The sequence below is a fragment of the Cyanistes caeruleus genome, chromosome 3 (genome assembly GCF_971803275.1).
Source record: "Cyanistes caeruleus chromosome 3, bCyaCae1.hap1.1, whole genome shotgun sequence".
NCBI lineage: Eukaryota > Metazoa > Chordata > Aves > Passeriformes > Paridae > Cyanistes > Cyanistes caeruleus.
The window spans coordinates 65,827,719-66,336,712 of NC_141703.1; the positions used below are offsets into that span (position 1 = coordinate 65,827,719).

General features: G+C 35.8%; 2 protein-coding genes across 20 annotated transcripts; one reads left to right on the forward strand and one right to left on the reverse strand.

Annotated features, from left to right (window-relative positions):
* Positions 1-26,450: 26,450 nt before the first annotated feature.
* On the reverse strand, positions 26,451-486,705 carry NBEA (neurobeachin). 19 transcript variants are annotated; one of them, XM_086881580.1, is made up of 59 exons: positions 486,337-486,705; positions 407,704-407,935; positions 401,521-401,621; positions 401,175-401,270; positions 398,741-398,862; positions 392,660-392,786; positions 386,559-386,678; positions 381,571-381,717; positions 374,150-374,347; positions 373,616-373,749; positions 365,494-365,602; positions 362,974-363,126; positions 362,064-362,232; positions 353,307-353,386; positions 352,555-352,617; positions 352,349-352,446; positions 350,480-350,572; positions 346,529-346,637; positions 344,478-344,559; positions 344,145-344,268; positions 343,624-343,816; positions 342,367-343,389; positions 340,379-340,596; positions 338,786-338,939; positions 332,179-332,202; positions 329,502-329,682; positions 328,751-328,881; positions 327,367-327,474; positions 325,623-325,791; positions 324,133-324,228; positions 311,708-312,146; positions 300,456-300,592; positions 296,279-296,405; positions 295,462-295,589; positions 276,243-276,304; positions 264,053-264,117; positions 252,126-252,234; positions 247,915-248,081; positions 212,268-212,392; positions 193,055-193,198; positions 177,918-178,054; positions 128,366-128,483; positions 127,345-127,447; positions 121,492-121,607; positions 112,754-112,866; positions 102,873-103,013; positions 95,366-95,485; positions 84,639-84,791; positions 74,055-74,222; positions 53,005-53,094; positions 51,309-51,486; positions 48,742-48,813; positions 46,076-46,231; positions 44,993-45,163; positions 34,707-34,808; positions 31,391-31,587; positions 30,514-30,665; positions 29,902-30,018; positions 26,451-26,806 (listed from the first exon to the last, which is right to left on the reverse strand). In XM_086881580.1, the coding sequence occupies exons 1-58, from the start codon at positions 486,616-486,618 to the stop codon at positions 29,928-29,930; spliced, it is 8,817 nt and encodes a 2,938-aa protein (XP_086737706.1). In that variant the 5' UTR covers positions 486,619-486,705; the 3' UTR covers positions 26,451-26,806; positions 29,902-29,927. The 19 variants fall into 19 exon arrangements, with proteins under 19 accessions (XP_086737706.1, XP_086737704.1, XP_086737702.1 ...); XM_086881578.1 differs by having other exon boundaries at positions 51,309-51,501; XM_086881576.1 differs by having other exon boundaries at positions 300,438-300,592.
* Positions 173,574-176,057, forward strand: MAB21L1 (mab-21 like 1). Its single transcript, XM_023948188.2, has one exon. It carries the CDS (start codon positions 174,101-174,103, stop codon positions 175,178-175,180), a length of 1,080 nt encoding a protein of 359 aa, XP_023803956.1. The 5' UTR covers positions 173,574-174,100; the 3' UTR covers positions 175,181-176,057.
* Positions 486,706-508,994: the final 22,289 nt, after the last annotated feature.

The window sequence follows — 508,994 nt, forward strand, 5'->3', positions numbered from 1 at the left end:
GAAATGGAAAATACTCTAGGCATATTTGCATACATATATGTGGGCTGAGAAACAAAGTGTCAGGGAAGGTAAAAATCAAATAAGTAATGGTTGAGGAGTAGATCAAATATAAATAACATATCTCCTTACAGAGCAGTAGCTGGTGAATTCATAACAGGCTTCATGTAGGAAAAATGCAAAATGTCAGGAAAAGGCTGAAAAATCCATCTGTGAAGAGGAAACTTTTAGCAACTTCTTTTGAGGAACTCAGGTGAGAAATACATGGTGCTATGCAGCAAATGAGAATTGGAAAGGCAATGGGTGATTCTGGCAGCTGTTCACACAGAAGTTCTCTTTAAGCAGGAAAGCCATAAGAATGAAAAGTCACAGAAAAAATTTTCACTGAATCATAACAGTGGCAACATATTGATAAACATTGTGTTTCTCTGTTATGTCAATGTGGATGTTTTCTCGAAATGTTCAGCTCTGACACTAAAAGGACTGCTCCTCGTATAACTGTACTTTTGCTGTGCATGACTTTTAATGATTTGTGGGAGTTACTTTTCTATTTAAGAGCATAAATTAAGAGGAGAAAGGGGTGTGGCTACTGGGACAATAACAGAATGAATGGGGGAGCAATTGAAAAAAGTAGAATCCATGAGGTCTGCATTCTTCTGAGGTGGGTTCCTAATTTACATGTCATAGGCAAGAGGCACAACTGATGGAGAATGTGCTCAGAAAGAGAAATGCAAACTCAGCAGACACTTCTATAATCTTCATTTTTGGATTTAATATATACAAATATGAAAGTCCAGCAAATGGGGGAAAATATAAAGAACCCCTGGCTTTACAGGTGCAAGCAAATTTCAGAGTAAGAGAAACCTGTCAGAAAAGCTTTCTTGCCTAAGTCAGTTTATGGAGAGTATATAGGTCAAAAAAATGGATGAAAAAGTGAAATTAGATAGAATATAATGGATGATAAGGCAGAAAATGACAATGCAAAAATGCCAGTATGGACAAATATTGACTCAAGTTTATGTAAGTTAAAAAGGGGGATTTTTTGGGTTCCATTAGAACTCTATTAGGCATCCTCTAAATGGTCCCACAGTCTTCACAGCTTTTGACAAAAATGGCACAAGTCTTTTCTATTTCACTTGTCTTGTCATCCCATTCCCATGTTTTTCCTAGAGCACTTCACCAGCTGGTTTACTGAGAAGTTTCTCACTGGTTACTCCTTTGAGACCATTTGGTATTCTGTTGGGAATAGCAGTCTGAATCTTTGATAGAATCCCTTGGTTGTCTGCTTGCAAGGTCTGTTTCTTACCTTCCTCAGTTTGTGAGCTTTTCAGAGCCATCCTTGTTTGTTTGCCACCTGGCACAGCAGGATGCTGCCTGTGGCTTTTAGGTGTAAAGATCTCTGTTTGCTCAGAAATGCTTGTAACCTGTGTATGCTCCTACAGAAAATCCTGAATTGGGAGTTTCTGGTCTCCATTCCTGTGTGCAGTCCAATAGCATACCACAAAACTGAGAGGAAAAAAATAACGTGATGATAGGTACTTCCTTGTGGTTTCAGAGATGATGTGCAACCAACGATGTGAACAGCTTAATTTTGTGAGTTCCTGAAACCTTTATCACAAAGCTAGAGATGGTGAAATATTTGAAATGCTGCATCCTGTTCCTTTTAATGAGACTTTCTAAATCATTCTGGGTTATATCCATACATAGAAGTTTTCCTGCTGTCCTTCTTGAAGTTCTACAGTTGTTGGTCTGACTGATTTATCTATTTTGTTCTATTTTAGCATAATTTTCAAAAGAAAAGCCCCTATAAAGCTGCATTTTTGTGATGTCAGCATCTTCTGCAAGAGATTAATAAAATGCATCTGATTGGATTTTGTTATGGAGTTTTGCTTTATTAGTGGATTTAAAGCATCCTTTGACCCAACAGCTGTGAGGTTAGGGAACGAGGAAATAGAGCCATACTTCTCTTGCTCCAGTGGGACTGTAGAGACAGCTTGCTGAGTCAACCAGCAGGATGCTCAGTACTTGAACTAGTCCAACTTGCTTACAGTTCTTACGATCTGATTTACTGAGAGATGCCTCTGCCTGAATTAAGGTACAAATGAGACCATATGCCAAAGTCAGTACTATAGATTTTGACAGTAAATGTGAGCAAGAGAGAAAGAAATAGGAAAAGGGGAGAGAGAGGGAAGGAGAGATTAGGCAGAAGATATTCACCTCCCATGGAGTCCCACTGGTCCTTTTTCAGCCTGGTCTTCTCAGTGGTGAGGATCCCAAGGCTGCTCAAGCTTTTCACTATTTATACATTTTAGCAAACAAAGGAATTAATGCTCATTGGCTACACAGTTCTCTCATTCTATTGATTAAATTATCTTCTTGTTTGCAGTGCTAATTCGTCTGCGTGCTCAATCTTTCTCTTCTTTTGAGATGGTAGTTTTCTTGAGTTGGTGGATTGTGAGCAGTCTCCCCCCACTGGAATTAACTTTTGCCTAGTTGGGGCTAATTTCAGCTCAGCTGGCTTTCAGTTTAGCTGAGCTGGCTTTCCTTGTGAATTCTTCTAATCCATTATCAGCCTAGCTTATTTCCTTCTTCTTATGCCTGAGAGAACACTTGGACAATAGTACCACCTTTATCTTATTTCACCCAGTTTGCCCCAGTGGGCAGACTCTTTCAGTGGCTGCAGATGCCATCTGTCCCATAACTTGGGGTGATCTTTTCACAGTTTGACACACTGCGAAGTTTTGTCTGGATGCATTACCCAGGATGTGCTAACCACACCTCTCCAGCCCCAAAGTTAGCCCATTCTGCACTTATCTCAGGTCAAAGTCCTTCTGTGATCTTAAAAGTGTTTGAGAAAGGTGACTGTAATTTCCTTAGAAAGTTGCACAACTACTCTCCAGACGCATGCTGTATCTACAGGAAGAGGGAGGCCTTAAATATTGCTAGGAGAAATCTTTTCAGTCGGGATTTTTATTTCCCTGCAGAAGCCTGGCTGCTCATGCTTTCTGTGCTTGCTCTCTACCTTTTAGGGGAGCAGCAGCTCAGCAGGTCATGAGCTGCCTCTTAGCTCCCTGTATGGCAATGAAGATTGGTTAACTGTAAACTATTTCAAGGTTAGTGAAGTAAATTTGGGAACAAGTTCTGTGGCAAGTGGCTGATATTTCTCAGAAACTGTGAAATTTTAACTTGATATATAGTATCAGAAACCTGTAGATTTTTAGGTTAATCTCGGTATGTCTGGTTACCTTATCTGGACATTTTAATTAAGTTCAAATGCAGATGTTAGGCTGGACTTTCTTTTGCCTGGTTATCATCATGAAGTTAACATGACACAGGGATCTGTTAGGGCTGTGAAAGGCAGCTCCTTCTGAAGTGAGTGGGGATATTTCCAGAAAGGACATTTCTTATGTGGAAGTTAAAACTGTCTCTTCCAAAAAAAAAAAAAAAAAATCAGTTTAATGTGAATATATACTATCCTGTGGTCAAGCTTTATGTGAGAGCAGATTTATACAGAGAAATTGAAAGGAAATGGCAGAAGCTGTCTCTTGCTGGATTCTATGACAGTAAGCGGTCACACAGTGGAGAACTGCGAGCTCGAATCTCTGGTCTTTTCTCTGTTCTTGAAAAGTGCTCTATCATTTTATACAATATCAGTTTCCAGGATACCTTTCTGCATCTTTTAGACGTTGACTATTTTTTCCTTTATTACAAAGGATGTACAGAAAAACAGAATTCATCTTCTAAGGAGTTTAAATGCCTCAGAAAACTGTTTTGTACAGATGTAAAAAGCTGAAACTCATATATCAGTTGCTGGAAAACAAGGTATTTGAAAGGTTAAGATGGATACACATCTTACATCTACAAAGACTATATGAGAAAGAACAGCACTTTAGACATAAGGAAAGAAACATAAAGAGGAAAGGAGCAGAGTGACAAACTATGGCTGCTAAGAGAAATTTTGACAGAGCATTTAGCTAAGAAGTAATCTCCCCAGAAAAACATCCTCTGAACAAATAAAACTGGGGCAGATAAGTTCAAAATTTTGTTCTGAGATGTAATGCCAATAGTTGGGACTCTTGTTTATTTTCTTGCAGCTCTTGTAGTGGGTTTTTCTGGGGCGGATTAGCCAATTCTGGTGGGGCAAGGGCCCAACATTGACGTCACTGGCAGCCCTACTCTGCAGCACAAAATGGGGCATGGGGATAGGAGGCCTGTGGGAGGATGACAACACTTCTTTCTCTGAGCTGGACAGGGCTCCATGGTTTTGACTAGAAGCAATGCAGACAGAGAGAAAAGCCAGCGTTAAGAAAGGAGCTATGAGAGTGGAGATATTGACAGGCCCCTGCACCAGCTGCAGAGATGTCCTTGGAGCCCTTAGGCAGCTCATCTGAGATTCCTGACCAGTTTTCTTCAGTGTGTTGGTGACACAGCATTCAGGAAGCCTCTATCCTGCTCCTGTAGAAGCACTTGGGGTGTCCTGGCAGTGTGAGCAAGCAGTGGTGGGAAAGGCAGGCTGCTCAGGAGCGCTGCTTTCCTTGGAGCAGGGCCTGGTTTTCAAATCAAGAGCATAGAGGCAGCTGCAGCCCCTGCCAGCAGCCCTGCACAGCACAGCCTGGAGCAGCTCCCAGCAAGTTCCTCAGCCCTTGCCAGCTGTTTGTCACTGATCTGGCAGCTGGCTTTGTGCCTGCCCTGCCCACCCTGCTGCCAGCTGGCCCTGCCGAGGACAGGGAGCTGGGAGAGGCTGGCTGGGAGCAAAGCAGTGGCCATGTCCCACAATGGGCAGAAATAGAGGATGCTCAGGAGGCAGCAGGGGGTCTTGAGCAGAGTCTGTGCAAAAAGAATGACAAGAACAGTATGAAAAAATAGGGCAAGAATGGGACTATTGAAATATGGCCTTGTCTCCATTTATTTTTGCCATTGCTGGTGAGTAAAAACTTTTTGTGTTTGTGGAGAAAAGAGCTGGAGATCTCCAAGACACAGCTCTCTACAGAGGGGTTTGTACATGGGGCTAATGTGGACAAGGGGATGTCATCTGCTGAAATGTGTTATGCACAGTAGGACTTACAATTGGTTCCATCTTCTGAAAATAATTTTGAAGAAGGAGAGCTAATTTATGCACTTGGGTACCATGATGCAATGCCACTCAGTGTGGTATCTGAGTGCATTTCAGCTGTCTTCAGCTTCTGGGACTGAGACATTCACAAATAAAGTGAGACAAGTGGAAGTTGGAGAGGGTTTGCTTGGGAAGACTTTCCAAAATTAGATCCTTCCCCTGCCTCACAGCTCACCCCACCCCCGTGCATTTTTGTAGGGTTTTCACTCTAAATTTAAACATACACCAGAGAAAAGAAGCAATGAGATCTCGGGGTCAAAGGGTGAACTCTGCTTGTTGCAACATCTGTTCTTGCTTGCACAGGGACTTTACATGGGTGTAAGGAAGAGAAATCAAAAGAAACATTTAAAAAATGATCATGAAATTCTGGAGAAAATAATTTCTTGTTCCTGCCAATTCTCCCCTCCCTCTGCCCTTGCTCTTTTGGAAATCCTCAATCACATTTTTGACTCAGTTGTAAGGGGTGGATTTGAGGAGACTGTGACTAAATGCAAATTGGCAAAGGAGGGAAAAAGGGATTTTAGCAAAAGAAAATAGTTCCCATTTTTAATAGAAAAAAATCAAGCTTCCCTCTTCAGAAGATTTCATAATGCATCCAACTGAGGAGACGGCATATGGTTTACATAATGAGTTGCAGCTTTATTAATATGAAAAGCAAAATAAATGAGCCAGATGCATTTTTTTTTTTTTTTGTGGCTTTCAGTGGAGTTAGGCCTGAACCTAGGCTCTTTGATTTTCATGCTCAGCCTGTGTCTTGCCACCCAACCCTCTGAACTCTCTGCCCAGGTGCTGGACTGATGTAACAGGGAAATTTTCTGAACTAACATCACCAGCTCATTCACTGATTATTGAATTTCAGAGTCCAGTTTTGCCCAAAACAGTGAATTCTAGAGTAAAGGTAGATCTGGTCTGTAAGATAGTTAAAAAACCTTTTTTCTGAGAAAGCTAAGATTAATGAAGAGAGAAATTCAGCATAGTAGCCAGTGTTTAGATGGCAAAATAGAGAGTTATCTGTGATGTGATTGCCAGGAGAAAATTCAGCAAATGACTAGTTGATATGACAGTCACTGTCAGAGGTCTTGACATCCAACACTTGCCTGTTATAAAGCTGGTTAAAGGGCAGGACACAGCTTTGCAGTTCTTATTCATAGAAAGGGATGCAAGGTAAGATGGCTTTATCACCTTTTCAGGTATTAAAACCTGTGCTCTTCACCCAGAATGGAATCATTTTTCCTACATAAATTCATGTTGCATCTTCACTTGCCATCATAGTCTTATACTTAGCCATTGACTTCACTGGGAGTAGACTGACCTATTTAAAATCTTTTTTCCACTACAAATTTCTGCTTTGCTTTTGATCTTTGCGTCTTTTTATTTTAGCTTTGCATCTTCACATGCAGATGTGCAAGAGCTTTATCTCAAGCGTTTGATGTTTCAATTCTGACTCTGTCTCAGCTTAGTCTATGAGCTATGCTACAATGAGAAGAAAATTGCTCTTTTGCCAGATCAACCCCTCTCTGCATTAATTTTGTGATTGTTGTTATTATCATTTTTTTCACAAGATTTTAGTTCATTAGAAAGAAATTCCAGTGACTATCTGGCAGTTACCTCCAACACAGCTGAATAGGAAAGAAAAGTGTAGGGCAAGCCCATTGTACCTCATGTGTTAACTGATGTCATTAAACTGTGTTGTACACATCCACTGTTCACAGTTTATTACAGTATTCCCCAGCCAAACCTCTCACTGTCCTTTCTGAATGCCAGGCTTTGCAGTTGTCTGACTTGGCTTTTTTGGTGTGCAAACATTATGCTAAAAACATCTGTCCAGCAAAGTCAGAAATAGCAGTGCACTGATTTCCTCAGTTCTGCCTCACAAAAATCTGCACAGTCCATTAACAAAGTGCATGCCATGTTTCCATTTAGTATGGTCCAAATAATGTTTGCTCCATTAGCTCCTCTGGAAGAAATCAATAGCATGATTTTAATTTAAATAATACTAAATATGTGTGGAAAGAAATGAAAACAGTTGCATACATTTTCATGTAAGTGAATACTGCCCTTGCTAATGGTAACAAATCTCTTCTCATATGGTGTTTTCAGTGAAGTTTCGCAGCTTCACATCTCTGCTGAGGGCCTAAATGGAAAGCCACAGGCTGTGAGGTTTCAAGAGAGGCAGAAGGAGTCTTTTGTGCTGAACAACCCAAGTAGCCATAACTGGAGATACTTCTACACTGACAACAGCAGACTTAGTGGGGCCATAGGATCACAGAATATCTTGAATTGGAAGGGACCCATAAGGATCATGAAGTCCAATTCCTGATGTCTATCAGGAAGACTAAGCCATATAATTAAAAGCATCATCCAGGTGCTCCTTTTATTGTCACTGTTGCTGTGACCATTTCCTTGGGGAGTCTGCTCTTAGTGGCTGACTGACCACCCTCTCAGTGAAGAGCCTTTTCCTAATGTCCAGTCTTCTTTCCTCATGTCCTGTCACTGGTCACCACGGAGAGGAGATCAGCACCTGCCCCTCCTCTGCCCCTCCTTACAGTGAGAAAGCTGTAGACTGTGGTCAGGTCACTGCTCAGCAATGTGGTCACCCCTCAGCCTTCTCTCATCCCAGCTGAACCAACCAAATGATGTCAGCTGCTCTCTAAAAGTCTCACCCTCAAGGCCTTTCCCCATCTTGGTCACCTTCCCTGGACACACTCTGATAGTCTGACTCCCTTATACCGTGGCAAGCAAAATGGCACACAGTTCTCAAGGTGAGGCCACAGCCGTGAGGAGCAGAGCTGAAAAATCGTCTCCCTCAAGCAGCTGCAATTGCTGTGCTTGATGCACCCAGGTTAGCCCTTCTGGCTGCCCAGTTTGGTTAGCCGGTTTTCAGACTGGTCTTGGCTGCTGTGCTACCATGGACTAAACAGTTGTCAAACTACAATTGTTTTCTTGTCTAGGTGCCCTGGAGAAAAAGCAAGGTAGGAAACAAAAAATGCAACACTGAAGAGTTGTTCCAGCATCCTCAACTGCCAGGGCTAAAGCACATGAGTGTAATTTCCCTAGTGGAATCTGTTTTTAATGATCATGAACCAATAGGCATAACCAGGAATGAGCCAAACACACATATCTGTGCAAATGTACACAGCTACAGATACAAATCTCATCTCTAATGGTGCATTATCATGAGGAGGAGAGGAAGTGGCACTGGGGAAGGTCACCTGTTTGTAATGCTGAGGGTGGGATGGGGGCTTGTACCTGCTGTCATCGTGCAGCTCTCTGCAAGGCCTCCGTGCTCAGCACAGCAGCACCATCTTAGCTGCCAGCTTGTGTGTTTGGCTGCTCAAATACACAGGACCTGAACACTCAGTTTTGTGTATGCTGAGATGGACAACTGAATATTTTCAGTCCTGTTCCTTGCACCTCCTAAAACGATGAGCATTTTTCTTTTGAGAGTCTTCTCAATGGCCATAAGACCTTTTTCTTTTCTGTTACGATTTTCTTTTTTCCTTCTTGAGAAACTGTCTATCCCCAGGTCGTTGTTCTGGTTTAATCTTCCCCTGCCTACACTGCCAAGATAAGCTCCATTTCAGAATGGATCACCATAAATCTTGTATTTAACAACAAAACAACAAAAGTAGAAAAGAGCTGGACTATCTGAAGCACCAGAGAGATCTTGCAATCTCTTTTACCTTTGGTATAAGAACAGGCAATTGCTCGATCCCAATGCGTAGTCCTCTCCCGGCCTGATCTGCTCATCTCTGTCTATTGCACTATAACAATCTCTTGTGTGAAGGAATCTTGAGATGTGAAAAGAGATAATAAATATATTCCATGGTTCACTGCTGCTCTTCAAGTGGTTTCTATAGCTTAGATAAAGTGGTGTGATTATCCTTTCCCTGTAACTCACCCTTTTCAAGTTCCTGACACCTGTGTTCAACCAGATTGAAAAATGGCTGAAGTATATGACAAGGAAGATTGTCATATGATTGTCAGTGTCTTAATTAATGCAGGCTAAAACATGGAGAAATGGAATGGAGAGATGGAATTTTGGGATAAGGAGTTGATTTTTGCAATCTTTTTCAGTTGCAATGTTTTCTTAGTGTAAAACAGAGACAGAAAATTTGAGATTGTATTGATCTTTATAAAACCAGCCTGTTTAATTTCTCAATTCACAAAACTAATCTTGGAGTCAAGTTTAAAATTGGGAAGACCAATGTTTGAAACTTCAAAGTGTTTTCCTGCAAAAGTGGCTAAAAATTAATTCTGCTTACTGGTATATTCATTCAGTTGTTTGCCATGCTGTTCAGTACTGAGTAAGTGTGGATGCACACTCTAGTTCAGGACTCTGAGTTTCGAGGATCTTGACAGCTTTCTCCTAAGGAGAGCTAGTGAAAAATTTCCCCAGACTGCTGCTAAGCAGAAATTCTTGCTGGGTGGACCTTTTAAAAAGCCTTTAGGTGCTATAAATGAAAACCAGATTTCATTAGCTGAACACTGATTTGATTTTAACAAAATGTTAGTTCAGCACAGGGATATTTCCCATGCAGAAAATGAGAGTTGGAAAGTTTCATCAGCTGTACCTTGGTGGTATTTTCAGTATTTTCCACCTACTCTTTAGACTAGTAATGCTCCATCCTGTGTCACTTTTTGCTGTGATTAACAATCTCAAGTTAATTGATAATGTGACGTGAAAGGATAAAATGATAGTTGACTGTTGTTACAGCCGGAGACAAGGGATAAAAAAGGGTGTGATGGGCAATATACAAACATCAGATTTTGTTTTAGTGTAGCAGAAGAAAGTGAAATCCAGCTTGCAGAAGCCATGCAGAGGAGTAATTCACAGCCATAGCTCTGTGGGCTGCCTGCAAGCTCTGGAGCCAGAGCTGACCTGAAAGCTCAAGGCTGACATGACTGCTGCAATGGCTGAGCAAGCTCCAGCCTGACATCAGGTCTCCACTGCACAGAGAGCAGCACTGAGAAATGCACCATGACAGCTCCTTTAGCACCATCCTTGTCCATATGGTCAGGCACAAAGGACTGATCTCACAGGAAATGTCTGCAGGAAGGACCCCCTGAAGCACCTCTCAGTGCTGTAGGTAGAAGTTGAGAACCTCTTCAGGAGCAGTTTGAGGTTCGAGCCACCCTGAGACCCTAGCAAGGAAATGTACAGACATTGAAATTTCATGTTGGTTTGTGTGGTCTAAACATCATGTGAAGGTCATGTGCACAAGAGGTAGTTGTCCAATTGCTTCCCTTAATTCCCTTTGTCACATCCTCTAAGCTTCTCACTGGGTGTCTTGGGCACAGTTTTTCTAAAGAATGTTTATTTTGTCTCTCCAGTTCTGCTACTAAAATTTATAAATTTTTGTCTATAAAATGTATTTAATTTTCCCATGACACCCAAATAAACTGGTTCCATTTTCGGCATTTAATCTGGTTTTCACAGGATATCTTATACTGAGGTAACCTCTACGTGTTTCCAGTTTCAGGGTCCCCCCTGAGCTTCCTTTCTTCCAGGCTAAACAACCCCAGCTCCCTCAGCTGCTCCTCATAGGAGCTCTAGACCCTTCACCAGCTTTGTTGTTCAATGAATATTTCTCTTGTCTGGCACCCCTTCTCTTTTGGGAGCTCACAGGATCACAGAGCAGCTCCCCTGTGAATCCAGCAAGCTCTTTCCTTGGCATCCCTGTTACAAAGTGTGGAACTACCACCTCTTACTCCTAGCATGGCAGAGACTTCACTTTTGCAAGTCAGAAACAGCACAATATTTGCTTTGAGAACTGTGCTGCCAGTCTTCTAACTGGGATTTCAGAGGCTTGAGGGTGTGAAACTGTACATGATAAAATAGTAAGCCTGACAGCATCCTGCACTTCTGCTAACTGTAATGGGAAGGATCCTACCCATTTGCTTACTCAAAAATTTCCCTGTGCAGAAAAAATATTTTTAGCAGCATTTTATCTGCATGTGTTGGAAGGGGTTCACACATATTATATCACTTCTGTCACATAGTGATTGGATCTGTGGCTGAATCTATGAACAAATACTGAGATATAATGAACAACCTAATGTGGAAAATATGTTTGAGCCATTAAATAAAATTGAGACCTGGATCTCACTGTGTAAGTCTGTGTTCTGTGTTTACCTAGAGCAAACAAGCAGGAAAGGGAAAGCATTCAGGTGGAATGTGGATGAAAGTAATTTAACAAGGGTTACTGTAAATACTGTAGAAAATCTCTGGTGAAAGTGGATTAAATTCCTATTACAGAGAGATTCTAAGTGCAGCAAAACTAAGACATGAAATAAAGAGAAGCAATAAAATAGTTGGGCTTAACAACATTGAGTATACATTAAGGAAAGAAGTATGTCTGTACTTTGTAGCACAAGTACCTTCAACAGCTTTTAGGGAAGATACAGAAGCTATTTCCAGTCTTCTTTCAGGGGTGGCAAAAATTCTTTTCAAATTAGGCTACACAGGTTCTTTCAAGCAGAAAAACACATTTTTTTCAAGAATACATTATTTTCAAGAATAGGCAGACGTCTGTTTGTTTCCAGGTTCCACAAAGCCAATATACTGGCTTTTTAATATTTAAAAAAATTTCATTTTCCATTGCATATGTGTAAATATTGTTATATACTTAATATTTCCAAATATCGATGGGGAAAGCCACTGTTAGGAAAATAATGCCTGTTTTATTCTTCATAGTTTAATGAAAACTGCATAAAATCCCTTTTGAGTACAAAAAAATTCCTCTAGGTGCGTTGTTGTTGTTGTTGTGGGTTTTTTGGGTTTTTTTTGTGGCTTTAGTTGGGTTGTTTTATTTTTTTTTTTAAAAACATTAAGTTCATTACACTACCTTAACAATTTCATGTTCACAAAGGAACTGGCTTACAGTCTCATATGTAGTTTTGGTAGGGAAATATTAGAATTAACTAAAATTACCACATTCCTTCTTTTTAGACTTACAGATGTTGATTGCTGCATAGGACTGGAGATGTTCTTTATTGTTAAGAGAAAAGGGGCACTTAATTATGGAAGGATTCCAGCTGCATTTTGGTAGGGTTTTTTTGTGTATCTGCTCCCTGTTATGGCCAACAAACGGTGAAAATCCATCTAACTGATGTACCAGGAGATGCAGAATGCTTCCAAAGGATGTAGAGGAGCTGCTTAGTGAGATGCATGCTCTGCATCCCAGGCCACTGGTGTAAGTCAGCCATGGCTGACCACAGCATCTGCTACGTGAGAGCAAAATGTGGCAGCAAACAAATCTTGCATGTAATTATACTTTCTTAAACCTGAAAATAGGGAGCTCTTCTTTGCATACTTTTTCTTTGCTTTTTTTCTCTGTGTTCTTCTACACGTAATTTAAAAGTGAAAACATACAACTTACAGCCTAACTCTGCCCATTTACTCAGCTGTACCTATTTAATCAATTTAAATTGGAAGGAGTTTACCAACTTTCAAAAATAAATCCAGGAACAGTGCAGAGTATTGAATAAATAAAAATCTAGTTTCATTTTTGCTCCTTAAAAAAAAAAAGTGTAAAGTGAAAATTTCAGTAAAAGAAAAAAAGAAAGAATAGGGAACATGGTGGGTTTTTACTTGGATTCTTCGTCTTTTAAGGCCACAACAAAATTAACAAGCCCTGAAACAAAACTGAGAGTTTATATTAATGGCTTCTGGCAAACTGTCAACTGATATTAACTTTATCATTCAACTCAATGTCAGCTAGAAAAAGCTTCAGGATAGGGCATTTGAATGTTAGAATCCTGATTAACAGATTAAATGAATTCCACTTTATCTTTCAGCCCAGTACAGTGGACTAGGACACCTGACTTACTAATCTTCTCTGACTTTAGGGTAAGTATCACTGACTGCAGCTTGGACTCAGACCTTCATAAGACAGCTGAAGACAGCATGGCAGATAGATTAGCCGCTGTTTTCTAGCAACTATTTTGTTATTTTGGCTTTGGCTGGCCAGTTTAGATCTCATTAATGCTAATACTGGAATAGGCTCATGATACACTATCCTAATTTATGTTTCATGTGGACTGAATTTTCTTGGAAGCTGAGGTTGTTAAATATTTATATTATGTTAGCATTTAATGTCACTAAGCTTCATGGTCCTGTCTTGCTATCTCTTGTAAAAATATTTAGTTCATGCAATCCTTTTCCTAAGGTGGTGCTGCATTTTATCAACAGCAGGAAGCAATATGTTTTCCAGTCCTGGCCAATGACTTGCTTGTTATTATATAATCAGTCCAATTTTTGAATCTGAAAATTTTAGAGATTGCCAAAATACCAGCAAGTTTTGTTAATTCCATTGTTAAGCAGGCACTGTTTCATAACTAGCATTGCAAGGAGGTTTGCAGTTTTCTCAGGGATGTTTTTTTTACAACAGCCATTTCCAAATTTCAGATCCCTTAGGGTTTCAGATGCACTTAGAATTCAGATGCAAAGCAGAGGCTTTCATGCAGGTGTGTGAACAGCTGGGTGCAAAATGCAAAAGACCATTTGCACAATAAATTTTGGCTTATGCTTGGAACAGGAGCATGGAAATAATAATACATGGAAATGTGTAAAACGATTCTGAGGTCAAAGCATCTTTCTCAAATGTTCTTTCTTTAGATAGATGAGGTTATTCCTAACCTCTTCATTTCTGTGAAGAATTCCCATGGCATTGAGACAAGTCCTATTGTGGCATCTGGAAGAGAAAATTCATATTGGTATGAATTTCAGGAGGAGATTCCTCATACCACCTTAAACTGTCTCTACTTATCAAGTTAATAATTCTGAACTCTATAGACAAAAGAGACAAACAAGCATTTTAAACCAGCAGATATCTATTTTAAGTGTTTGCCTTAGAACAAGAGGAAGTGTGGTCTTGAAACTCTTGTTTATGTCCTTTGTCAGTAAAAGGAACCGAGGGTAATTATCTTTGCAGTGAATGTGGCATCTGAGTTGTGCAAACTGAGTCACACCTGAGCACTTTCTGCTTCTTGCCCCATTGTCTATTCCCAAGGATAAATAGGTCACAGCATATTCTTTCCATTCACCTTCTGTTTCTTGATTGATCTGTTGCTAAAAACCAGATGTTTGAAGATATTAAGCAGATATTTCCCACTATTCAGATTTGTGTCTTGCATATCTGGTAAATGAGATATGTATTTTCACCAGTGACAAAAACTGGTTTTGTTGCTTGCTGTAAAGCTTCTCTAATATGTGCCTGAAATGTTGGTCCTAATTAAGATTATTTCTTCCCCTCCCTTTTTAAGGAGGGTAGAATGTGCTGGTGAGGACATGATAGTTGATTAAGATCTGTTATCAGGATGCTTACTTTATTCCTGTTAAGTCTCTTGCAGATGTGTGGTTCCAGCTTATCACATAACTTGAAAGGAGTCACATTGTGCTCTTTCCACCTTTAGACCATTCTGCATTAAAACATAATTATTATGCTTCCCCCCAGAAATGTGTATTTCTCACCAGCCGTGTTCCAGTCCTGTAAAACACTGAAATGCCTTTTAAGAATTTTTGTCTATTCAGAAAATTTTTGCAAACCTCTGCTTCTGCAGCACCTCCTACCTAAGAATGCCAGAACCCTTCACATGCATTAATACTTGAGAGAAAAGGAAATATCATACTCAAAAGACAGACAATGCAGGAAAATGCTTTGTGAATTGGCAGAGCTCACACAGCAGCTCCATCATGGTATGTTTACATTTTGCACAAGGCTCTTTTCTTTGGTGTCCTCTCCTGTGCTTTAACAACATCAGCCCATAGGAGCACATTCTTCTCTCTCTTCTGAGAATTGATTTATCACCACAAGTATGGTTTATTACACAGCCTCATGCTGTAAATTTTTGCTGCTCTAATGGCTGATAGAAGTCTGGCACTGCAGTGAGTTCCTGCTCATTTACTCCCTGGATATCGGGTACACTGCTGATGTGAGAATGAGCTTCCTGGGAAGTCTCTCTTAATAGAGAAATGTGAGAATCAAAGAATTCAATTCTGCTGGGATTTTTCCCATTAATCAGGGGTCTGACTGGTTTCACCATTTGAAAAATCCTTTGTTTCCTTCATCTTCATTTTTATTGCATCCCAAGTTTTACAGAGAAGCTTTTTTTTTTTTTTAAACATAAAAACAGAAAGCAAAGAACCAAGCAATAACTGTGAACTACTGCCTGTGTAGAACAGTTTCTTCACACAGTGACACAGAGCCAGGCTGCTTAAAAAATTTGTACAGCTTTGGGCCTACTAAATATAATTTGTCTTAATACAGGTAATAATCAACACTGCATACATCTGTGAGGGGAGACAGAGGACTAGGGATACAAGGAGTCCCACACATCTTTTGAGATGATTTCTGTAGTCTCATGAATTTATTTAGGGGCTTGTGAGAGGGATTTAATTCACTACAGGAATTGCTTGCCAGTGCAAGCAAGATTTAATTCATAAGCAGCCTGGTATTGTAGAGTACTTTACAGTTTTTATGTTGAAGGTGGCCCTGTACTGCAAAGTACTGTCAGTGTGGAGAAGTGACATAGTAATGTGAAGAATGATTCTTGGAGGGTGTGTGTGAATGGAAATTGTAAGTGTAGCTGCAGCCCATATAACCATGCCTGAACCAGCTGAAAATAGGCTGTTTTGTGTAAGGCTGTCCCATGTCTGCCCCATACAAAAAACTGAGTGAGCACAAAGGCAAACGGCAATGGCTTTTCCCTCTCTGCTGTTTGAAAGGACAGCTCTGTAAAAAAAAAAACAAAAATGAGTTAAAGTTCATCCCCAGGGAAGCTGAGGAAAAACTGTTCAGATCTAGAGAGCATTTCTTCCATTAAATCTATATTATAGGGTTCTGCTTCAGATTGTACTTCAAAATGTTTCTTCTGTGTTCTGAGCTGTCTTTGGGCTTTGGGAGCAGTCCCCATTATCTTTCTCCCTCAGCAGCTGCTTTCTCTGGGAAAAATGAAGCTGGCCATGACCTCAGTGGGTGCATGGGAGGCAGACCCATTCCCATCATCATCTGGGAAGGGACTTCAGAAAAAATCCTGGAAGACACATTGCAATGTACATCATGATTCAGAAGGAAAACGTGTGGTTCTGTGGTTCTTGACCCTGCAAGCAGAGTCTTGCGTAACCAGGTAATGTCCATGGTCAGAGGGAAGGATTTGCAGTTTTTTACTGTGGTAAAGCTGGATCCTCTGGTAGCCAGTCTTTCCATAAGAGGAGAAGGGGGATTCCTCTCCATCTGGAGATGTGTTACAGGTGATGAATCTCCTGGAGGAGATTTTGTTTACTGAACACTGCTTTAAATATCCTTCTTTCCCTGCTTTCAACTGAGCTCACTGTGGCTTTCACTTTGGTCCTGCCTCAGCTCAGACATACTGAACATCTTGCTCACATTAGATTGCCCTGTAAAATAAAAGAGAGTGTTGAGAGTGAGCTGAGAAATATTTAAGGGAAAGAATTTAATGAGGGAGGCTTACAAGTAGAAGGCTGCAGCCTTGTGAAGGGTTAAAGTCTTTCTAGGGCAGAAGGGTTTGAGAGAGGTTTTCTCAGGATAAGAGCATTTGTCTTTCCATTGGAATCACTGGAGCCCCATCACCTGTGGACCGTAACAGCAATGTTCACCTGCTTGTGAGCAAGCTTAGTTCTCTACACAAGATTTCTGCAAAACAGTTTTTGGGTTTTGTTATAAGGTAAACCTTGTATATGAAATAACAACTTTCAGAAATCCCATTACTTCAAAAAAAATGAAAGAGCAAATTGGGTTCATATTAAATATAGCTTTGTACAGGATTTAGTATGGATTGTTAATATCCCTCAGATTTATCCTTATTTTGTGAACCATCAGGTCAAAACATGAAAGAATGAACAGCCACAATGGAGATTACACCTTGAAGTGACAGCCCTGAAGTTCCAGAGAGTCATATCCAACACTCTAACTTGTGGGAGCCTCATTACCTGATGTATAATATCATATGTAGGCACATCAGTAGTTGATTTCATTTTCTGCATTAGTTTAGTCATGCTTATCAAGCACCACTGCTGCTGGAAATGTGCAAACTTCCCAATGTTCAGAGCTTCTACATACAATGGTATGTGTAGCATGCAAATTATAAATATGAAGAACAAAAGTCAGCAAAGGTGTGTGCAATTCTTCCCATTTTTGGTGTTCCACACAAAGGCTTGTTGGTCCTTTCCCCAGCACCATATTACATGTCCTTATTGCATGTGTATGTCGTGTGTGCCCTGCCCAATAGCACTGAAAGTTGCTAACTCTTGACAGTTTGAGGGCAGACAAAGGAGCATCTGTTGTATGTCATGGCTTCTTTTTTTAAATTTTAATTTTTTTATTTTTTAAATTTTTTTATGCCTGCTGATAATGTTGACACAAATACTTTGATCTTTAAGCAGTTTGACTTCATGGAAGAGATCCTGACCATGTGGATGTCTAAGTAATTTCCATCAGCTCATAAATCTAAATAATTTTCAAACTCTCCTACTGGTTTTATGATCTCCTAAATTATACAATCTGATGTATTTTTCAACTCTTCCACATTTTTGGCTAAATCTTTAGAGATTTAGAGATGGTGAAAGCTGAGCCTATAGTGTCCTGTTTCTGTGGCAGGAAGGGCACACACAGCATTTGTAGGCCTGGGCAGATGAAGATGGTTTTCACCTGCTTTGTTCTTGTGCAGATGTTTGTCATGCTTAGCATCCATTCTCCTTTTATGCCTTTATTAAAAACCTCCTCTCCATACAGCATAAATTTTGTAGCCTACTTGAGCTTTCATTGATGTTGCAAAGGTCTTCCTATGGCAGATATGAACAAAGAATGGATACTTGAATTTTTTTTTTTTATAATAACTCCTGTGGTTTAGGAGAGGCTTATTGTTACCACTGGAATGTAATAAAATCCTCTTTTGAACATTTTTGATGAAGGGTGAACTCTTTCCATGCCTGAGTCTGTGTAGTACCTGCCCAGGCATCAGATCCTGCTCAGTCTTCCTCAAACTGCTCTTGACATTTAAAAAATGCTCTGGATTAAGGACTCCTTCATGTCTCATATCTGCATCTTACAGACACAACTCTGAGCTTCCTTTCTCTGATAAAATTGCTACATAAAAAGATGTTTCTTCCAGACTTGTCAGATTCCTGAAAATTTGTGATTTGTAGAAGAAATTCCACTTTGCCAGAAATGTCTGGACTGAACAGAGGAGGAAGGAGAGGAGGAGGATCTTCGCACTCACCTCTCCTCCACTTCAGAGTTCCATGTTAGACAATGGGCTACTGAGTCTGTTCTCATTCAGACCAAATGCGAGTTTTGGCCAGATTTTCTCAGTAGAATGGCTCCAAGTAGGGCTATTTTATTGCATTGAATATCAGCAGGTTGAAATTGCTGAGGCATCTGTCAGAGAACAGTAACTATCACTGCTTTCCTCTTACCCAAATCCTGCGCGGCCGGCAATGGCGCTTTGCAGCTGGAAGGAAACAAAGAGCCATTATTTTCAGTGCATGGTCCTGATCAGGTTATATATTGATAGTTTGTGCTAGGAAGAAGGGTTTATGAGTGCCTCTGGCAACTGGTGGTTTGAGCTGTGCACCTATAAATTCCAAGTTGGCAATATCAAACAAAAATTATTCTCTGGCTATAGCCTGGGGTAACACAGAGTGGGAAAAGCCAAGCTGCACTACTAATCCATAACCACAGAAATTACCTCCATTCCAAAACAAACACTACATAAATTTTTTTAAAGCTGGTCAACACAATATATATAATAAAATGTCAGTAGTATAATTCAAGCCAACCTTAGAAATTGTGATATAGTGCATTTGGTCTTTTATACAGTTCTGTATCAGACTTGACTAAGAACAAATGTCGACAGCCATTTTTGAAGCTCATTGTGACTAATATTATCACCAAACCATTCTCCTTTGATGACAATACTTGTTTAATTATTACAACACCTACACCCTAATGCAAATATACTAATTATAAATAATTTTTTTCTCATTTAAAATGTCATAAACATTTGTGAATCTCAATATAATTATCCTGTTGTTCACAATGCTACAGCTGAGAGAAGACTCTAATGTTAGAGATTTGGCAGCAGTTGCATTTGAAAAGTAATAAACCCATTATGTGTTTGGAATATATCCCCCCATCTGTTGACAAAGTAAAATTATAAAAAACATTGGACTGAAATCAAATGTTTTTAATAACCAGTTTTCTGTCCCCCAACAATAAAATAAACACAATCTAACAAATAAAATGTACAACAGTTTACACAAAACAATTTTTACAGTTTCATGGGACACTCTGAAATTTTCTCTGTGGAAATTCTCAGGTATTTCAGGCAGGTGTTTGTGCTACCTGTAAGGCCCACTTGCTATAATGAATTTCATTTTGTGGGAGCCTACTTAACTTACCTTGCTCAGTTAAATTATTTAGCAAATTAATTTGTCTCTAACTCTTTGCTGCATCTGTGCTCCACAGTTAAGGAACAGAAACTGGGATATTCTAAGAGCTGTATGATTCATTATCCAATTGAACTTAAAAGGCATTTACAAAATATTACAAAAAAATTATTTACAAAATACAGAAAATATATGGTATTTTCAGACTTCTCATTAGGGCATGGTGCTGTATTTTCACTTTTTGTCCTTTGATAAGCATGCTATCTTTAGATCAGGGACCTGTTGGAACATGCTGAGGCTTCTCTCCTTTCCACTTTTCCCTTCCTTTTCCCAGGTTATAGTTCTGGCTGCAAACCTCGGCAGTTGCCACTGAACTCCTCAACATGTTCACTCCTCAACATGACCTTCACTTAGTTTTGTATTATCAGAAATTGCTCAAGCTAAGGACACATCTCTGGGTCCAAGCATGGTCCTCAAACACAAGGGAATTTTTCTGACTATTACCTGTATCTAGGAGTCACTTCTTCACCAGATCTCCAGAACATATTCTCACTTGCTCACCTTTTACAGGTCTGCTGAGCTCTCTGTGTACCTTCCATAGGATTTTGGCAAATTTAACACTTATTCTGTAGCCCTCATCTTGTGGTTTGAATTTGCTGCATTCCAGTAAGGGATTCTTTGTTGCAGGCAGGTTGTAGGAAATCACCTTTGATTCAAATCAGGATACAGTAAAATGCAAATCCAAATATTCATCAACATACAAACAGAAATCACAGTTACAGGCGCTTAGGACCACAGGAGACAGAAAATCATGCTGAAACTACTGTTGCCAAGATCCAGCCTGAAAACCCCCTCTCCCTGTATTTACCTGACTTGAAGTAGATGTTCCCTGGATGTATTACTTTGTACACAACCAGTGCCTCAGGTTGCCTTCCCCAGGGACAACCCATTCTCAGCAGAACATGCCAGGTTTTGTAGCCCCTCCCACTCCTGAGGTCCTTTGTATTCCTCCTCTATTTCACTTTCCCCCTTTCTACACATTATCCCCTTCAACGTTATTCTGGGTGATAGCTGTAACACAGCTCTCAGAGGTGATGGCTGGACAGAGTGACTAAACTTTAATACATCCAAGGAACTGATCTAATCAAGAATGAAGACAGTGGGGTACAAAAAAAGGGGGAGAAGGTATCTCTTTCTACTTCCTGATTCACTTTACCTGACAGGTGGGAGACGAAGCCATACCTGCAGGGCAGGGAGAGTCCAAATTTGTCAGGATCAAATGGAAAGGAGGGACTGGATGAACAACATTGGTTTATAATGCATTAAATTTTATAGATATGAGGTATTTCCTTCTGAGCCAGTCACCCCAGGCTGTATTTGCTACAGGTGGAGAGAAATAAGTATGGACTACCACAGAAAGATTTCTCTCATTAGCCATCTTAGACACATAAGTCAGGTATCTCAATAGCTCAAATGGCTCCCTCTCCGCAGGTGCCTGTTTACACATTTCCATTTGCAATAAGGGCACCCTTTGGTGGCCTGTACAGATTTGGATATCTGATCTTGGACAACTGAAGCATTGGGTGAAAAATATCCTGGATTTAGCAGGTGCCTTTCCATGCAGAGCAGGTCTCATCCTACGGACTTGAAACCTACCTGTGTGTTGGTAAGCAGCTCAAAGACACGAACTCATGCAATGAGAATCAGTTCATTTGGGAACACACCAAACAGGAATCAGCAAGCTTTGAGTTCCAGTCATTAGGAGGTGTTTTTACAACATGGTACACTTCAAATGCTAATGATTATATGATTTAATTCATAGGGGTCACACCAGACTTTTGTTAGAAATTCAGACTTCAGCCTAGTTGTCCTCTCTGCTGGAAGACACAGAGAAAACCGTGATAAATTAAGTGTCAAGTGTGATATACAGATAAATGTTGCCATGAAGTGTGTTCCTCTGGAATTTAACTAGGCTTATAAGCCAGTGTAGCACTGTAAACTAGATTTAGTAGTGGTAAAGTCAATTCAAAATGTCTCTCTTTTGTATCTAAATACCTGTCAGTCTTCTTTTGCATAGGATTTGTGTGATGATAACTTTTTGAAACATATAAAACAAGCTTGAATTTTCAAGAAACCTTTTATTACAACTATCGTGTGAGCAAGTGTAATTTTCTACCATAAATAACACTCAGTTAGCTTAAGTGTCTCGTGTAATAAGTGTCTTGAGTCCTTTTAGCCATTGCATTCTCAGTTACACATTGATTTTTAGTGTAGTGGATAGATAAGGAAAAGTGAACTTGTTTGTGAAATCAAGGAATGCATCTGGTCTTCCCTTAATTCAGATATGGGCTTTCTGAGAAGCATTTAGCCTAACTACCAAGTGTCACTTTCTACTTATCAGCTGGAACCGGCATGGAGGTGGGCTCTCCAGATCCACTTCTCGGTTACAGTGACTGGTTTCTGAAGATAGAGTTCAGTCAGGTGATTCACTCAGGCTGTTATGACAGCTGAATTCTTATTTTCTTCCCTGATTTCACAGCAGTCTCCCTAGATAAGGCTTTGAAAGACAGAGCTAATAGGGTGCTTGTCAGCAACATGGCTTTACTTGTTAGGAAGCTGGGAGCACTTGCGTTACTCAGATGATGGTGGTGCTGCTCCCAGTTCCTTTCATCTGGATATTCCTACTTCAGGGAACAGAATGTTGAACAGCAGTGATTTGTATGATTTCTTCAGGCCAACTTGATGTCTTTCCTTTGAGAAGAGGACAATACGGTGCTTTTATCAAAGCCTTGGAAAGCCATGCTAAGGAATGAGTTGTCCATTCTTATTGCTCCATGAGAAAATAGGATTGTTGAAGCACCTTGCTGTGTGCTTGCAGTTCTCCACGTTTGTTTTCTGCCTCATATGATCCAGTTGCTGGCCAGCCCTGTTGGCACATCTAGCATTACCAGGAAAGTCTTTTGAAAATCAGAGTTGTATAAACTATCCACCTGCTGCCTGAAAATCCTAGTTTGCTGACTTAAGAGTTTGCTCCTCTTAATTATCCATCACCTTGAAAAAATTTTTAAAAAATCCTGAAAAAAAAGCTTCTTGAAAAATTTGCAGTATTTGATAACTCCTGCACTTCTGCAATAAAATCAGTAAGACTGCACAGGGTTTTTCAGATTTACTGATCTTACAACTTTTGAGTGAACTTGGCTAAAAAAAGTGGCTTATATTTGTGGCATGTAAACTTACCTACTTAATAAAAATTTTTATATGAAGCATAGCTTCGTATTTGCAGCTCTGAGTGTATGACTAACAAAAATAGAGGCCATCAGCTGAAGTATTTTTAATAGTACACGTGGGTTGCCAAATCTAGACAACCTACACAAATAGAAAAATAATTTTATGTGGTTTTATTTTTGTTTCTAAAGTTTGGGTTGCACTTATTAGGTCCAATTAGGACCTATTAGGTCCAATAGCCTCTCTAGTAACAGCTATTTTGAACAATAATAACCTTAGGATGTAGCAGAGCTTATTTGCTTCTGTTTTTCTGAATTACATAATAGATATAATAAATATTATAAATATATAATATTTATATATTATATAATATATTTTATATATAAATGTATAAATATAATAAATATTTTGAAACTAAGATTGCACAAAATGTGTAAAGAAAGAAAGGAAAAATTTCAGATGTGCTTGAGGTTGAAAGTTGTTTCACCAAAAATGTGGTTTTGAGCTAAAATTGGCTGTTGTCCTTGGTTGAATACTGTTAGAGAATACAGAACAGTGAGGTTCCTGTGTTTGATATACTTTGCACATTTAGATGTAGTTTGCACAAAGCAACTTATACCTAAATGACTGAAGAATCCTCAATAGCACACAAATGGATAAGTGGTAGATGGTAAAAAATAATTGCTTATGAAACCTGTTTTTTTTTTTCTGTTGTTCTAAATCTTATTTAGCTGTTCTCTGTACATAAAGAGAAGGTATTTGCATAAAATCCCCTGTAAGTTCCAGAGTCTTCTCAGAAATGGCTTTACATATAAAAATTACTTTTTCTTTTACAATGTTTTTCCATGCTTAGAGAAGATCTACTTTATCACAGAAAATACTTGCTACAGGTATTACCACATTATGTTGAGCTCATTATTTAAGACTGTATGAGATGCATTTCAGAATCCAAGTTTTTCATAAAATCTCCTCTGTCCAAATGTCAAAAGCCATTGAGATCAATATTTGACTGAAAAATTTAAGGTGAAGTATTCTAAAGTTCACTGAGAAGAGAATGTTTGACAAGAGCAACCACAGTACCTCCTCAACCAGTCTTGCAAATGAGTTATTCGAGGCTGCAAAAGGATTGTATGCATTTGCTAATTATCATCTGTTGCCAACTGTGTGTCACTGTGGACAAGCCCAGAACATATGCAAAAGATCTGCAGTCAGTATACATCGTCACTGGAACTTAGGATACTCATTAAACTGAAAGATATATTCTGGTTTTTGGAATAAAATTTCTTCTGTCTAAAATGTTGCTGTATATTCATCTGTTGTGACATTTATGCTACTGCCCTTTATATCTTCATGGTTTTCTCTCCAATAATATGTTTTTCAGTCAACCACTACTGGACATTACCTTCCTGTGAGTCTTATTAGAGAGTTAGGCTAGCTACCTGCCTGTAAATCCATGAAAGCTGTTTTCTATCATTTACTGCAATGCACAGTTGAAATGCCAGCCTGTACCAGAACACACATAAATACCTTAGTCAAACAAGGTCCAGTTTCAAATGAGGGTTTAGGTTGACTTTAGGTGTTGTCCCTCTCCTGCCCCTGGCAGTTTCAGGAAGTGTCCAGTGCACAAGGAACACACTTTAATATGAAATCATATTAAATCCCCACCATATGCTCAAAAATGCTGTTCTCTTCCTGCCTTGAGTGAGAACATGGCTTCCTCAGAGGAGGGGTTTGAAGCCCAGGCTCCTCTTCCCCTGCTTTCTCATGCTATTGGCTTGATGTGTATGGGATTAATAAGCAGATAAAACTGAAGGAGCAGAGAGGGTGTCAGTAGTAACAGGACTTAACTCAGGACTTCCCTCAGCCCCCGCTCATGAGGGCCATTGGTGCCACACCCAGATAGCCTCTCACACATCAGCAACAGGATGGTGTGATGGCTTCAGAGAGCAACACCAGCCCAGCCCAGCCAGAATTACACCTCTGTGTCCCCCAGCCTCCCCTGAGGCTGTCCCCAGCACAGGTGTAACCCAGCACCTCGCCTGGCCCGGCAGCACTGCTGCTGCTGGGGATGTGCGCTGTGGTTCCACCTGAAACTTGGGCTGTGGAGGCTGAGACAGCAGAGGGAATCCTCCTCATTTTGACCTGGAAACTGAGCATGTCTGGGATGAAAACATGAAATCAGTCCGTGTAACATATTTGCCGTTGTTTCAGGAATTCCAGCCCATCTGATACAGAAACCAGTTTCATTAATCAGTCAAGCTAACTCACATCCATTGGCAAATTACCCACACCAGAGAAGGACATAAGTGGTTCAAGTCCAGAGCAAACTGAGCCCACTCTGACCACTGGTTGATGTCACTTTGGTCCTCTGAAATGAGCTGAAGACTTTGTAGAAATTCCTCTAGCTGGGGATGTTACACAAGGCAAATAAACTACCTGAGGGACTTTAAAGGTGGAACTATATTATTCCAGAAGTTCCTGATGAAAATACTATATGTGTCACCTATCTCTCCATGAAAAATATAAATTAAATAATAGGGATACTTAACTTCTGTGTGCTTGAGGTTAAATGTTCAGCTAATGTAAAATGTCTCATAGCAGAGCCTTCTGTAATTTACCCCAAAGAGTTTAAAGGGTATGGATGGGGTATCTTCTGAGTTACCAATTCTTGCCTTTTTAAAAAAAGAGACCTGATTAAAATTAAAAATCCTGGCCAATATAGTAATAGGAAAAATGAAACAAATTATGAGTCTTCACTGTGACATCATCCTATGGAAAATAATACTTTACAAGTAATTTGTGGATTGATCAAAATAATGAGATTATTTGCTATCACAATAATTAGTGAAAGATAGATAGACTTGATAGTTTTGATGAGTTTTCAAATGTGTAAAAGGAATAACCATGATTACATGAAAGCCATCCAATTAATAACACTTTTGATGAAGGACTGAGTCACTTCCATGTCAGTATCTAAAAATGTAGTTGTTTACAGGGTCCAAAATGTGGTTGTTCACCATGGAAAAGCCCATAAACCAAGTCAGCTGTTTGGCAGATTTTCATCTATGTAAATCCTTATTTAAACTAATTATATGGCCACAGTTTATAAACTTTATAAGAAAGCAATCACCAGACTTGCTTTTCTTATCGGTTTCAGATATTGAAACTTAACTGTAAATTTTGCAAAATGAATCACTAGGCTAGGGAGTCTATAAACTGTACCATATTACATAGACATATAAATGTCCAGTACTTTCTTCCTCCTTTAAATACCAGCTTTAGTCTCTGCATTTTTAGAGTTTGCAAGAAACACACACACACACACACACACCCCAAAGCCTAAATAAAACCAATCCACAGTAAAGCCCTTGAAAATTGTAAGCATAAACTCCAGCTTTAAGGATCCAAATTAAATATTCATATGCACTAAGCATCTTGTATAAGAAGGTGGTTCTCTTGCTGTTGTCATAAGTCAGCCCTTCGCTCCTTGTGTCTGCTTCAAATGCTTTTATCCCTGGGAGCACGAGGCTTGCTTCATCTTGCTTGCTTGTCAGCAGGGCTGATGCACTGCATTATAAAAAGCATTCTCCACAACTGCTGCTCACAGGCAGCACTTTTAGCTCTACACACACAACCCGCAAGATTCTCTATCAACATAATCATTATTTATCCAAAGCTTTGCCAGTAAATTGAGCCTAACTAGTCTTTCCTTGGGGTAAATATGCAGAAGCCTCTATTTTATTATTACTCATGTAGAGAAAGCAGCATTCTCCTCAACAGTGGTAGGATCTGGACGAGGAATACGCCTCACAGCTGTTGCATCATTTCTCCTGGAAGGCAATGACTTGTAGCACGGTGCTTAACCGAGGATGAACTGGCAGAAAGGCAGCCAATAACTGTGCGTTATTTACATCGTAGGCGTATTTTAGCTGCACAGTTGTATCCTGAAAGCCGCATCTCCCTTAGCTGAGAGATTCGTTGCATTTTACTGGTTTGGCCAAAGCTGCTTCGTGTTCCACAAGCAGCTCTCAGAGACTCCCTGGGATCAGTAGCTCTAATTTCTAGAGAGAAAAAAGGCAAGATTTACTGTGTTACAGAAATGGGCAGCTGAAGCATTGGAAAAGACTTGTGACATAAACTGGAGATCTGTGTGTATTGCTGGTTTATTATAAAAGGCCCTGAAATAGATGGGTGTACACTAATGTAATTAACACAAATCAATAAATAAAACAAAGGAATTTCAATATTTTGGCACAATTATCATTATCTGTAGTAGTAGTAGCAGTAACATTAAATTATTATTATTATTGGCTTTTTTATGAGTCTGACTTATTTGGGTCCCTGCCTATTAATGCTATAGAGTGAGAGTGGTTTTTTATTCTTGTAACTCATAACAAATTTCTCATGTACAGGTTTGAGTGGGCACAAAAGCTTCTAATTTGTAACTAGATTGTATTTAATGCTGAGAGACTTAATGAAAAAAACAGTATTAATTAAAATAATAGCAATATCCATTTTTTTGTTTAATTGAAATGGTGTATTTTGAAATCAATTTGTTGAATAAAATACATAATTAGAGGTGACACTTGTATAATGATGGAATGGAGGTTGTGACATATCAATAAACTGTTTCACAGGACACTGTTAACATCCCAATCCTCTCCTACAGTTTCAAAACAATCAAGTTAGGTTGTAACACTTTGAAAAGCTGATTGATATAAATAGATACCTGCTAAAATGTATAGTATTCTAACAAGGTTCTCAAATATTTGCTTTAGTTCATTTTGATAATTATTTAAAGAACAATCCTAAATTTAAAGGAAATAAGTAGGGCAACAAACTGAAATGTTGGTTGCTATTCTGCTGTTGAGAATTAGAAAACTTCTGGGAGTTTTCTAATTATTAGGAAAGTATTTTGCTTAACATTGCTACCTTAAATTGCACATCTGACATATAGATATCCACATGTCTCCACTTAGTTGCTGTAATCTTTGCAGGTACTCAGCATTTCCAAAAGGTAACTTATCCCACCTGTTCTCTTATGCTGTGCAGGTAGTCTAGATATGTAACTTTCAGTGCCCAAAATAAGATTAAATTTATTCCATGTTATCAGATACTGAGAGACATCCAAAACTTCTCTCATCAAATCTTTGCTCTCTGTGGGATCTATTACATGAGATTATTTCCTGCTCACAAGGATCCTAAATATTCCTTAAAGGGATTTTTTTCTACTACTTTTTTACTTCTGCTGAACAAAGTAACTTTAAAAGCTTCTCTCATGACAATCAGAAGAGTTGCAGCAGTCACTCTGTAACCTGTGGGGCTTTTTCCCTGAGATCCCAGGAAAAAGAACCACCCAGAAGTGAATACTTTTTGGCATATAATCAGCACATAAGTAAGAATTTGTCAAAAATAATTGTTTGTTCATAATGATAATGGGAATGCTTTTAAAAAAAGTTTCATTGGAATGAAAAACAATCACTGAATTCTTTGCATATTTTATTTTTCTTTTTGATTTCCAACTCACACACATCTGGCATATTTTACATCTTTGCAATAAAACATGGTTACAATAGCTTAAGGAATTTATATATCCAAAATATTTCACCATGATCTCAAGATGAAATGAACTTGTCTTCCAGATGTTCAATAGTCTCCCAATTCTAAGCTACAAACTCAAGATATTGCTTACAGACAGGTGATGAATAACTTAATCATTACGCTGATCCCCATGATTTCCAAACCTTATAAATACAAACAACAATGAAGAAGGAAATTCAGGGCTAAACTTACTAATACAAGGTGGATAACAAATAAGTAATCACATCAATAAATAATGATATGTTCCTGGTGCAAAGTGCCAATACAAAGAATCCATTATCTTTTTAAATAAATGACTGCAAGTGAGTGTAAATTCTGAGAAAATTACATTCCTGTTACATGCCTCATAGCCCTACCGACACAATATGTACATCTATGACAATACAGTCACCAAATATACAAAGAAGAAACATGAATTAAAGTGTATATACCCCTGGGTGTGTAATTTGATCAGTACAATGTGCAGAAAATTATTCTGATAGTTATCATTACAGTATTGTAAAAGATGAAGTTCCTTAGTCTGAGTGGCTTCAGGTGAGATATTCAGAAGAACTGAAAAGAACAACCTCAGTCACCTCTGAGATGAGGCTAAGGCTGTCAAATAAACCAAGCTACTCAGATTAAAAATCAGGGAAAAAAAATCAGTGGGGGCTCTCTTGCCCATGATTTATGTGCCAAATGTTAATAATCCAGAAGTATAGCACTTTGTCTGTATTGGGAATCATTAAGCATTACAAAGCATTAAACTGAACTTCCTTCTTTGCTCCCCTTCTGTCTAGTCTTTAAATTCAAAAGGGAGGAAATTAATTTCTATTGTATAAAGTATAAATATGGCAAATGATGGCTTTTTATCCAAATGCTTCGTGAGCAGAACTCCACTTAAGAGGGGTAAACTTTAGATTCAAAAAGTGAAAAATGTGTTGGTGAAAATGTCAGAATTACTGTTTGCTCCCAAATTCAACCTTTTAACACAAGCTGTACCCTTAGGCAGATCTTCAGTCTGATTTGTGTGAATGCACCTGTTCCTTCAAGACATCAGGTTTAAAGTACATGCAAGTTGTAACTCCACAATAAAATTAAGAAACAGTTTTGTTCTTTATACAAGGTTTTACTTTTACAAAAGTATCCCTTTAAAGTTAAGATGTGCATCTGATGTACAAAGTATCAAACATATTTTTTTTTAATCTCAGCTTGAAAAGAGGCTGGAGATGGGATGCATGTTAGGTTCAAAGCCTAAACATTGAAATAACTGGACACAAGGTTCCCCAGAATTTTCAAAAGTCTCTTGTGGCGCATCCTACTACCTTTTCTCAATAAACAAAGATATATGAAATAATTACCAAAACATTTCCTAATTCATATAATTTACATGATACAAGCTTGCTTTTCAGCAGCTGGTGTTCAGTTGTGAAAAAACACACAAAGTAAAATGGTTGCTGACTACAATGTACAGCTATTGCTGGGTGTAATGGAATGTACAACGGAGGTCAATGCAGACGTGGTTTTCCACCAGAGACTACACCTTTCTTTGCAGCACTTGTGCTCTCAGCTTTACCTGGGCTTTCAGTTCTTCACCGTGCTTCAGTATCTGTTCTGATGTTCATAATGCCACCGGTTAAAATCTATATTAAAAGCTACAATGCTGCCAGAAGCCATGCCAGTAATCAGAGTTCTGAAAAAGATATCAAAGATGTTGATGTTAATTCCCTTTTGCTTTCTCGAGCTATAGATTTTCATAGACAGAAAAAAGCTAAAAGAATAAGGCACTTTTTGCTACACTGTCTGAAGTTCTTAAGCTTGGCTGAAAATCAGAAATGTGTCTCAAACTTTTGCAATTGGTTTTAAGGCATTTAATAGGTGCTACAGCACTCTGACCCAACCCGACTATTGCTTTGTTCTTAATGCAATTTTAGCCATATTTTTCTAGCTGTGTGTCTGGCTTACTAACTTCAATGAAATAAGACCTCACCTTAATGTTAAGTGCTTACATTATGAGACTCAAGTATCAGAATAAGTGTTGAATCAGATAAATTAACAGGAAAACAACTGGAGTAATTGTTTCTTACGCATCCTGTTAACAACTCCATATTATATACTCAAAAGTTCATGGAGATGTATTCTTTCTGGAATATTAATATTTACATACAACTATGAATGACAAATTCACCTCTGATCATGAGACAGATCCATAGCTCTTATGCCAGCATCACAGCCAGGGTAAATATAGAGCTGCTTGAAGTCACAGGCTTGCCATACTTCCACTACACCATTGTCTCCTCCTGTCACCAGGTTCTGCCCATCACTGCTCAGGAGGATGGCCTTCAGGAGAAAAAGAAAAATCCTAAGCACACAGTTAGCTTTTACGGAAATGGATCAATATTTTAAAAATTGAATTGACTTAAAAGCACTTCTTATGTTCTGCCTGCCCACTTTAAATTTGAAGCAAAATGCTTTCTCTCCTCTTTCTCCCTAGTCCAAAAATAAACCAACAAATTTTGCATCATCAAAATTTAAAAACAATTTTGTGGTATTAAACATGATAGATAACAAAAAAGCTCCTTGACTGAATCTGCCAAAGCTTGAGTTCAGCACATTTCTGCATACCATAATTTGTTCTACAATACTCTGTGCTATCACTATCACCTAGAGCAGAGCAGCGATCTGCATTCCTAATGCTGCTTCAAGTGCTAGTGACAGAGCAGAGCCCTGAAGGCATGAATTCATGTCTTGGTTAATAAATGAAGAATGAGGACTTTTCAGAGCATTTTGTTTCAAAGACATATTTCCCACTGAAATTTAATTCCAAAGAAAAATTCTGGGAATAGTGTGGGCTCATAAACTATTTGTTCTTATTTATTCTGGAAAAGCTGAAGTGCATTTTCATATTTGGAGATGGTGATGAAAGGGTATGTGTTTGAATGGCTTAACCATGAGGCAGCAATTTTACATATATGATTTCCTCTAAACCATATGGCAAATAAATCCAATTTATTTTAATAAATAAAGGCAACACACAACAAATGCTTGGTTGCATTTAGATTTACCCTGGTTGAATCATTGATCTCCATCTGAGCTAAGAGTTTGCCATTAATGCTGAAATTGCTGAACCGTCCTCGTTCATAGTAGATGATGCAGTGACCTTCACTAGACACTGAAATTAAGCGAGGGTACAGGCAGTTTTCTGTTCCTTCCAGGGCTCTCAGCAAGTCTCCAGTAATTGTGTGTACTAGGCAAGGACCTTCTGTATATGAAAACATAATATATAATTTATTTGCTGTTCATACAAACAATATAGGCTGTGCACAAAAATGATGCATAAAACACATTTATACCACATTAGTGTTGCATAGATATAACAAGCTGCAATGTTTACTTAAAGAATTTAAAACACTCAATAGAAAAGGAAATGCAAGAGCTAGCATGTTAAGAAAACAAATACAATATGCCCAGAAGTGTATTATTTATTTAGACTGCTAGGAATTTTCCTTGATCTGTCTTCTAAAACACTCTTTCCTCTTCCCAAGCATTCAGAAGCTTAACTCTTGGTGATTTTCTCCAACAACATGAACTGTCTTTAGCCTGCCCATTCACATTAAACAGATGTGGCCCCACCACTGACTAGTGGGAACAACTCCCATAGGGCATGTAATCATATTACTGCATATTTCTCCTATAGACAATGGCAGTTCCTGCAGATCCTCTCCCTCAATGAACATGTGATATGCATAGATTTCAGTCCTGATTTGTTTCAGCAATGGGAGTCATGTGAAAGCCCACAGAGTTACAGTGATACTTGGACTATAAGAGATTTTAGAGGATCACACTATAACTCCATTTGCTCCAGAGAGATTTTAATATGAGATTTTAATGTCTTTTTATTGCACTCATGAAAGAAACAAACAGCTATGAAATCTACAATGTACATTTTAAGACACAAAACTAGCTTATTTACATTTCAAGAACAATGAGAAAGGTTTTTTTTTAAAGTGAGATCTGTATCCTTACTAAGAAAAAGGGTCTCTTCTCTGATAAATGTAATGAGTCACAGGAAATTCTAAATGTTTTCTTTTATGAATCACAGGATAATCCTGGACAGCACAGTAATCTCTTCCTTATACAACTGATTCATGACCCTGAAAGTAAATTCATATTGGCATACTCAGCCATCTCATGTTAAGTCCTTCTAAGTTCTTTAAAATTCACACAGCAGCTGGGTTTGCCCAGGTAGAAAAAATCAGCATCAGCTCATTTATCTGTGAACCCTCTGATACAGGCTTTTATCTGTGCTTGCATAAAGTCTTATGCAGAGGGACCCTGAGTTTGGCTGCATCCAAGGGATACCACTGCAATGGAAATATTTAATTTTCTCAAATTGTTGAGTTTCAGCTTTGGAAATACTGAAGTGCCAGGATATTGCAAAAAGTGATGCCTTCACCTTTAGAATAATTATCTTGTTAGATTTCTCAAAAGAAAATGCCTTCATAGTTGAATGGTCATGGGTGCAAAAAGGCACAGCTGCTTTAGGATGCCACTGTAAGTGTGTACAGGCTGACCACTGTTTTTATGGTTTCTTGGGTAAGAGCGTGGAAGCATCAATCTGATTCACGAGATTTTCCACAGAGGAGTCCTAAATATGCTGTCTTCCTGCTTCAGTAGGTTCTCAAGTGCTGCCTGTGTCATCAGAGTGCCACGGCCAGTTCCAGAGGAACAGCTGCCCACCAGGAAGCACAGGCTGAGCTCAGGCTGGAGGGCAGGGCAACACAACACTACCATGAGGTGCAGTCTCAGAACCTGGAAAGGGACTGAAACTAACAACCTGAAGAAAAAGCTTTTAAAGAGGCAAATCTTGGTAAATAGCAATTAAAAAAAAAATATTTATCTCTGCATTTTTATATCGTCGAAAGCTGCAAAAGGAGGAGCATGGGAAGACTAAGAGACAGACTGGGCCTCCATTTCTCTCAATCAATTATAGACATATTCTGTATTTGACTTAAAAATCTTTGGTTGTCCATCAGCTTTTGCTTCTAAAAATGTGTAAGTTACCGAAGTAGCAAATAGTCATTGAATCAGAAGACAACAGAGTACAGATTCCATCTATATTAAGAGGAAATTTGCAGAGATAGTTGGAAAGGGTGGACAGCCACAGTGTGTGAAGCTGCCTAAAAGGGTAAGAAATGGCAATAAAAAGACTTAGCTCCAGCATCACTGTACATTCTTTTGAAAATGTCTTGACTTTGCCTATGACTGTTATGTAGTATGCCATTACAAGAGTTAATGACCCATTAGGATTTCCTGTTAAAAATGGCTTCACTCAAAAGTTTCACACTCAGCTTTAAAAATAAATGTTATGCTCCAAGACAGTATAAAAAGCAATAACCAAGGAGCTCAGCTGTGAGCAAAAGCTGGCAGAGCAAGCATCACATCCTTTTCACCCTCAGAAGCAGCAAACTTAAAAATGATTACAAAGATATCCAAGGGGATGACTAAAACAGGCATCACTATAGATGGAGATAGCAAGTCACTGGATGGGAACGTAGGAGTAGAGTGGAAATGTAGGAGTAGAGTAGAGACAAACAGGAAAGGAAAAAAGACATGCAGTTTGACAAGTTAAGAAGCTGAATGAGAGAGGGCAATGGGGGAAGAAAAGTGGGCATGGAATTAAGGAGAAGTAGGAGAAGATGGGCAGAAGCAGTGAAATGGAAGGAGAAACAGAGTAAGGAAGAATGAAGCAAACACTCATTGAGACTGGTGCTTTATTTACATTGATTACCAGTAATGCAGGATATTGCTGCAGGCTTGGGAAAGTATTTTGAACATTTGTGATACCAATTGTTGGGTGCTCTGGATTCCATAGGTAAATAACATGAAAACCTGCAACTGCTCATTATTTAGAAAACCTTGCAACAAATCCTACTGGACAGAATGCTGCACACAGTTCCAAAGCAAACTGATCCTGCTTCCCTGGAGAGTGAGGTCAGGCCTACAAAGTACCTCTCAACTACGATCAAGGTGGAGAATTTTGAGCTGGCCCTTCCTGACATGCCTGTCTCTATCAACAGGTTTCTTCAAAATCAATAGATGTCATTAGAATTATTGTATGCATTTTTATAAAATATTCTTCCAGATCTGAGAAATAGCTGCATAAACTGATGGCTGGAAGGAATGATCCACTTAATTTGTGTCTAAACTTGTAAGTGCAGATAGTAAACAACAATTTTCAGAGAAAAGTGCTTCAGATTCTCCTAGAATTACAACACGTCTTAGGGAAAATTAAAGTATATGTAGCTTGAGGGAAGTCTGAAATACCACTAAAAAAGACTCTACAAATGTTAAGACTTAAATAATAAAAATGTTTCTGACCTTTAGCACCACTGATAACAAGTCCCAGCTCTGCACAGACCGACACACAGACAACTTCATGATCATGACCAGTTAGAACGGCACGAGGAGCTGGATAATCACCTGTTTAAAAAAAAAAAAAGTGAGAAAGAAAACAAGGGAATGCCAAATCAGATGCAGTTTATCAACAAAAGAACTTTGATTTGCTTGAAATCATTAAGCATGAGAGGTGCAGTGTGATTAAATATCTCATAATTAGGATACCGAGCAAAATATATTCAGATATCATAAAGTTTCACAACCACAACTTCCCAAAGCATTAATGAATTAATGGAAAGAACACCAAGTGTGGTGCTATTGAAAGCAGCTGTGATGTAAAATTCTGCTATTGAACATATATATCTCCAGACTTACATTATGAACCTAAAGAATTTAGGATGTTCCTTTAATAATGATCCTAATGTGTTTCATGAAACTAGGGGGTAGGAAAAGAAGAGAAGAACAAGACTGTACTAGAAACATACTACTGCTTCATAGGTAATATTGATTCAGAGACACAAGAAATGGTCACAAATTAAAATATGCTTAAAAATGGTAATTGGTATACATAATTATATATTTATTTATACATATTATATATATATATATATATATATATATATATATATATATATGTATATACACTCAGGACTGAAATATATTTTATTTTGGTTTCAAACAAGTGGACATTTAGAGAGTGTTTACATGACAAACAGCAAAATTTCTATTGTTTCTAATAATAACAACAGATGCTGACAACCTAATTGGTTAGTATTTCATACTGCTCTGCCAGGCTAAGAAATTCAATTGGCAACAAAAAATTAGCAACTTGCTAGATAACAGAGTTCACATCATTATATTTGCATTGTACAAATGAAATACAGAAAATTGGGATGTTCAAAAGGACTGGAGCTCTGCCATTGTAGTTCACATACTAAATGAAATTACCTAGGGAACTACAGATAAATTACTGTAACATTAATTCTGTATAAAATAACAAAATTGTTAATCCACAATTTTTATCAACAAGAATTGGAAACATAAATCTCATTAATACCAGCCACCACTAAAACCAGTGTTGAAGTCTTACCTGGTTTTGGTAGGTAGAGGGGTACCGTTGGTAAAGACAGCTATATTAAAACAGGTTCCATTTATTTTTTTCAACATATTTGTCTTAGTGATTTGAATTAAACCAGTTTTATATGCAATTGACTGTGGATGACATAGACATAGATGGCACAGAAGCTGGGCCAATGACAAATCTTAAATTGTTTTTCGGTAGAGAGGTATGTACTATGAGCCACATATAAGGATTTTGAAAATCAGGGTTTGGAAATCAGCTTTAATCAGCTTTTTTAAACTAAAATCACTTTTAGTTAGGAGATAGAAATTTATTCTTAATCAAATACTAACCAATAATATTATCTATGGGATACTATAAATCTTGGCTGTTAAGTTAGGTTTGTAATAAAATAATTGATGCAAAGTTTCATGGGCAACTGTATAATGACAAGAGAAAGACATCATTATGTCTAGTTAAAAAAAAAAAAAAGTAGCAAAAAGTGGTTTTATTTATTTTCAATGCAGCCAGGTGGAAGTTGATATTCCTAGACAAGCACAAGCTCTGTTCACTGGAGGGAAGATTCTGTTCCAGGAAAAATGATATAGAGTAGGATTTATGGAAAACTCCCTCCGTGTGAACTTTCAGTGCAATACCTAAGACAAGCAAATAAGAGGCAAGAACTACTTTGCCACTTGGAGACCAGAAAGATGGAAGTCTTGTATCCATGTTTACAGAAATGAACTCAAAGGAGGGTCACCTGACTGACACAGGAGAGTAAGACAGGAAGCTGTACAGAGTTAAAAGTGTTTTCTCTCTTCATTGCATAAGCAGCAAAGAGATAACTTGATTCTACTAATTGGGAGTAACAGGCACAAAAGATGTCCAATAGCAAAGAAACTTATCTTGCAGCTAATGGCACAGAGAGGACCAATGGGTGAGTGGCTGCACACATTCCAACTCTGCAATAAAATGCAGTTTCCCAAGTGGAAATGCAGTTAAACACTAAATCAAAAGGGAACTTTTTGGTAGCTAAAAAATATTGCATGGGTTTCTGAAAGATATGCATTAGGAATGGAGGCTTGGATAGACTTTTGTGGGTCAATGAATTTAGTCTTTTATTGCAGACACATGATGTAAACAATTAATGAAATGGATATCTTGGTATGTGACTTGGAAGGATGTTCCAGACTCCTCCTACTCTAAAGGAGAGAAATATTCTGAATTACAGTTTGAATTTCTTCTTGTCTACCTAGGACCTCTTTGTTCTTGTGTTAGCATTTTCCTTTAGCTTCAGGTCTTCTTTCTGGCATCGTCCCCTCTTACGTACTTAAAGAATAAATCACCCTTTTTGGTCATTCCTTTTGAGCCCACTAACAAAACCAAACCAAACCAAACCCATATAAACTCATTTGAAGGGATGGGCTTGCCATTTTTTAGCCACTGTAGCAATCCATTTCTTTGCCTGTCTAGCTTTAAAATTTGGGTTTCCAGAAATGTACAGAATCATAGTTCTCAAAAATTTAGCATGAATCTTCAGTTTTTCTTGTCAAACCCTAACATCTTCTGGCATCAAAATTTAATAACAATTCCATGAATTTTAATATCTTTCTCAACAAGATGAGAACTACCAACCATGGATTTACAGACTTCAGTTTTGGACATAACGGAGTGGGTCAGTTAACAGGTCTTGTTATGCCAATGTACAGACACATAAAAAATTTCTTACCTCTAATGCAAACAGCTACCTCAATAAATCCTAGTTTCCCAAGCTTTAATCTATACTGCAAGAAAAGGATCTTTTTAGTCTGGAAACTAAAGATGTGAACTGAAAACTGAGCTTTACTGCTAGGGAAGGATGGATGTCAGAAGAAATAGAAAGGTGCTTTGTGCAGCTCATCAAAGCTATATTTTGATTTTTATAATTTCGCCACCACATTTGCTTTGAGAACCCCATCTCCTTTCAAAGTTTTCTTTTCTCTAAGTACATAAAATAAAAGCCAAAAAATAAAAAAAGAGCACTTAATTAAATTCAAAATTTTCCACATTTTTTCTCCTTCTGTATGTCCTTCTGGAAAAAAGAGAATTATGCTCAACAGCCATCTTGACTCAAGCTATGATTATAGAGGTGTCACCAGGCTTCATCAAACTGGATGACTGAAATTATTAAATGACTAAAATTCTTGAAGGAAAAGAAATACTGCAATTTTAAAAAGGACATTTTCCTCAGTATTTCCTAGGAAAGATCTATAATATCAAGAAACTGTAAAATTCCAGAATACACCAAATAAGAATATTTTATTGACTTCTTGATTTAAAAAGGAAAATACTTATAAGAAACAGCTTCCCTGAAACATAGATCTATGAGCCTTATTTTGTCCTGTTTTTCAGTAAATACAAATTAACAATGGAATATCAATATTAGGAGCAACAGTCCAGCAGTAATTGAAAATGGGATTTTTCCCCCTTAGGGCTCAAAGGAAAAATTATTCACTGATACTTTCTATAGAAAAAGCTGTGGCATGAACCTCAGTCATATTACATTTTATTGCAAAGGAAAGAAGCTGTGAACTCCAGGAATCATTCAAAATCTAGTAAAATATTCTGTCACTGTCACATCACCACTGATAGATGCAGCCAGAGGTCAAAGGCTCTAAGGGAATTGCAGGTGAAAATATCCTACCTAAGAACTGAGATACCATCACTGTAAACTCCCTGTAATTTCCCCAAAGGAGAACCTTTGAACTGAATTACTAGAGGGCAGAAGGAAAAAAAACAACAAATATGTGCTGTATTTCCAAACAAGAAAGTTTCTTCTAGAAAGTCTAAAATAAAACACATCTTGCCTTCTTGCTGAATAATATAATGCTTAACATTATTGTAAGGTTCTTTGGGAGCAGATGGTGCTCCTGCATTACAATGGAAAAAATAAGAGGGAAAGAAAGACAAAATACAGTGTTACTATTTCTTTCATATTGTCCTTTTCCAGGAATTATGTACAGATTTCTATGGGGACACATCTAGGAGTCTTCTGTATAAAGAAACATGAAAGCACATGGCAAATTTTAACTTTCATTTAATCTCTCACTTTGACAAAAGCAAGTACAAGGCTATACCTGAATTACTTGCTGCAAGTAATTTACTTCGCTATTTGTTTTACTGTTAGGACTTTTCAGGGATGCTCATCAGAAAACAGAATTTTAGAAAATACAATGGCTTTCATGGAAGTAAAAATGTAAGAGCCTTTTCAAATTTTGCTGTCAGAAACAAACATCTTGGAGTTTAATTAAAAGATAATGCTACAACCAATAAACATGAATATCTCAAATAAGAATACAGTCAATAACAATGCCCACAACATGAGGGAGCAATGAGTGTAAAAGAAAGACTGCTGCCAGGAAAATATTTGCATATTCAAAATATTCCCAGCTCTGGGAAGCAGAGCTGGTTTATTTGGCTGAGGAATGTTGTATATAGCTACATACAATTCATCCAGGTGAGTGGGCTTTCAGGTACCTTGCACTAATCGAGAAGGTAAAATATAGAGGAGGACAGGAGATTATGGATTTGTAGCACCTCTTCCTGTCTCTTTCACTAAATTGCTTTGGGATCTTGGGCAAGTTACTGAACCACCCTGCACTGTACAATTCCCATGGAGTGTTCAGCATAGCATGACATCAGTTGATAAAATACTAGAGATAACTCAGGTGGATTATTGACTCTTTACCTTTACACAGCAGCCTTAGAAGTGAGATGTTTTTGGCAACCAGAGATGGTGCCAGTAAAAATTAAAAACTAGTTTTCAAAGAGCTTCTGCTCCGGCAGAGCAGTGCTAAGATACTGTATTTCAAAAATTAATACCTAAATTGTACAAACTTACAAGTACTTTGTCCTTAGACAAAGCAGATACCACAGGTGCCCATGTGCCAGTGCAGAGCCTTGAGACAGCCACCCAGTCCTCTTGATGCAGAGCACACTGGTGACTATTTCTAAACTGCTGCCATTTCAAGGCTAAACTAGAGCATATAGAAATGTAGAGGGATGTAAAATAACAAATGAAAGTTCTGAGTTCAGAATAACTGCTCTTTCAAGATACAGTCCTGCAGAACCCATGATGTTCAAAACTTCAAATTGTTTCAAAATTATGTCATGTAAAAGGAACACATAAAGATATACTTCATGACACACAAAAAAGAGTATATTGATTTGACAAAGATATTTTATGGTAAAATTTACCCTTCCTTTCAGTTATATACTGAATACACTCACTGGAACAGGATGTATTTTTAGCACCTGTGAAGATAATGTCATAATACTAAACAAACCCATCTTACGCCTGATAGACACAGCATTTTTCAATGGTCAGTACAGTTGCTGTTAGAAAAAGTGGGGTTAACTCCCACACCTCTTGTGACCTCCTCTTGGAAGCTACAATAGGTAATGAGAAATGTCAAGTCCCAAGATCAATGAAATTTCAGGCTCTAGAGAAAAAAACAGGAATAGCATTGATCCTTTTAAAGAACACCAGTCAGAGGGTGAATGTAATATATTGCATGGAGAGGCTCAAGAGGATAAGCGGCCAGGTCCAACATACTTACCTGACAAAAAATTCAATCAGCATTTAGCACAAGCTGCCTACCCTCCCTTTCTTTCATGCAGGAGTCTGATTCCAATTAAAGTGTGCAAATTAATTTTTATCACTTCCAAATTAGTTTCTGAATTTGTGTCTGTTTCAGATGAAAGCATCTGTCCCTCACTTTTCTGCAATTCTATCATCCACTTTGGTATATCTGTTCAAAGACTGAGATAATTCTCATTTTCAAAGTCACTTGTTTGAAAGAGGCATTCAATAAAGTAATCATAAAATATAAAAATGAAACAGCTATAATGATACATGTTGAACTCCAGGGCATATCATGTACTTTCTTTGCTCATTTTTGTGATGACTAATACAGTTGCCATGTGAGAGGAAATTTGTATACAAATTAGCACTCAGCTAAAACAAATAGAAAGAGAAGAAAAATCAAAACAAAAATTGTCAAACTCCATCACAATAATTTTTCTATTCAGTCTCTGAGAACTGCAAAGATTTACATTTCCCATATCACTTCAAACAAATAAAATAAGCAAACTATGTCCTTTGCATGTATCTTACTGAGAGAAAACAGACACCTTTCACTGTTCTCACAGATGCAGCAGATTTATACAACGTGGTCATCAACTTAATAAGGTGCAGATTCAGATTAGCTATTTCAGACGGGAAATTTTGGCTTAGAAAGTATATGTCAGACCCTGGCAAGAGGACTAAGCTTCATTAGGTTCCATGTTTTTCCAAAAGGTGGTACTTAAGGAAGGAAGGATAAAAAAACAAAGGGAATGTCAAACGTACATGAAACCTGCACTGAACTTCCCTTCAGGAAAGCATGTCACATCTCTTTCTTTCCAGAAGCTTTGCCAAACACCAGCCTCTCTTAACAGGACCTCCAACATCACTCCTATTGGAGCTTAGCAACGGCATGGCCATGAAAACAATGTTGAAGCAGAGGAAGTACAAACAGGGATAAGATTTGCCCTACATGCTGCCATTGAAGGAATGCAGCATGTTGCTCCTGATTTCCTGATTTATCTCTCTATCCAATCATCATGACATGTGACATGCATAAGTATGAGCATAGAAAAGAATTTTGCTTCCTACCAAATCTGGAGATTCTCAGGGGCCCGTCCTATGTCAGCTTATAGCTGATAGTCAGCACTTGATTGTGAACATGGGAATGAGGGCTTTAATTCCCTCAGTCTCTAGAGGTCAGGAACACAGTCCTTCCTGCAAAAATACTAACCACTAACCAGAAGATTTCCTACAAGCTGTTTCAGAAAGCTACTGTATAGAAAAAAATGCATTTAAAATCTGGTAAACCTTCATTCTTCTCACAGTGATTGTGAGAGGTGCCAAGAAATTGTGCCAAGTTCAAACTAAATCAGATACTAATTTTTGACACTTAACATAGAACAAAAAATTATAACTTATAAGAAATGTATTGATTGGAAAAAATATTTTAAAATTATAAAATGAAGTTTTATATTTTTATTTTTTTAATTTAAATTTTAATTAATTAATTTATTTATTTATAATTTTATAAAATAATAAAATGAAGTAGTTAAAAGCTTGCCATGCTCTCATAGGCAAGCTTTTAACTGCTGGACTAGAGCAATCACTTGCATATATTCTCAATTCTCGTCTTTCAACAAGAGCTGGTTCTGTATTTCCACAGACCAAACTGAGGTGACCCACTGAGCCTGTACAGGTATTTCAGCAGAAGGTTCTACAGAAGTCTGACAGGTTAGGTTGTTGACATACATGTTTTTTAGTAAATATTTCATTTACCTTATGGATTCTGGAATACTAATTTTAGCAGAATCTGTAAGAAATTTGATCTGACAATCTTTTGCCTGAGAGTATTTCACATAAATGATTGTTTGTGATGTTTGTTGTTTTCACAATAAATTGATGTTTTTGAATGTAATAATATCTACATTTTTCTATAGAAATGTTATACCACACAAACCGTTTAGGACTGGAGGTTTGCTTTTTCTCCCCTCTAAGATTTTCTGAAACAACTAAAGTTTGTTTAGGTAACTGGATGTATTGAAGCAGAAATTGATAATTAACCGTCTTTCAGCTTAAAAGATAATTATAAAGTCAAACATCTAACCCAGATAATTACTATACCTGACATCTTCCTTTGACTTCTTCACCTTCTTATATCCTGTGGTATAAAACATCTCATCTGTATCTCCAGATGACAGATTTAAAAAAAAAAAAAATACCCCTTTTTTCCCCCCTCTGAAAAGATCATCTACATCTTTCTGGAAATTCATTCTAAAGATGTTAAGTAATTTGATCTGATCTACATTGATCATATCACTTTCATTTTCCCTGCAAGGTAAATCTTAACCTTCTAACAGCAGCTATAGAAGAGTAGAGTAGGAAATATTTCTTTATTACTTTGGTGGCTTTACCTCTGTAAAACTCCAAACATATTTTCATAAGGATTGTTGAGAATACTTCACACTTGGAAATTAGTTTAAAGGGAATCTTAGTCATATGACAGCTATCATGTCTGCTCATGGTAGCAAGTATAAACTACTATCATTATTTCAGCAGAAACATTAGTAATTGTAGAAGCTTTTAAAGGCCTTTTTTTTAAAGGCCCTTTGTTTTTGTAATCTATCCCCATTAATGTATATTCATGAAAAGTCAAAGCAGCTGTTAGTAATGGTATGTTTCCAACACATGTAGTTCTGGTTATAATACAGTACTAGTATATAATTAGCATCTCCATCGTAGTTTCAATCCAATGAATAGAGATAGAAATAATAGAAATGCCATCACTCTTCCCCAGCATGAATCTTCAACATGTCTTCAACATGAATATTTAAAAATCTTATCAATATATTTCAAAGCTACCACTTATGTATTTCAAAGCGGCCTTTGGTACTTAGTCTTCCTGAGTTCTGTTGCCTGTGCCTGTAAGATTTCATTTGACTGGACAGGACTATCTGCATCACAATCTCTCATTAATCTGACCATAGGGCCATTTCTTTGGCAAAACAATGCATTATCCATATAGAAGTAGAGACAGAGAGAAAGTCATACAAGTAATTTTTGTTTTCATTTATTTCTGTCAGCCGGGTCATATCCTTCCTTTCATAAAATTAAAGACCTCCAAGACAGACAATTCCAAATTTATACAGCTAAGATATTAAATCTGAGATATCAAAAAGTACCACTTTAGTGCATTCAGATATGTAAGTGATGACAGAATAATACCAGAACTAAAATAATTCTATCTGGAAAAGAATTGAAGCAGTTTGTATGAGCCAGAAAGGAGATGCTAATTCCAAGGCTGTCCAAGCGCTTTGTAATCTAAGGAGGTAAGGAAAAAAATCTTACATTTTTTTTCTGTCAGGAAGAAAAATTATATCAACCTAAACAGACTGCTAAGACATGAAAATCCTTGTCAGACTGAATTTATCTATATTGGAGAATTACGTACTATAAAAGTAATGGAATACAGACAAAAATTAGAGAAATTTGTTATTTGAACACCATTTTATTTTTCCTCTCTATTTCCTCTGTTATAAAAGCAAATAAAATCTGGTGTGAAAGCAAGGCTTTTATTTCTCTCCCTTTTACTCTGCTTACAGACAAATGGAAAAAAAGAAATCAAAATTCAATAAAAAGTTTCCTGCTGCAAAATTGACAAAATATTTGCTTTGAAATAAATAAACCACTTTTCTACCAGCCATTCACTTGGATGTCTGTAAATGACAGTACTGCCTCCAGTCAGTATTTGAATCAGAGATCAAAACTGATAGCAACAGATTCTTCCATTTTTATCCAAAGACAAAACCCTTCTGTTGAAAATTATCATTAGAAATCAGAAAATTCTTTAAGTGAAATGGATTAAGTGTTGCATAAAACACTTCAATACTTCTAGTATAGGGATCAAACCTGCTCTTTAGCTGCAGCCATATCTCTGGCTTGGGTGATGGGATCTTTAAATTAGTGGTGCACTTTAAGTGCCCTTTTATATAAATTAATACTATTATTGTGCCCCCCTCACTCTGCAGAGCACTGATAGTTAGTCCCATGCAAATTAAATGTAAACTTTTCCTGACATTTTATCTTTTTCTATTTTTATTCAGTCAGATTGCCTCCCCAAACTATAGAAAGACCTTTCTCAAGAGAGTCTCATTTAATTCCATGGCATGTGAGACGTTCCTTTTTTGAAGAGGCAAACAGCTGATATAGCATGCTGTAGCACAAAAGGAGTAAGTTAAAATGCCAAAAAATATTTCCAGGGAAAGGCAAGTCAAAATATAGTGAAATATGTCCTGTCGCTTAAAGGCCACAACCATCTTGTTCTAGTTTATGATGACATGATGTTATAAGTGATAAAGGCAATTACAAACTTAGGAACTATACTCCCATCCCATTATCTCTTAACATACAGAGTGTTTAAATATTTTTTTAGCTAGCAATCCATGTATTGTTTAGCATGTGGCTCTCTTCTTATACCAACTTTCAACTTGTAAGCAAAGCTACTGATATATTTGGTGATTGCTTCTGAAGCTGAAAGAAGGAATGTTAAAACAAATAGGAGTGACAGAAAATCTCTGAGAGAGGTGTTATTTAAAGGATACTTACTGCTGTTTGGATTGTCACCTATAATATGATGTCGGCCACTCCAGTACCAAAGCAGCAATGTAGCATCACGAGACCCGGACACGATGTAGCAATCGCCCCCGATGTAGGACTCCGACCTGGCGAGGCAAGTCACGACATCCCAGTGGCCAAACACAATCTGAGTTAATTTTCCTGGTGGGAACGCAAAGTCATACAAATTCAGTTTTCTGAGGTACTTGCAGCATTTAGAAATCATTAACTACGTAATTAATATTCAGTTCAAATGTAACTTTGGTCTCATGTCCCGTAATTAAAGTTCACTAAATGCTATGAGATTAAAAAATCACAAAGATTAAACTTTTTTTCCCACCTTTTTTTTCCATTCCTACTGAAGGCTGTTCTCTGTGTTAATCCACAGCCTAACCCTTATCTCTAAAGATCAAGGCAGTGCTGCAGTCACTGAATATTAAGTGGAGTTACGGCTCCATCAGCATTTAAGCCATGGCATTAGTACAGTATTTATGAATTTCATGAGTGATATGCATAAGACTGCACATGAACTTTTCCATAATTGTGCTACATTATTATGTTAAAAATGTGTATTTGTTCTATGTTAATGTCAAACTAAAGTTTACTATGATTATCACCTCCTCCTTTCTATTATTACAATTAGTTTTTAGCAATATACTGTGTAATATTAGGCTAAGTAATCAGACAAAGCAACAAAATACTGGCTCCTGTAGCAAGATATTCAACCTAATTCCTTACTACATGAAATAAATAGAGCTAGAAATAATAGAACCATGAAATATTGCAACAAAAATTTTGGTTGGTCCTTTTGATATGATAAATTTCCTGAAAATAACTATGGTTTTCAAAAGTTATTATTAATAAAACTGCATTCTATTTCCTTTTACATCCTTTATCTCCCATAAAAAAAATATCTTAAATTTGTCATGCTGAAACAAAAATGAAGGATTTTACAAACTGCCATTTATCATTTTTTGATGTGTAAGCACAAGTGATAGACACGGTACTATTGAGACAATAGTCTTTGTTCACTTTGTGACCCAGGAAGAGCCAGAGAGCTGTATTTGAGGTCACCTGTTTCTGTGGAATAAACTCGAAAGCTCTTGTCCCAGAAACCACAGATAAGGATGTAGCGATTATCTGCCGTGACCACGAAGCAATGCGCATTGATCTGGATGCTCTGATCCACAAGGTCTGTGATCTGACGTTTGTTCACACCAGAGTTATTGGCTGTAACGAAATGCAAAACACATTTTACATGTAAGCCATTCCAACACCTTCCTGTCATCCATTTACAGGAGAAAATGAATACATTTAACTTTCAATGAACTGTGAATTTGTTGTTGAGTAAGCATTTTGAATAAGAACATTTAGAGCTGTCTATATGGGTGTCAGAAATACAAAATTATTTGAATAAGAGATAAGATTTTACAGGAGATGACAATTTCTTATAAGCTGCCTGATGTACTGCATAATATGTAGTAATAATTTTAGTGTTCTGCAGAAGTAGTCCCCCAAGCCAAACTGAACCAGGGGAAAGTGGCAGAAGTCCATATAAAACATTTAATCAATAATAACTATACTGCAGAGAGCCAACTCTTGCTGGCTTGTATCTCTTCTACAGAAAACAGCTTGTATTGTGTGGCCTTGACAACCCCACACTTCCAGATTAAAGACATAAGGACTCAACCAATGAAGGAGGGGAGACCTCATTGTGGTCTTCAGTATCCTCACGATGGGAAGCAGAGGAGCAGGTACTGATCTCTTTACTCTTGTGACCAGGGACAGGACTCAAGGAAAAGGCATGAATCTGAGTTAGGGGATGTTTGTATTGGGTATCAGGAAAATGGGTTTTTACCCAGAGGGTGGCTGAGCACTGGAACAGGCTGCTCAGGGAAGTGGTCACAGCATCAGCCTGACAGAGTCCAAGCTAATATACACACAATAGCTAATGTGCTCTCAGGCACACGGTGTGACTCTTAGGGAAGGTCCTGCACAGGACCAGGAGTTGGACTTGATGCTCCTGATGGGTTTCTTTCAACTCAGCACATTTTATGATTCCACAAATCTATTCAAACCTAATGTGATTTTCCAGTCCAGGGAAACTAAGTCTTGTCATCTGTTCCTCAAGCAGGGACCCAGGCCATGGATGGTACTTTAAAAAGAGGCAATGACACATAGAAACTCCCTCGGACAGAGGGAAAAGAGGAGTTTCATTCAAGTTTTTGTTCATGCAAAATCCCACCAATCCAGCTGCCAAACGGAGTTGTTTAGAAGGATATTAACCTCTGGGAGTCCCCAGCAAATGTGATTTATCTTCCCTGTGACAGAACTGACAAGATACGGCGACACCATAAAAGTGTGCTCCATCTCAATATTAACTTTCTGGAAGTTGAGTATGTAATTTAAGTTAATTTTATCCACTCCTTCCAGTCTCACTGGAGAAAGAAGACATTTTTTCACATGACAAGTCACCTCACACTGTAATAGCTGTCTAAGTGCTAGACAACTCCAGAGGAGAGTTTGTCTTTCTACAGTAGTTAGGGAGGGAATCTTGACAATGAACTTTAGCCAGAGTTAGGGAGGTAAAAATCACTGTGAGAAATATGTTTCTCCTAACATAAGAACACAACTTAATGCAGATAATAATCCGATTTTTCCCTAGTTTTTGCTATTCTACTTAAACTGCTCACAACTTCATGAAATAAGAGATTCAGCCAACCCACCACCCCCCCACACTCCATTCTATTTAAAAGTTGCTTGTGGAAGTTAATATCATGTTTACATACATTCTAAGAACACATATTTAAATTACCAGACCCTCTATGTCCACCAGCTGAAAGGTAATGAATAACAAATTACTCAAATTTCCAGAACAGATGGGTGCAATAGTTGTGCTTTAGCTAGTGAGAGAAAAACCTAAAGAGAAAACCACTGTCATTATATGAGAGCAAATGAAGTACACAGAATGAGAAAGCTACCTCTCCTGATGTACTTCTATGTTAATCTTTTGAACATGAATATTTATATAGAGGAAAAAGGAACTTTTTATTTGGCTATGTTTAAAAATGTACTTTTTTCTCAACAATGCTGCATACTCGCCCCTAAGAACCTTCCCTATCCCAACTTTCTGTTTCAAATTACTGAACTCCCTCCCCCAGCACAAACAAAATAAGTGCAATTAATGAAAATTTATGATAGTAAGGAAGTCCTGCAATCAAACAATTTTTGCAGACTCTATTTCTCAAATAATTCACTTTCTCAAAAATTCTGGATTTTAAAAAATACTATCAATTTAAAAAGAAGTGTTTTCATTATTAAATTAGTATTGTCAACTAAATCCAAATCATAAAGTAAATGAAAATAAATGGATTTGCATCTGCACTGATAAACATAGTGCTGGCTGGAGAAAAAAAACAAAACAGCTAACTCCACAGGACCCTTATGCTTTATTTTACTAATGTGACTTGATAAGAGAACAGAATTATAGATATGGGCTGACAATGTAACTGACTTAATTGGTTTCTTAAATACCAGTTGCTGGTGATGTTAATAACAAATAGCACTCATGTAATTCATTCAGCATCAATAGCTAATGCTTTTAGTTCTCCAGGACTGACAAGAATAAATATTTTCCTATTTTCTGTGTTAAACGAAGCATAATATACAAATACAGCTTAATCAATAATTCCTGAAAATGCCAATTTCAAATATATTGCTACATTTTCATCTTGACATACCGATCAATGGATCCATTTCAATTGGAAGATGATGGGCTTGATCCAAAGAATATCCTGGGGCTCCCCGAAGACCTACACATGAGAGGAAGAATAAAGCATATAGAAACCTTTTGACATGACTTTTCTAGGTTTAAAAATTTATTATTGGATTATTATATATTTTTAGAAAGTAACTTTTTACTATTTGCTTTATTAATATTTTAAGATTTCTTCCTCTGTGCTACACAAGTATTCATTTGTTAATTCTTCCTTTATGTAAAAGTAATTATAAATGTAGAAGCAACAACTTCATCACAACTTTTGCAGCCACACACATTCATTAAATAACTCATTTAAAATAGCATGAGACTTTTTTTTTTTACTTTTGATCAGAGATCTTAGCACAGAAAATAAAGTTAATTAGATTAAACATTGTTATGAGTTTCTTACATATGGAAACCTGTATATGACAGAAACTTGGACCTTTTCATGGATTTATCTAACATTTTTAGATGTAAAACTGTAGGCTACAGTATATGTGCCACAATTATTGCTGTTAATTCTATTCTTAAGATGTTCAAATGTGCATCAGGGGCTGAAAATTTAGTGTTATCTGCTCTCACGCAGAGATAGCATTGCTTTGGCTCTTCTGAGCACCTTCCCTGCTATATAAATCAAATAGTCACTACTGGAAACACAATTTTTGCCAGGAACTGCCACATTACACACGAATACCCTCAATAATAGGACATACAGATTTCTGAAGAATAAAGTCCATTTTCTACTACTGCAATAGACAATTGGAAGAGGTAAAAGAAAAGCTAGCTCTGCCGTTTTCAGAAAGGCACTGCTCTGAGAACTTCTCCTTCCCTTCTTTCTGTCTCTTCTTTCAAAACCCAAGCAGTCTGGGACAGATCTTTACCGGTATTAACTTACATTCATTCACTTCTATTATAAGATGTCTATGTAAATACCTCCTGCTGTTTATTAATTCCAAAGCTCTACATACATTTGACAACAAGCAGTCTGTGCATACATTTCTGTATATAAACCTATCCTTTATACTAGAGTTACGCTTTGTTAAAATAATATTATGGCAACAGTAGGAAATTGATGCCCTGTCCTGGATTAGCCTCCTGCAAAATAAGCAAGATTGCCAAGCAGGATGTAAAAGTTAAGAAAATCATTACAATGAAGTTTGATACTCAAAACAGTTTCATTTTCCTCACTTTCTATTATAATATATTTAGAAAGTCTTCCTTACTTTTTTTTTTTTCTTTCCGCAATTTAGACCAGAGGTTTACAGATGGTGTAAAATTTAATTTATGCCTTGAATTCTGAATGTTTGCAACATCACTTATGTTTTACAAGTGTATAGAGGAAAATTTAAGACCTTACTTTCACATGCATCATGAGGACCAATAAAGCTTCAGCTAAATTAAAGGACTTCAAATGACAGTTTTTAAGGAAACCCTCAAACTTCTGCATACTGCAGTATTAATGAGATTAATTCCTTCACAGTAAAGTATGGTTGGAATTTTGGGTTCTCTTGACTTTGACAATTTGGATGAGAAAGGGCTACTCCAGATCTAAATAAGCTTCCTCAAATAGAGGAGACATGAATGATGATGGATATAGAGTATTTGGACAGAATCCCTGAAAATTGACGGAAAATAATTAGGAATTAGCCAATTGATGTTAGTCAAAGGTGTATTAGAACAACACAGGACAGTTTCTGCACCTCTGAATCATTCCTGACATTGGAACCTTCCATTGAGGACATTGTCACAAAAAACTTTAAAAATGTTGTAGGTTTTTTCCCCTCTAGATTTTAACCTTTTTTAAAAAAAATAGGAAAAAATGTTTTTTTACATGTAATGAAGTTGCACCTGATGGAGTATTAGAAATGTTTCCAGGTATTGCAGCATAAGGGCTATCACTGCAGGAAACTACCTGAAAAAATTAAGCCTGTTTTTTCCCTGATGTACCTCATGGCCCCACCACCTATTTAGTGATCCCTGGAACAGCCTTAGCACCTTCATGCCCAGATGATATGGACGTGTCAGTCTTAATGGCAATATGGAGAGGTCAGCCAAGGGGCTGGAAGGGCATTTTGGGATGGCCCTGTTGGATGGACTTTTGTGAGAAAATGTCCAGCTGTTTAGGCTTGCTAAACTGGATAATCCAACAGAGACCCAGGGGAAGGTTTATGACAAGATGCTGAAATCTCTCTCAAGCAGCAGATAGGGATGTATCCTCTCTAGCATGCCAGTATGTATTCCTGAAACCTGGGACATACTAATATTTGCTGTGTAGAGAGCAACAGCAGTCTCCTGAAAAGCATTATGTCAAAGACTGATCCTGAAGGAACCACAAATCGATTGGCTGCCATGGTGATGTGCTGCTGTTAAGGAGAGTGTTTCTAGGAATGACACCAGAGAAAACAGAAGCTGTGATTATTTCACAAAAACCAGACAAAACAGTAAATTTTGGTGTGCAGGCAGGCGAGTGAGCTAAATTGCACTCAGAATTAAAGCTGCATTGTTAAGGTCTTCAAATCTGAATGAAATGTGCCTGCGAGGACCTACCTACTGTGTTGTGCCACCGATTGACAGCAAACAGCCTGCTGCAAGTGACGGTCACCACGGCAGGGATGGTCAGGTGGGGCAGCGTGTTGGCTGCCACGTGTGTGACAGGGGAATTTGATGGGAACTTCAGCACCATGATGACATCCTGCTGCATCTGATCTTTAAACATGAGGGGGCTCTGTGGAAGGAAACACTGTTGAGTAGAAAGGAGAAGAGAGCAGAAGAAAACAGAAGGGATAACACAATTAGTGAGGAGGTCTGAGGGAAAGCAAGGTTAAAAAATAGCAGGCAAGCATGTGCACATACAGGGAAAACAACACTACCTGTGCATCTACTCTAGTGATGGAGGAGAGCAAGATCACAAGCTATTATTGGAACATTACACGAGGATAAACAGAGAATAGGTATGGTAAGGGTTATCATTATAGGGTACAAAATGACCATTAGCATTAATTAGCATACAGTAAAATGTAAAATTATTCAGTAGTTAATATTCATAAAATAGAGATATGTCCTAATGAGTTAATCAATTAATACATAGTAAATATTAATTTTCTAAACTACAACAGTTGAAAGAAGAAATTTTAAGAGTGACTCAAAAACACAGACATTTTTCTTAATGAGTTCCTTATATGAAATACAGCACTTCCAAACATAGACAATTTAATTCTATGTAAAGTGTATTCTTATTAGGGAGTCTATAACCTAATAAGTTTATAATAACCCAAACCTGTTTCATGATTCTACAAATGACACAATTGTTTGTACATGGACAAGAATTATTATTGAGTACTGGTTTTAAGGTTTGGTTTTTTTTCAGCCACTATTAGAACAAAGTGAACTATTTCTAAAAGGTCAAATATTCCTTTCTGCTTATCATCTTGAATTATTAAAAATATATTATCCATATCTTAAGAATGCAAAAAAAATATTACCTAAATTTGACTTGTACACACTTAAAATAATACAACAACCACTTCCAATCAATTTCCACTTTCACAATGTACAGCTGGACAGAGAGATTTCCTTATATATAGATAAAATGATTGAAACTACTCCATGCATTACTGTTGATTTACAAAGCTTAAAAAAAATCTAGCTCTAAGCATTTTATCAAAGGCATTCAGGGGCACGGAAATCTGTCTTGTTCAGTTTGGCTATTTCATACAATTCTTTGCAAGCAGCATAGAGAAGAATGTGATGGAAATGAATTTTGGAGTTTGAATTGAAACTCAAACTATACATTTCATTCTCCTGGGGGAATAGACAGGAGGATTCCAGCACGATTTGAACTCCAATACTTCATTTTTGTCAAGCAGACATTGTTCATAAATCAGCCCCTAACAATGCATCGTTTAAAACAAAACATTCTCACTCTAAGGAAAGACTGCAGTCTTTCAGTCTCCTCCACTTGCAGAAACAAGAATGCAAATGTGTATTTCTCAAGTTTAGATGTTTTAAGATGAGGCTTCCTTTATCCACATTGGTAAGGAAAACCCAGGACTATGTGAAGATAAAGCTAGTCACACCTCCACCCTGCTCTGCTAGAGCCCTATGATTTGTTGCTACACGAAGCAAGTATGGCTGCATGGGCAATGGGGGCCATTAAAAGTGTTGCTTTAATGAGTACTTTATGACCTACAAGGGATCCTAAGGTTCAAAGGGAATGCATTCCCAGCCAGCAGTCATGTCTCACCAGGTGCATGGCAGAGCTCCGAGGTGGATGGGGCTCAATGAGCAACTGCGATGGCGTCTGTCCAAAGTTCTGTATCTGCGCCTCCATGGCCTGCGGGCAAAGGAGAGGGACTGTCAGGAGCAATATGCATCAAGGAGAGAGGTCAACACACTGTGTGACAATGCAGGCATATCCCAAGTCAGCCATGAAAAAAGTCCAGAAAATTCACCCGGTGCTCTCCTCCCAGGCTGCAGACTCATCCAAGTGTTAGTATTTTGTAGACAAGCTTTGCTTCTCCTTTCAAGCATGCTTCAGTTAACCAACTAACCATTCTCATCTCCAGTAACCGGCGTTATATGTGAAAATGTTAACCTGTGAGGACATGCAGTTCAGGTCTTGAGAGAGCTTTTGGGGTGGTTTTTTTTTTTTTTTGCACAGAAAAGAACATATATACCTTAATAAAGTCCTTTGTAAGGAGGAAAGTATGAGGATCTCTAATAAAATAAGCCTCTGGAATCTTAAATGGGGGGAAAGGAAAGAAAACTGAGAAATAAAATTTACATGTGGAATATAATAAAAAATAAATAAGTACTATTTCAACAACATTAGTAGGTGAAAACAAAAAAAATGCCAGAAACAAATCTTGTCAGGCACATTAAGACTAATGTAGAAATCTTCCCAATTTGCATACATTCACTGAATATTTATTTCATCCTTAATTTTATTGCTTTTTTTCATGGGCTTTCAGGCTTCATGAGTTAGAAGTGAAAACTTTGCAATTTAAATACATTCTTTCAGACAAGTCTAATTTCAGAATAAATCTTGACTAATTCTCTAGGTAATAGAATACAACACATATACTGAAATGCTTCTGCTACTCAAGCAGTTAATTCAAACAAAAATATATCTAAAATATATTCTTAAAAACTTTGGGAGAACATTGCTGCTTGTAGAAACAATACTGTTAGAGAATACTCCTTATTTTTCAGACAGGTATTATTTTATTTGACCTTGTAAAATTGAGAATAAAGCGTTCATAGAAAACCAAACTGTCAGATTTTGAAATGCACAGTGCATTATGTACCCATATATATACTATAGCCTGAACTACTGACCCTTAATATTTTTCTTGTGAGCTTTATGAATTTTTCATTGGCTACACAGAATTAACATGAAAACTCACCAGAAACATTACTATCTTGGTAAATTTTGTTATTTCTTTCAGACATAGAACAGTAAGAAGCACCATAAATACTTCAGGATACAGAAGAATCCTTTTAATGTACATGTTTTGTCATTCCTACAAGCCAAACTGTGCTTTCCTCCACTTCACAGTATAGATGTAAGAACAGATGTCAGAGAGAGATTTCCTAACAGGTCACTGATGTCCACCACTCTTAATGCCCTAGACTGACAGGTATATAATGGAATACCACAAACAAGCACTTGCTGAAAAAGAAACTTAATGCAAAGTCCAGTCAAGCAGCTGAAGGACATTCAGTGGATTGTAGCCCCAGCACATCTGATGCTGTAATTATACTGGTACAGGTGATTTCTTGTTTGTTGACTAATTCAGAGTGAACTTCAGCCTCCAAGGCACAGACTGTTTCTTGGGAACTTGTGAGCATCTCAGGTTTTATTAACATCATTTAATGATGGATTAATTTAAAATCACAGATGACTTTTATAGGAAACCAACACATCTGCGTGGACATATGTGTATATATGTGTATATGTCCATACAGCAGCTATCTCTATGTACCATATGAGCAGTATATCTACACAATGTGTAAATACCTTTACCCGTGCAAACATTTTTTTGTACAGGAATACAAAATTCACTTCAAGTCACATGAAGATGGTATTTTCTATTGCATTCAGTACTTCAGAACTGATTTGCCAGGTGAGAAGAAGGGAAAGGAATTATACCTGTTTGTGAATTTCATTTTCAAAATTACAAATACTAACAATATCAGTATATATCAGTGTAATATCTATTCCCACACATTTCTGTTGGTATTTTCAGAAAAGTAATTTCCATTTTTTGGTTTTTTTTCAAATAATTATCAAGGTTAATTTAATTCTAATTTCTGAAAGAATTCTGTGTTGAAATAAGAGTGTGAATTGTATTTGGCAGCAATAATGAAAAAAACCCTGATCTTCCTCTCCTACCCCATATAGTGATCCCTTAAATGATACTTATGTTCTCTCACAGGAGCACTGAAATGAATTATTAATTTTTTTTTCAATGCAATCCAGTTGTAATTTACACATTTCCTTTCATGTTGTCCCATCTTGGCAAATTCTGATTGTTTATCTGTAAATTCTGCACAAATAAATTTTGCTGGCTTTCCCTCTCAGTTCAAGTGGATTAATGGAGGCAATAGAGGAGCAGAAAGGGAAACAGAATACAATAACAAACTCACATGAATTTTTCAGATTATGAGGAATGGACACTCAAAATGTAACGATCAAAAGCAGCTGTTATTTTACAGCTGAAGATGTGCCAGTAAACATTCACATACTCTACACTCCCATAATTTAAAAAAAAATGAAGTTAATGTCAAGTCCTTTTTTAACCAGAACCAATGCAGAAACAAGACCTTGATATTCAGGGAATATTGAATATTTTTTCTGGATTCCATTTACAGGACAACCACCTGTCCCTCACCCCATGGACAGTAATATTATCCTTTTCAGTCAAAATTCCATTTGTAAAACTGACACCTCTTAGAGGCATTAAAGAAACTGAACAATGTTTATTAAAAAATACCCATAACTTTCAGCTACTGCATTGAGACTATAGTCTGCACAGCTACCACTGGCATTGCTCTCTGGAGCTCACGATGCTCACAAAGGACAGAAAAACCTCGTCAAAACTTAACACAGAAGAGAAACGTAAGCACAAAGAGATAAAGTGACTGGCCCAAGGGTATTCCTAATGCTGCCTCCTATCAGATAACTTGACACAAAATGAAAAGCAGGTACAAAGCAGATCTGTGAATAATAATGTAATACATTGATTTGTTTACAAGAGAAGTCTGGCTGTATCTAAATCTAATCTGAAAACTGGTAAGTGTACACCACTGTTTTTCTTGAGCTGTAAATCATCAAACTTTAGATTTATTTAATGGTATTAAACATTTCATTCTAATTAATCAATTTATTTTCTCCCATCAGATCTTGAGTATTGCTTGCAAAGTGCAACACCACTCCCTGAGACAAACATTCTAGTCAATTTAATACAAATTTTAATAAAATCAAGTTTATTCTCATTTCACCTTCAAACGGCCTTCATGCAGAAACAATAAAAGCTTGGAATTCAGTGGCTGCCAGATTTAAAGCTTTCAGAACAGCAAAATAGCAATTATATTAGTTTTCTCTTCCTCAATAAGGTGTTGCAGAAAAGCTATTTAGTGAGCTGATTTGAGATTCCCTACTGTTTTTAATACACATAAAATGAGATTTGTACTCCAGACACTTCAGGGAGTAGTTGTTAGGATATGATCACATATTCAGAAAAATAAAATGGCCCTTAGCATATTATTTGATAATAATTGGCCAGAATGAGGAAAAAAAAAATCTGCAAACTTGCTGGTAATTCCAAGTCTAAAATTAGTCGAATTTCACACTGCAAGCTAATTTATACACTCAAACAAAACACAGCTTCATAGAACTTAATAATGGTCATTTAAAACTAATATAAAAATATCTATTATATATTTGCATACATTTTGGTCAAGAAAAAATATATCAGATAATCAAATCTTATGAATAATACAGTGATCAATATCCTCAATGTATTTTGCTAAAAGACAATAATTTATTGGTTTCAATTTTTATGCTTAAGGGTAGACTTAAGCATAAAGCTAGACACATTCACAAGGACATTGGGATGCACCCTGGAGGATGAGGTCTTAGTGTCAGTTTCCCATGGAATTAAGAGTTCAATACATCTGCTTTGCTCACTATTCAGTCTACTGAAGTATCTGGGTTTATTTCTTAATTGTAATTTAAATAAATACAAGTATGTTTTAATGTAAATATATATGTAAATAATCCTATTATTTATATATATATATCTTATTATTTATGTCCATTCTAAATAATGCACTCTGTTTCTTTAGGTGTAAAAATTACTTTTAGTGGTCAAAGGCAATGTCTCCACCAGGAAGAAGTGAAACAACAGAAACAGAGATGCATAGCAAAAAGAAGAGAAGAGAAGAAGAGAAGAGAAGAGAAGAGAAGAGAAGAGAAGAGAAGAGAAGAGAAGAGAAGAGAAGAGAAGAGAAGAGAAGAGAAGAGAAGAGAAGAGAAGAGAAGAGAAGAGAAGAGAAGAGAAGAGAAGAGAAGAGAAGAGAAGAGAAGAGAAGAGAAGAGAAGAGAAGAGAAGAGAAGGAGAAGAGGAAGACAGAAGGGACAAGATTATTTTCAGTTAAAAGGGACCTACAATGATCACCCTGATCAATGGCTGACTGCTCCCCAAAAGCTAAAGCATGTTGTTAAGGGCACTGTCCAAAAGCCTCTTCAGCACTCACAGGCTCAAGGCACTAACTGTGTCTTGAGGAAACCTCTTCCAGTGGCTGACCAATCTCTCAGTAAAGAAATACTTCCTACTGTCCAATCCATACCTTCCCACATGCAGCTTTGAACTATTCACATGTTCTATCACTGTATACCAAGGAGAAGATGTTCCTCTTGAGAAAGCCCTGCACAAGTCACAGCAGGGTTTTCCCACCAGGCTGGTTCCACCGGGGGCTGCAGACCCCAAAAGTGACTGAGCTCTGCCAGCTGCACCCCTGGAACATTCAGCTTCTGTGGCTTGGGAGCCAATTCACACACTCCAAAGCTGCTCTGCAGCTTGAATGAAAGCATGGCAAATAGGGATGGTTGGCATATTCATTTCAGAAGCACAGTCCTAATCTAAATGCAAATGCTAGAAGTGACTCGTCTGAAACATCACAGAAATCAAAGCGCTGTTTGCTTGCTGACACACATCTGCAAAAAGGGTAAGCCATGAAACAGTTTATTTGTAACATGCTTTTTCTCTAAAAAGGTTCTTTAGAAATGCAGATAATAACAGTCCATTTCATTTTTTAAATCCCTTTGTTGAGATGCCTGGTGATTTATTTAACACAAGAAACATAAAAACATGAGCACTTTTACTATAAATCATGAAGGAAAGAAATTCCAAAAAAATCAAACCATGCTGCAGATAGAAAATATTTTATTCTTGTGTGAAGTACTCTTGTTTTATTAATTGTCACTGATTACCACAATGATCAGTAAACTTTCTAAATTTTTTATTTTTCTCTATGTTTTTTATTACTTTTTTTTTTAACATGTTCAGGCTTCTTACTACTCATTCCCACAATCCTAGTGTGTTTTATCCTTCATTACCATATTGAAATTCTTCTCTAATCCATTTTCCCCTGTGCATGGGGACTGAGTCCAATGAAGAGTGAAAATCTGTAGGCATTTGAGAAATATGCACCACAACAATAGTCATACAACACTGCCGTTCCTGAAAGTTTAACTCATTTTTGCATCCAAGTAAACACAGGAATTCTTTATGTACTCTCCCTCCTGCGCAGCCAGCACACTCAACAGCCCCCAAGCACTGTCCTCTTCACAGCAAGTAAGATTGACAGCCCTTTGGTGGGTAGCATAAACAGCTTGAAGTGTTTTTGTTTTGTACGAGTGGTGAGAGATATTGCTTTTTTCTTTGCATCTACAGATGTTAAGCAGCACCAATATCTTCAGGATTTTTGGTAAGTTGATTAAGACTATTGAATTCCATTTTATTACTGTATGCTTGCAAGAAAGAAGTGCTGTAGTTTAAACACAAACAATGACTCAACTGCTCTGGAGGCTTCAATACAGTCAGTTATTTAATCAGGATACTCAAGGGACTGAAAGATGGGCACTGAAATGGATTTTCTCCACAGGTCACTACTTTATTAATTTAACGATGGAGAAGGGGCATCCTTAAGCTCGTTCCCCTCACAGGAGGTATCTCACTGGATCTTGTGTGCAATTAAATGGCTCCCTAGCAGAACACCAACAGCTCAAAGCTGACCTTCAGCTTCCCCCCAGAGCTGTCCATCCCTGAACTTCTTCCTCATTCCCCTGTGAAAAGAGACAGTGCTATGTAAGGAATGAGAATGAGAAAGGTAAGATCCCCCTTTCTCTTTACAGGCACGAATCACATCGGTGATCTGGTTTGTCTCAGGGGGTGCTGCCTATTACCTCTCACATTTACCTCATGAGGGTACTAATTGCAATACCTAGTTTCCTCTCACTCACCTTTATATCTCCCTCATCCTTGCCCCTGCTACTGCAATATGACTCTCAAAAAAAAACCAAAAAACACATTTTAAACACTCTGCCAGCTTAAGCAAGCATTTGGTTAATGGACTGCAAGTGGGAAATAAATTCAATACATCTCACAAACAAAAACAGAGCAGATGAAGCAAAAATATCATAAAGACGAATATCCTGCAGGCAGGACAGGTTTAGCTACAACTGTTCCTTACTCTTTCATGCATTCTCTCACTAGTAAAGCTCCCACATGCCTGAGCAGAAATGCTTTTATTCCCCTGAAAATCATGGAGAACTTCCTTAGGCTGAAAAGGGCTGATATCAAGGAATTAAGTACTCCCCTCCCTTCCTAAGTATACCAGAAGGAAAAGAAAAATACAATAATTTTTCTCATTCTTGTCTCTTCCAACGCTGCCTGGGACAAAGGAATTTAGCACTAATATAGCAAAGTTATATCAAATATATATATAACAAAATTACACTAAAACCTTAAAAAAAATCTATTCTATTCTTAAGTAAAAAGATTTGACTCAAAATTCTTCTGACAAGGTCTGTGTTGTTGTTTGGGCTTCTCAGGCCACACTGTTTATTTCATCACATTCTTTTTACAGCTCTGATATTTCTTTTAAAATGTGGGTCTTGCTCCCAGTCCATGACAAACAATCAGCCTTTTCTTCCATTATGTTTGCCTGTATAAAAAGGCAAATAGGGAGCATCCCTTTGCTTGTAGAGTTCATGCTCTGCAAACCCCAAAACATATCCCAGAACTGACGAAAGTAATATATTTATTCATAATTTTGTTTACAAACTCATTCAGGATAATTTTGTTTTTCCTCTTTTTTATAGTCTAGCCTAGACTTGGAGTATTTCAGTTGGACTGTACCTACAACAATCGTCTAGTCCAACTGCCTGACCACTTCAGGGCTGACCAAAAGACAAAGAACATTGTTAAGGGCATTGTGCAAATGCCTCTTAAACACTGAGAGACTTCAGGCATTGGCTCCCTTTCTAGGAAGTCTGTCCCAAACACACACACACTCAGCAGAGAAGAGTTTCCTAATGTTATGTATAGCCTTCCCTTAGCACAGCTTTGAACCATTTTCACGTGTCCCTGAAAATCAGAGGGATGAGTTCAGCTTCTCCCTCTCCTCTCCCCCTCCTCAGGTAGCTTTAGAGAGTAATGAGGTCATCCACCACATAAAAACCATTGTATTATTCTCATTTCATGCCATTATTGTCTTCAGTTGAACTACAGTACTTCTTATGTTCATGTTGTAGTTGTTTCTGTCCCATATAGATCGGTAATGTTTACTGAAACTCTTGTGTTCATTGATGTCATGCCAAATGAAATCATTACTCTTCCAAATCTGTATTAAGTTTGTAAAACAAAATGTTGCTTCCTTTGATCTTTAATTACTCAGTACAAAGATTAAAAAGTATTTTACTGTTAAATTAATTTGTAAGAGATATATTAGCATGATTCAATAATTCATCAAATATGTAACTTAATGACATAAATAGTTAAGGTTTTGAAACCTAGGCAACCAGGAATTTTTATTTTTAGATACTGAAAATTTCCCATAAATCATTTTCCAATGAGCACCTAATGAGCAACCTCAGAAACAAGGATTCCTCTCAATTTGACAAAACAATTTCATCTTTTCCAAAGACATTCATTAATTTCTTTTAAAACAAACAAAAAAACCCCACATTGTTGCTTTTTTTGGATTATAAATATTTAAGGTGACTGTCTGAAAGAATTTCTTATCACCTAAACTCTACCTATATAAGGAAACACTTCCATATCCTCTTCATCATTCAGACACCAACCCTAATGGTCAAAAGATTCAAACGGCTAAATGGGAAAAAGCTCCACGTGAATTGTTGGCTGAGAGGCCAGTCTAGATGATCTTCCCCATCTGGTGTTTGAGTCTATGGAACAAACTTCTGTTTGACGTCTTTATTCTGGAATGCAAATTACTAAAATGTACACCTGCAACACGGAATTTCCCTTTTGATACTACTCCTTTGTGTTACTCATTTATAGGATGGTAATCAAAGCATTACAACATACAAAACTGCAGATGTGTTCTAGTTTGTATTTCCAAACCAAACCAAACCAGATGAATTTCCTCAATGTGACTCCCATGGGATAACTCCTGTTACTAAGTCCTCACTTTTAGGCCTTAGCAAGATCTGACTCTGAACATCATGTTCTAGTCTGCCCAAACTCTTGCCTTCTTCTTGAGTTTATAGTGCCAGTTTAAAGTTTTATGAAATTCAAGCTCCTCTTGTTACTTATAGTCCTTTAGAAGCTATTCTTGCCTGCATCTTTCTGTCTTCTTTTTTTAAAAAAAACCTACCATTACAGTCTTAGCTTTTACATATTTCTTGTCATTCTTACTCAGGAGTCTTTGCTTTTAAGTCAAGTGTTTCCATTATGTCATCCTTTAACTAATTTATTTTTCACTTTTGCATATGAAATACAAGCCAGGATGATGAAATCTTAATTCATATTTTTAGATCTTAGGAATGGTTGTCTGTTGTTTTTTTTTAAACAGAGGAAACTTATGAAAAATGCACTGCTTTTTAAAAAGATTCTAAGTGCACTGCATCCAATAATGAATAGTTATTTCAAGGCTTTTCTAAAGCACAGATAAATTTGTTACATTTTCTTGATTAAGAAATTAAAGTCTTCTGAATTTTTAAATACAGGTTCTCACTGGAGCCACTACAGATTTTCAAAGTCTACAAAAGATAAAGTAAAAGAATTAAATAAATAAATAAATAAAACTGTCATTATCATCCTTTAGTTGGCAGTCACTAAAATTTACAGGCATTTTAAAGAAATAGAAAACTGCTGCTTCTGTCTGGGATGATACAATTGTTTCTGCATGTGAAAGGCAGCGTGTGACAGCAAGAAGGACTGAAGTTCCAGCTGTGCCAGGCTAAAAATCGCCAGTAGTACTTTTCAATACACCATCAACTGCATTTAGAAGTCTGCTAAATTTTACAAGTCAAAAGTATGTAAAATGGTCTCAGCTTTTCTTTAGAAATGCCTGACTAGATTATACTATGCAATATCTCAATGAATTCACTAGTTAAAAGATAAGTCCCAAAGGTCAAGACTAAAACATCCCATAAAGTTTTGTGAAGGCCACAAATAGAATTTCTCTCCATTAACCATACCAAGAGCTGTCTGTTCCTATGGTAATTCATTCATTTCCATAGGGTTCCCAGTGACTGCCTATCCAACCTCTCTTCCTCCTCCTCCACAACAAAAGCTCCAAACGTCTATTCTGTCCTTTTCATCTCTTTGTTGTTTGTCTTATCCTGCTCCTTCCCTCTAGAAGACAGGAGTTGTGTAAATGCCAACCTTCCCATGCAATTCCATTCCCTCTCCATCCCTCTTTATTAATTCTTTTCAGACAGAGAGGCTGCTCACCCTGACCTGCCCAGTTAAACTCTACAGCACATGCAAGACTTTATTCTGGACAAAACTTGATACTGTTTTTGGTTCTATTATTTAAAAATAATTTGGAAAAGATCTTAAACTCACACATCACTGATCCGTGATCATTTACACTGACCAGAATTCTGACCTGAAAACAGAAACTAGTTATTCTGTGGAAATGAAGACAGTGGTATTACACATTAATAGTCCTACAATAATAAAGCTCCAGATCCTGTACAGGAGTAAAGATGAAGAGAAAAGGCACTTGTGAAAAATTTCTTGTTACTTTCCATTGAGGCAGAAGCAAGAAACTTCTACTCTTCATGAAGGTCTCCTAGGGAAAAATACATGGAGCAAAGTGCAGCCTGGACAAAACAGCAAAACTGAGCATAATTGTCCATATTCCACAGCCTGTTCTGGAAAGAAGAAGCAGTCAGCCTAACTTCACAGCTCTCAACAAGCCAACGCAGCAAGAGAAAAAAACTGTGGTATTTTTGAGGAAACACTGGGATTGAATAATTCTGAAGGATCCCTGACTTTTAAGATGGATGACTATTTCATGAGCCACGAATGGTCACAGAAGCAGAAAGAGCCTGGCTTGCTGCTTCCCACACAGCTGCCAGAAGAAAAAGGAAAAACTAACCAGGATGAGAATAAAATACAAGCACCCTAGACTTGTTAAATCCTTGGGGAGTAATTGGGATTGAAGCCAAGGAAGTAGTACTGGCCTATTTCCCATGGTTTTGAGAGATGCTTATGTCATCCAAATAGTGTACTGCTTCTTACACACTGCAAAAATTTATTCTGTGCAGATAGAAATTTTTTTTGTGACCTCATCAGGTTTAATTCTATTTATTAACTCTCCTCATCTTTTTTGTTTAAAACACTGTATGTTTTTAATTGTCATTTTTAGGAGGGCAGAGTCCTTTAAGCATAGGCATCCTATTCATAAAAAGCCAACAGTAATACCAGTAGGAGTTATTACTGAAACTTTGAAACTTCATCTATTTTTATCTAATTAATTTTGGTTTGTAACTAAGAGCGTTTACAGTGCATACCTACAGATAATTTTAACTATGCTTTTTATTTTAACAGCTAAATCGTGGGCCTCTAAAAATTAAAAATTGAACCTTTGAAAAATAAAAATAAATGCATGTAAAGTTTCTGCAATGACAAGCTTAGTTCGAGAGAGAATGATTTTGTAAAGAACAGAAATACACCAATACTTCCACCTCTTTCATGATTTTTCTGTCCATCAATTGAATTCATCCTTTTTATAAGAAAAAGTCTAAAGTTTTTTCCTTACTCTTCCACTTCAGTTACATTCCCCTCCTCTATACTCTCCTTTTGTCTTAGGAAATACACATATTTTTGCATTCTATTCTGTAAAACTACTACACATTTTGTGTCACCTCCTGACAAATTTGGCAATATAGGGAATAAAAAAAGCACTGTGAGTATTTAGAACAATATTTTGATTTTTGTGACTTGGAGTCATTTACATGCAACTGGATTTGGTTGTAGGAACTGTAGTAAACTATGCTTGCTGGATAGCAATCTATACATGGTAGATGGTCAGGACACCTGCTGACCACAAATTTTAATGCCATTGACTTTGGTCTACTTAAATCACCAAAGGATGAATGACTCAGGCATGGTCTTAAACAATGAAGAACTCCAAAGACCTGGCTGTCTGGAAAAAATTTCATACATAATGTGTCAATTAAAAAAGCCAAATTCGAAATTTACTTTAAGCATCGGCAAATTCTACATTAATTCTACCAAATTCTACATTAATTTTTCAGAAATTAAAAATTTATAAATATATACTGAATTAAAACAGAAAAAAATCACAGTAACGTAGAATGGAAGTTAATGTAATCAAGGGAGGCACAGCTTAATGCAGTTACTTACAAAGCAGTTGTTTTCATGTTATTCTTGAAGCTATCACCACAACAAAACAGAATAAAAGATACAGGTGAAAATAGTCATGCTTTTTCCATCTTCCCACATTGTACATTCTTCCAAAAAATCCATATTCACAGAGTTTGCTCACTCTAATTTGAGGTGATCCTTTTAATGAGGCTTCTACAATACCACTTATGAGAGTCAAATTATAGCCTACAGACCTTTGGAAATTTCTGCCACTATGTGTAAACGTTCACATCTGAATTTGACCCTGTAAGTGCCAGTTAATCTGGCACCAGACCTAACAATATCTCTGTACACGTTGGCACAAGCATCCCTCCATATTCCTGCCTTTCTGCCACACATCTGCTTTGACTCTTATTTTCTGTCAAGCTCTTGAAATCCTGTCCCTAAGTCTGCCTTACCTGTATTCTCATCACTGGGATGCTCTTCCCTGACCTCTCTGAGATCTTTTTGGTAAACCCATATAGGAAATAACACACCATGAGAAAGTTTAACCAAAACTTGAAAGAAAGGGGCTCTATTAGAGACTGTTCAGACCCTGCAGCAATTTGGCCAGTAGCTGACAAGAATTCAGATAATCATAAGCAGGTCATCTTTTGAACTGCTGGGACACTGCCATCTTTAATGTAGAAGTAAATAAAAAAGGTATAAGATTAAGTCTAGAGAATATGATTGTTGTGGAAAATGAATGTTATTAATACCACAAAAAATTAGTGATCTTTGCTGCCAGAAGAATGACTTACACATGTTTCAGAAAGCCATGATGCAGAACATACACATCATATTTATTTCTACTTTTTTTTACAACGAAGAACTTCCCCTTCAGGAAAACACAAAAGAAAATGAGGAAAACAGGGAAGCAAACAGCAGAACAGGCCTTCTGAAAGCTGGGCAGTAATAAAAGAGGAAAGGGTGCTTAATCATCAAAGAATGCATTTTAGCTGTGATGTTTTTTTCTTCTGGTTTATTATTGGAATAAAACATGATGACTGAAGACATTTTTAATGCTTGGAAAGTAGAACAGGCTCAGTAAACCAAGGTATCTAGTACAAATTTAGTATGCATCTTTTGTTCTTTTTTTATAAACATACAACTATACAAAATGAAAAATGTGACTTCATGATCTACTTCTGCTTTGACAAAAAAGAAATTTAAAACCCCCTTGAATAAAACCTTTTCTTGTTAATGAAATAAAATCAAGTAAAGAATGTGGCAATATAACATTAGTAGTTTCATTTTTCATCTTAACAGAAAGTAAAGGCAGGCTTATCTCTTTGCTCTCAGCTTCATCCTTCTATCACAGATCTGTCTTGTTCTCACCCTAAAAAGGTGTACTGAGATTCTGAAAGCCTATATGTTTACTACAAATTGTGCTTAGGATGAGGCTCCAGCCATCTGCCAACCTTCAATTTATCCACTGCAGGACCTAAGATCTATTTCAGAGAACAGGCAAACCTTCAGAATTCACATGTGAAAAAGGACTGATGGAGAATTAGTTAAAACGTACATACTGAAAGGTGTCGCATACAGTATTCATCAGGTTTCAGTGTATATTAGAATTTCAGTTTTGGAACAAGGTTATACTGTTACATTTAAAATAAATGTTCTCAGTTATTTGCAGGGTTTAGTTTATAAAGAAATAATTCTGTTTGGATTATTTCCCAGAACACATTCTTCAAAACTTCACTTTGTTCTTGACATAAATTGAAAACAATAATATAGATATACTGTATACAGGCTTCAGAATGGCATTAAAGAGGCACATTATCAATATGTTTAAAACATTTAGAAAGCTCAGCTTTGCATCCTTCTAAGTGAATGACTAGATACTTAGACTGAGTAATATCTGTTCCAATAAACTACTCTGTGGGAAATGTTTTGAATAATGGTTAATTTATGCTGAGGTAATGACAGCATAATACAACTGAAATCTGTGCTAATAGGAAAAAAGAAGCCCCTTCCAGCTATTTCTGTTACAATTGGCTGCAGTAATTTTTACCACATCTCTCTCTCTTGCATAAAATATTACTTTAAGTGTATGTGAAAATGCTTGTTGCTAATTTTAAAAATCAATAATTGTTACCTGTCATCCATATGGAGAAAAAAAAAAAACAAACCCAGACAATAAAGAAGAAATTTTCGTGCACAAGATCTATATTTTATATATTTATGCAATAAAAGAGAACAATTGTGGTTAATGTTCTTTTCATATTGGCAAAACATTAAACTCAGTTTGGGTAAGACTCCAGGGTTTGAAATGCACATGGAATTTCTAATGTAGATGAGAATGGGAAAAACAATTTATTCCAAATAATACTTCAAGTAGGCAGAAGTATTAGAAGGTATTTTCTGGAATATGAGTTATTTACAAACTCACTGCAGTATTCCTTTGACATATGAATGATCTGAAATATGTAATAAATAGGCTGATTCATGTCTCATCAGCTCAGTAAGTTACCATCAGCTCTTCCATTTGAATGCTCAGTGTAAAGCTGGTGGTGTTCATTTAGAGGCAGTGCTTAGCTCTGCCTGGATAAAGAACATTTTAATCACAAGTATAATAAATAATAAACAAATTCCAAACCTTCTAATTGGCCATTTTTGACAAAAACCCCACTGGTATGCCACAAACAAATGCCATTTGTTTTACTTTGACTGTGTCTTTTCTTGATTCTGAAAAGGTTCTGAATTCCCATAAACGTAATGGCATGATCCAGGAATGCTCATGAATTCAGATCATCACGGATTCTTTGAAATACTGATATTGAAATATTTCTCACCTCTAATATATTCATTAACTGAAGCCATCACAACCAATCATTAATCTAACTGTGGATAATTGTTTTGAACAATGGTAGAAGGATGTTTTTAAACATGGAGTCCTATGGATCAGAATATGATTCTTGACTCCTTGTCATAAGTGGCTTGTGTTACTTAGGGTAGGTAGGTCCTCCCAAAAAGTAATTTCATAGTTAAATTGGATGCATAATTAAAATGTTTTGGTTGTTCTGAAGCAAATACCTTCTGAAAGCCCTTTCCTCTGAACAACAAACATATGGAAGTGTACACATTATTATCCAAGTAGAAGTCTATACACTGGGCAATTACTGTGTGGTAACTGACCTCATGCAATTTATATTAATTCTTCATTGAATATTCTTATTTAATATGTATTTTCCTGTATTTTGTGTCTTCTACAGGAATCTTTACCTACAGAAGTAAATATCTTATCCTCAAAAAGTCCCTGCGTTTTGCTTCTTGATCGACAGAGGGTTATCATAACAAAGTAACAGCAAATAAAAACTCTTCCTTTTCTGCTTAGAGAATGATACAGAGCTCTGAAACTCACAAGAAGGACATAAAAATTATTATATTATATCCATACATACATATCCCAGAGTGCAACATTAAAAAAAATTCATTAATATTCTGTTGATAATCTCGTAATGCAATGAAACACACAGGCCAAAAATAGTACAAAATAATAAAGGTTTTTTCCCCCCAAACCAGTATAAATTTGGAAAAAAAATCCTTGTTTTATATGTTGAGGAAAAACGTTATTTGGGAATAAGAAGTAGAGTTCTTGACAAAAGTCAGCAGAATTCAATACACGTTTCTCAGAGAAAAATAGGGCCCTTAGCATACAGGAAAATTATTTCTACTTTGATGACAGCTTTTACTTGAATTCCTTAACCCAACTTTGAAAAAAGCAGACATTGATACTACATGCAGCTTCCAACTAATTTCATCATAATACATATTCATGCTTAAACAGGACTACTCCTAGAAAGGATGCAAAGACCATCCTTTGTATGGAGGCAATTAAATACAAGTGAACATATAAGTGGCCAGTGCTGGGTACAATTCAATCAAGCAGATCCATAGGGGTGGTTTTGATATTCTTGTCACATCAAAGAAACAGCTCCCAGAAGAAGAAAAAATCTTTACAAGTTAAAAATGAAATCAGAATAAATAGGAATAACTCTGAGAGAAAGGAAGAGCAAGCACTTGGTGGAAAGGGCTGGCTCTACCTTGCAAGTGTTATATAGTTCTATTAGAAGAGTGTGTTAATTTTTTCCTCATAAATTTGCCAGGTTCAGTCACTGGGGAAGGGCTAGCACTCCAGCTCCCTTTGTTAAAGATATATCTATCTTGCTGAGTCTTGACAGCCCTATCATGTCAGCCCTCTGTAGTAGCAAAAAGTGTTTCAGCAAGGAGGGAAAAAAAAAAAAAAGAGAAAAAAAAAAGAAGTGAAAACTGATGTGATCTACTCTGCTTCCTGTGGGCATATTTCACTATAGCAGATCCAGGGGGATGCTTTGTTATTCCTGTCAGATCAAAGAAAGAGATAACAGAAGAAAATATAAGAGGAAAAATATAACCCAGAAATGAGGGTAGCTGAAAAGCACTGCAAGAACACCACATCATTATGACTTTTCAAATTATTTAAATATGCTAAATATCAAGTCATCAGCAAAGAAATAAATATTGCATAGGCCATATGCTCTGTTAGCTGCCAGAAAAACTGTCCTACCAGGATTAGTTTATGGGCACAGCAACTGCCTGTCAAACACTAGCAATTTTAATAATTTTTCAATTTGCTGTGTGAGTTGCAAGTATGCTCAGGTATCTTGACAGGTGCTCAGGAGAAATATCTGAGCCTACTAGGTTCACACTGACTTGCTTTACTACGCTCTTGCAATAATTCCTGATGGACTGGGGAGATGCAAGCAAATGGTGAAGATGCAACAGTCACAGGGAAGTCATTGTACTGAATGGCTAAACTGGATTTGCAGCTCAACACACGGCTGATACAAAGTTAGCTTCAAGTCCAAAGCAAACTGAAAGATGAAATGTTCTTTTTCAAAAGATTTCTAATCACAAACTAGGTGAAAGTGTAAAAAAAATAAATAAGCAGAGATCTGGCTATGATTTAAAAAAAACACAAAGCCAAACAAAATCAAAAATCAAAAGCCTCCAAATAGTACTTTTCTGCAAGTAGATGTGCTTTCAGTACTACATGTGATTAGCCTTTTATGCACTAAATTGTCCAGTTAATTATTTTGTGTTTCATCTACAGGGCATTAAATTAAGACAGTAATAAGTAAAAATAATTTTGTCTCATCTATTGCATTTTCTAGTGGCCAGTATGGCTGTTTTGTTTCCTTTCAGCCACAGCACTCTGTGTTATACAGGTTCCTAACTCAAAAAAGCACAACTAAATGGGTTTTTGAGTGCCCCCATTTCCAGGTGTCTGGGGAAGAAAGGGGCTCCTAAAATTTACAGATATTCTGGAAGAAACCAGGGGAGGAACTGTATTTTAACAAAGAAGTGGACCTGTGACACCAAAGCACTATAAATAAACCGTATTTCCTATATTGCTCTTTCTGTATTAGCATTCTCAGCAACAATTCCCTGAAGTCAGCCAAGTCTATCTAGTGGAAAAGGATTTGGATTATGATGTAAACTAACAGTAAAGACAATTCCAAATAACATCTAATGTCCAATATAACTACTGTTTACATATTAAAAAGAGATACAGGCTTTGTACCAGGGATGTTCTGTCATGTTTCTCCACAGGAGAAGACTGTCATGGTAAAGTTCATTATCAATTACTGCCTTACAAGTACAAGATGAGTTAAACTGTCATAATTTTCTCAGCCAGAAATCCTGTGCTGTCAAAGAATGTCAATTTTTAATCTGACAAAAGGAAGAAAATTATCTGTTATTCTGACCTCTAATTTCTTGACATTTTAATGCTGTAATTGCTGTGGTTAGTGCTGCAACCATTATTCCACCTGTCAAGTGAGAATGAATCAATATCCTTAAGCTGTTCAAGTTTCAGCTTCCACCTCTCCACCTCACTGCTTTTACTTTTACTTTAAAAAAGGCTGAAGCAAAAAAAAAAAAAAAAAAAGATTAGGACCTGGAAAATGTTTATTTTATTTTGTTGCATATTTTTACATATTTTTTTCCTCCTCATTACGAGAATCATTTTGCAATATGTGACTAAGAGAGCATTACACCTGATAGAACTGGAGAATTTACCAATTTCTAATCATAAAAGACTGAAACCATGAAATTCAATTTTATACTTTTATTCCATGGGGCATGTAAATCAGGACTTTCCTGTTGCATTCGAAAGAACTTGAGGTAAGTCATCATGACCAATCATTTTTTGTGGTATCAGCAATTCTGAAGTTGTTTGCAAAAATCAAATTCAGTATGTTGAAATGAAACCAGTTTATTTAACCCATCCAGTGCAGATTTTAAATTGCCAAAGAGGTATTACAGAGGCAGCTGTATGTGATTTCATAAACTGAAGTAATGTAAAACTTAATGCTATCCCCGTATTATGGTTTCTATCATTAGGAGTTTTCTTTATGGAAAATGAAGAAAGGAAGTCAGATGGAAACTCTGCAATTAAATAGATCTGCAAAGAACAATTACACAGGATGGCCATTTCTCCACTGTTAAACAGTAGAGATTTCTTAGACAGCTCCCAAAGCATATAAGAGATGTAAGGAATGGCAGGGATCAGTTGTTCCACTGCTGAATATTTTTTGTAGCTAGATGACTACAGAAGTAACTTTAATGTTCTTCACAGAAAGCTAAGATCACATTTTTTAGTGGTTAAGTGAGGTGCTCAAGCAAAGGGTGAATGTGGAAGGGCCAAGATATAGCATAAGGTCACAGGGCTCCACCTTTTAAAATCATGTCTTTCAATCAGCTCAGAATGGGAGGGTATTTTTTATTTGGAGACTTATTTCACTGGAGAGATTCAGCTGGGACTCAGTTCAATATGAAATTAGTTATGGCCGCTGTTACTGCCATACTTGAGCCCACTGGTCTGATAATGGCTGCTGTCAATAAGGTTGTATTATTGATTGGCTTATTTTACAGCCATCTACTGAGAACATTCACCATCTTCTCTGACACAGGAATGCAATATTTTCGTTTATTTACAAAATAAATAGCAAGAGCATTTTAATATTGAGAGATGCGTTTTCCCAGATAACTGTAGGGTGCAATTAATTCTAAATTGGAATGTTTCTAAAATAAAATGCCACATACCACCACTTGCCACTGCAAAATACAACAAACAACTCTTTTCACTATTTTAAAGATATTAGTGCTTCTATCCTTAATTTCTGTAATTACAAGGGGTCTTCAGAGGCTTTTAAATATCTTTTTGCTTTAAATTTATTTTCTGGAATATTTACCAAAAGCCAGAATAAAGTCAAACAAACTCAAACAAGCACAAATCAAACAACAAAAAAGCAAAAACCCCATCATATATATTCATAACAGAAAATATCATCAAATACATGATCCTCTATATCATCAAGATGTCAAATGCTTTATTGTTGGTCAGAGAATGTCTGCTAGTTTCATAAACAGAGCCCAGGAAAACAGAAAGCAGGTCTAAGTCTATCTATATTTAAACATGTACTATAAATTCAGATTAAAAATTAATTAAAAGTATTTTTAAACTTGCTTATGACCAAAAATCAAACCAAAAATCAAGACTCCTGAGATCTCTTGGAGGAAAAAGCATATGTTTTTCAAACGGATGCATACAATTTTATTATCCATATGTAACAAAAATAAGGATGATTGATTTTTTTTTTTTTCTGGTCATTTTGCCTTCTCATTGCTAACAATGAATTTTATGTACAAATCTTACTTGTTGCAATGAAGATTAATTTGAGCTTCTAGATTTACATGGTGAAAATTGCCTAAGAAGAGGTTTATTTAAAGGGAGTGGGTTAGATTTACAAGTGAGTGAACAAAAACGTCTCCATGAATTTTCTTAAATTTCTGATGACAAGTTATGCATGCAAGTAGAGCCCCAGGAGAGCTGAAGAGTCTCATCATGTCATAAAATGTTAGATAAGGTGCACAGACAGACAGACAGACAGATAGACCTCAATCCTACAAGCTGCCCTGTGGGAGTAGACCCTAAAAGTCAAGACATAGAAGTCTGCCCATGCAGATCCGGACCCTAAGCCATGCAAATCCCTTGTATTCATGGTGCTTGACACCTGTTCTATACTTTAAAAAGCATTGTTTCTTCTTATCTCTAGAAGAGCATGACTCCTCTCATGCTCAAAATTTTAAATCCAGAAAATTATTATGTAGATGTCAATATTAAATATTTGAGGCAGGAAGAGTCAAAGCAATTCTAGCCAATCTTATAATTAAGGAAATATTAATTGTTTAGAAAATATAAGCTTTGCAGTGTATGTAGTGAAAACCAGTTCTAGGAAGCCTGGGGTCTGAATGGTTTTTTAGTTCTGCTCCCAAAAATCACAAAATGTAACAGAATACATCAATGCACTGCTAAAAAAAAAAACAAAACAAAAATGACAAAACTCAGTAGTTAGCTGAATGAATGCTTTCTAGAATCTACTTCTTTCTGAAATCTGCAAATTTCTGTGTCCAAGATTGGAAACAAACAAACAAACAAAACCCCATTGGCTGGCAATGTACATTATTACTGTTTTGCATACAGCAGATGGCAGCTATCTGGGGGAATGGAAGATTGTGTGTAGAGCTTCATCACAGCAGTACTCATCTAGCAGCTGTTGCTTCCTCACACTTTTCATCAAATTTCAATTGTTTTAGCCAACAAATGAATGGTACTAGAAAATCATCATGCAAATTAATAGGTACTAGAAAACCATCATTAAAATTATTAGTTTTAGTGAAAACAAATACAGTCACTGGAAGGAAACATACCAGGATATCTAGAACATTTTTTTTTTTAAAATTACTGATTAACTTAAAACACTCACTTGTGTGTGTGTATATATATATATATATATATATATATATATATATATATAATCCACACAAATATATAAACATAATTACTTAAATGCACAACAAATAGAAGACATTTTCTATTTTGGTAACAGTTTGACTATACTTTATGTGATCAAAAGTAGTTTATATATTTGCTACAGTCACTCTAGAAAATATATCTTTTTCAGCCACAGTCTCACTAACATCATCTGACTGTAAATGTTAGATTTTTTTCCTTTATGACTATGATCCAGGATTCTTTTCCAATTTTTTGGTTTCAATTGAACTTAATACAAGTAAATTATAAAACATAGCATACTCTATATTAAAGATTATACATTCCGTTATAATTTCCTACACCATAACTGAATATTAAATCTATTAGGTCTATTTGTTTTATTGATAGTTCATTCATACTTGCTTTTGAAATCACCTGGGGCCTAAATTCTGAATCAAGTCAAACACATCCATTTTTTCCAGCAGTGAAAGACGGGAAAAGTACCATTTCTTGCGAGATGACAGCAGTTTTTAGCATGAAATGACAGTAAACACCTACCTCCCTGAGGACAGGATCAGTGATACTGTCCAGGTTCACAGAGCCTTCATATGTTAGGTAGTGGAAAACGTTGAGTGCACGCACAGCTTCTGGTCCTCGTTGCTTGTAGCCAAATATAAGGTCAATCCACTGATGAAGCTGACATGATACAAACTCGCTTTCCAAAGCCTGCAAGTGAAATTCAGGATTAGGAACCAACTGAGAAAACATAGCAGGCATCATTACATGTTCTCTTCAGGCTAATTTGATAAATTTGAAATTTTTCAAACATTAAAAAATTTAACTTATTCTACTGAGACAAGCAGTAAAAGGATATTCTCTTTTTCCTTCACCTTTATATCATGCTAAATTTTGTCTCAGCTACTGGGTTTCTCCTAGCTGCAAGTATTTTAATAATTTCTGGGCTTTTCAGGTAGGTTAGGTAAATTGTCAAAAAATAAATAAATATGGAAATGGGAAAGAGAATTCTAAAAAGCAGTCTTCCAAATCATTTTCAAGCTAGTTATAATTAGTCTTAAATCTAAAATGGAAATTCCTCCATTGTTTTTATCACAGTGCCACTACTCAGCAAAACACTTCCCAGCTATAACAGAGTTTCATGTTTTCCTGAGAAAATTTCAGATTTTACAAGCTGATAAACTTTGGGAAAAGATTATTTATTTTGTTTATTTATATCAAATGAAGGCTGCTTCAGAACTAATCATCAGGCACTGAAGTACCTGATATCTGTTTACTGGCAGCAGCCCTCTCCTCACCACCCCACAAGCAGGAATAGCCACAGACAAGGCAAACCATGGCTGGGTCACCATGCAACCATTCCTCAGAGATTTTCCCTGTAATGCTCCTCATGGAAAAGGAACTTTCTGTGCTTTGGTGGAAAACTGGACCCTTTTCTGTCAAAACTAGTGACTACTATCTCTGATGAGAATGGATGGGAAGACTCAGGCTTAAGAGCTGACATGTAGCTCAGTTTTCTTGGGCTTAAGTTCAGCATACCATAAAAAACTATAAAGAAATGTTGCAGACAACCAGACAAAATTTTGTTGTTTCCTTTTCAAAATCAGAAGCCATCATATGCATAATGCATCATTATTAAAATAGTATTAACATGGCTTAATACTAAGTACAATTAAACAAATACTATTTAGTTTCAGAGCATGCCTCTCAACAAATCATTTTAAAATGTCATATCCTCAATGATACTGTACTGTGTGCATATGACATGATATAGTCAGCAACTACATCCATATTATTCCATATAATCTTTTCCATAGGACTTTTACCTCAATTAGCATGCAGGATGCTAGCATGCAAAGATAAAATTAAGTATGCCACAGCAACAACCAATAAAGCAAAGCACTTCCTTACTTTTAAATGCTCCATTTTTAATGTTCCTTTTGTATGTAATAAAGCTTTTTAAGAATTTAGAATTTAAAGCCAGTTATCTTTCTAGAATCCACCTCAAATCAATTTACAGTAATCAGCTTAAGAGTTCTCTTGAGCAATGGAACTCTGCATGTTTCAAGTTTCTTTTGATCTGTATATATTATTTATTTATTAAAATGCAATTAACAAAAAATAATTATTAGGCATTTTATTAATAAAATTACCATTTTTACTTCTGGAATATTAAGAGCATTTCAGGAAAACAGTAGAACTTTTGATTACTCAAAGGTCAGACAATATCTTTGAAAAAAGCCGATGCTTGGTTTAAATGAGCATATTTCACACTTTTCTCATCTAACATCCTTTCACTGGTGTTAGAATCACAAAAACATGGAACCAGTGCACAGTTTGAGTTGGAAGGGACCTCACAAGGTCATTTAGCCCAACCCCACTGCTATGAACTGGGATATCTTCAAATACTTCAAGTTGCTCAGAGCCTTGTCCTGCCTGACCTTGAATGCTCCCAGAGATGAAACATTCATCACATCTCTGGGAAACTTTGCCCAGTGTTTCACCATCCTGACTACAAAAAGCGTATTCCTTATATCTTGTCTGATCTATCTTATTTTCATTTAAAACCATTACCCACTTCCATATCTCAATAAGTTATTCTAAAAAGTTTATCCCCATCTTTCTTATAGGCCCCTTTAAGTACTGAAAGGTCACAGTAAGGTCTCCCCAGAGTCTTCTTAAGGCTGGACAAGCCCAGCTCTCTCAGCCTTGTCTTCATAAGAGAGAAAATCCAGACCCCTGTCATCTTTGTGACCCTCCTGAGGACTCACTCTAACAGGTCCATGTCCTTCCTGAGGGCCCCAGAGCTGGATGCAGCACTCCAGGTGGGGTCTCTGCAGAGCAGAGCAGAAGGGCAAGAACACCTCCCTCGACCTGGGCTGTTAATGCAGCCCAGGATGAAGTTGGCCTTCCAACCTGCAGTCAGACTTTATTGGCTCATGTCCAGTCTCTCAGCCACCAGCATCCCCATGCCCTGCTTGGCAGGGCTGCTCTCCATCTGTTCATCCCCCAGCCTGTGTGGATACTGGGGGTTGCCCTGATCCAGGCACAGCACCTTGTACTTGGTCTTGTTGAGCCTCGTGAGATTCCCATGTGCCACTTCTCATACTTCTTCTGGTCCCTCTGGTTGATATCCCAGCCCTCAGGTGTGTCAGCCAGAGCACTTAGCTTGGAAACATCTGCAATTCTGATGAGGGTGCACTCGATCCTTCTGTCTATGTCATTGTTGAAGATATTAAATGGTACTGGTGCCAGTGCAGACCACCACTGATGTCTATGCGGACACTGAGCCGATGCAACTGTCCAATCAATTCCTTACCCACTGAAGACTCCAACCATCAAATCCATCTCTCACCAGTTTAGAGAGAAGGATGTTGCAAAGGAACATGTCAAAAGCCTTAAACAAGTCCAGACAGATGACACCTGAAACTGTTCCCTTGTCCACTGATGCAGTCACTCCATCATTGAAGACCACTTGCTTGGTCAGAAAGGACTTTCCCCTGGGGAAGTTTTGTTGGCTGTCCTGAATCACCTCCCTGCCCTCCACGTGCCTTAGCACAGCTTCTAGAAGGATCTGTTCCATGGCCTTCCCAGGCACACAGGTGGTCAGTAGTTCCCAGGGTCCTCTTTTCTACCCCTTCTAAAAATGGGAGCAATATTGTCCCCTTTCCAATCACCAGGGTCTTCTCCTGATTGCCATGACATTTCATGGAGAGTGGCTTGACAACTAGATCAGTTGATTCCCTCAGCTGATCTCTCTGGGATGCAACTCATCAGGTGCCATAGATGCATGTTCAGGCTCCTCAGGTGGCCACAAATGATCTTCTCTTAAAGTGGGAGGGACTTTGCTCCCTGAGTCCCCAGTTTGCAGTCCAATCACTCGAGAGGTGTGAGAAGAGAGGTTGCCACTGAAGGCTAAGGTAAAAAGTACCTTGAGTACTTTGTCCATTGCTACCAGTTTGTCAGTCTTGTTCATGAGGGGGATTGCACTTTTTTCAGCCTTTTCAAGTTGGAAGAGTTAAGAGAGTTGAACATACATGTTATATTTCCCTAAGGCAGTTTCCACTTACATGACCAGCTCTTACTCATCAGATTTTCATTCTAGAGAAGGTTTTATTTACCCTGGCAGGTTTGGAGAACTTCTATATTTACATGGTTATTTAATATGGTTATTTAATAACAAAATAAATTAGCTACTTTTTAACAGCTGCATACCATGTCTTTGTCCAATTATTTAAACAGATTTATTGTACTGTGTTTACAGGTATAATGGTCCTTAATTCCTCGGGGAATAACCTTAGTTTCTTGAAGAAACGGAGGAAATTTATAGCAAGGGAACATAATTATTTTGAACTATATATTTCAGAAGAGTGGTGTAACACTGGTGAGGTGCAGGATTTAGATAAAGGACCAGAGTAGAAGGTGGAGAGAAGAGCCAGAGCTGTGAAGAATGGCTCTTCATGGCCTTAGCACCTCACAGCTCCAGGATGATGCAGCCTCCAGCTGCAGGATGAAATGGGTGCTGTGTGATGTTCATGGCCTCCCAGTCAGGGCGTCCTGTGGGGCATGGCACCAGGCATGAAAAACAGGAAAGATGCCCTCAGGAAAGGGCTACCAAAATGCTATAAAGTCTTACCTCACCCTCAGTGGGTCAAGGCTTTATAATCTGGATTTATTTTAGGCGTGGGAAAGCTTCTTGAATTAGGTCTGACCTGGTTCGCTGGTGTTTCTTCCAAGTACTTCTGCAAAGCTAGTCTTGCAGAATCCTCTCCCTAATTTGCTCTAATGCACAGGCTACCCCCCCTCCATGTAAGTGCCTCCTGAAAATTTATGAGCTGCTCACTGTCAACGGTACATCGTTTGGTTTCTCAAGAATATGCAATGCTCAGTAGGGAATAGGGTGAGGGAATTTTCTGTATAAAAGATAATTTGTAGATACAGTAGGAAAAACATACAGAAAAAGATAACAATAATATCCTTAAAATAGGCCATAAAATGATGGCCATAAAAATTAGCATTTTGGATTTAAATTATTTTGAGGGCTGTAATTTTATGAGCATTTTTTAATATGAACTATACAAAATTTTTCTAAAATAATAATTATTATTATTACTTATATAATTATGTATTTTTATAATTATATAGTATTTTTTTAAAGATTCTTAAAGTTAAACACAAGCCAACATCCATCTTGTTATCTATCATAATTAAAATGTACCCAAAACAAAGTTTTATTCAAGCACTCCCAAAATGAACTTGTTTGAACAGTTATTAGTCATTTTCAAGCAGCAACATTCCAGTCAAGTTTTTTTCACGGATTTTGTTTTAAGGAAGGTGTTTACCATGTTATTGTTTCCAGTGGAGTGACTTTTATTGCTAATAGGTAAATTGCAAGCATAATTTTATATATATATACATACACTAATTATATATACACTATTATCTAGTGTATACATATTTTGTGGGTTTTGCGTGTTTGCAGGCAAGTGTACGTGCACATATTCCACAGGCTGGAAACCTGACATATAGCTGTTTTAAAATAGAATGAGGTATTAATAAGTTTACTTTAAAACTAAATAAAGTTATTATAAACCAAATTACTTCTTACTATAGCTCTTTATGATCTTTATGAACACTGCACGCTTTCCCTTATACTCATTCTAGTTTGATATTAGAAGTATTTTTCACAGCACATCAGTAGGAAGCAATGGTTTTTATTGTAATACAGACCATGTGCTGTGTAAAATATCAGAAGTTCTGGATTTATAAAATATGCTATCCAGGTATTTTTTTGTCACTGGAGAAGTGGAAATCTCTGATGCTGCTTCTTGGACCATGGTTGCACCTTCTCTTTCTGTAGTTCCTGCCTTGCTGCCTTGCCCTCCATATCCATATGCTGTCAGTCTCTCCAAAAAGTTTTCCATGTTGTTATTAAATTATATGTAGCATATTTAAAGTTATTTTCTTATAATTATTCTGACAGTTTCATTTTACAGATCTGCTCAAAAACAGATCATCAGCCATTTCAGCCTGTGAGCTGGGTTTCTCTCCTCTCCCCTCATATCCATGCTCCTCTGCAGCCATTGCAGATTCTCTCCACCAAATATTTCTCTTCCTCAGTTGCTTGCACTGACTATCAAAGTGAAATCTTTGACTTTTCTTATGAAGTATTTCAGGAAATACTGCTATCTCACCTTAGTTATGTTCTTTTAAGCAAAATAATATTTTGATAGAAGAGACACAGAAGTACGTTATATAGATTTGGGTTATTCAGGATGAGAAAGAGAAACTGACCCTTTATATAAGCATCTTCATGATATAAATAAGATTCTTCAGCAGTTTAGGAAGTTAGAAAAAAAAATCACTGCTGAAAGTCATTGAAAAATCTGAAGAGTATTGAAACCTCTTTTGGCTGTGTAAGTTTTAATTGCATAACCTTGGCAATACAAAAAATACAATCAAAGCTACTTTTGAGGAAGTTATATCAAGTCTTATCTACTGCTTATCTGGTGGAAAAGAAACATCGTCTGCTGCTGAATGGTGAGGAGGAAAAGATCTGGGAGGAAAAGATCGTCCATATTCTCATAGCACAGAGATTTCATACTAGATATTTCTAATGACTATTCAAGAAGCTTTTTAATTATGAAATTTTATGCATGCTTCTGAATAGCCAGGGAATGGTATAAAAATGCAGTTGGCAGCAGAGGAGTGCAAATAAATCATTTCAGAGACAGAAAGAAAATTCAATCTCAGTAACAGTTATGTAATAGGAACAAAATATGTGTAACAAAAACAAGACATTGTTTAGTCTCTCAAAAATATAATTTATAGTGAATACATTTTACTCAGCACTGCAATTTGTAATTTAATATGTGCATAAGCCATAATTAAAATATCATTATAATTAACTTTGAATTACACAATCTTGCATCTTTTGTTTCAAAACTAAAGAATGCTTATTATAAAAGCTGTGCTTCAGTGTTTCACAGTGGTGTTCCCTGCCTTGATTTAACATGCTTGACTTACTGACTGAGTCTGTTCTATTTCTGGCTCCTGGACTGCTCTGAGTCTGTGGGGACTGAGAGGCTGAGCAGGACTACAGATGCACATCTGTGGAAGGTTTTATGCGTGGATTTTTTTTTTTTTTCCCCTGGTAAACTGGGAGATTATGATTGATGAGCCCAGCATTAGGGTAATGTTATCAGGGACACTTTCTGCCTCTGTCCTTTGTACCGTTGCTGAGGTCAGACCATAATCATGTTAGCATTGAACATAGTGCTTTATTAATGTTTCATGAGTAACTCCACAGTAATCAGTCTAGCTTTGTATGGATAAATAAAACTGCTACAACAATCCCTGATGTATATATCAAATGTTGAAGATAGGTCTTAAAAGTAACTTGACTGTCTTTTCCAGTCTTTACAATAAGTCTAATTTTCACAAGTTTAAAGGAATCTCTTTGGATGAAAAAACATTTCTACTTCTACTTCTGTTTAGTTTGAAGTGTAAAGCAACCAAATTATACTATACAATCAAATTATACAACATAAAACCCCTGCCTGCTATTTATTCATTTGCACAGAATTTTAGTAAAGCTTGTTAACCAGTTGGTTAAATTGTGCTGATTTATGACACTGTGCCTCTGTGATGTTTCCTAGGCTGTTCTGTGTTGTATTTCTAAGTATCAGGATGAAATGAAGATATTCTTGCTGTTAATTAAAGAAAATGCATACATTCATAAATGTGCAAGTAGTATATAAGGATTTGTATTTACTCCCACATAAAATTACACATAATATATGCCTGCAGAAAGCACCAAAAGAAAAAAAAACAACCTAACATAAGAAAACAGCATCAGCTAGGGGAAAAAAGATCCCATTGTATTTTATGCACTAGCAAATAAGGTTCTCCCCACTGAAATGAAATTACTACTGCTGATTTTATTAGATAAGGGATCAGGATAACCATTACTTGAAATATTCCTTCGTTTTCTATAAACACATTCTCTATTTGCTTTGCTAAGTTGCTGTAGAAATTCCAGGCTTGCACAAGCTGGCTGTGTTTTACACGTTAGCATCACACCCAGGCTATTTTTTTTCCACAAGATAGATTCTTGTATAACAGCCAAAGCCTGGCCTGAGGATGACCTAACTGAATAATACATCTGCTGGCCGGTTCAAATAATGGAATCAGACATTAGGTAGGGAATGTCAAACTTTCCAATCCCTTTGTATTTGTTCCTTAGAACAGTTTCATTTTGGTGACCAAAAAGACAGGGTACTGGCAGTTTGTTGTATGTGTTAATAAAACCTCACATGAGGAAGTTTTTCTGAAAAATTATTACACATTCAAATTATTATATTTTCAAAATGTAATTCCATTACTTCTTGCTACACATACTATCTGCATTTTCATGAAAAGGATTATCCTTCTTTAGCTACTTGCTCTTCATAATGAGCTTTGTAAAATACTATGCATATATCATGCTCTTTAAACTCCCAAAGTTATTCACTTTACATTTATCCTCTGAACTCCATCCAAATGTGAATGCTTCTGTTTTCCAGTCACCCAGAAGTGAATCCAATATTCCAGGTGCAGTCTCGAAAGGACTATAGATAGGTACAACTTTTTACATCCTCCATAATGTAATTAGTCTCTATAGATGGCATCAAAATACATTTACTTCTGGTGGATATAGAATTACAGAGTTTTATCTAATCTAATTGCTGTTCATTGTCACCCCTACCTTGCTACTGCTCTATTTTTGGTACTGTTTTTTTTCCCCAGACTTCTGCCTCTTATTATCTTCAATTCTTTCCACTCAAGGTGATTTTCAGTCTATTTTCTGCATTTAATAAATAAATCTATGGCTCTTTCTCCTGTTTTGTAGGCAGTTCCTAACTTTATTATCATTTGCAAGCTTCCTGACTGCTCATTTGAAGATAGCATGTATCTATGTAGAGACGAATTTTAGCTACTGATCATGCTCTTGCTGAAAGTAGATGAAGGGGTGAATAAAGGCCATGCAGAAACTGCCTCCTGGCAAAACTGTACAAAAATGGCATAATGCTCACATCTGTGAGGAAAGGGCTGGAAAACAGTAGAGGGAGTGTCTGATACAAATGGGTGACAATTCATGATTTTAGAATCTGAGAAGTACTCAATTATGTACTTTAATTATGATATTTCTCTAGTCTTAACATTAGTTTGTCTGTCTCCTGGCAGTCTGAGCATACTTACACACGTGGAATCAGTCATTACCTCACTATCAAGTCCTGCAGCCCTAAGGAAGCCTAAATGCTATATTCTAAATTCTTGTAAGCAGCTGTTTTCTTCAACAGCACAAAACTTTTAGCAGAGGAGAGTTGCTACGCTACTTTATAAAAGCAGGAATTGCACAAGGGAAACAAAATAAACTAAAGCTTAAGATTTTTTCAAATGATCTCTTATCTCTATGCACTCTATCTTATCTCTTATGCAGTCTTATAGTGCCTTTTATCCTCCTAGTAATAATTCCAACATTGTGGAAGATAAGATTAATAAAATGCAATTTAAGATAAAAGGAAGATTCTTTACAAAGTTTAATAATGGAAGTCCTTAATAGGCATCTCTCATTATATTCCCTAATAGGTGGCAGCTTCCTTCTCCATTTTCACACTTTTGTTCTTTCAGATGTCAAAACTAAACCTCTAGGTTGACTTTAGTGCGCTTACACCTGGGCTCAGTTTGGGTTTAGCCACAACCACAACTCAAAAAAGGGCTCTGTGCAGCAACAGAGGCACTCCAGAGACACCGACCTGTGACTGCACATCCCACACTTGAGAATTCTAATGTACTCCAGTGATCCTTTCAGTACACCTCCTTCTTTTCTAGCAAAATTGCACTTGAACTTCTTTTCATCAGCTGTGGCAAATACTAGTTTTTAAAAAGAATTTTCCAGTACATGCGGTATAAGAGAAAACAGTCAAGAAATGTTGTTCAGCCTCTTCCTGTCAATGACAGACTAATCTATCAATGACAGAATACATTTCTCCTGGTTGTGTAGTACATTTCATATGTCTCAAGTGATGAGGTTGCCATCACTTCCTTAAGAGACTGTTGTACATATGTCAAACCACTTACTCTAAATGGAGAACACTTCTAAATCATCTACATCTAGGAATAGGTTTGTTTTTAGAATATTCTATTCTCTTGAACTTCATAGAACTATTTTTTTCCTATCAACTACTGAAGAACAATTTTCTTTAAATAGACAGTTCTTAAAATTAAATTACCAAACTGATCAGAAAAAAAGCCCCAACAAATCAACACAGCTAGATTTGCAATGCTACCACAAAAGCACTATTGGGAATAATGCATAAACTGAACAGTTCAGCAACTGTATGGAAACCCACATCTTACTGCAACCACAGTCCTGAAAGACAAGCAATATACATTTTAAGAAAGAACTACTTCCACAACAAAACCATAAATTGAAGTATTGCTGGCCAAAGCATCTGAATATACCTTGCTGTTCCTAAACATTACTAAAAGCATACACATGTATTATTTTTTTCTATTATAAAATAATTGTCTATCAAAATTTAAAAAGAAAATCTTACATCAGAAATGTTCTTTCTGCTTAAATTCTGAAGGTCCCATGATGATTTACATCAGAGAAGTTCTTTTGCAGAATTTCTTCAAAGACTGCAGTTGTTTGCTTATGTTCACATTTCTACACTTCCAGTTCATCTCTGATGAACGGGAAGTGCATACCTTCAAGTGAATAACAACTACAAGATGGCTTGCAAGATATCAGCATTTATAGTATTCTTTTATTTTTTGATGTAGAAGATGGTGGGGAGGAACAGATATAAATTTTTCAGGCTGTCTTGTACTGCCAGGCTCATGCACGTCTGATGCTTTTTCATGAGAGAGTAAATAACTGAATTTAAGTTTCCATAATTTGGGCACATGGAAGGAAAATCTACTATAAAATAAAGGGTTCTGTCAAGCAAACAGAATGCAAATTCTCCTTCACTTTTTTTATTTTATTTCTCTAAATCTATTTCTAAAGAGATGAAAAACAGAATTAGGTTAGCTTGCTAAAATGTGGAACCCCTTAGACTAAATTGAAGTACAGCTTACCATCCTGTTGATGCGGACGAAGTCTTCAGGCTTCTTGGCCCATGGAGGGAGATCAACGTCATTCACAACAATTTCATCTTCCCTGATTCCTAGATTGTATCCATTACTGTTGACAAACATCTCGGGTAGGTAGTAAAATTCTGGAATTAACTCCTAGGAGGGAGAAAACACACAATAAGACATCACATTTAACAGAGATGCCAAATGGTGCTCCCAAGATCAGGCTCTCTTGTACTACATATTAAAGCATTCCTGGTCTTGTTTATGTTTCTGTGCACTTTTTTTAAGAAATTTTATGACCCGCTTTCTTTGACTTAAAATCAAATGTATTCTGCATAATGAAAAACTTTGTTTTTCCCATATCTGTTTTTATGAAAAGCACAAATTTAGACAAGGCAGTGCATATGAATAAAGGAGACCAGAATAAGAGGTACAAGAAAATTTATGCTGAGCCTTCAATATGAAAATATATTTGATTTCTTAATTACTATTTAACAAAAATATGTAAAAGGGGAAAATTTGCAGATATAACAGTATCGTGATCTTTCTTTCATTCTTTAATTGCAGAAGCAAAGGTGCTAAGTTGATTACCAATATAATGAAAAATAATACATGGTGAATTATCTTTTTCTACTGTAAGAAAAATTCAAGAAAACACAGAGTGAAAAATATCAGTACAACAAGTGTCTTTCAAACAGATATACATCATACTTAAAATGTGAAAGATCAGTAACTGCAACATATAATAATTATAGGTAACTTAGGGTGTGAAGTTTTTCCTATTTCCCAGGACAGCTAAACAGGAATTCATTTTGATATAATGAATATTGCTCTTTGTTTCTGTTATTTTAGCATTAAGTATTGAACTGCAATAGAAACAAAAACGCTTTAAGGCCTGCTTTCTCTTCTCTAATACCCAGATATGGATTAAATTCACCAAATAACATTGTTAAAAGCATTATGGCATTCAGTTGTGTAAATCGATCAAAATTGATGACACAGCACCTGAAATCTGAGTCTCTTTGTGGTCCTTTCAAAGGCTGCAGACGTGCAAAGCAAAAACATACCCCACAGCAGACACAAACTTATCTAATTAAATCTGATCTCCAACTCCATAGAGAATAGAGCAGTTAAAGCATCCTTTCAAATTTATTAAGTAGAAAAAAAAAAGAAAGTGTATTTTCTACAATTTTAAGTATGTTTAGGAAGGCAATTTAATTACTTCTTTACATCATAGTATACTAATATAGGTTACACTAAAATGCTAATCCAATCAGTATCTAACTGGTATAAAACATTAACCAACTGAGACATGCCTGAACCTGAATAACTCATTATGAAGCAAGCTGCAATTCCAAGCAGAAAAAAATAATTAAATTATTAGATGTAGTACATCATAAAACAGCAGCTAGAGAAAAAAAAAAAAAAAGCTAATGAAAGAGAAATCCTGAATATCCCATAATGTTAAAAGAAAAAAGACTAATTTAATACTTAAGTTTTATTATACACACCTCTAATTTATCCAGAGTATTTCTAAAAGAAAACTTATCCCCTTCCCCCAAAACATGATTCACTAAATCTCAGGTTCCAGAGAAAGTCTTTTGGTTTTCTCTAATGGAGCCCAAAGAAGAATGAATGATCCTCACAGCTGGAGAAAACTATACAGAAATCTTTCAGGGCTTCAACAAATCATTAACTCAGAACTCATAACCCAACATATGTTACCACACAAATCACTGACAAACTAAGAGCATTGCCTTAAAAAAAGGAAAGATTCATAAGAACCTCAGAAATATCAAATAGTCAAAATTAATCTTAAAGCAAATATTCAAGCGAAACAGAATTCATTAAGGAAAAAGTTAGCAAAGTTTGTTTCTACTTTCTATAAAAGCCTTGAAGCACATACCACTAGTTTTGATTACTATCAATTTTTACTCAATGCAGTGGCATACTAACCTGCAATGTCACAGCAACAGTGTCATATGATTCCATTAAAGAAATGTTATTTGTTAAATTCCCTTTTTCAGTTTTAAATGTCATAGCATGTAACTGTGGACTTTTACATCTAACATACCTGAAAGATTTGTGCTACCCAGAGACGCATCTAGTGTTTAACTGAATTCTACTAACCTTTTGGTTGTTGGGGTATCTAGAAAAAAAGGGATTTAAGTCACTGAGTATTTTTAATGGTATTTCTATTTACTAAGTTTATCTTTGTTGCTCTTTGCTTTCAGGGTAATTTAATGTTCCCTTGTCTGGTACAGCAGAAAACATAAATAGAAATAGAATAAACAGAAGTATGTGATTAACTTTCTTTATAAGATTTATTGTGTTGTGTATGTTTAGTTTGAACTGTCTTATTCCTGTGCTCTGGAAATTAACCAGTGCCAGACTTCTAAATCCTCTTCAAATAACACTCTCCCTAGAACCCTAATCATTTCAATTACGCATCTCCTGGTAGGTCGTTTAAGGATTTTTTCACTCAAAGTAAAAACACTAAACATAGTATTTAAAAAAAATTAACTAACCCACTGTATTACAGTCTCAGAATTATCTTCAATGTTTTTTTTAGTGCAGCCTACAATTATGTTGCTTATTTGAGTGCAATTTAGCATGAATCGAACCTTTTCTTGAAATGTGAGCCATGTCTCATGTGACCTTTCCCAGATACTTACATATTTCCCATACTTTGTATTAACCATTCAATTTTCTTTCATAGCTTTTGATATTCCTCTTGTAATTTTGCTGTTTCCACTATTTACTAGACTAAGAAACCACTGCACTTAAAAATAGCTCAGATAAATATATCCCCTTCTCATTTCTAGAGGATGAATTAATATGTACTAAAACACAGGCCCAGTATGAAAGCCTGTGGCACCCTGTATGCATGAACTTAAAATTCATGTATTTAGCTACTTAGAAGCAAAGAAATACAGCCAAGAAAGAGATGCATGATAAAAATTTTGTTTTTATGTGTACACTGTTTATTCTGCTGTGAGAAATTGAAGAAGCTGTCTCCTCTATCTCATGCCAATGGCAGGCAGTGGCTGGGGATAGAAGGGCAAATATTCTCTTCCCCAGGGTCCATGAGCATGTTTCGCTAAGAGAAGTATAAACTGGGAGAGGCAGAGAGAGGAAGGATTAGCAAGGACAGTGAGGCAGCAAGGATGGAGCCCAGGAGGTTTCTGGGAAAAGGAAGGAACAGACAGGAGTGAACCTCAGAGGAGACTACAAGATGACAACTGGGGCCCAGAGAGAATCGTGCTAACTAAGAAGCCACTGAAAGCTGCAAAAATGCACAAAAGAATGCAGGAAGAGATAACACTAGCGAGGGCTAGAGTTATTTTCAAAACCTATTGACATTTTTCTCAGCCAGAGTTTGGATTTTCTTTGTTTTACAAACAGGTATGTGCCAGTTGATATTCTAAGAAAGATTATGACTAGAGACAGCCACTCTTTTGTTGCTTTTTCTGTTACAGACAGGGAGCAGATACCTCAAATAAATAGGTGTTTCAGGGTGATATTTAGAGAGGTGACTGTGTCCATTCCTCCATTCCAGATGAGGTTCAGCTATGACAGATATCCTGCCCTCTTTGTCTCAGATCTGAGTGAGAGCAATTCCGTAATTCTTCTATCAACTGGTCTCAGTGTTCTTCATCTGGTGAAAGTTTACCTAACAATTGGTCTGAATCCTTCATTATACAATCTGAGTCCATTTTCCCTTATCCTAGCTATCAATCCATCCCAAATAGAGAGAAAAAAACCCACTGTTTTATCTTTGCATTGTTTATTACATGTTTGAAAAGCATTATTTACCAGATTTACAGCCTTCAAGCTCCTAAAAGTCTAAATTAAGGACAATGATGCATTGCTCCACTGTTTTTGGTACAGAAATGCAAAATATCCCTCTAACTTTCCCAAATCAGCTAGCATAATTATTGCTAAACAGTCTATAACTTAATTACTTCTTTATATACTTTGGCCATATCATATTTTGTCACATGTTCATCACACAGAAGCCAAAGTAAATGTTTTTGTCAGCTTTTGTAGTCTTTACACTGGAGATGGAGATTGCATACTTTTCTGACAGCATCTGCTATTTTTCATTCATTTCAGAGGAGAGTGTAATTTGTCAGGCAACACAGCTTTTTACAAACCACCAGCTTCATACTTTAGAAGTGTCATTGTTAAATTCTCCCTGTAGATAGGAACGAGGAGACTCAAAAATTAGCAGGGGAAAAATGTATCTCAGAAATAGTATTTACGTCAAGGGATAGGACACAGAGGACCTTTGTCTCCCAATCTGCTTTCTGCTTGACAGACAAAATAGTTGATAAGAGGTTTCTAAAAACTTCTGTTGCACCTTCAGTGGCACTAGTGGTAAAATGCAAATGTAAAGCCAGGTCTGTGCAAAGAAGTGCTGGTTTGAAACTACCGTGACTTTGAGAAATTTAGGTTTCAAGCTACAAACGTTCATGAAACACAAATCTCAAAATACTTTTTTCTTACAATACACACATTGTGTCAGCCAGTGCAAATCAAGACATAAAAGAAAATATCAAAACAAACAAACCCATAAAACAGCTCCCCTACAAGTTATAGCAGGCATAAAATGAGGGAATGCAAAGAAAGAAGACACAGAAAGTCAATGTTCTTTTAAAAGTCTGGAATTTTTAAAATATTCACATACCAATTAAGCATTTTAAATGCATGTGTTATTGTATGCAACTCAGCTGACCTATAATTTTGCATTAACTGACACTATTCAGTAAATGTTATTGGTTTCATTGCTCTTGCCAAAATATATTAATGGTTCTAAATAATGCTTTCTGAATACATTCCCTGTCATGGGTAATTTCTTACCACAAGAAATATCTAGAGTTCAAAGAGTTAATAAAAATAGGGATTTTAGTGATCTAAATCTATTTGCAGTAATTTCTGTCTAGCTGTCCTTGACATTTCACCAGCTGGTAACCTCCTCTGCTCCCCTTTCATTCACACTTCTAATAAGACAGGTTAGCTTTCTATCATTTAATAGTCAGCTGCCTTTCAAACTGCCCAAGAAGCTTGGCTCTTCTCACATGAAGAACAATGCAGTAAAGCTTCTGAAGGGTGTATAAAAAAAAGCAAAATGAATATTATAACAGACATTTCTTGTCTGTAAATGTGATCTCTTGTTTATTTTAACAGTTATACTAAAACCCCATGGTATAGTTAACAGTACTGTATGTCTTGTGTCTTCATATAAGAAAACATCCCCCAAATGCATTTTCTAATTTACAAGCCTGTGACAAATCCAAACTGCTGAGAAATTAAACTTTAAAAATATGTCTTCAGGTGATAGAGGATTGCTATTAACACTATTATAATTGTACATCACTTGCATTAAATCTGACATTTCTGTTTAATATGTTTTGCTAAGGGTATACCATTTTATGGCCTCCCAATGAAATCAAATTCAACCCAGACGTTTTCACTTTTCTAGTATAATTCACTTCAAGGTTTTAAAGCTTCAATTTCTTTTTCTTTCTTTCTTTCTTTCTTTTCCTCCCAAAAGGTTGATCCCCTGGCATCCATTAATTCCACAAGAGTCTAGTACTGGGTCAATGAGTCAGTCATGAGTTCCTCCGTTTCACACTAAGGCACTTTACTGACATTTTGTCAGAGCTACCTTTCCAAATTCTAAACAGACTATTCAGAAAGTAATATAACAAGTTTGAGAGGTATTAGGAAAGATTAGTGTCTGAACAGGAGGTTCTGGGGAAGTCAATGTTACCAAAAACTGGAGGAGGGGGGGGTTGGTTTAGAAAGGAAAAAATGTGCAAGCTGACTGGCCAAGTTATGGTCATTTCCGGGTGACTTGCTTCCTCAAAGGTCAGCCCGCGAACGTTCATTCTTCCTCCAGCTTGTACTGATTATCTCGAGAGAAGGTCGATGTTGATAAAGGGAGACACAATAAAATAAACTGTGTTATCCAGGTTCTCCCTTGTGTGTTTCCACTCTAACACAGCACATACTGTATTAATTCTATTTCTTCCACTGTAGGTGAATGAGTTTCTTGAAAATGAACCAAAACAAGCTGAGAGTAAGGGACAAAATGGTCTAACTAAATCTTTTATCCTTTGTTGAGCAATAATCTATTGTACACTACATTTTTCAAAGGTGGTCTACTTTTTGTCACAATTTGAGATGCCAGAATTACAGCTTGTTTTCAGGCTGATCAAACTGCTGCCACAGCCCTATCTTTATTAGTTCAGTGTAAAATAATTCCAGAAGAGAACATATTCAAAGGGGAGATGGAAGGAGGGAAAAGAAAGGGAGAAACAGAGAGGGAATGTCAGGGAGGACACAAGCATGGCAGGAAAGGAGCTGGACCTGCAGAAATGTAGCTTCCTAAAGAGATACACATTCTTTTGAAAATTTCAGATATTTGGTTTCTAAATTTTAATGCAGAATTCTGTGAAAGTAGTTTGGATGTATTTTTTTAGACAAATTGAGGCTGTAAAAGAGTAGCTGTGGAAAGTGTCTGCAGCACTTAACAACCTCAGTTCATTAGTTAAAATTGACCTACTTCAGCACTTACAGAAGCCCTTGAAAATAATGTACCTAAAGTCCTCTTCTTAAAGAGCAACTGACGTAAAAACCTTCTACATTTCACTTTCCTAAAAAAATATATATTTAAAATTATGAAAATTATTTAAATTATTTAAAATTATTAAAATTATTAAAATTAAATGAAGAATGTTAGATTAATTCATTGCACACGCTCTCTTAAAATTATTTCATAACCTGTGCCACAATAATTAATGAGATTAGTAAGATCAGAGATAAAGGTACTTAAAGCAGCTCAGATTAATTTCAAATATATGATAAGGAATACATGAATAATGAACACTTGCCAGTCTTAACAGTTTCAAAGTCTGCTACTTTGATGGATGGCCTGTATTCCATGCAATAAATATTTACTATAAAGACTCAAAAAATCTTTAGGATGGGAAAAGAATTTACAGCACTTATATCACAAGCAAATCCACACTGCCAAGCCCTTCCCCTCGAGTCAGAAGAAGCTACACAAGTCTACAGAAAACTTTGAGAGCATGCCTTCAGATTCGGTGCTCACACACAACCTATCTTCTCCATTGCACAATCTCTGCTTTCTAACAGGACTGCTGGATAAATACTAGAAGTTGCCACTAGCTGACCACCAGTTTTTGAATGATTCACACACACTCTGAGCTGAAGCTTTTCTGTTGTGCTAGACAGTGGATGCTGCTCTTCCAAGAGTGACAAAAATGGGCAGAAATTTTGAGGGGGCTTCTTAGTAGTTCCCCAAACCTCACTGCTTTTCAAGTTCTGGAAAACTTGATTAAAGTGTTTGAAAAGCCTGCAAGGCATTCTAAGCAGTAGCAAAACTAATCTGAAAAAAATATGTATTTGTAGTATTAATAATAGTTAATTTCTCTATCATTTTGCAGAATGAACTTCAAAGCCTCAGGGAAAAGTTGGCCCTGATGTAATGTCATTGAGAAATGAAGTTCATTAAGATCTTAAGCAGCAAACAACAGCAACAATTAGCTGCTATACTCATTCTTGATTGATCACTAAGAAACAGACTCTGCAAATCAAAGGGCCTTGCCAGTACTTTGCCAGTCTACTTTGAAAAAGAAAAGTTTTACAAATAAGGAGTTTACTACTTCCCTTTGTGAGAATGTTCAAACTCAAAGAATACTCAACTTCACCCTAACTTTTCATCTTCTTTTTCTTAAGCATTTTTCCACTCTGATCCCTTTCCTCTGAGGTTTACCTCTTTGTTCCTTGACACATAATTCTTCCTTTCACATGTTTGCATAATTCATAGCATTTATGTGTTTCCACTTCAGACATTAATTCCCCCATACATACACACATTTTTCTACCTGTATCCAACTCCTAAAACACATTTTTTTGTTCTTATGGCTAACTCCAGTTTAGGTAGATCTTACACTTGATGGTTTCCAGCAAAGAAAGAGCTAAGCATTTGCTTTATCCAGCAAAAATTCATACTAAAAACTGGACAAGAAAAAGAAAAAAAAAAACCCCAAACATATGCTCTCTGAGAACATAATGCTCAGAATGAATGATGAATCTGACTGTTTCAGGTGGAAATTAGATTCCATGAGATAGTCTAGTCATTATAACCTAAGGATACACCTTTGGTATCATGATAAGCTTTGCACCGTCCTGTTGATCTTACAGTTTCCTTCTTAAACTGAAGACAAAATAGACATGCACTGACATATTTTGCTTAGGCTATTGAAGTGTACCTTAGTAGATTTATTCCAGTGCTGTCTTTGTATGAATATACAATAAATTATTTTGGTGGTGCAATAGATCAAAAGATGGTATTAAATCTCCCATAATTTCTATAGAATTTTTTTAGATAATTTATGAACGCTTTCTATTTGTTTCAGCATCTCTTAAAAATTCAGCTCGTTTTTGAATCTGCTTTTATTCATCTATTTTCATCTTAAGCTGAATCAATTCAAAATAAATCAATTCAATGTTATTTTCTAAACCTACCTTCCCTGTATCTTCATTAATTAACAAAGCCCTATTTTAAACAGCATCTTTAATCCCTAATGTATCCCTGAACAGACAGGTCAGGGATTATCTGGAGAAAACATTTATTGGCTAACATACCTCATCTGTTACTCCCATATTAGATTTTCTGTAATGACTTATCTCTTAAGTAGTTTTTCTCTTTCTAATGGCATAACAGAAATTTGTACATATGTATAAATCTGATTTGGGGGTTCTATAGTATACTGCCAAATGTATTCTGGAACACATTGTTTTACAGTCTTTCCCCTAAAGCAATTTAGACCCTTAATTTTTACTATTTTACCTGCTATCCCCAATTCCCTTCTTTACATTCAGTAGCATTAAATATAGCTACTTCATTTCTTCACCTTTTGCCTTTCTTCTCTGAAGGTATCTGGTTCTGAGCATCTTTTTAATATTTGTTTTATTTGGATAACTTAGGGGTTTTTAATACAAATACATTTTGCAGCTGTTATCCATCCTTAATCCCTTCATCCTTGCAATGGTTGGCAGCAGCAGTTTAAATTATTCCACTTGGTTCACAAGAGTCCTGGTATTTTCAGACAAACATTTCAGTTAATTGTTTTACTGATAACTCATTTGGTCACAATCCTTTCACAAATTATATACCCCACTTGAATACCATCTCTCCGTCTGTCCACAGATATTCCTTTATCTTTTGCAATGCCTTGATGTATTTAACTGCCCTCCTCCTGTGTACTAAAGCCAGACAAGAAGATTACAGTCACTTCCAACTGTCTTCCCTTATTTCTCAGTTTAAGGCTCTTATCCTTTGTTTGAGCCCCACTCCTTGGAAGTCACTTTCCCAGATATTCTAGTAGAATTTCAGAAAAACTAGATTTCATTGAAAAGTAAAAAAAATCAAAAATGTCAGCACTTTCAAGATATACCAATATAATAGATATTACCTCAAAATACTTCCTAATATGGAAATTTCCTCTGTTTTTCTTACAAGGGTAAGAGTGATGCTACTTAAAAACCCACTGACTTCCAGAGGAGCATGAGTAAACATAAAATAGTTTGTAGGAGGTTCAAGTTGATTTCTTTAAAAAGCGTTTTCTCCCACATGTTAGGATGCCCATACAATTTGCAGTTAGCTGTTCTAATTGGTAACTGAATAACAACATGATTTGTCTCTTCTGAGACTGCTGGAATACTTATGTAAACAGGAGCCCTGGAATAAAAACAAATCAACAAATCTACATATTTTTTTATTTTTTTTCTTTGCCAAGACAAGTAAAAAAATATAATGGCAATATGACCTTCAATTTATCATTTTCTAGTATAATTGGTAGGATATATATAGAAGAGAAACATATTCACTATAAAAAAGAGGGGTTTTTTAAAAAAAAGAGAAATTTTTATAGTGAAGCCTTTACCTACTTTATTACTAGAAAATAAGAATCAATAAGGGACCATATTATTCAAAATATTTCTAGATTTTTGTTTCCTTCTGATAAGGTTTCATGTCTATGAACAATAACCCTTTGTATTTAACAAGGTAAATACAAAGGTAAGGAATAACAGCAGTAAAATCACCCTGCTTTCTGGCTGTTTCTGTATATAGTGTAGAAGTTGTTTTAATCTAATGTGTATTGTTGCATAATATCCCCAGGCACATTCAAGTAAAAGCTAAAGCTGTACAGAAAAGCCAACATTTTAAATGGGTCTTGTCATTAATGCTTTATTAATTGCCCCAGGCAATGCAAACCCAGAGCTAGGCAAGCTATAACAATATGACACTTTAAGGTCAAATCCAATTCCTGCTGTGTTTTATGGAGTGGGCCAAATATTGAGTTAACAGCAGGAAAGAACAATTTATTGAGCTTTTCTCCATCTCCTGATTATCTGATCTAAATTAGATCAGTTAGGTTGTTTTTCTCTTAAAAAAAAAACAAAACACCTTTTGTCCACTCAACTTCAAAGAATCTTTGATTGTTTTTGTTAGAACAATAAACTTTATTAACATCCATTTATTTACACTATATCTAGTGTGCTGAATATAAAGAAATGAGATACATATATATATAAAATATAATACAGCACCTTCTTTATGTTTACATAAACAAAATACCACAATGGAATTGCATATTTATCCATTTATTTAGTATATATATATATATTACCTTCACATCTGAGGTATCTCTTTGGCTGTTCCTCCAGGACCTGGCCACTGAAGAGAAGGTTCGATCTGGGTGGTCAAACTTGCCATCATTTGCATTTAGAAAGAATGTTGTAAAGGGCTCCTGTAGTTAATGAAATTATGACAGATTAAGAAAACAGTACAAGGACTCGTGCAGCAGGTTTCTGTCAAAATCCAAAAGCCTTTTGCAGGTCAAAATATATCATAAAAGCAACATTATAGAAAAACATGTCATTTCATAGTTATATGTATTCATGCACTGCATGAATATGCACTGAATTTGCACTGGTTTCTGCACTGAATATCTGAGTATATTTATTGGCACTAACACATTTTGCACAAACAGATCCTGAGTTCTATACCATAAGACTAATCACCCATCAGTGGCAGACATATGTAGCTTAGTTCCAGTTCACAATGACTGCCTCTTTCACTGCAAACACCATAAACACACTCTGTGTTATTTATATAACTGGGCTTTGCTTACTCCTTGCATGGTGGTATGTCAAAATATTTAAAAAAATCCTATCTCTAAATCTTTCTTGTGTTTTCATTTAATTGGAAGGAGCTCAGTAGGTTCCATGTTGCCTCAAGGTGAGAAGAATGGCTCTATGCTTGTTATAGACTATGCTTCCAATTTTATCATTATTTTGAGGCAGAGGTACAGAGGTGAAATATTTAGAGTCTTTACTTTTGCTAATTCTGTCTGAAACCACATCCCAGTTCTTACTAAATGGAAATAGCTATCAGCTTTTGGGGAGTACGAGCTAAGGTATTAGACAGTCTGAATAACCCATTTTGATGTCACCACATTCAATTGCAGGGAAGGGGTTAATAGTGGACCAAATCCTTAATTTGACAGCAGAACCTGAATACTGAGATCACTGGCAGAAACCTGGATTTCCACCACTACCCCATTAGCTCTCTTATTTAACTAATAGTTGGCAGTGTGCCTACAGGGATGAAAGTTGCTCCTTCCTCTTTGCCAGAGTCTCATGGGGAATATTTTTAAGAAAGTCCCTTTCATTAAATTCATACCCAAACTTATTTCATTGCATATCCCGATCATTTGGAAATGTTGTTAATCAAAGCGGTTCAAGATCACCAGATCACAATTGTTAATACACTATTACTCATCTGTTATTTGAATTTTATTCTAAATATTCTCTGTTTCCTTCTATGAAATTTTTGAACAAGTCAGGGAACTCCTCCATTAATAAAAAAATTTTTAAGGAATTATGCCACATTATACATATTGTTTGTAAATTGCCCCAGATGAAAAACATATGAAAAAATTCATGTTTGCATAGTCCTTAAGAGAAATTACAATACACATAAGGAAAGCACAGATGCAAAAACAGTGAAAATATCCAAAAAAAAGAGGAAAATAAAAGATGGAATTCTGGCTTCCAGAGACCATTGTTTCTCTACCATTATTCCACATGTCTTCCCAATTAATTTTTTCTATCATGCACAGCAGTCAACACAGGCTAGTTTCCTTTCAAAGAAGAAAAAACTCTAACCAAATTTTCTCCTCTTAAAACATGGGGAATCTGTTTTTAATAGACACATTCAAAAGAATAGTATCTCATAAATATACTTCCATCCATGCATTTATTCCAATCAGAGAATCCTAATATCTGTTAAATAATTAATTAAAATAATCAAATTAAATACAAAATCATGACAATATAATTTTTTGTTGGAGGACCCTAAATCTCATTGCACAATGGCTTTATTTGCATTTCTGAATATTGAAAGGCTGTGTGGTGAGGAAGAGATTTATAATTTAAATAGAATATTAAAATTTAACAGTAGCTCAACTGGGTGAGTAATATGAACTACCACAATTAACTGAAATATTGAAAGAAAATAAGCTTTTATTTATCCAGATTTTCCAGTGCTCCTTATAGTGAAATTAATGTAAAATATCAGTGAAAATGTGTAAGATTCAGACACAAAACTAGAAAATGGAAAATGGCATATACAGAAATAGGATTATATTAATTTGTCCTAAAATTCTGTTTATATTGTAATTTTATTAAATTTACATTTTTAAAATATTAGAATTATTTTGCTTTTAAATTTATTTCTTCTCCCAATTATTTGTATATGTTTTCAATAGTAATGATGCTGTATTCTAGCTTGCCCTGACTCAAAAACATTCTTGATCTGAGCAGAAATAATTGTCTGCAAACAACTCCTACCGTTCCTTTTTTCTTTATTAGATATGTGTGATTTTTGTGAATATTATTGTGGAGCAGACTGTGGATCATTGCAGAGGTTCTGGAATCAGAAGCAGTGGATGGATTTAAAAGAAGCAGAAATCATAAAAATGATGTAATTAAAATAAATTATGTAAAAATATTAATCCAAACTTCCTTGACAACATTATTTTAGGCATCTGAGACAAATACACAAAAGCAATAAAATTCATAATCAAGGATTAAACTTTTAGTAGCTGAGCACTACAGGGTGCCCTATTATGCTATTCTGCATAGGCCTGTTGTGCCTATCTTTTTGGATTCTTAATCCTTAGTAGAAATTCAGAGCTTTCACTTGCTTTATCTCAGACCTCTAACATAATTTTAAGGTAATTTTTATTCTCCGGGAAGTCAAGTGCTTATATTATATAAATATAATTCATATCTGTATTCAATATACTCATTTAAATACTGTTATTCTATGATACCGATTACTGTCATTTCATGTAAAGGTTTTGTTGCTGTGAAAGCTAAAAAGCAGCACAATGTTTTCATTATAACTCCATCTCACTCGCTCCTAATATTCTGAATAAAATTCACGCCTTGTTCACTGCCAACAAGGAGAGAAATTCGTGGGGGACTTGATTACACTGAACACAAGCTTGAGCTGTGAGAACAACAAATTTTTCCATTCAATAGTACTTTTCTCCCCCCACTTCCCTTTTAGCAGTACCCAGACTCATTTGAATCATTTATGGTGGGGGTAGAAGAGGGAGAAGGAAGGGATGTGGTCATTCTAAGACATCCTATGTCAAACAAAAATGTCTTTCCAGCCATTTGTAAGAGGAGGGAGAGAGAGTATGTAAGGGTTTGTCAGAGTGAGACACACCTTTTGCCTGATACATCTGTGACTGTCTTTCTCAAATCTAACGAAAAGAAGACCCAAATCACTTCTGTTTACTGGATGACATCCAGTCCTCCTCACCTTTGAATCTCACTAAAAACTGGTTTTAACTCAATCCAATCTAGCTCATAATAAAGCCAGAACTTCTTCTACCTTGTACAAATATACAGTCATTGCAACAGCAACTGGAAGACAATTATTCTCTATGAACATCTTGAATACCACAAGCACTGGTCTCTGTTTCCATGAAGATGCAATTGATTTACACAAATATAACTTCTTCAGTAGCAATTATTGAGAACATTCAGTTGTACCATAACTCTATCCTATTTCTTCTAAAAATCCAAAACCAATGATGATATTCACATTCTACTTGATTCAAGCCAGAATTCATTCATTTTTCTTTTTCCTTCTGATTACTTTTCAGGTCAAGTCACTGTACTCTATGGCATTCTGAAGTGGCATTCTTGGTTCTATCTATTCTGTCTTCTGCAACTTAAATATTCACAGCTCCAGATGAAATGCACATAAGAAAATGAATCTTCTGGAGGTCAAGTCACCTAGTGACAAACTATGAATATCCAATTTCATTTACACAGAAATACACACAGCAGAATATGTATTAATAGTGAAACAAAGGGAGAGATATCCAAATTCAATATTCAATATCAAAACACAGGACAGAACGGGGGCTAAGACATTCATTGTGTTTTAAAAAACCCAGCCTGATACACGTGTTGGGTTTGTGTGGCAAAATTTTGGTAGTGGAGGAGGCTACAAGGGTGGCTTCTGTGAGAAGCTTTCGCTATATCCAACAATGCCAACATGAGCTGGCTCCAGGATGGACCTGCTGCTGACCAAGGCTAAGCCTGTCAGCTATAACAAAGTGCCTTTATGATAACAGGCTTAAGAAGGGCCAGGGAAAAACTACAGTACACTAAAGAGAGAGAGAGGAATGAGAATGTGAGAGGAACAGCTCTGCAGATAACAAAGTCAGTGCAGGAGGAGGGCCAGGAGGTTTCTGTCTTCCAGGCTCTGGAGTGGAGATTCCCCTCCAGCCCATGCTGCAGACCATGGTGAGACAGCTGCACCCCTACAGACATGGAGGTCCAGACAGGAGTAAAGCTCTACCTGCGGCCCCTGGAGGAATCCATGCCACAGCAGATGGGTGCCTGAGGAAGGCCATGAGCCCCATTGGGAAGCCTGTGCTGGAGTAAGCTCCTGGCAGGGACCAGTGCTTCCCTGGAGAGTGGAGCCCGTGTGGGAGCAGATTTGTTGGCAGGACTTGTAAGCCCACAGGGGACCCACTGTTGCAGTCTGCTCCTGAGGGACTGCACCCTATGGGAGGGACCCACTCCACACTGGAGTCCTTCCATGAGTGGGAAGGACTCATTTTAGGGAAGTTCATGGAGGACTGTCTCCCATGGAACAGACCCCACACTGGAGCAGGGGAAGAGTGTGGAGTCCTCAGAGAAGAAAGGAGTGGCAGAGACATGTGATAAACTGAGCACAGTCCCCATTTCCCATTCCCCCATGTTGGTGGGAAGAGGAGAGAGAATTTAGGACTTAAGTCCAGAGAAGAAGGGAGGGGTTGGGAGGAAGGTGGTTTTAAGATTTTACTTTATTTTCTCATTATCCTACTAATTTGACTGGTAATAATTAAAACTAATTTCCCCAAGCTGAATCTGTTCTGCCTTTGTCAGTAATTGGTAAGGGATCTCTCCCTACCCTTATCTCAATCCATGAGTCTTTCCTTATTCTTTCTCTCTCCTTCCCAGCTGAAGAAGGGAGTAGTAGAGCAGTTTTGGTGGGTACCTGACATCTAGGCAGAGCCAACCCACCACAATACATCAGATAAGGGAAAGCAACTGAGGGAAATATAAGGCAGTAGGGAACAGATTATCACAGAATTGACTGAAAAATATGATATTAAAAGCAATGTTTTGAAGACAACTGACAGAAACCAGATTGCATCTGTCAAAGCTGAAAAGGAAGGCTTAAAATAATTTTTAAGGTTTTGTGGCAATTATGCAATTCTCTCTATATATCTATGCTTCAGAGTGGCTGAAACTTCCTTAGCTACAGCAAATACTGTGTCCTCCAATACTAAGGTCTAGGCAGGCAGCTTCTCCCCTTGGATCCCTATTACTAAATACTGTTTTGTTCTGATTCTATCTAAACTCTCATTTTCAATTTACTTTTTGTCATAGATTTTTCATTTGTTTCCTTGCTTTTTGCTTTTTCTTTTGCTTTTCCTTTTTTCTTTTTCTTTGGTTTACACATGGTTTTAATTTGTACTACTGTCCTTCACTCTCTGTGTCGCTTTCTATCAAAAGCTCTGCAGTAACACATCTTTTCCCATCACTGTTCTCCAGTCTTTCAAAATACTGAAAGTATTTTTCTGTCTGAATCTCTGCATCTCTTAATGTCACCTTGCTTTTTCTGGACTAGACTGTAATTTACCTTTTCTTACAGAGTCTTCTTCACAAACTCATATCAAAGCTCAAGCTCAAGAAATTCACGAGCAAGAAATACTACTTGAACTTAGAGAAATCTGACCTAGTCTTACCAATTTCACTGGCACAATCTTCTCCCTTAGGATATTTCATCCTTTATTTTGTAATAAGAATATCTCTCTGTAGATCACTATGACTTCATAATCTTCATTGCCATTATCTTTTCCTCTGTACACACTTATTTTCAAATATCTATTTAAGTTTTCCATTTGCTGCCTTATCCAGTCTTATCATATTATCTTTTCTTCCTTTTCTGAGGTTTAAACTTTCCCTGGATTTGTCTTCTTTCACTTCTGTTGTCCACTCCCATTAGAGATTGCTTTTCTTTGCTGGTCAATCATATTTAAATAGTTTTTAAAATACCTGCATAGGAGTGTCCCTGCATTTAAGCTATCTGTTGTTTTCACCTTTTCATTGGCAACCTCTTATTTGGATATCAGTGGTTTCCACTTCTGCTTTCTATTCTCAGATACACTGTTTCCTCTAACAAAAGTAATTTCTAAGGTCTGTATTGCAAGGCCATCAAGACAAAGACCTTGTTCTCTTGCTCTTTTAGGTGAGAACACAAAGAGAGCAAGAACACCTATAGTAATACATAAACAACAGTAGCAAAAATGACATTGCTTAAGCCTAATACAGGAAATGAATACTCCTTGGTGTGTTGTACGTTCATCCTGTAACCAGACTTCCAGCTCTGAGAATTTGCTGACTAGCAAGATGGGATCTTTTGCTGTACAGCAGCCAAAGTTAATAGATAAACATGCAAATAAAACTACTGTTTTTAATCTACTTTAGGGCAACAAAGAAGCACGTGTGTACCATAAAATGTATTCAGTAGATTAATAAATTATCAATACGTAAAAGAAATACAGTGGTCACCCAATACAGGAGTGTAATCAACACAGCTTCCCATGGTTTAAAAAGTATACCCTGGACTCACAGACACAAGTTTCTTCTGAGCAGAAAAAAAATGAACATGTCTAAGGGAAGCTGAGATAAGCAAAAACTCAATTATTAAGCTTTGTGTGGCTCTGTTTTGCTTTGTTGTATGCAAAACGTTTTTAGAGTACACCATATACAACAGATTTTTATTGGCAGGGTATACTTTAATTTAAGTAATTACACGGTCACTCAATTTTTCATTAATTCAGATTTCTCTGTGAAACCTTCAGTGTTTCATCAATGCTCTTTATTCTGTAAGTAATTGTGATAACACATACATTGAATTCAGATTCATTCTATCTTTGAAGTTTGGTCCCCTTCCCTAGATCTGGTTTTGGTCATAGGAACATGAGGTTTCCAGAACTGACATAACAGTTTGAAGTTAGAATCCACATTTCACATTTCTGAAATCTGTAGAGATATTCATTAATTTAGAAGCATAGTTTATTTGCATAAAGCATTACTGTATGATGCTTTAATATAAAACTGGTTATATAATTCCCCTCTCGATGTGACAGTCTAATGTTCTTACAAAAAAGCTTTGTTTTTTTTAATGTTGCATGGATCTGTCCCTAGCTGAAAAGAAATGAATATGAACAGTATCAGATTTCTGTATTAACTAGAGATATTTTTGGGGGGTGGAAAGAGTTTTAGATGTATTTTTCTCATTGTGTACATCCTGATACCACCACAATTTTATGTTTAATTTTATTTTGGATTGTTTGGGTAGGAAGGACCCCCTGATCACTACAAAAGAGTATATAAAGTATATACTGGGGAATTTCTGAGATTTTAAGGTAGGGAAGAACAATGAGATTTTAATACAAAGGTGCTTTCATAAAAACAAAACAAAACAGTGGGAAGTGACAGAAGAGGTGTTGTAAATAAAGATATTCATGAAAACCAGGATCCAGAGATACTTACAATACGAACAAGCCAAGCCAAGGTAGAAGTAGATGTAGAGTAGTGGGTGTTGTAATGATAAGGTGGAGTCTGATCATCTTCCCATGTCTCATATCGTTCTGCATAGAAGACAGCTCTCTTTGGGTTCAAAGCACCAATAGGCTGTGAAGTGGTAAGAGGCCAAAAATATTATCAGCCAAAGGGCAGCATGTCTGATATAGCATAGGTTAATTCTGCACTAAGATTCACTGCACAGGAGACTCTGCAACCAAACACATCCCACACTGTAGTAACCCCTGAGATAGCTGTAAGCTTGGAGTCTATTTTCAAAGGCTTTGTGTACTAAAAGTCTTACGAGTTTCCTTATTTTAACTGACAAATATAAGTGATCCACATCTGCAAACTTTCAAGACCTTCTTGAAGTAGAAGTTGTTTCCCAATTAGTTCAGTAACATTCTTCTGGAAATAGACTTCTAAAATTGCATTCAAAATGCATTGAGGCCAAACTAATATTTCTGTTGCTGTCATTCACCATAATCACACAGTTAATGAAAACTGACTTTTGCTCACACAGGATACTTCGTAATGCGCAGTTCATGATGAAAAGATTTCACGCGGAACTGCTGATGGTGTCCGGTGATCCTAAGCAGAAATACTTAAAAAACATGCATAGTCCTCAGGACTGGGTGTACTTTCTGACTGAACAAAGCCACATTTTACTGAAACTGAACAAAGCAAACAAGCTTTGTACTTGAAAACAATAGAATGTGGAAATTAATCAAAAATTTTAAGTCCCTTCTAAGCAAACTTAAAGGACAAATTAGGTGAAAAACAAAAGAGATGTAAGGCAGTAGTAGGAATTATTTGTTTTGATGTGGCTACTTGAGGAATACAACCTTTTTTATGATTTTTTAACCCACTTTATCTCAGAAGATTTTGCAAAATATATTAGTTACTGTGTGATGCAAAAGTTACAGGGACAAAGAAAATACAGATTTTAGCTTTTATTGTAAAATTAACCAAACACATGGAGTTCAATAGTTAGAGGAGAGCACCCTTCCACACCAAATAATTGTATAAACTTATTGTAGTTTGAAATTATTACTTGATTTGCATTAATCAAATTTTAATTAGAAGTTATATTATTAAGGGTATGAGGAAAAAAAAAGGTAAAACCAAGATCTTTGACCCTTTTCAAAATGCTAACAGTATTTTTACATTTTATTTCACTGCACAATTTTTCTACTGAATTAAAGTCCAAAGTAATTCAGAAAGGAAATACCAGTACAAGGTCAAATCTCTGTGTTTCACTGCACTAGTAACTGTAACTAAATATGTAACTAAATGTAACTAAAAAATTTTAAAGCTGCAAGTTATTTATTCTTTCAGCGCTGCTATGCTTTTTGAGATGGCTGCTTAAAAGGCTGACAAAGAACATGATATTTTCTGATTTAGAGCTTGTTTTTAAATACCAGTCTTTGGTGAACACTTACATTTTAAAACATTATGATTTCAATATTTTTCACATTAAGCACTGTGGATGCTTAATACTTTGCTGTGTCATGAAGATGCTAATAGTTTTCTCATACGTGTAAAATGATTGAGTAATCCCAAAGGATCAGTGTTATCTGGTGCAGACTGCACTGAAAGACCTCACAAAACATTCTTGAAAGAGAAGTATGAGCCATTCCCTAACACTTTCCAGGTTCGTTTCCCAAATACTGGCAATAGGAAAAAATAAATATTTGCATTTTTGTTATACTTGGTTTCGTTACACATCCTGCCAGTGTCAGGAAACACGCTGGCAGTATTATAGACTTTAAGTTATCATTATATAGAAATGGTTGTTCATCAGTTTCCTTGAAAGAGACATTCTTTTCCCATTGGACTGACAAACTGTGCAGATATATGTGCTCTTTGCTAAATTGTACCAGGCTCTGGGTTGCTTTGGGGACCGGATGGAACCTGCTGACACCACCCTCATTAAGGTACTGTGCATCCACTTCTCTGGCAGAAAAAATTCCAGTCCCAACTGAACATTTGAAGAGCTAAAGCAGTAATTCACACTGTAGTGTGTTAAAATGAAATGTTCACCCCCTCTGAGAAGGGAACACAAAATAACAGACAAATTGGTGAGATTGTATTTGTAATGAAGAAACACCCTGAGAATACCTCTTCCCTCCACTACGAAGGTGCATGTTATCCTATGCTGCTGTGAGTTCTGAGGCTATGGAAGACAGAGATGTCATCTGTCACCATATTATTGTACATATAGGTTTGAAGGCACAGTGGAGAATGAATATGGTGATTAATGCAAGATTGAAAATATGTAAAACTCCTGGCCTTTCAAAACACAGTTGATGCTGATTAGAAGTCTTTCATCAAATAAGCAATGTGTTTTCATTATTCACTGTAAATTGACTACAGTAACAAGGCCTGTGAGGTATAACTGATGCTCAAAATAATTACGAGGTATTTTATTTTATAAACTGGCAAAATTTTAATGATGATTTAATCAGTACCTTTAAATACAATTTTTAATATAATATATATAGTTGTATTTAATAAAAAGGTTGTTTCGCTCAAGAATTTGACAATAATTTTTAAAGTCACATAAAATACTAATGCAAATATGCCATCATGTTTTCTAGGTTGTTCAATGAGAGCTGTTACTTCAATTTAAAAGATAAAAGGAATAATGACCCCTTTTCATATAAAAATGACTGCACAAATAGCTAAAATAATCTACCTTCAGAATATTTATGATTAATTCTATTAAATGATAAACCTGAAAAGCTGTATTCTGGATTACCTTCATCCTCATCAATATTCTTTTCAGAGTTACTATCTATTTTTTTTCCTTTCAATTAATTTAGGATTCATTTGAAGAAAATTCCTGAAATGCACAACACGGTGTCTGAATAAAATGGAGTTTTTAGCTAAAATGTTAATGAGAGTAATTTCTGTTCCTGCATGATACTGCAACTTTCATAAGAAAATCTCTGGAAAGACTATTAGGAGAGGGAAGGGAGACAGGGAAGGGAGACAGGGAAGGGAGACAGGGAAGGCGGGCGGGCGGAGGGAGGGAGGGAAGGAAGGAAGGAAGGAAGGAAGGAAGGAAGGAAGGAAGGAAGGAAGGAAGGAAGGAAGGAAGGAAGGAAGGAAGGAAGGAAGGAAGGAAGGAAGGAAGGAAGGAAGGAAGGAAGGAAGGAAGGAAGGAAGGAAGGAAGGAAGGAAGGAAGGAAGGAAGGAAGGAAGGAAGGAAGGAAGGAAGGAAGGAAGGAAGGAAGGAAGGAAGGAAGGAAGGAAGGAAGGAAGGAAGGAAGGAAGGAAGGAAGGAAGGAAGGAAGGAAGGAAGGAAGGAAGGAAGGAAGGAAGGAAGGAAGGAAGGAAGGAAGGAAGGAGAAAAAGAAGGGAAAGAAGGCAAATAGAGCTTGTCTTCAGCTAGAAAGTCTCATCTCAGCTTCTCAGGACAGACCCTGGATTGGATGAACTAGTGATCTGGCTGACAGCTTGGGATTTGGGAGACATGGATTAATTTCTCTCATTCCACAAGCCTTTATAGTGACCATGAGGAGATTGCTTAGGTATGTCTATAGCTTGCAATAGGAAGGTGAGCTGGAAGTTTCTGAGCTACTCTAGAGGGGACAGTGTGCAAACATGGCCTTATTTATGTGGAGATGACAACTGGGATCCCAGAAATGGTGCAACTGTCTCAATGCAGCACCACGTGGGAAGGAGAGCTGGGAGTTTGCACAAGTCTGCAGCCTCTATTTCAGCCTTACATAAGGTACCTCTGGCCTCTGTGGTGAAGAAATACAAGAAACATCTGATCACCCTTCTCTGTGCAGTCATGGAGACACTGATATGAACCACCTCTCTGCACATTAATCTAAAGGACTTGTCTCCAGGTTCAGGAAACCATACATAGAACAGCCTTTGCATACCAAAAGACCAGGCACTTTCTGAAAGCAAAAAAAACCTCCATATATAAAATAGCAGGGAGTAAGTTCTGCGAGGTTTGCCTCGGCTTCTTTAGTGTTATTTTAACATCCACGTGGGAAAACGCTGCTACCTAAAGTAATGGTATGAGTTCATCCTTCAGTGGAGACAAAGATATTTTTGTAAAGACCTTAAATCTCAGTTGTACAAACTAGCAGCTAACCTAGTTTTACTCCAATGAGGCACAGGTCCTATTAGATGACAAGTTCTACAGTAGTTTCTCCTGTTTCTTGTGAAATCTGTAGGACATATGGAGTTTTGGTCACTTTTCATAGCTTTTCATAGCTGCCATTCTCAGCCCAGAAGGTCAACTACCTTGGTTTTAATCTAATATCATGCCTATAAAATACAGATAAATTTTATTTATCGATCCCTGTAACTTCACATAATGGAAGAAAATAATATTATTTCCATTTGACTAAGATTTGCACAGATTAAAATTACTTTCCCAAACAATGCAAAGGCAAAGCTCAATCTATATACTAAATCTCAGTCCATATCTTAACCATAAAACAAATGCAGAAACTGAATTTGAGTCAAATAAATTGTTCTGAACATTATTTAAAAAGTTCTTTTCATAATGTTTTATAAAATGCTTTTTTCAAACACACCATTTGTCTTTTTATTGCAAAATGGTTGCAATAATGGTTTGTATTTGAAAACATAAATACAATGCTTTCATAAGATATTTTTCACTCCAAACCTACAGAACGGGCCACTGTATGACAATGCCTATTCAGCCACTACACTTCTGATGTTCTAAAACCTGCTGCTTCAGTTTATTTTATGTTTCTTTACCATTTAAAAACAAGGCAAGCATTTACTTTAACATTAAAAACACACTACTACATCTTTATTTATTTTTTTTTTACCTGGCTAATCTCTTTATATATCTGGCCTTTGAGCAAGTCAATACATATTGTCAATACAACTTACATCTAGTGTTTACATCTACCAGACATATTAGTTCATGTAATATCTACTTCTTGGCCAAGTATCTTCCTAGAACTATATTCTCTCATGACAGCAGAACAGAATGTAGCATCCTATTTATCTAGATACTGAAATATTCTGCTTAACTTGACCCTAATTCATGAGGCAGCTACCTTATCTGGTGATTTTTTGTTGTTTTGGGGCAGGTCTTTTTATGGGTTTTTTTGTTTGTTTTTCTTTGGGGGGGTTTTTTGGTTGTTTTTGTTCTTGTTGTTTTTTGTGACACACTGCACAGAATTGTATCTGGGTACAAAGGAATCTTGAATCTGGCTTTATTTGTCTCCAGCTGAAAACTGACTGAGCTTTTCCTGACTGTTTGTTTTTTTATTAAAAAACACTCGCTGAACAAAAACATATAAATAGGTTGTCTTTGGATGAGACTTTAAACTTAAAATTCAATTTCAATTTCATCCAAATTTGTAAGCCAATTTTTCTTCAGCATCCTAATATGAAAACCAGATATCAACAATATCAAATATAAGAGCACTCACAGATTCATAGTACCAGAGTTTCCCTCAGTAAATGAACATTTTATCTAAGAAAAACACATTTAATTGTGTGGCTTTAATTTTGTGTAGTTCTTCTTCTGATGGAACAGTTGCATATGATAAAGAGGGAATTTTAATTTTACAGAAAAATTATTTCATTTTTCCAGTGAAGGGCTCTTAATAAGCCCATAAACTCCATTCCACAGCATATACATTTTTTGAAGTATTAAGTGTGGTTACCTTGAAATATTCACACTTGGATGTGTTCATTTGCATTATTACATTTAGAAGCCTTGGGGCTTTATCACTTCCTTTTCTTGAAATGGCACAGTAATAAGGAAAAGTGGTTATGCTTACCACCACCCATCAGTCAAACACCTTCTATATTAACAAAACATAATTTTTTCCACTCAATGAATGGGTGTGTGATGTTTCATACACATGTCAATATTAGTATTACTTCGCCTGGTGAAGAAATCATTTTATTTAACAGGATGTATGACTGGAAGTAAATGAGGAGAAATTCCCGTTTACACTTTAATGAGCAGGGACAATGCAGCATGTCAAAACCATGCATTCACTATAATTTAGGAGTAAAAGTCATACAATTTTATATAAACAAACCATGCTACATTTTAAGTGTCTTGAACCTTACAAAAAATCCCTATATAGTGAGGACTGTGTGCATGTTTCCTGGACTAATGTTTAATATCCTAATTATTCTTCTAAAGGAAATTTCAACAAAGAAGAAAATAAGCAGATCACCTGATGGTTTGATACTGAAAAGATAATCTATGTATCTATGACAGCCTCTTTCATTAGCTTTTGATCCTGTCAAACAATAAATATAACCTTTAACCTTGTATATGTAATGAATAAAACTTGAACCTACACTGTCTAATCACATGAAAGGTACAATATATCCCACTGCTATGGCACATTCCATGCCCACAGACACTGGTTTTAAATCTAAAACTATATGTAAAAGGAAAAAAAACCCAAAAAGCTTTGAGAACAGAATTTCCAAACACCTAAAAGGAAAAGGACAGAAGAATTTTCAAACTAATATTTAAATATAATTGTAATGAGAGAACAAGTGAAATCTGGATCTAAAAATATCCCAATAAGGAGTGCCACATAAAACCAGAATGAAATGGAATGGAAGGACAAGTTACATGTTCAAGATGTCTTTGCATGAATGTATATATTTAAGTTTGGGCTAAATTCCAAAGGTGCATGTTTTACTCCATCACTGACATTGTAAGCAAGACAAACACCTCTAATTTCATCTCCAAAACCCACATGAATTGCATTTGATATGTATGTTCACTTAGGAGTTGTGATATCACAAAGATAAAAGCTTTTATACAGAAAGCCTAGATGCCAAAGATTAAAAAAATTGAAAAATTGTGTAGTCAATTATCAGAACTTACACTGGAGTATTGTATGAACTTTGAGCAAGAATAAACAAAATATTTTTAAAAGCTAGATTTAGCACCTACATTTAACTACAAAAACTATTTTAAACCAAGAAAACAAAGCATGGTAGGTGACCTCTCTTTTAGTTTCATCGCTTTTCTTGGCTTTTACCGTACATGCAATAGTGTTAAAATTCTAAATAATTTAAAAAGATTGTTTGAGGACTATTAATTGCTACATATCAAGGACAGAAGCTTTGTGAAACTAAGGACAAAATTTACAGGGACACAGAAGGTCAGGAACTGACAAAGGAGGTTTTATCCATCAGCAGTTTATCTGGAGGTCCTGATCTGCCATCAGATCTGCAGGAACATGTCTCCATTGCAGGGCAAGATCTGACAGAAGGAAGTTGCTCCTCAGGATAGGATACTGTGTGGGTCTGCTCCAGAGGTCTGGCTGAGGCTTGCTAGCACAACCTCCTTCAATATTGCTAGCAATAAATCACTAACTCCTGCTCCTAAGCACCAGGCTACCGCCAAGAAAAGAAAAGAAGGGGCTCATAGATACAGGACAGTATCAAAAATGAAAACAGAATTGACAAGGTAATACCTCAGAGACATTCAAATTTTTAAGATTTTTACTGATAATGCAAAAATTGAAACAGGACACAACACTTAACAGCCCAAGACAGGCATTCCATCCTAACTGGCCACTGCATTTTAAAATAAAATCATTACCCTATTTTTCCTTTTAAAACCATGGTGAAATGAAATCTATTTGATATTATTATAATGAACCCTGCAAAAAATTGACAATTACAGCCCTTTCATTCTGAGATATTTCACAACACTTTAGAGATTTCACATGCGTTTTCTCATACATCCATGGGATAAATGGAGCCCAGACATTGCCAGAAAGGAAAGGTCATTTTCCTTGACTAGTTCTGTGTAGGCTTTTCAGTGGTCAAAACTCTAGCTGCTCCAGAGGAAACCAGCAATAGCTTTTGGTAAGTTTTCAAATTGGCTAGAAAAGGTGCACATTGCATGAGTCTTGATGAAAAATAAATAGCCATGGACTTGATTTTACATTTCCTTTTGAGGAGAGCACTAACAACAGTACTGTGATACTTAATAAGCTATACATGCACTAATTCCATAATGAGTCTTTACTAACTCCTGAGGAAAACCTATCTATTCGGCTATCACACCGCTTCCTGTAGCAATTAAAGATTTTAGTAGATTGCTATAAAAGTGTGGATTGAACCAAACTAAACACCTAGCAAAGGACTCATGAGACACTGTCTAATCTTGTTGCACTTCACCACATGAAGTGCTATTAATACTTACAGAAAGTGAGTTTGAGAGATTTTGAAAAGTGTAAGCACCTTAATGAAAGGTTTATCTTTCTGAACAACTCTAAACCAGCAATACTTTCATACATGCTAGGGAACAAGCCAGTGTAAAATGATCACAGGTCTTTTTTTAAGTCATGTCTGTGGTTCTTTTATTGTTCTTGGCACAGGTTACAATGGTGTTACAGAACTGAAAAACACATTTGTGAAACATACCTATAATACTGTGAAAGGTCAGAAGTTTTACATAACCTAACGGAAGTATCAAGCAATTTATTTCCTTTTGAGGCATACTGTGAATGTACTGTAAATTCTGGGTTTATTTGCTTATTTATTTTTTTTATTTGTCTAAGAAAAAAAAAAAAGAGTGTAAACTTAGGTGTCTCTGTCTGCTATTATAAATTCAAGTCCTACTCAAATTAGTTTGGATGTCTTACAAAAGCAGCCTTCCAGGAATGGTTACAACACATCTGGAGGTACTGCAAGCACACTCTTTCCAGCAGAGATGAAACTGTCAAATATCCAGGGCAGGATGTCTCCATTGCTCCCCAGGATGTATGCTTGCAGGGAGAGGAGGAAAAAAATCCAGACTTAAACCATAAACCCCAGAAACACTCATGTCTGCCCAGCAGCAGCAGAAGGGAATGCAGGGTCTGCAGCACAGGACTTCAGAACAGGCCTTGGGGGTCATTTTCTCCTCTCCAGCCTCACTCCTAAAGGCAGTGAGTGACAGCTTCCTGTGGTTTTGAGCCTCACTCAATTTGTACAAGCAACTTCCCCTTCTTAGCTGAGGAGCTGTGGTAAGGATGCCAGAAAGCTGACACACCAGACAATAGAAACCTCACACTGGGGATGTTGCAGGACCATCCACTATCTTGCCACCTTCACTGGCAAGACAGTGCATACACTTCCTTAGCTGATAGCAACCAGGAAAGATACTTCTCACAATACAATTTTGAGATCTCTTTTTTGTCCTTATTTCAGCTGGCCAAAAGTAGAGCCCCTCCATATGTTTCTGCTATGCTTGGCCAGGACAGACTTCTCTGCAGTCTGTTAGCACAACCAGAATACCAGAGCTGGGTATTGATGACAATATTGTGCCAAAAAACAAAAAAACAAAAAAAAAAACCCCAAAAACCTAGGATTTTTTTTTTATTATTATAAAGCACTAAGTGCCCAAGTCGTGTTGGATGGAAAAAATCACAACAAATAATATTCAGGACCAGATACTCCAGGATCTAAAATAAAAAATACCCCTTACTAACTATTAAATCAAAAGAAGATGCTGATACTATATTACTATTCTCGTCACTGTAAAATAAAGTGAAATATTAGTCCGAGCATTTTATTTCCAGAGGATCTGCTTTTATAAACTAAAAGGCATAATTAGTGAGATCAAGTGGTCTGATGCACTCCTGTTCCATTAGTCAGAAGGTATGTAGGAGTTGCAGATTTGGAACCAGATAAGTCAGGGACATGGAAGCAGCATAATGTAGAGATTCAGTATAAAATAATTCTAAAATAGAGAAGTCTATTTCGGACTTTCATGAGTTTAAGATAAAGACCTTACTTAACCAGACTATAAACATAAAGCAAAATGTCTTTCTAAAAGGGCTGACTAACTGTTCTTTAACAAAAATGAACCATACCTTTGAAAGATCTCTGAAGTTGCCTGGAAGGGTCAGATCTAACTCTTCAGACTCATAGTTTGTTAAAACCCACGGAAATACAGGGTATTGGTTCAGGTCATTGTATGTCCGTCCTATTGAAAAGGAAAGTTTTAATAATTAGGAAATAGTGTCCGCTTGTTCAGCTAGAAAAAAATCTAGTGGTTACATTTGTTGCATCACATGTTCCCAGTTCCCACCACTTCGACAGAATCAGGTATGAATCTTCCATAAAAAACCAGTCATTTAGATGCACTTATCTTGAACCAGAAGTCAGCACACGAACTGAAATAATATCTTTTAAGATCAACTAAAATGCCCCATAAGCACTTTCCTTTTTTTATTTCCATCAAGATATTTTTATATCATGAATGTAGAAATTCAAAAGAACTAGACTACTACTTTCCTAGGAACTTATCATAGCTGGCAAAGATAAAATGAGAGTTCAAACAGCAAGGGGATAAATTTGAGGTTTGCAAATCTAGGTCTGTCCTAGATAGTCCATTCTAATCCATCATTCCCTATGGTACTTCTTCACAGAAGAAATGGTGAGCTTCCACAGCAACTGTGGAATCAAAATTAGGAAAGTCATGTTTGCTGTAACACCATTTTTTAATCACATTGATCAAAATGAAAAAAAAGTTCTCCTATATAAAAGACAGAGATGACTATCCCAGGCCACTTTCTTCAATCATGAAAGAAACACTGCTGTCATCCCAGCAGCTCAAATGTGCAAAAACCATCTTTAGATGGTTAGACTATCTTTGAAATAGACAGACCATTTCATAAGAACAATCTGCAACTTCAGTGAACTAAAAATTATGAATTAATCAGAAAGAAAAGTGTGTTTGGGAAAGGTTGCTATTTTTTATTCTCTAGTATTTAGTAGAATCTAACATTTCAGTGATAAGACAAATTAAATTTCATAGTACAGAACTGTCCATCCTATTGATGTAGTGAGAACCACTGAATATGCAACATGAGTCTTAAAAAACAAAATCAGGTCATAAATATACGTGTGTGTGTATTTATATAATATAATTAGCAGACTGAAATAATCCAGGTTAACAATTCCCAGTCCTGAGGGAGATTTACAGCCTTGTCTCACTAACTGTTTCCTTCCAGATTCTGGACAGATTCCTGGGGTACAAAACCCGGCACAGGAAAACACAGGCTTCCTTGTTCTGAGTAGCAGTTGCAATTCTCCACAAAAATCAGTTCTGCTTTAATGAAATGTGAAACTTTCACTGCTCTACAAACACCTCATTTTTTCAACAGAAGTTGATGAACAAAAAGCATGTTTTTATTTTGCACAAAGTTTCACTGTATACAGAAGTGCATATTCTTAAGAGTTGTGCATCCTCACTTTTGCTCTCTGAAAACATAGATGTTCACAAGAATACAAAAAAAATATTTAAGGTGCAAACATAACTTTGTCAAACAAGCAATTCCAGAACTGTCTGCTATTTACACAAATAAATATGTATAGAAACAAAAACACTTCTTCTATAATAGCAAGAATGAATGAATGAATGCAAAATGACTCTTGGACAGAAGAATGTATCAAACAACTAAATCAAGTAGTATACCAGAATTTATCCTTGTAAGGGAGGAAAAGGAAAGGTATCCTCTGCTAGAATATTTATTCTTTTAGACTTTTGGGAGGGGACTCTATATGTTTTGAAGGAAGACAGTTCTGCCTCTTTTTCTACATCCATCAAATCAGAATATTATTTTCCTCTTTGGCAAGTGTTTAATTGCATATGACTTGTAAAGTTTCTTGAGATTATCAAATTAAGGGTGCTTTAAAATATGGGCTTTATAAAACTACAGCTTCATACATTAAATGTTTTTCCATCAGAATCTTTAATTAAGTTAACAGTAGAGCATACAAAACCTTCCACAATAGAGAGACATTAGTTTATGCAAAGAGCAGACTAAAAGAACTCTGAGGCCCAGGAAGAGAATGACTAAGACTCGACTGTAGTCCATTACAAAGCCTAAGTAAGAATGAAGATGCTGCAGAATCAAAACTTGTAAGAAGAGCTCATAGTAATAAAAATCTTCAATTGTAACCATTTTATAGAAGTATTTAAAAAGTGAGAACATCCTTTTTCAAAATTTTGAAAGGAAATGTAGGGTCATACAAAATTACTTTCAATTTTGAAATTGAGATTTTTTTTCATATTGTGATTTCATTTGATTTTTATATTTATTTCATTATTTTCATATAGATTTAATTTCAATATTCAGTCAACAAGATCTTGAATGTTCCCATTCCATATGGGAAAATCAATTGTGTGAATAGAGTATAAGAAGAAGCAATCCTGAGTCTCACTGGCATATGAGTTCTCTTTTGCTGAGGGGTTACTTGTAGTATAGACAAATGAAGAAATTATCACATGACATTAATTCCATGTCAGAACACTGCAGTAACTCCTCTGTGCACTTTTTTAACTTACATGAGAAATAATTTGAAGCACCTTCTCTCTCAGCTTAGGTTAAGTTGCAAATAATGAATCCTTCAAGATTACATATTTGGTAAATATGTCTTGTGAGAAAAATCAAAATATTCTCTTCTCTCCTACTTTGATTTTTATAAAACCTATTTTATTTATGAAGATAATAACTACAAGAATAGCTCTTAATTTGTTTTTTAAAAAAGTGAGCGATTTATTTTTCTCAATTCAACAATTTTCTCCTTAGTATCAACAAATAAAACTGACTTAAAAAGATGAACCTAATTTAAATTGTGAAAGCAGACCAAACCTACGAGGTAAGACCACACATCTGTACTTATCTGAGCAGAGGACAGTGATCTAGGCCTATAATGGGATTACAAATCCCTAATTCTAAACATGCATAAATATTAGTGGTTTCACTTTATTAGAAATGCTGTCTTGATCTGTTCTGGCTTCACAATTGATTATTTTCAGAGTAAAGTCAGCAGATGAATATACTTAGCCATCTCATCAATTGTCTGGTGCTTCCAGCAAGAATTATTTTGTCCTTTCTTTAGCTAAATAAATATAGAACATAAACCTGCATGACTGTTGGTAGTCCCTATACCTTTTCAGAACCTTCAGATTTCCCCTCAAGTAGGCTTACAGAGATTAATATTAAAGGCTGAATATTAAATATGGCAAGCCCTGTGACACTAATCTACTTGAACAATAAAAATGAGGCATAGTAAATGAGATCTCAGAAATATTGGATATGTTTCTTCATTAAAAAAAAAAAAACAAAAAACCAAAACTTTTTAATTAAACCATCCAATTTAATGTTTTTATATGGCACTTTAGTTTCTAAGGTAAAATGAGCTAGAGACAGCTGACAAAGAAATTATAACTGCAATTCCTTGGTGAAAATGTTAATGACAGCAAAATATTGTTTAATTAGATGATTGCAGCATCTGGATTAACACTCTTTAAGAGCGATGTTCCTGTGCTTGTCTGCTTCTTCACACTTTACAGACATTTTGTCATCTCTAGGTCATTAGGAAAGAATTTTTAATGATTTTTCTAGAAGTAAGTAGTTCGAGTTACATCTAATTAGATGACAATAATAAGCCCAACACATGCAGTAGCTAAATATATACATAATTAACCAGTGAGGGCTTGTACATCACAGAGTAAAAAAGTGGAAAATGCTAAACAGGCAAAAAAAAAATCGGTGAGGGGGAAGAAGTTCATCTGAATTTACTACCTAATTGAGGATGTCATTTTTTTCCATAAACCTTTAAAAATAATCCCTTTCCACTAGAAGAAATTACTCACAAAAATTATGGATGCAATTATTCTTAATTTCTTTTAAAAGCAGTGGCATGTAGGATTTAAAAGAATTAAAATTGCAATAAATACAAATGCAAGCACACATTTAATATACTGCAGTTTGAAATCAAACAGCAGAAATTATTTAAATACTGAGAAATAGATTTGAAATCTAAACTTTTAGCTAAAACAGTGAGCACTGCAATGATATTAAAAAACAATTTCTTGTTCCAAATCCTCAATACTTTTGCTGTAGTGGGACTACTTTTAAGCACTCTTTTTAATAATGTTTTAAGTGAGAATAGTAAAAATTACCTGCTTCCTATATCACCCAGAGGGTTCAGCTGACTTATATGCAGGTCCCATGCAGAGAGGACAATTAGTATAATCATAGCTAAAACAAAAGGACCCCCAAGAATGAAGCAGGTAGAGGGAGGAGGGGGAGGCAGCCAGGAAGGCTTATGTCTACACAGCCAGGACAAAAACCAGGGGCATGGAGAGTATAACACTGAGACTGATTGATAAGTAGCAGAGTGCAGTGTTTACCTTAGGGAGGAAAGCCCAGAGCTGTAAACATGATGAAATATGCTCGAGCCAGAAAGAAGGGCAAGAAAGAGGTGAAGAGCTGGGAGACAGAAGAGGGAGGTGAGAAAATAGCCAACTAGAGGGCCAGAGAAACAGGTTGAAACCAGGCTTTAGAGAGTTTTGAAGATGGAGAGAGATTTTGAATTGATATTGCAATAAGACATCAGGCAACGTCAGTGCCAGCAATCACACATGAGATTGGATAGGAAATGATCTAGAAAGAGAGGCCATTGAGAGCCGAAGAAGAAAGTTATTAAGTCATGAGAACAGATCACAGTAGGAACAATTAATCTAGGCATGAAGCACGGCAATATTTCTAAGGGGTAATAAGACAATGTAAGAATTAAAGATAACATCATAGAAAGATGGATTTTTTTTCAAGAGGATGCTTCAATCATTAAGGACATGCAGAACAGCCAGGGGTCATGCTTCTCAGGACAGACATGCCAGCAAACCAGGGAGAGATTTAAGAAGAGATTAATATATTTATTTCAGTGGTTCCGTTGTACAGAGGCCAATCAGTCTGTGTAATTAACAGTATTAATAAACAGGTAGAGGACTTCTTGTGGGGAAGGACCCAGCTGCATGATGCCACAATGAGACAAATAAGCTGGTGCCAAAACCCACACTTCTGAACATCACATTTCCAAGACTACTGCTTCTTGTGTAATTTCAGAGGAGGCTCACAAGAAAACATGAGTGCTTTCTTTCTCTTTTGTAGAGGGCTAGAGACTAATTAAGCACCATTGTAAAAAAAAAGCAAGCTACAAAGAATAGGCAAAAAATGTACTAAACCACTTTTGTTAGTGGACCTCTATTTGGATGAGGACCTTACTTATCACCTATTTACCAACAGGTAATCCACAATTCTTAAATGTCAAACTTCCATGTTTCTGACTAAACTACAGTTTAGATTTGCTGAATGTAGGAGCTTAATGGCAATGTGAATTAAAAATAAAAAATAAAAAAAAAAGAGGATGGATATATTTCCCAATAGCTGAAAACAGTAATACTGTTAGAGAATAAGATGCTGCTTAAATAAACAGTTATATTCTAAAACTAGGTCATTGCTGCTACACTAACAATTGCTGGCAAAGAAGTTGCAACTTATAAGGAAATATTTCTTATGGAATCTCATTACAAAAGAGTATAATTAGGACTGTAATTGGAAATTGGATTTCCAAGAAGAAAGAAAATAACATACATCTTTACTTAGGAAAGGAGGTCACAAGTATACTCAGTACTCTATTTGTGTGTACAAAATAAAAAATCCTGTATTTTCTTCTGACTGCTGAGGGTCCTGTCTTCAGTGCATATAAGATTTTGTGTCTGTTTAATACAGGTGTACTTGGGCAGTTATCAAAACTAACTAAACAAGTTAGTAGAGGTTCTTTGCTTCCACTACTTATTTTCTGGTATACTTATTAATTTTGTTAGTGCACCATCAGAAAACACCTATTTGTTGTAAGGGAAATATTTCTGAAGGACACCTTTCAAAAAGACTTAGAGAAATGCAGGCACAGCTGTAAAATCAGTGGTGTCACTCAGGCTGCCTCACAGCTCTCAATGCTGCAGTTTCCCAGATCTCATGCCCTGGTGGTACAAGGCCATGCAGCAGTGGAGCTAGGATCAGTTTGGGGATGGGAGAGATTCTAGACTTTCTAACATATTTCTTTTTCAAAGCTTTCTCCCCCATGACTGGACTTCGAGCTCATGTGCACTCTGTTGTGGGTGGGTTTCTGGCTTGCCAGGAACTTTATGAGGTGGTTCTTTGCAAATACCCCCAAGTACTTCAGGAGTTTTTGGAACTGAGCTTTCTAGATGAAGTGCAGACTTCATTGAAACTACAAAACCTGGTTGATCTTCCAAAAAATAACTTGAGGGGATTTTTTGCTTTGTCAAAAAGTTGGAAAACTTTGGGTTTTGTTCCAAACTGGAATAAAGAGTTTATTGTCATGTGTAGAATTGCCTGTTGGGTTTCAGTCAGCTTTCATTCTCTGATGTTATTTTCAGAAAAGGTTTTGTGTGTGTCATTGGCAAGTTCAGCTACCAAGGATAAATTTTATTCAAGTTTTTAAAAAAATCACATACTGATGAAAGATTTTATGAGATGGTAGAAAACGCAGTGGAATGAGCAAGGCATCCTATGCAATTAACCAATGAGATTAAACGAACAAATGATATTTACCTGTAAGATTATTTACCAATAAATCTGCTAGAAATTAAATGTCCTGAGTCAGAGAGAGACACTCCTAGGGAGAGTGACTAAACAGTTTTTTCAAATAGGACAGAAATTCATGAACACACCAAAAAAAACCCCAAACAAATAGTCAGTAATCCTTCTGACACTGGCCATAGCAGGTGGAACCTGGAATGCTAATATCAAGCCATCTTATTACCAGGCAGATGAGTGACACTAAATGACCTTAAGAGAATCCTGTCTCATGCTATCACCCCAAGTGTTTGGCTATAAAGCCTGCCCAGCAGTACTAGTATCAAACAACAGGTCAAAAAATATTTTTTTGAGACGTCTGAGATACTCTGAAGGAATTTGTTCAGGCTGAAGCTTTTTAACTGATAGATATGTTTGTGTAAGTGTAACTGCAATTTCTAAATTACTTCAGACATAATGCTCTCTTCCAGGTTTGGATGCTTTGGTGAGGTACCTAAAACAAAGTGACTTTGGAGTTTTAAACCGATTAAAAATAAAAAAAAATAATTTATTCAAAAAACGGCTTATCTCTTGTGTACTCTCATTTAAAGACCTTAAATTCACTGCTTACAGAAGGAATGAATACATAAGAAAGGAATTTACCAGTGAAGGACAGTTCTGTCTATAATGTATTGGACAAGGACTGAGGGGACCCAGGCTAACTTCCCACTTCTCCAGTAAATCCTTCAAGTTAGGTGAGGCAGCCAGGGAGCCAGCAAGGGCTCGCCTGCATTTCCTCACCACTAGAAGGGCAGCGGATGTGTGAGAGGCACGAAGCAGCTGGAGACAGGCCAGTGTCCAGAAGCGGATAGCAGCATTCTGGCATTGCACCAGAGGCAATAAACGCTCAGCAGGGCTCCTTCCTCCAGCAGAGATCTGCGGGACCGCAGCTAAAATGCTTGGGAACCAAGCTGGTGAGCCTGCACTGGACTTCACCATATGGACTTTCCAGCCCAGATCTCCAGGAGTTTCAGGGATTCTGCTTTTTGCTCCACTGCACAAGGTAAACATGCCCTCAGATTTCCAACTGTTCAGTGCTAACACTTCTGTATCACACTGGGATAAGTTGATGACACATTTATTAACATCCGTAAGACTAGATGCACGGAAGATGACGACCATCTAAGCACAGAGGCCAAAGCCTGAGGGTTCAAAGCCAGTGAGTTTGACAGCTCCTGAATTCTGCCACTGCCCTACTGGGAAGAACGCAGTGACTGTCCCCAGACTGGTCAGCATAACGAGCGCTACCTTTGGGTTTCACACTTACATGTGTCTTATGTCTGGCCTGAGGATAACCTCGAGCATAAAAGTCAGGACCAAGTAAAGATGGGAGTTGTAACACTGGAGTACAAAGTGATGCCTGGTGGAATTTAATTTGGCTTTCAAATTAAAGCTCACTGAAGTGAAATGTCTGTATGAGGCTCTCCACAGGCAGGTTCATAAGCAGCATGTGTGCTACAGGCAGGAATCATAACAGTAGACAACCTCCTGGAAATCTCCGTATATCGTGTAGAAAACTGCTGCTTTTTACATTTAAAATTAACGTTAGAGTTAACACGTAGAAAAGGGAAAGGTGAAAGGAATAATATCTTTGCAAATGTTTAATTAATGACAATTGCCAGAAAAGCTCTTCTTTTGCCAATAACAAATGGATGTCTATGGCAGTTATTTCTCATTTTAAATACCTAATCTGATATTATATTTCATCTCAAAGAACTAAATGAGAAAAGATGCTGTAATCTAATCATACTGCAATCCAGGTGACATCTGTACTAGGCAGAATACTGTTGTTATTCTGCTGTCTAGTTGCTGTTGCTGAGAATGATGAAGTAGCGAAATTACATTTTCCCATTATTATTTCCAGACACTCTCTGGCAATGGTTTGTTGACTCTAATAAAGCTTCAGACAAAGCTGTCAGCAGAGGAAATGGCAGAAGGGGAGCAAGGAACAGCCTTCACAGCAATACATGAATCTAAAGTCTCTGTGATAGGTTGTGCATTTTGTGATAAAATTTAATGTGTGTGTGTTTCGGAATATATCACAAAGCTGCAGCTGAATTCTAGAGGGATAAATGTATTCTATCAAATCACATTGCTTAAGACTTTGACAAACATAAACATATTACAAGGTATTAAAGAGCCAGAAACCTTACCTGCTATAGTATTGAGGAACATCAAGTATTCAAAGTTGGATATCTCCCGTCTCTGCCAGCGCTGAGTCATGTTGGAGGATTTATAAAGTTGTCGGGGTGTGGCCAGAGAGATTCTCCTAGGAAATATAATTAAAGAACGATTTTTTTAAGAGTCTCATTAAATGTTAAGATGTAGGGCAACATTTTAAGTGTGATTAATTTCAGATTCTCTCAGAAGCTTTTTTATTTCATTTAATGAAGTCAAGAGGACACTATTACCCTTATTTGAGAAATGGCTAAAGTTAGGAACTATATTTTATTTTATCACTACTACAGCACTGCAATAAATATAAATATTATTATTGCGATAAATATAAATATTATTATAAATAATAATATATTTTGTGGTTTGTTTTATTCTGAACCTGGTTAAAAGACTGTGATTAAAAGAAACTGCAGAGCTCCTGGTGCCAGGCTTGTCGAGAAGGAATAAAAGAGGAATACCATTTCCCTGTTTCAAATGGATATATTGAGATAAGTTCAACAGAGTGAGAGAGTGATACATTAAAGTGACATACACTTTCATCACACAGGTTGACTGTATTTATTACACAATTTGTGCACCTCCTCTATGGTCAACTACCCATGATTCTTTCCTATATCCCAGTAAGCTTGAAGATTTCTATTTATAGCCAGGTTTCTGAAAGAAACAAATTTTACTCAGTTATCTGTTCACATGTTCATCTGCCTGTCTCTTCATAATGACTTCTAAATTGCATTTCATTCAAATTTGGAAGAGGAGCGGAAGCTCCTATGATACTCAATTTCCACACATTTTTTGAAACTTACATGTCTGGATAAGGGAGAAAGAATCAAACTACATGCCAAGGAAGAGAAAAGCAGAAACCCTCAACTCTTCTATATTCAATTTGACATCACAATAACCAAATACCACGCACCAAGTCTTAAATTAACCATTGTATATACTGTCCCTGTTTGGTAAAATATAGGGGACTAGAGTCAGTCTAGACTGATGCATTAAAGAAAAAAATCTGCAACAGAAAGAAGCAGCCTCATTGTTAAAAACTCATTTCTAGAGAAAATAGTTCTTGACTAAAAAAAAAAAAAAGACAAGGAAATTTTTAAAAGGAAAATAAATTCATCTCCTTAAATACCTTTTTAAAAAGAAATTTAGATCTTATCAATGTGTAAAAATAGAGAAATATCTGTATCTGTTAAAAACAACAGCAACAAAAAAAAATACTCCTAATGTGTAGTCTGAGTTCAGTGAATTTAAAGAATGTATGTAGTAGTATTTATATAGTTTATCAAGACTAAATAGGGACACCCAATGCCTCAGCTTTCAGTTGCACCTTGGGTACACTGTGTGTTACTTCTAGACTTTGGAAGCTGAATATCTTCTTAAAACTTAGTCATATACAAGGTGTCAAACTGCGCAGTGTTTGCAAATATGTGAACAATCTACTCCTAGAGATGCATGTACATACTCCTAGAGATGCACTGAACTCTTTTTCCAGAGAAAGGATGAGTGAACATTGGTATGTGACTGGAGTGTACAGTTATTACAATTATTTGTCTAAATTGCCAGTGTGTAAGTTATGAACATCTGCCATATTTCAGCTTACAAACTGGGCATACAAAAATGACCATGCAAGTGTATTTATCCAAATAACAGTACATTAGGTCTTGCCAGTTTGGCTAGCCTTATTTTACTGTAGACTATAGGATACCAAAGATAAATACACTTTACAGTACACAGGAGAAAATGCAAAATATTTTGAAGTTGTTTCTATAATCTTTATGAAACAATTTATCTAAAGAAATATCCAAATGTAATCATACTTAATATTGCATTTTATAGAATAACAACAGTTCTTACATAGAACTCTCAAAGACATATGGTTTCCAGTAAATTTTGACTAATGCTACACACAAATTAATAAACACAGAAAATAAAACTACTAAAGAGATCATTAAATTTACAAAGCATTTCTGTCACAGACTTTCTGTTCCTCCCATGAGAAAACAACATTTATGTATCAGTACAGCTTAGTAGCTGCTTTTAGTCTTTATTCACAATCTCCTAGGGTGACTCAAAAATCTATAAACTGTCAAGTGCTGGACTTTGCATTTGGATACCTGATTTGAGTGAACTCTACAGAAAATCAAAATATACTAAAAACGTCCTTATTTACTCCATATCTACGGTGTTTGAAAGATTCATATTTTTTTCAGCAGAGAGTGGAAGAAATTATGCACAATAAATTGGTTCCACACCTTCTTGTTTCAGCTAATACAGGAAGACCCACTGTTTTCTGTTTTGCTAAAACCACCCAACTTTGATCAAACCATTTCTTTCTTCAATATGCCATCACCAATATGAAGATGCACAAATGAATGTGCTTCCTTTGCTGCTAGAGAACAATGAAGTATCTGCTCAAAATGGGAACTGCAGAAGACTCTGGTTACAACAAAATGCTCCAAGTTTTCAATTTTTATACATTTAAATGTTTTTAGAACACAATTCATGCAATTTTGGTAAAGGAAGGGGCATTATATATCCCATATGTGGAATGTGACACACCCTCTTTCACAGTCACTTTTCATTTAGTTAGCTACAATGCAATCTCATACAAAGAATATTTAAGTATCTTGCACCTACATGATGTTATGTGTTGTGTTGCTCCTGTTTAGAGCAAAAAAAACATATGTATTTGGGAAAGTAATTTCCCAAGGAAAGGCAAGAAACTCATCAACATTCACTTTTAATCAAAATTCTAGAAAGGGTTTTATGCTTTGATGGCATCAAATCTTAGTTTTTCTACCTCTCTCCCTTCACAAAACTCAACCTCTGCAACCAGTTGTGTTGAGATCTGGAAATCCATCACCAAGCTGCTGACATGGCAGAGCTGACCTGATGTTGAATTAGGTTACTGTAACAACCAAAACACATTTTTTTTCAGAAAAAAAGAAGTCATTTTAATTTCTTAGTTTTATTCACTGAAGCCATTGTTTTCTCTATTTCATTAATAGCCCACAAAATCTCACTAGAAGGTGTCAGTTAGTGGTGAAGATACTGTCTTTTACCAATTCTTTGATCTCTATACGCTACAAAACCATCAGGCGGCTCACAGTTGTTTTCTGAGCTATGATGTTGCCCTCAATAAAAAGACATCAGTAAATTACACCTGAGGTGTTAGAACCATAAAAAGCAGTCTGATAATACCATGCCAAAAAAGTGATTATTACTCTACCTATGTAGACTCATATGGAGCTGCAGAAGTTAAAAGACACAGCATTATCTGCCCAGTTGTATCATTTGGCAAGGTCATAAGGAAACTACAATCAATGCAACATGTTTCAGGAAGAGTGAAAATGCATTTATCAAAGACAGACTAATTTGATTACCAAATCAGACTGAACTCTTCAACATGTGACTGATTTTAAGGATGCAATTACTCCTTTGTAATAATAAGCACAGGCTTGAACTCTTTGTTTAATCAAAGCATTAAACAGGCGGTTTGGAAAGGAAGCAAAGAGGCAAACTGAAGACTTGCTTGGAACAGCAGGTCTGCAAAGTCTTAGGAAGCCATAATGGTTCACCTGCTTCTAATCCTTTGAGTCATCAGATCATAAATATTTCTATTTACTTCTATTTCCTTGCACCTTTGTTAATTGCAGGATTTCACCATGAAATCAGAAATACACTTAAAAGCCATGTACTGCATGCATTTAGGTACAGCAAAATTTACTTCTTTGGAATGTTTCCAGCATGAATGCAGGCCTTTATGATACTGTAATTAACTCTAGGTGATGTTTATCAAAGTAGTATCAGAGAGGAAATATTATTTGCATAAATTAAACCAAAGAACTTAACCAAAACAACCAGAAAGATCTGTTAAGATATTTTAAGGTACAAGTTAATCTAGAAAATTATGATGATAAAGAAAAGCATAATGTTTCACTCAGTATAGCAGCTCCTTTTGTTTACTCAGCATAATTTCTCCTTATTTTAGTTATACAAATAAGCATAATTTTAAAAATTAGCATTCCAGAGCCAACATATTCATAGGAAGGAAAACTATACTGACATCAACAAAAGATAGACTACAGAGCAGTCATAGAGACAGATTTCCCCTGAGTTACTCCACTGCAATCCTACTGAAGACAATAAGGGTATGTAGACAGGGGAAAAAATAAAAAAAACATGATTACAGAGCCTTTATTTGCATAAATCATGCCATGATTACACAAAAAAAAGAAAGAAAAATCACTTCACTACCATATGCCAGATATAGTCTGAAGGCTAGCAAGCCCATTTTCGATTCAAACTGAACTTTAATCAAAAAGGTATGGAAATAACTGCATATTATATTGAAGCTGAAACTTTTCTAAATAATTATATATCAACAAACTTTTTCAGACAATTATTCACTGAATAATGCACAAAGGATATGAATTTCAAAAGTAAAAAATGTCACCGTAAATATGAAATTCTGATTGAGAAATTTGCATTTTGTTTGTGCTAAAACATGTGGCCATTTCTATTTCAGAAAAGAATACTATTACTTTCCATTTAGAGACAGCATTTCATTTAACTTTAGTATATGGAAGAATGCAAATATTAACAAGATGCACCTTCCAAATAAATGCCCCAACTTTGCCTTGATCTCAATGAAAACTTGAGAAATTTGGCAGTTTGCCTAAAAACTTCAGCACATTCAGGAGATCAAGCCGAAGGTATCATGAGACTCTTGGGCTCATGACAGGGAATGATGTTCATCTGGGAATGAAAAAGTTCTCCAATTCTACAAATGCTTTGACACTTCAGAGTATTTTCACATTTTGTGCTGGGATAAAATAAGGACAATTTGAAGTTTTAGTTTGTAGGAAATGACTTAAAGAAAGATACATCCCAGATACTACACTGATGATTAAGACACTGGCAATTTGGCCAAATCAAGCCACATGGGGGCCTGAGCCCAAAGCACCATCTTTTTTTAATATCATGCTGTTTCCTCACTCCCTTATATTTCTTTATTTCTGTCTCCTTTTCACCAGAAGTTAATCCTGAACCGCAAAAACCAACAAAAAATATCCCCCCCTCCAAGACAATGAAGTACATGTGAAGATCAGCTCACCTATTCCTATAATATCCTATCTAATAGGAATACTTTTACAATACAGGATCTGACAATTTCCAGCCTTATTATTGGCCATAGGCTGATTTGATGTTGGTGTTGATGAGGAAATAAAAAAGTGCAGCTGCCCATAGTATGTGAAAATCTCTAAAAATCAACCTAGTTGTTCTTTCAAAAATATATACACTCCTTAATTTTGGAAAGGAAAGAAGAAGAATGTATTATACTAACAAATGGAAAAAATTTGAAAATTGCAAAATAGCCACTACACTGATAAGAAACAAAGTAAAATACCACACATTCATATAGATAAAATAATTTACATTCATCAAACACAGATCTAGTCGAGTTCAGTTTCACATCCTGCATAATAATCACAGCAAGGATGAACCTTTGATTATACATTTATAAAACCTGACTGGAAACCAGATTTTGAAGAGATAAGGTATGAGTATTTGCACCAGAAGACATCTATTTCCTTTAACTGAAAAGAAAAAAAAAAATCTAACTGTCTAATTTACAATACTTTTACTTCTATTCCATATTCTAACAGACCATACAGTAAGTAAAGGGTAATGTTTCTCATACTAACCTTAAAAAATAGAAAACCTAGTTTCTTTACATGAATAATATTTTAGCACTGACATTTAAAAATATATCAACTGTATAATATAATAAACACAAAATATAAAAACTATGTTAATTAAATTACCTGGCTTGTGGCAAACCATAGCTGGTTCCTACTCCAACACGTGGTAAGCTGTACACAACTTTTTTCACTGTTGCTTGGTCGGGAAAATTAAACATTACAGAAGCTAAATGAAGAAAGGAAAATATGTACCAGTAAAACATTTGCAGAAATCTGTTTCTTCACCTGCATATATTTTTAAAATGCTCAGGTTTTTATGTGGGGAGAGAAGTCAGTTCCACTTTTATCCTCCTGGGGATCCAAGGTACAACAGAAATTCCTGACATTCTTCACACCCATGTATAATAAGCTGGTTAACATTTTAGCATTAAATCTTCCATTTTGCAGAAGACCTGACTGTTGTTTACTTCAGAGGAACAACGCCTTACTATTAACCCACAAACTCTCTTATCAGGCTGAGAAGCTTCTCAGTAGCTGTCATGGCATTTGCTCTTCTAACTAGCCCCTGAAAACACCCAGGAAGAAGGAATTGTTTAATTTCCTCTCCAGCTGAAATCAAAACTTACATCAGAGCTCCTGAGGGTAAAAGACCACTTATACACCTCACCAGCCAGTGAACTGTGATTCAGAGTAGCACATACAGAAAACTAAGTGGATTCATTTATTGCCCTGGTACTTGTTAACTGTAATTCATTTTATAATTAGAAAATAAGATATCCTTTTATATGTGTCCTGGGGTGACCTTAGGATCATGTGTTTCACTAAAATATTTACAGACAATTGAGAAGAAGGGTGAGACAATAGAAAAAGCAAATTCCTGTGCAACATTTGAAGAATTTTCCCAATTTCAATGATCTGGTTCAGTAAATAAATCTCACTGCTGCATAGAAAGCAGTGAGATTGATTTATGTGATTAATTTTAATAAAATTTGCGCTGGATACATACAAGAGTAGGCATAATAGAACAGACATTTGATAAGCACTTTATCAAAGGAAGAACAGAGTTTTAATTTTAAGATGAAAAAATAAAATACAAAATAACCACTAGCACAATTTTATGCAACAAATACAAACTATGACCTACTTCTGTTTGCCATAAACACTTCCAAAGCTGTGTTCTGGAGAAGATAACGTCTTGAAAAAACGGCTCGAATCTCGCTGAACATCCATTTTCCATGAAGGCCTTCCGTGTAGGCAAGAACCTATAAAGAAAGTCAAGGTGACAGATATTAGCAGGACTTTTTCAATAAAATATTGTATAAGAACAGAGGAAATTTTACCTATCAATTAAGTTATTCATGTCCCTTTAACATTTAAAAACAGCAACTTAAAATGTACTTGAATGTTTTTAAGAAATGTAAGAAAAGGAGTACCTGGTGTTAGAAGAATATTAGTAATTACTGTAACCTGATACTCCTAAGATCTATTTCTCATGTGTCACATCAAATTAACTTCCTCAAGAACACCAAAACCCCAAGTTCTACGAACAAGCACAGGGAAACAGACACACTTGCAATTATGCTTAGTTTTATCTTCATCCAACAGTGTGCATGACACAGCTGTCAGTTATCTATCTGATATCTATCGACGCCAGATTTACTTCTGAGGCTGCCTTGTGCGAAGTACAGCCAAAATAATATAAATTTCTATTCACATCCACTTCAGGGTCATAAATTGCAAGTCCTCACATTCCATTAATAAGTAGAAAAATTAGCAAAGCCAGTATGTCACCATAATAATTTTTCTGAAGTTAGATACATCAAATGCCCCAAACCATGGACAAAATTTAACAATTTTAATTTTGCATTTTAAATTAATGTGAAAATATTTTAAAATAAAATAGTTAAAAATTAGCACTGCTTTTCCAGTTACTTTGCTTACACTGATTTAAATTTTCTCAATTGAGTGTATTAATATAAGACTAGATATTAATATCAAATTATCTTTGCCACTTTTCTTTCGGTGTTCCAGATGTTCAAAAAATAGACAAAAAAGACACAATTTAATTAGACGACATTTTTATTAACTTGTCTCATCTGTATCATGCACCGTAGAACAATTGTTTCCCAATCCTTTTCAGCCCTTCAGGGCTCCTTTCAGCCCTGCACCTCTGCTCAGGTGAGCTCTGCCACGGCATTCCTAAGAAGAGTCAGTTGCTTGGGATGGGGATCCTCACCACACCCATCTACATTTCCCAGGCTCTGTAGACTGTGCCTTTACCTAAGCCACAGCCTCTGAGAGAACTGCAGCCTCCATGGAAGGAATACAATGGACACCTTCCCTAAAGGGAATGCAAGAAGAACATTTCAGACTGAAGAGACTGAGTTTCTCTGTTCTCCATAAGGTACACAGAAACTGTCGTACACCAGCTCGCAGTGCTTTACTCACAATTCTGAGGTCTTTACTTTCCATAATCATGACCTCCCCCAGCTTCTGAACAGGAAAATGTTAGGGAGACCATATGCTGCTGCTGTCAGTTATCCTTCATGCTTGAGGAAATGAAATTGTATTTCTTCAATCCTTTCACTGATGCGGCTTCAAGTTAGCAACACGTATCCATATATGAAAAAGCTAATTTAAGTCTGCACTTGGTGTACAACCTTTTTCTCATAACCATGATGAGTCTATTTCAGAGAGGATGGTAATAACAGCAACAACACAAAAGTGCTTCAGCACACGGAAAAGCATTCAAATGTTAGTTCAATCCTTGATAAAACCAGTCAGAGGAACACAGTGTTCCCCCTGTACTGTTCAGATGAGACAGAACTCTCAGACCAACATCGTGGCTGATGACACTGTTTCGTTCACCTCAGCTTTCCACACCAGTTAAACACAGATTGGAAGAAGGGAAGGAGCTTGATTCTTTGGAGGTCACCCAGACACATGCAAGAGATTATGTGCTCCCCCCATTCAGTCACAGGTCAGCTGTGGAATGCTACCTCAAAGGCTAAATTCTTGCAATGGTTAAAAATCTGCACCTTATTTTTACTTTGAACTCTGATAGATCTTGTGACACTTTTTGTTGCTGAGCTTTCTAGTATCAGGTAACTTCTCCTTGTGTTGGTAATTACAGACTGGGTCCACTTATTGTTTAGCCTTCTCTTTGATAAGCTAAATAAACCAAATTTTCCTTGATTTTCTTTCATTGAGATCGGATGCTAGGATACCGCTGGTATCATGTATGTGAAATTCAGGTGGATAAGAACAATGACTGTGAAGATTTAAGCACTCTCCTTCTTTAAATGTATTCTGCTGCTATCTGATACAGAATTTTTGCAAATACACAGGTTTTTAAATTAAAGAGAAGAAATTCTGAGGCAAGAACTTGCATTTAAAAAACAAAAATATGAGAACAGTCTCTCGGAGGGAGGAGTTTGAAATGTATATAGCTGTAATCAGATCTACAGCAGCCAGCAAATTCGCCAAAGAATTAGCTCTTTGAAAAAGCATCATGCTTCAGAAAACCACTTTTTGTATCAAAAATGCTTCTGGTTAATTTTTTTGTAAAGAGAAATGCTTACTATTAACTATATTCTATATATTAACATATTAGAGGATTCACAATAATACATTTATGATGTGATATATACCACAGCTTGGTTATTATAGATCAACACTAAAAGCACATTGCATACTAATCATACACTGATTGCCTTTTACTTCCTCCTCTTTATTAATGAAGTATAAAGCAATTGCAACTACACAGAGGTACATTCAACCCACTGTGAAATGAATGACATATGATAGTGGTCCAGTAAAACAGTAGAATTGAATAGGAAATCAGAGGAAAGAAAGGAGTCTGTAATTCAATTAATGTACTCAACTGCACTCTTCTTAACTGTCTATTAGTCCTACAAATATCAGATTATCATTCCATTATCAAATCATCTGAATTATTTCAGTATTTCTGTTGTAACGTTTTCCTGTCCAAGATATACTACCTATTTTTGCCATCCTCTATAACATTCATCTTACACCCTTTTCATGTGATGCATCAAACCTCTCATTATTAGATATCTACAATTTACAGCAGATATTACTGACATTGTGGCATGATTCTTTCTTACTGCTATTATAACAGCCAAATCAAAGCAATTTTATTTTTCTGAATTTGAGCCCTTTAAAAGGCTCGTACACATTTTTGGATTTTTTTTCTTCCAGAATGATTTTTAGCATTTCACTTTCTCATAGGAAATGAATGAAGTCCTGGCTATTTTACATATTTTATAGATTGTATGTATTGTATATTTCATTATTCATAAAAGCATGGGAATAACCATTTCACTATGCTAATACACTGAAATTATGTGACTATCTTATCAGAAGGCAAAATTTCCATGTGTTCCAATACTTTATTGTTTATACTTAAAGTCAATACTCCTTATTTTGATAGTTTTATGAGTTTTTGTCCTAAAAACATTTGTGAAGGCTTCCTGCCTAGGCATGTTTTAATAGTTGAAAAATCTTGACTAAGCCCAGAATTCTAAATGCATCTCAGATAATCTGGTTTTATTAAAATAAAAACAACCAGCCAATATCTACATTTGAACTGAGCACACTTTTCAATTTTAATATCAGCTGCAGCTGTTTGGTTTAAAATTCATGTCTCCTTGTAAAACATTTTCACTTAGGAATATGTGTATGTTTTAAAGATACCAATTTGCTAGAATTCATTGCCACAAGATGAAGCTCTCAGCTAACAAGGGAATGAGAAATCTCTAAAACTCAGGATTCTGTAATATGGAAAAACATCTCTTGGTGACACTAATTTAGATTACGTTAATAAAGCAGCATGGGATGAAGATGGAAAGATCTAGAGAAGAGAAGCAGAGCCATTACCAATGTGCTTTCCTACTTGGATCAGATATGAAGGCTCCATTATTTAAATTTTATTTAATCAAGATTTTTTTTTATTCTTTTCAATTAAGAATCAATGCATTTTTAATCATAAATATTCTTCAGTATTCGATTATTGATAATGAATTGCTAATTAACAGCTGGAATTTTGCACTAACCAGAAGACCAGGAATACTAGTGTCCATTTTACTTGAATTCCTGGCAGATTATCTCCACAGAAGGAATGCTTAAGTATTGTGTCATATTTTTGCTGCTTTATACAATTTTTTGGTATCTCATAGCACCAGACACAGCATGCAAAAGGATATTCTGGCCCTTTTTTTAATTATTTTTTCTGGAATTGAAGTAATCACAAAATCAGATGCTATGAAGAAATCAAGGAAAACAGCCTGTAAAATCCTACCTATTCTCAGTCACTAACTTTTCTGTAGGAGTGATCACTTTTGCTGTCTTTTGCAAACAATTTTACATATTTCCTTTTTTTAAAATAGCTCTTTGTGGTGATTCATTAATGACTAAGTATATGAATTGAATCTACTGTTTCCAGTGGAAGTTCATAATTTGTCTTTTGAAACCACATTTCTGATTCAGGATATTTTAATTCTAACTTGATTTCTCAATGTTGATTGATACTTGCAACATTTCTTGAGCTTTGTTTACGGCTAGTGCAAAATTCATGTACCATTAATGTGTAATATATTTGTAGATCTTCTGGTGGGTTTATTTGATGAATGGTGAAAAAAAACATTAAAAAAGTTTCCTAATATCTAACCTGAATTTCCCTTGTCTCAGCTTAAGGCGTGTCCTCTCACTGTAGGCATGGTAGAAAAGACTGGCTCACCTTTCAGGGAGTTGTAAAGAGTAGTGAGGTCCCCCCGAGTGTCCTTTTCTCCAGGCTAAACACCCCCAGCTCCCTCAGCTGTTTCCCACAATAAATGTTCTCTAGTGCTTTCACAAGCCCTGCTGCCCTTCACTGAACACTCTCCATGGTGGGCAAAACATGGAGGACTTCACAAAAACAAATCACAGTTTGGTTATTTCATCAGAGTGCCATCTACAGCCAGCCACAGAAGTGTGGTTATGTACCTGGCCCAGGTACAAAACAGGCATTTGGAAATTAGTTTGAGATCACTGTATGCTTTTAGAGGTTAGAAATACAGGAAATTGATTACTGAAAATCATTCTGTCCTGTCAGGGATTTTGATTTCCCCTTTTTCAAGAGCTGTCTAGCACTGCAATCTGCTGCAAGTGAAATTCTTAATGAAGGCCCTCATGGGTTAAGACAAATGGCTCCTATGAACATAGAGCAAACTTTCTTCAGAACAATCTGACAGCAGAGAGTTCACTGTAGGTGCATGGCAGACTGCAGGATTTCTTCATGTACTCTAAGACTGAGATGACAGACCTTTATGGCATGGAATCCCACTCCCAGGGTTCATGAAAATACCATATTGAGTAAGCATTTTATAATTCCAAACTGTTTGATGAAGTACAGAGTATGATCCACTTTTAGATTTAGCAGAAAAAATAAGTATACACTACAACATATCTATCATGTCACGATAGACAAGAGTAAAAACAACTTTATTAGGAAAATTCAAAATCAGATAAGTTCAGATAATGAAATGCCTTTTTGCTTTTTCTAAAATAGGAAACAGAGAACGTAAATAGGTAGAAAGGACAATTCAAGTCCTAGTGTTCCACTGACTTACTACTTTTTTATACATTTAGGCGACTTTAAGAACATGTTCTTGGCTTCAGTTCCCATAATCATATTAAATACTTCTAAATTCTCACCAAAATACTGTAATCATCTTTTCTTTGCACGTTTTGGTCCAGTAAAACGTTCTCACTTTCTCTCTACATTAAAGTCTCTTTTCCCCTTCTTTATAACATGTTTCTGTGTAAAAAGTTTATTTATAAGCCTTGAAAGCTTTCCTCCAAGTAGCTTTTGTAATGTTTTGTTTTGTAATGCTGTGCAGGATGTGCTGAGTATTATGTGCCATTATAATTTCTCAATTCACATCAGTTTTAAAAATCTTTTTTAGAACTTTTTTTTTTTTTTTTAAATAAATATTGGCACTCCTGTTTCATTTTTCTCCTCCTCTTCAGGGATCTAAAAAATGCAGATATTATTTTTGTGGTTTTGGACTTTATTTCCTTGCCAAATATTCTCAGCTTGTACTTCTACTTCCAATGTTTTTTTAAGCTTTCAAGAGGCCCCTTGTCTTGAAACATGAGGTTCTGTTCCTCCAAACCTTTTCTAAATTTGATTTCTCTGGTCAGCATACCCGCTTCGTTATCCATTAAAACAATGCCCACTCAGCTTAAAGCAACAGATGCTCTTATTCCCACATTCATTTGCAGTCATTTGAAAAATTATTTGAAGTTGGTCCACTTGAAGGCCATTTTCCTCTTTTCATACGCAAAACGGTTTTGCATGTTATGATTTTGTGTTTTAGGCAAGGGATGGAAAGGATACTGGGATTTTTTTGAGAAGTAGTTGCAGCAAAGTAATTAGAGTAAAAAACCAAACCCTAGTCCAATATCTTATATATTCTAAATGGACCATTTCTAACGCTGCATTTGTGAAATACCAGTGCACAGTTTTAAATAGGAGAAGTGTAAACAAAATTCTGAATAACAATTATTTTATCATTAATTTTGATCTCTGTGCTTTTGCACAGTTTCCTTTCTATGCAACATGAAAACATTGTCAAATTAGGCAACTCCTGAAATGTCAGCAATAGACTGACATTCTTGGGAAGATCAGTATCAGGAAAGGGTAGAAGATTTAGACATTATCACCTTAAGAAAGGTAGGCAGAGGCCTTTTTTAGACTACTTTCATGCATATTCAGAAATTATATTTTTAAGCAGAGGCTCCACTGATTTAAGAATTTTAAAACCACATATAAAGCTGATAGGGCCAGCAGGGGCAACAGTACATGTGGAGAAGCAGAAGGCAAATATATTCTAGTGCCATATTAGAGCCCAACTCGAAACACAGAGTTTGAAGAAACAAATAATGGGGCAAAATTGCACAATTAGTTCTGGTAGCCACAGGATTGAAGCAGATTGTGTCAGTTACCTCACAAGGTTTAAAATAATTTTTTGTTGACTTTGGCAACAATGGGATGTCAGACTCAAATCTAGTGAGAAATGTTAACAGAACTATGTTTCCATTCTCACTCTGCATTTTGTGGTCAAAGATCAATCCAAACTGGGGAGTGGTGATCTCAGACTCAAATTGCTCTGAGCAGTTCTGCCCTAACAGTGAAATAAAATCAAATTAATTCAATTAGAACCGCACAAATTACAGTTTAGTGGGCATGCCAAAAAAGACATAAAATTGATACGATCTGAGCAAAACCAGACTTTTATTTTAAGGAATAAAAATTGAGTGCTTCTTTTTCTCTCAAATGGTCCATTCTCCTCAGCAAAAAGTACAGAAAGAATGGACTTTTAATATTTACAAACTCAGGGAGAGCACAGTGTTAAGAAATGCTAGTAAGTTGAAACCAAAGTAGAATACTTATTCAATAAATAGTTCTTTGACAAAAAAATGGAGCTTTATTAAACTTGTCTTATTGGTGGATTTCACAAAATTTGTTAGAGTTTTATATGAGAAAAGTTGAAGCAGAAGAAAAAAAGCTATAGGAATAGCTTGAGGAATAAAGAATGTATGGTATCCCTATCCATGTTTATGTGATATGTTCTTTCCCAAGAATAAGACCATCATAAAATTCTTTGTTTTGTTTTGTTGATTTTTTTCCAGAACTTGAATATATCTATTCAAAAGTGCAATGCAATAAAAAAAAAAATCATAAATACTCAAATGTATAATAAAATCTCAAAATCTTAACATCATAGCAACTGAAGGCATTAGAACTGGCCTTAGGAAAAGTGTAGATTTTGGGTTTTGTTCAACATTACCCATTTCCTACCAAATGAAGGTAGAAAGACATTGTATGTCCCTCTTTTTATAGATGTGAACTTAATGTCATACAGGAGGTTCATGAAAGCATCTTGTATTTTCAAAAAATAAGCATCAGTTTTGCATCTGATTTATTCAGTGCAGAATGCACATGATTTAAGATCCATAAAAGTCAATAGAATACAATTTTTTCTATTACCAGGCTTATTTTTTTTTATGTTCCTTATATCTTTTCCTATATAAGATTGATCAAAAGCCAGTAATATTTTGTTTTCTACTTCATATACAAAAGCTGTTTCATTAATTCCAATATTTAGGAATATAAACAGAGGACATTCTGCTCCTGAAATTTTAGCAATAGATTTAAAATTCATTTTATATGCAAAAAGAAATATATTCGTTTATTCAGTGATATGCATTGTACATCTACAACGTTCTCACCACCCCCAAAATTTCTTCAATACACTTTGTAACAGTCAAGCAAAATCCTCAAGAAATTCAAAATTCCACAGCTCAAAGAATCACAGAATCAGTCAGATTGGAAGGGACCATAGTAGGTTGGTCCAACCTCCCTGCTCCAGCTGGGTCAACCCAGAGCACATGGCACAGGATTGCATCCAGACACTCAGCTGTGCCATGAAGTGTTGGGTATGGAGCACCAGTGACTCCTGGAAATCAGTTTCCTTGGAGTCTGAATTTAGAGTAGGGCTACTCAGGGCTACTCTATGTTATGTCAACTTGTAAGGCCCTCAAAATACAATTACACAGCCTGTGAATAATTGTGAACATGCATATATATATATATATATATATATATATATATATGCGCATCAGCATATACCATACATCATATCTTTGTCTTCATAATATATTGCAATACCATAATATATTGCAAACTTTATTTATCCCCTTAAAAAGTGCTTAAGATGAGTTTGTTTTGCACTGCTGGAGAAGTTAAGAAATTATAGCACTGGGAAAAACCTAATCCACAGCTCCAATAGCAACCAAAATTCTGCTGTACTTTTCAGTATTACATACGGAATGTTATCTAAGTCTGTGTAGGGAAAGAATAGCAAAGTTTCTTCTGAGAATTTTAACTCAGAGTGTTTGCAAACTGCCTGCTGTTATACTCAATAATAATTTAATTAGTTTACACTTTATACTTTAATATTACAAGATAAGTATTTATGTATTCTATGGTTGTTTTAGAGAATATATTTTTATCAGATAACAAAACTAAGCTCTGGTAAATAACTCCACACAAAATATAAAAACTACAAATATTGACATGTATCAAATGTAAGCTGTGTATATGAACTCCATAAATGATTCTCATATTTCTTTCAATGAATGGAGCCAGATTTACACTTTTACTTCCTATGTGCATTCTGTATATTTTAGGTCTCCTTTCCTATATTTAGCCATCAACTTCTTTAATTTCAACAATTTAAATGTCAAATTTATAGATAATTAAAATATTTTGGAGGCTCTAATCCTACTCAAAAAAATCCTAATGAAAACTAGGAAGAATATTAAGAATATATACTCAGCTGGCTACTAAAAATGGATTCTGAGGAACACATTTAGTCTTCCAGAGTCTGCACAAAGCACTTTTGATATACAGTTCCCTCCTCTTTGGATTTCTAGCCAACTGGAATGCAAACCTGCATGTCATAAATTTGGGCATACTCACAGGCTTTCCTGTGGTTAACTCCAGGTTCCCAGTATGAAATTACTGCAACACCTGTCAGCATGTAGAGGTACTTTGTGGGAATGTGCCTCAGTTTTTATCCACTACAGGCTGCTCCGACACAGAAGGTATTTAAATTTTATGGACTTCTGGGTACTATGCAACTATGAAAAAGTGCACCAATCCCAGTCAAAAAGGGTTCTTTCATGTAGCCTCAATTAATTGATTCCTAACTTTTATTTAATTAAAAAATAATAAAATGTGATTCAACTCAAGCTTTAGAAAGAGACTAGATATTTCCATTTTTTAAAATTGATTACAACAGCTAACTATTCAAATTCTCCTATTAAACTAGATTCTTACCTTTTGTGTTTGCTTGTTTGTTTGCTTTGTTTGTTTTTTTATTTTTTGTTTATGGGGAACATGTTAATTGCTTTAGAAGAAAATAAACCCTATCAACTTGCATAAACAGATCACTGCCTACACTGTGATTGGTTCTATTTCTACTGCCATTAAGTCTGCATTTGATGTATATCACATTTCTTTTAAAGGATACAAGCACCCTATGCAACAATCTATTTTTAATAGACTCAGTTTCCCAAGATGCATCTTTTCCATTCAGCTGAGTATTCCAAATGCCACTGCTTGAAGTAGAAGCTGAGAGTGCTGAGATTGTCCAGAAAGTGAGCTCAGCATCTCACAAATTTGCTTCACTTTCACTGAAAGGCAAGGAAGTCAGATATAAAGAGTGTGGGGGAGGGTGAATTCAAAGCCAGGAAAATTAGTCATGTAGAAAAGTGTCTTATCTCTTGAACATTAAATGCTGTCCAATGTAAATTAATATACTGGGAATACACAATGATCCTCAGTTTTACCGTATTATTATGAAGTTCCTTCTTTTTAGTTTTTTCTGTATACACATTTGTAAGAGAAAAAGAAAATGGTACAGAAGGATTGTAACAGTTTCACGAAACGAAACAATCATTTTAATCCAACAGTTCAGAAGTTTACAGTCACCTTTTAATCCCAAAACTGTGCAAAAACAAATTTTGAAAATTGTTATTATAACTGTTATATGACTATTTTTGCCTGTTATGCATGAAACAAATTGTACAACCACAACAACAACAAAAACCAACCCAGACGGTGGACACATAGCTAGCTATAGAAGGACCCTCATTTTCTCAGAGAATCTACAGTGAAATATTATATTTATTTACATTAAAGGGAATTAATGATGAAACCAAGCTAAAATAAGTCCCCACTCAACTTTGTAATATAATGATGGGTTACTCTTACAGAGTACTCTTAGAGAGGAGTCTTAGAAAATCCAACACATGCCATTTGACTGTTGCAAAATAATCCCCACTCTGCTTTGACTTCTTTCTATGAACTGTAATACAAGGTCCAATAGACAGCCTCAGATGTATCTCAGGTCCAGTACATGCTTTTCAAACTTAATCAAGGGAATATAGAAATGTATATAAAAAGATGAAAGTGTCTTTGCCTTTATACATACTGAAGAAAAAAAAAAAAAAAAAAAACCTAGGGGGAAAAAAAGTGAGATCTTTCATAGGGGAAGGTTAAGTCTGATGCTAATGCTTATTTAAAATGGTGACAGTCTGAAGTAGTGAAGCCTTGCCGGGCTGCTTTAATTTCTCCCTGGAATAGCTCTCTCCCAACCTTCGGCAGCACATCAAAGTCTCTGGAGCTCAATTAAAATTGGATTATATTGAAATTCTCTATCTATGGAACTGTGTGCTCACTAACACTTTTCTTTCAGTAATACTCCAGATGACAGTTGCCCATCCCAATTTAAACAGTTGTCATAGAGACCATGAACTAAAGCAGCAGTAAGTAACAATACAAAGGAAAGGTAAGTGGTAGGATTTCTGTGAATGAAGGGCTTGGTTTGCAGCCGCACTGCTCACACTGCAAGCAGCTAAATGCAGAAAACATAAAAGGCTGTAATACTCTCCTCACTCCTAAGGAGAAAGGCAAAGTAAGCAAAATAGTAAATATTTTTCTTTTTTTCCCCTCAGTAGCTAGTAGTGTTTTACATTCCAGCATGTTGTAGCTACCTAAAATATCCAGAATTAAATGACACACCCTAAGAAAAAAGAGAAGATAACCCTGGAGTCAATCTACAGTCACCAGTTCAAAAATTAAAGGCATCAAATTGCATTTTGTAATTGCAGCAGAAAAAAAATAAGGCATTATCTTTTTAAATTAAAAAATTTTATAGAAGAATCTTTAATTATACATGATGTACAAACCCTTTGTCTTTATGATAAAAATCTAAAGTGAAAATCTGATAGAAATCTGTAGGAAATTCATAGTCTGAACCCATCTGGTGTAACACTGTGGTATCCAATATGTGTAACGCTTTCAAATCATTTTATTACTGGTTTTAACTGTTTTATAATCTAACCATGTAGATTTTTGATGTACTGCACCAAAGCCTGACAATACCTTTGGAAAACTCTAGCAGCTTCCAAAACTCCCAAAATAACATAAACAGCTTATGTTTCTGGCAGCACCAGACAGCAATGTATTTAACAGCATAGATTGCTGGTAATGATACTATTTTCTCATGTAGATGGCATGTTTCTGGCACTATAAACCCCTTAACCTTTCTTGTAATTGGCTTATTGAGAGTCCCAAGGTTGTTTTTTGTGCCATTGGGCTGATCACCATGGAAATGAACACTTATTGCTGTTTCGCTGTAGTGCTCTATTTTTCTTCCAAGCCCTCCACAAGCATTCTCCCTGCTCTCCCGGGAAGGAAGCGTTAGGATTTTGAAGCAGCAACAAGGCAGAGTGCAAAGAGCGCAGGCCAAAGGGGAAGAAAACAAAAATGTGTCAGAAAATCTAAAAACCGCACAGATCAGAATTTGTCAAAACAAGGCCTTGGTTTAAACCAACAAGAAAGGCCCCCACAGCTTGGGCCTTGACAAAGCATGGCCTTTTTATTTTTTATTTTTTTTCCCGGTTTATTTATTTATTTTCTTTTTTTATATTTTTAGCCCAGCTGTAGAAAACACCATCTAATGAACCTGTCTGGGGCTGCTGTCCCCATCCTGTCAGGCATGTCAGGAGATGACAAGCACTGGGGACAGGCCGCCGCCAGTCACAGACAGGCCTGCCAGCTGGAGAGTTCAGCCCCAATCTAATCACGCCACCAGAAAATAACTTTCACGCTTGCAGCCTGACAGGAAGGGCTCGAGGAAAAAGAAAAAGGGGGGAATTTTATTTTTTTTTTAAAAAAAAAAGAAAAAAATAATAATAATAAAAAAGGATCGAAACAATGCTTTTTGTTTCAATTACAAGCCTTTTTTGGCTCGGGGAAGGGGAGTAGACACAGGGAACACTTTTTAAAGCTGCTAGCACTGCTCGCTTGTTTCCTTTAGTGGAGCTCTTCCTGTCTTTCTTCTAACACAAGTAAGATCAATACAGACATTAATGCCAGCAGTTACAAAAAAAAAGTAAAAACAAGATGGTTTTTGCAGCACCTGGATATGTTTTTGCTACATTTATTGCTAAGGATGCACACTATTTTCCAATATGCATACAGACATAAATCTATATCTATCTGAAACCATTGGCGGAGCTATATTTAAGAAAATTTGTGAATTATGGTTTTTGTTTTTATTACATCAAAACAACTGGGCTCATGGAGCATTGCATCTCTTCATAGCCACCACTCTACAGTTTCTATTCTCATTTGGGCAAAAACTGACAAAGTACAAATGGTAAGACTGTTTGTGCTCCTGAAATGGGGATGAATATTCATAAATAAGAATAAAAATTTATACAAAAGTATTAGAGCCCTTTGCCTCAACATAGTTAGTTCATCCCTATTTGCACACAGTCTGCGAATAAACAAAAAGAAAAAACCTTGAACATGTATCTTCAAAAGGGCTATAATGAACAGGCAGTAATGTACTGGTAGGCATCCTGTCTTTCTCATTCAAAAATTGCCAACACAGATTTCCGCTCCAGAAATTTAATAATCAAAAATTGCTAACATAGATCTCTGCTGTAGAAATCTAATGATCAGTAAATCCATAGAAAGAGAGGATGAAAATTATTATTTAAATAACTTGAAAAAGTAGTTCCTCCAAAAGGCATTAAAACAAATTATTAGACCTAGACACAAATCTACTTCAAAAACAAACATCCAGCTAAAATGAAAATGCAAAGCATTAACTGCATGTATCTTATTTAGTCCTAAATGAAAATCATAGTATGTTTACATTATGGTGTATGTATCTTAGTGTATGTATATCTTAGCAAACAATTTGCATTATTTGAAAGTGAACTGGGATGGAAAATGAGTGATTCATGTAGTACTTAGTAATTATTTTAAGAAGAAATTATGAATGAGCAGAGGTCCATTTAATCCCTATAAAATAATAAAAAATGAAGATTTGTTATTACATCCTGCCATTCATTCACTCTCTGCTGACATTATAGATGTCAGAAAGTCTGTTTAAAAGCTTGCTATCTCTATTCATCTTTGTTTCTGGCATGAAATACAGACTATAATAATCTTGTCAAGCCTACATTTAGACACTAATTCATGACCCTCTGCTACAATTTAGAGAAAATTCATACATAACTCTTTTAAGACAAACTATGACCCCAGACAGAAGGGTAATATCTAGATTCAGCTGCCAAATATATGCTGACTAAAGGCACAGACACCCTCATGTCTCTCTATGAATGAGATGGCCAAACCAGTAGGATTCATTAACTTTTTTTTAACGTGGGTACTAATAAGACTTCTTTTTCCATTTTGAGGTACTAGGTATTCAGCTATGCATCATCTTTCCTGGAAAAAAAAAAAAAGAAAGGAATCGTCTCCTTCACAATTTAAAGGCTACAGCTAAAGCTGATAAAAACAAAAAAAAAAGTTCAGAATGCCAGATTCAGATGCCACTGACAATGCCAGGGAGGAGTGGTGATTCTCAGCCTTCTAGAAAAGCCTAAAGCACCCCATCAATCAATCTGCAAACTCTTGCAGAAGGATACATAGCAGAGCTGACCATTATTCATAATCAATCGGCAGACTTAAGAAAAAAGTCAAATAGAAGAAGGTTGTTGCGTACACACAAATAGAAATATCTCCTGTGACCAGTCTAGATATTAATGCACTTCTGCAAGGAACATAGGTATAAATGCAAATAAAATTGAACCTACAATCCCCTATCCATCTTAAAAGTGTGAGTGAAAAGTGTGACAGTAAAAGCAAGTAATGCCAGGAAAACTGTTACTATTTTGATACATAGCTACCTAGACTGCAAAAATCCTTCAGAGAGCAGGAAATAAGAAACGTGTTCAGGGTTTTTTTTGTCTTTTTGTTTGTTTGTTTGGTTGGTTGGTTTTTCTGTGTTTTTTTTTTTTTATTTGTTTGTTTAATTTTATTTTTATTAATTTGTTAAAGAGACTGAAGAAAACTATCCCTATTATTAGAGAAAGAATGGTAAGCCATTCTGGACATGATGATAGTAAAGCAGCAGCACAGATCTGCTTGTCAAAGGCATAGATTAACATGAAGGGAAATGAGACTGATTGATTTCCTATCTTCTTTATTTGTTATATTTTGGTATATGACTAGTTACAGATTGATGTTATACCTTATCTTTATTCACCTATACAGGGACCAAAGAAACACAGTCAACTCCTGTTGTTTTTAGATGGTGAAATATCATCTAATCTCTCACACCAGTTGGGTCATGAAGTGCTACAGAAAAGCACATCCATATGAAATGCCAGAAATTTCTGCTAGACAGAATGAAATGCTTAAAAATGTATTTTTTTTCTGAAAATCAGTGTACCACCTTTGTTAATAATTAAAGGTATTACATAAATTTTAAACCATCCAACTGAAAAAAAAATATATATTCTATTTTAAAACAATGGAAACAAATAAACAAAACAAGCCCACTGATTTGAAAGAGCATTCCTACAGATATTTTTCTTATAGACAGCATCTTTCTCAAAACCACCATGTACCATTTAATCATTAGCTTATACACTGCTGCTTTATGGTGGTATTATTTAATTTATTTCATTCATGTTGAAGCAGAGAGTGCTGGCCTCTTGACCCCAATTTTCACTTAAAGAAACAAATTTCTTTTTTGCAAACTAACTCAATTTTTCTCCTGTCAACCTTTAGCCTCACTTTAAAATATTAACCTTTTTTCTATCATTATAAGAATCCAACATTCTTCTATCCAAATTTAATGTTAATCACCACATCTTATGATAATGTTATATTCACTTTTGGCTATCTCTGTTAAGCACACAAAAGTAATTTAAATCTATATATCCTCTTTGGATGTAGTAGAGCATTTTTGTACATGCTAAAACAATACAATCCCCCTGAAAAAGCAGCATTTCCTCTGTGTATTTGCAATTTTTCCATTTTGTACTCTCAAATGTTAGCTAAAAGATGTGTTTCTCCTTTGAAGGTAGGGCAGGAAGCTAAGACAAGGTTGAGGACACACTTCCAAAATGTAGAGCAATGCAAAATTACCACAATCACTTGCCTTCCTCTTCTGCCAAAAATCATTAGGAAAAATGAAGATAATAGCAGAATGAGGGAGAGGAAGCCTGCACAGGAAGAAATTTTTTCCTACATTATTCTTATGCCATCTCACCAAATTATTTAAATGAGCTGTGTCAGCATTGCTGACAGAGCAATCCATTTTACACAAATTACTAGAAATAATTTTACAATTTAACACTACAGAAAATACATGAGAATTCTTTATATTCCCATTCTAGAAGCAGTATCTAAGTAAGACACATTAGATATTCTAGATATTAATGCTGCTTTTTGATTTGTTTTCAAAAATGCTAGGTGCTCTTAACAGCTGTTACCTTTGGAAGTTTGAAGCAGAACCTGGAACCACTTCAGAAAGTCTAAACTTGTTTTGACACCCAAGTGCCCACTATCAGGAACCTATAGAGTGACCTTAATTGCTTGTCCCATGAAAGAAAATTTCCCCCATGTGTAAGGAACTGCTGAGAAGAAACACCTTTTTGCTTCAGGAGGAGAAATAATGCATGCATTTTTCCTGCTAGGTTTTAACCAATTATCCTTAAGTACCCATGTATGATTCATTTAAAAGTCTGTGAAACATAAAAAAAACAAGGCCACAATAATTTGTGAAATGCCTCAGTGAATGAAAACAGTTACCTTCCCTTTGGCCATTTCAACCTTCCAACACAATTGTAAAACATTGACATGAGTCCCCTGCATCACTGCATTGTAGCATATTTACCATGGAGAATAAGGGAGTCAAGCTCTATTTTTAAAAAAAAAAAATCTAGTGAGAGCATTATTCTTGGAAGAGCTTTTTAAAAATCAATTGTTTGCTATTGGAACAGCTTTCACTGCCAGCAGGAAAACTTCGGGTATTTTTAATATTTATGAAAAACTATAAATTTTTCACAATGGACAATGTCAACTAGTTCTATAAAACCCCAAACACTTCAAATACTTTTTGCCATTTTATAGTGGAATGAATCCACAAAAATGACTCTTCAAACTTATTGTTAAAAATTTAGAATATGGGAAGAATCTGTTTGATCCTACTGAGATCTTTATTTATGAGACTGAGCAAAATACTCCTAAAAACATTCCAATTTTGTAGAAGCATACAGGGAATAATACCAGGAAGTAATATTTTTCCACCTCAGTACAGACAAACTAAATAGATCCCAACTAGAGAGTAAAACAACCCAAAATATATTTTATTTGAAAACATCACTCTTTTTAAAGAAGAAAAACCTGCTTATGGGCAATTACCGTCCCAGATGTGTCGGGATCTGACAATAATGAGCTCCTTTGTCCACTAGAGGGCAAGGAGTGGGAAATTAAAATATTGAACCAAAACATTATATATCTCAACAAACACTTCAAATAAAACTCCTGGTAGTATAAGCAATAACATAATAGCAGCACAATTCAAGTTAAATGGAACTTGTATTCTTTAACTGTCTGAATTTTTTTCAGTGATAAATGACCCTGTTCGATAGGGATGGTAGTACACTCATGCGTCCAGAACCACTAACATCCAAGGGTTTTCATGGACATTGAACTGCAAAAGGTTTGATGAGAGTTGTAGAGCTACTTGATTTTACAAGGACTGTGTCTTATCCAAAACCCACAAAAGCTGATCCACATTCCTTCCACTGATTTCAGCAGCTTTGGATTAAATGAGACTCTGATTGGAGAAACGTAATTAAAAAGTGGGGGGAGCAGCACTAAACACAACAAAACAAGGAGAGAGAGTGAACAAATCCCTCTCTTCAAATGATCAAACAATAAAATAAAGAGATGGACCACTGGATAGACTAACCTTAACCATAATATCCTGACCTACAGTATTGCTGCATTCTGTAAATACACAGTAAGGTGTATTTCTGAAAAGGGTTGATGCTGTACAATGAAGGCATCACTATGTCTTGTCAGAACATCCCTCTGGTTCCCTGCACAAGGGAATTCCCTGGGAAATTAATCTTCAGTTTGGTATGAACACATCAGTTCAGATACTTGTCCAAAACTTTCTATAAAGACAGTTCTACAGTCAGAGGGTTCCACCCTGCTTAGTTCAGCCCATGTATGAACGATTTGTGCATAAAAGAATGAGATTTCTTTTATAATGATGAGTCAAGCAAACTCACCTAAGAATCTCATTGTCAAACTGGATTCTTTCCTGGTTGCATAAAGTCCCCAGTGAGTGTAAGCCACCTGAGGCATATGCCACATGTTCACATGGTAAAATTAAGGTGTATAAGATTTTCAAAAGACTGGTAGGCAAAACAGTAGAGGGGGAAAAAATGTAAATTTGTTTTTGTTTGCATTTTGCCTGCAAAACTAAATACGTTTCTTCATGGCTTAGTTTAAATACAGAGTCATGAAGCATTCTGTTGTGCTCTTTTGAGCACTGCTAGTCACAGCAAATTAAAATCTCTGGAGGCCAAATGCCTTCACTCTCTACCTCCTTCTCCTTTATAACACACAGGTTCAGTAAAGTCAAACAAACATTACACCAAGCAGTGATGGAGCAAGAGGAGCACGACTCCCACTTTCTCCGTGATTCTTGGTCAGTTTTCCAGTTTATTGCAAGACTCCTTTTATGCTGCTGAACACTGGAACTGAATAGGCCAAACTAAGTGAAAAGTAGGGCATGGAGCAACTGAATTATCTTCCTCAGGACAAGAGAGGTGAGTGTTAGGAGCAGAATCTTTGCATCCTCCTATAGAGCCACAAATTTATTATGTGCTTTAGAAAAAGACTTAACTGATGTTGAGCTGTCTAGACACTACCACTGTGTTCTAATTACAATACCTTTTTAATTTAAATTTAAAATATAAGATAAAAGGCTGAAATTGATATCTCCAGTCAGATATATTATGCAGTCTGAATTTGCATTAGCAACCAGTCTATTGAACATAAATAGGAAAATTCACAAGGGTTATCTGATCACTGATCAGATAATTATTGATAATTATTTATTGATAATGGCAGTGATTTTAGACTTTTCTATATAGCAACTGTATTATACACTAAAAACAGTAAAATCCACAAAAAGGAACATGGTCTGACCTAACAAGCACAGAAATGTCTTCTGCATGTGGGATGACCCAGTTACCAAGTCACATTGTTCAAGCAGGTTATTGCAATAGATATTGTGCTAGGTCTATGCTTGAGATCCTGTACATTACCGAAAAATCTTTGTAATGAACAAGAATATTCCTATGGTCCTGTGAATCTCCTCACAGCATCATTTAATTTCTGGGCAGCACAACATTCAAATGGCTGAAACAACCTTCTCATGTTTTTGTGCTAATATATCAAAGCATAACACTGAACAAAACTGCTATCTACACTTTTCACACACATATTTATCAATGATAGATAAATCTACTACAATGAAGTCCCCTCCCAAGCTAACTCATTACACAAGAGGTAGCAGAAAAAAATCCTTCTCCCACAACGTCAGTTCCAGACTCTGCCAGTGAGTAGGCCTGTGCTGTTGACCTTAGCTATTCTATTTGAAATCCTGTATATGCCCTTTACTGTATGGGAATAGTTCAGTCTAAGAAACATACAACATTTTGAAATCAAACCAATTTTTTTATTTATAGAAACAGCAATGAATTGAGGCACATTCCCCCCCACCTCCCACTCCCCTTTTTTCTTTCTTATCAAACTGGAGGTTTTCCTCTGTCTCCCTTATACCAAAAAAGTCCCTAACAGACAGAAAATGAGAAATTAATTTATTTCCTTTTCTTCTGGTGTCAAAACTTTGAAATAATTTTAATCAGTTAAAGAAAAAAACAAACAAATAACAACTGTTTACTTCAATAAACCACTATTATTAAATAAACACAGAAAAAAAAAATCAAGCAGGCTCAATACTTTGATCTTTGAAGGCTTAAACTGCAGAATCCATAATCTGGCTATAAATAGCTATACGCTCTTAATTATTCAGGTCTCTGACATTCCTTTTTTAAATTAAAATATACCCAGAGATAATGGCATGAACAGGTGAAAATATTCTTTATCTATACAATATTATAATGACTTTTAAAACTGTAGTTTATATTAAGATTTTGAAAAGCAAATGGCATGTTTTAAAAACTATATTCTGCTGCTACAGAATCAGCTATATTCTGCTGCTAAAATCAGCTGCTACATGGAGAATGTATAGAAAATAAGGATGGTAATTGAAATTATTGACCCAGCGATAACTCTCTGAGTAAGCAAATCTTGACTTCAACAGGAATTATACTTGAGTTAACGCTGCAGGGTTGGACTGCACAATTGCCAAATGACTTCCTGTTTCTTCACCTTGTATATTAAAACCTGTAAAACCTTGATGACTTGACATAATTTTATGTTGTCACTGATGTCACAGGACACCCCAGCTTGCCTTTGTGCTCAGAAGAAGCCCCTCTGCTAACATTTATGTCTGCTTCCATTTGTAACTGTGCAATGCAAACAATGTGTAGGGAACGACCTGTTCAGTTCCACACCATCGACAGATAAAACTGCTGAGCTCGGAAGCACAATTAAAAACAGTAGCTGTGATAAAAAAAAAAGAACATCCCACCAGTTTACTGCTCTGATCACAGGAAGACTCCAGGAGTAATAGCCGTTGTGTGTTTATGGAAGCAGGGAGGTGACTAAAAAGTGCCCTGTCAGTTTTCAGCTCTGGCTTGCCAGCTGCATTAAAATGCAGCCCTGAGCATTTTTTTTTTATTTTTTTTTTTTGTCTGGAATTTCAGGAGCAGAGAGTACAAAAGAGCTGATGAGCAATGAATGCTTCACCCTTCCTCAATTAATCTTGTCTCTCTACCTTTGCTTTTGCTTTCCCTCTACATGAAGGTAATAATGACACCCTCATCCATTATCCTTTTATCCCTGTTATTCTCGTGAAATTGCTTAATAATATGTTACAGATTCGTCTTCACTCACATAATTCTTCCTGTCATTTGCAGTATATCATCCTGCAAACATACAGCCCACTTTCACTGGCCGTTCTTTGAAGATTATTGTCAGTGACATCTTCAGGATGCGTTTGGAATCTGGAGCATCATTTCCGTTGCGATGGGGAATTACACTGACTTATCTGTCATTGCCAAAAGCACAACAAGCAATTCAGTGTTAATGCAAAGGTAACACAGGTTTTTATCATGCCGCCAGAACAAGAGCTCTTGTAAATTTATGCTAATATGGCCCTTTTATAGTTTAATAACCTCCTCCCCTACTGGAAAAAGGGGCACATGCACACGCACGAGCACACGCATACACACACTAGCACCCACACACGCTGGTAGCTCAATAATCTGTGTCACAGTGTGGTAGGTAATTTGTAGCTGATCCTCTTGTAATCATTTATTTTAAATCTTTTTATGAATGCTAATCTTATATAGTGCAGCGGAGCTCCAGTTTTGTTAGATACATAGAAGTTCTGAGAGGCAACAGAGCAGCTCCTGTTTCCAACAGTGGGTATCAACCGCGAATGGCTCCCATGACATGAATTCCTTATTTCTCAACAAAATTATGACAGATCGGGTTTTTTGATTGTTGAGGGGATTTTTTTTCCCTTTCTTTTCTTTTCTGTAAGGCAGTGGCTGCTGATTTCATTTGCTTTCCTCATCAAGAAATCCACTACTACAAACGAGCCCTTCTCCCTGATCCAGGGTGGCATTCCAGAGGGACCCTGGCGATCCTGCCTGCATGCCAAATCTGACAACACATGACAAGCCGGTCGGCGTGCAGTAATTTGACTAATTATACCGGATTAGAGCATATTAATGCAAGCTGTTTTCTCCAGAGCTAATGACCTGCTGACTGGGTTCTGTAAGGCCCCACTAGGTCTGCAGACAGCTAAAAAACAAAACCCTGCTTTCTAAGCCCTCGTCATTTCGCATCAGCAAATGAGTATATCAAACTACTGAGCAGCAAAATTCAAGCGACATTTTGTGTGCTACAAACCAATGCAGCTTTCCCTAACTTTCCACCTCAAGGGTTTCTTTGATATAAAATTAAAATCTACTTTTTTTTCTAATTTATTGCCTTCCTGCAATGCAGGGTCCAGAAACTGAGGAGAATATTTTTTTATATATATATATTTTTTCCTAGACATCTCCCCAGTTTTTTATTAATGAGCACGGGGGTAGAAAAATAACTTATGATCACTATAATACTGATATGTGATTTCATTACTGTTTTATCATTAGATATTTTTAACAAATAATTCAGTATTATAAACAACTTTATGAAGTGATGCTCTCAAACAAAATGTGTTTTTCAGGAGCTTACATCCCTTGAGATAATTGCTTTGAGATTGGTTTTTTTATCTTTTCTAGATGAATACACTTTTTCATAAATAGATTGGCTGTTGTTTTAAATTACTTAAAATGAATGAAAAATATTTTCCAAACTCAAACTATTTTAAAATAATTTTATTTTAAACTTTGGCTTGTTTTAAAAAGAGGTTGTCAAGAACACAGTAATTTTGACAATATGAATTAATCAGGGTGAAATTGAAGCTTTTCCCCCACCAAGAGCCATGGATAATCTTTAGCAATATGATGAGGGCTTTGCATGTATCTGTGTGTATATAATGTAATTATATACACACAGATACATATATATATACACACAGATACATGTATATATACACACACAGATATATATAATTATATAATTTTCTCTTACTCCAAAATACAGAATCATGGCTTTCATTGAATGACTTTTTTATATATATATATGTATGTATATATATATATATATATATATATATATATAACTGAATTAACTTATGCAAACATTTAAATTGTCTATTAAGGGTTCTAAAATAAATTCATATGTGAGCTCTTCATGTGCAAGCCTCTTGTATTCTTATTTAGATTTTGGAATATTTCAATACTCCACTGAATACTGAAAATATGCACATTTAGCAGAAGTCAACAGTTACTCTTTTCCTTCTTTTTCTAATGTTTTTGTTGGGTTTTTTTATGTAAACACATGTGCATGTTACTTTCTGGAATAACTAGAAATATAAAATTAAACTCCTGGTACATTTCTCTAAAAATACATGCAAAAGTGGACAACCGAATTGCAGCTCAGATGCAAATATTTTGTCCATAAATGTATTCCTGATGCAAAGCATCAAAAATACGTTTATTGCAAGGAAAATATTTAGGAGTTTCTGCTAGCACTAGACCATCTTATCATTATAATTCTGCATACACATTTGTATCCTATGCCTCAGAAAGGACTAGTGACCTACATCCAATACATAAGATACACATGGAACCAGATCCTGTGCTTAGGCCCACATGTGTATCTAGCGTAACTCAAATGGAATTTAAAATTAGTTTACCATAAATGAGATCAGAAACATACTCATTTAAACCACAAGACCTTTGAGTCAAATTAAACTTTGTACAGTCCACTATCAAATTAGTTATGCTTTGCATTTGTAAGCCAGAAGAAAATTGAGCTATTTGTGACCTGTGCTTGCAGAAAGCATTCTTTCTTCTCAGTGAGTAAAAAGAGAGTCTGAAAAACATTAGCAGTGCTGTAAAAGTTCTAGAGGACTAGCTCAATCAGGAAATTGGTAAAGGACTAGAGGCCTTAACTCTAATTTACTGGACTACATACAATAGTTGAACCAAATCCTGCTCTTGCCTTTAATTACCTCAAGAAAGACCTCTACTTTGCCATCACCCCAAGGAGCCTGAGAATTGTAACCCTCAGACTGCTCTTCAATAATCTATGGAAAATGAGATGTCCACTGCCACCTGAAAAGCAATTATCAAATGCTCACAGCAAAAAGGCACCCCACCCTGGCATTTTTGTTGGCACTCTCAGCAGAGGACTGGAGAGTGAATGGGCATGAAGGCTACGAAGCTGTCACCCTTAAGGGGGATCCTTCAGGTCATGGGTGAAGCATATCAGGAGGGCAGTGTGGGAAAGGCAGAACTGTTGCTGCTCATGCATAAATAAAGGACTTTGGTCTTCAGGGCTGTCAATCCAGCATCTTTCAATAGAACTAAATTCATTATACACAAGAAGTGTATAGCCCTCCTAAAAGGAATAAAGTTGGCTTCTGACACTGCTCTCGATAACTATCTAATCGGATTTATAATGAAGTTACTTTTACAGTAAAATCAGGTTTAGTAACCAGTTTTGTACATTAGAAGTAAGAAGGAAAAACAAAACAAACAAGGTATTTGGTGAGTTTGTTACAAGAAAAATAACTTCATATTTCAATGTAGATAGACTATATGATAGACTGTGTTTTGCAAAACACTATGTTTTGCACCAACACAGAAACAATATAATTTTTAAAATGAGGAAAACATTTGTATAACACTAAATAGCAGTTTAAATGTACACACCAATATAGGAAATCTCAAAGTTTAGATTAGCAGCCCTCAACGCTTCATTGCTTTTTTGAATTTATTGAATACAGACTTACTGTAAAGGAAGAAATATTTAATTCTTGACTTTAAGTAAGTTCTAAGCCTGTTTATCTAAAATTCAAACCTGACAGATATTTTTAGGCTTTGCTTGAACAGCCTGATTACCATTCACATCTTCAGATCTCTGTGACACTGGCATGAAATGGTGACTGGGTGATCTCCTAGAAACTTACATGGATGCATAAATCATGCTGTTGTCTTTTCTCCTACAGCTATATAAATCCTGGTGGAGAGGGTTGAAGGTTTGTGATATTAAGGCCTTCTCTGCTAACTTCTCAAAAGTTGTACATTTTTACAAAAGTACACACATACATTCGTAAAACACTCTACTGAAGTAATAAAATTAATTTATTCTTTTTTCTATCATTGTGTTCTCTGGAAGATGAATAGGAACTAACGACTGTAATGTTCACGAATCATAAACACAGTTTTCTTTCAACCTGCGAATTTTGTCATTGCAGCTTTGAAATCTTTTCCTTTTCCCTGCAGACCACTTATGCTCCAAAGCAGATAAGAAAAACTATAATAAAAGGATCTATCGGGAAGCCAAATAGGACTTCTACTCAGCAGGGATGAAGGTGTTCACTAGCTTAATTTTGAAGAACAAATAAAGCACTTTTCAGCCTGTGAAGCACAAAATATCAGACTATAAGATAGGTTTCATATTAATGTAATTATTTCATAACCACTATGATTCATCATTTGTAAAGAGCATCTTTTCAGGCAGGATGCTGAAATTATAAAATTAAATACCATTCTGAAGATAACCAGTTAAGAAAACAATAAACTGGTATGTGCTGAACAGATACACATAATGGTCAGTCAGGAAGAAACATATTATAAATCAGTGATGGAAGCTTTCTTTAATATTAAACTATCTTTTGGCACCCTATTTTACCCAGGCAAGGCATACAGTACTTGGAATAAATGTTTCTATATTCAAGTGACTGGGTTCTCCTTGAACTAAAGAAACCAAGTAATAAGGAACCAAAATCTGTGGCATTTGGAATATCATATTATCCTGATCCTCTTGACTATCTAGAGGTCAGAATAGCCCAAATATCTCCTTACAAGCTTTTATTGTACAATTCACACTGACTTAATTCATGATACTAATTTATGCAAAAGCCTTTAAAGATGGGGTGACAAAGGAAAAAAAAACAAAGCTAAACAAATTACATGCCCACACTGTTTGTTACTATTTGAACCCTCTCGTTCCAAAATTAGGCAGTGGTTTTGAGGAAACAAAATCACCACAGGAGGAATACATTAGGAAAAAATTGTTAAGTCAAGAATTTTTTCATCAGTCACTGTGCCCACTGCAATCCAAACTAAAAATACTTTCCCATTTTGATAGAGGCTGACAGAACAAATTTTAAATTATTTCTTGTTACTTTCATCAGACACATCATATTAATATTTCACTGAGAGCTGAGCATTTAAAAATGTAATTATTTATGGATGTCCTAAACCCTATAGCCAGCTATTCCAATCTAAATGTAATCAAAGACCTGATTCAGACTACATTAAATGTAATCACCATTTATTATGCACAGATTACAGTTGAAGGTAAATTCTCAACAAATGAGATTCAAGAGACAGGTCAAAATATTTTTAAAAATTATATTTTAAGGGGCATTTCCTAAAATTTAAATTCAATGAGCAATAATCTATGTAGAGTTTTTGATCTGGCTTAAGAATTAGCTAATAACGATGGTGCTAAATAAAAATCACTAGAAGGCTATAGCATCTGCAAGACAACAAAAAAGGCTTACAGCAGACTCCATGAAACATTTAGCTGGTATTTTCCACACACTGATCTAGTGAAAAGGGGTAAGCTGTAAAAATGTGCTTCTGAGAGTTTCAAACCATATTGTACAGAAGTCACATCAAATTAATACTGAGGACCATTTAGAGCTTTTATTCTGAAAAGCTTTTGAAAAGGGATTAAACTATGAAAACTCGCATGATACTAAAGTACCTATTAATGGGTTTAGGGGGGGAGGAACAATGAAAGTGTTATTTTTAGATAAATCGTTACTTTGTATGTAGCAGCACAAAGCATTTGCCAAAGAGACACTGCAACAGTTCTCCAGCAATATCCTGCACGTCTAAACACTGATTAGCAGGAGAATTTTTCTTGTCATTAAGAACAATCTTGTATAGAAAAGAGTGTCTTATGGCTTTCTCTTTAATTTTTTAGAATTTTTATAAATAATTCATTAGGAAAATGTAATCGTAGTTAAAAATTGCGTAAGCAAAATGACACCATTTTTAGATTACTTGTTATTGTGGAAAATGCAATAGAATGTTTGTAGTCCTGTACACACACATCTGATTATTGAAAGCCTGCTAACTACTGATATAAAAAAGAAGTTCACACTGTATCATACACTTAACACGCAAAAAAAAAAAAAAAAAAATGTTTTCGAAAAATAAGAGGGAACAGCATGAGTAGTGAGAACAAGGAACTGGGGTAGTTGTCATCTCATCAAAAATAATGAATGCTCAAGAGATTTCTAACTTCATCTCTTCCCAGTCATTTGTCCGATAACAATAGACTACCAGGAGAGAAAAGACTAGACACAGAATGCGCTCTTCTTCCTCGGCTCTAGCTAGCACCTGTAACCCCAAACAGCTATGTACCAGCTGAAATCCACATGACGACAGCCCCAAAAGACAACTGGAAATGTTGTTCCTAGCCTGCTGTGCCTTCATTCAGCGGTGGGATGCACCACATGGTGGATGACAGCTTTGTGTCTGCCCCATCTTGCAGCCTCCCCTCCTCCCTCGACACACAGTCCGCACACACAAAACAGTCTTATGGCTAATGATGCAAACATGAAGTGTAAAGTCTCCTTAATTTGACCCTTGTTAAACTCCTAATTGGATTGAGGCGGTCTCAGAGTGGAAAGCAACCCTGGATTATTCAAGAAAGCTTTTACAAAATGAAGACCAAATTACAAAAGGCTTCCACTCTGGCTGCAGGACACCACAAAGAACAGGCAATGAATTGCAGCTGTCACTTAAGTTAAAAATCTAATCAATTGCCTTTTTTTTTAAACAGGTAACTTTTTGAACAGTTTCTTCATTGTGATACTCTTCAGAGTGTGCTTGACCCAAATTTAATAAGCTGCTATTAAAGCAGAAGAGCAGCTGTAGAGCAAACACTGTAGAATGATACCGTGCATTCAGGCTCTTAATGATTTTAAAATGACTACAACCATTGCTTCATTCAAGAGGAACAAAGCTCAGGGCTCTTTGCTCAACAATGTCTTAACACAAACTGTCTGAACAGACAGCATTCATTTGTCCTTCATGAACCCAAAAGGTCAGCTGCATTGCTGAGAACATCTCAACAGTTTAATTGTGTTTCTCCTGTAGGACGACTGAGAGGAGAAACTTGGGGATTCCTTGTGTATGAAAACTAGCCTTTCTTCCTTTTTTTTTTTTTTTGCTCCTTCCAAGGAAATATACAGCTTAAGCACGGAGACAAGGGGTGCATGATATGCAGACAGGTGTAAAACATGAAGTAATTATAGAAGCTCAAATTAGTTCCTAGGCCTGAGGCAAAAAAGAGAACAGTGCCTTGACAAAAGGGAATAGCAAATAAGGATAGCAAACAAAAAATGGCTTGAATGTGTAAATTAGCAAGAAAAATGAGACAGAAAAGCTGCTTTACTCTACTATTATTCACCACATGAGAACAGAGCAGCTGAACATGATCAAGAGGGCTTTGGAGGAGAGAGGCAGGCATCAACACCGAAACGAAGCCAAAGAGTGGCAGCTCTGCACTTTCTAGTCAGTCACTCATTATGTGGTGAAGTGCTCTTGAGAAGTGCCTCTTATACTTGACCTATCATATTACTTCTTCTGTAAACACATAATCCCTGCTTGTTAGGTGGTGTCAACACTAGCATTCATTCACTGTGGTAGTCCTTTTGTGTATAGACACTTTAGAAGTGCTGCCAAAACCAAAGAATTGACACCATAATAAAACAATTTGAATTTCAACCAGGTAAACAGATCCTATGAGCTTCTGGGAGATGTTCTATGCAGAGCACTACATCCAGTGCCCCTTATTCGAGACAAAGCTGCTTTCTTTCACAAAACCATTTTTGTGTGTGTATAACCTTTAAGCCAGACTAACAACCACCTAATGGTTACCATTAATAAAGGAACAGATTTAATAACTGGAATTACAGCCACTGCATCTTATTTGTTTCATTCATATAGTAAAAAAAAAAACCAAAACAAAAAACAAAACAAGCAACAAAAAAACCCCACCAGTCTGCATACTTTTATTATGAGCCAGCTAAGCAGAAAACCTGAAACAACAAATTGTACTTGTGCAGAACTGACCACTTCCTGAATGCAAAGTATTATTTTGCTTAAGGTCACACAAAAACTATAAAACTAGTCAGCTTTTATTATTAAGGTCACACAAAAATCATAAAATCAGTCATCTTTTATGCCACAATTTCATCCCCTTTAAATTCCAGTTGTATTTCATGCAGAAATATTATACTTTAGTCTTTGTGGGGACTTATGTCTGATTATTGTAATTAGATATTTCGACCTTCTACTCAAAGCTTATACCTCTTGCTGTTGAAGGGAGAAAATTCATACTTACGAACACTTCCTTTAAACAAGGACTATAAATAATTGATTCTGTGCTTCTGTGTTAAGGTATTCTAGGTAGACTATCAGACTAGCATTTATGAAGAGCTCTGACAGTTTTGCAGTCTTTAGGATTAAAAAGATGAATCAATCTTTCACTGAACACTTGAAAAAATATGACCAAACTTACTGCTATACCACCAAGCATCAATGAAACACCACATTAGAAGGGTGGTATTTGGCTGAAATGGCAATTTTTACAAATGAGTCCAGAAAATGACAAAAGGAAGACTCAGATACATTAGTGCTCCTCCTCTCAAAGCTAAAGACCCACAGTAGCACTGTGTGCATCAAAAGGAGTGAGAAAGTACAGGCTTGATACTGCAACAAGGTGGCATGATGCATTACTGCTGCCATGTCTAAAAAAGTACCACATTATCATGTTACACCAATGCCATCATCTTCCTGCCCTTGATTGCCAAGATTTTTTATTGGGTTTTCTTGGGCTGGGAATTTAGCCTATGTTCTTATATACATGTAAATTTTGAACCTGAATATATTGTGTCCATGCACTGGACTGTGCATTCCTGGGAAACCTTGACACCATTCATGTTTGATTCAGTTACTCTGCAGTTTGCCTACCCTTTGCTCCTCAACTCATCCACCTGGGAACAGGGAAAGTAAAATATTCCCTCCTGTACTAGCCACTGCATTTTGTTCAAACACCTCTGATTGAATTCTCAGCAGCCTCAGAAAAAAACATCAAATGTAAATCTACTTCTCACACCTTTTAGCTTTGTCTTTCAACTGGTGCTTTTCCCAGTCCTAACCCTTGAACAAAACTTCTTCCCCACATCACTGTCCATTTAGAAATGCCATTTTATACTAACTTAAAAAAACCCAGATATACCAGCCTCCTACATGATGAAGTAGCCATCTCTATTTATTAGGATCTTTTTACCTTTTCCACTGTGTTTCCTTTCTATTTACTTTCACAACTTCTTGCATTTGCCAAAACTAGACAGTAAAAGGAGGCCAGAATAACATAATTTTTATATTCTCTAAGGCAACATAGAAACGTGTGCCACTCTATAAATACTAAACTAGACCGGTAACAAATAACATAGGCCTGTGAATGCAGCTCTCACAAATTCCATGTTTAGTAACATTTATTTAAGAACATACCACACCATGCAAAAGAAGCAAGTTCAGCAGTTTGCGCATATACAAAGGTCTTCTTCAATCCTTCTCATTAGGACTTGATTTAGAAGGTAAAGAAATACCAGCCAAGGTCTCAATATAATTATCTGCACTTCTTAAGGTTTGCCATGAACTTCATTATGTGTGTTCCCTCAAAACTTCTGGATTCTCTGTCCCCCTCTTCTCAGATATATTGTTTCCCACATGAAAAAAACTTTCCTTTACTGTATAGGCTTCACAAGCTTCTGGACAGGTTAACCTTTAGGTCAGTGAAGGATGATGAAGAGACTGCTGTCACTGTCTGGGGCTCTGGAGAGCAGCCCTTGGAAAACCACCTCATTTGCTTTCACAAAGCAATGACTTCTGCCCATAAAAGCTGCAACTACATTGAGGCTGGCTCAGTTGAAGCACAGCCAAGTAATTCTGGAGAATGTTGACATTTTACAGCATATTCACATCAGAGTTATCACATGGGCCAGCTGTGATTGCGTGTACAGGTTGGCACTTTTTAAAGTTAGCATGCTATTTATGTGAAGAAAGCCCTACAGTTTCTACTTTATTTCAAACTTCTTTAAGCAAAGAACTACTTCTTCGTTCCTAATTTGTCCTCTGTTCTGACTCCCCTCTTTGGAGTTTTATATTGTTTTTTCAGTCCAATCCTTTCAATGCAAAAAATTTTACTAGTCATTTTAAAATTAATTTTGTCTGAAAAGTTTTCATGTTTTCCATCTCAAATTCATTCTCATTTATCTCTTTGCCCTGATCTTCAGCTCATTCAGTCAATTTTTTTTCTAACCAAAGCACAGCTTTTTTTTTTTTTATTTGCTTGTCTTCTTGTTTGTGATTTATTTCTTCCATTCCACAGAGTCATATAAACTTCACTGAAGTGATACAAAAATTGAGGGTTTAATGGAATCACTGTAATTTTGTCTGAACAACACATACAGTACCACAGGGTCAGTGTGAGGTTGCAGTTCAAATTCCTTATGCATTTAGTAAACTCAAACAGGCCAGAATTTGCATTACAAGCAGTCCAATATGTCCACTGTGTGACTGATCAGCACATATGGAACATGGCAAACATTCTTTCCTCAGCACTTTTTCAGAATTTCTAGAAAACAGTCCAACTAGGCAGCCTGGTCCCACAAATCTGGGACACTACCAGGAAAAGTGGAAGGTAATGGCTTACAAGGAAAAACAAAAGTCTGCTGCTAACAGTGGTGAGGTTAACAAGGTAAGAATTTAAAGCACCAAAAAAGCACCTCAACTTTTTTGCCAGTTATCACTGCAGCTACAAATGAGTACTACTTTACTACTGTTTCCTAAATACTCATATGAAAAACTATTTTAATCTACCCATACCTGATAAGCATATCGTATTCACTAGCCATAGCATGGCACAGCATAAAGAAATTTCTAGAATCAAGGTGACTTAAATAATAATTTCTGTCCAAAAATTCATATATAGTAGCAGAAAAATTGAAATAAAATTAATGCTGCTTACAGAAGAAAGCAAAACAGCACAAAGAATGAAACTACAGCTGCAATTACCAGATTCTGGAAGGCCACACTCTGCTCTGAAACAAACTCTTCCAGAGCCCAACTAAGATGAGTTCCTGCACTGAAAGTTTGGTCAGTGCAAAAGAATGACATGTAAGCTTCAGTGACCCAACTACATCTGATGCAATTAGTGTCATCGTTTCAGCTAGTACTTGATTTAGACCATTAGTCTTAAATATTTTATTAAATGTTTAAAATTATATAGAACAGGTGCACTCTGACCAAACATGAGTAGATTACTTAGCAGCCAACATCACACCTAAAAACTGCAATATTTGAATAGCACAAAACTGTAATTCCAGTTAACTAGTCTTTAAATTTGTGCCAATCTTTCTCCAAGGAAAACAACTGCTCATTTTTAGGCATGGCTTTTCTGATATACCAGTCATTGTACTTTGTCACAGTCCTTTAATAGAGAAAACTTAAAAAGCCTTACAAAATATGCAAAATCCTTGTTTTCATCTGTGACATGTAACCTATCTGAGAATTTCAATTATAAGTATGTGATGACAATTCAGAAGGCCTCTTGTAATATGGTAACCAGGTATTATGTGCTTCATCCCAAAACCTATCACAATTGTATCATCAGAGAAGCCAAATCCAGGTCAGACTTTATATTACTATAAATTATCATGTAAAAATTTTCCTCAGAACTTTTGCATATGGAGGAAGTACAAAACAAAGCATAAAGACCAAAACCAAATACTGCTTAGTTAAAACAAGTGGAGCATAACTGCTACTTTATGATTCAATTGTTCTCAGCAAACCAGCCAGTTTCCAAATTGTTGTTCCAACACACATATTATATACAGATATAGTCACACTCATCATATACGAACAGCACTTTTACCTTCTGATGCCTATTATCTCAGGTATATAACACTGCAACCCACAAATTTAGTAAAAAATGAAACCATCATCAGGCCTTCTGTCACTTTTACCTTCATGGTTATCAAGATTAAAATTAGGTGGAAATTCTATTTTGTTTCCTTTCCCAGTGATCCAAAATCCTACTGATTTTGAAAACTGTTATCAATACTATAAACTTCTGGGACAGGTTAGGGCACAGGTAATCTGCCACTGACTGCATCCTCTTGCCTAACATGATAGCTAAGGAATGTTATCTCACACTATTCACTCCTCAGAACTAGAGAAGAACTTCTCACCCCCAATGCTGCTAATGTTGTCTTGAGACACCCAGGTTGCATTCACAAAAACAGATTAAAACAATAATTCATACTCGGTATCACTATTTTTTCTATCATGCAGCCAGTAAGAAGGATGTGAACTATATTTTCTAGTCAGTTGTTTTCCCACCTTACAAAATGCTTTTTTATTAAATGTATACCAAAATAAGTATTTATCCCTTCTCCCATTCCTACAAGCAGTATTATAACTTTTAACATCTCCTTTTTTTTTTTTCTTTTTGAAAGAAGAAAGAAAATTTTGTGGAAGTACTGGAAAAAAAAAAAAAGCAAAATTCTAAAATTCTTTCAAATTTGGATACAAAGTTAGGAGTGAAGATAGAAGAAACTGATATAACTGAAAACAGATATAATTGAAGACTATAATTTCTGAACACTGATGCCAAGATACTTATAAAGACATCCACATCCTTGGATAGCTGAGAACCTGGTAGAAGAAGTGACAAACCCTGAAGTTTCTGTGCACACCAGAGGTATGTTAGCATCTTGGAAAAAAGATTTTTAGAATAATCCTGGAAAAAAAAAAAAAAAAAGTATGTATCCTTCTTGTATAGTAGATGAATCCCACTAATATCAGTGGATTTACTTGCCTGAGAGACTGGTAAGTCAAGATAAATTAGCGTGAGAATGACAGATCTAAGGTTAAATAAAGGTTGACACCCAGGCTTCAGTAATGAATTTTTGTTGTTGCTTGATGAAACCTGCAAAGCTACAAAGGCATTTTCTTCCAACTTTTAAATCCATCTTTCCACATATTCCACAAATATCACTGCCTATCAAAACTCAGATTGTATAATAAAATCTGCTTTGTTAAAAGGTATGAAGGGAACCTAACCTTAACTTATGGGGTTCAGAGAAACTCTGAGCCATTTAACAGCAGTACATCTAAGTGGGTTACTGCAAGTCTGGAAAGAGTAAATGACTAAACAAGAGCTATAAAAAAGTAATATCCCTGAAGTTACAGATCCCATTTATAATTTCAATCTGACTCTATATTTTTAAACAGATGTAGCCAGCCAATATCTTTGTAATTAGTCTGTGGTACACTGAATAGCAAATTTTCTCTGATGGACTCAATACCACATGCTCCCATACATGTCCAAAGTGGAGGGCACAATATAACCATTTTACAGAACTCTCAGGAATCAGACAGGAGCAGAATAAATCACTCTGTGAACAAGCTGTGTACCAGGCTTCATTAGTTATAATTACCCCCAAAATATGCTCAGCAGAATGCACACGTGTCATCTGGGAGTGACACACAATAGAGTGGGCAACTTATAAACTCCTCCAAGCACAGAAAGAGTCCATAAAACAACTGGCTTGTGCATTTGGATTCATGTGATAACACCTCCTATTGCATAAGCCACCAGATGACACAGATGGGGCAAATCCAAACAAGGAACATTTCTTTTGTATAGGCATTGGACTTCATTTGATGCCTATTCAACCAACAAGCTGAGAAAGCCGAGTATGAAACACTAGATCTTTGTCTTTTTCATTTCCCAGACTGCGCTACACTTGCTAAAAATAATAAAATGTATAGTTTTAAATACTTTGAACATAATGACTTACAGAAAAGAAACACAGTGTAACAAAACAAGACAGGATGTTAAATTTAACATACTTAGGCAAAAACAAACACTCCTCCCCAAACTTCAACAAGAAACATTTCTAATATAATATTAATCACCATCTCCCTTTCACACATCATATTAACAAAAGAAATAAGTGCTGACTGAAGTTCTTTGAGAACACCCATATCAGCAATGAGATCTATTATTTTCTGGAAGAAATAATATTAATTAGTATTATGTTCATGAATCAGATTACCTTTCCTTTAATGACTACTACAAAATAAACCACATTGCAATTATTGCAACATTTATCTCGATTTTCTTTGTAAATTTGTCCATTTTTTTCTTCCTCCCATACTTTCTGCAAATCATAATAACTTTTCGTACCTGGGACATTTTTCCTGTCCTCACTATTTACTTCTTTCCATCCATATAGCATAATATTCCTGGTCATCTCATTAAAAGTCTTTCCCCATCTTTTCTGTAATTCTCTATTATTGCCCAATGCTGAGGAGATGTGCTCTTGAAAAATACTGGTGAAAATACTTGTTTACTGTAATAAAAACAAGTATTCCCTAGCACAAAGGGAAACTGATATTCATATGCACTTCATGTGATATTCACTGAACAGGCTGATTTAATGGCAAATATAATGTTCTAGTTAAACATGTTCTTATATGTCAGCATTTTAATATAAACATGGAAGTATGTATTGTTTGGCTGTTACTCATGCAGGATAGTGCATGTGTGCACATACTGACATGAATGTGCCTATGCCTAATAACTTTTAAGTATTCAAGTATAAACACGTGGAAATAGACTCGCAGTAAAACGCAGACAGATGTATGTGTGCACATCCAAAAATTACCCTGCACCTTTAGGTGGCATATTCAGTGCTTGTACTGTGTTTCTGAAGTGCTGTTAAAGAGCTATGTAACATCTCCACATCTGTTAGCTACTTTTAAAACAACCCAGGAAGGAACTCCAAACCTCTGACTGTAGAATATATTTAAATTAGCAGTATTAATCACATGACACTGGGTTTTGTGAAACCACTGTTACCCACAGAATAGATACTCGGTTATTTTGACAGAGTGGAATCCAGCTGAAGTGCATAGACTTAGGAGTGGTAACATGAACTGCCACAGAGAGAGCTGAGTATATCCAGAATACCTAAGATCAATTAAGGGCTATTACAAATAGCATCCATTAACCTGTGATCTGTCAGATCTGTGCATCAGTAGCACTGTGTGGATGTAAGCAAGGACAGAATTTGTCCCACTTGGCCCCATTTCTGTGTAGTGCAACCAAGAGGTCAGCTTCAGCATTCATGCATTCAATGACAGCAAACTCCATAGAGTGCTCACAGGCACAGTGGCAGCAATTTCCTATTTTTAAAAGATTAGAGAAGCAAAAACGATTTGCGAATACAAGTTCTACCATATTATTTGAAGTCATTGCCTTCTTTTCTTTCCATTTTCCCCCCCTTTTTAAAGAAACAGATATTGAAACTATCCCAGCTAATAATTTCATTCTGACACTTGAGTTTAAAAGGTTAAGTTACTATCTGAAGAAAGGTAATCTGACTGCCTTTCATAGCAGCCTGCAAGCTCTGCAATCTGCATAGAGAGGGGCATTTGTCATCATTAGCTGAGCAGTGACAGCTGGCACCTAGGGTGTCCCAGATTTAAGAAGTGGCAAAGGCACTCTTTTGCCTTAAGTTGCCATCAAGTACAGCATGTTTCACAAGAAGCAATATTTTCTTCTTCTTCTTCTTCTGCGAATGAAGTAACAGCAGTGAATGCATCTGTGTTTTTTTCAGCATGGAGAATAGGATGATACACAATTAGCAGCTGCCTTTAGACAACAAGACACCAGGTTTATTCTGTGAGCAAATATCCAATTCATGTCACTTGAAAATAAATACAATTGGCTTAAAATTAGGGCAGTATATTTTCCTTCAGAGATATTTCAGACTGATTGATTTGTAGATTTTATTTATGGACATGACAAATAGTGAATAAAACACAGTTTTTAACTAGAGGTATAGTACTGCCACTCCAAGCTAGGAGTGCCTAATTGCTTAAACCAGACAGGTTATTAGATACAGGGATAAAAAATAGTCCTACACTGGTATACAAGCTAATGCAGTACATTAATGCTCTGAAAAAATACCTGATGGAGCACTATTTTAATAGCAGTTTGAGAAATTTAAAGTATATTCTCATAGTGCATTTAATACCTAAATTTGATGAAATATTTGTTTTTCAAAACAGTTCCATGAAATTTTGCAAATGTATTCATATTTAAGTGTGTATTTAATGAATGGAATGGGTTAGAAGTCTATGAAAAAAGTTGTTTTCATATCACCATCAATAATTCCATCTATGAAAGACTGAAAAAATGGTTTACAAACATTAAGAGATCCTGACTTGGTTGCTTTTACAAAAACAAAATGCAAAACTAAAAATAATATACCTTGACATTAAACAAACAAACAAACAAAAAAACCCCACCAAAACAACCAACTAACATAAACCAAATAAAACTTAAAAAAGCAAACACGAAAAACCCCTCATTTCTCCACAGTCTCTCAAGTTTGGAAACATAGCCCATACTGCTAGATTTTGCATTATTATGTAAAATAGTTTTTCACAAATAAAACTAATTTTTGTGTTAATGTAAAATCTATGCAAATACATGCAGTCATTTATCAGGGAAGCTGACAAGCATTCCATATTGGAGAGGGAAAATGAAACTGCCTCAAGAATAGAGGCAATTAATTATTTCTGTATTTTCTCTTCCTCTGTCTTGAGGCACAGAAGTTATCCATCCAGTTAAAACAGCAAATGAAATAAAGAGATTTTTTTTTTTATTTAAACACATATGGCTTTTGCCTGCAATACTGATCACCACAAGGTCTACAGATGCCCGTGGCTAAATTGTACACTGGCAGATGCACACAAGGGAAAACTGTGTTAATGCAGCGTGGTGAACAAAACAAATGAAGAACTGAATTTTGGGGGGTGGGGATAGAGAGGACTTTTTTTACCATGCTGAGATACATTTTGCCTACAAAGGGTTGATTAGGTTAGCCATAGGTTTAGTCTAAAAAGTTTCCTTCTCCTCCCCTATGTCAAAAATCTGAATATACACACAGAAGAAAACATCCATGTAGATCCATGCAGTTTTCTAATGTACAGATTATAAATAATGGACTTGCCAAGATAAATGGTTATATTATTTCATTTTTACAATTAAGGACTAATAATACGTAATGAACGTACTAACAGAATATAATGAGAAAACTGTTGTCCAACATACTTGCTGTCATTTTTTACCTATTTAAAGAAGCAATGTCTTGAAGCATAGGTGAAAATGGCAAGCATGGCACAGTCCAGCATATGCCATGTACTTGCCAGTGCTTCAGAGGGCTAGTAAGAATTCTGCACTTATTAATTGTTCCTTTTGATAGGGTTCTTTAAAAAAAAATGAGCCAGTTAATTCCTGGAAATAATTTGAAATAGAAATGGTAAAATATTTACTGAAAATAAGATAGAACCATGTTGATCACAATAACTTCTGTCTTTGTAGGCCTGTACACACTGTGTAACTCCACTAAAATCAGTATTGACCTTAAAAGAAAAGGTAAAACCTCACCATTTCTGCCCTGAAAATTTTCTTTAATTTTATAAAATAATTATTTTGCATAAACTAAAACAGTAAATAAGTAAGATTTATAACTGTGAAGTCATAAAGATATCTCCTTTGCCTCATCTAAAACCACGGAATCTAAAGAGACAATACTGTCACTACCCTAACAGATACATTGTAAATTTTTATCTTCTTTTCAATAGCACTAATATATTATAAATGATAACTGTCTAAAAGGCAAAATCTATTTCAACTATTAAAAAATTTATAGCAATATTCCTTTAAAATAAAGTAAATAAAATAAAATAATAAAAAGTAAACATATTTCCATAAGCTAGTATTTCTCTTTCAACAATTTGATTGGATATTTATGAAATTACAAGACCATATGATATTTCTATAACCTTTCTCATTTCAGGCACACCAGCACTATGCCACAAAGGATCCGCTTCTTTATATTCTGTCCTAGAGCTGCCCTAAAAACCGGCAGGGAAAAGTAGGAAGGACAGTAGGTGATGTAGATTAAATTTCTGAATTCAAGTGCTCTTAATAGAGGGCTCAAATTTCCCCTAGATAAAATATTGTGTTCTATAATGACAATGTTCCACCAGAAAAAAAAAGTAGAAGTTCAGACTGGTGGTGGGAAAATACTTTAAAGGCCAAAAGATCCAAGTATCTTGTTTTTCCTGAGAAGATATCACCTCTTCTTCCTTAAATAATAAGTTGGTTGACATGTTTCTATTAAAGTTATAGTTAGGATATTTTTAGGAAGAATAAGTATTCTTAGCGAGTAGGTTGCTTATATTTAAGACTACTGAAAGACTCTGTAGCTTTAGGAAGTTTAGAAATAGTCCTGAATATGTGAAAGTAGCTGAAAAAAATACAGTCTTAATGGAGATTCTGAAAGCATAATCTTTCATTTGTTTCTCTGAATTACCTCACCCTCCTCAGAAGGGTTTTAGAGTATATTGGGGGGGCATTTTTGTGAGAGCATGTTGTGAAAATATGGACAAAACAGCAGTGTCCCTTCTCAAGAAGCTATCTTAACACTATGGCTAAAGCACAATGAAATTAACAGGGAAGTTCTGCTCGACAGAAGTGTAGATATTTGAGCCAAAAATATATTTCCTCACCAATGCGTGCATTTGATACATTAGACATTTTAGAGGCTCACTGTACCTCATCCTCTTCAAATGTTAACCTCCAAGTGTTTTGGCCCTGATCCTGCCCATGATATCATGGGTGCTTTTAGGCTCACACTGAAGTGCAGACAGTTATTTGCAGGATCAGGGCCTTCATAAGGTTCAACGAAATGTATTAATCACTTACGACCAACTCACTCAACTCCTCCCTTCACCGTTATTTGGAAAGAAAATATTGGAGAGCTATACACTACATTAAAACTTCAATAAGTCTGCATTGAAATATGTTAGGTATGTCCTTTCATAGCTAAATCAAGATGAAATCAGTTACACAGGTAATTTACCATACGCATGTAATGGTAAAGAGAGAGGAAAAAGTTTCATTTTGAGTTGGAGGGACATAAGATGCTCAAAGTATTGACAGCATGAAAATTAGCAATAAGCACGTAATATGACCAAATGTATACAGAAACTGGTGCTTACTTGTAACTTCCTATTGGCCAGTGTTCAAAGGTGTTAAGCAATGTCTTCTGCTAATTTCAGTATCTTCAGCAGCTATCGATGAGACGATGTAGTTTAGTTTGCTAGTCAGTATGAAATCAGCTTATAGAAAAGCACCAGCCACAAAAATAAGTATGTTCAAGACATAACATCCTCCCATTTTGACTGGGCTAATAAGATGCTGAGTTACTCCTAAGACACAGCATATTGTGTGATACCATAATTTATATAATGGAGCATTTTAAATGCTCCCATACTTCAATTTCAAGTTCAATTTTCTAACATCCGAGTCCTCTCTTGTATTTCAAGGCTAAAGTTACAGAGGGGAAAGATTAGTTTAGACATGAAGTCTTCAGAAGCTGCTCATCCAACATATACAGCTTTATTTTCAAGGGCAACGTTCAATATTTTCAGTCACTTAATCATATACAGCAATAGAGAGTAATGAGAGTTCTGCAGTGCTGGATGACCCACTACAAATGTAGTAGATTAAAAGGCGCTAATCCCCACTGATTCCACACTCCTCTAGCAGTTCAGCAAAAAAAGAACATTCTCCAGGATAGAGATCTTTAAAAAAAAAAACCAACAACTCAATGTTCGACTAATTAAATAAAATGCTGTACTATAAGGAATGTCTGGATTTGGAGAAGATGATGGATAAGTGAACCAAATGAATAATTCAATGTATTTTTTTCCTACTTACATGTTTCTGCAATTCTAGCCAAAATCACAGTTGTGCAAGCTCCGTGTTTACTTTTGAGACATAACATTTTAGAGAAAACAAATCAATTACTGGTTTTTTTCCTTTAAGAGATTTCAGATTAGAGGAATTTAAAGCATTAACAGTTCATTTGTAAGACCTAGCATGACCAAGTCCAACAGTAATGCAAACTCTCTTCATGTTTTTCTTTAATTTTTAATAGGAAGCAAATACACACAAGTAAAGTTTAACAATAATGAATGTTAATTGTGTAGTGTAAAAGGCACTATTTCATAATTTCTTAAAAAACAATTTAAAAATTTGCAGAAAACCTGCAACACTTCCTCTGTTGTTCACAACAGAGGAAAAATGCTTGTATACCAAAATATGCAGAGCTTGATACCCACAAGTCTTAGTAATGAAGTGTATAAATTTATTAAAGTTGCAATTTTGCAAACATTATAACAACTTATATTTAAACTTTTCATTTGTTACTAAATTTGAAAGTAGAGGCAAAAAGTAAACTATAAAATAAGAATACAGGAAATTGAAGGTACTGTCAACTTCTATCACAAAAAAAAAAAAAAAGATGCTGCCTATTTTATAAAATGTGACACATATAGCAAACCCAGCACAAATATCTGTCTTTAGTTTTCTTACTTGAAAAAAAAAAAAGTGAATTTATTGTTGCTGGCAGGATGATATGGATGAAATAACCAGGAAGAATTGAGGGGGGAAGGGGAGAAAGAGGAGCCAAGAAATCAGATACATTCAATGAGCCTTCAAACTCACTTCAGCAGTAGGGATAAATAATTTAATCAACTCTGCTTCATTTTTTTTTTGCTTCCTACCTCCCTAGTGCAATTGGCAGATATTAAAAAATAAAACTTTAAAATTCATGAGCAGTTGTGTGTGGAGTACCGCTATATAATAAGAAATATAAAGTGATATCCATGCAAGCCCTTTGTGTAGATATGCATCTTCATGTGCATTTTAACTCACACTTTTCACCACATGAAAAAAAAAAAAAAAATATTGGTTAAATTTATATGTATGGCAACTTTTTTTTTTTTTTTTTCCAAATTGCAATTTGGGGATGTGGGCGAATACAAAGATTTTCAACACCATTTGGCTTTTTGGCTAACATGAGCACTACATGACAAGACAGTGTTTGAAAGATTTGAAATAACAAGCAGAGCTCAACAAATACTGTTATAGTACCCCCTAATTAGGGGAAATATCTGGAAAACGGCAATTTGGTAAAAGTCACCAATATCATATGGTACCATTATCATGACAAATGATCAATCATCATTTTAATGAGGTGACTTTAATCCCGATTTTCCAAAACAACTTAATACTCAAAAAACCCAGCAGAAATAAAATTCATTGCTGAAAAAGTGCTCCTTTTGCAGTTTACCAAGGATGCATTAATAACTACAGAGAAAAATTAACTGCAGTAAGTGGTCAGAAGCTTTGAAAAATATCTATACTTTCATACAATATATATTCACATAGATAATAATTTTTGACATCTAAACCAAACTGATTTCTTGTCATGTTAAACGATTGGGTCACTTCAACAGCCACATTTCAGTGGTGTCCATAATGCCTAAATATACAAATTTTTAAACTATGAAGTGTTTGGTGTGTGAAACGAAATGATGGAGCAGAGTTAATAGCGACCTTCAGTGTTAAACACCACCCAGTCAAGCCTAAATCTAGTATTTCTCATACCCACCGAGATACAATAAATACATGTAACTTGCGTTACTTAATATCATAGCTTAATCTTAGCACTACACATAGAAAACGCTGATTTAGTATCTAAGACGTAATTTTTGTTTAAATTAATTTTGCCACGATATGAATGTTACGACTTCTGACAGCTTAAAGGTACGACCTTTCCATTTTGCCTTTGGCAGCTGGAATTGCCAAGCTAAAACCCAGGGGGCAAAAATAAGCAAGACCCGGAACATCCCCATGGCTAACGTGCAGCTCTGAGGCTCCTGCATCTCTGGGAAGTTGAGGGGTGCCCCCACCGCAGGAAAGGGCTGTTCCCTCGGCGGAAAGGGAGGAAGGGACAACCTTTTGTCCGCCCGCTGTAACTTTCGGTTTTACCCGGCGCTGGTCTGTGACCCTGCGAGAAAGGGGATCTTTGACATTTCCATCCCAAAGAAGCCGCCCCCGACACCGCAGCACCGCTCCTTTGGAGCCGGACGGCTCCGGGACCAGCGGCCGCCGCCCGGGGCGGGAACCGGGGCCGGGCTGGGGCTGCCGCGGGCCTTCCCCCGCACCAGTCGGTCCCCGGGACCCGCCTGCCGGAGCTGGTCCCAACTTGATCGCTTTTCCTTCCTGTGCACAGCCCAGCCGAGCCCTGCTGCGGCCAACGCCGCCCCGGCTCTGAGGGCACGGCGCGACCGCCATCGCCCCCGGGCCCGAGGGGCGGGCTCCGTCGTGCCGGGCCCCATCCTGGGGCAGTGAGGCGGGATGTGCCGGGCCGGAGAGGTGCCTCCCCCTCCCCGCCCGCCGCCGGGGCCGACGGCGGTGCCGCCGAGCGGGCTGTGAGTGCTCCGGCCCCCGCGGAAGGGGGAAGAGGGCCGACCTTCGCCCCCGTCGCCGAGCAGGTTGCCCGCGCAGCCGCCGGTAGGAGCGGCGGGGAGGCGGCCGCCTGTCCCCTCGGAGCCAGCCCGAGCTCCTGGAGGAAGCTCCGGGAAGGCTGGGGCAGCCGGCCCCCGAGCCCGCAGCGCCGCGGCCGCGCACGCCACCGCCCCGCGGGGCAGGAGAGAGGCAGGGAGGCTGTACGATAACTCCTCCAGGCAGCCCCGGGGATGGCGGCAGAGCTCCTCGGCGGCGGCTCGGGAGGCAGCGGGACCGGGCGCTCTGTGCCGCTGCCGGAGCCACCGCGGCCGGGGGGAGGCACGCGTGTCCCGCCCGGCGCCCGGCCGGGAAACTGAGCGGAGGAGGGAGAGAGCCCGGGAGGAAACTGCCTCCCCTCCGCCCCAAACAGCCAGAAAGCGGTCGCCCTTCTCCCGGCGGCCAAGGGCTGCGGCCGAGAAGAGGTAAGCTGCTTCGGGACGACCTGTCACCTGCAGTTTTTCAGCGACAGCCCCAGCCCTGCTCAACTCAAGGGCAGGAAAGGATTGCGGTAGGCTTCCTCCTCGGGAGCGGCACGGGAACACCCACATAAACCGCTAGACCGAGGGAGCCAAGAGCACGGTCACAAATTCTCCGCTATGTGCAATAAAGTTGGTCGCACTCGTACGCTGAATAAATGCCGTGAAATGTTCTTTGTGGTATGACTTCTCCTCAGCGACTGATGTGCCTGTGACAGTTACTTTAGGAAAAGGTAATCGGTCAGTAGTCTAAAGAGTCCAACCGATAAAAAGCTTTGATGGTTTGTTTCTTTCATTGTTTGGTTTTTTTTTCATAAATATATAAAATTTAGGGCACTCTTCAAGTGAAGCTCAGTAAATGCTGTGAAGCCGAAGAGCTTTCCGCTCCAGCTTATTTGCAAATAAAGGTCTCGATTACCAACACTTAAAGTACCGAAGGCGGAATTTGCTAATTACACATCACACAGGCGAAACCCCAAACTGTCAGACAAGCAAGCCAGCATGTTTGCAGTCGCTAGCGTGCCTCCCGTGTGCACATTTACTAAGCGCAGCTTGCTAGCACAGCTCGCTGTACGATAAATCCTCCAGGTTTGAAATTAATAGGTACTTATAGTGCCTCTCGAAAAGCAGCCGAACATCCACTCCTCACAACAGATCAGAACGCAATACAGAATACAAAAACGACGGTAAGAATTGGCAAAGGAGATTTACCGTCTGTTTCTGCTACTTGATTTTTGGAAGGAACGTGAAAAAGACCTGACAGATATATTTAGCGATTGATTCTCCCTTCATAAGGTACAAATACAAAAAGCAAGGCAGAGACAATGCCAAAATGCATTAAACCTCAAAATCGATTAGAACCCATCAGAAGATCCTTTAAAACAATACAAATCGTGGACTTCTGAGCGATATTTTATTCCAAAGAACACTAAATTCGCCGTGAATCCGCTGCCTTGTTCAGTGGCCGGTTCACGAGAGGGGAAAAAAAAAAAAAAAAATAATCCAAACCTACTTCTCGCTTGCAGTTACAGACAACTATCAGGAGGGAAAGGACAGCGTGATGTGTCGCCGAGTGGGGGTTAATGAGTTTACGCCAGTGCTCCTGCCCGAGCGAGCCCGGTCTGCACTCCCTAGTTGATGGATGCCCATTAATACACCTGCATTCACGTCCCGGCCGTGAGGAGGCACGCAGGGATTCAGTACAGAGCGGCACAGTTTCGCCAAGTCCTCTCGGAACGTCAATACCCTTCAAGTTACACCCAAAGGAGAGCGATTTCTCTTGATTTCCGAGTGTACAGAGGACCGGGGCGGCTTTTCAGCCAGTAACCTTCTACCTTTCTGCATGTGCCTGCGTGTGTGTTGTGTGCGTGTGGCTGTGTATACGTATCTATCTCCTAGAGAGGGATTAATTAGCCGGGTTTGAGCTGAAAGAGGCTGCAGTGACGAGCCCAGTGGCGATTGGCCGCCCGCCTGCCTGGCCCTGCCTTTATAATTTCCACACGAGTGCATCTGGGCTCTTATACAAACCAACAGCCAGCTTCTTCTGACATACACACACGGCACTTTTTTCCACCATCTGATTAACCGCCCTGCATACACACGGTGATTACTACGGGAAAACATAAATAAATACGAAGAGGTTTTATTATTTTGACTACTGGAACCCTCGCTGTGTCTCAGTGCAACTTTTGTTTTTTCTTGCTGCTGGGAAAGGTGCTGCTCTCGATGCTTTCCTCTCACTCACGGACCCTTTAAAAAAAGGGGAAGGAAAAATATCGCCCCCTCCAGTCCCCCGCCTGCTCCCCCCTCCCTTCCCCCCCCTCCCCCACCCCCCCGCCACACACACTTCAAGACGGCTGATCTAAAAAAGCAGGAAGAGAGCATCTGAGGAGCAGCAGCCCCGGCGCATTTTGAAAAACATTTGTTACATTTCAGAGTGCGGCAGCCTGTTTCTCCTCTGAAGTTGGCTCCAGCCTTAGCAGCCGCATTGGATCCCACAGCCTATTGCGAGACTCCGGTATACAATCCGGATCTCTGCCCCAACATGATCGCGGCCCAGGCCAAGCTGGTGTATCATTTGAATAAATACTACAATGAGAAATGCCAAGCCAGGAAAGCTGCGATCGCCAAAACGATCCGAGAAGTCTGCAAAGTGGTGTCGGACGTGCTGAAGGAGGTGGAGGTGCAGGAGCCTCGCTTCATCAGTTCCTTGAACGAGATGGACAATCGCTACGAGGGGTTGGAAGTCATCTCCCCCACGGAGTTTGAAGTCGTGCTGTATCTTAACCAAATGGGGGTTTTCAACTTCGTGGACGACGGCTCCTTGCCGGGCTGCGCTGTGTTAAAGTTAAGCGACGGCCGCAAGAGGAGCATGTCCCTCTGGGTGGAGTTCATCACGGCGTCTGGCTACCTCTCCGCTCGCAAAATCCGCTCCAGATTCCAGACTCTGGTGGCTCAAGCCGTGGATAAGTGCAGTTACAGAGACGTGGTAAAGATGGTGGCGGACACCAGCGAAGTGAAGCTGAGGATCAGGGATCGGTACGTCGTGCAGATCACTCCCGCCTTCAAGTGCACGGGGATCTGGCCGCGGAGTGCTGCACACTGGCCGCTTCCCCACATCCCCTGGCCGGGACCCAACCGGGTGGCGGAGGTCAAGGCGGAAGGCTTCAACCTCTTGTCCAAGGAGTGCCACTCTCTGGCCGGCAAGCAGAGCTCGGCCGAGAGCGATGCCTGGGTGCTGCAGTTCGCGGAAGCTGAGAACAGACTGCAGATGGGCGGCTGCAGGAAGAAATGCCTCTCCATCCTCAAAACCTTACGGGACCGTCACCTGGAGCTGCCGGGCCAGCCCCTGAATAATTATCACATGAAGACTCTGGTTTCCTACGAATGCGAAAAGCATCCCCGCGAATCGGACTGGGACGAGTCGTGCCTGGGGGACCGGCTCAACGGGATTTTACTGCAGCTCATCTCCTGCCTCCAGTGCAGGAGGTGCCCGCACTACTTCTTGCCCAACTTAGACCTCTTTCAGGGCAAACCTCACTCGGCCCTGGAAAACGCGGCCAAACAAACGTGGCGACTGGCTAGGGAAATACTTACCAACCCGAAAAGTTTGGAGAAACTTTAGAGGCTAACTATAAAACCGGGCTGACCGATAAATCCGCTAATTTCCCGATGAAGTTTAAGATGCCTGTTTGAAAAGTCATATATTTCCACTTGACAATGCAAGTAATATTCTCTTTTAAAAAGGAATATAGCTTAGGCTCTTCACAAAGAAAAGCAAACGAGAACAGCAAGCATCGTTCCTCTTCGTCACAGTTTTGCAGTTCCCCGTGGGGAAAAAAAACAAAAAGGAAAAAAACCAAACCAAACCAAAACAAAAGAAATAAAGAAAGGAAAGTGTGCTACCTGGAAAGGAAAATTGGCCGTAATTTGATTGTGACCATTCTGCCTAAAAACGGTACCAATGGATTATAACAAAACCCGGTATTTTTATGTAAACCTTCTGTGAGTAAAAGCTATTTGGATATGCCACCTGAACAAACCCTAATGTACCTTTTAATTTGTATCAAATATTGTGATATCACATTGTCTTTGAAATTGTGGATGTTGGTGTTTTGTGATTTGGTGAACAGAAGTTAAATTGCCATTTTGGATACTTCAAGGACATTTTCTGCTAAAAAGAAGATACCATTTAAAAAGGTAGATTTTATCACGGTACTTTTGTTAATTGTCTTTTGAAGTGTCTGAACTTAACAAGTTTACATTTTTCGTTTCATATATATTGCTTGTTCTATTTCTAACATTCCATAAATATACTTGAAATGTTATTTAAATATATTCAAAAGAAATTTGGATTCTGCTTATATAATAACGCTTGAATATTGGAATTATATATTTGAAAATGCACTTGAAATACACTGGATAATTACTTTTTGTGATTTAGATTTTAATTTCTGTTGCTGATTTATTTAATTACAAGCTAATAAATGAAGTAAAATGCATATGGGTAAGCGTTTCAATATTGGATCAGGTTTTCCACTTGAAAAACCAGGGACAGCTATGTTTTGTGGATTTTGCCTTTCTGTGGATAGTTGTTTAAATCCTGTACAGCAGAAAACTTAAGGGCAGACTCCTGACTTTGCGTTTTGAATAGTTTTGTAGAATAGGGAAATAGTGGTTGTACAAACATATTGGAATTTAGCTCCAGATCACCATCAGCAACTGTCAGACACCAGCGTACTTATTAATACAGTTACACTTTTTCAGCCGTCAGGAAAGAAGTCTGTTTTGAGGGGTTTATTATACGGTGCTGTTGTGTTTCTGCTGGCTTTTGAACAAAGCTGAGGAAACACAACGTATCTGTAAAGCAGTGTTTTGAGTAAGCAGTGATCCTGATAAAACCAGCAATTTGGTGCAGGTACTAATAAAGGAGAAAATAAAATTTATAGGTGAGAGCCAGCACCAATAAAGTGAACAACAATATTACTTCTGACCTACAAATCCGTTCCGAATGTGAAAAGGCTGCCAGTCGCACTCCCAGAAATCAAGCCCCTGAGCTTTCAGAGATTCATAGGGAATAATGTGCGTGCTTACAAAACTGCACGCAATCCAAAGCCGCCTGTGTGTACCGCACTGCCTTGGTCCCTGTCAGGATGCATTTCTTTAAAATGGCTTTTAAATCAAAACGCGAATTAACAACTCGGATTTTGATTAGGGTCCTAATAGTCAACAAGTGCTGAAAGAGGCCGATCGCCTGTGTGACACCCACTAGCAACTATTTCCAGCGGGTGCACTTTAGAGAAACTGTTATTTATACCCAGACATTCGAAGAGAAACTTTTTACCCCAGCACTGCGAAAAAGAGTTCCGAGTTTGACAAATTTTTCGCCAGAGAGAAATCACTTCACTGCAATCGTATTCAGACAAGGAGTTTTCTTGGAAATTATTTATAGTATTTTTGCATTAAAAAAAAACCCAAAGCTCAAGGTCTTTGTAAAAGTACCTCCTCTATTTCCTCTCTTCCAACATTTTCCAGAGCAATAGCAAAGAAATAAAGCAAGGGAGATAAGAATAGAAAAAGCGACGCAGACGAGAGGAGCGCCCTGTGAGACACATCCCTTGCGCCTGCCCCCTCCTCCCCCGCGTGGCGTCCCCCGCGCCGTCCCCGCGGGGAGAAAGCCACGCAAAGGTTTCCGCTCGAGTCACGCAGCCCTGCTCTGCTGCGCCTGGCCTGGAGGTTTTCACCGAAGGGAGGGGGAAGGGGGGCGGCGCTGGGGAATTGGTAGTAGTAAATGACTTCAGAAAAAAAAAAAACCCAAAAAAAACAACAGAGCTTTCCCAGGAACCAAGTCTTCGGTACATGTCTATTCCACACCCCCCCCTCCCCCATTTTGTTTTTCCCCCCAGAAAACAAACATTAAGTTTCATTTCAGCAGTTACAAAGTGTTTACAAAATGCGCCGTATTTTCTTACGTGGGAACGAACGTGTTTGAAATAACGGGATTCTCCGATAACCTCGGAAGGCGTAAAAGCCTCCGCTGTGTCTCGGGGAGGCTGCGGGCTAGGACGGCTGCTCCCTCCGGGGATTTCAGCGCAATTGGCTTAACTACTAAATCTGACCACGTCCATACAAAGGCACCGCGCGAAAGGCTGCTGGAAAACGCGCACGCTGCCGTAATAGAGGATTTAACATCATTAATACGTTGCGCTTTTTTTTTTTTTTTTTTTTTTTTTTTTTTTTTTTTTTTTTTTTAATGCAGCGAAAGGCGGCAGACAGGAGCGGAGTTTGGAATGAGGGTGCGGCCCCGGCTCACGTGTGTCGGGACCGGGAACCGGGACCGGGACCGCGCCCGCCGCACTCACCTTGGGGTCGATCTTCTTGAAGGCCGAGTCATCCTCATCCACCTCGAAGTAGATCTCTGTGGTGGTGATGGAGAGCGTCCCCTTGGCCACCACCACGGGGGCGATGAGCTGTGCCGGCGTGCTGAGGACCACGGGGCCTGCAAGGCAAGGGCAGCGGCGTCAGGTTGGAGGCGCCCGGCCGGCCCATCCCCGGTGGCCCTTCCCTCCGCCGAGCCAGAGCCCGGCGAGCCCCCTCGTAAACCCAGTTTGTAAACGCCGTGTTCATTCCCTCCTGCCCGCGGCCAGCGCTTTGAACTCCGCGGCCGGGGCACAAGAGAGTTCGTGAGCTCCGGGGTTGCGAGATAAATCACAGAGGGGTTAGGGTGAAAAATAGCTGCCTCTCAGAAGAAGGTCCCCTCTCTTTTCATGCCCTTTTGCTCCTCGTTAACACTATCACTGTTTATGTGCGATAGCGGCAGCCCGTTCCACACCGCTTGGATGTGGCAGCGCAGGGTCCCCGCGGCGGCCGGGCCGGGCCGGGGGCGCAGGGCAGGGCAGCCCGCAGCCCCTGCCCGCCACAGTGACCCTGCGGGGCCTGGGGGCATTATTTTAAACTCTGGATTCAACCTCAACTCGGACAAGCAACGCTAAATGCCGGGGGTGTTTGTTTAGTTGTTCGGTTTCTTTTTTCTTTTTTCTTTTTTTCCTCACCTATTTCAATACACCCCACACACAAAGGCATCGTTACAGTTAAATCCATTTACGGCAAGATATTTTTTGTTTCAACTCGCTGCCGCTTATCCTTTTGAAATTACTGTAGTACTTCGCTCAAATATATTCCCTGACGAGATGCTTTCACGGGCATTGAAAAGATGGGATGGGGAAGACCCATTGTAAAAGGCAGCCTTCTCCACCCAAATTGTTAGATTTTAATTCAGGAAAACAAAACCAAAAACAACCCTTCTTTAATCCAAAAGACAAGAGGATCGCTTTTTCACTATCTTATCTTCAATATCAATGCAATCTTCTGTTAAAGCTGACAGCGGCCGTGTTTAGGCAGCTTACTTGCTTCGAAGAAAATATATATAAAATACCCTTCTAGATTTAACCGCGAAAGCCTGTGGGATAATTTATATACACATACATAGACAGACACACATGCATGTACAAACATGCGTCTGACACATAAATAATAAAGCTCCGCTATTGAGAAGTATTGAGAAGCATTGAGAAGCTGGCTACAACACCTGACTGATTCACCTTTTAGGACCATCTCAGGAGGTACTAAACAGGATTCGGTTTTACGCAGCTAAAATACCTCCCTTGCACTAAGGGGATTCTTGTTCAGAGGGCAGAGAGACGTGAGCCTTCCCCTGCCTTCCCCGGCTGCTCGCCCCTCCGGCAGCGCCGTGCGGGCGCTGGCGCGGCCGGGCCGAGCCCGGGGCTGCGGCTCGCACCGGGGCCGAAGCCTCGGGTGAGCCCTCTCCTCCTCCCGCAGCACTGCCCTGCCCGCACACTCCCCACCAGCTCTTGTAAGCAGCACTGCAAATTTTTACTCACTTAGCCCAAATTGCTCCTGTCTCGGCTCACCTAGCTGTCATGTTGTTAATGCTTTACTTTGCCGTAACACCCAATTTGAGCCCTATTATTGCACAATATTTTGTCATTTACGTTGCAAAATAAATAAAGAGGAAGGCAGGGATTGCCGTGCGTACAGGGGGAAGCTAAAATGCACAGTTTCATTGACAGCTTTCAGCAGCCCAGCGTGGCGGACGGGATAATATTGATACAAACTCTATTTTCTTTCATTTTATTGTTTTCCATCTCCTAATAAACCGAGGTAGCCTCTTGACCCCAGTCAGCTGATCGGAATCACATGCGCTGGGCTTGCCTTGCTGCTCTCCCGGTCTCGCCTCCATGTTCTGTCCCTCCCTTGGCGGTGGGAAAGGAGCCGAGGCGAGGCGGGGAAGCCCGGCTGCAGGCTCCAAAGGGCAGGGTGATCGATCCGAAACGCCGCTTTAAAGCCTCATCAATCTTCATCTAGGTTGCTCGAGTAATTACGCCCGATTCTCTTGTACGATTACAAGTGGATTTGGGTTTCTATTCCCCAGGCCCTCTTTCTTTGTGTTTACAGAAGGGGGGTGTGGGCAGCCGGCGGTTCCCTGCCCTGCAGAAGCACTTGTCCTCCCAAGCAGAGCGCCCTACCCCTCCTGTGGCCCTCCTCGGGCACACTTGGCCCGGCGCAGGGTGATGGGCTCCCGGGCCTTTGTGCGGGGAGAAAAGTGCCTTCCAAAGACTCGTCCTGGAAACGACCCCATATTCTATCACTTTAAGGAGGCGTTTGTGGGCTTTGCTGAATCCCAGAAGGAAGAACATCAGTTTAATCCAATTACCTCTTTTCCCTGGTGTTGTGTGGCTAAAATAAAAATAAAGCCACCGCTATTTAATGGCCAAAAGGCCAAACCCTATAATCTGCCATTCAGGCGAAGACAATGGTGCACCTCGGTTAGCGGGTGATGTGTCCTCACGGACTGCAGCGGGGGCAGAGCTGCAAAAGCAGGGGTGAAACGTGGAGGGAAAGGCAACAGTCACTTCTTAGCCCCTTATTGAAAGCAGGGGAAATTGGGCGTTTCTGGCTTTCTACTCCTCCCGAGAAAAGGCTCCGAGCTCCCTCCCAGACTGGTACCTTGGCATCTGCCCTGCATTCTACTCAAATGACATCCTAGATTTGTTGCAAGGTAAACATGTCAGAGGTATCGCAAGGCGACAAGGAAAAAGCACTGTCGTACTTTCCAGATGAGAAAAGGTTTTCTTGTGTTGTTTCCGGGGAAAAAAAACCCCAAACAACAACAACCAAACAAAAAACCAACAAAACCAACAAAAATCTAAAACCAAAAAAGCTCCAAACGAACAAAGAAAAGAAAAAAACCCAAACTAAAAAACCCAGAAAGCAAATAGCAGTCACATTATGGGATTTCAGGAAAGGGGGTGTTCAAACTAAGTTTAAAAAAAATCTTTAAAGAATTTTTCACTACTTAAAGCACAAGAAGAAAAAAAAAAATCGGTATTAGCAGTGTTTCATTTTTACACTTGTCCTTTGGAAATCTCCAATTACAACTTGCAATTCCATAGCATGTTTAAGGAGCACTGAATCTTTTTGTTGTAGCCTTCAGGGAGCAAGCCAGCCACTGAGAGAATACGAAATTAATCCACTACAGCTATAGAGAGAGAGGATTATGTTTTAATCCCCTTTGGGACAGTCTCTGGATTTTAAGTATCCGATATTAAAATGTTTACATAGAGCATAATCAAAATAGCGCAGATTTTCCATATGGCACCGAGCTATCGAGAAGCTCTGGGTCTCCTTCTCCAACCCAATTGAGAATCTAATGAAAAAAAAGCTGAGCACACCTGAGCCAAGAGCCGCGGGACGGGACGGGCTCATTCGCATTCGGGAAGGATAACGAGCTTCGGCTCCAGCCTCCGCCCGGCCCTTCGGCGGTGGCGAGCTGCGCTTTTCCAGGGGATGTAAATATTCATTTCCAGCGCTGCTGCGGCCCGGGAGGAGGCCGGGCTCGGGGCTGCGCTGCCCGGGGGAGAGGCACCCGGGGATGCGGCACCCGGGGATGCGGCACCCGGGGATGCGGCACCCGGGGATGCGGCACCCGGGGATGCGGCACCCGGGGATGCGGCACCCGGGGATGCGGCACCCGGGCGCTCCCCGCCCAGCGCCGGCACCGCAGGCGGCACCGAGGGCGCTTCCCTCCCCGCTCCGGGGGAAAAGCCAACCTGTGGCTGCCTCGCTTCGCCCAACAAGCTCGTGTGTGTGCAGGGGACCCGTGTCCAGGGTGCTTGCCAGCTCTTGGGACTCTAAGCAAAAGCATCACTCTTTAAGGATCGTTTCGTTGCCTGTTCCACACCTCTCCGAAGCGGTCGGGGCGCCCGAAAGAAGAAAGGCAGGCACCTACCAGAGATATTCTGGCCTCAAAACGAGCCCAGAAATCGCTTCAGACTCACTCTTCAAATGGTGTGTTTTCCCTTTTGCCTGGTCCCTGTGGTCAGCACATGTGATTTACATTTCTAAAATAAACTCTACCACACATCTACCTTTTAAAATAATATTTTCTTTCCAAAAGTAAATGATTGTGAAATTAGAAGGTCCCAGTGAATAAAAGTGAACAAAAGCAGAGTCTAACTTCCCTTCTCCTCTGTGTAATCTTTGTTAAACAGAGACTTCATTCCCTGTTCTTGTAACTTAGCTCTTGTATTTTTCAAATTCAAGTACAGCAAATCAAGCCAAATGAAAAGTTCCATTAGGTTTAAAAGTTTGCTATCCACTAATGCAATATCAGTAAAATTACACCTCTTTAGGAAAGCTGCTAAAGAGTGATGTTTTGAACTTACTATTTCAAACATTTTCATTTTCATAAACTGTCATTTTTAGCTGTGAGAGCTAAATATGTGTTACATTAATGACCCTGAAAATGACACTGGAGGTATATCTGCTAAGAAGATTGGGCACAATTACTCCTAAGAAGGATAAGGTATATGCTTTTATATGCTGAATTATGAAACAAAGAAATTTACCTGCAGCAGGCCTAAAAGTCTAACTTTTAAAATAAAATTTCTGTGATTACCCATAAAGAGAAAAAGTATTAGCTGGGATAAGTAGTTGGAAAACATATCCAATCAGCTCAAACAATTTCATTTTACAATCTATTGGTAATCACTATGAAAAAAAAGGTGGATGTTGGCATATTTAATTTTTAACTGATGCTAGCTTAAAAGAAAAAAAATATAGATATTTTTTCATATACATATATTCAACATAGATTAACTTAAACCAATACTTTTACTATGTAAAATAATTCATATAAATTACATTTTGTAATTTGATATGACATTTAAACAAGGATTTTAGATAATAAGAATAATAACTAAAAATCACTCACAAGGTGACTGAAATGAGACAACTGAAATTTCCTCAGCACTTCAACTGTAAAGCCAGGTGTATCTGGCATGGAGTTGTATTTGAAATGAATAAAAATCCTTCTACTTAAAAAAACAACTTAGATGTAACACATGCACAAGCACACAAAAACTTCAGTTTCTTGAAATGAAAGTCACAGAGCATGGAAGTAGAAAGAAAGAAGTATAGGTACTAGAATCCTTTGGGGAAAGCTCTTTAGTCTGAAAAATATTTCAACCAATTAACATCTAATATAACACATGCAGTGCCAAGTAAATAACAAGTAAACAAGGTAAGATTCCTAAACAATTTACAGAATTTAGTCTTTGTTCCCATTGTCATCATAAATCTGATTCAAACTGCCCTGTGAAAGTATTTCTGCAGTAAATATATTGAACTTACATGAGGATGGCTGCCTCCAATTTGTTCTCCGCTATAGCAAATACTTAAAGGCAGTAATTTCACTCAAGCCAAGGCCCTTGTAAGAATGTACATATACAGCTCCCTTTACACATCACTTTCAGCAGTTTCATTAAAGATAATCTGCATAACTTTTTAAATGCAAAAACCAGAATCTAATCCTAAATACGACTATAATCTTGGTTTTCTCTTCCATCACTGAATAATATCCCACATTCAATTCCCCTGTTTTCAGAGATATCCAAGCTTATTTTGTTGGCTTTTTACTCCTGCACAATCATATGTTTCATATTGTGAGAGAAGGATTGATTTTTTTTGTTGTTATTGTTTGTTTAAATGTCATAGCCAGTGTGGATAGGCCCTGATATTCAAGATTTTCCCCACTTTCCCCCTTTCCTCCATAAAGCATGTAGCACTATTACTACTAACATCAAAGATCAACTTAAATGGTCTTTTTCAACAATGACTAAACAATTACAGCAACTCAATTCTCTTAAGTGGTTGACATAACAGCAATCAAATGTGTTTGATTAAAAAGAAAATGTAAATAAAAACAGTCTTACATATTATAACTGTGAATAAAATAAGAAAGAAATACATAGTTTTGATGAGATTGTGAAAATAGTGCTCCTTGAGAAGAAAAAAAATAATTTTGTCTCAAACATATATACTCACCTATATATTTGAATTAAGTGACATATGCACTTTCACAGGTAAATGATTATTATTTTAATTCTATACCTTCCTGGTCTCATTAAAAGAAAAATATAAAATAGCACTTCTTCCTGAGGGAAAACATGCCTCCCAACATTCTTAGGAATTGCTATTTCTTTATATTGTTCCTAGTGTCATAGAAAGCAACAACTTAATAGAACAGTTAGAGAATATGCAAAGACAAACTAAACATGAAACCAAAGTCAGAGTTACTGAACCACTGAAGGTCCCATGGAACGATTAGCTGTGTGTCTAACAGCCTAAAGTAACTCAGAAAAGCAACATTTTCCCCCTTTTGCAGGTAAAGTCAGATTTACTCTGTGGCATGCATGAAAACTTTTGAACTGCACTGACGTTCCAAATGGCTTACATGGCTTTAGAATTTTTCCAGAACGTGTCCAAGCGCCAACCTGCCAGATGATCAGGTATTAATAATAGTCAAGACTCCCCTTAATGATTTACACCTGGCCAGACATGTAAATATTTGGGATAGGGACCTCACTACTGCAATGCACACATTTGCCACTTCAAAATTAGATTCATACAGTGTGCCTGAAGCTATACCTTGGAAGAACTGAGTAAATTAAGATGGTTTAGAAACTTAAGAACTTGATTGTTAAGCAGTGCACCCAGATGTGAGTATTCACTGATGCAGCTAGATCTGCACTAGCTCCCTCCTCATTCTCAGGTAAAACTTAAAGACACTTTTCAACCTAGAAAAAATTAAGTGATGCTGAATTTGCCCACATAAGTAACAATTTTTCTCTCTGAGAGAGTCACTATAGCTAGCTATTTAATAAAAAAGTAACAGAAAAAAATACACCTTAGAAAAGCATATTTATTGTCCAAAAGAATGTATTTGGTTTTCATTTAACGAAGAATGGAGCAGGCACAGAGAGAAGCCTGCTATAATGGTATACCACTGAAACAGGAACTTGAGCTAATGAGTCAGGAACACAAGGGATCAAATCCCAGATGCCAGTCTGAGAAAACCAGACTTGACAGGTATCTTACACAGTCCAGTTTGTGTACCTTGTCATGCCCATAGGGCTCAATTGATTAGAAATTTAAGGAAATAAGCCCTTCAGCTTTCATTCCTTCCTGTCTCCATTATGGAAAAGCTCTTCAGATAAACTGTAAGTCTTGTATTTCTTGAGACCATAGTGAACAGAAATATTATGTTCAGATAGCTCACGATATTTTAAAGTTTACTTATATGGATTGTAACTCCTATATCTGTGTGAGAATAAAGACGAAAGTTGTTGGATCAGCATATAACTTGACAGGTATGTTTGGAAAAATCACCTGAGGTGCAACAGTTGTTAACTTCAAAATTTTCTGAAAATATGAGTATCTCTAAACAACACCAGAGACAACTCTAGTGCAACAGTGTCTACTAGCTGACTGCATGTATTGTAGTCCCACAGTTAGGGTAATTCAGAAGACTCTTCCACAAAGATCTTCTGGTACCTACTGAAAGGAGAAGTGATGTGGCAGGCTCTGTCGTTCAGGCTTTTTTCCTTAACAACCTGATTCCATTTCTGGAATTTTATTGCTTCTCAAGTCTTTACTTCTGTTTAAAAGTTTGTTCAAAATGGCTTCCAGGTTGAGAAGTCACAAAGATAGAGACTGACAGAGGGTGCTTACACAAATCTTGTTTCTTCAGAAAGCCAAGCTAAAAGCATGGGATGAGGCTGCCTCTAGTACAATTTGTGGTTAATTAAACCAGCACTAACCAAAATGTCTTCTTGACTGATCTTTCAATTTGCTACTGTAACACCAGAGGAAGAAAAGAAAGGCAAAAAAAGGTCCAGTCCAAAGGTCAGTGAAAGTGCTTAGCTTAAACATATGACCCACCAACTAATCCATGGTGGATCAGTCCCAATACATTCCTATGAAGAATAAATGGATTTTTGCATGGCAACCAACTGCATAGTGAGGATGAAATAAGGTGCAAAATGGTGGTTTCCTTATGTCTAGGTCTGTTTTTCTGCAGTCTCCTATATATCAGGTAGCTCATCAACTTGACCTTTGATGAATTAACCAGTTCCATCCAGGCTGTGGCACCTCAGGAAAAGGGAGAAGCTACAGACCTGTGAAATCATAGCCTCCATCCACTGTTGTCTAATTTTGCAGCCTTAGAAATTTCAAATAAAAAGAGTTTTGCAGGTTATGGAAAAAAGTTAAATAGACTGGTATCAGTGGGCAGTAACAATGCATGAAGCACTCTCAGAACCACTCAAATACAACCCAATACAGTTTGAACAGATTTAATTTTAAAGCTTGGAAAGCAGGAAATCTGGCTGCCATTTTAAAAGCTGAAGATGCTCAGACTTAGAGTGGGTGTACCAAGGTACAAAGAGAAGAGCTTCTCAAAGCTGTGCTTAGGAGCACTATCATATGTGAGTGACAACCACCTTATAAAATATTAAGCTATTTTGGATAGTAATATGGAAAAAATTATTAGAATAAACACTGAGCTGTCTAAAAATAGTATGTTATAGAAACTGTGTGCCTTTTTCAGTGTGAAAGCCAACTACGTATCAAAAGTATAATTGTTTTCAGTTTATGCCTGAATCTATACTCCAAATTAAACTCATACAAATATGTTTTTCTTTTTTATACTTAGACTTGAGGATCAAAATCGGAACACATGAAAAACAGAAACTACAGAAATCTGGCATTAAATTTCCATGTTTGGAAGTAAAAGGCTTATGTGGTTACGTATCTATCACAAAATGGGAAATGGAATCACTCTTCTTCCACATTCCTGTCGCTTTCCCAGACAAGCAACTGCCCCAATGAAATTCCTATCTTGAATGCTAATTTGCGATAATAATGAAGTTTGAAAGGAAAAAAACCTACTTAGTAGTACACTCTGAATTCAGTGAAGAGTTTCTATTCTGAAGCTTGAAAAACTAAGAGAGATATTAAGACTTTTTTGTATTTTCTATTGAAACTTTTATATTTGTTACTTAACTGAGTTATTTGTATGCACATACACATACACACTTTCTTAAAGAAAAAAAACATAATGTCAAAGCTTAAGGTACCTTAGCCACCTCCAGACAGAGAGAAAAAGAAAGTAACAGAAAGTGTAAGAGAGAGAAGAGAGAGATAAACTGAGAAGGAAAGAAAGAAGGATGGAAGCAAGCAAGGAAGCTAATAACAACCACCTCTGGCTCTGGAAGTATCAGAGGTACAAGCTGTTAGAGGCTGAGAGAGTTACTGGGGAGCACCACTGTGTACTTGCTACAGTCCTAGCTGGGTTTCTCTCATGGTTGCTGCTTTCTGCCCTCTGGGCCACTCCAGACCATCAGAGCCACTGGTGTGTGGATGGCAACTGCTGCAGGAGAAGGAGAGAATGTGATGGACAACAGGGCTCTCCCAGCCCCACGGGAGAGGACACACCAGGGCAGGAAGAGAAGTTGGAGAGGGAAGATGAGATCACCCTTGGAACCACTGCTGGGCTTTGTTCTTCTGGAGGGAGAAGGATGAAGATGATTCCTTTCCTCTACCCCTAAACCTCCTGAGCAGGCTGTGGTCACTGCTGGAGACAATAGCAATGCTGTTTGGTTCTTTCTTTCAATCCATTACTCTAACAGCAGATAATGCAACAAAAATTTCTCTGGTTGGCCTCAAACAAATTATTTTTATTTGCCTGAAAAATCTAATAATTTAAAAATCTGCCTTCTCAATAGAGGCTCAAGTTTGTGTTCTTCTATTTATTTATTTTTTAATCAAGAAAATCTAGTGTTTGTCTGTTTTGTCTGTTAACAAAAGCAATAGAAATAATACTACATATATTATTAACATTTTGAGAATGGCAACAGAAGTAAACTCAAAAAATATGATCCTCCTTTACTCCTTAGGAATAGGTAGGACAAAGTTTCAAACAGTTTTGCTTACTGGAGATTGTCTACACTGGTCAACTCTCATAAAGAAAATTCCCTGTCAGACTTTGGCCAAAAGAAATGTTACCATAACTCAAAATGTATGTGTACAAATATGAAATGCATATTACATGTCTTAAGATGAGTCAAAAATATATAAGTTTTCCATAAAAAATACTTATTTTTCAAATTTTTTTGTGGCTTTAGATGCAGTTCCTTGATGTATTAGTGTTTTAAATGCTGCATCTGGTCCTCTACAGGACTTCAAAATAATTTCAGAAATGTAAATGAGCTGTTTGTTAAAATCTAGAATGGAAAATTTCCCCATGGGCTAAATTATTTATCTTTTTTTAAAGTTTTCTTTTTTGTACTGATGTACAACTTTAATTGTAACTCTATGTAGTACAACTTTTGGCACTGTTCCAATTTCCTCTAGTGACAGCATCAAATATTTTTTCATTTGGAAATCAGTCAAAATTATGATGATTTCTGTTAAGTTTGTCTGAAATGAGACAAAAGGCTTATATTGCATAGGCCACAAAACAGACGTTGAAAATGTTTGGTTGCCTCCAGTTTTGTCTGGACATCAAACAGATGACCTGGAAGTTAAAGGTCTTATATCTCATTAATAATAATACAAGCTGTCAAATCCCCCTGACCTAGTGTGTTCCTTAGCACAGGGCAGTGAGTCAATACACTCAGCACAATCCCAAGAAGTCTGGAGAGAAGGCTTTTCACATTTAGTCCTCAGGCCAGTGTGGACTCACTACTCATGCTGGCTCAGATGGAAGATCAGCTCTTGTTTATCAGTAATACTGCTGCTTTCTAGAAATATTTCTACTCTGAAGTTCAAAGTTGCTAAAAGTTATGGCAGTGCTGGGATGCTGCATCTGTCTCAGAATTCCTGGCCTATTTGCACTGGGGAGAAGGCTCCTCCAACCTCGAGGCAGACATCCAAGAAGAAGGGAAGATTCTGTAGTGAAGGCTATGATACAACAAGACTAAAATTCATTAAAGGCAGTTAGTGGCTTTCCTTGTGTTTATTTGGATAAATTGCTCAATCTCCTCATATAACAGAGTAAATAACATGTATTCATTCTTGCAAGAGTGTTGTGAGGCTGTAATTCTCTATGGCTGATGAGGAAGTCAGGTTCTGAGTTGATTGAGCCCACGCAAGTAACCAGATGCCTGCCAAAGCCCTTTGTCTTCCTAAAATAGCTCAAAGCATCATATCCTCCTATTTTTATTTCCTTTCTTTCTTTCTAGAAAATACTCTTTCAGAGAGTAGCAAAAGATTCCATCAAGGATCCCTTGCTTAGCTGGGGTATATTTGCAGCTGTCACCAGCTCTATGACAAAATAGATGAAGCGTGCTCCAGTTAAGAACATGTATCTTTCAAAAATGTCATTAAGGCTAAATTCTGCTCTCAAACACACACAAACAAGTCTCAGCAAGTGAAATGCATCTTCACAACAAAGAGAAAAGAACGTCTTCCTAAAATATAGAATTCATAAAACCTGGGTAGATCAACATTTATTTTATTTTTTTAATGACCTATTTTAATGCAAGATCAGTGCTCTAAAAAAATACCAAAACCCAAACCAAACAACAAACTTTGTTAAAAGAAAACCGCATATCTACTCGACAATATCTCCCTGTAAAAATGCAAGCTTATAATATTAGAACACACCCACATATTTTTCATTTTGAAACAATCACCCTCTAAGCAGGAGGCAAACTGTTAGCAAATTTATATTTTCAGGATCTTAAGAGAAAAGGTAAGTATTTAAGAGCCCTACTGTAGCATTAGGAAATAAAAATGGATAAGGACAAGAGTTAGTAATATCAAGTCACTACAGTGGATTTGATTGTATTATCCAGAAATTCACAATATATTAGGAAACTGTTAAAATTGACTGGGCTATCTCAATCATTAGTTCTAACAGAGATATGACTTGCCTCTTGAAGTGAACAGTCTTGGAAGAAAAGGAGCTAAAACTGAAACAGAAACACGTAAAATATTTTAATACATAAATGCTAAAATGAGAACAAGGTCTTTTGCTAACTCATACTGTAAGACAGTTTCAATACTGCTTTTGTTAAAAATTGTGATGCAAACTTTTAAGTCATAATCCTAAGACCATAATAACATGGAATCAGATTTTTATATTTTATTAAAATGTTATTTAATATAATGAAATCCGACCAACTGCAATTGCACCATATGGAATACTAAGATTATATAATAAAAATATTCAGGCTATAATTATTTATAAATTCTCCATCCCATATGCAATTTATCAAAGTGAACTTTACATTGATTTGTGCCACATGGTTGATGAAAAACTAAAAAGAGTCTCTGGAACAAAAGGTATGTAGAGATAACTTACTATGAACAATCTCAATCTGTTTCAAACTTTCATTTTTTTTCAGTTTTAAGTTCACAAATCAAAATATTGTATTATTTATATCCTCTTAGTTAAAAATTTTCTAAAACCCAAGTTCTCATCTGTTTAAAATGTGCCTTAGTTTCATGGAATAAACAAGGCTAAATTGTTTTAGTTAAATGTGGACAATCTTAAATCAATTGAAACCTAGTTTATAAAGATTTCATTTAATTCCTATCTCTTACTGAGACAATCCAAAGCATTGTAAATCAGGTTTGAATTGATTTAAGCTTTAAAGTTAAATTGGAGGCATATCTGAATATAGAAATTCCTATGTGTCATTTCACTGTGAGCAGTAGCTAGATATAAATGATGCTGTGCTATACCATAACCAGACAGATCTCAAAGATTTCCAGATCATGTCTACTAAATGTACATAACTCTTTAGAATTAGACAAGAACAGACAGTGTGGCTTTATTTGGACCCGCTCTTCAGAGACATCAGAGATTGTTCAAACCTCTTTAGGCAAAAACCCCACCTTCTTTGCCTACTGCTTTTCCTGATTTTAGTTGCTGGACTCAAGTTTCAGAGCCAAGTTTCTATATACTGAAAACTAGGAAAAACAGTGATATCACTGTATGTGAAATCATACAAAATCAGCAAGCTAAAGAGACGTTATCGTGGGATTCAGGGGGTTTTTACCAATGCAAAATTTACAGAAGACATGTATGATACTGTATGTGATCATTAACTCTCAATATCAGCACGAAAGATGAGTGAGAGTTGAGTAGCAAAGGCTGCAGTTAATCCAATAGTAAAACTGATATAGTGGAGCGTGGGTTCTTTTTGAGAAGCTCACAGGTTTTGGTACCATATGGCACCATTATCACATCACCTCACCACACTTGGAAGAAGTTTGCTTGCTCTGTTAGCATTGATAGGGAACACAAGGGCATCCTGTCAATATTTCAGGAGTTTTTTGGGTTTGGTTTTTTTTTTTTTTCACTTTCTATTATTTCTGTTTTTGCAATACTGACAATATCTCACAGTTTACAAATGGTAAAAGTAAAGGACTAGAATTACTGTGCCATGTCCTGAGGGATCAAGGGATGCCATCAGGCTGCAATCTTGAGTAAAAGGATAAATTGCACATTAATTCTTAAGGACACATTGAAATACTAGGTTTCTGCAGAGGGATGTAGCTATAGGAATAGTATTGCATCAGTGTGTTTGAATGAAATATCAGTGTTGTGGCAGATCAGACTTCATATCTGACTGAGAATTTCCAGACTAAGAATTTATCCTGTCCACTTTGCAGTTTTAATCAACATTTCAATTCAAATGCATATTTCAGGCTCTGAACAGCCTTTTAATCTCCTGCATGCATATTTAGTTGGAAGCACTGTTCTTAGCTGTAAGAACTTAGCCAAAGCAGTACAGAGTTTTCCTTCTAAAAGAGAAAGTGACGTTGATCAAATTATCCCACTCATGGTCCTGCTTGATGCACTACTGTGTTGTCTTTATACAACAGTGTCTCAGCAGCAGTTAGCAAGAAAAGCAAGAAAGCAAGCAGAGTGACATATTAACTAAGATAATCATATACTGATGCTTGCTCCCAAATAAAAGCATTTATTTCCCCCTCTCTGCTCTGCTCTAGTTCTAAAGCATGAGGCTAACTTCCATGTAAACAGTTGTTGGAGGGGTTTTTGCCTTTTCATTTTCTAATGTTTTTTGTTTGATTGTTTTGCTTTTTATTTTTTTAAGCATCTATTTATGATCTTATCCTTGCTACCGATTTTCACTATGGTATCAGAATAAAGTGCAGGAGCACTTAGAAATTCAGTTATGCAGAAAAAACCATGACATCACAAAACTCTCCTTTTGTGAAGTAGTTTAATAAAGATATGCCTAAGTAAATCAATCTAAAAAATTTCATACTGCATTTCATACTTCTCAGTTTTATCCCATCTGAGAGGAGAGCGCATTTTCAACTTTCAACATGCCTGTTTTTCTAGACTACTTCTCAGGAAAGGTAGTATCACCTCTAGGACAGAGCTGTAACAGAACCTGCTAGAAGACAGATGAAACAGATCTCACTGCATTCCTTCACCCAGGCAAGGACCAGAAGGGCTCTCTCGTGCATATTTACAGAGGGTTCACTCCCAGCTCATATGCTAACTCCTGAAGTTCATAGCTTGGTTACAGCTTCATTCTCTCTCTTAGTCCTTGCTTGCAACAGGCAACTTTTTCTCTCACTGTCACAGATGGGTTGAGATACTGCAGATCCCCCTTAACTCCATCACTGAGAGAACTAGGCGCCAGCAGGAGGGCAGGTGTCTCTGCACAAGCTGCGTGGCATTTGGGATCACGCACAAGCACACTCTGACTCACAAAACCCTGACTCGTGGAATGAGTCCGCATTTACATTTTAACACAGAAAAAAAAAAATGAAAAAGAAAAGAGAAGTTTTGCATTCGTATTTTTCAACAAGTCACCCTCATTAATAAAAGCACTTGAGGTGTTTCTATTCCTCACATCTCTGCTCAATAGGCAATAGTCACATCTCTGTGCAATAGGCAAATGCTTCGTAATCACTGCCCATACCTCACGGAAGTAGAGAGGAAGCAATAAAATCTGAAATACAAAGAATCTGTTCATTCTGCGATTGTATGCTGAGCTGTCAATATCAAGACATTAACTGCAAAGGTTAAGAACTAACAAGCTTAAAAGAGCCTTTTGACTCTTATCTTAGTTCTAATGAAAAGTATAATTACCTGCAAGGTTATCAATCTCTTTTTCTTGGAGCAGGCTAACAGCATCATCATCTCCCTCCAGCATAAGCTCTGTTTCTGCATTCTGATTCACCACAGCTTGACTTCGGAAAGCTTTCTTTGACTTCACTACATCCTCTTCAGTGCCTAAAAAAAGGTTACAAATGTTGTGAATTTACTTGAATAACATTTAAAAGTTAAAACAATGACAGTCAAGTAGTAAAAACATTACAGTATAAATAATTTTTATCAAAAAAAGGACCCTTTTCTAAAACTTTACCAAGGTTTACAAAATATGCAGCACTATTCTGTTCTCTGTCCTGTCCTGAACAAAATACAAACTTTTCCACAAAGACTCTCCTGGTTTTAATAATTGCTATTTACTTTGTGTTCAATGTTGTTCCATTAGTTTTCCACCTGCAACAAATTCAGCAGGAATTTCTTTTGGGTTCCTGGTGCCCTGACTCTGACTGACCTGAGAGCACAAGCCACCTACTCTAAATAAAGAAGCTGCTTTCAGGAATCAAAATCTCTCAGGATTTTTATCTTTTCAGATAGGAGGGATAGGATGATGAAGTAGGAGGTGGTTTATCTCTGATACATGGTAACAACTAGGTAGGCTATGCAGAGATTCAGAAAAGACTGAAAAAAAAGACAAGCACGGTGAGGGAACTTCAGTGCACATCTGTGTGTGTGTTTTTAAGCAACACAATAATGATGGCAGTACATGGATATGTGCCAGTTACCCAAAGGTTTTAATGGATAATTCTCATTTTTCTTGACTACAGTTGGATTTTTCTATTCAACCTGATAGTTCCTTATGGCAGGAAATTTAACTTAATGCATTTTGGGAATATCGTCCTGAAACTTGCCTGATTTTATTCTTATGATGTAAAAAATAAATCCAAGTGTGGTCAAATGACAGAATCATAATTTGGTTTTATAAGTACCTTTCATGTTACTGTCGTAACCTCCTAATAGTATTTCTTTTTTTAGCTGGGAAGAGGTAACAAGTTTTATTTTCAGTACTATGGACTGAATGTAGCCTCAGGCAAGAAAGATTTCTATTTTTTTCTTAAACAGAAAACCTTGCATCTTCACCTTGGACCATACAAGACCTGGGCATCTCCACTTCTGTCAAGAAATAAACCCCCTAAACTCTTTTTTGTAGGATAATTTGGAAATTTGCTTCCTACTAAGCTGCAGAATGAGTGTGAAAACAAGCAAAACTATACACAAAGTATATACAAAACAAAAAGATTTTGTTTGTCTTCCACAGTGCCTGAACTTAAACAAGATAAAAACTATTATGTCAGATGTAAAATACTGTGGTAAAATCCAGTAAGGCTCATGGCCCCCTATTAATACAGGACAACTAAGAGGAATATAATAAGCAGACAGGTTAGTGAAGATAGATACATGGAATGGAATTGATGTATCAAGCAGTTTTGTTATTACAAGCAGTTGGGAAGATGTTATGATTTTACCTCCTACTCTTATAATTAGTTAGAGTCTTTTAATTAGTTTGTGCACAGGAGAGTCACAACACATAAATAAAAATGCTGGAGGCACATCTTTCTGTGGGTGTGTTTACTCTGTTTGAAGATCACTGCTAACATGCCACTTCATCACAGGCTGGAGATAACTCATGTTTTACATGGCCTAACACTAACCTTTTGGATACTATTGCTATTATCTCAATTGCTATTTCTGAAACTACGTTCTGAAACTCTAAAAAGGTGAAGAGAAACAAGTAAGCAAAACCCCATTTCTTTTACCAAGCTCAAAGTTAGGGACTTGTTTGCTGTTGTCTCTATTAGGACCATTCTGATAGTGATTAAGACCGTGCTGCTGTATTGTAATATGCTATGTTTTGCTGTGTTCAGTTACTAGGCTGTGATCATTACTTCACTTGCATAGGTTTTTACTTAATTCAACTCACTAAAATTATTTGCCCAATTTAAGACTGGTTCATTTAACTGATTGTTGGAAAAGTTTTCAATATTAGCACAAGTGTTGGATTTTTTTTGTTGGTTGGTTTGTTTTTTTTTTTTTTTTCTTTCTTATTCACAAAAAGAAGCAAGAATGGTAGGAGTTAGGAAGAAATCTCAAAATGTAACGTGCTGTAACAGATTTTCAGTTTCATTACATCAGAATTGTTTTGCATATTAAATCAGTAGGTCAGGATCTTAATACACTTCTGTTTAAAGCAAGGGAGCTGAGCATCACTTGACACAAATAATAACTCCTGTTGTGAAACATGTGACACCAGAGGAGAGCAGGCCTGAGATGAACTAACATGGTGAAGGAAGAAAGCTTCAAAACACCGTTCTCTTCCTTTTTGGTAGCTCTAATCAGTTTTATGTAAATTTCTGAGCTTTATAAAATGTGATAATCTTCAAATTAACTAATTAAAAAGTACTAATCTGGAGTAAGAGTCAATCATTTCTGCAGTAACTAATTAATGACAATTCTATACAATTATTTATGCATGAAAATATATTCTTAAACTTACCAGAAAGTAAGTCCCAAACTCCAAATTATTACTAACATTTAAACTACATCCAAAGAACTTGAAATTCAGGGTATTTGAAATCCCTTGTGATGAGTGTACCAGATTACAGAAATATTGCCAGACACAGGTGTAAGAAACATGGCAGAGTATAAGGCATTAAATTAGTTTGGCAAATTTGGAGCTTAGCAACAAGACAAATATATATAAAATCCATTCCAGTTTATAATATTAAAAATACATTTATGTCTATGAAATATAATAAATAGTCCTTCTTTGTCCTGATGGGAAAAAAAAACCCCTCTGGTTTGGCTGTTGTTAAAATTTATCACTCTGTTGAGTGCACCTTAGTTTTGCTGTACTGTACCAAACATCTATCTAAATGAAAGTGTACAGGACCTGGAGTTGCCCTTCAATCACTATATCCTTTATGAATTAGAGTTCCATTTATCAAAATTACAGCAAGAAGAGTAAGGTCTCACAGGGCTGTCTCATTACAAGGCTTGTAAACACTGTCCTTACAAAGAAATGGTTTAACACCTAACAAATCAAAAACTGATTGGGAATAGAATTTATTTGAGATCATCTATCTTCGGAAGACGTGCTGTACTGAGTGCACTTCGTGGCCTTTCTACCCATTCATCAAGAAATTAACAAGCTAATACCACAGACCACCAGATCTCCTTGGATCCTGAAATGTGAAATATGTTCAAAACAGATCTGTCACAGATGTTCTATTTTTATATTTCAAGATGACTTCAAAAAGGTTTTAAAACAAGAGAAACTCTCTAAATAAGAGAAAGAAGAAAAACAACTTTAAAACCAGACAACAAACCGAATAAGAAATTATATGACATAAACCTATGTCTATTATTGTTAACAGTGATATAAAAAGGAGAAATGAATAAATGAATATTTGATATCTCAGGGTGTTGGAAAAAAAAATCAAAACTCAATTTTGTTTTCAAAGTTTCAACAAAATTACTATTAAATTAAATCTATGGCCAGACATTACATTTCAAAATTTTCAGCACACAAAGAGTCTCTGTTTTAAAGACACAAAATGAAATTGTATTAAGTCTAATTAGAATAGGTTTCAAATCCATTAAAACAAGAAAAAATAAAAAAAAACCTAGATGTCATTTCAAGAAGGCAATGTTGTGACACCAGAGGGCACAGAACTAGAACTGGCAGATGCTATCAGTTCTTGTCCTTATCAAGTTCCTTCTTAAGGGATATTTTAAGGAATAGACTTAAGGGATAGACTGGGATTTGAAAAGGAGCCTTGAAGCAAGCAGCTAAGTATTTCTTAAAACTAGCTTTTGCAGATTTTGAAGGCGGTAAATCACTCAGATTGCACTGAAGTCCAGCTGAATTTGGTGACTTGCTTTCTTGAAACTTAAAGGCTTTGTCTTAAACATATTTCAAAAGGCACAGGACTAGATAAGCTGTTAAAAAAATCCTTCTTTCATTACATCTGTTAGATTATTTTCGTAAATGTGCATGTTACAAACTGTCTTTCTACAGTAATTTCACGAAAACTAAAAACCCTTTAAACTGAAACTCCTTTAAAATAAATCAAAGAAACCCACCAACAGTCGTCTACAAAACCTCAATATCCATGGGAAGGTGTGTATTTTATATGTCTGAAAGACTGTATGAACTGCACAGTAAACTTGTTCAGTACTGACAATAATATACTAATCTCTCTTCTAGTAGCATTAATTTTCCTCAAACAGAAACTATTAAGCAGTCAAAAAAACCCCAAACAGACAAACAAAAAAACAAACAAAAGAAACCAAAACAAAATCCCAAACAAACAAACAAAACCCCAAAAGAGCCACAAAAACCATTAGCACAACCCCTCAAAATCTAATAATTTCCCTAATTAGAGCAGGAAAATCTCATGTCAATTTTCAGATACAGCCAATAGAAGTATTTAATATACTTCATGAAACAAGGGTGGGTGGGGTGGGTTTTTTTATTATGTTATCTGAATTTTTGAGTCTCTATTTTCAACTAAATCAATGAATTCCCTACTGGGTTCTATAGGTCACAACAGATTCTAGGGATGCAATCTACATTTCAAAGACTCTGTAAGTGTCCAGATCCACAAAAACTGTCCATAAATAGAATTGTAAAATTAGCAGCAAAAACACATATTATTGATTTAATTATTGATAAAATAATATGATAAATATTGTTGATTTAATTAATGTTTATGTACTTATTTCAGTAAAAATCAAACTAATTACTATTATTTAGTAATGTGAACACAGCAAGGGAGTTTCTAGGTCTCTCTTCTATTCATTTACTATATATCCGAATATAGTGTTTTATATTTTTTTTTTTCTGTATTTAGTAAAAAATGAAGTTAAAGATATGGTTATTTTTAAGAAAAGTTTGCTTGGTAATACTGTAGCCAACAAAAGGAGACTACTGCTTCTTATAAAGTTGTTTCCATAGTTTACTTCAGCGAATTACCGATAAGGCAATTTATGTAGTGAGTGCTCTTTGATCTTTGAAGAGAGATGGCAGAATGGAAAGTTAACCTCATTTTAATGTTACCTAAATATTCTGACAGGAAATTCTAATGTTTCCAAACATCTGGAAATCTGCTTCATGGCATGGTGTTCTTCTTTTCTATAAGAAACCTTTTTCATATACTGTCTTTTACAGTTTTATGTGGCTTCTAAAGGAGCATTTGACATACGTAAAGTCTGTTCTCTTTACAGTAAAATGCTGCATTTAATTAAAAGCTCTCTTTTATAGTGGCTAAAGTGGAGTTTTTGTGAAGCTTAGCTCTCCTCAGAAAGTTTTAAAGGTAAACTTGCTTCTTATTCCTTACATATCTTACCGTATGTACTGCTCTGCAGAACACTGATTTTCTTGCTGAATTTTCATCACATAAGGTAGTTTCCACTACTTTATTAAAGAAAGAAATTCAGAATTAGCTCCTCACAGGAGGCTACCTGACAGTTCATGATGTGAACCATGAAATTGTATCACAGGTGAAATATAATTTATCAACAGAGTTTGGAAGAACAAAGCATTTTCTTGAGAGAGATTTTTTTTCTTTATTGCACAAACTAAGTTTTACCGGAAGAACCAATCTTATTTATGGGCAAAATTAAAATGTACCACCACTATCTACATTTTTTGTTCATTCAACACTAATAATACTTGAAAATACTTAGAAAAGGAGATTTGCTAGATAATCTGCCTTCCTGCTTTATGTATTCTAACATACATAAAGCTTTCATTGCTAATCTTCAGTAACTTGATTAGGCCCCGGTACCCTCGCAGCGGTCACAGTTACGGAGAGCAGCTGCCTGGGAGTCTGGAAACCGACCTCTACAAAACCCACTGAGATTAAATCATCGACATGGTGACCACTCTGTCTCAGCCTAGTATCTTCCTGCAGGACTATGGAGCCAGCCCTCCTCGGGCTGCCCTCACTCCATGGGAAACATGTACCAGCTATCCCTGGGTCTGCGCAAGAGACTGAATTTTTGGCTTTGCCTAGCAGCCCGATGCTGGCATGTCACAGCCAACTGCAATAAGCTGTCCCCACCTGTGCCTGCTGAGGTTGTTATTTAAATTGCAATGTTTTTCTGGAACGAGCAGCTTTGACTGGCGTATAATTTAGTTTCCCCCGAGAATCAGAGAAGTGACTGTTGATAAAGAAAGGCTGGTTTTAATAGATTTAATAAAAAACAGAGAAATCTAAATCACGTTTTCATTATTAGGGATCTTTGAAGAAATAAGGAAAAAAAAACTATGAAAATTGCATAGAAATTAAAAATTGTATATATTTGTATTGGAAATTTCTTCCACTAAAAGTAAAACCAAATAACATTTTTGTTTTCTATAATGGATAAATACCTGAAAATGTAATCATAGACATTCAATCAACTTTTTTCTAATTTTTATACGTAATGTCTGATTTAATGATCATCTTCATATTTGTAAATAAATACTTAACTGCTTTATATGTTTTCACTTTTCATATTCTCAGATGTTTTGCACTGTAAAATGAGACTGACAGACTATGCAATGAAGATTGAGATTACAGGCAAGGCCAAAATAAACATGTTTCTCAGATGAGGCTGAGTGCTTTAAAAAAAATAAATACTTGTAGTCAAAATGTTTTATATTAATAAAAAGGGTCCCTCATAAAAATAAAGGTTAAGGAACCATGTTGGGTACTCTTTTTTCCTTTGGTTCCCAGATAGGAAATCTGAGATTCAGAGCGGCCATGAAATTTATTTTTAGAAGTTGTCAAGACTGTCATGTATTTGAGATTTCAGGATTTCTGAGCGTACGAGAGGGATCCTGCACTGATTCAGCACCGACTGTAAACAGCCAGTGGGTGACAGAGTCAGATATTCCCAGTCCAGCAAATGTTCCAGCGCATTTCAGGATCCTGAAAGGCAGTCCCCATTCTGACTGGAACCGGAGGAAGTGCCTCTAATGGGAACTAACAGTCAAATGTTTATATTTGGATTAAGATGTCGTTTGCCACTGTAACTTGTACACAGAGGAATGGATTCATATTTCATGACTGACAACCTTTACAAATCCCTGATAGTTTGAAGGGCAGCATTTTGGCATATACTGTAGCTTGATAAATGGCAGAAAGAAACCAAATTCTTCTCTGGATAATTTCAACAAGCAAAGACGATATACAAGAAAAATAATTAAGAGCGATAAAATTTTCCTAGGTGTGTTTCTAGCCATTTTAAAAAAGTACAGTAACAGCTGAGAGGAAAATATCTGCATCACACCAACAGTTATTGCTCAGTGGAAAGGACATCAAGGACACTTGCAAGTAAGAGAACTGGATCAATATTAACGCGATTTTCATTTCATGCTTCCCCAACTCCAGTAAGCTGACAATATACTCTGATTATGTGAACTGCCTCTGAGTAACATAGAAAAGGTTATTAGAGCAAGAGGTGGAAATGGAATGCACTTTTTATATTGACAGGTCTGCTAATAGAGTGTACTGATTTTCAAAGCCATGCAATGTGTTTTCACAATTTGGTTTTGACAGCAAAAAGGAATTTCATTTATTCTTAATTCAAGGTATTCACATGTAAGCAAAGGTTCCTTAAGACAGGACACTGAAGAGGGTAACCAAACTATTCCAATAGAAAGATTTAATTAATAAGGCAAGAAACAAAAGGTGATTGAATTTCAATATGTATGACATGATAATGAAACAATGAAATACATTCCCTAAATGAGGCATTCTATGCTTTTGACATAGCATCTGATAAAATCTTTTTAAGATGACATAAAAGTGAAAAGTGTGCCTATGTCTCATCTTAATCATGAGGCCTGGATTATGTCTGGAAAGTTTTAGATTAGTTCCTAAATGCACATTCCCTAGGAAAAAACATGTTCTGACTATCTGCTTGCAGACCCAAAAGCCAGGATCAATGTTGTTAGACTTCTAAACTGGCCCAATCCATACTAAGGAAATGCACCCACATATGCTGCCCTTAATTTTGTTTCCTGTTCACAAAAAAAAAAAAAAAAAAAAGAAAAAAAAAGAAAAATCAGATTGAAAAGGCTAACAGTGATAAAGCCTTGGAAAGAAATGAAATGCTCTTTGGAAATACAAACACTTGATAATGCAGAGACACAGAAGAAATGGCATGGCATTTCATGTAACTCCATGAAAAGAAAGTGGCAACCCTTCTATGACAGGGGTTTGGAACTACATTATCTTTAAGATCCCTTTCTACTCCAATCACTCCATTATTCTATGAAATGTGATTTTACAACCCAAACCAGGGTATTCTATCCCAACATTTCTAACTCTTACCTAATATTTAAAAGTTAGAGTCTCCAAACTGGTCAAAAGCTAAATATTTTTTTTAAAAAGATGCATACTACACATCTGCAAGTTTTTAATTCCCCTTTTCTGTGGCCATGAGTGATTATGTCTTTGCTAGAAGGCAATTTTGCCCCTCATCACTTAAGCTTTTGCTCTCAGATCCAAAAAAGATTGGTTCTTTGGAAACAGCCACTGTACAGAGACGTAATAGGACAGCTAAAAAAAAATTATTCTCTAACGTAGGTAATAAATGTGTAGGAAGTAAGTTTAAAATTTTTTATAGTAGCTATCATAATTCCAGCAGTTATGCAACCATTTCAATTTCTATCAAGACTACTTATTTACAGAAGAAAGCTTTAACAGCTCATGATCAGTGCTTTGAGAGACCCATTTGCCAACATATCTGAAATTACTTTATCTTTCTGGAATGGTAATCTTTTCAAGTGAAACTCTTCTCTTCTGAGGCATACAGAAAACAATCTTATGCAGTCTTTACACAGACAAAAATCTCCTAAACATGACATAATGTCACATAACATAATGTTTCTTTAAAGGACTGTCAATGTTATATACAAATAATAAATCTGCCAATATAAAAATGTCATTAGAACATCTAGATTTACTTTCTAGATTCCCACTGCTTCAGTGTGCTGCACTATGGTTTTTATCTGTCCAAATGCAATTTTTTCCTTATGTAGACTCCCTCATCTTCAGAACTGGTTTACATACTTTCACTCAGCAGCTAAAGCAACTGGTGGGAAGAATTGCTTCTATTTCAGCATAGATCAATGCCTACAGCAACACCAGACAAAGGGCAGCACCCACAGGATATGCACATTTGTGAGGCTTCATTGTGGCTCTAACACTGGGATATTTGTGTTTAAATCTTAGAGCTGCTAAGGGACTACACTCTAGTAGCAGCAGACAGACCTTCTGTTTGGGCCAGGCTGCTGTAAATACATCAGCTCCTTCAAGCTAGTAATTATACAGCAATTGCAGTTATCTATCCAAGTTATCTATCCAGATAGCAATTATTTATCAAATTAAAATCGAATCTTCAATATTTTCTTGATTTGGAACAGAATTTTACTCTATACTTTTTGTGTTTGTTTGTTGTTGTTTTTTATTAAAATTATTTTTTTAACTATTACTTATTTTTTAATTTTTTTAAAAACAAAAATAGCTGAAGTTATAGAACCTCTTTGTTTCATGCAGGCCAGGGGATGAAGAGTGAAAGAGAAGTGGCACACAAGATATGAGAGATACAGCAGATTCTGAGGGTCTATCATTAAAACAGCTCAATGAGATAACTGAAATGGGTGAACAGTAATCACTGTCCCAGGTAGAAGGCCTGAGTGAGTATTAAGAAGAGTTAACCCACAGAAATCTTAGCAGCAGTCAGCAGTAAAGAAAAAAGGAGAGCAGTACTTTATTTCACTTTCTATTAAGCTGCCATGTGGGGACTGGGATATCTTTCATTCTGCTTCACAAGTATTACAAGAGAGCACAAACCTTGCTGGGATACTTACAAAATTTCTATGCTTATGTTAAATTTGCAAGCACTAGCAACATTATATTCCACTTAGATGAGAGCTGAGATGCTATTTAGACAATGTGATCAGCTTTTTAAGGGCACAGGATTGAATGATTTGTGCTATTCGGCCGAATACCAATAAAAGACTTTTTGAGTATTATGCATAGTTCTTTCAGCTGTGAAAGTATATCTGTTGTAGATGGTGTTCAGGGTGTTATTACAAACACACCAGGAGAAGTACTCTATGGGCACATCTACAGGCATAAGGATAAGAAAAATGTGATTTCATTATGCAATGCACATGATATGAAAAAGAAATTTAAACAACTGGAATTATGCATAATATGCTGGCTGACAGAGTTCTTAACAAGGGATTTTCCTTATCATGCTGGTTAGTACTGTATTTAAGAACTTTTCCATAAAATGTATTTGGTTTTCTTTCACAAAATACATCCTCATCCCTGCCTGTAACGTGTACCACATGGAAACTCACAAAAAAATCCAGTTTATTTCATTACACTGTACTTTTTGTGTGTATTTCTTTTTGTGTATATTATATATAAGCATACACACTTTTTGTGTGTATTATATAAAACAATGAAACACATAAAGTGGTATTGAAGAATACACTCTACTACTTCTGTCTAAGGATATGGAATAGACATTACGTATATACCTAAATCCTCATTTCTTGTGTACAAATCTTACTCTATACATAAAATGTCTACAAGAATTTTCATGTAATATAATAGAAATAGATTTTATGTGATAAATGTTAAGAAGTGCAATGTAAAAAGATGATAAAATAGTTAGGCATCTTAAAACATATACTGTCTCTAAAAATAAATTCCTTTATTTTCAAAATATAAACATACCAGTTTACTTTTCTTTGGGAAAGACAAGGTATCACCTATACTGAACAGATTCCTACACTCTTCTGTTGATTCAACCCTTGCAAGTAGCCCAGAGGCCCACAAAAACCTGAGCCCATTGCCTACAAGCATGTCACATCTCTCACTGACCATCAGAAAGGGTGGGACAATAAAGTCTTTTTAGATCTACAGTCTTTACAGATCTACAGATCCAATTATCCTAATGCAAAGGTTGTAGCACTGCTGAAACAATGCAGAAAAAACAAATGATTTACATTCCCACTTACAAAGTGGAGAATGGAATCCTGCAGTGAACACATTAAGAGTGGAGGAAATTTAGAAAAGGAGTATTTTGTGCTTTTAATTACTGTCAAAGGAGACTTTTGAAGTCTCCTCAATTACTATTACTCCTCAATACAGAGTCTTAAAGCATAGAAAATAGGAAATTAGAAAAGCACATGTTAAAACCTGAGTCCCCAAACCTACATTCACCCAGCTTTGAAGGTCTCTGAAGGACTATTATTAGACTTTCACTGACAGAATGTTCTTCTGAAATGTTTCTGTGAGATTCACTGAATATTCATGGGTCAAGAACTTTCTTTGTCAAATAGATATAGAAATGAATAAATAGAACAAATACAATGTTCACACAAGTTTGAAAACATTTCTCATCATAGCAATTTACCAGGTTTGGTAAATAATTTACTTTAATTTGGCAGAACAGAGAGATATTGTGTATTCTTTGTACATTAAAATTTAACTGTGGAAGGGAGAAAACTGGAGCTAGAATTCTAAGAATGACAATGGTTGCGATTTTTAGATCTTAGGAATGGTTTTGCAGGCCAATTTCATGACTTCAAGAACATTCTGGGGTCATATACTTTCAGATTAAGAAATATAACATAACTACCTAGTTATGTTAACTGCTGGTAAAAAGCCAGCAAGTTCTGCAGTAAAATCTATTAGCTCAGACCTCTAACAGCAGCTAAAACCCAGGTCATGCCAGATAACCTAAAAATCTCAGAGGAAAGGCATTTGAAACCCAGCACAGAGGGAAAAGTTTTCATTCCCTATTTAGGTCTTTGAAAAACTTGCATTAAGGTCAAGAGACAGCTTCTAACATTCAGAAGTTGAGCAAATAATTATAAAAAAAAAATGACTGTTTAATGAATCTGTACTTAAAACTTATTATAAAGCTGCCATAAAAATTCCTGTGCTAGAAATAACATACGACAGGCAGAAGATATTTGGAGACTGCAAAGCACTGATAGGATGCAATTGCAACTCATTTCCATGACCTAGTCAGAGAGCAGAAGCTCAGGAACTGAGTGCTCAGTACAATTCAACACAGCAGTGTTCAGTACTCTACCTAAGCAAATTCCATTACCATTTGCATCTTGAAGGTGCCTTTCATTACATTACAGTGGGTTTTCAGAAAAAGGATCACCATAATGGTAGATATATTTATGGCATATATTTAATGAGAACACATTTATGACTGGGGGGAGTGAGATGGGAAATGTTATAAATAAGACCAAGTTAAATCTAGTATTTTAGATTTAATTATTCTCATTATTAAGATTTTGCTTTGCAGATCCTTCAATTAATATACAATGTGAGCTTTTTCCTAGACTTTCTTTAGACAAAAATGTATCTTGCAACGACCATATAAAATATTAAGAGAACAAAACTATCATGTAATATTTTCCCTAAAATACTGTGAGGATGATATATTTGGAAGTTTATTTGGTGAAGCAGTGGATGGCACTGTTGGGCTACAATTATAAGGCTATAGACGAAAATCTTAAATTGCTGTGCTTAAAAACAAGATTTTTGTGACTCCTTCAGGCACACAGTTTGGATATAAATTCATTCAGAGTACACCGGAGATTTTACAATCAATGTGGAAGTTAGTTCATGTACTGAAAGGAAGTTTTGTAACAGGAGAAGTATTATTTTAGGTGCTTCTACTGAAGCAGAAATTTTACATGCTTGGTTCATATGGCAGCATGATCTTGTTTAGGCTAAAGAGTAGAGGACTTGGCACATGGAAGAATTGTTATGGATTAATTTAATGACTGTACGCATATTCTTAAAATGCTTACCACTGAACGCCAAGTATGTGTGTTTTACTGCCCACAAAATCGATTCTGTTTCTTAAAACTGCTCAATTTTTGTCAACTGACAATTAATGGTCATCTTGTCTTTCCTTACAGACTAAAATTGTGTACATGAATGGGGTGAGGAAACAAGGTTTCTTTCAGTTGCTCTTATGTATTCTTATTTGAGGCATTACTTAAATGAATATCAGTTTGGGAAATTATCTTAGATAAAGGTCACCCTGTATTTCCCCAGAACAACATATTTTATGAAATTCTAGGGCATGTGTGACCAATTTTTAGGATAGTGTATTAGCTGAGGGGGGAAAAAAAAGACAATTAAAAATACTGTCTTGGCTTATACAGTCACAACAAACTCAATTTCAGTCAGAATAAATATTATACTGACCATGAGCAAAGTGATAGTAGAAGCATTTTATACCTGTTCACATCTTCATTAATGATGAGGCAGAGAGTTCCCTCAGCAAGTTTGCACATGACAAGAAACTGGGAGGAGTGACTGGGGGGCCTCAGGAGGCTGGTGAAGCGGGATGGCAGGAACCTCATCAAGTTCAACAAGAAGCGCTAACTCCTGCATCAGGGGGGAACAAGCCCAGGCTCCGGTACCTGCTGGGAGTCACACAGCTGCAAAACAGCTGTGCAAAAATGGAGCTGGGGGTACTGAGGGACACCTGGTTGAACATGAGCTGGCAATGTGCCCTGGCAGCAGTGGCAAGTGTTATCCTAGGCTGCAATAGGCAAAATATTGCCAGTAGGTTGGGGAAGGTAATCCTTCTTCTCTGCTTAGCCTTGGTGATGTCACACCTGAATTTCTGCATCTAGTTCTGGTCTCCTCAACACAAGAGAGACAAAGATACTCTTTTATATTTACTTTTACTACTAAATTGATCCAAATATTCTGTAGATATTTGTTTTTCTTGAGGAGGGAAGACTCAAGGGAGCCACATAGTCGTGTATAAATACTTTTTGGTTTTCAATATTTCCAAGGCTGGGGACCACAACTTCTCAGGACAACCTGTCCATTGTTTGAGCACCATGACAGTAAAAAAATAGTTTGTTCCAGTTGCCTTTTATTCTGTTACTGGCAGCCAACAGATGTCTAGACCAGTTTATAAGTAAAAGAAAATGTTAAAAAACTCAACAAAAGGATCTATAAAACTCAACCCTGACTACAAAGCTATTCATACAGATACACTATAAGAAAGCAATATTTCATAGACAAAACTGAAAGCATAAATTGATCTTTAATCTCTTACATGGTACATATGTAATTATCTCATTATTGATACACCTAAGAAACTAATTGGGTTTTATGCATTCATTTGGCCAGCTAGCAAAACTCTGATAAGTAATAATTTACTATCAGTTGACTTCAACTTGCTTTCAGTTTTGAACCAGTTACTGAAAAAACAGGTTTTATTATGGTTGGTTCTGAAACCTGTGTTGTTGAAACTGCTCTGTAAATACACAAGACTTTCAATATGCACAAAAAAAATTTAAGTATAATGAAATCTGAGAACTTTATGAAGTTGAGAAAAAGTAAATTAACTCTCTTAGATATATATGATTTATACAGTAACTTTGACAGACAGTCTTGAATTTGCTGCAAAAATGGTAGTATTTTCACCAACATAAGACACCTTTACATTTTTAGCAATGCCATTAGTATCAACAGTCTAATATATTGAAGTGTAGAACTTGAAATGAAGGATGGAAATGAAGGCTAGCTTTTAGGTACACATTCAGACTTCCTAGAGGGCACTTCATTTTACAACAAAGCTTCTGAACAGAGATGATGAAATTGAGCATCTTAAGTTCATGGGACATTCTGATTTCTACATATGTCTTACTGCTTGAGAACGTCAGGTAAGTTTCTAAAACACTGTCTTAGCTTTCTGGAACAACAATTGGAGCATAGTTTCTTGCCAGTTTCTCCAGACACTCCTCCCTCTACCTTGTTCTAATGCTGCCTGCAGAAGGCTGGGAGCCCAGCAGCCCATGAGATGGAACTCAGGAGGTGTGGAAACAAACCGCTTTGGACTTCTCAGCACTGTGGGGTTACTCTAGAGCTAAGAGCTTCTGAAATTTCCTCTTGGAGTATTTCTCTAACCTTGAGGACCCTGAAAGAATTGAATTTCCCTTTAGGGTCTCTGGGACACCCAGATGCCCCATTCTGAAGACAGTCCCTTGTTTGAGTTCCCATGACAAATCTCAGAAGGAGCTACACTCCGCTTCAGCTACATCTGCCCTTGAAACAAGGTTGCTAATTAGATATCCAAACACATATGCAAGTTCAAAAGCCATATGTGGCTGTATTACACAGATCTGTGGCTTTGTTTCAAAAACTGAACGTATTACAATGTGAAGGCCTTTTTTCTGTTTTGTTTTTCATTCTAAGCATTTAGTATCTATCATGCTAATCAGCTTAACAGGCTAACTATTCTTGAGCACATACCCTAGATATATTTGACCAGCTTATACATGTATGTTTAGGCTCTGAGTTCATGATCATTTACTTCAGTGTATACTAGAAAATGTAGCCTTTCTTGTACTCCCTCTATGTACAAATTATTTGTGGACCACTACCTTTAAAGGCTGAAGAACCAAATCTTAATAAGGGAACTGTTCTACTCTTATGCTGACCTTTGTGTACCAGTATTCTGTCTCACTGGCAGGGTGGTACAGTAGTGTCTCCTCTTTGCTAATCTCCAATGACTGTAAACTGTTAAGGTGATTAACTAGATGAGACAGTTCCTTCACCACATGTACAGAATCCCTGTGAATTGGGTCATACCTGCATATTTCACATATCCATCATAGTAAAATTTGGGGAAGAAAAGTAGGGTATATAATCATTTTTCTTTTTTCTTTCTTTTCAGTTACAATTTCTTTATTTACATTGAAGTTGCATATAAACTTCGAATAAGAATTGTTTAAGTTATTGACATTATAAAATAAAAACTCTACTAAAAGTTCCAGGTAATTAAAATTCCATTATAGCTTGCACTTTGATACTGCAGGAAGTAGCATCCTTTCAGCTACACAAAAGAGAGAAATGAATCTATATTTTGATTCAGATAAGAATTTCACTAAAACACAAGGGCACAGCAGACACAACGCTGAACTAATTATGCTTGCATTTTAAATCTGGGTATGAAAGTAATTTTAACAGATTACAAACAAATCAAATGCCTAATATTAAAATCTCAGAAATGGAGGAGACTAAGCCAAAAGGAAAAATTCTCTGGTCAATCTCCTGTAAATGCTGCTATGACTGAGATGTGAAGAGTCTCAAGAGACAGCTAAGTATATAATTATAGTAATATGCTATAATTTTTCACACAGTTTTATACAGGCATAGAAATATGTTACAATTTCTCATTGCAATGCTTTTTACTTGTCAGGTATTTTGAACATATATTCATATGTATACATATGCACACACTCATACATATATGTTTGCATATGATATTTTATGAAAAAATGGAAATCCAAACGTGCATAGAAAAGTTAATTAACAGACTGTAGTTAAATAGAAACTTCATTGTGGCAGAATTTTTTTGAGAAAATATTATTTCCCAGTAGAACAACATTGAATATTTCCTACAGGAAGAAGTCACTATCATCTAAAATTAACACTTCTCTTTTTAGGCCTTCAAGGTAGAATTTAACATTTGTTTTACTGCTCTAAAACAAACATATAGATCATAGACATAGTTTACATTTCCAAGACTCCTTCCTTAATGACTGCAAATATAATATAATTACAGTATCCATACATCCAACATCAAATATGATTTAATACTAGAGCTGTAAAGAACTTTTTTATCTATCAAGGTCATACCTTGATGGCTGCCCAAGTTCACATAAATCAGGTGTTAAGCAGGCACATCTCCAAGGAATCTGATAATTCTCTCATCTGCAATCCTCAGCATATCTTATTATTTACTGCCAAAGAAATGACTGATTAATTTTGTCATCTTTGCTCTGTGAATTTTGCGAGGCTGGAACTGGCTGCCCTCTTCTGCAATGCCTGATCAGACCTATTTAAGTTGATGCCTTTGATCGCAGACACTGAGGAGCTTGCTGACTTAGGCTTTGACTAAACATTCCTCCATTGCAATATTTATGCACAGAATCCTAAATGATAATGGACAGTCAGTGTAGATAACTAAAACTTGTAAGATGTTTCCACTATTTTACTGATGCTCAAAGCAGCTTTACTTGTACTAGAGGTATCAGTCAAGATGAAAAATTGAAACAAAAGCCCAACAAATTTTGCTTTGATGAATACTTTATTTCTCTCAAATGAAGTATCTGAGGTCAGGAAATAAAATCTGTTATTGGAAAACTATGCATTTGATGTATAAAAAAATCTGATTTTGTTTTCAATGCTTTAAATTCTTTCTGTAGTGTAATGTCATGTTCAGTTTTGGACGCTAGGGGCATTTTATCATCAAACTGTTCCAAACAAAATTATCAAAACAAAGCCAGTAAAAAAAAACCAACTACAATGAAAGTTAAGCCCTATGGAAAAAAAAAAAAAATTAAAAAAACCTGCCTCTAGTTCTTTATTAATCACATTCCAACACCAGAGGCTAGAAGTACATCAAACTGCACCAAATCCTTTTCACATGACAACCTCATAAATTATTCAACTCATTAGGAACACCAAGAGGCATAAAAATAACATCAGTGTTAAGGATGTTTTCTTACAGAGAAAGGTCAGCTAGAAGTTTCAGTATTAAAATCCAAAGGCTTAATCCTCTGAAAAGTAAATACATCTAGATAGAAATTATGAATACTTAAATGCATATTAGTTTAAAATTTCATGTTGATTTTAATACGTATACGAAAAGCTATAATTATTTTTTAAATTCTGAAAAATTCAGTCTACAGTTAATTTTTATGTAACCATTAAGTTTGATGAGCACCATCTGTGTACAAATCTGAGTTCTAATTTTCCTGTATGGTGAATGCACTAACAGGTGTTATATGCATACAAAGTCCATGGTTTTAGTGATTATTTGCCTTTCAAAAGCAACACAGCAATTAGCACAGTTTTGTACCCGACTCTCATAAAATCTCTATCCTGATGTTTTGGAAGATCACGGAGAAAATAACCCTTTGTCAAATATGAAATACCATATACAAATGGGGGAAATGTCCTCTTTAACCTACCTTAAGGAAAGTTTATGACTTGAAGTCCTGCACATGATAGCCTTCACCTTTAAGTAAGGATTAAGTTCCACTTGGTAGTATAACTAAAGAGATTAATTCATATGTCTAACCTTGTTTGGATCCCAGCTATTTGCCTCAACAACCACAAAGTTGGTGAAAAGTGTAGGTCATACAGAGTTAGCTTTATATCTGTCATATTCAGAACTTTTGGCACCCTTAGCCTTTGGCTAAACATCAGATGAAAGGTTCAACTTGCTTTGTGAATGATTACTTAAATTTTTTACTCCTAAATGCTAAAGAATCATAGTATTTTCTTTTCAGAACAAAAACAAAAACAACAGCAACAAAATACCCAAAAAAACCAAAACAAAACCAGAAAACTATAATAATATTCTTTAAAAAACTTCTGTCATTGCTATGCTAGAGAGGTATCCCAGCTTAGACCAGAGAAATGAATTTGCTTTAGATTTTTGAGTATTCAGATTCAGTCTGCTGTACAGAAGTCACAAACATATGAAACTTTAACACTTTAACATGTTGTAGAGGAATCTATCTGTAAGCATGACCTCATTCCTCTTTTATACTCCAGCTACATCTCCATGAAAACCAAATATTATCTAATTCTTCAGTTTCTAAAACTGAAGCTTCTCTGTATTCAGTTCACTACTGAAATCACAAGTAAACCTTAAAAATTACTATTGTTAACAAGTTCTAATGCAGTTCATGATTTACAAAAAAAAAATACTTTTGGCTGACCTTTGCAAGCTAGAATAAAATTTCTGCTATTTTTTAATTCCTCATTCACAAAATGTCTCCCATGGAACTATTATGACACATTTGTTGGATGAGCTATTTAATTCAGTCACTCCAGAGAGACAAGTTTAGTTGCTTTACCAGTGTCTCAAAATTAGCGTCTGGGAATGCTAGAGAAGTACAATGTGAATCCCTTGGGGATCAGGGAATTTAACAGCTCACAAGCTCAAGTCTTCTGGTTCATTAAAGTGTAAGAATTGAAAGAATTCATTTTCTAAGAATATGTTGTCCTAGGAATTCTCAGCACTGTCCTTGAGAAAGAAGGAATATGATTCTCAGGCATTCATGGACATCAAGAAAGCATCATGAGCTATATTTTTAAGCTGAGTTAATACTGACCATATTCCACAGCAGCTTTTAGGAGAGCATCAGCATGAGTAGACCCAAAAGCATTGCGAACAAATCTCCTCCGTCGGCGCAAATCATCTTCCCAGTAATCCAAGCGCCAGAAGTCATGCAGTTGGCTGGAAAATAAAGAACACACACATCAGCACCTACCACAGCTTGAACTGTATTTACATACATTATAGTATAATTTCACTGCTGCTTTCCCATTTGTGGAATACAATCTTGTAAAAACATGTTTTACTAAAACTTACAATATTCTAGCGTTTCTTTACACGCATTTATGTATTATAAACCCCAGCACTGCCTGCCTCAAAATGTTCTGCCCGCTGCTAAAAACATTAATCACACTGAACCCATTAACAAATGCAGCATCAAATTACAAGTATTAATGGCACAGCTTGCTTTCTTTTACAGTGTTTTTAACAAGGCTTGTAAATCATAGAATGGACCTCAGTGCAAATAGTTTGCAATTTAATGACTATGGTCCCTTAGCAGACTGAACTTAAAAGTATAAAATATTGCCCACTTGAATTTTGTGGAACTATGATTAAACTAATGTGCTGAAATATTCATTGAAATAATTCCCCACTGCCCCTAGCAACCTGAGAAAATTGCAATTTTATTCATTATTAATAACACTGAATTAGAGCAGCAAAAAAGTTCCACCATGTGGTAATTGTCTTGGTAAATTATTATTCCAGCACTAACAGAGTACTAGGATGATTTTATAGCTCCCAGCTAATACAAGCCATTAACAACCATGGCCATCTTAGTGTTACATTGCCTTTTTACATTCAAAAGAATATTAAACTCCTGTAGAATTATATAAGCCATTGTTAATCTATATTAAAGCCAAAATGTACTCATATATAACCATCTGGTATTCAACTTTTGTTCTAAAGAACTGAGCAGCTCTACTTCCAGACAACTTGACTTTTTCAACACAAACCTCCCATATGTTTTTTTTATAAGTTATTTGGGCATAGCTGCATTCTAAGCCAACATTTTAAAAGCTTTTTGGATCACTAGGAAGAATGCAAAATGTTTGTGGATGCATCCTTATCATCAAACTCATAATTGAACACACTATACACTTAAAATTATTCTGCAGGACAAGACCTCGTAGACCCTAACCAGGGAGCGACTGCTTTAAACCAGTCATTTTCAATCTATCTATAATGCCCTGGATGTGTGTGATCAAAAGACAAAAAAAAAAAAAAAGACAAGAGAGTTTACAATTCATGAGTATGGTCTATGTCTTTGCTGGATTTTTCTACTTGTTATTTCAGCCACTGTTTTCTACATTTCCTTCATTTTGACAAGCTATGCTCTGGTAGACATTTCCAGAGGAAAAGTAGAAATATTCTAATGTAGGACAGACATTTTCATTCTTTACAGTGAAAATTTCTTTACATTTCTTTACACAGAAAAAAACATTCTTCAGTGCTTTCATTAGTTATTGTCCAACTTTACTAACTGCTGTCATGAGACCTGGATCAGTTCTGGAAGGCAAGGCACCACAGAGAGTGGATCTAGCATCCTACCTTCTAGCCACTAACAAATTTTAGAAGCAGCATACAGTAATTTTTAGTCAATAGTGGTGTTTTTTGCAATCTGAATGGAATTTTCACTGTATGCTTCTTGAGTTCTCTGTGAAGGTCCTACATTTATTTCTGCCTTGCAGAACAGGAATTTTTACTCATTTACAAGCAGTGCAGAGGCAACTTCAGTGGTTTTTTGAAAGGCAAGAAATTTACCCACTTTAATTCCATATGAGAGTAAGTCATGATAAGACAGAACTAAAAATATTAATGAAACTCTTAAAAAAAAGGAGATCTCTGAAATTATGTGCACTGGCAGCAATTAAAAAAACACTCTTATGTTGATAAGTGATCTATGTAAGAATAAAAAAACATAATGAAATTAAAAAATATTCAAAGACTAAAAAACTACATTTTTCATTTGTTCTGTGTTTAATCTGGCAATTCATTACTTTGATTAATCAGTCTGAAGATTACTGTATATTCTCAATTTAAAGTAAACCAGATTTTAAAGCCACCATTTTAATGACGTGTTAAGTAAGAAAGTGATGAAATTGTCATAGGATTAAGTCTATTTTGCAGATCCAAAAAACATTACAAACTCACCAGGGATTGAAGCTTGAAATACTTAATAGTGGTGCAGAATTAAAATTTTTGAGAAAAAAGAAGAATAATTTCTAATCACAAATTATATGACTTTTAAAAATACAACTGAAGTTTCTTACAGCTTTCTACAGAAGTCTATCCCACAATGTTACTGCTTGCTTCCAGGTACGGGAAGTTTGTATCTCAACCCTAAAGAAAAGGTTTCTGGACTTTAACTAGTGATCAAAGATTTATTTTTGACTCTTTGAGCAAGATCATTAACAAAAAGACAAGATACTATTCCTACTCTGTTGTTAGAAAGAAACCTGACACTTCAAAAGATGATGGATCTCTGCTTACAGGAAGTTGTGAATGAGTTGCGTCACTTGAATAACAGGCAGAAAAAATGGTGTGATTTTCCTTAGATGTTGTATTATTACATCTCTAGGTTAGATTAAAAATACTAGTAAAGAGAAGACTGTGGCAGCAGTTCTAGCCTAAAATTAAGAATTTAACCTGCTTTAGAAGTCCAGCGTTATGGACTGAATCAGTGTTAAATTGTCTAGCCCATAGATTACATACTTTAGAAATACCTATATTATAATCCTGTGGATATTACTCAGGCTTTAAGATTTTTGAGGACTTTAGGTAGCTGTTAGGTAGTTCTAAATGATGGTTGTAAATTAAACAGAAGTATATTTTCTAATTCTGTACTAGGCACAAGTCAGTCCTAGAAGAGAGCATGTCTGCAAATCGCCCATAACTCTTTCTGCTACAATGCATTTTTCCCCAAAGTGACTTGACTAAATCAAGTAATTTTAGTAATTTATTTCTGTGACAAGTACAATATTTCAATAAGCTTTACTTTTCCTTATAATTCATACTATTAATAATCTTTATTTCCACAGCCAACTAGATTACATGTAATTTCTCATTCCTCCATTTCTTATACCAGTCAACTGACATTTTGAATCAGGCTTGTTTGAACGAGGAAGTGCATATTAAGCACAATGTAATGAATTTTTTTTTAAGAACTAAAAGTTTATAGAATCATTTATGAGCTACTTCTAAAGACTTTTAAAAAACCAGAAATATATCCATATCCCTTTAACTGAACAGCTATTTAAAATGTACCCTAAAACACACGACTCAAAGAACTCCACATGATGAGTTTAACTGTCAGAGATGATTTCCTTTCAAACTACAGTATAATCCAATATAAACCTTTCTCATCATGAGAACTGGCATGAAAATAGTAATACTACAAGGCTACTAACAATGAAAAAATTTATTTGGAATGGTATGGTGTTGTAACTTAATCCCAAATTTCAGATGTGCAGTATTTCATATAGTTAATACAGAAAAGAAAATACATATTTTAATGGAACAAGCCCTATTGTACTACATACTGCAGGATTACAAATTTTGTTTCACTGTCATCACTGGTACCCACTTGACAGCTTGAGGTGTATGCTGTACTTCAAATACATTTTTCTTGGCCAGCATGGGAGGGAAAGGCAAACTGGTGTTACGCTGCCTTGGGTAGCCAAGATGGACTTTGATAAATTGGGAGCAAACTAAAACTCAGATCTGCCTAGAATTCTGCATAATATTCTGCCATACCACACACACCTTCCATGTATATGGGGACAGAGATTATTGAGACAGACTAAAGTGTTTCAGGTAGCTCAATTATCCTCTCAGAGGAGAAGCCGTCGAGTGCTATGCTATTCCTCAGCAAAACAATTAAGAGGAATTTCAAGTCAGCTTGCAGAGCAAAGCTCTCCCTGCCTTTTCACATCTCCGTGGCTTGAACATTTAAAAGACAACTTTTGAAGAGATTTTCTGTTAACTCCTATGGCCCTAGCTGCAATGAAGAGCATGGGAAGGGTTTCTTCTTGGATTTATGAATACTAGCTGTCCTAAACTGTAAGTCTCCGTCCATCCTGTGCGCATTCAGCATCTGTGACAATAACTGCATGGCTGTGAAACCCAGTCCCTGTTCATGAACAAGGTGCAGTTTGCCCACCTACAGCAACTAGTGGCAAAAACAAACAGTGGAGAGTAGCAGCACACACATCCACAAAAGATCCTCAGACTGCAGCCCAAAGGATGGGCTGCCAGATGGAAGAGATTAAGTTTGAATATATTAATGAAGACGCACAGGCCTGCAGACATGGGGGAAGGGGGAAAAGTTGTTTTGAAAAAGAGGTGGGTCACAACTGGAAGGATCTCAGAGAACCCAGTCTTTGTAATACTAGAAATACAGAAAATACTAGAAAAGGCAGGGAATTGATGATCTATAATTTCAAGAATTAGTTCTGGTTGCTTTTATGTGACATATTTTAAAAAAGAAAAATTATTCTTTTCACGGTGTGGAATTATGACTGTTTTGAGAAATGAGGAGAAAAAAGGTATATTTGGAAAGCATAAAGTATTCCCCTTATGTAATAAATAGAACAGAAAATGAATGACATTAAAAAAAAAGTAAGTAAAGGAAAATTTGAAATAGAAAAAATACATAAGTACTTTTGCAATATTTTGTAATGTTTAAAGCCAGAATATAAATCTATTTGCTAGAAGATCCATGCAGCAGAAGTCTTCTGTAACAAAAAAGGAGCAAAGAAGGTTCAGAAGTGGTGTTGCAAATAGATAAAGTAACTGGAAATAATATTAAAACCTGGAAATATTAACACAGGGAATAAAGATGTAGTGAATCTGAGAAACACCTAATGTCATGAAAATAGGAAAAGATGATAAGGGGGAAGGCTTTCCACTTGGACTTTGAAATAAGGATGAAATAGAGCACAGAGAAACTCAAAGTAACAGCAAACAGTACTACTGATCATCAGAACAGGAGCAGAGGAGTCACCTTTGAAAAGCTGAAAGAGAACTGCCAACAGTTTCTCTACTATGATCATGTTACTAATGGTCTTGCATTAATAATGAAGGACAAAGCTGAGACAACAGAGAACTTGCTACAAATGAAAGAGAGGAAAAACTATCAGAAGATGACTAATGATTAAAGATCCACCAAATTTATGGAGAAGAACTTTCTAAGAACTGTTTTAAAGGGCAACACCCTTTTCAGAAAGGAGGGTTTGATTTATGCGGCTTTTACTTTCCTAAGGCACTGGAAAAAGGAGTATTTAATACACACACTTAATGAAGATTTCTGGCTCCTGAAACTTCTGTATCTTAATTTTGGTGAAAAATCTGAGGACACATCAAAAGCTGAAAACAGAAATCTCTCAATTTGAATTAATCTTCAGAGAGATGAGATGTTAGAAAGGAGAGTAATGTCAATAGATGTGAAAGGGAGGCTGTGACAATGGAGATGCTCATTTTAGCAATGGCACTAAATTTATGGTTTAAACCATAAACTTCTAAGGAAGTAAAATCTCAGGATTATGGATTTTGGTGTAGTGCATAGAGTCTGAAGGAAAAAAAACAATAAAGAAATACACAAACAAACAAGGACAGTTTACAGATTGTCTAGATTTTTTATAAAGCTTAGCTCTTCAGAATGAGTTGTTCACTCTGGAATGGCTGCTGTATTGTTAAGTAGTAGTAAACTTCTACCAAGAAGCAGCAGGTGTAGGGAAAAAAAGCTAACCATGCATAAAGCTAAATATAGGGAAAAAATTGAGAGAAAAAAAGCCACATAACTCTTAAAAATAGCAATGGAAGTGGCAAAAACTCAAATGTCTACAAAATAAAACTAAAGATAAGTAGAATTTTTTTAATTATTGAATTGATTTAACATAAAATATAAATTTAAAACAATGAGAGAGAAGTTTGGCAAATCTATCCAAGTACTGATGGGTAATAGTAGGACACTACATGTAGTACAGCTAAAAGAAATGAAACAATACAATTTCCTAAAGTTATATACTTGGCTCCTTTTAGTGAATCCAATGGCATTGAATGAAGAACTGAAGCAACTTACAAAGCAGATACATAAATTGTCAGTGTTTGACTCACCAGAATCACAAAGGGCTTTTTATTAACAAAATATGAGTAACAACTGAACGCAATTGCACCAGATTCTAGAGATAACAAATTATAAACTTAGAAATGCTACAATGAAACAAAATTTAGGGTTAGAATTAAGACACTAAAGATTATATTTGAAAAAAGAAAAAGGAAAAGAAAGTGGTTAGAACAATACTCTGGTTTAACTCAGATTTCTGGTTTGGAACCTTAATTCTGTTTCAGAATGTGGTTTGCTGCCACTTCAAAGCAAGAGGAAAAAACCCACCCAAAGCCCAAAAAGCCATTTTATAGTTTTAGATAAATGAAAATTTGGGTAAAATTCCCATTTGGAAAATACCTTGAAAGAACTTAGAGTGGTTTAGGGCATTTTTATTTTTAATGTATATTTTTTAATGTCATGTTATCTTGTTACAATGGGTACTTAGTAAAATTTCACAAGTACTGCCATGCTGCCTCAGTATAACAAACTCCAAGACTGAATGAATTGGGGATCATCTCTGTCTTTCTTAACTGGCTGCAAAAAAGAGACAGATGGAATGGCTTAGACCAGGAGCATAATTATAGTTGGCTAAAATTAAGTCAAATGTATTCCATGGTAAGTGTGCATGATAATTTTCTTATTCAAAATGTAGAAATATCTCAAAATTTAATTGACACAAAACATGATCTAGCAAAGGATCATTGAATTTCAAGCAAAAAAAAAAAAATTGTTTAATGTTTTGACTAGTATGTTTGCTATAACACCACATCTGGAATGGGCTGCGCGCCGTTAACATACACTCCTGCTTTTAGAAAATACAATATGAAAATAAAAACATTTGAAGACTTTTATTAATTAAGAAAAATGAGAAAGAAAACAAATTGTGTAATTTCATTGGAATTTATGCCGTCATAACTTTTTTCCAGAAGATTTGATCAAAATCTTTTCTAATTTAAATGGGTTTAAAAATGAAATTTCCTTTTAATTTTTCTACAGTTTTTACAAGCACATTACCTACTGTTAGCAAAATTATTTGGTTTGTTAAGCACATCATCTGTGCAACACAATATCAGAATAAAAGAAAAATTAAGATAGATACCCTCTGACTACAAAAACAGAAGACTTCATGAAGCAATACAACTTTTTGTCAAAAAAAATATTATTTTTTGTCTGGAAAGCATTGTGTGATTTTACAGCTGTAATCCATAAGAAATCAGATAAACATCCTAAAAATATTTTTTTTTTCTTTATTTAACCAAGTAAAATGCTGATTTAATAAATTAAATCAAAAAGAAAAACTTTTAGGACAACCGTTATTTTGCTATAATGATGCTGTTTTTCAAACAATGTTAACTTTAATAGATACAGTTCTTATGATATTTAAGATATTTTTTATTTCTTACAATATCTAAGATATTTACAGAATTAAGTTTGGGATTTTTTTTTTCAATTGTAGTTTATCCTCTGAGCTTCAAACATTAAATATTCTTCCAGTAACAATTCTGTGGAATGGATTCATCTGATAATACAATTACCTACTTCTGTTCACCTTTTCAGCCAAGAATATCAAAGTGCATTTGAGTAGGAAGAATGGTGACTCAATTCTGCTTAGGGAAGATGAACAATGGTTGCACAGTGGTGTTATGACCACTGGAAAGTAAGAGAATTCTTTCTTACAGTTATATTTTGCCTTTTATTGTCTGACTCCTCTTTTTTCCACAGAAATTAATTTAAAAAAACCCAAATCTCAACTCCCCCCCAAAACAACCCTTCCCTGTCTGGGGTCTTTAAGTATTATTTGCTTGGTTCACCTGTAGCACTGAAAAGGGAAGATTGAGAGAAGAATATATTCAAATCTCAGAGACACCCTACTCCTTTGCCTTCTGCATGGGCACTGACTTTGCTATTTATGTAGATAATAGCATGCTTAGTTCTGAGTGTAACGAATACAGCCAGATTATTTTGGTTGTTTTTGTATTTTTTCTGGAGAGAAATTGAGAAAAACCCTAAAACACAAGGATCTCTTTTCCCATTGAATTCTGAATAACAGTAATACCACTGAATTAAGAAACTCCAGCAAACAAAGCTGGAGGTTGTTTTTTATGTCACCCCCATACAGCCTACATCAGTACAGTGCAGAAGTCCTGAGATTTTGCAAATGTTCTAATGAAGCAGTGACTTTTTACATGAAAAATAAGTCACTCTGTATTTCAAGTTTTTATTTATGATATTAAACATGTATCTAGGGACAGCAGGGTCCTAACTTCTCAAAAAAATTCTGAGCCTTTATGACTTGTCTGCAGTTCTAGAGAGTTAAATAGTAGCTAAAATTTTGTACAGTTAAGATTAGTGTGCTGGGACAAATGAAAAACAGTCCCCAGATTTCCAAGTGGGCATCCAAAGTAAAAGAGCTTATTGCAGCTCTGGAAAACTCTGGTGACTCACTGGCTTACTTAAAGGTCAAACACTAAAGGCTCAGACTTGTAAGTAGGGATAACATATGTGACTGCTGATGAGGATGCTGTCCCAGCTGTCTGCTCCATTCCAGATGCACAGATTAAGGTGTCTGAATCTCTTGTGAAGGAACTACTGAAGAACCTACTGAGCATACAAATTACAGCCCAATTTCAAGACAAACCAGCAATGACTTGTCAAAAAATCCAGAGCTGTGCTTTTAACAGAAACAGCATGGTTGAGATAGACAGCTAGGATTTGTTATCTCATTAGTTACTCCTGTTTGTAAGTCACAGCATGAAGGTTATGGAATACAGGAATAACAATTTAGTCTCTCAAAGTCTTTAATCAGAAAAAATAGAAAATGTTCTCTCTAAATATTTTAAAAGCATTATTCAAAAACTAAGAGACACAGCTTTATTTTTTTTTTTTTACATACATATACTATTTCTTAAACACCCATAATGAGTTACTGTTTCAGATCTTTATAAATTATTCAAGCTGCAAATGTTTAAAGACAGCCAACTTATTAACCTGGCATTGAGATGAAATAATTAGCTTCCTTGAGGCCTAACAACAAACAGCAACAGTAATCAAAATCTACTAAATAAATAATAAAGTTTTATCTAGGCAATTGTTTTAATTTCCATCATGCAGAGCTGTTTATTAAAATACAAGTCTAATAATACAGTATTTTAAAAGAATAATTATTTTTGCAAAATGCCAATTCAAGCTTGTTAATTGGAAGTATTTGAATTCAAAATTAATAGAAGCCTGAAGTTTTACATCTCCTGCAAGTTTTTTGGTACAGATTTATTTTTCCACCTATCATCCAGAAGTACAGCATAAGTTAAGAAAAAGCATATATCTAGCTTTACCTTAATGTTGTTCTTAAGACCTGAAAGACATGACAGGCCAATCAGTTGATATGCCTTGTCTGGTGTATAAACAATTATTCCTACCCCCAAGTACAGCTTGTATTGATGAAATAAACATTTGCCAAGGGGCATGGCTATGAATGCTATAGAATTTTTAATAGAGACCATGTTTATAATACTATCAAATAAATACTGAAGTAATCTTAACTTTGATCTTTTTTGTTCCTGGGAATTTTTGTTAAAGCCAAAAAGCCAGCTTGGCAAGTAAATCAAAACTTTTCTATTTATACTTTATTTTTGACAGTCAAGAGGTTCTTCAGAAGTATAGAAACAGTCTTCTATAAAACATCCCAAAATACATCAGCATGACCTAGTGATTTATTTTGGGCTCTGAAAATATTATACCAGAAGAAGCAGACGTGACATTGGAGAAAAAAAAAAAAAAGAAAAAAAGATGACACCAAATTATAACTTCTTTGTTTTCCATCTTGAAATAAATTGCTATTTTTGAGGGTTCTGACAAACAAGTAGGATATACTCTAAAAATTTTTTGCATACAAAGTATTTGGCAGTCTGTTACTCTGGATATACTTTTTAATGTTTTCCTTCCTTTTGCCTACTTAATCTGTTACACGATTCTGTGCGACAGTCATGAGATACAGATGCTTTTCCCTTGTCTGCAGCACAAATCTGGGACATGACCATGTGTATCTTCTGCATTTTTCATGCACATTTACACTTCAGTTGCTGTTGTATATAAGTATGACTCCCTATAGGGATATTCTTTACAAATATATTACAGAATGTGTATTTGGCTGTATTTTGGGTGTGTGTTCTTGAATACTACAGTTAAAGAAAAATCAGCAGCAGGAGTTTAATAAATTTATACAACCTTCCTCCACTTTTCTGTGTAGAATCATCATAAGGAATTACAATCCTCAACCTTGCTAATTAAGCAAATTTTATACTTTACACGTTCATTGGAGGTTGTTGGTTTGGAGGTTTTTTCGAGACTTTATTACCACAGTTTGTATGGAAGATGGGAAATGAGAAAAGAGTTCAAACCCATCAGTCATGACACCAGAAAGGAAAGCTTACTGATTCAGCACTGAATTGGACAGTCAATGGGGGGAGGAGTAATATACCTGGGAACAGAGGGATGTGCTGCTCTCCCTCCATAGCATGGATAACTAAATTTCCTGATCCAAGAAATCAACAACTGAAAACATCGCACAAGTGTGAAATGCAAACTATGAGTTGAGAAAAGACAAAATTCTAAGAATAGTTCAAAAGTGGGACAAAGGGGGACAAAATGGAGCTGGATGCAGTCTATACCTGGCTTTGAAGGTAATTTGATGATAGCATTTTTTGGTTTACTTTCTCTAAGCTGTAAATCTCGATAATCAGGAATATTTTGTGGCAAAAGTCCAGTGACACATGTCCTTGGAAAGAGTGGATTTTGAAGAGCTGTTGAAAAGTCACATATGGCTTAAGAACCGTGGCATAAGTCATTTCACCCTCAGAGATTCTTCAAATTCTAATGTCCAAAGTGGGCAAAAATATAGTTTACTCTCTTTGTTCTTCACCAGTTTCATTCTTTTGTAACCTCTCAATTCATTTAGCTACTCCAGATCTCCCCTGAGTAGCTCAATAGACATCTTGTTTGAAGACGCTGAGAAGATGACGATCACCTTAGCTTTGAGAACTGCTTTTTCTACAGGGACCAAAGTGCCTGTGTGACCTCAGAATTTGTTTTCCTTTCTTGCAATCTGGGAGACACAGTTCAATTACTGGGAAGTTAATACCAGCAATGAACAGTTGTAATTTACTGGAAGATTAAGGTTGTCAAATTATGCATAATGATAGCTTGAGTTGAGTTTCTTTTATCTAACTTAAGACGTCAACATTATTGACATTCAACTAATCAACCCAGGTCCATTCCGCAGGCAATGGAGAGAACTAGTTTCACCTTGGGAAAGTCTGGGTGATAGGATAGAAATCCTAGTGCTCTTGTATCAATTAACCAAGTTCTCAACACTACAGAAAATAAAAAGCCTGGGTTTCTTGTAAAAAAAAACTGCTAAGACTTGTGTGAATTGTTGAGGGAAGGATCATGTCAGAGAACACACATGACTGAGTGAAATCCAAGAGGCAGGATTCAGAAAATGTAGAATTATAGGCTATTTGGGTCCTGTTAAATGAGAGAAATGGAGAATGTGGTCGATTGACTTGTCCCAGTCTTATTTTACTGGGAGTAAAAGTAACATGGAGCTATCTTTTCATCATCTGATTAACCCAATAAAGGGAGTCCTGAAAGATAATTCTGGCAAAAGCTACAGAAATAATCATCTTTGTGTAAATTGATAAAAAATTATTTAAAGTTCCACTTTTGAAGAATGGGCTTATCATTTTATTGCTATAAAATGGAAATGGAGAATCAGAGGGTTAGCATTCAAAACCCCCAGATTCAGACTGCAAATGCCTTAATTGAACTGATACCAAATAATGAACAAAAATAATAGAAATTCAGGAAACAAAAGCTATATAAATTCAACCAATAAACAAAGGCCTGACACAATCAAAAAACAGACTATATCATTAAAGCAATTGAAAAAGTCTTACAGTTAAACGCTTAAAACCAGAGCACTCTTTATTATATATAATTCAAAATAAAATATCAAGACTATTATTCTGGAGAGACTGAATCTCCGGAGTAGTATATAATTATTTTAATGAAAGAAATATAATTTTTTAGGCTCAGTTATAAAAGGGAGTCTGTTAAGTATAAGCTTATACAAAATCCCATTAATGTCAACAAGATATTTAAAATTAGATATGTTTCGGGAACTATTCTAGGGGCTTAATTCCACCAAAATCTGAAAAAACATTTTTTGCTGATAGTAGAATATCAGTGCACTTTTCTATACAACAGATTCAAAAGTGATTAGCAAAGATATATAGAATTTTCTGTTTATTACATTAAAATAGGACTTTAAAATTTATTAGTTATTAAAATAACTTTGAGGTTATTTTGTTAATTTTTTTCCTTCTCTTTTTTTAAGAAGGAAACTACCAAACACAAAAGACAAACAGTAACAAGCTTCCAAGATACCTAGTAAAAAATTGATTGAATTGACACCAGTGTGAAGAGCTGCTAAATCACTGAAAGATTACTAAACTTTTTTACAGAAAATAAATGTAGAGTTTATTCTCATCTCCTGCCTTAAAGGACTTTTAATTAAATTCATAAGTCTTGTACAGTTCTAGAATAGCTTTTGCCTAGTATATCCGACTTCATTTAAGAAACCAAAGCAACCTGTGAGCAGGTTGGTTAATACACATGGCAGACCTGTACTCTGCATTGCTCAAAAGCTATGTTATTTTTTTTCTAATGTATAACTGAACTAGTCACAGTGATCAAAGTCTTATCAGCAGAAGACAAAATAGTTCAGTTCTTTATTTTGTTCTGTTGATGGATACTTATGGAACACGACCTTCCATGAGTCTCTCTTTTTCTTAACCATCTCAATTAAACTGATTTAGTCACACTCATATTATCATTGACTTGAAGCACCCTCTTCTTTCTGCAGATGCTCTGCAGTTAGTGATGTGGGTCCAAATTGCACATACAAACTAAGGTACAAAATGTATCAGATCTACTATCACTCTAACTGCAATATCCTCCCCTGGAGCAATAAAGCTGAACTATGGACTAACATCTCTTTCTAGTTTAGCATTTAGTCTGTCTAAAGTTTCTTGTGTGGTTTTGCAGAGAAACAAAAAGGCACACACAAAAATGTGTTCCCAAATAAGGAAATAAGCAAATAAGGATTCTGTGTCAATATATCTTAAACCATGAAAATATACGTAATACTTCCTTTATTTAGCTTCAGGGAAGACCTTTGGAAAATGACACTCTACCATGACATCTATGTAAAATGCTATGAAAATACTCTAGCTTTACTCTCCACCACACTAAAAACTGTGTCATGAATTAATCCCAGAGAGGAACCCAAACAATTTGTATAGCTCAACAGATAAATAATTACAGAAAACACTATTAACAACTCCAGTGTGTCTCTGACTGTAGTGATTTAGAAGGCAGTATGATCTGGAATTTATACCCTATCAGTAATCATAGTTGCCAAAATTTATTTATGATAGAGTGTTGGTGCTTTCTGACCAGCCTTTAACCAGCAGCAGGAGCATTGGTCCTTGAACAACAAAACCCTCTTTGCTGATAACATAAATATCTGCACAGGTCTCAGCATGGCTGGTACAGCAGACAAGAAGCAAATTAAAAATCTCACATATGAGGAAACATGATGTCCAGTACTGACTCTCAATAATACATCTTTCTAATAGTTCTTTTATTTATAATACTTAGTGCTTTCACTACAAATGTTTATAAATATTTATAAAAACTGTTCAGTGAACATCTCTTGCTTGCAACAGGCTTATGAAATCAAACTGGAAGAAAGCAATCAGGTCAGATCATTGCTCTTTCTGATATTAAATACTTTTTTGGTGTGAGATCATAATTTTTTTCAAAAATAAAATCTGTGCTCTACCTTTGCTCCAAATGAGAATATTGACATCATATCAAAATTAAAAAAAAAAAAAAAAATAAAAATTAGTGTAATATAGTCTTAATACTTCTAAAGCACCAGCAGGCATTAGGACTATGTGGAAATTTGTAGAAAGACAAAGATGAATCTCTCCTTGCTTTAAGAAGTCTTACTTGCTAGATTAATTTTTTGCCTAAGAGTGCTCAAGGTATACGCACAAGGGGAGAATCATGTCCGCTTTCCCTTATTATCAAGTAATATTTGAAGAAAAGTTCTTTTTAATTTTCACATTGTGTATCAAAACAATAGAGGAACCACCATTCATCCCTGTGAATTACATGTACACCCTAAATGCCAAAATCCAAAGGCAAAATTGTGAATGCCATTCACAATATAACATTATGACTGCAATGATACGGTGATACTCTCAAAGTCTGTGACAACAAATCAAAATGATTTTTTACAGGCTTTGCCAAAAAGTGTTTCTCTCTCAAACATATGCACAAATAATATTTGTGCCTAGACCATTACAGCTGATTCTGTATGAGAGAAAATACAATCATACAAGAAAAGCTATGGTGGGCAGACCATGCTTCCTCCATGAATCACCAAAGTTTTGTGGAACACTGTCAGCCTTTTCTGATAATGCTAGCTCATTTTAAACTAGTAAAACATTAATTGGAATGGGGAATGAAAGAGCTACGACCACAGAATTACAATCTGGCTCAGACACAGGCTCATCTCTTAAAACACTGCTCCAGTTCTTTATGCTTTTCCCTGTCTGAAAATAGTGAATCAGTGAGGAAGGTTTAGTCATTCCCAGCTGGCTTCCTTTTGCCAATAAAGACACAACCTGGCTGGCACATTACAGTTGCAGGAAAGAGGGTGGGTGGGAATGAGACAGAAACAACTACATATGTGTATCATTCTCTTCTCTCTGACTACTACACAAAGTAAAACAGCTCCAGCAGAAAGGATTAACAGAGACCTGCCCCAGAATAAGCTACAACCTGCTAGAGGAGCCTCCAGGAAGGAAAAAAAGGCTATTTTGGAGCCTCGCAGCTCAAGAACAGAGATATAACTGAGAAGGATATGATAGTGATGTTTAATATTACAAATGGCACCAAGATGGTGAGTTGATAACAAGGACTCACTATTTCTCATAAGAAAAGGCCTAGAGAGAACATAGAGTTATCAAGCAACAAGCTCAAAACAAACGATGGTGCACTCTGTGTGAATTTCTCACACTACATACTCAAGGGTATGGGGTGTAGGGTACTCCATGCTATGTGATATTGTGGTCAGCCCAAGTTTAAATGAGCTCTTAAAAGGATAAGACATTTCCTTTCACAAATGGGAAAAAATCCACCAAAAGTTATTAAACTCAAGGATATCACCTCTGGTTCAGGAAGTCCCTGAGCTACAATTTGCTGAAAGCTGGGAGGATATGCTGGGGGAGTATCATGGTAAAGTCACCTGGGGAAATACTAAACTCCTCCCCAGGCCTCCTCTGCTGGCAGCTGACAAATATTGGAGTAGCTAGCAGGCGTGTAATCCTATTCTTGCAGTTTGCTGCTATATGTTTTTTTACTGTTATTTTGGGGCTGATTGCCCACTGCCATTAAATAGCCCCACATCAACTAGGTCTGAATAAATTTGCTTTCTCAGGTTAACAGCAGTACTAAGTAACTTGTGACATTGCTCAGCTAACGAGCATAGGACAGCAGAAGGATTTAGGCTCTGTAATTATTCTTTAGTAGAAGGTTTCACACAAAGGATAAGACATACTTACACATACTAAAAAATGCATAGGTCTTGAAATATAAACTAGCTTCTAATATAAAATTCCCTAAGCTTATGAGCTTTTAATTTTCTCCAATGTCATCTAGTTCTTGCATTCACAGCCATGTTGCAAGTATTATTCCATAACATTTGGATAAGTTGACTATTTTATAATCTTACCCTTTATTCTTTTTGACTAAGTGCAGTGAATACAACTGTATGCTGTTAAGTAGGGGAAATTGATAAACCCATGAAAGAAATTCACCAGATTTCATCAATGTTATGGTAGTTTGCTAGTATAAAAGACAAATCAACCTAGCTGCACTTCAAATGATATAATATAGAATACAAAATTTCTTTTTTTTTATTTTTGGATAAAAAATACCCCGTTTTTGTTGCCATTCTTTAAACAGAGATATGAATAGAATTACAAAGCAGCTGAGTCAGACAGTAAACTTTCTATGATATGTATAGTCTAAGAACATTTTGGAAGGAATGTCTTTAACAACTGAACTCTGTGGGATTAGACAGCAATGAAAACATTACAAGTCAAATACCTTCAGAATTTAGTATGTAACTGAAAATTGTGAACCAAAAAGAAATGTGAAGTTAAACAAAAGGAAAAAATTAGTATGCTTAAGGCAGCGGTTGATCCATTTAAAAACCACCACTTTATCTGTTCTCTTTTCCTTTGCAAAATCCAATAAACTGCCATTATATTCCTTTTAAATGGTTCCATTACAAGGATTCTGTAACAACAGACTAATCTCTTGATAATTATAATAAATGCCTGTAATCAAAGCAGGAACCACTTAAAATAAAGAGAAAGGCTGTTTTCCATCAAACTCATTGTAGTTCTGTGACCTTTGGAGCATTGAGCTACATCATACGCTGCCACCTCTAACTGCAGCATAGCTTTCCTACCAATCTTGCTCAAATAAAAATAAAAAGGACGCAAGATCAATGGAAATGTGGATTGACACATGGTAAGCGTTCTTACTTTCCAGCTCTGAGACTTGTAGAACATAAAAACCTCAATTCGCAAGATTCCAAAGGCTCAAAGCTGGCAGGATGCAGGCAGCAGCTCTTTCACGGGCTTCCCTTCAGGAGGGAAAGGGGAAAGAACCGGAGCGGTATTTTAAAAGATCATGCTACGGCACTGCGAGCTGTATATCACAAGTAATGCTTAAGAAAGTATTACTTTTCAGAAAGAAGGGACATTTTATCACAAAACTCGATATTGTATTCACATGAACAAACAATGTTTTCCAGAGATCATTTAGGAAACCAAAGGCTGATAAAATTACGGGAAATGACTATATATGATCAGAATGGCTTTCATCTGCATTTTGTTAGACCCAGCATTGATTTCACTTTTCAGCTGTGAACAGCAAGAGGCCAGCTGTGGCCAAGGGAGAGAGCAAGCAATGAACCAGGGTCACAATAGAGGCTGAGTTGTCAGAAAATTTAACACTTTTAACGACTAAATCTCAGAAAAAAAATCTTCGAGTTACAACCACTTGAAAATTATATCCAGCGGGTCCCACAAACTGTCAGAGAATAGGAGATTTAATTTATGACAAAGTAAAACCTTTGAACTCTAGTTATGTGAATAAACAGCATTATAAGGGGAAAACAAACAAAGCAAGGAAAATATAAAATACATCGCCTTCAAGGCAGAAACAACTACATTTTACTTCCTATTCCCAGATGTGTTAAGGGGAAATTTATGACAGGAGACTGAAAAGCAAGATTCCCATTGTGAAACCCTTCACATTTATTTAACTAAGCACAATCATTGAAAATGACCTTTATCCAAACCCTTCACAGCTGTCTTAAAATGATCTAAAACTATTGCCAGATTTTCTTTAACTAACATTACTTAACAAAAAGTCATTACCCCAGGGCCATATTACACTACTGGCAAGTAAACACAAATCCATTTTAAACTACATGATAGGAAGTTTTAATGAAATATTGATAACAAATTGAAAACTCCCCATTAAAAAGGTGCCAAACAATACAAATCATCTTAGTTTTCTGTTCCAGCAGTAAATACTATTTCCCTATTTCTGATAACGTATTTATCACCTATTAGAGATACATATAAAGAGAAATACGGCTACTGCTTAAAAAAAAAAATTACATTTAAAACTGCTATTAAATGAGGTGTCAAAATTATTTTTAAATGAAACTGCTCTAGCAGCATATAGTGAAAAAATATCATCATCTGTTCTCCAAAGACAGCGCATCCAGAGTGTACATTACTGCATAAAATTAAAGGGCTACTGACAATAAATTCATATGGCAGTTTTCATTGCAGTACACTAATAATTTAACAGTGCATTAATAACATTTGGTTCCAAGACTTAAAAAGCACTGTGTCAAAACGATGAACACCTTAATATTTTTCCTTTTTTTTTATTCTTTCTTTCTTTTATTTTTTTTTTTTTTCACATGAATACTAAGCATTAAGATTAAAAGACTGTTGCAGGAGCTGGCTTCCTGCAGGTCCAGGTCAACTGACAGGGATTAGGTAAGAAAAAATAAGTCATACTTGTGGATTCAGAACAGAATAGCTTAGTTTTTAAAATAATAGTATAGAGCCACATTTAATGTAGGTGCATACTGTGGGATGGGGAGGAGAGGACTGTATTAAGGGGCTGGTTAGTTCAGTAAATCATGGCTTTAAGATAAAGATGATTACGGTGATTCCTCAGTGTGAGAGGAGAAGGGTACAGGAGGTTCATTTCACCACCAAGTAATTATGCTGACCCAGAGTGTTACCATTTATCATGGCTGAAAGATGACACTCACTGCTAGCCAAGGGAAACTGCTAGTCAAATGCTTCCATCTAGATCAATATACACCACATTTTTCTACAGCCAAAAGTAATTATACAACAGCAAACTTCACAATCAATACCCGCTCGAGCTAACTTATATTCTGCTTTATGGACATGAAACTATGGCAATGTTAACTTCCACTGAGCACTACTGCATGTGACCCAAATTAAAGGGTTTCCCACCACCATCACAAAGGATTTTGTTATTTTCTAAGAAAATGTGTATCCTGTTTCGTCTGTCATTAAAAACAAAGAACATCCGTGCAGGTTTTAAGGACCTGCAGCTGAAACAAATGTCTGTGTTAACATTTCATAAAGTCTCACAACACAAAATAAAAAAGAAAATCAGTCAATTAAAGAAAAATCAATCATCCTAACCATTGAAAGCTGAAATAGTTTCTGAGGCATTAGTTTCTAAAAGCTGCAGTTGAAGACCTGACCTTTGTGAACTCAAGAGATCAGAAAAGGGAGAAACATATATACCTGAAGTATTAAATCAATGTCATTTTCAGTATTACACACAGAAACACATATTCATATTTGTTTACACAGAGATGTGCACACAGCATTACCATCAAGCCAGCTAGTACACAAAATTAGGCTTTAAGAGTTTAGATTTTGTTTCAAAATATATCTAAATGTCAGTTTTGACAACTGCTTTCAAAAAGGCAGAGCCTAGTCTTATAAACCAATCTAACCCATCAAGAAAGGTTAGAGGGAAGAAAAAAATCACTACTTCAGTAAAAAAAAAATTTGACATCCAATTTTCAAGCTGATTTATCAGTGGAAAGCTAAAATTGATAGTTTGCCATTACTGGATAGCAGGCTGTCTAAGAAAGCTGTTACAAAGCCTTTCATTTTGATTTAGCCACATGGATCAATACAAACCTATACTGTTTCAATTTTACAAATATTGATTTTCTGATATAACCTCTGCAGGAGGACATTCATCACCTGCCATACTAAAAAATATTGAAATTTATTTTGTAAACTTTGATTCTCAGCAAAAAACAGCATTCTACTGAGTGAAGTAGATTATATTTTTTTCCAGATAACAGCTAATCACTGCTAAAATGTATTTTGAGTAATAACCTTTTGACTTTCCATTTCAGTCTGACTAACACTGCTAATCCTTTAACTGGATTCATACCAGAGAAGATCATAAAAGTTCCCTTTGTTTTCTCATCAAGCATCTTGAGATTGCTAGCGATTTTAGTTGCCAGAACACAAAAAAACTTCAAGTTTGAATATTCACTATTTTGCTTCCCAAATCTAGAAACACTTAATGCTTCAGGAGGATGATGATTTCTTTTTTTAAGATACCAAAGAAAAAATAAATTCTCTAAGTATAAACAGCTATTTAATGAAACAAAGATCTTTATCCTATATTTATACAATACTATTTTCACAGGCTGTTCTAATCTGCATATTGTGCTAAGAGCTGTTATTCCTCAGCATTCAAAACATACTATTTTTATATGTTATTTGCTCATCTATAGGTATTGATTTTTATGCCAGCACATTCAAACTGATACAAATACTGAATTAATTTTAAAAAAATGCTTGACTTTGTAAGACAATTCTAATTATATAGCTTTTCTTGTTCCAAATTATTTCATCAAGCACAAGTAACTATTTCATGAAAAAAAATATTCAAAGTTTGAACCAATTACTTACTTTCTTTATTCCCATTTTTCCTAATCCTGAAAAGCCCTCTTATGAGGTGTTTAAGACATTTCTGAGTGCCACACAGTTTGCTCTAGTAAATACAGATACACTATCCAGCCAGGGCAGCAATACAAAGAAGACACTGAACAGGTTTTAGGGGGAAATACACCATGGATAGAAGTGTAAGGTAATTTCCTCAGCAGTATATGAGAAATGAATAGAAAAGCCATGATCCTGTGTTGGAAGGATACTGTCCAGGGACAAGATTTAGTAAAGAACTAATTGAGGGTTTAGATTAGTAAGTGCATATTCAGAACTTGCTGGTAACACAATGCCATTTAGATTGCTGCTTACTAAACAAAACTGTGAAAAATTCCTAAATCATTAAGTTAGAAACTAAGAGAAATTCCTGAAAAGCAATATTTTCATCATGTAGACAATGAACAATAATTTCTAAACTTTCTTTGTAAATTTAATGTCATGAAACCAGTGCTGAATTTCTTTGTAGACTTAAGGCTCAATATGGATTGTGTGTACATTTATGTAATACAAGATATTATTATCTTTAGCATTTTGATATTAAACCTGTCTTCCCACATGTACCTGAAATCAGATAATAATAGACATCAAAATACCTTTAAAAAAAAAAAATAAAACTAGCACCACAAAAGGTGGTACTCTCCCACAAGAGGTGGGAGAGTAAACCACAGAAAAGAATCAGAATCATTCAACTGAATACAGGAGTAAGAAGCTTGCTAGTCAAATCAGGTGTGCCTTTTCATCCTGTTCCAAAAATGCCAGAAACAGATCTTAAGAGCAATGGTAATAGCTTATGCAGCTAGAATGGATTCTATATGAGCCATTACACAAATCTTGTTATGTTGATGCTGGTTCAGATGATGATGACTTAACCATCAAAGCAGTGAACATAGTGAATCTGAGGCACAGAAAAACCTAAAGAACTACATGACTAAAGTATGTTTAATAATAAAGCAAAACAGTACTAAATACTTAAGACCATTCTCTTAAAAGAAAGGACATTTATTAAGCTCTACTTTTAGTGCTTTTCCTCAACAGATTTCAAATCACGGTGTTAGCAGTGTACCATGATTCACGTGTTACAGATGGGGAAAACAAGGCCAATAGATAAAGACTCATATGATTTATCCAGTGTTGAGATGTCACCTCACTGGCACCACCAAGATTATAACTTCATTATTTAGGGCATAAAGTGACTGCTTGAACAGCTAAAGTAAGAGTCTTGTTCTCCCATATGAACTGCTCTGTGAATTCAGGTGGGGAGAATAGGTGTAATGTTTGGTATGTCTTGGCTGGAAGTACCATGAATTGCTGGTCTGGTTCATTACTGACATTTAGTAAATCCACTATTCCCATAAATTTGTATATTTTCAACAAATATTTAAAATAATACAAGAATTTTGAAGAATTTTAATTCCAATATCCGTATGTTACTCGCTTTTTTAAAAATCCACCATTTTTAAAATAGAATTATTTTTACAACATAACAAAAAATTTATCTTCATTCAAAACAGTATTTAATAATTTCTCTCCTAACAGGGAAGGAAATGAAATTAAACAGTTTTAAAATTTTGTTTCTAGAGAAAAAGTAAGGCTTTCTTGGTCTCTGGGGAGCTTTTTTTTTTTTTTGAGGGGGTTTATTTTGACATTTGTTTTTTTATTTAATGAATAAACAAAGGAAAAACACAGAGGTAAAATATCTCCTTTACACTTGGGCTGCCATCGTATAACAATAACAACAAATAAGTAAAAAATACAGCATTTGTAGCGAATGTGGTTAAAGAGCCTTCCTTTTATTAAGGCTTTTCTGTATCTAACAGTATTCAGTAGAATAAGAAAAAGACCTTCTGAAAAGTAATGATGGTGATTATCCATATAATGGCTGTAGCATGCAAATATACAGTGGCCATGTAAAGAACAAAAATCAGGCAGCAACTTTGCAATGCTTAAGGGCTTAATATTTTACTGCACCAGAATTAATGGAAAAGTTAATGTAGCATTGAAAAACAGTGAGCTGCTCAGCTGCTGCTACTGCTGCAGAACACTTAGATCATGGAAATAACACATCATTTTTTTCACTCCTATTGCTTTCCTGACTCACAGATAAACAGCTCTCACCCGCCCTCAAAATCACATGCAAAATATTCCTGCATTACCCAAGAATGCTTAAGAAATATGCCCAAGCATATAAATTTCTAAGACTGAAAATGCAAATAAATAATTACACCACAAAATTAAAAATAATTAAGCAGCAGTGCTGAAAAAAATCTCAAAGACTCTGTAACTTAATTCATACAAGGGGACAAATGCACGCATGAGCACAGTCACTTCATGCAGTACACAAATGAAACAGAATGTTGCAGTACTTCTACCTCTTAATTCTTGATTTCAATACATAAAATATCCAGATAAAATAGTCATTTTACATGCCCCCTTTTTTTATCCTGTACTAGAGAGCACAAGCTATGAATGCACCTAACAAAGCATCATTTGCAAACTTCAGTGATCCAAATTTACAGGAAAATTTTTGGAAGGTAAGAAACACCTTGGTACTCTAAATAGAGGCACATAATGGGCTCTAAATTGAGTTGCACAGACAATTATGTTTAGGCAAAAAACTGAGGAAGAGTCCACAGACCTCACAACAATTAGTCCCCCTTCATTATTTCTGGATGGTTTAAAAAGTTGTTGTGCAAGCATAGAGTAAATCTTGGAATATACCATCAATCTTTTCCTCCTTCAGACAAAGACCCCAAAGGCTCTTTTCATCTTGATTCAAATGTAAAATATGAAGACATATCACAGCTTAGAATTTCTATTACAACTAATCCTTCCCGGAATTCCTAAAAATTCTTACAGCTCAAAAAGGACTTCAAACGATAATGTTTCTCCACTGATGTTGGATTAGTAATTTTTTTTTTATTTTGTTGCTGATTGCCTTTTTTTACCCATCAGAGGAAGAACAAAGTGAACAGTGGTGAACACAGCTACAGAAAGTGAGAAGATTCACCCCTTTCTTTTTTGTTCTCAAAATAGTGAAAAATGTGCTACTATACTGAAATTCAGCTCAGAAGGTAATCCAAATGCTTGGCTGATACTTTATAGTTTCACTATCCATTCTAGACCTGATTATAAAAGTTGGGGAGGAAAAGGACCATTGCTTACAGAGCTTTCCTATTGTCTGTCAGATCAAAACCCAGAGGAACTACAAAGTGACTCTTCAGTCACACCTAAAACTATTTCTCAGTCAGACAGTATTTGTTAGGTAGAATGAAAATCTTCCTTTCCCTGCCCTACTTCATCTCTTGTCCAAATGCCTGCAATTTCTGGAGCAGATATAATCATCGAGTTATATGCACACCAATTATGTCATTCCCTGACCTACCTTTATGCTTCTCTAATGTTGGTGATGATATTTAACTATGAATTTCTAACAGGGTGTAAAGAGTACCAGTAGCATGTATGTATCCTGCCTTTTACAACTGCTGATATGGATGAATATGGGGATAAACCAAGAAAAAATCCAGACTATTGCAGCCAACAGAGAGCCCAAGATGTCAATGGCCAGGAATCTCAAATATTTGCTAAGAGATACCCCAAAATTTGCCTGTGATTTAACATCTCATAAATGTTACTGAAACCATGAATGACACAGAGGTCTATAGATGTTTACTCATTATGGAATGCCCATTGTGACCTTTTAATTTTTATAGCTCAGATTTTGCCTACAGATTTTATGTCTTATAAAAAACAGTAGAATTACAACTTTACTGTGAGAATTCTGAAAAGTTAAATTTTAGAAAAAAAAAGAAGAGTAAAAGTAAATATATTTTCTTAATCCTAATAGAAAAAAAGTTTCTAGAAGTACAATTTTTTAATTTTAGTATACACAAATTGATAACTTGTGGATTACTTTTAAAGAAGGGGAATCCTCTAAATAAATATTGTATTGAGAATAGAAATGAAATTCAGTGTGACTGAAACAAAGGAGATATTCTAGTACTTTCAAAATAAGGTGTTCCTAAGAAAAGGTCTCTGTTTGAAATTTAGTGGTGTCCAGCAGAACCTTTTGAAAGTCCCTCCTGAGCTGGCAGCCACACACTTTCACAGCTTAACAAAAGGTTATCAAATGATACAGTTATACAGGGTGTACCATAGACAAAATCCAACACATACCTGTAGATTTAGCTTCTGCAACAAACATACTGAAAATTAATGCACATGGCTTACACTGGATCTCCATTCAGAACAGAGCATGAATGAATGCCCAATGGAAGCCAGGCACATCAATTTTTTTATTGTATATGTTTTAGAAAAACATGTCTGTTTCTTTCAAAGGAAGATAATATATTCCTTGCCATGCAAGAACAACACAAACAGCATCATATATCAAAAAACACAGTCAAAAACTAAGGCTCAGCCTACTGATAAGTTAAAAGATGATTTACCTCAAAGAAAAATGTAATTTTTATGTAAAATAAAAATTTCATTTTTTTAAAAGAAAATTGGTAATATTTCTCTAACACTACTGAACTGTTCATAAATTCCAACCTATCTTTTTTGCTAATTTTAATATTTTGGTTTTATTTAATCAGGCTTCAAAACTTTGTAACACCTGCTTTGTTAAAATGTAACAGACCATGTTTTCACTGAGAACATTCCCAGAGAAATTGGCCATTTCACAAATTTCCAGTCTGTTTTTTTTTAAAATTTTAATTCCAAGACTGCTCAAAATGAAAGGTAGTGTATACCTGGGAAACAATTAAACAGTTTGTTTACCTGGGTGCTCTAAAAGTATACTAACTGAGCTTTTTACTAATTCATCATGATCTCACATGAAAAGTTTATTATGAAAGAAACTAATTCTTATTTCACCTTGTCTGGCATTTGGCCAAAAAATGTGCGGTAGCTTTTCACTTTCATTCTTCCCAGTGCTTCTTAATTTAGATTAAATAATAAAGGATATTAGAGTAAGTTTTTGTTTTGGAGATAAAACTTGCTTCTGGCTGCTCTTCTTTTTTGACAGGTTTCACTCACTTAATTTTCATAACCTTTAGCTCTACAGTTCAGTATGAAACTCTACCACTGAAAATAACATCTGAAGTTTGCTAAATAAATTTCCTCTACTATTCAGCTGTCATCAGCTTTGAAAACTTCACATTTTATTCACGAATGTAGAAGAGGTAAGGACAATATTCAGTGCAAAAGACTACTATGTGTTTAAAACAAATGCATTGCTACCTAACAGAAATTGGAAACTTTAATGTCTAGATATTAAAAAAATTGAAAGTGAACATTTTTTAATACTGTAACAACACTTACACTCACCATGAGGCAAATATATCACACTTTACTTTCTTCCATGTTTTCACATAGCACAAGATCTATTATGCATAAAAATTATTGCACTCTTATGACAAAGTATCCCAAAGGTTCCAGTAGTTTTTATAAATTGAGCCTAAGAGACATCAAATTTAACTTCCTCTTTATGTACATTTTTATTGCTTCCTACCATAAGTGCAAACATAGCCTCTAGTAAATCATCTAAAGAAATCTCTTTCACATGAATATTTCCTATATTCAGATTGTGACTGTAACAAAACCAGAAGCATCCCCACTCAATAAATATAATTTGATATCAGGAGAAAAGTGAGAAAAACCAGAACAAACACTGGGACTCTGAAAAATTAGGACACTTTAATTTTAAGAAATAATTTAAGCAGAAGTGTTTTGGCATTGTGTATAAAGACTGTTTTTCCTAACAATGGTTAGGGCTCTTAAATTAAAAACAGAATATATGTGGTTTATGAATTTTTTGGTGGATTTCCTAATAATTTAAACAACTGGATAATTTGCTACATTACTGGGTTTTAAAATGGTTCAGCACTACTGAATGTTCAAGAAATACTTATGGCATAAGACAGTATATTACTGAAGCTGAAACAATCACTGGACTCTGTTTTATTCATCTTCATCTGTTTTATTGAACTACCTGCAGGGAGCTTTATGGCCATACGATCATGTCAAGGTCACAGGATTAAGTGAGCAGTGATGACAGTAAACAAGCCTTTTCTGTATATTTTAAAGGGTCTTACTGAGTTACTTAAAATGCCATAAACATAAATAGTCTCCTATCTCTACAAGACATCCATGACAGATGACTTCAAAATATAACACTCCTGAGCAATGGAGCTTTACAACCTATCCAACAGTCCATATTATTGACAACAGATACCAATATACTGGAGAGCCCAAATGCTGGGAGAAGCTTGCAATCTGTCATCTTCAGATATATTGTGTCTCTAAGTGTACTAGAAATAGATCTACAATAGACATCAAAACTCTGAGTGAACAGATATCACCACTGAATAAAACCAGAGCTTACTGGTTATGGAAAAATACAGTCATAAAGATAAAGTAAATGCTTTAATAACAAATGTACCAAATCTACATAAGTTATGTAAAATCAGATAATAAAACCAAGCCTATACAGTACTTTCAACATCAATTTGAATGATGTAATTAGTCTTTAGAATTATACAGTGCATTACCATATCTATTTTATCAACAAGGAATGTAGTAAAAATCAAGTACAGCAATCTGCTTCAAGCCATGTAACAACTATGACAGATACTGTGTTTCTGAATCAAAGTAAATCTGTGTAAACTTATTTTTTCACTGCTTTAAAAAGTTAAAATTAATCAATAAAAAAACCCCAAAGCAACCAAACCAACCAATAAAAAAAATCTACAAAAATAAAAAACAAAACAAATCAAAATTGATCAATTGAGAGAGAGAGATATGCTGGGAATATTTTTCAGAAATCAGAAATGTGAGTTGCCTAAGGATGATCTTCACAGTTTAGTATCCATGAATATACAGACTGTGCTAACAAAATGCATAGAGGAACACCAAACCAAAGGAAACTTCCTGCTAAACTACATCAAGGTAAGAGGGAAGGGACAAAACTCTGGTTCTAGCTTCTATGTCTGAGTAACCATGCTCCTCCTGTACACCTGAAGACAAGTCTTCCTTCTTAGGTGGCACTTGGGAGCAGCAGTTCCATATGCACTTGCCTGTCACTCCCCTGCAGCAATACTGCAGGACAGAGCTCCAAGCACTGGCTTAGGAAAGCTCTAAAATGTTTTGAATGAGGAAGGTGTTGTACCAGAGAGAAATAAAAATTGGAGGGTGGGGAGGGGAGGGAAAGTCATCAAAAGGGTTGATTTTTTTCCCCACTGTGAGAAGAGAGGAGACAAATAAGCCCAAAAACGGAGCAGACAAGAAAAAACAGATCAGTGTATTACATAAAGTAGCTGATTACACATTGCCATGAGGAAAAAGGAATTGAGAAGACAAGAGCTAGGTTTAAAACAACATATTATTAATTCAATTTTTAGCAAAGAAAATGATCCAAAAATGCACATGCAAATTTAACTATAAATCTCTCAAAGACAAGGTTTGCTGAGATGTTTGTGGAGTTCCACTTTAAACCCCACAAAGAAAGGGCAAAGCAAAGGATGTGATTGGGACTACCCAATCTACCACACTACACCTTCCTCGGTGCCTGAAGATGATTTAAACTTCAGTTCCTTTTCAAACTTCTCAATTTCTGAAATTATTTGACAATAGTATTGCTGGACATAAATACTTTTCAAATAAAAAAAAGTACAACACATTAAGATTTGAGACAAAGGGAATCAAAATTGTTCCACTGGGTTTAATTTCTGGTTAAACTTTGTATTTCTATTGTCTCAAGAAATGCCAGAGAAGTCTACCAGAACACTACAGATTTTTCTCTTAGGGAAAAAAAAAAATCTACAGATTGGCATTCATCTTCTGCAATATATCTGACCCATCACATGGGAAAGAACCCTGGATTGTAATGGTACTTAAAAAAGACTTAAGAATAGGCTCTTATCCATTTTATGTCAGAAAATAAAGAACATGTCAAAGAATTTTCCTTTCTGAGAAAATATGGGCTTCCTAGATGCATAAAATTTTCTGATTCAGAATCTTCAGACCTATGGCTTTTGTTCCTTTTTTATTTTTTGCTTTCTATTCTTATATGGGGACGACGGGAAATCCACTGCTATACTGCACAGGTATTACTAGGTAGACATGAGGAAAAGCAAGCAAAGTGGTATCTAGCAATGAGAAACTCTTCCCTCGTGGTTTCTAATGAATTTCTACTTCTTTCGAAATTGTAAGCAGGAAAAGAAAGGAGAACAGGTGCTAGAAAAATTGCTTAATATCAGCAAATGTTAGTCCAATCCTCTGATTACCCCTGCAGAGCTTGTTTCTGCAGCAGGAACTAAGAGGAAAACATGAAGGCAGAAGGTACTTTGAAGCCCTACTGAGATATTGAAAATTCAAAATCAAGACTGACTGAATTCGAGATTCCTCAGGAAATCCTGAGCTGAAAATTCAAGAAGTCTGAGTATTAGGTGGATCCATCATATCTACTTGTCTTATCTTTTTGTTTCTTAATCATTCAGTTACAGTTGAAGGTTACAGGGCTGGATGGACCACAGGTCTGAACCTTTATGGCTGTTCTTGTGACTGGTACCCTGGAAGCTGAACGGCTGCATGTGCATGGACATGCTAAATCCATGGCCAGACTTTAGAAGGACCAGAAGTCCCCCTCAGTTTGCTAAGGGTAGCATATAAATATAAATATAAATATAAATATAAATATAAATATAAATATAAATATAAATATAAATATAAATATAAATAAATATAAATATAGCAAATTGACTGCATGAAACCTGGTTATGTATTTTGATTACTGTTCCAGTTAAAGAAACTATTGACATCTAAAGATCTGTTGTTCCTAAGTCTTAAATAAAAACAAAATTTACAAAGCTTTCCTTTTTTTTTTTTTCTTAGAGGAACCCCAAATCTAAGCAGAAAAAAAGCAGGAAAAGAAAAAAAGAGAACAGAAGAAAGAGGAAAAACATCCTCATCATGCAGAAATCATAATGGGAAAGTACAGAAGATGTCCCTCTTTATAATGAAATTAAATGTACTGTATTTCTTAGAGAAAAACAAGTCACTCTATAGAGTTGAGCAAGCCTTTCCTGAGCACCACTTGTTTCTCAACATTTGAAAACATTACCTCTTTCCAAAAAAAATATTTTCTTATGTGGTTTCTTCCAGCTGTGGGAAAAAAATCTGCAGGACAGCACCACAGTTCAAAGCAACCCTGCACAAATACAGAACTGAATAAATCCCATATAAGCAAATTGTGCAATTACTTGTACAGCCCATCTCTGGTTATACAGTGCTCCTTTCTTGGCAGGTATCTCAATACTGCAAATATCACCCCACACCTATTATTAGAAAAGGATACAGAATACTTCCATCCCCCTTTTTCCATCATGCTTGTCAAAATCCTCAGCTCCATTTGCAAGAGCTCCTTCAAATATTCTCTGCCTTCCACCACAGTGGTAAGCAGTCAGGGAGGGAGGAAGAAAGAGGGTATGCAATGGGTGGAGCAGCCACACAGTTGAAAGCATAAAAAAGTTAAAAAGTGGACTGAAATGTAAATTACTACAATAGAGTGATTAGACTAACAAAATCATCTCACTCACAATTAAATCCTGCTATAAATGGATAACTAATACTGGACTGAAGATATGTTGCTGACACATTTGCTGATTCAAGGTCTCTCAAATACTATAGTAAATTAAAAACAACAGAAAGTAGAAAATAATTTTCTTAATATTTTGTTGTGATGAAGAAATCTCAGAACTAAATATCTGGAACTTGTAACAGGATAGCTGATAAACAAGCTAAAAAGTGTGCAGTTCAATCAGACCAACATGGAAGAATATATACTACCAAAAAAACCACTAAAATTCCACCGATTCCAGAAACAGAAACTTCATAGTTTTTACAGAGTATGTGGAAAAAAATGCAGAACCTTAAAAGGCACTCTAAGAAAGGGCATGTCAAACATGCTTCTGGATCCAGTAGACAGGGTCCGGTCATACATCTTTTCCACTGTTCTAAAGCTCCCTTTGTAATTTATGCCTAGCAGTTAAAATGAGCCAGAAATGAATGAATAGCTAAACCAGATTAATCTGCTTTGCAGTGGGGGTTAGAAGAGGTTCTGTGCATCTCTGAATTTCTTAAGCCAGCAGCTACTACAGAGATGGAGTCAGAGAATGCCAAAGGATGGCTGTAAGGGAAACAACTTCTTACAAATTCCCGTGATTTGGTGCCCCTTGCTGTAAACTGGAAACATTTGTTTTAGAAACAGCATTTTTCCAGAATCAACTTATTTAACTGCCAACCCCCATAGGCTTGGGAAAAGGAGTTCTCTTTCGGTTCTCATCCCTCTGGCCCCCAGCAGAACCCAATCTCTTCAGAAGCACACACTGCAGGGAGAGACAAAACTAGCTGTCTGGCAAGAAACTTTTCATTTCCAGCCTGTCTCCCCAGACGAATTTGGTCTTCACCACAGAATGAGTTTGACAGCTCTGCCCTCCACCATGAATGATTAATTTGTTATGGGTGTCTAGTTTAACCAAAGATGGATTTGAACAGAAAAAGCCCTTGTATACTTTCTATTTGGTACAGCTGCTTTAATGTAGGTGGAACCTCCTTCATTAAATCACAGAAAGCAAGAGAACCAAGTCTCATTTTTAAATGTCATTTTTCTCATTATAGTAGTCCTTCTGTGAATATCAAAACTGATCATATGAAAATATCTATGACAAGTATTTAATATTTGGATTTTGAAGGCTAATTGGAACTCTGAACTCCTTTTATTTCTCTAAATTGCTTTAAAACTATACAAACTGTAAGGCGCACATATATATATATATATATATATATATGTATGTATGTATTCAGTGTTCTTGAATAAAAGATTTTGAAAAGTTGAGGTATCTGATAAAACCAAGGAGTTGAAGTAAGACAGTAACAGCTTATGGGCCAAAACACAGGCATGCATATGGTTGATAAGGAATCTGAACTGTGTGTACAGACAAGTTTTACAAAACTTTTTTTTTTTTTTTTTTAAAGAGATGTGTATGGGGAGAGACACAGATGGGGAGGAAGAGAAGCACCATATGAAGCTGACAGAGAAGGCAGAAGGAAGCATATGTTGTGAAACAAAAACTATAACCCTGAAAAAAGCTGAGGGTAAGTGCTGGCTTGAAGAAGCTTGGAACACTAAGCTATGGAACACCCTGTTTGATTCTTCCTGATGTTGCAGATTCCCTCTGAACAAGTGACAATGCATCAAGGAAATAACCAGCTCATCAATTTCTCATCTCAATGGGAAAAATCTGCAAAATTTTAATTTTGGTATAATGCTGAAATTAAAAAAGGGGAAAAAAACCAAGTATGTTTAGGGTAAGCTATTACAAAGATACATAAAACTATCAAATTGTCCAAATGCAGGAAGCAGAATTAGTTTTGTTGAAGGGCACAAACAGGATTTATAGCAAACTAATGGGATTTATTTTGAAATCTATTATGCTTTATCTGATATATGTAGATGAAAATAAGATGATTCAGTAAATTTCCATTTGTCATAGAGGATTTGATGCTCACACTTGGAAGAAACTGAGAAAAAGAACTTTGGGTTTTTCTTTAAGATATTAAGGGAAAACATTTGTGAAGAAGGAAAGAAGCTAACACTGACAAGCAATAAAAATTAAAGTTTTTTCTCAAATTATTATTTACCAGTTTTAATCAGAAGGAGATGAAAGAGTAAAGAGATTCTCAGACCATTCAAACTACTGATTAATTAACATACAGACAAGAATTTGTTGTACAGTTACTGTGTTTGTAGGCATTTATTCAAGTTGTGGAGTACTAGCCTATAATTAATTTCACCTTCATAAATTAATAGCTAATTAGGAAGCAATTCAAATGCAAGTCACCAATTAATTTATGATATTTTTAGTTAAGCTGTTCATATATAACTAGAACCTAACTTAGAATTCAAAGTCTCATATGGTATTTTGTTGGCTCATACCATTCAACTTCATTCTTGTTTCTTCAGACATTTTGGGAAGATTTTATGATAATATATTTAAAATTTATAATTTACAAATAGTGTGGAATGTAGAATACAGCAAAACATCAGACCTCTTGCTTTTCCTCTCAGTACTAACCTTCTGTGGTTCTTAATAGTCTCTTTGTTTCTTAATGAACAAAGGGTAAGCTTTGTGGCACCTACAGATTAAATAGTAAATGCTGGTTGCTGCTTTCTGCAAAGACACAAAAGCTGGGGAGGCTTAGAAGCTCATTGTGTTGAACTGCAAACACAAGGAATAATTTTCTCTACAGTTGGGCTGGCCATATTTGATGAAATTAAGCCATAATATTTTGTAATGTGAGCATCTTTGTTAAAGAACTTGAAAATTGTTTATCTGGAGAAGAGATAAACAAAAACATACAGGACAAGATAGGGCAGTAGGACATGGACTCAAGCTAGGCCAGGAGAGGTTTAGTTTCAATATTGGAAAAATTTAATCACCAAAAGGGCTGTGAAACATTGGAACAAATTGCCCAGGGAGGTGGTTGTGGGTGGGTGTGTTGCCATCCCTGGGGCTGTTTAAAAGACATGTGGATATGGCATTTAGGGACATCATTTACTGGTGGATTTGGCAGAGTTATGTTAATGATTGGACCCAATGATCTTAGAGGTTCTTTTTGATTGAAATGATCCTGTGATTCTATATTTGTACTTTATGCTGCTGCAATTAGCAGTAAATTGGTAGCTGCCACTGCGCAGATAGCACACTTATGTCTGCCCAAATATTTTCCCACCTATCTTATCCATTTTGGATGTCAAAAGGCATTGCTATTACACAAGAATTTATTGTGCAGAAGTGATGGCCTATTTCCTGCCTTGCTCCATCTGACCCAGAGAAGGATCTCCCTAAATTCACCACTTCAGTGAAGGGTCTCCAGCTCTCAAGCTGAACAGGAGATCAGCAGTGTGTCTTCAGAACTGGGAACACTTTTCCCAATTGAAATTTTAAAATCACTATGGAAATGTGGAAGTCTAGAGTGATGATGTGGTTTTAGTGTGTTTTTAAAGTAACTATGTATTCCAGTGAGGGGGTGTGTCTCATGGCACAGAGAAGCATGAGTTTATAAAGAGACTGCTAATGCTCTAACTCCTTGTCAGGAACTAAAAACGGAGACTTGAGTCCTGTTGTGTTTTGTGCCAGCCAAGACTAGAGATGTGCATGGTTTTGGAAGCCATGTCATTTCCATCATATAAAAAGTATTGGAATATTTAATTAACAACAGTTTTTGCATTCTGTGGCTGAGGAGTTTAATGAGACACCTCTGCATTTTCTGTCATTAAAGCCTTCTAGACCTGCCCACTGAGTGACACTGGTCCCTAACAAGGCTCAGAGGCTCTTCCATGGAGCATCTCTGTCTCCCTGATGCCATTCCAGTCCTTTCCATTCATAGTCCACTAGTCCCATGACAGAAGGTGCACTTGGTGTGCTGGATCACAAAGCTACCATGGCACACACAGCCAAACTTACAGTGCAAGGCCATTTCCCAACTTTTTTTTCTGTTTTGCTCCTGCAAATGGGGGACCCTACTTGGCGATCTTGTATTGTCACCATGTCCCTCTTCTCCAGTTTAAGCCACTGCCTGTGGCTAAAACACAGCCAAGTCAAACACTGCACCAAGCACTGCAAGTGCCAAAAGGGGAAAGCAGCTCTGCTGGCAATTGAGAAGCAGACAACACTGGACAAGCTGTATTACAGGGATGAAATAAGAATTCCTTCAGTCAGAGTAAGAAATTCCATAGGTTTGCCACAGACACTTTATGTACTACTTTACAGCTCATCAGAAACGATCATGGACCCGAGAGAAAAAAAGCTGCAGCAATGGACTGTTCCCATTTAGGATGCCATCAACAATCCAGGATATAAAATTTATTTGGCCCTAAGAAGACACAGCCTCCTGGAAAAGGTAGTCACCAGGAACTGATTTAAGTCTGCAAAGTGCAGCCATTGACAAAGCTGAGAAAAAACATTATTCAAAATTGTTATTCATTGTTCAAAGACATTAAGAGGAGTGAAAATTGCCTTTATTTTCAGTATGTTCAAGTGTCCAGACACACAGTTTTATGCCTCAGCTAGAGATAACATGAGCATCCCTAATGGACTAAGACTGTCTTGAATTAACCATATGACAATTTTCTACTTGTCATTTTTGTCATTTCCACCAGAACGTCTCTGGTGTCAAACAACAGAGTTTCTGTAAGAGAGAATTTCCACAATTTTTTACCATCTTATAAAATAAATACATCTCCATAATCATCCAGGAGAAAGTAATTTCTTTGGAAGAAACAGGGATAATGAACATGAAAAATTTCATTTTTGTTTTAAACATAACTGCAAGAACCAACTAGACATAATTACAAAAAGAATGGACAGAATATGTGCTATTTATATTAAACCTTATTGCTGACATGTCAAATTTATTACTTGGCAGCTTCTCTAATTGGCTTAAACCCTAACTATATAGTCAATATAAAAGAAAATATATTTTCTTAAAGAATGTTTATCTAGGAAAAAGTTTTTGTATTATCCATTTAAACTGTGTTTTTCCTGAAAAGCTTTCTCAGAAGTAAAATGGAACTTTCTGTTCTTCTCTGCGTGATTCAGAGCAGACAAATAGGAATTTAAACAGAAAATCAAGCTGTAAAATTTTGGTTATCTGGGAGGAGGACTTCCTTGATTTCTTTTGTTTGAGTCGTTCCGCTCTGAGTAAATAATCAAGTATTTGTGGCTAGAATGCACAAACAAGAAAGAGACTTTGCAGACTCTACTTTCAGACAGGGCACTCACATGACAGGCCCAGGTTCAAGACCTTGCTCTGGATGAAGGAAAGGAGCAATTCCAGCTCAAGCCTTCCACATGAGGGTCAGCACTTTAGCCACTGGCTATTTTTGTGACTCAGAAGAGCAAAGCTCTTCTTTTTGGCATGATGTATGAAAACATTTAATTTCACTGCTATGTTGAATAGAATGAACATTTTTCAAATCAGGACTCAATACAGCTCTGAATAAAACCTCAAATACTGTATCAGTTACATACTTAAGAAATTATATATTTTAGATTTTTTAAATTAATTTTTTAACAGAAATACCCACACAATTAAGCTGCACTTTGTTCAACTTTGCATATACTACATGTACGTACATTTAACCCCCATAATGAAATCGTATTTCAGTTACACAATGCCTGCTTCTCTCAAACTTTGCAAGTAACCATTAAAGCCCTACACTTTCTACATTTGCACCTTACCTGTGAGAAACAGCTCCCCAGGCCCCATGTTTATTCGTCAGTATGTTGAGTATCTTCTGTTTCAGCTGGTTGGCCGTGACATGATCTCGATGCTTTGCAGCACTGATGAGGTGATCACACATCTTCTCCTCCTCTCTCCGGTCAGCAGCATACTGAGCGCACTGCGACTGGGAACGAAAGAACACCCGCTTCATTAAAGACAGGCTACTTATGAGTGCCCTAAAATTATTATTTATTAAATTCTGAAGATGAAAAGAACTCATTAAAATACTTTTCAGAAGAACAGGACGTGCCATTTTTCCTAGTTTCTTCCAGGACAGGGTTAATTTTTTACAGTAGCTAGGAGGGAAGCATGTCCAAACCCTAGTGTTATTTGATATCATCTCATGTCACTTGCCAGGGGCAGGAGTCAGGGAAATTCTCTCTCTGGTCTGGGAAAAAGGTGTAGTAGGTGAAAAGGTCCAGTATTGTTTTACTTACTGGGTAAACCATTTCTTTGTCTTATACCTTTTGTTAATAATATTGCTGCTGTTACTGTTCTCTTTCTTATCTCATTGCTGCTTCCAGTAAATTGCTCTAATCTCAAGTCCTGATTTTCACCTCCTGTGCCTCCAGTTCTCAACACAACCATGGAAGGGGTGGGGAAGTGATTAAACAGTGTCTGCTTTAGGAGAGTCTAGGTGAGGACACCGAATCTTTCTGTAGTACTAAATCATGACACCATTCAATTGAAATATTCTACTACTATATATTATCCATGAAAAAGCACTCATTTAGAACATGTAAAAACTGAAACACCAAGGCCAAAGACAACAGAATTGCAATTAAAAACATTAAGCCATACATCTGGGTATGTGAATATTCATGGCCATGGAGATGCCTTAAAAGTTAGCCTTTCCTTTGTAAATGTTTCATGTATTCTCAGGTGTATAAAATACACCTCTAACATACATAGGACAATATACAAGAAAAAATTATGTATGCTGTTTTTGATTTTTAAATTATATTAACACATAAAATTAAAAAAAACCCATTATTTTATTACTACAAATGCTAAACTAAAAGATTAAAGAGTATATTTTCTATTTCATGGCACGACACTCAAAATTTTGATAACATACTACCAATTCTAGAAACCCTACTGGATAAAAAAATCACTCATCTTATAAGCTGAAAAAGATCTAATATCTCCATCATGTGTCCTTTGAGAGAAAACTACCTCAAAAATAAATGCTGTGATTCTTGAGCTTCACATGAATTTTTTTATAAACTGCTAGAATTCTATAGTGCATTTTTCTTTTCATAAATCCTTTCTTTATGAGTAAGGGCAATATTTTTCCATTTCTTTACTCAAAATCATGCTAAGTTCAAACTCAATTTCTCCTCCTTGTAAAAATTCTTTCAAAATGTCTAAAGAAAGGGAATGAAGCCAGAGAAATCAAATAAAATCCAGTAAAAGTATAATTATCTAGGTATAAATCACAAAGGGTAGAATATTCTCAGAATAGCTAATTCAGAAAGTATCTTTTATGACATGTTTTTTGCACTTACAGTTTTTGCGCACCATTTTAGAACACTTAGCCAACACTCAGTGCTGTAATAGCACTGAATAGAAACTAATTTTCTAGTATTGAAAAGAGCAATTAAAATTAAGTTAACCTCATACTTTATATTTTATTCTTAATATTTCTGCATGCTGCCTTTTTAGTACAGATCACATTAGCATTCAGTAAGATTTTAACAGTCATCTTTCTATTGTGTTTACAGACATCATTTCAAGTAATCTATCCGGGAAGGAACAATGGTTACACTAATTCATAAAGGGTTAATTCATTTTCCAATTTATCTTCTTGTACAGGGAGGCACCAATTAGTACAATGATCTGCCTTAGTAATGAGGTTAATATTTCACCAGCTCATTGGACAGTAAAATTAAATTTTCATTTTTCTTCCTGAACAATTACAAAGGTTAACAAAATGAAAGTTAACTGTGAAGTACCCATTCTGGGAGGAATTCTTTTGGCTGTGACTACAGCTGGGGTCACAGAATAAAATTCATGCTGGTCCATGGCCTATGTGGGAGACACAGTAACTTGGTGCAGCTTGGAACAAATAATTTTACCCATAATGATTCAATTAAAGTTTAAAGGGCAGAAATAAAATAAAATAGTCATGCACTTCTCTAGATGAGAGCAATGATTAACATGTACTAAACCCCAGAACATATACCTCTACAGTTTATTAAAACAAAATGACAGATATACAATCATGTAGCAGAAAACTACCAGAAATCTCTTTGTCCCTACTGCTTTCAAGTAGGATAAAAAATAAAATATTCAGTTATATTCCCACCATTATTAAAGACAATATATAAAGCATTCTTTCAGACTTTAACCATCACCTTATTTAAGTACTTATGAATTTCACATTAAAAGTCTACATTTTACATTTTTCTTTTATGATTCGCAGATTTTAACCTAGTCGCCTAAAATGTGTACTTTGGTTCTTTCCTACAACAAATGTAATGAGAATTTTCATATATGAAAAATGTGTTGGTTTCTTTACCAGACAATAAGACAGACTTGAGGCTACTCCTTTAGGGAATTTAGTTAATATTCTAAATCCTATTTGCTAACAGAAGCTGGAAGTTAATTGAATATTCTCATTTTGTCTAGAGTTCCGACAGATCTTATACCTCAATGTATTCTTCAAAGAACAGATAACTCAATCTTCCATTGTCATCTTAGGTTACTGCATGATGCTCTGATAGATATCAAATGTTATTTATTGTTGAGGCAATATAAAACTTCACTCTGACATATACTTAATTGTAAATGCGATTTTATCTACGTTCAAAATATCCAGTATAAGCTTGGTAATAAAGTTGTTGGAATCCCGTATGACAAGTGTCTGCTGTCTGCTCTGACAAAATGAAGTAAAGGTTATGTGTATTCAAAATGACAACAGATATCTCTGTGTCTCACAGTTCTCAGCTAGGTCAAGGAGCACAAAAACTGGTACATCAAAGCACACATTTAAAAGAGCTGTTCCAAGGAGATAAAAACCTCATCAAAACTAAGATTACTGGGTCTTATTTCTAGCCACCAGGTGCTTGTTGACATTTTCTGACAGATTAATAAATTGATATAGTTATTTATTATCATCAATACTAAGGCTGTCTATCACAATCCTAATGCTAGGTCCCTTGAGCAGTAAAAGATGTGAAATACATGACTATATATATACATACCTACTTCTACACAAATGTGTGCAAACACAAGTCAGGTTAGGAAACAATAAAAACAATGAAATGTATGAAACATCATAAAACTGTAAACCCATATTTGATGAAGTCATATAAAAAACGAAGTTTTAAATTTACTCCATTGCTTTTGCATGCTTTTATTTTTTAATAGGAACAAAATTATTCCTATATAAACAATAGAAAACCTATTGAACTGAAGACATTTAAAAAACAGGGGATTTAACATTTGGATCACTTTCAAGCAATGCAATTTAAATTATATCCTGACCACTCACTGATGAAAAAGAAATTGAATGCTGACTCCTTTTCAGAATCAGAAATATAGATAGTGAAGAGTTCTGAGTCAACTGCTCTGTTACATCTTCCAATACTGAATCTTATTGTTGATAGTTAATGATTCCTAACTACCAAGAAAGATATGCAGTATCGTATTTCACTTTATAAAAAGTGTTCTAAAGTGCTCCAAAATTCAAACTGTTTGAAGAGAACTACCTTAAAATATTAATTCTGTTCAACAAAACATTTCTATCTCTTATTTTTTGTGATGTATCTTAAATGTACAATTGCTTTGCCTTTTTAATGAACTCATACAAACTTTTGTAAATAATCAACAAATATATTAATAAGATGTTTTGCATTACTATTTTCAATAAATCAGAAAAGTTCTTTGTGAACCAAAGGGTCTACTGTATCAGATTAGACTTTCTGATTAAGGCATTTCTTCAAGCTGTAAATGCTTTTATGAATTTCAGTGACAAGATGAGAAATTAAACCCATTCCTGGTGCTTGACATTTACCAAAGCTTTTAAAAACCAGTTTTGAAATGTTTTCAATGTAAATTTCTTCCCCTGAAGAAAAAAAATAAAATCTTTATTGCATGGAGTTATAGTCTAGGCGTCAACTGAGTGAAAACAGAGAACCAGAAATGCACCAGCTCTCAGGCTTACCTCAAACTCAGCGTGCTTGTGGACATCTTCAGCTCTTTGTCGGTTTAAAATAAATTCTGCTTCATTTGCAACACGCACTATATGGTCTTTCATTGCATGACATAATAATCTAAAATAAGAAAAATCAGAATCAGCCCTTTTATTTGATGTACTTAAAATAAACTATTTCAGTAGATTTACTTGAAATGGAAAATCAATGAAACTTCTGCAATTACATTTTCAAATTAGTTGAAATAAAAAAATAATTTTATCCAAATTTTTCTGCATTGTGAAGACACAAAGAAATCACATTAAATGGGAGAAAAGGTTTCCATTCATTATTGAAGGCAAAAGTTCTTTATGGAAGAATATATTTTGAGTATGTTTTTAGCAGCAGTCTCAGCATGAATACTGTCATTTGAAAATATCTAGAAAATTGCTTAAACTCTTACTTGTACCTTTGGAAACATCAAATAGAGCTAATCCAATTTCAGTCTTTAAAATTCATTACTGAAGATTTAAAATTCTATTAGAATTGCAAAATAATATCAATATCTCACACATATTTCTTCAAACACTAGTGTGAAAAGTACATCACTTTTCCATCTTTTCAAGGTATCAGAAATAGTCAAATCTTACTTAAAAATGACCAAAAAATCAGATTAAGAGTGGATTGAGACTGAGGATGTCAGGCAGCCACATTAACTTAAGACTTTTGTAAAGACCACAAAATAACAGGAGGTGCATAACAAAATTTCAGCATAAACACTGTGTTGTTAAAAATGCTCACATGTTTTTGGGCAGCAAGAATGGAACCAACTGCTTTTTTGTCCCTATCGCCCATATCTAGGTTTGGCCATTATATTAAAAATTACTCTGATCTTCTTATCAGCAGGGAGAAAATCTCTTTCAGGATGCAATGACCTGACAGGTCTGTTTAGGATCAGGAAGAAGTGTTCCTTTTTCTGTGAAAGTGGAACTTGGTCTGGGATTTTCCTTCTTGCAGCAACAGGGAAAGAATTTCAGAGTTTCTTGTATTAAGGCTATGAAATTTCTAGCAAATTCAACCCTAAGTTGGTGTTTGGTGTTAGAAGCACCACAAGTAAAATTCAGTTATTAGAAATGAAAGTCACGATTACTAAACCTTACACCTGTAAGATGGAAAGATCTGAACTCTATTTTTGTCTCCTTTGGTGTGTTCTACCATCTGCGAATTAAGGAAATTACTAACCCTGAACTAATATTTAATAAGTGTGCATGGCAAGGGAAACCACAATGCTGGGGCCTCTGTTCTAGAGATGAAGACAAAAAAAACTTGGATCAAAGTTTCACAGTGGATATTCATGCTTTTAATAACCTTTTTAATTATATCTAACCCTTTGCTATTTCTAAAGCAAAAAGTTTTTTTTCTAATTATAAGCTGAAAGACTAAAGTTGCCTACACTGCAGTTTTCAAAATTTAGCCTTATTCTTTCATCTACCCTGCTGGAAGATATGTTTCAGTATTTTATTGCTGTTAAGCATTCAGATTTTTATTGTCAAGATGTAATGACTGCCCTCAGATATGGATTAGGAGTGAACATTAGTGGATGAAAAGATGATGACAGATCCTTCCGTGGTGCCTAGCAATAAAACAAGGGGCAGTGGATGGGCAACATGGATCACAGGAAGCTCCAACTGAATATAAGGAAAAATGTCTTTACTTTGTGAGTGACAGAGCACTGCAGCAGGGTGCCCAGAGAGGCTGTGGAGTCTCCTGTCTTGGAGAAATTCAAAAGCCATCTGGACACAGATGTGCAACCTGGGATATCTCAGTGTTATTTCAACAGTATCTTGCCAGTTGCCTCAAGCACTCTCACATATCTATCACTGACTGAGACTTCTTCAAGAAAAAGATTTAACAAATTAGTATTATCACAAAAGTGAGCCCACAGCCTCTTAAAAGTGTATCATCAACTAAATAATACGGTATCAATGTGTGGTAATAAGGGATGTACTGTGATTCACTTACCTTAGGCTCTTGTATGTACCTAAGGTAGAACTTCAAAGGCTGGGTAAACTATGTTTTTCTATCTAGAAAGCCATTAATAATCATGCTAGTCCTAAAATCACTTGACAGAAAGACAGACTTTGAAAAAAGGAAGGATAAAAATCCAGGCCATCATTTAAAAATCTTGTGTGGCTACAAAAGAAGCCTTGACCTGGATGTTTTGATTTGCAAGTATGCAGGGCTGAAAACAGAAGCATAATAAATTAAAGCAGTTAAATGTGTCATCACTGAGAGGCAGTGACTACAAGGTTGCAGAAGCAATATCTTACAAAGGTTTTTGCTGAGGTACTTGCTTCTGTGCTTTTTTAATTTTAAAAGCACTATTAAAAATATTTTTTGGTATTGGTTTTAAGTTTTAATTGAAAGATACCATGTGTTCTCAAACTACATTCTTACTAAGTAAAAGATTTACTGGATTAAATCAGAGCCAACTAAGTCTGAATCTCAGATCTATATAGACACAGCACTCACTATTCAATGCACTGTCTTAACTGTTTTATACCTGATGAAAAAGCATGATAATGTTGTCATCCTTTGAATACTAACTAATTTATCTAAATTCTGAATAATTCAACCACATGCATGGCATAACATTAGTAAAAAAAAAAAAAAAGAAACCTCCAACTTTCTGGCTTGAGAAAAAGTGCCTACAACTTATTTTGGATTCTCAAAGGAAATAAAAAAAGAAATTATTCAGAAAGAATCCAAAATCAGGAGAAAGCTTACCCTCAGTAGTACCAAAGGCTTCCAGTACATTAAAAAAATTAAAAGTCTCCCTTCACACACTACAACTAAGAGAAAAGAACAAGGATCTCTAGGTCAGCAAATTCACTCTTTATTGCAACAGGCAGCTAAATCATTCAAAATCTTTCAAAAACTGTTTTTAGCTTATGACACCTATTTTCATTAAATCTACTTCATGAAATGTGTTTTCAGTATATGAAAATGTGATTGAGTTACTTTCCTTCTACACAAATCTTGGAAGACTCTGATGCTTAAAACCCTTTTCCTCTCCAATCCAAATGAATTCTTTAGCAGTATTTATTGTCTTGTTTTCCATAAACCTTGTCCTTAGATTTACACAATCCTTCCTTCTGATGATCTTCTCATATTCTATGTACTCCTATTTATTATGCTAAGTAAACCAAATCTCTGATTTTTTCTTGTATAGCAAAACAGTTGGTAAGAGGGGTTTTATTAATATCATAGCTTGGTTTTACCTTTTCTGCAAGTGCATATCCAAAACTGTCAGCAGTATTCTAGACACTATTTACATAGTAACATTAATTCTGCCTTATTTCAGTGGAAATACCCTTTCTGATGCAATTCTAGAATTGTTTTTCCCTTTTTCTTGGCCCTATATTCTGTGATTTTGCACAAGAAAATTTCAATGATATTTCAGTCCTCAGATACTTCCAAAAGATGCATATATTTTCTAGCATGTATTTTCAAGAATATGAACTCCACGTACTGTTACACTATAAAATATTTATATAGTACATTACACTGTATAACATTTATATTAATGCAGGTTAAAACCCACCCAGTATATCCTGATTGATACTTCTGTCATCTGCCCAACTAGGTTTCCCATCCAGTTTTTTACAGAGTATTCTCTTTTTGGGGAAAAGTCTGTCCTCTGGAGCTTTCCCTAACCATCATCTTCTACTGGAGTGACCAATCCCACTGAGAAGGACCTTGAGGCACAAGAATTCATGTATACTTGCAAGATCAAAGGGGTGATCTAAAATTTGAGAGCTTTCCAATTTTTACTCTCCTTTGGAAAAAAACCCTGTGTTCTTTAGTGAGATCTCCTTATCCCTGAGTGACTGAGTTATACCCAGTGCTCTCATTCACCCTTGTAAATCCTCATCCTGTTTCAGCAAGCACCACCCTCAGCAGACCTAGTAGCTACACTAAGGTTGAGACAGTGAGGAATCAGGCCTTCTGATCATATTTATAAATGTATGACCTACCTAAGCAATACTGCCAAAAGGCTAAGGAGTTTCATGAGAAGTTTCACCACAGCCTTGCTGTACTTTTTATTCTCACTTCCAGTAATTTATGATTTACAAAAAAAACCCCAAAAAACAAAAAACAAACCAAAAAAATACAACAGAAAAAAAAAAAAAAAAAAAGCCTTGAATAAAAAAAGTTAAAAATTGACCTTGAAAAATGTTTGGCTTTATCCTGTGTGACCATTTCTTCAGTTGCACCACTGAAACTCCTACCAGTATTGAAGACAACTGTGCTTGCCAGATGATCAGATCTCAACCAAGAACTGATGACCAGCAAAAAAACTCACCCCCCTCTTTGTGTGGCAATCCTTACTGCATAAGGTAGAGATTAAACATGACCTATGAAGCTTATGATTTCTCTTCACCCAGACAAGCTTGATTTATATTAATGCCCCCAAATCTTCAAACCACAGTTAAAGTTCCTTTACTAGGAAACAGGTTTGACTTTGTTTTAGACTGAGTCAAAAGACTTTCAGTAGGAAATCCACCAGCAAAGGAGTCTGAAATTACTTGTGTCTCAAATCCTTCTAAAGAGAAATGGGCTTTCTGTTCAGATAACTGTGGAATTTTCAGCTGAAGATATGGAAAAATCTCTAATTAAAATAACCTAGTACTTCATAAAAAGCATGACAAGGATTAAGTATCTGTAGGAATAAATGGTAGGGTCTCCTTAATCTAAAAATGGAAGAATCTCAGACTTACGAGCAAGACCAGACTGAGAGCAAGTTTCAGGACATGAATATTCATAAATATGAGTTATTTGTAAATATTGTTTTGGAGTAGGTAGGAAGCTATTTTAAATCCATGCATCTAGCTTTCCAGAATTCTGTCCTCAGCAAAGTAACTTTAGAATTCCAGAGTGCTTACCGGTTAAAGGAAGATGTGAAAAAGTATGTGCAACCAATCAGAAGCCCGTTTTACAGACAGTGGAGTTTAAAAAGGCTGGATTGTGGAGTATCACGTTCCATGAAGTAATTCAGATAAATAGCCAGTGCCTGGGAGAGCTTTTAGAGTTTAGGAAATAGTAATTGAGAGAAGACTATACACAAACTGTATTAGAAACCTCTAAAAACCATAAAAAGCTTGCAAAACATTTAAATGTGGATTGGGAGGCTATTTGTACACCTATCAGAACTGAAGAGAACTGGGAAAATTCTTATTTCATTAAATATCCTAACCTGACTTTGCTATCCTGCAGTCATTTGTTCCTAGTAATAATCTCACACAGAGAGAGAGCACTTATAGCTTTCATGCTGCTAGGCAAAAGGATTGATCTTGTGTCACCCAGTCTTTCCTTTATTTGAAACAAACTAAAATCCCAGATCATTCCCAAACAGCAATTTTCAAAAAAGATTACCAAATGAACATTTGTTATAATTTAGCTAAGGTCTTTTTTCCTCTACTCATTCCTGAAGTTCTGCCAACTCACATGTCCAGGGAAACAGATGTTCCTCTGACTTACTTTCATCATATGCCCATAGCTTTATTTAAAAAAAAAAACCAAAAAACAAAAAACACAGCCTGGAAATGTGCCATGTTTTCATCAAACACTTGTTTTGACAATTATTACTCTTAATGGCATTCATAAGAAATGCAACCTATCATTGCACTTGGTTTCTCCAATAGGACAGTTCATAATAATAATAAATGATAAACAAATAATAATTTGAAGAGTTTGAAGTTCCACAAGATGCAGTACTGTTGTAAATACTTTGAAAGTAAATTCCTATAAATTTTGCAAAGTCATGTCTAAGACAGAGGTCTCATTTCTTGTAAGACAGCAATGATGAAGAATTCCCTAGAGAAAAGTTTAAAATTATAGCATACAAACACTGTCTATTCAACTACAACATAAGCACATTGACAAGACAAATTTCATGGAGAGTAACTATAATTGTTTCAGAAATGTCACAGAAGCTGTAACAGATTCAGTGAAACTCAGAGGTGACTACAAAAAATCTGTTCCACTCCCCATAAAGACTTGCCATTTTGCAGAAGAATTTTCTAAATAAAGAGGAATCGGTCTCTTTTTAATAGTGACTGCCCAGTAAACATCCATGACCAGCAGTTACAACTGAGATGGCCTTTATCTCAGGATCAGCCTCTGCTTTGAGATATGACCTGATCAGGCAATGCTAGAAGGGGCAAGAAAACCTCTAACAGATCTAAGAACTATAGCTTGTACACAAGTACAAGTACACAGATGGTTACCATAACAATGTACACTTTGTCCAACACAAACTACTTTTCTGGAGGTAGGACAAGGACTATATTAAAGGATCATGAAGAAGCACATCTAAACAAGGGACACAAACTCACACTTTAGCTGTGAGTACAAATACAGACATTCAGTGCCCACTTTTACATAAGTATCTATGACAGGACTCTTCTACTAAAGGAAGAGGACATCTAGGATAGATTTCCATAAAAAGGCCACCCAGAATTAACAAAAAATTCCTCCAATCAAAAGTTACACTTGGTGAAGACGACAATAAAGCAGCAGGATTTGGTTATATCTGTCAAAGACAGAACAATCAAACTCCTTTGTTCTTATTTATATTTTCTAAGTGCTATTGCTTCCCCAGTGTTGTTTTCTGACTGCATTTTCATATGTTGGATTTTGTACATCAGACCAGAATCTTTTGCAAGTGGTAGCCCTGAGCTCCATATGATCTGATGACCCAATATCTCGCCTTCTTGGATGTTTCAGGTCAGGTCCCCAGTCTGTCCTGTAATCAAGATCATTATCAAAACAGAAACAAGGAACAGCATCATTTTGGACCCTACTACTATATCAGCTCTTTGAGAGCTATTAAGAAACCCAACTGCAGATGCACATCCTAAATCAAATATGCCAAGTGGCACTATATACCTTTTAACACATGCCTGAACATTTAAGTATTGCAGACAGTGAATAATGGCTGAGAACTAATTTACCACAAACCAAAAATATCAGAACTGCCAAACTGCAACAGAGATGTTCAAAAGAAAATCCGATGCAGTTACCTTACAATCCCAGCTGAGGTAAAAAGGAAAGAATATAATTCTTTATGAGCCTCCTTCCAGGACTGAATCAGCAAAATTTAAAGAAACACTGATTTCTAGACTATTTAAACATTCTATTATTTTTAAAAAATATTCCAACAAAACAAGATTTAAAAGAAAATGGCTTCTTGTGAATTTTAAATATGCTCAGAGGTCCACATAGGGGCTAAAATATATTTTTTCAGGCCTAAAGGCAGAAAGCACACTTAGGTACAGAGATGGAATTACAGGAGCAAAGTTTACAATTTTAAATCTGAGATTAGAAATAGGCTCATGTTGCCTTAAATTTTTATATTATTATATATATTGGAATTAAACTACTTCTATCTAAATTGAAGAAACTATGTAAAAAGTAAAGGAAAATATTTAAATGAAAGGAACAAGATAATCTCTTTAAAGAGGTGAATATTTTGAAAGCATAAGGGGGAAGGAAATGGATGATGAGGATAGTAATTCAGCTCTGAAAGATGAACAGATCATGACCTATAAAATCCATCTCTTAGGCAGGATAGATCCTTGAGACACTCTGTCAAAAACACCAAGCTAAGGTACAGCAAATCAACCACAAACCTTGGACCCTGTTTATGCAGTAAGTCTGTTATCTATTTAGCTGTCCATCCATTCAGAATGTAGAGTTCTAACAGATGCATGAGTTTTGTGGGACCTTTCTAGTGTCAAGATAAATGGTGCTCATTGTTATTCCTGGGACCACAAATTTGATTGTTTTATCCTTTTTATGATATAAAGCAAACAGGTTGGTTTTAGCTTTCCAAAAGCTAACCAGCCATGGATGATTTAGCTTTTGTAAATCCATGTTGATTGTTCTCAATTACCTTCTCTTTCAAGCAGACAGAATGTGTTTCAAAAGGACTTGCTACATGGTCTTCCAAGGGCCAGAAGAAAAAATGACAAGCTTTTCTCTGGATTTGGAAGACTGTTTTAAAGATGGGTGTAACATACACCTTTCTCCAGGCACCCATAAGCTGCCCCAGTTTCCTTGACTTGGATCGGTGATCAGCCTCGCAAAGACTTCCACAACCATCAGATGCATCCCATCAGGTACCATGGGCTTGTATGGGACAAGCTGTGTCAAGGAATTCTTGACTCAAACCTTATCCACTGTTGGTAGAGGTCCTTCTTGAACCCTTTCACTAAAGACAGAGCCTTGATAAAATTTAATGAAGACTGAGGCAAATAAGGCATTGAGCATCTCAGTCATATCTGTGACTAAATCATCCACCCCATTCAACAAGGTATTTCCCTTTGTCAGTCTACTAATGAAGCTCTTGTTGTCCTTGATATCTCTTCCAAGTTTCATTTCCAGCTGACTACTGGCCTTCCTGACAATTTTCCTTACGTGCTCATGCTTCTAAATTCCTCCTTTCTAGCTATCTTCTAGTTCTACTTCCTGTGTACTCTCTTTTTGTATCAGAGATACAAATATGATAATTTCTTTCTGCTGGCTGAACCACTCTCTTGCTATATCTACATTTTTTACTGTCCCTGCACTTTGATAATGCTGTACTTAAAAGCCTGACACCTTGTAGAGAGCTACCTTGAGGCACACATTTGCCTCCCATGGGATCCTACTGACCAGTTTCCTGAATAAGCTAAGATTTGCACTCATGGAATTCGCATTCTGCTACCCTCAACCCTCACTTCCCTCAGGGCCTTGAATACCACTGTTTCATGGCAAGTACAGACAAAGGTGTCTCTAATTAATCACATCCAAAAATAATTCTTGCTTACTGGTAAATAGCAGATCCTGCTATGTGTCACTCTAAGCTGCCTCATCCTGTATCAAGAAGTCACCCCCAGCACTCTTCAGTAATTGTCTTCCCTACATGCATCCCACCTTGTTGCACTTCCAGAGGTTGTCAGGAAGGTTAAAGACCCTCATGAGGAACTAGGGTTTGTGATCCAGACACTTCAAGGTGTTTAGAGAATGCTTCTTCCTTTCCCACACTCTGAATGAGTGGTCTGTAACACCATCATGACTCTCCTCTGGACTCTCATCTTGTCCTTCATGCTGTCAACCAGACTATCTTCCATCCCACTAAAGAACTTCAAAAATTTAAACTCCTTCACAGAGAAGGCAATACCCCCTCGTTTTCTCTGACTACTTTTTCCAGGGAAACTATCTATTGCAGCACTTTTGTCACACAGTGCAGGCTGCCCCACCAAATTTTATTTATTCCTTCCAATGATGTCATAGTTTTGTGATTGCATGTGGAGTAATTTCTATTCCCAGTTGCCCAAGATGTATGCATTTGTATACATATTTGCTCAAGGTGGGTACTCTTATCTCCTGTTTTTGTCAGTGAGCAGACATTTTCTTTTGACCTCATCCATCACTACTCCACTTACATGTGGGCCATAGTCTCCCTCACGTATCATTCCTAAGGAATGTCTCCTTTCACAGCCAACATTGCAGATGCATCCAGCTCTAAAATTGTGAAGCCTGCTTATATGTACACACCAATGTAAATCTGAAATCCTAATTAAGCTGCTGTCAGTGAAGCTCTTGACATGTGTGATACTCTCAACATCACACATTCATAGCAGGAGACTGATTAAATAGAAGCATAAAGTTCAAGATCATAACCAGGATGTCACTAAATCTTTCAGGTGTATTACATACCTTGAAAGAATTAATTTAAATCTGTAGTCAGATCTCTTGTTACATTAAAAGCTGTTACAACACTCTTATTTTTAGAAAGCTATATCAGTGTTTCTGTACTGAATTCCGAAACTATGTGTTATTCAGATCTTCCTAAAAAAACAATATCTATACCAAAAAGCCCAAGAAACAGTAAATCATCCAATTTAAAATGAAAATGCAGTTCGTTAAACTAACAGGAATATATCTGTAATTGTTTAAACTACACCTAAATTGAAATATTTTATTTAAGAACATTCATAATACATTCAAAGATCTAAAAGGCACTTAAATTATTTCAGGAAGAAATAACAAGAGCTAGGTACTCAAAAAATCAACCTACAGCATCCATTAAAATATAGATGTCTAACTGGAGATATTAAAACTGTGGACTTCCACATTACATCTAAATATTTTCATCCACATTCAAAAGAAAAGTCTTTTCCAAAACTTTTGATTTATTTCCCAGGTCTCTCAAAAGCTTACCCAGAAAGTCCTTCAAAAGATTCTTAGTCTTCATTTTGCTTTTAATAATTTAAAATTCAATCATTATTGCACAGTGATTATACGCAATTTTACATCCCATTAACCCTGCTTTGTTTTAATTATAAAGATCCTTTGTTAGATTCCTTTAAATGATCCAGTTTATAATTTCAGGTTATCCTAGGGAGCACTTTAATTCAGCTGCACATTCATCAACTCTTTATGTCCTGTTAATTGTTGACAACTGCACAATTGCATTCTCTAGCTATGATTGATGAATTGCATTCACAAGTTTAGCTATTAAGTAGAATAAATATTTATAACAATTTTCAGTTAAAGGATTGTTATCTTTGTTCCCAAAAGGGTAAATTAAAAAAAGACGGGCTGATTGCAAAGAAGAGCATTCCAGTAACAGACACACACACGCTTATTCCAAAACACCTCTCTGAGAAAAGTATAGGGAGGAACATGTGTCCAAGGGCAGTTTGATTAGACATTCCTATGATTGGATTTAAGGAGTGGCTCTTAAATAAAAAGCTTATGATAATTATTTAGTCTGTTGCCAGGTAATATTTCTTGTACAATGTGCAGTCCATGACCCACTCAGGTGAGCCCTATTATGGTGTAAAAACTCATATTTGTACTTCACAGCAAGAATAATTTCCAATGGAGGGACTTACATTTTCTACTGCTATATAGCACCATAACTTCAGTGTGCAGAATTTACAGCAGCCAAATACTGGGTAATAACTTTTTTTTTTTTAATACTCATACTCCTATATTTCTATACTCTGATGTTTTCTAAATTTCATTTCAAATAAATGCATGACTTAACCACCGAAATATCAGATAGAAAAAAAATATTTTACAATAAAGAGAAGACTTGATACTTCACTTTGGTAATGAGATATCATTGGTGAAAAAGGAAATCACACATAAAATGGCATCTCTTCATCAGGTGTATTGCTATTTATTTTTTTTTTTTTTAGCTGCACATAACAAAATGTGTAGATTCAAGTGGATTTAATGTATTGGCCAATACAAATCAGAAACACTGCATAAGTGGTTTAGCTTGTCTTAGGTACTCTTCTACCAGAAAGGCCAAAGAGTCTCCCTTTGCTTCCCAGCTTGCTGTCGGGAAGTACTGAGAAACAATGCACAGAGTAGAACACATAGAATTAAAATTACTTGAGGACTGGTAATAAAAATTCATAAAAAATTACAAAATCAAGGAAACTTATATAAACATAATGTCATGTGTGGTTTACAGGACTCAAATTGGACTGGAAATTCTAGATAAAATAATCATGAAATGATAGTGTAGAGAAGTACGTTTGTAAATGAATGCTCTGCTCCTAAAACAGATGGAGCAGCAGATGGTTTTACAGATTGGGCTCCCTGGACTCTCTGGGTAAAACAACCTTGCTGCTCTGGAGAATGGTGGTTCAATTCTCAAATAACCCTAAACTTATATACAGTTCAAGAAAATTCTATTTCCTCTGTCAATAAACAAATTTTTCAGAATTTACACACTTACAAATTAAATATTTACTATATAAAGTATCTATACAATAAATATCTTAATTAACACAGCCTTTTCACAATCTTTTTGGAGCAGATGGTGAGGAAGTATTATCACCCAATGGAATAAATGCAAAATGACTACTTGTTCAAAAGCTTTGAAATTCATTACCTTCCTTCATTGATGAGCTCAATAAATGCAAGTCCTGCATTCTTCTGAATAGAATTTTGCCATTCCTAAGAAGGTAAAACATAACATAATCAAAACCCAAGGATTTTAAACCACATTTTTTGAAGCTGACCCTGGTGACTTCCTAAGGAAATTGAATTTAGGCAGAACTTCTTAAATGCACCACCCCCCCACCTCCCCCAAAAGAATGATCTGATAATTTACAAACTGTAATTCATTCAGATTTTCAAATAAATGTTAGGTGGTCATGTCTTCTGTTTCACCCTTAAGCAAGCTTTAGTTTCCTTGTCTACAGAATATGAAAACACATATTGTTTCTCCAGTTCATGCAGTTGCCCAATGATTAGTGCAACAAAGTACCTTCTTCATGTTGCATCACCTTGCACATTTTATTATAAAGGATAGGCAATAATCTGTGTAAAATCCATCCTCTCAGTGTTCAATTTTTGCTTCTTTCCAATTATAAGTGAAAACAGAACTAGCCTATAATCACAACCTAATTTTTTAATTGTTTTACTGTTACCATAGATTCCCAAGATGAAACTTCAAACCAATTTAAACCACCTAACTGATATTAAATTTAACTTCATATTTTACTTCATATACCACTAAGTTAAAGAGAAGTTTCACAATGCATCACAAATAGCTTTTGTCATACAACCCACTGCCTCTATCACATCAAGAATTCTGATACTTGAGATGGATAAGGGTTGATCTCTTTCTCTCTCTAAGAAGAGATTATTTTCTTCTGCAATAATTCCTTAAAATTTTTCTTTAAAAACAATAAGCATTTCCTCTGAATCATAATGAAAAACAAAACAAAGTATATTAGCTGGATTACAGTTCACAGAGAGATTTCCTAGACTAAGACTTCATGTTGTCAATGGGTAGAGTGTTACAGTTACAGAACTATTAAATCTACATTAAATTTTTTCCAACAGTAAAAAATCAGGCAGAAATTCACAATTCTTGTTTTCTAATATGGGTGAAAAAAGATGGTTATGCATAGACAAGAAAATTTTCTCAAAGAATAGCTGTGAAACCTAGTCACTAATCAGCAAAGTGCTTCTTACTGATTATATGAAAATTCACAGATTTGACCAAGTCATGCATCTTCAAAAAACCCCAACAACAACCATCTAAGAGTCATGATTGGTTTTATAAAAGGCAAGATACTAAAATGAACATACTCTTCACCCGAGGCTGAGCAGGTAACTCCTGGTTAGGGGAGACAGAGTATCAGCACTCAAGCCTCCAGCTTATGAGCTGCAAAACCATTGTAAAAGGTCCTTTTTTCACTGCTGCTGATTTTGTTATTTTTTCAAATCCAGTAACTGAAGCTAGTAATATCACTTTTGGAAGCAGTTAAATCATCTCTGTAGAGTAGAAAATCACTCTGAGAAACTAAGAATGAAAGAATTCAATTACCTAAAACAGGCACCTTGAGACATCTTAAGAAACAAATCTCTGGGTTAGAGATACTGTTCAAAGTGTAGCATTTTTTATTTTTTATCAGAGCCTTTTACTGTACACTATAAAAACCACTATTAGAATTTTCTTTTGAGATGCTTTTCTGCACCACAGCTGCTGTGACTTTGCAATCAGGAAAGCAGAACTGGTATGACTAAAAATCAGGAAAGAAGTTAAAAAGAGAGAGGAGAGAGGAATAAAGGCTTCCTAAGACAAGTCAAAGAAAGCATGGTAATTAAATTTTGAAAAAGAAACAGAGGGTCTACCTGTGTCTGCAAAATCCCAAGAGTATTGGGCTTGCAAGTATTTTGTCAGATCTCCCTGCTCAGTGCAAATGTCTCAGATTCTGCAGGACATCCAAAAATGGCTAACTGGATTTTACATGTGATATTTTAAATTGCCTAAAAAGCCACTAAGAAGATACCTATATCAAAGCAAACACATCTCTTCTTATATCTCCATAGGTGGAAAAACTCATCTATTTATCCAAAGTAATTATACATGATGAAAATGTTTGAAACTTGCCCATCTACCCAAAACTAGTGAAAAACATAATGACGCAGAACCAGAAAGAAACGAGGATTCATGGTTCATGCATTGTTTCAATACGAAATCCCTACTACAAGATCGATTAAAGACTCTCAACCTTCCATTAATCCACAAACAAGGGAATAATTATTACTGCCACAATGTCCTGTCACTTTTAGGCACAATTAACGAAACAGATTCATGATCCTGAGAGATGTCCTATATATACGAAGAGGCACCCGGTTTTCTTTATTCTATTTTGTTTTTAAAAGATGCAAATGATAGATTGAAAAGAACAGTTTTTAATACCAGCATTACAGTTGCCTTTGCAATGGCCCTTCATGTCCTCACATGTACTTTAAGAACTGGATTAAGATGTGGAGCAATTTTGTTTATATTTTCTTGGATTCTAAAGGAATTTTTCTCAACCCCAAAATGCAAGAAGCTGAAAAACACTAAATGAAATGAATGCAGGGACAGTAGTTGGAAGATTTATGCTATAGCCAAGTGGAATCACAGCATAGTCATTGGGTTATTATCAGCTAAGTGCTTGAATGACTAGACTACATCTCGTGGTTTTGGTGTAGCTCATATCACAAATCTTCTGAGCCTTAGAGCAAGAGCTTGAAGCCTTTTCCATGCCTCAAAAATGCAGCTGGCAATTACATACTGAAGTAACAGAAGCCTTTGACTAAATCATGTACAAGACAAGTATTTCTATACAAGAATGCATAGATCTTTCTTTCCTTGGGGCTCTTGTTTAGTAGGGCAGTGGGGATGACTCAGAACAAGGTGGGGTGTAGGAGATTCAGAGGCTGTCTAACAATGACAGCGTTCAAGAATTATGACATCTCTTCTTTGTACTAAAAATATAACCAAAATTTAGTTTTAAACTTCATTGATAAATTTAAAAATCATCTTCACACATAATCACTAAACATTATGACTTCAGACATTCAGTCCAATTACTTCCAGTATGGCTTTGTTGTAAATAATTTACATTATTTAAAATTATATTAATTGCAGTCATTAAAAATGTACTAAATTATTAGGATAATGGAAATTGCAACCTTCCTGTACACATTTAACTTCTCCCCCTAATCTATTCTGTCATTGCTTGAAAAGTGTCACTGCATAAAGAATGCATCAGTATCATCTCCTTAAAAGAAGGTTCGGACTGAAACCTGTTCTGAAACTCTTCATGTAGAGGACAGGAGATGAGGACAGTACAGATATTACTTGAAATTCAGTTGGTTTTCTTATAAAACATTCATTTAATCACATCATTGTACAGTTGTGATGTACATTCATTTACTCTCTGATATCATTACAATTTTTACTTTTGAGTGTATTTTCTAAGTCATATTTCTTTAAAATTCTCCAGTCTTGGGAGGGACGGAGGAACCAGTCCAGGCATCTTAAATTGATAATGGAAAATTTGCACTGGTAAAAGGTAGTGGAGGGGTGAAAAAGGAACAACTAGACTTGGCATGTGGAGAACTTATTTTAGTTCATATTGTATTTCTTTTGCTAACAATTTTAAAATTTTTATTCATGATGTCTAGAACACATCTTAAAAAAATCTTGTGATAATGTAGTATAGTTATTTAAAAAAGGAATGGCAATTCTCAGAGTTCTCTCACCCTTTCCACCTTCTGCAAGGAAGTTTAAATTTGTATCATAAATTTCAAGTTTCTCAAAGAAGTGCAGTTACTGAATGGAGAGATATACGGTGTAGTAATCATCCTACAATTCTCCTTGAACTACAGGTGGTGCTGTGTCAATCAATTGTATTTACATTGGACTTCTCTCTTCTCCACGTCTAAAACTGATCTGAGGTTAATTTTTTTTTGTCATACTGAACATCTAGTGAATTTTCTTGTCTAAGATGTTGATAACTCAGTCAACACCTCAATTCTTTGATCACTCCCTTGTAATTAAAACTTATTGAGACAGATGAAATTCTATTATACCAACTTTCTTCTTTCTAGACCCTTGAATATATTTGGTGGAAAATCTTGTATGGAGCTGAACAGGTGCTAGCTTTCATCTGGAGAAGGAAATGGAAACTATAAAAATATGTTTGCAATTCACAGCACACATGTAATTTAGCTTGGGTTTGAACTCCATGTTGTGGAGTTACCTCCTAAAATCACCAACAAATTCTTATCCAAAAACCACCAATAACTTGCTTGACTTTGTTTAGGAGGAAATATTCAAAAGAAATGTTACACGATGTATGAAATGTTCTGTGTGTTTTTTTTTTTTTTAATGGCAGAAAGCCACGTCCATTAAAAGCAGGTAAAAGCAGGTAAAAACAGGAAAACTGATTTCAAGACACAGTCTCACACAATTTTGAGGTGATTCTGCTGGTTTTAAGATCATAGAATTGTTCCTACCAGTCCTAGAAGAATTTACCTAAAGATACTGGAGTCTGAAAACCTTGCATTATTGTTTGGAATGAGAATCACATCTAAGAATTCCAGTAACATTGCCTGTACACTTCTCTCACACTCACATATACACTGCTTATAGAGGATAAATAAAGTGTACTTTTGGTCTACTATTTCAATAAATTTGGGATAAATTTTAGGCTTTTGTGATTGGTTGTACATTTTAAAAGCAGCTATTTCCCACAATAAGCAAGTTGCAGAATGACTGACGACATCCTCCTGGAAGGAAATCTGCAAGTATTGGAATATCCTGGCCTCTGGCCAAATCCTAGAAAGGAAAAGAATGTGAAACTTTCATAACACTATTTAGGTGAATATGAATTTAATAAAACAAAGGTAAAAGAAGGTTTTAGGTTGCAGTTTCACAAGACTACAGCCTCATTTTTCCTCTGTTTTCTTGACTTGAAATAGTATGTGAATTTTTCTCTTTCTTGGAAACACACAGACCCATTGCCCTTCTGACCACCTGTGATAATTGCCCAATTTATCTTGAAAATTAAGTCAAACATTCCCAGAGGAACATTTCATTGGTGTCTTGGAAGAAAAAAGAAAAAAAAAAAAGAACTACAATTGCAAAAACATTTATATTATTCAAACAACACCAGGGAAATGACCAAATTTATTTAGAAAATTAACCTTCATCGTCTTGAAGACATTCTGCATATCTTCTAATACAGACCGAAGATATGTGCTACAAGATACACATATCTCCACAACTTCTAGAGCTTACTTCCTGGCTGGAAAAATATGTTTTCAATTAAGAGGTGCTAAAACTACTATTAACAACATGTATGCTATGCATGGCAACTAATCCTAAACACCAGTCTACTTTTTACACAATCACTCTTTGATATTAGAGATAGATAACTAATTTTAAGTCTTCCCAAAATGAATGAATGAATTAATCAATCAATCAATCAATTTTTGGATGTACAGAAAAGAACTCCTCATATTGTCTCCATTATAGTGAACCCCCTGAAAACTATGGTATATTTATTATTAATGATGGGCTCCAGTAATGAGCTTTGTATCCTTTCTCAGCCCTTTAAGAAACACCAACTTACTCTGACTTTCTAGGTATTTCCTCCTGATCTAAGATCCTTCTCAATTGTGTAGGCAGCTTTATAGAGAAGTCAGGGGAAGGCACCTTGGCACATTAAATACAGAGAAGCTGATTCTTACAGTTTTCTGATTCTGCCTGTTTTGCCATGAATCCAGAAGTTGTTCAGATCAGCATCTCACTGGTGCATATTCTTTAATATTTTTGACAATAGTACTCTGACAAGGACAGGCAAGAGAAAGGACCAGAAGTTCCTTGGTAACTCTGGTACAAGATAAAAAAGAAAACATCCTGTTTTTTACTAAAAAAGTATTAAAAGCAAAACACAGAAATAGTTTTCTGAATGTATGGGAATATGTAAGGACACCTCACAGAATGATGAAGAAAGTAAAATCGCTCAACAAGTAGGAAAGAATATACTAATGGTTTCCATTTGCAAGTTAGATTATCAGAAGCAGATGACCAAGAGATGAAGACAGATTGGGCTGGAAGACATTCCACACATGGACAATACAAGAAAATTCTATGATACCCTTTTAGTGTTTAAAAAAAAAAAAAGGTAATGAAAAACTATCATCTTTTGGAAAATGGTTTTCCAAATCATTTACCAGAATTCCTTAAAGCAAATGAGAAATGCTCAGGAGGGAAAAAAAAAATCTAAAAAAAGTACAAAAAACTCTCTCCCCAGCAAAGCACTTAATTTTAGAGAAAAAAAAAACCAAACCAATATAAAGGGAACATTTTTTGGCTTCTCCTGTACTAGAGTCCTTTTTAGAAATTACACTGTGTATAACAACCTGTTTGTGTATAGGTCATGTGGTGGATTAAGAAGAACCCAAAACTGACATTAGAATTATGTGTTTAAGCTGTACCATATTTGATACTGCATAAGGACACAGTAGAAATATTGCTTCCCTCTTGATGGACTTTTATGTAGTCCAAATAGGATGAGAATGTTATATAAAGTATTCGCCTCATCTACAAAGATTTTGGTTACTGAGATTAAATTTGAGCCTGTGGTAAAATGTGAAGATACAAAGCCTCATTCTGGAGTGACACTGCTGACAATTTCATACACATTTCTAGTGCCTTGTCCAGCATATGAAAATCCAAGGGTTTTTTTTTTTTTCTCATTATAATTTCTTGCTCTTGCTCTAACTTCTCCCATCAAATGCCAAAATTCCTTTCTTTTGTATCTTGACTGTCACAGAGGCAGTCTGTCTTTCCAAGATCGCCAGCCACCAATCTGCCACCTGCTATAGACTACTACATGGCTACCTCAGAAGCATAATCAATTAAAAATAACTTTTTTTACTCAGAGTTAATGTTTGGTTTGATGTGACGGTTTCCACCATTACATATACTGAGGAAAAGGATCAGCAGCAATATGGAGGTAGGCATGAAGAAGATACATCTGCAAGTGTGACTGTGGCCAGAGAGAAGCCTAAAATGACCACTAAAACTGTAGTCTAAGAGTATGATTGCACTAGATGCAGAGATCTGAATTTACAGCTTGCTGCTGTGAAAACATGTGTTGTGTTTCCTCTTTTCTCCTCTGTGCTCCCAATTTTTCAATCCTGAATCCTTTTCTCTGAGTAGCTCTGGTGGCTTGTGAACAATGCTCTTAGCTTAACCCACTAAACCTGGGGACAAATGTCTGAGCAGTTTTCACATGTGTTTGTGAGTTAGCCTTGTAAATATCAGCACTGGAACAGAAGTGGGGTTAGCAGAGAAGAAGCTGCAGGATGGAATTAGTGTAGCAGACACAGAACTTTGTTAAGATAAATGTTTTAAAGATATGCTGTAAAAAAAGGATTATTGAAACAATGAGTTTCTGTACGTTTGCATGTGTGTATCTATTCATCATTACCCTCTATAAAATCAAATTTTAATTCAGACTTTTGCAGTGATATTATATGCAGTGTTGTCTCCTATTTGCACTAGTACAAAAACAGAGAGGATAATGCAACAGAGCAAATGGGGAAACACAAGCAAAACACCCAACTTGTTTTGTGATAAGGAAAAGAGAAATTAAAAAGTTATATCCTTGCAGGAATTTGCATAACCAACCCTAATTTCATCACTGAAATTATATCCCACTTAATTTCCTACTTAGATTAAATTGCAGGTTGGGTTTTTTTTTCCTCTTAGATTTAAGGCAAGCAATTATTATTATTTAAATTATCTTCAACCTTTCCTGTGGTGTCAAAAAGACAAATAGCAAACACTTCTGTAACTGTTCTGCTATCACAGTTACTCTGAAAGGGCTATCACTTATTTAGCAAAAATCATAGACTATGAGAATTCTAGGAATACCTCTGGAGAGAGACCAAGAAGTATAATTGAATATAATGTTGGTAACAAGAGTAAACAGACAAGAAATATTACAGAAAAGGGAAATCGAGAATGAAAAGTGAAAGGTTTCTGCACAGCAAAGCTGGACAATTCCTCCTTAAACTCTTAGAGAAAGCCTTGAATACAGTATGTTTAGTATCAAGAATTGTGCACTGTCCTTCTACTATATGAATTGCACATTTCAGACTTCTTCTGGTCAGCTGCAGGGAACAGTAAAAGTTAGGGGTTTGTTTTTTATTTATTTTTTCTTGGTTTCTGTGTTGAGCAACTTCCACTTTCTGAAGAGCTATCCCATACCCTGAGGCATTTAGATGTGCTGGTGACTACTGAAATCCCTGCAGTGCCTGGTTCATGGGTCTTTCCCTAGTCTCAGAGACAAAACATCCACTAAATTTCCTCTCTGAGGATTCCCTCTGAATTTACACCAGCCAGGCACATCTTTGGGGTATGTTTTGTTATTTCATGTTTTTTACTCCTATCCTTGGAGTGGGATTAATTTCTTGATATTGTACTGAATTTCTTCTGCCACTTAGGCAATGAATAATAATTATAATAATTATATATTTAAACAGTTTGAGTAACAAGATGTCTTAAATTATAAGACAGTATTTTCTTTTTAAGAAAATAAATTTTCCATGTTAATAGATAAGATATAGAATAATACAAGTGGCATGAGATAAAACTCCTTTGTGACACAACTACTCAGTTTCTTCAGAAGCTGTTTCCCCAAAGAGAAGAATCTGCAAAAGATCTGGAAGTAATTAGAAATTACTGTAGTGTTGGTTAGAGAGGAAAAAAAAAAAATAAAAAGAATATGAAAAAAAAGCAATTGGAATCTAAATCTGATGTAAGAAAGAACTACACCGCAAAAATTGATGCAATTTTCTTAAACAGCATGGCTTATTAAAGAAATCTGCCACTCCAACAGCAACACAGCTGTGACATGCTCACCTAGGCTGAGGGAACAAAGACCAGCTAATCAACCACAGATCTTGTCAAACCAAACACATCTTCATCCATTTTATGTTAAAGTAGACTAAATCCAAATAAAAACACCTATTTTAGTAACATTGGAAATCATTATATGTTTATTATCAACTATCTAGAATTTTTTTTTCAAGTACCTGGATGTGTGATTATGGTTTATATAAGAAATACAGAAAAGAAAGCTTTCAAATTAACCCAAATTTTAATCTAGTGCAGTAGGTGTTACTAGGAAAAAAATATAATACAAGTTGAAGTGCAAGAAAGATTTCTTTTTCTTTTCTGAAAACACAGACTAATGCATTTTGTTCTTCCCCAATCCTACAAAAGATGTACCATCCATACAGGAGTTCCTTTAAAACTTTAAACGTCTTTTTCACAGAAACTCCAAATTCCTTTGGGGAAAAGGCTTGATTGCATATCCCTCAGAGCCTAAAAGGCTGCCCATATGAACTGAATTATCCATGACATGTACCTTCAGACATTTGTAATGTGATATTTCATGTAAATTTAGACCATACCTTGGATGTGAGCCGCTGGCAATGTTGATTTTATTCAGGAGCTCAGATAAGAAAAAAAATTCTGACATCCTTGCTAATCTGTAGTCGTTAACATGGAATTTCCAACATAAAAAGCATAAAAGCATCTAATTTGCTGTAGCAAATGAAAGGAAAACAAACTTTGCGTTTCCCTTTCCTTTTCAATGTCTAAAGTTACTCTGTTCTGTGCAAACAGAATTGTACTTTTCAAAGGTTTTTATTATCGTCATCTATCTTTTGAGTGACACATTTCAAACTTCCCCACATAATCTGTAAAATGTCATTCAATTCGAATATGAAGGATTTACCAGTGTTAGGAAGAAAAGCCCTGTTTACACTGGGATTATTAAAAACACACAAACTATGTACTTTATGCAGTCTTTCCAGTTCATGTTGCTTCACTTGTCATAAGGAAAAACTCAGGTAGCACTATCTCTTTATATAGAGATGAGTTATCCTCATTTGCTAGGGCCAACATCTACAATCCTAATTCCAAGTTCTGATAACTTTAGGCTGGCTGATAATATTTGGCTGTCTGCCATTTTCTTCCAGTCATTTTATGTATTAGTATTTTTATAGCATTTATCTCATGTTTTCTTTTGACAGATAGTTTTAAAATGTAAACAGCAAAAAAAAAAAAAATAAAATATATATACCCCCAAAACCAAAACCAAACCAACAAATCTTCCCTGTAGATGAATAGAAGTACAGACTGGTTCCTTTACACCTATAGGATAAACCACTATACTCTGTGGACGTTCAGAAGAATATTCCAGAGGTCAGGAAGGTGAGGGGAGGAGACTGCAATTTGCACCACTATGGCCCCCTGTTGACCAGTTCCTGCAGAAGCAATTACCATGACTGCCCTGACAAACACTACAGCACAAGCTCCTGAAGTACTTACTAATAAATGCATGTCTGGAGACAAAATCCTCCTTGTTTAGAAGACAAGGAAACAACCCTGAAGTATCAGATGGGGTATAAAAACTAAAAGCTTGCAATTTCCCCAAGTAATTAGATAGATGGGAAAGAGTTCTTCCAAGCAAACATGAAAGAAAATAAATAAATGCTTGAAGCTTCAGAATTATTAGCCCCTTCCCATTATTCCAGGTATAAAGTGAATTTAATTTTTAAAATACTTTGAAATAAAATCCAACATATATAGTAGTCATAAAAATAACAAATTGATTTTTGTTGCATTTGTTACACAGCTCTACTGAGATGTCTAAAGAAAGAACATCAGAGAAAGAGCTTAAATTTCTCTCTCTTCCTTTCAATCAATATTTGAGGCAAAGTTTCATCTCTAGGGCCCTTAATGGCAGGAATTCCTGGAGCCAGCAAATGAGTAATGTTAAACCTATGATTAGATGATGAGGCCATCAAAGACACTAGACCCTAATGCTACATTCCACTTTATTCCTGAGAACTGCAGTAAAACCAAAGGCTAGAGAAGAAAGGATTGTAAGTTATTCCTTCCCTGGAAAAAATGTTTCAAGAGCTGCTAAAAATAAAAGAAAAAAGTTGTATGACATGAACATTGAGCTCAAAAGTCTTAATGGATCTTCCGGAATTTTCTTGGAGCCCAGGACATCACCATTAGGTAACAAATTTTTCAAGTGCCTTGCTAGAGAAGGTTTGAAGTCGAAATCCCACTGAGGATTCCTGCCAGGGATGTATTTTTCTTTTACTTTTCCCTAACTGCTATCCCTCTAAAAGAGGAAGAAAAAAAAGGAAGAGAAAAAAAAAAAGGAAAACAAGATTTAATGATTTCCTTATGACACAAGCTTGAAGAAATGCAACCTACAGACAGGCAAGGTAAGCTGGAACACTCTCCCCCAAAACCAGTTGTAAATGTTTATTATTTTCAGCCAGATTTCTCAAAAGTAGATCTTCATTTCAATTGTCCCAAGACACGCCTTTGTTTACAGTATATTTTTGGTGTATGCTGTCAGTGCGCAGTAGTGAATGCTCAAGAAAAGCTACAAAGGAATGATTTCCTTTGACAATTATATAATACATTAACCTGGGCATTCTATACACAAACTTGTTTTGAGTTAAACTAGCTCCGTGGGGAACCTGGTTAATGAAATGTTGTTATAAGTTTTTAGAGAAGTATAAAAACTTGTAAAGTTATTTGGATCGGTTGGGAAATCATATCTTTCTTACATTCTACAAAGTGAATGAAGTTCTAAAATGTTGCCTGATAACTTCTTACTGGCAGTTTAAAGTATAAGGGTATATAAACAATACTCACCAATAACACTTCTATTAAAATAAATAATATAAAAGTTAAGATATAAATAATCCAAACAGTATGAGAAACTAGTTTAGCTTTCAATATTTCAATATTTTTTTAAAGCATTTCAAAACATTAATTAATTTGGATTTGAGAAACCCATTACTGCTGTGTTAAAACCCCAATAATTAACCACACAATTTTTATGTAGAAATATTCTGCATCTGCAGTTCTTGAGGACTACCTAATCCATGTTCCTCTGCTTTTTATATACTGCCAGCTATGCAAAATATTCAGTGTTATGTCATGTATATCAAAATACATAATAAATAAATACAAATATACATTGTATACCCTATGAATATAAAAAAATATAGAATGTATATCTAAAAAAAAAAAATCTACAATTTATATATTACCAGAAGAAACTAATTTGTATTTTTTTTGTAATGAAATGGAAGAATGAAACAAACTGCCAGATACAATTATTTGACTGGCAGTGATTACACAAGGAAATTAATACAATCAAAACCAGAGAATGTATTACCTGTGAACAAAGCAGCATAACCAGTTCAACCACTGAAGTACTCGACTTCATACAAACAAGACCTGCAATAAACAGTTAAGAATTAGTTTGAAAAATGGTGGTATTTTGATATAATAGCTCCATGGTTCCAGAAATCCATAAAATATATAAAATGTATATTTTTTTTTTATAATTCAAACAGACTAAAACAAGTTTCAAGCACAATTAACTGAGAATTTCAGCTTCACAAATATTTAAATGTTCATAAAAATCACCTGGAATAATCTAAACCAGTTCAGGACAGAATGTCTTCTAACTCTTTTTGGCATTTAGCTTAGTTATTAAAACAAACAAACTAACAAATATAATCCAAAGCAATTTAATGTATGATAAACAAAAGTAAACAGCTTTTGAATATTTAATCATGTAAATTTGTAAGAATAAAGTGATCAGTTAATAACAGGCAAATTATAAAGCCTCTGCTTAGACATTATTTTAATTTTCATCTGGTAATTGATTATCCTGTAATTGAAAGCTTGAGTATTAATGAAACAGGCATTCATGTGAAATCCTACTTTTATTAGAATCAAACCCCATAATTTTTAGGGCATGTTTCTTAAAAAAAACCCTTGAATTATATAGTCTGTTACTCAGTGTTTTGTGCTTAATTTAAATAATATAAACCTAATAATAATGTCACTATTGCAAATGCTTGCAGCTTTGGAAATGTAAATTTACTCTCTGAGAGAAAGATGTCATATCTGAGTATTTAAAGATGCACTGTAAGGAAATTTCATTTCTACTGTTAAGTTTACTTGTGCTAGCTCCTGTTATCTAAAACAATAGCCATTGATATGATGCTTAAGGGCGTAGAAACGCTTTGGCTGTGTTATAAAACTGATACATTTACAAATAAGCTTACAAGTAAGGACTAAATAGGCGGCCAGAAAGCAAACTGATGTGCTTTAAGAAGGTTTCTACAAACAGTGATTAGAGACAAAAGCACTCCTACACGATAGCATGTATATTTATTTAGGGTAGTGGATAAATAGCCTTTTGTGCCCATTTTGCTAACAACTCCATCCTTATTGTACAGTAACACAGAACAAGCTGTAAGAAGCCACTAGGCTTCCATTCTATCAGATATAGGGGCAGACAGTTAATGAAATAAGAGGCAGATGTGCAAAGCTCATTTAGGGAGACAATTGCTGTAATTGATCAGCTATTCTCATGCTCAAGTGCTAGAGGATCAGAAAGATTAATGAGATACTTATCACCTGCAGGCTACCTCCACTGTTTGGAAGCTGACAAAGAAAATCCAAACATAAGACCGAACCCCATAGTTATGCCAATGCAGGTAGGACAGACACATCAAATATTTCATCATAGAATGTTGTCTGGTTTGTTATGAATTCACCCCTTATTCTGGAAAACTAAAAAAAAACCCACAAAAACCACAGAAACAAACAAACAAAAAAATCAAAACAAAACAAAGACAAACAACACACAAAACACAAATCTAAAAAAACAAAAAAAACCCTTTCTGTCACGCACTCACTTGTCATCCTTCAAAATCAGATCTCAGGTGTACTAAAACATGACTAGGGCAAAGTAATGCTCTTGGAAACCTCATGCCACAATCTTCTAAATCTGTACATATTCTTACTTCTGATTTTACATCAAAAGAAGAAATGTATACAGAATGAGCACCATATACACTTATGCAAAAGAAACCAACTAAATTACATAAAAGTGATTACAAAGCAGCAGTAATGTCTTTGTATCTTCAGCATTTCACTTTTTCAAAAAGAAAACTTGATATAAAATATATGCTTTGAAGAGAAACACATAGCAAATATTTTCTGGCTTAATTAATTTAATTAGAAGTTCTTAACTTTCAAAGGCAGGGCCTCTTACGCTACCTGTTCATCTTCAAACAAAATGAAAAAATTTTGGAGTGTGGACTGAAACAAACACACCTAAAATGGCACAAAGCTAGGATAAATACTCATGATTAGCTTCAGATAACAATGATTTTCTAGTCCTAATAACACAAAGCTGCAGATATGACAAAGCATGACTGTTTAAAGGAGTCATAATTGCTTAGATCAAGATTACCTATTTACAAGAAGAATTTTTATACACTCTGCCTAACTTTTTAATAACTCAATAATGGCATGCGTCTAAGTGGTCTCTGACCTCAAACTGATGTCTTTTCACTACTCCTCTGTACATTACTTGCTAATTTTTATATATCACATCTAATCAACTGCTTGGATGTAGCATGCCAGCACTGGAAAGGGGAATCAAACTGATTTTGATGAAATTCAGAGAAAGAAAGAGAAGGATACAGAACTGACATCTGGTTAGCACATCAGCAGGCCCATTAGCTATAACCAGCTCTTTAATTGCCTGCTGATGAAACAACCCATTGGTAACAGCCATTAACACCTCTCATAACCACCAGTATTAAAAGAGGCTGGTTTCCATGTCCAAAAGGAACAAATAATTATCTTAGAGACTGTAGCACTTTTCTCATAAGAAAATACAGAGTGGGATAGGAAGGCCTCATTAAAGAAGGTCATGGTGTCAATGATGTTTGTCTCAGTCTACTGAAGAAATTAAGCGTGCAGCTCTCTACTGATAAATAAGCAGAATTGGGAGTGGCCCAGAAAGAAAATGGGGTATCCTGTGCCCCCTGATGGTCAGTAAGAAGGAAATAGAAACAGAAATACTTTCTGTTCACCTTTAAATATTCATATCATACATTCCTTGAAGTAAAACAGAATACAGAAATGTGAAACATTCATAGCAGGGCCACCATTTCGCTTTATACATTTCTTACTTATCAGCCCCCTAATCCTACTTAAGGGACTCTCTTGACTCAAACCACAAGGGAAAGTGTGTGCCCTCCTTTATATGCCCCATTTCCTCCATCCTAGCTGCCAAGGGCTCTATTGTGCTTCTTCGCATTTTTGCTTCTTCCCGACTGAGCAGTTAAGATTTCAAGTAAATAACGATTTTTTTTCCTGTTATGCAAAACACAATTAATCTTCAAAATTTACTGTCAGAGTTGTTGTGCAGTCAATAGTAGAGAATGATAAAAACAGATCAGGCCTAACGGAGGACAGATCCATTTCTGCCTATTAGGAAGAACTGTCAGAATGCAATCTCTGTGTTATGAAGATCCCACATCACCAAAAGCTGTAGGAACAAGTTTAGGAAGAACCACAATCCCTGTCCTATTAAACTTTTCCTTCATAGACCAGAAAAAAAGAGATAATTTTATTACTCTTTCAGTTTCTAAATTTGCACCCTCCTCTCTTCTAGGAGACAAAACTTTGTGAATTGACTAATTTCTTTTGGCATCGCACAGGAATCAAAAATATTTCCCTCATTTGTACAGTCTATATCCTGACAGACAAAAATTAAAAGAGAGGTAGAAAAGTTCTCCCATTTTTCAGACAGTACAGAAGGCATAAACTGCTTGAGGTCTCTTCATAAAATTAAAAATAGTATTTGAAGTATGAATCAGAATAAGTATCAATTTTCCAATTGATTTTCTAAGTTCCAAATGTGCTAACAACTGTATTTTTATTTCCTCTTTACCATTTTGCACAGTTCAACAGAGTTTTTAGTGTGTGCAAAATTTTATTAGTTTTAACATAATGAGGAAAAGAAAGATAACAAGCTTGGAAAAATAATGGCTTCTCTGATTGAAGAGAGCATACAAATCTATTTTCAGTTCTCTTCCCCCTCCTTAACTCTAATGAGAAAAACTATTTGCCACTCAAACTAAAACTGTTGCCTGCATTCTTCAGCTGCAGATAAGTTCTTCCTATACCATCTGTATCAAATGCCATTAAGTAAGCTAATGTAATTACTAAAATACAAGTGGATATTTCCTGCATACAGCAAGGTTAAAAAGGTCACTGTCGAACTGAATGGAGTATGCACTTTTTACATTTGCTATTCTTAGTACTTTTCTTCATGGTCTATTCTCAGTCCATTAAATATAGCCATCAAAATTCAGCAATTTGATGGCAACAATGACTACATATATGGATGCAAAAACTGGGAGCATCAAGTGCATGACCTTGGTTAATCTGGAATAAATGATGTATGCCTGGCAATTATCTTGAAATGCTCTGGTTTACTTGACTTCTTTTCCAGTGTTCTTCTGCTGGCCCAAAGATATGCTAATTATTTCTTTTCACTATGACTTATTAATGTCTGAAAAAAGATTAATTTCAACTATACTGTTTTAGTCATGCTTGTGGCATTAATGAAGTCATGGGTTCAAAACTTCCAAGTCACCATGCTGACCTAGTCAGTGTGAATTTCCATTTTGAAGAAATATAATGTAGGCTGATAAAATCAATTTTAAAAAAAATCCTTATGAAATAAGATCATGGTTTTGAACTTCTTTTTATTATTATTAATACAATGTGTGTATGAGTCTAACTGAATACCACCACAATTTCATCTGGTATTTATCAAGGTTTGCCTACATTTTCTTTCAATGATTTTACTTTGTGTCAACTTAAAACCTTATTGGAACTGGAATCAATTGTAATACTAGCAACAACAAAACCTAAATGTTTTTATAGCTCATGTTCAACTTAGAAAAAAAAATGCAATTAACAAAACTTTAGAGCCTGCAGAAATCTTTCACTCAATTATAGCTTCTGCTTATCTGAAAAATCTCAGATATGGCTAGGTAAAATGTTTGAGAAAGTTTAATCCATTTAACTCAGTTCACAGAGAAAAACTGGTCTTTATTACTTCTCTGCATCATATCATCAAAACTGTAGGAGCTTTGTTTAGTACAAGATGCTTAGGAAAAAATACACACATGCTATTATATCTATTATTTTAGTAACATGTGAGAAGTTTGTAAATTGCACCTAGGAATGAGCAAAAAGACCTAAAACTAGACAAAAAAGAAAATCAGAAAACACTAATTCTTCTTTGTAACTTTTTTATTTTTTTTGTAAGGTAAGCTTTTTTTCTATTTCCTTGTGATATAGTCTTCCATGTACCTTAAACAAAACTGTATTCTTTCAAATTGTTTGAAATTGTTAATAATAATTATGGGTAATTCATAGTATGATATCTCTTCCCACAATCCTTAGCGATTTCTGTGCCATGAGACAGAGTAGGAATTTTCTACCGGTAATTATCATTCATAAATTGGGTTTTCATTTTTGATAGACCATTCCCTTATACTTTGGTCAGCATTTGTTAGGATTGGCACAACAAACTTCCAAGGACACTTTTCACTGGGCACAGAAACTAAAGCATGTTTTGGCTGTGAAACTACTAGGAAAAAAATTAATGGTGATATTTTGGTTGGAAATGTGAGTTTTCCCTCAAAATTTATTTGCTCTTTCTAACCCTCTTTCTTCTGCCAGCAAAATCTGGCACATTATTTCTTGAAATATATTTCTAAATCCAATTTATTATCCAAGAAACAACCTTAGGACTCTTTATTTGACCAAAAAAGGTTATTTGGATAATTTAAATCTACATTATCCCCTCTCTTCCATAGGCTGTCACACAGAGAAAATTAGATTCAAATTAATGTTTTTCATGAATTATCAAGTTGCTTGGGAGTTCCCTACATATCTGGAGAGAGTATGGAGAGAAAATAGATGATTGGTGAAAAATTTGAAAGTAAATGCTAAGTATGCAAGACTTAAACTGAAACAACAGATGTTCTTATTCCAAACCAAGCAATTATTGGAGGGGCTGGGGGGAAAGGGAGAAAGATATGTATTAAACAGAATGCAAAGTTTTGCAAGATTACACTCAAAATTGGTTTCAGAACCATACATATGTCACATATTTTGTAGGCATTTAAATTACACTAATGGTCTTCATTTATGAAAAGCAAAGGCTGGGAAATATTCAGACTTTGTAGAAAGTCTGCAGATGGAAGTAACAGCCATGTTGCAAAATAATTATAACTTTGCTTTTACTAGATGAAAGAAAACACTATTCCAAAGAAAATAACTCACTAAAATATCAAAGTCAGGGTTATGGATTTAACAATCCCTTCAGCAGCCTTGACTGACATTATCACCAACCCTAGGGACCATGAAGGATGGCTGTATTAGTACCCCAGACCATTCTTTGTATGGGCAAATCTCCTTTACAGAACAGAAGACTGACACAGAAAAATATAGTTTAACTCAATTTTTTAGTTGATAAAAATAGTTAAAATTCTTAAACTTTTTTTTTTTAATGGTCAAAGACACTGCTCAATACAAGCAATATTCTTTTTATGTGATACCTGGAAATCTAGGAAAGGTGTCATCCGGGGTATCAAATGGAATGCCTTTTAAATTATATCGTAAATCTTTAGAACAGACATCTTAGGATAAACACCTCAAATAAACAATGATAGGTCAACAAAGCCCCCCAGATTTTCATCTGTCCAAACCCAACTCAAATGGGTCAGCCCTTTTAGTCAGATTTGTAAACTAAAACAGATCTCAATATTGGGACAATACTTAACAGAGTAAGAATGGTATGCAATAGTTTCCTGAATTATGTTATTAAAGTGAGAAAACCTAAACTTCTTCACCACTGCAGTTACTAAAAAGGAATCTAAATATGAAGTGGAAAGCATCCAGATGGAATCACAGAATGCCAAAAACCCTTGAGAGCATACCCACAGAGAGGGGATTTATTACAACGCATACATGATTTAGTTTTTAAAATTACAGATTTTCGTACAGTAATCCCATGAGCTGGAATGATATTGACAAGCTGATGCTAGTGCCACACTGCTCTGAAAAGTCCAGCCTTATGCTAACCTGTGGATTTTCCTTTCGAGTCATGGGGTGCACAAATTCTCATTCATCAAATGAAAAGGAAACCACTTCATCTATAAAATAAAATCCACTACCACTGTTCAGTTAATATGCCACAGAAGAATTCCAAAACTGATTCAGTTTTTCATTTAATGTCTGTGGTAATTTTTCATTTGGCCAGTGCTCCATTGGGGTGTACTCAATTTATGCATTTGTGTTCCACTGTCATTCTCTTAAAACAGTATGTTTTCAGCCAGAACTCTTTCCAAATATCTTCCAAATCTTTCCAATTATTGTGACATAGTGAAATAATTTGCTTATCCAACTTCTATAACAGAACAGATCTATCTTAATTTATCTTAATTTACATCAATCTATCAAGTATTGATTGAGAAATTTTTCTAATCAACATTAACAACACAAAACCAATAACACAAAAATATTTTTAAATAAAAAAATTCAACACAAATATTAATTATAAGAAAGCAATTCCCTGTTAAATTTAACAGGGAACAGTTTTTTTAATGGTATGACACGTTTACTAGAATTTATTTGTGAATTAAATGTATTTTCTCATCTTCTAAAGTCCTCCTCTAGACTACAGGTAAAAACACCCAAGTCAATGATCACACTGCACTGCTCAAACTTTAGTTTGATCAAACTAAAACATCTCTAATCTTGAAAAGGTCTGTAAAATGGAATTATTTCTTTTATGTCAAAATGTACTTAATTTTCATGTTGACTTGAGTAAGTTATAAACATTTTTTTTCAAGAGAAGCCTAGAAAATGCCTACAATTACAGGTTCTAGAAAATCCCAAACCATTATTTATCTAGAAAGAATCTAGGTAGAAATCTAGATAGAAAGTGTTCCAGTTTTTTCCTCCAAAACCAAACAGTCCACTGTGAGAATTAATATATTATGCAGAAAGTCTTCTGTTTTCCTTCTTTATACTAAGATATTATTCAAATAAGTGGCTCAGAATTGTCAGTAAATTTCCACCATAGCTGCCAGGAACATTTTTTTTTCAATGGAAGGAGTAAGAAAAACATTCACTGATAAAGAAATTTAAAAATTAATTTAAAATGGGACAATTTAAAATATTTTTGAAGTTCTGCCATGTGGTCCTTTTCCTGAAAAAGTTGCCAGTTTTGTGATTAAATTTGTAAAAAAAAATACTAAATGAAAACAAGTGATACCAAAGAAATTGCCACATATTTAATACATGGAAAAAAGAGATTTTTCTTATTTAAATGAAGAAACATCTACCTCTCCTTCCTCTTTTTTTTCCTCAGTCTTTCATCTCCTCTCAAATCTGAGTTAGAGGAAGTACGTTTTGAAATTAATTATTTTCAAAGAACTATACAAGGAGAAATAAAGACATTAATTTCACTCACTAACATAAGTAAATGTTTATACTTTATACTTTCACTACAACAATGGTGCTTCCTGCTCATCTCAAGAACCTTTTCCAAGTCTTTCTAAGGTTGTCAAAAGGGACATCCAGGAAAAGATATATCATAGGTATGACCCCAAATAACAGCCTCTCGAGTATCAGAATTTCCCTGAAAAGGCATTAATCCATGTTATATTTTCCTTAGGTATGAAGTTTTATTTTTACTCCTGAAGTTTATCAATTTTTCCTGAGCTTCAGTCTATAGCTTACTCCTATTTGATGCCCTATTTTATGAGCTTATTAATTTTTTTTCCTCTCCTCTTATGGTAAACATAGGAATTACTTTTTTGTTTTCTTCTTTCTCTTATTTCCTTCTAGTTCTTTGTTACATTCTTTCCTATTATTAGGGGGAGAATTACCATCATGGCATGACAAAACTGAAATATGTGCCTGGTGAATGACAAAAAAGAATAGTGAGAAAAGGTTAAGCTGCACTGCAATAAGACCACTTACTGATCCTCCTTACTTCCTTATATTTCTTCTCTTTAGCAACATTGGGGCCACACTGAGTGAACCAGCGCAGCTACAAATGGGGAGAATAACAAAACCTCAGAGTTCATGCAGCTTCCGAAATTTCTAAGGCCAAGATAACCCTTATTTTAAGTAAATGTGATCTCCTGAGCAGCAAAACTAATTTTTGTATAAATATAAATGTTTCCTGAGAACCTGATAACAAGAAAAGGAAAATAAAAATCTCCAAGCTGAACTTTGCTGACCTTAGTTGGCAGCCATCAGATCTCACTTCTATAAGGAAGCCCTACTGACAAATGGTAATCATTCTGAAACAGTGCCTCTCAAAACACAAAAAACCTTCCACAGTCATAGATCTCTTGAAATAACTTGTATTTCTTGTGTTTCAGTTTTCTTTATTTACTTGACAGTAACACTGTTATGGGCTCTCCCTAGACCTGCTTTGACATCACTTTGCCATCTTAATTTGACATATCACAACTGTCTCTGTTGTCTGACAAGTTCTTTCAGCATGAGGTTTTCTCATTGCAAGAAAATCTCCACAGACAAGAAGTATAAAAAGACTGAATCATAAAATTCTACACACCATCAAACAAAAATATGCTATAAGAGAACAGATATTTAGCAGATCTGAGGACCCTTTTTTGAAGGAGGTAAAATTTAACATAAAGTTGCACTGAACACAGTAAAGCTATACTAACTTAGTTCTTGCAAAAATAATCCCAGGTATATAGGGAGTTTGTTAATATCTAGGCAAATCAAGATAGATGGTTCATTCATGTTTATACTATAACATTTTTTCCCATCAAGAAAGGCTCTATAAACTGGTATATTTTTAAAATTCAAATGCAGCAGTTTCTCAAGTTAATTGAGTCTATACCTTTTGTGCAAGATTCTTTTTTTAAGCCTTGAAGGCATGGAAACAAGCAAATCCATATTCAACAGGATGAACTGAAGAAGTGCCTTTAAATCATCATGATCAGTAAGAAAATTTGGTAAATTTGGCCACTAATTAAAATGTTTCAGCTTGGGTCATAAGAACAGATAATAAATGGAGAGAAAATTAAGTAATATATATGGAAAAACTGTGACAAGCCTTAAATGAGATTAATTTTGTAAAGAACCTGGTCATAGAACTCAGACTACATGGAAAAGGATTATTTTACTATGTCTCATGAGAAATACATCTTTCAGGGAAATATCTGATACAGAGATGTTATTTGCACTCTATAGATTACCAGAGTTAGGTAGTTCTCTGGAAAACACTGCCGGTGTAATAAAGTAGATTGATTCCATTTTTAAGCCTTCAGAGGACAAGGGCTGGGGCAAATACCAGCCTAACTGTTTCAAGTCTAAAATCAGGCAGAGTCCCCTGCTGAGTTCTGAATGATGAATTAAGTGGAATAAGAACCAGAGAACCTCTGCCTGTGGAGAGCTTCAGTCACAGCATGAACATCCTGTAGATACTGAATACCATTTTGGCATACCACCTCGTTTTTCTTTGGACCTGGACAGTAGAGGAGAAAATAATAAGGGGGGAAAAGGTGGCTTTAAAAAAAATAAAAAAAAATAAAATTGTACAACTTTGTCCAGTGTTACCATTCAGCACTGCTGTATACCTGATATGATGAGTCCACCTACAGGCTGTATTACAGCAGTGCCTGCACATGTTAAGAACTTTCTCCAGGATATTTTAAAAATGATTGCCTTGAAATAACTTTAAATAGCTCTCGTGCTACAGGTTTGGCTTTTTTTTTTTTTTTTTGGTAGAAGGTTAGTAGGAAAACTCATTGAAAAAACATTTTCCAGTAAAGCTGAAAGTTAAAGCAAGAAGACAGAAACTGGATTACAAAAAAGATGGACTATCAAGGAGTGTAACACGGAGATGGACATCAGGGAGGGCATTTTTCTAGAATTCTAAGGCAAAAAGACCTGCTCTTTCTAGGCCCTTTGGCTTGCACTGGAATACAGGCCAGTAGCTTAAAAAAGAAATTTATGAGAAAGTGGCTAATACTGCTGAAGTAAATGGGACCCAGGGATCACAAACAACTAAATCATTTTTTTACTCTTCAAAGGCTCCAGTATTTTGTTCATTTCCTTATGTGGTTTAAAAGACCGGTGATTAGTACTCTTTGGTTCTTAATAATAAAAGTGTTATAATAGCACTTTCAACAATAATTTAGTAACTTCAAACATCTAGTGGCTTCTCCATTTTCAAGGATAAATTTCAGAGCTTCTTTCCAGCAAAACTGACTACTTTACACAGTTATTAGCTTTTATTTTCCTGAAGGCATGCATTTTTTATCAATTTTTTTCATCTGCACTCTCCTAACTACACTTTACAATTAGTCTCACAATTTCATTTTTTTTTCCTCCATTGTCAAAGCAACAGAAGAACCCCAATTTCTGTCTAATGGGAACTCTTCACATTTTGGATTGTAAAGACATCTTGAGTATTAATCAATGGAATAATGATAATATAATCAATGACATAAAATCTGAGTGCCAAAAACAATTTCTACCCTTAAGTTACACTGGGACCACACAAGTCAGAGACAGAGGAGAGGGCATGAGCAGTTAACCTCTGTTCCATAGTCTAATACATCTTAGTAAGTGTCCAACTCATTAGACAGGGATAGAGTGGCTCATATGTGTAATTAATTATTGGCAGGTTTACTTTCAAAAAGGTGCCAGATGCTATGCATTTCCTAGTTGCTATCTGGATCTCTGATCTATAATGTTTCCTGCCATGTTAAACATCTGTTCAGAACATACTTCTGCACATAGGAACTTCAGTAAATCAAGAGTTAAATCAAAATTGAATGAATGTGTATCCTCTTTCTGGTGTTTGTAATGATATCCTTTTAAAGATGTCATAAAGGAATATTATGTGAAAGAAAAATGTTCTGTAAATTGCATTTGGGTCATTATAGTTTGAAGATTTCAATGTGGATAAATAATAGAGACTTCTTTTGTGACACCTGCTCTTCAGTTGTCTGAATTGGCATCTGTCTTGTCACTAGTAGCCTACTCTAAAAAAACTTTGGAAGTATCAAAGGTTTGAACCTTGACTCTCTGGAGTAGGTGTAAATAAATAGGCAGATTTGAATGTGCATATAGCCCTTCAGCATTTCTTTGTTCCTATCATACAGTCTTCTGGAAAACTGGTGTTGTTTTCTGTCTGCATATGTGCCTGACTGACTGATGCTTTTACTAAAATCCATGATCAGTCCCAAAGTGTGTGCAGAGGCATGAGCACACTGTGGAGCTTTTCAGTCAGATACTAGGAGCTAATCATACCTACCACAGACAGAGAATTTCTTGTAACAAATTTCTGACATGCCTATAAATAGCATGTCAGTTTGAAATTCATGAATTTTCTCTTTTTCCTGCTTATGAATGGATTACAATGTGTGCAGGCAGGTTTTCAACCAGCAGCAATATTTTAAATTATATCTATCGGGGAATTTCATGCCCTGCTTCAAAATAACCTACGGTTTTCTTCATGGCAAAAACCTAATCTTGCAAATTGCTTACAGAAATTCTTAAAGTAAAAAAGGAAAACAAATTTATCGAAGAAAAGCACTATCGATAAATCATTATTAAAAGTGGGTTAATTTCAGACAGTAGTGCAATTTTTCTGGGAACTTTTTGCAAGTCTTTATGGTGAAGATAAAAAGGAATCTATGACTAGAAATCCTACTATCACAAATTCAGGAAAACTTTCTTACAGAAGACTGTAAGGAAATTAACTGGATTTAAGTGCACTGTGCAGCATTACCTGTTCCTAGACAGAGAAAAAGGTACACAGACACTTATGGCACACGGAAAGGAAGGAGTGGCATATGGCACAGCAAAGAAGTACATTATGAACTTAGCCTTGGAAAATCAATTCAGAGTTCTTGACCCAGTACAAACCAAATAATCCATAAGATTCCTCATCCTTACTGAACAGAGTGATCACATCCAGTGAGACACCTATTGCAAACGACACTGGCCTGACCTCTCGGCAGAGAGTTTTAACAATCACCTTGGTTTCTAACAGGGATGCCCTGATGTCTAATAAAGCTGAGTTCCTACTGCTCCCACAGTGCTGCTTTATCAATTGCTTTCCTACTCCTTATGCTGCAATACCCACAGTATTGTACCAACACAGTATTTTACACATTGCATGTGTACATATGAATACAAATTAATCAGGTGTGATTATTTTGAGTTACAATTCAGTTTTCCATTCTGTTATTAAACAATGATGGCATACCTCAAATAATAGTGCAGTGAAAATATTGAAGATGAGTCAGAAATACACCCTAACCCAAGATAAGGTATATTTTTTCTAAACAGATGTTTATATTTGGGAACACTGTATAAAAATAACAATTTTTAAGCAACCTCTGTTAAGCTGGCTGAGACCAGCCAACACATTGAAAAGTTATCAAGGGACTAAGAGGCTGATCCTCGTCACTCAGTAGAATCACCTAAGTTTCATGTTCTCAAAAAAATCAGATTAAAGTACATATACAGCTATGCAGTCAATTGCAAGAGCTCTTTGAAATCTGAGACCAAACTATAGCTGGCATGAGCATTACATGAGGCTTCCCTGAAAAGACAAATTAATTATGCAGAGAAAATGTCTCATACGAAAATGAGCTTCAAGGTAATGATTAAACAACTTCTTATATAAAAAAATGGAAATATTTTTTTATATAGACATACATGATCACACATATAAAAATCAGAAGACTTATTTCATAAAGTGACAAAAGCACCATCTTTGATACTTCAAGGGAAAATGATATATTCTTGACTGCATCTACAGTTAAGATGCATTCAGCTGCAGAAGAAGGAAAAACTGGTTTTTACTGATTTCTGCAGGTGGCTAGCTGACATTGCAGTACACCTGTCTATCACCAGGTGAACAAATGCAATCCTGACAATGTTAAAGTAAATTAAGGTTAATGCAGACTATCATTCTTCCCACGATGTGGCACAGAGAAAATGGTGATTCACATGCTCAGAAGTCACCAAGAAGCTCCAAAAGCATCCAGAAAATACATTACATTTTTCCTCTTGAGAAGCTGGATTGAAGACTATTTAGAAAGAATTTTTAAAATAGTCATAATGACTATGACTAGCATCAATCACAATAAATGAGGGCAAGCCCTACTAAAGTTTTCTAATCATATTTACCCTCATTAGGCATTTTGTTGATGGAAATGATAAGGCATCCTGTAGTATTTAACTTCTTTTTGATACAATGAACATATCAAGCTCCTTATAGTGTACTTCATACATCTGCAGTGTATGTATCATTCTTTAAGTGCTGACTACAGAACAAGATAGTGGGAGTTTAACCAAATTTGTGCACAGAAATGAAACCACCTCCTCATCTATTCTTCCAAGGCACTGGACACTGCCTCAGCAATGAGCTAAGGGAGCCAAGCATCCCAATTATTTTGCCAATTCCTCCATTCTCTGTTTAGTTTTGTATCTCATCTCCTAGAATCCTTAGGATGGATCTAAGTCTCTGTTTTTCCCTCCTAGAAGTTGGACTCAGCATCTGGCTGTGTTGAAATATGGCCTTTTCTTGAGTTTTGGTTAGTCCAGAAAATGATTCAACATATCTCTCCAATGCAATGCCTTTGTTTATCATATCTTCACCTAAGCACTTAGTTTTGTCAGGAACATTTCAACACTATAAAAAAGACTGTCAATAAAAATAGTAAAATGGGATGAAAAACTGGATTATAGAAATTTTAGCACCATGAATAGCTTAAGGTTTTATTTACATGCTGTTAATTTAATACAAATTTCAAAATAATAAAATTATTTATTTATTCCTTTTTCCTCTTACTTGATAATATTAATTTATTTATTTAGTTCAAAATATTGACTACATGCTGTGCTACAGACTGGTAGGGCAACTACCATATTTTTAGTTAGTTGGAAGAAAGCATGCCTGGACACACAAACTAAAATGTTTTGGATGTGCCAGAATAAGATAAAACAATGAGAGAATAATATGTACAGGGGAAAAAAGTTCTGCAAGAACATTAATTTTCCTACTTTACAGCATCTGTGCTCCTGAACACAGTAATACAAAGGTTGTGAAAAGTTTCTAAGAGAAACACAAAGGTCATGTTAAGCTCCAAAAAAAGTAAATTTTCCCCAGAAAGTATAAGGGATCTCTGGATTACCATAGTATCTAAAGGAAAATAGTTGTCCTGCTTTTCCTAATATAAAATTCAGTATTCTTCAAGAAAATCAGAAATTAATTCTGCCACAATTGGTGGATGCCACAGTAATGTCACACTTGAGGTTTTGGGGAGCTTTTAGAGTAGTGTCATTTAGCACCCAAGTTCTATCTGTGGTTTCCAAAGGAATGTTTTGGGCAATTTTTCAATTGTTTCAAGAAGCCTTCTGTCAAACACGATACAAAGCTAGTCCATCACCACCTCCACTGGATATTTTCATAGGGCCATGTGGTGAGTTAATGAGGAGGAACAGATCCTGCCCCTATCAGCGCAAAAACATTCTCTCCATCATCTGACTTTAATTGTGCCTGTATCAGACACATATCAAATGTACAGAAAGGAATTCATCAAAGATCCCTTGGAGAAGGGCTACCTGGCTGACCTCCTACCCAGCTCATGATACAGCAAAGTAAAAGCATCAGTGAAGTTTCTTTGGTACCTCACTCAAGAGAAGGGAAAGCATTCTATGTGACTGTGTTTCAATCATGGACATACTCTTACAGTTCCAGACACTCCAAGAATAGCTGTAGTGCAAATACTTCTACCCATCTGTGCTTGACAAAAAGAGGATATAGCTTTTCTTTCAGCTACAGATCAGATTACACATGCCTGTAACATTTTCACCTAAAAGCTAGAATGTTGTCATGCACTTTACATGGAGGGAATTTGCAGACCATATGGAAACTAGTTAGCGAAAACATATCTGTGCAAGTGTTAAATGGAACTCCACCATGAGCTCTGCTAAGCTCAAATATGTGACCTACACATATTGCGTGTTTGTTTCCAATTAGATTCTGTACGGGCAATTTTAACCTTTGCAACTTCTGTTCTCTGAGGCATTGGAAGAGCCTCAGTTGACAAACCACAGCAGTGTTGGGCTGGTTCTGGTATACTCTGTTTGAAGCTATTTGCATTCAAATGCAAAAAGGCTCCTTTTAACCCATCACTGACAATATTTTCTACTTATAAAATTCTGATTCTCATTTCTGAGAAGTTGATGAAACATTTGAAATTCAGTTGAGTATAAGATATCTTTGAAGAAAGAATTGGTTTTAGAAAAAGGAGCAAGTAACTATTTCAGTAATTAGTAATTTAGTAATTTTAGTAAAGAGATAAGGAATTTTACCATTAAGTATATTCTGCAATGTCAGATTACTACCTGATAGGGTTCCTCTGTCACCAGTCACATTTGGGAATTTACCAGAACAAGAAAAATTAACAATTTCTAGTATTAGTGACCTAAGTTTTTGGTCTTGACTGACAAGATCATTGCAGCCTGTTCATTTCAACTCAAATCAAAAGTTAAGAAGGCACTAAGACAGTAAGTATAATTTACTCAAACAATAGGCCAGCCAGTCTTCCATGGGACAGAATGATGATAAAGCATGATGTAAAAGGATATGACTTCAAGATTTTTCACCAAAGGTTTGAGGCAGCTGAACAAAAAGGTGAAATCACAACTAAGTTGTATATATATTTCCAAAAATATATTGACAACACCTATCATAAACCATCAGATATTCTGAAAAAAACTTGCATGATTAACCTGTTTTAGAAGTTTTAAAATGAATTTTGCTTTCTGCTTCCTTTTATTTTTTGCTCCTCAGCATGCAGTCAGCAACAAGACTGTACATTCTTACCAAATCTGAAAATGATTTAGCACTTCTTACACACATATGCACAAGAGCTCTAGGAAGACCCTCAGGAAAAAGCACTCAGCATCAAGGGTGTCTGACAGTATTCTGATTTTAGCAAAATGTGATAGGGGAAAAACTTCATACCATAAGGAGGTTTTGAAAAACAGCAAAGAAGGAAAGGTATTATTATGTCAAGCTTGAAAGTTGCTTCATAGAATGCAACAGGTATTTTTATGGTGATCAATTTGAAAGACAAGTGCTTTAAGACTTAATTTGAGAAAGTTTATTTGCTCCTTTTGATTCTTATAACTAAAACCTTTACATATAAAGTAACAAATTAAACCATTGCATATAAAAGTGTCAAGTTAATTACCACTTCCAGTAAAAAAGAAATCAAATTTCAATTATCAAAGCTCCACAGGAATTCTATACACTCTCATATCCTGAAAAACATCACTAAATCCCTCTTTTCTGAGTGATTACCTGGAGAGCACTTTCAAATACTTGAAGACTACCACTGGCTTTCAGTAAGGAATAACAGGAAATTTCTCAAAGTAAATCAGGTACTAGAATAAGAGAGAATTTGAAATTCTCTTTCAAAGGCAACTTAACTAGGCAATAATTCAGTTTAGTTGAAAAAAAGAATCTCATAGAGGCAATGAAGAAAGAAAAGAGCAGAAGTACACAGTGACTATAAAAGCAACTCTGAATCCTCTGTTGGGAAGAAAAAAAGCCCAAGAATTTTAGAGGTGGCAAAGAAAAATTCAAGTCCTGCAGTGTAAAGATCTATGGTGTGTTTGGATTTTTTTACTTCCCAGATTGCTATTTCAATATCTTGGGAACAAAGGACTGCTTTTTAGAAATCAGGAATGAGAGAGTGACTGAAGAGAGGGTTAGATATAACATTAAAGAAAAATGACGGAAAGGACAATACTTGTTTTGGAACTCAGTGTTTGGTTTGAGAACGTTTTCTGATTCTGAATTGTGTGGCTAAGCTATAGATGGGGCAAAATATGGAATGACACTACAAGCCATTATCAGAAACATGCTACAAGCCAGAAACAATTCAACAAAACATGTTTCTCTCTGGATAAGCAGTGAGATTAAATACTGCTGTATAGTTGTGAGATTCCTGTGACCTCTAGTGTTTCAGTCTTTGTCATATTCTGGAACAGTTATAGATTTGTTCATGCTGTGGATCTGACAAAAAGACAAAATCAGAATGACTCAATGAATGATTGAATGAATGATTCAATGAAGAATTTTTTTAATCAGTGAAAGAACTCAGGTAAAACCAAGACAATTTTAGTCATATTTTATAAAACATATAGTGCAATTAATCAATTGCCAAATGGAAAAGGATAATACTGCTACAAATTTTGCAACCAACTTCACTGAAATAAGAGAGTTAAGAAAGTAGCCCATAAATTATCTTACAGTTATCTCAATGTGAGTTTCAGACCATTAATTTAGGTGTCATTAAGTGAGAAGAGCAACTTATTCACAAACTATTAAATTAACAATAAAAAATACCTGAAGCTGCTGAGTATTACTAAGCTACTACACCATCCCTTAGTATTATTAAACAATAAGAAGATGAAAGAAGAAAAGGGTCTAGAAAATTTCAGTTACAAGATGTAAATATTTCTAGTAACAAGAGCCAACACTACGAGATGTAATCATGGAAATACCATAGAAAAACTGTACACCAATATTTAGATAAAACACATAGAAGATAAAACACAATAGAAGGGGGTTTGGAATTTGAACACAAAGCTGTGTTTTTTCTGTGTAGATCTTTACATACTATAAGCCTTGTCAGGAGACCTTTTCCTCTCAGTGAACAGCAATTGAGATCTGTGTGTCAGAAAAATCCTGCAAGGAAAAAGTTTACTTGGCTGAATATACTCCTCTGAATACATGACCTGGGAGCAGTGCATGCTCATGAAAATCCTCCCTTCTCTATTTTAGCTGCATTAGTACTGATTCATTACTTTCTTCATGAGCTTGCCATATTTGCACGTTCTGTGTAACTTCTACATTACTTCCTGCCTCCTTTGTGAGGCAAATTTTCTAACTATGAAGTAGTGCTTGAAATTGGTCAAGGATACTTTTCTTTAAAATTTATCAGTGTTTATTCCTCCTCTAGGGACAGCTCTTTATGTGTCTTTGTGAATCCAATTGACCTGCCTCAGACAAAAACAGCCCTACCAAATACAGATATGGGCATCAATAACGTTGGAGCATGGTCTTCTTCCTACTTTCTTCTGTGGGAGTGGTTTACACTTTTTAATTGTATTTTCACTAGCTTCTCAAAGTCAGGCTGAAGCACTGAATTATTCTGAGGAGAGAAAGGCAAACTATAGGGAGTATTTCGTGCGAGGATGTACCATTACACAGCATCTCAGGGGAACAAAAGGGTACAAAAGCTATCACTTTTAACTTCTTTAAATGCAATTAAATGCAAAGAAGTGAAATCACAATGCATTAACAACTGAGTAATTCATTTATCAAAAATAGTTATATAAAGTCTAGTGAAAATAAAAAATTTTTCATGTTGAATTAATAATATCTACAATAATACAATCTCATAGCAGAACAGTACCTTCAATCAACAGCTCTTGTCCATGGCTACCCAATAATGTTCGAGATAGGAAAGGGGCAAAATCAACAAAAATTTCTCGCAGGAGAGGGGCCACCTTTTCTAAAGCTCTTTCAAGCTTTGCAGTGATACTGTGGAAAAAACAGAGACCATGATTGTAAGTACACTTCACAACAGAAGTAAAATTATGTCAAATCACACCTGTTTTTAAAAGTTTCTGTAAGCTTCTTTAGGAAAGAGGATGATCATATTTTGATTAAACTTTACAGTTTTTAAATGGCTTTAAGTAAATGGAAATGTCATGTCAGAGTCAGCAGTGTGTCAGCCTCATAGATTCCACAGTATTTGCAGAGTACTCCAGAACAAGTAAATTTTTTTTATTTCAAATAATTTTTTATTTCAAATAAATTTCAAATTATTTTCAAATACAGTCTGGTTTTGTCCTCTCCAGTTTAACGCAGGTCTTTGTTCGCTCAGGAGAGGTTGCGTGTCTCCTTCCACTTCCTAGTTCTCCATTACCAAACTGCTTACTTTCCAATATATACTGGCATTATTGAATAAAAGAAATAAACCAGCCAGATGAAAAATTACTTTAATGAAGTATTAGTGGCTGGCATAGTTTGAACAAGCTAGACCCTTCAGTTGAAAAGTTCAGACTTTTTGGTGAAGTGCTATTTTAGTATAAACATCCTTGGTACCCAAAAAGTACATACATGGTAGCACATGTATAGCTACAGTAATGCACATGAAATGAGTTATTTTTTTACAGTAATTTGGGGAGAGAAATTGTAACTAATATTAAAAGATAGAACTTGTGTACCTCATGTTTTCAGCTGAATCCTCTGGCATTGGAGCAACAGTTTGGACAGCTGGCAGATTTTTGCTGGTAGCACCATTCACAAAGCTGGATGACGAAGAGGAAGAAGAAGATCCTGAGTCTACTGCACCTGTCCCCCAAAAAACACAAACCTTAATTCAGTCTTAAGAAAGAAAACTTTTAAAATAGTTCTTGTATTATTAATCTACTCCTAAGTAGGGAAATGTTATTTTTTGTAACATAGTGAAAACTTTTCTATATGGTTATCAAAAAAATTAATACCTTAACTTTGCTGGTATAAAAATAATAAATTTGAAATCTATTGAAAATCAGGCAAAATAAATCCTTATCACATTTCCACTATTCCCAAATTATATTCAAAAATTGAAAATAATTTTACATCATACTGTAAAGCAAGATCTTTCCAAAATAAAGGTGCACTTAAGATGAGCTTGAGAATAAAATTTTAAATATTTCTTAAAATATATTTATATATGCACACTTGGCTGCCCAGTTGCAACTACAGGCAGAAACTAAAATAGAAATTTAAAAAAAATACAGGGAAAATAGAAAATGTACATCACTTCAGGAAGTAATGGGGGAAATTGGTGTCTGAGGAGTATGACGATTCTAATTACAATTTTTCTGTTTCCTTCCTTGAGTCAAGGAGAATTGTAAGATCTTAAAAGTAAGGAGGGCAGTGGGGGCATCATTTCAATGGGTTGTGAACAGCTGCCCAGAAAAAAAAGATGCACACAGAGCATACATTTATACTTTTAAGTGATCTGGGTCAGAGCTAAGGGCTAAACTTAGACTCTGGATGCCAATCTATCATGTTTGCTGAAATGGTGCTGTGAGTTCAGCCTCTCTGAAGCAAACCAGCAAAGGCTCAGAGAGGCCATGAACAGTGAGAGTGCTGTGATAAATGCTGTCCCTGTTCTGCACAGTCCTTCTGCAACATATCACTGCAGGAGAGGTAGCTACAAACAGTCTTGTACTTGGAGTTCAAAGCCTGAGGGACTGCAATGCTACCAGAGATGAGGCTGACAGGCAACAAGATTTATCCAAGTTAGCAATGAAGAGTGAGGAAGCCCAGTTCAGAGATCAATGACATTATTCTGGCCATTTTCAAAACCACTATTTATTAACGCCCTGTTAATGGTCAGTTTTAGCAGTTGTTACATCATTGCATTCAGTTTTTTTATATTTTTCAGTTTTTTTATATTTTTTATATGTAATATTTTTATATTTTATATTTTTTCAGTTCCTACAGAGATCTACAAGGCATTTATGGTTTCTTAACTGCTTAAGTAGCCAGCCAGCAGTGAAGTAAAGGGTAAATGCTGGTAAATGTGAAAAATACTCAGGCAGCAGGAATGATTAATTGATTGATTGATTGAATTTATCTTTAGATATTTTTTACTAATAAAAGAAGGCAAAGATTGGATTTTTGACCAGATCATTTAAGAACATTTAAGTTCAACACACTATCAAAATGCAAGCAGGATTTAGTGGTCTTGCTGACACTAAAGTGTAGCTGGTGAGGTTCAGGATTTACACTAGGAACTGATTTAGGCAGTTTTTTAATAATGGGACTGGGAGATAGGTTGTGGCTTACACTGTGTGTTCTGTCTTGGATTAAATACAAATTTGAAATGCACCCAAACACACTGAGAAACACAAAACTATAAGGTAGGCTATCTGTGCCAACCTAGAAATCACAGCAACTTAACTGAGAATAGGATATCTTAAGAAAGATTAAGCCTTCACGTATATATATGTCTCTGTGTGTGCATTCTTGTATTTATTAATTTTAAAATTCATATATATATAGGGAATACAGATTTTTATTTTTTATTCCCTTTCAAAATGAAATTTCCTTCATTAAGGTTGTTTAAAAATGCAGTTGCTAAATTCAACCAGCTAGGCTTCCAGAAGATTGAACAGACCTAGAACTATTAGATTAACATAGAAGTAAGAATCAGGATATGAATTACAGAAATCCAGCCTAAGAAACTATAAAGCCAGCTTCTTACATAAAAAGATGAAGGAAGAAAACCTATCTCCCCATAGATGCATTCACAGCACTAAAGGACTTGAGTAACATACATCTCATTAAGTCATGACATGACATTGACTGTGACAGCAATGGCAGATGGAATGTAAACACCGACTATAACCCATGAATAACTGAAAAAAACCACCTTTCACCTAAGTCCAGCACAGAACATACCTTATAAATTGTGCTACCCATCACATAGATATGACTGTATTTCTAGAGTATCTGTGACATACTGTAAAAACAACTGTAAATAGGTTTGGGGGGACATCTAGTGTTTCTAAAAAATTGCATTCTGTTTTCTATTTCTCATAGGAAAAAAAAAAAAGGTACTGTTCAATTAAATTCTATACACTATTTTAAAATAATTAATAACATAGATATTTCATAGATTAGAAATATATAAACCAGAAGGTTTTTAGATAGTCTGTATGTCTCAAAAACTGATTTACATGAGTCACTGTTTTGACTATCATAGGCATAGCTTAATTAAAAATGGCAAAATGAACATTTTAATATAATATTTATTTAAATATTTTCAATGGGATACTACTTTTTTTAACAGTCATTAATATGTTTAGCATTTCTAAAACATTGATATAAAACTTAAATCTTCAAAAATTCAAATCTTCATATAATGCTTTATTATAGAATTCAGTACATATATAATTCTAATTAAACCTCATACTTGTTGAAATTCTATTCAATCAGTACTTCTCATTGAATCAAGCTAATCCATAGATTAGGATCAAAAAAAAATCATAAAAGAAAAAAGAAACTGTAAGATCTGTCAAAAAAGGAAGCCTTTAATCCACAGTGCCATAGTACCACGGCTTTTGCAATACTGCCCTCTACTAAGAACAGTAGTGGGGAAATGACTGATTTTAAAATACAATTAGTTACAAACATGAGCTACTACATTCCAGCCAAAATAGTTCAGATATTTAATCAGTAAGAGGACTGAAAAGCTTAAAGATTCTATTCAGTATCATCTGGAAAACAAGGTTTCCAGTGCATGATATTTTTTGCACAACATAAGAATACCTAAAAGGAAATCCATTCAAGATTAACAGAAGTGTCTACACAAATGGAACTGCTCAGAGAAGCAATAACATTATTCAGTGTATTCATTCCTCCCATCTGCCTCAGGAAAATTAGGTTTTAAGATCATAGTTATTTATTTTTTTTATCCTTAGAAAAATCAAAGTTCTGTTATCAGGTATTAAAGGTAATCTGCAAAAGGAAAGAGAAAAAAAAAAAGAGTTCATATTACTCTATAAAGTAGAAGGATGCCAAAAGCATCCCCCTCTATTTGCTGCAACCCCAGAGAGATTTTCATATTCTCAACCCTTGACTGAAGTTGTGGTATCCTTGAAGAGAGCTCTTCTCTCAAGTGTTTTTGTTTCTTTTAGAAAGAAAAAAAGACTATAGCCAGATATTTCAAAGGAGTTTAATTTAAATATCAGTTGCTCTGAGTAAGGATTCATTTCTCAATGGAAACCAATCTCCATTGTCAACAGGTTCCTTCACGACAGAGAATCCCACTACTACTATTAAAAATTATTTAAAAAGAAGGTCTAGTCTTCCTTCTACAGGTCATAAGAAAAGGCATGAATTCAGTTAAATTAAGTAGTTTCTTACTAAAAAACCTTCCAAAATGAGAAAAATTTTTACTGACAAATAGTCATCCAAAATATTCAACCTCTACAATCTATAGTCTGTTTATTGAGTAGCTACTTGTCTCTACTTTCTTTTATACTTAAAGAGGGATTAATTGGTATTTATCACATAAACATCCTCTACTGCAGAGCACTAGAAAAGTTAGCTCATTTCAATTCTAAACTACAGTTATAAAACAGTATTGAGGCTAATTATTAATTTATTTAAGGCTGTGCAAGTCCAATGTGCACTATCAAAGATTATAAATATAGACCAAGAGAAAACACTGTATCTAATAAAGGCCAAGGTTTAATCTTTCCAGGTTTTATTTTGGAACTACAAGAACAGTAACATGAAGATGACTAAAAAACAAAGCACCACTGAAGGTAACAAAACAAAAAACAAAGACAAAATGAGGGTCACAAGAATATTTAAGGACAATACCTGTTGTATTAATCATACTTTTTGGTGTAGCTCCTGTTGCAGCAAATATATTAGGTGTACTACCCGGTGGCAGTCCACTCCCAGCTGTGGCAGCTCCAACGGTGGTAACAGCCAGACTACCTGGAGGGGGCTTCTTCACTGGTACAACCACACTCCTGTGGAAAATGAAACAACAGATTACTAAAATTGCACAACCGAGCCAGGAAGAGGTTTTGATTGTGATGGGTTTAGGCTGTTGTATGATGCCGCTGCTGAGAATAACATAATATTGCAAATTTTCTTAATCTTCCTGAAATGGTGTAAAACTCTGTTAACAGGCCCTAAAACCATACTCCTATCTTTATTCTGCAGCTTCAAGTGACTCCAAAGAACCTAATTTGTCTTCCAGCACCCACAAAATGGAAAGACCACCATCTCGGTATCTTGAGAACACTGCTGTCAACTGCTATATACTGCTATCAATAGAACACTGCATTGTGTTCTAGATTTGCAAAGATAATGTTAGCTGACAGAAATTATGCCAGCAGACTAGAAGTCTATATGCATGCAGTCATAAAGACTGTGAATTTGTTGATCCTCATGAAGTTACCTAAGATAACAATTTTTTTGCCTTTTACCTGCACATTTGAATACAGTAGGTTATTCCTCAGCACCATGAATGTATCAGTCTTTCACAAAGATGACTAAGAAACAATTTTAGATTCAGCCTTCTTTCATCTTAATCAGTAGCACATGATGTACATTAAACAGCAAAAAGGCAACACAATAAATACTTGCTTTCACAGTATTGATATTGCTGAGGTTTAAAAAGCAGTCTTGAGAATTTGAAGCTTTTAAGAAGAGAACATGACTTTCATACAAAAAATCCAACATAATATCAAATATAAGCAGACAACATTGCACTCAGACACATACTTTTTAACCTAATTTGAAATCACACTTTGAGGTTTTTTAAGGTTGAAGACCAAAAGACTTGCTCCTTGGAGACAATATTTTTTCAACACTGGGCAGCTCTCATAGTGGAAGCAATTACATTTACATTTTTTTCTTTTAAATATTTCCATTTATCTCTAAAACCCCCTTGTCCTTAAAAGCCTGTTTCAGTGGCAAACATGAGAGAAAAACAAACCTGAAAGAAAGCATATTTGTATAATATTGAGCAATATATTTTCATAATTGTGTATATTTCTGTTTAAGCAGACACACTCTTTAAAATTAATCATTGTGATATAAAAAGAGCAAGTAGAGGCAATCATTTAGGGTGATGAGGCCACATTTTGCTCAAGAACTTACTTCAGTAACTGTTTTGTTACATTTTTGTGCAAATATGATGGTATATAATGAATCATAGGGTGTGGCACCATGTTTTACAGTGATGTCCTTTGTTCCAATATGTCACCCTGGATTTAAAGACTGGTGGTGACAGTGTATATAACAATCCATAAGCATTTTTTTCTCTCTCTCTTTAGAGGGCTGGCAGTTGAAGTCTGCATTTGGAACACCAGTTTGCCTCCACCCTGAAGCACCTCCTGTTAGAGAGGTAAGCCTAGGCATGTCGATGGGTTTTTGTCTCAGCCCATTTACATTAGAAGCAGATGAGTTTGAACAATGCAATAGCTATTGATTTAGATAAGTGACCCTCAAATAATTGCTTTTGTCTGTAGTTAATAATCTTACAATCACTGCTCATATGAAGTGTTTACATAGCAGCAGCTACAGCTGAACAAAGCTGGGTCTACAGGAGTTAGATTAATCTGCTGCAAAACACCATGAAATTTCCTAGAGTTAGCCCCAATCTACATACAAAGATCTCTATTTCAGTTAATAACTCAATCACATATTTGAGTTTGGGTTATAATACTGAATAAGTACTCAAAAGCAAAGTCCTTGTAGTGTCATAAAAACACAAGAAGAAATTAGAAATTGTTTCTTAAGTGGGAGTGTTTCCCAGTTATATTAATTTCAAAAGGAAACCACTGTCATTACCCACTACCTTTGTAGAGAATTGCAATAGAAAGAGTGAATGAAGAATGAATGGGAGTATTTTTATGTTGGAGCACAAGAAGGAAACACACAGGAGGAAAAGGCATTTTAGAACTGGCCTGTTCTAATGGCACATGGATTATCAGGTCACCAAGACAACAGGCAAATGTGTAACTTCACAAGGTGACCTTGCTGACAAAAACTGTAAAGAGTGATAACTCCAAGATCTTGGGAAGGACAGAGAGGCTGTTGGCAGGTCCATAAAGATAAAAATGGCATATCCAAAACCTGGAAAGAGTGGCCAAAATATGAAGAACATGGGAGATGTGAGGAAGACTTGACAGCTGTCATCCCATGCTCTCCATGTCATTGGAACATATCCTGGACCTTTTATCTGGATACAAGCTAAAAGGATGCCTGGCTGCTGAACAGTCTCCTTAGACACACACTCATTCCAGTGTTCCCAAATGTGAGACAGTGTGAGTGAAAGATATGCATTTTATTTTAAGAAAAACAATTTTTCCCCTCATATAAAGCCAGGTATTAGTATCTGCTAAATTGGCAATACAATCACTGTGGAGGTATTTCCTATTCTCCTGCTACTTTTAGAAAAGATGAAGCTAAATTTTAGGTCTTCCTCCTCATATTTAAACAGTTCAGTGGTTTTTCAGTGTCCAAGACCATATGTGTCAGCTTTATTTCCCAGATGTAATGGGATCAGTTTGATTTGGAAGGGACTCCTAATGAGTGTAGATTAGGACTGAAATAGAGCTTTTAGAGTAAGAAGGACAATCCTTCACAAATCCCACAGATATAATGCTCCACACATGGTTGGCATTGTTTTGTATGTCTAAATCACTGCATTAGAATAGATCAGGTGTTATTAAATAACAAATTATTAAGAGATATCAAGAGAAACCTCTCTACCATTAGAATAGGGAAAATCAGTGAGATGACATCATCCCAGACTGAAAAAAATGAAGCTTTCTGACATGTCATACACGGTGACCTTGTCAAAATGTCTCATTCCTACTGATAAAACAAAATACAGTGAGTGAATACACAATGACATCTAGATGAAGCAGGCAGAAAAGCTGTATGAAAAATACAATAGAGTGGTCAAAAATGTGCAAAACAATAAGAGGGACAGCAGAACAAGAAAGGTGAAAGAGAATGACGGCCCCTCAAGTAAAGAAAGACTTCTTTTAACCAATCTAACTACTCCAGCAGAACATACAGAGCAAATAGGAAAATAAAACAAATTGGACTTATGAAAGAGGTATTATACTTTAGCATAATATGATTTGAAGAATGAATTTACTGTGATAGATGTCTTACATGTATCTGTCAGGCATTCAGGTTTTGCTTTCATGAAGGAACAGAAACCTACAGACTAGAAGAAAAGGTTATATACATTTCTGTATTTTCATTTTAGGCCTCGTTTTGTAAAACGTGTTTGAGACTCCCTGAATATCTTAAACTGGCCCACATTTGCCTGAATCCCATCATCATGGTCTCAAATGATTTCCAATGATTTAGTCAGCAAAAAATTAGTAGTAATTGTCTGTAGCAACTGATTTTATTTCTGTGTTCAATGGGTGGTTTACAATTCTAAATATACCTGTGGCTTCTAATCACTGTTCCTTTACCAGTTTTAAACCTGAGCCTGAAGTCATCATAATTCATATCATGCTTACAATGAGTGTTGTTGATTCAACCCACATACTACTTATGCATTGCTGGTTCATTAAATAACCTCAGCAAATAGATCCAGGGTTCTTCTGGGGTTTAGAAATTTGCATGAAATAACTAGATAGAAAATAATACCATTAATGTATTGAAATGCAAAAAGAGAAAGTGGAAATTAAAAAACCCCACCACTTTCTCAAATTGACTTTATTTAAATATTTAGCTACACAGTGCTGGTGATGGACAAATCAGGTTATGCAGCTCTATATTTTCTCTCTGTAATTCACATTCTGTATTTCTTTTCCATTTTAAAATTTAAAGGCTTTCCAACTTAATCACTGTGGTCAGTATAAAGGTCAGAGATAAGCCTTCAATACTGGATGTCTTGAGCTACCTATCTGAGCAGCAGCAATTAAATTAGAATCACTTTACTCTCTTGTGGGATATGTGAAACCTCTTAAGGCTGAATTAATATTCTTGCTCCTCCTCTCCTCCCCCACAGTAGCAGAAAGCATGAGGATTTTTCAAGCATTCTTCAAAAAGCAGCACAGACTTCAGGCAAGTTTTTCACAGAATTGCTCTGTGTCAAACAGCAACTTCAGAGGTTTCAGAAGAAATCACACTAGAAAGTGGGGGGCAATTTGTCTGCTATATTACATGCTACCTTGTTCGTACAGCTAGATTAACTTAATCTCTGAAAAGAAAGCTTAATATTTATTCTCTGAAAGTTATTTATATTTGCCATATCTCTGTACATATCTAGTCCTCTATGAAACATTTATACTGTTGTTTACCACCTGCTCTTTCTGATTTCACCCCCAGACTCTGACCTGAGCCTGCAACGTTACTATGTGCACTAACAACACATTCTGAATCCTGCTATAAACAACCTTTTATTTGGCTGACTACATTAAGATAAGATTAAGATAAGACACATGTGATACCAAGGAGGAAAGGTTTAACCCAGAATAAACAGCCATGGAGAAAAAAAAAGGAGATTAAAAAATTGTGAGGTATACACATGAGTTGTAGAAGAGATGTGGAGGGCTCACAGAAAGATATAATTGTTGGGACTTATGCAAATGAAATATTAGCACTGAATATCCATGTATTATAGATTCTTTCAATCACTTTGATACCACACATTCACCAAAACCTTGAAATATTAAAGTACATGAAACGATCCTAATCTACTAAACAAAAATTGCTTGTTTCTGACTAGAAGAAAGGAAATCATCTCAGGTGTTGTTTTAAGACAAGGACTTGCAGATCATTGATCCTCACTCTTGGATCAAGCAGAGGAGTAAGTGCTTATTCACAAAGAAACTTCATCCTTTGCATCCAGGATAAATTACCTGAAGCATCTAAAATGTTCTAAAATACTGACAAGAAACAAGGAAAACTTTAAAAGATAAAAAACTAATTATCAAGAAAGATTAATGGTCTTGGCTAAACAGAGAAATGGGAAATACTGGAAGTTTAATAAGTTTAAAAAAGTGAATAGAATCTAAGTGAACATCTGATGTATTAAATGTCAGGAACATCATCAAATATAGAAAAAAAAATCCAAAGAAACAATCAATATGAGGTATAAATAAGTATGGGTGAGGAACCTAATCCTATATGTATGTTTAAAAAAAAAAAAAAAGATAAAAGCCTGTAAACAGTCCTGTGAAAGAAGACAGATAGGGATAAAGAGCAAGACAAAAATGCAGTATAATTCTCATCTATATAGCCAGTGAATTATATTAGAGAGTAGGGAGATGCTGGTTTCTCCTCAGCAACTTCAGGCCACGTACACCTACAGTCCCATGAATATGAAAAGACTCACATTACAGAGGTGATAAGAGGAGTTCTGAAAGAGCTACCTGTGTATAGATTGCTAAATGACAGACATGGGGAATATAATTACAGCTTGATGAAAATCAATGAATTTATTTATAAACAAATAAAATTCTATTTTGGTTGAACTTGAACCTATTCATAAATTTAGGATAATTGTTTTTCTAAACAAACAGCTGAGGTGACAATGAGCTTTCCCTTTGTTTTTTATTATATTTACTAAATAAGTGACTCTAGGAATACAGACAATGCAACTTCAGCCCTCTTCTCTAACAAGAGAACTGAAACCATACCTCATTCTCTGGAGTGTATTTTTACTGCTATCTTAGAAAAATATATTCTAGAGAAGCTGTCAAGTATTTTCTTTGGGCCAGTCTCCACTGCACAAAGATAATGAAAATTACCTTGAGTGAACTGGAACCAGATGAGTCCTTTAATTCCCACACTACTGATTAGGTTTTTCATTCATACACTCACACGCTACTGTGACACCTAAAGTAATGGGGAATGCAGTGCCTAAGAACAGACAATGCCTGTACCTGTCCCTTCTTGATTCATGGGAAAGGTGCTCTATTTTTTTTCAATTATTCGTAATTCACTTTAAAAAGTAACCGTTTTTATTGGGAGAAGACTAAAATGTATTTATACATGACTAATTTTTAATAGGATTTCAGGAAAATCAAATCTATTTTTCAGCAAGCCATAATTTGGAGAATCTAATGACTAACATGAATATGGCATCCTATTTAAATGAGTTAGCAGACTACTGCATGCCAACGACCTCCCAAAGGCAGGAAATCATACAACAAATAGACATTGAACCTCTCTATTTGAACCTTCAGTGCATCATCTCTCACAGTTCTTGTCTTTTCCCATTCTATCATTTACTATAAAAAAAAAAGAAAAAAAAAAAAAGAAAAAATAACATCCCACTGCTGTATTCTAGCAAAACACATAGATTCTCTTAAGTTATCCATCTAAATATAGCATACCTACATAAAATTAAACATATTTCTGAAGACCACCTGTCTCTGTATTAATGAGAAGGACATTTATGAGACCTGACTGGATCTCACAAGTTGTCCACCTCTTCTAGCACCTTTAAAACTGGTTGCAAGGTCCTTCTGTCAGGAGGAAAAAAACCCCAAAAACCTGCAAAAATCAAAACTAAAATACTTCAAAGATGTGTTCTCCAAAATATTCTCAAATACCTTCTAAAGACTTCACCAAGAAGTAAACTAAGCAAGCCTACACTCTTCCCATTTAGGAAATGATAATGGATTAAAATGGACACACATCTTTAATAGCAGTAAAAATAACTGATCTTTTAATTTCTATGAACTCATGATTTTCTGCTTATCTAAGCATTTTTCCCATTGAAATAATTCTAAGAAGAGAAAATATACACGTAAATTACCTCAGTTTGAAAAAATGAGACACAAAGCCACAAGCACTCTCAATTTCAATAATAGCACCTATCTAAGAAATCTCTACTAGAAAAAAAATAGAAATGAACAAGTGTAAGCTTCAAAATGCAAAACTGAGTATAATCACAAAAAAATTCAAAAACCATAATGGTCTAGGTTGCATCTAGTGGGACCAATGCAAATTTACCAACGAAAAAGAAACAAGAAATCCCCAAACCCTAAAAATCAGTAAAAGCGACTGAATTTTGTCAGACAAAAGATGAGAAGGCAAAAAGGTATTATTGGTGAGTTATGCTCCATTAGTCACAAATCTAGGTGAAATAACCCTTTGTGTTTGCTTCTAAAAATGTCAACCTGGATGCCATTTTCAAAAAATTCGGTCTGACGTTAAAAGACATGTCATAACTTTGAGGATCCAGGCTTCTGTGTCCCAGAAATCTGTTTATATAGCTCATAATGTAATTACAGCTACCTTAAGACAGATGAGGCAGAAGGCAGCAATATATTGAAAACTAATTGAAAAATGCAGTTGTCCAGAAGCACTTGTGGGGAAGAGGTCTCTGAAAAGCTGCTCAAAGCTTCAGAGTTTGAAGTGAAATTTTTGATGTTGTCACTCTCAATCTATTGAAGAGCTGACAGACAATCAAACCCGTCTGGCTGCCTGGCAGCTCATTTTGCTGGCAGGTGGCAAACAATTAGACACACCAATTTGTGCCTCCTGATGACATTAAAGCATGAAACTAAGTTGTATGCAGGGCCTAGTGATTTGTGTGAAAGCATTTCAAAAATAATACTCTTTGCCGTGGCAACTCATTTCAGACTGCCACCTCCCATTACGGCTTTGAGTGGTGAAGACGACAGACTTGAGTTACGTGCGGCGCAAGGCCGCTTCTGTTCAATCCGTCATCAGCGCCCCCCGAGACCTCAATCCCCTCCTTTCATCAATATCACCTCATCATTTACATTTGATAGCACTTGAACTGCTGCATACATTAGCTACACACAGCTCCCATTTGATAAAACATGCTGGGCACTTTTTCTGCTTTTATGTTTCATTTACAACTGCGCAAATTCCACGGGAGAATAGGCGGTAGCCTGTTACAAAATAACTCTTACAGACACATTAGCAATGTGTAATTAGAAGAACATGGGGAGCAAAACATGTCGTAGTAAATGCTAAAATACAGTTCTTAATTTCAAGATCTTTACAGGAGTTTACTGTACATGGTGTTTACCTTCATCCGTGATCACAATTAAAGAAAATTACTTCAACTGTGTTCTTTTGCTAGGCACTCAGACATCCAAATGCAAAAAAAGCCCCAAAAAACAAAAAAACTAGCCTCATAAGGACTAAGGGATATCTTCAGATTAATGTGAAAAATACATTTCTCTAACCTAGATTTGCTTATAAATATGGAATCACTGTGCTTATTTTATAAAACCTGAAAGAAATAGAACCTGACAAAACAATACCCTCCGTTGCTCATGGTTCTCCTCAGGGACAATAAAGATGACCAACAGCCACATTGCTCTGTGAAGTACCAAAAGCTGCATAAACTACAGCAACACAAGAGCCTACAGAAATATGCTTTATAGGCATAGTTTTAGCTTTAAAAAAAACAACAAAAACAAACCAGTTTATCTTATTTAACTGTTATTTTATATTAGTAAACACAATTTCATTTACATGAGCAAGTATGGAAAGACAATCCTGCTGTATTTTTTTTTTTTTTTTCACTTTTCCAAATTATTGGGATACTACAGGAAATAAAATGTTCAGAAATCACCACTAGGTAAAATTCATGCTGCTTTCTCAATTAATACTTAAATTTCTTCAGCTACTGTTTCAATATACTATTCAAGTTTTTTTTCCCCCTAACCCTTGTTTCATCCCCCATGAAAAGTTATAGGATCAGGATCTGAATCTGCTCCACCTTTGTAATTTGGAAAAGTAACACCATGACCATCCAAGGATTGTCACAGTGGTCAAGTAAGTACTCTGGAAATATGAAAAGTCTGCACAGAGGAATACTTGCTTGAATAGAGGGCATCATTCAATAATAGACCCATGAAGTGTAACCAGTCAGTTGAGGTCCTGTGGGCTACATCTGTATTTTTATCAAGATACCCACAGTTCAAAAACATTTATTTAGTTGTATAAAAGAATGCAACATTTCCCATTCTGCTGGACTTGCCTGAACCTGTCATTTTTCCCTTCATAGCTGTTGGTTATACTAAAAATCATCATCTACCTCATTAACCAAAATCAGACAGCAGGATCATTTATTTAAGAGGAAAAAAAAATAACCCACCAAAAAATTATGTAAAGTATTTTGTCTAAAAATTAGACAATTAACACCCATTAACACTTTCTTTTTTTCTGAAGAAGTGAACGATTCCAAAGGCTGACATATACAATGTAGGCTACTAAGATACAAACAGAGTGGTGCAATTTGTACAGGAAATAATGAAACTTGATCAGCAGAGTAACAGGTCAGGGAAAAAACAAACCACTAAACTCATTAGCTGCTAAACTTATTAAGTATGAAATATCTATCAAAATTTATAAGCCCTAGACATGAGGCACCTCTTAAATAATTTCATAATTCTATATTGTCTACTACTACTACAAATGATGTTCAAGAGGTACAAGCAGTCACATTGTTGCAGGAGCAATTAAATGGAGGTGTTCCCATTAAATAAAGGTTATGGCCAACCAAATGCAGACCCTTGGAGTTCTTAATGCTTTCTTATGGAGCTATAATTTAGAAATGCAGAGTAAAATCCATGTCTTCAATCACCTTGATGTCAAGTTCCCTCTAACAGTGACAAAGACATCTCATGAGGTGATGTGCTCCTTTTAATTTAGGTGTCTGGCATTTTGTGAATCAACCAGAGCCCTCTGGATGAAATATTTTTCTTATTAACCCAGGTAGAAATTTAGATAAAGTAACCTTTTTTGTTGATCACGGTTAAAGTGTGATTATTTCTATATGTAGCATGATGTTTTATACTGCTTAAAGTACAAGAATGCATTCTGGAATAAAGTGGTTTCTCATAGAGGATAAGGAAAAATTCCTAACTGTATAGGTAGAAAAAAAAAAAAAATTCACTTCTTATTGAAATCAATCTAAAATGAAAATATGCAGATTGATGAACTAAAAAAAAATAAAAAATCATCTTAATAAAAAAGCTCTTTAAATGAGCTTTCTCTAAAAAAGTCTTAAGACCTAAAAATACTATTAAAAAGGGATATATTCATTGCTTCTAAAGTATATTTCACCTTTCCTATCTTGATAAAATCGTCTTTCTTACAACAGATACTATGTGATTGTTAATTGAATTATTTTAGAAAAGCAGCCTTAGTACTTACATAAAAAACATTAGGGTGTGCTGTAAATACAGAATTTTTTTCCAAATAAATCACAATATAACTATTTTCTGCCTTATTTATTTCCTTCAGTATTTTATCTCCTGTAACTGCCTGATAAACTAATATATTAGGTTTTCAAGACATGTCTTAAATTATCTTCAAGTCTTGATTCTATTTTTAACATTTTAAAAACATTTTTATGAAGAAACTGAAAGGATGGAAAAGACAACCACATCAACACTCACAAGACTTAGGTCTAAACTCTCAGTGGATGGGACTAACCTTCTGGAAAGATGCTGAGAACTGCACAACATCACAATTTCTATGCTCAGGATAACTGAGAGGGACTGGACTTTTAAAGGCAAGTATACTAATTAGAAACTAGGAAGATACAGCCCAAGAAACAAAAGACTCTTCATGGAAATGTTCATGAATTTAGTTTTAAGCACTAACTTTTGAGCTTTAACAACTTCTGTTTTTTAAAGACCTAAAAGGAAACTGGTTTCTACCATGACCAAGAAAACAATTTGCCATGGTCAAAGCATTTCAGTACCAGAAAACAGTTCAGTGATGGATCCAATTTAGATTTAAGCCTTTGAAAGAATATTCAGCTGAATTTCTGCACAATCTGTTCTTTATCAGCAGATATTACCCCTCCTCCTTCTCACTAAAATGCTGTTTTAAAGAAAAAAAAGATTTTATTGCACATGTATTTCTTTGCAACAGGCTTGTTTTCCAAGTACTTCATAGAGTTTTATTCACTGACAGAGAAAAACAAGGTGAATTACTTTTGTCTACACTACGTGATCTGTTGGTAATGCAGAAAGGGCAACACAGTGCAGTTGTTTTTAACATTCTTTAATACAAACCAAAAGTAGAATAACCTTCCTGAAGAAATAAAAGCCCTTGAAACTTCTGAATTACATCAATATAAAATAACGAGTCTAACTATATACCTGTCAAATGAGTGAAACTGCATGGGAAGAATAGCCTGAGCTTCTCTCTTCAGTGCAGGATCTGGGTAAGGGATTGGATCCGGGCCACATTCTGCAATTTCAACAGGGGCTGCCACAAGACTTTTCAGTATTTCCTTGACATTGATTCCTTTACTTTGGCTGATACTGGATATTGAAGATGCAGGTTTCAGAATTTCACTGGGGCTTTCTGTTAAGCTCTCCTGAGATTTCTTCACTTCTGAAGACAAAGTAGACAACAGCTCACTCATAGCATCAGGACCTGTGCTGGTCTCTAAGTCTGTCCCATTCAAAATACTGGGCATCTGTTCATCTCCAATTCCAGAATCTGTGTGAGGAATAGAACTTTCCAGCTGAATATCTTCAACCGGTGTTGGTGTTTCTTTATCTTTGATATTTTCTGGAAATACAGTTGGTGTCTCTGCAGCAAAATAGAGATTATGAACAAAATTTAGTTTGGTATTTTCCCCTAAAAATATGATCATAAGGTTTTATATGACAGAAATGTGTTAGAAAGACCACATATCATGGTATTTTACCATGTACCCTAAAAACTCGTTCTACATAGAAAACATTTTCCCTTCAACAGCTGTTTGGCATGTAGACAGGCTTGGAAAAGTGAGCCCAAAATCACATTATACAAACTCAGTGACATTTAGAAACTACAGCCCACTACTCACATAGTAATCAAACAGCAAAATACTGCCAGCAAAAAAAAACCATTAAAAATTATAACCTATCAACTGAAGAATTGTTTGACCCTTGTGTCTACTAGAAGGCAAAATTGCAATAATTTATGCTTTCAGTTAACTTTAAAATTTATTCTTTTGTATTGGTGTCATTAAATATTAAGCTTCAATTCAAAAGATAACTGCTAGACTATTTGTTTGCTTTGTGTTTTGTTTAAAATGTGTATTACACACATTTCTACACACATATCATTGCACTGAATACAGATTAATTTATACATGAAAAATAAAGTGTTATTCTTGACTTTTTAGATACCTCTTCTTTTCCCACAGAACGTAAAATTCTGTAATTCAGGAACAAATTAATGAACAAAATAACTATAGCTTCATAGAGATAGGCAAGTGAAATCTGCTGAGTTTGGAACATTTCCAGATTGAAAAGGATTCTACAACATCTTGTAACCGAGAAGACCGTACTTCTATTAATTACTTCAGTGAAACAGATTGAAAATCTTTATTAAATAAGAATAATTCGCTATGCTTAGACAAAAGTCTAGAGTTGTGAGAAATTTATACATTCATACTTTTGTTTAGAGAAAAACAAACTGGGTATTTTTTTTTTTACAAAATGTTTTTTAAGTTTATTTTAAAACTACATTATTTTCATTAATTACTTGTCTTGATTATAAAATTTAGTTGTACTGTGTATGAAATAAGAACACTATTTTATTGGCTCTGATATAGTGGTTTAGATATTACAGGAAATATTTTATCATGTATTTGAATGAAGCTCTGTTACCAAAAAAAATGTACTTCAGAAATGTAACTTTAATAACAATCTCATAACTCACTATTGATTTTTGGTACAGTCAGGTAAAAAATACATATTTAGCATATGGGCATAAGTGGGGGTACATGCATCTGCACATAAAAAAAAAATCTGTAAGAGATTATTTATGTGTTTGAACTAATGGTCATGTAAACCTCTGCTTATTTACAAGTATTAAGAAAGAACAGAAGAGGCTTTTAAAAAGTTGAAGGAGAATCAGCCATTATAAAGGAGCATTGTTTTCTTCTTTTAACAGCCATAAACACTGAAGCCACATCCTCCTCCTTTTTCTCTTAAGTGCCTTAAACACATCTTATCAAATAGATATGAGCTCTTCTTTGTGAAGCAGGAAGTAAAAACTGGATTTATGAACTGCATCAAATGCATTTAGCATCTGCCAGGTCAGGAAGCAAAAAGATCCGTATCTACTTAGTACTGCCTATATTTGGCACAGAAAGACATCTGATCCACAGAATGATCCTAATGAATTTTCTGCTTGTCTCTTTAAACTCCATCCATACAAAGACAACACCTCTCAACTGAAGGGAAGATTATACTGGGACAGCCAGTAAAGCAGGTTGTTGCCCATGAAATGTATGGTGAATAAAATGGCATAAGGCTCCATTATTATGGAAATGAAAAGGGGGCACTGAAAAAAGACGATGGTCCACTACATGGTGAAACTAGGTCACACCCAACCTCAATTTTCATTAAGGTCAACAGTGCTGAACAGAAAACTAAAGACAGAAAACCTGACAGAAATACAGTTGTGGAAACTCAACTACCTTGAGTAAACCAGAAGAAAGATTTTAAAATCTGTTGGAATGAACTGACTCCAAGCCAATTTTGAAAGAAACATCCATGATATTACCATGCATGATATTACTGGTCTAGTAGCCGAAATTCTGGCACTTTTGCCAAACAGATGACTGGAGATAGTAACACATCACTAGAGAAAACCATACAAGGATTCTCTTTTTAAGAGACAGGAAAAAAATTAGCTGGACAACTGCAAGCCTTCAACAGAAAGCAAGATTTCAGGATTTTTTTTGGAGTAAAGAATAGTAATGGAATGCAATGAGATTAAAAAAATTATTTTCTTAAGTGAGTTTTTAAATACCTATACTTCAGAGAAAGTAAGGGTCAATTTAGTAAATTCAATAAAGCTGGGGTTGTCACAACAGATTGTAATTTAGTCATGAGACCCTGAAAATTATTAGAATGTGGGAAAAGAAACTGGATAAGAAGGAGCCATCAGTTACTTTCAAGCAAAAAGAAAAAAAACTCATCAGACTGAGAGAAACTACTATGGGAGCTATTTTGTTCAAATTTTTAATAGGTTTCAGGTGAAAAAAAACATTGTGGTGAAATTTGCTGATGACAAAATTATGAAGTACAACTGATGGTCACAGAAGCACAATTATAAGAAGGTATTATGGCAGAATTGAAAATTACATTTAATAATGGAAAGCTTTGTATCTAGAGAAGATCACAGAGCTTCCCATTATAAATGGAATTCATCTTCTGTAAATGTCTGAAGAGGAGAACTTGGATACACCAATTACTTGGTAACTATTTAGCTACCAATACAATGTTCTCACAGAAAAGGCAAATGTGGCTCCAAACTTTTTGGAATAAGTAGTTCCTGTGACAGCTAAGCATTAACAGCATTAGAGAAGGCTCTGGAAGGATTCATTATGGAATACTGTGTACACATTTATATTTGAGAAATCTGCAAGTGCCACTATGGAGATGCACAGCAATCTACTGTTGCAGAAATGAGTTTGGCTGACATAGTCTGGCCAAACTAATACTGAGAAGTTATACAACAAGCTGTAGATGAAAACTAAAAAAAAAAAAAAAAAAAAAAAAAAGGCAGGGTTGGCATGAGAAAAACACTGCAAAACCACAATATACATTTTAGTTTGCAAAGTGACAGTCATCGATATATAACTAAGGTTATGGAGAAGTTTTCCAATCAGCATAGCAAGTTAAAAAAAATAGAACTAATTTTGAGATGCTGTAAATAGAACTGTACTTGATTACTCAGCAGGTGACTTGCAAACCTTTGTTCCCAAACGAAAATAAAATGCTGGGAGGCCTACATCATTTGACCCTAAAAATGGAAGTAAAATTATATATTTGTGGGCAAAACATTTCAATATGACATACTATTAAGCTACATACATAATGCTAACTGAAAGGATTTAGGGCAAAAATACTAAAGGGAGTTGTTCTATATTCGGGAAATTGTATGGATACTTGATTTCCACAAAAATCAGATTTGTATCTTTACTTTTCTTACTGCGCCTCCAATACTTAATACAAATATGCTGCATGAAAGCAATTCAGCTCAGTCTGATTTATCACATAGAATAACAATATCTAAAAACTACTAAGTGCACTAGTGCATTAACCCTCATTTTTAAAACATCAAACAAGCTAAATGAATAATGGTTTAAAATATTTGTTTTTGTGTCTTCAGAAAAAATAAATTCAAAACTGATAAGACTTCTTAAATGCCTTTCAGATAAGAATCCTAGCAAATTAGGATATGTGAAATCCACATAAATATGGCTGTAAAGATGTATTATAAGACCTTCTGGATCAACATTATTATTACCATTATTGTTATTAGCATAGGGCACAAAACCTGACCAGTTTTAGTTATAAAACTACATATCCATAAGTTCTGTTCTCTATTCTTTTACGCCATGTCCTAGAATTTCTGTTGCCTTGCAAATGCAGAAATAAATACTACTTCATGAAGTGATTTAGAAAAATCTTAAACCAGAAGCATCTATTCTTTTATGAAAATCCTAAATACTTAAATAGACTTAGCAAAATGGTAAACATGAACAGAAACAAAGCCACAACTGATTGCATCTGTCCACGTTCTAACACTGTGACAGTAAGACACTAAATTTTCAGCAAACCTCATCAGTTTTCTACAGCACAAGGCCATGTCAGTAGACAAAGCAGAATCATTACTAGATCTAGTGATCTTAACCCTGTCAGAAACAGGCAGTTGGAAGCCAGATGCCTCCTCCTTGCTGTTTTTCATTCTAACTAATGAGTTCATCTACTACATTATGGGAAAAATATGGGCTCAAGTTAACTAAATGACATATTGTATATCTGGTGACCTCATCCGTCACGCTCCTTCCCTAAAATATCTTGTTTGCTTGTGATTTATGAAGTGTATTATAATTGTTTTAACCTACTGAGTTACCTAAATAGCTCTTGCACTGCTTCCATATGGCTAAAATATACAACCCGCACTCCCCCTGTTTATTGACCTAATAATGAGCCATTCCATATGTAAGGTAAATACACACAATTTTGCCATTATAAAAAATGATTCTACAAATCACAATTTTAATATTTTTTTACTTTTAAAAGATGGAAAAATTAAGTGCATCTTCCTGTGATCTTCTTGTCTTTTAATATTGTTAAACCTCCCTACTAGATAAAAATCTGCTGAAATATTCAAAAGTAAGATGAATGAAAATAATTTCTTTTAATTGCTTACAATATGGCTGAAAAAAATATTTGGAAGTAGTACTATCCCAAATAATGGTCAGATTTCTGCTGTAAACAATAGAGAAACATTTGGGAGTGGAAGGGTTCAGGCAATCTTCATATAGGACTTGCTGCCACCTTTTACTGCATTTGCTCTGAAAAATTTATGAGTTATTTTCTGATAGCTGTCTTAAAACACTGGTGATAACCTTAATAGTTACCTTTTATAAACCCTTTGTAGTCCTCTACAAACTTCAAGAAACAGCGCCTAAAAGCTGAATTTGCTTTAATTCCAAGTAGGCAGTGAACTTACAGCTTCCTCCATAGGTGGAAGAGTCAACTAATCAATTCCTAAACTCAAGGCCATAAAGACAGTGGAAAAATTCTTCCCTGCAACATCAGTCTACTAATTTTCATGTGTAAGAAGCAGCACAATTAAACTGAGATGAGAAACTAAATATGGGAACAGAATCAAAGAGAAGTAAGGGTCTGATTTAAAAGTACATTGAGAGAAGTAATCAAGAACCGACTTGCAGTAGAAATGCCCCTGGAAGCTGAGGCACAACAGTGAGGAGAATCCCCCTATAAGAATCATTAAAATTCCAATCTGCTCTATCTGCTACTCAAGACCTTCTTTTCTGTTGGCATTTTTATTTCTCTGTGAAAGTTAGAAGCAGACCAGAGTAAAATTTCCCCTTATAGTGATCCTGGTCATGGCCCAACCCTGTAGAATCTACTCATTTTGGCAGCTTGGCTGGTATTAATCTTCATGTAACTATGCATTAATAGGCAAATTTGGTCATGTCCCACTAACAGACTTCATGGGGTTCTGTTATTTCTGAGGCAAAGCAACATGAACAACACTGACAGCAGAACTCATTTGCTGCTCTAAAATACTTTTAAACAAGTTCTTTGTAAATTGTATTATTAAAATGTGAGGGAAAAGAGCCTTGTTTAGCATTAAAATTTTCCATTCTTTCACTATCAGTCTTTTCTCTACAAAAACATTTGATAAGTGCAGCCCACATTTAGTCTGCATCTGTTATTTAGCCAACATCTTTATCCAGGTTTCTGAAATGCTTGCAAGACCAAACACTGTCCCTTTCCTTCCAGAAGGACAGCGATGCAACAGTGCAGATTCAGCTAACAGCATGCCAATGTGCTGTTACATGTGCACACGAAGAGGTGGAACTAGAGCACCACAAGTACGATACCTCAGGGCTCTGGTATGTGTGGCTGAGGGCAAAGGAACACAGCTGAAAATGAGGGGACCAAAGAAGGTCAGATAGGAAATACTCTGGGGTGGGTTGGCAATTGGAAGGGCACAGATCTTGGTATAGGAGATTTAAGACAGAAGGTTGGGAATTTTCCTGTTAGCTGGAGTGGATTTTTGAGGAGAAGGGATGTAGCGGTCAACCAAGAAAAGCAGAGAGGCACTGAAATGGGAGAGGAATAGAGCAGGAGAGACTCAGGGTGGGCAAATCAAGATTGGGAAGTGATTGAAGAGGACAGTTATCATCAGCCCCTGTTCACAGCTGGACATGCTTAAGTGCATGTCTTCTCTTTTTGTTCACTGGAAATATTTTCTATGCGCTCAAATTCCTCAAAAGTCTTATCATTCGTTTCTTTCCCTGCAGTCACTAAGGTGGGCACACAGGACAATTCTTTCTACCGTGACCATACAAAGGACATTGAAAGAGCTGTATATGACAGACACAACTTCTTGATCTGTTTTGGCAATGTCTTTAATCAATGTCTTAATTCTTCTTCACTAATCAAAGGTCTTTCACTCAATGTTGGATGGATAAGACATCAGTCTGATTGATTACCTGGCTGCCAAACAAAATGTCAGCAGTCTTAAACCAAAGCATTACCAAAATGTTAACTAAAAGATACTAAGAAGATACAATAAAAATAAGAAAATGAGAAATCATATTAAAGAAATGTTAGCTTTAGAGTAAACCAGGTACTTACATTTTGAAACAAAACCTAAAGAGAAATTAGGCAAAATATTGTTTTTTTTTTTTCTAGGTGAATTTCCCTAATTTTTTCAGTTTATATTTTTATTAATTTATTTTCTACTTTGTAAACTCAAACCTACAAAATTTTAAAAATAAATTACCTTAGAGGTACTTATGATATCTGTATTTCTGATGCATGCCAAGAAAGATGGTGGTTTTGTAATTAAACATTTCTTAGAAAAGAAATTTAAATCTCTCACATAGGTTACAGCATCCAGCAACAGAAGTTAGCAGTGTAGTACAGAGTATGTTCCATATAGACAATGAAACTCATATTAAAACATTTTGGTTTAAGCACTACTTTTTTAAAAATAAAAGTTTTTGAAACACTTTTAAAACATCTGTAATTTGTACAAACAAATAAAAATAAATACTGATGTAACTTACAAAAATCCCTATTACAACTGCTTCATGCATAAATAATGACTGATCAATTAATAATGAAATATATGTGCAAACATCTACTATGATGCCTTAAATAGCGGGTAAAGGGCAATAAATAATAGATTAAGATGTATTCATTACTAACTCATGATCTTCAAATGCCTGTCTTTTCGGATGTAGTTGGAATGAGGAGCATATGTTTTATCAGAAGAGCAGTATGATTATTTTGAGCAGGAGGCAGAAATTCAATAGAATTGGAATTTTATGATAATCATGATTATCACCCAGGTTCCTCATAGCATGTTGCTTTCTTGGAAATATATATACAACTGGATTTTGAGGAGGATGGAGACGTGAGTTTTGTCAGGACTTCCTGAGGCAAAGAATATTTTCACAGACAATGGAAATTAGTCCTTTAGTCCACTTTGCATACTGAGGCTGTTATCCTTATGCAAAATAGTTTAAAAATAGTCTGGAAATCTCTATGCTACTGCATTAGAAATACAAACAGTGTAGAAATGTAATTCCCAGAGTACTATATACCTAGGAGACCGGAAAAACTGGATACTTTTCTTGTCTTCAAAGAGAAAGCTGTTTCTGCAACATTTTAATATAGTTGATTCTGTCAAGAAAAATGAATCAATAGCTTCCAGTCTATCCGCACCACATACCTTTAAGAAATCTTTTGTTTTACGGTGCTTTGGGAAAAATACAGGCAATGATAACAAGGGAGTGGGAAAGCCAATCAATTTTTGGTAGAAGTTTCTGATACCCTACATATTGATTTGCTTCACGAAATATGTTATAAGCTGAATTGCACCATTGCCACACTTTCATTTCTGAAAAACTCCTGAATAATGCAAATGGAAACATCAATTTTCAACCGAAAATATCTATTCATTACTTGGTTAACATTAATTGTGTTCTCAGTTATTAACAGGGTGTCAGCTGAAGTGTAAAAAGGAAAAAAAAGATTCACACTTTTCTACTGTTGGAGATGTGGAAACACTGTTGAAAGTGATAACCCACTAAACCTTCAAGTTAAGGAAGGACAGCTTCAATAACAAGCAGAAGTAAAAAAACTCATTTCAAGTGATCCTGACCACTATAGCTAAATCTACTTGAAATTGGTAGCTGTTATTTGAAGAAGTGACTCGGTTTTACATGGTAAGGCTGATTAGCTTTTATTAATAGAAGATAGCATGTTCCTCTATCCCTCCTCTTATTCTGATGAAAAGGTATTTCTCTTTCAAAGTATGTACTGATTATCCTCTGCCGCATAAAAGAAAGTGCTGCTCTCAGTTTTTCTGTCTCTAGTTCACATGTTCCAGACATAACACAGATATTTTCATACCGATTTTGGGAAAATATCCTTATCTAAGCAGAGAAATCATCAGAGAACAAGCCAGTATTTTCTACGCTATTTCAATTGCTCTCATTTTAGAAATGAAAATTTTGGCTCTTTATGCTAAGTTCACAAGGGTAGGTCTTGCTAACCAGCAATGATGTCTTGACTAACACAGTTTTATCTATGAACATATATGTAAAAAGTTATAGAATGTACAGGGATATTACTAAGACACAATGTCGTTATCGGATTAAGTGCCTGTCATCAAAGAATTTGATTACAGCTTTTGTCGTAATCCCGTGTTTGTGTCTGGAGTTGGATTAAGCCATGTCACAGGAGTCAGGATTGATCTGACCAAGACAGAGGTCTACAATGACAGCTCCAGTGAATGAAGAAAGATAGACATTTCTAGTGACCAGTAAATCTCAAAGCAGGTCAGTTGAACTGTACCCTAAACATGCCCTAACCTCTCTTCGCTTATTTTTAAGGGAGATGAAGATGACTAGCTCAAATAGTGATTCACTACTAATATTTTCCAGGAAGTAGAATTCATGCGTGAATGACTGAAGATTTTGAGACAAAACCCTGAAAATCCCATACAGAGATTTTGGTCAATCATTTTTAATGCTGTTCTCATCTTTACTAAATCTCCCTATTTTGCTTATTTGATTAATTAATTTTTAATTTAAGTAATTCTTTGGTATTATGAACAGGAAGACGTGAGTCTGCAGCATTTACTTTTGTAGGACTATGTTTCTCAGACAACCTTCAGGTGACAGAGAAAAGTTGTGATCTGCCATTTCCCTTGAGAGTCTGATAATGAATTACTTAAAGGGTAATGCTATATATGACCTAAATTGAAGAGAGAGAACTTTCTCTTAATTTTTCAAGATCTGCTTTGTCTGACTACACCCTGACTAATTTAGAAGCACTGGAGATCCTTTAAAGTTACTGGAAACAAACAGGAGAAACACAAGCAATTTCAACAAACTTATGATAGGAGTAAATCTACAGATACAGATACATTTTTGTCTCCTCATGGATCAGGTCAGAAGGAAAAATAAATACAGAGGTATAGAATATTATAAAGAAATAAATATTTTTATTGTTAAATGGTAGTCATGGACACTACTGTAATAGTTTTTCCTTCCTGGGTGTGAAGTTTTTTCTTCAAGCACCATAACACCTAGTTTATGAGCAATATCTGAATAATAATAAAAGAAACGTAATTTTGCCATCTACAAACATATGTAAGTAAGGGCAGAATATATTTCCCTGCAAAATATACTTTAAGGTCTTTTATTTCAATACTTTTATTCATACACAGTAATATCAATAAAGAAGGCAAAGTTGAATATATTTTTATGATGAAAATGGAAAAGTTTCAAATAAAAAAAAAAATACTTATAATCCACACTTGACACCAGCTGCCATTACTCCTGGGAAGCATTTGCTGATCACCTACTGTAATGCACCTGAGACAAGTAGGGCCTCGCACTAAATAGATTTTAACTAAAGATATTGCCCCATGTAAAGGTAAGGGGAAAAAAAAAAGAAAAAAGTGTCACTAAGAACAAAATCATTATTTTAAATACTGGTAATATACCTAATTCTATCTTACCTTTTCCCTGGTAAGTTTCTTCCTGGTCAGATACTTAGATTCTACTAAAAATGGAGAAATGGTTTCCTTTTAAGGAGTCAATCCCTCTTCCTGAATTCATAGAGATCTTTTCCTGTACAGTTCTAACAATTGTGATACAATTTGCTTGATAAACAAAGAATTTTTTATATCCAACTAGTGCCATATGGAATGAATAAAATACGTCTTCACTTCCAGTTAACAATTCATTTCTGTCAATTTTTTAATAAGTAGGATTTTGCTTTAAAAATGTTTTGTTAATTTTAACAATACACTAAAACCACTCTGCATTAAGTAGAAATACCTTAAAGTGTAAAATAATATTCAAAAATTACATTTTCTGCCAACATCTGAAAGCAAGTCACGTCACTAAAAAGAAACCAATTGGCTTATCCACTGGAATGAAAGATTCTCTTGGAATGACAAAATATGTTTTGACTTTTGGCCTCTTCCGACAGCATCTGCAAATTTTTTCATTTAACTTTTTGCTTATGTTCAACACTGAAGAACTGTGTTCACAATATAAAAAGTGGAATTGTTTTTCCTCCAATGGGTGAAGCTGTAAAGAGTGTGACAGTGAGACCTACAGAGTAAAAACCCTTGAGGATCTGATGATATCAACAAATAACTAACCACAGATAAAATTTCCTTTGCTGAACAATTTATATTTTAAGCCAAAACACTTTTTTCTTCTAACCTGCTCACACTTTTAATGTAGCTCTATTGAGCTATTTCAAAACCAAAACTATTTTACTTGAACTCAAGGTAAAACAAGCACAATAGCTAATAATATCATATATTAATATAATATTGAGTAATACAAAATATCTTGTTCTTTGTATGGCAGACAATAATCTTATGAATCAAAGTCACAAACCCTAGCTTACACACTGTTAGAAACCAAAGCAATTTATAATAAATATACATGCACACATCAAAGCTAAAGAAATGCCAGATTAACATAGTGATAGTTTAAGTTGATATAAAAAGTATCTTAACATAATACTCCCAGAACAGCATATGACAAGCATAAGTCACCTTATTACTGAAGTTGGATGTTAGCTATTCTGTTCTTTATAAATTGGATGCATTCTAAATCACTTATGCTTTTTATAAATTGGTCTTTCTACCCAGTGAGGTTTTACAAAATGATACCAAGGACATTTTCATCAGATTATATTTTTTAAATTCTTTTACGTTCTGTGTTTACAGCAAAGTGCATGCAAATTGTGGAAATGTACATGCAAGCTTGGCTAAAGTTACATTCATGTAACCCTCTCTTTTTCACGAAATGACAAAAAACCCCCATGTTCCTACCTGAGAGAGTATCTATTAAAACAGACAAACAAACAAAACAAAACAAATCAGGCCCAAAACATATAATAGTTGCTTTGGTAGAAAAATTGGTTTCCTTCAAGAGAAACACAGCACAGCACATTAACTAACAAGCATAAAATAATTCACATACAATATCAGAGGTTTACATACCATCAGGAAGGCGAGAAAAAAAGCGAGAAAAGAAGGCAAAAGAACAGGAAAAGATACAGGGAAAGGGAATACTACAAAACTGCTGTATACGTCATGTGGTATGCAATATTTTCAAAACAGGACTGATTTTATTTTTATTTTTTTATTTTTATGGACCTAATTGTAGCAGAATAACCACAAACCAAAAGCATTTAAATTTTCCTATATCCTTTCCTTTCTCCTGACGGTTTGTTTTTTTTTTGTTGTTTTTGTTTGTTTCCTTTTATTTTATAATAATTAAATATAATAAATTGTAGTAAAAATGGGAGAGAAATTTTCTAGAAAAATGTAGGCAGGAAGTTAAAGTTTTAAAGGTATCATCAGGTCTGATCTCCATGTAACCTGAGGCGTATACTTATTTATCAACAGTAACATCACATTTAGTTCTTGAAGTGCATTACATTAAATAAGAACACCCAAACAGGTTAGGAGATGATGTTAATATTACCTTTGTAAAATGAGTGGGCAAAGCTCTGCTCAGGAATTAACTTGGCAAGGAATCCATGGTTCAAACTTGGGTGAGGGATAGATGGTATGACCACAACTGTGGAGAAAATCATGGAATCAAATGTGAGCCAGCTAGTATTCATGTGTGGCCTGGTCCACTGTGGATCCATGACAGATATCCTATCTCATTGAAACATGCAAATATGGTATTACCAACAACACAAAAAAAGGCATTTCTAAAAGAAAAAAAACAAGTTCTGTATCAAGAGATAGGAAGCAGCACACCTATTATTTGGGCACTTCAAGAGCAACATTTATAGGGAAAAAAAGACACAGATAGATAGATAGATATATACAAGCAAATAGGCAAGACAATCATGGATGAAAGCAGCAGTTTCTTAGTTCAGAATCATAACATTAAATCAGGAAGGCAAAAAGAATTATGATTTCTCTTAACTGACTATGTTCATGTAGTTTTAAAATGGGAAGCCTACAAGCACATTGACCTCAGAAAATTACTTAGCAAATTAAAGCATCATGATGAATCATAATGACTAAATGTGAATATGACACAAATTGGAAGAAAAATTCTGTGAAGAATGAAAATTAGAAACTCCATAAATGAAGAAAGCAATTAAAAATCAATACAAGAACAAAAACATACACCAAAAAAATTTGTGGACAAATGAAGCTCCTGTTCAACTCTTTTAACACAGAAGGTACAGTTATAATCAATCCAGTCAGTCTTGAAAAAATAAAATACTGGACTGAGTGCAAACTTTTTGAAACAAAGTGGTGTAAGTTTTGCATCCCTCATTTCTAACAGGTTCTGACACCTAACAGACTACCTCCTTTCGGGCTGAAGAACATGTGCCAGTAAAACCACTACCACTAAAACAAATCACAAACAGTTCAGTCAAAGAAGGCAACAGCAATGTTCTCGTTTTATTCTGTTGTTACTATAAGCTTTTAAATGCAGGCACCAATACAGCAGGACTCCAAGAAAGTACTCAGTCCTCCACTACTATGTCTTTTACAAACCTCCTCGCTCAAACAAAAGGAGCTCACACGGACAAGCAGCTGTTTATTCATTTTCATTTCATATTATTCTCTGTTTATTCATTTCCTAGTATAAAGATTTCTGTTCTTCCTAACACGTAACAGATTCAGGAAGATTTTTGGTGAACTACCTTGTACTTTACAACTTTGACTCCAGCAAGAACCCTGTTTCTTTAAAATTGTTTTCCAATTTAAGAAAAATAAAAATATTAAAAAATATACAAATGAAAATTAGTAATACCATATAAGAAAATAGAGAGAATACCTGAAATATGTATTTCAAAATCCCAAATAATTATACTGGAAGAAAGTAATATATAATTTCTTATTAGGATCTTAAGCTACTCACTAAAAATACTTGGTAGTGAAATAATTACAGTACTAAAAAAAAAATTAAATAAATTACATAACATTTGAAGAAAACAAATTTACCTGTACTTGTTGGTGAATTTATTTCTTGTCTGATATTTCTACCTGCCTGGCTCCCAGACCTCGCCGTTTCTCGCTGTGGCTCCAGAATGTCGCGGTACTTGGAGACCATCAGGACGGAGATGAAGTAAACTACTGCCAAAGCTAGGAATTGAGCTTGTTTGCTGTCGTCCTGTGCCAGGGAAAAAGAAACACATCTAGAATATTGAATATTTTCATAGAATTTTCGTACAAGATCATCACAAAGCTTAATAGATAATACCTTTCTGAAATGCTGCTTCTGCCAGCATAGCAGCAATTGGATAACGCTGAAGGCTGAGTGGATTTTCAGTGGAGTAGTACACACAGAGCACTTTATAAGTCCTGAATTTTGGAGGTGATTTGGCAACTACACAAATCTTGGGAGTCTTGGACTTTTCAAAACAGAGGCCTGACTCTACTCTGAGAGTGCTTTAAAGGCTTTCTGGCAGCAGGGGCAACTGTCTTCTGCTGCCCCAAGGATGAGATTGTGAAGGCCCTGACAGAAGGGGGAAAAGGGTACGATTGCTAAGAGAGAAATCTAAGATCACTTATGTTTCTCTAGCTGACACTGGATGCATAAGTAGGCATAACAGCTTCTGGTAATACATAGAAGCAGGGAGAATGTACCACTGTTTTTCTTCCAGAAATAAATTCCAGCTTGTATATTCTGATTTCCCTTTCACAGGAGCCGTCAGCAGCAATCCTTGGTTTCTAGGACTGAGGTAAGTGAAAGCCAGGACCACTATAACTTTGCTGTCTTCCTTTCTTCTCATCCCATGTAATCTACTGTTCAAGGAAAACTGCCATCTATGGCTTAGCTATTATCCTGATTGAGATTAAATTGCTCTAGTTCAACTGAAATGTCTTTTATTATTATTATAGTGTAAAACTTAACATGATAAAATGCAAACTTTAGTTTCTATCTACTCCTATAGTGGTTTCATCTTTTCTCAATTCCGTAAGTATGTACTTTCTATTACAAATCCAGTGCTTGTTTTCCATGTTTTCTGGGTGTTATTTAACCTGACTACATGTTTTTACAAGTCTTAAAATAACTAGAAATTCTCCTGTTAATTTATTTCATAGAACTTACAGAAACATGCTTTCTTTTATTCTTTTCTCCATTAGTTAAGAATAGGTGACAGAATATTGCCACTTGGAACTCAGGTTGGAGAATTTAAATGTAAGATATGTACTTGCAGGTATACAGTAATAATTCCTAATGTACTATATTCAGAAACAAGTACATTGTGGTACAGTTTTGTGCTAAAAACCACAGCAGAAAAATCTGAAAAACATTTTTATATACGTTTACATACATAAATATGTTCAGGAGAAGTGAGAACTGTGTTTACAAACTGATTTGCTGCATTTCTGTAACATATATACTAATTCTTCTTTCTACCCCAATCAGACAAATAGCTGACACCTTTTGTAATCAAATTTTTATCAACATAAATTGTTTATCTTGGCAGTGATTGGCTAGTATAAAATTAAGGCTACTACTTAACTATTACAGTTAACTACTAATCTCAAATAGCTTAATCAATATAATTTTTAAGTGCAGAAGGTGGCTGGTAGTTACCAAGTTCCAAGCAGATAGCTTGCAGATTATTTATGAAGTGCCACACATTAAGGATATTTTTAATTTGGGTACAATCAAAATCTCTTTCAAAAGAGAAGTGATGATTTTGCAAGAGAAAGAATTACAGCACATATTACTCACCACATCACGAAAAACAACTGCTCGTAGACGATTAATATCAACATCCTGAAGAAGCCTATCAGGGTCTTTTATGGGAGAAAGATTTCCAGGGACATTTTCAAGGGGAGTCTAAAAATAAAAAGTAGTGAGATTTTTGTTGTCTCAAAATATCAAAGCATTTCTGTTAGAACCTTAATTTGACGTATGTGTTAGCTAGTACAACAATCTCAGATGGTATTCCACATAATACTCAGATAAAAATAGAAATAAAGTGATGCTTTGAATTACTGTCTTAATACTACTTAGATATAAATTGTTACATCTTTCCAGTACCTTGGAATGACTGTATCTCTAGACAGAGTTAAGATAGTAATTTTCACTAGTCTGTTTCAGATTACAATTGCTTCATAGCAGAACAATAAATTGTTTCTAAAATGCATGTTATGTTTGAAAATGCTAAACAGAAATATAAAAATAAATGTTAATTTTACTGAGACTTACTGCAGACTACTTATAAAATAACTGTTACTATTTAAAAAACACAAAATGGCACGCTTCCTTTAAAAAATAAAATATATTACATGTGATGCCTGAACACCTAAAAGTCTTCTTATAGTGAATTTCCTTGCATTGAATGTGACAATATTGAAAAATGTAATGTCTTTGTGAGATTTAATGAAATAATGTTGTGAAAGGAGCTAATTTTGCAAAAACTGTTTGAAAAAGTCTTTAGAGATGAAAAAATACTGATTTAGTAATGAAAATATAATAGCAGAAAAAGAAGGGATCCTTTACAGCATGCAATGTATTGTATTTTAGTCCTGGGCCCCACCGAATTATTTCAGATTTTAATTTCTGTATCCGTAAAATCTTAAAGCTGTGAAAAACTTAAAAAAAAAATAAATAATAGAAGAATGAATTAATGACACTAAAAACTCAGTGGTAACTGAATAACCAATAAAATTCACTTCTAAAAGCAGATAGTAAATACTGCCTAATATGTACTCGAAGGTCTGTTGAAGCTATTGGAACTCAGATATTCACCAACAGAGTTGTAATTGCAGGATTTCATCCGAATTGGAGAGTAAATGGAATGGAATAAAAAAAGATGGAATAAAACAATCTATGCAGGTATAAATGGCAGAGGTGAGTAAGGGGACTTGTTTTTTCAAGAAGGCCAAGCAAGAGTGCAAAAGCTGGTTGGAATTTCTCCAGTCATACTCCTGCATCAAGATTTTCATCTTTCAAATAAGCCTCCTCACACACTTTTACCATAAACCAGTTAACAGGAAAAACCTAAGCTTTTGCCAAATATTTGAGAAGGCAGTTACAATTATTTTATGATCTAAGAAAGTGGTGTTTCAGACTTTTCATCATTGCTGTTGGTTACTTAAGGCTCAGTTACCTTGGTTGCTGCTGATGCTGTTACACCCTGAAGAGCATCTTGAGTTTTACCGCCAATTAATGATGTCTTGTTTACTCTCTCTCTTTGCCTTTGCCGGCATTCCAAGCAGTTCCTCACAGCCACACAACAAACTAAAAGAAGAAATGAAAATGAGACAAATTAGAATTTTTTTTCAAAATTATATTTAGAACATCAATTAGCACTGATTACTAGTAGGCAGTAATTGAAAATTTGATTAAAAATTGAGAATTGAGAATAACTCACAAATTTTACACCAGGAGCAGTAAAATTATCAGTAACATAATAAGTGGTATGAATGATAGTAAACAGTGAAGATAAATGCCATACTGTTGCAAAATATATTGAGGTCTACAGTGCCTGCACAAGTATCCCACTCTTTTTATTTTACTTAGCCAACAAAGTCCTACAAATCCGTGGAGACTTGGATAAGAAAAACTGCAACATGGAGGTATCAAAGCAGCTTTAAGAAAAAAAAATTGTCTGTTTACTGACTTAAATTTAGTACTTTTACAACCTGAAATACATAAGGAAGAACATTTTTCAGACATGTCTTTCTTATGACTAAATTGAATCGGCCTTAAAAACGTATCAGATCAATAATAAATGGGATTTTTACTTTATCACATCAAACACTACCTACAAGGTCCTTTCCTACACATGTCACTATTTGATCCATCACAACTCATTGATCTGTAAGTAACTATTTAATACATCCTGTCTGCTGACTTACCAAGCCTTAGGCACTGTCGCATTAGACCTCCAGAAGACATGTTTTTTTCAGCTTCAATCTCACTAAAATTTAGAGAACTGGCAAATACTAGTACATCAACCATTGCCATCAGACGGCTGAGAAACGTTACTGCTGTCTCTGCTGACATTCCTTGTGTCACTTCAATATTTTCCAATTCAGTCTTTAAAAGGAGATAATTGAATTAAACAGTTTGAACACAACCGAAATATAAAGACAGCACATACACATAGAAATCTAAATTGTTATGCTTAATGGCAGAAAGACTGAAAAGTTATTTTAAAATCTCCTACTGACATCACTAACATAAGCTGTGAGTGAAATTCAAAGTAAGGCTTCATGAAAAGTGGGAAAATTATTTACGTTTACATGCTGTAATAGATGAGAAAAAGTCTAATATGAATGAGAAAGTTATTAGCAATTACATAAAGACAAAGTAAGGGCAGATAATAAAACAATGCATGGTGTAAAGAGGGTGCAACATATTCTTACTTTCTTCCATAGGCTACGCAAACAGGTAACAGATTAAAGGAATTACTTTGTGTATAGCTTTTACTTTTTTATGCTCTAGATAAACAAGCAAATGTGGAGAGTGGAGTGGGAAAAAGCATACAGTTTTGCACTCTGTCTCCATGAATCGATTTTCCCTGGAATGTTTACAGCTTATAGAATTCTGACAGAGTCCAATTCTCCAATTATGTTTGCTACCTCACAACAACAAGAGAGGTAAAGTTAAAAGGGATGGCATGCAGCTCACATGTCCCAAAGAGCTGCTGTTTCTTTCCTGTTCCTATTTCCTACAGTATTGTTGGACTCTCCTTAGTGGGAATCAGCAGAAAAATTCTGAATGAGCTCAATATTTCTGAAAGCTAAAATATTTTTCTCTAAAAAGACACTTAGATGTCCAGAGTCATGTTTTCAAATGCCTTCAAGTAATTAACAGCAAGGATAAGTGAGGAAACAGCCAGCTTAATCCAGAAAATAAATATCTCTTTTAACCCTTTTACCTCTGGAGCTAGGCAAACTGCAAACAGGCATGCGTGATACTTGTCTTCATCCAGAATTATATGTCTAAATACTATTTTAAAATTTGTTTAAAAGTGGAAGGTTCTTACTGATTGTCAATAAGCTTTCCAGTTGCAAGACTTTCTGAGCACACAGTTTAGTCCTTTTGAAAAGTACTTTCATTGTGCTTCTCTACTTTTATTAATTTGCTTAGAAGTATTTATAAATATATATATATATATATATATATATATATATATATATATATATATATAGTGCTCTCAAGATAATTTCCTTGCAAAGGAAATAAGAAAACACAGAAAACAAAATATTCCTTTATTTTCATACTTCTAAAACATCATTAGGACTATGGCTTACTTTTAAGAATATTTTTACATCAAAATTATTAAAGTGCTGTGCCAAACATAAACTGTGCCAAACAGTATTAAGGAAACAATTGTTTTGAAAGATGAAAGATACAAAGTGACATGTGTCACCATAATGATAGATAGCTCTTCATTTAACTTCTCTTAAGGATATAGCATGTTGGTCACATGAGTGATTTGGGAAGGGATGTCATCTATCTGAACTGCCCAATAATATTAGAAAAATAGTAAAGTGACAACTCTCAGAAGAAAGATTTTCAGCCTATCTCCTACTTTCTTTGGCCAGGGCTCCACTGTTTAGTTTGTAATTTTTTCCTACTCTTTTGAAAAACAAGTTGCTGGGTTTTTTATAACAGACTGGAAGAAGATTTTTCAAAAGCACTCATCCAAAGAAAATATATTTGCAAAAATCTATAGCCATAACAGTCTGCTAGAAAAACTCATATGTGGTTGTGGAAACTTGAACTTTGAACTTATGCTTGAAATAATATCAGGCTCGCTTGCAGCCCATTGACTGCCTGATGTTGATTTTTATCAAGTTTCAATCGTATTGTGCCAATCATAGTCTTAAATCTCTCAGAATAGCTAGTGCTTTTTTGGTTTTGCAGGTTATGTACTAAATTCACTTACTATAAGATTTCAGTGTATTTTAGCAATATTTTAGGAAACTTTGAATTAAAAAGAATCTTTTTTTAATTTTTTTTTTTACAAATCTCCCTAAAATTCTGCTACATGGATGAAAATAAATGACTAAGATTTTTTACATTAAACTTACCATCACTTCTACTTGTTAAATTACATCACATTGGCATTGTAATAGTGTCTAAAATATACTCCATTATTGATCAAGCTGCCTTCTAGTATCACCAATATTTTAGATAGTGGTGTCTCTAAAACTCATTTAAAAGTGAACTAATCACCATTCCATAACTACTCAGTGTAATTTAAGAGCAGTACAAAGTCTCCCATACAATGAATGTACTCAGGACATAAAGAGTTTCTCTACTGACAACTGCATTTATAACTTAAATTAGCTCACAGACCTGGCTACATGCAGGCCAGGAGCTAACAGCACGCACCACAATTTACATTAGGTTATTACGGGAGATATGGTAGGAAAAGTTAATTGCTACACCTAATATACTCCTATTCACATCCCACTGTATGATATAGGAAAATAATAATAAGAATAATAATAGTAAAAAAAGCCAAAATATCAAATGATCAAAAATAAGGTATTTTTGAAAATGCAAAAAACTGAAACTTACAGCAGCAATACTAACCTTAGAACCCTGGACATGCAACAGACAAAACAGACAACAGATCACAACAATAAAAGAAAAAGAAAATTATTTAAGTTAACTAAAAATACAAGGTAAATTGAAACAAATTAATATCTTGGAATTATACATTTGTTTATTTTCTATTTAAAAACAGCAAAACATTTAAGCTCAGCATGAACATTTGAAAATAAAGACTTGTCAAAGATAGCTATGCACAAGGAAAACTTTAAATCTTGTACTATTATAGAGTTCATGTAAGCACTGATCCTTCCAAAGCAATGTACATCTTCTATGTAGTAGATAATTTTTTTGAAGCAATGCAAAATAATTTTAAACTAATTATACAGATATGAGCATTTTACAACAAGCCGTTCAACTGAAATGTAATAAAGTAGTTAATCCTTTTATGAGGAGGCAAATATGTTTAAATTGCTTTGAAAAAACAAATATGAATTACAACAAACAACCTGGTTCCTCATGCATAATGCTCTTCCCTTGGATACATTACAAGATAGATCACTATAACATTACATTTGGGAGTAAACAAGTTAAACATAAACCAGTATCAAACTAGATAAGACAATGGCTTTGAGCCACAAGAAAAAAAAATATCAGGATTTACTGACACTTAGACTTAGTTGACCTTCAAATTTCATTGTTTACAATTAGATAGTGTGTTAAATTTTTATGGCTTGGTTTTAGGTAGAACCACCTTCTCTATTATCACAGTGGGCTAGGAACTAATTCTTAAGTTTTCACTGCTTCTGTTTTAAAAATAGAAAGACACTTCAGAGTATGTCAGTTATCATTGCTACAATTTAGACACTGGAAGAACCTATTCTAAGAAAAAGAAAAAAGCTGAAATAAACTGTTTTCTTCCTCCTTGGGCCAGTAAATACCACATTCAACCAGTTTTTAAATGTGTCTTCCTCTTTCGTAGTTGGATGCAGCTGGGGAATTAACCTGTGGCTATTATGTCTCAATTAGTAGCTGACAATTTTCATATCAGTTTTATTACTTTTGATTCTCAGAATTGTTGTAGACCACACAGTACCCGTGGAACAACGAAAGTCCTGAACATGTTAATAGTAATGCTATACACAGGTCATACATCTCAGCTTCTAATCCACAGACCTAATGAGGCCATCATTAAATGTTTAATGGAGTTTTGTGGTCAGGTCATATAACACCAGCAGCTCTCAAATCACAATTCGAAAGCTGATATTTTGAATTCTGGAAGTTTGTTCTGAATTGTCACTTATATTTAAACTCCTCAAATTTACTTTTGCTTTGCTTAATGTCCTCACATCCTTGTCACAGCTGCTATCCTTGTATCAAGCAGTGATTACTTCCAGTTGCTAGCTTGTACACAAAATGTTTTATCTGTAAACCTGCTTCTATTAACAGAAATCATCTTCTGCAAACCTTTTCCCTTACAGGTCCTGGTTTTCACACTTCCACAGCATCTTAATAATGTCTTCCTTATGATTGTAGCTAATTTTAGAAAGCCTCCCAACAGAAAGGAGAAAATAAAAGGAAATCAGTATTTTTTATTTTATGACCTCCCCATAATTGTAGCAGAATTATCTAATATTCCAAATTTAATATACTAGACATCAGAATTAAAATTAGAAGACACTACAGATTATATTTGAAACCAAAAAATCTGCTCATATTTTTTGCTAATATTTAATTCAATTTCAAATTGTTTCATATATACAATTGGCAACATTTTAAAAACACCAGCATTTAAAGCAAGTCCATGTACAGACCCTGGGATAAGAGTAGTGTAAAAAGAAACTGAGTAAAATATTAAAAATTGGGGGAATAGATTATTGTGAATTACTTTTTTTGGTAAACTTTGCCCTGTATGCCATACAAACATATAACCTCTGCACTCTTGAGTTACCCATTTGTGAGTGGTTTGCTTACAGGAAAGATGAATTTTTTTCCTTTTATTTTCTCTTTTTAAATTTTTTTTTTATTTACATTTAAAGTTTTCTATTCAGATCATCCTAGTCTGGATTAAAAAAACCAAACCACCAAACAAAACAACAACAAAAAAAAACAAAACCCAAATGCAACAAAAACCAACCTAACAAATAAAAACCCCAAACCACACCAAAAAGAAAACAAAAAGAAACCCCACAAGATAAAAGGTAGATTTCTATTACTAGAGTTCCATAGTGAGGGAATTCTATAGTTAAGACTGCCCATTCTACAGCAGGCAAGGAATCATGCATTAATCTTCCACCCAGCCCAGAAGAATTGCCATTTCTCTCCAAATCTGAACTATGCAAAGGAAAAAGTCTTTTTGAAATGGGAAGTTTTTCAAATATTCATCTTTTTAAGTAAATTGTGACTGTACTACTTTTTTCTAGCAAGGGAGAGAACACAATATAGAATCTGTTGTACAAAAGAAAAAAAAAACAAACCAAAACTGCAATTGCTCCAGCATTCTGAAAGTCATTTTGCTAAATTTATGCTTGGCTCTGTTCTTCAAATAGACTTAATTAATTCAAGCATCTAATATTCAGCATCTGTTCTACTAATAAGAAATAGGTGAAGTGCTTTACAAAAATCAGAGGCAATGGGATACATGTAATAGCAGCTAAATCTATAGCAGATTGTTGAGAAGAGAGTTTTGCAGCAGAATTTAGGACTGCTTAAGATGGAGTGGCCCAGAATGAACTCAGATTTGCTTGAACTCCCAGTGATTCACTGAAATCAAGGAGCTGTGCACAGGCAGGACTGTGAGACAGTCGAAAATGGAACTGTGTGCTTCTGTCTTTCTCCATTACAAAACAAGCTATCTCATGAAGAGACTGGATTGAGCTCCAAGCTAACAATCATTCCAGCCAGACCCTACAGGGATCTGGTAGATGTCTACATCTGAGATATCTGAATCATTTGCTTCTGTTGGGTAGATCTCCATTGGCTAGAAATCTAGGCCACATATATGTACTTCAAGTGAATACTGAGATTCACCCTAATCTCTTCATGAATTCTATCCCTGTTTCAGTCATCCCAAAGTTAAAGGGTGGAATGACCTTTACTGTCTGTTCTATAGTTTTTTTGCTTTCATGTTTCATTATTGCAGACTAAAAAGTAAATTAATTTTCTATAAGAAGATGTAAATACATGACCTATACCACAAATAAAAGATACTAAAATGAAATAAATAAAACCTACTACTTTAAAATTTCAATATGGGCCCCAAAAGATCTTCAGTGGGAATATCAGTGCCACCATTCATGAAAGTGAAAAGGGTAAAATTCAGTAAAAATGAGCTTATGCATGTTGATAAATTGAATATATGTATTCTACAGGATCTACAAAATGTCAGGGTTTTGACAACCCAGAAAAGCTCCTCAGAACAGAGATACGGAGGATCAGAAACTAAACACCAGGAAGATGGTGTGGATTCAAACAGACACACCAGGAGGTATGACTCAATCCTACAAAGTCATAAAGGATATGGAACTGAATAAAGACATGATTAACCACTCTTTTCATAGTATAAACAGTAAAGCACATAGTGACTTTATGCATTTAAGCAGGCTTAAGTAAAACAAAGACAAGAAGTGCTTCGAAGGTTATATAATTGCTTTGTCAGGCTCAATGCCATAGGATATTATGGAAGCTAAAGGCGTAAGTAGCTTCAAAAAAGATTAGATAAAGTCTAGAAGGATGAATTCCTCAGCGGTTATTAAATATGACAGCTCAAAAACCCTCTCTAGCTGTTAAAGTTCTAAATGCTGAAACAGTGTTATTAGAGCAATCAATGTGCTTGCTCAGAGTTCTGAATTTTGATGTAAGCTGCAAGCAGTCACTGTTGGTGGCAGAATGCTAAAGCAGATGGGCCCATGGGCTGACCCAGGGGGGGCAGCTTACATAGCCTGTGAACAGCTTCTTTTTGGAAGAGCAGTGCAATATGGCTTGAGTGGACTTCTAACGCCTGGCTTCAATCACAGAACTACACAGACTAACAGAATGGTTGGGGTTGGAAGGGATATGAACTCTGTACCTTGTGGATAGAAAGTTATTCATTAATGTAATTAATTACAACACAGTAGGTTCCACATGGAAATCAAGAAACACTTTTCCATGGAGAGGCTGACTGAGCACTGGCACAAATTGCTTAGGGAGGTGATGGAGTCTCCATCCTCAGAGACAGTGACAAGGTGTCTCAACACAGTCCTGAATAACTGGATGTAGATGGCCCTGCTTGAGCATGGATGTTGGAGCAGATGACCTCCGGTATCCCCTTTCCAGCCTCAGCCGTTCTGTGATTCTGTGTGTCTTTGGATCAGTGAGGGAGAAAGCTTACAGGTCTTTTCCCCTTTTAATCTGGCAGAAAGTGTCTAGTAGCAGGCCTGCTGTAAGTGTTTTTATGCAGTGGAAATGTCATATCAATCTTCCAATTTCAAACCTCTTCTCTCTTCCCATTAGCAACTTCTGGAAGGAGGAGGGCGAGACAGCCTTTTGTAACTGATTGCTTTCAGCGGCCTACTTTGCCCTTTTCAGGACTGAGAAGAAATATATTCTGAACCAGCAATCCATCCACTTCTGCATAGCAGTTCAAGGATGCACAAGCATTAGAAGTCTGAGAATCAGTGTGAAACTTCTTTTCATTCATCATATGATGGATATTCACAAGTGGTCTGATACCCAGCAGGACATCTGCTCCCTTCGAAACCGTGATTCAGAACAAGACTGAGGGAGAGCACCTGCTCTAAGAAGGGAAGATGAGCTGCACTGTTCATATCTGTCACAGTGATGAATAAATCCACCTTCTTTTTAATCCTTATGGATGGGCAATGAGGAACAGGAATGGAGTTGAATGGGCAGGAAGAATCTTTTTTTTTTTTTTTAGTTTGACACAGTAGGATTCATTCAATTTGAAGCCAGAAACCAAACTTTAAGTGAATTACTCTATTTCACAATTTATTTTTATTTTATTGACCTGGACAGATGGTAAAATTAAGCATTCAAGTGTTCATAATACACAAAGTCCCCATATAGTGGAGAAATGTGGGCATAATACCCAAATTTGAAAATGTAGTCTTTCATATCAGTGCATAAAAATCACTGCTACTGAGCAAGGCAGTATTGACACACAGTATTTTAACAAATGGATATGTAATTATTAAAGCTGTGTCAGGTAACTGTCTATACACAGACACACACATATATGTTATCCAAAATAAATAGAGGGGAATAATGAACCTCAAAATCATTATTCCGTAAAATGGTTCTGCAGTATCATAAACCAGGACAAGAGTTAAAACCCGCAAATAGCATTCAGTGGAAGTGAAACCTAATTGATGTTGTGCCTGTTTTATATTTTTATATAAAAATGTCAAAACACCATCATTTTCAAATGATGCCTAAAATGTTTGCTTTAAAAAAACATCTCCCAATGTCCTTTCCTCTAAAGAATGATAGTGCAGCCTGTGTTTCAAGACGGCTCAGTATGAACTTGCTCATACTTGTCAATATTTACAATGAAGCACCTGCAAAATCAGGACCTTAATATTATTCTTCTGACTACAGACATTAATTGTAGTCTTTCACTTATATATATTTGCTTATAGCAAATATTTTTCCAGTTAACACTAAAAATAGTAAAGAGACAGCATTTTATCATTAATTGCCTGTCTAAAAATCACATTAATGCTTAGCAAATTGACAGCATATACATTCATACCATTCAAAATCTGCAAAAAAATATTTAACTAGAAGTAACAGTAAAGAAAAAAGTAATCTCAATAGCTGAATGTCTAGAAAAAATTATTTGAGATTTTATTGCAAATCCCATTTGCAGTCTCCAGTGCCTATTACCTACATTTTTTCAGAAGAGTGTCTTTGTCTTTCATGGGTCTCATTGTCTCCCCTTTCACATACCAATATTAACCAAAGATAATTTTTACAGGATGCTCAAGATGACATTTAATATGAAAGAAATAGTCACAGATATTAAATGCACAGACAAGGCATCCCATTCGAATAACATAATTACTCTTGTCAATAATGCAGTATTTATAAAATATTCCTCCCTTTTTAGTGATGATACTCTGCCTGCCTGAGCTTTAATCTGCTAAGAAGTTACACCTTTCAGGGGATAAAAGAATCAGTTATTTTCAATATAAGATTAAAAAAAAAAAAAGGGGGAAGGACCAATTGAAGGAAGAAGTAAACACAGCAGAGAGGGGATGACTCATTTGGAATGCAAACTAATAGTGGCCATGCAAAAAAGGTTTATGAATATCAATGAGTAGACATCATAAAACATGCTGTTTTATTACAGGAATCATTATCCTAATGGTCATCCCTTTAAATGAAATATTAAATAACTATGAGATATTATTCTCACTATGTACTACTTCTCTGATAAAATTAGCACTTCAAATGCAAAATGTTATAAACACTCTGTATATCAAAGTGTAACAGTTTGATCATAAATTAAAATTTTTGAAGGAATTAGCAGAAAGGGGACAGGAGTCCCTAAAGAAGGTTCAGCTGAAAATAGCAGTTTGCATTATTAACAACAATTTCTAATACGACCACTAGGTGGAAATATTGTACTTACAGTTGGGGATGTGGCTGCTGACAGCAATGGTAAAATTCCTCCACAAGCAATAATAATATTGTCTACCATCTGGGAAATGAGGTGTATTGTGTTGTGTACAAAAATAATATTTTCATTGCTATTGACAAAGTCCATCACAGACTTTGTGGAGTGACTGTAAGGATGGAAGAAAAGATGGATTAAAAACAAACAATTAAAATAAATTTTAGATAAATACGTTCTTTGCAACCATATTGTGAATGTTTCTTTGATAAAAAGGAAAAATCTGGTCTAAAAAACTTTGCATGTAAATTGCCTAAAAATATCAACAAGGCTAGTTTAATGAACAAACTGATTGCTATCTATTTTTTCACAGGATTATATTCAAATACACAGCTGAGAACATCTTCTAACCTTTTATTCCCATCATCCAATACTTCACAGGCAGTTCTGCTGAAAGCAGTGGAGTTGTTTCTGCAGCATGAAAGCAAGTATTTCATATTGAGTTCACCATGCTGCACCAGTGGCATTTGAAGAACCCTTGATAACAGCTAAGGGTAACACCTACTATGGTTTTAAAGGAGAAACTTGATAACATGGCCATAACTTGATTTCATATTAACTTTGTTAACTGATAATAAACCAAGCATTAATAATAGCTCTGAAAGCCACGGATGCGTGTAAGAGTAGGTGAAATCTCAGCAATTCCTAATTGGTGAGCAATTGTCCTATGAAACAGTCACTCCCCCAAAATATAAAACCCCTGTGTAAAAATACTGAGGAATGCTCTGTCTGTAAGTATGGTCCTTCCCCAAAGCAACATTTGTTGTTAGCCAGCAAACAAAAATTAAAGACTTCAACTGAAAAGATACAATCTGAACTTTAACCTTCAAGCACTAGCTGAACACAAAATACAACCTCCTCCCATAAACTTGTCCAAAGCAAAACATCAAAAATTGTCTATTTCCAAGTGAGTTTACCTGACTGGAAATTAAATGTGATATAAACTGCTCCTTTGATAAAACTATGCTCAAGGTTTGTGAAAATGAACTATTCTGTAGTGGAAATTAGAGTAAAATGTCTCATATTAAAGTTACAAAGTACCTCTATTAACAAGTACAAAACGTACAAAAGCACTAGGAAATCACATAAAATATTATATGATCACCAAGACTAAACCCAACCAGGAGCTGGCATGCAAAAGAAAATTTTTCAATAGAGCGTTTCCTCAGAAGATGTTACAGGAAAGAGGTTTTATGTATACACCTTGCAGGCAGAGAAGCTCTCTTTTAATTGATCAGTTAGGAAAATGGCCATTAGCAGAAGTCATCCTGTCTGGAACAGGGGTGGTAGATTCTAATGCTCAATATAAGCTGGAAAAATGGCTCAGCTTGTTTAGGTTTTCAGGATTTATACAATTCCTCAAGAAAACAGGAATTACTACCTGTGAAATAGAGCTGTTCCAGACTGGGAAAGGGGTAAAAAGAGAAGGTAGAAGAGGCATTGCAGCTAACACCAACTCTTTTCCTCCCCACCATCCCCCCTCCAACACGCCTAATTTTTCCTTATTGATGGAAACACAGATCAGGAGTTAAAGAAGAAACAACAACCCACCTTCTCCAAACATGTACATCTGTTTCTAGTGCAAAAAGCAAGTCTGTCAGGAGCCGCTGGTGCATGGGAGACCATTTAAACTCTGGAATACGAAACATAGTTGTGCGTGGGCCTGGACTAAACTGTCGTCGCTGCTCTTCCGTCATTGGCATCCCTCGAAACCCCAAGTCAACACGTAAATCCCGGTCTTGCTGGGTGACAGATCGACCTTGTATTGCCTACATCAACAAGAGGTTCAAAAATGATGTTAACTTTATGCAGTGTGTTTTTGAATGCAATACAGAACCTGAGAAATGAAGGATAAAACCATGTGGCCACAAAACCACAGGAGATATTGATGTTCCAAGGCAGGCAGTAAATGAACTGCTCAAACCAATTGCTCAAACCAGTCAGTGCTGAGGGGCTGTGGCTGGCCCCCTTTTCAGCTACTCACCAAGCTTTTAATTTCAGTTTCTTCACTTGAAGTCTTACAGAAAAGACCAAATGTAGTCCATTCAAGGTCAGTGACAAGATTTTGTTTATATGTAACAATTATATTTTGGGCTAAAGACACAATTTTCTTGGAAGATTTGACTGAAAACATGGACAAACTACATAGTGGTGGCTTCAAGGAATGTGTAATTTTGGACAGCCCCTCATTTTTCAAAACTGATTAATTTATCTGGTCTTTTTAGCAGGATCATTAGAGAATTACATCTAGTCTCCCAAATCCCATTTTGTCAATTTAAAAACAAAAGAGAACTCTGCAAAACAATTATTTTAGCAATGCAAAAATAGACATAGCACTCAAGCTGAACTGAAAAGTTTCTTGTTTATTTAGTCTGATCTTGATCAGCTGTAGCCAGAATTATGAGAGCAGAAAAAGTTTCCTTTATATAATCTGACCTCTTCGGACTAAAATTATTACAGTTAAATAACTGCATTTCCTATGTTTTTCTTAGAGTTATCTTTAAATTATTGGCTTGTTTTTAGCTAGAAACATAGGAAAGAGTGAATTTGATACTCTTCAATATTTGATCTATTATTAATAAAAGTATTAACTGCTCTTAGAAGTAAGCAGTAGTTCCTATCTCTGTTGCACAATTTGCTTGCTTTTTTTCAGTCCATTTGAATAAAAGACAGTCACTGACAAGGCAGGGAGACGATTGTAGACATGTATTTACAGAATTTGAGGTTAGCAACTCCAGTCAAATACATTCTCCTTCAGGTACAACTGCAGGTAACCCTCATGTCAGCAGCAAGAGTGGTACCATAACTGTGATATAACTGGGGAGCTTTTATCTAGCCAGTAATACTGTGTCTGCAAAAACAGGCTTTGACCTGCATTGCTGCTGCATAAACAAGCATGAAACATGTAAGTATCTCTACTTAGGTGACTGGTCTTTAAGTAAGCCTGTTTTTTCAGTGGTCTCAAGAAGATAAATCTAATGAGGTAGTTACTACACCTACAGCAATCAAAACTCCAACTTCCAGCTCCACTGTAAACATGCTAAAATAAAATTTCTCATTATTCAACAAAGCAATAATTTTCCATTTGTATTTTATTTAATAACTACTTTATTTTTTTATTACAGTTAACTTAATTTAAGAAAAAGTATTTAACCATGGACAGTTTAGAGTTCATAGCACCCAAAGAAGAGATTAGACGATGAATTTCTGCTGGTTGCTCAGTTGATAATTCTTTTTGAGAAGATTATTTAATAAAGAGATTAATGTCCACACATTTAAACCAAGTCAATGTAGTTTATCTTTGATTTGGTAGGAAATAACTGCTATTTAAGTAGTATATGCAATATATATTTTCTATAAAGTCATGAAAGATTTCACATTATGGCATTTTCAAAGAAAATGGGCCTGGAAGATGTACTTTTTTCATATAATTAATGAATTATACTTAAAATATCTCTTAGATCTCATACTATTAATCTCCCCCTCAGCAATAAGCAGTGATTACATCAGACATGGCTACATGGCTACTTGAAATTTACCTGGGTCGTGGTAGTAGTCTGGATTTTCCGTATCTCCTTCCCTGCCTCCTTACCATCATCAGATCTTTCTGTATCTGATATTATACTGCCTGCATCAACATTAGGTACAGTTTTGTTACCAGAAGACTCTGTTTCAAGAGTTGTGGCAGTCATCTCAGCATATTCTAATCCTTTAGATGATGAGGACAACTCCCTCTCAGAAATGCTATTCATTCCATCTGAAGTGGTGTGAATCTTGAACTCTTTGTCCTCTATTATACTTGAAGCACAAGTTATATCTACACTTCCTGTCATATGTGCAAGCAATCCCAAATCATCATTTACACCAAGATGCATCTGTGTCTCTTGAACATTTGGAATGGCAATGTGATTACTTGAAAGCTCAGGAAGAAGTTTTTCCTCCTGACTAGGTATTTTATCAAAGAGAAATGAGGTATTATTATTAGAAGGTTCATCTTTCTCATCAGCCAGAGTTATTAATGGACCATTATCTTTTTCCTCATTCTTCTTAATAATACCCACACTTCCATGAACATTGTTTTGGAGCTTCTCAACAGCTGCACTATATACATTATCTAGAAGAGATTCCACTTCTACCAGTGCACCATTTTCTCCAGTTCCCAGTGTCTCTGGTGACAAATCCATATCATCAAGTTTTACTTCAGTAGCTTCTACTTTTTCAGCTTTTATATCAACTAAAAGGTCATGAACTTCCACATGCACTCCTCCTCCTCCAGGTCTCTCAGCAGTTCCAAGCACATCATCTGACACTTTTGTAGCCATGAGCAAGTCCCTCGTATCTGTATTGACGGGGTAATCTGTTTCACTTTCTGGGCTTTGACTTTGTGAAAGATCTTCTATCTCTCGAATTTCCATTCCACCTTTTGCTCCTGTTGTCTGAGAGGAAAGACCTGAGATTGTGCTCACATTCCCTTTCTTCCCCTTTTTTATGTTTTCTTCCTCTTGCCTTTGATACTCTTCATACATTTTTGCTAGATATTCCTTGTGAGCTTCATATGTGACCTTGAAAAGAAAAGAAGAGAGTACGTGGAGGAATATACACTAGATGAACTGGGCAGAATCTAGCAACATTTGTAGGAACATATTAAGTACAGCTTACAAAGTGACAAGGAAAAAAGCTGCCTTGACATGAATACCGAGAGCCACCAGATGGCACTAAATCACTTTACATCTTATATTGCTACTGCCTTTGGGGGTTATCAGCATTCACAAAAACATCTATGAGCTGTTCCTTACCTTGGAATGGGCTATAGAAAGAGTATCCACCCACACTCTCCAGCCTCCCCATTCATATTTTATTGCATGGTACAAGAGAATACGGAAAATGTTGTAAACCATCTCTGTGATCTTCTGCTCTTCCGAGTTCTTAGGGTTAATGTATCCCAGAGAAAACATCCAGTCCTGCCACACTGAACACTGAAGTAAACATCTAAAGTGAAATAATTAGTTCAAAATATATCCAAACAAAGCTTCTTTATTTTAACATTACAATGACTAAGATGGGAGGAACATCATTGCTTAACATCAATCCAATGTTAGGAATAACCACAAAAATACTTCAGTATGAAAAAAAAAAAAAGTATACTACAGAGCAGAATCCAGTATTAGCTACTGAACTAAGAAATGTTACCACAAATGTATTAAATTTATTTTAAATAAATTTAATTTATTACAGACAATAAAACACTACACAGAGTATAACAAATTATTATTACCCAGAAATCAAGGAGGAGAGCATACTATTTGTATTGACATACCTTCTGTTTTCACGGCTATTACTAAAGAGTTTTATCATATCAGATAAGAACAAACGTCGAACTTCCATCAGCTCTGCACTTGGTGTGGAGTTTTTTAACAGCGTTGCCACCACCTTAAGAATCACTTTGAAAGAATAAATTAGTTATGTAAAGCACTTTACCAATGTTTAAAAAAATAAATAGTTGCTGACAGCAATTAATGCAAGAGGCAACTGAAACCCATATGTATCTAAAATACATGAATGAATTGTTCACTTTCTGACCCATCATTTCCAAAATTCCACAGCCTCTGGGTAACACATTTATCAAACAAACATAATATATTGTCCTTACTTGGATTCTGAATTTTCACTGTTGAATCTGGCTCTGGATGAGGTTTATGAACAACTTGGGTGCATACTTGTTCTGTCAAAATCTAAAACAGAATATTAACTTCCTTTTACCATCTTTAATCAAACACTACAGTATTCCTTTGTTAATTTTAAAATTTGTTAAGAACATTTACCGTGATCACATGCAACGTCATATAAAAAATTTAGGTGAAATATTTTAAATCTTGAAGAATGGGATAAAGCAATTCCTCTATGCAGGAATAAAGACCTTAATGGTTGTACTGTAGCTGATTAGCTAAACTAAATATATAATAACAGTATTTTAAAGATATTCCATTCATATTCTCATTCTGTCATACATTCACAGATCAAAATACCTTTCACAAGCTACATACATCAACAGTCATTCTCATACATTTCATCAAAACCAAACCAAATAATCCTTAAAACTGGCTTTGGTTTCCTCTAGATAGTAAAGTATAAGAGTCAGAGATAGCACTCCATAGGAATAATCCTGGGGCTTCACATAATGATGAAGATAGAGCATTCTCCTGTCGCTTGAATTGTACCTGACAGCCTAATTAATCTGTATTGAGGCAACACTGCAAATCTTTCACACTGGGATATCTGTCACTGGATATGTATATGCAACTTTGTTTTTAAGAACAAACTGAAAATTCAGTGGTATCAACACAGAATTCTCAGTAAATACATTCAAGAAAATGCATTTCAAAATAGAGTAATTTTGGTAGTAAAATTTATTTTAAAGAAGAACTTTTGCTCTCTCATTAAAAAATAATCAAACTAACATCAGTCATAACAGTATCTTAGAATAGGTCTTTACATACTGATATTTAAAACAGAATAGAGGGCAATTATGCCCTTGCTTTTTATGAGAGACTATGGAAAATATCTGTTCCTTAGCATCAGTTTCTCAGCAAATCTTCTGTACTTGCAGCACTCAACCTCTTTTTTCTCCTTTCCTCTGGCTATTTTATCAAATGTAAATGCCTGTGGATGCTGAACTCCATGAGGACTTTGATTTTGTCAGCGAGTTATGCATTTTCTGAGAATACCAATCACAGAAGCTCTCAGAAGACTGAATGCAGGAACTAGACTCTGATGCTCAAGTGGCCAAACCATAAAAGGTAATGTGCAATAGTAAAGAATTTGGATCTAAGTTATTGGCAAATAGATGATGTCTAGGTTTTTACAATCATAGGAGAAAAATTTTCTATGTTACTCAAACCTAGAACCCTGAAAACCAAGCACTCCTCTAGTCTCTTTTTTCTTTTCTGGAACCTAGTCATGAGATCTATTTGTGACTAAAAAATATATTAAAAATCTTTTTAGTGGGTAAGATTTGCAGAAATTGCAAGAGATTCTACTCTACATCACCATTTTAGCAATAATTGAAGATTGGGTATGACCTTTAAGTGTGCAGGCATGAAGACATGGGTTTCAACCAACTTGATGTTCTCAATATTTTGCTTTTATGAAATTGTTCATCATTGAAACTGAAGCTTCTACAAGAACCATACTTATTCACCTCAAGCAGTATCTGCTACATAAAAGTGGCTGTGTTAGTTATCATTTGGCATGGTTAAAAAAGGAAAAACAGCACTCTTCAAAATCTTGTAAACTTAAAATGAGTGACATGAAAAAGAAAAAAGAAGAGGCATTTCTGACTTCAGCACTTTCCATTTCAATGGAAAGAAACTCTCCAAACAACGGAGAAGTATAAGCAATTGAAGGTCTGCAGTATCTGTTGTGGTTTTTAGCTTTTTTTTGTTAAAAGTAATGAACATTCTAAGTAACAGGATCCCTTCTATCAGAAGTGGGAAGTTTTATAGGGCCTATGTAAAAATTATGACAATGTTAATAAAAACATCTAAAATGTGGCAAAATACATTATGAACCAAGAAATACTTTCTCAAACTTTCTAAAATTTTTCTCCAAAGTCTTAAGAATCAGGATACTATAGAGCACAGATATTTTTAAGTCATACTTCTTACAGCAGAAATGATAATATTTACATTTAATAATTTGTACCTCATAAAGTGTGTTATATGTTGTAACGGTTACTGTATTTGTGTGCAGCATCAACCTTTCTCCAAGAAGTGTGAAAAGACTGTGAGTATGCATGATTTCAACCTTTCTCCTGTAAGAGAAAACAAAAATATCAGGCACATGCCAAGCGTGATGAGCATTTTAAGCAAATGCAAGATAAAACCCAAATATTTTGACACAGTACTAAAAAGCTCTCAACATGTTATTTTATATATATTTAAGATATTTTCCACAATGAAAGCAATTGTACAAATATACGAAGGTTCTCAGAAAACAATGCTGTATTTAGGATGGGCTTTTGCATAAAATCAAACACCATTCTCAAAGTCAACTCCTGTCTTACTCAGGGTAGGAAAGTTCAAGATGTGCACAGGCTGGTTAAAATGTTATCACTGAAGAACACACCTTTTGTCATGCCACAAGAACTCAGGACAATCCAGATTCATACATACATATATATATATGTGTATGTATATATATATATGTATGTGTGTATGTGTGTGTGTGTATATGTATATAGGGACTTTTCAAGTACCACCTTTGTTCTTTCTATATCATTCTCTCAAGAAGCCAAAATAATTCAATCCCGGTCTAACACATGTTGCAATGAAAAAGAAAAAAGAATCCTGAAAAGTTACAGAATTCTACATGATTCAAGTGTATTTCATATCTGGGATCCAAAAATACTCAAATCTTTGAAAAGTGGAGAAGGAAGCAGTTAACATCAATGAATTCCCCTTGTCCCTAAGCCCCACTCTTTTAAGTATATAATAAAAACATATAATATTAATTATATTATCTATTAGTAATTAATATAAACATCAATATTTAACTAATAATTTGATAATTATTATTATATTAATTAACTTATAAATAATTATAATTAAACAACAAACTATAATGATTAATTATTTTATATATAAATAATATATAAAAATGTCCTATTTTAAAAATGGAATATAACATCATAAATAGAGCACTTCTCATACTTTGCATCACTAAATTCATCTAGTACTACTTAAATTTACCTACTATTATAATGGATATGAAATAAAAATCATCCTTCAAAATAAATAATAATCTATATTAAAGCAGCAGAAAAAAATTAAATAGGATACAGTAACATTTCTAAAAATTGTATGCATTCAAAAGCTAAGAAACTGTGTTTTCATGATTACCAGTACACATAAATTAAATGTGTTCTTTCTAGAAATTTTGAAATTAATAGATTATTTTATAACTTTCAAAGTACCACAAAAGAGAGTAGCAACAACTTACAACTGTGTGTACTTTTCTATGCACAGAAGGGAGTTCATGAGTCAGTTATGAGAAAACCTACAGTTATTCAACCTTTTTAAGGTATGATTTAGCAGATAGAAGTAGAAATCCATTGGGAGGTTTAAATGTGTGAGTAAAACCCAAAAGTAAACAATGGGCTATTATTTCATGTGGTGGCATAGAAAGAATCAAATATGACACAGGAGGAAAAAAAAGGATTTTGTCAAATGCTAAGGTTAGTCAAAGTAGTCTATCATCACAGATCACAAAGAAAAATCAATCTAGTTATTCAGGCTCTCATCTAACACATTACTGGTTATTTCTGAGAATAAATTACTTCTACTCTATAGCTTGATCAGTGATGCATATAGGAATATGCAACGGTGACTGGTTGAGTACCTACACATTTGGTAGTAATACTGTATTGGTTTAGATTTCATAAATCATGTAACATCTCTTTATACAATTCTGCTTCAGTGTATTACAGTGCAATGCCTGTTTCCTGTACTGTGAAACAGGAATACAAGTACTTTATAATTTTTGTGCTCGACTTTCATTTCATAAAGTCATGTGTATGCTCACATATGTATGTGAACAAAAAGGCACAAGCACTAGCTGTAAAACATGAAATGGAAGGGTGTTTTTACTTGCTAAAATCTACATAAAATATGCACATTTGCAGATGTTCAGAGGTCTAAAAATTAAAAAAAAACTTCAAAAGTTACACAGAGTATTCAAAGGGATTTCAATCACTCCAATTACATGAAAAATAAAGTTAATTTTTTGCTAAGTATATATGTTCATTCAACAATGGAAACTACACTGATCTATCTATATAATTGCAAGTAGAAGTTAAATTAAAATTTCAGCTTCTGGAAAATTTCTTTTCTTTTTTTTGTAACCATAGAATATGCTGAGTTAGGAGGGATTCAAAAAGATCACCGAGTCCAACTCCTGGCCCTGCACAGCACCATCCCCAAGAGTCACACCCTGTGTCCGAGAGCAATGTCCGAGCACTTCTTGAACTCTGTCAGGCTTGGTGCTATGATCACTTCCCTGGGGAGCCTGTTCCAATGCCCAGCTACCCCCTGGGTGAAAAGCTTTTTCCTGAAATCCAACCAAAACCTCCCCTGAATCAGCTTCGGGACATTTCCTTGGGCCCTGTCACAGATCACCACAGAGGTCAGGTCAGTGCCTGCCCTCTCCTTCCCCTCCTGAGGAAGTTGTAACTGCAGTGAGATCTCCCCTCGGTCTTCTCCAGACTGAACAGAGTGAGTGACCTCAGCCACTCCTCATATGGCTTCCCCTCAAGGCCTTTCAGCATCCTTGTGGTCCTCTTTTGAACACTCTCTAATAGTTTAATGTCCTTATACTGTGGCACCCAAAGCTGCCCCCAGCACTGGAGGTGAGGCTGCCTCAGCTCAGAGCAGAGCAGGACAATCCCCTCCCTTGCCCGGCTGGCCATGCTGTGCCTGATGCACCCAGGACATAGGCTGCTACATGATTTTCTGCATAAGTGATAAATATTTTAAACAAATGTATTTATCTGGATACAAGTAGGCTTCTGACAAGTCAAATCTTCATCTGGTGTATCATACTTAATTCAACTCCTATCAATGTGAATGACTTTTACTAAGTAATGTTTGAAAAGTCCTTGGAGATTCTTGAGTGGACTATCAATTTGCTTTATTAATTCCCAGAACAGTATTTGACTTGCTGGGTCCCAAAGGAAAAATCCCATTTAGAAGCATATTCTCAGCTAACTGTCTCTCAATTATACAGGCATACTTTATTGATCTTACCGAGAAAAGCATTTCTAGCAATACCACACTCCGGCTGGACTCCTACCTCCTTCCCTTACATGATGAAGTCTCTTGTGAAGCACATGGTTAATTTCTATAATTCACAGCTTCCCGCTAAAATGCCATTTTGGGGTAATCCCAGCAGGGATATTAACACCACACGTAGAAGGGGAAAAATGGGCAACAGCAGGCTATGCAGCACTGCATGATCGTTAGCGCTTTCTTGACACTATAATATGGAAGATCAGACTAAGTAAGACCATTTTGTAACAGGTCTTTTTAACTTGCCACATTTTCTGTGTGAGTATCTCTTGCACAGAGATATGTCCTTACCACCTTTTTTAAACACCACTTGCTTGATGTATCTGCTTTTCCTTCTGAAATATTCCCATGTCAATGAAATATTCTACTTCATTTTTCCCATCCTTCTAAAACTATTTTTAGAAGTGCTGCCCTGAAAATTTTATTGCAATGACACTGATAATTCCAGAAGCAAATTTTAGATTGCACTCATATGTTTCCTGTTAACTTTAGCTGAACATGCAATATTTAGTTATAAGATGTATTTCTGGAAACTGTTTTTCCCTTGTTTTAAGACTCAAGTTTCAGCATATCGTATATCTAAAAGACAACCAATGTATTGCTTCAAACATCATAGTTATAGCAAGGTAACTGGAAAAAAAAAAAAAATCTGATTTTTAAAGCTAACAGTGTACAAATTATTGTTCAGAAAAACTAATAATTTGAAGTAATTTCTAAAAACCAACAAAAAATATACAGTAATCACGACAAAAAGACATGAAGAACTATGAATTTAAATACACCACTACAAAAATTTTAAAACAACACTTACTTATGACCCAAATGTTTAAGAAAATATCCAAGGACCTTCAAAGCTTGCACCCATATACTTTCACTTTTGGAAGCCAGTAACTTATAAATTACTCTAAAAAAGAAAAACACATTCAAGCTCAAACATCATATATATAGATTGCACTAATAAACATCACATATCTAGCTTGTATTTCACTGGGCAAAGATATTTATAAAGAAATAAATAATAACAACAATTTACACAAAATAGGATATACTGAAAGGATCAAGTGCAGCGTAAGAGTTCGATCATGAATTCTTCAGGTTGGAGACATGGTGCAGTTTGGTTCAGTTCAATATTTTATAACAGAAAGTAACATCTTATCCTCTACTTCTCTCTTGGAACAAGCAAATAAACGACAGTCCGAGCTTAGGACAAGAGAAGCAAATTGGAACACATAAGATCATATCCTGGAGTACCTGGATGCTAGTAAAAATCTCCTTTCATTACACCCTCTGCTTTTAAATTCTGTATAAAAGAAACCCCTGTGCCTCAAATATTAACTGATCTAATTATTAAATATTTAATTATTGTTTAAGTAATAAAATCAATATTACAGGTTTAAACACAAATTATGCAGTCTTGCAGAAAGGAAGCCAGCCTTGATCTGAAGTCACTAAGAGACAAAAAACATTACCCCTGCCCTGCACTGTTCCGTAACAAGTTTTTTAATTTATATTTTAGTTTTCCATTAGAATTAGCTTGGCTTCAGCTTTTAGCCCTACTTTCTAATCTTTTTCCACTAATGAGTGCTTTTTCAGACAAGATCTTCATCTTTTGAAATGACTTCTGCTATTATCAAATGGCCTCTGGGGCTTTTGTCCTCTGACATCTTAGGCAAACCTAACTTTTTGTATGGATTTGGGAATGTATTGTTTTGTTTCTTAAACAATTAAAAGTTGTAATTCTGTGCATTCTCCCCAGTTCTTGAACATAGACTTTCAAACATAAACACTGCACCATCAAACACTTTCAATATCAGTTACATAAAGATGTCTCCAGTCTTCCAGAACAGACTTACCTTTCTTCAAAAAATGAGAGGGAGAGAACTCTGTTTGAATACAAACTATAGGCAGAAAGCAAAGTCCTAACCATGAGTCTTTCCTTCAACAAGCATTGTCATTCAGACAGTTTTAAATACATATCTTTGTACATATCTTTAATTACATATCTTTGTACATATCTTGGCACTTAGGCAAAATGGAGCTTGAATCTATCAAGTACTAGATGTTATGGGATTTTACAAACCCCTGGCATTTTCAAAAATATTTTCAAAACAGCACAAAATAAAGTGTCATAGTAAACATGAAATTATTAACATGGAAATTATTAGTCCCTGAAAAAAAATATATTTCCAAATTAGACATAAACCCCTGCAAAAATAACATTTCTTTGGGAATTATCAGCTATTAATTTTACAGCCAAACAGATAAATAAATTAATTCTACTTTTTTCAGACAGAATTTGAGAGGCTAGGGCATGATTTCTTGTTTTCCTCTTCCTCTCCCCAGAGAATGTTAAAAATACAAAGAAAAAATATTTTAAATTATTCTGAGATAGATACACGGCTATTTGATGCATCTTTTTAATTACACATTCTATTTGAGATTGAGAAGCAAGTAAAACAGTGCAGTTTCTTTGAGATATCATAATGGTAATCTTAAGTGGAAATTCTTTTTTTCCTCCAACATATTGAAATCACTCACTTTGTCAAAAAATAAAGCCTAAGTTAATGAAATTGAAGTTTAAAAGATCAGCAAGTGTGATATTTATGTGAAAAAAGAAGCAAACTGGAGAGTGAGGATACTGGAACTACTTTTAATGTATTTTCTCACTTCACTGTCTTACCGTATCCCATTTCTCTGATCAAAGGCAGGAATCATGGATGCTGGATGTTCGGACATTAGTGCCACTAGCAGCTGCAGCACATCATGAATATTTTCATCCTGTATGACAAGCACCAACGTTATTCTACAAACTAACCTCAACAACAAGCTTCCCACAGAGCTGGTATAAATAGTTACAATAAAAGGTAGGTAATTACAGAAATGTACCTCATGCATTGTTAATAAGTAATTTAATATGCTCTGCAGTTCATCTTCTTTCACTCCTCGATCCTAAGGAAAAAAAAAAAAGGGCCATTATTCAGAGTAAATACATTCCTCAGGTTTGGATAATCAAACCTTGGACCTAGTTAAATAATCCTACAGCTTTTTTATCTGAACCTAAAAGACTAAATTCTATCATTCTACTGCTTTCCTTTATTGCATTGACAGTTTAAAACAGAATGAGGTCAGATTCTTCTAGTGTGGGCCCAGAGATACTACAAACTATTACTGTTACTCCTGCAGTTTGTGAGACAGGACAGAAAATACTTGTTTTCAGTCTAGTCTCAAGTGGCAGATTACCCCTCAAAGAGTAGCATTCAGCTGTAACAGAGAGAAAGAGTCCTACACCATTTCTACCAGTGGTAGAATGCATGAGAAGGTAAAAGCAATAACTAGTTTGATAATTTCAATTATATTTTAATTAAAATATAATAAATATGACAATTAAAATATTTTATATATTGAATATAAATATATTAAGCATTTAATAAAATATACATGGCAGAGTCTGGTGAGGTTAATAAAAAATTTTGTGTGCATTTACTACTTCTCTGTTGATTAGAAGGATGTGCATAAACATTAAATTAACCAGGAAAAGACACAATACTGGACAGGTATTACTGATTTTCTACTATGAAAGATACTATTACAAGTATACAACAGCTGTCAATGTTTCATTCTGGAATAGACCATTTTACCTTCAATATAAGTTGTTTCAAGAACAGAAGCATAAATGCCCTTAATGATACGATTTCTTTCTGGGAGGGCCGAGGACCATCTGGAAGAAACAAAATATAGCACTTTTAAATATAAACTAATTCTTTTAATCACTGCAGCTTCTTAAGGAAATCACAGTTCCTATGACAGATTTAATACTCTACTCTTATATAAAAGTTCATATTTGCAAATTATATCATTTATAACCTTTCAGAATCACATTTTCAACACAATATATTTAAGTGATGTTCCATTTGGAAAAAAATAAATCCATATTATATTTTACACGGCTTTTAAAAGGAAACAGGAAGATGAAAGATAGTAATGAGGTGATAGTAGTAGATAGGCAGAAATATGTGATAAGCAACTTGTTAGTTGTTAAACATTTAACTACATTAAATACCATCTACATGAAAACCAACAGAGAAAGGATTTATAAAATAATAGTGGTAACCATTACCTGTAGTTTAAGAAACTAAAGACATTTAACCAAAGAGAAACTACTATCTAAAGAAAATATTAAATTTAAACCAGGAAAAAGAATGTAATCCATAATACTTTAAACAACTGTGCTTGATGAAGTGTATTATGAAAACAGAAACATCTAAACAAGCCAGAACTTGAACAACTATAGTAATTTGAAACTATTTCTGTTGTATTTCCCATTCTACTTTTTCATAAATATTGAATTTGAACTGGAAATTCTGTTAAGTTCCTGCTTTTCAGACAATGCATGGCATAGACAGCCTTAAATTTTGACCAGTAAAAATAAAGGCAACTTAAATTATTTTTCCATCAGCCTATACTTTTCCAATAGCCTATACTATTCCATCTTATACTGATAAACACAGATCAAACTTTAAAAACAGTCTACGTCTCATTATTATTTCCAATCCAGATTTTTTCTAATTGTCTTTGGTGATGCTTTTTGAAGTGAAGCCACTGGTTTACACACAGTAACTCAGCTTTGCAACAAGGGAAAACCTTAACGGAATGTATATTTGTTTCACTAGGAGGAACAAAAAGAATGGCTAATACATTCAAGTTTTCTTCCCTGTTTAGGAGTGGAAAGAGAAGAACTGTGTACTCCTCAGAAAAAAGCAAATAAATCTCAAGCCCTCCACCCACTGTTTGTAAGAACACTGAGGGTACTGTAGTAAAATGTTCTAACAGATTCGTTTCAAAGATACTAGAATAGTTTATATTAAATAATTCTACTGGCACCATGAAACATCTGTTTTCCACTGTAAAAACAGAAGTCAGTTGGATTTTTTGTTGTTTTTTTTTTGTACTAGATGCAATCATATTAAATGCTGCATGAACTTTTAGCAATGGAGTGCTTGTTATCAACAAGCTATTTTTATCTAATAAATAAATAAATATTATATTTTTATATAATTTAGCTATTTTTCCCTTTAATTTAAATTCAAGTTCCCTAACAGCATCACAGAAGTTTCTTTCTTTCTACACCCTCTTCCCTCCTACACCTAATTGGGATTCAATATCAGACAATATCTGAAAACCAAGACTAAAAGAAAAAATTGACATTTTGTCTTTTCCCTGGAGAGGTGTGACAACCTTGAAAAGGGTTCTTCAACATCCAAAGGCTACCAAAGGAGTTGCTGCTTGCAGGCTATGCCAAGCAGGTAAAGTGTAATTTTCCCTTCAGTCCGCTAGTACTATTTATTCCTTGCCTTTTAGTTGGGTCAGGAAGCTTCACTGCTCTAGAATCAGAAAAAGGGGACTAGCTGCTACCCAAAAGACTCCACTGGTTTCAGAAATTAAAAGAGGACTAGCAAGGAGAAATAGGACAGGCTGGAGAAACTGGAGGCTATGTAACCACCAGACAGCTACAAAGAATGGAAGAAACGACTGCAGCAATATGATGCAATGATCATCTGACACAGACTGAATAGAATTAAATAGGAAGTTCTAAAGATACCTAAATCAGATTTTCCACTATAGTTTTTTTACTTCATTGCTAATTAAATTACTTCATTCCTAGTTGAAGATTTATTTTTGAAAAATGTATTACCGACCAAACAATGATGTCATTTATCACACAATTAAAAAAGTATACATTATCTACACATATACTGAGGCAGAGAAAGACAAGTAGATCTTGTTTTTCAACTCAAACATTGCAAAGTAGTTTTTTTTTACTATTAATCTTTGTGTCCATCACTGCATATAGACAATTCAGTGTCACCATCACTCAGACACTGATAGTCAGCACTGCTAAAGACTAAAACCAATCTCAAATTAGATCAATTATGAAGATAATCCTTTCAAGATCTGGTACAGCAACCATAAATCCCTAATACAAAATAGTAACATTCTTTTTAATTGGCAAAGAGAAAGGATGCTTCCCTTATCCCACACAAGGATGAGTCATTAAAGCATTTCCTGCTTTTAGATTTCTTTATGTATGTATTTTTCACAGAGCCCATCATTTGCGTCAGATTTTTTAAAATATGCACTCATAATAAGAGTTAGCCAGCTTTACCCAGACAAAAATAAATGAAAAAAAAATTATAATTGTATCCAGCTCATCCTTGAAGCATAGAGAAATTATAGGCCCATAAACCAGAAATAAATAAGAAATAAGTAAACATATTCACAGAGTTAAGTACAAACAGTACTGCTGTGAAAAAAAACAACAACAACAAAAAAAAGACCAAAAAACTAAAACAAAACAAAATCCACCCTCAAAAAAAAACCTCAAAAAACCAAGAACAAAAAAACACAACCGACTGGGAGCTTTGAATAACAAAAATAAGAATTTCCAATTCTTTGGAATTGGAATTCTGTCTTTGGGAATTAAATTGTATTATCAGTTCTACCAATAGCCAAATGTAACATTTTTTCATCTGTTTTGATTTTTTTTTTTTTTAGCATGTAAAAAGCATGATTTTTCTACTCCTTAAATTAATAAAACATGATACAGATAGCAGAATCTCATCTCCATGCACACATAAATAACATCACATGATATGTGGATCACAGAGCACCTGATTTTCTCTCTGCTGCAAGTCTAACAAGGACTGATTTCCACTCTAATCCAGCTCTTGAAATAACTATATGGAACTTTTTCTATCTACAAAAAGAAAAACTATAGCTACTTTCTCCTCACAATAATTTCTGTAATTCCCACTTCTACAGATTATGTTCAAAAATATTGGACATGAAAAACATTCTTGAAAACTATTTAACATGATGTAACTTGTACTTTAACCACCATGGATTCTCAGTAAGGATACATGATGCTACTCATATAAAGGTAGTACTCATGGAGAGCTGGAGTGTGAAGAACACTGAAGGAAACAGCAGTAGTGAGAAATGCTTGGCCACTCAGTTCAGGAATGAACTAAACCACACAGTAGTTGGGAACTTAAATGCACATTTCCCTCATACAACACAGGCACCCCAGAGAAGTGGTCACAGCACCAAGCCTGCCTGACTTCAAGAGCTGGGACAATGCCCTCAGGCACAAGATGCTACTCTTGGGGTGTCCTATACAGGGCCAGCAATTGGACTGGATGGGTCCCTTCCAACTCAACATAAAATAAAATAATATAATTACAGAAAACGGCTATAGATTTTAAATAATTTACACTACATTGCCTGCTTTGTTTTGTGTTTGATACTGGAATAGCTGGGCGATCCTATTATCCTTATTCCGTATGATTTAACAAAATATTAAAGGCATGCATGTGGCAAATCAAGATAACAGCTAACCATAGTCCAAATGGAAAAATAAATAATAAAATTTAGATTTTATTCTTTGGAAATTAGTTTGACTTTTTAAGCTGTTTTTAAAAAAAATTGAAACAAGCAACATCAGAAGAAAAGTGTAACTCATAATTTTAAACAGACAACTTGTTTCCCCTGTGTGGGTCTACATCTAAAACTTAGATGAATAATTATTAACAATTTACTAAGAATAATTATGGGAAAAGTTGACACTTTTACACTCTGAAACAGTGTTTCCAGTACCTCAGAAGGAAATGAAAACACAAATATGAATTCAGTATTCTGAATCTAAGAAGGAATACCAGCATGGAACAGAAAACCAATAATGAAAGAGAAGATACAAAACCAAATTTAAAATAAGTATGTGAGCCTTTTAAAATTTTTATTTATTTATTTTATTTATAAAAAAATCAATTTTTTAAAAAGCCTTTATACTTCCCATATTAGGAGAAGCAAAAGAAAAGCTTTCACTTTTAAAAGAAAGCATCATTTGCCAAATGGGAGACTTCAATATTGAGCTCCCTTGGCTTTAAAATAAGGTTACTAAACTGTCACTGCAGAAAACTCACCCACTTTGTGCCTTATTAAGACAGCGGAAGGCAATAAAACCCTGAAGAAGAGTAATTGTCAGCATGTAATAGTAAATCAAACTACTAATATAAAAAAGTGTTTCAGTATCTCCACATAAAAGATGACATGCCTAGAAGACAAGAAAACATCACACTACTAAAATGTCTGCATGAATAAGCTTACTTCCTAATATGACAGCAAATTATTTGAAAGCACTTTAGCACATGCAGTCAAATTTCAGATAATGGCATGAGTAAAGCCTTCTCCAAATATGAAAAGTCTCACATCAAGTCAGCCTAGAATTTCAGCTGTAATTTACTCACATGATGACATTTTTCTGTTTCATACATTAAAATTAATGTTAATAGAAAATTAGTCCTATTCTTCCATTTTGAGATATCAAATACTACTTATAACACAGCAACTTTAACTTTCACATAATTGTATTCTTACACTGCAACTTTCTTACTTTAACAAAATTTTTTATACATTATTCTACATTTCAACAAATTACAGACTTGCTGGCAGTAGGGGCTGCAGGCAGGCTAATAAAAATTACCACAAAGCCAAAATCCTGGAAGAGTTACTTTTTTTTAACTATTGGGATTGGTGAAGTTATGAGATACTGAAAACAGAGGTAAAAATAAAAAAGCCTTAAGAGTAATAACTACAGCTACTTCTAGGACTGTATTCTATTACTGTAAGCTGTCTGAATTAGCCAGACATGCATTAATGTTAAAAACCCATCTGGTAATGAAAAGTGATGCAATATCCAGGTGATTAAACATTTTTAAATATTTTCAGGAATTTTATCAACTGTTAGCAACTAATGTGGATTTCATAAAAAAACCTTTTATGAAATGAAGTTAATATGAAATTAAATTTAGCAACCCAGCAATTATTACATCTTCACAGTCATTTCCTTGCAAATCACCACAGTTATTACAGGTCTGTTAGTCAGAAGCACAAGCTATCTGTGACGTAATAACAAAAAAATCCCTAGTGCTGATTTGCATGGAGAAAACTCCATAGCTGTGCTGGGTTTGGATATCTGTTGCTAAGTCACTGATCCACCTCTCTGATAGGCTGACATTCTTCAATGCAACACAAGAAAAGCCACTCTTAAAAACAGAAAAATAAGTACTACTACTTTGTAGCTTTATCAGTTACACAGGGCTTTCTGCAGGGAAGAAGAGGATAGAGAACAAGGAAGAAAGAAGCCATTAAACTTTCAAAAAGTCAAATTTATCTATAAATCTAACCAAAGACAAAATGAGAAAATTCAGATATAGTGGATCACATGTTTTTTAAAAATATGCATGGCATCACTTTATAAAACACCTTCCCAACTACTGCATGAAGGCCTTAGAAATTTTGATTTTTGTTTTCAAACTGCTACACCAAGCACTCACTAATTTACACTGCCTGATTACTTTTCAGGAACTGACCTGGTTGCCTTCCAGATGAAAAAAAAAAATTGTGTCTGGAACTGACACAAATGAGAGGAGGATGTACTATACTTTGAATGAAAGAAAAGGCAGGGATGTAAACCAGCCATATCTGTGCTTAATTTAGAGTTAACTGATTCATTTCTCATTCCTAATTTTGTATCCTCGTGTACCTCATGCCTTCTGTTAAGATTTTGATGAATACATTATATATTTTTTGAGGCTATGCAACTGGCATTATGTGGGAAATAGAAAAGATAGAAAACTCTCAGAAGCTGTGTGAAAACAGATTTCAGAATAGAAGAGTGCAAGAATAAAGACCTGCAAGGACAGGAAACAATAAGGCTGTGTTTTTGAGCTGTGTAAAGGCTGGCCTTAGAACATATGATAAGCAAGATAATATTAAAATGTAAGTTTAATAATGAAGCTTTATCCATTGTTTTTAAGCTACAACAAGCAAACATTGTTAGAAGCAAAGTGTACATGCAGCTTTAATGATTCACTTAAGCAAACACTTCTAAGCTTTTAACATTACCCTATTGGCTAGAAAGTTTTTTAAAAGGCATTGTAACCAAGAGAATTTTGGCTGCTGTTGTAATGGCATGAGCTTTCAACATCTTTTGTGTCTCACCTTGTCCTGAGGCTGATGCTGGAAATAAAGCTCAAGGAGTGCCTACCTGCAGCCCCCTCCGTTATTGATAAATAAAGATCCAACAGCATTACACATACAAATACTCAAAAAACACAGCTAACTGCAAAGAGACAGATCTGGGCAAGATAAAAACAATCCATGCTTCCCACAGAAAGAAATGTCACTGACTCCACAAAGAGCAAACCTAGCCAGAAGGAAGCAATCTGTAATATGCAATACATTTTCAAAGTGTTGTTAGGTAGTAGCATTACAACACAGAAGAACAGGATTTTTTAAAATTTAAATAAATATACTAGAAAAAAAAAATAAAAAACATCAGCCATAACAAGTAGACTGTATTCTCAAACTTCCACTCTCAAGCTAGTTGAGGAATTTTCCAAGTCTCTATCTAGCTGTAAATGTGGTTGACACCTGAAAACTTCACCTCAGAACAGCTGGGTATTCAAAAGTGACAAACACAGTGTACATTAGCTGATCATCTGAGTTTTAAACATCCCAGTTCCTCACTGATCTCAGATATAGTTAATTTGTCTGATGGTAAAACTGTACCAAAGGAGCATAGCAGTGTAAACCTCAACAGAGCAGATCTCTGAAAGTATGAATCTGCATAAAGCCACTCCCAGGGTAGGATTCAGCTCACCCTAATTTCAGACATCAACAGTGCAGTTCCCACACAAGACCAGCTTCTAACCTTCCACCAAGGTTAGTGGAGATCTAACCAATAGAGGCAACACAGTCTAAGAAGCAACTACATTTCAAACAAAGCATTTCTCGGTGCCTGTTAATAGAGGTAAGACACAGCCTCCTAAACATACTTATCATTGTAAGTAGTCATGCTATAAAGTATACAAAATATCTACCAAAACAAGCAGATTTGGTGTTGGATACACAGGAAACCTGCATCCTTCTGAGAGGCAGGTGAGATACCCCACCGAGACTAAAATGATGCTAGAAGCCTGTATTAAGACAACTGACTCTTGTACTCCACTGTACATAATCAGCAGATATCTAGGTCAGAAGGAGACATCCTCACTGCAGGCACCAAAAAAAGAAGTTAATTCTATTTTGGCAGCAGGAATCCAGAATCAGCGTAAGTGGATAATATAATTTATCACTGATAGATTTCAAGTTAACTAACTACCTATCACAGGTAATTTTCATTATCTAGGATTTCAAACTTTCGTTTAAATGAACAGAGAACAGAAGGATTTTGTTAAGTATTTTAAAATAAATTTTAATAATTTTTGAAGACTACTCTTCATCTAATATTAATAGTTTGAGAAAACTATGAATGTGTTCCAACATCCTAGAGCAGCTCTTTCTGTGACCTTCAACAACTTCATTGCCCATTAGGATACCTAATCTAGGAAAAGAATTGTAATTTCTGGTTTTATTTATTAAAAAAAACAATATTGAGGAAAACCCCTATGCATGCAGCTCACTTACAAATAAGAATCCTCCAATAACTAATGTGTTAGATATGTAATACTCCCGAATATTTGGATATGTGGCAGTACTAGAAATATTCCCCAGTTATTCAATTTCTCAGCATGACAATAATATTTACACAACAAGAATAATTAATAAATTCACCTTTATCAGGTATTTCTTCAGGGACTTTCAACCAAATCCTTCCTGCTTTACACAAGTAGTTAGCTAAATGTAATGGCATTACAGCCAGAATGTATAGGATTAGAATGATTTGTTCTGGTTAATACACATCTGTAACATGCAGTGCTCAAGCAGTACCCATTATTGCATTTTGTTGGTGCTGTCATTCAGTACCTCCTCTGCTAAGCTAAGTGAATCAATTTAAGCAAAGTTGAATAAATCTCTATTTTATAATGACAGAGGAAAAATATTGTTGAACTGGAAATACAGCTTCAGAAACCTCTGCAGTGAGAACTGGAAGTTTCCACTCTGTTTTCAAGGTCACTTAACACTACTAATGACTCAAACCTCACAAAACTTTCTTTGGCATATGAAATACATGTAATATTTCCTCTTCATTACAGAGGAAGAAAAAATCAATCTTTTTAATATATTTCGTAAGTTATGCCCACATAAGTATATACTACATGACTGGAGACCAGTGTTGGAATCTTTTGGTAATACATATAAACATAAATTATCAGCATGGGTTTATGATACACCAAAAAGTACTTCCACAGTCCTCCTACTGATGACCTCTGGTATCAACTATTGCCATTTATTTACTTCTTGCTAAACAGATCCAAGGAGCTTTCAGACATTTACATCATAAACCTTCCTATGAGAGAAATGCTTTTATTTTCCTCCTTAGGTGTGGCACTTACCCAATCCTTTCGGAGTAATGCCACTGCTATCAGCAGGATTGACCACCCAGTAGTAGTATTTCAGCGTGTGCATTAACTGCAGCACCGTGCCCACTCTGCGGATGGTGTTATAGATCGTAGCAGTCCCAATGAATTCAGCTGACAGGTAGGTGTACAAAGACAGCTGCACCTGAGGAATGAAACAGTCCTCCACATAAATCTCTGTATCAGTAACCGTACACTGTAGGGGTCTTTTTAGAATAGACTCTGAATATGATATAAAAAACTGAAAGACTAATTGCAACGCTGGTTAGGACAAGGCCTGCACTGGTACCTAGGAATGACTTAAGTAACGATAAACATACTGGCTTGATTTCTATTCTGACTTTTTATACGAGAAGTATATATTCTCAGTTTTTAGGACAATGCCACTTTTCACTTTGGTTTGCATATCTCAACTATGATTACTTAGGAAAACAAGTAATTCATTATTACCAGAGATGAGCAATAACATTTTAGAGATTTTATCAAACTAGAATACATAGTTTGAATTAAAATGAGAGCTTAAGTTAATTTGTAACAAAACACATTTTGCCTGCAATTAAAAACACAAAATTTTATGCTTAATATGCAGGAAAAAAATGTAATGCAATCACTGAAAAAGGAACTGCGTTTCTTGAAGCAGTCTTTTCATAGAATCAGACAGGACCTTAGGCAATAATTTAACTGCTTTTAAAAAATTATAAAAGATATTGGAGTATATAGTTAAGCAGTGTACAGACTTCATGATCTAAAAATCATTTCTGTTACATGTTTATAAAAAGAAAACCCAAAAGAGCAAACCCAAAAACCTAAGTAGAATGTTGTAAAATAATACAGGCATTTAATTTTGTTGTAGGCACGTCATAACATTATTCAAGCATACCATTACCTTTGCAGGGGTATGTATCCAGATAGCAGGATTAAAAAGGATGTGATCACATAATTGCTTCAGTAGAGGTGCTCCATGAGATAATCCATCCAAATATTTTGCAAATGACAAAAATTGTTCCAGAACTGCTCTGGTTATATGAACTCTAGATGACTGGGAGAAAATAATCAGAAAGAAAAAAGATAAAGAAAAACTCTTCATTAATATAATTATAGCAGAACTATGAAGCAATATTTTCACCTGGCTCATCATTAGTAATTACATGCAGCCTTGCATGTTTTGATGTCATTTAATATAAAGACAGTTTGTGCTTTATACTTTCTAACACTATTAATGGTCTTTCTAATGGATATATTTAGCATGTTAAAATATTCATGAATAACTTTATTTTTTTGTTTGTTTGTTTTTTGGTATTTTGCTTAGTTGGGTTTGTTTTCATTTGATTAGAATCCAGTCAGGATCCTACATTTCTACTTCATCTGAAGTCCTTATTTCTTCTTAAATTAAAGAAGTGTCTTATTGAAATTGGGTGTCTCAGTGTGCAAACACACATTATTGAGAGACTTGCATTTGTTTCTTAAACTTGAGTAGGTGTTCGAAGGAGCTGGGTTCATGGTTTCCTCAAATTTCAGGACTCTTTCAGTTTCATAGCATATGCTGAAAAATCACTGCTGAGACCTGCTCCTATGTAGTAGCGTGGCATGAGGACTTTTACTTCTTTCTATACTAATTAACAGATTAACAAATAGTAAAAAACTCTGAACATCCTTCTCCTTGCCTTCTCCACAGAATGTCAAGCACTGGACCAGGCTGCTCAGGGAAGTGATGGAGTCACTATCCTGGGGTATTTAAAAGGTGTGTAGATGTGGCACTGAGGGACAAGGTTTAGTGGTGGACTTGGTAGTGCTGGGTTAGGAATTGGACTCGATTTTAAAGGTCTTCTCTAACATAAATAATTCTGTGATTATATTTTTCAATTATTTTTAATGCTGTAACTATGGTCTGGGAATATGGAGATTTAAGAAAAAAAAGCTCTTTGTCTTCTCTGAAGTATTTGATGACATGCAAATGAACAACAGATACAACAGACAATTTACAAATAATAAAATTGAGACTAGGAAACAAAATGATTTTTTCCCACCATGTGTGCCAACAGAATATAAGCATATATTGAAAAAAATAGAATACATCCTTTCAAAAAAAACTGCATCTAAGTGAATATAATGTAAAAAACATCCAGAAAACAACATATGTTTTAAGAATTATGCTGTGATCAAAGGAAATCCTTTAACTATTCACATGCCCAAGTCTAATGAACATAGCAGGTGTTAATTAAAAGAGCATGCAAACTTTTTAAAAAAAATAAATGTGTATAACATTATTAATTGATGTATTCCATGTGTGTAAACCACAGTGCTCTATTCAGGAGAAAGCCATCCATGAAGGATCACAGGTCTGTCTGTAACTTACCAAACCAAGGCTAACAACTTTGTAAATTCATTCTGGTTATGGCACAAGAAAACCTACCCTTGGAAAAAAACACCACCTTAGGCTAATTCTTTGAAATTCTAAATCACACTTGCCTAGTAGTGAAAAGAGAAGCACAGAAAATCTGCTTTTATGTATTAAGCGAAGGTATTTCCCTAGCCACAAAGAACAAAGTGAACAGAATGAGAGAAATTACTTCTCATTCTTCTTCAAAATTCAGAGCATTTCTGAAAGGTGATACTATGATTTTTATCTTCTGCTTAAAAGATTGCTATGTTGACCTCATGGTAATAAAAGCCCAGTAGTAGACATCCATGAATGCCAGAGCCATGAGCTTCAGTCATAGGACCACCAGTATATTAGTAGAGCTGGCAGTAGTTTGCTCTCAGATTATTGAGATTATTAAACCCCAGTAACAGGGTGTCATGAGGCAGGGAGGCAGGTGATGTTCCCCAGAAAACTGAACCTCAGTTTTGTGATAAATACTCACCACTCCTGAAAACAAGCAAGTGGGAATGCCCCCTGCAACTATTTCTTTCAGAAATTAGGTTTTGTTACAGTTTTTCTTCTTCAAAACACAGGGCAACTATTTAAAGAATTTCAGAATTGAGTTACAGAAGATTAATTTAACTTTTATTAACCTATTCACACATGAAAAAATAAATCTAAGTTATGACATTTCTGCTATGTCTGTACAAACTAGAACCAAGAGAATTTCCTAAGTGAGTTTGGGTGGACAGAAAGTGCAGAAATGAAAATACTTTAAAGTGATTCACAAACAAATTTAATGTAAGAACATAAATAAGAGAACAGAACCACCTTGAGAAAATTGATTCTGGTCAATACTGGTATGTAAGAGGACAAGGAAGATGAACAGACTCTTGTAGACAACTTATAAAACATTTTTAATTTGCAATACGTATATCAGAAATATATTTTATTCCACCAGACATTTATTTAAGCCAAGTGATTTAAAGTACCACAATGACAGTGGAAATACTAAGAACAAAGATAAAAATCCTCCAAACATACCTTTTCAAGGAGATAGCCAATGACTAGAAAGCCTTTTCCACCAAGCATTTGTTCTTGCATGGCTACTGAACTCTTAAGAAGCTCAACCAAGAAAGCCAATAGGGTAGCACTGCATGTAAAGAACAAGATTTTTTTCAGATTAAAAATGTTGCTTTCTCAATAATCACCAGATATTAAGTAAACAGAAATAGGCTTAAGGTGGTGAACACCTTAATGTTCCTTAAAAGAATATTCCTTATTAATATTCCTTAAAAGAATACAAATCTTATTTTTTCTCTCAAGAAATTTCTCCAGTGATTTTTCGCATATTACAATGGCAGGAGTGGGAATTCATTCTCAAACAAGCACCGTCAGTACTCCTGGTTTGACCATGACTATCCCATTTTTAAATAGTCCTGGAGCTTTCAGTTCAAGCCAAAGTTTTGGCAGCTGAAAGAGGCAGAAGATGCTGAGTGGAGTCCCGTTGACAGTGCTAGAATGATGCAGGCAGGGGCTGTGTCAAACATTTCACTATTCAGACTAACTACACTAAACACCTAGTGGCTGCAAACTTTGCTATGTCCTCATTCCACACTTTCAGTCCCTAGAGTCACTATTAACACACAAATGAGGCATAAAATGTTTGAACATAAATACAGGCAATGATGCCCACAAACCACAGTGGAACAGCAGGGAGGAGAGCTTCCTTTGAACTTTCTAAAGACCAAACATGAGAATAGTATTGGCCTGACCAAAGAAAGGTTAAGGATTGTTTTTCATCCAGTAAGGAAAGTCTAACTTCTGACTAGAAAGGAAGAGAGACTCCAGAGGCTACAAGGAAATCACCCAACAGCCCATCCCAACAGTATCTTCAAGTGAAGTGTTTAGAAAGTACAGGGAGAGAAAGTGTTCAGAAAAGGTTACAGTATAGAAACATAAGAGATAAGAAAGACTTCATGGGATGGAACTGGCAAGAAAGTGAAACTATGTTATGAAAACCAGCAGTGGAAACATATGACAGATCAACCCACCACAGGGAAAATAAATCATAATTGACTCTCGGGTGATGAGAATAAAACAAAAATACACTCATTTGTTGCTGAAAAACCCAGAGGAAAGGGGGAAAGAAAAAAAAAATGTGACAGAAAGTATTTTAAATTACTTTTCAAATATCTCAAAAAGGTAAATGACAGAATATATTGTAGTGCATATAGAATTCATATATAAAATCATTATTCCTTTTCTAAAAATTAAATAGATGTAACAGTTCCTAGCTGTACAGACAAGTGTCTGCAACCACAAAAGTTCTTGCATAGGTAGTGGGCACAGGCAAGAGTGGCAACTGTGGATTTTGCAAGTATGAAAAAGGGACTTAAAGAAAATGTCCAATCTGCATTTGATACATTGCAACTTTTCTCAGAGTATCTAGTCATCTAAAGGTTCACTTGCTCTTCAAATTGAATCTCTTACTTTGAAATAAAAGTTGAGTTGGTTAATCCACAACAGCACCAAAAAATAATCAAAGTGCTGAGGAAAACAAGATTTATTCTATTTGATGAGTAAAGCTGCCAGTGCAAAAGGACAGAGTAGCCAAAGTACGTGCTGGGAACATGAAATAGTGCCTTGTCTCTGTTCATTGTTGAATGGTCATAATAATCCATCTAAAAGCACATACAAAATGCTCCACAGAGTGTCAGGAATAAAAGTACACAGATAATAAGTATTTACAGTACTCCAAAGCTTTTATCAAAACAGCCTGTCAAGCTGTCACATCAACTTCAACTTCAAATTATATGCATCAACTTTTTCTTACCCCAACCAAAAGTGTCTACTGTATTTGTCATCTAAAATAAGAATCTAATCATTTTTATAACATGAAAATCCATAAGCAGCTCACATAGTGTTGAAGATATAAATTTAGATTTTTTAAAAAAATTGAATAGGTGAATGAAAATTCCATTTAGATAGACGGTGCTTACTACCATCCTCTATGAGTAACCTTATGACTTAGAACAACAAGCCATTATGAAGTCAAGAAACAGTGTACATCTTTGCAGAATTAGAATTTAAATTACAATAGCAAATTCCATTAATATCACATTGAAATATCAAAAAATATCCTTAAAATGGATTGTAAAGATTTTTGTACCATGAGCAGACTTAAGTTTATTTGCTATTCTCAGAAGTACTTTGTCAAAAGCCTTTAAATTTGTATCACAGTTTACTTGTTCATTCTATGAATTTAGATGTAAACTCAAGGGCTAGAGTTATTTATCTGATATCAGTACAATCTCTATACAATTTTTAGAAATTGTGACAGACTCTGAATGCAAGTTTTAAGACACATTGACACCATAACGATAAAGATATTTTTTCCTCTTTCCCTCTATTTAAGCACACATAAATGACAAGTCAACTCAGAAACCATAAGTGACCAGTTTATACCTAACCATGCCACGGACACTAAAACAGACAAGCTGGTTCTATGTAAGAAAGATGGACTCAAAAAAAGTGTAGTGATTCAGATGCAGCCTGTGTCCAGGTATAACTTTTTAGATATTAACCATCTTTATGCTGGCTATAGCTGAACTAATTAATCCTGCCTGCCCACATTACCTCTGCACAGATCTACCTTAGCTGCAGAGTGGTGCCAGTGTTTCTAGTTTCAGGGAAATGTATTAATTTGGCCAATGCCTTTGTGAATGAGCTATGCTTTTACTCAGTTCCAAAAGGGCTTTTAACATCTATTGATCCAGACACATAATGATACCTCAATCCAGCTCTACAGAGTCAGCTCAGGTCTGCAGGCAGTAACTCTAACTTCTAATCCTTCTGCATTATCCAAGATTGCCATCATAAATAATAGAGTTGACTGCAGTATATAGTAATTCAAATCTTGGGATAGCACACATGAATGCATCATTACACCTTCAAGCACATTAAAAAAATCCAAGTACCAGAAAATGCAGCAGTTAAGGAGAACCATCTGGCAGGCATAAAGAGGCACAATGAACTTTGAGATGAATACTGTATAGGACCACAGTATTGATAAAAATTAACATAATAATTGAATTTAAATAGCAGTTTGCTCATATTATTATGCAAGAAATGAAGTAAAAGATCTGTAATATTTTAACTCATAGAAGAACTATAAAATCAAAATGGAAGTTTTTAAAATTCTCATTGCATGTACAGTACTGAAGGATATTACTACCTGAAAATGATCAGAGGCAGAAAACAGACTACATGCTGTCTGTGGGGTTGGGGTGGGGGGGGATAATTTTTTTTGGAGGGTGGGGGGAAACTCTACAGTATTTATGGCTTGGGCTTTGTTTTGTGGACTTTTTCCCTCAGAGAAGTTGCTTAGACTTCTTTTAGATGAAACTTCCTTTTTGGAGGAGGAAGGAGGAATGAAACTGCATTAAGTAGCAGCTATTGCATACAATACAGGTTTCACATGTAACATTCTTCACCCTACATACTTTATGAGAGAGAGCATCTGATCTGCTTGAATTCTCAAATAAATTTTCCCAGCCTTTTCAAAACTTCCCTTTCCCCACATTGTCAGACTGGCCTCAAAGAAATGTGTATCTAGATACAAAAATCCATACTGAAGTAACGCATTTTCCCCCTCAATATTGCATTCTAAGAACTTAATCTGCCTAATTTGGAGGACTGTATCCAGAAGTTTTAACAATTTCTAGGGATGCTCACTTTATTCACCTTGGCAGCTGAACACAAATTAAACCTGAATATATGAAATATGAAAATATTTATCATTAGAAACAGGTTGCCAAAATCATTCTTTTAAAAAGGTTGTTGTTGACAGAGGGAAAATAATATTGATGAGAAGAAGACTGTCATCTAAGTTGAACAATTTTACAAACAGAATTTAACAAACTTGCCAGCAACTAACATGAATCAGCTTGCTGCACAGTAATTGACATTACACATTAAACTTGCAAAATTCTGTGCACTGCCACACAAAATTTCTCTCCATTCTTTCCTACTTTCAACACTCCTAGATATAAAAGATACATCAGCCCATTCCTACACCTCTTCTATATTATGCCTTTCCTAGAAGAGATCAGTTTGTCTGCAATGGAGTCAAGATACAGATCGAAAATGAAACTATATGTGTCAACCAACACTAAATCAGAGAACTATGACAATTACTGAAAACATAATTAATTTCAAAAAAACCAAAAAAAAATTAGTAGTTTTCCATTATTAAAAAACAGGAGAAAAAAAAAGGTGATAAGCCAAAGCATGATGATGCAGTACCTCCAATGGTTATGATACTGTTTAGAAGTACCTTAGAAGTCAGAAATTTGCACTCCTAGGATTAAAGTGAAATTTGCTTTGGCTTTTTGTTTGTTTTGTTTTGTTTCTGTTGCAGTTATTTTATTCTATTTTATTTTTAAACCACTACACATATCAGGTTCTCTAGACTCCTCATTCCTATGATAACTTTCCCTGTGAGATTTGCCTTTATCTTGGACTGTGTATTACAAAGTTATCTAGACTCAGTTTTACAAAATACACCTTTAGTTAAGGCAGGCATGTTGCTTTGGAGACCTAAGTATGATTATTAATTACACACCATTTAACTTGAAGAATATATATAAAAGAAAATGATGCCAGTATTTGTTTTGTCTGATTCTCTTTGGGAAAGAATCCTTTATAAAGATAAAAATCCTTTATTTTCAGCTACTCAAAAGTAATACAAAAAGATTGTATGAATAACTCCATCACAGGTGGTTAGTATGATAACTATTGAAAATTAATCTTAGCATAAAGTGGTATTAAGGAAAATCATACATCAACAATTAATGTTTCCATGGGCTACAGCTATGGCAGCTCTCTAAAGTGCTTCCTTAGCTGCCAGTTGAAATATATTTTTTTCCTTCTGTAAGACTGTTGAAGAGAAAGGGGAAGTGATTTCTTTCTTATGCCTTTTCAATTCTTTTCTCATAACATATGATAAAGCTAATAAGACTGCTAATGAGGTTTCATTCACAAACATGAGTCAGTTGAATAGGTGCTATGTGAGAGAACTAGAGATGCAAGACACCTCTGCTTACAGGCAAAACATTTTGGGACACAGACTCCAGTAATAAACTAGCCACCCTTAATAGTCCCTGGATTTTCTGGCAGAGAATGTATGCAGAGGTACAGCAGTTCAGGAGTTTACAACAATCTCTGCTACACGATGCAGTGGCTGCATTTTCATTATAAACTCATGTCCAGGCAGACCAATTTGGCAAGTCACATTCCAGCTGTCACAGCTTGGGAAAATTCAAGTATACATGATTTTATCTGAGCACAGCTAGGTCACACTAGTGATGTGAAATTTTAGGAGCAATATCCAGAATTCTGCCCTTCAAAATGGAGAGGGAGAAGGTTACCAGCACTTAACAACGCAAATTCTGAATTTTACACCGGAGGCAGCAATGGACCAGGACCTTGGCTCTCCATGAGAGGCATAAAGGCAAATGCAACAACCTCAGGAAGGATTACTTCCAGATGTACTCTTGAATTTAAATACCTGTGTTATCTTTGACAAGAAAATTTTTGAAAGACAAGATGAGAGGAGAGGTTTGGAAGATAGGATACTACAGGCTCAATTAAAGTGAAGACATTAATAAAAATTATTGGAAACTTGCAGATTTTTCATATTAAGCTAATAAATAAAGTCAATACATCAAACTAATTCCTGTCAAGCTGGGCTGTTTCATATCTGTAGAAAATGATAGGAAGCCTGCCTATTTCTTATCAAACTATAAATTTTAAAAATTAGATGTGCAGTTATACCTGTCTTACTTAGGAAATACAGATAATTTTAATAATTCTTTTTTTATGTACAGATGGTGAGGTTTGGTTTGTTTTTTTTCTGTTAATAAAGCCCCTCTAATATTAAAAAAATCCAATCAGCAAATCAAATAACTGAGAACTCTGAGCTTATTAAATAGATTTTTATATTTACAGGAGAGAAAGAGGTGAGAAGGATTCAAAAATCATTAGAACTGGGACAGCCCTCGGTTGCTGTAGATACACCTTCATAGGTAAGACAGGTAAAACTGAGCATCAGATACATAGAGAGACAATAATCTAATAAATAAGGGGGAACAAGGTGATGAGGTGATGAGGTGATGAGGAAAGTGATGAGTCCATCACTTTCCTCATTCCATTTCTCAAATGAACCTTTTCATGTTTAGCATTCTTTCCTCACTACCTTCTTTCTTTGATTCCAAAAATATTTTATTCTCTTATTTGCCTATTTCCTCGTTCACTTTCAGCATTATTTTTCTTGAAACCTATATGCCATTAAATAAAATATGAGAAAATAATGTACATAAACCAAAACCATGTTAATTCAACATATGAATTATACCTCATCAAGCAGACATTTGCTTAAATTTTTGTTCAATGTGTTCTTGAGTTAGGATCACATATTCTTGTATTATGCACTTTACAATCATATAGCACAATGAATTACAGATCACTTTTTAGAATATAATCTAATTATAGAAGAAATGCATTGACTTATTCAAGAACAATCTTTTTTCTACTTACAGTTCAACTAACTCCAGAAATGTTCTGTACATTTTCAATTAAACATTATGAATGTTCTCACTTGCTGGGTAGACCACACACTTGGGAAGAATCAGTCTTTATCTCAACTTCTAAAGCTTACATTACATTAGCTTTTCATTTTTAAACAGATCTAGTTATTGCTTTGCCATCTATTACAGGTTCAGCTCATTAAAGAATTTAACATAGATTTTATTCCTATGTGGAGCCACATACACACATAACCTTCCTTAAACTAGAATAAAGCATTTTTGTCTTCTGCTTTGCCAGTAAGTAAAAACATACAGGGTTGTTTTTTTTTTTCCCAAGCTTATTTCAAACCAAGCATTTATTTTTCTATTTCTCTTACTTTACACTACTTCAAGGGAAAGGACATCCTGTAAAAGAGACATAAAAAAATAAATATTCCACATTAGCCAATACACAACCAGCTTTTCTGTCTTCCAAATTTGTTGTCACTTTTAGTATTAGATAATTGTTTTCTCAGTTAACTATTTTTTAACTATCCAATGTAATAAGAAATATCCAGAATAATTAATAGAAGAATACTATAGGCAAGAAAATAAGCCATGTGCTCTGCATTGCAAACCTATTTTGTCACCTAATTCAAATAGAAAAGCCAGCTTATCTTGCCCCTAAACACGGCTTTCTAGCAGGCCTTGGTTACAAATAATCCTCCAGGGAAACACCATACCAGTCGTTCAGCATTACTTTTTCAGATCTGTTACCCCAAAGATTTAGGCCACACATTATTCTGGAGAAGTTTAGCTATCCTGTGTTTCCTCTAGGACAGGAGCCTGCACAGCGACAAGGATGTGGCAAGAGATCTTTTCAGAAGTAGCCATAGCTGAGCTGGTGCTGAGAAAGGAGTCACCATGCCTGGAGATACTTAAAAGACGTGCAGATGTGGCATTTAGGGATGTGGTTTAGTGGGGGACTTTGCACTCCTAGGTTAATGGTTGGACTCCATGATCTTAGAGGTCCTTTCCTAAAGGATTCTATGATTCCAAGTCAGCATGGGTATTAACAGACTCCTAGGTAGTCCTTTCTAGGCTGCCAGTAGAATCATTAGCACTTGTGAAGGCTTTTCAACTTAGAGATGTCTTACATAGTATCAGAGGAGAAACTTCACTTTCAGCTAAAAATTCTCTTGGCATGTCACTATTGCAATTGTAATATGGTCACAAAATGCCTGATCATAGCTCTATGACTTTCTTACCACGTATTAATTAATTTTTGAATGTTACAAAATATGAATTGAAATGACACAGACTTTGAGAAGGTAAACAACATTGCACTCTCAAGTAAAAGCATATTGATTTCTTTCAGAAGAAATGAACTGCCATAAAACTACACTTAAAGACTCTAGAGTGATTTGAATTCTTCATTAAATCATATCAGTTTTGTACAGTAAACTACTTCTTTTAAAAATAATATTTTATTAAAAGAAAAAAGGATAAAATGTAGAAAAAATTAGAGAACATTCCCACAAAAAAAAGAGGAAAAAATTAGCTTAATTTAGTTTCTATCTTGGTTAAAAGAGGCTTACCAAACTGTTGTTTCCACCTGACTGTCATGCAGTTGTCGATTGTCTAACTGGGCAAAGAGAGGAAAAAGAACCTGGATCCCTCCGATGGAATGAATTGCACTGTGAATGGAGTGGGTTACAATAGCTTTCACATCCTAAATACATAAAATAAAGGAAAAACCACAATTAATCTCAATTTTAAAGGACAGTTAAAAATATAGTTTTGGAGCACTTTAACATCAATTTGAGTGTAGACTTTTAAAAATTTTGTTTTGATACTTATATTTCAATTATAATCACTATATTTAAAGTCAAACTTTAAACAGAAAATTTTCAGTATTATGGCAAACTCTACCTTATAGTATGAAGTCTGTATTCATTATGGAACATTCTTTTCCTTGCAATAGAATGGGAGCAAAGAAATTACAGTTCATGGGAAAGTTATATTAAGAGCTGACAGAGCACAAAAGAACAATCTGTGTACACTAGCAGACAAAACCTCTGAGTGGTGTTCAGCCAACAGTAGTCACAGAACATCAACTTGACAGCACCAACCTGAAGCATGAGAGCATGGGGGGAGTGTACAAAAATTGAAGGATTCTCCTTTGGTGAGGATTCAAGGCATAGCTGAGCGTCGGTGGCCTTCGCATTGTAGGTAAAAGCGATGCTACTTGCGAGTTTCCCATCATACAGCACTTGTTTATGGTGTTCAGCCAGATGAATGTCACTCTCGGATTTAAACTTGAACGTGCTCTGAAAAAAACCAAAAATTTTACCAAGTAATTAACTTAGCCAATTCCTCACCACAAAATTTGCAAAAAACTATATTGGACTTGAAAGGGAATAAATAAACTACTAAACTTGGCTTGCATTTACCAGTAGCCTAGTGCTACTGAATGATCAGAAAGATATTTTTTTATTTTTCTTTATTCTACACTACATCAATGTGTCAATACATTATTTGGTATTTTATGTATTATCTCTCCTTTCAGCATCAGTGTTTACACTGATCTTAAAAAAGTCACATTAACCAGCCATAAATAAATTAAAATAAAATTTAAGCATAAAACACATTAAAAATAGAGCACAAATTAAATGTGCTTCATTTTAGTTTATATGAACTCACTCAAATTAGAATATAAAATGCTATATCACGTTTATCAAATGAATAGTTATTTTTGAACAACATTAAAATCTATGCTTCATTAACAGTCAGGAGTGTATATAAACAAACCACTTATAACAAAATAAAATCCAAAATAAATAATAAATTCCACATTTCAAATTAATGATTCTCAAATTCAGAACTTTTCCAATGAAGACTGAAGAGTTTTATTATTTTGAACATATCATGATTCATATCTGATTTAAAATTAAGTTTTTTGGCAACACTGACAAATCAATAAAGCACAAGATAGATTTCTGTCTTTCTGCAAAGCATTGTCAGATTTATTTGGCATATAATAATTGCATATAACAATCATTTAACAGTGGCAAAAAGACAACTAGTAGTTACACAGTAACATGCTGTACTGATACAAGGAAAGCCAATTTGTTAGCAATGACCACCATTTTATTATAAATTAAGATATAAATATGTATATATATATATAATTATTGCTAAAATATTTACTGAGTTTAAACTAATTTATTTCTGAAATTATACGAGTAATTTCCCTTGCTTTCACTGCATATAGTGATCATAATTCTCTTTATCCCTTTGATTCGACCAAATTTCCCCTTTCCCCCCCAGAATGAAATCCTCTATCAATGAAACTACTGAAAGCACCAGCACTGGGGTTATCCATCTTAGAATTAAAACAGTCAACTTATAGGCTATCAGCAGCTCTTTCCAAACAAATTAGAGGTTCCTACCATTTATGTAACCCCACAAACCTCATCTGTCCTTCTCAGAGTTCTCAGAGCTGCTGGAAACCCTGAAAAAATTCGTCTGATTACCAAAAATTTTCAATTTTCCAGTATTCTTTTGATTACAGCCAAACGATGGGAAAGTACATCTGCTCAAGTGACTGACACACAGCAATAGAAGGTCTGCTGACCAGCACCCCTTTGCATGTGGGCCATAAGCTGAACAGACTGCAGCTGCTGGAGAACCCTCGGAGCACATCTGTCAGTCAGCACTGTCCCAACCTTAGTCACACCCAGCAGAAGGGAGTCTGCAATGATGAAAAGGTACCAGACATAGGTACCATAACAGAAAACACGAGCAGGAAGGGAAAATGCATGTAAATAGCAAGTCTACGGTTCAGTCTGCATTTGACAATGGAGGATAATATCTTCAGCTTTACTGGGAGGTTGCTAGTAGGTGGAGGAAGCTGCTGCTTCCCTTCTACCTAGCCTTGGTGAGGCCACACCTGGAATGCTGGGCTTCCACTGGGAGCCATGCACTTACTGCAGAGAGTGCAATGAATGAATGCATGAATAAACATGAAGGGATAGAAGCATCTCTCACATGAGGAAAAGGTGAGAGAGTTGTGTCCCTTCAAACTGCAGAAAAGTGGCAGAGGGGATCTCATATATAAAAAACAGAAGGGGGGTTGAAAAGAAGATGGAGTCAGACTCTTCTCAGTGGTGCCCAGTGGAAGGACACAAGTTATCGGCAAAACAGAAACAACTCCCTCTGAACATCAGAAAACACTTTTTCACTGTGAAGCTGCTCAGCAAGGTGACAGGGTCTCTATCTTGGGACTTGTTAAAATACTGTCAGGAGATAGTCCTGGGCAACTGTATCTAGGTGACCCTTTTTGAGCAGGGAGGTTGGACCAGGGGACCTGAAGCTTCCAGTTGCTTCCTACATCTTCAGTCTCTCTGTGATTCTGTGATTTGCATTTGGGTTAGGAATCCTTTTTGCAGGGAAACTCCCAGTGGCCTCACTTATTACGCTCCTCATACTGCAAAGCTGTTCAGAACCAGAGACTTTCAGGCTGAAACTCAAATATCCTGAACTGGTGATATTCATTCAGCCCACAGGATGAGACTACAACCAATCCAAAGTAAAAACACCAATATAACACACTGTGAGTATTCAGTCCTCAGCACGAAATATTTTAATCTAGAAATGTGTTCATATTGTGTTACACTACTTACTGAAGTAGAAATTCCCAAAGAAGAAATATTATGCTTAGAACTTGAGAGCTGGCTCTCTGTTGATATGGCTGCCTACATCTCACTTATCAGGAAATGACTGCTACAAATTACAGATTTGTCCTGAGGAAGGTGACATGAATTTCACCCAAGAGGGCATTTTAACTATACATAGAAATCTCTGTGCAGTTTCTGCAGAGGAAAAATAATTTAGTGATTTAATTGATTTCCAAAGATATCTCCTTGATGCTTGTACTGTATTTTAATGTTTTACCACATTAGAACACCTATTACCCTGAAAATCTTTCATACCTCTCAGCTTTTTCAGATTCCAAAATTCATAAGGTTTTTCCACTATACAGTTTTTCATAACTTTTCTGTTTAAATAAGTCAAAGTGTTTTAACACAAAATCTTATAATTTCATTACCAATGTTCTAAATTGCTTAAGTTAAATCAATTTTATACACAAATTTTGACATTATTCTGCCTTGTCGTTGCCAGTGTTTAATATGCCAAAATAATTTATAAGAGATCACTATTTGAAATTCAGATACAAATAAGTCATGAATCAACAGGATACTGCTTCACACTTTTTGAAGAAAAAACAAGAATTAAAGGAATATTCTGCCATCAAAACCTAACAAAAGTGATCATAAATTGGAAATTCCTGTCTCCTAACCTAAAAGATTATTGTAGCAGAATGTAAAGAGAAGCTAAAAATTCTGATATATGATACTCCTTTATTACTAGCACTGATCCACAGAAAGAGAAAAGAAATTCAGTATATTCATACTGTACTGGGGACATGGGAAAATACATCCACAGGAGGGTAGTAGAGGCTATTATGCATATGCAACTCTGATCTGGCACAAGCAGCATGAGGGTATCAAGACAGAAAGAGTGAGCCTCAGATTTAACATATTCTATATAAGGTAAAATACATATACAGGATCCATATAAAGTATGTCTGTTGCTCCTACAGGAATAGGAAGTAACAGAGAGACATGAGAATTACTCCAGCACTGTATTCTCCAGTAAAAGAACCTGTGCTTGATCAGGAACAGCTTGAATACCAGCAGCTCTTCCCTTTCATTTAGCAGAAAGACTGCAGATTTTGATTTACTGTTCACTGCATTTTGCCCCTGTAGGTTCAGCAATCATACATAAAATATTTTCTTGTACTATATAATTGGTTTAGGCAAATTTGAATTTTTGGTACTATTCTGTTCTGTGTCTGCATGAATGAGTGTAGTCTTACTCCAACCCCACATGACAAAAAGATTGGTATTGTATCACTGATCAAAAATAAACTCAGAAGCAACACATGGAATAACCTGATAAATTGCTTTAAAATGCCTATGGGAGCGTTAGGAGGAGTGGCACAGATTTGACAGGGCTATTAGAACAGAGCTTTGAGGAACATCCTTTTATAAACAGTGCCAAACACTGGTATCAGATGCATCTCTTCCTCTCACATTACCTCCCCTGCCCCTCCATTGTGTTTATCAGCCCCTCGGGATCCCAGCTCAGACAGGCTTTCCTCTCTTTGCTGCTTAGGAACAAGGATGGGAAGCAGGGAAAGCACAGGGAAAACAAGGATGCTGCTATCATTTCCTTTTTCTTTCTTCAATCCCCAACAACTGAAAAGGTCCACAGAGTAGGTAAGAGTCCTGTTCAGCAATGGCAAGACTCAAAATGAGTATGCCTTGTTACAGATAAAACCTGGGAATGCAAATACTGAATCGTAATGTTTCCAGTAAATATAACTTCAAATTTCAAGGTGTGTTACAGATTACTTTGGGAAGACATAATGGGGAAGAGACAAATCACATGGTTCTATTGCCAGTATGTTTGCCTCTCTTCCCCGTAAAAATTTGATTATGAGTATCTACTTTGCAATAGCTACAAGGAGTGCCAGTTTCTCAATATTTCTATTCACACAATGTAACTTTCTTTTTTAAAAAAACCTTTTGCTACAAGTGAAAATATAGTATTTCAAACTAAAACATTTATTTGCTCAACAAATAAATTTTTATATTAGGGCAGGCTGGTTGTAACCAAATGCACTCATAAGAACATGCTGAGCAAGATCAGCACGGAAGGACAATGAATTGTTTCTGTATTACTGCACTCTGTACAAGCATGTAATGTGCAATAAATAATATAAAATTATATATAAATACATAATTATTTGATATATATAATAAGTAATACTTATTTTAATGACTTCTCTAGTCAATCGTAAAACCTGTTGCTTCTACCCATACTACAGAACAGGAGGGGGACAAGGTGCAACAGATTCATTTTTATTTGTAGATCAAACTCTCACTTTTCCTGAACTTTGTGGCTTGGGTGTCATTTGCAACATTATTTACAGTGTGTGTGAACAGACTGTCCTGTGTGCTGGTAGATTATGCAGATTTCTCTGCTTTCCAGAGGTCTTAATGGCAGTCATGATAGCCTAGGTGCATTATGAATGATTGTGAGGGTAGCTGAATGAGAGGCAAAATCATAGTCTTCTCATGAGCAAGAAAGGTAGAGGAATGGTTGCTTCCCCTAGAGAATAAGATCCTCAGATATAATGGACCAAAGTAGGAATTTAAAATCAAAGGAATAACCACATACTGTCATAAGAAGGACAAAAGATCTGCATAAAAACGTTTACAAAAAAATCTCAATTATTTTGAATAATCCTACTTTGGCAGAAAACGTTTGGCACAACTGGAGTGCAACTGGAGTGCACAATTCATCTAGGGTCTTTTTAGGAAAAGTTGATGAGGTGATTTTCCCCATTGGCTAACAGTACAAACAAGTAGAATGAACAGGAAATGTAAACTACTTAAGAAAAGTTTCTGAAAGGCCAATTTGCTTCAGCAAGTTGGGTAAGAGCAAGAACATGCCTTCTAATGCTCAGGAATACAAGCTACATGTCAATTGAGGCTCCCTTAGATTATTAAATTCCATACAGAAGAATTCTGAACTGGTGGGCCTTTGCACCAGCACAGAATCTGAAAGGATTTACAGAAATAACCTTAAATGACATATGAAACAGGCAGGCTTTAGTGAGAGCTACCATTGCTACCCTGAAATCTCTAAACTATAAGACATGGTTCCTCTTTTGGTTGTGAGTAGATCTTGCGTTGAAAAAAGGGGAAAAAAAAAGTCTTCTGTTTTGTCTTATTTTTGAGGGGAATAAGAAAGTCAAAGAAATAAATGTTGCTATTTCTAAGATACTGCTCTGGGAGCCTGCTCTTTTTAACTGGTATTAAATAGTAAAATATACTTCCAGATTTTTAGACAAGGAAGAAAACTCCTTCGGAGAGCAAGGGGGCATTAACTGCTCTGTGTACATGACCCAAATCTAAAACCATGACACATGAAAGACGAATTTCCCCAAAATATTAAATACAGCTGACATTTTTAAAAAATCACTAAGAAGCTACAGTTGTGCAGAAATGTAGTTTTAGGGAAGCCTATGAATCAAGCAGGGCAACTTGACAACTGTAATAAGGTTAGTGCAGCAACTATTGAAAATGTCATTTAGCATGAAAGCTCATATCCTTATCGACCCCTTCAACACTCAAAAATATTACAAAATAATTTGCACTTCTTGAAACACACTAAAGCCTTATTCATGTTTGATATCATCTCAGTATGCTTCTGCATACTGGAATCCAATAATTTAATAAATTCATAAAGGTTTACAACATTTATTATTAAGACGTATAAGGCTACATTAATTTCTCTTCTATGACCAAGAAATATTTGCAGAAATATTTGTCCACAGAAAACACTGTATAAGGTTTAGAATAAAATACTCCTCTTTAGCACAGGTGATCGACTTTTCCTAACTGACTAAATATTTTTAGTTTCAAGGCAGATTTTAGCCAACTATATATGCAATAGACCACTTCTTCTCCAAGTAATCCTGATATATATATATGTGGTTATTTACACTACATAGATACATACCATAAAAGATATTTCCAACTGCCTCTGTCATTCAGGTGCTAGATATAATCAAATAACTAAGCGTATGCATTTTCAACACACAAAATTAATACTATTATAATTTAAATGTAGATTTTTACTTATAGCTTTTAAAAGGTCTTATTTTCAGAGTATATTATATATATTGAAAAACTGAAAATCTACTTTGGAAGAAATCACAAATTTCAAAAATTAGAAAAAAGAAAACTTGGGAATAACTGATAGCATAAACTGAAATTCATTATAGTTTACCTAGGGTTATATTAGTTTTTATCCACTAAGTAGTTTCTGCAGATTTCTATGAAGTATCTGTATTGTTTTTCTTGATGCAATAGTGGAATACACAGCCATTCCAAGACACATCTGAATAGACATCCAAGTTTATGCATGCACCATTAATTTGTCCAATCTGTCCACTCAATTTCAATGGCAAAAGCATGAGTAAGAAGCTCACCTTTTACTTTAACAGGACTGTCTGAAACCATGCATTTGAAGAATTGGTTTATTATGCCTTGTTGAATGTTAATCTGCCTTAACTCAGGTTTTTAAACACAAACAGTAGAGAAGAAAGTTATTCCTCTGGTATTTAGTGCACCAAATACAAAATTTCTCTAATCTGACTGTGACCCAAAGTAATTAATTTCACATACAAACATATTTTGGCTATGCTTAAAACTAAACTTTCATCTTTCAAAAATATAGTAGAAAATTAGGGTTAGTTAGGATACTTGACAAAATAGTCTTATGTTGCTGAAAACTAATCACATGAAAAAATTTAGATGATTCTAGGAGGAATATTCACATGCTTCACATATCTTCCAACTATATCTGTCAATCATTTTCTTTTTCTAGTTTTATGCTTCTTCAGATCTGGTATTACCTTATATCCAGGTCCTAACTGATGTATTGCAAAAATCTGTGCCGGGTTGAGTGCTTCAGTGAATACATATACTGCTCCAAGCTGGCCACAGAACACTCTATTTGCATCTGCAGTCTCCGAAGATCCAAGAAAACATTTATCATAGCTCTGTATCAGAAAGAGGCAGTTAATAATGAAATAATATTAATGCACAGCTACTAAAGCCACAAATAAAGGGAGGCTGGAATTAAAAAAATAAACCAGACATCATAAATCTTTTATTACTACCCTGTGATGAACAACTCAATTTTGAATATTGTATCATTAATTGTTTTAGAGGTCCATATGACTGGCTGCTAGGATTTGTTTTCTATTAATTGGTCAACATACAACAAAGCAAATTAGAATAGTACATTCAAGTACAAAATAATCCCCCCTACTGCCTTCTAGGAATATGACACACTTGAACTTCCTTGTAATTGTACTCAGAACTCCAACTGCTAATACACAAGAATACACACTGAAATACCTTCTTTCACTGTTGTGCAAATAGAGCTAAACACCTCTGAAAGGAAAAAGAGAAACAAATATAGATTTTTCTAGTTTGTAGCTGTTGCACAGTGTCCCTCTCTGAGTGCAGCCTATAATGATTTGGTTTGACCTTAAATCTCCTTCTGCCTTCTTCTATACTCGCAGGAGTTATTTTCTATGCCTTCTTCCAAAAACTGTCTCTCCCTTCTGCTGTTCTCCACCTGTCCACATCATATTATTTCAGATTAGAAGCGATTTTTTTTGTGGCTATTTTGCAAGGATTTGGTTAAGTTTTTCAGGTGTTTGCAGAAAACCTTTCTAGAACCTGAGAAACCAGAAAACATGATGAAGCACAAAAGGACAACAGGATGAAGCTCAAGGATCTCTGAAGGTTACTCTCTGAGCTTCCTTGAGTCATATGTATTTAATTGAATGGAAACGAGGATCTGGCATCACTTTTTGAGCTGAATCAGCAAACCAGTAGAACCTGCATTAGGAAACCTGCTTTTTCATCTGCTTAACTGCTGAGTTTTACCTGAAGGAAAACTTGTCAGTCTAGGGAATGAAATCAAATATGGTGAACTGTTACATCAACTGGTCTAGATAGGCTAGATGGACAGGCTGTTAACAAGGAAAAGGAGACTCAGGTGTAAGGACAGACAAAGATCTGGAGCTCAGCTTTAAGAACAGGTGAGGGAAGAAGTATCCAGGGTTTTGTCTTTCATTTATCCTTCCTTGATTTACCTGAGTTAATCACACCCCTTCAACTCCTGGTAAACCTAATGGCAAAATTTTATAAAAAATTTCAATTACTTTATTCAAATCCTGCTTAGCCTTGAAGGCTTTCCTGACACTGTGCCACTACTGTCAGAAAATGTTACATCAATCAATGTTGAGCAATTACCATTTTCAATGGTTATTTGAGGAACTTGTCTGAGATACTGATGCCACTTTTTTCCTAGTTGATACTTAAATATTCTGTGACTACATTCCTGCCTATTATAAGGGTATTTTCCTGAATTCCTCAAGTAAGCATTAATTGTACAACTATTGTACAGCTACTGTAGCTCACAACAGATTCTAAGTTCTAATTAAAGTTCTAGGTTTGTTATCCTCTAGTAATTTCCTTTTCTGTCTTTTTTCATTCTTCCCAGCTTACACTTTCCCATTTCTGACACTTCATTCTTACATCATTCACATTTCCATTAATTTTAATTGGAGGGGTGGGCTAACTCCTGATTTCCTGGTAATTTTATCCACTTCTGTTCCAGATGCCAAGCAATCTGTAAACCTGGGTTATTAATTAACTGATTTATTTAGAAATCAGCACCCAATACTCATAGCTCATTTGGTCTCCCTCCAACTATTGCACATTTCCACAGTTTTAAACCTGACAGACACCTAGTTTGCTTGCCTATTTCTGTACATCCCTGGTAGTATGTCATTAATAACTCCAAGACAAGGTGATTGACAGATCTACTTCACTCAGTCCCCTGGCCCAAAACCTCCTATTTTATTTAAATAAAAAAATTAAATTCTTGGGACTTATGGACCTTGTTATTTAAGGACTGAGCTTAAACCTTAATAATCTCGATAATTAGAAGCCTTTTCTCAAATGCAGTACAAGTGCTATGATGTTATCAGTGTGTTGGCTTTTCATCACTTAAGTAAAGTTTTTAGATCCTTCTACAGCTTCCTTATTCTACACTGGAAATGCAAAGTTCTGTGAAAGATATCAAGGCATCATCTTCATCCAACCATCTGAATAAAAATCTTCCACCAAACCTCCATATCCCCACACCTTGAAGAGAAGTTCTATGTTTCTTTTGTCACTTCCCACACCTGGAGAAATTCCTAATCATACAGCTGTAATAGTCAAACTCTTCACTTTAACTTCCATCTCAAATTGCATTTGACATCTTATAAATAATAAACCCTATAAGGCCTATGGAGCTGATCATGACTACTGAGGAGCTTGTGTCTGCACACATTTGATTATGTTATACCATGCCATGCATGTCACTTCACCTTTTTGCCAGAATCCCCAGCTATATATACCCCTTGGAATATAAGCTCAGTGAGTCCTTTATCACTGCCCATGGTATGTTGTATAGGACATGAACACAATAAATACTGGCACTGCTATGGTTTTTGTATTTCATTAAATAGTAGTAATGAATTTGGAGCCAAAAAAGGCTCATTGAAAACAGAGTATTAGCAACATTTAAAACAGAAACAGCTAATACAATGAAGTTTATGATGTTTTCCCCTTTTTCATCCAAATTTATATTTTACCTCTAACATTTGGGTGAAACATACTGCAAATATTCAATATATGGAGGCTCAATAAAATGAAAACATATCTCTTAATTCAACATATATTTGTGAAGAATGCAGATCTGAACCCATAATGAGCACATCATGTATTTCCTATATCTGCCTGGACATATTACAGAAATAGTTAAGAACCCAGTAAATTATTGGCCTTTTATAAATAGGAATGAATTCTAACAAATACAAGAAAATAAATAAATAAATAAACAAATTTTTTAGGGTTTCATTGTTTTTTCCCCCTCTGTCTTCCATGTCTCACAGGCTACATATGAAAATGGTAGACTAAGGTTTTCAACAGTTCTTGCTTGGCTACAAGAAGAAAAATTCAGATATGGAAAAAAACCTCATAAAAATACTAAGGAATGGTAATGCAAAATGAGTCTGGGGAAAAAAAGAAAATAAATTCATAATCTCTACCAAGACAAAACCTATGCTTAAAAAAATTATATTCAACTCAGTTCCTTAATGTTAAACCAAATAATGTAAATGTAATGAATGTTTTACTAGTCTAAAAATATGTTTAATGATAATGTATATTGTTCAGTGGTAGATTTGACACAGTGAGCAAATGAAAAATCTTGTCAGAAGTACATTTAGTGTTTTTAACACTACATCTTGATTATCTTACAATGCTTGTCCATGGAAAAGACAGAAAAGTCAGATCATTTAGTCAACAATATGCAGCTCCTGACCCTTTCTGTTTTCACAACTTGTACTGTTAAATCTATCAGTGTAAACTACACAAATACTTATGCTCAACATAGATGTAAAGAAAGAAGAATAATTGGCTGACTTATGTAGTGTTTTCCCCCAAAACTGTTAAAGTAAATTATTTTATTGACATCTTTTAGGAGACTGAAGTTATATCCAAGTGTAAGGGTATGAAGGTAGATGTCAACAAATAAGCTGGATAATTGCCCAAGAATTTTCAAGGGAATACTTCTAACAACTCAAACTTTATATGAAACAAGAAAGTTCTAATATAGTTAAAACAAGACCTTCTCTTCCTAGGTAATGCAAAATAGTAAGAAACATATGCACACACTCCCCTATTTTCTCTTTTATGTATTTTATACATTTGCATTCATACAGCTTTCCTGATTTCTTGCTCTTTCTATTCTACTTCCTACTATTGACAGAACAGACTTTTGTTGTTAAAAAATGGAGAGTTAACGATAACTAGTGTCTTTCATAGCTTGTACTATTAACCAGTGGACAAAATAAAACCTTAGCACATATTTAAGACTTGTATCAAAATATCTAAAGCTTGGTAAACCAATTTCACCTTAAGAAAAAATTGTACTTTTGTTGCATGAGAAAGTGGAAAATAATTCAGTGAAGAAAACACATACAGAAGTAGCTCCTCCTGCTCAGCATTTGTCACTAAGGACTGCAGATCCCTACACCATATAACCAATAATCCAGACCAGATCTTCTGAGGCCTCAGCTGTTTTTTCAGTCATTGCATTTCACTTATCATGAAAATATTTACATTACCAAGGAGAAACCATGCCCTGCAAAAACTGAAAGGCTGGCCTTTTCTTGCAAGTAGAAATGCTACCAAATAAAAATGGAAATCAGAACCTTTGGAAGGCAGAGCTCTCCTGCTTCAATTAACATGTAATATTTAAACTCTCCCTTTCAAATCCTATATTGCCTCTAGAATTTAGGAAAAGACAGGTCATTTCCCTAAGGCTTCTTTATCCTTACAGCAATCAGAAAGAAATGAGAACCATATTTTAAATAAAAAATAACAAAAGCGCAGCAAGCTGATGAATCAAGAACCTCTGAAATTCTATCACAGATTTAACTGAAGGCAAAGCACAAAAAAATTATTTTGTCTGCCTTCTATGGACAGAACTTTGAGCCAGAAACAGCAATATTTGCTGCTTCATTAAGTCTAGGCTCTCAAACTTTCCAAAGTCAAAGGTACAGAAAAAGAGCACATGTATACAAAAACCCAAAAAGTCAATAATATTACATTTTATTAAGTAGACGAATAAGTAAGAAGAAAAGAGACATTAAAAAAAGAAAACTTGAAAAGATCTTTAGAAATAAATGTAACACTTTTTTTTTTTTTTTTTTTTTTTTGAATTAACCTTAAAATGGAAAGTGAAGAGAAAGGAAAACCAATAAAATCTTACATCATTTGTGTTAACATGCCAGGCCATGTCACCATAGGATACCAGCTGACCATTCACATAACAGCGGATTTCACTGTTTCTCCACCGGTTGTAGATGTGTACAATGCTTATCATGTACCACTGGAAAGACATGAAAAATCAGTACACAGGGGCAGATTTCATGCTATAAAATATAAAGTTAATGAATGGCATAAAAAAAGAGTGACCAATATCATAAACTTAACACAAAGGCATGAATCCTTGCAAACAGGTAAAATTAAAATTCAAGTCAGTGGGACTTCAACTCCAGTCAATAGAACTGTGCCTAAATGTAATGATGTACCTACCTACTTTCCTTTATGGGATTAGAGGCAAAAATGCATACATACAATTTAATTTTAATAGTTCAATTTATTTTCAACACTATTCTGTAAAAAAATCACAGCTGAGTTTTGACAGGAAATCCAGAGCTCTGTGCTCTTACATTAACAAATTTGTAACACACAACCTCTGTCTTTGCATCACAGCTGTCTAGAAATTATTAAATAAACAGAAAAAAATCACAATAGCAAATTTTAAAGCCCAGGTTAAGATCCTGATTGCTTGCTGTGATATTGTTCCTCTATTTATAATTTCACCAATTTTTGGACAACTGTCATATCACTAAAAATACATTAAATAACCAGAGAAGACACCACAATTTAGTGCTTCCACATACTACTGTGGTGATCTTTCCCATAAATTGTTTAACAGGAATCATTATGTCCATGACAAACTCAAGAATTCTGGAGTCTTTTTTCTTGGAGACATTCAAAGCATAACTGGACAAAACTCAGGTTTTGTCCAGGAGCAACTTGATCTAGGTGTCCCTTTTTGAAACAGGGTTTCAACATATCCCCTTCCAGTCTAATTGACTCTGTGAAAATGTCAGCTTGTCTTAAAAATAGCCTTTTGTATTCTAATAATTTGTAATAATAATTGACAATTTCATCATTATCCCTTTCTTGGTATCTTTTTCAATTACTATATTTTGATTTCCATGTTCAGATAAGTCCCTTTTTTCCAAAGTAGAGAACTTCTGCAGCCCTTGGGGCTTATTGACTCTCTTCCTGAGCTGGGATAAGTAGAAAGAGAGCCTACTAATATAAAATTCTGTCTCTCTGTCAGAGAAAACAAAAATAGATGTTTCCACATGTTGATTTTGAAATTAGAAAAAGCACAGAGTTATGAACAAAACAGCATGCAGCAAAATACATTTTGACAATAAGCATTACAGTAGTCATCAAATTGAGCTGTATTCTATTACAAGTCTATAATAGCTCTAGATACAGGAACATGTATTTTTACACATCTGTTTCCAGGTACTAAAATTTTTTTTTCATTTTGCCTTCCTCTAAACATACAACAAATAGAAGGTAGAAAAATGCTGCTTATCATACAATGATACTTTAGAGTATCTCATTTCTTGCATTTCCAAGCAAACAGATTTATTGGGCAATACTGGAATAAGGAAGTACTGCTCCAGCTTTGGCTTCTGAAGTCATGTATGGAAATGTCCAGAAACCATGAACAAAGTAATTTTTGTGAGTCACTATCAATATCAGAAAAAAACCCCAAAAAACCTAACTCAAAACTCATTTAGCAAATTTTATTTCCCATTTCATAATCAGATTCTATTTAAGGGAGGACCCACCATAATTCAACAAAATATTCATAACTCAATATCTATGCATGTAACTGCTAATCAGAAACTATGTACAAACCACATGACTAGAGTTTTCCTTCCATCATTACTTCTCTTCCAAAGCCCCACACAACCAAATATAAATCTCAGAAAAATATTCCCATTTTCTCATTCCTTCAGTGGTTAATTAACCAATAATCTCCACCAAGTGACGATCATTTTAAAAATTTCAATCCCAACAGCAGGCGTTCTTTCTGCTGGTACTGTTCAAAGTTGTGCCTTTTGTGTATTTATTCATATTTCCAGGTATGACAATTTGTAGCAGAAATCAGCTGACAACCCCTAAGCCCCAGGTTTTATCTATTTATCTTCTGTGATTTTTCTTTCAAAAGGCACCGTTCAAACCATTTCTGAAAACACCAATTTATAAGACTGTCTCTGTGTGCAGCTAAAGTTTAATAGATGACTCATTCATTTGAAAACAAATAATTCATTACTTTTGTTAAAACACTGTCCACAGAGCCCACAAGGAGCTAAAATGAGCAATGCTACCTTGGGAGAGCTTTGGTGCTCACATTAAACTTTAGGGAAATTATATAAACTAATTTTTATAATCCTTTTTTTCCTCCATGTTAACCCCCTTACATGCACATGCAGCTTCTTTCAGGTCACACCAACTTTTCTGAATCTTTAGCACTGCTGCTGTGTTAGACCACTACCTCTGTCTGTTACTCTGAACCACAAGGCAAGTTCTAAAACAACTCCTCAGCTCTGATCTTCTTGAATACACATGCACACACACACATGCACACAAAGCCTATGCCAGCTCACCACCATAGCTAAACCAGTAAAATACTGCTTTTATTTTTGTCCTTCTACCCTTGAATTAACTAAATTTACGTCTTAAATGGCAATTTCTCTTTAGCCAGGAATGCATTCAAGTATTAAAAAAATGGTTTACTATTTGTCTTGCATTTTTCCTATCAATCTAGAAAAAATGAGTAATACAAGTTTTCAAAGCTAATTCCTAAATAGAGAATGATAAACTCCACCAAGTCCATGATGCATTCTTAGCAACAAGAACATAAAAGTTCTTCTAAGATTTCTGCTTGCTCACTTGATTCATATCCTCCCATCACTGTACTTAATGAATATAATTTTCTTATAGTCATTTTTTTAATGTTTTCAGATGATTATAATGCCTAAAGGTCTTCAGAAATCCACATAGTGTGTATCAACTGGCTCACAAATCTGTTCTTATGCAAAGTGAGAATCTTTAAAATAATTCAATGGAAACAGGGGAAAAAATTCCACTGCAGCAAAGCATTACTTTGTTCCAGATATGTTTACCCATGTGTTTTCTAATCCTTCCTTTGAATTTTCCTAGCTTCTATCACAATTTGATAGCAAAGAAGTCAAGCGTGGTAATATTTAATTCTAAATATGAAAAAATCCATTTTTTAAAATCCATATTATTTTTCATCTAAAATTTATTTGGAAAAAAAATACTATATATGCCAAATGAAAGCTTGGCAAATTTAGAATTCTACTTCCTTTGGAACTAAGGGATGCCTACTCTAAGGTTAACTCTGAGACACTTCCTCTGACTCATACCCATTTACTCATAAACAATGATGAAATTAAACAATTTAGCTTTTTGCCATGTTTATATGTTCTTCAAGGGTTCCTATTAAGCCTCAGTCATCTAATTTGCCCTCTGAACAGGAAAAAAAATTTGTCTAATAATTTTGCATGGAATTTGCTGTAAGTTGCACTTTTCTAAGTATTGCTCATTTGCTTTCAACCTCAGCTTCCTGAAGAACTTCATTTTACTAACAGTGGTTTGTACATTGCTATTTATCTGTGCTTAGGTACACTGTAAGGAGCTTTTAAACAGTCTATTGGATTTTGTGATTAATAGTATATTTGCTCATAGTCTTTTGTATTTCTGCATTTAGGCCATTTCTCTAGCACTAGCAAACATTTTTTTTAAGAGGGAAAGGCAGCACTTTACTACTACCCAATGAACCAAACCAAGTTGTATGATCTCACTCACAATTTTTCTTCAACTTTTAGTTGAAAAGATCCTTTTCTTTCCTTCATATTCGAAGTCAACAATACAATTTTGTTTCACATTCATCCTGCAGTTTCCTTCCACATATTATTTTCTCAAAAATGCACAAAGGCCATGCCTCTCTGCTGTAACAAGAGCAGAGAGTAGTACTAAAAGACCCTTCACTATGTATTTTTTGTTTACTGCTGAAACCTGTCAAGCTTAGTCACCAACTGCTGAGTCACATTCCTACTCCACAGGACAGTACAATCAGAGAAATGAGGCATCACACACTAAGGATTTCCAGGATGTGGAACTTATTTCTGTCTCTCCTACAGTTAGTAAAGGTGTTCAGGATTAGAAACACACACACAGACACACAAAAAAGCTGTTTGCTCTTGACTACACTGCTTTCCTGTTACAGGTTTACAGGGATTGATGCTGAGGCTCAAACTCAAGGGAGCAAAAACACTGAGTATTACTTACCAAAAATATAAATTTGGAGTCCCAAAAAAACAGTATAGACATTAAACATAACATTGTCAAAGCTAGTTTAGCTCTGTTGAGGTGTCAGGCTATTATACTACACCCACATTTTCTATTTGGGAGTATGATAACCAAATTTCTCCATATATTTTTTATAAATGCTTGCTTTTACAATATTATAAAATACTCCAGTTGAGACCTAAAGCAACCACTCAGCACATGATAAAGTTACAAATTAAGATTATGTATTACACTGTGAAAGGCATCATATGCCATAACAGGAAGATCTTCGTGTGAACAGAGCAACTCTGATCTGCCTACATAAAGCTTTTGACCAGATGACTTGAATTTATTACTGTACTGTGATTCACCAAAAAATATTAAAAACCCTCAAACCACATTATTCAGAAGTTTATTGAGGATGATGCTTCTGACAAAATCTGAAACGCCTGTATCTGTAAGCAAATGTCTAGGGAATGGTACATCTGATGGCAAAAATCACACTTCTCAAGTCAGCATTAGAACAATTAGCTGTTTACAACTGAGTACACGGTTTTTTTGAATCTGTATCTACATATTCAAATCTTGTACCAAAGTGAAACCAATGTCATATCTAAAAAATATGAAGAAAATCAATTTGCATGTTAAACAGGACAAATTTTGACTTGTTAGGGCCAGGAATTATATTTCACAGAAATATATTTCCTCCACTGTGCATTATGTGCTTTAACATATGCATGTGAACACAAGTTAACAATGGAAAAATATATTAAACAAGTCAAAAATAAATTCTAAAATATTTATTTAAAAGAATTTCTAAATCTGACATGTGATCAAAGGTGTATGAAGCATCAATTTTGAGATATGTAAAACTAACATGGGAGTTATATTTTTATGTGCTTCAGATCAGCTGATTTTGATTTGAAACTGGTATTCATACAATGAGATACAGAGGTACTAGTATTTCAGAATTAGTTATTTTGAGTAGCAAGAGTAAAAGCTAAAATTTTACAGAGTTGGCATTAAGAAAACTAGTTATTTGTATTAAAATTACCAAAAATATATCTTGGTAAAATATGAAAGGTTACTTCCCCATCAACAAGTAAAGATCAACTAGATCCCAAAAGCTGATTAACAATAACATAATAAAAAAAATTAGCAATTACTTTTTTTCCTAGATTCAGACATGCTACTTTAAATGAAAATTGAACTGTCATCAAAATACTTTTCTGGCCATAAAATTGGAAAAACGTGAAAAACAGAATTGATTCACTCCAGCAGACTCAGCAGATATGTGTTTATAAGGCTTTATACAACCAAAAAAGTCAATGCTTCAGTCAACTAACGGCAACACTGAAGGCCACAAAATCATAGTTCCCCTAGGACTACTAGGCATAGAGTAGAAATAAACATTAAAATGATCTAGAGATGTAATCAAGATTTACTATGAAAAATGAGAAATCCTAAAACAGCACTGAAATGGAAGGAAGTTCAGAGTCTTATATCATACAGTGCCAGTTAATGAAACTAGCATTGCCAACAAAAATTTTCAAGACCTTGGCTACAAAGTTACCAAGTACAAAATTTTCAGAAACAGAATGATTATTTTATTTTTTAAGTAATTAAATGTAGCCATTTTACAAGTACTCAAAATCCTTCTCTATCTGAAGCCAATTTAGCAGTAGTTTTGAAAAACAAGCTGACTTTAGAGAAGTGTTACACTATAAATTATCACATTTTTCTTGAATTGATTCTGAACTGTAACTTTACATGAACACTAGAGCAGCTACCTATAAATAAGGAATTATATTTAACACTGAAGGGATTTTAGCCCTCCTCCCAGAAGCACACTGTCACATCATCAGTGTTATTCTTTACTGTAAATATAACTTTGCTTACCTTCCGTGGCTGAAAGTCGTACTTCACACAGTGCTGGAAACCTTTGCCTTTTGACTTCAACGATGTAACTATTAAGCAGTTGCCAACAAAATGAGCAGAATACCCAACACCTTTGCTAGTGCGGAAACTGAAAAGAAAGAATTGTGAATGAAACCGAGAAAAGGAGAATTATTTTATAATAAAAAGGTTCAAATACCGCTTTAAACTGCCATGAAAAAGAAAGCAACTTTGTACCCAGAACAGTGAATCTAATTTTCTTCCACCATTCTTTTTGGGGAGCTACTCACCTTCAGCACTTAATTGAATCCAGGCTACATTTTAAAAATCAGTACTTTTGTTTTTTTCATAAAATCCAAGATAGTAAGTATTATATCTATCACGTTTAACCCTCAGTTTCTTAATCATCATTTAAAATAACACATCTGATCAAAGTTTTGAAGAAATATCCATGACAAAACAATTGTGAGATGCCTTGCAATTTTGGGGATGTTCAGAGACCAGTGCAGCTGGTATGACATACAAATTTAGATTCGAGATAATTATCAGGCACAAGAATTATTTTTCAAGATATGAATAAATTATGCTAATGATACATGAAGTGTTAATGATCTGAGTTGTGTATTTCTTTTCATTTGCCAAATGGATAAAGGACTGAAATTTTAAGAATTAAGGATTTCCAAACCTTCTTGTGACAAATATCATAAAGACAGATAATGCAGAAAGCTCATCTCTCCACTTATATTTGAAATCAAAAGCATTTTAAAGAGCAACTATGGACTTCTTAAAAAAAAACCAACACTGTGCAAAGGTAACTGGTAAAAGAAAAAAGGCTTAGACACTTATCTCCTGTGAAGGTATTTGTAAAGGAGGAGGAAAGAGACATTCAAATTCTAGAAAGCCACTTTTGTTGTAATGAGTAAGAATACTTTTATTTAATTTTGAAAACAGTAAATAGAACAGGTGTAATAACATCTATAGATGATTTTTCTGCACCCTAATGAATCCTTGCACAGAAGTTCCTACTTCCAGTCTTGAAGTATATATAGTATATACATATCTTTTATCCAAATTCAGGCTGTGTCTTCCTCATTCATTCATCTGCTTCTCTACATTGTACACATTTCTGTCTCCCCTCTCCAAGGTAAGCTGCTGTGCTGAAAAGGAGCATTATTCCCTGCCACTGCCTTTAATGAGGGCTTTCATAAAACTGACTTTGCAAAAAAGAAAAAAAAAAAAGCATTTCTTTAATAAACATAAAATGTTCTGTCTAAATAAACCTAAGATGTAGCCTAAGAATGAAGAGAAAGATGACATGCTGTCCATTACCACTGACTTCAGTAGCGAAAGATTTTATAACACTGCCATTCACTTGCACCTTTTGAAGAGTATTTTTAACCTGGATCATGCCAATGATCTGGCTTCCACAATGACCCCACAGGCAGCTAAACCCCTCAATGAAAGGAGAAGTGAGAAGTCTCATGGAAGAGCATCACTCATACACACATAAATCTGCATTACCCATATACACAACCTGCACCACCACAGTGTTCAATTTTGTGCAATAAAATGAATGTTAAAAACCTTAAAATACAGCCCTTACAATAAGAGAAATTGAATGTGTTGTGAGATAGTTTGAGATTCTGATTTATCTCCTTAGGGCCTTATGCCATTCAAAGAACTTTTCAGCAGGTAACTGCAACTCTCACAATGCCAAATCTGTTTCTCAGCGATATAAGTCATCTTTAGAGTCTGAAATGTCTTCATTTAACAGAATCCCATTCTGAAGGATATTAAAATAATATAGAGATTCACTATGATCTGACATATGACGTAGTACTATTTGATTAGAGATGTCAAATATAATAATTTCTTTTAAATTACCAACATCCAGCCATTGTAAATATCATAATTTTTTTACCTGATAAAACATTATTATCACTGTATGAAATGCATCTTACTACTTTGAACAAGAGCTAGAAAGCATTTTGAAATAATGAATATCTCTTGAAGAAATGTCTACATCTATAAATTTTTTCCTCATTCCTTTCCTTCCTGATTCCTGGGCTGATTTTATCCCTATTATGGTCAAATCAGACTTTTCCTGAAATTTTAAACACTGAGTTGTCTTTGAGTTCAGCACACAAACATGAGAAAGCAACAAAATTATGAAAAAACTGCTCTTTTCTTATCAGGGCTCTTTGCCTTGGAATAGAATAAATGATTTTATAAACACGAAACTTAGCCAAGATTCTACTTTTTTTTTTTTTCCTCCAAACTAATTAGAATTCTAATACAAAAGTAGTTAAACTGAATACTCTAATGTGTTCTGTTTACCTCAGCACAATACTATATAATATTAATCTTGACATTTTCTTTCTTGCCAAAGGTAACGTAGGCTAGGACTGGTCTCTAGAAGATTGCAAAGAAATTCTCCTACCAATTACCTACATGTGCAGAACTTGCCACATCCAAAGATAAAATGCATAGAGACAACAAGAGCCATACCATCAACAGCCATATGGTTTTATGAGCCTTAAATTACTTCCCATAACAGCTGGAACACAATTTCAGTACAGTTTGTTCATATAATCTTTACAATTATGTTTCATTTTAGCCAGTTTCTCAAAGCAGGTACTGAATGTTATTACACTTGCATAGCAAGAGAGCACTTTTCCATCCACCAGTGGAACTGCTTTGGGATTTCTGCTTCTTTAGCTTAGAATTTTAAAAGCAATTTAACATATGATCATAGTATTGATATTAAGAAGATAATAATTCATTCTTGCCTGAAAGGTGTGGATGAAATCTGCTTTCTACTAACTTTGGAATTTCACTATATGCTTTTGCAACTGTTCTGCATTATCTCTATTACCAAAAGTCCCAGAGAAAGTCTGAAAATACTAGACAGCTTCATTTTTGGTTGGGTTTTCTTTTTCCTTTCCTCCCTGTCTCTACATCTGTAAAACTAAAATGTAGAAGGCACTTTCAGAAGTTTTAGCCATTCTTCCATTTAATGACTGTGGAAGCACTTGGGATATTCTATGGACAAAAATCATTATGACAATTCAGCCTCAGTTTACCTTCTAATTCTTCTACAGAACCTGATATATTACCTGAAAGAAAGCACCTCTTAAAAAATAAAACAGCACCAAAAAACCCCTCTAGAAATTAATCTTAGCATCTGGATTGATCATATCTAATTCCAAGCCTTACTTAATAATTATGTCACCCACCCCTTTTTTTAGCAGGAACAAGTAAAGTGATTTAGAGGATGGAGACTTCCCAGTTAAGCGTGCTTAAGGTTAGCCCTAAATATCTAAATTTGCAGTGTCCTTATGACAAAGAATCTACACTTTATTTTTAAAGAAACATTTCCAAAAATCTATTAAACTATAAGTATTATTATTATTACTATTTTAATATGTCTTATAAATGTAATAGTGCCCATAGTACTGTGTATCTTAAAGTTTGAATTTTCCTCTTTTGCAGTCTACCCACTGGATCTCAGATAAAAAAAAAGAATAAAAAATTCATTCACTATAAAATGTGTTTTCCAAGGGACAGTTCACTCCCAAGTGTTTTCCAAATGGTTCCAGTTTTTCCTATGGTCTCTTAAAAGAAGTAGCAATTCTTAACTGTGAATGACATTCCAGTAATGCTTTTGCCATGATTTCAGGAAGGGATCACATCAACTTTATTATCATCTCTGTTTGTTCAGACTATCCTTAAAAGGATCACATTAGCTCTTTCAGCTAAAGCAAGTAAAATGGATTTTATGGTCAGTTGATAACCTGCAACAATCTGTAACATCCTGCTGCAATTCCTGCTTTCTAACATATGACTACTCATTCCATAAGCATGGCACCTAGGTATGTGATGTTGGTTGTCTTATACTAAAATTTCTGCTACAGAATTCTGAACCTCACCCTTTGAATTTGACTGCTCTGCCTTGTTGTTATTTATTGCTCATGCAAATGCCAGACTTCTAATTTTCTTCCATATCAGTTGTCACACTCAGTTTATAATTGGTAAGATAGCTACAATACTGTTACAATATACAAGTGTTAATAGACTGTCAGCAGCTGCCCAACATCATCCTCAGAGATAATTAAAATCATCTTTTTTAGAAAAAATCAAACTGCCTTACAGTTCTTGAAGCAGGGTTCCTAATAGCATGTCCCTAATAACAGAACAGCGGAAAATTTCCCTCACATCTGGTAGATGTGAAAGCATTTCTTTGCTTCCCTTCTCCAGTTTTAAGAATCAGTTTTCACATCATGGTTGAGCTGATGCAACTGCTGTCTCACACCACAAAGGCACTGCACTCACTTAAAGCCTTGAGTTATTTATGACACATTTTTCACCTAGTTAAACTGAAAAAGATATTACGTGACCAAAAAGTATGTGGAAGGAAAATAAACGTTTGCTTTAGTATCTTTCCCTTGGTGATGGTTGTCTGTGAAACAAGAATTCATGTGGCAAAGTCTGAAACTTGCATAAAGTTTAGATGGATATTTTTCCTGTTTTGATTTACTAATTTGAGCTTGGTTTAATCTACTATATAAAAATAATAATCATATAAATTGTTCCTGTCATGGCAAAGTCTCCAGGGCTACATCTTAGGCCCTGTGTTTTTCAACATTTTCATGAATGACTTGGATCTAGCACTGGAAGGGATAAAAGCAAGTTTGCAGATGGTAGAAAACTGAGAGGAGCTGTTGACAAATAAGAGAACTGGGAAATCACCAACCATATGAAGTTCAAGAAGGACAAGTGCTGGATTCTTCAATGGGGATGGGGAAACCCAGGCTGGAAAAACAGACTGGGGAATGAGATGATGGAAAGCAGTGCCCTGGAAAGGGACCTGGGGGTCCTGATTGGCAGCAAGTTGAACAAGAGCCAGCAGTGCCCTGGCAGCCAGGAGAGTCAATCCTGTCCTGGGGGGCATCAGGCCCAGCATCACAGTTGGGCAAGGGAGGGGATTGTCCTGCTCTGCTCTGAGCTGGGGCAGCCTCACCTCCAGTGCTGGGGGCAGTTCTGGGTGCCACAGTATAAGAAAGACAAGCTATTGGAGAATGCCTGAAGGAGGGCCATGAGAATGATGGAGGGCCTGGAGGGGAAGCTGTACAAGGAGCAGCTGAGGTCACTTGGTCTGTTCAGCCTGGAGGAAACTGAGGGGAGACCTCATTGGAGTTACAACTTCCCTGTGAGGGCAAGTGGAGAGGCAGGCACTGATCTAAACTCTCTGGTGACCAGTGACAGGACTCAAGGGAATGGCTTGAAGTTGTGTTGGGGAAGGTTTAGGTTGGATATTAGGAAAAGGTTCATCACCCAGAGGGTGGCTGGGCACTGAAACAACTCCCCAGGGAAGCGGTCACAGCACCAAGCCTGATAAAGTTCAAGAAATATTTGGACAATTCTATCAGGCACATGGTGTGACTCTTGGGATGGGGATGGTCCTGTTGGGACTCACTCACTGAGTCACAACTCAGCAGGGCTGAGTTGGACTCAGTGATCCTCATGGGTCCCTTCCAACTCAACATATTCTCTGATTCTATGATTTCTTTCTGAGATCAGTATATTCAGCTGCTTTTATGCACATTACATTCACATTAAATTTTAACATTTTTGGGGAAGCAGTGATCAGGAAGCCATTTTTATATTCATAGATCTACTTGCTATTACCTTTAGCTAAAGTGTAAACTGTGCACTCTGAGTTTAACAGATTTATTTTGTAGTACTGACATCAGCTAAGAATCTTTATCACCAAAGAGAAAATACAACATTCTCCATTTAAAGCTCTAAGAAATAATACATTTTAGAATTCCTAAAGAAACCACAACACTAGATTTTACAGTCTATCTACAAGGCACATGTCTTGAATCCATGGATTTATGAATTGCAAAGTGAAAAGGACAGATGGTTTTCTAAGAGTTTGTATACATTAAGCAGCCATTAAAATCTGGAGATATTTGGCAAGGGGCGGGGGGAAAGTATCTCAGGGACTAAAAAAAATGAGAAAGATTAACTGTTGTTAGGAGGCCAGAACAAACCATAATTGCAGCATTAAAAGTTACTTACCAATAGAGATAGGGTTTATCCTTATCTACATTGATATTGTTTAGTGGATCCATACGAAACCAGGTGTTAAGAGTAAACCCATTTTGATAAGGCCACTTAGCAATAGGAGGCAATGCAATTGCCTGGAAGGAGGGAAGGAAGAAAAAACCCAGATAATTAGCTTTCTGAGAAATACTGTTAAAAGTAGATTTGCTTTAACTTTCAAATATGAAATATAGAAAAAACCCTTTTAAACAGTGGTTTTGAATTAATGCATTACTTTTCTATCTATTTTAATATACTTAAACTTTTAACTACATAAATTTTATCAATAGAAGACACAAAATTAAATGAGTGAATAGGCAATATTAAGAGAACAAAAATAGAAAAATTACTTCTGCAGAAATTCAGCTATAAACTATAAATTCAGCTTTTAATAATGATTAATCTCATCAAAAAAATGAATTATAAAATCTAATTAATCAACGTATCATAAAATAGAGATTCATTGTTAAAACTAAAACTGAACATTTCAAGGAACACCTTTGGGATATGGCTCCTGCCTCCTGAGAGCCAGTTTCTTGCCTAAAGCAGAATAGCTGCTTGATGACAAATGGCAACAACAGCTGGGAGTAGTACTACCACCAGCACAAGGTGTCCTCCAGCTGCAGCGACTAACATGCCACCTGCACAGACTGCTAGAGATGCACTGGGAACTCCAGTACTGGGAAGGGCCCTGCAGCTGGGAAAATGAAGCAATTCTCAGCAGCATATCCATGGATCGCTTCAGTAGACTCTTGGCTCCTTCATACGGCCACTGAAGTCCTGGATGTACAAGGAGCATGCACTTAACTTTAAGGAGGGCCAACCTGATATTTATCATGCAGATTAAAGGTTATGCTGTTTCTCTGTCTGATGTCAACATTGTGCATCACATCTGAAAACAAACTCAGTGCTAGTGAACTAGGTCCTGTCCAGTCTCTTTATTCTAGTGAAGTGCTTTGTTTTTTGGGTCATTTTATAAATTCCTGCCCATGGTCCACTTCAGAGGATGTATCCTCTCCAGAACTTCATAGTTCATCCAACATGCACTAATAAAGAAGTGTATGTTTGAAACTCTTATTTCTTTATTTAGAAGTGTTCAGTCCGTCATGACTATTATTTGAAACAAGACCCTGGAAGGGTCCAAACAAAGAAAAGAGACTGCATTTAAGTCAAGAACTCCTGTTATTGATGCACATCTTTGGACAGGAAGGGAAATTTGAAATTCTTCTGCAAAACCTTTTTTGAACCTCTGATAAAAAAATTAAATTTAAGAGAGAAATTTCATCAGGGTTTGTCTCTGAAGCCCAGAAGTGTCAAAGCAGTATGTGTCAGTGTTTACATTCATATTCTGCAACAGCTGTCTTGCCAGTGCATGTACTTGTAGAAGAGGTTAACTGTGGTTTTAATTTAGCAGGAGATAATGGAACTTTCCCTCTCAAACTTAGTAATTAATTCTTTACACAATCCGCCCTATGCATTTTGCTGACACATTTGTTTATAAGGCTGCATATCAAACAAGATCAAAGAAGTAATCTAGCAAAAAATAACCCAGGTGTAAAACAGTGATTATCAGCCAGTTTACTTCCCTGATGCAATCTGCTGCCCTGACAAGTCTGTTCACAAGGAATGGATGTAGTGGTTTGGGCTTAAAGAAAATTATCAGTGCCATTGATGGATGAAATGCAGTTAGAATAGCCTTCATGCACTGGCATGAGAAAACAGGAATCCCAGGATTATCTTCTGTTAGAAGATTCCACCTTCTACCTGAGCATATACAATTCTGTACCAGAATGGAACTGTAGCTCAGATTTCTATTTCCCAGTACTAACCATTTCCATTTACTCTCTCAATAATCTATTAATCTGTATGCTTTAATTTATTTGTAGGGGTGTTTTTTGAATGTACATGCAGTGAATGGAATAGAATATCTACTTGAGAAGTTTTGGAAAGGAATACAATTTCACCATTATAAGTTATCTCCACTGCCCTGGTGGAAAGAAAGCAGCAGATGGAACTTAGACAAAATGAAAACTTCGTAATAAAATTTTTGACTAAGCAGTCACTATAAACTGTGATGATATGGGCAAGTTAATTGCTTGATTTTCCTCAACTTTCTCCTTTATATAATATTGATTACATTATTCTAATAAAACAACACTGTTCTTTGGAATTTTCAAGTTTCCCTTTCACAGTAAATTCCCCAGAACAAAACTTGTTGCTTGTCATTCCATCCTCACAAGTGCAACTTCTCAACAATACAGCTATCTTGGAAGGCAATGCCTACACTACTCAAACATGTATTTCCCCTCTCATTTCCTTTTCAAGAATTTCTGAAATCAAAGGAAGGGAAATGCAAATGAGGAGCTATTTATTTGTTCATTAAATTGTAGAATTTTGGTTGAAAACTTACTGCAGCACTACAGCCTGGGAAGTTGAAAAAGGTATCAGGCCCATGTCTCTGTGGCATCTGATTAAGGACTGATAATAATTTAACTGCATGTCTTGGCTGTGAAAAGAAGAAAATTGCACAAAAATCAATACAATTATTTTTGTAATCTCTAGGTTACAATGGAAAGTGGACAGTTATCAAACACCAGAGCAAATTAACTCTAAAATAGTTAGCAAAAATACTTCTTGAACATATGTTCAGTCAACATGAGAAAACAAATTCAAGTTTATATGTCCCAGGAGACAGTTTATGTTAACTTCAGTCTCTAATGGAATGACACTTAATGCTTTATCTGATCACAGCTTACCCAGATTCCATTTTCGCCTCGAAGCATGCTGAACAAAAGCTTCAACTCCTTGACAGTGATGCTGTAGCTGGCAAGAACCCCCAACATATCAACTAGGAGATCTTCAAAGGAAAATAAAGTTATTCTGAACTCTGAATTTCATTGCTTTGATACACACACACACAAAAAAAAAAAGCTGAAAAAACTAATACCATTAAAAGTAAGTATATTCACATATTCTAAAAATCCAACTTGTATTGAATATTTTACAAATGATTTCATGTTAAACTTTGCATCACACTTTGAAAAAAGTGTTACATTTATGGAGCATTAATTCTCCCCATTTCACAACACGCATCACATATTATAAACTTGTCCTTCCTGCTGTATATTTTTGGGATAAGAGTTCCTTCTTTCCTCTGAAGTTAGCATTTTTCAAAAAATGTTGACCTAAAAGATGCTTTACATTAACCTAAACCCAGCATTTTATACTATAAAATCATTCCCCCATTTTTGTTACAGTGATAATGCTTCTGATCTTTACTGTAATGAAAGCCAGGGGAAAATAAAACACCTCCCTCTGGCCCCTGCAATAAAACCCAAACCAACAAAATCCCCACAAAACCAGCCAAACAAAAACCCATCAATCAAAACAAATAACAGCAAAATAAAACAACCATAAGGAAAACAAAAGAAATAACAAAAATCATAGCAAGAAAACAATTACAGAGCACAATAAAAAGAAGATATCAAAATTGCTAACAGGTTTATGGAATACAGCTTTCATTACAACATCTCAAAACCCATAAACTTTTACAGTAAGAACATTAAACAGAGTCTTCCTTTCAAAGACTATCAAAATTTACTTTTTAAAGTAAATTTTTACTTTTAAAGTTTAAAATAACTGATAGTGCTTGATTTTTTTATTTAAAACCCCAGAATTTCATTTTAAGAAATATTTAGTATGTTGGATGTTGAACCTTTCCTTATACTCCAGATTTTTTTTTCTGGAAAAAATGGACTAATAAGAATTACAACTTCCTTTAGCAGCTGGTAAACCAACTAGCTCATATTCAGAGATAAGGCATAAGAATTTAATCCAAAGATCAAGCAGTGAAGTCCAGAGCTTTAAAAACAAAAGAGCTATGACACAACAGAATCAGCACTGACACTTTCCCAGTGTGTTCAACAATCACAGAATTCCCAACCCCCCCCCGCCTCCCAGCTAAACTTGTAGAAGACATAACTTTCTACATGTAAGTCACATTTTATTTGTAGAACTGCATGTTACCCTTTTTCATTAGTGAAAGGATGACTCTTACAGGTGCTGACAAAGAGTAGTTTTCAAGAGAAACAATTCCTTCCAAACACATTTCACATTCATATTATGTTTTAAAACAAATTTACTCTTTGCAAATCCATACATATGTGATTTTGAGCAAAAATAACTACTATTTACTTAGCTTTTTCTACAATGAAACTAGCCTCTGATCCTTAGCATGTGTGAAGAATGAAATATCATTTAATTTACAGAAGACATAGTAAACTGGTGAACGAAATTGTGTATCAGGAAAGGCAAAAGAAAAGCATTGCTACTTAAGCAGACATTTTCACCATAAATTCTGAGTATAGTCCTAATCCCCAAGTATAGATTTTTTTCCTCCCGCTCATTTCTTTAATCTCCCTTTAAAAAGAGTACCACATACATTTGTGAGAGAATTAGGGAAAACAAAATACACCTAAGAAAACTAAGAATTGATAGTGGTGAATCCTGTGACTCAGCTCTCCTAGTACCTGCCCCCTTCTCTGTAGCCTCCAGCCTGCAATGTGAAGCTGGGATGTCTTAAACATGATCAGAAACTGGGAACAGTTACACTGAACACTCAGAAAAGGAGATAAGCACAAGTGAATACTAATCTTTGGCTGAGAATTTTCAAATTCCTATTTTGTAGTTTCAGCTATCTTTCAAGATGAAGAGACTGCAAATTTTGCTTCCTTTACAGAAGAAAAAACATCGTGTAGAAGCAAAGTTGTCTGGTGAAAATCAGAACACCATTAAAAATAAAAAATCTTGTTACATAGAGGAAGAAAGTGCAAATTAATACAGTCAAACACAGAAATGATTGGCAAGTTTTAAAAATCACTGAACATGTGCTTCCTTTTTAACATTGTTATAGCCCTGTACTACCTTATGGCACAGAAAAATTCTTATTTCTGCTGAAGATGTGGATAACCTACAGGCATTAGAAATACATATTTATAAGTAATGAATTAAACATTGATGAAGAGAAGCAAACATAAGCTCCCTAATTATGTAACTCTGGGTAAAATAATGACCTGGAAGATTGAAGCCCAGTAGATAACAAGCAAAGATAAAGCAAACAACATCTGCGGAAGTTGAAGCACTTAAGGCAATTTAAAGGTATTTCTATAAACTCCTCATAAGAAGGTTTGTGTCTTGTTTCAATATAAAGACTTAAAAATAACTGTTACATAACTTTATTCATACTTATTAGAAATCTCATGAAAGAATCAGTCCCATCTGGTTTATTAATCCGAATAATCCACTCATCTATAAATGGACAAAGGTCAGAAAGCATATTGCAAGTAGATTTTTTTAATGTCTACTTTTTTTTAGTATTAAATAAGATTACATATATAACTGGATTTCATGATCTCATTTCAGAAACAAGATTGTATGTAATAATATTAAGTCCAGAAAGAGAAAACAGGCAGCTTCTCATTTTTAATGCATTTCTAATTTCTATTAATGGCACCTTCTGAATACTTTCATACTAAGCAGTTTTCATATCATCTATAAATTAACAAGCAACCTTGAAGGAATGCTTAATTCAGTCACTTAATATGAAAACACAATAGAGAAAAGCCTGCCTGCCTTTCAAGTAACAACACACATATAAAACGAAAGGTCTGGCATTAAATTTGGACTGAAATAGCATTTGAAAGAAAACTTCAGGAAACTACCCTCGTGCCTCCTTAACCTCTTAATATTACATGGCCATGAAATTGTGGATTTTAACCCTTGTTGGTGATGTAAATTAATTTCTACAGGTTGTAAATAGAAAATGTGATAGTTTTGTAGTTTTTCTTATGAAATGAGTTAAAAGAGGAAAGCTTGTCAAGAGCCCATTAAAGACAGGGCAGTCAAAACCTAACTTTGCTTGAAAACTAGGAATTGTTTCAGTGCTGAAGAATTCAGTCCCAGTCATTTTAGAACAATTACCTATATCATCACAGCAGAACTGGGGAAAAAATGGGACTTGGGTGAGACATATTTATTCTCTATGAGTTCAGGCTACTTTCTCATCCATTGTTCAGACTTCTCAGATGGGACTACAGACACATTATCCCAAAGAGTCACTCAGAGCAGATGATCTGCTTCACTATTCATCACCTGGAAACAGAACTGTAAAAAGTGACTCCCTCAAGGAAGACCTTGTGCAGTTGTTAAAAAAAAAAATTAAAAAGCACCAATCATCTATGAAAATATTTTCTCATTAACTATTGATAAAATGACCATTCCCTATATTAGTATAATATAATAGTCACAATACAAAGATTTTTTTGAAAAAAAATTTGCTTCTGAAAAGCAAATTAAGCCCATTTAGATTGCACCGAGACTTTCAAAGTGATTAAGCTTCTATTCTTCACCACAGAATCTGTAAAATCACATGAAGTTTTAAAGTACTCAGAACCTCATGAATCTGAGTCTCTTCATCTAAACAGAGAGAAAAGTTCTCATTGCAAAAGTTTGGGTACATGTTTATTTGCTTCTTTCTTACTATGATAAAATCAGAGAAGAATGGCTTCAGACTTAGACTGGCCCTGAAAGTGTGCTGTCAGAACATAAAACAGACATTATTGCCTGTCTTGTCTATTTAAATCCTATCTAGGTCTAATCAAAATGCTTCTAAAAGGAATAACTGAGATGACCTAAAAACAAACAAGCAACTCCCAGAGAAGCAAATTATGAAAAAAAAAAAAAAACCAACTCAGAAAACCTCTACCCAGTACAGATGATAAAAGCCAATTTCAAAACATTGGGCTGACAGAGTATTAGCATTAGTTTTGGGAAAAAAGTGGTACTAACTTCCTAGGAGTAAAAATTAACACAGCTCTTGTTCAAAACATTCTCTCTTTAATGCTAAAAACAATTTTAACACAAAGTTTGTTACTTTATTCCCTGGCTTTGGGAAGTTCATAGAAATATTTGAGGCAAAAAAATTCTACAGTTAGGACCTCAACAGCTGCATAGGATGTTAAGGAACTCAGATACTGCACTAATTGTCACTGATTTTGCCTAATATCAAAATAGTTATTACATTACCTTTTTTGTTACTTCTGACTTATTACCACTATTATTACCACTTATAAAAGGAGACTAAGGTGTTAGTGTACAGTGTACTAGGTGTACAGAAATCAAGATATAAAAGCAAAATGATCAATTTCGTTGCTTCCATGTCTTGTTAAAAAAAAACCTCTCAAAAACAATCTATTTACAGTTATCAGAGAAAAACCCTAGGAAGTATAATTCTGTTCAATCCCTGCTCATGAAATATAGATGAATATTCAGATAATTTGAAACACACCATCAAGCTAAAATGTCATCCGAATTTTAATTTTCAGTATTTATTTTAAATTAATATGTACTCCATCCATATAAGCATAGCAAAGAACAAGCTTACTGAAGATTTTTCTGCAGGTCTCTTTCTGAAGCACTGTGTGACCACTCTCAGAAAAAAAGATTACTGAGGTAGAAGATCCATTATGCTGTTTTGTTTTGTTTTTTTTTTCTTTTAATTTACTACCACTGGCTTATACTAATATCTGTAAATTCTGAATGATTTTACAATTCCCAAATGCTCCTAAAAGTCAGATCCCATGCTCTTGATTTCTGACTTCTACAATTAGCTAGGCAGCTTAAAAACAAAAAAAAGTTCTCTAATGGAGGCATCATTACAGTTTTGTATACCATATATACAAGTACCATTTATGGAAGTTTAAATTGGACACATTGGTGTGGCTACTCATCTAAGAACATTATTTCCATGACTAAAACCCTGAAAAATTTAAGGACAGAAATTTTTGTTCTCTTCATATAATGTGTTATATTTAACATGGAATAAAGAGTATCTTTACCCTTACACTATTCTGACATACCTTACTTACAAATACTGTAAAACAAAACATATTTGCTGAAAACCATCATTTATCAATCTATTGGTCTGTTATACTTCAGTCTGAACTTCACTGTACAGTATAGCACATAGCATAATCTAAAAGTATCCTACCATCAGTCACAAACTATAAGAGAATTAAAGGACTACTTTCACACTGTGTTGAAAGAAACTGCCTAAGCTACCCCAGGGAAAAGAGATAGTAATCACACACACACACACACACACATATATATATATATATATATATATATCTTCAGATGCTATATTTAAATGTGATGAGCAAACCTGTTCTTTATCCAAGTAATCAGGATTATACTGATGTAGTGTGAGGATATCATAAATGGAGAGGATGTAGTGTGGAATATCATAAACTCCTTCAAACATACTATGAAAACCTTAACTGGGAAACAGCTTCATCACTTATTTTCAGTAAACAACAAAGCATGCTATTTTTGTTACGCTGTAAAATGTTATAGGAAGCTAAACCCCACAAATGTAAAAAATGAAAATATGTGCTAGGGATCACAGGAATACATTATGGAATGATTGTTCAGTATAATCCATATGTCCAGCATTCAAACCTGCAAATAATATCTGTTTTGCTGCCAGATGAGGTAATGTTTAAAATGGATCTAGCAATTCTGACATCATGATTGAAAATGACCAATGTATATAAAAACTAAATTATTGCCTTGTCCTTAAGAAGTCTAACATACTGGTTTTAATTATTTTTTTTTGCACTAAAATAACAATATTTTCTCAAATGAATTAACAATTCAATTTTTTTGTGTTACTTTACACAATTTATCGACAGAGATTTCAAACTAAGAATGTATTTTTGTCATTTTCCTGAAATTAATAAAAAAAATATTTCTGACTCGATAGCAGTACTAATGAAAACATCACTTTAACTAAAAACCAAAGCATCCCACACCCTTCCATAATCACAAAACATTGGCAGGTCAAGAATGCAATAATTATTTTATCAGCTGGCACTTTATACCTGCAATCATGTCGTCCACAGTACTCATCTTCAGCAGTACCTGTTCAATCAAGCCAACTTCCGTGCTAGTCTGTAAATTACGGACACTTTTACGAAGAATTGCAGTGAACATACTCCAGATTTCTGCTTGGCACGTTACATCACAGTGCTCCAAAAGCTCGGACATGCACGTAATGCTCTCTGCATCCTGGATTATAAAGTTCATCTCTAGATCAAATTCGCCACCAACCAGCTGAAAAAGAAAACAAGAGCAGCATTACAATGTGGAATACATAGTTTAGTGTCTCATACCTTCTTTGTGACCAATACAGAATATGTTTTACATGGTTAGAGAAGTAATTTTGATAAGAGAAACACACAGTTGCACTTTACAACAGAGAATTAGCAATCATGTTATGTAAAAGGAAACTTGTAAAAAATATACACAGTAATATCATAAAACACTACTTTCCATTTTGTCACTGAATACAGCATCTCAATAATATAAAATCAAAATGTATTTGAACTATTTCTTCCAAAGAAGTAATTGAAATGGTAGCCTGGCTCTGACAGATGTAGTGCAGAACCCAAAAAGCTCAAGAAGCAATTGAGGCTTTTCCACCATTCTCTGAAATTTGCCTACTCAAAAATAAAAAGACACTAGAACTAACTTAGCTTTTTCTCTCGATGTAAGACAACATTTGCCCTTAGTTATGAGTTTGGAAGACCTTACTGCCTTTTCCATTTTCCAGCCAAACAGTCATGCAGTCATGCCTGGAAAAAGAACCACTCATCTGCTCCAGCGTAAGAGAGACATAGAAAATTTACATTATTATACCACACATCAGCTCATTGTGTGGTGAAGGAAAGCTACTGGCTGCTTCAAGGAAGAGACTGCACCAGGAAAGGAACAAACACTCAATTAAGTAGTGAGTTAACAGCAGTACTGACAGTCTGACTCGTGTCTATCCAGGTACTGGCAAAACACTATCCAAAGTCCTGAACTAGCCCTAAACAAGTAAGTAGCACAACTACCAGGCATGTATTAGGAGGGGAGGGAAAAGAAAACCAGTAAAAAAAAGATATAGTCAAGACCAAATATATCTTCAGGAATGGAATTCAACAATTTTGAACAGTCATTTGTGTAACTTAAAAAGCTGACCTCAATCTACTAAACCGAATATGAAATTTAGTTTAAAAAAAAAAAATTCCCCTTTTAATTGGCATAAACATCTTTCAGTTCCGAAGGAAACAGCCTCTCAAGCATCCTACTTTACCCTAGTAACTTTGAAGAACTTTGAAAGTACCAGTGTGAAATTTCATAGAACTATGGAATCACAGAATGGCTTGGGTTGGAAGGGACCTTAAAGATCATCTCATTCATGAGCTAGACCATCTAGTTCCAACTGCCACGGGCAGAAACCTTCCAGGTTACTCAGAGTCTCATCCAGCCTTGGTCAGTCCCTCTGGGCAACCTGTTACAGGTGCTCCACCACTCTCTAGTACATCTAATATCTAATAATATCTAATAATAATATCTAATATCTAATCTAGTCCTTTCCTCCTTCAGTTTATGGCCTTCCCCCCCTCAACCTATCAGTACATGCCCTTGTAAAAACTCCCTGTCCAGCTCTCTTTTAGGTTTCCTTTAAGTGCTATAAGGTCTCCCTGGAGCGTTCTCCAGGCTGATCAAACCCAATTCTCTCAGCCTGGCAGTTAACACTAATTTTAGTAATTGTAAATATATTACACAAAATGATGAAATAAATTAATATTAAAATAATTCTAAGATTTTTTTGTTCTATTTGTTTAATGGAGTTATATAATTAAAATTTGAATAACATGGTTTAAATTAAAGATATTCAAAGAATTATCTCTTATAAGTGCATAATTTCAACACTCAAATTTAATAGAAGGCAATTCTGTGGCCTATTTAAAAGCAGTTGGTATTGACTTCAAATTAAACTCTAAAAAATAAGCAAGTTGAAATACTATGCAAACTTTTTTTCGTAGCTAAACCTATCCAATCATTCAAAGACTTCTTTCATACCCCATTTTCAGACAATTAATACAAGTAAGCAAGTACTAGCTTTGGCTTCCACCCTAATTCATACTTTTCATTCACTCCCAAATTACTTTTTCCTCTATCAATTAATTGCTAATAACCAGTTTATAATTTTGTAACATAAAAGCTTCTAATATGCTAAATATATAAAGAGTCTACCTCCTTAGTTCTCCTGAGACATTTAATTACATTCAAATAAAAACTATTATCCTAATTATAATTAGTACTTTAATTTAAAACCTGTGACTGCATATCATATATTTACATATTTGGTAAACACACAATGTGTACCAAAGGAAGGCAAAAAAATTTTCATGATCAGAAGCACAGTATTTCTATGGCCATTCTTTAGAATCATGAAATAGTTTCACAGAGTTTTTACTCTCTTTTAAAGAACTCCAGGCAGAGTTTTTATTTCTGAACACAGCAGCAAGTTGTGCATACTTCATCAGCAATCTGGGTTGTGTTTTCACCAGGATAAGCCTCTCTGAGATTATGGTGAAAACAGCCGGAAGTAAAACAGCCACCTCTAGAAGACATTCAATTGAACTCTCTTAGATGACTATCCCAAGATGAAATTAAACACCTCCTGGAAGTGTCTACTTTCCTCCATTTCTTTCCATGGAGGAAATCTAGGATGAAAAATTGTATCTGCTGAGTCTTCATCACTGGATACATCCAAAAGCCATGTGGTTACAGATCTGGACAACCAGCCTCAACTGGTCTGGCTTTTGCAAGAGGATCTGAGAACTTCCAGACTTTTGCTTCTACCTCAAAAATTCTGTGATAATATTTAGACAGACTAGACTAGATATACTACCCACCATCTGGTTTTGATAAGTTGGATTTAAAAACAAGGAAAAAATCCAGTAACGCCTCCGTTGGAATGAAGAGGTGCAATACAGACTGATACCCTTTCCTCAAACAATATTCATTGTAAAATTCTAGTTAATTTAAATTAATAAACTAATAAAGAATCAGTAAAACCAATGAAAATAATTCACTACAGACTAAAATAATTCAAACTGTATTTGCCTTCTAATGTAAATCAATATACGAATATGTAACATTTAAGAGACTGAAATGAAGCTCCTGTATCAGTCTGCAGTGACAGGATATTTCAGTACTATTAAAACCAAGATGTTTCATTCTAGAAAACATCTCAGAAAATCTGCATCAAAAAATACCCTGAATACTAGTAGAATTGGTTCTATGGAGAATCTTCTCCTGGGCTAGACTATCCAGCAGGCATTACAATTATTTCACTTGTACAACTGGCAACAAGAAATTTACACCCCATCAAAGTGACTGCTTATTTCACCAAAGAAAACATTAAAATGTTCCTGCTTCCCCTTAACTTTAGTTTAAGCATATTTCAGTCAGTAAAAATTATCATAATTATCATTAAAATCAACTTCCTTAATAAAGGAAATAAATTAATGAACTAATTGGCAATGATAGCAAAAATTTAGGAAGACAGGGGGAGGTGACTTCTTTAAAGTTGTTATCCTAAATTCATTATGAATTAAAAATATTAATAGTCTTGATAAAAAAAGTCCCAGATGACAAGGAAAAGCTATACAAAAGTGAAGCTAGTATACAGAAATAAATGAACATGCTTAATTTGTGTTCAAGAAATAAAGCAGGCACCTCTGCTTTAAAATGTGCACAATAAGAGAACATTCACTACAAAAGAAGTATCCTCTAACAGTATTTTTGCTCCTTGATTTCCCAAGGAAGACAGTAGGCAAAGAGGAATAACCAGAAGCACAGTGACAATGAGCTGGTAACGTGCTGGCACTAATGAAAGGACAAACTTTTCTAAGGAGCCAGAAATCATTAAATGCAGTTAAAAACCACCAACTGCTGAGAGCTGCAAAGTTTCTTCTGATATCAACTGTCCAGGAAACAATGCTTAAAAATTAAAAATTGGTAAATGCAAAGCAATTCAACATTATTACAGTTTTCCTCATGTGTACAAGACAACAGGCTCCGAAGTCTGATATTATCATCCAGAAAAGAGATCTTGGAGCCCCTGAGGGTGCTGCTTCAAAAAACTATGTCATATTAAAAACTTCCAAGTTACAACTAAATATTCATAATTAATTTGTAGCTTTCTAAGTTGGGTAAAATTGTGGATGAAACACCACATACCAAAAAGTTAAATCATACTTCCAAGAGGTAACTTATTTTTAATATAGCTCCCGTAATAGACTTCTGTAATAAGACAAATTTCCACTACAGTACAACATGAACATTTCAATAGAAATCCTTACAGAAGCCAGTACACCATACCATAAATCAGTGCTCTTTCCATATCATACATCTCAAATACAATCTTTTTTTATGTCAAACACTAAGTCTTCGCATTCTTCAAGGGAATATTTAATATATAGTAAAGACTGCACTTTCACTGTGATTAAGTATCCTGAAATATTGTTTGTACTTTGTCATATTCTGCATCTTTCACAATGCAGCTGTAAGAAATGAAGCACCAATCTAATGCTCAGAAAATGGTTACAGGTATGGTGACTGTGGTCAACAAACAACTCCCAAAGTGGTACTGAACTGCCAGCAATAAGCAAGTTAGACTGTATTCCCCATGCTGAGATTGCTTATAACAACAGGTTGACACTCCTTGCAAGATTTTTCTACCTTAACCTACACCACCATTCTCAAATGCAGCTGCTTTACTTGGAATCTCCATTTTTCTGAATATTGTGGCCATTCCTCAGTAAGTTTCAACCATTCATCATGCTACGCAATAAATGGGTTTCTTCCTAAATTGCCACATCTCTGCAGAACTTAAGCTGGTCTTTTACACCCTTCTGGTCCAGAACAGAGAAGAAATACTCCCCCAAATACAAGTTGTCTACATATCTCAGACAATATATTCATACCAGTTCTTGAAATGCAATAAAACACGTGCTACTGAACATCTGGAATTACATTGCTGACTTTTGAAAATTGGAATTTTTTAGTATCAGATTCTTCAAAGTTTGGAAGACTGGATTGAAATTAAAAGTGAACAGAGTATTTCAGTTGGAAGGGACCTAGAAGAATCACCTGGTCCAAGTGTCTGACCTCTCCAAGGTTGTCTGAATGTTGAAGTATGCTGATAAAAGCATTATCTGAACACTTCTTAAACACCAACAGGCTTGGGGCACCAAACACATTTTTAGAAAATCTGTCCCAGTGTTTGACCACCTTCTTCACAAATAAATGCTCCCCTGATGCAGCTTTGAACCATTCCCATGCAAGTTGGCATTGGTACTGGGGAGAAGAGCTCAAAACTTCCCTCTCCACTTCCTTTCCTCAGGAAACTCTAGACAGCAATCATGAAAGACAGCATATTAGAACTATAAAAGTCTTCATGCATTTAAATCTCTAAGTTTGCAGTTCATTGCTGTCAAAGAAGCATTTTCTAACTTCCTTCAAGTTTGAGTCTATCTGCATTTATTTAAACAAAAATCAAGAATATGAATTCTAATACTAGACAAACATTGCCACTGAAAAATTCAAGTATCACAATAGTATAATTACCAAAGCCCTAACCACATCCAGGCCTAATCTGCACCAAGTCACTCCTACATTCTCTTTTTTAACTACTATCACATTTGCTCTGCTTTTTCTAAAGGCAAAAATAAATGACGGCATAACAAAGTCAACATGACAACAACCCTCATCTGTTTTGAACTGAAGCATTTTAGGTTCAAGTATATACAAATACAACCAGAATAAAAAAAAAAAAACAACGAACAACCAAAAAACCAACAACTTTCCTTGTAGCTATATAGGAGGTAAACAAAATTATTCTCTTCCTCTCCCTGACGCTCACCTTTCATTTTAGGCATTACAAAACAGCTGATCTGGCATATGGCACAACTTTCCACAGGAAAAAATGCTGAGAATAACCTACTCAAATGAGATTGAAAATCTCTTAAAATCCCAAATAAATTAGTTGTTTCGAAGGGAAAATTAGTAAACATTTAACTCTTGATAACTTAAGGCATCATATAGCATTGAAGTTTTTCAAAACCAGAACATCTTTTCTAGAAAAAAACACTGATTTCATAATCACCAGTGAGAATTCAAAATATGTGAAATCAGACTGCTACTGTTTTTTGACAGGCATTATGAGCATTAAAACACAGTTGTCTGAAAAAAGCAGTAGGGGAACCAGGCAGGAAGAAAACAGGTTACTATTTTATGGTTGTTAACTAAAACATTAAATTTCTAAACAACTAATTCAAATTTTTAGGAAGATTCTACTTCAACTGCATGAAAGATTTCTTCAGGCAAAAGTATTTAGAATGCTAAATGGAATAAATTAAATTGTTCAGTGACAGAAATGTGTGGTGATCATATGCACTTGTTAACCTAAATATATCAATACAACTACAGAGAAAATCACAGCCAAAAAAAACTTAAGAAAGTACGTTTCATAACTGGTACACATTATTTATTCTTAAATGATAAATTTAAATTGGTGAATGGTAGTCCTTAGAGATTTGAATTACAGCTATGTGTATCTGGGCTAATTTTCACAATTCTCTTTACCATCACTGGAAAGTAAAAGATGCTTCAGGGAAGTGATTATCTCAGTGGTTTTAGATGCAACATCAGAATGAAATAAATCTTTCTCAGGGAATGTAGTACTTTTTACTGACTATAAAAGGACAACTAGTTCAGACAGGCACATCTAAAGTTATCTCAGATAAATCTTAACCAATGTCCTTACAATATCATTTATAACCAAATGGCAGCACTAAAAAGACTGATTCTCATGTGAATCATTGCAACAGGATGTTGCAATGTAAAATTGCACATTAACATACCCCTCTTAAATGAGCCTTTCTCATTTTAACTTCAAAACCATTTTTACTCTGAATAATATACTGCACATACTTGACAGTTTGTCACTAAGGAAATGCTACCTAGTAAGTTTATTGAGAATATTAAAGAAATCTGAGAAATTAATTTAAATGTTTTTTATACTTTCTGAGACAATATGAATGAAGTAACATGGTCAGCTTTTAGTACTTACAAGAATATGCTTGTTATTACACAAGCTTAAAAATATCCCACAGATTTACCTTTATTTTCTTACATTTTCCTTTGAGGGAGGAGGATATTTCTGTAGGCAGACAACTCCAGTGGCACATCAGCTGCCACTATACATATGATTTAGTGAGACCACTATCAATTACACTCAGATAGATCAAAAGGCTGAATAACATACTTGAAAATGTCAGACCTTTTCTATGTATTGTGGAGGCTTAAAGAGGAAAAAAAAAAAAAAAAAGCCACAAAACAAAAAATGGGCTATTTGGCACAAATTTCTAAAGTTCTTCTTTACCTATTACAAAAAAAAAATCACTATTTTGGGGTAGGACAGGAATTAGTTTGATAAAGTTCAAATGCCTGCCTTCATAAAAGCTTCTTTAGCTTTTAAAGTGTCAGATTCTTTGAAATAAAAAGTCCTACCCTTGAAGGAATGCAAAAAAAGTTTTAAAGTGTGACACAGGACAAATCTTATCCACTTAGAAAAATTTATAACACAATCCAACTACTTCTGACAAAAATGAAGACTGATAAAAGTATTTTATGAAGAAGTACCTAATCAAAACACAGACCCAAAAATTCTCATAGTCTATTCTTCATGTGTCACTAGAAGGAGACACTGTTCCTATTATTTTGATCTCCACAAAATCATTTTTAGCCAAAGCAGAATGTGAATTTTGACTTCAAGATGTTGAACCTGAGTAATTAAAGAAACAAAAGTTGCAGGTTTATTTTCAATAAAGTAAAATTAAAACCATTCTCACACTTGTACCTAATCTGTTTTCAGTTTATCTAGCTCAGTTTCTTTTACAAATTACTTCTGATCTTGACTTAATCACAAAAGAGATCAGCCAGTTAGATAAGGGACTTTCTTACCTCAAGAAAGGTAATGATTACTGACATTTATTTTAATAAATAAAACCAGGTAGCTTAGGTTTGCCACATGTCTAAAAGCAAAAATTCAAAATTGATTTTCAAGGACTATAAAGAAGTTGATAAATGAGCACAGCTTAATGGGTATGAAAAATAGCATCACTAAACAGATATTTCTGGTTCATTTTGCTTGTAATACTTCATAGCCCATTCTTGCCTGTCTTCTCTCACTTTCAAGAATAACTTTAAGATCAAGGTACAGATGCTAGTACAATATAATCTAATGTTTCTAATTGCCGGGTTTCAAAGAACAGATATATTTTAAAGCAAGTCATTTGGTGGTGGCTTGGAATTATGCTTTTTTGGAGTTTTTCTTAGGTATGATTTTTAGGGTTTTGTTGGGGGTTTGGGGTTTTTCTGTTAGGTTTTTTGGGTTTTTTTTTTTGTTGGTTTTTGTGTTGTGTTTTGGGGTTTTTTTGTGGTTTTTTGTTTTGTTGGTTTTTTTTTTCTTTAAGGAATCTTCTTTGTTTCCAAACCGGAAGAGAAGCAAAAGAAAGTGAAATAATTGGAAGTTACTGAAGTCGTAAATGAAATGAACTCTGAAAAAAGTGGTTTTTGCAACTACTTTTGTAACCTTTAAGACTACAACTTCACTGCTGAAACTTGCACAGCCAAATCCCGTAGGTCAGCAGCATTCCTTATTTATTTTTCAACAGTCATAAACTATATGTAGCTTTTTGGGTTTTCCTTAGGTAATTTGAATGATACATTATCTCTTGCTGAGGTTTAACATGGTTATCAGAGAACATTACCAAAAAAAATTGAAACTCTAAGAAACATTAAACTTTCAACAATTACACATTGATTCAAATCTGATTTGTATTGCACAGCAAACACTATCACACAACATATTTGTGCAAACAGCCATGTCTGTTTGTAAAAGAAAACAACTAGAAAATCTCTCAATGCACACATACCTGTTTCCCAAACTTCACATTCAGAAGCAAAGTGAATGTATTTTCAGTAAACACTAACAGAAAATTTTAGTCAACATAAGTTACCAATAACTCAGAAAAAATGTTTTTTTAAATTTGTTTGTTAATTTTATAAGTTTTTTATTATTCAAACATACTTGTCAAAGCAATTTTTTATTTTGCATGTTAACTAACATGCATCCTGTGACTAGAACAAATTGCAACAATACAGTTAATGGAATTTCAGTCTTTGAAAATGATAAGGTTTATTTCAGAATAGTCTGTGGGATTGTTCCCAGGTACGTAAAGGACATATAACAATTCAAGAAGAAAAACATGACAAAGAACGTTGATTGTCAGGATTATCAAAAGATCAAAAAATAGCCACCTATCATCAGGACAAAGCCCACTAGCCCCAAGTACTAGCCCACCATCTTCTAAGCAGCCACCATATATTCCCCCTTAGTCTGTAAACCCAAAACAAATAGTCTGCAGGCTCTCTTATTGCTGCCTCTTTTCCTATGAGGTAAAATCAGGAAGGCAAAGTGGTTGTCTCTAAGAGCATTACCTGTTTTTCCTCACTATTCAGGAGCTCTGTTATGTGCCACTTATCTTGTAAAATACCAGTTGACATAAACCCAGCTTGCTTTTTTTATAACACTGTTGTTTGGTAAGAAAAGAAAATACTTACATTTCTCCATTAGATTAAACTATTGATTACCTAATTTAAGTTCTAAAAATTAAATAATGAACTTTTAAAGTGTCCTATTCTCATGTCCACCTCTCTCATAAATTTTGGTTTTCTTTAGGGTCTTTCACTGCTTTCATTTCCCTCTTATCACAAAACACTCTACAACTCTTAAAAGCCCAGAAACTACAAATCATGGCTATGCAGTATTTAAAACCAAAACAATTCCAATTAACTTAGCTATGACGGTGCCATTTCCCAGCTGATACCTATAGACGTACATTAAAGATCAACAGCAGAGTGATAGCCCAGGTAAACCACAATGCCAGGTATAAATGATCTCACAACACTTAAGTGAGATGCGCACAGCACTGGCCTTCACTTTATTTGGCTGAAAAGCAGGAGCTCAGTGGGAAGAACTGTGTCCTTAATTCTCAGCATCCTGCTGCCTGCTTACATCAATAATTTTGAGATATGTAGAAACATTTTGGTTGGTGTCAGCATTCTGAAACTTTCCAGTGGCAATGTTGATCACCAACTAGAGAAGCTCTACATTCAATTTCAATATGCTAATTTTCATCAATCTTTCATTTTTAATTAACTACTTATCATGCAGTCCTCTGCTCCAAAAAGTTAACATGGGAGAAAACAACCCCGTGTTTGTCACAGTAAAAAGCCCTCATTCATTCCTGAACTGTGACTCTTTAGTGACTCTTTAATGACTACAGAACTAATACTGGACATGTGCTATAGTTCCATTTAATTCTGTGCATGTTAATTCATAACTAGGTTAAAGCCAACAGTAAATGTGGAAGTGCCAAGCAGAATTTTTCCTTTTAAAAAGATATGTAGATTTCAGGAAATAATGACAAAACAATATCTATTATAGTTAGATTTATTTATGGAGTTTGAGCAAATGCTTCCGGTGGAATCTACCTAATTCTTGTCAAGACTCAAATAACCATTGACTATATTTTATAAATAAGCACAGTCAAATGTATAAACAACCATAGTTTTACATCAAACCTTACTTTGTTCCCATGTCCCCATATAAATTTTAATTTATAACTAGCAAAACCCTTCCAAATGTAACCAATTCTTGAAAAAATAATAATTTTTCAGGAAATACCATAATTTGCAACAGCACAATGCTGTCTAGTACGTGAAAAAAATGTAGAATATATATACATGAATTTAAGATGTCAGGGTTGGAAAAATCTATAGTCAGACTCCTTAAAAATAGCCACATAATTACTGATGCTTTTCATTTCTCGTAGCTTGAAGTTTGTTAAATTTTCAAGCAGTCCATACATTCTTTAAGGTTCTGTGTTTCTATAAGAAAATCAATACAAGTTATACTATTTGTTACATTTTTCTTGTCCTCAGAAGTGCACAAGATAAAAGACAGGAATTGTTCTTTAAAAACTCTTAAATTTTTTCTAATCCAATTTATTTTTTTCAAATCTTTACAAGAAGTAGCTCCCTTTGATTACAAGGGCAATTTCTGATACTGAGATTTGTAAGCCTAGGATTTTTTAACCAGGTTTGTCAATATTTGTCTCCTTTGCTTCTCTAAATAACTCTCAAATAGTGTAAGAAAATTGTTCTCGTTTGTGACTGGACTCCCACAGGGTTTAGTTGTCATTAATGATTTAAGATCTTTTTTGTGCAATAATAAAACCCAAAACCTCAATTGCTAAAGGAGGCACCACACAGACCATAATGAATTGTTTTACAAGCCTTTAAGTGCATCCTAATTGCCTTCCCCCAAGCTTCTTCTTAATTTATTATGCAGCTTTTCACCCAGTAAAATCTTTTCTTTAACTTACAGATGATAACACAGTTATCAAAGGCCAGAATTATATAGGAGGTGCAACTCTAATCACAACGAATTATTCAGAGGAGGAAACAGAAAGGCAGATAAATAAGCGTAAGAAACAATTTATTAGTAGTAAGGAGCTTGTGGAATCTTCATTACAGGAAGTACCTCAGCACTTGAAACTCAGTGACAAGAGTCCAAGTATCTACAAAATGGGTAGCAGTACAGGCTGTGTATACTGAATTTTCTCTCAACCTCCCATTAATTCTGACACAGGAATCTCTTGTTCCAGCAATAATGTCATTGTTTCAACAGGCCAAGAGATTTTCTTCTAGTAATTAATTAGTTTCTGAACCCTCAACTTGTTGGAACCTTCACAGCCCGTAGTAAGAAATCCCACATTTTCCCCATGATTTGTGTAAAAATATCTTGTTTTACATCTGCCATAGGATTATTTAATTTCAGCCCTCTGTTATTTGCATTTTGAAAAGCAGAAATCAGGTGTTTTCTATCACATTCTTTCCTTTATTTACTTATATGTCAAATACACTTGGTCAGCTCTTTTCCAAGCAAAACAATCCTACTTTGTCAAGTCACTCCTCTTATGAAATCCATAATTAATCACACTTCTTACCCTTCATATATTTTGCTATTCCTAATATATTGAGACTGGAAATCACCAGAACTTCATACTCAACATTCAAAATACAGACATATCATTAATTTATAGAGTTCCAAAAAAATTACTATTGTATTGCTCATTTTTCCTTATTAATGTTTTCTTATATTTAATTTTCTTTTCTGATTGCTACTAAGAAACAAAACATTTTCCACAAAGCTAACATCACTGCCAGGCCATTTACAATAATGTCTGTGAGAGTGCATAGTTAATATAGGGTAGCAGATATGAAACGAAATTAGAACTTCTATTACTGCCATATGAGATAAAGGGAAAATAGACTTCTGAAAAACCTTCTTAAAAATATCTACACAAAATAAATGCAGTAACATAAGCACCATAGTTCTCTATAAACAACACCAAATCCTTCCCCTTCATGACTCACATCATAAGCTACATTTAAACGTAATTGCTAACCAAAATTTCAAATTAAAGGATAGTTCTACTAAAAAGAATTAGGATAATAAACTCTCTGCTCACTCAAAAAGGAAAAGGTATCCTTTTATCAGCACATTATCTCTTGCCTGCTCCACTTGAAAAAAAAAAAAAAACCCAACCAAAAGAAGTGCTTACAAAAAATATGGTGAACAGGCAACAATATTTTTTCAGAAAAATACTCCATCACACCTTAACATTTTGTTCATGTTTTGATACTAGTCCTGTCCATCATTCACCCAACTAATGAAGCTTGGGAACACTTCAGGATACACTTTTATTATCTCTCTAAGACTCAGACCCAGATTTTGAAAACAATATCACTGTGGACTGAGTTTCAAAACCTCCGTCTGCAAATCTAATTACAGAGCTCCATCTGTACTAAGAATTCCTTTCATGGCATCATGCAACCGAGTACAACCAAAATCACATATCAATTGATTGGATTACAAGACAACTACAGATGCAGTGTCAATAATTACAGGGTTAGGTCTTACACAGTGAAGGAAATTCAACGGTTCTTAATTGCATTGAAAGATAAATTCGTACTCTGTATAGTTAAAAATCCTCAAAAATTGCCAAAGTACAAAAAATTTTATGATAATTTTATTTTCTCCGTACATAAATAAGATTTACCTCTACTCATCAGATGCAAATATTAACTTATTAATAAAAAGAATTGAAAAAAAAATAGAAGGAGGAGTCTTAAGAAAAAAGGGTTTTAATCACATTAGAAAACATTTCCAATCACAGTACTTCTATGTAGCCATGTTTTATTAACAAAGTTCTAAAATAATCAGTTGTCATTTGAAGTAATTATGTTTGGTGATGCCTAAAATATTCTTCAATCATATTTATAAGAAGAAATTAGAACACAAATAACTTAATATACCTAACTTATTCAAAAATGCAAAAAACCACAAACCTCCAAAAACCAGCATTCCAGTCACACTTAAATGAGGAAAAAAAACTCAAATCAAAATAGAAGTTATTCAAATGAGACACCAGTCAAACTTGATATTTGACTGCTTTTGCACCACTTCAAAAGAACTTAAACACATTTTTTTTTAGGAAAAAGTATAAAATATTAAGCAGTAAATAAAAGGAAAGAACTTCTAAACAATGGCTTCTCAAATGGCTGGATTCAATTTTCAACTTCTTACACAATTTAGAAAGGGGAATAAAACATAAGGATCTATGGTTACAGTTCACCCTTTAAAAATATCTAATGCCATAAGTCCAGCAGAATCTATCAAAAAGATTTTTCAGATCTCATGTAAAACACTCAAATTGAAATATGCATGTGAATTTTAAAGAGCAACAAAGATACTTAGAGAAAAGCAATATGAAAGGATTATTTTTCTATTCTGTATTTTTACCTTACAAAATGCATTATTTTATTTCAATGAATATTTAACATTAAATTATATTATTTATAACTAATTAATGAAGGATAGAAACCTTAATTTACATTAAAATTTTTACAAATAAATCCAGAGGCCTATGTCTTACTTCATAATGATTAACAAGGAGAGCATGTTTTTCCCCTTTTGTCTGGTGTAAAACTGAATCAGTGCTTAAGTCAGGTGAAAATATTACTTCAGAGGAAATGGAACAGTTATATAAATGGGAAAAGCACAGTTATTTAAATACTCATAATCCATAAAAGCTCTTCCATAAGTGAGGTCTTCAGAAACAATTATCGACTGTCAAAATAGAAAATTTATTCCCGTGCTCTTTCATCAAATATATAATAATCAGAAGCAGAATGCCAATTCATCCTGTGTGTAAACAGATGAGAACAACTTTGCAAGAACATAGTCAGTACAATGACTGTAAAATCTTGATCAAAAGTTTAAGCATGTCTCCTTCCAGTACTCTTCCCAGGTTTTATTACATGGAAAATTTGATGATATTCTTAACTTACTGAATAAAGTAACTATAATTGTGTTCTCCAAATAAACTACTTCTCTTTCACTTGTTTCAGTTAACAAAACAACCAACTATTCCATTAGGTCTTCTTGGAAAACTTCCATTTAAGATATAGTTGGGGTTTACCTCCTCAAAAAATGTCCCATTTTAAATCCTCTCCATAGAAGAAGTTAAATACATGAGGGAGGAAAAAAACAAATCACCTTTTTTCCAACCACAGCACTACCAAGACTTTGAAAGCCAGTAGCCAGATTAAGTTCTCCTTTTCGTATCATTTAAACAAAAGATAGCTTTGATCTGATTCTGAAGGTCTACACAATTTACCAATTACTCTTAATTTCTGTATTTCCTGTACATTTTTTGTTTGTCTAGGCAGCAGGAAAATCTACAAAATAAAATGTTTCCAGCGGATCATAAATAGCTGAATAGAATTAAAACTTGTGAAAAGGTGCAAAATTATGACTGCTCTTAACAACCAGAACACAACTGAAAGCTCAATCATAAAGTGGGCATGGCTCCCAAAGAAAAACAGAGTATTCTCTAACTTTTTTGTAACAAGGTAATTACACCTACTCAGAACCGAAATGTTTACAAATGAAGTATGGCAGTGTCAAAAACATTTATCACTTTAAAGCACCTGAATCTGTATCAATTTGTCCTCCAAGAAGTCCCAGTGAAACTTCTGGTGTCAAATTTGACTTTAACCTTAAGCAGTATATGTCATTTCCTCCTCACTCCTACAGAGATGAGGGTTCACTTCTGAACCCTCCCTCTGCTTCTCCTATGGAATTCTATGTGGAAAGAATCATCCATTGAGGTACTGTCACACAACTTCCAAATGCCTCTTCTGTGCTGAAAAGTAATTGCTGGTAGTGTAAATAATACCATTTTCAATACTGATGCAAATTTGATTCCAGCCTAGACACTTCCTCCTCCTTTTGCTGATGACTCAGATCCACCTTTTGCTAACTGCAGGTTTGATTGACATCAAGAAATTGAGATTTGTTTTTTCCCTCATTAATAAAGATGCTTTTTTACCAGCCTCCCTCCTAACCTGATTGTCGGTCCAAGCTAAACAATTATTGCCATGCAAGAGCATCTTGACACGTGCACAATTTCCACCCCAAGGTTTTGGGAGCAGTGGCCATGCTGAAGGAGGCTGTGCCATCCCTCAGTCCAACCAGAGACACCACGGGGAGAACTCATGTGGTGGGAGAGAGGGATAAATTCCTCCTTGTCCAGTTTCACTCTAATTGAAGGGCCATGTCAACCACTCCATTAATGCTCATAGGTGATAAAAACAAAAGAAAACACTTATCCAAACTATCTTAACAATATACAACAACACAGTAAGTATGCAGAAGGAAACCAAGTTGTTGTAGAATACCCTAATTTCAAAATTCCCATAACCCTTGCACTCTCAGCTCAAGACATTTAAAATATCTAAGAAGACTAAATAGAAATTTCAACAAAGCTCTCTCATCTAATAATTTCTTGGTATTCCAGATTCCTGACCAAATCACATTTACAATATAATTTTCAAAAGACATTATATAGCTCCTTTTAAATATTACTCCATTCTCAATTATTTTCAAATTGCATAAATTCCTTTCAAAAAATGAACTTACAGGATTCTTAAAAATGCATGAAAATGTGTTTTATAAAGGGGATTTATCATGCTCAGCCTTAATAGCGATAGTCTTACTAGCAGCATAAAAATAATGTAATATAAATATTTACATTTTTGACTGCATGCATTTAATGCATAATTAAATATCCTAAGTAATATTTGAAGCTTATCTCAGATCACTGGTAGAATGCAATTTTTACAAATCCTACAAAATGTTACATGAAAGTTGATATTTTTTCTCAATTTTTACTATTTTATAATGCCCAGCTTTTTGAAACAATTGTCTTAATATTTGAGACACCACCATTCCCTTTAAGCATACATATTTGATAATCTTTTTCAATTAGTAACTATTAAACCCACTAACAAAGTTATTTAATCAATGATATAAAACATATTTTCCCTGAAATAAATAACCCAAATTTTATCTCAAACCATAAAAACCAGGAGCACAGACACATGAAGACTGACTGTTAGTGTGAATTAGCTGAATGAGTATTTTCTATTTCAAAAGGTGTGCCACCAGGTGCAGTACAGGTGTTTCATGCTTAGTACATTTTCTAATACTTCATTACATGGCAGTTCATTAATTATGTGTTCATGCTTTACAAACTTAATTTCCTTTCACGACAAGGTCATCCAATTAGTTGACCAAGGGAAGTCAGTCATTGTGGCTTTTGTTTTTAATTTTAGCAAAGATTTTGGTATCATCATTTACCATCCCCTTCTGGACTAAATGTTCATGGCATGGCTAGACAAGTCCATAATATGCTGGATGAGCAACTGGCTGACAGGTAGGGCTCAAAGGTTTGTAGTTAGGTCACATCAGGCTTGTGGCCAGACATTAGTGGGGTTCTCTGGGGCTCAATTTTAGGGTCAGAGCTCTGCAATGCTTTTATAAATGATATTGATGCAGGAATTGAATGTACAGTAAGTAACTCTGGTGATGATATTCAATTAGGAGGAGTTACCAACTCCCTTGCGGGTAGAGAGGCCTTACAGAAATATATAGATAGACTAAAGAGCTGGGCCATGAACAACAGCTTGAAATTTCACAAGTGCAAGTTCTCCACCTGTGAGATGGGTGTCATCCTGGTCACATGTACAAAGTAGGGGATGAGAGACTGAAGAACTGCCCTGCAGAAAGGAATTCAGGGATCCTGGTTGATGCAAACTGAACTCAATAGAATGCCCTGCCAGCCGAAAGGACCAGCTATATCCTCAGGTGCATCAGGCACAGCATGGCCAGCCAGGCAAGGGTGGGGATTGTCCCACTGCCCAGCACTGGGGCAGCCTCAACTTGAGAATGCAGCTTTGGGCACCACAACATAAGCACATCACACTCTTAGAGTGTGTCCAGTGAAGGGCAACCAAGACACTGCAAGGTCTCGAGGGCAAAGACTTACAAGGAGTGGCTGAGGTCATTTGGTTTGTTCAGCTTGAAGGACAGAAGGCTGAGGGGTGCCCACATCAACAAGAGGTGACCTCATGGCATTATACATCTTCCTGAAAGCAGGCAGCAGAGTGGGGAGAACTGATCTTTTTCTGTGATGACCAGTGACAGCCCATGAGGAAACAGAATGAAGCTGCATCAGGGGAATCTCAGACTGGACATTAGCAAAAGCTGTTGAAATCTTTTCGCAGTCTGAGCACTTAAATTGTACTTCATATTTTAAATGCTATTTATTCTTTCATGCAGCACAAAATCATTTACTTTTACATCAATAGCAACCACAATTACAAGACAATAAATATCAATTTGTAATCATGTTTAATAAATAATAAAATGTCCAGGATTAAAAGTTGCTGTGAAAATAATGAAAATATGATAGTCTTTAGAAAAGGCATTTTAAGATGTATGTGGTCACAACCAAATTAGACTTAGCATTCACAATATGTGAAAACATGAAGAAATCATGTGACAAAAGACATGAATGAGCAAATGCCTTATCAATCACATATTATAACAAAAGTCACTACACTCAGATCCTTACAGTTTCACACAAAAACTTTAGGCTACTGGAGTATGACAGGGTATTTTTCCTTCCTTTTCTTTTGAAATTGCCAAATCCAGAAAAAAAACTAAAGAGTAAAGTAATTCCATCCTCTCAAAGGGCAAAAATCAACAACAACTCAGGCAGCTTCAAATTACAAAAAGTAGAATATTCTACATAGTTACTAAGTAAAGCTATTAAGATGCCTTTACAAAAGTACTGCCCATATATTAGCAGTCTTCCTAATGGTTGTGAAAGACATGATGCAATCTGAGAAAATTCTGAAAGTACATACTGAAAATCGAACATGCTGTCAAATCGTTGTTCTGATCTACTAGAAGTATAAGCTACATGAACCTCTCAGCATATCATTAAATAGTGATTTATAATATGCAGATATGACCTTAACTGCAGATACTAAGCACACCTCTCAATTTCTTTCTACAAATATTTTCTTTCCACAAATATTTATTTCCTGAAGATGTGTAGAATTCATCACATTGAAAATGGGAATACAATCAACACTCAGTAACTGAAGATGGCATACATAAGGGATGCATATTGCCAAGTTCAGGCACAGGGAAGATTCTAGGGAAGTTATGGAAGTACACACAGCCTCCTCAAGATGTTTAATGGGTAGGTAAAAGGGTTTGACTCATAGATGCTTACCCATCTGATTCTTAAGGATTTTGACTTGGTATAAAAATATAGTTGATAAATACGTGATAGTTGTAACTATCCTCTTTTCACTATTTGCTAGACAAAGGTGGAACATGGTCAAGGTTTGAGCTGAATGTTGGGTAGTGAGAAAAGTTCGGCCGCACCAAACAATTTGAAAAAAAAAAAAAAGAAAAAAAAAACTATTTCTGGATGAAGGTCAGCAGAGAACCAGGTGCTTTAGCAAGTATTCACAGCACACAAGTGTCATTACTTGTGTAATAGTCTTAGTCATCTACACAACAAGAATCTTAGAAAGGCTATTCAAGAGCCACAGATGCTGAAACCCCAGGTATCTCCCAAATACACATGTACCAGACTGTCTGAAAACAAAGAAACTACAGATTGGCCAGATTAAGAAGTCTAGAGTGACTCAGCTAGAAAAAAATCAGCCATTTTATAGTGTTTAGGATACCTGCTCTGTAACATTGTTTAAAGTCCTTTGAAATAACTAGTTAAACATCCGACACAAAACATACATTGTTTTTATTCCGCAAGCTATAAAGGGTATGTGTGGGATCCATCTGTTATTTCCTCAGATTTCCTGAAGTTTTGTTTTGCTTTTTGTTTGGATGGGGTCTTTTTTTACCTGCTACTGTGTTTAATAATCTGATTACATATTCTAACATGATGCATTAGTGCTACCAGTCTGTGGTTAAAATGGAAGAGGATAAAAAATGCAAATTCCGTTTTGTTTTCTTCTGAAATCCCCTGCTGTGATACAAACTTCACACTTTCTTAAAAACAGATCAGAATCTGGTAATAAGGAGTGACATCTGTGTTAAGGGCTCTCTTTCCATTACAGAAAAGATTCAGCAATGCCTGGGCTGGTGCTAGGAAAAAATTTAACAGGGTGGGAAGAGAGAGAGTAAGAAACTTCTTCCTTAACAAACAAGAGGTCCCATGAGAGAAATACATTCCTTCACAATCATTAGTGACCATAAAACAACAGATGATATTTCAAACCCCTGAACTGACTCCCACACGTGAAAATACATAACACTTTCTGTATCTACTAGTCACTTGGAATTACTCCTCTTACACCGAAAAACAACGACTACAAATCTATCCTAAAATAATCTGGACTATTTTAGGTTCGGGATTTCAGTTTCAGGCTCTACACCTGAAAAACTAGGAGATTTGAAGCACTAAACTCTTCAGAAAAAGTTCTCAGAAAGGTTATTGAGCATTGGAACAGGCTGCTCAGGGATGTGGTTGAGTCCCCACCCTTAGAGGTATTTACAAGACTTGTAGGTATGGAACTGAAGGACATGATTTAGTGGTGAACTTGGCAGTGCTGGGTTAATGTTTGGACTTGATAATCTTAGAGGTCTTTCCCAATCTAAATTATTCTATGATTCTACACTTGGAGACATCCTAAACAGTCATATAGAGAGCTAAAAAAACCCCAGTTTAATCACCCCAAACTTTAAACAAATAAACTCACCACACCACTGTCCCATTCCCAGACCAATTTCACAATGTGAAACCAAAATTTTTTAAAGAGCTCAAGTCAAATTCCTAGTAAACAGAGAAATATACTTCCCCAAAATCCTGGGTTTCATCACATAACTCCTGAGGGTGAGAGACTGAGTGAAGTCACCACTGCAGTGTTTATACACAAAAGTGAAACATTTCCTATTGCTGATGGGAAGGCTTTAAGGAAAGGGGGAGCACAGAAAATATTTAGAAAATAAAGCTTTAATAAAACAAATACACTCCAGAATTTTACTTTTGATTAGTTAAAATTTTTCTGACCATTTCTCTAATTGAAATTGCCTTGACCAAGATAAGTGGAAAGTTCCCCAAAGAAGCCTAACATAAGATTCTTAATACCAGCACACTGATTTTGAGCTATTTTAGTGCTAGCTCCATGGAAACAAAGACATAATTGTTCATTCAAAAGGCTGCTAAAATTTCCATTACAAAATACGCTTATAAAAGGCCTTTACTTTGTGTTTTCATTATGAGAGGGAGATGAGAAACTAGGTTACTTTCTCTACTTAAATGCAAGCTTCAGAGACTTGTGTACAGATTCAACCAATGCTACCACTACAGTAAAAAAATCAGTTCTGATGAAACTTAGCAAACTTGGTGCAATTAAGAAGTCCAGTTATGTCCAGTTATCTTTTAAATTTTTAGGCTATTTGCTGTGTCAATCATCACACTGAAGAAACACTCAAATAGAAACATATCTAAATACATTTGATTCACTTTTGATCAAATTTGATCACAAATTTGGTAATTAAATTCTTAAACTATAAAATGGTTTTACAAAATTAGTAGAAATTATTAATAATTAGGTATTTTTATGCAATGTTTGTAAGAAAAATATATTAAAGCTTTCTTAGTGATGAAACTTTATCTAAATGTAACTAATGCCCCTCCATATCAAGAGCACCCATACAAGCACTTTTTGTTACGTGTCTTCCACACTGAAAGATTAAGATAACATTCTTTTATCCCTTTATTTTGATTTATGCCCTTTTGACAAGAAAGAGGCTTCTGACTAGAAGGGTATTAATCTTAAGTGATTAAAAAAGACTATCCACTGTAAAAAATATTTCCTCTAATTCCTGCATACAGAAGAGGGAATACCATGGCACTTATCATATAAAATTGCTCACTAAGGTCATGGCTTTATCAGATGGGAGGACACAAAGTAAAAATACCTTATGTAAAAATATGGCTCATATATATCTACAATTGAAGGAAAAACAAGACTTATGTTCTACTATTCTACAAAAAAGACATTAAGTACAAAAGCAGAGACAGTGAGTAAAAGTTTACACAGTCAGATGCATGCACCTAACAAAAGTAATTATTGTAACGTGATGTTTACTTCCACATGAGAGCTTGATTACAAACATACTCAGACATTCACTTACATGATGGTTACACTGCAATGCTCAGAAAACTCCTGTTCAAATGGGTTTTGGGACCCTGGGTTAAGGAACGTGATGCTGATATTAAATACAGGTTTTTTCACCAAGCATCTGCTCTGGACTAAATACCTGTGACACTGAAAAAAAGACAATGGAAAAAGAAGTGTTTGCTTCCCCTAAGCCGCTTCCTTGCAAAATGCTAGCCTGCTCTTCTCTGAATGGTGCTCCATAATGCAGTAGTTGTCAGAATACATTTTTGATGTTACATTCAAATTTAAGCAAATTATAAAGTTCTTCCAAAAGAAACATGAGATTGCTTGTGCTTAGATCTGGTAAAGACCATATAAACAGATCCAAAATCTTTATTTAAAAATGTGTAACAAGAAGTCCACGGATACTTTACTAACTCCTGAGTAAATTCTTGCAGTGATTTTCATTCTATTTAAAATGTACATCTCATTTTTAATTTGCCCATGCAGCTTTTGACCATTTGTTCTTCTGATGTTTCTTGTCACTAAATTAACAAGACTTCTATTGCAGAAGATCTTACCACAAAGAAGTCCTTACACACTTCAGATCAAGTCACACCTCATCTCTTTTGATAAATTCATTTGACTGAGCTTTATGTCATTTTCTGCAAGATGTTCTCTCACAGATATAAAACAAATTACTTTTGAAGGCAAGTAGACATGAGAAAAAAAATAAAAAGTTTTATGCATACCAGGGAATAAAACTAAAATTAAAGTTAAAAATGTGCAATATATGTATTGTTGCAGGGAAACTTACATGAGCATATATTTTAAAAGAATTTATGCAAAAGTATTAGAAAACAGGAGGTGAAAAAGAAAGGAAGAGTTGGGAGAAACTGAACAACCACTTACTTTTAGAACTTCATCATTCTTTTAATCACAAATAAACCTAAACCAATTCATATTGAAAAAACTTTTTCTCCTAAGCAACACTCAAGATAGCTTCCAAGAAAATAAATATGAAAAAAACCTCTCAATCACACTTTTTGAAGTCTTTAGCAAAACAATTGCATCCCAGAGTTCCTCACACATCTGAGCCCAGCAAATACAAAGGCTTAATCCCATTTAATTCTGACAAATTTTTAAGTGACTCAAGTATTTTTCTTTCATGTAATCTCAACAAACATATAAAGGAGATCCTTTTTTTAGTCTCTTCTCCCCTTGCTCATACTTAAAAATGTCCTTATCTTCTTCCTTCCTAATTCACTGTTCTTCTTCACATTATTCTTCCATTTCTCTTTAATTATGCAAATTCTTTTTGTTCTGTGACTACAGCCAAATGATAGTATTCAAAATTTGTTTATAAACCCAAATATAATGCTTTTACTTCTATTATTTTCTGAATGAATGCTAAAATAGGTTTCTTTTTGTATTCACTTGTTTAACCGGGAAGAATTTTTCTAAAGATGCACCAGAAGAAGAATCACTGAAATTACTCTAATTATTGAACATGAATGTAAAAGCAGTGTATAAAAATATGCATGGAAATACAAGTAAGAAATAGGGAGGTTTATGTGGACTGTCCTATATTAATGCTAGGTTTTATGCATCCATTGCTTTCTAAGTGCTCCTTCATTAGCTATACCTTGTTCATGAACTTACTTTTTATTCCCAATACAAAAGAAATCCTCTGGCTCTTATCTGAAAAATAGTTATGCCTAGGCTACTCTTTCAGCACATAGGGGGTTTTTTCTGCTTTTTTCCCTTTATTCTTATTTTCACCTTTTTACAAATAAATACAGTTAGATTAGTCAAAATCTTGCTTCTGGTCTCCAATGCCTATATCAATATATAATTCTCAAGATTTACCACAAAATAACTATTAAAATTTTGAATGAAAACACAATACATGTCCTTCAATCTATCACCTAAAGTTACCTAGTTCAGAAATTTAGGACCTAAAGGAATTGTTGCTATTTTACAGGAAGCCATTTTTCCTATACATCCACTACAGGTTCTCCAAGTTTTGGTATAGAAAGGTGGATGTGAGCTACCCCAGTCACTGCCATTTCCAGCCAGCCCCAAACTGCTGTGACTAACCTGTAGCACCCCAGAGAGACACCCCTGAGCGGGGTGCTGATCCTCTGCTCTGCTGTCTGAGACAGCAGCCACAGGGGCAGAGGACACCAATATGCTCTTGGGGTGAGGAGCAGCTCACCCCAGCAAGCGTGTGCCTCCCCCAGGGACAGCAGCTGCAGGTGAGTCCCTCCACAGCAGCAGCACCCCAAGCGACTGCCACTGAGGAAAAGCCTGAAGAAGCCCTGTGTAGCAGGGGAAAACTATTAATAAGCAACGAGCTGGAGGGAAAAATGAGCAAATTAAGCACTGTAGAGGAGGTAGCTGAGATGCAAGAAATGTCAGATGGGTACTGCAATGCAAGTGACCCCAACTGTGCTGCCTGCTGGAGGAGCTGGGGTGAACCCACAGCCACACATGGGGACAATAAGGCAACCTGAGGCTGGAGGAACATTCTGCTAGTCTCCAGCCTGGGGCAGATGGAACAAAATGCTTGGCTAAGTGTTTGATTATTTAGTTCTCCCCAGAACTCAAATCAGCTACCAAAGGTTGTGCTAACTGGCAATGGATTAAGTAAAAAAAACAACAAACCCAAATAAAGACTGTTTTGCTCACTTATTAGGAGATCAATGCCATTTACCCAGGCTTCTGTAAGGAAAAAAACCCACCAGATCAGAAGGTGCAACATACAAGGGCACCTAAGGCTTTGACTTTTTAACTACAAGAAAAATTGGATTAGCAATGGAGAAAATAGCCACCTTTAAATCTCAGCAGTGCATAACCCATTTTCATACTAACTGTAAATCAGTATGCAGTAACAGATTTGAAGGTGTGGTTGATTAATGGGACAAGGTCTTGAGCCAATCCCTCTATGCAAGCTGGCTCACCTCACCTCAAATACTTTTCTGCATTCTGCAAGTAATTCCAATACTTGGAGGAAAAAGGAAATCAAGTGAAGGCACCAAGTGAGAATGCTATCTGAAGTTAATAAACAAGTAAAGGAAAAAGGTAGAAAAAGTACTATGACTATTTGTAGAGACACGTCCAGAGGACCAGAACTGAGATGGTTAATTTTTGTCTTCAAAAATTAGAGAGAATCACATAATCTTGTCTAAAACTATTTTCAGTTATGATCACATAGCGATTCTATTTTATTTAGAGAAATGTCATATCACAGTAAACCATTTTTTCATTGAAAGACATTTTAAATTGCTGATGGCAGAAACTGCTGGCATAAAGATTTAACTATTAAGACTGGTTTCTTGGGTTTATTTAAGAAACTAATGGTAGATTTTTTAGACACAAAACCAGTCTGTGCTATAATAATAATGTGTGACTTATTTGTCACGTATTTGCTAGGAATTTGTAAATTATAGTAAAGCTGGTTTTGTACCATATATAACTATAAAGCACACTCAACACTGCATACACATATCCTAGATACTAAGTGATTTTAGCTGAAGGGCATAAAGATTTGTTGTTTTAGCATTCCCTCTATTTTCTCCAAAGTAGACTTTAAAAATCTCATGGTAAAACCTATAAAGTAAAATATTCATGCTCTCAGCTTATTCACTCACTTTTACCAATGGCAGTTCTCAGATCAGTGTTTGTAATTACATTCAGCATTTCCACCTGCTTCTACTGTCAGTTGCCCTTACATTACGCTTATTAAGCATTAACAAAAAACCCTCCAGTATCCCACAGGCTTTTGTGTCTCATTGCTCTGTGCCTATTCCAAATGACCTTGCTGTAATGCAACCAGAGATACACAATGTGCCTTTTCCCGAGGCCCAGCTGGCTTCCTTTTGACTCCCTTCTCTGTGCACATGCAATTCTGAAAAAAATAAAATTTTTATGCACTCAACAAATTTTCATAGGTAAGAAAAATATTTACATAGAGACTGTCACACATCACTAAACAAAATTATTACAAATATTTCCTTTGTAATAACTTTTAACAGATCTGGAAAGAGAAACACCTCAAGGATGAAAGATTTTTTAATGTCAAACCATCAATCATTTTGATTGCACAATTAAAATTTATTAGTGTAGCTTTATGTTAGAAATACTATTTTCAAAATATTTCCATTAAACAGATTTTTGAGTCAACTTTGAATTTCATTAAACTTCAATACATTTTCTGTATTGACAAAATAAAATTAATACTGTCTTTTTCAAGATTCCAACTATATTAAAAAAAACTTTTGCTTAGCCTACCACATTACTGAGGAACCAGGTATTTATTCAGAGAAATTGCCTAAAGAAAGAAAAGAAGATTCCCTCAAAGAAGAACACACTTCATAAGGTATTCAAGATTTTGTCCTTTTCTCCTGTAAAAACTATCCATCTGGCAACTGTGCACATGAAAAGTTTTGAATCTATATTCTTACAGTGGTTCCTTAAGAAGTCCCTACACCAATAAATAGGAGTGCAAATTTCATCAATCAGAACTCGAAAGTCCGAGTCTTTTGGAAGCTCTAAGCAGCTCATAAACACTTGTCAAATACAAGGGCATTGAAAAAAACATATAGAGATTATCTTTCATTTTTAATATTACCAAAAAAACCCCAAAAAAACCCCAGAGAGTCAGAGAATTGGAAAAGGCACCTCCATGAGTAGGCAAGACCATCCAACCAGAGTATGACAATGGTGAAGGCATTAGGCAATAGTTAGACACTGGTAGTTAACCCTATTAGCTTTCACATTCTACCATGCATGACCAGCCCTCTTCTCATATTTCTGGCATACCAGGCAGTGGCAAAACTATTTAGGACTAAAGCTCTTTGACTAGATTTATTGAAGTGCCTCGAAAATATGTAAGAGACAGGGAAAAATAAATCTGCAACAAACCGAAAGAGGTCCAATCCTATTTTTTTTTTTTAATTTTATGTTGCTTTTCTTTCTCTCTAGCAATACAAAACAGTTTAGAAGTATTCAGTAATACCTAGTGAAATAAGAAACACAAAAATAAATACTTTAAAAATTTGGGAGCAACAAAGTTTCCACTATTCTTTAAGCTATACAAGTGTGAAATCCCTTCACGTTCTGATGCAATTCCCCTCAAGCGTCTGACCTCAGTTAACATTAAAAAAACTCACACAGAGCAGCTACCACATGTTAAAATTCCTTGAAAAAACATAACTTCCATCTTTATAAATAATATACACTCATAATCTTTAAGGCCATGTTCCAAAAAGATATAGCTCTAAAAATGAGTAATAAAATCTAATAATACATGAAAATTTTAGAGTTCTAGCTAGCTATTGGATTTTAGAAGACAGGAAAATTAAGTTTTAACACCTAAAAATTCACTGGAGAGCAAAAGTAAATAACTTAGAAAACCTACTGTGTTGCGAGCACTTAGACCTATTGTAAGATTGTAAAATAGCAAGAGCTACTACAGTCCCAGATTCCCCTAGCAACAACAACGAATTATAACTGAAAATTAAGTGCAGAGAAAGGTAAACCTGAAAGCAAAAAAGCAGCCATACGAGAGCCACAAGTCAAAGCTAAACACAAATTACAAAGCAAGTATCAAACAATTACCATTACTGAAAGCATTACAAAAAGAAGCCCCTCAAATACCACCCATCTATCCCCCAAAACTGAAGCACATCAGCCTTTAAAGTCTTCTCTCCAACAAATGTATTGGGGCCCCAAGTCAGCATATCCTTGCCTCCAGGAAACTAAGCTTACTGCTGTCAAAAATAAGAGAAAAAGTGGCAGGTGGCAGGGAAGAGGAAATCTCATTTTTATAACTCACATCAGACTGCCCTTTCAGATAGGTATTAGTAAAGATAGGCAAATTTCTTTATTATCACCTATAATGAATTTAACTAGCCTTTATCTGATAGCTGAGGCCTTTACCACAAAACCTCCAAGATAATCAAATATATGCTGAGATTTTGTTGTTTAGTTGTTTTGTTCTTTGGTTTTGTTGTTGTTTTTTTTTAATTGAATAAGAATATAAAACTATATATAAATCTTAAAATACAGTTTAGACTAAAGGACAGACCTCAAGTTTCCCTAAGAAGTGTTCTGCAAGCCAGATATGAATAGTATAAAAGCAGTCAGTCCTGCTTTTACAATACTGGGAAGAAAATAACACAGTACTCTAAAAAAATCAGAAGGGGCTAATAAGAATAAAAGCCCAGTTGTATTAATAGCAGCATGCCAGACAGACAGTCAATGAACAAGGGGGTTCATCATCAACTGATTTCTTATTAAACTGAGTTTACATTCAAAGAGAAAAATCAAAATAATGCCACTAAATGGACATAAAATAGTGTAAAATATGGCCAGAAAAAGTGAAACAAATTTGGACAAAGCAGTGAAGTTTGAAGTATGTACTTTAACACCTCAGAGATGAGTTTACAAAGGTGTCTTGGCACTTTGGTTAAGAAAGAAAATAGAAAGACAGTTAATTAAAATAATTTTAACAACATTAGAGAGCAAAAGATAAAAAGAATTTAAAAGAGCAAAAAAAGAGAAAAAATACATGAGCATAAATTGTTAAACAAGATGGAAGAAAAAGAACAGGGAGACAAATTTTACCCTCTTTACTATAAAAAAATATGTACTAAAAGAAAAAAAAAAAATAGTTATGTGCAGTTGAAGTGAAAAGGAAATCTGTGATTCTCCAGAAATGTAAAAGAACTTGGAAAAGATAAACAGAAAAAAACTCTGAACAGTATCCAGGCATACCAAAAAAAGAAGTTCTTTAAAAATGGGCCTGTTAGGCAAAGTCAACTGGAGATAGCTCAGAAACCTGGATGGTCTTCATCTTCCAGAAGAGAAGCAATATGGAAGAACTTTGAGGGCTTATAGGTATGCCAGCTGGAACTTCAGCACAGCTTAAACACGCTCTTAATTTAAATATCTACATGTCAGCTGTCTATGTAAGTACTCCTTCCTGACAGTAAAAATCTTGGCAACTCAGTCAGTGAAATCCAAAGAACTATTCAGTCCATCACATATCGATTTGTATGTTATAAAGATACACAGAAATATTCAGTGATCACAGGGACAGCAAGAGACAGTCCAAACAACTGGTCTTCACCGATCTTTTACAATTTTTCACAGCCACAAGGCTATGACTTAAGGACTTCAGTGAGAATGTAAAGCATTTTCTTTCGCAAAGCATCTTTTCAAGCTTTGTTAGGACTGCTGGATTAGGGGGTGTTTTGGGGAGTGAGTTGTTTTTATATTTTTTTTCAGCTACATACCAGATTAATACCACCAAAAGCCAAAAAAATTAAAACAAAATAATACCTCAATGACTTGGTTAAAAAACAATTAAGCAAGAAGCAAGGTAATCCAATAGAAGTTTTACTTCTGAGCTGCTATAAGTAGCATGGTTTCAAGTTATGCTTATTTTGTTAGTTCATTATGAAAAATTCAATGGTATATCACAGAATCACAAAATGACTAAGGTTGGAAGTTGGACAGCCAGGTCCCCTGATCAAGCAAGGCCACCTAGAACAGGTTGGCCAGGATCATGTTCAGACAATTTCTGACTATCCATGAGGTGAGAGACTCTACCACCTCTCTGAAGCATCCGTGCCAGTGGCCTGTCAGCCTCAAAATTAAAACATTTCTTGATGTTCAGGAGGAACCTCCTGTGTTCCAGTTGTGCCCATTGCCTCTGGACCTGTCACTGAGCACCACTGAAAACATACTTGCTGCATCCTCTATACACTTTCTAATCAGGTATTTATATACATTAGTAAGACCCCTCCCCAGCCTTCTCCAGGCTGAAAGATACCAGCTGTCTCCGATTTTACTCACAGGAAAGAGATTCTAGTTACTTCATTATTTTATTGACTTATTAGACTCTCTCCAGCATCTCCAATTCTCTTCTATACTGGGGTGTCCATCACCAGACACAGAACTCGAGGTGTGACCTCACCAGTGCTGAATAATGGAGAAGGATCAACAGCCTTGACCTGCTGGCAGTAATTTACTTAATGCAGCTCAGGGTAGCATTTACCTTCTTTGCTGCAAGGTCACATTGCTGGCTCATGTTCAACTTGGTGTTCACCAGAAGCCTCAGGACCTTTTTTCAAAAGCTGATTTCCATTTGACTTCCCCCTGCAAGGTATTGGTGCATGGGGTTGCTCTTCCACAGGTGCATTATTTTGCAGTTCCCCTTGTTGAACACCATGAGGCTCCTGTCAGCCCATTTCAGCTTACCAATGGCAGCATGACCTACTGGGGTATCAGCCACTCCTTCCAGCTGGGTGTCTGTCATCTGCAAACTTTCTAAGGGTACATTCTGTCCCATCATCAAGATCATTCACAAAAATGTTGAACTGGACTGGACACAATATTGACCCTTGGGGTACACTGCTGGTAACTGGCTTTATGATAACCTGCAAGCCACTGATCTCCACTCTCTGGGACAGCCATTCAGTGGGATTTCAAGCTACCTCACTGCTCACCCAGTTTGCGTATCAACAACTTTCCTATGAGGATCTTGCAGGAGACAGTGTTGAAAGCCTCACTGAAATTCAGATACAGATAATATTCACTGCTCTTCCCTCACCTATTGATTTAGTTCTAGAATGTTATTGGGTAGGACAAACATGACTTCACCTTGGTTAAACCATGCTGACTGTTCCTGATGACTTTCTCAACCTTCATGTGCCTGGAAATGGTTTCCAGGGTTAGCTCCTCCATCACCCTCACAGGTGAAGATGTAGACCATCTTCATTGCCATTCTTGAAGATTGGAGAAAAATACAACTCTTTGTCTTAGAACCTAAGTAAAAGATCTAATGTCTAAAGCATGCAAAGTAAAAATTAAACATAAAACCTCTCATATTTGGCATAAAAAGAACAGTCATGAAACCAGTAACAAAATAAAATGGATATTGCTGAAAGGCACAAGTTACTGGTATATTACAGATGGAGGTTTTCTTATCCAAAATTATTTTGAGGAAATTCTTGTCATATGTTGAAATAGAAGTATCCTAAACAATGAATTTTTTGAAGTAATTTTAAAAATCAATAAGTTTGTAATTTTTTTCACTTTGCTCATTTTTTAGAGTACTACAGCACTCTACTGGTTTTACTATAGGGCAGTATAAATGAAGATCAACTTAGGCTAGTATAATTCTCTCTCAAACACTTTTCTAATTACATGAAAGATTGCAACTATAACCCTTTATTGCTACATGTTGAATAAAAACAATGCCCACACAAATTCTTAACCTAATACTGAATATTGCCTCTCTTTCCAAACATGTACAAAAAGACCTGCAATAATCTTCACAGTCCAGGCTTCTAGTCAGTTTTCAGGACTTCAAAACAATCTTCTGTGATCAACTTCACTTCCAAGACCCTTGCTCTTTCAGATATTGCACCCAAATACTTTTAAGAATCACCCTGCATTTTATTCCTCAACTCAACCAAAGTGGTAAATACATTTCTTTATAACTGTGAAAGCAATCTTTACATGAAGTTCCTCTAAGAGCAGGCATACTACAATGAAAACCTCAGGAAAAGTGCTCAGGATAGAAGTAGGACAGAGGGAATATGGCCACAAGATGTTGACGATCACAGAATCATAGAATGGTTTGGGTTGGAGGGCACCTTAAAGACCAGCTAGTCTTTAAGTGTTCTAATACCCTGACATGGGCAGGGACCCCTTCCACAAGACCAGGTTGCTCAAAGCCCCATCTAACCTGGCCTTGAACACTTCCAAGAATGGGGCAATTCTCTGGGTAACCTGTACCAGCGTCTCATCACCCTCACAGTAAAGATTTTCTTTCTAATATTTAATCTAAAACCTGCCCTCTTTAAATAGAATTGTCCTATCACTGCATGTCTTTATAAAAAATCCCTCTTCAGCTCTCTTTCAGGCCCCTTTACATATGGGAAGCCTGCTCCAGGTTTGAGACTTTTCTCTGAGACTCTGAGACTTTTCTCATCCAGGCTGAACAACCCCAACTCTCTTAGCCTGTCTTCAGAGGAGAGGTTCTCCAGCCCTCTGATCATCAGTATGACCCTTTTCTGGACCCACTGCAACATCTTTCTTATGTTGGTTCAGTAAATTCAAATGAGTCTTTAATAAAGGCAGCCATGTGACCAACTTAAGACAGTTGAAGAATGCACTGCCATTGAAACAAAGTCTTACCAGCTTCTTCTCTTCTAGCCATAAATTTCTATATGCCGTCATGCTGGATGAATTTTCTAGATGCATCCGTTTCATCAATGACAGCAAAACTCTTTGTTGACAGTCATAACAAAATCAAAAATTTCTGAACAGCAAGAAAGCATCAGGTTGACCTTAATTATTGTGAAATTTCATCATTTGTCAACACACACAAAAATTCCTAAGTAAATTCTCATTGTGTTCAATGTTCACTTCCAGTTTTATTCGGCTTTGATTTTCATTCATTAGCATAAGCTCAAAATTTATCAACTCCTCTCATCGGATTTGGCTCATTTCTCAGTTTAGGTCAACCCTCAACAGCGACATTTCCAGTGCCCACTCATACAGCTTAGTTATTCTATGACAGGGGTCAGCAGATGGCACTATTACACGTTTTTTAATACTCTGCTTTTTATTGTAAATCTTTCTTGAACAGAAATCTTTGCTGTTTTGATTGCTGCATGTGCAAGCATGCACACAAAAGATCAGTTTCAGTAGAACAACTCTAGCATTGGTTGATGAACACATGATGGTGTTCCTGCTGCAGCTTATGAAAAAAATCTGCCTACATAACATCTAATAATTACTTCTCTTTCAAGGTCACAATCTGTTAAACACAAAGTATGGCTGACATACAGCTAAACTCAAGCCATTTTTTCTGTCTAATAACAAATGGACATGAAAGCCACAGTAATTATTACCACAATGAAACAAAGTTGCATAAACACACTAGTCCACAACTAGACTTCCCTTTCCTCTATAAAGCAGAATGTCTAGCAGACTCTGACATATGTACTAGAGAACAAAATGAAAGATAAATATTGCTTACATTCTCTTGCAGTCATGCAACCCACCCCTTCCTTTCTATACATTAAAAGAGTATTTATAATACCATTGCTTAGACTGGGATTATTTAATCTTTTTCCTTAGATTAAACTGAAGAAAGTAATATTGGAAAAAAAAAAAAAAATGCCCTGGGAAAGATTTCTAATCTTAAAGAACAAAGAAAAGACTGAAAACATGCATCATGAAAGTTTCATATTTTAAAAAAACAACATGTCAAGCATTCAAACTGCCTTTTGCACATGCATCATTTTCTAGAAGCTTACTCAGCTAAAACTTTACCTATATATGTCATTCAAACTGAACAGACAGCATTTCTTCCTTAGCTATATATTTCATCCTTGTTTACTACATTCATTCTGGCCCTGAAATTTCTGCCTATTCAACAATTCTGAATGAATTCAGCTCTTTCATCCTGCTAGTTTACTGTAAAATTCATGCAATCTAGAGAAAGCATAAAGACACCATTTCTATTTAAGCAAAAGCTATTAATGGTGTAAACTAGTTTAATACTATGTAAACAGATATTGAATGCATTTTCTTGCCCTTAATGCAGTACATTTTCCTGCAACAGAGCCACAGAGAAGTTGTTTCCATAAAGCAGAGTATTGAAAATTTTGCCAGACTAGAATTCTCCCCCCATCCTTGCTCACACAGCCCTCCTCTCCTTCAAATAGCTTCATGCTTGTTCAGTATTCGGCAATTCCCATGATGTTAGCTGGAGCAATCATTTCTCCCCTTCATCTTAGCGACACCAATACTCAAAGGGAATTCAGAGTGGCAAGAAGGATTAAGTTACCTCTTCAGAACCTGCCTCAATTCTGGAAACAGTCAGAGGTCTGGGGTTATTGGAATGACAATGCTTTAGTAGAGAGGCACACAGATTACAGGATAATACTGATGTTGAAGCACATGGTAATGTCTAGAAAAACACCAGAACGAGGGGTGATTGCTGATCAGTGGAGACCACAGCAAAATGCTGGGATATTTGGAGCAACCTACTTCTCTGGGCTGACTGTGCTTTTGCTATCCTCTCTAGCTTTCATTCCTGCTCCAATCACTGAGAAGAAACTTGCAGCATCACTGCAGGAGCCCATTCAAAGGATTCAAGATTGTATAAATATTTAAGTATTTATTCAAGTTGGAATAAACTAATGACAATCTCTTTTGGCCAAAATTACTACTTTTAGTTCCAAATTCCTGAGAACCCCAGTAAAAACAAAGTCTGTACCAATTATTTGAACTAGACTCGTCTTTTTGTTTTTTAATTTGAAACAAAACACAGAGATTAAAATTGAGCTATCACAATATACGAAAGTTTAATGACTTTCAGGAGCAAAATAAAATAATAATGATAAATTTGTATATTTCACTTAATGTCTTCAGCAGTTACTCTTCTTGGACTTATTGCTAATTTCATAGCCACTTGCTTTTCTTCATCTAACTTATCTAACCCTTCAATTTAAATATTTAAACAACTGTGATAGCTGGACTTCCAAATGAGGTTACAGCAGGACAGTATGGTCTAGGAAAAAAGTAGTCAAACAAGTTTAACTGCCTGTTGTGGTCAGTGTGGGAGGACACCATAATTTTCAGGTTCAGTAAGATGTATCTAGAGTAAATATTTTGCCATTAAATATTTATATTTTTTTAATTGTCCATGCTCTTGAAGATTTCATGACTGGATAGAAACTATATTTTCTAGCTAATTAAATACACTTGAAATGCTATTTTTAAAAAAACTCTCTGAAAGAAGGGGAAAAGTGTCATCTCAAGATAAAAGGATGGAAATGTTCTGTGTATTACATCTGCTTTTTAAATTATTTTTCATTTTTTTTCACCTTGTCATGAAATTAAGAATAAAAAATAGGTTTTCATAGCCAGACATGACATAAATCTGAAAGTGAAATGCTGGTTTTGCACCAAACATGGAATTTATGGCATGACAATCCAAAACAACAAAAAAGAAAACAAAAACCAAACAAAAAAACAAACAAACAAAACAAAACAGCTCAAACCAACTAATTTCATCAATTGTTCTTTTCAGTTGGTGGGTCAAATAATGAATCAATGACTCAATTACTAATCTGAAAGACAAAGCTTGATTCATATTCTATCTTGTCTTTTTAAACTCTATTTCCAATGTTGTAAGACAGAAAAGAGTATTTTATTTTCTAAAAGGAACTTCCCATCCTCCTATTCTTACTGTTACAGTAAGGGAAGTTTGATGGGTATAGACCACACTTTTTCTCAGGATGTTACAATCTCAAACACTGCTCTCGAAGAAAACAGTATTTGCCAATGCAGATACAGTTTAGGAGAGGACAGGGATGATTTACTCCTACCCAATGGCAATGACCAGTGTTAGGACTTTCCAATGCAAAGTCACTAGAGAAGTACTTCTCAAGTTTCCTTCAGTAAGCAGGAGAAAGCACAATCACACACAGCACAAAGTCCTAATTAACAAAGATTGCAGCCAGTGAATTTCCCTTTATTAGCAAGTCATATTTAAAAAAAAAAAACAAAAACAAAACACCAAAAACAAAAACATAACTCTGAAATATCAAAGCAAAACTAATTGTTGAGTCATTTCTCTAAAGAAAAGACTACACAAAAATGCTGCCTCTAATGTGCTATGTATGGAGATGATTAGCACAATTTACCTTCTCCTCCACAAGATACAGATTTTGCTTGATTAAAGTGAGTGTCCTTTATATATATTAAGACTTCCTTTTCTTTCTGCCAAAAAGAAAAACATGGTTGGACTACACTAAAGTTTCCATCCTGCATGTCTTGTAGAGCCCTAGTACCTTGCTGGGTCTTCCTCCTTTTTCCTCTCTCCCCAGACACCTACTATTTGTCCTTGCAGGAAGAAAGAGGACGGGAGACAAAGCAGCAGCTTATACTTGCTTGCAAAAATGCAGCAACATTTCTGAGAAGGTCTACAGATGCTGTGCCCTGAAGGATCATTACCAAGACTTCCAGCAGAGTATGATTCTCTGTATATAAAGCAGCACAGTAATTGCTCAAGAGACAGACAAAAACCAAACAGCAAACACCAACTGACCTTTTTTTTCTTCTTATTACTTGTTGCAACAAATGTCCCCTTTCTATTACTGTAAAATAACTGCTTGTATTTAGATGCTTAACAAATATTTTTCTTCTATCAGAACAGTTAGAGAAAGAACTCAAACCAGTAGCATTGTGAATACACTAGAAAAATTGTCCCTACCTTTAGAGAGACTGGCCTGAATTTCAGCAAGCTGGCAAAAAGAGAGAATGTTCCATATCTGTAAGTCATTAAAGACTAAACTAAGAAAATAACATGTCTCTTAGTCAGTTCAATTACTCATGTCTAAAACTGCTTAAATAATTGAGAAATTTATTCTTTAATAATAAAGATTAATTAAACTATATTTTAAATTATGTTTGAAATTACCATATAAACTGTAAACCCACTGTAGTAATGCATGGTCTAATTAAGCTTCTAACAAATAAATTCAGCTAAACAGAATAAAGTCATTGCTTAAGTATCAAAATCTGTTTGCTGAAGGACTAGCCCATTACTCAACAAAGAGTCTCAAATAGACTTTTAGTCCATTTGTTATTAAAGTTTAGTAGTATTTTCATCATTATCAGCTCATTCAAATTGCTGAAATAGCCTAGGACACAAAAAACCCAAACCCCACATCCCTTTTTAATCAATGAATATAAGTGAAAAGGCAGACATACATGTTCTAACGTCATGAAGAACCAGGAACTCAGTTAACTGAGTCTCAAACTGCCTGCACTATTTCAGTAGATGTTTAAAATGAAACGATTTTGAGGAACTGTAATTAGAACACCTAAAATTACACATATTTACCAACAAAAGCAGTTCTAAAATCCTAGCTTTGATGCTTGCTGACAGAAAGGCAGCTTCAAGGTCAGAATGAGGCTTTATTTAGGAGTATATTAAAACATCTTAATGGCAAAATGCACTGAGCTTTCCTTTCGAAATGGAGCTGAAAAAGCACAGAATTAGAAGATACAGTGATAGCTGAAACACCACAAAATTAATACAGTTCTGATACTCTGAAAATACACATGTATCACTTTAATAAATTATCTGAATTAGGATTATGACTTTATTTTAGAAAATTCTTTATCAAACTCCCAAAGGCTTAGATACGTACATACCCCTCTTACCACATCCCACCCCCACCCCCCAAAAAAAGTCTTACTCAATTAGAAATTTCAGGAAAGTATACCACTAAATGGTTATATTCAAATTACCTCTGATTTCTGAAGTCACATAATCCAAGAAGAATCTATGGGGTTTTTTTTATTTGAAAGCCATCAGCATTCAGGAAAAACAAACCAAAAAAAAAAAAAGGGGGCAGGAACATTAGAAATCCCTGTGGTTTCTGTCTAGGGTTGCAGCTTGCCTCAGTGCTGACAACTAATTGTAAGCACTGATGTGATTTTATAGGCAAGAAAAACTTCTCTATGGCCTTTTCCAAATCTCCTGTGAGGAAAGACAAGAAAAGCAAGTAAGGTTCTAAAAACTAGGCCCTGAAAACAACCATGGATTTTGATGTAAATCCAAGAAACAGGCTTTACCAGTAGGATTACTGGAGAACAGTGAGGTTTGTTACATTTCTGACTTCTAAACAAAAGAAACAGTGGCTTTTTTCCTCCATAGACACTATCAGCCCCTTCTTAGGCCTGCATTTAATATTCTAGAATTAGAATTCAAGCCATTTAAGAAGTGAATTTTAATGTTAAAATATTTAATACAAGAAAGTATTTTTTTTTTTAAAGGTAAGTTTTCTGTTTTGGAAGCCTGCCATTATGGTTGTTGAAACTATCACTTCATTTGACCAAGAAATATTTCCTGTCTGTATATTTTAAGTGAAAAAGTTAATTTGAACTCCTCTTACTGAAAGCCATTTTGAACATTTAGCATTACCATTGTATTATCTGGATATGGAATGCATAGTAATTTCACAGTGTAAGTTTAAATAGTCAGGCTGTTGACAAAAAAAGATTAGAAAATCACAAGAGTGCATTCTAACAATATGGGGGGGAAAAAGAAGCCACTTTTGATACTTGCAGTAAGTATGACAGTTTGTAAAGACTTGAAAGCTCTTACAAACCAAGAGCTTAGGACCATCAATTTAATGTGGTAAGACTTAATTAAAAAAACCAAAACAAACAGAACAAGAAAAAAAACAAACCAACCTAACTAAGAAAAAAACCCTCCAAACTTCTAAAATTACTTTTTAGATTAAACTGACTGTATCATGGAAAGTCTGACTATCTCTTTGGAAAAGGATTGTGACTGCTTTCAACTAAGACAGACATTCCTGACTCTTCTGGAATTATTCCAGCTGCCTCACAACAAAATTATTCCATGTCTGGTGTCTACCAATTATCCAACCACTGCTCTGGGAAAAGACTGGTTGAAGTCTCTTCTGCTTTTGTAGCCTTTCTGGCAACATCATCTCAGTATTAGAGAGTGATTCCCAATTCACAAACTGAAAAGTATCTACTTTGCCCTACGTAACTCTCTGTAAGTCACTGCAGACCTCTTTATGTGGACTGGTTTCTCTCAAGCACATACAGTCTGTGGGAAAAAACCTTTGGATAGATGCACACACAAATTTCCAAAGCAAATTCTACAACTGCTATTAAATCAAAGCAAAGTAGATATAAATATTTAAGATAAGGGATCAGGACAGTGCTTTCAAGCATGATTACCTTCAAACTTCCCTTGTTTCTTTTCTACCATGAATGAAGGATCTTATTTTTGCAAATACCATTTTCAGTGAAGCAGAATATTCTTTTTGATAGTACATAGCAGAACATCCATGACAGAGTGAACTGTCATGAACTACATTCAAAACACCCTTTAATACTGTGCTTCTTATGAAGGATTTAATTAAGAAAAGCTGTATCATAGCATTCAAGATTTTCAGGATCACAGAGATCTAGATGTTATGCAATATCCTTATAAAAACAGAAATGCTGGAGCAACAATAGAACAGAGCTCTACTGTAACCAGACTGAAATTTCCATGGAAAAGAAATCTGCTAATCAGTATGTACTAGTTCTGTATACAAAATAGGGATTAACCTATTTTCCTCCATGTACCATCTGGATGCTAGGCAAATGAAAAAAATCTCTTTTCACCTGCTACAAAATTTAGACACTTAATCATATTGTGCTAAGATCTGCATTAGATATGCATATTCATATCCCATTGCACTAAAACTCAGAGCTACTCCTGCATGTTTCATGTTCCCAGATACTGACTTGAATGCCCTGCTTTGCTCACAAGATAAGCGTTGCAAGAGTAAAAACCTTACAAAATGCATTGTTTTTATTGCAGAAACAAATACAGAGACGAAAGAATCAAAAAACGGCCCATGCTAGCTTACAGATTCTTTTAAAACATGTTCAGATTTTAGCTAATGTGAAACTTCACAAGCTAAATGGCCCAAATCAAAATGCGCATTTTAAGAGAGTATGAACTCTTACATCTTTAAAAATAATCACCAAAGACTTCTGCTAGTTTCATAGAATAATTTATGTTGATCTGTAAATGCCAGCAGGGAATCTAAAAGCAGTACTCTATTTTAGAACAAGCACTGCCACAAAAAAAAATAGCTGTTCTTTTGAAACTGTTTGATACTTAGTATTTCTTTTTCACCTCGCCTCCACATAAGACACACCAACCACTAAATTGCTTCTCTTTCAAAATGAATAGTTATCATGGATGAGCTTTGCTGTCAATGAAGAGCTGATATCCATAAAAGACATTGCATCTATCTGTGCTAAAATCTTTGAGGTCCACTAAAAGACTATGTGAGCCATTATGACATCTTTTGTGTTGAATTTGGAATTAAAGAATTTTCCCAGCAGGTCTAAGGCTTTATTTACTGTCCATTTTATACAAGAAAAGCAAAAATGTAACTGCTACAGAAAAGTGGAGTGCTTTCTCTGCTGACCATAACTGGAAAGATACTCTTTCAGAAGGAGACTTGAACTTTCCATATGTTATACAGGTGATAAATATCTTGTACAATCTTACCAGTAATTGCATGGAAATAATCTCTTAACAGACAAAATGCCTGCTACAGTTGACAAGTTTATGAAGCATGGAGCTGCTACCAGTTAAAGGCTTTTGACTAGAATAAAACTGTTCCAAGCTGTTGTGTTTATCAGATTAGTGTTGTGCTTATTGCCTACGTTACGGCACAGGCAGATCCTAGAGGAGTCTCCTGAGCAGTATCCATTAAACAAAATTATGCTTCATCTTCATATCCTCATTAAGTGAGGTGGTCTAACAAGTTAGAAATTATTAAATCCTTTAGTAAGATGCCTCTACATCCACATCCACGTGGCACTGATACATGACCAGCTATAGTAAGTCAGGCATGCAGTCTGTATGAAAGGTATGTAAACAGCCCTGCAGCTACATACAAGAAACTGTAGTCCAGCAAGACATGAACATCTGTGCAAAAGAGTAATCAAAAGTCTAAACAGGAAAAAAAAGCTTGATTGAATGCAACTCATCCTGCACCTCTTTTGAGCATTCTCTGATGGCAAGCAAGAATTGAGGATACCTATTGAATTGACAGAAAAGGCAAACTTCCTTGACAGAAGTATCCTGCGCTCAGAGGAAATGTCTTCAGACAAAAGATGCAGAGGCAAACAGTTCATCCATCAAATGAAACAGTGAAGTGTGTTAAACAGTGCTTATCCCCTCTTTCTCCCATAAAGGGAAAAATCATATTCATCTAGGAAAAAAACTCACATGGTAACAACTTTATTAATAGCCTTTATCAGTGTTGCCTGGGAGTAGTCTGAAAATAGTGCTGGCAAATTAATGGATGACTAGAATGAAATCATGAAAATCTGATCCCTTGCTGTAAGACGAATAGAATGGTCAACTCTCAGTTGACCCTGACCTTGTCCAGGATCTGCTGCTCCAGCTGGATCCCTACACATCTATGGGGCCTGGTGGGATTCATCAAAGAATCCTCAAACAGCTCACTGCAAAGCCTCTCTTGATGACTGGTGATGGTCTTGGGAATCTGGAGAATTCCCAGCTGTCCTGCTTGTTCTGCTTGTCAAACCTGATTTCCTTTTACAACCGTGTAACCCACCTACTTGATCTTGGAAGGCCAGTAGATGCTATCTTTTTGGATTACGGAAAAACTTTTGATATTGTTTTTCTCACAGTAACCCTCTGGACAAAGTGTCCACATTCAGCTGGATAGCTATGTTACAGGATCAGTGAGCAACTGGCTCACAAGTCAGGCACAAAGAGTTTTGGTGGATGGGGTGACATCAGGCTAATGACTGGTCACTAGTGTGGTTTTGCAGGGCTCCATCCTCAGCCCCATTCTCTTCAACACCTTTATTAATGGCTTGGACACAGGACCTAGAGGAATACTGTTTGCCAACAACACCACATTGGGTAGAGCTGTCGAATCCCTAGCAGGCAGAGGCCCTGCAGAGACCTTGAGAAATTAGAGAAATGGGCAATGACAAACCAACCATACAAGGTTTAGCAAGGAAAACTGCCAGATTCTACACCTGGAATGGCAAAACCTTGGCTGTGTGTATAGACTGGAGAATGAGTAGCTGGAAAGCAGCACTGTCTAAAGGGACCTGAGGGTCCTGCTCGATGACAAGTTGAATGTAAGTCAGCAGTGCCCTGGCAGTCAGGTGGTCCAGGCGTGCCCTGTCAGGCACAGCATTGCCAGCTTTGCAAGGGAGGGGAGTGTCCCACCCTGCTCTATTGTGGGGCAGCCTCATCTTGAGTCCTGCGTGCAGTTTTGGGCACCAAAATATTAAATAGACACTGAGCTATTAGAGAGCATCTGAAGCAGGGCCATGAGGATGGTGAAGGATGTGGAGGGAAACCTGTATGAAGAGTGTCAGAGGTCACTTGGTCTGTTCAGCCTGGAGGAGACTGAGGGAAGACCTCATTGTGATCTTCAGCATCCTCATGAGGAGAACTGGAGGGGCAGGCACTGATCTCTTCCCTCTTGTAACTGGTGACAGGACTCAAGGAAACAGCATGAAGCTGAATCAGGGGAGGTTTAGGTTGGATATGAGGAAAATTTTCTACTCAGGGTGTTTGGGCACTGGAAGAGGCTCCCTAGGGAGGAGGTCACAGTACCAAACCTAACAGAGTTCAAGATATGTTTGGACAATGCTCTCAGGCACATGGTGTGACTCAGGGTGGCCTGTGCAAGGCCAGGAGCTGGACTCAATGACCCTGATGGGCCCCTTCCAACTCAGCACATTCTATAATTTTGTTTTCCCATATTTCCAGTGGGGAACCCAAAAAAGAGAAGTATGGAAGAAATGAGAGATCTAGCTGAGTAAAAGCATCTATGAAAAAACCTGAGGAGGTGGTTCTTCTGTGCAAACTGGGATGACTACGATGATACAGAACTTCTTTATCACTGATTTCACTGCATTGCTACACTTTTATGCAACAATACTGCATAAGCATGCATAGTACCCCCTTCATTTGGCATCCTCTTCTCAATTCTGAATGCCACTCCTATACTTCACACTGTAGGCTCTGCAGCCTGCCTAGTATAAAATAACAATACTGAATCTGTCCTTAGAAAATGAAAAATAGTCCTGATTAAATACTGATTCATTTTGAAGCAAAGTAAAGGTGAAGTTTAAAAGACTGGAAAAACCATATTCTAGAACAATTAATATGAAAACTGTTGATTGCTAGCAAGAACAGCTAGACTAGTGATTTGGATTACACACATGCTTTCTAATTCAAACAAAAGAGTCCGAATAGGTACAAAAATAGCACATACACACACTGAACACAATGAAGGTAGTGAACAATATATTTGAATGTGTATATATACATATTTTCATGGACAATTAGTCACGTGCTATTTAATGATGTGTCATAAATATACAACCACTTAATGCTGATAATAGTTGCACCATAGTACACTGTGGTACATGATGAAAATCATGGCTAGTAAGCTTTAAATTCTAGATGATTTATTGATACTACACCACTGCTTTCTAAATCACTCATATAGCTATTCCCTTGACTGCTCAGGTATCCATAATATGAAATGTGAACCCCAGAGTAGGATGGGGTGACTTAGTTCAAATATTAAAAGTTAATGAAAACTTTTCATCAATGGCATTCTTATGTGAACACTATAAATCAAGTATATTATCTGCTTTTTCTTAAATCAGGATAATGTTTCTCCTGTAAAAACATGTACAGAAATTAGGAAATACATATGGCATGTGTTTGCACGACCCTACAAAAAACCCTTCAAATATTTTGCAACACTGATATACCTAAGCTAACGTAAGCCAAGATAGTCTAAGAAAACAGCCAACTTTGTCATTCCAAAAATAAATGGTTTTTTTAGAACTAAACACTAAACTTTGGACTACTTTGGGTGACTGGATGATATTTTAACATATTATGCTCTTAATACATGTAATATGTCCTTGTCTTTAAGTCAATGGCATACCAGATGAAGAAGTTACACAACAGCAAACAAAACACAACAAAACACAAAATCATCAAGGCTGGAAGAGACTTTTCATCTAGGCCAAACGTCAACACAGCACCTCACAAACATCTCTAAGCCATACCCACAAGTACCACACCATCCACAATTTAATACTGTAAAAAGGCACCAAAATGAAATGAAACATTAACTAGAGTAAATTTCTGGTCTGTTCAGCAGATTAAGTTCATTTTAGAACAACATATTGCTTGTCTAGACATGAGGGGTTAAACTGCCTAATCTGGGCTGCATGCAAGACATGTCTAGTATTTGCTGTTGCTGCTGTTTTGTTTGTTTTACTTAGATCTCTCATGCAGTTTTTTTTAATTAGGAAAAATATTATTCATATTATGCATTTTATGTCCATCAATAAATGGCTCATTAGGTAATAAAAACTCAGGGCTGTCCCTGCTCTGGTATAAATTGTCCATGGACTTCAGCTACTCAGAAGTGTCACTTCTTCAGACAGGCTCTAATTGCCTCAGGTGTACACATACTTGAGTAGAAACAGTTATACTAAAGGCAAAATTTACCTTTGTCATATTTAGCAACACTGGAATGCTTGAGAGATGCAAACCTCAAAATACATAAAATCCACTTTAGACCTAGATATGGTTTCACATGATTTCAAGGATGTTTTCAATTTGCATACTCATGTGCACTGTATTATCTGCACTCTTCAAAATTCAGAAAAAAAGTGCAGATAAAATAATCAGTCATTTCCTTTGCTCAGTAATATAGTGCAGTTCTAAATGCTTCAGTCTTAAGAATGACTAACAAGCTTGTTAAATTATTTTAAGTAGATTTCTACAGATATGTAATGTAGAATCATTTAGGTTGTGAAAAACCTTTGAGATCACCAAATTCACCTGTTAACCCAGTACTGTCAAGTCCAGCACTAAACCATATCCCTCAGTGCCACATCTACCTATCTTTTAAATACCTCCAAGGACAGAGACTCAACCATTTCCCTCAGCAGCATGTTCCAGTGCTTGACAAGCTTTCTTGTAAGGAATTTTTTCCTACTATCCAGTCTAAACTTCCACTGGTGCAACTTATGGATGCTTCCTCTCAATCTTATCACTTGCTACCTGGGACAAGAGACTAATCCCTCCTTTCAGGTAGTTCTAGAGAATGATGTCTTCCCTGAGCCTCCTTTTCTCCAGGCTAAACAACCCCAGCTCCCTCAGCCACTCCTCATAGGCCTTGCATTCCAGACCCTTCCCCAGCTCTACTGCCCTTCTCTGGACACACTGCAGCTCCTCAACATCCTTCTTGCAGTGGCAGGCCAAGAACTGGATACAGGATTCAAAGTGTGGCCTCACCAGTGCTGAGTGCAGGGGGACAATCACTACCCTGGTCCTGCTGGCCAGGAACTTGGACTGTTGACCAGCACCTCCAGGTCCTTTTCTGCTTCCCAGCCACTCTGCCCCCAGCCAGTAGTGCTGCATGGGGTTGTTGTGACCCAAGTGCAGGACCTGAGCTTCTCCTTGCTGAACTTCATACAACTGACATCAGCCCTTTGATCCATTCTATGCAGATCTCTCTGGAGAGCCTTCCTGCCTCCAGCAGATCAACATTCCCACCCAGCTTGGCCTCACTTGTAAACTGACTGAGGGTGTACTCAATCCCCTTGTTCACATCCTTGAAAGGACATTAAATAGGGCTGGTGCCAGCACTGTTCCCTAGGGCACACCATTGGTGTCTCGCCACCAGCTGGATGTAACTCCATTCTCAAACTTTGCCCATTCAGTCAGTTTTTTGCCCAGCAAAGAGTGCACTTGTCCAAGCCATGATCAGCCGGTGTCTCCAGGATAATGCTGTGAGAAAGAGTTTGTAAAGCTTTACTGAAGTCTAGGTAGACAGCATCCACAGCTTTTCCCTCATCCAGTAAGTGTGTCACCCTGCCACAGAAGGAGATTAGCTTGGTCAAACAGGACTTGTCTTTCGCAAACCCCTGTTGGCTAAGCCTGATGTCCTGGTTGCCCTGTACATGCCCTGTGATGGTACTCAACATGATCTGTTCCTGGCATGATCTTCCCTGGCATCATGGTCAGGTTGACAGGCCTGCAGTTCCCCAGATCCTCCTTCTGACCATCCTGTTAAATGGGTACCCCATTTGCTAAACTCCAGCTGACTGGGGCCTGCCCATCTAGCCAGAGCTGCTGGTGAATGATGTAAAGTAGCTCAGTGAGCACTTCTGCCAGCTCCCTCAGTAGCTTTGGGATGGATACTATCCAGTTCCATAGACTTACACATGTGTTAAGTGTCGCAGCAGGTTGCTGACTATTTCCTTTTTGATCATTCATTCTGCTCCCTGTCATCCAGCTCAGGGGTCCGAGTACCCTGAGAACAATCGGTCTTACTATTAAAGGCTGAGTCAAAGATGGCATTAAGTACCTCAACCTCTTCCTCATCCTTCGCCACTATCCAAGAAAGCATGGAGATTGTCCCAAGATTTCCTTTCGTTATTAACGTATTTATGAATACATCATGGCAATTAAATTGAACTTTCCAAAACTGATCAGGAACTACAAGAAGTCATTTTCTGCTAACATAGGAGTTTGTCTCACAGAAGTAGGAAAGGATCATGAGGGATTTTCAGTCTATGCTGAAAATCTAAAGGGCAGAAAAAAGGAAAATTCAGCCTATACTTCAGTCTAACTATCTACAATACCTACAGTATCTCAAATTCAGATAATGAAGTAGATGTATCTAAGCACATGATAACTTGCCCTTGTCTAGCTACACAAAAGCAGAACATGCTAGGGCACACTCTTCAGGGCCTAGAAAACAAATGCTATAAGCATATAATGACTGACCTTGCCCTTCCATTGCAGCTTTCTTACAATATTACACTAAAAATTTAAGATTGATTATTTATATTAGTGATATTCTAGGGTTTATTTTTCTTCTTTTTTTTTTTTTATTTTAAAAAGATCACCTACAATTTTGTGCTTAAAGTTGCAGCCAACAATTTTTGAAGCATAACAATGAAGCCTTTCCCTTACTGTACTGCAGACAGATTTCTAGAAGAGTCAGGTCAAGATGAATGAATGAATGTCATCAAAACCAAAGATCATCAAAAATCTCTGCAGTTTTCACACAAGGCATGTCTCTGACTTAATCTTATTTAACACCAAACTGTTTCTTAGCAAGCCCCAAACAATCCCAACTTCACAGATACTGTCTCCAAAGCTAAAGAGCCATGACACAGAACAGCTTCCTTCCTTGGTACAGGGACAGCTACAGTTAAGTTCTCCTAGTTGAAGTTCCCATTTAGGATAATAATGTTTCATTAACCAGTTTGGTTATCCTGCTCCAATATAAATTAGTTTAGAGGAGGGGGAATAATACTTATAAATTGGCTAATTTATATATTAGATAGACCTTAAAATAAGTAAAGCTTCAAGCCTTTTGTCCTGCTCCACAGCAAAGTTGGAAGCAAACTTCTGTTTCTAGCAGGCCATTACAGCTCCCCTTCAGCTTCTTAAATTTGATAAAAGGAGCTGAAGAATTAAAGAAGTACTATGCATGCTGGAACTGTAGTGCTATAGTGGGAGAACAGGATTAGCATGCTAACAGGAAAGCAAACACAACACTTCCCACCTACATAGAGCTGTATGACAAAAAGAATATCAGAGCTAATGTCAGATCACCAGTGTCAGCAGGAGTAGTAGAGAACTGCACACAGGAGAAGACGTATCGAAGATATTACTTCTGTCTTCCCTCTCACCTCTCCCTCACGGAGGAATTTAATTAGAGGTTTAATTAAAGCCTGAGGCCAGAATAAAGGTTTTCATACTGAAAGAGCTCATAAAAACTGCCATGCAAGGTCAGACAAAAAAAAAAAAAAATCTATCTAGTAAAATACCTGTTTATTAACAAGCTATCAAAAGATACCATGGAAAAAATATAAGCATAGGGTAAGTGTATACATCACTTGGCCTAATTTCCTCTCCAGAACCTCCAGTATTTTATTGAAACTTCCTGAGCTAGTGGGCATATCTATTTGTATGTGATGGCTTCTGCTGCAAAAGCCTATAGCAAATTGTCTCAGAACTTAACTACACATGATGTTGAAAAGCATCTTGAATTTTGAATGCTTTTTACTTGTTAGATTAACGTAACTCCTAGTTAGAAGCAAGAGCAAATCTGTTCAATTCTGTATGATTATTTCAGCAGAACTCTACCCTACTGGCATGCTGTTCTGATCTTCTCCTTTCAACTACATTTGTAATGATTCCTTAAACTTCCTTTTCTGTGACTGAGGATTGAACTAACATTTTTATTAATTTCTCTCAATTACAAGGTTTCCTTCTCTGTATAGTAATGATCAACTGAAGAAGATTAGATCAATATGTAGTATTAGGATTATTCCGTCTCCATATACATACTTATTTACATTGAACTGCATTATATCAGTTGAACTTTTTTACTTATCCTGAATAATTCTGTAGTATCTGCAAACTTTGACACCTCATTATTCATTCTTCTAAATAATTTATCAATACATTAAAAGCGCAGGCCTCAGTTCAGATCCTTATGGAATTTCATTGATGACCTCACTTCAGCACGAAATCAGGGCACTTATTTTTGTTCTTTTCATTGTACATTTTAAGCAGTCTTTACACATGTAAGAATTTCTCATTATATCATGGTAGCTCAAATTTTTTTAAGAGCCTCTGGTGAAAAATCAAGCTGAAAACACTGTATGTTATTAAGTGTTCATGTACACAGTTTCCTTCAGAAAATGCTGCTCCTTAAAACACACTGAAATGTTTTCAGTGTTCACCCACATACTTTCTTATTTTGAACAATGATTTCTAGCTGCCTGCCAGTATACTTATCAGATACACTGACCTGAAACTCCACTGAGGTCCTCAGAACCATATTCATTATTATATACAATAAATGCATGTCTTCATATTTAAACTCCTTATGAAGGCTGGTGAAGATGACTTGTACTTCCTAGCTGCTGCTAATGGCACAACATGTACAGTTCCTGCATGGGCCAGCAGACTGGGATCAAGCAAGCAGCACAACAGGTAAATGCTGAATAAAGAATGGTCTCGTGCTGCTGAGCATGCTGCTGACTCACTCACGCAGCAAGGAACACCGCACTGCAAATCCCGGCTGACTCATGCAGCCAGTGGGTGCTCAGTAACACACACTCACCTTTAATGGAATCACCCTGAAACTGGAATAATGCTGCAAATATTGAACTGGGAGCAACAAAGACCTCAAGATAATAGTTTAGGTCAAGGAGTTTCTTTATTTGCTTATTTTTAAGATAATAGTTCAAATGAGGGAGTCTGTTCTGATTAAGTTATTTATCCCTGGGAGAAAATGCACACATCACACACCTGTCACACTGCTGAAGGACTGCTGGAAGGTCAATCCACGCTACACGCCAAGCAGCTCTCCACAAGAAAGGAGGGTGATGCAAATAACAGCTCCCTCAAAAGTGGAGGCAACTTTTATGGAATTAAAAGCAGACATAATTAAATTCCATAGCAGGCAACTGCTATGGAATCAGGTCCATAGTTTTGCTTGCACATTTGCTTCCCAACAATTAAACTTCTTCATGTTGTAGGACACGTCCTACTTTATTTAGAAAAAAGCCCAAGAACAGACACCCATCTCCCCAAATGAAACTACACATTCCCTTGATAAAAATTAAATGAAGCATACTAGGTTAATATACAGGTCAATGTGGGCTGAGGAAGAAGAAAGTCTTTAACATTCCCTCTTTTTCTCAGCTCCCTAAGATCCTCATTAAGTAACAGATGTTGCTCTCATTTATCAGCAAGTGGAAACAACAGACTGATGATTTTATCTGTCACTAGTTACCGCAGAGGAGGACATTACAGGCACTGTTTGGACTATTTCCAATCTGATTTTGTGACATCATACTGCACTGAGCAGACTGCAGGCAACACTGAAACACCAGACTGCTGTTGAAGAACTACCAAGTCCTAGTACCACATTAGTTGGAGCCTGTATTAGATTCAAAAAGCTTTACGAAGTTTTTATCTAATCAAACTTTGACTCAAAAAAAAGCCATCACCGAACCTGTTTAGAACAAGAATTAGAATGTCATGTACAGGAGCTCTATTTTTTTAAATAATTATTTCAAAATCACTTTACATATTCCATCACTAAAGTGAAGAAAAACGAATGAAATAGAATCTGATACTTAAAGACTGAACATCAATCTCCTTGGACAACAACCTTCAGAATCTGTACGTGAAAACAAACATTTTGGTTTTAGGCATCTTTTAACAGTCATTATATTGAGTATTTGAACACGGTTTACTATTTATAACTTTACATATAAATTTTAATACAACTTCATGAACTGTAAATTGCAACACTCATAAATATATCAATTATATGCTTTCCTAACTTACAAATCCTTATAAGTAACTGTTCTTCACTGCTAGTCAAATAAGATCATGCCTTCCTCATAAATGCCAATACCCAGAGTGACCTTGGGCAAATCATATCACCTCAAGTAGGTAAAATTAAGTCTGAACCAGACTTTTCAACTACAGCATCATAGAGACATGTCTGATTCCTTCAGCTTCATACCATTACAATAACAATAAGTATGTTCTGTCACAGAAATTTTTAGATGCAATTGTGACATTCTGAAGCATCATAATCTTTTAAAATTTAGAAGACTCTGGATGTTCCAACTTTTATGTTCATCACAACAAATCTATTACACTGATGCAAAACTGCTTTGATACAGTTCCTCAGGATTATTTTCACTTACCTTTCTAATTTTACATCACCCATATCTGTTCTTTCTTCTAGCCAAAAAAACCTTCATTCCCTATCTAGATTTTCATTGTTAATTGTATTACTTATTAGCTATGTGATTAGAAGAAAATAAATAAAATCTGAAAAGAAATGAGTATGGGCAAAACAGCGCTCTTTCTCTGGATGCTCAGTATATGTAAATAATCCCCACAGTCTCCAATTATAGTCCAATCTCATTTCTAAGAGAAAATCTTTAATAATCTTATCAGTAAATTAAAATCCTTCTTTAAACACCTTATTCCCAAGCAAATGTAATTTCATGTTTAATTTACAGTCATTCATGTCCAGGGAAGAAGCAAGAACTTTTTGTGGCTACTTTATCTTTACAGTGTAACTTTAGAAATTAGGCAATTGTTAGAGTAAAAAGTGACACAGAGTAAGAGTAAACAACAAACCTTCCCTCCCCCCCACAACCCCCCCCAAAAAAATCTTTTTACTTTTGAAATGTTCAACACTTTATCTAAATACCAATTTGTTCAGTCCAAAGACCTGTTCATCAGTGGCCAGATCTAGTTCTTCCTCATCTTAATAATTTTTAAATTTACACAGTAAAGTACATTTTCTAAAATCTAGCAGTATAGTGATTTTTTTTTCTACTTTTTTTAAGCTGAAAGAAGTTTCTTAAGTTACCACTAGGTAAATAAAGCCCTGCAGCTCACCAGGCAGAAGGTGGCTATGTGCTGTACAACAACAGATACATGGATGAAGAAAGATTCAAAAAAGATGATGGACAAAGTAGGAGAGAAGGGTGATTCTGTAACAGAAATACAATGTGATCATCCCATGTTACAAGCTCTTAAAGCTCCACCACTGTAACAGTGGCTGGATTTTGATCCTGGCTGACTGCTCCTTAAGAACAGCCAAAGGCAATGCTTCCACCTTTGCTGACAGAGATAAGGTATGTACCCTGCAGGTGGCACATAACCTTTTTCTTCCCCTATATGAAAGTCTTACAGAAATAGCAAAAGAAAGTAATTCAAGCTCTGAAGGTAATGTAAGTTTACAACTCTAGGAGTTAGAAAGAATAAAAAAAGACAGTCTTCCTTGCTTCTAAGCTCTGTGTGAGGATAAGCATTGACTCGATTAGCAGATACAGTTCAAGAACAAATTTCTGAAGTTAATGCCACAAGCTTCTTTATCCTATACATGTGGGACTATAAAAAAAACCCTGAAGAACTAACATCCTAGTTTCATTGTTCTTTAAAGTGGTTCTTAGACTCCAGTCAAAAGCAATAGTCTTCCTTGAGAACAGTCTTGAGAAACATTTCTGAAATGTTCCAAAAGAAAATGGACAAGTAAGACATTTAAAATAAAATACCAGGTCAACAACTCAAATTTCTTAACTGGCAACTAACTGAACCTGTACAAACATAGCTTTCAGCATCTATGTTGAGCATACATACCTTGCTAAAATTCAAGCATTTACACTATCATTTGAAGTAAAAACACCTTATTTTTAGGGAATCAAATCCCTCGATAACAAAGCTTACTTGTTATAAAAAAATATTCTATAAGAATAATTAAAGCTAAGTTTGTAACCTTTACAGATTTATCAGTCTTTTAATTATGTTACTGAGATTTTTGAATGCATACAATCACACTCTATAAATGAAGTGTGTGTCATTTAAATGACACCTGTAAAACAAACCCTTGTCCTAACCATATTTTATTCTTGCAGGACATGCAGAGGTAAACTACAGCTAATCTTTAAAAAAGCCATTATTTGCAGGTATTAAATAAGGAAAGCTTATTAAAAAAAAATAAGAAGATAACCATTAAAAGTATAAGCATTATTTTTCAAATCTATGCAAATCAGCCAAACCACAAAAACCGTATTTTCCTTCAACCAGTTTTTAGATGTGTAATTCTACCAAGCAGAAGATATATCAACTTTCTAATACAACAAGCTACCTCTTGTTTAACTGCTGTTATTTCCTGGATTTGGGAAATTTCACTTTTCATCATGATATTATGGCAGTGGGTCTTGATGTGTGTGCAAAGTGGAGCCAAACAAGCAAATGTTCTCAGAGGAGTTGCAATGGGTAGCCCACGCAGAAAGAAAGAAAAAAGTGACTCCAGAAGTGCACTAAGAATTTGACAGAGTGAAGAGAAGTACGCAGAGTCAAACCTGATTAGATCTGTAGAAAACATAAGAGCTTCCTTTGCTCCAATTGCAGACTGGACAACAATGGAAGAACTCACAGCATGATTCCAGTTTAAGTGGTTCACTGATCTAAAGAAAGGAAATGCAAGTAGACTGGAATACCTTTCACAAATACTCTACTCTTACCCAGACTCTATCTAGATTCCTCTGTTATTTTTCAGAATTGCATGCATAAAATTAAACTGTAAACCAAGGATATTAAAACAGTGTCAAGATCATATCCTCAGACTAAAGAAACTGCTCAAGATAGTATTTTTTTCAGTCAAAAACAAAGCTTGGTGTTTAACTGCCCCTTCCTTAGAAATCTGTGTTTCTCCTCTTTCCCACTCCTCAAATTTTAGAACTATCCTTATTTTTATTTGCTGTTTTTGTGGTTTATATAATTTCTTGCACATCATCCATATTTCCAAGCATATTAATCTTTCCTTTTGATGAAATCATGCCTCTTGAATCTCCTGTATTCCAAATCCTTTCTTTGCACTGTCACTCAAATGTCACCTTATTTCTCTTTGCTCTCTTCCTCTCTACCCATTTCTACCAAAATAGATTATTTTTTTTTACCCATCAGCTGCTCATTCATACTTCACACAATGCCTTTTCCCCAAACCTTCAATAGCAATGTTATTAGAATATATTTATGAAGAGATGGGAACATCAGGGTCTTTTAAATATTTATTGTAGCAGAAGAATTGGGCATATTATTCCTGACAATCCTTAAATGTGGCCAAGGCAAATCTCACCCTACTGATACACCATAAGGCACTTTCAATGGGCAGCATCTAAAAAGCACACACCTTGTACTGCCAGTAGAGTTTTATGTCAGAAAATGAATCCGTCTCAGAACTGAATTACTCGTGGCAGTCTCCTTTAATCACAGACTGAAGCTTTAGGTCAGACAACTGTTTCAGCAGTCAGCTGGAGATAAAGACCTCGACATCTAACTTTTGCAAAGCTATTTCACAGCTGTAACTCCTGCACATGCATGCATACCTAGTCAAAAAATTTGAATGCAAACCCCTCACTGATCATATATTGATATGCTGTAAAAATCTGGTGTATGTAAACTTTTAGACCAAATCTACACATAAACAAGAAGACATCTCACGTGACTTTAGGTAAAGAAACAAACAATTCTCTACCTGCAAAAGATAATTTTGGATATGCTGAAGCAGCTCCATGAACAAACAGCTAACTTTAAAGATACATCAGTAAGAAAATGCTATTTGGCAGCATCTTTGCAAAAAACAAGTTTGCATCAGAAACTAGAATTTACTAATTAAAAGACAAGTATCATGTCAAAGCAAGCAGAGACAGAAACTACAACACCAGCTAAGCATTATATTTTTAAAGAAGGCAAAAGGATAATGGCTTATCCTATTTCATGGAAAGCAGAAATTTTTATCTGAACAAGCTGCAAATAACACAAAGTCTGCACACCAAAAAATAGTTTATAAGATAATAAGTTTATAAGTGACGTACACATAAAAAAAAAAATCTTTAGGAGATGTGGAGTCACTGTTTCAGAGGCACACAGGTATCTAATTGATAGTACAGGTATGTGTAAGTTGCTTTAAAACACTGACCTCACTGATTTTTCAAATTTCCAATCAATATGTTGAAAAATACTAAACTATTGGGAATATGACTCCTATTTTTAAAATTTCATAAAACAAGCAATATTATTTTTAGAATTTGTAAAAATGCCGATTCATATATTTGAACGAAACTCAGTTGCCATCCAGATCCAGTTTGACACACATCTCAGCTGTCTAGTAAAGGAATTTACACTTCTGATATGCATTCTGAAAATACTCAGTGAATCAATGATAAAACCCCATAGCTACTATGGAATGGAAAATAACTTTTCAATTATTAAGCAGACATAAATGATAAATTAAAAGATTACACTTCTGGATGTAATTTAAAGTTTGACTAAAATTGAGTACTCAATTTCATTAAATCACTACACTGCAGGAAACAGCAAAGCAAAGGCCACATTAGCAATCAACTCTAAAAGTCACATTAATTCTAACCTACATGTGACAAACTCTAAAACAGGGCAAGAAATAGAAAAGGTAGCCAGCATAGAGCACTGAGTGTGAGCACAGCTTATCCTACATGCAGAGGTTGACTGCTTCCAGCAAACAGTAATGTTGCCCTCCAGTGTTCAACACTTTCTTTTAGGAATCACTCCTAATTAATATCTCCATCAGTCTCCTTAGACATGCTCAATTATAACATCACTGAAGCAGAGAACAAAATATAAGCCTCAGGCTAGGTATTCAGTGCAGAACAGACAAACAATTAAAGACAAGGATTTAAAACTTTTTGTTGTTGTTTAGAGTGTTTTTTCCCATAAAACTACCATAAGAATACACAGCATATCCTACTTGGCTTTTGGTACCAAAAAGTTATTTTATAAAGCTTTCCAAGTTACAGCTTTGACAACACTTAACTGTACAAATCCATTACTCATGCTTAAAAGCCATTACTCAGATTCACACATAGCAAATGGCAGTTTTTTGAAAGATGCAAGAACAGATTATTACTTCTATCTTTTTAAAAGCACTATGACCTCTAAAGATAATGTAATAAATGAAATGGACTTCCAGTTGATACAGTCTTCAGTCTCCAAGGAAGGATACCACTGTTAGTAACTCTAGGCTTGAGATCTTATGAAAATAAGAGAACAAGCTTACTTTTTCCCTAAACAGAATTATTTTGCAATAAAAGCTTTACTATTTAAGCAAAGCTAGAAAAAAAACCCAATCAACCAAGAAAAAACCCACCCACTCAAAAATGATTGCATGTGGGTCAAAAATATTAACCAAGAATAAACCCACTGATTTTAACTAGGCAACTGTCCCGTAACAAGAAACAGTACCCAGAAGACAGTTGCACAATGCAAAAATATGCATGACGCCTAAAGAGGAAAAATAACAAACTTGACTTTGTTTCACTGATTTTATTCTAAACAGAGTTTGAAATCATATCTATTCATAGTTTTTCTATTAGAAAATTAAATATATGTTTTAAATCAAGTATAGCAAAATTGCTCAGCTAAACCAGTGTAATTTGCATAGCCAATCAAAAATAGACTGTAATAGAAAAGTCTGGGTGAAAAAAATCCAAAACTGTTGTAAAGCTCTAAGAAGAAAACAACAAAGTTCAAATCCCAGATTTGATCTGAATATGCCAGTACCACTAATACTATAAGAAGAGAGGCAATGTTGACTACGCAACAATGGATCTCAGATTAACTGAAAATTAATCACTAGTTGATTAGGAAAATATGTGCATCACCAAATTGAAGAGATCTAATTTGGTTCCTAAATAAATGACTAATCTCTTGCGACAAGGGAAATGGAAAAAAAAGCTTTTCTAAGGTCAACTGAAAGATTCTAACTCATGCATTTTCCCGTCTATATGAGAGTCCTTCTCCATCTCTTGCCCTCTGAAAAGCTATAAAATACATCTATAGAGATGACAGCCTCAGATGTGGTATCTATTACATACTCTAATCGTCACCAACTCCAACTTCATTTTATCATCCCCTGATGACACATTTCAAGTTATCAGAGTCTCAGTATAAGGGCTGTCAGAGAATCCATGATGTGGCTTGATATGCTTCAAACTACACAATCTCACAATCTGGTAACAGGTATATGACTCAGCTTCAGGAAAAGATGAGCTACTCCAAAGTATCTTTAATTACTCTTTCCACAGTCCTTCAGCAGAGTGCTTTGATCACAGGACAAGAGATGCCATCTTCTCTTTTACAGGATGGTAGTTTTGTTTTTTTACTTTGCTTCATTTAGGTTTTGCTGAAACACAGAAAACTATGGCATTTCCCCATTCTGTCACGTGGTGCAATCTAAATCCATCTTAATTGGTGACATCACTGTGAGCACTGATCACTTAAGACCTATGTTAACACACTGCTTAGTAGCAGGATTAGTCTAAAAGTGTGAAAAAACCAGTAAATTTTCAAAGCGATTCATAAATGCAGGTTAGGCTATTACAAACAATTGAACCAAAAAGATTGAAAAAAGTTCCCCAAATTAGGAGAAGCTAAACCAGTGAAGACTTTCACAATCATCTGACCAGACCCACATGCAAACTGAACACACTGAAAAACGGCCACATTTTGACTACACTCAAGGTTGAACCATTAAAACCTGGGAATCTGACATACCTAGGCAAAAAAAACCTGTACTTCTCCTCCTGCCACAAACCAAGAGAATATGAAAAAATAGCAGCATCTTGAGATGTTGTTTAAAAATACCAGAAACAACACATTAGTAGCTTTGTGTTTCCAAATGTCCTTACGACACAGTCATAGAAAAGAATAGGCAATCTAACATTTAAAGTATTTTAACTTTCAGAATAAAAAAATAAGCCTACTGTGAAGTGGTAATTGAGTATAGAGATTCTCATGCCCTGTACAAGGCCAAGAAAGGAGTTACATCTATCTTACTTTCTAATAGTGATTGCTACACAAACATCAGGAAAAGAATTCCACTTAAATAAAAAACTTCTGATAAATCACTGAAGTTCAGTAACATCTGATAAACAATGTAATGGTAACAAAGTTACAGGTAGCTAAATCCAGCCAAAAGAATTAATGTAGTACCACTATTAGATTCCGGGGATGTCACTGTAGCTACAATCTCAGCTACCTGTAAGCAACCAATGCCATCGACATCAGGCTTGTGCAAGTCTTCCAATCTAATTTTAGTAATGGCCTTTGCAAACTCCACAGGATTCTCTTTCTACTGAAAAAAATGATCAGTCATAAAATTTAGTTCTAGTAAAATACTCTCTCTTGCATCCCTACATCATTACTGCAATCATTTTTGACAAAGAGATCTATCCAGTGTCAGCAGGGCTGCAAGGCCCAGTAAGGCAGAAGGAAAAAGTAAACCAGACATACAAGGTTTTGTTCCATGTATCACACACTTAAGAAGGAAGCAGGGGGAGGGAATCACAACTCACAGGACCAAACAGTATGCTTTCAAAACTAGGGGATTTAAAACTCAATGATTATGACTTCAGCCTGTTCCAGAAAGCTCATGAATAAGAAACCCAAAATCCCAACAGTAGCTAAGACTGAAAGGCGTAATTCTAGAAAACACTTTTCACTCCAGTTAAGAACCAAAATGCTGGATGTAAAACATTTTTCAATTCACCATTTTGTTTTTCTGCTTAAATACGGAGTAGTCTACTAGAAGATCTAACAAAATCAGGACTCCTTGGCTAGAAGGAGGCATCTGAGGAAAAGAAAATGAAAGAGTCTAAAATAATGGGTAGTACAATCAAAAAATCAATAGCTCTTGAAACTGAAGAGCTAAGGCATATCACATTAAAGTGGAGAAGGTAGGTTTTAAAACAAATGCAACACAAGCACGTTTGTAATTTCTTCCCACTAAAAACATGTTAAATATATTTTATACAGGCTAACACATATATGTTCCAAAGCAGAAAAAAAATTAAATAAAGGAAGAAAGAAGAAATGCATCAACCAATGCCTGTGCAAAGGTGACCAATAAAAAGTCTCAGAGCCATGTTTTGCTAGTGGCTAGAGCAGCAATTGAAAAGGTCTTTATTACAAGCTCTCCCTGCTCTTTAACTCTTATCAATGCACCCACTCTTGAAAAATAGTGCAGTGGGTTAGATGAATCTTTAGTGCACTTTGGCATAAACAGTGAGTTCTAAGCTAGTATTTTTTGATGAAAAAAATTAGGATTGTCAGGTGAAAGGAAATGCTTACAGTCTCGAAATAACAAAGTAAGATCTGCAGTGAAAAGAGGCACTCTGTTGAGGAATTAACAGCTGTACTGACAGACTCAGGCTACTCAGTTTTGCAGAGCACATACAAACTTCATTTGGTAAAGGCAGCACCGATTTCCTACCATTTATTTTCTTGTAGCAGACTCTAATGCATGGGTTTAAATGCATAGCAAAGCACACTCACATGAACAGAACCTTACTTCAGAGAGGAGTCACAGTCAGCACTTCCTGAGGAAGACTACAGAAGGCCATGCGCGTGAAGTTACATGTGTGTGATGACACAACAGACAAAAAAACTGAAACACACAGAGTTCTACCTGAACATGAGAATGAAACTCCTGTGAGGGTGGCAGAGCACTGGAACAGGCTGCACAGAGAGGCTGTGGAGTCTCCTTCCCTGGAGGTATTCAAAAGCCACGTGGACACAATCCTGATTAACATGCTCAAGGGGACCCTGCCAGAGCTGGGGGGCTGGATGAGGTGACCTCCAGTGGTCTCTTCCAAAATTAACTATTCTGTGATATAAAATGATGGCTTTGGTCTGGCTGAGAGCAAATTAATTTTTCTCTTAGCAGCCCTCAGAGTGCTGTACTCCATATTTGTAGCTACAAAGGTGCTGACAATAAGTGTTTTCGCTACTGCTGGGCAGAGCTGGCACAGCATCAAGATTGTCTCTCCAACATTGTCCCCTCTCACCACCCCAACAGCCAGTGGGCTGGGGATAGGCAAGATCTTGGGACAGGACAGTCAGGACAGCATGACCCAAACTGTCCAAAGAGATATTCCATGACATATGACAACAGTTCAGCAATAAAAGCTACAAGAAAGGAAGAGGGAGGTCTTTGTTATAATGATGTTTGCCTTCCAGAGCCACTGCCATATGTGCTGCTCCCAAGAAGTGGCAGGACATTGCCTGCTGATAGGAAGGAGAGAATAAATTTTCTATTTTCCTTTCTTTCTACATGCAGCCTTTGCTTTATTAAGCTGCCTTCATCTTCATATCACAATGTGAACTTGGAGTGTCCAAATTATATTTTAGATGACTAAAATAAAAGATGCTCTCTAGGAGTAGTCACAAAAATCAAGTTGAAGAACTCCAGATCTTCAACAATATGTTTTAGTTGCTAACAGGACTAGGCTAAAATTAATCTGAACTAACTTCCTCTAAAATTCAAACCATGTGGACACTTGTGGTGGTATTCTGAGTCCCTGGTACCAGCACTAATAGCTGATGTGGGATCTTTTCTCTTTCTGATACAGGTTATCTGAAAAACAAGACCACTCCATTTCAAAGAAGCAATCAAAGCCTAGCCATAGCTAAGTATCAACAAAGACTTGTAGGATCCTGTCATGTCCAGCACTCTTCCACTAATAGTTTCACATCACTGGGTTTCCAACAGCTCATCTGCACTAGCCAATGCACTAAATTAATTCAGCAAAATGAAAAAAAAAATTAAAAATTAAAATTAATTCTGTAAAATATCTTGGGTCTTGTCATGCTGGAAGTTTCATAGAACAAAATTTGAATTTTCCAGCTTGACAGTCATATACTAAGATATTCAAAGGAATAACTTTTTGTAAGTCTTAATTATTTATTTTTAAATCTGTAAAGTACAAACAAGAGTTTGTACCAAGTGAAATAGCAATCCTTGTGCAGTATCACATGATTTCACTGGAAGTATCTTTTAGGATGCATGCAAAAAGTAAAACTGCTTTTTCAAAAAAAGCATTGTTATCGGGTATTTTTTGACTACACACAGCCTGATAGAAAAGATAAAAAACCTCCAGGCAACCTTTTGATGTCCAATAAGGAAAATTTTACAACTTTGAATAGAATCCATTTTCATGGCTTTGTATGAAGTCTTGACACAACAGAACACAATTTTGGTATCTTCTAAATAAATACAGCTGCATCTTTAAAAATACATGATAATTTCAATACATTAGTTTGTCCTAACAAGAAGGTATTTTCCTCAGATTTAGAATACAGATGAATGCCTCTGACAGGCAGTGAACAAAACAGAAATGAATTAAACTCATCTGGGGAGAAATTCAGTCATGACCCCCACTGTGAATGAGTGATCTGATCTTCCATTCTTACTAGAGAAAAAGCCAGCTTAAGAGTAACCTACCATTAAAGCTAGGGTTTTTTCCAGTGGAGACAGCAGTTCTCTGAAAAGGTGAAACAAAAAATGGATTGGCAACAATCTACTGTGAAGTTCAGATCCCATGGAGGTACAACCTACTTGAAAACACAAGCAACTTACTATGCTGGCATGGAAGGAGTGTGGAGAAAGAGAGAACACAGCAGATCAAGACAGAGCTCATGTTGAAAAGCTTCAACACAGCCAACCTTAATGCAGTTCACAGCTGAAGAAGAATCTCAATCTGATGACAACCATCACCTACAAACACAACTCATGCTTGAATCTGGAACTCATGCAACCCTTCCAGACTTTGAGCAAGTTCAGGAAAGGAAGGTAACTAGCACATAAACTGCATTTTACAAGAAATATGAGGCTCAGATTAAAGATAGCCCTTCATCTCATGACTGAGCAGGTACTTCAGAAATACCCAAAATGTAGGATTCTAGATTTGTAAATCTAGTATTTATAAATCCTAGCTAATAGGCTTAACTGACTGAAACAACAATAACGCACTTCCCTACACAGTCCTACACAGGGTCACAGGTATTCCTCTCCTCCACTACCTACTTCAACTACATTTAAATCTCACTCACCAAGGAACTGGGAAAAAATGTAAAAGAGATCACTAACTAAGGTCCTCAAGTAGACTGACTGCATACTCCACTTGAGCTCTCAACAAAAAACTGATCCCAGAGAAACAGATTCTCAAGAGGGACATGAAGGACAGACTGCAGCTTCTATTTATAGCCTCTCAGCAAATTAAATATCCATTTCTCATCTGCTGGAGTGCTCATATAAATATGGAATGGTTTGGTTTGGAAGATACCTTGAAAGATTATCAAGTTCAATCCCTGTGTGCCATAAGCAGGGACATCTTCCACTAGACCAGCCTGCTCAAAGGCCCACACAACCTGGCCTGCAACTCTTCCAGTGATGTGACATCCACAGCTTCTCTGGGCAACCTGTTTCAGTATCTCATTAGCATCATAGTAAAGACTTTCTGCATAATATCTAATTAAATCATTGCTCCTTGTCCATGCCCTTGTAAGAAGCTTCTCTCCAGCTCTCCTGTAAGCTCCGTTTAGTGTCAGGAAGGCTGCTGAGATCACCCTGGAGCCTTCTCTTCTCCTGGCTGAACAAATCCAGCTCTCTCAGCCTGCCCTCACAGGAGAAATGCTCCAGCCCCCAATCATCTTCATGTCCCTCCTGTGGTCTTGCTCCAACAGATTTCCATCTTCCTTATGCTGGAGGCCCCAGTATTTCTGGAAGGGTTTCATGAGAGTAGAGTAGAGAGGAATTGACCTGCTGGCCACACTCCTTGTAATGTAGCCCAGGATATGGCTGTTCTGGACTGTAAGAGCATTTTGCTGGGACATAGCAAGCTTATTGTCCAACACCTCCAAATCCCCTTCCTCCTTTAAAGGCCGATTCCAAAGCCATATGAAAAGGAAACTTCAATAGACCATAAATAGAGCTGAGACTTCCTGATACCCCGTTATTAACCCACTGTACCAACAACTGGCTTTAAATTTTAGTTCAAAGAAAGTTAATTTAAAAGTAGTTTAAAAATAATTACTTGATTTCCAGTCAAGTGAGATTGTTTCATTACCTGTTAGCGTTTGCAATTTTTGAGTTTTTTTAGTTTGCCATTACCACTTTCATAAGAATATTTATTTTAAGGAAATTAAAACAAAAATCAAACAAAGAACAAAATCAGCCCACAATCCTGAAACTGATTTTTCACTGTTCTATATGACAAGTCGTTCAGTAAAATCAACGTAAGCATATCGATGATTTTCATGAAAGAATATTCTGCTGAAATATTCCAGCCAGAAGAAATACTTAATGTTTCTGATATTGCTGAGATTATTTGAAAAGTATAGTTTTTATTTTAAGGGATGCACAGTTAGAAATGGTTGCATATTTTTCACTTTAAATCCATTAAGAAAAAAATCCAACCAAACAATTATCACAAAATCCTGTAAGAACAGATACAGCTTTGACACTCATGAAAATTTAAGTACAGAATAATGTAATGTTTACTCAAGATAAAAGACTACAGTAGCCTTGCTTTCATTCAATAAGCAATGATAACAACTTTCAAGAATGATTTAAAAGCAGAATTTTGAGAAAAAATAATTTTAACTACTGATAAACTGTAAGAGTGAAGCTATGGAAACTGAATTGAATGGGTCTACAAAGACAAAAATAAAATAGGACTGAAAGCTTGTATCAGATACTTAGTTTCTGTTTCCCTTGCTAATATCTACCCCATAGTCCACAAAGAGTTATTGCAATGCATCTTCAATACTTGTTTTTCATGACAATTCAATTTTTACTTAATTTGCAAGCAAAGTCATAAACCACTATTTGATACATTTATAAGGATTATACTGACTATTACTACTGAAGATCAAAAGGAGATTTAAAAATTATATCTTATTTAAACAGTGAAGATGGGATGGGACTTAAAAAGTGAACTATTTCAAATTTCCACTCTAAAGAAAGTAAAGTCCAACTAGGTGAACAATGATAAAGGAATCACTGGCCAGTAAACATCTAGAACAACTAACAGTGCTTGACTAAACAGACATATCCACTTTTTTATCCAGTTTAATCTTATTTAGGACAGATATGTAGCTTTTTTATATATTTTGACTGTAACCAGTTCTGTAGAGCTCCTTCCTCTCAAAGGAGCAAATTTTCTCCACCTGTAAGTAATGTCACCAACACAGCCAACCACGAAGAACCACTTGTTGAAAACAAGAGACCAAATAATGCAACATTTTTAAAAACAAGCAACCTCCTCACATTCTTGAAAGTAAATCCAAATCTTTTAAAGTATGTGAACAAAAAAACAAAAGAAAACCCCTGTACTTGGAAGGCATTAAACTAGATCTGCATGTGTTCCATCATGCCCTCCCCCAGAGCCTACAGCTGAATACATGCTTCCTGAGTTTTGACCACCAATTATAAGAGGCCTTCCATTTCAAATTGTTCTGTGAGCCATGATTTACCATTCTGTAATTGATCCAAAGCTATTTTTTAAAATCATTTTAACCAATGCTTGTAGCTTATCTCTTAAGACTTCAGAATCCTGTGATTCAAAACTGGGTAATAACATCTACATTAATAGTTTATTCATACCCTAGAACTGCCTCCAAATACTCATATTTACATTTATAATTTACTGATGCTCACTAGACACTCCATTTTCTTTCATTTTTGACATGAATTTTTAAAATAGAAAATATGGTCCAACTAAACTGTGTGTGCGCAGTTCAATGGTAGTTTGCAATTAAATGTGCCAGACATCTGTGACTTAACTGGTCCTGGACAAAGGAAAAGGAATGGCTTTGCAATTTTAAAAGCACACAATTAAAAATTAAAACCACACAAAATTAAACAATGTTAATCTCACCTACACAAAGAAAGTATTATGTAAGCATCCATGGTATAACTACCAAATATGGATGAAGACAATCAAACGTTTCTGGGTAGAACACACACACACACATATATACTAGACTCTTGGCAGTTAACCAAAACAGAAAATACTATTTGACAGTGATAAGAAGGGAGGCATTCAAATATGACCCTGATCTTTTCTTCCATGAAAAAATAAAAATCTTTCAGGCTTCCTCTTTAAAACAGAAATCCCCCAGTAACTATGCCATGGCAGTGTAATGCTTAACTTTAAATTAGTTGAGTGCATTTTGAATATAGCCAGAACCATCAAACTTAAAAAATTCCCATCCATTTCTTTAATTTAAATTAAACTTACTAGTCTATCACCATAGCAAATAAATGACAGTTTTCTGCTATACAAGACAATTTTAAATAGCAGTTGCTGCCTGGTAAGGCTTGAAAAAGAATACATTTAATTTCCTCTTTAACACACTTAATTGTAATATTACAAGTCAGGGTTAAATTTGTCACCCACTATGAACTTGTCATAATGAGAACAAGTTATACAGTTTTCTTTCTGTTCACCTAGGGTCTTTAAAAGCACACTGTAGCTACAAGATACAAATCCTACAAGATGCACATTCTGAGACTTCTGTGTGAAAGCTGGGCTAGCGTTTCCAGCAGGTGTTTCATACAAGGGGTGCTAGTTAGTAAGAAATAATCCCAAGATGTTTAAATAAAATCTATAGAGTAAATGTAAGCACTTTCATCCATATCACATGGAGTGGAATGTGGAATTAGTGACAAAATTTAATTTAATACAAACCGTTTACTATTATCACTGTCCTCCAAGAAGTCTTTTAATAGCTTCACATGTATGAAGAGAGACATACAGCAATCAGCATAAGAGAACAGGCTGATTCATCTCTGTCAAACAAGAACAGTTGTCAGAGGTAGCAGTGGATTTACTAAAGAGCCACATGCCACTGGTGGTTCACATAACTAATCAGATTCTATTGGAGGTATCACCTATGCACCTAGGACAACCACTAGGCATAAGCCTTATTCATCACTCAAAAGTATCAATCACCTTTTTTAATTATACCTCACCACTGCAAATGTCAATGCAATTAGGAATGTCCACATTTCAAAAGCTGAAAAGCAGCTGTTTGTTGAAATACAGACAATTTAATAGCAGTGTATAACGATCAATCCCTGTGTAGAACCTTAATTCTGTTTACAACTACAAATGAAAGTATTTAAGCTACAGGTTTACAGTCTCCTTATACCTAGTGGCTTATACCAAGCCACTCCATCACTGCTCTCTTTGGCTGCACAGGGGGAGAAAAATACAACAAAAGGCTCATGGGTCAAGATAAGAGCAAGAAGAGAGATCACTCAGCAATTAATATCATGGGAAAAGCACACATGACTTGAGGAAACAAATTTATTAAAAATCAAGAGTAAGAAAATTATAAATAAATTCAAACCTTAAAACACTTCCTCCATCCCTCTCCCTTTTTCCCAAGCTCAACTTCACTCCCAAATGCTCTCCCTCCTCCCCCAAATGACAAAGAGGGTCAAGAAACAGGGGCTGTCATTTGTCTGTTTCATATTCTCTCCATCACTTCTTTCTCCTTGTTCTCTTCCCAGGCTCCAGCATAGTGCCTCTCCCATGGGACACATTCCTCTGTGGTCTTCTCCAACATGGGTCCCTTCCACAAGCTACAGTTCTTACACAAACTGCTCCAGCATGGGTCCCTTCCATAGGGTGCAGTCCTTCAGGAATAGACTGCTCCAGAATGGGTTCTCCATGAGGTCCCAAGTTCTGCCAAAAAACCTGCTCCACCACAGGCTCTCCATGGGGCCACTCCCTCTTTGGGCATCCTTCTGCTTCCTGGTCACCACAGGCTTCAGGTGGATCTCTGACCCCTCACAGACGTCCATGGGCTGTAGAAGAACAGCTGTCACACCACAGGCTGCACGACAGGCTGCAGGGGAATGTCTGCTCCAGCAGCTGGACAACCTCCTCCCTCTCTTTGGTCAAACCTTGCTGTGTACTTGGCTGTTCTCCTCACATATTTTCACTCCTCTCTCCAGCTGCAATTGCTCCTCTGAAGTAACTTCTTTTTAAATCTGTTGCCCAGTCACTGCCACCATTGCTGATGGGTTTGTCTTGGAGCTGGCTGGCACTGGCTCTATCAGACACAGGAGAAGCTTCTGGCACATTCTCACAGAAACCACCCCTGTAGCCCCTTCAGTACCAAAGCCTGGACACATAAACCCACTACATCCTCTGAGACCAGGATTATCCATTCCAATCCCCAAAACCCACACCCTCAAAAACTGAGCATTATCCCAGACATTATCCCCATGAAGCATCATAATACAGTTTTTTAATATGAAATTTTATTCCCCAAAGATCAGTTTTATTACTTAAAGTATTTTTGTTCTACAGCTTATTTTGATACTTATACAATAAAAGACTTCGGGCAGGTCTTTGCTTTTACAAACCTATTGACCTAGAATGGTTATTCTTAAAAATATATGAGAAGAAAAAGACCATTGAAAAATTATGAAAAATACTACAAGGGAAACAGAACACAAACTATGAAGCTGGAAGCTTCTTACCATACAGCAGTACCAAAATGTATTAACAATTACTGCTAAATGCCACTTTTCTCAATAACTCTCTTGGCTGTATTAATTTTTAATAATGCTCGAGTAGCCTTTAATTATGGTGTTTTAAAGATCTCATTTTGCTACACTAAGTATAGACTGTTTAGCTGGATTTCCATTTTCTAAATAAACAGAAATGCCAAAGAGTTTTTCTTAAGTTAGGATTGCTTTCAGACCACAAATCTCCCTATCTCTCAGGCAATCTTCAGGATTTCTTAAAGGAATTTTAAATCAAAATTCACGTTGGCTGTACTGACAGCTGCAGCTAGGCCATATCCTGCTTGTAGTATGAAGTATGTGGTCTCCTCAACCACTCATGCTCTACAGAATGCAAACATAAGAAAATTTTTAAATCCGTGGCTTTTCAAAAACTAATGCAACAAACATACATGGACATTTCAGATGGCCTGCCTAAGCAAAAACAACCCAGTGCTTATCCTCAAACACGTTTAGGTTGCTTCATCAGCTTCTTACTAAGGGAAGCTTAAAATCTACTACAACTCCACAAGGATCATATGAGAGAGGAATTTTGAAGTAATAATTTAAACAAGGTGTTTCCAAGATTTCCCTGACCTCCAGAAAGGATTTAGATTGTAATGACACTTGAAGACTTTTACTGTTTCTTCTGCACTTCTGGATATACCAGATTTCTGGTACAAGACACAATGTAGCAATGATCTCAGACAGAATAAAATACAATATATATGCTGCTTTCTTTTCAGAGTGGAGTAACTCCTGGATAAAACATAGCTCTGTGAACTTAAAGCAAGCTGAAAAGACAGTTATGTCCTAAATCCTGCATGAGGAAAACTGCAATACAAGTACTTGCAGCCATCCTAACTTCAGGCTAGGACCACAAACGAAAGCTGTGACAAATGATCCAACAGCTTAAATCTAGACTATTAAAGGTGTTCTCTATCTACACTCTGAAATCTCTTAACTGCATTTAATTTTAAGAGACTATTTCTTACTTTAAAAATTTCAACACAAAGCACTTTGAAATCCACATGCCAGTTTAGACTCTTGTATTAACAGATGGTGATAATTCCCTCAGACACCTCAAAAATTAATAAAACATCATGTAACAAGTCATTTCAAGGTCTCTGTAAATCTAGACAGACACTGCATCACTGAAAGAAGTTGTAACCTGTAACCTGTTGTACTCAGGATTTTCCCATCATGTTTTTATTATCATCATGTTTTTATCAGGTTTTTATTTTTTAATGTACATCTTCCCTTTAACGGTACCATCTAAACAACTAACAATTTTGCTAAGTTTGATACATTTCTGTTTTGGTTTTTTTTTATGACTCAGCTGGAAAAAAATATCACCTTCAACAGCCTAAAATCAGCCTCACTCAGCTGAAACTTCTGCTTCCCCCTTTCCCATCCTTCTTGATTAGGTGCTTAGGTACACTAAAGGCTCTTAATACATTATAAACATATTTGTATTAGTTTGAACTATTGGGTTTCTGAAAAAAGGAAAGTTTAAACTACAAGTGACAAAATGGATTACAGACTTGAAAACTACTTTTTTAACTAAGACAGGACATGCAACTGAGTGGGTAGATGCAAATTTGTTCTCAATAAAGAACAAACAGAATTAATAGAGAACTCAATGGAATTCAATCACATTTTACTAAGGAAAAAATTGCAAACAAACAAACTATTTTACTATAGTTCACTTTCCCCTGTTATAGAAGCATCACAGAACTACAGAACAGTCTGGGTTTGAAGAGACCTTGAGGATCATCTAATTCCAATCGCCCTACCATGGGAAAACACATCTTCCAGTAGGTTGTTCAAGCCCCATCCAATCTGGCCATGAAAGTATAAAAAAGCCCTACACTAATAATACGGGAAATAATTGCAATTGTGAGCACTGGGAATAACCTGTTTCTGGGTTTTAGAAAATACCTGCAATTATCAACTTCACTGAACAACTACCCATTTTAAAGACTGCATCAGCTCCTATTCACTGAACACTATGTTTAAAAATGTCAAATACTGTACTGGATCAAGTATGAAAGACTGACTACCTCTCAGTGACTAAGCCTACACATTGTTCTAGTTACAATGTGTTTATTACTGTACATTATAAGTTACTTTGAATAAATGCTTGAAACGAAACATGAACTATAAAAATTTTGTTACACAATCATCTTTGTTTCATATATTACAGTTTCTAAGTTGCATACAGTTATATGCACATGAAGTGCTATTCAATATTTAATATATAAATCTTAGACTATATATAGTCATGAATCTATTATTTTCAACAAACCCATTCTAGAGTTTCAACAGCCTTGGTTCTATACTGAATTTTGTATTTCTATTTTTCCTTCTAACATCAAGCATCTACAGCTTTGAAAACTGCTAACAGCTCTTCTAGTTGAATTTCATTTCATGCTAATTTGTTGAATAAGGCAGTATTTATAGTATACGTAAAGAGCCACAAAGTTTCATTAACTCAGGATTATGCCATTATCTTCGTACTTTCTCAGCAAAATATTAAATGTAGCTACATTTTATATTTCTGAAATCCAAGAAATAAGCTTACATACAACCATAACGGTGATTTGCAGAACTAACAGACAGACTTGGGTTTGTGTTTCATCCAAGACTATCTATTAACAAGCAGGCACAACAGATGAAAAGCAAATGCACACTGCTGTGGCTCACCAAGGTCTGTTTTCTTCCTTGGCTGCATGTGGTGCAAATTGTCCTTTGCTGAGCTAGGCATTGCTACATTGGATTATTTGTGGTAGATACTGCAGCTCATACTGGGAGATGAGGAAGAGGATTGCTATAATTAAAAGGCTTCTCAGACTCCACCTCCCACTTTTTCTTATCTACACAAGGAGAATAAAGATCTAAATGTGTGAATGATTAAGGGATTGGAACATCTGACATACAAAGAAAGGCTGAAGAGAGCCTTATCTCTTATATCCCTGAAGAGGGATTATTTAGCCTTAAGAAGAGAAGGTTTGAAGAGATCTTAGAAATGTGTATTTGTAGGGGGGGGTAGGGTGGGCAGGGAGTACACATAAGGGTGCCAGACCCATCTCAGTGGTGTCTATGAGCCCAGGATAGCATGATAAGGTTTATTTTCAGATGGACTCAATTCACTTCACCCTTGGATAGTAGACTGAACTCTTAACAAGGTCTTGTAAGTTTACTTCTGCATTCACAAAGTGCTCTCTAAGGTATCAAAAGATGCAATGGAGACCGCAACATTTCCATGAGAAATAGAGTGAGGAAGTCTTTCAAATCACTTAATAAGCTATGTAGAACAAAACAAAACAAAGACAGACTTCTGCAAGTTCTTTGAAGGTATGTATGCCATAGCTGAAGATACAGAAGCAGCAGAAAAGAAGATTTTCAGAACCCCAAAAACTAAAATATGGGCCAAGGGCTCCACAAGTCTCTTGAGGGGAAACATAGGAATGAAATAACTCCCATCTCCTAAGCATATTGCTTGGAACACCTTATTCAATCCAATGCAGCCTTACACCAATGTTTCCCTAAGTTTCAGCTATTCAGTAGATGAATATTAACAGCCAAGAAGCCATCAGTCACAGATATGACTCATAAATACTGCACACACCTTGCCATTTATAAAAACAGGTAATTTATTTCTCTGGAACAACAGAAGGGAAAGAGAGGGTGCTGAGCTTTTATTTGAGCTCTCAAACTCACAAGAAAACAGTAAAAGCCACCAGACTTGAAAGTGTACCACAGCACTTAGGAAGGTTCTTTACCTTCTTCCTTATTCCGTAACTTAACATAGCCAAAGATGCAGCTTTCAGATGCCCCTCATTAAGTTTCATTATTGACATAAGAATTATGATTTGAAGAGTGATGAAGCTTATTTTTTTCCTTATAAAATAGGCTTTCTTCTCTTTACAGGCATAAACTCTTTACCCATCCTCTCAACATTCCAGTTCCTGCAATTAAACAAATGCAGTTAATGTCCTTTTGCAAAGATGCTGAATCCCCAAGTCCATACTCCAGACTCACAGGAAGCTCATTCTCCCTGCATTTTCACAACTACAAGTTGAGGTTTGCTCTCATTATGAGGATGCTATGCAACTGGAGCTGACATAGCTGTGTGGCTCAATTCTGATGTGTGTGTCCTATTGGAAGGGGCAGACAGCTTTTCTGTTCTTCCAGGTGTAAAAAACATACATTTGACTTTAAGCAGGAATGCAAGCCTGATTTCAAAGTAATCTTTTTTTATTTTTTCTTTCTTTTTAATTACTTTTTTTTAACATTAACAGTGACATAGGGAGATTTTCTGCTCCCAATTAAACCAAGAATTTATTTTTTATTTGTTTTTGCTATGCAGCAAGCTACAGTAAATATTGTTGAAAATTAAGGGTAAACTCAGACTAGTCAGACATAAGCAATATGAAACAACTTGGCTTCAGCTGGTTCATTACTAGCTTGAATGCGTATTTCATGGCTACTATTCTGTATTTAATGAAAGTACATTTTATTGTTCTCTACAACTCTGTAGTAGGAGTCTGTTGCCACAGGTTTGTATAAGATCCTTTCTCAGTCAAAGCATAGGTTTTCAAATTCATATTTGTGTTTGCATTCAAACTATTTTCTTTTTATGAAACAAAATTAAAAAAACCAAACCTGCTATAGTGGCTCTTAAAGCAGGCAATCAAAATTCAATAAAAGTTGGAAAACTTTATGTAATTTAGTATTTGTCACAGAATATGAAGGCTTATAAAGCAAAAAGAGCAGTGAGATCACATAAAACTGATTACAATGCCTCATTGGTTTAGAAGAATCTGCTGAAAGAATGATTATTTCATCCTTCTGTCTACACTGTCCCAGTACTACAAAAGCCATGAGGTAACAAAAAGCATGATATGAATAACAACACTTATGAGTATTTTGCTGTATCTCACTTCCAACTAATTCCAAAACTTAATACTTATTCTGCATAGTTAAGGCTTTCAACTGTGAAACAAAAGGGCAGTGAAAGAAACATCATTTTGCAAAGACAGATGCCAAGCATTTGTAAGCTGTTGAGCAGCATTAGCAGTACTCACATTTATACAAGCTTTCACTGAATTGTCATGTTGGAACAATTTCAGTGATGCAACCCAATTTTAAAGCAAAGCAGGGTAGCCATATTATAGGGTTGCATTAAAATAAATGAATTGACATTGCTGGTGTAAACCTCACTAACACCAAAACTACTTAGACTTACTTAATTACCAAAGGTTATTATTTTCCATCTATGTCAAAAGTACAAAAAAATGCTAAAATGTGAAAATTATTTAGCAATCATTAGTTGGTCAGAAGTCAAGGTGCTTCTCTACTGGAAATAACAGATAATCCTTCTCTTAGATATTAATGTCATTAACAATCTTCTTAAACTGGAAGTTATGAAGTTATAGTTCAAATAGATGAAATCCATATTAATCCTATAGTTGAAGTGGATGTTTCTATCATTAAGGAAGCAATATGTGACTCTCCACAAATAAAATATTTTTAAATTTTTCATTATCTCTATGCTGATGATCATGTATCATCATACTGTATCATTGGAGTACATTGTAGTACATCTATGCCAAACTCTTACAAGACAGATGTGGGAGGTAGGTCACCAAATTCAAAACTGATGTTTAAACAGATCTGCTGCCTCTGATTATAAAAGCAAGTTCTAAATTTGATTCAGACTTAAAAAAAGCTTAAAGATTCTGTCTGTGCAAGAATTAATAAAGCTCCACAATGGGGTGTTTCCATAAAAAAAAAAAGTAACAAATGATCAAATTTCACTAAAAAATAAATAGAACTTCATCATCATAAACACACACTACTACAGTGATCCTCTCGCCACCAGGGACATTGCATATATAATGAGGCAGCTGATACTCTTCTGTGTAAAGTACAATAAAACAGGGTACACTAATGGAAGAGCAACACAAATTAATCTGAAATAGATTTACTGAGACAGGACAAAATACTAAATTAAAAAGGTGCAGAACCAAATAATGAACAGGTAAGACTAAGAGGTTGATTTAAAATAGCTTAGATAGCTTAAGTTAACATTTTGTTAATACTGTGAACAGCATTTATCAGAAAAGATTCTGTATTGGTACTAACCCAATCACAGATTTCACTCCACTTTGACTAAATTCCATACAATGCAAAAGGGGAACAAATTCTTAGGTAGGAATTCAGAGATGATTATGCAGTTTTGGGTGTTAGTTTTCGGTTGGGTTTTTTTTTAAAGATGAACTATATAAAGTGTTTAATATATTTGAGATGTATGAGTAAACACACTGAAAAGCATTAACATGAAAGAAAAAACTGCACCACAGCTTCTTAGACCAGTGTTATGGGCCAAGCCCCCAACTTCTGCCCCTCTGAGTGCTCATCTGAAAGCAGGGACAGGGGAAAGTATGGAGGCCAGAAAGAAAGGTTAGTGTATAACTGAATACACAGCTAAATGCTTAGTCTTGTAAAACACATGGCTTAAATGGGGAATCAGGTCACAATTTCATAAAAATAGCATCTTGATAGAGAAAGGTGCTAACCCTTTGCTTGGTGCAAAGGGATAAAACACAGGTAGGGTCTCAGGAATAAGGAGGAAAGACCAAGGATTGCAGGTGTTTTTTCAATACCAGTCTCACAACTATTATTTCAGTGTGACAAAAAAAAAAAGCCTCTAGGTATTCATCACTCTTATAATCCATGAACTGAGTCCTGTAAAGACAAGTGAGAAGCAAAATAAAGATGTAAAGCTAAGAAGAAAATAGCTATTCAGAGTTAAGCATGAAGGAACACTCAGTTACATGCCAACATGACAGATTTTTAAAAGTTATCACCTATAGAAATGTATCAACCCATCATACAAGAACCACAGCAGATTCCAAGCCACCTGCTGAGATACCATTAGTGCTTTATGACTGATAAAGGACTGAAAAAACTTTTCAGCCATAAAAATCTACTATCAAAGATTAGATTAAAAAAGCCCCCAAAAAATCAGTTCTAATAAAATAATTAAAAGAACATTCAATCATTTAAGATTTTCTGTAACCAAAACTAAGTTTTCCACAGAAGAATATAAAAAATATAAAAAAATAACAAGAGCTACAGTACTCTAAAATAGCTGGCCATGGAATGTTATGACAAACTCTCACATTAGATATTCTTTTTAGATATGGCTCTGGTAGCTTGTACAGCAATGTCCAAACACAGATTAGTTGGAGAGATGAGCAGGATACCAACAGGCCAGTAGAACAGACAGTAACTTGGACTAGGACTGCCACCTTCAGTTAAGTATTACCTAAACCAAAACTCACACATAAAGCAAAAAAAAATCCCCTCAAAAATCCCAACTTCAAAATTTCCCCAAACTTCACTTTTTTGATTAGTACTATCTATCAGCAGAGAATTATACTCAAAATGAGAAAGCTTTCACCAAGAAAATGGAATAAGGTTTTCAAGCCTGCAAAGCTGGTTCCACAAGAAAAACGAAAGTCGCATGACAGAAGCTACAGCTCAGGAGGCCCATACTTTCTCAGACTACAACAGTGTCCAATGAACAAAAGTATTTCTTTCTCCCTACATAAAAGTAGAACTGTGCCATGGGAAACAACCAAAACTGTAAATTGATTCAAAGAACTCAAACACCAAAGCCAACTACAACTTAGGAAAATCCTCAACCAACCTCTGAAGAAAAGTACCAAAGGAAAAAAACCAAAAACCACCTTTCTTACACAGGCCTCCCTTTACATTTTTCCTTATGACCACTACTACAGAAAGCCCACAGGGAGAGAAGGATCTCTCACATAATTCAACCCATTTGCTCTGAAGCTGCAAATGCCACTCCTACGAGTACACAATGTGACAGAGCACTAAGAAACGGCTTACCTCTTGTGATGGGTGACTAACACTGAAGTAGGATGGAACAGCCAAGAAAACGAGAAGAGCTAGGCAGAAGCGTGGGCTGCAGTCAACAAGAACAGAAAAAGACTTTTTGAACTAAGCCTGGTGTTTGACCTACTTCTTACAAGCACTCTCTAGCCTGACAAAACATATATAAAAGCTTTCCAGATTGCACAAGGAGAACCCTGGTCAGCTACACCTGTATCAGATTGAAATCTGCTCAAATCTGCATCACATCATCTCTACAAGACGCACAGGCAAAACGAGCAGCATGTTTCAGCACCAGTCACAACTTTTTAGTATCATTCAGCTTATTGTTCACCTTGCTGATTGTGCACTGCCATAGAATCAGCACTATAAAACCCAAAATCACAAATGCTAGGAAATTCAAACTGGAACAGAGAAAGGTCCCTAAAAGCTAAGAAACAATGCAACTCAAATAGTTGTGTTTGATCAAAGACAACCAATCAAGCATCAGTTCAAAATATACACTGAAGAAAAAATTTCCAAGACCACTAAAATACTGGAAAAGCAGAGAATTGAGAAAGCAGGTCAGTAAAATAATGGTAGGAAAGACCAGTCAAGGTAAATTAAAGAAAATTAATTAAAGCCATATGTGGAAACTTTGCACTAGGAAATAAGAAAAACAAAAGTAGACAAATTAGAAGAATACAGGTAGACAGACTGACCCACTTCCACTTTAATATCACATTATCTGGAGTACATGGTGTAGAATTTTATCATAAACATCAGTCTAACAGCAACAAGCACATCTACCATGCAATAAAAACATCCTTGTCAGCACCTTAAGAAAACTAATAGAGCTGTCCAAAGGGGAAAGACCTCCTCATCAACAGAAGCATAGAACTGGTGTCAAAATATCCCCAAAGAGAAATCCCTTAGAGCAATTAGAGGATTACACTGTTTTTAAGGAAAGCCCTTTCTAGTCTGGTGCTTTGCAGTACACAAGGGTCATTGAACACACATCTCAGAGGGAGCATGCTGAGCTGGGAATTCATATTAAACCCATGGACCAAAACCAAAATAAGTACCATCACAGAAGAATGCACGTGATACAATGAGGCATTCCCTCTTATTTCCATAAATGTAAAAAGAATACAATATTCTAAAAAAATCATTCTAAAAAAGCCTTCAGCTCATAGATTCGTAAGGTCTTCTGACCTTCACAGTACTAACATCAGCAGGTCTTTCTAAGGATAACTGAGTCCTCCCTAGGCACTGGCATATAAAAGGCTGAACCCTCTCTCCATTACAAATTTTACTATAATGTTAAATACTGAAAAATAACACAGTACGAAGTGATACTACATTAAACAAGTTCACCAGTTTAACAGAACTTTAAACACAGCAAGCTCTGAGAAAACACTAAGAAAAGCATCAAGAGAAACAACTAATCTCAAACAATGGAGGCATGCCCAAGAACAAAACACTGTCTGAACTGAAAGTTCACTGCCAAAATTTGGCAAAGCTAAAAATCCAACAAGATATTAGACCAGAAAGATTTTCAACACTGTAAAAAATACGCTTCCTCACCTCATATATGCAATAAATCACTATGGCCATCAGTATCAGAAAGCACTAACATGAGTTAAGTCCAAAATGCAACATTAGGGATCAGAGTGTGTGGCCACCAAAACAAAAATTTAAAGGTAAAAACTCTTCAAGAGAAACCCTAAAAGCACAACTTAACAAGAAAGAAGAGTGATGACCTCTGTAACAAGGGCACACCAGAAAAAAGTTTTGTCTTGGACATTTACTGCTGCTTCCATGCAGATGCAGGAAGAATAAATAGACTTATTTAAGCTTTACACAAAAGACAGCAATAACCTCAGATAAGAAAATTTAAAAAGCATCTCCATCTTTAACTTCTGATTCTCTCTGATAATAAAATGTCTCAGCTATGCAGAATCCTTATACTAAAAAAGCTATTACCAAATGGCTTATAGCAACCCAATATGGCACAGTATAGGCTATATTTCTCTCAGACACTTAACATATCAACTGATGAAGCAAAACAAGATCACTGTTCACTCATAATCACTTGCATCAAAAGTCATTCAGGAGTAGTACAAGTAAAGACTGGAGAAAAACAAAGTAACAAAATTACCTAGCCAAATAGTTCTCTCTGCCCCCAGCTACCCTCCAAATAATGCTTCTAAAATAGAAAACTGCACTTTATTTCAAGTTGCTACTAAAATAATACTTAATACTAATGGAGACAATGTTTAATAGTTTAGGTAAATGCCATCAGCTTTACTTTGAATCTGCCATATTCACTGCTTGTTTAACATGTGAGGAAGTTAAGTTTAAAATATAAACACATAATTTTGAAACATCTACTGCTCTGAGTAGAAAACAATTACAGATACAATACAGCCTCTCTCTGCTTTGGGAGTACTGACTGTTGTATATTAGAGTCCATCTGTTAAGTAATGACTGATCCAGGATGCAACGCTGCTGCAGCAGACTCACAAGCAGTTTCACATTCTTATATGTCTCCCAGTGCTGAGAGAAGTGTTAAACACTCTTTTGTTTATTCTAAAAGATAAACAATGTTTTCAGCAAGTGAAACTGATTAGTAGGTCTATCTTATATAGAGCAATGGATGTCCTCCACACATACACCACAACATATGCTTAACCTCTCCAGCAAAGAAGTCAATGTTAATCCAGTTGCTGGTGCACTAACAGCCAGAATTAAAATGAGCTTAAATATCAGTAAGAATGAAAGAAGAAAGAAAACCAGAAAATGATTAAACATCTTTGTATCTGTCATGATCTATACTAAGGCAGTTAATAAAGTAAGTGCACGTCATTAACTTATTTTGAGTGCTACCTTTAGAGAAATGGGTAATAAACCAATGAAGTTATGATGACTTGTACCATACTTGTACAAAGAACAAAAATAAAATTTACAAGTCACATTTCAAGCTGTCAAACAGCTTGTAGAAAGGAACGGGAAATATACCGGATAACTGTTTTGGCATATTCACAGAACTATCAGTTTTAACCCTGTGTGTTCAGATAAGCCATAAATATTAAAATGATCTGACCAAATAACATCCTTCCCTGTATGCTGCAGCTTCTCCATTCAGTCTGTGCTAGGTCAAATGCAAATAACTGTGATACAGAAGAATACATCTTTTTAAAGTGTTTGAAACAAAATGTATTATTTACATGACTTTGTATAAAACGATTGGAGGTTAGAAGCATTAAACTCATTTGAAACAAAGGCAGTTTCAGTTAATTGCCATTCAGTTTTGAGCAGTCATTTTTCTAATCCTATTCTATGTGCAAAATTTGAGGGTATTTCATTGACTGAACTGCTTCAAAAGCTTTGCTGCAGCAAATCTTGCATTCAGGAACAGCACCCAATTGCACATAATTGAAAGTGATTCATTTTTAGATGCACTCGCTTGGCTTCTGTAGGTTCCTCAGGCTTTGGTGTAGGTAGCGCAAAAACATTAAGTCATACAGTCCTGCAGTAACTCTTTCACTCCATGAAGTAAGCAGCTGACTAAGGAGCTACATTTTAGCATCTTCTCCTTGTTTCAGCTATTTACCTCCGTACAATAGTATTTTGCAATGCACAGACCTTGGACCAAAGTAGCAACAACACTTACTTTGCAGACAAGAATGTGTCTGGGAAAGCAGGGCAGGTTATTAAGACATGGGCAACCCAATACAATACTGCAATACAACTAACTCTTTATTACAGATATTAAAGCGTATTAAATCCTTGCAAAAATCTCCCTCCTCCCCCTCCCTCTACATAAAATGCTCAACTAGCTCTGATCTAACAGGGTTAAACCCTTCACATGTTTCAGCCGCCAAGAAAAGATACCAGCTCAGGCTGGGTTTCTTAAACGTTTCTCAATTAAAAACAGATACTACATTCATGCCACTCTTCTTCCCAAGACGAAGCTACCAGGTTAAAGGGCAACGTCCATAACACGAAATTGTAAATTACTTAATCTCCTGATTTTTCACACTGTAAATTGCACACACTACACTCCTGCAGGAGGCGGCCGGGACGAGGCACTGGGAAGGGGAAGAGTGGCCTGTCTGTTCTAGGCAGGGTCCTGCCTGGAGTTTAGGGAGCGCTGAGGGGGCTTTTGTCACACGCACGACGGACGAGGAGATGAGCAGGTCGCGGGATTAGCGAGGAGTTTGGGAAGGAAGGAAGGATGGCCGGAGAAGGGCCGTACGCGTAGGAGGGACACGGGGCTGGGAGGATGCAGGTCCCTGTCGGGTGGGGCGCGGGGGCAGCCCCGGCAGGAGGTGGGCTGCGCGGGCCGGTGCCCGCCGGGGCGTCACCGGGGCGGGGTGCCCGGCCGCTTACCAGGTTCAGCACCGTCTCCACGATGTCCCGGTTGCTGACCTCCCCAACCTGGATGAGTCCGATAAGGACGGCGAATTTCATCCGGATATTGCGGATCGGCACCGACGGGTTAATCATCCCCGCTGGGAGCACCACGGACCCGGAGCCCGACGCCCTCAGCTCCCCCATCACCGCGACGCTGCTGCTGCCGCCGCCGCCTCCGCCGCCTCCACCGCCGGCCCCGACGGAGATGAGTCCCGCGGGTTGCGGGTCCGGCCCCGACACCGGCTTCTCGCTCGCCATTTACCCCCCGCCGTTACCGGCACCTGCCGCCGCCGCCTCCCCGCCCGGCCGGGCCGAGCCGCGCATCCACCGCAGTCGCACCCGGCGGGGCCGCAGGGAGCCGGCCCGAGGCGCCGGCACCGTCCCAGGAGCCGCTCCCCCGCTCCGCTATAATGAGGGATTATTATGGGCGCCGATGCCCCGTTAGCCGAGGGTTGCCCGGCCGGGGCCGCCTCCCCGCCGCGGGGCCGGGGGCGCGGGCGGCGCCGAGCGCGGTGCGGCCCGGCGGGGGCGAGCGGCGCGCGGGGCGGACGGCGGCGCGAGCGATGCCGCTGCCGCTGTTGTTGTGGAGCCGAACCCGCCGCCGCTCACGCCGCCATGTTGCCGCCCCCTGCCTGCGGTAGCCGCCAGGGCGCCTGCGCCGAGCCCGTCGGGGGAGTGGCCGGGCCGGGCCCCCCCAGCCGGCCGGGGCACAGGTGAGCAGGTGCGCGGGGCCGCCGCCTCCCGCCCGTGCGCCGCGGGCCGCCGCCCTCCCGCCCGGGGAGATCTCGCCAGGAAGGGACGGGGTGGAGCCCCCCGTGCGCCCGCCCGGCCGCGCCCCGTCGCCCCAGGGCGCCCCCTGCGGGCGGGGCGGGTGGCGGCGCCGCACGGCCGGGGCTGCGGTGACGGCAGGTGCCGCCTCCTCGGGTGCGCTGCCCCCGGCCCCACGGGCACGGCCGTGCCGCGCCCCTCGGACACTGTTCTTCCTTAGTGGTGGTGGTGGTGGTCCATGCGGTGATGTCCAATCAACATCGGTTCTCCCAAGCCCTTTGGTTGCAGTGATGCTCATGGCAATGAGCCTTTTTGTCAAGACTCTCCAGTAGAGATACAGAAGTACCCCCGGCGCCTAGAGGATACTCAGATTATTTTAATAGTTGTTGTATGTGTTGAATAAAGTTGTATATATTTGCTCTATGTGTGTTGGGGTTAATCCATACTATTAAGGAAAGATGGTCAAGGTTTCATAGTGACTCTCATCACAAAGTTTGGTTTTAGAACAAAGCTTGCCCCCTGGTCGTAGAATACCTCTTATCCTGACTCTTCTGTAGCCCCAAACTTGGGGGTTCGGCTGGATTGCTGGCCCTCCTTACAGCCAGCTCTAGGTAATAAACTGCAAAAACACGATGAATCAGCAAAACTGGATCAGTACATCCTTACTTACTGCAGCTGCTGTAAGCTCCACCAAAGGAAGGAGGATACTTCAGCTCTGTACTAAGATGCATTTGCTCTATCTTAGAGATACATTTACTTTTTGCCAAAGTTCATAGGTGCTTGTCAGTATGTGTTTCGGATATGTGGACATAAAACAGTGGTTAGCTGTGAAACACAGAACCAACATTGTTTCAGGAAACTGCAAAAGATGAGAAGAAAATCCAAAAGGTCATTAATGAGAGATAAGAAAGCACAACACTTTCTTGGAAGAAATTCCTTTACAATTTGCACCAGCCACAAGCAGTCCTGTCTGATTCATAATAAAGGTGTACTTTCATTTTTTATATTCATAGAGGTGCCAAAGGTTCCGTTCTCACCAGCCCCACAGCAGAACTAGCAAAGCTGAATGCACATTCACTAAATTGCTTTCAGGAATAGATGACCGCTTTTGCAAAACTGAAACCTAAGCCTGTAACTCTGTAACCATCACTAAAAATTGTAATACCTTTAGGAGCTAACCCATGACAGTCAGTTGTTTTGATTACTCTCACATCTACATCTGTATGGTGAGACATGTTGCTACAAATAGCATTGTTGGGTGAAACTTCATGTTGGATGATGGGTTGACCGTTTTTCTTGTTCTGATTCATCTCGTGGTTTCTGCCTGTCCTTGCCAAACGGGTAGGAGGCTAAGTTATAATTGCTTTTCTACTGGTAGGTATATTAAATTGGATCTCTATTGACTTACTGACTTTGAAAAAACCCAAAATAACTTTGAAGCTTTGCGGTCCATTGTTAAATTTGCTTAAAATTTGTCAATGACTTCTTCATCTTTGTGGTGAAACAGATGAACTAACCACATAACCACATAAACTTTTTTCACAAGAAAAGAAGGATAACAAAATATGGTTTTATACATTTTGTTTTCCATTCCACACTTCATGCTATTCTTCATGGAAGACCCCTTCATTTGCCTATGTACAACTGCTGCAGTAACTCCTGACTACAGCTTGTTCCATATACAACTATCAATGTTTTTCCTTCACATTGAATTTCTGATAAAGCTGAAATCATGAGTTTCTTTAAAAATTGTATTAGTCAAATCCTTTATTATACAATATTCTGTTTGAACTGGTTAACATTTTCACTGGTGAAATGGCATAATATACTATATATAGTATTAGGGGAAAAAACATTAAAAGAAGGCTAATTCCCAACATTATGTTTAATAGGAGAGACTTCCTTTAGTTTGTAAACTCATATTTGGTTTTACAAATAAATTTTTCAAAATTGTGTTCTCTTAATTTTTATAAGCTGGAGCATTGTTAAGAAGTAGCTGTCTTCTCTAATCAACAGTGTTTGTTTTTGATAAGCAAACTTTCATTGAGGTAAGCCATTCATCAGCTCATGTGAACATTATTGTAGCACTTGCATTCTGAAAGAAAAACAAATTTGGAACATTAATCTCAGCCCTTTAGTAATTGTAGCTCTGGTGTTCTTTTGCTTCCATTCTAGCACCTCATCAGACTGAAAATTAAAGAATACATACAGCTATAGAACATGATTCATATCTTTCCTTTAAAAATATTGTTTGTCTCATCTTCTTGATATTGACATTTTCATTCCAAAGACTGTGAATTTCTCAGTGACAATTTCATTCATGAGATGTTTAGCTGGATCTCAGTCCAGCAAGGTGTTCTGCATTAGCAAATTGTAGAATTTGTATAATTGTAGCCATATTTAGGTCAGCATGCAAGATCAGTCATTGACACAGGCCCAGACTGGGTGTAGCAGGAGTAAAAGGATGCTATGCATTCCTTCATCCTTCACAAAAGCAGGATGATGACAGGATCTGATCCTTTCTCTTTCTGTACCTCTTACAACACTTGCTCCCCACTGAAATGAGAGAAAGCAATCCCTTTGCTCCCAGAGCATAATTTGCTCTCAGCTGTAATAGTTGACAGGAAGGAATTTTTTTTTAATTTTTTTTTTCTGTGATATTCTTCAAGTTTTCTGATTCCATTCTCCATAAATGCCAGAAGGTGGTCTCAAATATAATATCAAAAAACAAAAATACCTTTATCCATGTTCCAATGTTTGCCACAAGGAGATGGGGAAGAAGATAAAGCTGACAAATAAAGTTTAAAGTTTTAGCTCAAGTTCTAAAATAAATTCTAGCAATACTACTTCATTTTTGGGGTAAAAAGATTATGTAATCATTCAACTGTGAACGCTTGAAAGAACAGGCTTTAGAAGACAGACTCTTGGCTACAAAACATGTAACTGTTTCAGTAAATAGGGGCTGTTCTGTACAGGCATATATTTACACTGTCTCTTAGAAAATAAGTGGGTTTTTTAATAATGAAATTATATAGATCAGAACTGAACCATGTTTGAAAGAAGAAGAGAATTTTCATTTGTCTGCCACTGTGGCATCAAAATAATGCTTGCTTTACTGTGTCCACATGAGGACTCCTGTTGTGTTTAATTAGATTATTCTCATGAGTAAGGATAATGTGATTTGCTCCTGTGCCAGGATCAGGAAGTGCTATTAGCCCCTTTCTCTTGAAAACCAGGATTTCTTGTAAGTGCAAAAAAACCCTGGCAAATGTAAACGGAAAGGCCATCACAGCATCTAAATTTTCTCTGCTATGCATATGGTCTTGACAAACTATAGGAATGGTCTGCACCAAATAGAATCGTGAAAAGGTTTGAGTTGGAAGGGACCTTAAAGATCGTATACTTCCAAGCCCCTTCCATGGACAGGGATCCCACCCACTACACCAGATTGCCCAGGACCCCACCCCGCCTGGCCTTGAACATTTCCAGGGATGGGGCATCCACAATTTCTCTTGGCAACCCATTTCAGTGTCTCACCACCTCAGAGTGGACTTCCTTCCTAACATCTAACCTAAACCTACCCTTTTTCAGGTTAAAGCCATTCCCTCTTGTCCTATGATTAGATGCCCTCTTGAATTGCCCCCCTCTGGCTATCCTGCAGACCCCCTTAAGTTTCTGGAAGGTGCTATAAGGTCTCCCTGGAGCTTTCTTTCCTCCAGGTTGAATGACCCCAACTCTCTCAGCCTGTTGTTGTAGAAGAGGTGCTCCAGTCATTTGATCATCATCATGACCCTCCTCTGGTCTTGCTCCAACAGGTCCATGTCCTTCTTGTGTTTGGGGCACCAGAGGTGGATGCAGTACTGCAGATGGGATCTCACCCGAGCAAAGTGGAGGCAGAGAATCCTCTCCCTTGACCTGCTGATCACAGTGCTTTGGGTACAGCCCAGGATATATTTGGCTTTCTCAGCTGCAAGTGTACATTGCTGGCTCATATGCAACCTCTCATCCACTAGCATCCCCAAGCCCCTCCCCTCAGTGCTGTCCTCAATCCATTCTCTGTTGAGCCTGTATTTGTGCTTGGTATTGCCCTGAGTCAGGTGCAGGACCTTGCACTGGGCCTTGTTGGAATTCACATGGTACAGGCCCAACTCTCAAGCCTGTCAAGGTCCCTCTGGATCGCTTCCTGTCCCTCCAGCATGTCACTCACACCACACAGCTCAGAGGTGTTTCATTCACTGTTTTTAACTTACATGTGACAGGGTGCATGAAAGCAGAGGTAAAAATCATTGGTAAGAATTTTTTGCTACTCTAACTGTAAATAATTTCTACATGCTTTTTATTCAATTTCTTACTTTAGTCTTGAAAGAGAGTAATATTAAAAAAATACTTTGTATGTTTTTCTTGAGGCAAGTTTTGTTATACCCTGTGCAATTTGAGAAACACTCTAACAGACCTTCCAAGTGAGATTCTCTACATTTCAATCATAGTGAAGCAGATTAAGATGGTATGACTTCAAGGAGTTATTTTAGTTTTATTGCAATAGGTTATCCAAATAATTCAGTAGAAATTTTGAAAAATATAGTTATTATCTATAAAAAATACATATTAATCTATATTAATCTTTCTGATTTTTACACTCAGAGTACTAAAAATAGAATAGACATTATGTTTGTTCTGATGGTTATAAATTCTATTGAGAAGAATTCATTAAATATAAGCTTTTAGAGTAAAAAGAGTTAATAGTCCGAGAATTAGTTGAACAGCAACCAGATCTACATAAAACAGAAGTGAAGATATATGTATATATATGACATATTATATATGTTCATATGTATTTAAGTGGGGTTTTTTTTAATTGTTTTTATTAGTGTATAATCACAGTAAAAGTTGCATAGATGTAAATAGCAGGATTTGTATGTTTTATTACAGAAAACACAGCACAATTTGTTTCATGCATAGCTTAGGTTCTTGGCTTTGAAAGAGTTTATTCTGTGATTGTTTCAGAAAACATGCTTTAAAACTACTAGTTTGAGCTGCATATTCCATTTGGACATCTTACTCTTATCTTTCTTATACTTTGTGAGCATAACCATGACAGCCTTTTAGTAGTGAAATTAATACAATAATTTTTAGTATTGACATTATTATTAGAATAGTTATTATAAAGGTCAATTTTTAATATTGACCTCTTTGTTGGTTCTCCATAACTGTTTTTTGTTCCATTGATATTGATAGCTCAACTCCTTGATCTGTAAATGCCTCAGTGTATGCTGTTGGCTCTTGCATAATGGAAATGTGATAACATGAGGGCCCATAAAAATCTCTTTTCAGGACAACAGCTAGGGTCTTAAGAAAAGCTGTGCTGATCTTGTCTCCTCCCCTTACATTCTCTACTCTTTTTCAAGCACTCTTTTCTTTTTTTTTTAATGTAGCATGATGTGCTGAACTCTAATTTGGGTTGAAACATGTAATTTTTTGTTACTTCTGACATGCTTCTTTTAGCATGTTTCTAGACAATAACGGATGATAGAAATTAACTTTTGGTGGAAACACTGTCATAATGCAATGAACTAATTGTTGCTATGAAGCATATATTTGTTGAAGAAAAGAGACCTAATTCATCAACAAATTATGTTTATTTTATGTGCTCTGCATGCTTTCACTTTAGCTACTTGAAACCAAATAAATGCTTAGAGAGAAAAAATGTTGTTCAAACACTTTGTCTATATGCTGCAGTATGAACAACAATAGGAGACAAAAAGGATCCCAAGCTCTTTTATGTTATTAGAAACATATTTCCAACCTCATACCATTAAATTATATCTTTAAGGATTTAACATTTATAGTCCACCAAGGAGGAGATGGATGGAAGGGTTAAAATAGATAGGCTAGTTTATCTCAACAACATATATGTGAATGATGGCCAAATTTTATTAGCAGGGAGCACTGAACAATTTATTGATAGATCATTGATATTATCTGAAGTAACCTACAGTAACTATGAGTATTATTTGACATTATTTCACACTCCATGCAGCACTTGTCAGGATGCAGCCAGAGTCCCACTCTAGGCACCACAACTCAAGAAAGGTATGGACAGACCGAAGAGGGTCCAAACCAGGGCTGCAAAGATGGTCACAGGCTAAAGAACACACCCTGTCCCATCCTACCTGGGCTATTCTATGAATTAAGGATTCTATGATTATCTTCCCAGTTTATGTATTTAGCTGTTATATCTGTAACTCTGGAAATAGTTTACAAAAAACAAAACAAAACAAAACAACAAAACCCCACCCCAAAATAAACCTAGCAAATATATTTGTTACATTCCTGCAGAGCAACTGATTTTCAAGAAGTTTTCTGTGTGAAAATGAATGCAGGATTTATCCAAAGGAAATACTTTCATTTTCTGTTTTCTTTCACTAAAATGGTGTTATTTAGGATAGTTGTTTTGTTTTCTGACATTACTGCCAAAAAACCCCAAAAACCATGACCACCAGAAACAAAAGCCATCTATCACCTAGAAAAGAAAGAGCTATGAAACACTTCTTCCTCAATTTCCAAGCATCATTTATTTTACCTTGCTTGGTGTTAGGGCATGGGTTGGACTCAATGATCTTGGAGGTCTCTTCCAACTTAGTCATTCTGTAGAATGCTGTTGAATTCATTACCTTTCTGGATATTTTATTGATAATGGCTTAATGATTTCCATCTATGACTGTAAAAAAAGGGATGCGATATCTGGGAAAAGCATGCATTTCTGGATGTTTACAGTTTCACCAGGAAAGTAAGTCAAAATTATTACCATCATCAGAATCCCAATAGGGCTTAAAGTCATGATCTTGCATTACTTGTTCAGCATCTTTACTGAGGTAGTGCTTAAAGCTGGTCTGGCTACTACAGCTGAGACCCTGCAGTACTGTGAAGAGGGGAAAGATTATTTCTCATGTCTTGCAGATTACAACATTTAAAGAAAAATATGCCAGTGCTGTTTGCTTTTATTGCTGCAACATGACATTGTTGACTCTTACTCAGCTTGTGATCTTCTGTTACCCCTGGATCATGTTCAGCAAAAGTACAAACAAGCTGGATGAGGCACATCTTGTATTTGTGCAATTTAGTATGTCTACTAAAAGTAATGCCCCACACTTGTGTCTGTTCAATAACATCCTGTTTTTCTCAGACCCTTCCTACAGTTTGTCAAGATCATTTTGAATTCTAATCTTGTCCTCCAAGGTACACAATTGCTTCCAGCTGAGTATTGTTTGCAGATTTAATAAGCACACACTGCATTCCATCATCCAGATCATTAATGACATTATTATATAGTATCAGACCTTGGTCAACCCTGCAGAAGCCCACATGGCACCATTTTCTATGTGGACAGTGAGACATCAATATCTATTCTTCATCATAGTGAACAGTAGTTACAGGCTTATTATAACATTATCATAAAAATTACATACAGACCATGAGTCTGACCATTCCAAGTCTTGTTTTCAAAATATATTCCAAGGCATTCCTAGAATGCGAGCTGACAATGAGGTGCATGACATAGATTTAGGCTGTCAGGGTCCTTTGAAATTGACCTGTTCTAAATCTCCCTTCTCTGACTTCTCCAATCCTCAACACCATGAGTAACTTAGGTTGCTGAAGAACTTTTATCCAGCCAAGTTTTGTATATCTTCAGAGCTGAAATTTCTCTGGCAATCTTCTTCCAGTGTTAGGCCATACTCATGGTGACTTTTTCTCTCCTTGTACTTAACAGTAATTTTCTCTCCTGCAATTTTTGTTCATTGCCTCTCCTATTTTCACTCTGTATATCCAAGCCATCTGGCTCCATCTACTCTGTCTTCACCTACTGCATAGTTGAAGACAGCAATTAGCTGTCACCCAGCCTTCTTTTATTACAAACGAATAAGCCCAGCACTCTCGAGCTCTATTTGTATGGCATGTGCTCTCATTTCCTAACTATCTTGATGGCCTCTGATGGACTCTGCCAGTTTGTTAATGTGTTTGTTATACTGCAGACACCCAAACTTGACACGACTGTCCAAATGTAGTCTTGCAAGTGCCAGGGAGAGGAGAATAAGTACTTCAACTAACCTGCTGGTTAGGTTCTTACTAATGCAACCTATTTGTGTTTAAGCCTGCATTGCTGCAGAACTGCACTGCTTATTCACACTCATCACCCTGAATCTAGGTTCCTTTCTAAGGATCTGCATTCTAGTCAGCCTGTGCCATTACAATATTATATCCCAGATGCAGGATTTTGCATTTTCCTTTGCTGAATTTCATGCGATGCTGCCAGGTTCCTGAGCACATTTCCCCCCTTCTAGTAACTTACTTGGCTGAGCTGAGGAATCTAGATGGCTCAGACTGAGGTCAGGTCCCTCACAGAAAGAGCTGTTGCAAAGCAAGACAGAAATGAGAGCACACCCCTCCATTCCCTTGGGAACTGCTTTTCAGCAGAGGGTGTATTGCTGTGCCTTGCCTGTGCTATATTGCTATTGTGTAGCATTTACATCTGTGCCTGATCTTGTACCTTTTTAATCCTGACTCCAGCCCAGAATCTCTGGTTTGACTTTGGGCCTATCTAACGTGGCATTGGGCCTGCCTTGTGAGAGCAGATTTTTGAGCTACACCTGTTTGCTCTGTCCAGTCCTGATCCTGATCCAGATTTAATGACAGCCTTCTGGATCTTTGTTAGTGAGGTCTGCCCCTGCCTGCCTTGCTACCAGTTAGTTTTCCCTTGCTGGGCAGTCAGCTTCTGCTGCTTCCTGCTCTACCTGTCAGCAAGTGTTCCTGCCTGTTGAGTCACTCCAAATGGAAGCCCAGCCTTCCACCTTATCACCTGTTCCTCTTGGTGACATCATTCACAAAACTGAAAGTGAGATCCATCCTGTCATTCTAATCTTTAATAAAGACAGCAGTAGTATCAATGTGAAGGCCCTGAGAAAATCCTCCCTTCTGGAGGCCTGGGTCACTGGGCTCAGTGTCAACTTAGGGATAGCACAGGGCTGAAGGGCTGTTCCCCTTCCTTTGGGGTCCTTGGACAGAGTGGTCCCAGACAACTCTGAAAAAAGGCCTCAGAAAAGGCTGTCTCACTTCTATTGAGAGCTGCTCAGAGCTGCAGCTCAACTGTTTGGCTCCCGACTGAGCTACATTTCCCACTGCATTGCAGCCGTACCTGTGCCTGATCATGAGCCCTGATGGTCCAAATTTGGCCCCTGATCTGTGCGCTGTATTCCTGGCTTGACTTGTTCCTCTTCACTACAGACCGCTTTGATCACTGCACAATGTCTGAGGCTGGATACCACAGCCAGACCCAACTAGCCTCATTTTGGTGCTGGTGGACTGAATTCTTTCTGTCCAGGCTCCTGCCCTGCTGCCTGTGTTGTAGTACTCTGCTCCTGGTTCCCCCTTATTTGTGGAACAGTGGATTTTGGTTGCTTCCTTGCAATAATCCCAGGTATCTGCCCATCCTTCAGGATTGTCACAACTGCCAGGTGGAGTTTGAGGTGCTGACTACAGCCAGCTCTGCATGCACTCTGTAGTCCACCCATGCAGTAGCTCTGTTTCCTCTCTATGAAGCTAGAATGGGAGATTATGTCAAAAGCTTTTCCAAAACAAAGTTAAACAACATTCAGCATTCTCCCCTTGTCCCCAGAAGGCAATCAGATTAGTCAGACATGTTTTACTTTGAAAATCCACACTGACTGTTCCTAAACATGTTGATCTCCTTCATGTGCCAGAAATTATTTCTGGGAGGACTTATTCTGCAGTTTTCCTGGAAACTGGTGTGAGGCTGACTAGCCTATTGTTCCTACAATCTTCTTTCTCAACCTTCCTGAAGATTATTGTGATATTTGCATTTTTCCTGTCATCAGGAATTTTCCCTGATCATCAAGACCAAGGATTGCATAGAACAGCCGTGTAGTAAGAGTAGCCAGCTCCCTCATCAGTACTGAATGCATGTGGATGCCATGCTTGTTTAAATTATCATAATCTCACTCTTCCTCTAGCATGAGTAGCACTTGACTGCCACAAACTCTGCAACTGGGGCCAGGGTCCTGGGAGGCACCAGGGAAGGGGAACATTGCCAGTAAAGTCTGAGACAAAGAAAGTACTAAGTACTTAAGCTTTTTCTATATCCTTTGTCACTTTCCCCTCAAGTTATCCAGCAGTGGGTTCACATATTACTTATTCTTGCTTTTGTTTTACCTTTAAAAGCTCTTGTCCTTTAGGTCTCTTGCCAGTTTGAATCCAAACTGAGCTTTTGCTTTCTCTGTTTCTTCCCTGTAGCAGTAATCCTCAGGTATAGCTTGTCCTCATTCTAGATACCTTGTCTTTACTTCCACCTTCTGTAGGCTTGCTATTTTGTATTTGAGATCAATCAGGAGTTCCCCATTAATTCAGACTGACATTCTATTGTATCTGCTTAAGTTCTAGAACACCATAATGGAGCCATTCTTGCATTTTAAGGAAGATGTCTTTGAAGATCAGTCAGCTTTCCTGGTCTCTTTTTGTTCTTCAGGGCAGGCTCTGATGAAATCCTGCCAAGCAAATCCCTGAACAGGTCAAAATGTTTTCTGAGATCAAAGGTCTTTATGTTAATTCTTGCTTTCATTGATTTTTTCAGGATCTTGAATTCCCATCACCACGTGCTCACTGCAGCTTAAGTTACCATTGATATTTATGTCAACGATCAATTTTTCCTCACTCGTTTGTTGAAGACTTATCAGATTACCTTTGCAGCTAATTTCATGTATTCCTGTGTTGAAAGATTTTCCTCTTGGATTCCAGAAAACTCCTGGAATTACACACCACTGTGCTACTCCTGCAGTAGATCTTGGAGTGATTAAAACCTGCCTTCCCCCTAACTTCTCACTAAAAACCTGTCCCTGCCATCATGAAGCTTCTTTCTCAAGTCCTATTCTTGGTGAGGCAGCAAATAATAGATGTTTATTGTCCACTGGAGCAAGTGTCCTTCAGTTCCACATGCACAGAAACAGAAAGAACTTTCTTTCTGTTGGTGGAAGTTACATGTTTCCAGCCACCACCCACTCAAATGTAGCTTCTGGATGACCTTTGACAAATATTCTTTAAGAACTTGTAGACTTCTTCCCATTCCCTCTCTCCAACATTATGCAGTCTTAGCAGCTTCACCTGGTAGCTCAATGATTTGAGTAGAGCACATGTGATACAGCTGCGGACACCATCTCTTCCAGCACAGTCTTGGAGAGAAGCAGCAGACGCTCTCTGAGACCTGGATGATTAAGATCCCTTCCAGGCGCTAAATCTCTGTCAAGACTTCTGAACCAGGAGGAGTCAATCTGACTCCTGCTGGGGACCACGTGTTGTGGAAAGCCAACATCATTGTGCTGACTCTTTCTGACTTGTGCTGAGAAAAGGACTGCAAGCTTATTTGTTTTTTTTTCTCTAAGATGAACTGCTTCACTGACTGCAGAGTTCCTGTTTCCATGTAATTCGTGGCGTTCCTGGTCAGTAGCAGTCCCTAGGAGTTGGTTAAATAAGAAGCTTAGCACAACCCTGTTTCCCTCCCACACATACTAGATTACATACCTAGCAGGCAACTTCTAATATTTTTTTGGCTGCTGGCCATGATATCTTCACTGTATGAATGATAAGTCATTCTTTGGATTTTACTCCAATATACAGGTGAAGGGAAAAAAACACACTACTTAAGGGCGTTTTGCATTTGTTCCATAGAACAAGACAAATAAAATAGTGTTTTATAGGAAGAAATTCTGAAAACTTCTTCAGCAGATACATCCCCAGCTGAAGTTATGGGTTTAATTGGTATTATCAATCTGTAGTCAATCTTCCTTGGACAACAATAAAGACAACAGTTAAAGAGAGAAAGAGGGTGGGAAGTTGTTAATGAATACTGTGCTTCACTGAAGCTATTTACAGACTTTTGTAGGGTGACAAATTTGTCTTCAATTTCACATTTACATGTCATTTTTGTGATGAAAGGATATAATACATTTTTTCAGAAACCTTTTTATCAATGCACAGTTTTTTTGTATGGGAAAGACCATGAATAACCTTTATTTACAAGATACCCGGTAAATGGGGAAAGTTCCCCAGAAAAAACATTCTTTATAAAATATGCCTCATAAGAGCTTTAAAAGTTACTGCAAGATTTTCTAATGTATCATTTGAAAATTAGTAGGTGATCAAGCAATTACATTGTCATAACATGCAGACACAAGGGAGCAGCTATAATTGCATATGAAAACTCTGGCATTTATGGGATCCAAGTTTGTCCATTCTACACCTTTTTTATTTTCACTGAGAAAATAGAAGTTATTTTTAAAGAATGCATAAATACAATATATTTTGCATAGAGGTTCATCGACTTCCATTTCTTTTCTTTTTTTTCTTACATTGAAATAACTTGTATCTCTTCCTGTTTATAGTAATATGATGTAGTATAGCATCAGACTATTTTCTCTACAGGTTATACAGACCTGGTGAGTAATAACTAAATTACAATGTTTGAACAGTGCTTATGTTATATTTGATCAGAGCTGTCAGTCTCGCTGTGCCATGTACACATCACATCCCAAAGGTTTGCATGCTTAAAAAAAAGGCTCATCAAGACTCACAGCTCTGACTTATTTCCTTGGATACCCATTGTGTTTTTATTAACCTCTGCACAGTTCAATTACTCGCAGTTTCCAACTTCAGGCAGACACATCAATGCTATATTTAATTTCTTTATAGATAGCTTGCAAGTTGTTTGGTTTTGATGTAGATGTGAGGGAAGAAGGACAGTCTTGACTTTAACTTGTGTTGGGTATAGATAAAGTTCACATATATAATTTCTTCTTTCATGGAGCTTTTCTTCACTTTTTAACAGAAGAGCCAAACAGATCTTACCACAGTATCATATTTTTGCTTTAATTTCTTTTTTAATCTGTAAAGATTCTTCATATTTTCCCTATTCTTGGCAGCTTTCTTTGCACCCACCACTATCTGTGAGAGCTGTTATCATGATAAGTGGGCAGGGCTGGCTAACCTGTACCTTTTTATTTTATGCGGAGGCAAGCAAAATTATAAGTAAGATATCTTCCTCATATCTTTTTTTCTCAAAATGCTAACTTTTTCTTTTTTTTTCTTTTTAAGACACTTTAAAAGGTTAGATACTGTCTGTTCCCTACTTACAAGAGTATTCTGCTTGCTCATATTCTGTAGGTTCATTTGAAGTTACGCTTAAGTTAAGCTCTGCTTAAACTCAGCCTAAGGCTTTCTTTTCAGGCATAGTTGGTTCAGTTTGTGAATGGTTTGTGTTATTGATTGGGCTTTCATTCTTGTATTTGAAAACAAAAAGAGAGACATTACCTTATAAATTTCTGGCTAAATGTGTCTTTAGAAAAATTGATAAAATCCTGTTTGGACTTTCTGGTGATCAAAGACACTCTGATAAATATTTCTGTTTGCTCTGCCTTCTTCTCTCAGATAGCTGCCCTCCCACAGTATAATTTTGTTCCAGCATCCATTTGCATTCTCAGCACAAATACTGTGTGGAGGGACACATACATCTATTTTTTTTTCCCCCCTGTGTTTTCATAGGAATGGTCTGGTTGACTGGCCAGACTTCATGTTATTCTCTGCCTGCTGTTAAAACTAGTGATTGCACCAGTGTGGTTTGTCTTATCTGTGGGCTTTGTCTCTCTGTAGAGAAAAGATGTCTCCTAACAAAGTCTGCCTTGGAAGATATAAATGAGGTACTCTTTTTTCTCTGGTTTTCACTGAGGCAACTATCCCTGTATATCTTTTCCTCCAGCACTGGCAAATATTCTCATCTCCTGGGTCAAGAACAGCCTTGAGCTGACTGATGAAACAGTGAATAAGAGGGTGTGATTGAATAAGAGTTTAAATCAGGACTGCATAGTAAGCATCTCCATGAAATTTGCCATGAAACTCTATTCAGCATCTTTGGGGATCTGCCTTCCTTGGGAGTATTCTTATCTTTCAACTGGAAAGTCAATTTCTTTTGTTGTATGACTTTCCATCAATTTTGCACTTCTTAAAGGTCCAACGGTCTCAATATATTATCATTCCAGCCTGGCTGGGACAGTATCCTTGCAACTGAAAACCAAGGGTTCAAAACCACTCAGATTAAGAGATTACACACACTGTTAAGTAGATTACTAGGATAAGACTGAGTAGTGCTAACACAACTGTCTGCGTAGGATATAAAAAACAGTTTCTACTGTATCCTCTTTGGTGTCTGATGTAAAATGAGCTCAATCTTACCTGTTGGTGATGGATGCAGTCATCAGTGTACCACCTCATAAATTCAACTCAGTTAGGTATTTAGATGATGGTATCTCGTGCATTGTAGAGTTCTATAACCCTCAATGTGAAGTTTAGATGTGCAGCAGCTGAAGCTGAAATGTTGACCTCAGAATCAGGGAATGGTCCCTGCTTCTTTTATTAAAATAGATAAAATTTAAAAATAAAATAGATACAACTGCTGTATAGTATCCTGTAGGGAGTACAAATAACCTTTGTTCCTTAAGAAGGACCATAGTTCAACCATAGTTGAATAGTTGAAATAGTTTCAACCACAGTTGAAAATATTACTCAGTCTCACAATATAGGAACTTGACAAATTTAGAAGTCCCAGTAATTTATTATTCCAGATAATCCAAATATTGCAGCTTTTAAAAAAATTCCCTTTGGAAATGATTTTCATGATGTGACTTTACAACATGAAATAAGTATTTCTGTCCTCTCTTTTAATCCTTTGAACTGGTCCTCTACTTTCTAACTGTCCCATCCTTACACTGTAGAATAAAAACAATTTTTACTGACATTGGTGTGGATGTTCTACACCAAGAGGTAGAGCACTACCTTTCACTCTGTAATAGGTCAAGGTTTATTTATCAAGGTTACTTATGGGACAAAATTTATATCTGTGCTTCTCATGCTACATGCTGAGCTCCCAGTTTAGTAGATTCTCAGTATCTATTCTGATTTTCACTTTTTCTGGGAGATTTCTTTGTTTAAGAGTTATTTAATAGAAAATAAAATCATTCCTGAGCTCCTCATAGACAGGTTTCTTTGAAAGCGTTCAGTTAACTAAACTTGTTTACTCTCAAATTAATATATCTCCTTCTACATTTCTCTTCTTAGATGCTCCTTCTCAAGTCAATGCAATGGATATGTTTATACTGATTTTTTTAATTCCTCGAGAGATCTGGAACAGGCCAATAATTACATTTCCACTGAAATGTTTTTAACATCTTCAGAAAAGTGGCTGCCTTCAGAGTCTGACTGGGTTTCAAATGGTGCTCATTTTAATAATGAAGAAGATCTAGAACCTGTGCCAATTTCTATGGACTGAACTTGCAAATGTCTGCTGTGGAGTTCAGTCTGTATTTTGATACCATACTGTGCTATTGTGAAATACTTTACTTAGATACAAAAGATTTGATAGATAGCTCTTTCTGTTGATATTGCAGTATGCTTCCTATTTGTCTCAACAAATAAGGTACTTCTGTGCAACTCACCAAGTTTCTACCACATAAAAAAAGGAAGAATGCTGTTCATATTATTGTAGCTAAGCTTCTCAAGCATGTTTTCTGTTTTGACAAATTTGGATTCCTGACAATGAGGTGTCTTTATTACAGAGCAAAATGGGAAGCTCATAAAGTTGTCATGTCTTTTACTGGTTTATTAGGAAAGAATTACATTTCTCATACCTGGAATACAGATACACAAGAAAATGGAATCTTTGTAAATCCTGCATCCTACAGAGCTGGTTACTGCAAGGTGAGCAATTACTTGCCTTTCCAAGCATTACTAGGCATATCTAAATAGATAGTATTCTCTACATAGCGATCAGAAACAAATTTAAGGAGAGATTTTCAGGTATTGCCTATGTTTGAGACAATTATTTGTGATAGTGCTTTATGTGATTTACTTGTCTAGGCACAACACAACTGAGGAAAGAACTTTAAAAAACACATAAAAATACATCATATGTAATAATTTTCATCAGAACATGAAGAAGTCTTCACTGCCATAAAAGTACTAAAAATTCTTCCTGGAATAAAAATAACTGTATTCATTTTTGTGTTTGGCTTGTACATATTTATTCCTGTGAATTTTTTTCAGATTTATGACTCTCATTTATCATATAATCTGAATGTTAATGTGATTTCAAAAAATATGTCTTATTTTGTGGCTTTTATACATATTGCAACAAAGAAATTTCACATACTTTACTGATCTCTGTTGTATTTATAAAAATAATTATTTTATAAATATGATTCTGAACCACTCAAACTGCATGTGGCTACATTGTATTTCACTATTCACCCTTTTTTCTTCATGTTTTCAGTGTTCATAGTGTCTGATTACAGTTTTTGTTCTTTGACCAGATTTTAGGATAGCCACAAAAATATGATTATTTTTGCTTATTTGAATAAATTAGATGCAATCGAAATCAAATTTAAACTACAGTTTCTTAGCACTTCAAAATAACTAATACAAGATTTTCAACACTTATTTTTAGTCAAGCTGTAAAACAAATGATGCACTAATACAATGAGACAAGTAGTCCTATGGGAGAAGACAATTTCTTATAATATTTCTTATGCCTACTGTGTGAATACCACCCTTAATGAATCCCAAAGAAAACAGAAGAGGAAAGCTTGCTTATGTGTCTGAGAATTTCTGCTATATTATCACTGTTCTTTTCTTATATTAAAATAAAAATGGAAGGTATAGAGGAAAATTAAAATATATGAACCCATGTTTTTTAGATTTTATGTTGGAAATTGTGCAATAAAGCATCCAAACAGCCTCTTCCTAATGGAAACTGAGTGGTTGTGCTGTGCAACTAGTCACCTAAATATTCATATTTATTGCTGGTAGTGATGCTGTAACTCCTTGTAATATAAAAGACTACACATGTGATAGATTAATACAAACCTTGGAAGGTTTTCTTCTTCTGTAATCCATCTTGAAAAAGTCTGATAAAAATGTCAAAATAGCATCTTTCTGCTCTTACTCGTCCCCAACATTTACCTCTCTTCCATTAAAAGCTAGATTCTTAATTCAGTAAAGTTTTCATTTCAGGGGGTCACCACTGAAATCAAAGTCATAACATGTATTGCTATAGATAAGAAACTTGTCCAAGAGGTTTTCTACAGTAATCTGATAATACAAATGTAATTTGGTGTTAAAGTATCTCGAGTTGTTTGCAGTGTAAATATTAAACATGGATCACCTGCTGATTTAATTTATGAGCATACATATATTCCAAGACAGTGCCTTGAACTTGGGCAGCACACTGACACAAAAAAGAAAAGTAGGACTGAAAAGTCATTAATGTTTCTGTGAGTGACACTAGAGTGGAAATTCTTAGGCCAGATCATTTATGACAGGAAGAAAATTCCATCACCAGCTTCAGCACAAGGAGCAATACAAAATTTCACCCCTTCACTTTGCAAACTCCAGAAATATATCTTCCTTCCTTTTCTGTGTTGATACTATTGTGATATTTTTTAACAAAATGGAAAATCTGTGGGTTACACTGGCTGATTTCTTTTCATCTGGTACTATGCTAAATAAGTAATGAATGCATTTATTTAGTGAATCATTAAGTTACTTCAGCACATCTAGTGGAGTGTAAATGTTTCTGTGACAAAACCAGCAAGCTAAGAATTGTTTATAAAGAAAACTCAACATACTTGAAATATTTATTCATGAACTAAGACTTTTTAAAATAGTACTTGTTTATTCCACCAAGGATTAATATTAATTTCATCCAAATTCTCCATATATTAGGTTTAGAAAAAAAATTACAGAAATGAATGATGAATTTCCCACAAAGTGAAAATAGAAAAACAAGAAAATTAGTTAAGCCAAAATTCTCATCCAAAAGATATGAGTATTCAAGTTTTATCCCATAACTATGTATTTGGAGCATACCTGGGAATGCTTGTATCTTTGGTTCTAACTTTCTATATCTGTATTTGAAAATGACTTACCACAGCTATAATAAGCTTCTCACAAGTTTATTATCTCTACATAAGAGGTAAAAAAACCCAGAAAACATTAGTGATGTGTCATTTTTTTCTTAATAGATCTTCAAATATTATACACTTAAAAACTTCCAGGGTTACCTTGTATACACAAAGAAGATGGGGTCTGTGATCAGATGTTAGGTATCTAAATCTTACTAAATCTAGCACTCATTTATTTGGCTGGCAATGCTGTCTGAAATAGGTCCTAGCTTTACTGCATGTTTTATCTTCCACACTGTGAGCCACTTATGACTGTTTTTAAGCTGAAACTGCTTTTGAAATCAACATTCATCAAAAGACAAATTGCCTCAAAGGCAGTTACCATCATGCTGTTTCTACAGTCATCAAGAACACCTGCAAGACTATTTGTTGGTTCTGGCTTAGAGTTACGGCTTGTTTATTGCAGGTGTTTGTACCATGGGTTGTGAAACTGTCCAAGGGTGCTGATGTTCAGCTGAGTAGGCCTCTCAGCTTAGTCCAAGTGAAAGGTGAATATTTCTGACTGTTTTTAGCTGGTCTTCCCTTCCTTTTTATAAGTTTCTAATCCTGTGATAAAGTTGTTCAAATTGTCATGACTATGTTTGCATACAGTTAAACTTTAGATGCCTGAATGAAATTAGATCACTCTCAGTATAAGTTTCTGAGAACAGCTGCCTAAGGACCTCATCTCTATTACATACTCAGATGTCTTCTTATGATGGTGTATAAGAAGTTGCCTCCCTTCAATTTCCAGTTACTGTGTGCACAGTTGGGAAATGTTAATTGCTGGGGCCTTAGTTTGTGCTTGTGTCTTTGTGCCTAGAGTCAATGGAGGAGAGGAAATGTAGTGGAAAATAATTGATCCTTAGACATCTTGACCCATCAAAATCTGCGGGAAATAACAGGACACCTTCAAGGATGCAGAGGGTGGAAGCTTTATCATTTTTGAATGGCCACAGAGATTGGAGTAGGGAAACTCCTGATGACTGAAGAAAAGAATGTACTGTACTCAAAAGTAGTAAGAGGCATGATACAGTGAACTTCAGTCTATTCCCTAAGAAAATCATTAAAAAAGTCTGCTTGAAAGCTACTTCTGGGTGCACAGAGAAAAATGAAGTAATTCATAACAGTCAGCATGGATTTGCTGTGGGCAAATCCCTGAACAACTTGCTCTGAATTCACTGTTGACTCTGCTTTGAACAGAAGGTTGGACTTAAGACCTCCCAGGATCACTGCCAACCTGAATGATTCTTTGTCTCAATGACAAGGACTGGATTTCAGCTCTGGAGGGTGATAAATGGAAATAGTAACTTTCAGCTGAGGAATTACAATTCTTTACACTGTCTGATCCTATCTGCATGAACAAAATGAGGAAGTATTTTAAAAATTCAGGATACTTACATGCACAGTAATTTTTCATTAGTTTGATATTTACAAAGCTTGAAGTAATATCAGTTTAGTGAGTGGTTTCAAATAAATCCTTTGTTCTATTCATACCTTAGGAAGAGAATCCAGTGCAGAATTACACTTCATGTTGACTAACTTCTGTGTTGTTTGGTTGTTTTAAAGCTACTTCAAGGAAGTTTGCAAAATTTCCACTTAGAAATGAAATTACCTACAGAATAACATTTACTAAGAGTAATTCAAAGGACAAGTTTTGAAAGCTAATGTTACAACAGTGTGTAGCTTTTGTTGATGACAATTATGCTGTAGTTGCTGTGCTTACACCGTGCAATTTTATTTTACTTCCCCTGTGAATTCATTTTCATAAGAAAAATAATAAGTCAGATCAGTAAATATATCTGAACAGATATTTATGCAATGTGTAATCTCCACATTCTAGTTTTGATCTTGTTCACAGTTTACTGAACTGGTGAAAGTTAAATTTTTAGAAAAACAGAAGTCATCTTAAGGGCTTGCCTATGCCGATATGTCCTAATGATGTCTAGTAAAGCAATTAAATCTGGATTTGGGTAACTGTGAGTGAAAATCATTAAAGCCATCTAACTTAATTTCATACATCTGGAAATGGAACCGCTGAGACCTGGCTGTTCACCATCTTTCCTGTTCATAATCAAGTGAGAGAAATAAGCTTTTGTTGAGTGTGGAATATGCAAACTTACCTCACAGAATCAAAGTCTGAGTTTGACAGGGATCAGTGGAAATAATATGGTCCAACCCGTCTGCCCAAGCCAGGCCTGCCCAAGCACAGAACTGGTTTCCCAGAATCATGTCCAAATGGCTTTTGAATATGTCCAAAGAGGGAGTCTCCAACATCCTTGGACAACCTGTGCTCTGTAACTCTCACTGAGAAAAAGTGTTTCCTTATATTCAGAGGAAATATCCTGTGTTTGTTTTTGGCCATTTCCTCTGATCTTGTCAATGGGCAGCACCAATAGGTTCTGGTTCCATTTTTTTTTTTGCTTCATCACTACTTGCATTTATATACATTAACAAAATTCCGTCCTGAGCCTTTTATTCCCCAGGCTGAACAGTCCTAGCTATGTCAGCCTTTCCTCTTTTCAGTTGATTTGGTCCCTCAGTTTTCCTTGTGGTCCTTTGCTGGAGTCTCTCCATTATGTTCATATCTCTGCCATAATGATCAGCCCAGAAGTAGGCACAGGACTCCAGGTGTGGCCTCACCTGTGCTGAGGAGCAGGAAAGGATCATTTCCCTCAACCTGATGGCAACAGTGCTTCCAGTTCAACCCAGGATACCATTCCCATTTGCCACAAGGGCATATTGCTAGCTCATGTCCAGTTTGGTGTCCGTCTGGATCCCTGGGACCTTTAATGCAATGGTACTTTTCTGCCAGGTGGTTGCCAGCTTGTACGGGTGCCTAGAGTTGCTCCTTCTGGGATTCCTGCAGGGCTTTGTACTTCTCATTGATGAGCAACATGAGGTTGCTGTCAGCCCATTTCTCTAGCCTTTTGGTGTGTCTCTGGATGGCAGCACAAGCCTCGGGTGCATCAGCAACTTCTTCCAACTCTGTGTCATGCAGTCTCACTGAGGGTACGCTGTGTCACATCATCCAGGTCATGGATTATCAAGGGTGCTTAGATGCCCCAGGATGAGTTGATCTGTTCACTGAAGATGCCTATTTCCATTAATTAGCTATGGAGAACATCTGCTCTTACTAACTCTGACTTAGGCATCTAAATTAGTTAGCTTGGTTGCTAAAACTAGAACAGATTACTGTGACCTATAGCAGACAGCGTAGATTTTATAGAAGTAAAGTATTCTGACCTCTCCACGGCTGGACACATTCAACAGCTCTGAATAGTCAGGTTAAGAAGACTATGTCTGATATAATGACATTGTTTCCTATAGCACCATGCTATAGCATTCCTATAGCACATGCTTCTTAGTGCCATTTGAAATTACTCACAATGAAACCTGCACTACCCTTTTTAATGATCTATTCATCATGTATTTGCTCTCACTATTTGATTTGTTTGTTCTCACTGTTCAGTCATGTTCATTTTATACAGCTTTCCTGTTTCACAAAGACAGAAGCTTGTGGAACAGCTTCAGCTACTTCAGCTATATCCTGTATTTACACATTTCTGTATTTTCTGAGTATGGTTACATTTTTGCTTCTTCACTACTTCCAGAAAAAAAATCACAAAAAAATCAACAAAACTATGTGATCCTTTTTTTTGTGTGTGATATCTGTATTCAGTGGCAAGAATTACTGCTAATGCCAAGTTAATGTTTCCTGGTGTTACACCTTTCCAGAGGGCACCAAATTCAAAACTGTAAGTAACCAGAGGAAGGCAGCTGAGAAACAGGCAAAAAAAAAAAAAAACAAAAAAA

Bases quoted from the DNA above. Each gene is read 5' to 3' on its own strand.
- NBEA (XM_086881593.1), bottom strand. From the start codon at position 486,618: ATGGCGAGCGAGAAGCCGGTGTCGGGGCCGGACCCGCAACCCGCGGGA. The intron at 407,936-486,336 runs GTAAGCGGCCGG...TTTCTTTTTCAG, and splicing joins TGGAGACGGTGCTGAACCTG to CTGGTTGGTGGCGAATTTGA. The intron at 276,305-295,461 runs GTACTGTTCTGC...TGTTTATTGCAG, and splicing joins ACAAGAGCTGTTGATTGAAG to GTCTTGTTTGTATGAAGTCG.
- MAB21L1 (XM_023948188.2), top strand. From the start codon at position 174,101: ATGATCGCGGCCCAGGCCAAGCTGGTGTATCATTTGAATAAATACTAC.